The sequence below is a fragment of the Prionailurus viverrinus genome, chromosome D3, assembly GCF_022837055.1.
Source record: "Prionailurus viverrinus isolate Anna chromosome D3, UM_Priviv_1.0, whole genome shotgun sequence".
Lineage (NCBI taxonomy): Eukaryota > Metazoa > Chordata > Mammalia > Carnivora > Felidae > Prionailurus > Prionailurus viverrinus.
In genome coordinates, this window is record NC_062572.1 from 93150446 (window position 1) to 93723758 (window position 573313).

At 50.8% G+C, this 573313-nt stretch overlaps 3 protein-coding genes, 2 long non-coding RNA genes and 1 other non-coding gene across 21 annotated transcripts; 4 read left to right on the forward strand and 2 right to left on the reverse strand.

Annotated features, from left to right (window-relative positions):
- Positions 1-152669: 152669 nt before the first annotated feature.
- Positions 152670-171157, reverse strand: LOC125148616 (uncharacterized). Its single transcript, XR_007145664.1, has 3 exons — positions 171072-171157; positions 152832-152971; positions 152670-152720 (listed from the first exon to the last, which is right to left on the reverse strand). It is a non-coding gene; the product is annotated as an uncharacterized LOC125148616 (long non-coding RNA).
- Positions 164210-164312, forward strand: LOC125149714 (U6 spliceosomal RNA). The gene has a single exon (XR_007146022.1). It is a non-coding gene; the product is annotated as a U6 spliceosomal RNA (small nuclear RNA).
- On the forward strand, positions 169843-277571 carry ZNF236 (zinc finger protein 236). Of its 9 annotated transcripts, none has more exons than XM_047826609.1 (32): positions 170974-171200; positions 184938-185045; positions 185586-185728; positions 187420-187584; positions 196567-196745; positions 198759-198883; positions 199175-199347; positions 201418-201561; positions 204058-204261; positions 205228-205456; positions 218521-218793; positions 220054-220257; positions 231295-231436; positions 232351-232611; positions 235231-235490; positions 236637-236735; positions 237195-237346; positions 238815-238918; positions 241783-241934; positions 243446-243658; positions 245739-246021; positions 248207-248310; positions 250168-250533; positions 251304-251449; positions 251586-251823; positions 252230-252409; positions 260785-260972; positions 268573-268707; positions 271211-271408; positions 272218-272347; positions 274235-274411; positions 275049-277571. In XM_047826609.1, the coding sequence occupies exons 2-32, from the start codon at positions 184949-184951 to the stop codon at positions 275171-275173; spliced, it is 5589 nt and encodes a 1862-aa protein (XP_047682565.1). In that variant the 5' UTR covers positions 170974-171200; positions 184938-184948; the 3' UTR covers positions 275174-277571. The 9 variants fall into 9 exon arrangements, 8 of the variants coding, with proteins under 8 accessions (XP_047682568.1, XP_047682565.1, XP_047682569.1 ...); XM_047826610.1 differs by lacking the exon at positions 170974-171200 and adding an exon at positions 176672-179013; XM_047826612.1 differs by lacking the exons at positions 170974-171200; positions 184938-185045 and adding an exon at positions 169843-170168.
- A 5843-nt stretch (positions 277572-283414) lies between these two features.
- On the reverse strand, positions 283415-400836 carry MBP (myelin basic protein). 7 transcript variants are annotated; one of them, XM_047826619.1, is made up of 10 exons: positions 397781-397914; positions 375941-376016; positions 350083-350170; positions 316372-316808; positions 309844-309921; positions 295068-295175; positions 293932-293967; positions 293536-293568; positions 290328-290435; positions 283415-284905 (listed from the first exon to the last, which is right to left on the reverse strand). In XM_047826619.1, exons 2-10 carry the CDS (start codon positions 375989-375991, stop codon positions 284861-284863), a joined length of 984 nt encoding a protein of 327 aa, XP_047682575.1. In that variant the 5' UTR covers positions 375992-376016; positions 397781-397914; the 3' UTR covers positions 283415-284860. The 7 variants fall into 7 exon arrangements, 4 of the variants coding, with proteins under 4 accessions (XP_047682575.1, XP_047682577.1, XP_047682576.1 ...); XM_047826621.1 differs by lacking the exon at positions 309844-309921; XM_047826620.1 differs by lacking the exon at positions 293536-293568.
- LOC125148615 (uncharacterized) lies at positions 399703-406229 on the forward strand. Of its 2 annotated transcripts, none has more exons than XR_007145663.1 (3): positions 399703-400217; positions 401895-404698; positions 405372-406229. It is a non-coding gene; the product is annotated as an uncharacterized LOC125148615 (long non-coding RNA). The 2 variants fall into 2 exon arrangements; XR_007145662.1 differs by having other exon boundaries at positions 401895-403573; positions 404334-406229.
- An 82434-nt stretch (positions 406230-488663) lies between these two features.
- On the forward strand, positions 488664-503955 carry GALR1 (galanin receptor 1). The gene is made up of 3 exons (XM_047828180.1): positions 488664-489496; positions 494458-494523; positions 502176-503955. Exons 1-3 carry the CDS (start codon positions 488831-488833, stop codon positions 502491-502493), a joined length of 1050 nt encoding a protein of 349 aa, XP_047684136.1. The 5' UTR covers positions 488664-488830; the 3' UTR covers positions 502494-503955.
- The last annotated feature ends 69358 nt before the right edge of the window (positions 503956-573313 follow it).

Consider the following 573313-nt stretch of genomic DNA (forward strand, 5'->3'; position numbering starts at 1 on the left):
GTGCGCCTGCCTTTCTCGTGCAGTGAGTCAAGTGCTGTAGATGCCAGGGGCCCCAGCTTCCTCATGACAGTGGCCAGGCCGGTGGGGGAGCCCCTGGTGTCCCCTCCATTTTCTTAGTGACACAGTGGGCAAGACCTGTCCCTCTGCCGCTGCAGGGGCGCCTGTGTTTCTCAAGTGCACGGGGCTGAGTTCCAACTCACTGCCTCCCGGAGCCTCCAGGGTTCCAGACCCCCTTCCGGTCTTACGCACAGGTCGTCCCCGGTTGGCCCTCTGTCAGGACTGGGCGGGACAGTGCGGCGGGACACTTGGGACAAATAGTTAGCAGGCCGATCCTGGAGGGCCTGGCTCCTGCCCTCCTCAGTTACCTGCCTTGCCGTTGGCCCTCGTGGACCCTGAGCCAACCGGCCCCTTTCTGAAGCCCAAACCAGGTCCTGGGAGCCGTGGACAAGTCTGTCCCCTGGACAGACTGCAGGCCCAAGCGCCGCTTCTGGGCGGCCCCAAACGGCCGTGGTCATCCTTTGTTTCTGCTTCTTCGCCCACCTCGCTGAATCTCCGTCAGTCTCCAGAGAAGTCTCTGTGCCTTCCCCAGTTCCACCATCCTGCCCAATGACGCGTCTGCAGGTGACACGCTGGCACGTTGTTAACAGGAACAGAGTTGACACCAGCTTTTACTCTCCTCTCTCCTCCTCCGAATCACCTGCCTTTCTCTCCCGGCCTTGAGGGGCGGCGCACCTCTCTACTGCTGAGGTCAGTCTGTCCTGGGTCCTTTTCACCATCATCGTCATCTATGGTCAGGTCATTTCCCACCCACTCAGTTTTTATTCTTCTCTTGGCCGACACGCGTGCCCACATTCTTCCAGCTGGAAAACCGGCCACAAGGACCGGGGAGGGCGTCCCAAAGCCCCTGAGCGCCCGGCGCCTCCTTGCCCCGCGATCCGGCTGTGGAGACCGCACTACCGCGTGAACCGTGTGGTGGACGGACGGCAGGTGCTAAGGAGGAGGTTCACGCAGGAAGTGTGCGTGGGTGCACGGGACGCCCCTCAGAACACACGCGCGTGCACCCCGAAGATGACACCCAGGCCGCTGACCCAGGAGCAGCTTCTACTGCCTTCCTTGTGCCCTTGTCCGTTTCCCGTACTTTCCGCGAGCAACACATGAACACACGGCGACTTTTAGCGAGAGCGAGCACTGAGCTAAGAGCTGTAGTGCCCTGGCTCACTTAACTTTCCCAGCTGCTCTGAGGATTGTCCCCTTACGACCCCTGTCTTATAGACAAGGGAGCTGATGCTTTGAGCGCCCGAGAGGCCTCCGGAGCTGACCGGCCCCCCAGTGCTCTCACACCTGTGGCTGTGAAGCGGGAGCGGGTCCCCATGGCCAGGGCTGGCGGGACATACACCCGGAAGAATTGAAGGAGGCGGGATGGGCGGCAGCAGAAGGTGGGCTGAAGAGCCCTGAGCGGGGAGAGCCCTCACACGGACCGTCACTGGAAGTGGGCGGCGTCTAGGGGGCCTTCGTAAGCTTGCGGGACAGGTCTTTCCAGGCGAGGCGACTCTGGGAGGCGTCCTCAGCTGTAGGCTGTCACCACCCTGGAGGGGTGAGGGGTGAGGGGCTTCGGTTCCGAGGGGAATCTGGATAGCCCGCTGTGTGCCCACGACAAACACCCACGGACTCTCGAGGGCACATTCAAATCTCACTTCCCCCAGGGAGCGTTCCTCCATTACCCTGATCAGGAAGGGCCCTAACGACCCCACAAAAATACCTTGTGCCCGCTGTGTGATCACCTTCTCCCTTCCCCCCGTCGGGCCCCGGTGATCTCCAATCTGTCTTCTCTCCTGGACATCGCCTACAAGAAGAACCACGGTACGTGTCCTTCTGTGCCTGGCCTCTTTCACTGGGCAGAGTTTGTCAAGGTTTGTTAGCACTGCATTTTTGGGTCTCCCCCCAAATTTATGTGTTGAACCCTTAACCCCCGGTGTGATGGTATGAGGAGATGGGGCACTGGGAGGTGATTGGGTCGTGAGGGGGATCGGTGCCCTCATAAACCACGGGGAGCCATGGGATTTCCGTCCGCTTGGGGAGCACACCGCGAGGAGGCACCATCCACAGGCCAGGAAGATGGTCTTCACCAGATCCGGGCTCTGCCGGCACGTCCCTATCAGACTTCCAGCCCCCAGAACTGTGACAGATACGTGTCTGTTTGTTCAAGCTGCCGTGCCTGGGATACTGTGCTAGGGACGCCTGAGTAGATTGAGCAGGTGCATCCCGGGAAGCGGTTCGGGACCTGGGAGCAGCTACAGTTGCACAGCTACCTTCAGTAGCAAGAGTGATGGTTATTGTATAAAATTCATCATCCAGGAGCACCTGGGTGGCTCCCTCAGTCGAGCGTCCGACTCTTGTTTTTGGCTCAGGCTAGGATCTCCCGGTCTGTGGGTTCCAGCCCTGCATCGGGCTCTGTGCCGACAGCTCAGAGCCTGGAGCCTGCTTCGGATTCTGTGCCTCCCTCTCTCTCTGTCCCTCCCCCGCTCACTCTCTCTCTCTCTCTCTCTCTCTCAAAAATAAATAAACATTAAAAAAATAAAATAAAATTCTTAATCTGTACCTCGGCCATCAAAAGGACAAAGCCCAGATGATACGCTGCATAAAATAATCACCACCCTTGTTGCTGAAGAGAATTGTATGTTCACACCTGCTCCCTGGCCCCACACTGTGCCCTTGGCTGTCAGATCCTTGGCTCTTGGGATCTCTCACCTTGGCTCTTGAGATCATCTCTCCTTGGCTCTTGGGATCTCTCTTGGGATCCCAATATTTTAGGGAAAATATTGAAAAACAGGTAGCAGTAACCGTTTTCAATATTTTAGTGTACGTATTTCTTTTATTTCAATCGTTTGTTAAGTTTCAAGCATGCAATATAGTGGTTCCACAGTGTTTCTCAGTGCCGGTCACGATAGGGGTATGCTTAGTCCCCATCACCCATTTCACCCACCATATGTCTTATTTTTAAGGAAATATATACATCCACATGATTTGTCATAAAGTTCAGCTCCCACACATCCTGAGGAGTTTTATAGCATCCGAACTCTTTTCGATACTCATGGGATAAAGCCATCGTCAGCTCGGTCTTATTGTCAAATATCCTTTCTTTCTCTACTACAGGAAATGTGTTTCTTTACAAAAGGGTCAGTTGAGGAAAACTCTCACTTACTCTCGTCCTTCTGATGAAATTTTCCAGTTCAGAGTCCGCTGCACCCGCACCAGAATGCCGTATGCTTATTAGCGCGTCGAGTACCTTGAGGCTATGATTAGGCACCTGCACCCCGTTTCTTAAAACCTCTGCCTTCAAAAGTTATGGGCAGAAGACAGAGGACCTGCTTCTGTGGCTGAGCTACGTGACTCACTGTGACCCTGGGCCTTGAGAGAATCTGCACCCACGAATCGGGGATGCGGTTGGTGTTTCTAGAAGGTCACAGGACATGGTTGTTCTTCAAGATTTGGGAGGGGGGGCAGGAATCACTCTGAGTCTCGTGGGGGGTCCTGGCTCTTCTGACCACTTGTGCTGGGGGGTGCTGGCCCGTGGGGCAACTGGCTGAAACCACAGCAGCCTGGAGACCGAGGTCCAAGCAGGGGACAGCAGAGGCTGTCCGAGGAGGAAGGGCCTCTCGTGTGCTGCTAGACCTGGCTGTCGTGGGGCGAGGGCCACGACGTCAGGCCTGTAGCAGGCCAGCTGGCAGAGGTCCCCAGCTGCCGCCCAAGTCTTACCTCGTTCTGGTCTGGGGGACACTGCTTGTCGTGGCCTGACGTGTTTGGATCTGTCAAGAGGGAACCTTTTCTCTCACAAGACACAAGAACAAAGCGTGGGATTAGTTTTATGTGAACTTGGATGTTCCCATTTAGCTGATAGGAAACAGCATGGCGTAGCGGCTAGAAACAGTGCTGGCTCGCCCGCTCGGCACCTGTTAGTAGCCCTGATGGGCCTCAGTCTCTCCATCTGAACACAGGGACGACGAGGGTGCCGAGGCACCCAGGTCCACGAGCCTGGTGTGGGGCTTAAGCCAGATAATGTTTTTAGGGCACTCGGGACAATGCCCAGCCCAACGTAAGTGCTACAGACAAGTTCCGTGCAACAAGCCCGTTCAAAAATACACACCAAAGTGCGTTGACAGGTGTCAGGAAAGGGGGCAGCGACTTGACCTGCCGTGGGGAGAAGATCATCTCCTCCCGCGCCCTCAGCGTATTCCCTTGTAAACCGGCCGTGAAGCACGCGTGTGTGTTCGTGGGCGTCCCTCCAGGGGTTGTGGCACTCCGATCGTGGGCGCCCACCGGCCACTCGCCCTGGAAAAAGTCGGCCAAGGAGGTCAGCAGACTACGGGAAGGAGGACCTCAGGAAACAGTGTGTTTTCTGAGGCTCGTGGGTCAAACACAACTGGCCCTCGTTTGCTGGTTCCGTCAGCGACTGTCTTCGGCGGAGCCGACAGGCAACCTGACAGGTGCAAGAGGAGGTCTGTGTCCAGAACAAGACAACCTCAGGTCACTTCACGCCCCTCCTGGGAAGGCGTTCGCCCGCGCGTGGGGGCCCAGTGGTACCAGGATCGGCCCTTCCCGGGGGCACGGCCACCTCCTCTCAGCCACGGTGACCACATTGTAGAGAGAGCAGGGCACGCATGTATGACACTGGCCAACGCACGGATCCCAAGTGACTGTCCCAGAGGTGCCTCTGTTTACCGGTGAATCATCTCTGCTGAAGCCGCTGAGAATTCACGTCCGAGGGAAGAAAGCCGTTCGGTCCCAGCTAATTCGTGGAACGCTACTTGACGGAATTTGCTTATAATATTAACGATTCCTGGGGCGCCTGGGGGGCTCCATCAGTTAAGCGTCCGATTCTTGACCTCGGCTCAGGTCATGATCTCGAGGTTCATGAGATCGAGCCCCGTGTCGGGCTCTGTTCTAACAGCGTAGACCCTGCTTGGGATTCTCGTTCTCTCCCTCTCTGTCTGCCTCTCCCTCTCTCAGAATAAATAAAACACTAAAAAATAATTTCGAATCTCTCCCAGGAAAATACAGCATTTAGGAGCTTTGTAAGTCCGCACGAAGGCAACGTTAGAATTTCACACAGAGCACCCCAAAATGAGGTGCTGGGACAGGGAGCAAGACCAGTGTCATCGCATGGGCTGAGGCTATCGGTTTTGATTGCTGGTTCACCTTACTGAGGGTCCGGGCCGTGAGGCAGTCGGGGCAGCAGGTGTGATGGGCATTAGAGACGGGACAGTCTAGCACGGTTACTCTGTAATACTCAACAGAAACACCCATCGCCAGGACAAAGTCGACAACCAAGGCTCCCTCGGTTTCCAGCAAGCACTGCCAACACTCCGGGACCTGGGGTCAGTGACTGGGAATAGCGTCCCTCTGTCACAGAGCTGGCCACTCCGGAGGGCAGGCCGACATCTGGACGCACACTTTGGGTCACGGGCAATGTGGTAAGTGAGGACACGAAAGGGTCATGCTGTGTGGGAGAGCTGGGAAGGCTTCTCAGGAGGACGGCCATCGAGTGGACAGGCAGGTCCCAGCCTAGTGGCCACAGCATTGGTGCAGATGGGTACGTGTCCCGGTGGTGCTGTGGGGGAGGGGCAGAAGGGACTCGTCTCCCTGGCTGGGGAGGAGGAGGTGACGGGGTGTGGGTGGAGGGCAGAGACTGATGGAGGGCAGGGCTCTGTCTGGGACAGGGAGGGACGGCCCCCAATAGTTGGGTTTCCGTGTCCTTCTCCCTTGTTCTAGCCCAAGGCCATCCTCTGGCCAGCACACAGCCGGAGTTAATAGCCGGCTGTGCATAATCCACGCAACCTCAGCTGGGCTAGGGCTAGCTGGGGTTATTTCGGAATTTCAGCAAACTAGCCCCGAATCAAAATGGTACCTGTTTAGTCCACTTGCCCCTAAGGAGATACGATCACGTTCCCTCTGGTCCTGCTTCTGTGTGAAGGTCCCTGTGACTTCACAATCAGCCTTAATATGGGCAAAAATGGGGGCACCTGGGGGGCTCAGTCAGCTGAGCATCCGACTTCGGCTCAGGTCATGATCTCACAGTTCGTGGGTTCGAGCCCCGCGTCAGGCTCTGTGCTGACAGCTCGGAGCCCGGAGCCTGCTTCAGATGCTGTGTCTCCTTCTCTCTCTGACCCTCCCCCGCTCACGCTTTGTCTCACTCTGTTTCTCAAAAATAAATAAATGTAAAAAAAATTTTTTTTTAATATGGGCAAAAATGTTTGAAACGTCAAGATGGGTAGGACAGCGAGCAGTCTCATCTACAGGTATGACGCGTTTCCACGTCTGAGTGCAGATTTAGGGGACACTAATTAAATTGGCTAATTTTATGTGTGGAGCAAAATGCAGTCCCCACGTCCCCCCTTTTCATCTTACTCATTTCCTAGGAACTAGAAAATTACACAGCATTTAAGAGTCAAAAAAAAAAAAAATAATAGTGAGTGAGGAAAATAGGTCCAAAAATAGATCTGACATTTTCAGTGTATTTACAAGAATAGGCGGTTTGACTTTTTACCGTTTCGTTATCTTTGTGCTCCGAGCACTAGAAGAGCGGTCCGATTCTGCGCTGGAAGAGACAAGCGTTTTACTTGACGATCCTGTAGAAAGATGACGTCCTCCACTTCCGCAGACCTAGTGGTTTCTGCGAGACTCCCGGCCGGTGGGCGTTAGCGGGTCACATAATAAGTGCTAAGACGTGAGCAAGTGAAATGTCTCCCAGAACGTGGCGCCTAGCCCCTCTGTGGTTTGAATATCTCCACGTGCACAAGTATCTTTGTTTTCTCTGAGTTTGGAGCCAGTTTTAAACAGTCCGGAGAGAGCCAGACAGAAAGGAACACTTAGCAGCAAAGAACATAAGACGGAGCTCAGGTGCATCAGCAGTTAAGCTGCCGAGGTGCTATTTTTATTCGATTTGATAGAAAACCACCGAGTCAGAATCCCATCCGATGGGACGCCCTCAGACGCTGCCCGCACATCGCAGAGTCCTGCCTCAAGCCTGCTGGGCCCTCCTGCCCGAAGGAGTCTCTGTCCTGGACCGTCAGCCCCCACTCCGAGCAAGGAGGGAGCAAGCCTGCCTCCAGAGCCTGCAAAGGGCACTTCCTGTCCCTCTGTGTCATCCATCCGGAAGGGTCTCAGCGGATTATGTGGAAGGGGAGGGAAGGAAGCCTGGCTTCTCTCCTGAACCCCGGAGAGATCTCGCTTTATGAGCTGGGGAGTGAAGGGGCAGCTACAGACAGGGCAGAGGTGGCTGGACCCTAAGTTGGGGGACAGACGCAGAAGCCTTTTGAATTCTTCACATCCGTATACCTGTTGCACACACCTTCTCCTGCACGTGAGGAGCGGCCTAGGACCAGTGTGGAACGTAGAAGTTTCCCCCAATTCCCAGCTTCCTTTACTGTCCTGTTTGTCCTGCATCCTACAGAGTTCTTCACTGGACAGACCTGGACCATCTCTTTTCTTTGCAGCCAAGATAGAGTTAGGACAACAGGAGGCTGCAGGACGCTCGTCTGGGGACAGTGCCGTCATTTTTAAGCATGGATGTTTGTGGACATAACTCACCTAAAATCACAACAGAGCATATGAAAACATGGGTCACCAGGCCCACCCCCGAGGATATCTGATTCAGCAGATCTGGGGCTGCCGAAGATTCTGCTTTTCTAGCAAGTTCCCGGGCGAGGCCAGTGCCCCTGGTCTGCAGATCACATTTGGAGACTCGAGGGCCACGTGGGATGCGGTGAGTACCGGCTGCCTCTGGGCCGAGCGGTGGGCACTGTGGGGGCGGGAGGGGAGGCTCTAACTGTGCCTAATTCTTCTGCATCTGAAGGTGTTTACAAGACTTAACACACCTATGACTTACTAGCTGTCCTTTGTGTTTGAGTTTCTTTCAATGAGAACCTGTTGCTCAGCAAACGGTATTTTTACTCACAATTAAAAAAATAAACCCGAATGATATTCTTACCTTCCCGAAGACTAGCGATGCTATCTGGGCTCTGAGCCATGCAGCTTTCCGTTTTGTAGGTCCGACCAGAAGAGCTGGCTGCATATTTTAGAAATTATAAGTGATGATCACATGTGAACTTGGGGCTGGCCTTTGATAACCACATAAAAATTACAAAAAGAATTTAGAATTAAAAAAAAATAACAAGTCAATCTGGAACATTTTTTAAACGATACGCATAATTGTTACTGGTGTTCCTGATAACGAGGCGATAAGGATAAGCAAAGTAACTAATTAGGTGGGTTTTTTTTTTTCTTGTAACCCAAACGATTTATTTTTATGGTGTTACTTTCCCTCGGTTCGCCAGTGTTGATTGTAACCAGCTCTGTACCATCAGTGCAGAGCCCAACGTGGGGCTCAAACTCTGGAACCGCGAGATCATGACCTGAGTTGAGATCAAGAGTCGGACACTTAACCGACTGAGCCACCCGGGCACCCCTCCGTGAAAAATTTTTAACAACTTTTTACTTGAGCACAGTTGACCCACCATGTTACGTGAGTCTCCAGGGTACAACGTGGGGGTCCAGCTTCTCCGTGTGTTATCCGGGTCGCCGTGTTCCCAAGCATGGCCACCATCTGGCACCGTGCAAGGCTACTACGATACCGTCGAGCGTATTCCCGGTCTGTGCCTGTTGTTCCTGTGACTTACTCTTTCCATAACCGGAAGCCAGGACCTCCCCCTTCCCTTCCCCCACCCCGCCCATCCCCGCCACTTGGTCCCCTGTGGCAACCACCAGTTTGTTCTCCGTAGTCAAGAGTCTTTTGTGGGGCCCCTGGGTGGCTCAGTCGGTTGAGCGTCTGACTCTTGGTATCAGGGCAGGTCGTGATGATCTCGTGGGATCGAGGCCCACGTCAGGCTCTGTGCTGAGTGTGGAGCCTGCTTTGGATTCTCTCTCCCTCTCTCTGCCCCTCCCCTGCATGCTCCCCCCCCCCAAGTAAACAAATAAGCATTTTTTTAAAAAGTCTTTTTTTTCTTCGTTTGCTTGTTTTGTTCCTTAGATTCCACATATGAGTGAAAACCATATGGCATTTGTCGTTCTTAGGTTGGCTTATTTCATTTCGCATCACACCCTTTAGCTCCGTCCATGTTGTTGTCACATCTCGCCCTTTTTAATGGCTGAGTACTATTCCATTGTGTCACGTCTTCTTTATCCATTCATCTAGGGGTGGACACACGGGCTGCTTCTGTATCTTGGCTATTGTAAATAATGCTGCGATGAACATAGGGGTGAATATATCTTTCTGAATTAGTGCTTTTGTTTTCTTTGGGTACATAACCAGGAGTGGCATCCTTGGATCACATGATATTTCTATTTTTAACTTTTTGAGTTGTTTTTCTCAGAGACTGCACCGATTTTAATTCCCACCAACAGTGCACAGAGAGTTTCCTTTTCTCCGCATCCTCACCAAACCTTGTTACTCCTTGTCTTTTTAATATTAGTGTCTCTGACAGGTGGAAGGCGGTATCTCAAGGTGGTTTTGATTTGTATTTCCCTGGTGATGAGTGACGCGGAGCATCTTTTCATGGGTCGGTTGGCCATCTGGACATCTTCTTTGGAAAAGTGTCTATTCAGGTCCTCTGCTCATTTTTAAAAAAAAAAAATTTTTTTTCAACGTTTATTTATTTTTGGGACAGAGAGAGACAGAGCATGAACGGGGGAGGGGCAGAGAGAGAGGGAGACACAGAATCGGAAACAGGCTCCAGGCTCTGAGCCATCAGCCCAGAGCCTGACGCGGGGCTCGAACTCACGAACCGCGAGATCGTGACCTGGCTGAAGTCGGACGCTTAACCGACTGCGCCACCCAGGCGCCCCCCTCTGCTCATTTTTTTAATCGGATTGTTTGGATTTTTTGGTGTTGAGTTGTATCAGTTCTTTACATATTTAGGATACTAACCCTTTGTCAGATATGTCGTTTGCAAATATCTTCTCCCGTTCAGTAGGTTGTCTTTTAGTCTGCCCAGCTGCTTCCTTAGCCGTGCGGAAGCTTTTTATCTTGACGTAGTCCCGATAGTTTATTTTTGTTTCGGCTTCCCTTGTCTCGGGAGACCGATCCAGAAATGTGTTGCCACAGCCGACGTCAGAGATTTTGCTGCCTGTGCTCTCTTCTAGGATTTTTACGGGTCAGGTCTCACATTTAGATCTTTAACCCATTTTGCGTTTATTTAACCCATTTTGTGTTTATTTTCGCGTATGGTGTTAGAAAGTGGTCCAGTCCCATTATTTTGCGTGTCGCTGTCCAGTTTTCCCAACACCATTTGTTGGAGACACTGGCTTTTTGCCACTATATATTATGGCCTCCTTGGTCGTGGATTAATTGACCACGTAGCACGGGTTTGCTCCTGAGCTCTGTATTTTGTTCCATTGACCTACGTGTCTATTTTTGTGCCAGTACCATACTGCTTTGATAACTGTGGCTTTGTAGTGTATCTTGAAATCTGTAGTATATCTTGAAACCTTGTGTTACCTCCAGCTTTGTTCTTCTTTCTCAGGATGGCTTCAGCTATCTGAGGTCTTTTGCTGTTCCATAAAATTTTATTCTTATTTGTTCTGATTCTGTGGAAAAGGCTGTTGCCCCATGAAATTAAAATCAGTCACCTTATGTCTAGAAACCATGTCTTAAAGTAGATCCTTTTAAGAGAGAATATTAGCTGAACCACATGAATTGCTATTTGTGTGTGTCCAAAATGGTCAAATATCAGCGATTTCACGTGGTGCAGCTGAATATTTTTCCCCGATGAGCAATGTTTCTGTTGGAGGTTATATTCCTATTAAAAACATGAGGTCGAATAAATGATGTGTCCATGATTAATATAATGTCATAAATGCAAAGCTGCTATAATTATTGATTCCTACGCTAATTCTGAATAGTCAAATTATGCTCAATGTCATTGCATTTTAGAGTCGAAATGTACCTAAGAGATCATTAATCTAACATCATTTTTAAGATATGGAAATTGAGTCTCCAAGAGGTTAATCGCACACCCTGGACTGAACTCCTACCTCCTGATTTCCAATTCGGTACTTTGTCCCCGCCCACATGCCTCCCTCCCTCCCTCATACAACAGGCATATTGAGAGGCTCCAGAGAACAGGGGCCCAGTGTTCCGTCAGATTTGCATATAAAAAGATAAGGAACCACAGTTCTGCTGCAGCACGAATAAGACCTAAACTAAAATATTAGCTATTAAATTATTAAACATGCACTGGTATGTCGCCCCCCTTTTTAGACGTGAAGACATATCTATTTCACATGTGGTTTAGATGACTCTTGCCTGTCTGACCTCTAAGGGGTGGCTCCTGGCCCTTCCCCGGTCTGCCTCCCATGGCCCTGAAGCAACCTGGCCCCACCCACCCCCTCACCAAATAAATGGGGAGAAGACGGGTCAGGGCACTCTGTCCTCTGTTTCTAGAATGAGCATGCTGTCACGCGAATTGCAGGTGTCACAGGTGTAAGTGGGGCTGTGGGGGAGTGTGTGACACTTCCCATTCAGGAAATGTTACATTTGTCTAATGGGAATCCGGACATGACATCCCATTCTTGCATTTGTAGGGAGATACCCCATATTGTGAGCACCCCGCTCCCCAGGCAAGGACCAACTTGCTGGCTAGTCCCCTGGCTGTTGAGGGACGGACCTCTTTCCAGCGAGAGGCACACGGACGTCACTGGGCTCTCATTAAGCCGGGCTCCAGCGGAATTGTCTGGTTCTTTGTGCAGTGATGTGGCCTGTTGCCTTGGTGAACGCACTGAAACCCTGTGTTGGAGAAACCCTCCAAGGCAACTCAAAGGATGGGGCAATCGGTCCCAATCCCGAGGCTGAACTGGCAGAAGTGATGTCAATGTCAGGCTCAGGGGGCTTGGCTTCGTGTGCACAGGATTCCAGGGGAGGCAGGTCTGTGTCAGCGTCAGAGACACAGCAGGAAAGAAGCCTTAGTTCTGTGCTAGGTCCCAGAGGCATGCACCAGTCTGTGTCATCGTTCGGTAGGGCACCTGACATATTTTTATTGGTATACATCTCCCTGTCACCCTTGTGACTAGGAGCGACTTCCGGGCAGGTGAGATGCAGCTTTTATCTTTGCACCCCCTATAGCTGAATATTCATTCAGTGCTTGTTGAATGAACGAATGAATGAATGAATGAATGAATACGTGTGGGGGTTCTAAGCAGGACTACATTTTATGAACAGGCAGGGGACCCATGTATTATGGATGGAGTGGCATCACCTGCCACCGAGTTATAAAGTTACATTAGTAAACACTGAGTTAGTGGGTGAAAGGGTTATTCAACCCTGCCATGTGCCTTTGAGACTGGCACCCTGCAGGGTCGAGTGGGGCAAACTTCCAAAGTCATTACCACCCATTAGCAGCTGAGTGTGAACTGCTTTATCAGCTTAACCCCCTCTGTGATTCAGGCCCCTGGGCCTGAGGACAAGGAGGAGGAGGGGGAGGAGGAGGAGGGGGAGGGGGAGGAGGGGGAGGGGAGGTGAAGGAGGAGGAAGAGGGAGAGGAGGAGGAGGAGGAGGAGGAAGAAGGGGAGGGGGAGGGGGAGGCAGGGAGGATTTTGCGGCTGAAATAACTGAAGGAAAGGGCCCCAGAAAAAGAGGGCTGAGGAGCTTTCAGGGAGGGGCCTCCAAGAAACGTCTCCCGGCTTCCTCAGGAGGGTCTCCGAGGCCCACGGGCGACAGGGGTTCACCACCCCTTCTCCTCGAAGGAACCCCCGAAACCGCCTGGCAGCGCCTTGTGTCCCTTGTGCACGGAACGCGCAGTAAATGTTGAAAAGCAGCTCGATGTGACCAGCCCGGCCCGCTGGCTAGCCACTCGGGCCACCAGCGTCCTCTCCGGGTTTCCTCGCAGGTCAGGAGGCCGCAGTCACATCCACTCCGTAGGCCCTGCCTGCTCCCCAGAACAGTTCAAACAACCTTGGCCGCCTTCCAGCCCGAGCGGTGCAGGTGCGTCCGTGGGCCTGGACAGGCCGAGGCCATGCGGACCGGCTGTTTAAACGTTCGGGGAACCACCCGTGTCGGGCCGGCGTGTTTGAACACACGTGACTCAGGAAAACCATTTTAAGGACGGAGAACAGTGTTATGACAACCCCTGAGTCAAGGGGCGTCCTGCATCTGGGGACCAAGGGACCGTGTGCCCGGTTTTTTCTCCAGGGCAGGAGCAGAAGCATCAGACTCAGGGGGAGCCACCGTCACATGCTGGAGAGCCCGCCCCAGGGCAGGACCTGGCGCCTGTGTGCTCCCGCCCTGCGTGGACACCCGAGCCGCTGGAAACCCCACAGGGGACACTTCACTGTCTGATGTCTTGCCACGTGCCCCTCGAGCCCGACTGGACGACATCCGTGGAACATAGTGTGTCTTTCCCAGTCAGTTAGGACCCCGAGCCCCGGAAGAAAATGGGGTGTGCCCGTGGCAGGGATGCGCCACGCAGGCAGGACGCACGGGGCCATCGCCTGCAGAGCGGGGACAGGAGCCCCTCTGCTCACACAGTCCGTCTCCGCTCTGCAAGCTGGCGTCGGCTGGTTTCTCCAGCCTCGTGTGTCCCCCAAAGGGCCCCTGTGCAGCACATGACACAGAACTGGGACCACCTGGAACCAAACAGCGCTTCCCACAGCCTGGGGGTGGGGGCGATCCGAGCGTGCTTGGCTTTGGCCTCTGGTCCCGCCTCAGAGAAGGAAGTCCTCCCGCGGCCCCTCGCGTTTCGGTCTGCAGCTCGGGGACCCTCACGGGGGCCCCGGGCTCCGTCGTGAGGTCCCAACCACACCCGTCCACGTTCCCGGGGTCCCGGTGCCTCCCACCCGCCTGCTGCCCCGGTCACAGCATGCTGTCCCTTGGGAGTGGGGTCATACACCCCGAATGAGGCGGTGGGGGATCTCGCCCCGACCCCCGAACCGCTGCCGGGAGACCACAGTCCGCTGCACAGGGGACTCCCTCGGCTGGCTTGCTCTCACGCTGGCGTCAGACTCCCCCAAGAATGCATCCCACCCTCTCCCGCAGGAGTTCGCTCCCCTCCCCCCGTGCAGCTCCCTGGAAGTCTGGTCACCTGCTGTGTCCCTGTGCCCACCCCTCAGGGAGCAAGGGTCCCTGTCTGCCCGGGACTCCGCGGTGCGCGTGTAACCCACGGCATCCTCTGACAGATCCCCATAGAAATCCGTCTAAACCTTTGCGACCCTATGAATTGTACACTTGGGATTTCAAGAGCTGGTGAACAAAAATTTCACGAATACGCTGTGTGTGAGAGTCGTGTAAACTGTAAATGTGTACATTTATACATTGTAAAGCCGCATATGTGGGAGGAAGTGCCCAGCAGGTGTGAGCGAAGGGTAAAAACACGAGTTCGTGTCCGTGGGCACCAGCTGTGAAGGTCGGGGCTGCCGCCAGCTGCCGCAGAGCCTGGGGGGGGGGGGCGATGCGGGGACACGCGGAGGGGACCCCGGGCCTTCCCAGGGAGGCAGGAGCTTCTCAGACATCCCACAGCACCTTTTCTCAAACTCTCACGGACAATTAGTCCTTGCATTTGGGAGAAGAGCATGCGAGAGCCACACCCGTGCATAACGTGTTAAAGCTCCTCAGAAAGATGCCTCCACCCTGCTCGCAGGTCCCAGCTCGCCATTACAGGGAATGAGAGGGACGCGAGGGTTTATAGTATTTGTTCTATGACGTGTGTGTGTGTGTGTGTGTGTGTGTGGAGTATCTAACATCAGGTACAGAGGACTAACTTAGTTATATTTCCTCCTCCTTTGTGGCATGCCGTCACCAAGGGGCAGTGCAGGGGCTCCTCCTGGTTTATATCATTAATTAATGAATGTCCGCACTTGCTCATTCCTACTTATCTCGCCCCACAGTCGGCAACCGTGTTCACGTGTGTTCACGTGTTTTCACGTGTGCCTCTTTGTTCGTAAGTTTTCTTGAAAAGTGTATCATTTTGTGCTGGAGCGTTTTTAGTAGATGTAAGCGGAACCGTATTGCCCATTTTATTCTGTTTCTCGTTTTGTTACCTTTGGTGCTCACCCATTCTGATAATGTATACAAATCACCCGCAGCTTCTAGCTGTTGGCGATGAATCCCTTCCAGAATTATCCTCTTCCAGGCTGGACACCCAGATTGCTTCCAACCTCCTGCTACCACAAAATCATGCGGACCAACATCCTGGTGCACACCCTTGTGGATGGAGCCCTTGTGGAAACGTGAGAGCATTTTTTTGGAAGCGAATTTTGGGTCGGGGGTACTACGCACGTGCGCCTCATGGGCGGGCGGGGTGCCTCCGCAGGGCGGTTTCACCGTTCACACGGCCCAACACACCCAGGTTCGCACAGGTTCACTCAGTGAACATCGAAGGTGGCTTCACGGGTCAGCGGGTCAGACTGGCCTCAGTTGCGTTCCATTTGATGTGGTGTTTTTGCACCAATGACAGTAACAATCCAGGATGGACTTGGGATGTCGCTTGATGTCAGGCAGAGAAGATTTCCCTCTTCGATTTACTGTTTTGCGGAAATTTATTCTTTCATATAAAATCTTGAGCTCCTAAAGGGGCACCTGGGTGGCTCAGTGGGGTTAAGTGTCCGACTCATGGTTTCAGCTCAGGTCATGATCTCATGGTTTCGTGGGTTCGAGCCCACATCGGGGTCTGCGCTGCCTGTGTGGAGCCTGCTTGGGATCCTCTCTCTCTCTCTCTCTCTCTCTCTGCCCCTCCCCTGTGTACTCTCTCTCAAAGCAAAAAACAACAAACAAACAAACACTAAAAAAGAACAAAGGATTTGAATAGGCATTTCTGCAAAGAAGACATACAAATGACCAATAAGCACATGAAAAGAAGCCGAACATTATTAGTCACCGGAGAGATGAAAATAAAAACCATAGGGAAATAGCACGTGACAGCCACCAAAATGGCTATGATCAAAAAGATAGACGATGGCAGGTGTTGGCAAGGATGTGGAGAAACTGAAACACACACCCGTTGCTGGTGGGGAATATACAATGGTAGCCACTTTGAAAACCAGTTTGTTACTTTGTAATAACGTTAAATACAGGGTTATCATAGGGCCAAGCCATTGTACTCCTAGGTCTACATCCAAGAGAAATGAAACGTATGTCCACACAAAAATTTGTACACAAGTAGTCGTAACAGCATTACTCATAGTGGCCCCAAAGTGAAAACAACCCAGTTTCCGGCAACTAATAGAATGGATAAACAAAATGTGGCATATCTGTATGACAGAACATTATTTGACAGCAATAAGACAATGATTTGCTGATATGCGCTCCAACGTACACGTATCTTGAACACGTTACGCCAAGCTGGGGAAGCCAGTCGTCAAGGACTACGTATTGTGTAATACCACTTACGCGAAATGCCCAGAAGAGGCAAATCAAGACAGGCATAAAGTACATTATTGTTTGTGTAGGGCTGAGGACGGGGAAGTGAGGTTGGACAGGGAAATGAGAAGTGAAACTTCTAGAATTTGCCTTAACGTCCTAATGGTTTCTTCTGGGGTGCTAAGAATGTTCTACAATTAGATTACGGTGACTGTTGCGTAACTCTGTAAGTGAACGAAAGCAATTGAATGGTGCACTTTAAATGGGTGAGCTTTATGAGATGTAAATGATATAAAAGCTGCAGGAAAGGAAAACTTTATCAGCACTCCCTGTAAACCACCTGAGCCTGGGCTGTTTTGGAAGGGACATCGTTTCAATAATAATCTTGGTCTATTCATTTTCCACCTCTCTCTGTGAAATTTTGAAATTTGGCATTTTTCTTTACCACTCACCCACTTAAAAATTTTTTCCCGTTAAAAATTTTTTATACTTTCGTTGAGATATGATTGACGTGTAACATTTTATTAGTTCCAGGTCTCTAGTTAACATCCACCACCATACATAGCTGCGGATTTTTTCATCCATATAAATAGTCATCCATTTTGCATTATTTTTCTTTTTTTAAAAAAATTTTTTTAATGTTTATTTATTCTTTTTTTTTTAACGTTTTTTTTTTTTTTTTTTTTTTTTTTTTTTTTTTTTTTTTGGGACAGAGAGAGACAGAGCATGAACAGGGGAGGGGCAGAGAGAGAGGGAGACACAGAATCGGAAACAGGCTCCAGGCTCTGAGCCATCAGCCCAGAGCCCGACGCGGGGCTCGAACTCACGGACCGCGAGATCGTGACCTGGCTGAAGTCAGACGTTTAACCGACTGCGCCACCCAGGCGCCCCATGTTTATTTATTCTTGAGACAGAGACAGAGTGAGAGCAGGGGAGGGGCCGAGAGAGAGGGAGACCCAGAATCTGAAACAGGCTCCAGGCTCTGAGCTGTCAGCACAGAGCCTGACGCGGGGCTCGAACCCACGAACCGTGAGATCATGACCTGAGCCGAAGTCGGACGCTTAACCGACCGAGCCACCCAGGGGCCCCGCTAAGTACTGTTTTTATTACGTCCCACATTTTTTTGTTATGAAATGATCTTATTATCACACTGTTTTCAACATTACTTAATTTTCTTTTTAATTCAACGTTTATTTAGTAGTATGTTTTTTAGTTTCCAAACATACGGACTTTTAGAAAACCACCACTATGTTAAGTAACGTGTATTTTTTATCCCAGTGTTGTTGTGGAACATAATCTGAATGACACCCAGCCATTTGTGGCCCTAGTTTCCTAAACGTGCCCGTGTATACTGTGCCCCTCCTTTGGAATACTGTTCTTTTTTTTAATCTCATAGCTCAAGCCGATTAAGGACATTGTTGGGATCTTTGACAGCTAGGCTTAGATTTTATCTTTTTGCTCTGTCCATCTTTGAAAAAGAAATGCTAAAGTCTCACTGACGATTGTTGACTTAGCCACTGCCCCCTGAGGTCCTGTCCCTTGTGACTGTTTTTACATTTACTATGGATTTAGCTCCTGGTTCTCTCCGGTCTCCAACCAGCGTGTGATGGCACCCTTTGGCTCTTAGGGTATTCTGGCTTTCTATTCTATTTTGTCAGAAATTCAGATGACTACACAACTTTCTTTAGGTTCATATTTGCTTCGTGCATAAGATTCTAACCCTTCTGTTATCATTTCTTTGTCTTTCACGTTCTTGTTTTTAACCCCAGATCTGTCTTTCGGTTGGTAGATTTAACCTATTTGTGTTTATCATGAGATTACTTATAGAAAAAAAAAAACCTCACTTCTGGGGCACCTGGGTGGCTCAGTCAAGGTTAACCCTCCAACTCTTGATTTCAGCTCAGGTCATGATCTCGTGGCTCGTGGGTTCGAGCCCCGTGTTGGTAGCACGCACGGAGCCTGCTTGGGATTCTGTCTCCCTTTCTCTCTGCCCCTCCCCCTGCTTACTCACGTGCTCATGTGCGCTCTCTCTCCCTCAAAATAAGTAAATGGAAAAAGAAAAGACAAAACTCACTTCTGATATTGTATTTTTAATTTGCTGAACCTCTCATTTCCTCCTCTCAGTTTTGCTTCTGCTTTCTCTTGTACGGGCCCAGTTGTCTTCTGCTGGTTGACATGTGGGGCGTTTTTGCTTTTACAGCTGTCCTCGCCTTAAGACAAGTTCTCGTGTGCATCGATCCTTGCCAACGTGGTAACCTTATCCACATGTGTGCTTTTCTCCTGGTGAAGAAGGAAGTAACCACACTTCCATATCCCTTAGTGTCCCTCTCCCACCTTTGATGTCGATACTGCCCACAGGTTAGACTCTGGATTCTCTCAAAGAATAAATGTCACCAGGGATGCCTGGGTGGCTCAGTCAGTTAAGTGTCTGACTTTGGCTCAGGTCATGATCTTGTGGTTTGTGGGTTCGAGCCCCACGTCGGGCTCTGTGCTGACAGCTCGGAGCCCGGAGCCTGCTTGGGATTCTGTGTCTCCCTCTCTCTCTGCCCTTCCCCTGCTCACGCTCTGCCTCTCTCAAAAATAAAGGAACATTAAAAAAATTTAAAGGGGCGCCTGGGTGGCGCAGTCGGTTAAGCGTCCGGCTTCAGCCAGGTCACGATCTCGCGGTCCGGGAGTTCGAGCCCCGCGTCAGGCTCTGGGCTGACGGCTCAGAGCCTGGAGCCTGTTTCCGATTCTGTGTCTCCCTCTCTCTCTGCCCCTCCCCCGTTCATGCTCTGTCTCTCTCTGTCCCAAAAATAAATAAACATTGAAAAAAAAAATTTTTTTAAAAATTAAAAAAAAGAAGAAATGTCACCAAAATGTTTAGCTCCTTTGAATTTCTTGTCTTTTAGAGCCATCTCTTAGGGATTCAGTTCTCTTATTTTTAGCACTTTTCCCCGAGTGTTTTCTCACAAAAAGTGGGTCTTCGTGTAACAAACCACCTGAGCCCTATTTGGGGAATTTCTTCTATTATTCCTTCAGATTTGAATGGCAGCTTCTCTAGAAATAACATTCTAGGTTCAAATCTATTTTCCTTTAATTATTTAAAAATATTGCTCATTGTTCTCTCGCAGTGAGTGCTGCTGTTGAGAAGTCTAATGACAATCTGGGTCTTGTTCTTCGTACCTGAACTGCTTGTTGCTTATGGAAACTTCTAGAATATTCTCTTTGTATTCGGTGGTCTTAGATTTCACTACCATACGTCTTCATGGGGGGCTTTTCTTATCCTCCCCCACTTTTTAAAAAATTGTGTGAGTTTTTTCTTTCTTTCTGGGAACTATATCTGCATTATTTTTTCAAATATTTGCTCTGCTCTGGATTTATTGATCACGCCTCCTGGGATTCCTACTGCCCATATATCAGGTGTTGCTATTATCATTTCCCTAGGCTTCTCTTTGATACTTTCTGTCTCTCCATCCTCTCCTGTAGCCTTCTGGAAAAATGCCTCAATATTATAGTTTGACTCATTAATTCATTCTTCAGCTCTTTATACCTAGTTATTTATCATATTTATTACATCCTCATGCTTTTATTGTTTGTGGTTTTTGAATTCTTAACCACAGCTCTCAATTACAATATTATAAAAGGTAGAAAAATAAACTCTGAAGGTAGTTTCCCAGTTAAGTGAAAATTTGGTAATTTAAAAGTCTCCTGTGTGTGTCTGTGTCCCCTGTGTATTTTGTTTCCCGTGTGTGTGTGTGTGTGTCCTCTGTGTGTGTGTGTTTCCGGGTGTGTGTGTGTGTGTCCCCCGTCTGTGCGTTTTGTCTCCCGGGTGTGTGTGTGTGTGTGTGTCCCCCGTGCGTGTGTGTCCCCCAGCTGTCCCCACTGCTGTCCCAGCGGCCACAGCAGCCTCGGGGCAGGATGGAGGCAGGTGGTGCTGGCCTTGGGGTGCAGGCCGTGGGGTCCCGCGCTCAGAGCCGATGGCTGGGTTGGACGGAAAAGCTGAATCACACAGAGTCACATCGTGTGTGTGTCCAGCGGACGATGTCTTCGTGACTCTGCCCTGCCCTTCGACGTGTGTTACTGTCCTGCTGCTCCCCCTGGCCTGGCGGCAGCAAGCTGCAGCGGCATCACGGGGCCCTGGGACTGGGACTTAGAGAGAGGTTGGGGCGGCTGGCCGGGGGCGGGCTGGGTTCCGTTCTGACACTCCTGGAAATCCCTTCTAGATTCCGTAAGGCCAGCTCCCACCCACCTTCCCGGGCACCTTCTGGGAAGGACGTCCACGGCTGGCACGTGTGGGCGTCATGGAGAAGGGGCGTCCCTGGCACACCAGCACGGTCTCGTCGGGGACAGGATAGGCGACGGGGAGATTGTCAGTGCGGCTCACTTCCGTTTTCCAGGAGCGGTTCTGGGCCCACGGGGTCCGCTGGAAGTACGCGTTGAGCGTGGGCGGTCCTGGCTGCTTGCCGGGGAGCTCTCGGTCTGGCTGGTTTGGGTGGGCTTGCTGAATCCAAACACTGGGTTCTGGGAGAGGAAAGCCTGGAACGTGGCTCCCGCACCCATGGGGACAGCCTCTGCGTCGGCCCAACGTGGGGCCGTTTCCCCCCTGGGGTGGGTCTTTCTGGAATGGGCCTGGTCTTAGCGCCTGCCTCGCCCCTGCCAGTGCTCCTCCTGGGCGATTAAGACGATAATGAGGCCGTGGGGTCGGGCTGTGATCCAGCCAGGCTGATGTCCCTGTAAGAGGGGCAGACACTAGGGCAGGGTCTTTCCCTCCCTCCCTGCCTGCAGCAAAGACAGGCCACCCGAGGGCACGGCCAGATGAAGTTGTCTTTGAGTAGAGGGGAGACGCTTCACCAGAAACCAAATCTGCTGGCACCTTGATCTCGGACTTCCAGCCTCCAGAACCGTGAGAAGTAAGTGTCTGTTGTTCAAGGTCACCCCCTCGCACGGCGTTATCGCCGTCAGAGCAGACTGAGACATCATTCCCCTCACCCACGGCCCGCTCCATGTGGGGGCTGTTCTCCCATCGGACACCAGCTCCCACCTGCCAGCTGGAAAAGCTTCCTCCCGTCCCCTGAGCCAAGCTCTGTGAAGCATCTGGTTCAGATCCTGTCCCATGGGGAGGGGTGGGCAGTCCCCACCTGAAACAGGACAGGTGTGGTCCAGAGTCAGGAGGGCACCTGGACTTGGTGGGTGTAACCAGAAGCAATGATATCTTGCTTTGCACTTGTGCATGGGCGGACACACTTGTGCACGGACAGAGACGCTTGTGCATGGGCGGACACTCTTGTGCATGGGAGGACACACTTGTGCATGGGCAGAGACGCTTGTGCATGGGAGACACGCTTATGCATGGGCAGAGACACTCGTGCATAGGAAGACACGCTTGCGCACGGGCAGAGACGCTTGTGCACGGCAGACACTCTTGTGCATGGGCGGACATTCTTGTGCATGGGAGGACACGCTTGTGCATGGGCAGAGACGCTTGTGCATGGGAGACACGCTTGCGCACGGGCAGAGACGCTTGTGCATGGGCAGACACTCTTGTGCATGGGCGGACACTCTTGTGCATGGGCAGAGATGCTTGTGCATGGGAGACACGCTTGCGCTCGGGCAGAGATGCTTGTGCACGGGCGGACACTCTTGTGCATGGGCGGGCACACTTGTGCGCGGGCAGAGACGCTTGTGCATGGGAAGACACGCTTATACACGGGCAGAGACGCTCATGCATGGGAAGACATGCTTGCACATGGGCGGACACACTTCTTAAAGTGAATCAGCTGGTGTCAGTAATGCAGCTGAACCCCCTTTATTTTGCAGGAAAGGTTAGTATCCTTGTGTGTAGGTGAGAAGCCCGCTCAGGTGACAGAGTCCCCAGGCTGTACCACGTGCCCTAAGAAGCCTTCTTTCTGTTACCATGGCTTCACGGTCAGGTGTTCACGGCTAAGTCTATTGTCAAAATGAATGCTGCCCTTTTACATGATAAATAACTATGCAAAAATAATTATTTTGTGGGGCTAGAGTACCACCTGAATACCTTCCCCAGAATACTTTCCAAACATCTTTGGAAAATGGGAATTTATGAGAATGGACATAACTGAATAGATGCTTCCTGGAGGTTAATTTTCTTTCAAGACCGTGGAATTTCGAGTTTGGTGATCTAGGTTCAGATTCCTAATGCCTGATCTCAGGTGAGTCATTTAACTTGTCTGAACCTAGGTTTCTTCATTTGCAAAATGAAAAAAGGACTCCTACCTGCCATCTAAACCTTGAAAGGACTCTTATAACAACCATGAAATGTAAGGCATGACGCTCTGTGAAGCGCATGTGGGTAAACGCAGTAACGTGACGGTCGGGACCCGCCTGCGGGTGATTCCATCCGGCTCTCTGGCCATTCGGTATGGGGGAGGGTAAAATGTGCCTATTGTCCTTAATTCTCTCCTAAAGGTGGAAATGATCGTGGCGGTGTAGTCATTACTTAAAATTTTAGAGAAGACTGAGGCTAGAGACTTGGGTTAGAATGTTAGCTGTGCCTCTTACTTTCTCTGTTATTTTGGGGAAACGTCTTAGCTTCTCTAAGCCTCCATTTCTGCATCCATGAAATGGACACCAGCGTACCTATCTGGCAACGTTCCTGTGGAGAGTGGGTGAGACTCGTTACCAGCAACTTCCTAACAGGATCTGCAGGGTGACTGGTGCCCAGCCAGTCCTGGGCCTGGGATCTTGATATCTGCTGCTACTCAGAGCCACGTATTTGCATGGGCTCCTGGTCTTGCCCTTCTAGACGGTAGGTGCCAGGGAGGCGTGGCCTTCCCAGGGCTGGAACATCGCCTTCTAAACGTTCTAAACCTTTTGCAACATTAGGAAGCCAAAGATACCTTAGCTGGAATCGTGGGTCAATTTCACTAGCCCTGACGGCTAGAAAAAGAAAAACAATTCGCTGACTCAGTGTGTTTGCTGAACAGACAGACTCTCAGTGTTTTTGTGCCACAGATTTATTTAATCTCCTATCATTTAATTAAAGCATGTCTGTAGTCAACTTGTGTCTGTTCCAAGTCGTCCCTTTGTCTTCCCACACTTTCTAGGAGATTCCCTTTCTTGGGGTAAAATCGCGAGCAGGCAACATTGCTGAGATGCTTCCTACTTTGAGGTTGACTTGGGGATATTTATGGCTGGGACTCAGGTTTCAGCTGGTGGGAGGAGAGACGGGCGGCCAATCCCAAGGCGGATCTGCTCAGGTCATTTGCATCTCACCGCCCACTTTCCAGCGGTGCCACCGACGGTGATATACAACCTTTGGGGGATGTCACAGCTCTGGTTAAGATTTCCTTCTGCTCCTTGGCTGCTGGAGCGATTTTCCTTGCTAGCTACTTTGCATGTGCACGCTCACATGGGTTAGAGCTGTCAGAAGACTGTAAAACCGCGCCCACCGCCCACCGTACAATTGCACCCGAGGAGGACCCGGATGACAAAAAGCCCTCTCACCGTGGAGTCATTCCGCTCATTAATACATTGATTTATGGCTTGTTGTTTTTCTGCGGCTCAGTGTGACATTAGTACCTACAAAAAGGCAAATGCGTGAGAATGCTTTTAAAGCAAAATCCATTTTTGCAAAGGTAATGATGTTCTAAAATTGGAAAAAGTGCAACTCAAGCAAAAAGAAACGGAATAAGCCCGAAAATGACTGAATTCTTTTTCTTTCTAGCTTTTCTGAGTAGGAAGGTTTTTTCAGCGTGCTATCAGATTGCTTCCATTATTTAAAAATATTTTTAACACAGGAAAAAGCTAATAAGTTTCATGTTTTATATTTCGCAATGTTGTCCGACCATCTTCCGCTCTTCCAGATGTTGGCTCGCACTGTGCAACCGGCCTTAGGGTTTAAAATGGATCCTATATAAGGATTGATTCCAGAGCCCTGAAAAAATGCCCGGGCCCAGCAAGGGCCTTGTGTACCGCCACGGGAGCACTATGTAAACGTGCGCTCAGATTCGAGCACTGCAGAATTCACAGGAAATATTTCACAGATTCTGACTGGGAATAAGAGTGAGACATAAACTTTTCAAATGTCATGTTGATATTTGTATAAATGAAGCTTTCGGGGGTAAAAAAGAAAACACTCAAATATCCCACTCTGTGCCAGACCCGCGTAAGCGGGCAGGTGGAGGCCGCCCAGGAGGACTGGCTGGGCTCGTTGCTCTGTGTGCCTTGAAGAACGTACGTCTATGCGGAAATGCCAGGAAGGAGAATCTGTGGTTCCCCTCCAGGTGCACACAAGCACTTGTGATCTGTGAACAAGCACCACACCTGTGTGCCCTCACGTCCCTAGGCTCCCTGCCTCTTGGGGAGGGCGGGGAGGTATGTGACGTTGAGGGTTTCTAAATACCAGCAAAGAAGGCAGGAGAACGTTCTCCTTGGGGGAGTCAGGAGTAGCTGACACAGCCACTGGTCTGAGGACGTTCAAGTGTAGGCCCCCCTATAATTAGTCAGCTGGGTTCAAACTGGTGTGGCACGAAAGCCCGCCGCCCACTCTCTCTCGAGGGAGAACCTGAACCGAGGCAAATTCACAGCAGCCCAAAGTGGTGCCTATGGGCCAGCGCCCGTCTCTAACGAGATGTATCCCGGCTGACGGGAGCTTGTGTCCTCTTCCCTGTGTTCCTGGGGAGCCCCACTTAGGCGTCTTCTCTGCCTTCCTCTGGCTTTCCGGTTGGCCTTGGGTTCCAGAGGGACCCTCCTTGCCTTTGCAGTGTCTTCTGCGGCCCGTTGTTGAACGTGATCCCGGGGACCGCTGACCGGAGGGGGCAAGACAGCGTGCCCCCCACCGCAGAGGCCCAGCTACCCGCAGTGACTGGGAGGGCCCGGACGCTGGCCTCTTCTTCTGCAGGCGCTTCCTGGGGCGGCTGTGACCCAGCACCCAGAGCGCGCGGCTCGAGCCACAAGAGGGACTGTCGCACAGCTCCGGAGCTGGAGATCTGAGGTCAAGGTGTCTGCAGGATCGGCTCCTTCTGAGGCCGCTCTCCACCTTCGAGTGGTTTCCCGTCTGTGGTGCTCCTCGGCCTGGCACGCCGCTTGGGGCACACTGCTTGTTGTAAGGATGCAGTCTCACTGGGTGGGGTCCTCCCTGAAGACCTGACCCCAACTCGACCGTCTGCAGACACTGCATTTCTGGGTCCATGCACAGCTGCCGGGGCAGGGGCTTCTGCGGCTTCTGAGGGGACACAGTTCAATCGAGAACAACCGTCAGGGTCATTGCTCCGAGCCCAGCTCGCCTGCAACAGCTGTGGAAGGCGAGAGGCCCGGTCTGCACCCCACGCGCTCCGGGGGACACGAGGTGGCCTCATCTGCACGCGTGAGGCCGCAGGTCTGCGGAGCTCAGTGTCAGATAAGGCTGCGAACCTCTACCGACAGTTTGGGATCTCGATGTCAGAGAACCGTCCCAGACGCCCCCACGGCCACTGGCACCTCTCTTCCTGCAGCGAGCGATCCCAGAAACGTCCTTGCCGAGGGACAGGACATAGTAGCATGAGACACACGTTTGCACCCCCAGTGATTAAGGAGGCACGAGGCAGCCCTCCGCCAGTCTTGCAAAAATGACTTTTCGCAGGATAGCGTGCAAAGTGGAAAGATGCCTGAGCCTGATGTATCACACTGGGAAAATCGTGCCGGAAAACCAGGAGCACCGGAGGGAGGCATTTGTTGTGGAGTCTAGGGATTATTGCGTAATTGTGATTATAAATTATATTTTATGTGAAATAAATTGAAACAAATTTGGGGTGCCCGAGTGGCTCAGTCGGTTGAGCGTCCGACTTCGGCTCAGGTCATGATCTCACAGTTCATGAGTTCGAGCCCCACGTCAGGCTCTGTGCTGACAGCTCAGAGCCCGGAGCCTGCTTCCGATTCTGTGTCTCCCTCTCTCTCTGCCCCTCCCTTACTCACACTCTGTCTCTTTCTCTCTCTCAAAAATGAACAAACACTAAAAAAGTTTTTTTAATTAAAATAAATTTATTTATATAATTTGGTTGCATTTGTTTTCAAGATAAAACATCAGCAAAACTATATATATTTTTTTCACGATTTACCATGAAATTCTCATCCTCTTTTAAGGTAGGCTTTACCTGGGAACAAATGGCCTCACATGACATCGACGCTGTGTCTCCTGCCATCTCCTGGGTTAAACTCAGTCCCCTCCAAGAACAGCCAGTGATTCAGATAAGGACACACGACACACCACGGAAGTTTTAATTTTGCGATCCTGTCATAACAGCTGGTGTCTAAATCGGCCAACATTTCACAGCACCAAGGACGAGAAATTGGTAGATCCCTTCCGGTGAAGATCCCAGGTGGCTGCCTTCGAACCAGCTCTTTCTGGAAGGAAATCTAGGCACAGGAAGGTACAATGAACAGGGCATCTAAAGTTTTGGAGTTTTAATCCCAGTGTAGGTGTTGATACTTTCTCAGTTATTCCACTAAAGAAATGGGGTCAATCCCAGCATAAAACCATCTCTTGTTACGAGTAAATGCATACATTTAAACGAACTGCCAGCCGGTTTCTGAAGACGTGAAGATTCTACAATAAAAATGGGAGGCATTGAGATGGTCTGTGAGGGGCAGTGCCCCAAAGTGGAGGACACCAGAGGGACCAGACGGCGCTCGAGGGGTGGTTCACGTTTCGTACCCACGTTTCTCTGAATAACAGCTTGTACGTTTGTATGCAACGGGACAGAGTGGGAAGGAGGGTGTCAGGGGTTAAAGCAGCAGTAGGACGGCAGGCAGAAGCAGGGGTGCCAGCAGGGGCTGTAGGGGGGAGGCTCTGTAGTGTCAGCAGGCGATTCCCATGGGGCATAGGACTGGCTTGTTGGAATAATTCTGTGAGCTCTCAGGGAAGTGAGTCCCACTGCTGGGAGATGAACGGGCGCTGTGTTTGGTCCCCGTGATGAGGAGGGTGTTTTGGAAGGGAACCGCATCCCTGGGAGTGGGGTGGGAAGGGGAACGAACATGCAGTTAGGCCACTTGAGGCCCTCCCAGTTTTGCCAGATGCCCGGGCGCACAGACCTAATTGTAGGTCTTACGGCATGGGTGAGGGCAGGGGCTGTTGTCATCTCTGGTCACACAGAAGCCCGAGGCCACTGTGCTGGAATGAGATGGACAGAATGGGGGAGCAACGTGCATACCTAGTGGCCCTGGCCAGGCCCCCCCAGCTGGTGTCCGGGAATAATAGCTGTGCGACTAGAGGATTGGGGGTGGCTAGGCAGGTGGGAGGGAGGGATCAAAAGGAGGAGGTTAAAGCCACGCCTCTTGCTTCGTCGTCTGGATGAGGCCCGAGCTTCTAGTTGGAGGCCTGCAGCGAATACGTTGGGAAAACTAGGATTGAGGGAGGCAAGAAAAAGGACCACAGAGAAAAGTTTGTATTTCTGGTGGAAAGACGTGAATCAGGAGCTAGAACACTCAACTTCATTTCGCCACGAGCAAGGCATTCATCGCCGAGTCACTGTTTCCTGATCTGCAAGGGGATATCATAGTAATACCAGCCCACCTGTGAAAATAAAATGAGACGATAGACGTGCAAAACTATGAAATACTTTTCAGGTGGAAAACAATGTTGTCGATAGGCATTATCATTCACACTTGGCTTCAACTGATTTTACTCTGAAGGTGAATAAGTATTTAAAGTAACTCGTCCTGGGAGGTAAACTAGAAGGGATTTTTTTTTTTAAAGATTAAAAAATTTTTTAACGTTTATTTATTTTTGAGACAGAGAGAGACAGAGCATGAATGGGGGAGGGTCAGAGAGAGAGGGAGACACAGAATTGGAAGCAGGCTCCAGACTCTGAGCTGTCAGCACAGAGCCCAACGCGGGGCTCGAACTCACAAGCTGTGAGATCATGACTTGAGCCAAAACCGGACACTTAACTGACTAAGCCACACAAGTGCCCCTTTTTTAAAAAGATTTTTAATGTTTATTTATTTTTGAGAGACAGAGACGTGGCACGAATGGGGGAGGGGCAGAGAGAGAGGGAGACACAGAATCGGAAGCAGGCTCCAGACTCTGAGCTGTTGGAGCCCATGAACCGTGAGATCATGACCTGAGCCTAAGTCGGATGCTCAGCCGACTGAGCCACCCAGGCACCCCTATGAGGGATTTTTAAATGTTGTTTGTTGTTTAAAATAGCTTGCATATTTTGGGTGCTCTTTAAAAAAAAAAACAAAAAAAATAGAAATGATACACTTTTTAGTTGGACTGTGTTTTTGGGCAGCCACGTCATTTAAAAATGAAGAGATGAACATCAGAATCAGACAAGGACATTTCAAGAGAAACAAACATAAGCTTAGGTGCAAAAATCCTAAAAAGAATATTAGTAAATCAAATCCAACAATGCATACCATTATATACCACAACTGAGTGGGGTTCGTCCCAGGTATGTAGTGTCAACATTTGAAAATCAATTAATGCAGTCCACCACATCAGTGGGCTAAAGGAGAAAAATCACATGATCATATCAACAGATGCAGAGAAAGCATTTGACAGAATCTAAACCTTATTCATGATAAAAACTCTCAACAAACTCCTCAAATTGATCAGGGGAATCTACAAAAAACCTACAGCTAATATCACTTAATTGTGAGAAACTTACATCTTTCCTGCTAAACTCAAGGAAAAATTTGAAAACAAATGGAATTTGTAATTTAAAAATATTTCCATTCACATTAGCATCCCTCCAAAATGAGATACTTAGGTATAAATCTAACAAAATATGTACAAGGTCTACATGAAGAAAACTACAAAACATTGATGAACGATACCAAAGAACTAAATAAATGGAGAGATATCCCATGTTCATGGATAAGAAGGCTCAATATTGTCAATGTCATTTCTTCCAAGCTTGATCTATGGATTCAATACAACGCTAGTTAAAATCCAAATAGGTTATGTTGTGATTGTTGACAAACTGATTCTAAAGTTCATATGGAGAGGCAAAAGACCCCGAATTGCCAACACAGTGTTGAAAGAGAAGAACCAAATCAAAGAACTGGCACTACCCAATTTCAAGATTACTATAAGGCTACTGTAACCAAGACAGTGTGGTATCAGCAATAAAATAGACAAACAGATCAATGGAACAGAACAGAGAGTCCAGAAATAGATCCTCATAAACATAGTCATCTAATCTTTGAGAAAAAAGCAAAGGCAATACAATGTAACAAAGATAATCTTTTCAACAAATGAGGTTAGATATCCACATGCAAAAAAATTAATCTAGACACAGACCTTACACCCCTCACACACACACACACACACAAATAACTCAAATGGACTATACTCCTAACTGTAAAATGCATAAAACTCCTAGAAAATAAGACAATATCTGGATGACCTAGGGTTCAGAGATGCGGTTTTAGATTCAACATGAAAGATGCAATCCATAAAAATAGATTGATAAGCTGGACCTCATTAAAATTAAAAACTTCTGCTCTGTGAAAGGCAACGTCAAGAGAATTAGAAGGCAAGCCTGGGAGAAAATATTTTCAAAAGACACATCTGTTACAAGACTGTTATCCAAAAGTATACAGAACTTTAAAACTCACCAATAATAAAATGAACAGCCCAATTAGAATATGAGCAAAAGATCTGAACAGACATCTCACCAAGGAAGATATACAGATAACAAGTAAGCATATGAAAAGATGTTCAACATCACCTGTCATCAGGGAAATGCAAATTAAAGCCACAACGAGATATCACAGCACACTTATTAGAATGGCCAAAATCCAGAACACTGACAATGCTGGTGAGGGTGCAAAGCAACAGAAACTCTCATTCTTTGCTGGTGGGGATGCAAAATGGCGCAGCCATTCTGGAAGACAGTTGGTGGTTTCTTACAAAACTAAACGTACTCTTACCGTATAACCCAGCAATCGTGATCCTTGGTATTTATCCAAAGGAGCTGAAGACTTGTCTCCACACAGAAACCTGCACGAGGATGTTTACAGCAGGTTTGTCCTTAATGGCCCAGACTTAGAAGCAACCAAGATGTCCTTCAGTAGGTGATGGGTAAATACACTGTGGTCCTTCCAGGCAACAGATTGTTATCCAGCAGTAAAAAGAAATGAGCTATCAAGCCATGAAAAGACATGGAGAAACCTGAAATGCATGTTGCTCGGTAGAAGAAACCAATCTGAAAAGGTGCCATACTGTGTGATTCCAACTACGTGACATTCTTGGAAAGGCAAAACTGTGGAGATGATTAAAAGATCAGTTATTGCCAGGGATCGGGTTGTGGGGGGGAGATAAGTGGGGGGCGCATAGAGGATTTCTAGGGCAGTGAACCTACTCTGCGTGATGCCCTGATGGTGGACACATGACGTCGCACATTTGTCCAGACTCAGAGAACGGACGACAGCAAGAGTGACCCCCATGTGAACTGTGGACTCTGGGCGACTAGGACGTGTCAGCACGGGTTCACCTATTGTAACGAATGTGGTGCTCTCGGGGGGATGTTGATAATGAGCAGGTCACGCATGTGGGAGGGAGGCCATGCACGTGAGGGGGAGGGGGGCCCAATGGAAAATCTCTGCACCTTACATTCAATTTTGCTATGAACTTAAAGCTGCTCTAAAAATACAGCTCGTTAATTTAAAACAGTGGCCAAGTTAAAAAGAATCATGTGGCCAAATCACATTTATAGTGTGAGGGTGCACCATGTACACACACACACACACACGTACACAAAGCAACAGGACACATCAAAATGTATGTGGAAATATAAAAATACCTCAGGGTAGCTAGCTAGCGGGATGGATGCCTTTGCAGAGCAGGAGACAGGAGAGCGGCCAGAGGAACTTTGTCTGCAGTATTCTGGGGGTTTTTTTTGTTTGTTTTTTTTTAAGGAGATTGAATTTATAACTTCTGTAATTTACCAGTAATTAGGAATATATAAGATCGCTTGCAAACCCCCCCCCCCCCACCGAGAAACAAACAGCCCTGTAACTTAGAGCCACCTCTCGGTGTTTGGGGCTACAGCAAACACATCGCGTGTTTCTCCTAAGTAACCAGAAGCGGGAAAGGGGGTAAGGAGACGGAGGTGGCCTGTCTCCGCCCCTTGATAGCAGACAAGAGTTGGGTAGCAGAGGAGACTCCAGCACCAGGTGTGAGGACCCAGGAAATGTAACGGGTGCGGGTCTGTCATTATTAGACGACAGTTCACGGGGCGCCTGGGTGGCTCGGTCGGTTAAGCGTCCAGCTCTTAATTTCCGCTCAGGTCATGATCTCACGTTTTGTGAGTCTGAGCCCCGCATCCGGTTCGGCACCCAAGCTGGCTTGGGATTCTCTCTCTCTCCCTCTCTGCCCCTCCCCCACTTGCTCATGCACTCTCTCTCTAAATAAATAAATAAACTTAAAAAAAAAAACTAAAAGGGAATCCACGGGGAGCCATGGGTGAACGCCTTGGGCATCTGAACTGCTCAGAGCAGAGAAGTGCTTGTCCTCTGTTCCTGGGTGGAAACCAGGAATGCCGCATCATCTCCTTGTCCTAAAATCAGAAAGACGGTGTTCGAGAGAAGGACCTCAGAAATGTTGCCCTTTCTCTTTCTGGACCTTTGTTTTTACACTTGATCTTGGACCTTTATTTTTAACATAGAGCTTTCGTCGTTTGTGTGTGTGTGTGTGTGTGTGTGTGTGTGAGGTTGCACCAGAAGGGTTTTTTTTTTCTTTAATGCTTATTTTTGAAGGAGAGAGACAGAGTGTGAGTGGGGGAGGAGCAGAGAGAGGGAGACACAACATCTAAAGCAGTTTCCAGGCTCTGAGCTGTCAGCACAGAGCCCGGCGCGGGGGCTCGAACTCACGAACCGTGAGATCATGACCTGAGCCGAAGTCGGACGCTTAACCGACTGAGCCACCCAGGTGCCCCGAGAAGGGTTTTTTTAAAGAGGTGGGGCAGGACATCCAGCTTAAAGGCTGTCAGTTCAGATTGAGGGCCAAGATTTTCTCTCCAGAAGCTGCACACATGACTGAAATGGTTCAGGAGTCGAATTGTTAGTGTGTCCTCAGAGTTTCCCCTTTAAATGGCTTGTGTCTGGGGCGCCTGGGTGGCTCGGTCGGTTGAGCGTCCGGCTTCGGCTCAGGTCATGATCTCACGGTATGTGGGTTCGAGCCTCGCATCGGGCTCTGTGCTGACAGCTCAGAGCCTGGAGCCTGATTCGGGTTCTGTGTCTTCCTCTCTCTGCCCTCTCTCTGCTCTCTCTCTCTCTCTCTCGATAAATAAACAAACAAATAAATAATAAATAAGTAAATGGCTTGTGTCTGTACTCTTGACATGTATTTTTTCTGTGTGAATCCAAGGAGGCATCCTGGGCCTTGAGCTGAAAGCCAGCCACACAGACCCCCGTGGGGCCCATGCACCCCATCTGCGGTCCCGCCTGGCCAGTCTCTGACTTTCTTCTGGAGAGGGAGGGGTGCCTGGCCCACGTGACTCCTTCCAGCTCACAGAGGTCAATGGCGCTCGGGCCCCAGCGTCCGAGCTGAGCCCCTGCCCGGGGGGCTGCTGTCGATAGATCAGTGCTAAGTAGCCACCTGTTGATTCTCTTCCCAGGAGACTATCTGCCCAAGAAACGCTCTGGACGGTCCCGGGTGGTCCTGAAGGGTTCGTGCAAATGAGCGTTGGCTCCCTGGTGCCGTGCGGGTCAGAGCTGGGCCGCCTGGCCTTGAACGCCCGCCCAGCGCTCGTCAGCCCTCCGCCAGCACCCGCCGGTGAGAGGAACGGCAGACGCCCTGGAGATGTCTCGACCTGCTTCTCCACCCCAATGTCTCTCTTTTCTTGGCGCTCACACCTCATGCTTTCACTCCGAATATTTGTATTGCTTCTCCCATGCGCGAGCCTCCGCGTGCCAGGCAACGCGGGAAGGCAGCCCTGCAGCGGACCGTCTGTTTCAGAGTGTGCGGTCTGCTTGGAAGAGAGGACCTTCTAGCAAATACAAACACAAGCAAATCTAAATGCAAGACAGTAGGAGCAGCAGTAACGTAGACCAGTGGGTCCCACCCAGGGAGGGAAAGAGTGTGGCCGGCCGTGGGGCTCAGAGACGGATCACCTCCTGCCCCGCGGGGGGCGGAGATGCTGAGGAAGGGGAGAGCCTGTGGGCCGGCAGACACACAGGGACATCAGGACCGCAGGAAGTGCACATGGTCTCCAAACACCTTTCCCACCTGCTCAGCACCGAAGCGTTTCCGGCGTCAGAATTAAAAGGCTGAAACAGCTTAGTTCCTAGTTACTAGGAAAGGCAATTCTTGGACTTAATTTAACTAAGGTGTGAGTGACTACTATGGAGTCTTCAGTCATCTTCGTGGTGCAGGCTATATTACTTTTTCCCTGGATGTTGCTGAGGAATTTTCTTTCTTTTAAAAAAAATTTTTTAACGTTTATTTAGTTTTAAGAGAGAGAGAGAGGCAGAGTGCAAATGAGGGAGGGGCAGAGAGAGAGGGAGACAGAATCCGAAGCAGGCTCCCGGCTCTCAGCCCAGAGCCGGAAGCGGGGCTCGAACTCACGAACCACTGAGCCACCCAGGCGCCCCTGCTGAGCAATTTTCAAAGGGGACTGATTCCTAGAGATGGGTCTTCCTGGGGCGGGTAGGATGCTAGCCCACAGAGTATGTGCAAGTGAGCCTTTGATGCAGCCAGTGGGGGCTGGGGTGCTAACAGCCGACCTCCGACGGCAGGGACCCCCCTGGGACTGGCCCTGTGACCGCAGAAGTGTGGATGCCAGACGTACATCTGTCCTTCAGATGCAGGTCGGCCCCAGTGAAGGGACACGGGTCTCCTGCGGAGCCTTAGAGGTGTCAGGACGTCTTCAAAGGGACCTGGGACTCTTACAGAGCACACACGGCCGCTGGGACTCCGTGGGACTGGAGGGTGGGCTTTGGAATCAGGAGTCTGAGCTGCTGCACCTGTGGCTGGGCGTGGTGCTCGGAAGGGACAGGTAGCTTCCGTGCCACCAGCCCTGCGGGGGGCCCGGCCCGGAGCTGGCCCAGGTGTGGGTACTGACCGGCGTGCGGTGTGCACGCTCTCGTGAATCAGAAGGCTCCCACTGGCCTCTGGGTAGCAACCATGCGTGTGACGGGCAGCTGGGTGGCCTCACATGGGGCCGGACCCGGGAGGGGACGCAGCACAGCACTTGCAGCAGTGAGCGTCCTCCGCCGTCATCTGGAGTTTCAGGGCCTCGGGCTGTGGAGGCGGACCCCTGTGCACGCGAGCTCCGGGGGCTCAAGCTGCCTTCCCGGGGTCACGTCCAAGACCCCAGCAGCCGAATGAGGTGCCCCAACCTTAGCTCCAAAGTCTCCTGCTAAACTAGTCCCCAGGCCCTCTGTCTCGTTAGTGAGAAACGTGCTCCCGCACGCGGAGGGACGGGGGGATGCTTCAGTCTCAGGCCCTCCGGTGGCTCAGACCCCAGGTCAATGCCGAGTTTACTCCTTTTGGGTTTTCATCAGCATCGAGTGTCTCTTGCATAGACATGATGAAACATTATTACGGATGCTTCACTGCGTTTGCCAAACTCCCTGGGCATTTGTGTTTGTAACGAGCTGCGGAACGTGGGGATTTCCACTCCTGGAAAACCTAGGGTAATGGGAGATGGGGGTGCCCCGAGAAACGGGGGTGCGCATGGCTCAGCGAAACCCACAATTCCTCAGATGCCCATCATGTGCGAGGCGCCCTCCACGTTCCTCAGGAAACTAGTTCAGCCGCTGCCCGTTGGGTAACAATAGCCTGGAAGTCACCCTCGACCTCAGCAGGAGCTCAGGAGGTCAGAGCCCTCCCAGGCCACACCCGCCCCTCGGACCAGGTCTCTGGTCCTGCTCAGCCTTCCGCCTTCTTCCTCCTCAGTGGGATCCTTCCGGTGGTGGCTGTCGCCTCCTTGGAGTGCCCCCCTGTCTTAGTGCCCCTGCAAGACAGAATACAGCCAGCAGAACAGAGATGCATCGCCAGAGGCAGTGCCCCATGCTGCTGTGATCTCTTCTTGTTCCCTAAAAAGCACACGTGGCTGGTTCAGAGATGGCGTTGAAGGCGGAGCTTAAGCCCCCTCCTGCAAGGAGCCTTCTGAGATTAGTCGTGCCTCCCGATGGCCAGTGTTCAGTTATCTGTCTTCTTCCTTCTATGGGACTCCATTTCTGCATTTGGCACTTAGAAGGTTGTCAATGGAAACAGGAGTTCGTGAGATTTCACACACCTTTCTGGAATGTGGAATTCTCCATCTAAGGACCCGAGCGCTTGAACACTCAAGACCTTGCTTTTCATCCGAGGACCCCTTGAGAAATTACTGAGTCTACCTGAAAATCCGTTTTTTTTTTAAATTTTTTTTCAACATTTATTTATTTTGGGGACAGAGAGAGACAGAGCATGAACGGGGGAGGGGCAGAGAGAGAGGGAGACACAGACTCGGAAACAGCCTCCAGGCTCCGAGCCATCAGCCCAGAGCCCAACGCGGGGCTCGAACTCACGGACCGCGAGATCGTGACCTGGCTGAAGTCGGACGCTTAACCGACTGCGCCACCTAGGTGCCCCTGAAAATCTGTTTCGAGGCATTTCACGTGTGTCCGTTTTCATGTGGTATCATTCTTGCCAACTCAACCGAGCCCCCTGAGGGCAGAAATTATTCACGCAGTTATATGCTACCCCCCCATACTGCTGGTGTGATATATATTCCTATGAGCATAAATAAACTTTATTCAGACAGACTTAGGGAGGTGGCACAGTGTGCCTAGTGTTACTCTGATAACCGGAACGTTAATGTTAATATTCTGTGTGGGTGAACGTCTTTATTGGTTAATAGTATTTGGAGGGGTTCTTAGATTCTTTATTACGATAGAAGGAATTTGTTAACGGTGTCAAATCAAGGTTGAAAACAACTCATGAGACTCACATCTAATTTTTTCACTATATATTTGTATGTATATATATACACATATATGTACACACACATGCATACATATATGTATCCCATTACTTGTTCTGCTAGTAACAGGCTCAGTTGATCAGGAAAGTTGCTTCGTGGCCTTCAGTTTTCTCATCTTTCAAAGAAGAGAGTACAGGTAGGAATGTTTGGGGGGTAATGAAACAAACCTACATTCAAAATCATAGCAGGTCCTCAGTAACTACTTGAGGAACAGTGAATGCGTGTAGGTTTGAATCCCACCTCTCTGTGTCTCTTACTGGGAGTGAGAACTAATGACTTAAATTCCTCACGAATCTCAGCTTCTCCTCTACCTGACAGAAACAAGAACATCTGCTTGATGAGATGTCGGGGGACGCTATCAGGGATGGGAAATAAAACAGCAGAGGATAACCCTCGTATATAGTACATAGTGGGTATCTGATCAATGTCAAAGTTGGATTGATGTATCCATATCAAGACTCTAAGTGTCTATTGATGGATTACAGATTGCAGCTCTTGGTGGATTCTCATGGGATGGCTGTTGAGACCTGGGGATACTGGCAATGGTGAAGATCATCTCCAGGAAGCCAGTATGCTCATGGGGGGGCCCTGGCAGTTCTAGACTTTACCCAGTGGGCAATCGAGCCATTGTAGGACATCTGAAGTCTCACCGGTGGTCCTTGGATGCTTTCTGGCCATTGCGGGTGACGTCGAGTTATCCCCAGGGTGGAGGAGGCTGTCCAGAGCGTCTCTGATTTGCTGAGTTTCCAAAGTGGTGGCTCGGGTCCAACCCCCTGTGCCAAGATGTCTCCATGCCCCTGGAAGGTCCTCTGCCTGTGTCCCGCGAAGTGGCCTCAGGCTTACCTGTCTCGGCATTGATCTCCAGTCTGGCCCGACTATGACCGAGCAAAAGTGAAGATGGCAAAAAACGCACACGCTGGTTCTGAAGCCAATGGGAAAAATTCAGAGAGAGGACGGAGGTACCCTGTGACATCCAAACTGGAGAGTCTCCTTGCAGGGGCGCTTGACATGTAGCTTCGTATCTGTGCAGGTTGGACATGTGGGTCTCTGGAAAACGAGAAAGTGGAGCTCCCAGGGTAGAGGTGGGCTTGATTTCACAGGAAAAGACAAGCACAGTTTTGTGGAGAAGTGTGTTCCTTTGTGTCCCCTCCCTTCCTCCCTTCTCCCTCCTCCCTCCTCCCTCTCTCCCTCCCTCCTTCCTGTTCTGTTTGCCGGATGCTAGCCTCGGGATTTGCACGTCTGCATAGACTCTGCACCTTCTAAGTCTCTCAGATGTCTTCACAGAGTCTGTCTGCCTGCTAACGATGAGTCTGGCTTTTTAGGAAAGCAGACACAGGATCCAGATGGTCTTTGCTGAAGGTCCGAGGAGCTCCCCTGGGACGACTGGACGGCAAGCCCTCGCCTCGCCTTCCGGGGCTGCACCGTGCGTCCTTAGAAACTCTCGCCACTCCTCCTTTCTCTTCCATTCTTCGGGCCTATATTGTGCTTCTCCCATCTTATCTGTATTTGGGAGTTGAAGCAGGACCTTGTGTCACGGGTCTTACTGCTACCACATGCTGTTTCCTTGGTCACCTCCCCCCGGGGCCGCCTTCCTTCCATGAGGCTTCTCAGTGGCCTGGTGGAAGGCACCTGACCCGCTGCCCTGGCGGGGATGGGGAGCCGGCAGCCCGGTGCTCGGCCACCACTCAGGGCAGAGAGACACCTGCAGGGGAGGCGAAGGCGACGGGGCTGCAACCAGAGAGGTGGGGGCCTGCGTTTGGTGCCATCAGGGCTCCCCAGACACGACCTTTGTCGTTGCACAGAGATGTTTTACACTCTCGTTCAAAGTAGAAGAGTCTTGGAGCGCCTGGGTGGCGCAGTCGGTTAAGCGTCCGACTTCAGCCAGGTCACGATCTCGCGGTGCGTGAGTTCGAGCCCCTCGTCGGGCTCTGTGCTGACAGCTCAGAGCCTGGAGCCTGTTTCCGATTCTGTGTCTCCCTCTCTCTCTGCCCCTCCCCCGTTCATGCTCTGTCTCTCTGTCCCAAAAATAAATAAATGTTAAAAAAAAAATTAAAAAACAAAAAACAAAAAACAAAAACAAAGTAGAAGAGTCTTTTCGCCATGCGGTCGGTGCCCCTCCTCCTGCGAGAACGGGGTGAACATTCTCATGCCTCCTCGGGGGGGGGGGGGCAGCCTGACTTTGACCCGGGCGATGAAAGCTGTTGAGTCACCTCGTGGGGGATGTACCTTTGAATGCAGTGAGAAACGGCTTTGGGTTGGGGATCAGGAAACCCGGGCAGCCCCGTGGCTCCTCAAAGAAGGGCTGTCCCCTAGCCTGCGTCTGGTAAATTCTCTGAATCCGACCTTCCTGATTGTCAAAGGCGATAGAAACGCCTGCCTGATTTTCCAACCTCTGGAGGTTATTGTAAGGGTGAAAATCAAAGTTGGGAGTGGAGTAGGCTGGGTACTTTGTGAACTGTACAAATTGTATAAACTGTATGAATATAAAGTATCATCTCATTTCTTTTCATATCAGCATATATAGAAATTCCTACTGGGACGCTTGGGTGGCTCAGTTGGTTATTTGTCCGACTTCGGCTCAGGTCATGATCTCGCGGTTCATGGGTTCAAGCGCCATGTTGGGCTCTGTGCTGACAGCTCAGAGCCTGGAACCTCCTTCGGATTCTGTGCCTCCCTCTCTGCCCTTCCTCTGCTCATGGCTTGTGCTCTCTCTCTCTCTCTCTCTCTCAAAAATGAATAAACGTTGAAAAAAAAATTTTTTTTTTAAAAAAAAAATTTTTTTTTTCCAACGTTTATTTATTTTTGGGACAGAGAGAGACAGAGCATGAACGGGGGAGGGGCAGAGAGAGAGGGAGACACAGAATCGGCTCCAGGCTCTGAGCCATCAGCCCAGAGCCCGACACGGGGCTCGAACTCACAGACCGTGAGATCGTGACCTGGCTGAAGTCGGACGCTTAACCGACTGCGCCACCCAGGCGCCCCGAAAAAAAAATTTTTAAAGATATTTTATTCTAACTAAATTCAACTTTCTTGGGAAGGAGAAGGATTCCTTGCCTGTCTTAACCTCAGTGCCTTATTTAAGAGCCTATATGATATTTGTATTGCTCAGGGTTCTGCAGAGAAACAGAAGACAGAGAAACAAAGATTGAGGGATTTCAGAAATTGGCTCAGGACATGGTGGGGGCTGAACTTTCTAAAATCTGCAGGCTGACAGACAGGAGACCTGTGGATTCTGCTGGCCGGAGTCTGAATTCTACAGGGCGCCAGGCGGGAAACGCAGGCAGGGTTTCTGTGTTGCAGTCTTGAGAATTCCTTCTTTGGGAAACTGCTATTTTTGCCTTCAACCAATTAGATTAGGCCCACCCACACACCGTAGAGGGCGATCTTCTTGGCTCAAAGTCTACAGATTTAGATGTTAGTCACATCTTAAATAAACTTTTACAGTAACATCTAGACCGGTATTCGACCAAATAACTGGGCACCATAACCTAGCCAAGTCGACACATAAAATGAATCATCACAAATTCTAAAGCAGCTTTTTAAAAACCTGGTCACTGGGGCGCCTGGGTGGCTCAGTCGGTTGAGCGTCCGACTTCGGCTCAGGTCATGATCTCGCGGTCCGTGAGTTCGAGCCCCGCGTCGGGCTCTGTGCTGCCAGCTCAGAGCCTGGGGCCTGTTCGGCTTCTGTGTCCCCTTCTCTCTCTCTCTGTGCCTCCCCTGCTTAGCTCGGTCTCTCTCTCAAAACTAAATAAACATACAATACAATCCAATACAATACCTGGTCACAGAACTAAAATCTCAACAAGGAGAGGTGGACAGGGTGTCCTCATTACAAGGCAGCTACCTTGTTTGTTTCTCCCAAAAGAGAAAGAAAGAATCACAATGTGATTATACGTGCCAATAACAATTTAAGCGGGCTCGCTGTAATCTCATTTGGGGGGACACACTGAAGTCATACACTAGGTTCCATTTTTTGCTCTGAAATAAAAGCTTTTATTGTTTTCTTTTGTTTTGTTTTTCACTTTAATTACGTGCAGCGCAAGCGTCTTGTGCCCGTAGAAACTTAATGAATAATGGGTATTCCCGTCACTAATGCATTTTCCGGGCCAAGAACAGGCTCTCAAAAGAAACTAGAACTAGTTTGCTGTCCCCAGAAAGGTCAGGCTGCTTTTAGGGAATCATCAAAACAACAGAAAAACCAGGCTTCAAAATCCAAAGCCATAAAGCTTCCACATCTAACCAAAACGTTCTACCGATAAAATTGTGCCAACGTAGTAAACTAGCCGATTCTAAAAACCAGCTGAACTTTGACACCAGCTCTGGGAGACTCTGAAGTGTGGGGAGTGTATTCTGGTCTGGTGAGGGGCTGGACGCCTGGATGGTCTGCTGAGTACTGACGGACACGTGCCCATGAACCCCGCCCGGCAAGATAGGGTTACACAGATAAGCATCAGAATAGACCCTGAGCTGGGAACACTTTGGGTTTTCTCAAAGAGCCCCCACTTTTTCCTCAGATGCTTTTTCACACACAAATCTTTCCCCATCAAGATAAGGAGCTGCCCCGGGGGGTGGGGAGCGCCCCCATTAAGCGTCTGACTTCGGCTCAGGTCATGATCTCGCGGTCCGTGAGTTCAAGCCCCGCGTCGGGCTCTGCGCTGACGGCTCAGAGCCTGGAACCTGTTTCGGATTCTGGGTCTCCCTCTCTCTCTCTGCCCCTCCCCTGCTCACGCTCTGTCTCTCTCAAAAATAAACAAATACTAAAACGTGTTTGTTTTTTTTAAGATCAGGAGCTGCCCCTAGAAACTTGCTGGTGGAAACTTCACAGGAGCAGAGAGGGCTCAACTCCAAGAGGGGTTCTTGGGCTTGAAAGGGTCTGTATGGAAGCAGCAGAGGAAGGGTCTGTATGGAAGCGGGTTGGCCTGGGAGACAACATAGGACAACATGAATGCGGCACGTGGCTATCGGTGCAGCTTCCTGCCTGGATCCCAGCTCAGGGATGCCCGGAGACTCAGGGTCCCCACCGCCCTGCTCCTGAGCTGCCACTGACTCCTCCAGACTCGACGACGAATCACTGAGGGCAAGTGCACAGGGCCAGCGACAGAATTTGAAACGACGTCCCTATCCATCTTAAAAAATGGTCCTGTCTCCCGGTGTGCATGCAGTTAGATCCTTTCTTTCTTTAATCTTTTTAAATGTTTATTTATTTTGAGAGAGAGAGAGAGAGAGAGAGAGAGAGGCAGAGAGAGAGGGAGACACAGAATCTGAAGCAGGTCCAGGCTCCGAGCTGTCAGCACAGAGCCCGACGCGGGGCTAGAACCCACGAACCGTGAGATCATGACCTGAGCCAAAGTCGGATGCTCAACCGAATAAACCACCTAGGCACCCCATAGACCTTTCTTTAAATAATGGTTTTTATTTTTTTTAAAAGTTTATGTATTTATTTTGAGAGAGAGAGAATGAACACAGTGGGAGAGAGGCAGAGAGAGGGATTGAGAGAGAATCCCAAGCAGGCTACACACTGTCAGCACAGAGCCCGACACGGGGCTTGGAGTCATGAACCCAGAGATCACGACCTGAGCTGAAGCCGGTCGCTTAACCGACTGAGCCACCCTGGCGACCCTGCAGTTAGATCTTTTAAAATGACCCAAATGCGTGTGATAAATGGCCCGTATGAACTCTGAGAAAGTCATGACAACTCTCAAAACCATAGCTGGGAGGTGGGTGTCTTTCCAGAATTGCCGATTCCATCGAACTAAACTGATTTTTCTCTATTTTTGCATCTTTCCAGTCCCTCGCTGAACACAGGAAACAAAGAATCTTCCGTGGTTTGTCCCTGAATTCCATCACCCTTGTTTCCCCCCAAACCTTGAAGTTAAATTTGTTTCCCACTGCTTAATAATCAAAATTTATTTCTTCACCTATGGCCGGCACCGTGTTAGGGTGTTGTGTGTGGAGAACAGGACAGTGTGGGGAAATGAGAAACTACGATGCTAATGTCTCAAGGAGTGTATAATGTTATGGTTTAGGCTGGGGTGGGGAGGGAGACCACATGCACACACACATGCATGCACACACACACACATGCACACCCACATATGCACACACACGCACCCATGCACGCACACCCACGCAGGACATATGCACACACAGGCACATGCACACAGGCACACATCCGTGCATGCCTGTACACACATGCGTGTACATGCACGCACACACATGTACACATTCATGCACCCATGCGCGCGCACATGCACGCACATATGCACACATGCACGTGCACACATGCATGCACACACATGTACACAAGCACATATGCATGCAGGCACACACGTGCACATGCAGGCACCCATGCAGGCACACCCATGCAGGACGTGTGCACACACAGGCACACATCCGTACATGCGTGTACATGCCTGCACACACATAATGTACACATGCATGCAGATGCACATACACACACATGCAGGTAGGCACACACATACACATATGTGCACGCGCACACACCCACGCAGCACACACGTGCATGCACATATGCATGTGCACGCACATACACATATGCACATACATGTACATACACACATACACATGCAGGCACGCACATGCACACATATGCACGTGCACACACACCCATGCAGGACATATGCACACACATGCACACACACAGGCACACATCTGTGCATGCCTGTACACACGTGTGTGCAGGCATGCACACACGCATACATAATGTACACATGCATGCAGATGCACACACATACGCACACACATGCAAGCAGGCACACACACAGATATGTGCACACGCACCCATGCACGCACACACGTGCACGCACATATGCACAAACATGCATGTGTACACACACATACACACATGCGCGGACATGTACACACATATGCATGCAGGCGCACACACGTGCACACACACACGAAACGGCTGGGAACAAAGAGGGCACTAATGACCTACTAACGGTGGCACAGGGTATTGCTGCTTTAAGAAGTTCCGAGACAAAAAGAGCTCTGCGCGGCCTGAAGCCACGGAGGTGGTTTCGACTTGGCTTCACGGAGCCAGTTTTAAAAAGGCGGATAGTAAGTGAGCAAGAAATGTTCGTTCAAGGGGCCAGCCCGGGAAGGGGCTCAGAGAGGAAAAGAAAACACGCGGTCAGGTGGACAGTCCCTACTAAGTGGAGTCTGGCAGAGCCCACGTTCCGGTGAAACGAGAGACTTCCTTCGAGTGACTTGTACATGGGCGCGTGGCGGCCCGGACAGGTGGACGGATTCGCGCTTGCAGGATTCGTCCCGGGACGCGCTCCCCCTTCGGAATCTCTTTCCTTTGCTCCACGAGCATAATTCCTTTCTAGAGCTATGAAAAGAAATCGGTCGAGCTTCTTATGAAGACTCACAACAACCAGTCTTCAAAACAGCGGCACTCCCCTCAAGCTTCATTATACTCACGGCCACTGCTCGGAGAAGCCTGCATCCCGTAAGCAGGCCTTCCGGAACCTTTGCCGGCTGCCTGAAGAGTAACAATCCGGAATGTGCACCAGCGAGACGTGCTGCAGTCAGGAGCAGAGCGTGTCACACGAGCCCCGGTGGAGCCCTGCGGTCCCGGGTCTCGCTTCCCGGTCGGGGTCCCCGGTGGGCACCTGGGGGCGGCCTTCCAGAAGGGCCCCTTTCCTCCAGCAGTGCACGGTTATCTGGGCTGACCTCTGAACTCTCATTGTTGCAGGGGCACATCTTTGAGTTTTTCACCCTTGTTTTTTCAAAATTTGTCTTTAAATTTCGTTTCAAACAGGTGGCGGCCGTGGCCTCCTGGTCCAATTGGCAGGGACGCTCAGCCGTCTCCACTTGCCCCACAAGGTCCCTCACAAGGTCCAGTGGCTCGGTGACTGTTCTCTGGATGGCGGGGTCTCCTCCTAGGGTCGGGATATGAGGGGCTGGGGGCGTTAGCATTAGGGTGGCCAGAGTACAGACAAGGTCCCGGCCCCCAAAGAGCACCGCACATTAAAGCTCCTGCTTCCAGGGGCTTGGGGTGACTTCCCTATTTGGCAGCTGGTGGCTGGGACAAGTCCAGCAGATGGCTGGTGGCGGCTCAGGGCACGGGCTCCAGAGTCAGCTTCTCATTCCAGCGGCCCAGCCGTGTCCCCATGGGCAGTGCACCAGCCCTCCTCACCAGGGAGATGGGGCCGCCTGGAGAACAACTAAGGATGTGCGGGTCACAAATGCTCACAGGGCGCTAGTCACAGCAGCCAAATGTCCATCAACAGAGTGTGGATGAACAGAACGTGCCTGGGCCGCTCCACCCGCTATCACCCGGCCATAAAGAGCAGGGGATTCTGACCCAGGTTACAGCACGGACGGAGCTGGGAAACACTCCAGGTGAAGAGAAACTCTCACAAAAGACAGCAGACCGTCTGGTTCCCCTCTGGTGTCCAGAACCGACAAACCCACGGACACGGAGAGGAGATTCGGGGCCACCGGGACGTGGGGGTGACAGCAGAGTGACTGCTTCGTGGGTACAGGATGCTTCTAAAGGGGTGACGAAAGAGCTCTGGGAGTAGGTGGTAGTTGCTTGGAGTTATGAATGCACCAGACGTCACCAAACTGTGCACTTTAAAACGGCTAATTTTAGGCTGTGTGAATGTTAGCTCGGTTTAAAAAACACCGAGCACGCGGTCTGTTACCCGTTGAGCGCAGGAACCGTTAGCTCAGGGAAACCCCGGGCCTCCCACATCATCAGCAGCGCGACTTTTCCCCGCCTTCTCCCACAAGACATCAAGAGCAGAACCACGGGGGGAAACTCCTGGAATGCCTGTTTTTAAACCACTTCTCCACTAAATTCTCATTGTGGCCACCCTTGTGCCCTGCCTCTGACTGAGACCTGCAGGTGGCCGGATTCTTGCCTCCTTCCGAAGCACTTCCCATTTTTTGCATCGGCCCCAGGCCACCTTCCACCCGGGTCTTGGCTCTTTCCACTCAGCCCTACTGGCTTCCTGGGGGCGTGACCCCTGGCTGCCTGGGCTTCTCCCCAGGGACCCTGCACTGCCCTGGGGCTAGCTGAGCCTCGGGCTGTGTTTTTGTTGCCTTGCCAACCCCCTGTCCATGGATACCGGTCGCTGCCACGCCAGACCCACTCCCTGAGCCTGGCACCAGGGCGTTCTCAGGGTTTGCTTTTCACCAGTGACTCAGAATTCAGGACAGTGAGGACTTTGATAGACACACGGGCTCAGACTCCTCATTTCACGAAGGTGGAAATCGTGTCCCAGAGAAATTTTGGCAGGGCTCGGACCCAGTGCTGCTGCTGCCTTGGGGTGGGGGGAGCCCCGGGGGGGGGGGGCTGGGGACGCGCTCCCCCAGCCTCTGCAGTGGGCACATGTGGCCAAGCCTCTTCCCCTGCTGGGCCAGTTAGTTCCCTGAACTCCCTCACTCTGAGTGTGTTTCCATCGACTCGAGGACCCCGTCACGGGGACACTCTGGGGTTCAATCTGTAATCACCGCAGAGACACCCTCCCAACCGTGATGTGTCCTCTGTCAGCCCCGTCTCAGAAATAACCGTGAACCCGGTGCAGAGACGTGAGCCTCCGGAGCGTCTGCTCCCAGGCGCAGAAACCTGCCCCCGTTCTCTGCAAGCAAACAAACCTTCCTGTCACTTGCAGATCTCACCATCCTGAGGCTCCCGCGTCCCACCATGGTGGATCCTTGGTCACCCAAGTTCCGAGGGAGGTCTTGAATTTACTCCTAAGTGTACTTTGATTCACCCACTGTGTGCTGACAAGTGACTTAGATTGGAAGCTTGTAGATGTTAAAGATCCTGCTTTAAATCTTGCTACAGACGTCCCTTACAGGTGCTTCAATAAATGCATCTACTGATGATGGGGGGTTTCACTTAGTTCCCCTTTGTGTACTCATTTCTTTGTCTATGCAATAGAAATGGCCTGCTTGTTCCCCTAGGCATTTTGAGGATTAACTTCACGAAGGCTGCAAGGAGCTGGACAGGCACTCGGGAAGTCAGGTATGATTAGGATTTTCCCAGGGAGGTTTGCCTTTCCCTCCCCGCCCCCTGCAAAGCCCCTTAGGTAGACAGGAAATGCATTTCCAGACAGGGCAATCAGGAGCATCACAGAGGCAGCCCTGGGGGCTCAGAGGGCGGCTGTCTGGGCCCTGGCCGGTGTTAAATCCCAGCTGAGGATGAGAACAAACCACCACCATCACCAGGGGGCAGCTGGGATCTTCAGATTCCAGGGCAAGGACTTCACATCAAAGAGAGAGAGCTTTCTGCCTTGTGGAAGGAATAGAAGGCAATCCCAACAGAACGTCTCTTTGTTGATGCAAAGTCGTGGCAACCTGATTCGCACGGACCGGCAACACCGTGCTCGGGAATCAGGGTGTCCGAACAGAAATAACCAGCACGGGCGAGAGACTGTGCCTACCTTTCATCTGAGTTGGTAGCCTCCAGAACATTCCAGACAGTTGCCAAATTAAAATGCTTGGGAGCTCTGGTCTGATTTAATGGTCGACGATGCAATAAAACCGGTTGCACTCATTGTCAAAATATTTGCCCTCTGCTCCAGGAACGGAGTATTTTTTTCCCCAGCAAGACGGTGAAATCAACAAAAAGATGCAGCGTGTTTGGGAACAGAATGTAGGAACAGTACAGCGGCAGCTGGGGGCACTCAGGGGACTGACCCATCACAGGGCCCCACCCAGACATTTTTCCTTCGAGGTCGCCGTGCTTTTGCTTTGAAAGGAAATGGAGTCGATTCTCCCTGCACTCCCTCTCCGTCGCCAAAAATCACTTTCTCCCTTCCACACTCTTCAGGGGTCATCAATGCTGTGATGCAAGCATTTTCTAGCAAAGGTAATTTTCAAGCAAAGGTAATTTCTTTGAGGAGGACGTTGTCCTGCTTCTTAGATGAAATCTTGTTTGTTCCTATTTCCCGGCTCGATCTTATCCTGCAGAAATGTTCCTCTTCTGTTAGTCTGGAGACAGCAAGATACAGTTAATGGAGCAGGTGTCTTTATGGGAAATAACTGACGCTGTTTTGTCTTTTAATATTTTTAATAAAACTTGCAAATGCTTAACACAACGTTTGCTACGAGCCGGAAGCTTTTGCGTGTTTACGTAGGTGTAATAGGATGTTTGATCCTCACCGCTGATAACCAGAACACCGAGGCACGGAGAGGGTATGGGGTGTGCCCCTGGTCATAAAGCCTGTAGGCAGTGGAGTAGGAATAAGAAATAGGCAGAGAACTTTCAAGTCCCGGCAGCATGTTCTAGAAAGCCTGGTAGATAAGAAAACTGTCTGTAATCCCATAAGATCACCTCATAGAGATGTTTCTTGGTCCACATACACATTGTTGTACCAGATTAGAATGATAATCCATGTTAACTCTTACATCCTGAACTCTTGGCTTTGCCATCTAGCTTTCCTGCCTGTTAGCTTTCGTGGCTGCACGGTCACGGTCACGTGGCACATGGAAGGCCGCTCGCCCAGCCATTCCCCTATTGTTGGATACTGAGATTGCATCTGAGTTTTCACTGAGAGAAGTAATGCTTCAGTGAGTGTCTTTGCCTCGTGTCTCTTCCCATCATTTCTTTAGGGTAAGTAGAACAAACTACTGAGAGCAATATAGCGACATTTAAAAAGGTATCGAGATCTACCTACTCATTTATCTTTATTTGTTTATTAAAAGCTTTTGATGTTCATTTTTGAGAGAGAGCGCGAGCAGGGGAGGGGCAGAGAGAGCAGGAGACGTAGAATCCGAAGCAGGCTCCAGGCTCGACAGCTGACACGGGGCTCGAACTCACGGACCGTGAGATCATGACCTGAGCCAAAGCCAGATGCTTACCCCACTGAACCACCCTGGCATCCCAAGATTTAGCTACTAGTTTAAAGGAAAATCTTACAAACCCAAAGAACAGGTCATTTCTAGGTTATTTAAATAACCTCAGAGCATGACAACTCTTTTTACAAGCACATACTATAGAAAGATATTTCAAAAAAAGATTAAAATGAATAAGCAAAAAGAGAGAACATTTCAGGCCAATATCACTTATGATAATTCATGTAAAATGTTAAATTGAAAACATGAGGGGCGCCTGGGTGGCTCAGTCGGTTAAGTGGCTGACTTCGGCTCAGGTCATGATCTCATGGTCCGTGAGTTCAAGCCCCGTGTCGGGCTCTGTGCTGACAGCTCAGAGCCTGGAGCCTGCTTCAGATTCTGTGTCTTCCTCTCTCTCTGCCCCTCCCCTATTTGCGCTCTGTCTCTCTCTGTCTTTCAAAAATGAATAAATGTTAAAAAAAAATTAAAAAAAAATAAATTGAAAACATGAGCCAAATAAATCTGTGATACATTAAAAAAAAAAAAAAAAGACAATGTACCACAACCAAGTAGGTTTTATTCTCGGAAAGCAAGAGTAACTCACTACATAGATAAAGGGTATAAATGTTATGTTCTTTTAGATAGACATTGAAGTAACAATTTAAAATTCCTCCGTCATTCTTGATAAATATCTTTATGAATCCAGGTTACAAATAAATTTCTAGGAAATGATTGAAGACTCAAGAGAGAAACATTTCCTCCTGGGGCCTGGGTGGCTCAGTCAGTTGAGCATCCAACTTCGACTCGGGTTGTGATCTCGCGGTCCGTGAGTTCGAGCTCTGCGTCGGGCTCTGTGCTGACGGCTCGGAGCCCGGAGCCTGCTTCAGATTCTGGGTCTCCCTCTCTCTCTGCCCCTCCCCCACTTGCACTGTCTCTCTCTCTCTCTCTCAAAAATAAATAAACATTAAAAAAAATAAAAAAAGAGAGAAACAGACGACATGGCCTGGGAGTATGATCTTCAACTATTTTGGAGGTTCAGTTACTATAAGAAAAAAATGTGAAAATACTGAAATTAAAAGACAATATCACCTCTGTGAGTAGATTGCATGGTAGTTGACTTAGAAAAGGCCCAAACTTTCACCAAACTATAATATTAAGTGTGTAGAAAAGTGGCTACAGTATGTAACAAGCATCGTCTTTTTACGTGCATGTGGACACGTGACTGCATCGTGTTTTCTGTGTGTGATGAGGCGCAGCGGTGATAAGGACTGTATCGCACCCAACGTTTAATGTAATAAATGCATATGAGTTAAAGTAAATGGTTATATTGGAGAATGGAGCAGAGAGCCTGAGAAAAATGGAGATTATAGCGTGTGCTTACAGAGGAAATTCAATATTCTAGAGAAGTCCATTCTGCCCAAATTAACCTCTAAGTTAAATCCAAATCTCACTTTTGTATTGGAAAATACACCATTAATCCGGAAGTGAAGATGTCCTGGGGTGCAAAAGAAGAGTGAATACCTTGGATAGACCCGCTCCAGCTGGTCAGCTATCATATCATTTTTTTTTAATGTTTATTTAATTTTGAGAGACAGAACACAGAAGTGGGTCCACACCCATTTAGGGATCTTCTGCTGTGTGATAAAGATTACATCTGAAACCAAAGAATTATATAATACAAACTTGATTATACAGTAGATAGTAAGAGACACCAACTATCTTCAGGGGAAAGCCGGCTGCCTGCCTCACCCACTCATAACATGAGGTGTCGATAGATTAACATACATACACATATTAGAAAATAAAAATATAAACTAGGGGAGGATGTCTTATTTGGGGATGGAGAAGGTTTTCTTGTTGTTTTAGCATAAGACCAAGACCATAAAGGAAAAAATAATTGATGTTGCCAGAGAAGTCATACAAAACAAATGACAAATAGGAAAGATGCGTAATTATCCATAGATGAAATATTCATCTTTCTAATACATAAAGGTCGACAAGAAGGAAAAGGCAACTGAAGAGAGAAATTGGCAAAACATGCCAACAACTCGTCCTTAGAGACAGAAACACTCTGGGTGCATGAAAAGTGCTGAGGTTTAACCATCAAAGAAACCTAAATTAAGAGAGCTGATTATTAATTTTCACCTATCAGACTGGCAAAGACTAAAATATTAATACTACCTTTTTGATGAACCCGTGAATAATTGGCACATCCTGCGATGTGACATCGCGTTTCTGGGGGGGGGGGGAACTAGCAATATCTATCAAAATGTTAAAGAAACTCACCTTTTCACTGGGCGTTTCCACTTACGGGAATTCTTTGTTAAGAGTGCTTGGCATGTGCCCAGAGTCTGATTTTCATGACATGTGTGCCTAACAATATCTCTTGCAGAATTTTTTAGCATGAAAATTTTGAAATATGCAAGTATTCATCAGAAGGAGGGTAGGTAAATAAATTCTACAATTGGCTTACACTGGAATTTTATGCCACTGCTAATAAAAAATGAGGTGAATCCGTACTGCGCTGACATGTCCGTGCATAATTTTTTCTTTTTTTTTTTTTTCTTTTTAAAAAAAATTTTTTTTTCAACGTTTATTTATTTTTGGGACAGAAAGAGACAGAGCATGAACGGGGGAGGGGCAGAGAGAGAGGGAGACACAGAATCGGAAACAGGCTCCAGGCTCTGAGCCATCAGCCCAGAGCCTGATGCGGGGCTCGAACTCACAGACCGCGAGATCATGACCTGGCTGAAGTCGGACGCTTAACCGACTGCGCCACCCAGGCGCCCCCGTGCGTAATTTTTTCAAGTCACAGAACAGAGAGCACGTCTGGACCCTGCTTGGTTTAAATAAGATAGTGTAGGGGCGCCTGGGTGGCTCAGCCGGCTGAGCGTCCGACTCTTGGTTTCAGCCCAGGTCATGATCCCAGGATCGTGTGATGGAGCCCTGTGTTACGCTCTCTACTAAGCATGGAGCCTTCTAAAGATTCTCTCGCTCCCTCTCTGCGCCCCTCCCCCACTTACTCTCTCTCTCTTTCTCCCTCTAAACAATAAACAGAAATAAAGAAGATAGTGTATGTCAGAGTATCATACATACCTCCATACACAGCTGTGCACACTGTCTGCATTAGAAACACAAATATGTATACACATTAAACCCACATATCCACTTCCAAGTGGATGGTAAAAAGCCAGGGTTGGGGGGACATACAAAGAATTTGCAACTGCGAGTCTATGGGAATCTGGGAAGTTTTCACTTTCATTTCCTGCTCTTTTTACTTTGCACCGTTTGAATTATTTACAAGTAAATTTCCTCTTCCAATGTTATAAAAGCAGGGCAACTATCGAAAAGTCAAGATTAAAAGGCCAAAGGATCTGAGCCGTGTCTATGGAGCTGGATGCATAGTGCCAAATTGCTTCCAAACGTGTCGGGCCAGTTTGCTGAGCCAAAGTTCCACGCTGACCGTATGTGTTCATCCCCCGGTGAAGACTGATCTCCACGGCTGGACTTCTAGGGAAATCGTGGGGCAGCTCCTCGGTGGGCAGAGTGAGCCTCTCAGGCTGCGATTTGTCTCCAATTCTTTCTCCTTCGCCCACTGCCTACCGCAACTGTCTCCACATCTGGCCTAGAGCAAACGCAGGGGAGGAAAACCCAACAGCAACACGAGCGAAATCCCAGTCCGGCCGTTTTGTCCTCATCTGAGCCGCTCATCACAAGGTCAGTGTTGCTGCGTGTGGCCGGCATTCAGCGGGGGCTATGGGAGTAGAATGGGCTTCGGTTATCCATAGACTCCCCTGCCAGGAGACCCGCAGATTTCCCGCCCTCAGTGTGCCCACCGGCCTGCCACCCGTCACCCCCGGAGTGAGGGCGACTCTCCACTCTAACTCTTCTGACCAAATGACGCCCCAGCTCTACGTCTGTTGCTCGTTGGCTGTGTCCTCCTGTTAGCAGGCAAGCCACTCAGGAGCAGGGGCATTGGCGTGTTTTGTTCGCTGACAATCCAAGTGACCAGAGCAACGCACAGCGCATAGTAGGTGCTCAGAAGGGTGTCTTGGGTGAACAAGCAGCTACTTTGCTCCCAAGGAGAGATGCCCGGCCGTCTTTCCAAATGGCCGCCCTTGACTCAATGAACTAATGTAAAATTTTTAACGGATGGCAGGCCGAGCGTAAGATATCAGGGTTGAAAAGATTAGTATCTTTCTTGCTCACAGTTTAGACTCCTGGGATCTGAAGATAGGGAGTCTCTGTAACCCAAACACAGATCAAAGCCTCCACTGTGCTTTGCAACACCTGCTAAGTGCTTCCTTGGCCTGGACTTAATCAAGTCCAACGACAGCACTCTCCAGGCCACAAAATACAAGCTTCAACTTAAAAGTCTTTCTTTCTGGGGGCGCCTGGGTGGCTCAGGGGGTTAAGCATCCGACTTCAGCTCAGGTCATGATCTCACAGTTCGTGAGTTCAAGCCCCACATCGGGCTCTGTGCAGACAGCTCAGAGCCTGGAACTTGCTTCAGATTCTGTTTCCCCCTCTCTCTGCCCCTCCCCTGCTCACACACTCTCTCTCTCTCAAAAATAAAATTAAAAAAAACCCATAAATTAGAAGTCTTTCTTTTTTTTTAATTTGAACTTACACTGATGCAAAATGTCCCTCACTGCGGCTTCCATTTATATTCTAATCCTGCTTCTGCCGCCCTCCACCCCAGAGCCTGCAGAGCAAGTCAGGTTTGCTTCCTGTGTGGCGGGCTTGGACTGCCCGTGTGGTTCTCCTTGCACCTCTTCCTGTCCAGCCTGGTCATGTGCAGACTGCTCCACCCGGCAGTTCGCACACCGCGTGTCAGCGTTTCCAGATCTTCCTCCTTCCCCACGTCTCACTTTTGGACAGAGTCCGGCTTGCCCATGAGCATGCCCGACCCGGCGGTGAGAGCGCCAAGGCCGTCCATGAACGCTTCCGTGACCGTGGCCGCAGACCACACTCGCTTCTTGGAGATCGTCTGCGGCTTGCGTGCTCCTGACTTCATGATGCTCCGGTTATTTTAAATGTGAAGATAAATTTTTCACGATGGCAGGGACACGGGGCTGGCTTGTCGAGGCTTCTTGCTCCCACCCCCCAGTGTTGGGCAGAAGCTAGACGTGGAGAAGAGGAAAATTCAAAGAGGAAAATTACTTAGGGATGCTCCATGAAGTTGTTGAGACTCCAAAGCTGGGGACACCAGGACACAACAGTAAAGAGCATGATGACGGGTACCAGAAGCATCCACACCTCCCGGAGGTGAGGACACCTGGGTCCATGAGGGGTCATCTCTAAAGCTGAGGGAACTGGACGTGACTTTATCATTTAGGGACTTAGTTTACGAGCCCTCCAATGTATTCAACATGTTTCCTTCGGTAAATAGCGGTTATAACGGTTTCCTTAGGTTTGGGCGATTGTATGGAACAGGCACAGGTGATATTCCAGATATTTAACAGCCCGTACAGATCTCAACAAACCGGAATGGATGATGGATACGGACCAAGTGAACATTAATCAGTGTTTGGGAGCGATGGCATTTCTTCCACTGTTGGTGCGTTGGCGATCTGGGAGGGCATAGACCATTTCCTACTCCCAAAGCGCCTGTCTTTCAAGCTTTGGAAACCTCAGTGTGAATCTGTCTCCTAACAGGCTTTGAGAAGCAGTGTCCCATTTGCAAAATGTGTACGTGCCTTACGATCTGCAACGTTACATAAGGAAATAATATCTGTCCGTCCGTGTTGTCACCACTGACTGACGTGATGTGCCGGCAGGATGGGACCCGGCTGCCTGAGGTGGAGCCAGAGAGGAGATGTAGGCGGTGTGGACCGAGGGGGCTCACGAGTGCGTTCCTACACCACGCTTGTCTCAGGAAGCGTGACCCAGAGTAAATGCTGAAAATGTGTCGTGCGCCTATGAATGTTTTAAGGATAAATGTTTAAACCGCAGCTTGAATCATACACAATGGTGTTAAATTAAAGTCGTTAGCTTCGGGGAATCTGTTTCTGAAATGCACAGCATCCGGAAGCTACACTGTAATTCTAGTGACCCATATTGAACACACACCTATGTCTTTTTTTTTTTATTTAAATGTACAAAATGTGCTGAGCTCCTAGGCATTTGTGCCGAGATGCCCTTCCGATCTCACGACGTGAACACCCTGCTACGTAAGAATTAACTGCCCTCGATATGACTGGTGGGAAGAGGCTGTGATATTTCTGTGTAACTTCCATTCACCTTGCATTAAGATGTCCACGATGCATTTTCTGTCAAGGAAAATACCATTTTATAAAATTGTTCCTTATTACCCCATATGGTGATGTCAGACGTTGCTAATACAACCCTCAGATTATTGCAGAGAGTGTCTTTAGGCTGAGACACGTATTTCCCATGCTGTCGCACAAAGTGGCTTGTTCAGTCCCTTCTCGGGGAACCAGGGTGAGTTTTGTTTGCTCGTCCTTTATACTTCTGTGGTGTCATCCCTAGTGACAGATGTCTGTTTCCCTTTTTCTTCTTCTCTTGGTTATCCCATAAGCATAGAAGTTAAAAAACATACTAATTAAGAAAAAGAACGTGCCTTGTTTCCTTGCACATTCTGAAAGAGTGACTTTCAACTTTGCTCTGCATTGAAAACTTGCGAAAATGCATATTCCTGGATCCAGCCTTAATAACTCTAACTTCAAAGGTCTAAAGAGGAGCCCAGTAGTCTGTATTTTTGGCAAGAGTCTCAGGCTTTTTTTGATATACGTAGGGTGTAGGTCATGCTTTGAGAAATATTAAGTACATTGATGCTACAAACATGGATATATTCAATGTAAATTTCCTTTTGTTTTTAAGATGCCATTGAATCAGTCAGGCTCTATAGGTTTCACTCTTCTTTTACCTTCTATTCCATCCATCCATCCTACCTTCCTTTCCTATCCATAGATTCATCTGACCACCTATCTATCCTTCCTTCCTTCCATGCATCCATCCACCCACCCATCCATCCATCCACATTTAACCGTTTTGAAGGGTTATTGTGTGTCTGGGGATGTGGGAATAAAAGAAAGACACAATATTGTCTTGAAAGGGCTCAAAGACACAAGCAGAATCCTTTCTCCTTTTTGTCTGTTGCTGAAACTATAAACGATGCTCTGATTTAAACAAATAACAACAAAAAGAGTAAAACAAAGCTGTTTTCAGGTTTATTTGAATTATTTACTATTACCTCCACCCATGATGTTATTAATGATTAAAATTGAGGAATTACAGGGAACTGTAATGAATCTAAGATCTGTAGAAGTTGCCGGACGGTCCTCTCTCACACACAGTGGTATGGATATAGACACACTGAATCTGGTGAGAATCACCCACTCTCGGATTTCATCTATTTAGAACCAGCAGTTAGCATTTTGAGAGATCTTAAGGACCTGATCCTTCCTTTTACTGACTGGGAGGGTCATGTGTCTTGTGAATGCCTCCGGGCAGCCTGGTACTTAAAATATCGCTACATCTCATTCCCTATCACCTTCTTTATTTTATCATCTTGGGTGGGTAAGTTTAGTTTGGCCAAAAATTTGTGTGAGATGGATTATATAGAGTGCGAATTTTAATGTTAAAGTCAAACATATGCACTTTTTTTTCAAGTGGATAATACAAAAATGTACCTTTTAATTATGGAAGACACAGCTTAAAAAAGTATTCTTTTTACAAAAATAATAAGCCTGAATCTATTAATACTTTGAAAAAAAAATGGTACTGCCTGGGAATTCATTTGTGTCTAGTAGAATTTTACTTATGTCGTTTGCATAACTTCTTTTTTCTTCAAAGTAATTTTTTCATATATTAAATTGCCATAAGCACATCTGAAGAGTTAAGATACATTCAGTTGTATATGTAATTTCTAAGGAGGTCTAAAATCTATACTTTTTCCCCCTTAAATCAGGAATTTCAATGAGGTTGACAGCAAAAGTCGATTTTAGGGATGCCTCGGTGGGTCAGTCAGTTAAGCATCTGACTTTGGCTCAGGTCATGATCTCACCGTTCATGAACTCGAGCCCCACGTTGGGCTCTGTGCTGACAGCTCGGAGCCTGGATCCTGCTTCAGATTCTGTGTCTCCCTCTCTCTCTGCCCCTCCCCTGCTCACGTTCTGTCTCTCTTTCAAAAATAGAAAAAATAAACATTAAAAAATTGTTTTTAAGTAGATTTTAATTGTGATTTTGGGAAAGATTTCCACTTTCTTAAAACTTTGCTTTTAATAAGGTCTCCCAAGGCACAAATGCATCAGGGATGTACTTGGAATGACTCCCCAGTGGCTCTGCACTGGTATGTGCTTGGGTTCATGTTTTTTCCCATTGTTACCCAGCTATCTGGCACTGATTGAATTCTTGTCAATTTTTAAAACAATAAAAAGATGGAAAAGATGGCCTGTTTTGAAAATTACAAATGAAATTAATTACGTACCTTAAAAAGTTCAACATCCACCAAGCCGTCCTGTCTGTCCACCCATCCATCCATCCATCCATCCTTCCCTTTATCCATCTATCCTTCTATCCATCCATATTTTAACCACTTTTAATAATTCATAATACCAAGACGAATGGTTATTAACCATGAAACACCCTTTACTGATCCTGTTTAGTGTTGGTGTTGACCTGTCACTTGAAATCCAAAGGTTGATTTCTTTTGTACGCACCAGGGACGGCCAATGCACAAAGTGGGCGGTGAGACCACAGAGAGGCGTTACATGGGTGGTTTTGTTCTCCAAAAAATTTCTGAGGATTTTTAAATCCTCATGCATGCACTCAATGGAAAGAAGGATTGTCCCGTTTTGGTCTTTTCAGTACTATCCACATACCCAAATAGCAATCACATTCATAAGGGGCATCGCTAATATACACACATAGAAAGAGCCTCTGTAAACAACCCCAGGAGTGTGAACGGAAGTATTATATAGTCAGTACAATCTCTCCTCTATTCAGATGGTCATCTGCACTTTCCCCACCGGTCATGGAGACTTTGCCAGTATCTCTGTAGAATATTGTGATATCTAGTAGAATATTTAAATTGTGTAAGTTTAAACTTCTAACCACATTTAGCAACCTCCTTTTTTCTTTTTCTTTTGGAAGAGAGATGGTGGAAACAGTGAAAACAGATCTCTGATATTCCGCCCAGATCAGATGGACACAGGTCTAGGGTAAACAAGCATATATCAGATTTCCCTAGACCCTCCGTTGGTGTCAAAAGCTCCCCCACTGCCTGTCCCTGCCCCACCCCCCAACTGCTGCCCTTTTAGGATCCTTCTAAATCGTACTGACCAGGCTCACATAAAATTGGTCTTTACAAGGGCAACTGTGGGTAACGTGAATGCCATCCTTCAGAGAGAGCTTCGTTAGCTGCCCAGGTGACGGGGCAAATGGTGCCATCAGGTAAGGTCTAGGACCAAACACCTAAACCTTATGCATCACCACCCCAGGGACACTTGGTGACACAGCCTCACAGACCTTAAACCACAACAGAAAGGGAGGTGATGTTGCACCAGGCAAATAATGCCTTTAGTTGTTTGGTCCCAGCCACGACCTTCTACGGGCAACTTGGTGTTTTTGTTTTTTTTGTTTTGTTTTGTTTTGTTTTTTTTAGTAAAGCAATTCATTTTATTCTCGAATTGTTCTACACAAAAAAGTGACCTCTGCTATACGCATTTAACAAAAATACAAAACTCACAATAAAATTTTAGTTTGCTTTCTTGTTTCTATTTTTTAAATTTTTAAAAAAAAAAATTTTTTTTTCAACGTTTATTTATTTTTGGGACAGAGAGAGACTGAGCATGAACGGGGGAGGGGCAGAGAGAGAGGGAGACACAGAATCGGAAACAGGCTCCAGGCTCTGAGCCATCAGCCCAGAGCCTGACGCGGGGCTCGAACTCACGGACCGTGAGATCGTGACCTGGCTGAAGTCGGACGCTCAACCGACTGCACCACCCAGGCGCCCCTCTATTTTTAAAATTTTTTAATATTTATTTTTTTTGAGAGAGAGAGAGAAAGAGAGAGATAGAGTGTGAGTGGGGAAGGAAAGAGAGAGAGGGAGACACAGAATCTGAAGCAGGCTCCAGGTTCTGAGCTGTCAGCACAGAGCCCGATGCAGGGCTCAAACAAAGAATCGCGAGATCATGACCTGAGTCAAAGTTGGACGCTTAAATGACTGAGCCACCCAGGTGTCCCATTCTTGTTTCTACTTTTAATGAAACTAAAAAAAAAATATGTATTTTCTTAGATTTCTGACTGGTTACTTAAATCATTTTTTTCTATTGCAGTAAAACATACAAACAGAAAATGTGCGATCTGACCATTTTTACGTGTACAAGTTAGTGACATTAATGACATTCACAATGGTGTGCACCCATCACCACTTTCCATTTCCAAAACCTCTTCATCACTTCAAAGGGCAAATTTAAGCCCCATAAATATTCCTGGACTTAATGAAGCCGATAAAAGAAGAAGCAGTAAGCTGTAATAAGTGATCAAGGTGATACACTTATTCTGGACATGAAACTCTTAGGTTTTTGAACTAAACTCCAAGCAAAACCCAGAAGTAGAGCCCAAGGTCACATCTTTCACTTAGACCCACTGGCTCCCGAGTTTCCCCTTCTATTCTCAATGCTTTTCTCTTCATTTCGTCCTATCAGTTGGAGGTTTGCGTCATTCCCCTTGTATTTAAATCTAGCGGGTCTTACTGTGCCCAGTGTTTTTTGTCTGGCTTCGCTCTGAAATTACTTTTTCCCCAGAGAATACGCGACACCAGCCAGAGAACGAGATTCAACGTTACAGTCAAGGTGGTGCATTATTTCACGTCTTGAAAACCATAATCGCCTTTTCCTTTGGCCCCAGGAGCACCTTTTGCCGGGTGAGGAGGGACCATTCCTTGCCCCAGGACCAAGGTGGGGGCCCTGGCTCCCTCCGCAGGGGCAGGGGGCGAACGGGTCTGGGTTCCAAGTCTGAGCCAGCTCCTTGGAGGCTGAATCTCATTCGCCAACCTCGTTCCAGTCTCTACTTCAAGTCCTCTGGTGCCCCACTGTCACCCACTGCAGAGCCCGGAGGGATCGCTTGACTGTGGCTCCTGGATCCCCCTCCCCCAAGCCCTTCCATTACCAACAGAATCCAGGGCTGGCAGAGTGGATTGCTTCGAGAAGGGCTCTGCCGTTGTTGTTGTCGTCGGTGTTTCTGTATCTATGGCAACAGTAAGACGTTTTTTGTGAATAACTGGGGGAAAAAAAAGGTGTTCAAATCTCCCCTGGTAAACTGTCAGCGCGTAAGTTATTTCTGGCTTTAAACGTTATTTTTAATGAATACATATTTTTACGGGCAACCGTCTCTAGGAGTTATGTGCTCCGGGGTGCGTAATGGGGGGTGTTTGCTTTCAGTTACGTGCGAGGGGAAAATGCAGTGAGTCAGGAGAGGGAGTAAACACGCAAGAAAAGCGTTGTGTGCGCGAGCGTGTGGGGTTCTCCTGGACTTCCTATTACCGCACGAGGCCATGGCAGTGAATGCCAGCCGACGGGACCGGAAAGCCAGGAAGTAGAGCAGGGCGGGCTCTGGTGGGACCCTCCGAGGTGCTGGAAGGCGTCCCCAGGAATTCTTGCATCCCGGCCCGTCTCCACCCAGCCTGATCTTCATGGACAAGGGCAAGGATCTGAACGAGAATCTTTCCCTCGGTCTAGGAGGAGGCAGTTTTGACACTGGTCTATTGGGCCCAGAGTGGAAAACACAGGCACGGCGTGGGGGTGGTGAAGAAGGGAGAAGAGTGGGGAGGAGCAGGAAGACAACACGACCAGGTGGTGCCCCTCTGGCAATGCAGGTAAGGCCCCCCTCCGGGGTGTCCACACCCCACCCCAGCCTCCCTCCCTACCCTGCACTGCCCACACAAGCGCCTGAGCTAGGGACCAAGGGAGACCAAACCCTTTTGGGAATGAGGCAGGGTCCGGGCACACATTCTTTCCCACTTAAATCCATATCCAGGGGCGCCTGGGTGGCGCAGTCGGTTGAGCGTCCGACTTCAGCCAGGTCACGATCTCGCGGTCCGGGAGTTTGAGCCCCGCTTTCCGATTCTGTGTCTCCCTCTCTCTCTGCCCCTCGCCTGTTCATGCTCTGTCTCTCTCTGTCCCAAAAATAAATAAACGTTGAAAAAAAAAATTAAATCCATATCCAATAAAGAAACGGGGACCTGGGGGGCGCCTGGGTGTCTTAGTCAGTTAGGCATCCGACTCTTGATTTCGGCTCCGGTCGTGATCTCGTGGTTTGTGAGTTTGAGCCTCGTGTCCGGCTCTGCACTGACAGCATGGAGCCTGCTGGGGGCTCTCCCTCTCCCTCTGCCCCTCCCCCATGTGATCTCTGTCTGTCTGTCTCTCTCTCCCTCTGTCTCTGCCCCTCCCCTGCTCTTTCTCTCCGAGGAACATGATGGTGGCACGCAGCTGGCCAAGGCGCAGGGAGGGGTGTTCTCTTTCTGGACACAACCAGTGCTCTCCCTCAACCCACTCTTCCCACCCCCCCCCCACCCCACCCCCGCCCCGGCCCCAACCGGGAACTTGCAAAACATTTCAAGTCTTGCTGGGAGAGGAACATGGAGGTGAGCAGACAGGAAGAGGCTGGGTGTGAGAGTCAGACCAGAGTCGACGTCCATGCTGTGTCTTCTAAGCACAGAGAACCCTCATGCTGGTGCCGCCGTGCAGACACCCTGGGGGACTCAGTCGTCCTCTTCTGCTGCTGAGGAGACCAGTACCTAGGGAGGTCATTTTGTGACCGAGTCCAGGCCAAAACCTATCTCTTTCCACCATGGCCCAGCACCCAGTCCATCAAGTTGTGCAAGGAGAATTCACTCGAGGCAGAGAGGAGCGGAGCCCTGGGCTGCCCGGCACCAACCTGCCTCCTAGCCTCGCTGCGGGGTCGCCTGTGGTCACGGCACCCAAACTGCCTTCCTGCCCGTAAATGGACCTGATGCTGACAGTCCCCGCTGAAAAGTCACAAGGGCAGAGCCCGGTACGTAGTGATTGCTCATTAAATAGTAGCTGCTGTTATTATAGGAAACGCAGAGCCAAACAGAGGTGGCAGAGGGGAAAGTGTAGGGCACGAACCTGAAGGGAGCACTGGTTTTCGAGCCCCGGGGGGGCCCCAGGGGCCTCACCGAGACTCGGTTTCTGGTCTGTGAGGGGACGTCGTGGTAGGTGTTCAGCAGCCCGCTGCAGGAGGCCATCAGGAGCCCCTGCAGGCGCGGGCTGTGGATGGGGCTCGTGTTCAAGGACAAGGAAGCATGCAGAGGGTCCGGGACAGGCAAGGAGGGTGTAAAGATTCGGGAGGAGCCAGGGGAGCCGAACGAGACAGAGCAGGGAAGCAGCGGAGGGAGAAGCGTGAGAGACAGTCAGGAGTTTGTATCTGGATCGTGGTGCCGGACCACAACAGGGGGAATACTGAACTCGAGTTTCAGCCACCTTGAAGGTGGTTCAAGGCCACCACTCCCTTGTGAGGAAAGGGGAGGGGGGCCGAGAAGGGGAGGAGCAGAAAAGAGGGGTGGGCTTTGTGTGTGGCTTGGGAGAGCCCTCCTTGTAGTCACACGGGAGAGCCCCGTGCCGCCCCCACCCCCGCCCCGGGAGAAAAACCACAACTTGGAGGGCTTCTGTTCTTACACTTGTCCGGCGTCCTGTTTTCTCCAGTTGTTTCTTTAACTAGGAAAATATATTAAGTGATTTTGGAAGGTCGTTGTGGCTGAGCCAGGTCACATCCTGTACGTGCAGTCGCAGAGAGAGCCTGTACCCTCCTAGGTTAGAGAAGAGGTTCCTCTAAATTTGCAGTGACGGGCAGGAGGGATCTCCAAAAGGAGGGCCCGTAACCGCTCTGATTTGGCGCTGGGGACCCACATTTTCAGACTTCCCGCACGCGTGAAGATGAGGACGTAAACTGATCCAAACAACTCAAGATTAATTTGACATTATTCAAGCATCAGTTATATGTGCTGGTTTCTCTTCCGATCGCATTAAGACAAATGGGAGAATTCTCTGCCTCCCAGAAACGAATCTGTCCAGCGTGATCTCAACCCTTAAAGTTGAACAAACACTCTTCAAAACCATGAGGAGTCAGTTGGCCCAGTTGGGTCTTTCCGGTGGGAAGATGAATAAGCGAAGAGCCTCTGACATTTCGTTTCACTGACATTTTATTTTGTTCTAAGTCCTTTTTTTTCTGTTCCCTCAAGTACATTTTCTGCTAAGATTCTGCAAACAGACATCAGAATGAGTCAGAACCCACTTAAATGTATTGAGCCTCACAGGTTTGGCGATTTAATTACATGTTTGAGGGGGTTTATAAATAGCGTTCGATCTGCCTGTGCGTCAGATACCTACTAGGCAGTGGTCGCGGTGTCCCTGGGTCTGCGTCCTGAACGTCGGGCGGCCCTCGGGACGCCGCAGGATGAAGAGTCAAGGCACGTACACACTTGCTGTAGGAATGTGCAAAGATTGGGATTTGGTTACCCTCGGGGAAGGGCTTTATCTTCTAGAGAGTTCCCGGACGAGGGGCTCAGTGTATGGTGAGAAAGCACCTGGGGAGGAAACACCACCAGTCGCAGGTTGACACTGGGCCCGGCCCGCCTTGAAGCTGAGCCCAGCAAAGGGACCCAAGGTCGTCCAGGCCCCCGGGGAAAGCCAAGGTGTCGTCCGGAGGAAGGAACAGAGTAGCTGACGGCAGGAGGGTTTGCAGCTTGGCGTCGGGAGCCCCGTCACCCGGGAGACCCCAGACACCAGATGCAGACTGAGTCCTAACAGAAAAGGCCACTCGCACCACACAGGCAGAGAAGCGGCACAGTTGATGCCTGGTTCCGAGCAAGGAATGTGGGTGTCTGATCGTCCTCCGGCCCGAAGACAGGACTGCCGCTGGCGGTAGCAGGACTGAACTTGCAAAGGAAGGTTCTACAGACCTGGAGCTCAAAGGGCCATGAGGAGAGGAGCGAACGGACGGAAAGGGTTGTGTGCCTCTTCGTGCAGCCATAACGCGAAAGGGCAGGTGCCCAGCTCCGGTCTGGAAGTCCCTCCTCCTCCCTCTGGTTGTGGACGAGTAGAGCCTTCCCTGCTTCACAGCGCTCAGGGCTTAAAAGGCCACAGGGCCGTGCCTGGCGGGATCAGAAATATCCAGCAACACACGTCTGAGGATGGTCAGTGGTGGAGGTTGGTCAGAATCACTCAGTGTGGGGGCGCCTGGGGGCTCAGTCGGTTGGGCGTCTGACTTCGGCTGGGGTCAAGATCTCCCGGTCCGTCAGTTCGAGCCCCAGGTCGGGCTCTGTGCTGGCAGCTGGGAGCCTGGAGCCTGCTTCGGATTCTGTGTCTCCCTCTCTCTCTGCTCTTCCCCCGCTCACGTTCTGTCTTTCTCTCCTTCAAAAATAAATAAAATTAAAAAAGAAAATCACTGACTGTGACCATCAGGAATGGAGGAGGTGAAGGCAGGTGGAGAGAAATCCAGAATCAGCAAGGCGCCTGGCAAACGAAACCCACGATGTGAGCACTTCCAAAAGGAGGGGTCCAGTGGGGCATAGTCACAGAGGATCCAGAAGAAGTTTCAAAAGTCTAGGGTGTGGGAGGGGCTGGTCCTAGTAGGGCAATGACCACTGCCCTCCCGTGGGCAGTCCCTTTCAGTGACCTGTCCATCAAAGCAAGCTTGGACACCGAAAAATAGCACTCTAAGTCAGCTTTCCTATTTCACTTCTAAAGTATCCATTATCTGGGGTTCCTGGGTGCCTTAGCTGGTTGAGTGTCCAACTCTTTATTTTGTTTAATTTTTTTTAATCTTTATTTTTGAGAGAGAGAGAGACAGACAGAGACAGAGCTTCAGCAGGGAGGGGCAGAGAGAGATAGAGACACCGAATCTGAAGCAGGCTCCAGGCTCTGAGCTGTCAGCACAGAGCCTGACGCGGGGCTCAAACTCATGGACTGCAAGATCACGACCTGAGCCAAAGTCGGACGCTTAAACGACTGAGCCACCCAGGCGTGCATCCCAAGTGTCCAACTCTTGATTTTGGCTCAAGTTATGATATCATGGTTCATGGGATCAAGCCCCGAGTTGGGATCCATGCTGTTTGGATTCTCTCTCTCCCTCTTTCTGTCTCTCTCTCCGCCTCTCCCCTGCCCATGTTTTCTCTCTCCCTCAAAATAAATAAATAAACTTTAAAAATAAAATGAAATATCTGTTCTCAAAGCAATCTATCCTATTTTGGAATTAGATAGTGGTGATGGTTGCATAACGCTGTCACTACACTAAAACCTCTGAGTTGCACACTTCGAAGTGGTAACGGTTATGGTATATGAATTGTGTCTCAGTGAAAAAAATGATTCATAAATTGGTTGAAATCGCTTTTAAAAATATTAAATGGTGTGAAGTCAAAAATTGAAATCTCTTGATCCCTTCTCTGACCTACACATTCCTCATTCCCATAAGGAAGACCATATTAGCAACCTTCCAGAAATGATCCATGACTATAAAAGTATGTATGTGCATATTTTTTAATAAAAATAGAATCACACTGTAAGTAGTATTTTGCAGTTGGCTTTTTAAAAAATGTAACAGTGAACCTTTCCGTGTCGATACAAATAAATATACTCAATTTTCCAAGAGGTGCTAAGTGCATGGCATTCCGTCGTTGATATAAGCAGCCTTTCATCATTTGGGGGCATTTAAATGTTCCCCAAATTTTGCTGGGAGACCTGTTACTGAAAGTGTTAATGCCCACATCTCTGTGCACTTACATAAGCATCTCCATTTTTATTTGGACACGAAGTGTAATTTTAATAGAAGGGTTTTTGAGAAAACGGTTCTGGTTAAAAAAAAAAAAAGAAAAAGAAACCATGTGGAAGCCACTAATTAGGTAGTCATATAAGCCACGTTCCCCCCGGAGTCTCCGAAGGGCCCCCGAGCAACCTTGCCCCCAGGTGTCCATGCCTGTGTGGGGTCCCATCCCACACTAGGTAGAGCTGACCGCTGTGACCAAAGGGGTGACGCGGGGATGACATTGCCTGCTGTCCAAGCTGTGGTGTTTGAAGACATTGCACCCTTTCTGCCTTCTGATGGCTCATTCTGGAGGGAGACGGCCACCATGTCTTGGGGACAGACGAGCAGCCCTGTGGAGACCTCCGTGATGAAGAACCAGCTTGCCAGCCACGCGAGTCAACCGTCTTGGCCGTCGCCTTCAGGCGACTGCGGGCCTGACCCACGGTGACTGCGGGGTCACGAGAGACCCTGAGGCAAACCACCAGCTAAGCCACTCCTGAACTCCTGACCCACAGAAATCATGCAATAACGGCTCCTGTTGTTCGAAGCCTCTACGTTTGGGGACACTTTGTTACGCGGCAACGGATAACTAATAACACCTGGAAGTCTGTGGTTTGGTGTCCCGGAGTCTTAATTTCTGTTTAAACCCCACCTTTGATTCTGCCCCCACTGGAGGCCTGTGGTAGGTCTCACTAGCTTGAGACACTCAACCATTTCAAGGGTATGGCTGTACTGCGGCCCAGAGTCCTGGAAGGGGACAGGAGCCGTCAAGGAAGGACGCTGAACCCACGGTTAAAACTGAACATTGGTGGGGCGCCTGGGTGGTTCAGTCAGTTAAGCGTCTGACTCGTCATTTTGGCTCAGGTCATGATCCCAGGGTCATGGGATCAGCCCTGTGTCGGGTTCCCTGCTGAGCATTGAGCCCGCCTGAGATTCTCTCTTGGTCTCCCCCTCCCTCCAACTCTCGCTTTCTCTAAAATAAGTGAATAAACAAATAAAATTTGAAACTGGACATCGGTTAGTCCCTGCGGTCCTTGAGAAAGCAATTTCATACAACGAAAGAAGGATGTAGAGGCCAGATCTTACGAACCTGAGAGTAGACCCTCACCAGTAGAGGTGAAGAAGGATGGGAACTATTATTTCAAGTTGGTGGTGGTGAAGGGAAGGAAAGGGGTCCTTGGCTCTTCGTTGCACGCAGCAGTGAGTGTACTTTGCAGGAAGAGGAGGAGTGAGTGCTCGGGATGAAATTAAAAACGTGAGCTCTGGAGGGGAGCGGATGCAGAGAGGAGGTGTAAAAGAAGGCATTTCGAGCCGGACCCCAGTCATTTCCCTGCACATTTGCCCGGAGCTGGAGATCCCCGAAGCCTGGAGAGAACTGGGAAGGACGGGCGTCGGGCCGAGGAGCCCACAGGGGAGGGATGGGCTCTATCGGCCGCGGCGAGAGTCCACCCTGAGTTGGAGAGCATCCCCTGAGCGGGGCCCCGGTCCACGCGGCTTTGTGACTTGAGCTACAGGACAGACGTGGACACCCCAAGACAGGACAGGATCTCGGCGCTCAGGGCTGCATCCGGCACCCTGTGGGCGCTCGGTCACGATGCGTGCAGCGAACGGGAGGGTAGGTGAGGATAGAGGAGGGTCAGTGATGCAGCCTCACACTTTTCAGCGGCTGAAGGCGGGACTCCAGGAGGGAAACCGAGTCCCGCTGGGGACGATGGGATGGGGGAGGGGCGGGCTCGGGCGTGGGGCTGACTTAATGGGAGGAACAGGGTTGAGAGGGAAAGAGATTGTGCGGAAGGTGACAGCGAGCCCAAGCCTGGGTGCCGCAGGGGCGGAGCTGCTGGGGCCCCTGCGGACGCCTCTTCATCCAGAGCTAATGCCTTTTTGTTTCCCTCTCGAAGGTCCTTGAGTCCTGGCAAAGCCCTGGGTTGCTGGAGACAGTGGTGGCTTTGTGCTTCTCTCTGAAATAAAACTTTTATTCTAAAAAACCCAGAAAATGTATCCAATGCGTGTGTCATCCCCCCAGTGCTCCTACCTTCCCAACTCTGGGGGGGGGGGGCGGGGCGGGGGAGGCAGCCCCGGTTCACCAGGGCACTAGGCCTTGGCTCCTGTTTCCCCCTTCTGGATTTCTGCTGGAATGCATTGACGACGCACAGGAAATCTAATTCCAAACCCTGGCTTTTATTTCCCTTCTTCCGGCCTAACCCTTTCACCGCGAGGAGAGAGCTGGCCGCGTGGCCAGGCAGAGTCCTCGTTGGGTGGAGTTTCAAGGAGGCAGCAGGACGCAGGGCCGGGCGTCCGCTGCAGGCACAGGTGCCGCGGGCGGGAGAAGGGCTGCCGGCGCCTCGGGCCTACCGGGGACAAGCGGGCTTCCAGTGCGTGAACTCGGCGAGGACAGGGTGAATCACGGGCCCCCGGAGCCAGCTGCGGGCTGTGTGCCCATGAACCAGATTCTCCGCCCTCGCTCTGCAGGGCCATTCGCGTCCCGGTGACCGACTTGCGCTAACGTTTCTCAATGGCAGCCTTAGGACCCCCCCCCCCCCCCCCCGGGCGACAGGCTGCAGCTCTCCGGGCCACGGCAGGGAGGAGGGCCCTCGGCCACGGAAGAGGTGTGCTAACTGGGAAGAAGGCCGTGACGCTGGAGCGTCACGGGCACTGAAAAGTTTCTAGGACTCCGAGCTCGAGCGTCGCGGGGCGGCCCGCGCCGTGTCTTAAAACCCGACGGACGCCCCGCGCGTGGTGCGGGTGCCTGCGGACCCTGGGGAGCGGCGGGCAGCTCTGCCCTCTGCGGGCCTCCGGCTCCGGCTGCACCCGCCTCACCTCGGAGCGCCGGGAATGAGGTCACCGCGCGGGAGCCGCGGGGGCGGGAGTCGCCGGGGCGGGGGCGGGTGTCCTTCCCGGGACGCCGGGGTCGGGACTCCCTGGCTCGTCCTCCCCCGGAAGGCAGGCGCCGGGCGGGCTCGCCGAGCGGGGGGTCCGGGGGCCCGGGGAGCCACGAGGAAGGCGGCGGGCGGACGCGGGGACGCACTCCCGGGACAATGCAGAAAATGGGAGCCGCGCTCAGCTCCTCCTCCCCGGGCGAGGAGGCGGCGCCGGCGGCCGGGTCTCCACCCCCGGCTGCGCGGGGCCCGGGAGGCGACGGAGGGGGGCGGGGGGCAGGGCCTCGGTCCCCGCGCGCCGCCCCCGCCCGCTCCGCCGGCGCTCGGGGGACGGCCTCCACGCCCCGCCGCGCCGCGGGCCTTTGTCTCTGCGGGGGGCCGGGGCGCCCCCTGCCGGCGGGTGTGCGGCTGTGCTCTCGGGGTCGCCGCGGGCTGGGGTGGGGCGTCCGGCCGCGCTCGGGGGTCCCGCAGGGCGGGGGAGGGGAGTGGTCCGGCCTTGCTCTCCGGGTCCCGCGGTCGGGGAGCGGATGGATGCGGCCGTGCTCGGGGATCCCCCGGGCCGGGTCGGGGGGAGGCGGCCGTGCTCTCCGGGGACCAGTGTCGGGGAGCGCGGGATCCGGTCGTGCTCGGGGGTCCTGCGGGTCGGGGTGTGTGTTGGGGGGTGGGGTTCCGGCTTGCTCGGAGGTCCCCCGACTCGGAGGGTCTGGCCTTGCTTCGGGGTTCCGCGGGCCGGGCGACGTGGTTGGGGGGGGGGGGGTTCCGGCTTGCTCGGGGGTCCCCCGGCCGTCCGCTCGGAAGGGTCGCCCTGCGCGCTCGGGGACGGACTGGGAGAGGGCCTCCTCGCGCGACCCTCTCTCCCTGGCTTTTCCGGCAGGACCGACAATCTTGCGCTTGTGCCCACAAACGCTTTAGAAAATCGACTCTCTTAATCTTTCCAAAGATGTTACCCCAGCTGCAAAGTCGTGGCACTCTGAAAACCTTTTAAGTCAGTATACCAAAGGGCTTTAGTCGGGATTAAAAGCAAAATGCCAAAATTTGGCTTTTAAAACGCCACGTCTAAATGCAACCTAAGCACAATGGTAGATCGATGCAAAACGCCCTCGCGAGAGCCCCCCTCCCCTGCGCGCAGCGCTGTTTGCCCTGAGCCCCAGCACCCCCAAATCCTGGGAACTTCTTTTCTGGCGGGCGGCGGCGTGGAAGCTTGAGCTCACAGAAGGGATTTTCAGTCGGCCAAGGGTTTAAGTCAGTGCGTGTCCTGGAAAAACCGACTCACTCCCAGCTCGAGGTGGCCCGGAGAGGTGGGCCTGGGACTCACGACTCCTGGGCGCCCTGGCCTGCGACCCGTCCTCTCTCCACCGCCGGTTTGGAGGCCTCTGCCCCAGCCAGCGCCCAGCACAGCATAGGTGCTCAGGATCGACGCCGCAGAGAGCCGCTGCAGCGCACTTGGCTTTCTAGAAGCAATAAATGAAAGCCTCTATATTAAAAAAAAAAAAAAATTAATGAAGTCACGATGGAGAGGCAGAGAACACAGCAGAATCCACCGACTCACGACAACGTGTGCAGAAGCAATTTGCCCCCGAAACTCTAAACATGAAATGCTTTAGTACCTCCCTGCTGCCCTGCGGTAGCTAGCGAATAAATATTTCCACATGGAAGAAAATGGCCCTTTGAAATGTAGCCTGTTCTATTCAAGAGAGAAATACAGCAAGGTACCACCAGGCTTCAGTGGCAAGATGCATTATTATTTTTTCCCAGTTTGAAAATTGTGTGCCTTTCCATTAGGACTCCCAGATGGTAAACACGGATTCCCTCGTGAATTGAATCCGTGCAGCCACCCCCTTTGCTGGTTGGGGGAACAATAGACTAACCTCTGGCTGGCAAATTAGGCCTTCGTTGAATGCTTTGATTATCTGTTAAGTTAGAAACAATCCTATCAAAAGTCGGGACCCTGCCTCTTATTTAATCTGCGTGTGTAACTCTTCCTCTCCCATTTCTGAGTTTGTTCTCCAAAGATTAAATAAAAAGCAACCATTCTTGACCTGTGTCTCCTGTGCTCTGAATTTGAAACAAACCCATGATCGGGTCTAAAGTCAAATCAGTGCTGGGAGAATGTCTATCGCGTGGTATCACAGTTCTTTATTCATACAGACGGCTCAGCTCATTTTTTTAAAATAAAAATATTCTGACTAAGGCTAGGAACGTATGGCTGAATTCTGCCGCTTGCTCAGATTGGAGGGGTTTCCAGGGAGTTTTGAGGCACTGGAAACTTCTCTGCTCTAAGTTTTCCGAAGGACACTGTCAGCAAAATGTCAAATCACTGAAAGGAAAGCGAGTTATGCAGGTACAAACGAGTCGTGTTTAATTCAAGTGACATTCATTCACTCATTTGTTCTATAAATATTTATTGAAAGCCTATTTTGTGTAAGAGGCTGCCACCCCCCGAACGGTCAAGGCTGCTTGGGTGAATCAGTCCCGCATGGCTAACTTGCTCCTGGGCCCTATGTGTTCAGTGTGGATGCCTCCAGCTCATACAAGATGGTGGTGTTACTTGACATGCGAGGGCCCAGAGCTCTGGGGTGCTTTGTTGTTGTTTTTAAATCAGACTCTCAACTGCTTGTTTAATCGAAATTTTAACACTAACCTAGAGTGGTCTAAAATGTGTTCTCGGCATTTAACAGATGCGAAACAATAGTATCTTAGTTGCAGGGAAAGAATAAAAAATCTGGGTGTCCCCTTTCGATTCAGAACTTGTGGGTCTGCGGTAATCAACGTCCCTGGCTCATTAATGAAGAAGGTTCTCTCCCCTCCTCCCTCAGTGCCCTCATTCCTATAATGTAAACAGCTACTAAGAGCTAGTATTCCTCTTTGTTCAAACAGACAATGGCCTTTATAACTAAGAAGAAAATTAGTATCAGGTGAAAGCCTCATTTTAGGGTGCTTAAAGCTTTTTCTTTTTTCCAGAAGAACAAAGTACAACAGTAATCTCAAGAAGAATTCACAACGTTTCGAAAGCAACAGGACAAAGGTCTGTCCTTAATGATGCATAGACACACTTGTGATTGAATTTTAAATATTTTCCTTTTCTTCTCTTTAATTTCCTGAGTGAAAAGCTGAAGCCCAGGGGAACAAGGGTGGTCAAAGGTCTGGGGAGTCAGAAACCCCCCTGTTTTTGGTGGGACCTGCCTGCTTTGTTGCATTGAAGGCAGAGCCTTAGAACCAGAGGGCCGGGTTTCTTCACCAAATTAGGGGATTACGTTTATAAATGTCACGGTAGTGCTTGGGAATGAAAGATGAACGAACTACAAGATGCCTGGAATCCCTAGATTCCTTTCCAGTGGAAAAGGAATCTTTTCCTGCTTGCTCTCAAGTGCGTAAAGAATCAACAATATTCCACCTGATGTGAAAAGTAAATCCCTGTGAGATGCCGGAGACTACAAACACGTTACATTCTTCTATAAAGTGAATTCAAGAATACTCCACTGACGTGCATGTCCGTCGGTAAGTCTGAAAGACAGTATTGCTGCGCTTTATAGTTTTGTTCTTTGTGTTTTTAACAGTTACCGTCCTGAAAGTCATCCGAACAAGACAGACGAGCTGATCCTTCGCTGCCTGGCGTTGCCAGCATCCGAACAGGAACAGCGTTATCCTTAAGCACGTTACATTTCCTTCTGGCTTGTGGTAGGATTCGGTTTACTCATTTTGTATTCTAATATTACCAATCAAAAAAGAGAGACTAAGAAAGAATGGAGATTGGTTTTTTTTTCCTCGAAATAGCATTCAAGATTTGGAGTTAGTGAAATGAAGCAACTCAGAGAAGCAATTATCCTTCGTGTCTTTAAGGCACAGAGACTGACATGAGGTGAGAGCAATGGACTCTCTTACCTGTCCTGACTGTTAACACTGCAGGACGATCCTTCCACCAGAACCAAGGTGGTGTGATTGGCAGACGCTCGGGGCTGGCTTCACAGGCCGTTGTGGGCTGTTCGGGTCCCCTACCATGGTGGCCCGTCTCCTTGTAAGTCTAAATGTGTGAGCCTGAAATATTACTCATGGGGCTCTGGCTTCCTGAAATCGCAGGCTGCACAAAGCCTGGGGCATCATTTTTGCAGGTAGAACCCATTTTGACCTTTGATTTTGTTGGGGACCAGGAGGCAGACGGATCACACCAGATGGATGGCAGGACCTGGGGAATCTCACCGGGATTTCCCTGCCCGGCAGTGGCAGGAGCATTTGGAAGGGGCCCGTGGCTCGTTCCCATTCATCTTGGGGAGCCAAGCTGGGCGAGAGTGGCTGCCACAGCCAGCAGCCTCAGAGGCTTGGGAATGGGGATGAAAGAGAAAAAAAAAAAAAAAAAATGAGGGAAGTTAGTTGGGAGAAAAAGAGAAATTTCCTTTCAAGCTCAGTTTGGGTCTCTGTCTTGGATAGTTCTAATGCCTTCCAAAGCCTTTCTCCTAGTGGCCACAGCGCCTTGGTTCAGGAACAGGGCTCTGTCTCTTACTCGGCTGCCTAGGGTGAGTGGGGCCCTGCTGAGGGGACAGGGTGGTGCTCTCTGGGCAGGTAGGTGCTCTCGGGGTTACCTTTCTTCTGAGGCATGGATTGCCACGTGTGCTCCCTGGAAACTCGTTAGAAATGCAAATTCTCACTTACTGGACTGACTGAACTGGAGATTCTCCCCCAAGCAAGCTCTGCTTTCACAATCCCACCAGTGACCCTGGTGCAAGCTCCCTGTAGAAATGGCTGAGTCCCGTCCTTCGAGATGGTGATGAAATTGGCCTAGGTATAGCCTGGGCACTGGGGTTCGGAAGGCTCCCCAGGTGACTCTCCTGTGCAGCCCACGTGTACAAACACTCCTCCAGAGCCCTACTTTCTTCAGGGATGAAAGGCGACTCCATGCCCCCTCCCCACCGGGGATCCTGAGTGCTTGCAGTGTGGCCAGTGTGGCGAGTGCACTGAGGAGCAGAGTGTTACATTTAATTTCGATTCGTTTAAATCTAAATGGCTCATCTGGCCGGTGGCAACCGTATTAGATAGAAGTCCTAGACCTGCAGTGAAATGGCATACCTTCCCTGTAACGGATTCGAACATGCAAAGGCCTTACTAGGTTACATATTTAAGGAGATGGGAAAAAAGATTGTCAAGAGTCCTAGGATTATGTTTTTTAATCTAAATTTGGTGAGAAGTAGGTAAAAACTGTGTGGAGGGGCGCCTGGGTGGCTCAGTCGGTTAAGCATACGACTTCGGCTCAGGCCATGATCTCGCAGTTTGTGGGTTCAAGCCCTGCATCGGGCTCTGTGCTGACAGCTCGGAGCCTGGACCTGCCTCGGATTCTGTGTCTCCCCCTCTCTCCGCCCCTCCCCCACTCTCTCTCTCTCTCTCTCTCTCTCTCTCTCTCTCAAATATAATAAACATTTTTAAAAAAATGAAAAACTGTGTGGGGCCATAGACCTCCCTGCTGGCTCCTCCTGTCAGACCCCAATTCCTGGCAGCAGCTTCTATGGCTTCTGAGAACGCACAAGAATCCTAAGGGATGGTCTCTGAGAATCAGGTTCCCGGGTTCAACCCCAGAGGCTCATACCAGTGGAACTGGCTTGGGGCCCTGGAAACTGCATTTTTGGGAAACAAGACCGTTGGATCTGCTGCCAGATGTTTGGGGAACACTGAGAGCAGGTGGAGGGGTCCGACCGCGTCCTTTACAAAGAAATGGAAGTCGTTGAGAGTCCACCTGTCCGTCCCCCAGAGCTGGAATTACCACTCCTGAGCATGGTAAACCCTGACCTGGGAAATCTCGACGGCTCTTTCGTGAATCCCACAGACTTTGGAGGTCCAGTATTTGTCAGGTCGTGCTGGGGGCGGGGGCAGCGGGGGGAGAAGGTGACGAACGAGATTCAGCACCGTGTTGTAACCCCGGCTGTGCAGACACTTCCTGGTGCTGTGTGGTTAGCGTGGCTGTTGCTGGAGGTGTCCTAGTCGGGGGGACGGGGGTGGCCGCCCTAACCAGAGCCCCATTTACCCTCCTTCCCACCCCCCAACCCGGCACACGACGGGTCTGCGCTACTTAGCGGCCGCAGCTGTGGACTCTTTGTGGGCTCTGCTTTCGCTTCCCAGGTTGTAGAAAGCCTTTGCCCAACACGTGTGGCCCCACCACTGACTGCTGCTTCTCTTAACGGCAGAACTTGCCGTTTAGTGGGGGCTTCCTGTGTGTTGGGGAGCCCACAAGACGGCACAGTTTGTTGTCCGAGATTAAACGCTCTTGGGAGTACATGGGGACGATGTCGACATTCTGTCGGGGCGACAGGGACCGTGTGGGGCGCGCTGTCACACCGTGGCGGGGGCATGAGGACGGTGAGGTCACACAGCTGGTGAGGGGCCAAGGCCCCCGGTCAGGTCTGTGTGACTGTGTTCTGGTTGGAATAGCGCCCCCCCCAAATTCACGTTCACCCAGAACCTCAGAATGGGATCTTACTTGAATAGGGCTTTTGAGGATGTAATTAATCAAAATAAGGTCTTAATGGATTGGGGGAGGGGCCTACACCCAATGACCAGGGTTCTTACACGAAGAGAAGTCATCCAGAGACCCCGGGTGAGGGCAGGTGGCGGTGGGAGTGGAGGCGGAGATGCCTCCAGCTGCCAGGGAACAGCAGGGGCTGCCAGAGCCCCCAGAAGGCTGGACGGACGGAGAACAGACTCTTCTTCAGGGGCTCGGAAGAAATGAGTGCCGTCAACACCCTGCTTCCGGAGTTCTGGCCCCAGAGCCGCCAGAGAGTGAATCTCTGGTACTTTGTTTCAGCGGCCGCGGGAAACCCACGCAAACCCTAAGGGCCGATCTCCAGTCCTTAGTACTACCTAGTACAGTAGATGCACAGGAGGGTGGGTTGGGGGGGGGCGGTAACCCGAATTTAAGCTCCAACCTTGGCATTTACTCTTTGTGTGAGCGTTAGCAAATGATTCACTCTTGGAGACTCACTTTGCCCGTTTGAACCACGGGGGTGACGAAAATTTCACCTGCCTCATAGGCCGTTGGGTCTTTGCTTCAATACCATGTTTATTTTACGTGGGGCTTTTCCAGGTGCTGGGAATACCGAAGGAAGAGACGCAGTCCCTTCCCTTAAGGAAACTCAAGAAGTCAAACACGAGACTCCATCCGGCTCCTAGATAAATGCCTGAGGGAACTGAACGCACGTCCAGGCAAACGCTGGTGGCCTTCTTCACGGCAGCCCCAGTCGGAAGCGCCCAAATGTCCACCGCCTGTAGACTACATGACTAAAATGTGGTATATCCACACACTGGAATATTACCCGCCCATTGAAGGAATCAGGTACCCATCTGTCCCCAAAGAACAGTAAGTACAGCGTCTGTCAGCGAAGGACAAGGCTCCAAGGCCCGGGCAGAATTTCCTCTCTCCCCCGCCTTTCTCAGGCTCACCCGCGTCATTGAAGATAACTGTCCTCACCCCAGCCAGCAGGGGCTGCCCTCACCTCCTTGGGGTCTCTCCCCAGGAGCACCTGTCCGGGCTTGAGTAACTGGGGACTATAGCCTGGCCCGTGGTGCATCCGAAAGCCATCCAGAGCCCCTCGTGTTTTCTTCTTTTATTGTAGTTGTGCTTCCCACTCCTGAAACTCTGATGGATGCTCGCGGATGCTCCCGGTTGGGGGATTTAGTATGGAGCCAAGTCGGTGGTTCCTCTGATCTGGAGACAGAAGTTCCAGCTGGCTGCTTCCCATTTCTTGTGAGACTGAAACAAACAGGAGAATGAAAGAAATCGTTATTGGCACTTGACAAGAGACAGGAGGTCGTGAGGACAGAAGAGACGTGGAGGGGATCTAGGGGAGGCAGCCTGAGAGGCGTCCCATTACGCCAACCAGTCTGCGGGTAAAATTTGCTCACGGGCTAACATGCCCCTTGCGATGGTTAATTTTGCGTGTCAACTTGACTGGGCCATGGAGCCCAGACATGTGAGCAGCCATTATTCTGGATGTTTCCGAGAGGGTGTTTTGGGATGAGGTTAATCCTTAAATCCATGGGCTTTGAGATTACTTTCATAGTGTGGGTAGGTGGGCCTCATCCAATCAGTTGATGGACACCTGACTGCCTCCAAAGAAGGAATTTCGCAGCAGAACAGCTTTTGGACTTGAGCCAAAACATCAGCTGTCCCCTGGGACTCCACCCTGGTGGTCCACTCTAGATTGTGGACTTGCCAGCCTCCACAATTACGGGAGCCAATTCCTTAAAATAAATCTCTTTCTATATATACACACGTCTTATCAGGTCTGTTTCCGTGGAGGGTGCTGACTAATACAGTCCTCTACAGATCAGACCGACAGCCATCAGATCCCTCAAGAGCAAATATCTGGGAAGCCCTCATGTATGAGGACCTCACGCCATTTGAGACGCTGGCCGAAGGCCAAACGGGACGGTGGGAAGACGCGACGAGCATCTGCTCTGGCCTCGTGACAGCAGCAGAAGTTGCGAGCATCTCCTTCCTTGAAGTCATATGGATATTTGGGAGCTAATTCCCACTTTCATCCCGCTCTCCTCTCCGTCTGTCTGCTGTGCACTTTGCTAGGAGCTGCTCCTGGTGTGGTTCGCAGGCGTGGGCACAGTGGGGACGCACATGAGCGGAAGCTGAGTGTGGATGGAGCGGCACCCCGGTGCCCAGGCTTTGGGCTGCCACCTGTCGGGGAGGAGTGAGTTCACCGTTTGTTTGAAAGAAGGAGAGCGACACTGTGTTAGAGCTGTTGTTACTCTGGGAAGCGAGTGTCAGGGACAAAGAGAAAGAGAGAGATGGAGCGTGTGTGTGTGTGTGTGTGTGTGTGTGAGAATCTAGCAGTGCATTCAACAGGCATTTGTTGTTCCCTAGTGTCTTGGCAGAATCCCCGAGGTGGGCTGTGTGAGTGGGAGTCAGTGAAGTGCAGTGAGATGCAGTGACCCGCCCCCGCTCTGCCCCTTGTGGTCTGAACTTGGGCATCAGACCTGCGAGGCACCTACTGGAGGCTCCCCGCGGATCTGCCACTCACTGACAGGAAGTGACACCGTGAGTCTGCTCCGGTCACCGTATTGTTGTCCAGTGCTAGAATCTCGGCCAGACTCTGCAGGCAAAGAGACGGCCGTGCCGCTTCCCGCTCTTTGAACTTCCAGAATTCCGGAGCTCCTGGCAGCCTTCTGTGACCCTCCCCCCACTCAGAACCATGCCGGTGAATTTCTTGTGCCGAGGTCAGCCAGGGGTGGTGGCTCTGGTTGCAGCCAGAACACTGATGGGCACCGTGGCTTTGCTCTGACGGCTGTGGGCGTCCCAAGGCAGGAAGCCCTGATGCTCCAGAGCAAGGTGGTTTGACCATGAGAGAAGGCTGCCTGGAGGAGCTGTGCCTACTTCCTGGAAACCATCTGGCCATTCTGCTTCCTAAGACCGACCGAAAGCGGTGGCTCATTTTACTGGGAAGTCAAGAGGGCAGTTAAGATGTTTCCTGTTTCTGAAGATTTAAGGGCAATTTAGGGTTGCCCTTACCGCCTGCCATCTTGCTTTCGTCCTGTACAAAGAGCCCCTGCTACCTATTCCAAACCTTCTGTCCTGGACAGTCAAAGGCTAGAAGGTGTTAATAGGAGGATGCTCACGTGACAGACTGCCCTTCCCCCAACAATACTGGAAGAATTACGAGAGGGTGGTGGTAAACGGAGCGCCTTTGGAGGAAACACACAAACAAGCATCTGCCATCGCATATTGTGCTAGAATCAGGTCAGATCCTATTTTGCACACAAATCTATTTGTTACTGCATCTACTTAGGAATCCTACCTGCTCACCAGGGTATAACAACATACTGTCCCACAAACGGAGGTTGTGACGTATCAGGTGGCTTAGATTGTAGATTTTAGCTTTAGAACGAAAGCATCTCTTACCTCCCAAATCTGTGTTAGATCTCCAGACTCGAGCCTGTGTATCCTCTCGACAGGAGCCAGAACGCATCGGAGGGACCAGGAAGACGTGGGGAGGTGCGGGCTGGCACCTCTGGGAGTTGGGCTTAGGCGAGGCTCTAGGGCACTCTTTGTGACTTTAAATAGCTCTCTCTGCGAGTTGAAGAGGGCTGGGCGCGGTAGGCTAGTCTCCAATATGATCTTGTTGTGTTCCGGGAAAAGTATACAAAGGAGGAAAGTGGAAATAGACCATATACTTTATTTTGTATGGTTTGTGCCAACGCATTCTGTTGTGAATTTTAATTGTATTTTTATATCTTTAACATTTTTAAAATTTATTTTTGAGAGATAGAGTGAGAATGAGCACGAGTGGGGGAGGGGCAGAGAGAGAGGGAGACACAGAACCCGAAACAGGCTCCAGGCTCTAAGCGGTCAGCACAGAGCCCGACGCGGGGCTGGAACCCAGGAATGGTGAGATCATGACCTGAGCCGAAGTCGGATGCTCCACCGACTGAGCCACCCAGGTGCCCCTCTGCTGTGAATTTTAAAAAACTATTATCATCATCCTGGTTCACAGTTGCTTTATTTCGGATGAAAACTCACATATTTGATGATTCAGCCACTGGTCTTGCTTCTACTCATTGTTATTGATCCTAATCATTAGGGTTTGAAATAATTTATGATCCTATTATACAAAACAGTAGAGAGCATACCCTCTGACCACAGCAAGTTATTTTCTGTGAAGATGGAAGCTAACCCGCCTGTTTGGCAGGAGCAAGGCCTGGACCAGCCTTCCTGGATGATGGGAAAAACCAAGGATCTCGGGTAGACGGAAAAAACCAAGCTGATGGCCAAAATTATGGCTCATAAACACAAACGAAGAGATTTAAAAGAGCACATGAGATACAGGAATAATACTACAGATGCTCTCAGACCAGCTGCCCCCTGAAGCAGGAGAATTGGACCAGTACTGCTGAGGCCTTTATACGTTCTTCCCAGAGGTCACCCCTCCTCCTGGAGGTCACCGCAACCTAATTTTATGTTCATCATTCACTTGACGTCCTTTATAATTTTCCCACATAGCGGTGTATCCTTAAACCATATATTGCTTCCTCTTGCACACTTCTGAAGTCTCCATAAGTGGTACAGTGCTGTGGGCAACCTACTTTTAAGTTCAAGTTTGCTTGTGGTGTCCCCACGTGTGCTGGCATTTGTAGCTCTAAGTCCTTCATTTTCACTGCGATAGAGAATTCCGCTGCATGAAGACGCCGTGGTTTATTTCCCCCAGAGGAGGAGACCATTTTTCTCTTTTTAAGTTGCTCACGCTATCCCACTGTTTTAATGTTATTTATGAACGCACAGCGATGATTACGCATTGATTACACAGTGATGTAAGCCTGCTCTGAATATAGGCTCCAATACATAAAAGATTGGACTGTGACTTGGTTAGTTTCCTACACCGTTTCTTTGGGAACCAAAGAGTTGAGAAGCAGAACCGTTGCAGGCCTCCTCCTCCAGCCTCACCGCTTGTCCCTTTAAAAACAGTAACCTTGTTCTTCAAATATCATCTCCTCCCCGTGTGACGCCAACTAGGTGTCAAAGCCTCAGTGACACCAGATGACATCCTTTGACCTCAAAACATCAGTTGATGTCAAATGTAATGTAACCGAAAGCCGAGTTTCTTTATTCGAATGATAATGTCATTTATGGTGTCTTGTCTTTCACCTTCCCTGATTGTCGTTATTAAAAGCACACCGTGTTTCTCATGCTCGTTTGTGAAATGGCAGAGCCCTTACTAACGTGGGTCTGTTAGGAAGAGCCCACGAGGATGGTTTCAAAGCACTTTGTGATGAACAGTACGTTCTAGAAATGGGAATTGAAAATAATCAAGACATTCATGGATCCAAACAGGCCACAGAAACACCATAGCAACAAATGAACAATAATTGTGGCATTACGGGCTCTTTCCTCGGCCACATGCTCGTGCAATCAATGCTCACGCTGCAGGAGGAGCCCAGGTCAGATCTGGATGCCACCACCCGTGAGGATGCTGTGACGAGCCATGCGAGGTGGGTGATGGGCTGCTGGGTCCAGGAGGAAACATACGTGTGTGCTCCTCCTCCGGGCTTCCTGCCCGCTCATTCCTGGCCATCTCCCGGGCACAGAGATGTTGTACTTCTGGGCACCCCATGCCCTGAGCCGATTAATCAAGTCGCCCAAGAAGATGTTGCTCTGAAGAAACTACCTGTTGCCCCAAAGATCTCATCTGGATGGACATACAGCTAAAGCCAGGGCAACAGACAAGGCTGTGAGTATAGTAGTGATGCAGTCCATGTCTTTCCAAGGCCACTTGGCTCCCTTGGCCTGTAAAAGCTAGCAGAAGAAGTGACATTTCCCAAGTTATTTTTGGAAGTGGACACAAAGGTAGGTGTGGCCCCAGCCCTGTTTCCTTATGGCGCACGGGCTAGAAAGGATTCACAGGCTCTGTTGGATTTGACCATGATTGGAAACATAACCCTCAAGAGTCATCTCAGGAACACCAGGAAGACATCAGTGTAAGAAGGAAAGACTTCATTTTCTAGGGAAGTCCCTTGGCCTCACCCGTTTTGACGATGTGGCGGCTGGCTTGAGACGCCCAGGTTAGGGGACGTCTTCTCCAATGGTAGGGGGACTGCAAAGGGGCAGGTACTGAGGACAGCAGACTCTTTCCTAGGGACCCCAGTGGGGTGTCCTTCTGGAAAGAGAGACAGAGTGAATGCAAGAGCAATGGTGGGGGTTGGGGGAACTGGTGGCTCCAGTTCCCTGAGGAGCTGGTGGCTGACTTGGTGACATTTCTGTAGGTGAAACCTCTCCTGTCTCCTGAGTCAGCCAGAATACCTGGTTTCATCAAGGTCTAGATATTTTAGAAGTAATTCCTAGGCACTGAGTGATTTTAGAGCTTTTTTCCCTTTACCATCTTTGAAGGGTAAACTGGATACTCAGGCTTCTCAAACTCAGTTTGTTTCCATGGTTACAAAACACCGTGCTCTCGCTGACCCACAATGCATCGGGAGAGGCACGCTGGCTGCCTGGTAATGGCTATATCGTTTTCCAAATTTGCAGACCTCCTTCACACTATCCAAATATTAGTAAGGTGGGTGCCCTCCTTAAATCAAATTTGCAGGGAGCAAGGAAGAGGATATTTGTGCTATAAATTACAATCCAGAAGCATTATCCCCCAATAAATGGAAATATTGAGGGAAAAGGTTGGGCAGCAAGAGAGTGTCACCAATTGCCATGGTGCCCTGGGGGAATTTCCTCTTGCCCGGGCTAAGTCCATTAGCCCGACTCTGTACTCGAGACGGAAGCCTGTCGGGGAGGCCTGATGCTCCCAACGGCAAGGGCCAGGCACTGCGTCTGAAAGATGTGGACACAAATCTTTTCCTTGCGAGCCACGGATAATTTACTCTCTCCTAACTGCAGCTGTCTTATCTGTGAAAGAAGTAACTCTCACAGGTTTGCTGAGAGGATTAAATGGGATTAGGAGACGATTTAGTACAGTCCGTATTAGGCACTCAATAAATGGTAACTGCTATTCTCGGCGCTATTATTTGGAAAAGTCGTCATTTCTGTGATACAAATGGTGCAAAGCGTGTTGGTGTACAGGACGGGTTTGGTGGGGATTTAGAATTGATGCTGGTGGTGGTGATGATAAAATTAGTGAGGTGTTAAAAACAGAGGGCCTTTTTTGTGATTTTGTGATATTTGCTCCACTTGGTGAAGGAGGCAGCGTAGCCCAATGGTTACCAGGGGTGGTCCTGGAGCCAGAAATTTTGGGTTCAAATAGTCGCACTGCTTCATAATGGACGTGTGTTCTTGGGTGCCTTACTCAACCTTTCCCGGTCTGGATTTCCTTCTCGGTCAAATGGAGATAAGATATATACCTCAATGGGCTGTAAGAGCATTGGACGCACAAAGATTTGTCAGGGGCTTAGATGAGTGCCTGGTGGCAGGAGAACACAGAGCCGGGCACCGGAGAGCAGGGCACCCGGGACGCAGCAGGAGACCACCCTGTCCTCTGCACGCTGACATCCCTCTCTGTTCTGACATCCCTTTCCTGCCCTGTGGATGGATTCTCAGGCCGGTCCTTGTAAGTTTTCTGATCTCGTGAGTTTTCTGATCTCGCTTGAATTATACACGATCTTTTGGTAACTTCTCGAAGTAATAACAGCCTTATTTCAGAAACAAAAGTGCCCAGCCTCATACAGTAAAGTACCGAACTTCACTCAAAATTAAAGGGCCTTTTCCCCAGTTGACTCTGACTTGAGAGTGAATTTGTAGCTTTCGCTGAGGAGGTTGGTGGGGGCAAGCATCATGTAACTGACTTGTAGCCCCTCCTCTCGGCTCCCCCAGAACTTGCTCCCTGCGAGGAACTGGGGGTAGCTGACCCCCGTTATCTCGAGGTCTTGGCTGAAGCGGGGATAGGAAGAATTCCACCTTCAACGTTGTGATACATGCAGCAAGTATGAGGTCAGTGCTCTGAAAAGATATTTTTCTTAAACGGTAAATCCTGCCTGACTTTCACCTCCTTCATCAGGAGTTGAATCAAACGAGGCGTATACGAATTCTAATTTTCAGATACCGTATACATCCATTCCTGTTCCAATATAGGGGTACCAGCAAATAAAAATATTATTTTTATTTTGTTATTATTTATTTATATTATTATTTATTATATATAATATGTATTATTATTTTATTGGCAAATGAAAATACAGGACACCCAGTAAAATGTGAATTTCAAATAAACAGCAAATAATTTCTAGTATATTTCCCATGGAATCCTGGAGGCGTATTAATACTAAAGTATTATTCATTGTTTATCTGAAATGTAAATGTTAAGTGGATGACCCGTATGTTATCTGGCAAACCCGTTCCAATAATTCTTTTATCTGAGGCAGTTTGGATTTCCCGGACTGTATCACTTAGAGCATTTTAGTCGCAAATAACAGAATGCCCAGGTATAAGTGCCTCAAGCAGTGAGAAATCGTTATGGTCCCACAGAATAAGAAATCAAGAAGGAGACGCTTCACAGTTGGTTAGACAGGTAGCTCGGCGATGCCAGATTCTGGGTCACCCTTCCACATTTCTGTTGGTGCCCCTTCACCGGTCACGTCGGCTCCAAAATTACAGCCTCCCACACAACATCCCGGGACAAGGATGGATGTGACTCTACCCTGGGCAGCCCCTCTTCGAAACTTTTTGTGTTGAGATCATTGTACTTCCCATGAAGTTATGGGAAATAATACAGAAAGGGCCCAGGCACTTTTCAGTGAGTTTTCTCAAATGGTAACATCTTGCAAGATGATAGTACAATCTCACGGCTAGGATACTGACAGAATAGGATTCACCAATGTCCTGATTTGCCCAGTTTTGCCTGTTCTGACGCATCACAGAAACTTAACAAATCGTCGCTGAGGGAACAGATGAGTGACCAGCATTATCCACGGCACATCGTACGTGTCCGTCTTCCGTATGTACGACTCTGGGTTCCTTGAGGTGAATGTGGTGTCTCCGGGGTCTGGCTCGTAAAAAATATTCAAGACGTGCGTTTTTATGGGTGAATAAAGAAAGGGTGGGTGACCCCCACGTGTTCCAATGCTTTCATTTTGTAGATGAAAGAACTTGGGCCCCAGAGACAAGGAGTTCTTTAATTTGTGTTCTTATTGACGGGGCCCTCGCACATTCCGCTCATATCGTCGTCGTCGTCTGTCTGGGATTCGATTGTCCCAGAAGGCAGTGACCTTGTCTGTCAAGTTCAAGTTCACTTTTCGCAGACTTAGTAGTGGTGCCTGGGGACACTCAGGCTGCGTGAAGGAGCGCCGGGAGAACGGAAGGGCAGCCTCACCAGCGCCCCAGCCAAGAGGAGGGACTCTGGACTCACAGGGTGCACTTGCCCCGTGACAGCAGGCGAGCTGTTCACCTCTCGGCGCTTCGCGTTCCTCGCCTGTGAAACGGAGGGCAGTAACCGTGCAGGGCGAGAAGAAGGCGCGAGAGCCGGCTCTCGGTCAATGACCCCTGGGGCCGCCACGGGGCCTGCGGGTGCCGGCCGAGAAGGCTCAGCGCTTCTGCTCGCCCCACCAGAGCTCTGGGGAAGGGGCTTTGCAGCCTCACGGTTTGCCAGGAGGGCGTCAGCTACAGGCTGGGGGGAGGGGAGGAAGCCCGCGAAAGGGACGAGGGAGGTTTGGCGTCTGGCTGGACTCCCCTTCCGCGGGCTCTTCCCCGGGGAGGACTGTGTCCCTGGTCCCATTCCTTCCGGAACCCATTTTCTCCCTCCATCTTCTCTCAAGTCGTTGTCTGCGGGGAGATGTGGATCTCAGCTGTTTGAAGCTACCCAATTAATGGAGAATGTTGGAATCTACTCAACACTAAATCTACTTGACAGCTTTTGAGTGTCTTTCATCTGGAGTCCCAAACTTCTTTAAAAGGAAAAGAATTTCAGCTCTGACCGATGGCATCAGTAACTGTCAAGGACCTTCCTTGAGGAGACACAGTCACTTCCTATCCGTAAATTAGTGTTTTTAAGCCTCTTGCCCATAATACCTGAGTAAAATCACTTGGGGATAAATGCTATTGTTCACATCAGATGAGGAAGCCCGGATGCAGACACCATGTTCCAAATAATGGAATGAATATCTACTTTTTGAAGCAGAAGGGAGTTCAGCTCTTTGGTCACGTCCAGCGGGAAAGACCCAACCACCCGGGCCAGATCAGTATCTCCCCATAAGTAAGAATGACAACCAGTTAGCGTGCGGAGTGACTTTCCACGGAGTCACTCCGTCCGCACAACACCCCAACTGGGGAAGGGCCACGGCTATCCCTATCCCACATTAAACACCGGGATACAGAGCCTGTGCCACACGCGTCACATCACACAGCAGGGAGACGGGGCACCAGGGTCTGAATGTCCTGTTTTGCCGCAGTGTCTGCCCTGCGCTCCGTGGAAGCCCTGGTTCCGCCCGTGTCCCGTGTGGAAAGCCCCCAGAGAACAGTGACAGGGACCGTCACCAGTAAAACTGGGAATGAGTGTGAGAGTCAATATTCTCTCGCCAGCACGGCAGAAATACCTCTGTTTCAAAAAGCAAAAAGGTCTGGATATGGAAAAGGCATTGCTTTTATTTAATAAAAGCATCTGGACCCAGATGTTCCGATGTCCAGATTAGAACAGTGGTACCAATGGCTCCAGGGAAGGCAGTATACTATGTTTCTCCTAAGCACATTTGACTTTTTCCCAGTCCTTTGGGGAAAATAAACTTTGTGTCCCTCATCTGCTTACTTACAATATATTTTCGGAAGCAACTGATTATACGCTGGGCATAAAAGTGAACTGTTTACTAAAAACGTGCGTGCATGCTGCTACTGAAACCTTCATGCCAGGGAAATGTGTTGGTGATTGAATTATTTTTAGGATTGCAGTTTTGCAAGCACATCAGACTTTGGTGGTGTTTCTTGCAGTGTTGAGCGTGCAGGAAGCGGGGAGGGGCAGCAGGGCGCTGACCGTTCGGGTTGACTCCAGTTTTTCACGACCACGGGGAGAACAGAGACCGTCCAGAGAGTCCTGAGGTGGACCCTCCTCCTGTTGAGACATCTCCCTTGTCCCCTGCTTCTCTGAGCACTGCCCAGTTCTCCCTGCAGATTAAGCCAGTGATATTCTAACAATGTTATGACTGAATGGAACACAAAATAAGTGTCATAGGATAACACAGATCGACCCATTTGTATAAAAATATATGTCAACCGCTCTTTCGAATATGTTCTAAATTTAGGCAATGGAAGTCATGATTAGTTTTCGATTCCAAAAGGGTAGAAGTCTCACTCTCTCATACGGCCCCTTGCTTCCAACGTTTCTAGGATTTTTCTGTCTGAGCGGTGTTGCTATTTACTGTCCGCGGTGTCGGGCTGGGACGTTCTGGCCCGACCGTGCCGCGGCCTGGGTCCGATCGCCGGCCTCCCCGCGGCCTTTGTTGGCTCTCAAAGGGTGAGGCTGTGCCCTCCTGGCTCGGCAGAGACGCAGCCGGTGAATCACGGTCGCCGGAGAGTCTGAGGAGTGAGGCTAAAATGGGAAGTGATGGTAATCGCTGCTCATAGTACTTCGGGAACTCCGAATCACAGCACGCTGTACTCCTAAGTCCTGCAAGGACGGACATAGGATAGTCGCGACACAACGGGGCGCGTTGTCTACAAGGACATCAAGAGAGGACCGCGGGCAGACCGTTTGGGGGTTTAGCGGGGACCTCCTTGTTCCTTGGGAGAGAAAATAATGTTGGGGGACTTGCACAAAAATACTGTGTATTGCAGGGAAGCCATCATTGTTTTTTTTCCCCTCTTCCCCTCCCTGCAGTAGGTTTCTCCAAAGACCAGACCTGAACAATTTCAAGGTCACAAAAACTTCCTCGCGTGGATGAGGGGTTCCGTTCTCTCTCGGCCGGGGAGAAAATGCCGCACGTTGTCTCACGGCACGGTCCCGGCAGGAAGGGTCTGCCTCCGTGGGGATAAACGCCGAGCTCCACCGAGTTAAATCTCTCTGGAAGTCCGAAGCCGTTAACCAGACGTGCTAAGGCAAAAGAGATTAAGCCCCAGGGCTGTCTTGGTGGGGTCCATTTACAGGCGCCACATGAAGAAGAGGTGGCCTTTTGGGTCGAGTCGCCCAAGCTCCCAGTTCCATCCCGTGACGATGCGGCGTTTAACTCCGTTACGTTCTGGAAAAACAATTCAGCTGACCACAGACCACCAAATAGCCTTGTGGCCTACACTGGAGACGGGATTTCCTCTTCCAGAATGTTGGAGGAGTCAAATCAGACAGAGGCTGTAACTAATCTGATCCTCGGCAGGAAGGAACAGGGGGAGGTTTACAGATAAATCCCTCGTTGGTAGATGGCTTGGAGGAATCAGTCACAACACACCCAGAGGCAATATTTACAGGGGAGACAGACGAGGAAGGAAAAGCAAAGAAAAAGAACCTTAGAAAAGCAAGCATATGTTCCGTTTCACATGGTGGGCTGAGTGGATGCGTGTACCTTCCTTTTCCTGAAACCCCTGCAGAGGAATTCGAAGAGTTTTATTCACGGTCACAAAGATAAAGGGGGAGAAGACAGCAGCAGGTGAGGTATTTCGACAAGCGTGGGGAAGGCAGGAGCAGACGGAGCGGTGGCAGACGAGTCTCTGCGGATGAGGATTGACAGGGAGAGGCAGCCCAGCTGCAGGAACCCCCAGGAGGGGCCCCTCCGGCGCGCTGCCCAGCAGGCGAGGACCTAGGTCGTCCGGCCGGCCGGCAGAAGAGTGAAGGTTCAATGATCAGCGGTTTCTCTGAATGTGGTAAACAAAGGCTTGGCGTGGGGAGTGGGCTCCAGGCAGGAGATGCTAGAAAAAGCCCCTGACCGTGGGAACCCCTCCCTCACCTGCTCCCAGCTGGTCCAAATCTGGTGTGGGTGACCCTCCCCTCTGGCAGGGGGAGAGAACGAAGCTCACCAAGACAACAAAAAGAGAGAGGTGATGGACGAAGAGGACGCACGACTTTGCTGGAAAATGTGGACTCACTGCTCAACGACAAAGACACAGCCCAGAGTGGGGGGTTCCCGCTGGGGACCAGAACTTAGACGCCTGTATCCGTGGACCTGCTGTGTTCGCCAGAACAGCCACACCCAACCGAATGTTCAAATTTCTGCCGCAAACAGTCAGGATCCACCCAGATCGTCAAGACGGGTCTTCGTGAACAGAGTTACACAGCAACAAGCTTCGTGAGGGGCCACGGCACAGGAAAAATAAGAAATATTAACATTTTTCAATGACGTTAGGTGAAGGCAAAAATAAAAGAAAATGCCATTCCCTAAAGAGGAAAGCCAAAGAACAGAGTAATTGTTTTAATGTTTGAGCTTATTATTTTTGCTAAAGAAAACTTCTGTCAACACAACTGTGAGATGCCCAGGGGAAAGTGAATCATCAAGTGTCCCCTTGGAGAGGATGCTCTTCTTCGGGGAGCCTGGTGCTGTATACTCTGGGCCACTCCAGGCACTGGCGGGCGTCACTAGGGGACATGAGCCATCCCGTGGGAAGTCCCAGAGGACAGACAGGATCTCCTGAGGGTCGACAGAAGAGTCTGACCATCTTTTGAAAGGGATGACCTCACACCTAATTACAGACTGCTCATCTTGGAATCAATATCTGGGACGATGCTGGGACAAATCACTGGATGATCAATCGGCCATCAGCTCGGAGGGCAGAAGACACTAGGAAGGAGCCGACAGACGTTTCTGAGAGGGAAAGTCTATTTTTTTTTTCAAGGCCTCGCTCCAAGTCTCAAGGCTGCAAAGGGCTGGGGCCTGGGGGTCAAGCACTGTGGTTACCAGGGAATTAGCTAACAGAAAGAGAACCATTGCAGAGTACTAAAGAGTATCATCCCTTGGTTAGTATAAATAGCATATTTAGACACAATTCCCATTTAGGCAATCTTCCTAATGTGAACGACCAACGACACACATATATAAAAGGAGATGGAATTTAAAGAGCAAAACCCTAGTAAGACTCCCCCCGGACAGCAGGAGCAGTGAGGGTCCCAGGGCCCCACGAGGTCACCAGTTTCCATGAGGCTATTTGTTTTCTACCCGAGTCCAGAGGGGCCTCCATGTCCAGATGGAGCCACTGATCGATGTCACATGAGGAGGAAGCAAGGCAAGTAGCAGAGTGAGAGCTGGAGAGGAACTTCATCCCGGTGAAAGAATGGCTACCACTGACCGAACTTTCTACCCACCGCGCGATGTTCCAAGCACGGTAGTCCTGTAATTCACGTGACCCAGATGACGACCCTCTGACCCAGGGACTCTTATGCTCCCCATTTCACCAGTGGGGCCTCTGAGGCCCCCGAGAAACAAAGCAACTTGCCCAAGAGCACACAGCTGGTAAGAAGCCAAAAGGAACTCTGTTAGCTAAAAGTCAAGAACACAAGGGAAATGTTCGTTCTTTAACGTCTCTCAAACTTATTCACGCGAACGATTAACATGTCCAACAAAATATAATTACATATGGTATTCGGTGTAGATCGCATAGTACAGCTGCTTTTACTTCTAATAAAAAAAGGGCAACAGGTTTCAGAGAAAATTAAAAGGCATTTTTAGAGAAGACAGACATAAACATTAAGGACATTCAAACCCGTTACTTTTGGCTTTTATCCTGCACAGGAGAACGCCCAGCCAGGTCCAATTTCAGCAGCACAGATTGACTGCCTTTGAATGACTCTGAACCACTAAAGTGGTGCCTGAACACAAGGCGTTTAAGATCTGAACTTGGGGACAGAGGCTGACATGTGCCCATGGCTTATAATCTGGTGGTGATGGAATTACAGGCGTGGTGCAGGCTGCCGGCCGGGAGAAAGCACAGAGGAGGAGACGAGCACAGAAGCACCAGGAGAAGGCAGTTCAGCGCCAGCCTGGAGCCCCCTCCCCGTCTCCTCCAGTGCAGGGGCTCCCCGTGCGTCGTGTGGACCCACGGGCACGTATGTGCCCTCGGGATATGGAGCCAGCGGGGTAGGTAAGCCACCACCAGGGCTTGGAGCGCACACCAGGGTTTCCCGTGCTCTCTCAGGTAGAGCCCCTGTGGGCGTCCACCAGGCTGGGCAGGGGAGCGATGGATGGACACGACACCTGCGGGCGTATTCTGGGGACCCCGGCAGGAGACCACCCCTGGACAAGGTTTTGCTCCTTTGCGTGTGTTGCGTTTTACAAGAAACTTGATGTGACACGAAGACCACACTTCCCTTGGTCAATGCTGTGCCTCCACGAGGCTCCAGTCCCAAAGGGAAGCTTCTGGAATGTGCAGAGCAGCTAGAGCTAGAAGGAGACAGAGGGCTGCCACGGTCCACTGTTAAATCCCGCCACGCCCGTGCTGCCCAGGCTGGCCCGCTACGCCTAGGACAGTGGCACTGGCTGCATGTGTGTACTAGGGATGTTAAATCACAAGTGGCTGTCCTTTGAATATAACGTGTGTGCTTTTTTTTTTTTTTTTTTTTTTTTTTCAGACCTGCTATCAAACTGAAGTTTGGCAACAAAAGCAAAAGTGCCGACAATACTAGCCGCCAGGTCCTGGGCATCTCCAGTTCCAGGCACCACGCTTTGTCGCAAGGGCTCTAACCCTGCAGGACAAGGAGTGTTATGCTCGTCTTACAGAGGAGGCAGCTGGATATGGTCAGTCATTTGCCCAGATCACACAGCACCGAAGTCACAGGGCTGGAGTGAAATGTGAATGCCTCTAATTCCCAAAGCCAAGTTCATGCTGGTGCGCCGTGCCACAGAAGGCCTCCCAACAGGGTTTGCCACGCTCGGAAAAAATGGGACTACGGAGAAAGAACAACTTTTGACAAGGTCTGAGAAAATGATAGAAAACAGTCCAGAAAACATTTCCAATTTGGGGCTAGGGCAGAGTGGACACGCATCTCCCGATTAGTCCCAGTAAGTACAGCAAAATCTCTGGACCTTATATGTGAGACAAACACAGAACGACTCTGAAAGGCAGAGAGAAAAGGCAGACCAGCTAGATGTGGTGGTGAGTTCATACACCTTGAACCACATCCTGGAGAAGCCAGCCACCCAGGAATGCCAACGGGCACAGGTGCAAAAGTCCCAAGAAGAGCCTGCTCTCTCTGGCCACAGGGACCCCCTAGCAGGACAGAGTACTTTGACACAGTCACGGACCTATGCCGTCCAAACGCATGGAGAAATGCATGGCCTCACCCCCACCCCACCAGCAAGGCCAAGACCAGAATGTTCTCTGCCACCTAGTGGGAAGAAGGTGGTCAGGGGAGGCCCAGCAGAGCTGGTACCATCACGTGCACCTGGCAGTGACGAGAGCCTGGCTAACTCAGCTTGTCGAAACGGTAAAGGCAAACGGCCCGTGGGGAGACTACAAGTCAAAGACAGGCTGCTGATGCAGAAATTGCAAATGAGACCCAGAACCCCATAACAGAATAGTCAGAATAGCCAGGTTATCATTAAAAAAGTTACTCATCATACCAATAACCAGGAAAATCTCCGTTTGAATGAGAAAATACACCCAAGATGTATGATACCAAGATGACAGAGATGTTAGAATTATCTGGCAAGGATTTTTTAAGCAGCCATCAAAACAAAAACAAAAACAAACAACAACAACAACAACAAAACAAAAAACCACCCTGGATCAACGAACAATTACAAACACACTTGAGGCAAATGAGAAAAAAGAAACTCTAGGCAAAGAGAGAGAAGACACGACGAAGAGCCACGTCAGGATTTTGGAAATGAAAAATACGATCATCCAAATGAAAGACTCAGTGGGGCCTCGGCATCAGAATGGAGAGGACAGAGAAAGAACCAGTGTACTTGAAGGTGGGGTGACAGAAGTCACCCAGTCTGAGCAGCAGAGAGGAAGTAGACTGGAGTGAAAGAGCAGGCAGATCAGAACGTCAGGGACCTGAGGCCAGAACAAGACATCACGTTCCTGTCACGGCCCTGGGGTGGGGGTGGGGGCGGGGAGGTGGCGGGGAGAGGGGAGGCTGAAAAAGTGTCACACAAACAGGGATGAAAAGTTCCCAAATTTAGCAAAAGATGGAAATCTGTAGATTCAAGAAGCAGAGGAGACCCCAAACACTGCAGAATGAAAGACCTACAAGCCACGATGCATCACCATCATACGTCCCCGTAAGGGGGTTCATATCGCTAAGTGGTAATAGCATTTCATTTTTTCTATCAAAGAATGAAATAATGGCATAATTAGTTTCCATTTAAGAGAGAGTGATTTCCTACGACATCTCTGAAAGCACATTAACTAAATGTGACACTTAGTAACCATGTAAAAACATAAATATTATTAAAAAAAATCAGTTGGTTTTTAAAAGAACAATATGCAAGAATTCCAAATAGACCATAACTGTGCTTTTTGTCTGTTTTTGTTACTATAACACAAAGCTAATTGCCCATCTATATTTTAGTGCGTTTGATGAGCCAAAACCAAACAGGATATGGTATTTCATTTAAAAACGTGTTTGTCAACAAAACATGCTTTTATCAGATAATCATTTTGAAATGAATTAAATGGGGAACGTCACTTTCTCCATGGGGACAGCTGAAGTGTGTCTTCAGATGTTGTACGAACGATGATCATTTGTGTCAAAATGAATGTTCGAGTGCGATCGCTAATGACATACTGATCAAAAACCACTTTTTAAAGTTAAAATTGCTTCTTCATTATGCATCATACAACAGGGATGGTATGATTAAAAAGAAAAAAAAAAACCTCTCCCAGGATTGAGATTAGACATCACCGTGCAAGAGGTTTGCAAGGCCGACCAAGGTCGGGAAATTGCGCCCATCCCCTGACCACCTTCTTCCCTCTAGATGGTGGTGACCTTTCTGGTCTTGGCCTTCCTGGTGGGGTAGGGGTGAGGCCATGCATTTCTCCATGCGTTTGGACGGCACAGGTCCGTGACTGTGTCAAAGTACTTTGTCCTGCTAGGGGGTCCCTGTGGCCAGAGAGAGCAGGCTCTTCTTGGGACTTTTGCACCTGTGCCCGTTGGCATTCCTGGGTGGCTGGCTTCTCCAGGATGTGGTTCAAGGTGTATGAACTCACCACCACATCTGGCAGTAATAGGCTCCTTGGTTTGTCCCCAGCCTCAATGTGCCCTCCCTTCTCCATTTCCTTGCCGTGGGATGGGATATGGCTTGGCGAAGAGAGCTCTCCATTTAAACTGAGATGCTCTCTTTGGGTCCCAGGTCACTTCCTTTACAGCCTGGTATTCACACCAACCCGAGAAAACAGTGGTGACAACGAGCTACGGGACTGGGGAGGACAGCTGAGCACAGCGGCCGCCGTGTGGCACGTGGGAGGGCGATACCCCAGACACAGGTGCAGCCATCTCTTGACACATCAGGATCCAGGGGAATCTGACGTGGCCGAGAGTTCTCTGCAGGTTTAGTTGTTCCATTCACTTGAACCTTGGACGTCCTGCTCCCCTGACCGCCTTTCATTTTACTCTCCCACAAACTGAGCATCATGAGAAAAGCCCAGAAGACGCCTGGGGGAGAAGAAGCCCCCAAACCGGGGCTGTGGGAGGATAAAGCCGGCACTTGGCAAAGAGTGTGGGTCACAGGCTGCCGGGAGACACGCGTGTGGACGCTCGGCCCCAGTGTGAGCCCCCAGGAGCCCCCGGGGAGCAGAAGGTGCCCCTCGGAGCCCAGGGCTCCTGCCCTCACAGTGGGGCTCCCTGGGGATCCGCCAGCCCCTCCAGGTACCCACGACCAGGGAACCGCAGGCCCCGGGCCCTGGCCTCCCGGTGTCGTGGGGCGGAGGGCGGAAGGATAGACAGCTTCTGCCTTCGTCCACCTCTGCATGTTCTGGAAAGGGGCTGTCAGCTCCTCAGGCTCCTCTCCAGACAAAGCAACCCTCCCTGGATGTTTTCGAGCCGCCCTCCTCACTAAACCTCAGCGAAACAGGGAAATGATGAGCTGTTATTCTTTGTCAGCTTGAGGCTTTGTCCGGATTTTCAACTCCTCTAGCCTTTGAATGTCATTATAAATTTTGTTCACCATCAGGATTTCCAATTACGAAAAGGTTAATGCTAAAAGCAGGGTCGGGTGGGGACAGGGCGGGGACCACCCTCTGTAGAAATGCTGTGTGTTCAAAGGAACGTTTCCCACTAGTTTTGCCAAAATTCCCTCCGATGCCGTGGCCTCTCCTCATTACTTGGAATGGTTCTGGAAGCGGAATGGGGTTTCCACGGCTTTCTTCCCACCCCTGTCCCCTGGGGAAGGGGCGGGGACATCTCCTCAAGCTTCCAGTGAGCTTGGAACCGCGCGTTTGTATCACTAAGCTCTCAACTGAAATGTAAAATCTTTTTATTAGCTTTGAAAACATATGCTACTTACATTTTTGAAAAATATCCAAGTAATCCAAGGTGAAAGAAAAACCATCGTCCTGCCAAGGCCTAAATTAGAGTGTGTCTCCTACAGGCAGGACCATCCAGAAACGAGCCCCCCGCCCCCACCAGGGTCTCTGTGGCTATTTGCATGTGCAAGTTCACGGCCTCACAGAGCCATGTCTGGGGAGTCCGCAGGTTTGAAACAGCTGATCCTTGAGAGGCCGTTGAAAGGGTGAAAACGCATTTATTTGCTTGCTCAGGGGAAGTTAATTCTAAAGAGCACTTTTGCTTGTCTTTACGACTTGAAGGCGCGGAAGTCACGGGGGCTCCCCTCCGTGGAAACGCTGTGAGTGACTCATCATCTTTGGTTGTCTTCCCAGGCTACAGAGAACCACGGCGGCTGCGAGGAGTCACATGGAGAAGTCTTGCCCAAGGCCCCAGGTGTGAGAGCCCCGGCCCCCTGGGCTCCTGTGTGTATGTGCATGTGGGTGCCTGTGTGTGTGTGTGCATGTGTGTGCGTGTATGAATTTCTCTCTTCTTACAGGGATACTAGTCACTGGATCAGGGCCCGCCCCACTCCAGCACGACTTCCTCTTACCTTGATTACATCTGCAGGGACCCTATTTCCAAGTCATACACACAAGCACCGGGGTTAAGACATGAACACTGTTTGCTGGGGGCGTAATACGCCCCACAATACTGTCCCCTGAGCTCCTTATCTATAAAGATGGTGAGCTGGGCTTTTATAGCAGCCAATAGGACAGCTCCATAAGATCACCTGACCCTCCTAAAGCAAAGAGGAAATCCAAAGAAGGTCAGGACTGCCCACAGCCCTGTGCCCCTCTCTGAGCAGCAGGCCTCTCCGGGCCCCTGACACAAGTGCCCAGAGCCCTGTAAGTTATCACAACGTGCTCACGGCCACCACCCACACCACCAAAAGACAGGACAGGCCGTTGGTTACATAAACAAGACAGACAAGACTAAGCGAATTTGCCAAGGGTCCGAGGGCGTGGTGAGGGCCTAAGAACACCAGAGAAACAATTTAATATATGGAAATACGACTGGGTGTCTTCTGGGAAACACAGAGCCCTCTCTAAGCTCTCCCCTCCAAGACGAGCCTCGCCCTTCCGCACCTGGCAGGGCTCCCCAGCAGCCAGCCGGGGACTTGACCTGTAAGACCAGTGACCACTGGCAAGGCTGCAAACGTGGTCAGGAGGAAGCGCGTTTCTTCAGGAGGCCGAGAGAGGCCGGCGGGCACCCGAGAGAGAGCTCGGCAACTCACCCCCAGACCCAATCCCTGCTGCGGGCGCTGAGCTGGGGACGAGGCCAGGTCCTGGCCTGAAGACCCGCACCGGCCTCTCCAGTGCCTGGAACGGTGTCTGGATATGAAGGCGGGGCGCACAGACAGATGACCCGAGGGAGAGCTCGCGGTGGGGCTCATGCACATCAGCTCTTGGTAGTTTCGTTCTCGTAGTTCTCTCGTAAGATACAGCTGCCAGCACACGTGGCCTCGGGCCCGGTCTCCCAGGACAACAGGTGCCACAGCCCCACCGCCCCGCCCGGACCAGCCTCCCTGCCAGAGGCATGTCTTTGGATGGAATGTGCAGCGGACACGTGTTGACTGGGGCCACCCAACGTCACCTGCCTGCTGCCGACAACTGCCCCTGATGCCACGCGGGGAATTCATCCTCCCGGCCCTGTTCTGGTAGAACTGGGCCCCAGGCTCCGGCGCAGACCCGAGACCCAACCTGGGCATTTCATTCCCGACCAGGGACGGGTCCACCTGCGGGGCAGACGCAAAACTCGGACAAGCCAGGGATGGTCAGGAGACTCATTCTGATGAGTCATTACTACTGTAAGAGTTATTCGGTGAGCAGGTAAATAATAACAATGACAGTGATGGTGATAATGACAACAGCAGCTGAAGTACTGAGCGTTCCTGTATCCCAGACACTGTCCCAAGAAACTCATGTACCCTAGTTCATTTAGTTCTAAAGCCAGCCTCATGATGCAGGCCCACGTCCTTCCGGGTTCAGGGGTGGGGATGGTGACAGAGTGGACAGCGTTGCTCAGAAACAAGCATTCTATTCCCATGCCCTGGAGTTTTGTGGTTGGAACAGGGGATCCCACAGTTTGTCTTCTTGGGCAACTCATCTATGAGTTGTATGTGACCAAATGTTCTTTTCACCATAAATAGTTCAAAGAAGCAATTTGTGGGAATGTGACTCTTACATAATAGAGATATTTTCCTCTCTCAATTTTTACAATTAGTATCCAAATTACTAAAAGTTAAAGAAAATTTTGCGTTCATGAAATTTGAAAGCAAGGGATCTTTGCTACCTGATATCTAAAATATTCACAGTTACTATATCCACCTACCCATCAGTACCCATTTAACAATGTCAATATCATAGTCCCACAGTGCCCTAAATTTCCTAATTTAGGATAATTTAAAAAGGGCTGTCAGTATAGTAGCATACTTTTTATAACTGTGGGTGAGGATAAGAAGTCAGCAGGGGTGGAAGAAACAAAGGAATCTGTCATTTAAGGTTCATACCTCAGGAAGGCTGTTCACACCTCATGATAACTATTCACACCTCAGGATGACTGTTCATACATCAGGAAGACTATTCACACCTCAGGATGGCTGTTCACATCTCAGGAAGACTGTTTACACCTCAGGAGGGCTGTTCATACCTCAGGATGGCTATTCACATCTCAGGATGACTCTTCATACCTCAGGAAGACTGTTCATACCTCAAGATGGCTGTTCGTACCTCAGGATGGCTGTTCACATCTCAGGAAGACTGTTTATACCTCAGGAGGGCTGTTCATACCTCAGGAGGGAGGGCTGTTCACATCTCAGGATGGCTGTTAATACCTCAGGATGGCTGTTAACATCTCAAGATGACTGTTCATACCTCAGGGTGACTATTCATACCTCAGGAAGGCTGTTCACATCTCAGGATGGCTGTTCAGACCTCACGATGGCTGTTTATACCTCAGGATGACAATTCATGCCTCAGGAAGACTGTTCACAATTCAGGATGGCTGTTCATACCTCAGCATGACTATTCATGCCTCAGGAAGGCTGTTCATACCTCAGGATGACTTTGAGCAAGACTGTTTTGGAAACTAGAAATACTTTTCCATTCTAACAATAGCAGAAATTGCTGTCTGAACTTGTAAAAAAAAGGGGGAAAAAACCTAAATTGCCAGAGTCCCAGATCTAATTATTTTGATAATTATCAGAAAAATGACATGGAAATATCTTGAATGCAGTGATTCTGAGCTCTTTGTGGGTAAGAATTGTGTGTGTTTAACAGCTTCCTTGACTTATAATGCACATTCCATTGAATTCTCCCACTTAAAGTATACAATTCAGTGGTTTTTAATATATTCACAGGATTGTGCAAACATCCTCTGTATCTAATTTTAGGACATTTTTGTCCCTTCTAAAAGAAACCCTGTTCCTGTCTGCACCAGGCCCATTGCATCACCCCAACCCAACCCCCACTCACCCACTCTCTCTCTCTCTCTCTCTGGACTCACTTGTTCAGGACCTTTCATGTAAGTGTAATCCTCCAACATATGGTCACTCAGCGCAATGTTTTCGAGGTTCATCCACAGTGTTGCATGTGTCATACTTCAAGCCTTTGTATTGCCAAATAATAGCCCATTGTACAGATATAACACAGTTTGCTTATCCATTCATCCATTGACAGACATTTGGGTTGTTTCCACTTTTGGGCTATTATGACTAATGCTCCCGTGAACATTCGTGTACAAGTCCTTTTGGGACACACGTCTGTCTTCGTTTCCCTTGGATATATACCTAGGAGTAAAGAATCGTAATTAGTGAGGAAAACTTCATCTAGACAGTCATGCAAACTTGTATGTTAGCAATAAGCAGTCTTTGTTTCTTCAGACATTTCTTATTTCTTTATAGGAGAAATAGGAAAAATAAATAGGCATTTGGGCATTGAATAGAGATCTCAGAGAACATATGTTCTTTAGTTGAAACACCACAAATGGCTTCCTCTCCGCTCTCAAACAAATGCATATATTTACAGAGGTGCTATTAAGTAATTCTTAATTTATCTGACATTGTCAAGAAGCATTCTAAGAATACATTTTTCAGATAAACTGAAATATTCACCTTTTAAATTTTTTATGATTTTTTTCAAAAAATAATAGATGCTTATATTCTAGAGGCACATGGCCTCTAATGATTTTTAGTGATTTATGATTATGATCACCATAGCTGTTTATCATATTATATCCATACATTTATACCCCCAGAACTACTGTAGACTTGTTTTAGGATGTGCCCTGTTGAGGGATGTCTCCTCTCTCTACGTCAGACCATATTGGATTACTTTCATTTTGTTCACTTTTTCAAGACTTCCTGGGCCTGGGGCTTGTCAAGGGGTCTCACACATCTTGTATTCCCAGTAAAACTCCTTCATTACCGAAACTGTTACCAGCCTTCTGCACAGAGGTAGGAATCCTCCATTGTCCAAAAGGTCCGGGGCTCTGTAGTTCACCGGCCCAGCCCTCTTGGGTGATGAACAAATGCAGCTGGGTTGGCCATACAACCAAGTGCCTTTTTAACTTCTTCCCAAAGCAGAAAAGGTTTTTTGTTTCCTTTACTTATTTGCCTGATTTGGAAGAGAGATGGGTCAGCTGTCAACAGGCCTACGGAGGTGAGCCTTAAGACACTTTGGGTTGTAAAGGGGACCCAAACGGAGCCAGCCAAATGGGAAGGGGGCCGACCGCACCTCTGGTGCGGCTATGCTGGGCACTGGGCGCGTCGAAGACCACCCTCATGGGGTGTCTGGGAGTCGAGCGGCTGGCTCCAGCCCAACCAACAACTATCAGTTCCCAGGCTGACTTGCCCCCGGTGCTTCCTTGCCCTCCCCTGGGGATGACGGAGCTGTTTCCTCCCACGCTGGCTGTGCTCTGGCTGGCTGAACACACCTGAGAAGCAGGAAGTCAGTGGAACTGGATGGACCTCCAAAGTAAAGGCGGGGAGCAGGCGGGAAGGAGGGACAAAGGGGATGGGTAAAGGGTGGTTGTGCTGGATCACGTGGTATGCCCCAAATCCACTCCACCCAGAACCTCAGCGTGTGCAGATAGGATCTTTGCAGACGCGGTGGTTATGATGAAGTCACACTGGAGGACAGTGGGCCCTACTCCAGTGTCTAGTGTCCTTATGAGAAGGAGGACATCTGGACACAGAGGTGATGCCACGTGAAGAAGGAGGCAGGGACTGGAGTGACGCATGTGCAAGCCAAGGAAAGCCAAGGGACACCAGGAACCGCTGGAGGCCGTGGGCGGGGAAGGGTCCTCCCAGAGCCTTCAGAGGGAGGGAGGTCCAGCAGACACCTTGATTTTGGACTTGCAGCTCCAGACCAGGGGAGAGTAAATTCCCATTGCTTTCAGCCACCCAGTTGATCACACTTGTTACAGTGGCTTCTAGGAAACTCATACGATGGGGAAGCAGCAATTCCCAGCTCCTTACACGTGGGGCCCCAGAGTAGAACTGATCTCAGTGCTCATCTTTCCCCTCAGCCTGTCCTCCAGAGACAGGCACAGATAGGTAGGAATACCCTCCAGAGGAGCAAATGTCCTTAATCTCTGTCAGAGAAGGAAATTTCATTCCATTATGGGACCAAACATTTCGGGCACCATTTTGGATTTTCTCTTGGACCCCTCACACTAGGTACATGATATTATTTGCCCGTGGCCGGAAAGCTGTTTTATTATTTTATTCCCATGCAATGCCTCATGCCCCTCCTTTGCTGTCAGGGCCCCAGTGCTGGCTTCACCTGCCTCAGCCAGCCCCCTGTCCTCCTCCTCTGAGCTTTCTTCAATTTCTGATAGACCATGAGCTGAGGAATCACGTAGCCAGGCTTGCCTGAATTATCTGTATGAGTGAGTAGGTTGTAAGTGAGAGCCCAAGGGCTCTATTATCAGCAAAAAGCACAAGATTTAGTGCATTAACTTTGTAATATTTAATTCGACTGCCCAGAGACCTCTACAACATTGCTTCCTGATTCTGGATCCTGGCCCTGCTGAACACAGTTGCCCGGTGAGCTATCCCTGGTTATGAGAACCGTCCCCCTGCCTTGGGCTGTCACAGCGGACTCCAGCTTCCACTCCTGTGGGTCCACCGTGCTTGAAACCCCAGGAATTGCCTTCCTCGGGTTCCACCCGCCACCCACAACACCTGCCACCGTGCAGGTGTAGTCTGGGGTCTGGGGACCCCACCTCCAAATCTCTCACTGTTTGCCTGAAATTCTGTCTCTTCCTTTGAGTCAGTGGTTTCCAATGGTCACACATTTCTGGAACCGGTTCTGACGTGAACCCCGAGGGTGCTGCATAGCAGTGCCGAATAAGCAGGGACGTGAGTCCTGAGGGTCTAGTTCGGGACACGCCGATGCCACCCGAGAATGTCTCCAGCACACGTGAGGTTGGAAAGCCTCAGTTTTTCTGCCTGCCCCCCATGAGGTGGTTCGTGTCACTGTCCAGGCCAATTCTCTCTTTTTGACCCTGGGTCTCACCTTTCATCATTTCCTCCCTTGGAGCAGGTGGGAGTCCCACATGCCACCTGCTGTGGTAAATCAGCAAGGAGCCCACCCTTCCAGCCCCTATAGGGAGCACGCACAGCCCAGCGCAGCAGAGAATAACTCTGGCGCTTGCTTCCTTATCACGATAAAACTCGTACAACATAAAAGCCACCATTGAGCCATTTCTCAGGGTCCAGTTCAGGGATGGTAAACACATTCACAGCATTGCGCAGCCGTCCCCACCATCCGTCTCCAGAACCTTTTCACCTCGTAAAACTGAGACTCTGTCCCCACCGAACACTAGCTCTGTCCCCCTCCCAGCCCCGCGTTGTGTCTCTCTGAACCTGACGGCTCTGGGTACCTCCTGTCAGTGGAATCACACAAAATGTGCGCTCTTGTGTCTGGCTTATCTCACTGAGCATAATGTCCCCCAGGCCCGTCCATGCTGTAGCAGGTATGAAAACATCCCTCGTTTTGAAGGTTGAATAACAGTCCATTGTTCAGTTGATTCCTTTTTTAAAATCGTTTTTTAAGCTTATTTATTTATTTTGAGAGAGAGAGTGCACATGCAGGGGAGGGGCAGAGAAAGAAAGAGAATCCCAAGCAGGCTCTGCACTGTCGGCACAGAGTGTGATGCGGGGCTCGACCCGCCGTGAGATCATGACCTGAGCCAAAACCAGGAGTCGGATGCTCAACCGACTGAGCCCCCCCGGCGCCGCTCCGTTGTTCAGTTGGCTCTTACACTGGAAGGTCTGCAACCCTCTGGGCGCTACTGTGCCCGGTCCCCCCTCTGCTCCTCTCCACCGCCAAGGAGCTGCCAGGCCCCCCGCACAACATGAGGAGGACTCTCCCTGTTTTCACTTCTCACCGCTCTTCGCGACGGTCGTGACTGGTCCTAGTGTCTCCATTTGACAAAAGAGGAGACACAGTGGAAACGTCCAGTGACGTTTCCCAAATCGACCGGGTGCTCGGTGTGTTTCTGAGTGCCCTGCCAGACGGTGAGACGCTGTGAGCAGACCCAGCTCATCCCTTCCCCAGCTTTGCGCTCCTGGCACCTGCACAAAGCCCACCCCGGGGGAGGGGTTTGACACATGTGTGCGTGGGGCACGGGGGCCCCAGAAGAAGTCTGGATCCTGTTCAGCTGGGTCACCTGCCAGGGACCATTAGTCCCCACGGAGTCCTGGTTTCCTTACCTCTGATATTGGTAAAACGGTAGTATTTACTCCATAGGATTGATTTGACAATTAAAACCAGATAATCTATATATAGTGCTGAACACAGTGTTTAGGAATAGCAAGGGCTCCATGAGTAGGAGCCAATGTTAATATTATTAGAATTGTAATTTAAGAGAGGAAAATGTAAAATGTAGTTCATCCTTATATTTCAGTTTTATGCTGCCATTAAAAAATCGTGTTTACATTTTGTTTACAAAATTGTTTGATGCATGAGGAAATTGTTATGCTATGTTAAGCCTTCTTAAGTTTTCAAAACTGTATCTACTGTGTGATTTCACCTGTGCTTAAAAAACAGTAACAAAGACCCAGGAGGAAAGGACAAAACGTTAACAGGTGTATCTGGGTAATAAGACTGTAACTACTTTTCTGCTTGCTCATACTTCAGAATACTTCCCATTAAGCAGCTAACTTGCTCCATATTTATAGACACAAAGCAGCCAAAACGTAAGGAAATGCAAGCACGCACTAATCAAGCTTTAAGCTTTGTTTCCACCTGGTGGCTGGGCACCACCACCAGGGAAGGCCACTGGAGTCTTTGTGTCCAGCGTCCGGGCACAGCCAGCCGCGTCGCTAGCAGCAGCCAAGACGGGGGACCGTTACGTCACAGCCTTGGTTCTGGCGGTCCACAGGACGGGCCGTCTTGTACTGAATCCTGAAGGGGCTCACGAGCATCCTCTGTCGACAAACAGGGTCATTCTCACTTTCAGGTCCCAAGCAGAGATCAGGCCGGCTCTGGGATGGAGCCCTCATGGATGTGGATGATCAGGCCCCGGATAAGCAGAAGGCGTCTGAGCACTCCATCGCCTCTTCATCCCGGTCCTAGCCTGTTTCACGGACCCCTTCACTGCCATCCAGGCTCTCTCAGAGAAGCAGGAAGAGCGAGTGAGAGCCTGGAGGCTGGAAGACGCTGCCGGGAAGTTCTCGGCCAGCTGGCGTGATGGGCACTCGGAGGCCTGGGGCTCTCAGGAGGAGCAGGAGTCCGAGCCCGGGGTCTCCTGTGACCGGCCAGGGAGAGGAGGACGTTCTCGAAGACGTTCTTGCTCGGAGTCGGATCCCATAACGAGCCTTTGGGTGTACCCGCGACCACAGGCTGTCCCCGGAGAGGCCCTACGTGACCTCACGTGTCCACCTGTCCGGCACCACCGTGTTCTTCCGGCTGTGTGTCTGCGTGCTGTACCTGCCGCTGTTCATCGCCTCCCGTGTCTTTCCCATCTGTCACCTCCCATTTCCTTTCCCGTCCTTGACCCACAGTTACACTCCTGTCGTAGGCAATGTGATGTGGGCAAGTGTTGTATTTGGTGACTGCTACTCACAGGTCAGCTTTATGGCTTTCCTGAGAGGGTCCCCTGAGATGCATCGGGGACCCCTCGGTGCTCCCTGCTCAGGGCCTGTATGGATGCACCTCTCCCACCCACGCTCCAAGCCTCCTGGCTGCTCCCACGGGTCTGGTCATATCCCGATGGCGATGCGGCGTGGGTCTGCGGAGGCCTCCTTGTAGGGGGACCCAAGCAGCCTGCCGGGAAGGACAATGGACGAGACCATGGGGACCGAGCGCCATATTATCTAGTGAGCCCCCTGGCGTCTTTCCCCGTGTCCCTGTGCCCCATGACCCCATCGCCCTGTCTCCCCGTGTCTCACGCCCCCTCCCTCCCCGGGAGGCCTTAGGACAGGGCAGACTTACCTGGAAATCGTGTTTTCCTCTCTGTCCGACTGGTACCTACTAAACAGGGAGCGGTTGGCCGACTAAGCAGAGTGGTCCCCACTGCTCCTTTGGAGCTCTGTGTTGCCTCCGATCCGCCTGCCTCCTACGACACGGGAGCTCTCGGAGGGCTGACCTCCATCCTCCCAGAGCTCCGTGAGACGGGCAAGAAGCCGCTTCCTGAGAGTTCACACCCGCCGAGTGTGCCGTCCTGTGCCCTCCCCTCTGTGCCTGCCCTGCTGTCCCTCCAGGGACCGCGAGCACACGTCACAGAGGGCGAGGAGGAGGAGAACATGCATCCGCACGCCAACTGATAGCAGGCCACCCCGTATCAGTTCTCGACTCCGTAAGTGCCAAGCACCGCATTTGGCTGAATCACTCACATCCAGGGAGCGCATCAGCTCTGTGTCGACCAGACAGCGATTTACAGAGTCTGTCTCTCTCCTTCTGATGTTGTGCTTTTAAACATAATTTACACATGAGTGACGTGTGCTGAATTGGCAGGCCTTTCTTCTTCTGTCGAGCCGGTGGGGTTTTGCCAGGACTCTTCAGACATTCCGAGGAAGTGAGTACCGGCCTGGCTGCCCTGTACGTGCCCGTCTGGTCCCACAATTGCGGGCCATCCCAGCCCTCGACTCCCCGCGGCTCCTCTAGGCACGGCACCCACAAAACACCCACTGTGGTCACCGGACAAATGGCATGGCCGCCTTCACACTGCCGTGGGTCCCCCCATGTGGCCGCCTTCACACCGCCGTGGGTCCCCCCCCCCCCCGGAACTTACTGGCCTGATGCTCCCAGGACTGCCGTGACCACAGGCCTCTGGTAGGGGACAGAGACCCAGCTCTGGGTTTTCAGGGTTAGACCAGGCTGGGGTTCTAGAACACCACAACCAGCTGTAAATGTGGATGCTCAACATTGGACTGTCTTCTCTATTAAAAATAAAACTTGGAGACAGTAAGATTTCAACGCCCATGTGATTTCACTCATTTTCCAAGAGGTTTGTGTTGAGAGAGCAGAGAGGTGGAACGGAGAGCCCCGGCCCCCCCCCCCCCCCCCCCCCCCCCCCCCCCCCGGTGAGAGCGCCACGCTTGCTCCAAGGAGAGACGTGCAGCAGCCTCAGCTCTGCCACATCCCTGCAGGCGCCTTGCAGCTGGTGCCTCAGCTGCATGAACCCTTGCGCAAGCCGGGCTTCAGGCTGGTGCAGCCGCAGGACCAGCCGCGCGCCCCACGGTTCTGTGACTCTTGCTGGCAGATCGCCGTCTTGTGGTTTAGTCTTTGTACCTTTGCATGTGTGCCTTGCACACATGGTCCTTTCCCAACCACCATCTGACACACAGCTGGGACAGGGCAGAGTGTGCGTGCCCTTTGCGAGCCTGCAGGACACGTGAGCCTTGCCTTCCCCACAACTGTGCTGGCGGGTCAGGCGCAGTGGCTTCCCAAGCACGTCAGGTGTCCAAACACAGGGAGCCTTGCTTTTCTTTTTCTTTCTTCTTTTTCTTTCTTTCTTTCTCTTCCTTTCTTTCTCTCTCTCTCTAAGTTTATTTATTTTTGAGAAGGAGAGAACGAGTGGGAAGAGGCAGCGGGAGGTGGGGACAGAGGATCTGAAGCAGGCTCAAAGCCATCGGCACAGAGCCCGACTTGGGGCCTGAACCCACGAACCGTGAGATCATGACCTGAGCCAAAGTCGGACGCTTAACCGACTGAGCCACCCAGGTGCCTTTGCAGTTTTATTATTTTTTTTAATCTGGTCCTTTGGGTTATTGGTTTTGTTTGTTCTTATGGTGGCAAACAAGGCTCATATGATCCCCAATATGTTTCCAACCCTGAAAAGACTGTGCCGATCCCCACAGGTATGTGTCTTTAATCGCACGTTGCTTTCTGGCCACGCGGCGTGCTCCTGTTTCGAGCACTGTGCTCTGACACTTCAGGCCGACGACCGTCCTTGCTGCCCTCAGCCCCGGCATTGAACGACACACTATGTCAAGAAAAGACGTAGGTTAGCAAGCATGTTCTACTTCCGTGCTTTCCACAGCTGGCCTCACGGGGCAGGGGCTGCTCACGCCGTGTGCCTCGGGAACGGGAAACCGGTAGCTGCGAGATATTTTTCCAAAAAGTGGATGCCCTCTCCTGGGAGCCTGCGAAAGTGCACGATGCACGGCCAAGCCAAGCCTCCGGGGCCCCGAGTTCTGTTTCTTTTCTTCCCGGTGCGCGCAGGTAATCCCAGGGCCGCCTATCAGTTCGAAGGGCAGACTGACCCAGATCTTGCACCCACACACAATAACACACAGGCAGGCCCCTCCTTTGGGCAACAAATAAGCTATAAAAGGAACCAATGTCAATGGCTCTTTGCCATAAGTTATGGTTACAGGTATGCACATTTTACCGCCGAGGACTGGGTCAAAGTTGCCTATAAACCAAGTTCCTCGCAGCAGCGATCTCCTCGTCCTAAAGAAAAGTGGAAATACGGACAAGTCCAGGAAAAGATCGTTTTAAAAACTTGATTGAGGTCAAGGCCATTAAAACTTAGCTTTTTGTGGGGGCTTAGTGCACTTGGGGGCTCCTACCGCAGCAGACACTTGGTTCTCTTAACATCTGCTCACCTCTTCCCTCCCCCAGGTCCCAGCCAGGGAGGGACCATAAACAGGTAGGAATGATTCACTTCTCATTTGAATACACAGACCCTTTCCATGATCTGAGTCATTTTTCCGAGAATAAGCCCTTGAAATGAAATTGCATAATCCATTGTCTTTCTAAACACCTCTCCCTTAAAGGCGGTGGGATGACTTCAGTGGGAGGGTTTTTAGCAGGTGAGCAGGAAGGGCGAACAGCGGGAAGGGCCGGAGGTGTTCGTGTTTCCGGGCGTGCGGGGGTGGGGGTGGGGCGCAGGTAACCGATGACTCAGCAGAGAAGGGGCACTGGGATCATATCCCTGGGGAAGCAGACGTGAAACACCGGCACTCGCCAGCCGGCAGCACCGTGTTTAATACGTCATTTTTAATTAGCTTTCATCTAACCTGGTGCTCACCGGTTGCTATTTGTACAGCTCTCCAGGGCCTTCCAGAAGACGCCCTCTTTTGTCGGCCGCCGGCACCACGTCTGCTCAGAGATATCCTCGGAAAACACGAGGGGTGTCTCGCCCGCGCGGGTGTGTGCACACGGCCGGCAGCATCGGTGGCGTCACACTAGCAGCCCAGCAGGGGGACGAGGGGCGGCCGTGTCCGATCACAGCCCTTGTCATTTACCCCGAGCGGAAGCCTGTCCTTTCCTCGGGCACAGTGGACCCGCATCCGAGGGACTGAAGTCCGTGGACAGTCTAGTTCCTGAGTCTTTGACAGGAAGATACCAGAAGCAAACTGCCCAAGAAGGGTATTCGGGGAAACGTCCGGCCCCCAGGAAGAGAATTCCGAATGGCCACGTTGGCGGGTCCCGGACAAAGTAGGAAGGGCCTAGTGGAACCAGGACGGCTCCACCGCGCCCCGAGCGGTCGGTGTTGTTCTCCGATGAGAGCTGCCGGGTGCGGACAGAGCGCTGGCATCCTGGCATTTGAAGAGCGGGACTATTATGCGGCCCAGAAGGGCAGCCTAGCGCCGTCCTCGTTGCGTCGGCCCGTTTCACCTTCCTGAATTCCGAGCGGTCTGGTATTGACGCCGAAGGAAGCGTCTGCGGTCTTTCACGATGGGAAATGGAAAGCGCCCGTCCGCCGCGTTGCCTTCCCCGCACCCCGGAGCGGGACTGCAACCCTCTCAGCTCGGCCGCTGGCACCCACGGCGCGACCAGGCCGGTCCTCCGCAAGCCACGCGGCGCGGGCCCCTGCTCTGCTCTCCTGGGCGCCCCTCAACTAGGGGATGGCGGGGTGGGTGTGGAAGGAGAGTGGGGGCGGGCGGGGGGGGGGCGCCGAGCAGCAGGCCGGACGTCCGGGAGAACGGAAATCTCAGAGCCGGCCTTTTCTGCCGGCACCCACGGGAGGTCGCGTGCAGGGAGAGGCGGGTGGGACGGTGTCGGTCGCGGTCTGGAGGAGCCACGTGGGGGGGGGGGCTCGGACGGCAGCGGAGGAGGGAGGCGGCAGTCTGCGGAGAACAGGCGGGTGGGACGGTGTCGGTCGCGGTCTGGAGGAGCCGCGTGGGGGGGGGGCTCGGACCGCAGCGGAGGAGGGAGGCGGCAGTCTGCGGAGAACAGGCAGTGCCTCGGGAGCTTCTGTCTGGCCCTGGGGTCCCGTCTCTGCCCGCTTCCCTCCTCCCGCTCCAGCTCCGGGCGGCGTGAGCAGAGGCCGGTGAATCCTCCGTGGCGCCGACGCCCCCCCGGGACGGCACCTCGCTCTCCCTGCCCCGGGTGCGTGTGTCCGTCTGCACACGCACGCCTAACACTCGCCTCTCGGCTCCTCGGCCCCGGCCTCGCACCACGTGTCTCTCGTCTCTCCCGGTAGGAGACCAGTCACGCCACGGGACTGGGACTGGTGAGAAGAGGCCTACCCTCCCCCCGCCCCCCGCCCCCCCGCCGGAAGCCCCGCCCTCCTCAGGAAGCCCCGCCCTCCTCAGGAAGCCCGCCCTCCTCAGGAAGCCCCGCCCTCCTCAGGAAGCCCCGCCCTCCAGGCCCTCGCTGCAGAGGGGGTCCTCCCGCGCCCACTCGGGCGGCGCTGGTTCTTCTGGAAGCTGCTCAGCGGTACGTGACGCGCGTTTCCGCTCACACCTTTCACAAAGGCCTGGCGGAGGAAGCGAACGCTCTGTGTTTTCGACGAAAGAGATGAACTGAATTCCAAACACCTCTCACCAAGGACACCCCTCAGGAGAGCGAAGGCAAGAAAGAAACGCGGCGAATCTAGGGATTCCGTTGCCATTTCATTGGCGGTCGTCTTGTCGCCGGAGGGCTTCTGGCGAAGTACTGACGCCTACTTTAAAGAAATCCGGATTCAACACCAACGGAGAGGAGGCAGAAGACAGACGAGGCCACACGGGAGGCGGGGAGGACAGGTTTCGCTGTGAAAAGCCAAACTTCAGCGTCGCATGTTGTCTCTCTCGTATGGGTCCGGATTCGTCCCAGGATGATGCAACAGCGCGGACCCGTTTTCGGCGCAAAGAAACGTCCGCTTTCAACGTGCAGCCCTTGAGCGGGTGTGACGAGGCCGCCCAAATCTCTCACAGACACCGGCTGACGAACGGGGGTTCTCGCGGCAGAAGCTGGGGTGACCCACGCCCCACGCCGACGACGTGAGCTTTCGGAGTCCCAGCGCGGGACACAGACAGCGCAAGGTGCTCGCTCACCTCAAGCGGCACCCGCAGACGCTGCCTGGAATACACCTGTTCGTTGGCAGCTTGGTGGAAACGGGTTCGAGAAAGCAAAAAACAAATGGAGAGCGTGGAGACGGTGAGGCCCGAATCCCGTTTCCTCAGAACCCGGCACAAGCCCCGTGGGCGGTGCTGCCACCCCAGCCGGGCGGGCTCACGTGGACGTCGGGGGCCCGCGGGGTGTTTCCGTCGGCAAACGAATTCCCGCCGGGGAGCCAGAGGCAGCGTGGCCGCGCGTGGGGCGAAAGGCACACGGGCCGTCTTACCTCTCCCCTCCGACCCGACTCACGGGCTGCCACCCCGGGACCACACCCGGGTGAGCGCCCCGGCCCGCGCGTTTACTCCATGGGAGATTGTGCTTGGTGACAGCCGTCAACCGGGCCGGCGTGACCTCCGGCGGGAAAGGGCGGGCAGACGGAAAGCACAGGTGTGGCCAGAGGGGTTCCCGGCTCCCACGTCGGCTCTCGGCTGTCGTGTCGCTGACCCGGGCCCGCTAGGTCCGCTGCCCCGGGGGCGCTGAGGCCCACTTGTCATGCCGGCCCACGGCTTCCTGAACTTTCCTTCACAGCGCACCGCGCGCGCATCCCGGGCGGTGACCGTGTCGCCGTCCGCACTGGCACACGTCTTCCTCCTCCTCTGGTTGCCAACCTCCAGAGCTGGGGATTTCTCTGCTCTTTCTTCTCTCCCATCCACACCGCTCACAGGCACCCGGAGGTCCTCCAAAGAGGTTTCGTGAACAAAGGGCCAGGACACGCTGGACACTCCGCACGGTCAAGAAACACGGTGTCTTCCAGTCTGACCTATGAGGAGCTCTGAATGACGGGTTTCTGTTCTTCAAATTTAAATGCTGGTCAGCAAGTGCCTCCGAACAGACGTCGTGCTGTTCCTTTCTAAGCTGACCTCGGGCTTAGTGTATCTGACACGCAGGCGGGCCAAGTGCAACCCTACGGGCAGCTGCACCCAATCAGCTGTGAGGGCAGCAGGCACGGAGTTTTTAGTTAATGATGTTGACGATCATTTTCTCACTTGTGCTAAGAGTTTGACTTCCCTTTAAAAAAATTTTTTTAATGTTTATTTGTGAAGGAGAGAGGGACAGAGCACAAGTAGGGGAGGGACAGAGAGAGAGAGAGGCACAGAATCCGAAGCAGGCTCCAGGCTCCGAGCTGTCAGCCCAGAGCCCGACGTGGGGCTTGAACTCACGAGCTGCCAGATCATGACCTGAGCCGAAGTTGGACGCTCAACTGACTGAGCCACCCAGGTGCCCCTAAGAGTCTGGCTTCTTAGGAAGTGTACTTTTACTCACTCAGCTAATATCTAGATGTGATTCAGCACACAGCATATTTCATAAGGGTTATTTTTTCTAATTTGGTAACTGTTTTATACAGACTACAGCACGAGCAGTGTTGGGAACTGCCAGTTATGCAACCGGCCCACCGGCAGGAAAGATGCTGCTTCCAACAACAAACGTCCTGTCCCGACGCAGCCCAGGACTAACTTTTCCATGGACCCAGACATTTTACACCCAGAAAAAGGGAACATTCACAGTTGCAGAACTGTGAGTACTTGCAGTTAAATAAAGGTAACACTGCCCAACTCTGGGGTGGTTTTCATTGTTTCTGGAATGTCGTTTCTGGGGGAAATTTTTAAACTCCTGGCCACAAACCATCCCCCAAACAACAACTGCTTTTACAGAGTACACTTTTAAAGAGTGATGTTTGAGGCTTCACTCTCATGACAAGAATTCATTTCCTGTGGTGCAAAGAGTCACGGTGTCCCGCCGCTCACGCTGATAAAATGTGTGTTTAAAATATGAAAGCAGGAGAGCCAGGGCCAGTGACTGAGTGAGCAAGAGTGAGGGACTGAGAAGCAAGTTTTAGCAGGAGGGAAAAGGAAGCGACTCAAATGTCCACTTTTTCTTCCAAGGAATCACACACAGTGACTCCCGAGAAAGGAATGTGTGGGACTCAGGGGCCTGTGGAGAAACCTGCACAGCCTGTTACTATTCAGTCACCCAGGGTAGCAAGGATGGAAACAAGTTGCCAAACTTTGCACCCAGCGGCTTTCTGTCCTGAAGTGACATATCCTGCGGTCCGAATGCTTTTGGTCAGTGTGCTACGACTGCGACGGGACTGGGTGGAGGAAGTAATGGCGGCTGCTTCTCCCAGAGCAAAAGCCAAAGTGATGACAACGCCCTGAGTGGGACGGAGGGACCCGTATCACTCGCAAGCCCTTACAGAACCCGCCAAAGGCGAAGGAAGGGGCAAGACGGCTGCCCGCAGGGAAGGGCAAGTTCACCAGGGGCCAGGCACTCTCAGAATGCTCCGTTTCCTCATAAGTTGCCCCGCGATGGACTCAGGCGGAATGTCAGTGAGTTTCCCATCCAGAGACTAGTTGTCTGTGTGAATTCCAGGCTTGGGGTGAGAGTGGCTTGGTGGCCGGCGGTGGCCGTCGGGGAGAAGCCGCACCCCAGAAACGACCCGTCCCCTTCCAGTCTGCGTGGCGCACACCTAATCCAAGCTGCCTTCAGTCTAAATCTATGCGGAATCATCTGTCTTCATTAGAAGTTCCTGTCGTGTCCGGGGTCTTTTAAACTTGGCAGAGAAGGAGTTTGTTCAAGGCTAATACTTTGATGAACAGCATCTGCCCAAGTACAAACCTAGTCTCCAGAGGCAAAAGAGTTTCTGGTTTGGATGTATATAATTTACGGTGAAGAGGAGTGTAACCTCTTTCTCCAATCAGGTTTTCTTGTCCAAGAAAACCAAAAAGCATGCTGACTAGGAGATAAGCTGGTGATCTTTCAAGGGGGAATCAGAAGAGGTGGCCCTGGGCCCATTTGAAGAAAGACACAAGGACTGAGTTCAGGAAGACAGTATTATCTTACACAACAGCTTCTTCTGCAGGATATGAAAGTGCTTTATAAATATTAATTATCTCATCCACTCTAATCATATTGTGTGAGCCAAAAACATTGTAGACGGCCGGTTGCTCAGCCCACTGGGCTAAATATCTCAAGCTGTCTTTCACAGACTGTGATTTCCAACGCAAAGTATGCTCACCTCCTTGTTGTTTAGGGATGTGGTTGCGCTTATGAAGGATCCGGTCCCCTTTGGTTCTGCTTCTTTTCCTCAACACCTTTGAATCGCTCAACGTTTCTGCCTGTGCCCCATTCCTTCCCCTTTTATACATGTCATTTTAGCAAAATTAGAAAACACAGATCCATGGAAATAAGGGTAAGCCACTTATAAGCCCATGATCATTAAAAATTACCATGGATATTTGGTGTGTCTTTGTCCCGAAGATTTTCTAAATACGTGGGATCATGCATTTTTATTTCCTTTAATGTTGTTTCATATTCACTAATACCATTATTTTAGGTGTATGTAATTGTTTTCATGTAATACGTATCATCACTTTTAACAGCTGAGTATTATTTCACCATATGGAAGTGCCATCATTAAATTAATCCAACCCTTCCACCTAAAAACACAGAGGCTGTTTGCACATTTTTTGCTGTTAGAAATCTGTCTCCAGCCCAGGAAATCAGCATGTTCTGTGTCCTTCCGAACTTTCTTAGTGGCCAAATAAGCATGTGAAACTGCACACTCATATAAGTGTTTTGTTTTGCTTACAAAAATGGTACTGTACCCCGAACCTCACTTCTTTCGCTTAAAAAAAATTATCATGAAAGTTCTTCTGGAGAATTCTTTAAATAGCTGCATGATATTTTACAGTATGAATATAGCACTATTTGTTCATTTTCCTTGATAGCCATTCAGGCTATTTCTTGACGTCTGCCATACAAATAATCCTGCACTAGACATCCTTGAGCATAACTGCCAGTGTATTCGGTGTTTACTTCCATGGCAGAATGGCAAAGAAGTGGGACCACTGATCAAAAGACACATTTGTAATGAGATTTGTTATGCACACCTCTTAAAGACATTCACACCAGCGTGTGGAAAAGTCCAAGCTGCCTGGCAGTTTCCTTCGTACGGATGCTCCAGCCAGAAACATCTTGGATGTAAACATCCAGACAAGGAAACTGATGCTCAGAAAGGTACAGGACAAGTTCAGAGTCATACAGCTAAATTATTCTGAGTCAGGAGTAGCACCTACATCTTCCGATTCTCTGACAAGGGCTTTCTGCATAGCGATAAGCCTTTCTGGGGGGTATGGGGGTGTTGGTAAAGAGGAGAAAGAAAAGGTATATCAGCTAAGCTATTGCTGTGTAACAAACTCCTCCAAAACTTAGTAGTTTAAAATAGGAGCCACCTATTTAGTTGTGATTTTATGAGTCAGCAGTTTGGGCTGGGCTGGCGCCCTCACATCTACGCAGTCAGCTGTGAGTCAGCTGGGATGCCTCGGTTCTTCTGTGCTCCCTCATCCTGCAGGACACTTCCCAGGCTTGTTCTTGTGACGGTGGCCAAAAAAAGCACATTCTCACTTTGCCACATTCGATGGTTGGAGAGAGTCACGGGGCCAGCCCAGATTTGAAGAGTGATGAAACCGACTCTGCCTCTCAGTGGGAAGAGCTGCCAGGCCACACCGCAAAGGGCCTGCGCAAAGGAACATGTAGACGGTAGGAGCCACACTTGCAACAATCTGCCAGGTTCTCAGGCTGATTAAGTTTTTCCCGCTTTCCAAGCAATTACTTTGTTATCATCTTGACACGGCCATTTGGAAAATCACAGCTCTTTAAGGGCATAAAGGTAGTAACATTTGTAGTGAAATCGCAGAGAGTTCTCCCAAGATGCCTGTGGCACATTTCAGGCACTGACATCCTAGGTCTGACCTCTTTCCGTTTTTAAAAATAGGTTTGTCAGACAAAACAATTAAGCACTACGGCCGTTTTACTCTGTTTCTGTAATATGTTTGTTAATACAGAACACCGCTAAAGTATCTTCTCTTCCTCTGCTGGAGGGCACTGCCGCTGTATGGGGCTTTTGTCTTTTATGTCTTTTTTTGTGTGTATGCCTTTAAAAATATATATCTACATATATCTGTAATTTTCCATGTCACGCAGTAAACAAGTGAAGAGAAGGCCTTCACAGGTCATTAAAATAGCAAGCAATAAATAGAGTTACACACAGTGTGCTTCCTTTTGATATGCTAGCAGGAGTGTGTCCTTGGAGATGGGGGGTTGTGGACCAACGCCAAGGGGCCACACTTGCTGGGTTAATGGGGCCCCTGCGAACATGGCCTGTGGATTCACAGACAGCCCCGGAGAGAGACTGGGGAGTGCCGGGGAGGGCACACCCTCTATATTTAGAACTTCTGGCTTCAGCCAGATATAAAATGGATTTCGGATGTGGGTTGAGGACAGGAAGGGAGGACGCACATGCTAGTATTTCGCTTGTTCTTTCTCGAATCAGCAGCCTAGCATGGCAAGTGCTCCTGGGAGACATTCCCGTTGGTCTGTAATCGTGAACTGGTGTGGAACAAGGGGAAATGAAAGGGAAAGTCCATTGGCTGTTGGCGCCGGGCACTCTGTCACGTGTCTGAGCGTCCTCTGGCCCTCGGCTGCATCCGGCAGCAACTGGGTTCTCCAGCTCTGAGCAAAGGCGCGTGAGCCCGGTCTTCTGAAGGATGGCACTGGGCGCTTTGCGTCCCCACCTGTGGCTTTCACAGAATTCCACAGCGAGGCTGAGAGTGTTTAAAACAAATGAAATAATCATGCAGGGAAGAACCATAGATTTCAATAAGAAGTGCTTTGGAGACACTCTATACCAGAGATCCCTCTTCCAAAGGAAACAGGATACACGGAAAAGTGGAAGGAAACCTTATTGTTTACTTGGAGGTATGAAAAGAAATAGGCCAGTGATTCGTTTCCATAGTGACTGTTATTGAAATAAGACAAACGGGACACCAATACTGATTTATTCTCCTATTCAAGCTCTTTTAAAAGATCACTTTAATCTGCGCTGGTTCTTGAATATAAACAAGAGAACCAAGTTATCTTTCACAATAAGGATCTTTTGCTACTTGCAAACGAGACTTTAAGAAACTTAAAATAGTCCAAATTTGTGCCACAGCAGTTTGTGGCCGCAACGCGTTTTGGGTATACGAATTGTGTTCTGGGCATTCGCAACTTAGCCCCAGTTCTTGAAGCATCGTTTGTTCTTGCTTTCCCCCAGACTACAGGATATTGATTTGTTGTTGGGGACTCTGCAGACATATGACAAGAGTTGAGATTGTAAACATGGGCACGTAAGCCACACTCCCAGATGACCAGTTTTAATTGGACCTTTGAATCCAAGAGCCAGCTCAGGCACGGTGTGGAATGCATCTGTGTGCCGGGGAGCCCAATCATTCTGACCATCTTAACCGTCACGACGAATCGTTGCCTGCGGGTGTCTTCTGAAGCGATCAACACCAATTTTCAGGAGAGCTGAAATGTCCCAATCAGCCACATGGCGCCAGTTCGCTGGGCGTGTGTGGGTCCAGGTTCCTGGTTAAGGTGAGGTGAAGTAAACGAGGGCCGGGTCCATCCCGGCCACGGAGGCACGCCGTCCGGGAACCTGGGTCAGGAGGATCTTGTTCTGGTCACAGGTTTTCTGTCTGGACCACTTCCGCGGCTCATCTCCTCACCTCTGTCAACCTGGTGAAAGTGGGTCAGTTCTCAGCTGAGGGACGTGGTTGTAGAGCCATCTCGTGTGCTCCAGACTCCTGCGGCGGCATCGGTGGGAGGCTGTGCCGGGCAGGGGAGGGCCGTGTGTGCCGGGGTGAGAGTGTGCTTCTGTGTGTATGCCCGTGAGTGTACGCCTGAGTGTGCGCGAATGTGCGTGCGAATGAGTGTGAGTGCTGCACGTGTGTGTGCACGTGAGCGTGCCCGCGTGCTCTCCGTGGCCTGTGGCACCTCAGCTGCGGTTAACCCTTAGCTGTCAGGGTCTCGACCTCCTCAGTGAATGACCCAGGATCATTCTTCTTCTGCTCTGCCTTTCAGCAATTTTGCTTCTACTTGGTATCTTCACAGGTAGGTCAACAGGAGAAAAAGAAATGATAAAACAGGAGGGGGTGGAAGCTGAACCTTTGGGCTAAAATTAGGTGAGAAGATAATCAGCGGATCAGCAGACAAGCAAGGGGCTTAAGTGACCAGCTGCAGTTCCGCACTGGGTCAAGGAGCCCATCTTTCCTGTTTCTCTAGCATGAATGTTTGTCAAACGTATTTTTCCTATACTTAAGCAATTATTATATTCTCCTAGCATAACAAACACTAATCCCAGAGCTCGTGGGAGATGAGAAGGCTATAATGGAATCGCACTTTGCAAAATAAAAACTCTGACCTATTGCACTGCAAAGCTAATCCTCTATTTTCGAGAATGGACACCACTCCATCACCTGAAGAGTAGCTCTGCCTCCTCTCTCCTTCACATTATGGAACCAGAGGGAAGGCACTGCACTCTGTTCTCCTTGGAGCACTTCTAAACTGCACGGTCATGCTCCGAGGAGAGCCTCCTCCCCTTTCATACAATTAAGACTCTCGCAGACACAGTTCAAGTTATTAGAAATTTGTAAGCCAGGGCCGTCCAGCTCTTTCCTCGAATAGCTGATCCTGAAAAATGAGATCAATCATAATCCAACAGAGCGAGAGAAGCATATTTCTTTTTCTTGTTTGCTTTACTAGGAGTACATGCCAAGTTAGAAATCTACATAAATGAAATCTAAATTACTAGTAACTTAAAGCACTAGACAACTCCTAAAAGTTCTTATAATCAGACCAGGCAGATCTACAATACCAGTGACCAAATAATAGCTATCTGGTGGTTTTCATGGTATTTCTAACTTTCCTAGTAAAAACAGTGCTGTTAAAAAGAATACGCTACTTTAAAAGACAGCCAAGGGGCGCCTGGGTGGCTCAGTCGGTTAGGCGTCCGACTTCAGCTCAGGTCACGATCTCACGGTCCGTGGGTTCGAGCCCCGTGTCGGGCTCTGGGCTGACGGCTCAGAACCTGGAGCCTGCTTCTGATTCTGTGTCTCCCTCTCTCTCTGCCCCTCCCCCGTTCATGCTCTGTCTCTGTCTCAAAAATAAATAAAAAACGTTAAAAAAAATTAATAAAAATAAAAATAAAAGACAGCCAAAAAAAAAAAAAAAAAGAGAGAGAGAGCAAGAGAGAGAGACAGAGAGACAGAAAGAGAAAGAGAGAGACTGGGCAGGAAGGAAGGAGGGAGAGTGAAAGAGAATCTGAGTTTACAGACCACAGAAAGCATGCTGCCCCTATTCACAAAAGAATCTTTGTTTACGAAAGAGTTAGCGGCAGATTCCTTTCAGTTTTACTTTTATTTCAAAACATGTTATGAAATTTCAGGACACTATAAAATATTACAACGTACACAAAAGTACGATTTTGCAATAACACCCATATCCACCACTTGGTTAAAAAAATCAAACCCCCCCTTTCTCTCTCCTCAGCCACAAACCCCTCTCTCAACAAAGGAAACCATTCTTGTGAGTTTCGTATCACCACATGTCACACTATGTGTTTCTTCGTACCTTTACAATACATGTATGTATCCTAAACAATTAATCACATTTTTACATATCTTAAACATTTGTAGGATTGCTATTATACACTGATTTCATTTTATCAATAGCACTATATGTTTTCCCGCAGGCTTTATCTGTTGCAAATGTGTTGCTGCGCTTTATTCTGTTCTCTGTCAGATGGTGGTCCTTTGGGAAGGTACCGCTCCATCTAGCTACTATACATTTTCCTGATGAGGCTTCTCTTCAAATGGAGCATTTAAAATACTGTTTTATTGAAGGGCGCCGGGGTGGCTCAGTCAGTTAAGCATCTGACTCTTGATTTTGGCTCAGGTCACGATCCCAGGGTTGTGGGATCGAGCCCCATGTTGGGCTCTGAGATAGCAGAGCCTGCTTGAGATTCTCTCTCTCTCTCTCTCTCTCTCTCTCTCTCTCTGCCCCTCCCCCACTCATGCTTGCTCTTAGATGAGTGATCTGTCTCTCCCTCAAAAGAAATAAAACTTGAAAATATTTTACTGAAATCTCTGTTTTTAAACCCGGTTTTACTTGCAACTTCCCTATGCCTCAGAGGTACTTTTTCCATAACTTAGGCTTAAATCAATTTAAAAATGAGACAAAAACTACATTTTTCTGGCTATAAAACTAATACATGCCTATTTTAAAGTAAACATACAAGAACATAGTTCTCCACTTTAGCAATAACCACTGTGAACATTTTGGTGTATTTCTTTCCAGCAACTTTCATGTTTTGGTTTTGGTTTTCACAAAACTAATGCTATCAGAAGAGGCAATTTCCCTCGGCACTAAGAAACTATGAAAACAAAAATGTAAACGACAGGAAAGTATTCCTAACTGTACTGTAACGGTTGGGCATTTAGGTGATTCCAACATTTCACTTTCTTTTCATTTAACAAACGTTCAGTGAACATTTGCTCATGCTATTCGGGGCAGAAAGTGCAGCAGTAATCGAGACACGACTTCATTCTTTACAGAACGTTAAATAAGAAACACAACTACACGAACCATCCCACGATTGCCACTGTGACCTGCACGTAAAGAACAAGAAGACAGAATGCTAGGGCACATGGGAGGCAGAAACCAGTCACGCGGGGCGGGGAAGACTCCACCAGGAGGAGAGGTGTGCAGGCTCGATTCAAAGATAAAGGAAGGCGGCTGAGAGTAGCGAGTGTGTACCACCTGTGGGTGGGTGCGTCTGTGCACCGGTGTTGCAGGGAGAGCAAGACGGGAGGCCAGGAGCAACTATGGACTGTCATGCCCCCATGGGAGCCCATGTGCCCACACCTCTCCTACTTTTCTGGTTACGTCGTGAAGACAGCATCCCATTGTGAAATTACTGGACCACAATGATTTGAAGGAATCCTGTCGGTAGGATTCTGACACATTGGAAACAAAGTGTCGCTCAAGATTCTGCATTCTGGATGCCAACACCAAGGCGTTATCTCATTGCGACTGGCACCAAGGACGAGCGATGCCGCGGAAAAGGTGGTAGCCTGGAAACGGTGTCGGCCTCAGGGCTGTGCTATTATTATCCTTCACTCTGTATCAGCTAAAGTGAGTGACTGTGAGAGAAATGACTTGAAGAAACGCATTTGGTTACTTAAAACACACGGAAAAGAAACGTATTATTAAAACAGCAAAGCTCTGTGGGTAGGGGCGGATTTTTGCAATTTGAGTAACGCGTGCATGCGTGCACATACGCACACATACACGCACACACACACACCTCTCAGGGATACACTGAAGAATTATCAGGGGCACCTGGGTGGCTCGGTCCATTAAACACTGGACTCTTGATTTCGGCTCCGGTCATGATCTCACAGTCTGTGGGTTCAAGCCCCGTGCTGGGCTCTGTGTTGACGGTGTGGAGCCTGTTTTGGATTCTCTCTCTCCTTTCTCTGCCCCCACCTCATACTCTCTCTCTCTCAAAATAAATAAACTTAAAAAGAAAAAGAATTATTAACGAGGACCTTGATGGGGTCAGGGAACTCCAAAAATTCACTGAACAGGAAAAAATTTAATAAATGGGAAGACATTTCAGGAAAAGAAAAAGTATTACAAAGAAATTAATGATCTCAAAATTACTTTTTAAATTTAAAAAACTTCACTAATATTTTAAAGGGATTTTTTTGGTTAAAATAATTCTAAAGTTTTGAAGAAATAATGTTCAGTAACACCCAAGAAAATTGGCAGGAAAAGAAATCCACTAAAATAATTCAAAATATTGGGGTACCTGGGTGGCTCAGTCAGTTGAGTGCCCGACTCTTGATTTTGGCTCAGATCATGATCCCAGGGTCGTGGGATCGAGCCCCACATCCAGGTCCTAGCTGAGCACAGAGCCTGCTTGGGATTCTCTGTCTCTCTCTCCCTCTGCCCCCCTCCCCCTCAAAAACAAAGGAAAAGAAAAGCAATTCTGAAATACTTCTTCTGATGGGTAAGGATGGGGTTGGGAAAGGGAGAAACAGAAGCTACTGTTTCTCACAGAAGCCCCAAACCTTCAGTTAACCTATGTCTGCACTATTGTGATTAAAAATACAATAAGATACATCGGGCTCCTTGCTGACGGCTCGGCTCGGAGCCTGCAGCCTGCTTGGGATTCCGTGTCTCCCTCCCTCTCTGCCCCTCCCCCGCTTACACTCTGCCTCTGTCTCTCAAAAATAAACAAACCTTAAAACAAAAGAATAATCAGAAATAAACTGGGAAAGAAGCAATGAAAACTAAAGGACAGCGTATACAACAAGGAAACAAGTATTTAGATAAATATGCATCCGTGGTTGCTGTTAACGGTAAAAACGTATGGTAAAAGGTAAAGATATTTGACTCCCCAAAATTTTAAACTTCTATGTGCCAGAAAAACATGTAAGTAAAAGGTAAGAGTCAAACAGGATAACTACGTGCTAAAATGTCATCAATGTTAACGTTACATGTTAAGAATTCCTTACAAATCAAGAATGAGAAAAAACCCAATTAAAAAACACGCAAATAACATGACACATAGAGGAAGGAAAAACACAGTCAATAAACAGGTACGCACCTTTGGATTCTCCAATCAAGGAAATGCGTGGGGAGATAGTGACGAGGCTCTGGTGGCAGCGGAGTAACACGCCCAGCGCAGGCGTCCATTTCCAAGTCCAAGTCTTCTGTGAAATCACCGGGCACTCCTTCACGACATGACACCTTTCACCTTACTGAAAACAAAGCAAGCAAATCTTGGTGGTCTCAAATAAGAAGGGGGGAAAAAAAAGGTGCCCTATATTTAAAAATAACACCGAGCAGAACCCACAACCAAAGGTAACAGGGAACAGCTATCTGCACTGCTCAAGCCAGGTTAAAAGAAATCAGACCAAAATAAATACAACCCTGTCGTGACAACAGACTAAGTTGTGGGCCATGTTTTAAAGCGGTGGGCATCTGTTTCAGTAGGAGTTGATTCTGCTCTGGAGGGTGGACTCCAGCTGCCTCACCTGGGATGCAGGGGCCCCGTGAGACCCCACTGCAGGAAGGGCCCCTGGGTCCACCATATTCCTGGCGGGCTGACCTTTTCTACTCGCACAGTAAACAGCTCTGTCTCCTTGTGAACGCAGCCACTTATAAGGGAGCCCCAGCTGAAAGGACCAGCTTTGGACAAATTTGTCTCTTATTCCAAAGTCTTTAAATATCTGTAGCTTTAAAAGAGGGAAAACTAAAGACGATCCATTCCTGCTTCTAAGGAAAAGAACGGAGTCTGCTCTCATTACAGTGAGACTCTACAATCAACACACACAGGCCTGTACACCCTACGCCTCTTTTTTCAGGTCAGGACTATACCCAATTAGCTCGTGATCTGAGCCAAAGAGCAGCAGAGGAAGCACGTATTCAGGGCTAATAGGACGACGCGTGGCGCACGGGGGGCAAGTGTTTGCACGTGGGTTATCTCAAGTAACACATACAATCCCAGAACAGGATTCTGTGGGGACACAGGCTTGGGAAGCTCAGGCTCTCATGTGAGACTCTGGCTGAGAGGGAAGGATGACCTAGGAATCCCAGTTCCAGGGCCTCCCCAGGCCTGCTCCCTGCAGTCTTTCTGATCTGCTCTCCATGTCCGTGAACTGAAGTTTTACACATTCTCTAAGTGTCTTTTCGGCTCTAATATCCTGGAGCTGTCTGATTCAAGATGTGTACTCATCAGAAGCTCCAAAAAATCCCACGAGGGGGGCAGTCATATTTCCAAACTTAAGAGTCAGGATGTTCAGTCTGATATAGCACCTCTGTGCTACTTCCAGAATCATCTATCCATCTGGAAGGTGGAGGCCAAGTATTTCATTGTTTACGGAGATAACGGAAATAGAATATTTTAAGATGGGATGCCAGAGATGGTCTGGGGTACAGGGTGCAGGAGTGAGTACAGCGTGGACAGTAATGAAAGTTGAGAGGAGACTTGGTCTTTAGAGTTCTTGCTCCCATCTTTCCTCTTTCTTCAATTCTCTCATTTGGTGCCATGCACACCTTCTTGTAAGAGAGCTCTTTCAGGATGGTGTCCTATGAAACCTGTACTTTCAGATTAATTTCCCATCATCCAAACTCAGTAACTCGGATTCCTTTTCTTCCATTCCTCCTAACTCTCATTTTCAATGGTGTCTGACTGCTGATAGAGAAGAAGTGACTGGAATAATTCATGCTAAGGTGTGACTGGTCCATTGCTGACTCAGCTTGTGATCCCAGCTTTGCATTCTGAAGGAGTAGCTACTGAATCCAAATAGAATCTAATGGTCAGAGTTAAGGACTTATTATTCAGTCAAGTCTGAATAGTATACTATGTCCAAATAGTAAGCATATTTTTCTGCCCTGGCTCCCTTTCTACTGAATGGAGACGGTATTAACAGGATACTTTAAAGCTATGATTTCCAAACTTCTGATGGCGCATATCTATCAGATACAAGAAAATGAGCACCTACCCAAATCATTTATTGAATTCACATACATATGTACAATCACTGCGCCGATGTGCTGTTTACTGCAAACGTGTAACTTTAAAAGGGTGCGATAAAACTAAATAATACGTTTACACTATTTTATTTTGGCTGTAGAAAATGTATATTCTTTGGCTCTCATTCCAACTTGTGTTTGGAGTACAAGTAGTAAGGAGGAATATGCTTCACACACGTAAATTACACACGTAAATCACACACCAAATGCTGAAAGAAAACAGCCAGTGAGCACCTCCTCTCCGCATGCTTCACCGTGGGCACTCAGGTCACTTTTCATGGCTGTCTGTGCCTGTCAGACGGACACAGGAAAGGAGGGGCAGGAAGATGGGTGAGGGGATCCGTCTGTACAGTGTTAATAACGTCTGATTTTCTTCTTTGATCAAAAGAGATAAAAAAGTTGTAATGGTTTCTTTCTGTAACCCAGTTAATCATTATCGTGGGGGTGCAGTCACTGCTCCGGGTGCCTTCGTTAACACAAGAGCAGGCTCGGATCCAAGTTTTGTGGAACTTGGGACTGTTACAACTTCTGGGGAAAGGAAACTCTTTAAGAAAAAGAGCACACACACAAATCTTACTTTTGCAACTTCTTACAAACTCTGTGATCCTAGCAACACGGTCCTGGGTCCTCCCAGAGTGGCTCCCGGGGTGATGGGAGAGGATTCTGGGGGCGGGGGGCCCAGCACCCCCAGCAAGGAGGTAGGAAATGGGTCTTCAGCAGACTTGAGGAGTCCTCTCTTGCAAACGAGGAAGCTTGGGAAAGAGGGCTATTTTGCAAAAAGCTGCTTAGAGGACTGGAATTTAAATTTCTTTCCCTGCTTGGCTCCTCTTAATGGGCTTTCATTCTTAGCAAATCCTGCCTTCTGTGCTCAAATGTTCAGAGAGCAATCCCTGGAGCACAGGACACTCGGAGGTCTGGCGCTGATAAGGACCTGAGCTCAAATGTTTAGATAACGTCAGAGCCCTTCGCCCTGGCTGCCGTCATTCTGCTCCCTCCTAAAAATATGAGCTGTGGTCTCAAGATAGTGGTGCTCCTGGCTCGAAGAGGAGGAGGTACAGCTTTTTGGTAAAGAACATCCTGGACTTACTAAAATAAGTCACAGTGTCAGCTCCTGCCCATTAAGGGGGCCCACTTTCCCTGGTCTTTGTGGGTGAGAAATTTGAGATGAAACTGGTCTTGCAGAAATCTCAGCCTGTCTCCCTTTTAAGGCGTTGTTTTCAATGCAAGATGGCAAAGGAAAAATCCAAGAGAAGGCCGTGGCTAACAGGACATTTACGGCCCTGAGAACACTGAAATGCGGGGGGGGGGGGGGGGGGGGGGGGGGGGGGGCGGGGCTGTACTTGAAGCAAGGGTTGCGAAGGGTTAAAGTGTGCACTTGAATGCGGTGGACGGTAGGGATGCCCAAAAGCGATTTCACTGAAAAATAAAGCCACAAATCCGTTTCTCCCCTCTCTCCTTACCCGACGTGGGCATCTGGCAGGACGGCCTGCCAACAGATCGTTCTCTTCTTACGGGCCTGTCCTCGACGTCTCTCCCGTTTCTCTCTGCGGCTCTCACACGCCCCTCTGCTCGCCTGAACCCGTCCGCCCGGACGCCACGCGGGGCCGCCCAGGAGAAAGCAGCGGCAGAATTCTTCGAAACAAAGACGTGACCACGGCCCTGCGGCTCCCAAGGCGGGCGAGGTACACGCCACGTTTACCCAGCAGGCCTCGGGCAGCCCCAGGACTGGCTGGCTGCGGCCACGTGACTGGGCCGCTCGTGATCACGTCACGCGGCCGCGCACAAGCCCCGATCTGCGGCTGCGCGGGGAGGGGCCCCAGAGGCGGGAAGGCCCGGGGGCTGCGGGCCGGTTGCGGGCCGGGCTGGCCTGGTCGCGGGCAGAGCTTGCCGCCTGCGTGGTTCGGGGACCGATGCCCATCCGGCCCGCGCGGCCTCGTCGTGCAGCCCGGGCGGAGAAGGCCTGCGCCTGCCTGCCTTTCTTCCTGACAGGTAGGAGAGGATTTGGAGGCGCCAGGGAGCCAGGCGTGCTGGAAAGAACCTAGAAGAAACCGGAGGAACCTTCTAGAATGTGTGTCTGAATGAGCTCTGGGAACACTGACCATACGGTAAGAATTCATCCAGATAAATTTTACTGTTTTACTTTCAACCCTTAAAACCTAGCTCCGAGGAAGGAGGTAGGGCTTTTTTTACGGGGACGTCTGACGCACTCAGTGAAGGGTCACGCTGTGGGTCGTAGAGGGCGGGAGGGAAGATCCAGCCCCGTGCCTTTGCACCGGCAGCAGGCCAGCCCGCCCCCAGGAGGGGAAGGACGAAGTCAGCAACCTCGCACGTTGCCGGGAACATTTACCAAGAACTCACCTTAGGGGCAGGTGCCCTGCAGGAGGGGGCAGCCACCCTGCCACCCTGAGTCTCGCCTGAACCCCCCTACCCGGACTCTGTCTGCATCCTGAGCCACTGCTCGTGAGCCACCAGATGCTAAGTGGCTTACACTGCTGGAGTCTCAACTTGCTCATAGATTTGTGGGGAAGTCCATACCTACAGTGTAAACTCCTGGCCCCCGGGGCCCCTCTCATAGAAGCATTTCGCAAAGGGGCCTGGAGCCTGTGACTGAGACACCACTGCCACCTGGTGGCCGCACACCCAAATTACAACTCCAAGGTTTATAGTTTCGGTTCTATTGTTTTCAGCAGGACCTCCTGGAAAAGTTGAAGATGTGAGCCTTGGGTTATGAAGCATTAAAACACGGAGGTGACAGGGGAAAGGAAGTGTTGAGTGTCAGGCCAGGATGGGGAAGTTGGATCATTTCTAGGGCTTCCGGATTCTGGGCTTCACAGGCCTGCAGCCCCTTAAAATGTTTGAAGTTCCCGCAATATCAAATGCACCCAAAACGAAGGAACTGCAACGCCTTCCAAAGACGAGATATCAGTCCTGTGTCTTCTCTGTCGTTTGGGGTGGTCTGTTTTATTTACTCTTTCTCTCCATCCGCATGTCAAGTTGCCTCTTTTGTTTGTTTTTTAATGTTTAGATGTTTTTGAGAGAGAGACAGAGAGTGTGTGTGTGTGTGTGTGTGTGTGTGTGTGTGTGAGACACAGCAGGGGAGGGGCGGGGGCGGGGGGGGGGTACAGTCCCAAGCAGGCGCCACGTTGCCAGCTGTGGAGCCCAACATGGGGCTTGAACCCGTGCACTGTGAGCTCATGACCTGAGCCAAAAGCAAGAATCTGATGCTTAACCAGCTGGGCCACCCACGCACCCTGTCAGGTTGCTTCCTCTGAGAGGGTTTCTTCCGCCTAAACTGACACGTGGACGACACTGACCTGATTCCACACTTGCATCCTTGGAGGCACTCTGGCCTGTGCCCTGGACAGGTCTGGAGGGAGCCTGACTCGGAGCAGAAAGAACCCAGCAGAGAATAGAATACTTCCTCCCACCCCAGAAAGGAGCAGTTGTCCAAGCCGGTGTCTTCTGTGTTGCAGGAAATCAGGTTGGACGATGGTCAATGAAGCTGAATAGCCAATGATGTCCATAAATAAACAGAGCCTCACGCTCCCGCCATTTTATACTTCGTTACTTCAGATGTCCCAAGGCCTGCGGTCTTACCCTTGGCGAAGCCGGTTTAGAGGAAGAGAGAGCCAAAGGGAAAGAAAGGGAACCGTGTGGTAGGTTTGGCTCAGTGCTCTCTGTTTTACCAAATCCTTAAATGCTGTGGGCTGAAAAACCGAGACGGAGAGAATTTATACGTGACCTAAGTTAGAACATAAGTCAAGTCAGTATATATCAAGGACAGAACGTGGCCTCAGATCTCTCTGAACACAAAGAAGGCTTTTACCAAGAGTATCTTCAGCATGTTGAGACTGCGGGCTGCTGTTAGGATGCCCGACTTCTTTGCACCTCCGTCCCTTCTCAGATGTCCTTCTGGTGAGCTTCCCATGAAACTGGAATGTTCTACTTCATCTCAAGAACTAAGAGTGAGGAAGGTTCACAGACAAGATTGTGTTAAATTCTTCTTGTCCCTTTTTCCCAGTGTTACACGTGAACGGGTCCAGTGCGGAAGGAGGAAAGCCCAGCCAGGCCGCAGGATTTAAGGATTTTCAGCCTGTGGATTCAGGAAGTAGAAGTCTTAATTTTTAGAGCCGCTCTGTCAGGCACTTTACAGCTTCCTCTTCTAAGTGCTAAGTGCCATAAATCTCTGGACGGCCAGTCTCCAAACTCACATGTAAACGGTCCTGCACACGAGCAGCAATGGCTACCGACACAAGTGAGTGACCCATAAATAAGGCTCACGTGTGGTCCTCGGCTGTCCCAGTCCACTGTCCATCCACAGGCGCGGCCCTGGGCGTCTGGGGCAGATGGCCACACCTGCACACTTTCTGGGCACGGCGTCTGGCAGAAAGGGAGGCCCGATGCGACAGCACTGCTGCGGGCCTGCCTTCGTCCGGGTGCTTCTACGGTGCGGGCGGCCTTGACGATGGGTCATCCGAGAGTGGCCATCTGAGGCTGGGGTCCCTGGGCAGCAGCCTCGGGGGGAATTAAGCGTTGGCTCTGTGCGGGCCCTTGCCCACTGATGGTGATTTAACCACGTGAAGTGGCCCTCCCGAGGCTGTCTCTGTTGGCTCCGGGAGCGTGCGAGAGCCACTGTCTTAGGACCTGCTGCAGACTTGTCTAGGACTCCTGCATGAGGACAAGGTAAGCGGAGGAGGACCTCAAAAGAGAAGGTCGCATTGTAAGGGGCAGGGGCCTGCACGTTTTTTTCTGCAAAAGGCCGGATAGTAAATATCCAGTTTCAACTACTCAGCTCCTCCGCGGCACGGAAGCCGCCACACGCCGTGCCCGAGTGAGGGGGCCCAGCTGCAGTTTGGTAAAACTTCATTTACCAAAAGAGAGGGTAGGTGGGATTTGGCGCCCAGGCCTACTCTGCTGACCCCCAGGATAGGAGGAGGAGCAGAAAGGCAGCCCGTAAGATCCAGACCTAATCCCTGTTCTGCCGCGTGCCAGATCTGAGACCTTAGATGTTACTTTTCCCTGAGCCTGTTTCCTCATTAGTAAAAGGGAGTTCACAGTATCTGCCCGTTAGACTGCTGATGATGTACGCAGAGCTCCTAGCGTACTACCTGGCACAGAGTGGGCGGGCGGTAAATACAGGGCTTTCCATCCAAGTACCTGCAGTTCTGGGGGGAGTCCGGCTGTAGGTGCCTCAGTGCTCTGTTGCTTTCATAGTCTTTGATGGTCCTCTTTTGCCTCATTTGTTGGACCTGACTCAGAGCGAATGAAGTCTCTTTCACCCCATTTGTATTTTAAAAGTAGGTCTTTCCAAACTCACTGACATGTTATTTCAAACGGCCTGGCAGCATTCAGGGCTTTGTGGAGTCCCCTGGCAATTTGACTGCACCAGAACATTGCCTACCCTAAAATTTTTAAATTATGATGGAATGCAAAACAGATGTACCAGATCTAGGGAGGACTAGAGCAACATTAATTTGTTCCTTGGGAATGCCCTTCATAAGCACGTTTTGGGGCAGACATTTGTGATAAGAGCCAGGCAATAAAAGATCCCAGCGTGTTCTAAACACTGCAATTTTTGCAATTTGTGTCAAAGAAGATTTGGAAGGCACAGATAACTGAAACAGAGCTGACTAAATTTATGGCTCAACCTTTCACTGAAATATCTGTGTTTGGAAGATGTCACTGATCAGAGAAATGAGAATGTGGATGGAAAAAAATTAGTATTCAGACGGGTGGAGCTCTGAACTATGACACTGATCGATACTTGGTTATTTAGAATATGAACTGGGGCCAAGTTTCTGCTTGGGTCTCTTAGAGGTGGCTGGCTTCACGGTGCATTGCAAATACCAATGTGAAAATAGAGTACTAAACTTAAAGTAGTGTTTTCAGAAAAACTGTTGAAAAAAAATTTTTTTAAGTTTATTCTTAAATAGGGCTAGAGACAGAGCATGAGCAGGGGAAGGGGAGAGAGAGGAGGAGACACAGAATCCAAAGCAGGCCCCAGGCTCTGAGCTGTTAGCACAGAGCCCCACGCGGGGCTCGAACTCACAGACCACGAGATCATAACCTGAGCCAAAGTCGGACGCTTAACCCACTGAGCCACCCAGGCGCCCCCAGAAAAGCTGACTTTTATATACAAGGTTGTGATTTTAAGTACGCTGAGCTTCAAAGTAGGAAAAAAATATACGGATAGAGAAAAAGTGCAGTAGAGTAATAGTGTGAAGGCCACTAAGATATTGGCCTGGGGCGCCCGGGTGGCTCAGTTGGTTAAGCATCTGACTCTTGGTTTCAGCTCAGGTCATGATCTCATGGTTTGAGTTTGAGCCCGATGTGGGGCTCTGTGCTGACAGCAAGGGGCCTGCCTGGGATTCTCTCTCTCCCTCTGTCTCATCTGCCCCTCCCCTGTTCAAGGTCCCTCCCTCCCTTTCTCTGTCTCTCTCTCTCTGTCTCTCTCTCTCTCAAAATAAATGAATAAATTTAAAAAAATAAAAGATACTGGTCTGAGAACTAGGCTGAGGCCACATTGTCAGCTATAATACATTACATCCTTGTGGGTCATATGATCCAGAAAAGAACTATTTGTGGCACAAGGAGAAAATTACTTCTTTCGGCAGATCTGAAATTTCATATCCCCCAAGATGTACTTGTTATACTTTTCCTTGTAAGAAATGAATCAGATCGAAATCTCTCTTGACCCTATAGAGTTATAATCTTCTGGGTAAAACTGACCTACTTTTTATCTAATTCTATGCTACCACTTCTATAGAAAATGAACTGTGCCCGACAAGAAACGCGTTCTGTGTTAGTGCAGTTGTGCGTCAAGACGTGCTTTAAAATCAGGACAAATGTTTGGCTTATGAAAAAGAGGAATGGCTCGCCAAGCCAGAATGTAAACATTTCCCGTAGCTTTGTTACTGACTAATAACTTAACGTTTTCTTGCTAGGTTTTTATTTTATGAACCAGAGAAGGAAACAGATTCCAATGGTACTAGGTAACAATGCCGTGGAAGTTGTAATTCCATGATGTCGACGATGCACTGGAAGGTTGTGTCTAACTTTTTTGGGTAAAAAATAATAAAGAATGCATTCACTGTATTTTGTTTTGTCCAAATGCAGTTGTTTGTGTGGTTGAGCTCATGCCGTGTTGTAAGATTACGTAGTGTTTTCAAGATTTGTATTTTGAAATAATCTGCAATTAACAGCAAGTTTTAAAGATAGGGCAGAGAGGTCCTGTGTACCCGCACCCGGTTTCCCCCAACGGCTGTATCATATTTAACTATGGTACAATAGCAAAACCAGGAAACTGATGTTTGTAAGATGTGGGTGTGGGGATCTAGCCCATTTTATCCCATGTGTGTTTTCACGTAACTGCCGCTGCAATCCAGATACAGAACGGTTCCCTTACCCAGAGCACTCTGTCTTGCCGTTCCTTTAGTGCCGCACTTACGTCCCCACCCCCCACCACTCCTTATCTCTGGCAACCAGTAATTTGTTCCCTGTCTTGGTCCTTTCTTTGTTTCAAAGGTAAATGCAACCATATTTGTAAATGGAATCTCATGTCATGTAAATTTTTCATATCTTTTATAAATCAATATAATGTTCTTGCATATAGTTGGGCCTTGTTGTTTCTTTGGAAGTGCTAGGCCCATTGATCCAGCAGTTCTGAGAAGGAAAGCCTGAGGCACAGTACATTTCTAATGGGTCTTTTGTCTCAAAATCCTTGGACTGGGATGGGGGAGGCAGCATCTCTAAAACACAGTACAATATCGTGAGGTAGCCCACTCCCCCTTTTTGTTCAAATACAAAGGAAAGGTTACCAACCTGAAGTTACATAAGGGAAAAAATAGCCTCTGAAGATAGCAGTAAGAATCTGAGGGTAATGGCCCATTGTTTTCATAATTCTCTCAATTCTTGCAAAGAGGAAGGAACTCTTTCAATTATTAAGCTTCTTATTAAATTGAATGACCAGAAAACAAGTTAATGCTAATTGCGTCTTCTGGTTAGACCTGAAGTCTTGGCCATTGTTAACACCCCTCGATCATTCAGAATCCTATCCATATAAGCAAATTAATATAAATCCTATTCATGTCCATTTCCTCCCTCCATCTCTCTTTTCTTTCTCCCTTTCCCATCATCCATCTTCCTTAATTTTTCTCTCCCTTCCCTCCTTCTCTCCTTTCCTTCTTCCCTCTCTCCCTCCATCCTTCTTTCCTCCTCGTTTTCTCTCCATTGTATTTTTGTCCAATTTGCCTTTTTTCCCCCCAGAATTGCCCCTAGTTCCACAGTCACTAACATTTCTTAGTCCCAAGGGTAGGGAGAGTCACCTAGCCCAGTGCTTCTCAAACATCAGCGTGCCCACAAATGACCTGTGTGTCTTGTGGAAATGTGGATCTTATCTCAGGAACTCTGGGGCAAGCCTGGGAATCTGCATTCTTGACAGGCTCCTAGTGTGTGGACCACACAGAGAGCAAGGACTGATGATGAGACCCTCCCCCACGCCAGCACCCTTGTGATGTTCAAACACTATTCCTTTCCCTTCGGTGTGGAGAAGGCACCAAGGAGGTGGCTGGGCAAGGGTGGTGAGGTTTTGCGTTGTGGTGGGGTTTGGAGCTGACGGCCAAGAGAGAATTCTCGAAGACGTCTTTGGTGCAAGCGTATCGTATTAAAGCACGGGACGGGACCCGTGGGCAGAAAGCGTTGCACTGGGGTTGTGAGGAGTGACTGGTGATATAGTGTGGGGTTGGGGGAGGGAAAGGCACAAGGGAGGCCTCCAGAAGGACGTTCATGTGCTAACGAGGACTCCTGAGATACCTGAGGCCCAGGGATTGGCAAGCTGGGGTGGTTTTTCCCTCTCACAAACCATTGTCCTTAAGACAGTAGGGAGTTCCTGTAGATTAGGCTATTGATAAGATTATCCTTTTCTTATAATTTGTTAAGGTATTTGTAAACTGATGGAGAGTCTTATCAGTTTGACCATTTGTTTTCTGTCCTTCCCTTTGTCCTTGGACTGCCAGGAGCACCTGAGGACTATCACACTTGTCCCACCTGGGGGTGAGGGGCGTGCCAGCTTGTACTTTGCCCTCAGCCTGCCTTATGGTCCCTCATCAAGGTGCGGGGGGGGGGGGGGAGCTGCAGAATTGGGGGGATGTGAGGGCAGAGAAGAAGTAGCCTTTGGAGGGTGTGCCAGTGTGAAGCAGAGGAGGGAGCATCTGGCTGATTTGCTTCTCTCCGGGGTAGGAATCCAGCAGGCGACTGGCCGAGGGGATGAAATGAACAGCCAGGAGACGAGGCCTTCACGGAACTCTGGGTGGGGACCCCAGAGCGTTCTCTGGGCTCACACGCTGCCAGCAGGTTGGTGGTCTCCACGTGTGCACTTCCCATTGTTAACTCTTTTAACCATTCCCGGATCCCTCTGTGGGACCCGCAGATGTCCAGTCGAACCATCTTTGAGGGGTTAAAGAGACATCTTGTCCATTAGGATCAAGAGTTTCTCCATTTGAATGCAGACCACCCTCCATGATTCGTGCTGAGGTCACTTAGAGAAAAAGAAGAAAGACTGAAAAATCCAGCTGACTGTTGCCAAGGGAGGTATCAGTGAGCCACCCGGTGTGACCACCACAACTTCGGCATGAGTTTCTATTGACTCAGCACTTGGTTTTCTTCGTGCTGCTTGGATTATGCTGTCAAAGGCCAGCCCCCCTGTGGCACATCCAAACTGGTGGCAGCAGGCACAGCCTGTGACATTTCAAGTCCACGTGACAGAGCAATACTTAAACTCCGGAAATAGAAAGTCGTCTGGACGACACCCCTTTCCCGTCGATACAGTGATAGCGTCTTACGTTTCTTTACCGTAGGACTTCATATTCGCCTTTCTTCATATTAACAACACAACCGTGTTGTGGTTGATGCAGTTTGCAAATGATTATAAAATAAACGCATGCTAGAATGATTATTTTGCTCTTTTTATTATCCCGATAGTAAATCTGGGCCATTCTTGACTGGTGCAGTAGGAACCGGGCAAGATGAAGAAGAAGGCGCCAAGATTTGCTCCTTTTGGCTGCTCAGGATCGGTGCTCATGAGGCCAAGACCCCAGGCCGAAATTTGTTTCTTTTTTTTTTTTTTTAACTTTTTTAATGTTTATTTTTTTTTTGAAGGAGAGAGACACACAGAGCGTGAGCAGGGGAGGGGCAGAGAGAGAGGGAGACACAGAATCCAAAGCAGGCTCCAGGTTCTGAGCTGTCAGCACAGAGCCCGATGTGGGGCTTAAACTCACGAACTGCGAGATCATGACCTGAGCTGAAGTCGGACGCTCAATTGACTGAGCCACCCAGGCACCCCCCACCCGCCAGGCAGAAATTTCTTATGGGCGCTGTTCCCGTGTTTTCTGGGACAGTTAGAATTTCAGATACTCTGTTTTGTTATTTTCATCCATTCAAGTTTGTCAGGTGTGAGTGTCCGTTTGTTATAGGACGTCTTCTCCAAGGATGCGTGCCCCTGGCAGAGGGGCCCGTGGAGAGAGTGTAGACAGATCAAAGCAAGTCTGTCCTTAACAACTTCAGGGACATCCCAATGGTGTATCCATGGTGCCATCTTCTCATGTGAGAGAGAAGTTTGCAGGAACGTGTGGGTGAATGGGATATTTCAATAGTAAAAAGTGAAGTAAAAAAACACTTGGATTCTGGGTGCTGGGTTTTTTGGTGTTCCTTCCAATATTTTTGAACTTAATTCTGGGACACAGATTACTTGGAAACATTTGATCCTTTTGGGTCTTGCTTTGAAGCATCGTTAGGCTGAACGGAGAGTGACTGGTTCAGGGCTAAGGTGCCTCGCTTCCGGGATGGTAGCCCCAGAGTAGGCTCAGTGCCCCCTGCACTGTGGACATGAGCCAGTCCCCGCTGCGGGTGAGCTCCGGGAATCTTCCGTCCCATCCTTTCCAGTGGTTCTTTCTGGGCCTCACCTGCGTGTGCTCGTCGGTACCCCCGCTGAGACCGTGAGGTGGGGCCTCCACACCCGTGTGTGTGTCTGTCCTCTCTGCCACTCTGACCTGGGAATTCTGTGTCTCCGTCTCCCCGACTTGGCATCAGGAGGACCGCTGGGCGCTGCTTGGGCTCTCCCTCCTGGCACTGCGGCCACCCTGTCTCCTCAGGCAGTGAGCCGAGGGCAGTGGTGGGACCCACCTTCGCGCACAGATCTCTGGCCCGTGATGCTTATCGTCCAGGGTCCGAAAACCCTTGTTCTGTGTGTCTCGCCCAGGGTCAACGGGGAGGCTGTACCTGGGGCCCGGGGCTCTGTCCCAGAGAGACGCTGCCCTGCCGGTTCCACCCTTGACCTGCTCAGGACCATCCATGTCACATTCTTTCACTCTTCTCTTTTCACCTTGCTGTGGTTCCGCTCGATTCTGCAGTGTACCGCGTGCCACCGAGCCCCACGGTGAGGACACGAGTTAGCCAGGCGTGGAGCTCGTGTCCACAGGTACCAGGATGGGCACAGAATGGGCCCTGTCCTCCCGGGGCCCCGAGTCCAGCCTTGGGGGGTGAGTGGTGGGGGAGGGCCAAAGAGCAAAAGTAAGGACTCCAGGAGACACACAACCAAACGGTAATAGGGTCGTCTTACACAAGAGTCGTGTGCAAAGTGATAGAGCCTGCGAGGAAAGGAGTGAAAAGTTCCGGGAGGACAGGCACGCCAGGGCCCGTAGAGGGCCTGGGGGTTTAAGAGCAGCCCCGACAAAAGCCCGGGAGGGATCGAATCTGGCCGTCCCCGTCCCCCTGTGTCCCCTGGTCTGGCAGAGTTACAGAATGACCTGTGTCCTCAGCTGCACGTGGCAGCCCCGTGCGGCACTCCGATGAAGCCGAGGAGTCAACCTTCCCCAGGTCTGTATCCAAATCCTGACATCTTGCCGGGTCCCAGGTCGCCACGTGGCGCCACGGGCATTGGCCCGCAGCTCCAGGCGCACATGGAGAGGAGGCTGGCCGGGGGCTCCTGGCCGCTGACTCTCCCACTTGGGGGAGGGAGACGCGGCCGAGACTCTTTGCCCCCAAACCCGGCCTCGTGAATGCTCGGAGTTCGGGCCCACGTGATGAGCAGTCGTCCTTCTCCGTGGATTGGTGGGGGCTGGCTTGAACATGGGGGTGGGGAAGGAGCTCAGGCGGTCTCTCCTGCACGGGGCAGCAAGGGAAACTGAGGCCGAAGCATACAAGTTTGCTAGAGGTCCAGGGAGGAAGTGAACGAGCACCCACGTGGAGCCGTGACCTCATGAGAGAAATGAAAAGGTGGCCCAGAAGCAAGGGTTGTCTCAGTGCTGGGGCGGCTCACCGCCCCCACTCTGCACCGGGGCTGGAAGTCAGGGTCAGGGTGCCGGCAGGTTGGCTGTTTTCGGGACTTGTGAAAGGCCGTCTGCTTCGTGCCTGTGTCCCAGCTTCTGACCGTCTCCCATGACCCTGGGCTTAGACAGGCTCCCTGACCTCTGCCTTCTTCACGTCTGTGTCCACAGTTCCTCCTTTAGCAAAGGCACCGGTCATGTGGATTAGGGCCCACTCTAGTGATCCTATTGAGACCGGATCACCCCTGTAAAGACCCTGTGTCCAAATAAGGTCACATTCTGAGGTCCTGGGAGTTAGGCCTCCAACATATCTTTCCTGAGGGGCTCAGGAGACAAATTCAGCCCATAATGGAAATAGAAGAAAAGTGTGGGATCTACAAGAAAAGACTGGTGTTGTGGCTTCAGATTTGAGGCTGAGAGGTTTAGAGATTGCGGAGATGGCTCCAGGAATCACCAAAAGCCCTTAAGCAGAAGAATGGCAAGATTGCGTCTGTGTTTTAGAGAACAGCCCTGTCCTGAACAGGAGGCTGGAGCAGGGATGGCAGATGAGAGGCAATTTCACCGTGTAGACCCTGATCCGATGCCGAGGGCCCGGAGATGGGCAGTAGCAGTGGGAATAGAAAGCAGGGCGGCATGTATCTTGAGAGGGATTTTATTTGATTGTATTGTATTGTATTGTATTGTATTGTATTGTATTGTATTGTGTTTGATTTGATTTGATTTTTTTTTTTAACGTTTATTTTTGAGACAGAGAGAGACAGAGCATGAAGGGGGGGAGGGGAAGAGAGAGAGGGAGACACAGAATCGGAAGCAGGCTCCAGGCTCTGAGCCATCAGCCCAGAGCCCGATGCGGGGCTCGAACTCACGGACCGGGAGATCGTGACCTGGCTGAAGTCGGACGCTTAACCGACTGCGCCAGCCAGGCGCCCCTCTTATGCTTATTTTTGAAGGAGAGATAGAGCATGAGTGGGGAGGGGCAGAGAGAGAGGGACACAGAACCCGAAGCAGGCTCCGGGCTCTGAGCTGTCAGCACAGAGCCCGATGCAGGGCTCAAACCCATGGTCCGCAAGATCGTGACCAGAGCCGAATTCAGATGCTCAACCGACTGAGCCACCCAGGCACCCTGAGAGAGATTTTAAAAGCATGATAACTTTGTCTTCGCCAAAGATGGCAAGGGTGGGCTGTCCAGAGGTGAGGCTTTGGGGGTTCCAGGAGTGGGGGGGCTTGAAGTGCAATCGCAAAAACACGCCCCAAGGCTCGGGAGTGACAGGCAGAGAAGAGAGATGGGATGCATGGTGAGGGCAAGCAGAGCCCCTGGAAGGGCTGCAGGAGGTGAAATAGAGACCGTGCTCCCGGGTCCTGCTAGAGAAGGGGTGGTGTGAGGTGAGGACTTAGTTTAATGTCCCTGGAAGTGCTGTGTTTTGAGGACACTTTTTGGAAGTCACACAAGTTGTACCCCCAAAATAATCTGAAGCATATTGTGAGCGTTAATTTGATGTGGTAACCTGGTTGGGCTGTGGCCCAAATATCTGGTCAGATATTATTCTGAATGTTCTGTGATGGTGTTTCTCAGATAAGATTAACATTTAAGTCATTTAACATTTGATAGACTTTGAGTAAAGCAGATTTCCCTGCATTGTGTGGTGGGCCTTACCTAATCAGTTGAAGGCCTAAATGGGAAAAGACTGAGCCTCTGAAAAGAAATTCTGCCAGCAGTTGGACTCAGCCTGCAGCATCAACTCTTGCTGGGTCTCCAGCCTGCCGTCCTACCGCAGATTTTGTACTTCCCAAACCTCACAATCATGTGAGCTATTTCCTTAAAATCACTACCTGTATACATACGCTACCTGTTGGTTCTGTTCTTCTAGAGAACCCTAATACACACATCATCTCGGTTGCTTTTAAATGTAGTTCTGTTTCCTCAGCCCAAAATGCGAACATGGGTTAGAAGTTGTTGGGGCGCCTGGGTGGCACAGTCGGTTAAGCGTCCGACTTCAGCCAGGTCACGATCTCGCGGTCCGTGAGTTCGAGCCCCGCGTCAGGCTCTGGGCTGATGGCTCGGAGCCTGGAGCCTGTTTCCAATTCTGTGTCTCCCTCTCTCTCTGCCCCTCCCCCTGTTCATGCTCTGTCTCTCTCTGTCCCAAAAATAAACGTTGGAAAAAAAAAAAAAAAGAAGTTGTTAAAAAGCAACATTTAAAAAAAAAATACATTACAAGTACGTTTTGGGTCGTCACATCTTATTTGTCTTCCTGTAGTTCACAGATGCTCCCCCAGCGGAGGCCCAGGATCCCAGGGAGAGGGCGAGAGCCCCAAGCTGCTGAACAAATCCTCTGGTTGAGACGAAGGATCTGTTTTCCACGCACCCGACTTGCTCACTCACTGAGGGCAGAGTTGGCCGAGGGTCCGCACGTCCAGCTGCTGTCTTTGACCTCTGCCTGTCCCGGGAAGTAGGCAGAACGCAGCGAGTGGCCGTGGCGTTCAGCTCCTCTCGCTGAGTTTCTACGGAGAGGACCTCAGAATGAGGAGGAAAGGCAGGTACGTCATTTGAAGAAAGGACACGGTCACACCGGAGACGCAGTGAGCCTACCCAGTTAGACGGATAAGTGGGACAGCAGAGCGCATCCACAGCGAGTAAAAGTACCTCCCGGGCCTGGCCAGTTGGAAGGGCTGGACAAGGTGCTGGAGACAGAGCGGAAGTGGACCCCATCTTCTGAGGAACGTGTCCTCCCTCAAGCCGGGTGAGCCGTGTAGACCACATGTGACCGTCACGTGTGGACCAGACGTGACCGTCACCGGCTGACTCTCCCCTTCACGCTTGGATCTAGGATAGCTGGCACCCGCTTGAAAAGTACAAGGAAGCTGCTAGAAAGATCAGAAGTCTTCGCACTTCCATTTGGAACATTTTTCAGGTAGCTAAGGGTGGTGATGATTCGTTTATTTTGTCTTTAAATTCCTGGTAGTTTAGAAAAATTTGGGGAAACCTGGCAAACTAGTCACAATCAAGTAGCGGGTGGACAAGCACGTGGTGACAGTGCAGCCGTAAGACCTGAATTTTAAAAGTCGCCTCGTACTCAGCTGTGCGCACAGCCCCGTCCAGAGCCCTGGACATCCATTTATGAGCACGGAGGTGCCAGGGTTACTCGTTTCTTCCCTTCTGCTCACGTGACTTTTCTTCAGCGAAGTGTATGGAATTGTGTAGTAAGGAAACACTGAGTGGGTTACAGAAGCCGGAAGCAGTAGAAAGGAGCTCCCTACAATGGGCACCGTTCTGCATAAACACACACACGACCGCTTCTGCACCCCCGAAGGAGGCCCCTCGTGGCTGGCGTGCTCTGGAACCCTGCTTCTGGAAGTTTCCCCATCACGGATCTGTCCGCAGCAGCGTTTCTGTGCGCCCCCGGCGGGGCAGCCCAGCGTCGGGTCGGACCCGGACGTGTGGCGCAGACAGTGGTTACGGCTCGAGGCGAGGTCTCTGGTATGGCTGCGGCCACTTTGAGTCTGGGCCGTGACAGATCTGAGAGCAGAATTCAAATCGCGGATCCCCGGCCTGTCCGGAGGGCTGTCCTGGGCCTCCAGCCTGCCTGGGTGAGGGTGACGCCCTGGCCCACACAGTGGCCTCCGAGTCAAGAGGCGTGGCGGCCCCTTCGTGGTGGTTTCTGGCCCAGATTTTCACCCGAATTGAGCCAGTGCTCCTGTGTCTTCATGAAGTGCACCTGTCTGGGGGGTGTGGCTGGCAGGCTCTCCCAGGGTGTTGCTGTGGTTGGTAGTGAACATTCCTGGGGGCCTGTCCCGCGTCGGTCTGTGGGTTGCCTCGCCTGGCCTGGCAGAGGTGCGGGAGAGCCCCAGCAAAGCCAGGCCATCCGCGCAGTGCTCTCGGGATTTGTTGGACTCAGCCCGTCAGATCTGGACATTGACCGGGGGTTTTAACTCCTAAGAGGTAACAGACGGTCCCGAAAAGGGTCCTGTGAACAAGCCTTCTGTACTGAGGTCCTGGTGCCAGCGGAGGTGGAGGGGACCCGGTAGCGATGTGGGCTGAGGGTGTGATGGCTTGGGGGTGCCCTGCAGACAGAGTCCTCCATCGGGGGCACTTACGGACACAACTCTGCATCGGGGACACGTGAGGGCACATCTCTCCATCATGGGCACCTGTGGGCCCGTCTCTCAGTTGGGAGCTGTGACTGGGGGTTCAGACGTGGGGTGACATCTATGTCCCTCTCTCCCAGGACCACACGTGTGGGATCATGCTCTGTGGTAGGTTTACTCAAAATTTAGGGTTGCATAGATGGGATTTCTCCTCCATCTGAAAACACCACGGACAGCACGAACACTAGAAACCTTTGTTAACCTAGTTTACTCGGAGATACCATTTTGTTGTAAATGTTCCCAGTTTTAAACAGGCGGTCCTCTTCTGTATTTGGGAGAAGGTTTAAGTTCGTTTGCAAACTAACCCCTGAACAAGTGCACAGCCCTGCTTGCTAAAGCGTGCGGCCCACGTGGTCCCCCCCCTCCCCCCCCACACGCCGTGGAGACCTCCGCCAACAGGTAGTCTGTTCCCCGGGACACCAGCGGTCTGCCTTCTAGGGGGCGCCTCAGGGCAGGTGGTCCCTCTCGTCACCCGGCCGCCTGCCTGAAGGTCTTTTTGTGGTTGGGTAGCTGTTGCTCACACGGCAGCCCTCAGAAATCGGGTCCGCTTTCTTCCAGATGTTTCAGTGCAGCACAGCTCAGCAGCGGCCCGCCTGCGGCCCCTCCGAGGACATTCGGACTGATGCCGTCACTAATGTGGCTCTGATCTAGGGCTGGGCCAACTCAAAATAGCTTAACATATGGACGCCTCATGATGAGCCTGTGAGGTTAGGAGGTGGGAGGGTTGGGCACAAGTAGTCGCGAGGGGAGAAGGTTCCAAGAGAATCGTAAATGATTATAATCTTTTGAATAAGTGAGGTGTTGTTCTCTAGGTTGGTGTGAACATTAAGTGACAACCTCAGAAATAATAAAAGAATTTCATTTCCCTTTTCTTTTTTAAGTGCTTTTTTTTTAAATGTTTATTTATTTTTGAGACAGAGAGAGAGTATGAATGGGGGAGGAGCAGAGAGAGAGAGGGAGACACAGAATCCGAAACAGGCTCCAGGCTCTGAGCGGTCAGCACAGAGCCCGACGCGGGGCTCGAACTCACGGACCGTGAGATCACGACCTGAGCCGAAGTCGGGCGCTTAACCGCCTGAGCCACCCAGGCGCCCCCTTCATTTCCCTTTTCTAATTTGGAATTAGGATTGAAAACGTTTTTAAAGCATAAGACACGCTCAGCGAGAGGTCTGTACGCAGCTAGTCTACCTCGAGGGGCTCCTGCGTGGTGATGTTCGAGCTCAGAACAGCCGGTCCACGTGGTCAGGAAGCACCTCCCTCAGCGAGCACGCATCCTGCTAGAGGCCCTTCCTGTAGGGCATGTCCCGGACCTCCCTCTTAAAACGCGAGTGTCTCCTCGGGCAGGCTGTCATACTGTCATCAGCATCGTTGCCACCTCACCATGACTCGGCAGATGGCTTTTCAGTCTGTCGGTTCTCTGGGAACGGCGTGGGACGCAGACTTGCACGTTGTGTTGGGTGTGAAACACCGAGGAATCGTGGTCTTAAGAGAAGCGGAGGTGGAGCGGAGCCTTCCAGAAGCCAGAGGGAACTTTAGGACCTGGGTGAAATCGCCACCACTCTGTGCTACACAGGAAGGCTGTACCCGGAGCCACAGACGGTCGGGACGAAGGGACCAGCGATCTTCCCACCCTCCTGTCACGTTATAGGCAAGAAGAGGGGACACTTGAGAAAGGAGAGTGACAGCTCGTTGACCCCTGGCACGTCTCCTGTTTGCTTGCGTGTTTCGTTGATTTTTTTTTTTCTGATTAAAAATTAGACGTTTCTCATTACAGAACATTTGGAGAATACAGAGAAGCATCAAGAACAAAATCAACGCCACGCGAAAGGGGGTTACCCAACGGAGACCGCAGTGTGGAAGGGACCTTTCAGAGCAGCAGAACGGGCAGTGGGAGCGTCCAGCTGGCCCCTCTGTCCTCCAGGCCCCTCAGCGGACCTCGCTCTCTGACCTCCCTTCTACCCCATGGGGGTTGTTCTGCGGCATCACCTCTGTTGCTTCTCCACAGTCAAGGACGGAAGGAAAGTTCTGTCCTCTCTCGGTCCCGCGAGTGCTGCTTGCTCCCGTGCTCGGGCAGGTCCGTCCAGCCCACAGACTCGGGAATCTTTCTGGTGCACTACGGACCGTACCCGTTGTGATGGCCACTTAAAAACCCCCACAAAAGTGCCCTTAATTTCGGAAAACGTCCTGTAAGTTCTCAGTTCTAAGATAGTTTTGTAAGAGGAAGGCACAATGGAAACGATGGAAATGTTCCGATCCTACTTTTTATTTTTTATTTATTTATTTTTTTAATTTTTTTTTTCAACGTTTATTTATTTTTTTGGGACAGAGAGAGAGACAGAGCATGAACGGGGGAGGGGCAGAGAGAGAGGGAGACACAGAATCGGAAACAGGCTCCAGGCTCTGAGCCATCAGCCCAGAGCCCGGCGCGGGGCTCGAACTCACGGACCGCGAGATCGTGACCTGGCCGAAGTCGGACGCTTAACCGACTGCGCCACCCAGGCGCCCCTCGATCCTACTTTTTAAAGCTGTGGAATCAAAAGAATGTCTTCTGCGCAGCCCTTTAAATCCTCCAGAAGGCCCCATGCCAGGTTTTCCTGAGCGGCCCGTTTTAATCGTGGACCGATCGAGACTTTTAATGGGAGTTTATCTGGAAATTGCCGGGGCAGCTTCCATAGATTTCCCAGCAGCGCTCCTGCCAGAGGTGATGTTGTGGATTTACTGTAACTGTTGTGCTTCGTGGGATAAGGTGTTTCACGTGAAAGGAGGTGAATTAGAATCTCTTGCTTCGTGTCTGGCCTGGTTTCTTGCTTCGTATTCCTCAAAATGAAGCCGTCAGTCTCGATGGGATGCGGTTCTACCTCGACTCCAGAAAAGCTCTGCTCTAGGTACTTCTGAAGTTCTGGTATGATCTTCTCTTGTATTTCTTTCTTCTTGCCCTTGAGGTAGATTTTAGGCATTCCTATGAAAAGAAATGTTTTCCATCTCGAAGCATTGCATTTAGTGGTAATTGTCGAGTGTTACTCCAGAGAGCGCCTTGCTGTGAGAGAGAGCCACGCGGTGTGTGAAACACACCCCCAGGTCCCCTTGGGGCGTGCCTTGTGCTATGGTGGTGGAGGGGAGTGGAGGGGAGCGAGTATCTTTACTTCCGTGATCAAGGAAACGGAATCCTGTCTGTCTGTCAGAGGGGATTAGGGAATGATGGTCAAAGGTGTGGACCCGATGAGATTTTACTAGTGTCCCCAGCTATTTCTTTCTTGGCCCTTTGCCCTCTTTCGGGGTGGGGGTGGTGAGGGGCTGCTTCTCTACAGGGTCCCTCTTCTCCCTGCCGCTAGAAGTCTTCTGTGGAGCAGGGGACCGTGAGGTGCTGTCTGCACCCAGCAAGGGCTCTCCGCATAAGGGACCCAGAGTACTGGCCGGAAACCCTAGGCAGCCTCGGTGTCCAGGGTCTGGATGACCTAGCAGGGCTCTGGCGGCCTACAGCTGGTGCTGGCAGGGCCTGGGAGGAGCTGCAGGCTGGCCAGGGTCAGGCTGGCAGCAACAAGAGACCTTCTAGAAACCACTCGTGACAGGAAAGGCGCTCCAGGGCTCTGCCTTGGTCGGGGCCCCCTGATCGTGACCCAGCCTGGTGAGGTGAGTTGGGCTTGGCGTAGCAGGAGCTGAGCCAACTGCTGGTCCCTTGAAGGACCACATGGTGCTGACAGCTGCATTCAGTTTCTAGAAGCTTCACGGCATGAGCCACGGGTCTTCTGCTCCACGCGGTATCTTCACATGTTCTCTTTTCTGGACGTGACTCTCAGCGTCTCAGAAAACAGTCCAGGTGTTAATTCTCATACTGGCAATGGAGCAAGAGGCCGGCCCCGTCGAAACCCTGGCTGGTCACTTCGGCCTCGAATCGCCAGTAGCGCTTTTGGCTGCAGCACCCACTCCCGTTTTTGTAGCTGTGTTGTTGGTGACGATGACAGTGATGGTGAGATATACACAGAAGTTATGGCAACCGCTTTCAAGTGTATGGTTCGGGGCATCCCATTCACGTTAATGTGCAACCGTCCCCACCGCCCATCTCTAGGACTCTTGTGAACCCCAAACTGAAATTTTTGCTACCTTGTTTTTTGAATTTTTGAATTATCCTATTCTGTGTCTTGCCAAATAGACTGTCCGTCTCTTGAGGATAGAACAGAGCGTGCACAGGTCCCATCGTGTGTCTCACACGTAATCAGAGCTCCAGTACGTGTTCGGTGACGCCAGCGTGCAGCTTTATGGTAGAGTCTGCTTGTTTCTCAGCAACGTTTTTTTCTCAGCCTCCTCACTCACGGACCCCTGTTTATTAAAATTAACCACAGCTCTCAGATGGCAGGTGATTGGGTCAGGACTGGGCCCCTGGCCCAAGAAGGACCAATTATAGTCTTCACGGCCTGGATTTGGGACAGTCTCTTTTACTTGAGTGTGTGCCAGGAAATGTAACATGGAACTGAAGAGCTGTGGTATCCCTAAAATTGCAGATAGAGGAGAATCTGGGATAAGATGCAAGAGAAAGAATGTATGTGTGAGAGAGAGTTCGTGTGTGTGTGTGTGTGTGTGTGTGTGTGAGAGAGAGAGAGAGAGAGAGAGAGAATGTGAGAGTCTGTTAGAAAATGTGTGTGAAATTAAATGTGTGAGAGACTATAAAAGAGTATGTACACATGTAGGTATGTGAGAGGGTGTGAAAGTGTGTGGGAGCTGTGTAAAATGGAATTGTGAGTGTGGGAGAGAATGAAAGTTGTATAAGAGAACGTGTGTGTGCAATGGCATGTATCTGACAGGATGTGTAAGTGGAAATAGGTGAGAAAATGTGTGTATGAGAGACTGAGGGTGTGTGCGGGAGAGATCATGTGTATTGTGCGTGTGAGAGAGTGATCGTGAGAGTGCCTTCTCGTGGGAGAATGTGTGTGAGACTGAATTATGTGTTGAATGTGGGAGAGAGAGGATTATGTAAGAGTTTGTAAGAATGTGAAAAAATGTGAGATACTTTGTGTGCATGTGTGTGAGATAATGTGGACGTGAGAAAATGTGTGAGAGACTGTGTGTGGTAATGTATGTGAAAAGGTGAGTGTGAGGTGAGTGTGTGTGCAAGAATGGAAAAGAATGTGAGAATGTGTGTGCAAAAATGTGAGAGTTTGTTAGAAAACGTGTGTGAGATTAAATGTGAGAATGTGTGTAAAAGAGAATGCAAAAAATGTGAGAATGTGAGACAGAGAATGTGTGTGTGACTGAAAATGCATGTGGGAGCATCTGCATGAAAGGGAATTGTGAGACTGTGTGAGAGACTACGAGAGCAGTAGAAGAGAATATATATGTGCGATAGCATATACGTGAGGATGGGTGAAAATATTTGTGAGAAAGTGTGTATGAGAGACTGTGATGGTGTGTGTGTGACATGATGTGTATTGTGCATGTGAGAGGATATGCGTGAGACAATTGTGCGTTGAATGTGAGAGAATTGTGAGAATTATGTAAGAGTATGTATTCGAGAATATGAGAAAATGTGAGATACTGTGTGTTTGAGAGTGTGCGTGGTCATGTGTGTGAAATAGGCTGTGAGTGGGGTTGTGTGTGCAAAAGTGAATGAGAATGTAGGAGAGTTGTGAGAGAATATGTGTAAGAGGGTGTGTGTGAAGGAATTTGAGAGCGTGTACCAGAAGGTGTGTGGTTGCCTGTGTGAAAATGCTTGTAGGAGTTGTGAATGTGAGAATTAAGTGTAAGGATGTTGAAATACGTGAGAGAACGTGTGAAAGAGTATGTGAGTATAAGTGTGAGGATGTGAGAATATCGCGTGAGGGTGCGTGTGTGTGATTATAGAAGAGAATGTGAACATGTGAGAAAATATGTGTGAGAGTGTATTTGAAAGAAAGTTGTCAGAGTGCATGTGAAAGCACAAGAATGTGAGAGAGAGTATGTGTGGACAGGTGTGCATGCGAGAGAGTGGTCATAATTGTGCGTGAGAGCAAATGTGTGTGAGAGCGTGAAAATATGTGTGAGTCTGTAAGGAGATGTGCGTAAAAGGTGTGAGAGAACGTATGAGAGTGTATGTGAACAAATGTGTGAGAGAATCGTGTAAGGGATTGTGTGTGAGAGAATGAGTGTGAGAGTGTGTTAATGTGGGAGAGTGTGTGAGCCAGTGGTTGTGAGGTTGTGAGTGAGAGAGAACACGTGTGAGTGAATGTCAGAATGCATGTGTGAGAACGTGTGTATACGAGAGTGAGTTTGTGTGTGAGAAAAGTGTGTCAGTTAGCCTTTGCTTCTGATATTTATCCCACTATTTCTTAACACCGTCCCTTTTCGCAATTAGTTTTTCTTTCTTCTTCCCATAATTTTGACTGTTTGTTCTTCCATTTTGCCGGAGAAGATCTTTGGGAGACTTGAAGTCACCAGGAGCCCGGCGTGTTCAAATGTGTCTTTGTTGTGTCGTGCCTAACAGCAGTTCCCTCAGAGATCCAACACTAGATGTGAATGGTTTCTCTTCAGAATTTTGAGGACATCGGTCCATTTTTGTCTTGGGGAAATTCAACGCCATCTTGATTTCCAAACTTTTAAAAAGTGACTCGTGTTTTTTTCCTTTCTCTTTCCTCTCGGGAAATCCTGGATCCTGCCTTTATCACCACCGTTCTTAAATTGCATGGTGATGTCCTTGATGTAAGTCATTCGTTGGGTTCTTTCAATCTGGACCTCGTGGCCTTCAATTTGGGGGACTTTTCTGGTGTTATTTCTTTCATTATTTCCTCCTCCATTTTTTTGATTCTTAAAATGCTGCCCTTTAGGGAAAGAGAAAATAGTGGCGTTTCCCAAAAGCATCGCATCACACACCCCCACGTCCCGTCTTTCACCACCCCACGGGGGCACGCACACACGAGCACACGCATACATGTGCACACATACACGGGCATGTTTGCGTGCCTACCCCGTTGCTGTTTTTCCCTTGTACGGAGCTCCGTTACCTGACTCCTAGTTAAACTGACTTAAAATTGTACTGCATCTGGACACGGACTGTGGAGGAATGTCGCAGGCGGGCACCCGGGCCCTGATGCCCTTCACGGCGTGAGGTGCCCGAGCGAGAACGAGGAGAGCGGGGGAGGAGGGTCTGCCACCACTCCCACCGTTCCTCGGGTGTGAGCTGGGGAGTCCGGCTGGACCTGGGGGTTCGGGCTGTTGTGGGAAGGACAAGGGTTAAGGCCGGGACGAGCTCGTTTAATCCCCAGTCCAGACCCTCACCCCCTCCTGTCTGTTAGATGGGATCACGGAAAACACAACGTTAGCGGCTCGCTCAAGGTCACCCCGGGAAGTGATGGAGCCGGCGTCCGAGCCCAGGTGCGGTGGGCAGGGAGTCGGGTCACCGCTGATGGGGCTACAGGTGCAGGTGTCGCGGTCAGAGGCAGGGGACCAAGAAGCATCCGCTTCCCCCAGGGGTGAAGGTGAAGGAGGCAGAGCGAGGGCGGAATGGAGTGGTGCGGATTGACACCCCCTAGCACCCACTGGAGACCCAAGTGGAGGGGCGGGTCACGGCTCATCAGCCTGTCCCTTGAGCGGCCGCGTGTCCTGGGAAAGCCACCTGCCCTGGATCTGTTGCCTCATCTACAGCGGGAGGAGGGGGGGCCGGAACATCCCCACGGCTCTTGGCGACTCTGAAGTTCTGTAATTGGGGTGCTCGCTGTCTGCGGGACCTCGTTGTGACCTGTCCACTGAAGTTATTTTCTGTGAAAAAGAGCAGACTTTTGTAGGAGAGACAACACTGTCACGGGCCAAGCCGTGTGAGTTCCAGGGATGTTTCCACTTCGCTTTCACGGACACACCAGTGTGATGTCAGATTTCAACGTTCGTCACGCCGCCGGCCGCCCCCCCCCCCCCCCCCCCGCACTCAGTCCATCACCACGTCCTGTGAGCCCTACCGCCCTCCGCCCCAAATACCCGCAAAGTGCCTGTGTCTGCCTGCCCTGAGCCCAGCTCTTTGCGGGCCCCGCACCCCTAACTCCTCCAGGCCGCACAGGACCGGGCAGCCGCGGGGAGCGCCTCTGAGCAGGGTGGCTTCAGGAGGCTCCCCGCTCTCCTTGCTCCCTTGTCCCCGCTCAGTCTCTCTTCTGCTCGGTCTCCCCCCACAGAAGGAAAGCGGCTGGGTGGCAGGGTCCTGCCTGCTTGCTCGCTGATGCAGCCCAGCGTCTGGAGCCCTGCGGGCGCCAGGAGGCACTCGGTAAACGTGTGCAGGGGTGAATGAGCGAACAGACCACAGCTGGCCAGGGGAGGGCACAGGTTCCCAGGGAGAGCGGGAGCCGGGCTCTCTCCCGACCCCCGCCTCTCTGACGGCTCTGAGCTGAGTAAGTGTGGACCTGCCCTCAAGCCTTAGGTACCAGGAAGTAGGTGGAATTGATTTTCAGAGTTAAGAATTCGTGAAAGATACCTAATTGTTATTATGCTTACATTTCTTTCCAGTTGGTTCTAAATTGTGTATGATCCGCCCATCAGTCGATGCTGCTAACAGCCAAAGGAAGTGACAGGTGTATTTTCTCCTTCATCTCTGTCTAGAGTTCCTAGGGGCCGGTGAGCATCCCTGTAACGAAGGCCCCTCTGTCCTGTGTCCTGTGATGATGCAGCATCACCAGGGGCCACCCGTGCAGAGGTCCCCCCGTTGTCCTGGCGTCCGTGTATCAAACACACACGGGCCCACGGCCCTTCTGCCACTCACGGACCCCCCACCAGCACAGGGACAGGGTCCAGTGGGAGGCATATCATGTAGGGCGCAGGCAAAATAGAACAGGCCACCGCAGGGTCTGGTGACGGGCACTGGGTGCACACGGGGTGGCTGAGTCTGAGGTTTTGGGGGGCCGTGAGCCTCTACCTGAATCTGCGGACACGGGGCAGAGTATCCCCACGGCACACGTGTTAACAGCACTGCCACACGCCGGCAGACCCGGAAGCCAGAGGAGCAGGCGTTTACTCTGAGCCCCTGGATGGATGCTGCGCCCAGAACCCGGGGGTCTTACAAAAGAAGGAAGAAACAGGCAAGTGCCAGGACCCCGCTGGGGAAGATGCTGCAGGTCAGTGAAGTGATCGTGGCGCACTGCCAGTTTCTGGTCCTCTCTGCGCCTGCGTAACCTTGCTTAGAGGATAAGAGCAAATATACAGATGCATCTGGGACTGGGCAGGTGCCGAGGCGCGTGGGTGCCAGGACATGTGACCTTTGTAGCGGCAGCAGAGAGCCAGGCATTCCTCAGAAGTACATCTGGAAGGTCAGCGCGTCCTAGAAATTGGAGAGAGGCAAGTGGGTGAGGCTGGGGACCTTGGGTCACGGCCGGAGCCTAGTTCCTCCAGTGCGTTCCGGGCAGAGCAGATACGGCCAGGGAACCCTGGCTGGGCTGCTCTGCCCTTGGCTTGCCTTTGGGGGGTGGATTTGGAGAGTTCTGGAGAACTGCCCCTCGCTGTGTCCCCTGTGCCCCCCTGCCCTTGTCGGGGGATGCCCGGATGGAGCCCCTCCCACCACCCCCTGCCAGCACCTCGGTGTCTGCCCCGGAGAGCTCTGGACACTCAGGGCTGGGTTAGCGTCATGCAGACAACCCTTCTTTACTCTTGCCGCGTGAGTTGGTGGAAACAAGAAGGTGAGGTGAAGAGTGCATTTGGACACCAACAGGGTGGGAGGCACAACCGGCAGGCGGTCCCGTCCCGTGCGGCCTGCGCACAGGCTTCCTTGCAGGGCACGTCAGGGGCGAGGTCCCCACCTTCATCGCACCAATAGTTGGGAATCCCTCCCCCGGTTACAAACATACCTTGGTTTTACTTGAAAAATAACAAATGATTTCACCAAGTGTCTCTCGCATAGGATGTTATGAAGTGATTTGGGAAGAAATGAAAATATATGGCTGTCTCTTCTAAAAGGGTCACCTGCTGACCCACAGAGGGTGAGAGATTTTCACCTGTGCTTCTGAACTTTTCCTTTCTCTCCTGCTCTGTTTTGTGCTGCACGTGTCCACCCATTTCCTCTGCGGCACCGGGCCTCCCGCTGATTATTGACGGAGACTGCAGGGACACCGTTCGGGAAGGACACCTCTGAGGCATCGTTACATCTGCACAGAGTCTGACTTAGGGAGGGTGAGTGATTCATCCATGTGGGCACTGTGCACAAATAGGTTTTTTCTGGGTGTAACACTGGACCGTTGTCTTCAGACTCCACGAGGAAACTGCTTGTGATATGTAGACGAAAATGGAGAACAGGCTTCTAACCAGGACAGCCTGAGAGCTCGTGACGAATTTGACCCTGTGCACAATAGAGCTCATTCACACTTGAGGGCAACTGAAATGTCAAATAATTCTTAAAGCATAATGCGTGGCTTGTTGATCCCTGCAGAAGTCTTCATGCTCTTTGTACGGTGGAGAAGATGGGCGAGGAGCAGGGTGGAGCGAGAAGAGACACTTGTCCAGAGGCTCCTGTCCCCAACCCACCCCCCCGCCCCCCGTGTGTGCCCTGCTGCCCTGGGAGCATGCCGAAGACACACGAGTGTTTCTGGACCAGCAGTGAATAGAGGAAGCGGGGCCCAGCATCTTCGCGGGTTAGAGATGTTGTACCCAGTTTACCCGTGGGAGGCAATGAAGTTCGAATGAATTGCTAATTAGTATCTACAGCAGTGGTTTTGGTGATCAGTACATAAAATACTCTTCAGACCGCTAAGGAAAAAGGCAGCCCAATAACTCTGCTCCAAAAGAAAAGTAGATTAAGATCTGAACAAGTATTCGCAAAAGAAAGAGTTCAAAAGGCCGGTGAACGAATGGAAAATACCCTGATTCACGAACTGCTAAAGAAACGTGCAAAAACGGCGTTGTGTTCTGCACCTTGGCGGGCTCTACAGACAGCAGGCTTCCCCTACACCGTAACGCCCAGCTACCGAAGGTCTGGGAAGCGGCCCGCGTGTGCTCCTGGCAGGAACACGAGTGGGCGGCGCTGTTCAGACGGGCTTGGCTCCAGCCCCGTCACATCTGTGCATGTAGTTGACCCTGAGGGGGACGCGGGAGTGAGTACGCGGCGTCACCCCACCAGCATGCGCTCCACGAGATGAAGGCAGAAATAACCCAAGTATTGGGTGACAGGGGCACGGCAGAGACTGCTGGCTGTTCTGGCTCCCCCCTTCCTCCCACAGTGAGAGGACTTGGCCACGTTCATTTTTTCTTACTGGATCCGTGTGCACCAAGTTGAAATAATCAGTATCCTGGGTTCATGAAAAATCGCCACGGTTAGCCTGTAGGTGCGTGTTTTTTTTAAGTTTGCGTCTTCGTAGCAACGAGGTAAGCGCCCGTAAGCACCAGGCACAGCGCGAAGGCCAGATCCTCGCCAATAACTTTGTTAGCCCACGTGCCCGCTCGTCCTGGCTGAGGGGACCCTGGGCTCTTCTCTCCCTTGTGTGCATCATGTCATGTTACACGTGTGCATATATTCCAGAAGGTAGATTTCTAGTTGATTTTTAACTTTGCAAAATAGTGGCCTGTGGTATGTCGTCTTTGAAACTTACTTTACATGCTGTTGTATGTTCCTGTAATTTCTCCACTTTGACTGTTTGTGTTTTCTGCTCATATCATAATATACTAATCACGTTCCTCTCGATGGCTATGTGAAATGCCTCCTGGTTTTTTCTCCCAGGAGCCGAGCCACTGTTCAAGAATGAATACGACATTCCCATGTGCATCTGCGGGTGCGCGTTTGCAATTTCTCTCTGTTGTGTTTGTTCTCTGGGGCTGCCATACGGGGACCTGTTCCCTCAGTCTGGGGGCCAGGAGTCTGAAGTCAAGGCAGGACTGAGCTCTAGGGGAAGGATCCTTCCTTGTCTCCGTCAGCTTCTGGTGGTTCCTGGCGATCGATGATCCCATTTACATGACGTGTTTGAGATGACATTAAAAAAATTTTTTTTTAATGTCTATTTTTGAGAGACAGAGCACGCAAGCAGGGGAGGGGAGAGAAAGAGAGCGAGACACAGAATCTGAAGCAGGCCTCAAGCTCCGAGCTGTCAGCACAGAGCCCGAGACGACACGGGGCTCAAACCCACAAACCGTGAGATCGTGACCTGAGCCAAAGTCAGACGGACGCTTCTCTCCAGCGCAGCCGTGAACAGAAACACCACCTTATTCACACAGATCTTTATTTCTGATGTGCCTACGTGATCCTACTTGGTTCTTTCCTGTCTGTTCTCCACCGGACGCCAGCGTACTGCGAGGCTGGAGCGCGGGGTGGGAACACTGCCAAGGAGGAATCCCAGAGCAAGGTGTGCGTCATTCCCGTGGTTCAGACCCACACTCTCCTTGGCTGCCGCCCCCCCCCCCCCCCCGCACGCTCCCCGTGTCCGTGGAGCACAGTCGGGGAACCTGCAGCCCCTGTATGTGTCCGGGACTCCCCAGCCTGTCAGAGCCGAGAGGAGGCCCCTGTGGAGGGCGGGGCGGGGGGGGGGCGTGTCTCAGGCTTACCTGGTCCCAGCCCCGTGACTCAGGGACACGTGGGCTTCTAGGATGGTGTAGAACCAGGACATGCGCCTGCAGGCCACAGCTTGCTGAGATGGGTGGGAACACACGTATTGTCTGCTTTCTATGGTGCAGACCTTGTGAGCGTCTCCCACAGGTGATCGGTTAGTTACCCTGATTGCATGAATCCAGACACCCGCCCTCGATTTCCCACTGAACAAACAGGGTCTCAGCGTGGCCACGCAGGCTGCCCGCTAGCACACAGACCTAGGAAGTGGCCGAGCCCCTGGGCACATACGCAGTGCATCCTGAGCGCTGAGCCAGCGTTGGCCAGTCTCTTCCTGGCGCCGTTTCTGAAGCACAGAGCGGCCCCGGCGGCCCCTGAGTCATCACGCCCCTGCCGCCTTCTTCAGCTGCCTTGTCTGCTGTCTGCAGTCGGTGCCTGGGCCTGCCCGCCCTGCCCCCTCTCGTCTTCCATGTGATTGCCGGGGCAGGGAAATAATGCAGCTTTCCTAGCGTGAGAAACCCGAGCGTTAGGCCAGCGGCTGCTAGACGCTCGGGGCCCCCTTTTGTTGTCGTTGGGGGATTTTACTTCTATTTCTGGGCTCGAAGGCCCATGTCAGACGACCGTGCTCAGCAGAAGAACCGTGCTGTGTCTGTGTCAAGGCACAGTTTATGCCAAGCTCTACTTGGTCAAGAGCCACCCCGAAGTATAAGGGTGGCCACGGCCCCCTGACCTCTCTTTCCGTCAGCCGGGCAGGTGGGCCTGGGATACATCCCATAATGCTCCTCAGGAGGCCCCCAGAGGGTCCGTGGTGGCCGCAACTAGAGCATACGTTGCACTGGCCTTCCTTCCCTCGTTCTGTTCCCTGGAGTCCCTCCCAAATACAGCACCTGCACATAAGCCTTTGTCACAGCCCTGCTTTGGGTCGAAGCAGGTGAAGGCCCCTCTGCTGCCAGCATTCTCATCATATAGAAAGTGAGGGAGTGAGAAGGAGTTCCTTCGTGTTTCATGGATCGAGAGCAGTTCTGTCACTATCCGTTTCGGGTCCTAATTGAAATTTCAACCACTATGAAATACCCCGTGCCTCACCTAATTTTCTGACTTTCTCCTTTTGCTCCGGGGAAATCGTCAGTCACCGACTGGGTGCGGGCATCCGGAGAGCTGAGAGCACGCGCCTCTGGAGGAGGGGGGAAAGGCCCAGGAAGTCAGCGGCGCGGCCAGCGTGGTGCCACAGGGCCCGGTGCTAGAAAGCGGGCGTGGCTGCGCGGCAGAGGCTGGCCTCTACTGAAGGCCGCTGCGCTGCTGCAGGTACTCTGCACACGCCGTTTACAATTCGTGACGACCTCGGAGGGAGGCACGAACACCCGCCTTGTTCCACAGACAAGACACGAGGTCAGGGGGATTCTTCAGCCCATCGGCTCCCCCGGTGCCCAGGGCTGGTGGGTCCGGCTCCTGAGACCAGCCTTGGGCTGTCAGGTCAGGCTTGGGCCGTTGGTGTTCATCGTCCAGGAATGATGGCAGTCGTCTCATTTTAGACTGAAATTGTCTCTGGAGGTTTTATCTGTACTTCTGTTGCTACACGTGTGGCTCCACGCACGCGGTGTTCATCACGCACTCGCCGCGACGAGCTCAGATGGGCCTGGGATTTTCTGCTACAACTGTGCTGTTGGTTTCAGGTCTCAGCTGGGGTAAGATGCAAGCTGCGTTTCCTTCCTCTTGTGGCTAAATGTCACACAAGCCCTGCCGCTTCTGCAGTTTTTTATGTAGCAATTTCCTGTGTCTTAAAGGTGAGCTCCATGGGGCGCCTGGGCGGCGCAGTCGGTTGAGCGTCCGACTTCAGCCAGGTCACGATCTCGCGGTCCGGGAGTTCGAGCCCCGCGTCGGGCTCTGGGCTGATGGCTCGGAGCCTGGAGCCTGTTTCCGAGTCTGTGTCTCCCTCTCTCTCTGCCCCTCCCCCGTTCATGCTCTGTCTCTCTCTGTCCCAAAAATAAATAAAAGACGTTGAAAAAAAAAATTTAAAGGTGAGCTCCAAAAATCATTGAATCATAAAAGTGTCAGATTTAGAGAGAACATTAGCCATCGCTTACTTTAGGTTAAGAAACTGAGCCTCCGAGAAGTTAAGAGACCTAACACATCGTGCATGATGGTTCGCCGTCAGAACTTGCCTCCTGCTTTCTCTCCATTCTCTTTCTGTGGTGTCCTTTTTCAGAATATCTCTTGGAGAGATCTGGAATGCAACAGAAAGTTATATGGCGTTTGCTGTACATCATTTCAAGCTAAAACTCACCTTTCTTTGGTAGGGGCGCCTGGGTGGCTTGGTCGATTGATTGAGCGTCTGACTCTTGATTTCAGCTCAGGTCATGATCTCCAGGTTCGTGGGTTTGAGCCCCACATCGGGCACAGAGCCTGCTTGGGGTTCTGTCTCTCTGCCCTCCCCTGTTTGATCTCCCTCCCTCTTTCTCAAAATAAATAAACATTAAAACATTTTTTTTCCAAAAAGAAAAAAAAAAACCAACTCACCTTCGGTATAGGCATCATGTCTAAAACGATTCTACTACGAAGACCTACCTCTGTGAGAGCAGCTGTTGTGTGAAGGTATTGTCATGGAGTGAATGTTTGTGCCACCCCGCCCTCCCCAATTTATGTGTGGAAACCCAGCCCCCAGGGTGATGGTGTTAGGGGCTGGGGCCTTTGGGGGTGATTAGGTCATGAAGGTGGAACCCTCATGAATGGCATCGGTGCTTTAGAAAAGAGACCCCAGAGAGCTCCCTGGCCCCTTCCACCACGAGGGGACACAGCGAGAAGACCGCGTCTGCGCCTCAGAGGAGAGCTCTCATCAGAACCCGATCATGCCGGCTCCTTGATCTTGGACTTCCAGCCTCCAGAATGGTGAGCAATCAGTTTCTGTGGTGTATAAGCCACTCGGACTGTGCTACTTTATTATAGGAGTCTGAAGAGACTAAAACAGGTATCAAACATTGTGAAACAAATTTAAATCTGCATGTCGGTGCATCCCCAAGCCGCGTCGTATGGAACAGACGTTGTGTATGTTACGCCTCAGGCCCATGTGTCCTGACCATGGGTCAGAATAGCCCCCTGGTTTTGAAACAGATGTCTGATCAGGGCTGCAACCTGTGGGAAGTGAGCCTCCATGGACACTATTCTGGTTATTTTGCTTTAATTATAGGCACGCAGAAATGTATCTGTTATTGCCGTTTCCCCTTAATCGGAAGATTTAGGTAATACTTCCCCAAATGTTGTACATATACCACAGACGGCAGAGGAGATGATTTTAAGTGACAGCCCAACAAATATGTTTGAGTGAAGCATCTGTGCGTTTCTTTCATTTATATTAAAGTATATTGCAAAACGTATTTGATAAAGAACTGGTACCCAAAATAGACAAAGTTAAAATTCAACCACAGGCAAACAATCCAAATTAAAAACTGGGCAAAGACCTGAACAAATAGGTCATCAGAGAAGACGTACAGATGGGAAGTAAGCTCATGGAAAGCTGCCGTATGTCATGTGTCGTCAGGGAAATGCAAATTGAAAAGAGGGAGACACCACCACGCGCCCGGTAGAAAGGCCCGAGTCTGGAGCTCTCGAGACCCCACGTGCTGGCGGGTGCGGAGCCCAGGAGCGCGCGCTCAGCGCCCACTGCGGGCGGCCACTGCCCACGACGGTTTGGCGGAACACACCTCCCATACATACGACCCAGCAGTCGTGCTCTTTCGTGTTTACCCAAAGGTTTTGAAGATAATGTCCACGACAAATCCCACACTCAGGTGTTCAGAGCAGGTTTATTCATAACCGCCAAAACCTGTAAGTGATCAGTGTCCTTCGCAGGTGATGGATAAATAAACCGTGGGCCCTGCAGACAATGGGATGTCGTTCAGCACTAACAAGAAGTGAGCTCTCAAGCCACGGCAATCCATGGAGGAAGCTGAGATGCGTATCACTAAGTGAAAGAAGCCGGTCAGGAAAGGCCACGTGCTGTGACTCCTGGAAGAGGCAGAACTATGGAGACAGTAAATGACGATGTGTGGCCGCCAGGCGATCCAGGGTGGGGAAGGCGGAGCGGCGCATGGGTGAGGCACAGAGAAATTTGAGGGCGTTGACACCGTTCTCTACCCCGTAATGGTGGGTACATGACATGCGTTCGTCCAAACCCGCAGAATGAGTGTCCAAGACCAAGAGTGAGCCTTAATGTAAGGTGTGCAATGTATCGATATTGGTTCCTTCACTGTAACAGACGTACCAACTAATGCAAGATGCTGTTAGCAGGAGAGACCTGTGATGATGGGAGGGTGTACCTGAGCTCTGTACCAGCTGCTCAACTTTTCTGTAAATCTAAAGCTGTAGAAAGAATCTATTTATTAAAAACACCTTCCAAGTTGTTGGTACCTGTTGTTATTTTAAGCAGCCAGTATGTGCCAAACACGGTTCCAGCACTGGAGCTCAGGCCCCTGTAATAAATGGCTGCAGTCCTGAGAAAGTGACGGTGGCATGGCTGGCCACCAGGTGGCGCTCCCTCATCTCACCCTCCTCAGTCCCCCCCCTTCCCTTCCCCCTATCCTTCTCCTCACCCCCTCTCCCCTTCCTGCCTCCCCATCCCTCCACCCCCTCTCTCCTCCCTCCCTCTACCCAATTTCTAATTCATTTTCTCAATTCCGTTCCTGTCTTTCCCTTTTCCCCTTTCTGCGTGTAAACCATCATCCCTGGATCTTATGACGAGAAGGTGGGTGTGGGAGGACCCCAGCCCTGCTCTTCTGGATAAGCATTGCCCACCCGGGCCAGGGCATGCAGAAAAGGGCGCTGACCGGCATCAGCCATGGTGATTGCACAGTGTGCTGGGTGAAGGGGTGAGGCTGCTCTGGGGCGGATCCCCCTCCCCCCACCACATACACTTAAGGTGAAGGGAGTGCAGTCCCGCCTGTGAGCTCTTAACTGCACCTGGGCACCCCTTGTCCACTTGCCGCCCTGTGCCTCCCCCTCCCCTGCCCCCCCGCCCAGGTTTCTTTCCCTGTGGCTCCCTGAGATTCCCCTCGCGCTCCCTCCCGCACCCTGGCCCTGGAGGTGATGATGAACGGTCTGCAGTGTGCTTCTGGACTCTCCAGCACTCTCGCGAGACCTGGTTTTGCTCTTGGGTTTCCCGCCCTGATGGGGGTGCATCTGCACTCAGACCACCGCCCCCCACCCATGTTGATCCTGAGTCTGAACAGCCTTGCCACCTCCTACAAATCCCCCTACCTGAGCAAAGGGGTTAAAATCCCCAAATCTGGTAGGGAAAACAGACGCTCAGGTAACCAACACGAGCTATTACCAAAGGGATGGCCAGGATGCCCCATGGTGGGGGAAGGGGCAGGGAGAAAGCTGGATCTGATGGAAGGAAGCCTGGGAGGCCGTGAGCGTCACGAATGTGGGGGACATGGGTGGCGGGTGGACACATGGGCCTAGGAAGCCGGGCAGGGTTCTTGAGGTGAGTTAGAAAGGATCATGAATGTCCTGATGGAAAAACTTGAAATCTCCTTGGGATGAGAAAAAGGCTGATATGTGAAATTATGATCAAATTGAAACTTGATTTTCTTTGATAAGATAGTATCTATCTGATAAAATAGCCATATTTGTCATATAAACTATTAGTATTCAGAATATACAAAGAATTACAATAGATCAATGAAAATGCATACAACTGAATTTTTAAAATAGGCAAAAGCCAAACCAAAGCAACAAAACAAAACAAACAAACAAACAAAAAAAACCCAGGCAAATCACCAAAGAGAAAAACAAGTGAGAGGTTCGGCCTCACTAGAAATGAAGAAAACTCACAACCTCACTGGTCCGCAAAAGCTGAGAAGTCTGGTAAATACTAGATGGTGATGAGGACACAGCACACCAGACATTTTCGGACACTGCTGATAAGAATATAAATTCTTGTGATCACGTTGGAAAATCACGCTGAACCCCAGCAAGTCCATGCCTACGGCCCAGGGTATTTGTATCCATAGGGAGATGTGCTTTAACGATGTTTGGGGCAATATTATCTGTAGTAGCAAAGAAAAAACTAAAATTAGCCTAACTTTCATCGACAGAAGGGATAAGAAAATTGCGGTGTTGTCGTACAATGGAACTGTTTGCAGCAGGGAAAGTGAAGACAATACGTCTGCCATCACAACATGGAGAGAGGAAGCAGATGCCCAAGTATACGCGGCATGATGCCGCTTGCAAAGGGGAGGCAAAGCGATACTCCATGCAGCTCAGCAGTGCAGGCGGAGCGGCCCCATGGAGAGGAGCGTGCGGGCCGACACACGCCCCCCGGCTCCGTCTCTGGGGGTGACTTGGTGGAGGGGAGCCTGGGGGCAGGTAGTGGCACAGCCCCTGTGCGCGTGCCCTGGAGTTGTGCAACGTAGTAGCTGTGAGGACACGTCCACCTTTGATGTCGGGGCAAGTGGGGTGAGGAGTGGGCAGGTGTTAGTGTTTATACACCTCTGTGCAGTTCAGCATTACACAAGGTATTTGAAATATTTTTTTAAGTTATTTATTTAGAGAGAGAAAAATCAGGAGCAGGGCAGGGGCAGAGAGAGAAAGGGAGAGAGAGAATCCCAAGCAGACTTTGCACTGTCAGCCCAGAGCTCAGGTTCAATCCCATGAACTGTGAGATCACAACCTGAGCCGGAATCAAGACTCAGATGCTTAACTGGCTGAGCCACCCAGGAGCCCCCTATTTTATTTTAATGTATTTCAAAACAGAGTTTAAAACCCACACCGCGGGAATTGGCGGACCCTCCGAATATTTAGGTTTAGGAGTGGAAAGGTCAGGTTTACACTCTAGAAAGATAACCTTGCTGGCAGGACAGGATGACTCAGAGGTTAACCCCACGGGGACGATGCAGGGGCAGGAGCCACGGAGCCACGGTCAGCAGATTCTGGGGACTGGCTGCAAGGAAAGCCCGAGGCGCCCCCGTGGAGCAGGCGGGGAGCAGCGCGGGAAAGCCGGCAAACCGTGTCCTGGGAACCTAGATCCTCAACTCGGAGTCAAGCTCGGCGGGAGCAAGGCCGTCCCGGTTCGGCAGGATGGCTTCCAGGTGACGCTGGGCCGTGGGTGCAGGGAGACCTGGCAGGTGCTGGAGGGTCTCCACGGCGCACGGCCTGAGCGGCTTGAGAAGCCGAGAGTGTGTCGCAGGGGGTTGCTGGCTGAGACCACGGATGGACGGGTGGGGGGCAACCAAGGGCAGGCCACAGCATGGCGAAACGGGGCAAGAGATGAGCGAGGGTCCCACACGGGGACCAGGAGTCAGGGGAAGCATGGGCAGCGCATGAAGAGAGCAGGTGTGTGGGGGCCCGCCCTGGGGGTTCCCAGGACATCTGGAGGACGAGGGAGCTAAGAATGCGTTTAGACGGAAGAGCGCATGTGGTCTTGCAGTGGAGGCAAGGGGGAGGCAGGCTCCACAAGTGTGAGCAGTGGGTGAGCCCCGGGGTCCTCAAGGACACCGGGAGAGGGACAGGAAGGGGCCGTGGTGGTGGGGTGTCAGAGCACAGCCCCTGCCCTCTGTCTGTCCCCAGACTTGGCCCCAGGGAGACCTTCCTGGGCAGTGGGCCGGCTGTGTTTAGGTTTGAAGACGAATGGGCTAGGATGCTGTCCTCTCTTTCAACGTGGCTGCCCCTGTGCTCTTGACCTCCCCAGAGAGGGGCGCTGGCACCACAGAGCCACACAAATGAAGCTGGGGTCTGAGTTTGCCAGTGAACTGTTAGCACATTGGTGTTTTTGTTACAGGCAAGCGTGACTCTCACACCTGCGATCCGCAGGCAGGCAGGGAGCCCTGGAAATGTATGTGTTCAACAGACTCTTCCTAAAAAAATTGTGTTTGATGTTTTCTGGTTGAAGCGTACAGGGGTGATAGCATAGAGCGCACCAAACCTGCATGGGCACCTCAGAGAGCAACGAGCTCAGCTCTTAGTTCTAATTTTGCCATTTGAGACCGAGAAAGGGAAGGTGATTTTCCTCGGGTCGCACAGCCTGACATCTGGAATAAGAAGGTTACTGTCAGCAGCTGCGGGGAGGCCACGGTAGGAAATGTGCTGGAAGTCTGTAAGTTCCACCGAGTAACGGCCGCAAAACGTCGACCGTAGAACGTTCTTGTGAGCTGAGTGTGTAAAAAGATCTGGTTCATGGTGCATCTACGGCCTCCCACCTGGGCAGGTGAGGCTGGGGTTATCCGAGGTTAACTGGCTGGCAGAAAGGTCCTGTTTACATAAAACCTCTTATTTTTAGGGAGCAACTGAATGGATGAGGGTTTCCTGCCCCCAAACATGAGGCATAATTAAGAGCCCTTCCGTGTTTTATCTACTTGGGAGAAAAGTCGTCAGGCGCTTGCTCCAGCCCAGAACGCAGACAGCCTCGAATTTTCTGGAAGGATGAATCGAAGCTATCAGCCGAGGCCATAGGCTAGCGGGCCCGAACAGTTGTGGCATTCCTGTGGGGTTCCATGGGGCCGGTGCTGAGTCGTATAAATGGAAGCACTCACGCGGGTTCTACTTCGGGAACAATAGTCCATGTCACCTAAGTTCCTCGTGGACGCTGCTCTGGGACTTCTTCTGGAACGGAAATTTGAAAGATTCCTCAAGGGCCACCGAGCAACGTCAAAGGGCGCTGTGTTCCGCTCACCGGGAAGGGCGGCTGCGGACTGTGGACGGAGTCTGGGCAGCTGTGTCCGAGGGCTGGATGCGGTTGTCCTTCCGAGATGGGTTATCACGTTTCCCCAGGAAGCCTCTGTGGGAGAGTCTGCAGCCGCTGCAGCTGAGCTCCCTGCACCGCGAGGCACTAAGCAATGCCGTGAGAAAGAACATTCCTGAACTGCGGGGCCACAGTAACGTGCCCTGTGCGAGGAGTGAGCGTGGTGTGCACCTGCTGCCTTCTAGAAAGTGGGAGCCGCAGCCGAGATGGGGATTTCTGCCTCAGCCCCCGGTGCAGGTGCGTAAAGAGTAAAATACAGTCTAAGACACCAAGGGGCTGGAAGGTGCCGGTGTGGGGTGTGGGGCATAAACACGGACATCAGAGACAGAGCGGGTGTGGGTGCAGATGGGAAGGTGTCTGGAGAACAGCTCTGCTATTTCCTTCCGTGAACCTTGAGCAAGAGAGGTACTTCACCCCTTTGGGCCTCGGTGTCCTCATGACCCCTTGTCCATCTCACGTGGTGTCATAAGGGTCAGGTGACAGCACAGACACAGACAGCGTTTTGGAGAAAGGGGGTGAATAAGCATTAACTTGCAAAGACTGTGAAATTTCCGAACGCCCCCAAATTGAATTTAAGTGCGTCATTGTCCGTATTACCAGGACAATCTGGAAATTTTATTCAGAAGTTTGATGTTTTGCCTGTTCTTTCTTGGGCATTTCCATGACTGAATCCGTTAGTGTATACAGTTTAAGAGAGCGAACGCTGTTATCTCTGTGATGAGTAGTCTTTGGCATAAAGAACTTAAAATCTGCCTTCTCCTTCCAACACCACTTTAACTTTCTGGTAGATGAACCCCTCGTGTTCCCCATTTTCTTTACCCGTTACTTTGGTCGACACGGGTGTGGAGGAACTGTGTGGTGAAAGAGGGAGGTGTCGTGCCTGGTGCGTCGTGAGTGCCCAGTGGGCCCTATAGAAGGCAGAAGACGGGTAGGTAGGCGCTAGACAGAACAAAGCAATCGCTTACTCCCAGGAACCTGTGGTCACTCACAGTTGTTCTGCCCTCGGGCATCGTCCCCTCCCGGATAGCACTTGCCTTTCCCACCTCTGTACTCCCATCACCGCTGCGGACCCTGTTCTGCGTCCTCATAAAGCCTCATCTTTCCTTATCATTCCAGGCATTCACACATCACTTGCTTTCTTATTTGAATGTCTGAACATCATGCCTTATTTCCTATTGGCTGATGGTGCTTTTTGCAATCGTGCGGTTAGGCCTTAGGTTCCCCCCACCCCTCGCCCCCCATCAGTTCTTTGCTAGTCTTTACACCACCCCTCGCATGTGGACTGTGCCCATTCTCTTGGGCGACTGAGTGCTTCTGAGAGAGTCACAGGATGGGGCCGATTGGTATCACTAGGAGTTCTCCTTGGACTCAGCAATCATCTTATTCGTCTGCTCATTGTATATCATTATTGTTGTTGGTTCACTTATCATGTTATTTCCATTTTCTTACGTGTCACACTAAGTCAATTTATTCTTGAAACTACTCCAGGCAGCCGCAGCGTCAGGTGGATTTCAGAGTCTAGTTCAATGGGCAAGCTGTGAGTGTAAACAACTCTGGAGTGATGTTAAATTCACACTCCCAGATCTTAGTTTCTCAGACTCCTAGGTCTACACTTTAGTTTGCAGGTTCTGGAGACTTCGACACCTGCCTCCCCACCTGAATTCCTGTGCTGTGTTATCTTAGGCAACTTATTTGACATCTTTTGACAGACTTGTAACGTGGGAGTCATCGTGCACACTTCTACACCTAGGGCAACTAAAAGAGATTAAACATATAAACATGCCTGGCTGCAAATGATGGATGCCCAATGTTTTTGTTTTCTTCCTCATTAGCCTTAGCTTAGGATCCCGTCTGCTGGTACTTAATCCTTGGGAGCTAAGAAAAAGACAACAGCAGCAAAATTGAAAAGTCCAGACATTATAAGACTTGAAAAGTGTGCTCACGCTAACCTCTCCCATAAAATTCAAGAGAAAGGAATACTTCACAATTCCTGTTAGGAGACTAGTATTACCTTGTTGCAAAGACTAGAAAAACACATAATAGGAATAAAAACAAAACAAAAGAACTACAGACTGAGGATATCCCTCATGAACACAGACGCCAAAGTTCATAACAAAATGTTAGTGAATGCAACAACATTCATTCATGACGGAAGCTCTCGCCACCTAGGAAAAGAGGGGAATGTCCTTAATATGATAACAACTACAGAAAACCTCTAGCTAATATCCTAATTAGTAGTGACAGACCAAATCCTCTCCCCTCCCATATCAGGGAGGAAAAAGATAGTTGCTATTACGCCATCTACCCGTTAGTACTATAGCTATTATCAGAAGTTCTGGCCAGTGCTCAGGGCACCTGGGTGGTTCAGTCAGTTAAGCGTCTGACGTCAGCTCAGGTCATGATCTTGCAGTCTGTGAGTTCGAGCTCAGGTCACGATCTTGCTGTCTGTAAGTTTGAGCCCCGCATTAGGCTCTGTGCTGACAGCTTAAAGCCTGCTTTGGATTCTGTGTCTCTCTCTCTCTCTCTCTCTCTCTCTGCTCTCTCCTGCTCGTGCTGTGTGTGTCTCTCTCTCAGAAATAAACATTAAAAGGATTTTTAAAAAAACTTAAAAAAAGTTCTGGCCAGTGCAATAAAGCCAGAAAAAGGAAAAAAAAAGGTTCCATATTGGAAAAGAAGTAAAACAGTTTATTTTCAGAAATCATAATCACTTATTTAAAAAAAAATCTTTTGGAATCTATAGAAAAAGCTATTTTAAGTTTAACAAGGTTTCAGGATAAACAACCAATATCAAAAAATAAATTAAGCAATCAGTTTGAAACTACATAAACAATATGTTTAACATAACATCAAAGATGTGAAATACTGGGGCGCCTGGGGGGCTCAGCCGGTTAAGTGTCCAACTCTTGGCTCCAGCTCAGGTCATGGTCTACTGGTTTTGTGAGTTCAAGCCCCATGTTGGGCTCTGTGCTGGCAGCACGGAGACTGCTTGGGATTCTCTCTCTCTCTCTCTCTCTCTCTCTCTCTCTCTCTCTCTCTGCCCCCCCCCACTTGTGTTCTCTTTCTCAAATAAAGAAACTTAAATAAAAATATATGAAATAGGAAGGATATATTTGACAAAAGATGGACAAGAGCTGATCACCAAAAACTAGAAAACATAGCTGAGAGAAATTAGACACCTGAGTAAGTGGAAAGAGACATTGTGGTAACTCAATATTGTTAAGGTGTGAATTTCTCTCAAATCAATTTATGGATTCAAAGCAATATTTTAAGGTTTATTTATTTATTTTGAGAGAGAGAGAGAGAGAGAGAGAGAGAGAGAGAGAGAGAGCATGAGAAAGGGAGGGGCAGAGAGAGAGGGAGAGAGAGAATCTCAAGCAGGCTCCTTGCAGTCAGTACAGATCCCAATGTGGGGCTTGATCCCACAAACTGTGAGATCATGACCTGAGCTGAAATCAAGAGTTGGACACTTAACCCACTGAACCATCAAGGCGCCCCAGATTCAAAGCAATTCTACTCAAAATCTTAGTTGGCTTAAAAAAAAAAATTTTTTTTTTAAATTGACAAGCTGATTTTAAAATTCAGGAAATGTGTGTGGCATTGGAGATAAGCTAAACACAAAAAGTAATAAAACAGGGTCCACAAGAGACCCGTACGTATATGATTAATTAATTTTAAACAATGTTGACAAGGCATTTCAATGGAGGAATAATCATCTTTTAATCAAATAATGCTGGAACAAGAGGATCACTTGTTGAAAAACAATGAAACTGAACTCTTATCTCATACCACATATAGGCATCAACTCATAACGAAGAAAGACCTAAATATAAGAGCTAAAACTTCCGAAAGAAAACACAGAAAATCCTCGGGACTTAGGGTTTGGCAAAGTTTCCTTGAAACGACACGACAGGCATGGAACAATTGATAATGTGAACTTCAAGAAAAGCAAAAACTTATGCAATTCAAAAGACACTGTAACGGAAATGAAAAGGCAAGCCACGTGCTAGGAGAAAATACTACAAAACATATACCTGACAGAGAGATTGTATCCGGAATACGCAAATAACTCTTCATCTCAGTGGTGTGACAAACAACCCAATTAAAAATGGGCGAAAACTTGAACAGACACCACATCAAGGTCCATACATGGATAGCAAATGAGCAGATTGAAAAGAATACTCAGTACCATTAGTTATTAGAGAAAGGCAAACAAAAACCACAGTGAGATGCCACTGCACATCTACTAGAAAGACTGAAATCCAGAAGGCTGACCACACCAAGTGTTGGTGAGCGAGTGGGGCAACTGAAAAGTCGTGCGTCGCTGGTAGAGACGTCAGGTGATATAACTGCTTTGGGAAGCAGTTTAGAGGCTTGAAAAAAGTTGAAGAAACAGCTATCATATGACTCTGCCATCCTGCTCCTAGGTATTTACCCAAGAAAAATGAAAACATAGGCCTGTGGCCAGACTCAGTGCAAATGTTCACAACAGTTTTGTGTACAGTCAGGGCCTGTACCAGGTGAGGTGTGTGGAACATGTGCACAAATCTGAGAGGGAGCACCTCCTTGAGTGTCCCGCACAAGGTGCCCCGTTTTATCACCTCGTCTGGCTCCTGTTTATAATTGTCAAAACCTGAAAACAACCCAAGCGCCCATCAGTGGAAACTGGATTGAGAAACTGTGGTATATCCATAAAATGAGATACTATTCAGTGCCCTCTTTGGCAGCATGTATAGTAAAATTGGAATAAAAAAAAAATGGCATGATACAGAGAAAATCGGCATGGCCCCTGTGCAAGCAGGACACTCAAGTTTGTGCAGCATTCCATATTTTTATAAAATGAGTAAGAACGGAAAATACAATGTACAGCCTGGTGACTGTAGTTAATAGGTAACAATGTATATTTGAAATTTGCTAAGAGAGTAGATCTTAAAAGTTCTCACTACAAGGAAAAAACTTGTAACTCTGTGTGGTGATGGATGTTAACTAGACTTACCAGAATCATTTTGCAGTGTATACAATTACATATAATTACATTATACACCTGAAATGAATATGTTATATGCAAATTATATCAATAAAAAAAAGGAAATAAATACTACTTAGCAATAAAAAGGAATGAACTATTGATTCCTACAATACACGGGTAAACCTTAAAATAATTATTGTGAGTGAAAGAAGTTAGGCAAAAAGAATACATATCGTATGATTCCATTTATATAAAAGTATAGAAAATGTGATCCCAATACAGTGACAAAAAGAACGGTAGTTGCCTGGGAACTGGGGATCAGGGAGGGGATGAGCGCATGGGGAAACAAGGAAGTGTTGGGGTGGTAGGATATGTTCACATCTTGATTGTACTGATGACTTCACATTTGTATACATGTGTCAGGTTTTATCACACTTTACTCTTTAATATGTGCAGCTCATTGTATGTCAATTATATTTCAGTAAAGCTATTAAAAATAAAATGAGGCACAATAAGAATTTCAGACATGAGCCCTTTTTGGATCCTGACTGGGAAAATAAGAAACCTTAGAAATAATTAGGAGTCTTTGAATCTGGACTGGATAGTAAATATATTAGGAGAGTATTGGTACTTTTCCTACGTATAGTAATGATATTGTTGCTCTGTAAGGAAATGCATGAATTCTTTTTTTTTTAAATTTTTTTTTACATTTATTTATTTTTGATAGAGACAGAGCACAAGTGGGGGAGGGGCAGAGAGAGAAGGAGACACAGAGTCGGAAACAGGCTCCAGGCTCCGAGCTGTCAGCACAGAAACTGACACGGGGCTCGAACTCACAATCCGTGAGATCATGACCTGAGCCGAAGTCGGACACTTAACTGACTGAGCCACCCAGGCACCCCAGAAATGCATGAATTCTTAAGAGAGTCATGCTGGCACAGTTAGGGGTAAAGTGATCTGCAGGTTATTTCAAATAGCTTGGCAAAAACAAAATAACAGGAAACAAAAACCACACACCAGAAAAACGAAAGACAATAGAAAAATAAATAGATAAAGCAAGTTATGGCAAAAATATTAAGACTGTCGAATCTAAGTGTTCAGTATATGGGAGTTCATTATGCTATTTTCGAGCCGTTTTGCTTGTTTGATAATTTTGTCATTAAAAAGTTGGAAAAGCTTACCAAGTAGCTTAGAAAAATAACCAAATTAGAAAAGATAAAAGATAATTGAATTATCAAGCTCAATGGATAGGTTTAACTGACATAGCAGAAGATAAAATTGGTCAATTGCAAAGGAAATATTAAAAAATCATCCAAGGTGGAGGACAGAGAAAAAGAGAAAATACGAAGGGAAAGTTAAGAAAAATGGAGAATAAAATGAGAAGGCCTATCATAAGTCTGGCTGGAACTCCAAGAGAAAGAGAGAGAATGGAGCCAGGGCCATCTTTGTAGAAATAATCCCTGAGAATTCCCTGAATGTATAAATGAAAAGAATTCACACTTAGGCACACCTTAACGAACACGCAAGGCATCGATGGCTGAGAGAAGGTCATAAAAGTTTCCAGTGGTGGGGAGGGGGAGGGGAATGACGTGCAAAAGAAAGAAGACCGATAACTGACTCTCCATCAACTACAACCGAAGCTAAGCTAAAAGTGGAATATTTTCAGTGGATTGAAAGAATTGTTCAACCTAGAATTACTTAACCAGAAAGAGTATCTTCAAAGAATGAAGACAAAATAAAGACATTGTCAGGTAGACAAAAAATGTAAGAGTGCTTGTTGCTAGGCCGTGTTCACTAAGTGAAATTGTGCAGTGTGTCTATGATACCGACAGAGATAGGAGATGAAGTCTGGAGGTGTAAGGAGGAATGGAGAGGACAAAAAAGTTGGAATATATGTAAGTAATTTCCACAAATGAGACAAATAAAACAATAATATCTTCTGCATTTTAGAGTAGAATTGAAACACCAAAAGACAATAGTATATGAATTAGGTGTTGATTGACATTCTGCTTTCATAAGTATCATCTTGAAGTTTCTAAAGTTACCCTTAACAGAATAGAGAATATAATTTTCAAACTAGCAAAAGGGAAAAAGCAGAATGAGAAAAAAAAAAAATGTCAGTCCAGAAAAGGCAAGAGAGTAGAGGGAAGTAAACTTAGTTGACATGGAACAAATTGAAAGCAAAAAATAAATATTTTTCATCCGGTGTTAAAAAACAAAACAAAACAAAACACTCAACACCAGAAGGCAAGTGCAAAAATAGTCATAGCAGTGTGTTCACAAAACAACAGAAAAACAACTTGACATAACCCAAGAGTCTGTCAACAATGGATTGAATGAATAAACTGTGGCATAGTCTTACAATGAAATGCTGTCCATCAGTGAAAATAAATGAACTCCAGCTGTATGTATCAGCACTGATTAATCTCACAAACCCAATATGAACAAAGATACAAGCCACAGAAGAACTTGGAAAAACTTTGAAAGTTGAAAAGCTGGACCAACTGACCGATAGATTAATTTAAAGCCATCTAAAAAGACGGTACGATCATCAAGGCAAGGGGATGGTCATCAGTGTCAGGGGAGCAGATACCTGTAGGAAGAGGGCAGCCTCAGGGAGGAGCACCTAGGAGTCTTCCAGGCTGTTGGTCCTATTCTCCAGCTGTGCCTTGTGTGGTGGTTCTGGGGAGCATAGGTTTTATGTCCCCCCTTTTGTGTCTCTATAGGTATCAATTTAAAAAGGAGATGGAATAAAAGAGCAGCCTTCCATGGAACCCTCTGAGACATCTAGGAATGTGAGGCTAGGAAACTAACCTACATACAACCTACCCAGACTGACTCATGAAGAAATAGAAAATTTGAACAGACCAATGAGTAAGGAGATTAAATCTAAAAAAAAAAAAAGTCTCCCACCAGAGGTGGGGCGCCTGGGTGGCTCAGTCAGTTGAGTGTCTGACTCTTGATTTTGGCTCAGGTCATGATCTCATGGTTATGGGATTGAACCCTGCGTCTGGCTCCATGCTGGGTGTGGAATCTGCTTGGGATTCTCTCTCTCTCCCTCTGCCTCTCTCCTGCTTGCCCTCTCAAAAAATCTCCCACCAAAGAAAAGCCCAGTAACAGATGGTTTCACCAGTGAATTCTACCAAACATTAAAGAATAACACCAATCTTTCTCAACCTCTTCCAAAAAACCGGAGAGGGAATACTCTCAAACTTATTTTATGAGGCCAGGGTACCCTGATACCAAAGCCAGGTAAGGATACTACAGGAAAGCAAAACGAAACAAAACAAAACTATAGGCCAATATCCCTGATGAATATAAATGCAAAAATTTTCAATGAAATACTAGCAAACTTAATTCGGCACATTAAAAGAGTAATACACCATGATAAAATGTAATTTATCCTTGGAAAGCAATGCAAATTAATGTGATACATCACTTTAATAGGATAAAAGACTCATGTTCATGTCAATAGACACAGAAAAAGAACTTGCCAAAATTCAACATCCTTTCCTAATAAAAGCTCTCAACAAACTGGGTATGGAAAGAATGTACCTTAGCACAATAAAGGTCATATATGACAGACCCACAGCTACCCTCATACTCAAGGGTGAAATGTTCAAAGCTTTCCCTCTAAGATCAGGAATAGGACAAGGGTGTCCGCTCTCAGCAGTCGTACTCAACATTGTGCTGAAAGTCCTAGCCAGAGCGATTAGGCAAGAAAAAGAAATAAAAGACATCCAAATCACAAGAAGTCAAATCGCCTTGGTTTACAGATGTTGTGTATGCATACGGATGGTAAGGAAAGAAACAATCGTAGGAAACTACATAGGGATACGGTGATAGGGATACAGGTGTCTTTTTATGGGTAAGTAAGGATCTTGTAACTAATCATGCCTATTTCTTGGGCTAAGACACCTGGAGTGCAACTCCTAGTCTCCTTTTATAAGTACATTGGACTTTATTAGTTTAGGCACTTACTCCCTTTGGTTTCCTACTTTCTTCCTTCATCCCAATTTCCTCATTTGTATTTTCCTGTGCTTCACATCTTCTTTGGTACAAAATAGGTATACATTTATACACATCGTCATCATCCAAATTGACTCACAAATTCTTATGATCTGCTTCCAGTCTATCTTCCCAGCCTTGTACCTATGCTAGCCCTGATACACACGTTAATACTGTCCTATTTTGTCTAACCTTAGGTGTATTTCTGCTTTGATGCAACTGTGTACATGGGACGAGCCAGTGAGATTTGGTTTGCACCTTGGACTTGCTGACAGGCTAGGTTCTCTTGATCAAATTACTTAACCCTTCTGAACCTCAGTATCATCTGTAAAATGGTATTTGCAGGATTGTGAAAAACACTAAAACGTTAAAAACAGCGGATCAGACGTTATTCAGTACCATTTGCCACTCACTGGCTAGCTGACGTTGGTTAGATAACTTGTCTGAGCTTGTTTCTTTTCAAATAGGATCCTCTGCTTAGTTTTCTTTGGCTCCTTGTGCCATCATGTCACCTCACTCTTTGTTGTCCCCTTAGTGTCGGAATTCTGTGGAAGCTGGTATGAGCAACAACAGAAATAAAAGACCAGCACCTTTGAAAGTGTACATTTCAGTGCGTTACGCCCGACGACAGGAACATCAGTGACGTCTGGGGCGGTCTTCGCCGGTCCAGCCGCCTGGGTTCTAAGTTCGGCCGTGAAGCGCGTGCCGCGGGCGGGTGTCAGAGGCCTTCCCGCGAGACCCCGCAGGACGACGTGCCGGGTGTTCCCTGCCTTAAGTGACACACGTAAACGTACACGGACACGTCCGGGGCACCTGGCACGTCAAGGACCCTGGTCTTTTTCCTTCTTGTGTGTTGCTTCCACCGGGAAAGCGCTTTCTCAACACCTGTGCCAGTTCAAAGGCCACCTTTCCGATTTTCCCCATGGCTGTCCCAGCTGCGGGCTTCGTCCTGACACACTGCAATGCCCGCCCCCTCAGGCCAGACGTGGGGACGGCGGGTGACCGAGGGTGACCACAGCCCGCTCCCCTCAGACCAGGACCGAGGAGGACCACGGTCGCCCACACCCCCCCCCCCCCCCCCCCCCCAGGCCACTGGCACGGGGAGTGACCGCGGCCCTTCCGTTCCCCCCAGGCCGGCCATTGGGACCCAGGGTGACGGAGGACGTCCACACGCCGCTCCCCTCCGACCAGGGCCGAGGGTGACCGATGGCGACCGAGAGTGACCGCGGCCCTCCCGCTCCCCCCAGGCCGGCCGTCGGAGGCGGCGGCCGCCAGGCGACCACGGCCCCGCGGGCCGCCCGGCCGCGCCAGGCCCGAACGGCGGAACGCGCATGCGCACGGCGCCTCTCCCCGCCCCCACCGCGCACCCGCGCCCAACGCCCCTAACGCGGCCCGCCGGGCCATGGAACCCGCCGAAGTCGGCTCGGTGCTAGCTCTCCCGTTCGCTCCCTCGGGCGCCTTCCCCCCGTGAGGCCCGCGGGCGCCCAGACAGGGCTCGGCGGCCGCCCGCCCTCCCGGGCCGCTCCGCCCGCCTCCGTCGCTCGGCCGGGCGCGCGCCGCGTCCCCGCGGCCGGTCCCCGCGCGTGCGCGCTCCGCCGAGTGTATGTGTGTGAGTGTGTGTGCGGCCGAGGGGTGGTCCGCCGCCGCCGCCGCCGACGATGCCGCGGGGCCGCCCCCCGAAGCCCAAGGAGAGCAAGGCGCGCGGCGACACCGGTAAGCGGCCTCGTCCGGGCCGGCCGCGCTGTGCCGCTCCGCGCGAATATAGTCCCCGGATGCGGCGCGGAGGGCGCCGGGAGCGGCCCGGGCCGGGGGCGGCGGGGCCGGGGGCGGCGAGCGGGGCCGGGGCCCGCCGCCGCCGCCGCCGCCGCCGCGCCCGCCGCCGCCGCCGCCGCCCGAGTGCGGGCCGCAGGGCGCGGGCGGAATGATACCGGCGCGGCGCGGCGGGCCCCTCCGCCGGGCTGGGCCTACTTTCCTGGGCCGGGCGGGCGGCGGCGGCGGGGGCCGGGGGCGAGGTGCGCGCCGCCGCCGCCGCCGCCCTCCTCCCTCCCCCTCCTCCTTCTCCTCCCCCGGCCGCCCTCCTCCCCCGCCGTCCTCCGCCCGCGGGGATCCGGCCTCCCCGGCCCGCCCGCCGCCCAGGCCGGCCCGGCGTTCCGGGGCGGCGGGCGGCCTTCCTGAGGGAGGCGCCCTCCCCGGGCGGGTCGCGGGGACGCCGGGCCCCGCCGCCATCTCCGAGGCCGCGCGTAGCGTGGGCGGGCGGCAGGGCCCGCCCTACCCGCGGGCCTGAGGGAGCGGCGCCCCGGCCGGCCTGGCCGCCCCGGAGCGTCGAGTGCTCGCTCGCTGCGCGGCCCCGGCGGGGAGGCCCTGGGGAGGCCCTCGGGCGCGCGGCCCCGGGGGGGTGGGGTGGGGTGGGGGTGGGGAGGGTAGGACCTGGGGGACGGCCGGGTAGACCGGCCCCGGGGCCTGGAAGGCCGGGGGACCGGGAGGGCACCAGCGGGGCCCGGGGGACTGGGGGAGCCGGGGGTGGGGTGGGGACCAGAGCCGGGGCGGTCGTAGAGGGGGCTGCGTGGGCGCTGGATCCGGCCGTGCGGACTTGGAACGCGCTCCCGGGGCTCGTACCTGTCGCTGGCTGGTCCCCGAGCCCGGTGGCCCGGGCTTACCCTTCCCCGGAGGAGGAGTAAACTGGGACTCACTCAAGGGCTGGTGCCAGGCGGCGCGCACACGCACTGGTTTTCAGAACGGAGCAAGGTCAGTTCTGGAAAGTGCAGATCCATAGTGTTTAACTGAGCCCTTCATCGCATTTAGGGAGAGAGGTCGAGACCAGCCCGCGGTGTAAACTTACTGACGGGACGTACAGACCAGATGCTCTTAACTGGTCTCATAATCGATCAAGTTAACAGACGGGCAAATGAAGGAGACGTTGGGACAGGGGCGCGTATGAATTTGAGCACGAACCCGCACGCCTCGCGCAGCGCTTAGGGAGCTTAGTGGGACGCCGGCGGGGGAACCGTGCAGGTTTGCAGATTTGAAGTTGGGCAGTAACTGCTCAGAATCTTGATTAGTGGCTCTTGGCTTCTGGAAGGAGTTCGGAAAGACCTCACTGCCTTGGCTTTGGCCTCATTTCGTCCAGCGTTTGTACTTTTGTTAATGTGCCCTCTGCCAAAAATAACAGAAGGTGCAGTGCCTCTCAGGTGCTCTAACGAAGGCTTAGGATGGAGAATGTAAAATGTGCCTCGACGGAGGGCTGGGAACCTAATCCCCCCAATCTTCCCCATCTCCCTGAATGGCATCACCGTTCACTTGGCTTTTCAAGCCCCGAACTGAAGAGTAATACTCCTTCTCTTATTCCTGAAGACGGTTCATAATGAAGTCTTGTGGCTTCTTCCTCAAAAATGTGTTTGCAGTGAGCCCCACCTCTTCTATCGCCAGTGCCCTTGGCTCCTCAGCCCCCTTGTCTCCAGGTGGACTTGAGTCCCAGGTAGTCGGGCCCCAGCCTAGGTCCATCACCTGTCCGTGGAGGGGCTCTTTAAACGGACATCATAGGGCCACACCCCGATTAAAACTCCTCAAAGGATTTCTCTTAAAGTCAAATCTACATTCCTGCAGGATCCTAATTGATCTGGCCTTTGTCTAGGGCTCATTTCCCTCTTTCCTTGCGGTAGCGTTCAATTCTTCATGTTCCTCCCAGATATTCTGAGAATCCGCCTCCTCTGACTCCTCCCTTAGGTCTCGGGGCGTCAGCTTCCTAAAAAAGGCCTTCCTCAAACCTGCCTGCAAATAACTTCACTTTACACCAGTCTTTTTCTACCACGGTGGTTCTCAAAGTGTGGTTCGTGGACCCCTGGAGTTGCCGGAGGCGCTTTCAGGGGTCTGCAAGGTAAATGTTTTCATAGCGGCACTATTTGGTTTCTCCACTTGGTTAACATTTGCCCTAGTGGTACAAAAACGATTAGGAGTAAAATTGCTGACGCCTTTGCATGAATCAAGACTGGTGTATTTCACTCAAAACGGCAAACTCAACCTGTAAAATGATTTGCAGGAAAATGAAACGCAACATATTGATTGCAACAGAGAGAATGCGGAAGCAGATAGGAGGATCCGCTTGTTTTGTCAGACGTTAAAAAGATTTCTAAAAGTGAAAACTCTTCACTGTTTTTTTTTTTTGAGAATGTACTTTTCATAAAAATATGTATTTGCATTAACATACGCTAGATGTTTGCATTTGATTGAAGAGCTATTTTAAACAGTGCTCGGTTTGAGTAGGGCGAATAATGATGTAATCTATATAAACTTAAGGTCTTCGGAGTCCTCATTAATATTTAAGAACGTGAAAAGATCCCCAGATCGGAATGTTTGAGGACTGTTGCTCTGTCACTCTGTTAATGATACCTCTCATTGCCTGAACACCTTGTTTTCTGTGTTACCGTTAGGAATTTTATTCCTAAGAAAACGTGGAGGATCGGTGGGGATTTTTGCAGGCGGGGAAATGCAGCTCAGTGAGGTGAAGGGATTTGGAAGGTTTCCCCGCCTAGTCAGCACAGTTGAGATTTGAACCTACGTTTGACCAGACGGTGCGTTGTATTGTTCCACCTTGATAAATATAAAGCCCTACACATGGGTTAGTTTATTTAAAACATTTTATTTTTTTTTCAACGTTTATTTATTTTTGGGACAGAGAGAGACAGAGCATGAACGGGGCAGGGGCAGAGAGAGAGGGAGACACAGAATCGGAAACAGGCTCCAGGCTCTGAGCCATCAGCCCAGAGCCCGACGCGGGGCTCGAACTCACGGACCGCAAGATCGTGACCTGGCCGAAGTCGGACGCTTAACCGACTGCGCCACCCAGGCGCCCCTATTTAAAACGTTTTAAAGCACTGCCTGTCGCCTTGCTAGGGGCTGGGTTGCAAAGTTCAACAGCAGAGAGGTCATCTCTGCCTTGGCTCCTCAGGACCCTGTGTCCTGCGACGGTGGGGACTGTGCTTCGGGCGGCAGGTAACAGGCGCTGGAAGTGCGGGGTTCCCGGAGAGGATGCTGTCAGTATGGAAACCTCAAGAGGAGGTGGGGGTAGGCCCGCTGACAAACCTTTCTGGAAGTAATTGGCTCAGGACGAGTGCAGTGGTCCACCCTTCTCCGCACTTTCCATTTCCATCTGTTCGGGCCCGTGGGCCGAAGCACGTGATCCTCTTTGCGGCCTGTCCTCAGGAGGTCACGGTGGCCCCACGCCGTGTCCCAACGCCTCACAGGCCTAAGGTCACTCACCTCCCTTCATCTGGTCACGCGGGGACTGTATCATCTGTCGTCACCAGAAGGGCAGGTGCGGCACAGTGAGAGAGAGGGCGACCCCATGCACACGGCTTCTGTAGAATGTCGTCACGGGTGTCTACTCGGGTATTAGTTCTTGGTGATCTCGTACTGTGCGCAGCGTATGCTCAACTTTGTGGTAGGTGTGTAAGCTTAGGAAAAGACCCGATGCACAGGGTTCCACGCCCTCTGGTTTCTGGCATCCGCCGGGGATCTTGCAGGACACCAGCTGCCGGGGAGGGGGACCCCGTGGTGAGTAAGCCGGGCTCCCAGCTGAGGGGCGTGTTTGTGGAGCCCTTGCTTGGCGCCTGGCACTCTCCTGGGCGAGTAAAGCTGGGTGAGATAGGAGTGATTCCTCCTCACGCTTTAGTTTTGCTAAGCAGTAGTGACCTTGATGGAAGCCACATTTTGGGACCTTGTCTGGCCTCCGTTTGTTTTTTCCAGTGCGCGGGTACACGCTTTTTCTCCCGGGCTGTACCTGTGGTCGGCCTCCTGCTCACTTTCTGTTTTCTGTCGGAGGAGTATTTGTAACGCTTCGTTTCCAGAGCTGAGAGCTGAGAGCCGAGACGGAGCTTGAGCCAAATGGATCCACAAGTCCTCTGTTGCTCAGATGATCACTTCAGGCCACTTCAGATTTTATTGCGCGTGTTCAGGAAGCTGCTGTCCCCTCCAAGGGCACTGGGCTAGTGGGAAGGGCTCAGCAGTAGGATTTTGTGTGCGAGACGGCAGGAGGTCCCGTGCCCTCAGATTTAGAGGCGAATCCTCTGCTGCAGCGGGCAGAACTAGGTACTCCTGGCGGTAACAGTTAAGGGGAGACAGATTCTGCTTCGAATAAGAATTTTCTGACGATATCAGGTGTCCAAGGATGAAAATATATTTTTTTTTAATTTATTTTGAGACAGAGAGAGACAGAGCATGAGCAGGGGAGGGGCAGAGAGAGAGAGGAAGACACAGAATCCGAAGCAGGCTCCGGGCTGTGAGCTGTCAGCACAGAGCCCGACGTGGGGCTCGAACTCACGGACTGTGAGATCATGACCTGAGCTGAAGTCGGATGCCCAATCACCTGAGCCACCCAGGCGCCCCGAAAAGATTTTTTCATAAAGGAGTACCCTTCACTCTCTGTAGTTGAACTTTTTAGGTAGGCAGAAACTTGGACTTTTTAGTATTTTGAAGAAAGTGTATTAGGCAACACAAAATTTAAAGATTTTACTATCCTGGAAACAAGTAGTGAGTTAACATGAGTTCAAAATCTTGGTCTTTTCACAATAAAGGAAAAATATTTCATTATAAGGATGTATTTAAAAAAAAAAATCTTGGTCTGGGGCGCCTGGGTGGCTCAGTCGGTTGAGCGTCCGACTTCAGCTCAGGTCACGATCTCACGGTTCGTGAGTTCGAGCCCCGCATCAGGCTCTGGGCTGATGGCTCAGAGCCTGGAGCCTGCTTCCGATTCTGTGTCTCCCTCTCTCTCTGCCCCTCCCCCATTCATGCTCTGTCTCTGTCTCAAAAATAAATAAACGTTAAAAAAAAAAAAAGTTAAAAAAAAAAAAATCTTGGTCTCTGACACAAACACAGCCTGGGAAAACTGTACTACACCATAATTCTTCATTAGATAAAATCAATTCAGTGCTTTTTAAAATGATCGTTATCATATATCAGGGTCTTTATATTTTCTCTGTATACAAAGACTGTGTCTCTGTGCCCAACTGTTTTTCAAACTACTTTTAGTGTTAGAACTTTCTTACGTGAAATAATATACAGCAAGGTCTCGAGGGGTGTTTTTCACCCTTGGCAAAACGTTGATGAAATTACCTGAGGAGATTTAAAAAATCCCGATGACCGGGCCTTGAGTCCAGTTACTTCCAAACCGGTGAGTTGGAACCCGGGTGATTCTGCTGTGTGGTCAAGGCTGAAAACCATTGATCTGTGGCAGGGCTGTGCAGGTTGAAAGGCATGAGACTGAGGGTTTCCGAGATGGCCCTCTAGGGTGCCGTCCCCCCAAATTCCTCTCAGCAGAGCGGAAAACTGTTGCTTTAGTGGATTAGAATAATTTACTTAATAAGCAGCACCAACGGGGGTCAGAATTCTGAATACGGGAGTCAGCCACAGAGGCTAGCAGAGCAGGGGAAGGTAACAGGTGCCAGTGCTTCTGGGGGTTTCAGAGAAGTGTGGGGGTCCTGTTCTGTCCGCGGGGGCAGGCTCCTGCTCTGCTCCGTCCAGTTATCGCCGTGGCTTGTGATTTTTCAAGAGAAGCCAGACCTGTATGTTTTTGAAAGCCTTATCGTATTTTGGTAATGATGTTAATCAAACAGAACATCTATACAGGAAGTGTGTGGATTTTAAAGTGAAGAACTTCACGTATGCAGAACATTGGTGGTATCTTAAAAGTTCCTTTTGTTCCTCCCAGTTACTACCACCTCCCTCTCCGCCCCACTGTCCTCTTCTGATACCTCAGGTTAGTTCGACTTGCTTTCAAACTGAGTTGGATTCACAGTATGTACCCTTTTGTTTCTGGCTTCATTCATTCAGTGTTTGCTTTTATGAGATCATCCCTGTTCTCGTTTATGGGTTTTATTTATTTATTTTTTTCAATGTTTATTTATTTTTGGGACAGAGAGAGACAGAGCATGAACGGGGGAGGGGCAGAGAGAGAGGGAGACACAGAATCGGAAACAGGCTCAGAGAGGCTCCAGGCTCTGAGCCATCAGCCCAGAGCCCGACGCGGGGCTCGAACTCACGGACCGCGAGATCGTGACCTGGCTGAAGTCGGACGCTTAACCGACTGCGCCACCCAGGTGCCCCATGGGTTTTATTTTTTAATGCTTTTATGTATTTATTTTGAGAGAAAGAGCAAGTGGGGGAGGGGCAGAGAGGGAGAGAGAGAATCCCCAGCGGGCTCTGCGCTGTCAGCACAGAGCCCTGCTGGGGGCTGGAGCTCAGGAAACCTGAGATCGGGACCTGAGGCAAAATCAAGAGTCTTGATGTTCAACTCACTGAGCCACCCAGGCGCCCCTCCCTGCTATTGTTTGGCAGAGATAGGTTCATTCACATGGTTGTATATTATTCCATTGTGTAACACTGTCAGTTTGTCCTTTCTGCTCTGGGTGCTTGGATGGTTTCCACTTTGGGGCTATTACAGGTCAGCGCTGCTGTGAACTTGTATGCGCTTCTGGGTCCCAGCAGACACTGCCGAACAGTTGTCTAGTGACTGTGCTAGTTTAATCTCCTACCAGCAGTGTCCGAGAGTCCCGTCTGCGCTGTCCTTTTCATATCTTAGCTATTCCGGTCTGTGTAGTATTAATCTTGACTTGTAACCTGCGCTTCGGTGCTAATGAGGACTTTATGTTCATTAGCCGTTTGTTTTCTCTTGTGAGGCTCCTGTTTAAGTGTTTTCCCACTTTCCTGCTGGGTTGGATATCTTATTTATGTATTTTTAGTTAATAGACTTTGCTTTTTATAGCAGTTTCAGGCTTACGTTAAATTGAGCAGAGTACCTAGTTCCTTTATACTTCTTATCATCCCCCTCCCCAATCCTCCCCCCCCCCCCCAGGATTTCCCCTCTTATTCTCATCTTGTAATAGTGTTATATTTGTAACAATGGATCAGTTTTGTAGTAAAGTCCCTAGTTTACATTAGGGTTCACTGTCTCCATCGTTCTGCCTGCTCTCAAGTGGGAATCCTACCGTACAGAGCTTCGGACTGCCCTCTTTCACTAAGCGATATGCAATTAAGATTCCCTCACATCTCTTCATGGCTTGACAGCTCATTTCTTTTTATTGTTGAATAATATCCCATTGTCTGGATGTGCCACAGTCCGTTTATTTACATCTTGAAGGATATCTTGGTTGCTTCCGGTTTTGGGCAGTTGCGACTTGCTATAAACGTTTGTGCGCCGGGTTTTTTGTGCGGACATAAGTTTCCAGCTCGTGTGGGTAAACACTGTGCTGGATGGTGTGGGGAGACTGTGTTTCGCTCTGCAAGAGATCGCCGCCCTCTTCCAAAGTGGCTGTGCCATTGTGCATTCTCACCAGCAGAGAACGGGAGTTTCTGTTGCTTCACATCCTCGTTAGCATCTGGTATTGATTTGTTTAGACTTTAGCCCTTCTCCTGGGTGTACGGTGGTGTGTCATTGTTTGAATCCGCACTTCCCTTCTGAGATACAGTGTAAACCATCTTTTTGTATGCTTGCTTGACTTCTGTCTATTTTTGGTGAAGGGTTGTGTGTCTTTTCATTATTGGCTTATAGGAGTTCTTTGTATATACCGTGGAGGAGTTCTTTTACTTTGCCCTTCGCTCTTCTAAGGATATCTTTCCATGAAAGAAATTCCCAATCTTAATATTGTCTAACATCAGTTCTTTCACGTTTAGTACTTTTGGGACCTGTGTAGGGAATTTTTGACAGTCGTAAGATCATGGAGACCTTTCCTTAGGTGTTCCATCTAGATGCTTCATTGTTCTGCTTCTCACCTGTAGATTGACAATTCTTCGTCTACTATTTAAGGGCATTTGCATTGTTTTTAGCTGCCGGCTGTCATAGTAATGCTTCTGTAAGCATTTCTAAACACGTGGTTTGATTTTTTTAAGAGAGGGAGAGCACGTGTGGGAGAGGGGCAAAGGGAGAGAGAGAATTTTAAGCAGACTCCACACCCAGGGCAGAGCCCAGTGCGGGGCTCCATCTCAGGACCATGAGATCGTGACCTGAGCTGAAATCAGTTAGATGCTCAACCGACTGAGCCACCCACGTGCCCCTAAACATGTTTTTGGTCCACGTATGTGCAGGTTTCTGTGGGGCTATACCTGGGAGCTGAATTGCTGGGTTCAGGGTTTATGTGCGTTCAGCTTTGGTCAATGCTGCCAGATGGTTTTTGAGTGATTGTAGTGATTTTTAACTCTTTCTCATGGTACATGCGATTTCCAGTTGCTTCATATTTCATCAATCCTTGTTTTCGTCTGTCTTTTTAATTCTGGCCTTCCTAGTAGATGTGCATTTTGCTTTTCTGGAGAAGTATTTTTTGTTTCCTATTTATTATAACTTGGATTTCCACAACCACCCTGTAAATTCCCTGTAAGGAAACCAGCCTCATCTTTGGAGGAAGAATTGAGCCAAGCGACGGATTATCTGGTTTGCGGAGACCTTACTGACCACCTGGCAGGACGGACACTCAGAAGTCTCGTGACTGCTAGGCCTGTTTTCATCACCGTCTCTCTAATCTGTGACCAACGACCCAAACTTTAAGCTATAGATACCCGTTTTTAAAGATAGGTACGTTAAAAATAGCATGTCCTACACATACATACGTCATTGGAAATTGGGACAGGCTCTCGGACGGGGCCATGCACAGTTTTCTGTGGCAGTCTTCATTCAGCTCCACCTGATTGTTGTCGCAGTGCTGACATGAACCGTACGTTCGCAGAGATGAGAAACAGCGTTGGCAGCGAATACATCAATAAGAAGTGATTCTGTCACGTATGGAAAATTAGTTTTGTGCATCGTCTAAGGAGGTTATTCTCAGCAGTACACTCTCAGATCAGTCTTAAAAAGGCCCTGTTACTTTTAGACCTTGGGCCTAGATATGTTTTAGCTAGCTGGTGGGGCTTTAGATCCTGGAGGCTTTATTTTGTTGTAATTTTAACGCACTGTAGTTTTGTTAAATTTGGATAACGTGTGGTATCTAAATATACAGCCACCTGAGTTTAAAGTCTTTCTTTAGAAATCAAAATTTACAGGTAATAAAAGCAAATATTTGAAAGAGGACTTGATACTCCTTTTTAAAAGCAGAGAAAATGTAATCTGAGTCATGAAAGGGGACCTTCATACAGGTACCTACTGACGGGCATTGAAAGTGCTCCTGGGTAAAGGTGAACTTTACCGTGGGAATATGAGCGGCCTGACCCTGTTAGGGATCATGTAATGAGTTTCTGACCAAGTATTTATCTTTAACTCTGTGCCACAGATATGTTTCATATCATGTATCATGAAACCAGTGCCAGTGTCTCTGACTCTGATTCTCATTGAAACTCCTCATGGTTCTTTTTTTTTTTTTTTTTAATGTTTGTTTATTTTTGAAAGAGAGAGAGAGAGAGAGAGCATGAGTGGGGGAGGAGCAGAGAGAGAGGGAGACACAGAATCTGAAGCAGACTCCAGGCTCCAAGCTGTCAGCACATGGCCTGACATGGGGCTCGAACTCACCCGCCATGAGATCATGACCTAAGCTGAAGTCGGACACCCAACCGACTGAGCCACCCTGGCACCCCAAAACTCCTCATGGTTTTGACCAGTGCTTTGGCTTGACAGTCCGTTGAATCTGTTTTATACGGAAAGAACATAAGCAGTCTTGGGCTGATAACTGACAAAGTACTGTCGATAGAATCCCAGTTCATCTGCTGTTTTTACAGTAGGCATAATGTTGAAATTGGGGTCTTGTCTCAGAAATCAGGACCTTAAGAGGCAGGGAAGCCTGATTCTAGGACTTGAAAATCACTCCCCCTTCTGCCCTGGCTTATCGTGTGATTTTGACCAAGTAGCTAAATTTCTCTGGGGTCTTTGTTTCCTTAGTTATGCAGCAAAGGTATGGACTGTATAACTCACCTTTCCCCCAGAGTAAATTTTATCTCTTTTTAATTCTTTTTGAACAGGTAATACATTCTAATGGTTTGGAATTTTAAAAAATGGAAGTCCCTTTCTCAGCCCTCGTCCCACTCATGTAGTTGCCATTTTTACAGGTCACCAATGCTGTTATTTTTTTCTGTAGTTTCTCAAGGATATCGTGTGCACATACAAGCAAACGCATGGTAAATCTCTGCCCCATCGTCCCTTTATTAAAGCAGTAATAGCACCGCGAACATACTGCTTTTTTCATCGACTGCGTTTTGAGGATTACCTTCATTTCCAAATGAATATTTACTTAATAGTAGATACATTTGAATAGATGATAGAGGTCAGATTCAAACAGTGCCAGAATCTTCCCTGACAGTACTCGCCTCTCTCGGTGCGGGCACTCCTGAGTTGACAGATGCTTGTTCCTTCTGAGAGGAAAGCGGGTGCTTGTGGCTGGAGCTGTTGACCGGAGCACTGGGTTTTCTGAAAGATTCTAGGGAGAAGATAATGGCTCCTGGAACAACCACGTGGCTAGAGAACATGTGCGCAAAGTCAGAATGGTTGGTGGGTACGCAACAAGCTGGAGAAGTACTGAGTGTAACTTAGGTCATTTTGAGGCGTGAGTCAGGCTGAAAGTGGAAATTAGATATGTTGGTCTTGGGAGCTTCAGACAACTGGGGAGAGACCGAAAGAGTCATAACTTTCATCTTATCTCCGACTACTTAGCAAATACTCGCTGGGCGCTCAGGCTTTGAGCGAGGCTTCGGAGACACCGTGATGACCTAGAAAGGCTCACGGGCCCAGACCCCCCCCCGCCCCATGCTTGACCCTGAACCGCTCCTGCCCGAATGCTGGCCCGTGTGGGGGGAGCAGCAGGAATCCGAGAACAGGAGCAAGTAGGAAGCAGTAAGAGGAGAGAATGGTAGGGAAGTGGCCCCCGCATGAAGCAGGGTGGTGGCTGTCAGACTCCCCGGGGCCCTCAGGGCGGCCTCAGAAGGCAGCTGGGGTCAGGGGGCAGAGGTCACGTGGGTAGAGAGCTGGGTTCTTGGGGACAGGGCTGGGTGTTGGAAGACAGGCCTATCGCAGAAGATAGGTCAGTGGTATTTTGGAAGGTTTTTATTCAAAAACATGAAAAGAGATACAAAGTTTAGGGGTTAGCTCAGTCTAGAAACTGAAACTGGTGTATCTCATTTTAATATTGATTATATAATTATAATTATATAATTAGTATGCACACTATGTAATATATAATTATAATTGTATTGATTAATAATAATTATCGATACTGATCTCCGATAGTTAATACTGAGAATGCCTCAGCAGGATTTATGGATAGCCGAGGCCATCAATGCACAGTGCTTGAGAATTTCAGTCAGGAGATGCAGATTTGAGGTAGGTCAGTGGAATGCTATAAATGTAATAGATCTTGTGGAACTCTCATGTCACAGACAGGCATTTTGTAGAAGACATCAACTTAGAGGGGCACCGGACTGGCTCAGGCAGAGGAGCACAGAGCTCTTGATCTCTGGGTTGTGAGTTCGAGGCCCACATTGGGTGTAGGGATTACTTAAAAATAAGATCTTTGAAAAAAAAAAAAAGAGAGGGGGGGCCTGGGTGGCTGAGTCGGTTAAGCATCCGACTTCAGCTCGGGTCATGATCTTGTGGCTTGTGGGTTTGAGCCCCACGTCGGGCTCTGTGCTGACAGCTCACAGCCCGGAGCCTACTTTGGATTCTGTGTCTTCCTCTCTGCCCCTCCTCCCTTACCCTCTGTGTGTGTGTGTGTGTGTGTGTGTGTGTCTCAAAAATAAATAAACATTAAAACATGTTTAAAAAAAAGAGAGATCAATTTAGCTCTTTAGATTGGAGATAAGGAACAGACCTTTGCCATTAAGATTTAGCTGACTGGGCTGAGCTGCCATGCCCGGTCTGGGAAGAGGACCAATTCGTAAGAGAGCTCATCCCGTCCCAGGTCCTTACAGAGCAGGCCTGCAGAAAGCTGTGGAGCAGTGTGGTTGTGGAGGGCCGTGGAGGGCCGTGGAGGGCCGTGGAGCAGAAGGACAGCATTAGAGGTGGCTGTGCGCCTCAGTCATTGGCAGGCTTGTCCTCGTGGTGCCAGGAGGCGTTATCTGTCTCATTTCATCTGAGTCACTCTGAGGCTTTATTGTTTTGGGCCTGGTCAGTTATTATATACTCTTGAGAATCTCCGTGTGGAGTTAAATGATTCTGAAACTAGCGTTCACATTTTTTTCGAGGAAAACAAAGCTGCTCAAACAATTTTTGTTTAAGTTTATTTATTTTTTGGAGAGAGAGAGAGAGAGAGAGGGGGCGGTGGGGGGGGAGAGGATCCCAAGCAGGCTCCACCTCCGCGTAGAGCCCAACACAGGGCTCGATCTCACAGACCCTGAGATCTTGACCTGAGCTGAGTTCAAGAGTCTGACTCTTAACTGACTGAGCCACCCAGACGCCCCTGCTCAATTTCTGATCTTTGTACAGTCAGTGTTTGTTTAAATTTGGTGGTGAATTTGTGTCCTTGGAGTCAGGGAGGGCGGACAGTTGAAGAGAATGTGTTCGTGCTTGTGCGTGTTAGGTGACTGGGTAAACTGATCTCGGAGTGATCATCCCCTGCCTCTGGGGGCAGGGACGGGCAGAAAGGCGTTCTTGAAAAACCCTGGCCTGGGTGAACTCTTAGATTTGGGCCCTGCTGGATGTAGGTGGCTCTGTGCTTATTCTGCGTGTGTGGAGTCGGGTACAGAGGACACCGACCTGATTTGGACAGCATCAGGAACATGTGCTGCCCGAGTGTCACGTGACGTTCCTCGGGCCGCTTCTTAATGCAGCCGTCCCCAGGAGGGCGGACCGTTCGCGTGATCACACCTTACTTAGATCCGTGGCCCCTTAAACAATCTGGTGGCCTCTGTGGCTGCGGGCATGCTACCTCTCCCACAGCACAATGGGAAGTGTGTGGACGTGTGGGTTTCACAGGGTTTGTGGACCTCCTAAGCACGTCCTAAGGATACATTTGTTTCATAGGCTTCTTTCTGAACAACACGTACTCTGTGGACCGGAAATTGGACATTCGAATGAACTTGAAGAGGTGATAGGCGAAAGAGTTCTTTGTAAGGCCCGGGACGCTCTCCGGAAAGAACAGTGTGCATGATAGAGCCCACCTCGCCCTGGGAGGAAGGCTTCGTACTTTCTCAGTGCAGAGAAATGACGTGTGCAAAGCCTGTGTCCCCAAAGCAGAGCGAAAGTCGAGAGATGCTGTGGATTTTAAACTTATGCTCTCCGTGGAAACTAAGACATGTTTTTCCCTTGTAGTTATGCTTTGATTTGAATTATCATTTTAAGTTTGTGTTTGAACCAAATTAATAGTGTATTATCGCTGGTGGAAGGGACGTACTGAAAACATGATTTTAGTATGTTTTGAGCTTCGTTAAGGAGGGAGGTCTTGCTTCTTAAGATAAAAATCTTCCCTGGAAAAGTCTTAATTCATAAGCAAAACAATGTGATTTTCAGGTTTGAGTGTATAGTCTCCTATCTCTTGGGTTTTATCTGTCAGTTGCAGGTAATTACATAATTACATCCTTTCTCATTTTGGGCTGTCATTAAGCAGTTTCAGCACAGACACTATGAACATCGTTTCGTTCTACATCCTGAGGTAGCCTTTTAGTTTTGTGTTTATTGAGGAGCTCTGTCACCCCTGTATTCAGCCATTCGGTGGAAGCAGTTGCTACTGAGTTCTTAAAACACAATTTTCAGCAGATATTTTACTTGAACATTCTCAACCTCCCAAACTGTTTCTTTCCATAGTACAAACTTTTCCAAAGGGAATAATATATCAATTGATGTCCCAGCAACCATTTTGGGGGGGACCCGGGGAGTCCTAAAACATTTGTTACTAATTTACTGTAGAAATTTTGAATGCATGTCTGTGAACAGAATGTGGATATAGTTGAAGATAAATAGAATAAAAGCTATGTGCATCTTTTCTGTAGTAGACCCGTTTGTTTCTGGATGAAGTTGTGGTCTATCGAACCATGCCAGTGTTTCTAGAAACGAATCGGCTTTACCCGGGGTCCGCCGGAGGAATTCTTGAAGGTGTCACCCACTCTCTGTGCCCGGCCACCCCACCTCCTCCGTGGCCTGGCCTCTGCCCTGCCCCCCATCCGTGGCCACACCTCTCCTTCAGGGCACTTGCACCTTAGGAGAAGGACTTTTGGCCAAACTTGGAACTGTGGCTTCTTTTCTCAAGGGAGGCATTTAAAGGTCTTTTGAAAATGTGGAATGCCCATGTTTACCACGTGGAGTTTGAGAAATAGAACACTTTCTGGAGCTTACTTTAACTAGAGTCTTAAAATCAACCCTACGTTACTTCCAGATTTCTAAATTTTAATATTTTTGAGTCAGATTTGATACAAAGAGTCGTACGTGCTGTTATTTCTAGCTCTTGTATCATTAACATGTATTATGTATTTGTGTCTAAATTATAGTAAGACTTGGAGTTTATTTAAAGAGTTGTAGCAGTTTTGGACATCTTTATTTCCTGAAATTCTTGACGAATTTTTGTGATTATTGCATATTTTTATTAGAAAATACTCTCATGTTTGTAGCTGTTGACCTGAGTGGTGTCGAGAAGCGTATCGTGAGGCCCAGGGCTCATCCGGAGGGAGCACCGCCGGCCTCTGTCCGTCTGACCGGTAACCATCGGGGGGACGAGTTTTCTCCTCTTTGACTTATCTTGCTCTGCGGCAGTTTTCAGAGGTGGATTGAGTGCTCCAGTTAGCTTTTCTGTCTCCACCTGAGTTTTGTCTGCTGCGTGATGGAAGAGGAACAGTGGGGGTTATTGGTGAATCCTCAAAGTGGCTTAGAGGTGAAATGCCTCTGCGATTTCAGGTGACTTTGAAACCATGTTAAGCCCAAAGGCAAGGCTAAGAGACTTGGCTTTCGTGTGTCTTTGCGTGGATATCAAGCTCAGGAGTTTAGCTTCAGGTTTCTAAAAACCCTACCACGGGGACTTAGAATTCTTTCGTGCCGTGCCTCAGGCGTCCCAGCGTTTCTCATATCTAACTTAAGAACGTGTCCGCTTAAAACATTTAAGATACCATTAATTTCTTCTAAATTCTCTCATAAATCCCTGACGTCATTTGGTTTCTAAATAATAACCAAATAACTTAGTTTTATTTATGTGATGAGAATAACAACTGGTATTTATTGTCTATACTTATGCAATTTTATAGATGGAGTTTTAACATTGAATGCGGAGAACACTAATTATGCCTATCAAGTTCCAAACTTCCATAAGTGTGAAATCTGTCTGCTATCTTTTCCAAAAGAGTCCCAGTTTCAACGCCACATGAGGGATCACGAGCGAAATGACAAGGTATGTATTCTCAAGAGGGGTGTCAGAAATGTGAGCGTTGAAACTGGAGGTATTGTGAAAATCACCACGTCAAATAAAACTTTTCCTTGTAAGTTAGATTCCTCAGTCGTGGAGCGTTTTATCTTACGTCAATAAATCTTTGACGTTTTGTGTTAAGTTGTAGTCGTTTCCTAGCCATTATATGGGTTAATGAGACGAAGGGGGGGGGGGGTTCACCTAGGGAATCTAGGTGTTGAAGTTCTCTCTCAGCGGACAAAAGAAATAATCTCGAAACGGGACTTTCAGTAGTTCGGTTTCTGTATGCCTGAACACAACATTGGTGTATCTTGATGGGTTTTTCTCCAGCAGGGAGTGTTATCTTTAAGGTGTCTTGCATTTTATAAGAGATCCCAGATACTTTAGATCGAATTTCAGCAGGGACTAACACTATCTTAAATAGAGATTTGAATCCTTCTTTTCAGGGCCCCTTGTGGGCTAGGTTAAGAGTATTAGTGTCTTAATGGAATGATCTGCCCGATAGATAGGAAGTGGCAGTTAGGACCACCATTAAAAAGTGGTTGTTGACTTTCCTCTGGATGAGGAGAATGTAAGCCGGTGAGCCATTCGAGTTCAGATGACCAGGGAAGTCTCCTCTGGAGAACAAGAGGTGACTCACTCTGGCTTTGTCTGCAGTGCGAATATTAGAGATAACATATGACCGAATATAATAACGTTAGTGCTGGTACCGACTGGGACTACCGTCCCAAGCGGAAAATCTGCAAATACTGACTCTTCCGGGTCTTGATACTTCAGAAATGCCAGCGATTACTTTATCTTTCTACAAGTAAGTGGCAGAATACTTTTCATTTGGGGGAAATTTTAGACTGTGAGAAGCAACTCTCTGAAAACCTAAAAACGTTGATTACTTGTTTTACTTGAAGTGATACTGTTCAGAGCAGTAGAGTTGATCAGAAAAGGACGGAAAAATCCAACCCAGTGAGTTGAAATTTCTCCCCTTTCTTTTCTTTTCTTTTTAATGTTTGTTTATTTATTTATTTGAGAGAGAGAGAGAGAACACGAGAACGCCCAAGTGGGGGAGGGGCAGAGAGGGAGGGAGACACAGACTCCGAAGCGGGCTCCAGGCTCCGAGCTCGAACCCACACACTGTGAGATCATGACCTGAGCTGAAGTCAGACGCTTAACCAGCTGAGCCACCCAGGCGCCCATACATATATTTTTAAAAATGTTTATTTATTTATTTTTGACAGAGAGCAAGAGAGCATGAAGGAGCACAAGTGAGGGAGGGGCAGAGACAGAGAGACAGGACCTGAAACAGGCTCCGGGCTCTGAGCTGTCAGCACAGAGCCCAACGTGGGGCTTGAACCCACAAATTGCGCTAAGTCGGATGCTCGACCGACTGAGCCACCTAGGTGCCCGTTTATTTTCATAGAGACTATATCCTGTTGTATTTATATGCAGCATTTCTTATTCAAGATATTTTCTACATACACGTGTTGTCATCCTTATAATCTTCTGAGGAATTTTGCCAGGAGCTTTGCTGTGTCCATTTTGGATTTATTGACTTCAGGTCCAGAAGAGACTTCAGAAGTTCCTTAGAAAGGTTGTAGATCGTGGTACTTGTTGATATTTGAATGACATTTATTGTGGCAAGATTGTGTTTCAGTGGCTTCTTGACTTTTCTCTCCAAATAGCCACATCGATGTGACCAGTGCCCCCAAACATTTAATGTTGAATTCAACCTGACACTTCATAAATGCACCCACAATGGGGAAGACCCTACCTGTCCTGTGTGTAACAAGAAGTTCTCCAGAGTGGCTAGTCTCAAAGCGCATATTATGCTGCATGAAAAGGAAGAGGTAATTATTTTGGCCTATACTTTGTTCATGGATTTTTAAAATGCATCTAATCCTTAGGGGGATATTAGGTGGAAGCTAGTGTAAAAAAGCCTTGCGTATAGATTTCAAGGAGATAATTATCACTAAATGTGCCTTGGCTGAATCTCTAGTTGACTGACAAAACGTTTGCTTTTTCGGCTATGTCAGTACCTTAGGGCAGAGACCCTTCAATGTTTGGTGTATTTCCCCTACCCACCCCCCCCCCCTTTTAAAAAAATTTTTTTTTTTTATCAGAAATGAACTTTTGTAGGATTCTGCAGTGGCCAGAAGTAAATATTCTGTCTGTCAAGATGGTAGTGTCTCCTTGCTTGGCGTCTGAACCCCCTGAGGTGTGGGAATTTGGGGGACGAGAAGTTCATGATGACCCAAAGCAGGTTAAACACCACAGTCAGGGGCTCTGTGAGGACCACAGGTGTGGTATTGGGAGCATTTGAGGACCGACGGGGCTGCAGTGCTGATGAGGGAAACCCAGGCTCTCTGTCGCTGGTGAGGGGGGCGGGGGCGCTTGTGTCTGCAGTGTGTAAATGGCTGCTGCTTTGAAAATATTAACCCCCCCATATCTCTGTTTACTGTGTAAAATTAGGAACATGCAAAAAAGTAAAAAGGGGAAAATAAAAGTTTTAATTCTACTCTCCAGGGATGGTTACAGATAACTGTTTGGTATATTTTCCTCCTGAGACAGAAAAACAAATACATGATTGAAGTCGCATGCGGAAAATTTGCATCCTAAAAATTGAGTTCATACTTTCTACATAGGTTTGTCTCTTCTTTTTATATGTCTTTGCTTTTTAATACAAAATAATGTGTTTTTTATCTTTTTGAAACTTACTGTATAGGTAATGTGTATTTACTTTGGAAAAAAGCTGGAAACTAAAGATTAAGAAGAGTAACATTATTAAAAGAACCAATAATCACAACATTTAGAGAGAATGCGTGTATAATCTTTCAGACTTTTTTTTTTTGCTGTATGTGTTTTCCATAATAGTTTATATATATATAAGAATAGTTTAAAATTGTTTTTCAATGTTTATTCATTTTTTGAGAGACAGAGAGAGATAGATCATGAGCGGGGTAGGGCAGAGAGAGAGAGGGAGACACAGAATCCGAAGCAGGCTCCAGGCTCCGAGCTGTCAGCACAGAGCCCGACGTGGGCTCACAAACCATGAGATCATGACCTGAGCCGAAATCGGGTGCGTAACTGACTGAACCACCTGGATGCCCCTATACTTTTTTTTTTTTTTAATTTTTTTTTTTAACATTTATTTATTTTTGAGACAGAGACAGAGCATGAATGGGGGAGGGTCAGAGAGAGGGAGACACAGAATCTGAAACAGGCTCCAGGCTCTGAGCTGTCAGCACAGAGCCCGACGCGGGGCTCGAACTCACAGACCGCGAGATCATGACCTGAGCCGAAGTCGGCCGCCCAACCGACTGAGCCACCCAGGCACCCCTGTACTTTTTTAGTATTATAAATAATACATCTTTCTATGCATCTTTAATTATTTCATTAGGATAGATGCCTACAGTTGGATTTGCTGAATTGATTATACTTTTTCAGGTCTTTATAGAATGCCACGTTATGTTGTGGGAAGCCCGTGCTGCTTTATACGTTCTCCCGCACGGTGTGGGTGTGCCTTGTCTCGCTCGTTGTGTTTTGGTTTTGTTTTTGTGTTTTTTGAAAAGCAGAAAACGTGTGTGTTGAACGGTGTATTAAAATACTCTGGACTAATTTCGACACGCACGTGGTAAGAAATCCGAGTGGGGAGGGTGAGAGCAAGGTGTCGAGGCGTCCTGGAAGCGGTGCCTGTCCGCTTGCCTGGCATTCCGGGCGTGCGCAGGTCTCTGCAGCCCGGTCGGTGCGCGCCGTCCGTCCTGCTCCTGTTGTCTTCAGCTGTGCAGCCTCGGTGTCATTCCGCTTGTGTGCATCTGGGCCGTCTCGTTCTCTTCAGCAACCACACGGTGTCACCTGCAGACGCACGCGCGGAAGTCGGCAGGCCACCGTCCCTCTTCTAGGTGGCCTTCAGCTTTTCGTAGATACAAGGCTGCAGTGAGCAGCGCGTTCGGTTCCAGATCTGGTCCCTGGGACTTGCTCGGGACTCCTTCCCACATCCAAAATTACTTTGCGAGGCCCCGCCGCGTCTCGCAGTGCAGGTGCGCGTGCGGCGCGGCACCCGCACCCGTCGCACCTCGCGGGCGCTCACACCGGTCCCTCAGTTCCGGTCCTCCTGTGGGCCTCGCGCTGGCCCCCCGGCTCGGCCCGCGTGTCCGTCCTCTGCAGCCGGCACGCCCCTCCCCTCCCTCTGCCCTGCAGTTGTCCCTGGAATAGTTCCACAGCCACCTGCTGGGACCGCTGTCCGCGAGCCCAGGAAGCCTCGTCCGTCTGGGGAAGTCAGCGCCGGGCTCTGGCGTCCAGTCCGCTTCTGTTTCACGTCCGCCCCTTTCCATCTGATTAAGCACCCGCCCCGGCTTTGGGTTCAGTGAGTGTGACCACACAGCCCACAGCAGAGTAGGGATTGAGGGGCGAGGGGGCGTTCGGTTTCGAATATCTGCAAGGTAGCCTACTAGTAGAAGTCGAGATGACACAGCGAGTGGCATCAGGACTGCGTCTCCCTCTGCCCGGTCCTCTCGCGGCTTCGTGGGGGTCGCCACCTCCTCGTCCTCCACCGTTGTCTTTGCCGCGGTCCTCTGTGACCGTAAGCAAATTTCGTATATTTCCTGTTTTCCTTTTCTGGTTTGTTACTAATGTGAACTTTAGAATTTTGCCTAGTTAGAGATCGGTTGGTATTTTTATTTTGTTTGAATTACATTTTTAGATTGTTACGGCTGAAAATTGACTGTGTTTACAATATTGAATCTTTGTTGTCAAAACATCTCAGTAATGTTTTATTCAGTGTATTCTTTACACTCTTAAGTATTTTAGGATTTTTATTAGCATCGTTTCGGGTTTTTTTCTGTATGTGTTTGTCGTTCGTCTGTAGGAAAGCGATTTTGTATGTTAGCCTTTGTACCTTGCCATTCTGCCAGTGTCTCTGTAAGGTTTTAGCTACACAGCCTCGTCTAGAAATAGTAATCGGGTGATAAGACGTTTTGTTTTCACTAGCATATGGGGGGAGCGTCTCCGATAAAACCAGCTTCTGATCCTGTGTGTCGTCATGGTGTGTAGTCAGTGGTAGCGTATTCCCTGACTTTTTATTCTGAAAAAGTTCACACTGAGACGGGTCCAGTGAGCACCTGAGAACAGTGAGTCCTTTACCTGGATCGCCAGACACACCTCCGTCCCCCCGGCCCCACCGCATTGTCCCACTGCTGTTGCCCGTCTGAATACTTGAGTGTGGCATCTCCTGAAAGCAAAGACCATTTCCCTCGTCGTCACAGAACAGTGGCCACGCTCCAGAATTTAACACTGCTGTAGGGACTCATCCTCAGAGGCGGCACCTAGCAGAGCAAGGAATGAACCCCTGTGGGAGGGCTCCCGGGGAGGGAGGGCACGGGTTTGGGGTGGACACCCGGCGGCTTCTGCCGCACTGGGCAGACTTCCCAACGTGTCTCAGTAAGTTTTCTCGGAGGCCAAAACCTAAGAGTTCCTTCTTTCCCTCCCCTCCCCTCCCCCCCGTCTTTTTTCTTTTCTTTTCCCTTCCCTTCCCTTCCCTTCCCTTCCCTTCCCTTCCCTTCCCTTCCCTTCCCTTCCCTTCCCTTCCCTCTTCCCTCTTCCCTCTTCCCTCTTCCCTCTTCCCTCTTCCCTCTTCCCTCTTCCCTCTTCCCTCTTCTCAAGTACTTAGATCCAAACAGCACAGTGAGTATTGGTCTTACCGAGTTATGTGAACGACTTCCGTGCACGGATTAGGTGCTGCACAGCTTTTTGAACCCCGGGATTTCCCATTCCACATTGATCGTCACTCAGTCCCTGCGTCTAACCACAGCAGGTACCGAAAGCCAGCTTCGCAAAGGTCTGATGACAGTGGAGCTGAGCGTCTGGAGCCACTCGTGCATCCGGGACCGGACGGCAGTGAGCATCGCACAGCCCTTGACAATGCCCGCTGTCCCCGGCCCCGTCGTGACTTTGCCCTGGGGCACCCGGTGCCCCGTCCACAGCTTGGGCCTGTGGCCGGCTAGCCTCATTCTTCTCGGTGAGGTGGGAGCACTGCTCTGTCTTCGTGAGGCCAAGAGCCGAGGCAGTTGGACACAGAGCGGGCGATAAGAGCGGAGCCTGATCAGAGACGCGAGTGGGGCGGTGGTGCAGGTGACGCGTGGCTCGTTGCTGAGAACGGGCCAGTGTGTGTTGGGTGCGAGCGAATGGCTGTGTGCAGCCCGGTTAGCGCTTCTGGAGCCTGTGTTTTGTGGGCAGAAAGCATCTGGGCTGGGGTGTGTGTGGGTCCTCCTGCAGGATCACTCAGGCGGGGGCGAAGCGGGCCGGGGCGCCTTCCCCGGGCACCCGCTCTGGCCCCTCGCGGCCACCCGCGGCTCCCTGACGGCCACGCTCCCTGTGCTCCCCCGTAGCGCTTCTTCGGAGTGGCCTTTTGCAGTCGGCTTGGACCCTGACAGTTGCCTCTCGCTGGCAGGAGTTCTTAGTTCCTCGTATGTAACTTTCGGAGTCGTCCGCTGGTCGTATTTTCTCTTGCACACGCTTCGTCGGTATCCCTTCCCAGGTGGTTCCTCCCAGTGGAGCTCACCGTCCTTCCCTCTGATCACGGTCTAGGGTTTAACTTCCGTCGTGTCGGTTGTTGTTAGGCTGCAAGACGAGGCCCCGCCTGCAGGCAGCTGGTTCCACCTGACCCTCAGCGTCTTTGCCTTTTACTGTTACGGCTGTGACAATGTCAATGTTCCGTACTTTCCGACTCTGTTACAGTTTTTCTAGAAAGTCTTCTGAGAGACGTGTCTTCCTGAGACGAGGGGACTCCACGTTTCTCTTGCTGCTGTCCCTGCGATCTGGCTCCTGTCTTTGAGCATAGCAGCCGGTCTCGGATCGTGAAGGATGGCGGGAGGGGACAGGCGGGCACCATCGGGGAAGAGAGGTCTGCGGCACGCGCAGGGACGCGTGGGTGCCCTGTGTGTGCCAAGAAGGCTTCCGGAAGCTGGAGGCAGATACTCGGTGACCTGACTTAGTAACCCCACGCCGGGCAGGAATTTGTGTCTGGGGGGCTTTCCAGGGGCACAAGAAAAAGGGTTTGCTGTGCTTACTTCAGGTGTGAGAAACGTGTTGGCCTTACGTGAAAAGGAGGGAGCTCGTTCTTGTCTTAAATGCTTGTATCAGGCTCCATCCGGGTTCTGTTTCCATCGCTCACCTGTCTGGCCCCGTGCAGCTCAGAGCTGGCAGGGCCGCGCTGCCCCCTAGGCTGTCCAGAACCCGCTCTGCCCTCCTCTCTCTTTGAGGTAACCCTGTCGCGTGGTTCGATGAGGAGGACGAAGAGGGCTTCTCCCGAGAGGCACGGTCCTCACGCAGGCTGGTGGCGGGTGAGCAGGATTGGGAGGTGGAGTATTTGGTCGGGTAGGAAATCTGTTACTGTGTAAGGAAAGTCTAGGTATTGGACCGCAGTTCTCCGTCTTTCCCACATATGTGAAAGTAATACGGTTTTGGCTGCCTTTCTCTGTGCGGTATGTTTGTATTTCTGGGTGATTGTAGAAGAATATGGTGTATGAATGTGACTCTAGGCAGAAGTCCTGTAGTCAGTCACATGCAGAAATAGGCCGTAAGAATCCAGCTAACACGGAGAAGCCCTTTGTCCCAGGCCCCCTCACGGCTGAGATGCCTGGACAAGGGGGAACAGGCGGGTGGAGAGGGCTGGGGGAGGTGGGAGGAGGGCAGGCAGCTGGAGGGCGGGCCTCGGCTTCTTTCTTTCCTCCCCTCCCCCTGGGCGGGTTGCTGGAGGAGCCTGGTGCCCCTGCCAACACCGTAGATGAAAGCTCCTTCCCCGTAGCCAAAACCGGCAAAAGAGTGGCCACCGGGGGAAGTCTTTCTGACGATGCCCACCCTGCTCCGGCCACATACCAACTGAAAACCCGCTCGGCAAGGCTTCCAGTGATCTTTCACCACGCCCCGTCCCTGTTCTCAGGAACAGATGGCCCTCTGATCCCGTGACCGCCTGGGAATATGTAGGAGCTGATCCCGCAGCCCTCCCCTGGTAGGAGGCGGCACCCAGGTTCCCCCACCTGATGGTGCCCGTGGAGCCGGGCTGGGACCTGACCTCCCATACTCTGTCTGGCAGGTGCAGGCAGTGGTCCGATTCTCTGCCCAGATAGTGTCCTTTGAGCCTCACCGCACGTGGCCGCAGCGACATTGAACCAGTTGGCGCAGGAAGGACTAGTCTGCCCTGGGCTTTCCACCCGTGGGGTCAGCGGGGCCCTGCGAGGTGAGCCTCTACCCCTGACCTGGTCCTGTGCTGCATCTAAGCAGAGTGACTGCCTGCTGAAAGATAAGCGGAGATCTAGAGTCTACAGCATAATACCCAAAGTGTCCAGGATACAGTTGAAAGTCATCGAGCAGACCAAGAGCCTCGATAGTTCCAACTCTAACGAGGAAAGACAGCAAATACCAGCACTGAAATGACCTGGCTGTTGGAATTATTTGGAAGGAATTTTAAAGCAGCCATCCTAAAATTGCTTTACGAATGGTTTTGAAATAAATGAAAAAAATAGAAGAGCCAAAGGGAAATGATAGAGCGGAAAATGCAGTGATTGAAATAGAGAACGCAGTTGAAGGGCTCAGCCGTGGAATAGAAATCCCAGAGACACCTGAGAAGGCCAGGGGCAGAGAGCAGCCTTAGATGCTGGAGCCTGGAGGGTGTGAGCGCGTGACTGAGAGATGGGGCGGCAGGGAAAGATCATCCGGTGGCCCCAGGGCTGGGGAGACGGAAGGACAGGTGTTACAGGGGGAGTGGTCTCAAGGCCGTTAGTATTATCATATTTTATACCCTGACTTGTAAAAATTCTGTCTTCAGCAAGGTGGAGGCTGATTAGAATGCCATGCATTTCCCTTGACGATTTCTGCTTGCCACTTGTCAGTGAGGGAAACTACGCAGAAAGGTCTGTTCTAGGGGAGGAAGCAGTCGTCACTTCTAGCCTCAAATAGTGCCGTTAGCTCTGACTATGGAGAATGCGGCACGGTGAGAAGACCCTTAGCTGTCCTCCGTGGCTCGAGGACAGGCTCCTTGTCAGGCTTCTGCAAGTGTTGCCAGCTGGCGGGAGGGCGGAAGGCGTGTCCTGGCTCCTTGGGCTTTCCCGGCGTGAAGCAGAGACCATGATGACGCTCTCCATCACGTGGCCTCTTGCTTTGGCCCCGGGGGTGGTTCTTGCCCTTGCTTTTACCAAATGAGCAAACTGCATAACCAGAGTTTTCACTCAGAGAACTGACAAACGTAGAGCTCTCCTAAAATATACTACTCTGATCATTTGGTAAAAAGGTAAGTCAAAAGAGGATGGGTCTGAGCCAGAGCAATAAAAGAATAAGGTGAGGACGGGGCAGGGTGCTGGGGTCAAGTTTTATTTCACAGTGACAAGATGGGAGGCCCGGGGGAGTCCTTAGTGAACGTGAATATTTTGCCATACAAATTGAGCGTTTTCTAAGAGATGCAGCAAATGAGGTGTATTTTTTCTTTTTGACAGTTTCCGGGAGTTTTCTTATTATCGACAAGATGCTAACGATTCGGTAGTTCATCATTTCCTTAAATTATTATAAAAGAATACTAACTTAAAGTTCTTTGAGCTGAAATCATTATGGGGTTGCCCAATATATTCCATTCATCCCTGTCTTTTCCTGCTAAGGATGCTCTCAGTGTCAGTGAACCAGCTCATTTTAATAGGGTTTACGCACATCCACAGGGCCATTATGTATAGTAAATGGAAGAAAGTCTGTTGAAAGAAATGGTTATATGTTTTGTTATTTGGAGGCAATAGTTTATGCTCATTGACGGGTTACACTCACTTTTTCCCCCTTGCTGGGACAGTTTATTTTGCGGATCATTTAAAAAATTGTATTAGGAACTCTGAACGGGTAAGCTAATCAAACCTCGTGCTCAGTCAGTAGCCCCTACTGATAATGTGTCATGCTGAGTTCTTCCTCTGTGCCGCGCTCTATGCAGTGTCTTTAGAGTACCGGTGAGGGCGGGTGTTACTGACATCCGTGTTTCACACACACAGTGGTTAACACCCAAATGCACGTGGCTCGTAACTGGCAGGCTTCATGTGAACCAACCCAACTCCAGAACATCTGGACCAGTGTTACCTAATTGACATACAACTGATTTAAAATGTATAGTAAGTAGTCCTACTACAAAAGAAAAAAAAAAAAGAAATTTTATTTTGGTATGTTGTGTATTGAAAATATATCCAAAATATTATTCACATATTAAAAGTTACTGACCTGTCTTACGTTCTTTGCTTTTTGCAGTAAGTCTTTGAAATCCCGTGTGTATTTTATACGTCCTCACGGCACTGTTCAGACCACACCTGTTTCACGTACGGAGCAAGCCAGGTCTGGACAGAGTCCCAGACTTTTCTGTGATAGACTCCCTGTAAACAAATTGCAACAATGGGAAATGTTTCCATTTAAAAACTTGCCAGCTGTTTTGTTTTAAGGTAGTCTATTAAACTATAATCTTAAATTGTGTCCTGACCCTTCTGTGGAGGTGAAGTCGTTCTGTCTCTCTAATGTGTCCACAGCACAGAAGGACAAGATGCCAGTCACAACAGCCAATTGGAAGCCGTCCGCTTTGCCCAAAAATGGCAGTGTTCTCTCATCCCTTTCCCTGTGTTTCTATCTTTTACTTCCAATAAAGATTATTTTTATATACTCACATTTGGACATAATGATGTATTTTTTGAGGCCAAATCGTGCTTGTTCCAGAGGAAAGTGTAATCTGTGTATCGACTGTTCCCAACACCAGTTCTTGTAAGAAGTGATGGTTTTGAAACGCTTGCTCTGCTCACGAATGGTCTTCGCTGTTGCAGAACCTCATCTGCTCGGAGTGTGGGGATGAGTTCACCCTGCAGAGCCAGCTGGCCATCCACATGGAGGAGCACCGCCAGGAGCTGGCCGGGAGCCGCGTGCACACCTGTAAGGCCTGTAGGAAGGAGTTCGAGACGTCATCACAGCTGAAGGAGCACATGAAGACTCATTATAAAATTAGGTATGAGCCGGGGCGCCTGCGGGGGTCGGTCGGTTGAGCGTCTGACTTCGGCTGACATGATCTCACAGTTCGTGGGTTCGAGCCCCACGTCGGGCTGTGTGCTGACAGCTCGGGGCCTGGAGCCTGCTTCAGATTAGAGCAAAAATTTTAAATAGGCAGCAGGCTGTATGGGTAGAGATTTTTCGCTAGTATAGAGTATTAAAAGTTGTAGAACAAGATCCTGGCAATACGTTTTTACAGGTAAGTAACAGGGTTCAGATGAGCACCCTTTTTCAAGAATCGCTTTATTTATACCGTCTGTTTAGAACTTTTGTGTTCTGAACCCTGCGCTTAGCATGTGTATAAAAATACATAAATAAAACTTAGTTTAATCATTACGAGCACCCCTGTAAGACCGGGTTGCCTTGCGGATGAGAAACCCGAGACTCCAGAACCAGGTTACTTTCCCACGGTTGTACAGCGCCGAAGTTTCCAGTGTCAAGGAATCAAACCCTCATCGTCTGCTTTCAGAGCTCATAATGCTGGCAGCATGAGCGTGCTTAAATACCCGTGTGCATTTGCTTCCAGTAAAACGTAACACCTCTTTCAAAGTTTCCTGTTCGATTTATTCCTGATTGTGTATTCTTGTTGCAATTTCACTTTCTTGATGCAATGAAGACGGGCTCTTCCCGGCCTGTGCTCCCGGGGCCTGGTGTCGATGCTCACGTGTCACACTCGCGGAGCCGAGTCCTCTGCCAGACCCTGAGAACAAGCGTCCGTTTTCTTGTTCCCTACCATTGTCACTTTGGCTCGCCACCGTTCCAGCCCCAAAGCTTAGGGAATATGCAGACTCTTAAATAACAACTACAGCCACAACCAGAGTGTCCGCAGCGGTTAATAAAGTGTGTGCACCGCGGACTCGGCGGGGCTCGTGTATCCTCTCGGGCGCTGTGGTTTGGATGTGGGGCCTGCACCCCATGTAGGGTCAGAGCTCTCTTCCCCTTCCCGCTCCCTCCATCTTGCCTGTTGTTGATGATGCAGAGCCCAGCGAGGACGTCACCGTTTGAGCCGTGCTGCGTGTGCCCCGTCACACTAGATTTTTATTCTGATGAGGTTTTAGCGCAGGCGGTTTTGATGTGTCTGGGAGGGTTTTGGAGAGATGATTAAGGGTGACTGGGTGGTGGGCTTGCACTCGGCCACGCTGGCTTCTGAGTCTGCTGGGGCCGAGGGACACACCGGGCAGACAGACAGCCTCGTCCTCACACTCCGTGAGGACTGCTCATCTACTCCTTGGGAGGCAGGGAGGCAGGCAGTGAGCGAGTGAGCGGAGAAGGGCGGTGGGTTGGGAGCCGCTGTGAGGAGGGGTCCTTGCAATGAGGAGGGCCCTTTGGGTCCAGGCAGGGAACTGCAGCCAAGGGGAGAGCAGTTACCACAACTCAGCAGCGGTGAGTTTTCTGCGTTTGAGAGCAGAAGGGAGCCTGGCATCTGGGAGCCCACTGTGGAGGTGAGTTTGTGGCGCTGAGGCCATCCTGGGCTGAGGATTTTATCCCCAGGGTAGTGGGAGGCCCTTCCAGGTAGGCATGCCTGTCCCAGATCATGAGCGAACCACCCTGGCGCCCCGTCTCGATGGTACTGACAGCGGGAGACCGGAGGATGGAGGGACACTTGGCAGCGTAGAGCTGTTTACCTTTGACCGTCACGGTAAAGCTTTGTCCACAAGGGACGTTCTGACCTCCGCACCACCCGCCCCCAAGAAAATAAGACAAAAGGAAGTTTATCGTTTCATTATGTAGCAAAAAATGAATTTTATGGTAATGAACACACAAAACAACTGCATGTATGTGTGCATCTGTGTGTGTGTGTGTGTGTGTGTGTGTGTGTGTGCGCGCGCCTGCATACACACACTCCTCTGTGATTTCTCACTGCTGTGTGTTCTGACCACCAGTCAGCCACACTTTGCGGTAGCATTTGAATTTTGAAATTGTAACACAAAGGAGATGACTTCATGAGTGTTTCCCCCCTGTGTTACACTAGGGTGTCAAGTACAAGGTCTTACAATCGGAACATCGACAGGAGTGGATTCACGTACTCGTGCCCACACTGTGGAAAGACGTTTCAAAAGCCAAGTCAGTTAACTCGGCATATTAGGATACACACAGGTATGAAGAACTTCACGTTTGGGTGATTTATGAGGTGGTTTAGAGGAAAGAAAGAGTGATCTAGAGCTAGCTAGACCTGGAAGATAATCTCGGTTTTTCATCCTTTGTCGTGTGCCCGTGGTCTTCATGTTGACTAGGTCCTTAGGTATATGAGTCCACAGTTATGGGGCGGCGGTCTGTCTGGACAGACAGGCTTTGGGTCTTGAGTTTGGCGGAACGTATTTCTCTCTTAGCTCATCCGGGGCTCCCACACTATGGAATTTTATTTTGATCATTTTTCTCCCTCCCTAGGTGAAAGGCCGTTTAAATGCAGTGAATGCGGGAAGGCTTTCAACCAGAAGGGGGCGTTGCAGACGCACATGATCAAGCACACAGGTGAAAAACCCCACGCCTGTGCCTTCTGTCCTGCCGCCTTTTCTCAGAAAGGGAATCTGCAGTCACACGTGCAGAGAGTTCACTCGGAGGTAAACGTCGCACGTGGGTGGGTGTGGTTTTCACGGGGCTGCGCTGCGCGGCTCTTGAGCCAGTGGGTGAGCCTGAGACATTCTTTTCTAGATTTAAGGTTGGTGCAGAGCAGACTTTGTTTTAAACAAGAAACAGATACCTGTAGATGGAAACCTTTTAGGCCAATATGGCAGAAACATAAAATATTATCCCTTTGTGGCCTTGCACTGTCATAGCTCTGATGAATAAATGTTTGAATATCATCATGCCTTTGCTAGTTGTGATTGTTAACCTGTGTCATCCCTTTAGCAAACTTGAAACGTGGACACTCTGAAGTGTAAGAAATTGAAAGATAAGAAACAAATTGAGGAAAAGAGTATTTTTCCTATTATTATTATTATTGCTAAACTTACATGTGGCCTCATTCGCATTTTTTGTCAGACAGACCTCTGGTCTGTTTATTTCCCTCCGTGTTAACTCTTTCAGTGAAACTGATGTTCACAATTTTTTATTGTCTGTACATCTTACCAACTTGCAAAGGAAGTGTATCTCTTAAGCAGGTTAACATTTGTTCTTACTGACTATCATGATTTGGTGTTTTTATAGTCTAATTGTAGACTATAAATGAACGTTTAAGTGACACAAATACTTTTATCCAGGATCTGTTTATTTTGTGTAACTTTTGCAGAATTAAAACTCATGTATTTTTTTAATTTTTTGTTTTTTTTAAATGTTTATTTAGTTTTGAGAGAGACAGAGACAGAGCTTGAATGAGGGAGGGGCAGAGAGAGAAGGAGACACAGAATCTGAAGCAGGCTCCAGGCTCTGGGCTGTCAGCACAGAGCCCGATGTAGGGCTCGAACTCACGGACCGTGAGATCATGACCCCAGCCGAAGTTGGACACCCAACGGACTGAGCCACCCAGGCGCCCCAGAATGAAAACTCATATTAAAATCAAATGTGTCTCTTTTTATTTTCCTTGGAATGAAGTCTTAAGTATCACTAAAATAAAAAAACCCTACACCCTTCACGTAGTTTATAAACAGATTCAGACTTCCGTATGCAGTGAGTTACTTTTAAAAACCAAGGCTTATTATCTCAGACCCAGAAACATGAGGAAGAACACGTAAATACTAGTGAGGTGGTAACAACGTGAGGTGAGGCTTCCTGTAGATCGCAGAAGAATAAATGCGGCCTGCACGCGGCGTTCTCCCAGAGCCGCTTCTGCCCAGACGAGGTTTCGGGATGACCGTTCACTTGTGTAGTGCCCAGAGAGACCTCGCTGGGACCCCGAGCCGCCCTGTGAGGTGCTCACCAGAGCTCCTGAGTTTGGAAAAGCCCTCCACATCACTCCTTATCTCTGGTTCCCACTTCTGGCTACGTCACAGTGGTGGAAAGTAGTTGCTGATGTGGAATATTGGAATTGGTGATGAAAAATGTATACACTGGGTGACCATCTGTCCTCACGTGTGTGTATGAGCTCCCTAAAGGCTCAGTTAGGGTGATGTTTATATCTAACTGTGTAGCCTTTCTTTCTTTTTTTTTTTCTTAACGTTTATTTATTTTTGAGACAGAGACAGAGCATGAACTGGGGAGGGTCAGAGGGAGAGGGAGACACAGAATCTGAAACAGGCTCCAGGCTCTCAGCTGTCAGCACAGAGCCCGACGCGGGGCTCGACTCACGGACCGTGAGATCAGGACCTGAGCCTAAGCAGACGCTTAACTGACTGGGCCACCCAGGGGCCCCAACTGTGTAGCCTTTCTAATTGAACATTGTGCTTAGCCATTTAAGAACTGAGAGTGTAAGTCAGATATTTTTACCAAATTATAACAACTGAACACTTCTTACTTCCAAACGTGTCCTGATTTATAGAAAAGACTGAAATTTCAGTTAATCTCAGATTGGCATTATTGATTAAAGAATTGGGTCATTGATTTTAGAGCTGTCTAATTTGAATGAGGAGGTAATGTTAAATGGTTAGGCTGTTTCTGTCATTTTCAATAGAACGGTAAATTAGATTGGCTATAATTTAAACTTTTTTATCTAATTGTTAATTGTAAAAGCATTTTTTCCTTTTTTGTTCCTTAAGGTCAAGAATGGCCCTACCTATAATTGTACAGAATGTAGTTGTGTATTTAAAAGTTTGGGTAGCTTGAACACTCATATCAGCAAGATGCATATGGGCGGACCACAGAATCCAGCAAGTTCTGCAGAGACGGCGCATGTGTTAACGGTGAGTTTAGTAAGCTGGTTGATAAGAGGATAATCTCTTACCGAAATCTGTCATCCTAATTTTGACCTTTAAGATTGAATATTACTTAAGAGTATTATTTAGTGCCAGGGTACCTGGGGAGCTCAGTCGGTTGAGCATCTGACTTCGGCTCAGGTCCTGATTTCGTGGTTTGTGAGTTCGAGCCCTGCATTGGGCTCAGTGCTCACAGTTCAGAGCCCAGAGCCTGCTTCAGATTCTGTGTCTCCCTCTCTCTCTGCCCCTCCCCCACTTGTAAAAAACATAAAAAAAAATTATTTAATGCCATAAGGTGCTATGAAAGTTTCTAGCAGGTAAGGGCTACTTTCTTATTTTTTTAGTTAGTGAAAGAAAATCAATCTTTTTAGACTTCAGAATGATACCAGATGACCCTGACTTATGGACTGTCATTTGAACCAGTGAAAAAAGGACAAAATGTAATCATTAATTTCTGACTTTGTAATTCCTACAGTGCTACTGACAATCATTATTGAATGATCTCTATCCCTATGTTATTATAATTTAAGAATCAGTTATCCTTTCCAAATACGATTTCTCCATGTCTGACGTGACAGTGATAATTTTTTCCTGAGACTGTGGACTTTTGGGAAACTAAGTTGTATCTTCCAGTACATGTATTGAAAGTTGTCTGACACACAAACTTTTGGGAGGAATCTCCAGCTTGGCCTTGGTCTGTTGCCTCTATAATGGCAGGATCTAAGCGTAGGCTTGTTTCCACCGCCGCAGACCTGCTGCGTCCAGGAATCTTGGAAGCGTTAGTGTGTGTTCGTCAGCACCTGCCTCCTGCCAGTGTAGACACTAGGCAGTGGTTAGTTCCTGAACGTGAGGGCCTCGTGTGCGCTTTGTGTTTTCTTCTCTTTCCTGCAGTATCTGCGGCATGGGATGGTTCCTCACCTTACCCCTGATCAGGGGGATTGTTGTCCATAAGTTCTGAAACTGGAGAACAATTAGAGACTAACCATTAAGTCTTCAAATGTCTATTTTGGGCTGTTTTTTAAATTAAAAAAAAAAATTTTTTTTAAATGTCTATTCATTTTTGAGAGAGAGAGACAGAGAGCACGAGCAGGAGAGGGGCAGAGAGAGGGGGAGACACAGAGTCCGAAGCAGGCTTCAGGCTCTGAGCTGCCAGCACAGAGCCCGACGCGGGGCTCGAACTCACGGACCGAGAGATCACGACCTGAGCTGCAGTTCTATGCTTAACCGACTGAGCCACCCAGGCGCTCCAGCTGCTAAGATTTTTAAATTCTGAGACTGCTCCTTTGCCATCTGATTGCTTCTTTCTTTTCTGGTTTGGTGAGGTTTCCTGGGAAGCCTAGTTAGCATTTTCCTTTAAAAGTTCTCTTCTGCTCCTTGAGTGGTCTGCCCAGGGTCACTGCCCACCCTGCCCTCGTCGAGTTAGCCTGTGGCTCCCGGTGGCCGGTGGTGCTGTCGTCTTGAGCAGTGAGGCAGCAGTGAACCCGTGTGGGATGGAGCTGTGTGGCCTCCAGAGCCACTTTACATGCAGTTGACCGGGGAACCAGCTCTTAAACTTGGGGTCCCTGGGGCAGAACGGAGACTTTGTTTAGTTGGGGGACTAAGTGCCAAGGAGGTGCCCTGATCCTCCCAAGGTGCCCCCGTTGTTGCCTCTTCTAGAGACAATCCCCCATTTCTGTTGCCTCAGGGTAAGTGCCTGTCACTTGTTCTGTGGAGGAAGACAAGGGACTCACTGTCAGCCCTAAGTAGTTTTCCATCATCTTTTTTTTTGATTTCTTAGAGCAATTTTAGGTTTGCAGGAGAATTGAGCAGAAGGTGGAGAAGTCCCGTGTACCCCACCAGCCCCATGCGTAGCCGCCCCGTTGCTGCCCCCTTGCGTTTCCGTGCCGCGTCTGTCACAGCGGATGAGCGAGTGCTGCTGTGCTAGCAGTGACTCGGGTCCACGCTCTGTGTCGTGTGCCCTGTCGATTCTGACAGACGTGTGGCGTCCTCTGTCCACCTTGATGGCACCACACACACGAGTGTCTCTGACTTCCACCCTCTTCTTGGTGTGGCATTTCAGATTCCTGAGTTTCTGGGTGATCAGGTCGGTCCCTGCTTGGATATTCTTGTGTGTAGCTTCACTGCACATTTATTCCTCTAGCGCACGTGTTTTCCCGAAATGTCTTGAACTGTTTTGGCCACAGTGGTTTCTCTCTTATTTTACTTTGTAGCCCTGTGCTCAAACCCCCACCTTGAACTGATTGTCTCTCCTGCCACTTAGAAAAATTTAAAAAGTGAGGTGAACAATTCACCGAATACGTTCCTTTAACAGCCAGTATTGTGGCTCACGTAAAAATCAGTGAGACATTTTATGTAACATTTATCTTTGGGATATTGTTAGATTTTAATGGTCGTAAGGAAGAGGTGCTGTTCTTTTTTCTTGTAAATTGAAGTACAAGTTAATGTGCTTCTTGTATTTTCAACGACAATGCTGCTGCGTTTCAGGCCACACTGTTTCAGACGTTACCTCTCCAGCAGACGGAAGTCCACGTCACGTCCGCGTCGAGTCAGCAGAATTCCCAGGCGGTGACCGATGTCATCCAGCAGCTCCTGGAGCTGTCCGAGCCGGGGCCGGCTGAGTCCAACCAGCCCCCTCAGCCCAGCCAGCAGCTCAGCATCACAGTGGGCATCAACCAGGACATTTTACAGGTGAGACGCATCTGCCTGTTCCTGTCCGTGCTCGTCTGCGCCTGGGCTTCGTGACCAAAAAATAAATAGGCAGGGGCTTGTCAGAGGGAGGAATCATCAATAAAGATGCGTCCTAATCGAAAACATTCTGTTGCAACAAAATCTGCTTATTGAGTTGCTTATGGACAGTGCGGAATCCTAGATGGTTAATGCATAAATTTAGAAATAGTTTAAAACTTTAATTTTCTCCATGAGCGATTTACTTGAGATGAATAGGCTTTTCAGAACCTTCCTGTATTTATCCCCGTTGACGGAGGCCTAAGACATACTTCGTTCTTTGTTGAGGCTCTCGTGTTAACTGTTTCGAGAGAGTCAGTCCCGTGTCTCCTCGGCCGTGTGGATGGTCCACGCTCCGGTGGGAGAGCAGCAGAACGAATCGGGGCAAAGTGCTCTTTTCTGATTCTTTCACCCCAGGCCAGCTGTATCCTCAGATCCTTCCTTTGCCAACAGAGACAGCCTGCCTTCTCCACCCTATTTAGTTACTTGCTGTAACGACTAACCTGTCTCCTCTCTGTACATTTTGGGACGAGTTGGTATAAAGAATCTCAGGGTGCATGACAACCGACGTAAACTTTTGGGTAGACTCGCTACAACTGAAAACAGCGAGTCCCAGACCCGTTTGGAGATAACCAACGTGGTCTGAGGTAAAATTCCTAAAAGTCTAATAAGGAATTAACTGCAGTTCCTTTTAATTTTACCGTACCGTGTTCTGGGTGGAGGGGAGATGTCAGTTATCAGAACGGACATTTCAGCTTCCTAGAGTTGGGAGTCGAGCTTACAAGTGACGATCGGCGGCGTATGGAGTTTTATGTCTCGTGGGGCGGAATTAGAATTCTGTGGGCAAGCCTTACTGCATCTCTGTGATTGATTTTGGCAGGCGGGTTCGGGCCTCACCCCTCCTAACCTGTTAGTTCTGTTCTGTCTTAGCAAGCCTTAGAAAACAGTGGGCTGTCTTCAATTCCAGCTGCAGCGCACGCTCACGACCCCAGCCACGCCAGGACGCCCTCCTCGCAGGGGCCCACCGCGGACACGCCTCACGCCTCAAGTGAGCCGCCCCCCCCCGCCGATGCAGAGCCAGAAAAAGAACAAGAAAGCCCAGAGAAGTTGGATAAAAAAGAAAAAAAAATTCTAAAGAAGAAATCGCCATTTCTCCCTGGTAATTTTCATATGCGTTAAGGCCAAGACGTTTAGGCTGGCATAGTGCTTATCTTTTTAGAAACGTGCCTCCTTTTTTTTTTTTTTTTTTTTTTTTCCCTCGAAAAGGCGATAGGTCTGTTGAACGTTCTGGTAGTATCAGCCTGTTTGTTTGATATTTCAAAACCACGACAGTTGTAAAACTTAGGCTGCTTTGCTCCCTGTGATTGGTGTCTCCTCCCGACAGCCCCTAGGGCTTTACCCCGGCGGTCTCTGCCTGTCCTCGATGCAGCAGCCTCTCGGCCACCCCTGTCCTCCCTTCCACCACAGCACCGCCATCCCGCAGGCTGGACCCTTGCCGGTTCCGTCCGCGCTCACTCCTCGCCCTGTGGGTCCGTGAGCTCTCTGTGAGCTCTCTGTGAGCCGGCCCCCATGCCTCTGCGGCCTCCCTCCCTGGCCTTTGGGATGCTGGCTCCCCGGGCATTTGAAACAGTCACACTCTTTTTCAAGGGCCATCCTCTGCCACGGGCCTTTCTTCAGCAGGAGTGTCTTCTTTCTCCCCTTCTCCGCCGCGTCCCTGAGACCTCCGGCAGGCCTATGAGGCCATCCGAGGCTGGCACAAGCGCGGCCTCCTCGTGGAGGCTCGGAACCTGCCCTTCCTCTGCTCAGTGCCCGCAGCGCCGGCCCTTACAGCCCCTGCGCAGACTGTAGCGACATTCTGTTCGTTCCTGAGCACCCGCGGGGCTCAGCATGGCTTCATAGAGGGGCAGGCGTTCCTGCATCGTTCTTGAAGGAAATAGGTTTCTGTCTTTGGGGCAGGAGTGTTCCCACAGAAATGTTTTCTTGGGGACCGACTGTATGTCTCCCAGAGTCTGGGGAGCAGGTGCTCTCTGAGGGGCAAAGCGTCATCTGTTAACGCTGCCTCCTGACACGCGTTTTCTCAGTGTTGACATGTGGCCACAAAATCCTTGTTTCTCGGCCCACAGACCACGGTGGTTCTAGTCTCCTCTTCCTTGGGGCCCCTCGGCCCCAAGTGAAAAACCGGAGGTTGAAATCTAAGCGGTTTATCATCCGGGGATCCCCGCTGTCCAGACAGGAGGGAAGGAAAAAAAGCACATTTCCACATATTTTTATTCACTGTATGAAGCCTCTGGGTTAGAAGTTCCCCTTGCATTTCTGAGTATCTGCTTCATGTGCACCAATAAGCTGCTGGAAATCCACGGCCCGTGAAACCTCTCCTGCGAGAGAGCACCGGCCACTGTCCGGTTACTGTGCCAGAACCTTCCAAGGTGCTGTGATGTGGCCGCAGGCAGCACACGCTTCTCCAGACTCGCTTCCCCACAACACTGAGGCGCGCCGGCCCCCCAGATGGAGGGAGGCACTCGGCCCCGGGCCCGAGAGATCCTGCCCCGAGCGCTGGATGGGGCTCCAGGGGCCGTGAGGTCACATGCGGTGCTCCGCCTGGAGAGCTTGCATACAGTGTGTCCGTCTGTCGGGTTGTGGCCCGAGTAAGTCGCATACGAGTGTAGACCGCCGAGCAAGTTTATGCAGTTCTGCTGCGTTTTCGGTAAACTGATCCTCAGGACGAGCTGGAGCTGGCGCTTGTTTTCTTCGTGTGCTGAGAAAAGGTTGAGAGACGGGTTGACGTAAAAGCTCTTTCTTCTGACTGGCACTTTCCAGGGAGGAGCACACGTCCAGCACAGGGACTGTCTCTGCAAACACCTGTTTGAGGCAGGGGAGGGCTGTTGTCGTCCTGAGGAGACCTCACGGGTCAAGGTTTTGTTGCGAGCTCATAATTAACCATATGTCTCCAGATTGAACACGCTCCATCTCAAGCTGTCACTATTTGATTTATTTAGTTTCGTGAGAGAGAATGTTTTTAGTAGAATTTGGTTATTTTAAGAGGTATTTTGCATATTAATTTAAAATTTAATATGCTTTTTTGTATCTTTGTCGTAAAACTTGTGACATATAAATCATTATTAAAACTTCACAGAGTTTGAAATTTGTTATAAAATATTGGCTCTCTAGAAGTCACAGTGAAAGGTGTTTTGAAAAGCTGGCAGCTTATTCCTTTAGGTATGACAGTGGTTTAACTGCTCCGTGTGGACGTCTTTCCTAAGGCCAGAGAGATTTCACCCTCCTACACCAGAGCAAGGTCTTGAAATCTTAACCTCTTCTTGATGACTTAGGACCGTGAACTTGACCCCTGCTCTGTGCTGTGATAGGCCGGCATCTGCTTGACCCGTTGCAGGACCTGGGCCCCTGATGCTGTGGGCTTCAGTTCATCTGCCCTGGAAACTACATTTATTATGGCGTGCATATTGTTCTCAGCTCCCTGTAGCAGTCTTTGTCCCCCTCTCTTATTTTGCTGCTTGAGGTCTGCTAAGTGCTTGCAGCTCTGATACCTGAGGGCTTTTGTAGCTGCCTGAAAAGTAAGTATGAAATGGGGCACCTTGGCTCCGTCGGTTAAGCATCCTGGCTCTTGATTTGGGTTCGGGTCCTGGGATCGAGCAGTATGTTGGGCTCTGCACTGAGTGAGGAGCCTGCTTGGGATTCTCTCTCTTTCTGCCTTCTCTCCCCGGAATAAACAAACATTTAGAAAAAAGTAGAAATTTGTTCTTGGTAAGAACTTTTGCAACCATTATACTTTGTCTAAAAATAACACGCATGAGCTTATTTGGAGTTTTATGTCTACATTAAGTAATTCAAGAGAGTGGTATTTTCTTTTTATTCTTCCTTTTCTTTCTCTTTAGATGGTCTGTGTTGTGAATAAAGAAGATTTCTGTGTTCATCGTTCAGATACATTGCTTGTTATTTTGTATTGTTTTATGGTTTTCATAAAATACAGTATAGAAAAACTTTAAAAAGAAAAACTTATTCATTTGGATGTAGTTGAATTTAGTTTGAAAATTCCATGATTTATCTCATTTGTGTACAATTCTTTGATGGTAAGATTCAGAGTTTAGAGGATTTTCTTCAGGTTTTGTTTTGAATTATTTGTCATTTGTAATTAAATCTAAATATTATCTTAAATTTTTTTTTAATGTTTATTTATTTTTGAGATGGAGAGAGAGCATGAGCGGGGGAGGGGCAGAGAGAGGGGGAGACACAGAATCCAAAGCAGGCTCCAGGCTCCGAGCTGTCAGCACAGAGTCTGACGCGGGGCTCGAACTCACGGACCGCGAGATCATGACCCGAGCTGAAGTCGAACGCCTAACCGACTGAGCCGCCCAGGCACCCCAAATATGAATATTATCTTTACTTAAGACCTTTCTTGTTTTGAATGGTAGTCTGGTTTTGAGCTGAGTCCCCGTTAGGTACTAAATATAACACACCGTCAAGTATTAAAAAGGACACTGAGCTACCAGACGCTTATGGTGTAGCGGAGTCTGCGTGGACGGTGTGCGGCAGTGGAAAGCAGTGTCTCGGTCGCAGAGGCGTATTGTTACAGATGTGCTCCGGGTTTAGAGATAGGAGAGCTCAGCGGACCACAGCGAGAAGGTGAAAGCTTGTGTGAGTTAGAGGGATGAGAACTGAGTACTGACGGAAATAGAGTGAAGCGTCTGGAGGCCTCGGTGAGGGTCATCGTGACCAGTTCATCACACTTGTGTTTCTGTATCGAAAATTATTTTAAAAAAGTTCTAGCGTTAACTTCTGTTGACACATAGCTCACGTTGTATGCAGACTGAACATTTAATTTTTTTTTTCTTAACGTTTTTTTATTTTTGAGACAGACAGAGACAGAGCATGAACGGGGGAGGGTCAGAGAGAGGGAGATACAAAATGAGAAGCAGGCTCCAGGCTCTGAGCTGTCAGCAAGCTGGAACTCATGAACTGGGAGATCAGGACCTGAGTACCTGAGCCAAAGTCGGATGCTTAACCCGCTTAACTGGCTGAGCCACCCAGGTGCCCCTTCTTTGTTATTTATATGTGTTTTGAATACCGTATCCGACACTCCTTAAGGTGTCTTTTCTGCCACAGTGTTAAGTAGACAAAGTAGGGAGGGCGGTCCCTACATAATGCAGATGAGAACTGCCTCTTGCGTCCTGCCTTTTAAGGGGTTTGGTTTTAACGTTTCACAGTTGGATTTGGCTTTTTACTATAGGCTTTTCTTAGATCCTCTCAAATTTGGGAAGCTGCCTTCCATTGTTGGTTTAGTAAGAAGGCTTTTTATTTTCTTCTCTATGTTGAATATTATCAAATGCCTTTTTTCCCCTCTGTTGTTATGATCATGTGTTTTCCTACTTTAATCTGTGAGGTGGTAAATCACAGTAATTGATTAATGGGAAGCAAACCACGTCTTCTGTTTGGGCTTTGATGTGACTCTTTCCTTTCTCTTTCTCTCTCCCCCTTTCCTCCCTCTCTCATGTTTTCCCTCTATTGTGTTTTTTTATTACACATTTTTGAATTTGCTTGGCCAATATTCTTTTTCTCGATTTCACTTAAGAAAATATGCCTTTTTTTATTTTTTTAAAAAAAATTTTTTTTTCAATGTTTATTTATTTTGGGACAGAGAGAGACAGAGCATGAACGGGGGAGGGGCAGAGAGAGAGGGAGACACAGAATCGGAAACAGGCTCCAGGCTCTGAGCCATCAGCCCAGAGCCTGACGCGGGGCTCGAACTCACGGACCGCGAGATCGTGACCTGGCTGAAGTCGGACGCTTAACCGACTGCGCCACCCAGGCGCCCCTATATGCCTTTTTTTAAATAAAAAAAATGGATAACCGGTACTCACTTTTAAATCAGCGTATGAAACCGTTCCTTTTTATAGAATGTACATTGGTCTTAAAACAACTTGAAGAAATGTAATTGCTCTCTAGAAGAAACTAGTTTTGATCATTGTATTCTTCTCCTACTTTGTGTGCAGACACATACAGGACAATTTTTAAACATTTATATCCAGCAGTTTTTTTTTTTTTTTTAATTTTTTTTTCAACGTTTATTTATTTTTGGGACAGAGAGAGACAGAGCATGAACGGGGAAGGGGCAGAGAGAGAGGGAGACACAGAATCGGAAACAGGCTCCAGGCTCTGAGCTGTCAGCACAGAGCCCGACACGGGGCTCGAACTCACAGACCGCGAGATCGTGACCTGGCTGAAGTCGGACGTTTAACCGACTGCGCCACCCAGGCGCCCCATATCCAGCAGTTTTTAAACAGTACAGTTTTCAACAGTGGTGGTCTTTGTAAAGGCCTTAAGGAGTCAGACAAATGAAGTTTAAGGTTCTAGGCACTAGGATAGGTCTGTAACGTTTTAGCAGCATTTCTGTATGCAGTGATCTGAGTTGGCTTGTAAGCAAATTCTCTGGTTGTCTCTCACCTGCGTTACTTGGGGAAAACTACACCCATTTTACAGAAAGTTATAGTACGGACACTGCAGTAAGCTCAAAGCAGTGTTTAAGAGTTCAGTGTGACCAGCAAAGAAAATGCTTTCTTTATAAAATCCTTCCTGGGACGAAGCAGGAGGGAGACGGGCCGTAGGCTTTGCTTTCTGGGAGACACCTTTGGGTCACTTTGAAGGACTTCCGCATCAGGCTTCTGGAGCGCTTGCGAAAACTCGTGAATTATTTGCAGGGCTCCCCGAGAGGAGGGTGGGTGTTCTGGTGAACACCGCGCACTGTGGGCTCCCTTCCGGGTGGATTGTTTCTAGGGACGCCGCGCACACCCGTGGAGGCGGCTCCGAGGTTCCCGCTGCGGGTGCTGGGGAAACACGCAGAGAGACGCTGCCCTTGGGGTCAGAATCCGAGAGGCCGCTGGCCGGCTCCTCCACCCTCGACTCGGACCGGCCCTGAGCGGTCCGGGAGCACGTCCTCTGTGCACTTGGGTCTGGATATCGGATTGCTCCTCGGGGACGGTGTCCCCGCACCTTGCTTGCCCTGACCCAGCTCACCCAGTGACGGTTTGCGGGCGGCAACGTGAAGCAGCAGATTGGTGGTTTTCTCCTCAGAGCAGCACCTCCAGAATTGCATGAAGCAGAGGTGAGCAGAAGTAGCAAACACAAGGGTTCGTGCGGCATCACCGTGCCTGTAATCTGGTCGATAGAAGGCACCAACTCCTGGGGGGACCTGTGCCCCAGCTTCCGAGCAGGTGTTGGGAGGTGGATGGAATGGACGGCACCTCCTGTGGGCAGTGGGTCATGTGGGGACGGAAGCGGGGACTCCCCTGCTGAGCACACCCCTCTGCGAGGGGCAGGGGAGCGCCGGCAAGCCGTGCGGTCCACATCCGCTTCGGAACAGCCGCGTGTCCCGCGGTCTGTGGAGCAGAGAGCCTTGCCGGCCCCCCGGCACATCCACAGCTGGCTCAGTCCGCCGGGGAGGCCTGCCTTCCTTATCTGCGCCAGCGAAGGTTCTTCTGAGGGGACCTGGAGCCTCTCCAGGAGCGGAAGGGACAGATCCCTCCCCGAATGCTTGCCGCCTTTCCGCTGGGCTCCAGGTTCCGGCCGGCCCCGCAGCTGTCTCGTCGTGGGCACCTGCACAGGTGCTCACGGGGCGGGTCGCCCTCCTCCGCCGCCCTGCCATACCCGGGAGAGCTCTGGCGCATCTTGTCTCCTGTTCAGGGTGCCCTCCGTGAGAAAGAGGTCAGCGGTCCCACCGTTCCCCGTCCCTGGAGGGCCGCCGGCAGGGGAAGGATGCCGTGCTTTGGCGGTGAGAGCTGCTCCCTGGACAGTTGCAGCTTCAGAGACCTCGGGGATCTCCCGGGAGAGCGAACCCCCGGCGGTCCCTGCATCCCTCCCCGGTGGAGCACCCGCTCTGGGATGCCACGTGGGCAGGGAGCACCGTGAGACGGGGGGGGGCGGGGGACATCTGGTGGCAGGACAGCGCTCTTACTGCCCCTACCTCAGGGCAGCACGGGGTCGCCGGTTCAGCGGGACTGGGGGCCCGGCCCAGGGGACAGCCGCGGGGTCCGGGAGACTCGGTCGCACACAGCACTAGTGCCGGCCGTGTCCTCTTCCCTGCAGACCTGGCTTCCTCCTCCCCCCTCACTCCCAAACATACGTGCTTTATCCCAAGTCCAGTTGTCAGCCGGCCAGCACGGTGGCCTCTGCCCCAGAGCCACGTGGGCCGTTAGAGCAGGTGCCATCGTGCTCAGGGCCCATAGCTGCCACGGCGCCCGTTTTAGCGCCTGGGGTTGCGTCTGAGCATTCCTGCTGTCTCCCTGCCTCATTGATGTGGCCCAGCCAGCTGCCAGTGACCGTCCCCTCCATTTCCCGCTCTGGGAATCCGGCCAGGAAGTCCGAGGCGTCCTCCCGCCGATCGCTGAGAAACCCGGTAGACCGCGGGACTGGACACAGAAATTGTGCGCGGTCCACTTTACCAAGAGTCTGTCCCTTTGTGTACGACTCCAAATAAGCGGTCCCGTGGCGTATGGCCCAGCAGCCTATTTAACGGCCCCCCCACCTCAGGACGCTGGCCTGTCACTTCCGAGCGGGTGTCCCAACGTTGTGCAAGATTCGGTGTCCTGCCTCCGCCAGGTGCGGGCTGCACTCTTCCCACAGGGCGTCTTTTGTCAGAGGATCCTGCGCCTCTGGTTTCCACGTCACTCCACGACCCACTGGCTGAGTCGGAGGCCGCGAGGGTCCAGTGGTGCTAGCCTCTCTCGCAGTCCCGTCCGCCGCTGAGACGGCGTGAACGACAACGGCCGTTCAGGCTGGGGCCACGTAGGGGGACGCTGTGGAACAGAAAGTGAGGGCACGCTTGGGCGGCTTTGCTTCGTTTGAAGTCTTCTCTGTAGGTTCAGCATCTGAACTTGGATCCTGAGATACGAGCGTCTCCCCGCTCGTTGTTGAACAGTAGTTAAGTCTGAGTATTTGTATTCAGCTTCATGTTCCAGTAGAAACCAGAACGACTTTCTGTGACTGTCACTGTATGTCCTCCGGACTGCACCTTCCGTGTGCACCCGCGGCCTCTGGGCACACCTTCCGTTGCAAGAATACGCCAGGGCCTTCGTCCAGCGTCTGATGCGGCCCTTGGAGTGGGTCCTAGAGGAGCCTGTCTGTCTGTCTGTCCTGCTGGCCTGCAGTTCTCCGACAGCAGTGGCTGTGCGCTCTGGCCCCCGGACGAATACACAGGCGTCTTCCCGTCCCTCAGTTCTGCCTCCCCCCTGCGGCACCCAGGTCCTCATCACCTTGTCACCCTCGTCCTCCACCGTGGCCGAGGCCGATGCCGGGGACACGGCTGGCCGCGTCCCCAGTAATTCCTCCGGTGTGGAAACCGATTCAGGAGTGAGGAGGACACCTCTAGGGTACGGTTTTCTTCGTCCTGCCGAAAACCTCTCGTGGCATGTAGGCTTTCCATCACGTCCCCCTGTCTGCCTCAAGCTCTGCGTCTCGCGGACCTTGTGGCCGTTGTGAGCATTAAGTTTCCAGAACTTCATACCCGGCTTTTGCTTCTTCTTTGCCTGGTAAATGTACCTCCAAAAACTGCCTTTCGAATGCAGACTTTTTTATTTGAAGATTTCATTTTATGTTTTTTTTAAATAATCTCGACATGTTGGCCAACGTGGAGCTTGACGCATAATGCTGAGACCCAGAGTCGCGTGTTCCGCCGCCGAGCCGGCCAGGCCCCCCTCCCCTCGAATGCAGACTTTTCTGAGTGTCTTGTCATTCCCCCCCCCCTCCCCCCGGGGCGAGTCCACCCTGTGACGCAGGTCCCCGAGCTCTGCTGCACGTGCGTGCTCGAATCCCGCACCTGAGTCCCTCCACGGGCAGGGGTCTGCCTGCCGTGGTCGTTGGCATGTGGTGAGCACTCTCCTTGAAGTGGAGCTGGGAGGACAGAGTGCTCTGAGAGAATCGCTCTCAGATTCTAGAATTACACAGATGTCAACGTGTGCCTTGACTTTTCCACTTACTGGCACCTGACCTGGGGCAGGTTCGCTAACCTTCGTCTGTGCGATGGGGCGGTGGCAGAACGAAAGGGAGAGACCTGAGTGCGAGGAATAGCGCCTGACCCGGGATGACTGCTGCATGGAATGCACAAATTTAAAAATTATTTTTTAACTAGGTGAAACTTGCTCTTGCCATGTAATTCAAAAGATACAAAACGGTGTGCAGTGAGATGTCCCCTGTTCTTCCTCGGTCTCCACATAACCCCTCTCCAGGGCAGCTGCTGTCACTGGGGGTCTCTGTCTTCTAAAGAAGTACAGGCATGTTATTATATAGTATGTATCGTATTGTTTTTCAGTATGTTGGGGGGCATACTGGGTGTGTGTGTGTGTGTGTGTGTGTGTGTGTGTGTGTATAAAATCTATACATAATCTGTCTTGCAGTTTACTTTTTTCCACCTGATATTTTAGAAAATATCTAGAGATTGTTCCATTTTATGGATAAATAATTATGTAGGTTACTTGCAATCTTGCAAATACAGGTGATAATAAATACAAATTTATTTAATACCCCTTCAAATACTTTAGTGTGTGTGTCCTAAGGTCAAGGATGCTGTCTTCTAGAACCAGAGTGTAGACATCAACATCAGGGTAGTGAAATTGATCCAGTCCACAGATCTTGTTCACATTTCAGTATTTGTATCACTAATGTGCTTCATATCAAAAGAAAAAAACAATGGGGTAAATATTGCTGATTGTCCTTCCAGGGCTTTCTGACAGTTTATACCCCCATCCACAGTGCATTGGGGTATCTGTCCATTTCCTCACAGCCTTTTGAAGGGATTGTTATCAAAATTTGGGGACCATTTTTACTCATCTGATAGGTTAAAATGGTTTCTGATTGTAGCTTTAATTTCATTTCTCTAATAAGGAGTAAAAAGGTTGAGCAACTTTTCATGTTGAAGAGCCACCTACATTTTTTCATTAGCCTGACTTGATTTTTATTTGCCATGATACATTAAGGATGATAGTATTTTGAGAGCATATATTCTTTTCTAATTTGTCGTTTTGAATTAAAAGGGAGAAATATTTTCTATACCCAGATTGGTCAGTGTTTCACAGATTTTGGACTTCTGCAATACTTAGACTTCAACGTGGACATTATGGGAAGTAACCTCTTTTATCCAGCGCTTTCATACTTTCAATTTTTTTTAACGTTTATTTTTGAGAGAGAGAGAGAGAGAGAGAGAGAGAGCGCGAGAGAGAGCGAGAGCGAGCACGGGGGAGGGGCAGAGAGAGAGGGAGAGACACAGAATCCGAAGCGGGCTCCAGGCTCCGAGCTGTCAGCACAGAGCCCATTGCGGGGCTCGAACCCATGAACCGTGAGATCATGAGCTGAGCCGAAGTCGGACGCCCAACCGACTGAGCCACCCAGGTGCCCCTCAGACTTTCATATTTTAAGCTGAATCTCTGACTCAGTTTAATTTTTTGTTTTTAGATGGGCACCCCGCTGTCCAAACACCATTTATGGACTGAGTCCTGTTTTCTCCACTGAAACACTGTGATACCGTTCTGTTCGTTACCCTCCCAGACCTGTATGGGTCTGTTCTGGACTGTGTTCTGTGCACGACTCTGTCTTCTTGTTCGTGTCTACTACTGGTACGCTTTCTTGCCTATGGGCCTAGTCCTTTCCTGCTACGCTTGGCGGTGTGTTTTGAACGATTTTCCCATACTTATTTTTTCACGTGTACTTTAGACTTGTCTGCTAAAGCCCCAAAACTCTAGTTTTTCAAAAAGTCCTTTCGGTATTTATATGTAAGTGATTTAACCAGTGAGAATTGATGTCTTTATAACTTTTAGTCTTTGTACCAAAGAATAGGGTGTAGATTTCCACTTCTTCAGATCTTTCCTTTGTATTTTTTCATTTTTTAGTGGCATTTTAAATTTTTCTTCTGGATTTTGCTTGTAGATATGATGTTGATTTCCACGTATTAAAATGTGTGCCTCTTTCTGAGTTTTAGGTTTTTTAAGGCATTTAATCATATCATTTGTAAATCACGATTTTTACCTTTTCCTTTGTAGTTAGTTAATGCTGTATATTTCTGTATCTTACCTAATTGCACTGGCTTGTATCACTAGAACACAATAAATTCATGGCAGTGATAGCGGATTTTTTCTGGACTGTAATAGGATTGTTTTTAATATTTTCCTATTAAATGAAAGCATACTGAGATATGTTTGTTCAGCTCTTCCTGTTTTCAGACGATTTTTTAGAAATTAAGACTAGATATTAAATTGTAGTAATTGCCTTTTCATCTTGAAGACGGTTCTAATGTATGTTTTTTCTTCTTAAACTTATTAATGTGTTTGAAGAGAAAAGCAGTTGTCCAGCACCAGGGAAAGTTGCCGCGTGGGAATGCACATCTGGTTTTCCAGACCTTTCAGTCTGTCAGAGGGTCGAAAGTCTGGATTTAATATTTTAGTAGTAGCACGTGGGCCAAACAAAGCGCATGCAGGCCACGTGTGGAGACTGCTGCAAGGCCGCCAGTTTGTAATTTCTGTTCTAGTCCGTTCCTGGAAATAATTAGAACCTGGTGACAGTTGAATGTTCTGTCATCTTAGATAGTTAAAGGTACAGTTTTCATTCTTGCCTGGATGAAACCCTGATGGGGAGGGTTCCCAAATTTATTAGCTCATAGATACTCTAGTTCTGTCGCCTTTTTATACCTTGGCTTTTTTTTATTTATCATAAGATCTTTAGGTAATTACTGTACTTCTATGAATTAATTTTTACCTATTGGTTTTAAACAGGCTTAAGTTTCAGACTTCCTTAATGTAAACGGTATCACCATAAAATAAATGCTCTCTCCCATTTTTGAAGCCACTTCCCTTATTTTCTCTTCTTTTCCCTGTGGTTTGCGTGTGTTCCTGACTTGACCTAGTTTCTGTTGCGTCACTGTTTTTAGGAAGATGTAAGTTTTTTTCTTTTACCTTGCCTTATTTCCTACGTTAGTCTTGCAAAGAGCATCGTCTTCAGGAAAATGTGTTTTCGCTCCTTGTAGATTCACTTGTACGTAAGGAGAATTCCTTGCATTTACTAATAACAGAAGGAAACAAATTATTTTTTGTCTAATAAAGCTATGTCTGTAAAGACACAGTTAAATAAACAGTTAAAATTTCCTGATGAATTTTGTTAACCTGGCCAAAATCTTTCTAATTTTAAGTGGGTTCTTGACCTCACTGTAAATACCTATTTAATTTCAGATAAATAAAGCTAATCAAAATTATAAAAGATAAAAAGTGGTTCTGATGAATTTTGTTTTTAAAATTTTTATAATTTAGAAATAATTTTACTTATATTTCAGTAAACTCGTGATTTTTCTTTGGATGGGAATCGTTTTATTTATTTATTTATTTATTTATTTATTTATTTATTTAAATGTTTATTTATTTCTGAGACAGAGACAGAGCATGAGCCGGGGAGGGGCAGAGAGAGAGAGAGAGGGAGACACAGAATCCAAAGCAGGCTCTAGGCTCTGAGCTGTCCGCACAGAGCCTGACGCGGGGCTCGAACTCACAGGCCTTGAGATCATGACCTGAGCCGAAGTCAGACGCTCAACCGACTGAGCCACCCAGGCGCCCCTGATGGGAATAGTTTTAAACCTGATTGAAAGTTGAACAATAATATTTAAAGTTACAAAATAGTCTTTTATATTTGGTCGTGAGCTATTTCTTTGTCATAAGTATTTATGAATGCCTTTTCATAGGGCAAGAATTCATGGTCTCCCAATTACTTGTGTGGGGATTACTTGTTTGTTATTCATGGTATCAGAAGGGCTCAGACAGTGCTTTCTCCGCCTTCGTCTCCTCATATCCCGAGTTAACTTTGGAGTTGTTTGGTCACATGTGCTTTTATTCACATGTACAGTGGCCTGAGTTTGTACGCTTGCCTTTGGTGTATGTATCTTACCTGTCCAGTTAGCCCTCTTCCCTCCCTCGGCCATGATTTGTGTTCTCATGTGACTGTGAAGATTTTCTGCAGGATTCACTCATAGTCTTCCGTCATTTCAGTGATGATGGAAATTTCACCTTTTTCCCTAACTGATCGTATATCTTCTGCTGCGGCAAAAAAAGTAGATAGCTCTTCCATAGGTGCGCTGTTGTTTCGATCTAACCCCAGACGGTCAAGTGCCTTAGCAGTGGGTAGGATACACAAGGGCCAGACAAGCCGAGCCGGACTGGTTGTGTTTTCTTTCGGCCCCAGGTTCGATCCGCGAGGAGAACGGTGTCCGGTGGCACGTGTGTCCCTACTGCACCAAGGAGTTCCGGAAGCCGAGTGACCTGGTGCGCCACATCCGCATTCACACCCACGAGAAGCCCTTCAAGTGTCCGCAGTGTTTCCGGGCCTTTGCCGTAAAGAGCACCCTGACCGCGCACATCAAGACCCACACGGGCATCAAGGCGTTCAAGTGCCAGTACTGCATGAAGAGCTTCTCCACGTCGGGGAGCCTCAAAGTGCACATCCGCCTGCACACAGGTGCCCGGGGCTCGGGGCCTTCCCCTCCCGTCCCCTCCGATTCACGGGGCCTGCGGGCAGCAGCCGAACACCCTTCCCAAGTCTCTGTGATCAGCTTGGTAGGCTAGGCTGCAGGTATATGCTGGTCCACAGAGTGACGGGACTAGATGCCCACAGAGCCCGCGGCTGAATGAGGGAAGCACTAAGCACTAGCACTCGGAATGAACACAGGAGGCAAAGGGCCAAGAGAGGGGTGCTTGGGGGCCACCGCATGTAGAGGTGGAGGAGGTGGGCCTTTGTAAGGAGACACCTGGGTGGGGTGGGGGCGTTTGTGCTGAGGCCTGGGGCAGGGAGGCAAAGCTGATGCCTCTTCACCCTTTCAGGTGTTTTGTCGTCAGGATGAAGGCATGAAAACATTCATATTTAGGCTGTAATTTCGTTTAGGATCGTTTTGTTGTGATATATTCACAGATCATAAAATGGACCCTTATTTTACGGTGAACTCAGAATTCACTTTATTCAGAAATTGTGCAACCCACCCAATTATTTTCAACGTTTTTATCATCCCGGCCCCACCAAAGAAACCCCACATCCATTAGCAGGAACTTCTCCTGCCCACCTGGGGTTCCGGGGCTGAGCCGATCATGTGGCGGAGTGTTTAAAAAAGCTGACATTTGTTGCTTTTGTTATGTGCCCTTCTTTGGAACCTCCGTTCTCGTTTACCGATAAAATTGTAAATGAAGGAATTTCCTTCAGGAAAGGGAATTGGTAGTAGAGAATTGTGAAGAGGACATTATTACTGTCAGCAGCAGCAGCAGCAGCATTATTATTATTTACAATCACTGACAACTACCATTCACTGCTGTTTACTAAATGCTCGGAGCTGCTGAGTGCTAGTTAAACATGAGTGTCTACAATCCTGGCAGCCAGCCTGGAGGCAGACGTTGTTCCACGTTACAGATGATGATTTGAGAGAGAGCAGTCTTACTGCCCTGGAGTATTCCTAGAGACTGAATATTTGAGTATCTGAAGGTTTAAATATTTTACAATGCGAGGATAGCACATGTTTTTTACTTCCAATGATCTTAAGACATACCTTAACATTTATAGTATGCACTGTATGCCGACAGGGGAAAATAGCTGCATGACATCCATGAAATTGTACGCATGAAGCGAGAAACTCTTCAAGTCAATATTAAACTACTAGAATTTTATGTTGGCATTAATTGTTGAGATGTATGTTCTTGAAATAATTCTGCCGCGTACTTTTATTTTTATTAGGAGTCAGACCTTTTGCTTGTCCTCACTGTGACAAAAAGTTTCGGACCTCAGGCCACAGGAAGACTCACATTGCTTCTCACTTTAAACACACGGAGCTAAGGAAGATGAGGCACCAGCGTAAACCGGCGAAGGTTCGAGTCGGCAAGACGAACGTTCCGGTCCCTGACATTCCTTTGCAAGAGCCGATTCTCATAACTGACGTAGGTAAGATTCTCTTCCCTCTTGCACCTTGCAGAGAGTATATAAGTATTTTGTCTACACAGTGGTAGACCGGTGGTTACAGGGAGACAGTTTTAGCATGCTGTTCATGAAGTGTTTGCGTAGCACTTTTGCTTTACGGCCCGGTATGTTCCACAGTCAAACTGAAAATCCTAGCTCTGTCTCAGCTACTGCCCAAATTGTGTTCTTGGTTAAGAAAGAAAGGATGTGTCCAGCTGGAGATACTAGCACGTAAGTCCTCACTGAAGACGAATTTCTGTCTCAGGGGAACCGTCAACGTGGACGAGGGTTCTTCATGTGAGACGCGCAGTCCGCTTTGTTACTTTCATCTTAAAATCCCTACGTGACAGGTCGCAGGTTTTATATGGGCTGCTTTCATCTTTGGACTTAAAAAGGAAAACTGCTAGCGTTTAAGGCTTTTTTTTTCCAGGCTCAATGTTATTAAGGTTAAACTATGATTTTACTATCTAGAAACACTGCTTATGAGAAAGTGCTACACAAAATGAAAGAAACTGCATTAAATTCTGGGATAAAACTTATATTTTTATACAGTTTCTGTGTTTTATTAGGTCTTAAGCAAGATAATCCAGTCCATGAACAAAATTAATGTCAATGTATAGTTTAATATAAATAAAGGTCATATGGTATAAAGGGAGATATTTTAGATTAATATGAATTACAGTTTGCTAATAAGATGATCAGTAATCATGATTTTTTTTTAAAGTTTATTTTTTTGAGAGAGAGAGAGAGAGAGAGAGAGAGAGAGAACGAACATGAGCAGGGGAGGGGCAGAGAGAGAACCCCAAGCAGGCTCTGCACTGTTAGTGTGGAGCCTGATGCAGGGCTCGAACTCACGAACTGTGAGATCATGAACTGAGTGGAAACCAAGAGTCAGACACTTAACGAACTGAGCCATCCAGGCACTCTTCAACAATCATGAATCTAAAGAAAAAAAAAATCATGAATCTTTATTTAGGAGCATAACATCACATATATAAACCAAAAACAATTAGAAGAAAGGAGAAATATTCAAATTGTAAAGTATAGTGAAAATTCCTCAATTAGATCAATTTAAACGGTGAAACTGAAGCAGATTTGAAGAACACATATATATATATATAAAGGGTTATTTAATAGCTTCATAGAATCTTTTACTCTATAATACTCTTTGAAACATGCACGGAATTGAAGTTGGTCAAATCCTAGGATAAGGAAGAATTTCAAATTTTCAAAAGTAGATACTGTACAGGACACAATCTTTGTAACTCAATGAAAACAGAACAAAGCTAAATGTGTTAGCTGTAGTTCAGATAGCTAACACATTTGACAATTTAGATGAAATGGATCTTTTCTAGAATCATGTTCTTCTATCATGATTGACTCTAGAAGAAATGGAAAACCCCAAAACAGACAAAAGATTGAAGGTCGTCATCCTCCCCCGAGTATCATTCTCTGTTGATTTTACGTGTGCGTTGTACTGAGCTTCCTGGAAACTATAATTCTTAGGGTATTAATTGTTCAAACCCTAGAAACTGACAAAGCTCCCATGGAGGTTAGAATGCCTTGATGTTCTTGTCCACTTTTGGTAGCTCACAAAGTAAAACAACACGCTAATTTAATGTGTATCTGATCTTCACCATAATCTATAGGTTCTCAATGGTTTGTGTCATTCCTGAAATGAGGAAAGTCTCTGAAAGTCAGGACAGATTCAACATTTGTTTAGTGGCCCTAGAATTTTCCTTCATGCTTTCAAAGTTACCCTCAAATTACCAGTTTTTTTTTCAGGTTGCCATTAATAAAATTAAACATCTGTGGGTTTCTTGACTTTAACTTTCTAAACCCGTAGTTAAACTACAGTCCTGATACTCCAGACTTTTTCCCAAGTTAAAACGGGTACATTTTACTTGTCGGTTTCACAGATAGCTGGGAAACCAAACTTAGATCAAATTAGTGGAAGCAGAATTCTCCTTTGGTCCAGGCTGAGTGAGACACACGAGGGAAATGATTCATATAGAGAGGGCTTCACATTATAGAAGGTAAAATATTGTAAATAATGATTTACAATGCTTAACGTCATTGTCATTTATATTTGTGTCTGTCTCTTCTTTCAGACTCTGAGCTCCTCAGGGGCTCTGTAGAAAAGATGTGACTTTAATAACCTTCCGGGGACAGATTTTGATAAAAATGTGACAGAGAGGGTTTTAGCACAGATTAGTTACAGTTATTTGACTTCATTGAGAGACGAGCTGTTCTAGTTTAGCCAAGTTACTTAAAACACAGTATGTCACTTAGGCTAAGACTGTCACTTCAGAAAGTTAGAATGCATTAAAACTACCATAGCAAGTAATTTAGTCTGCATATTAAGGAAGCACAGTTGGTGGTATGGTATTATACGGTCAGAAAAACTTTGAGAGCTGTATAGGAACTTGAAAATAGTCATTCAGAACTTCTCTACATTCTTCATTTGTACAGATATAAAAACTAAGCCCTAGAAAGAGTTATGATGTTGCTTTTACATTATACAACTAGTTTGTACTCATGGTAGAACTAGAATTCTGGATCTTCTGGCTTGTAGACCAGGGTTGTGGTCAGTAAAGTTCCCTTCCTCTGCACATCCATTACCATTGCACTCCCAGGCACAAAAGTATGGGAGAGCACACCATGCTTTTCAAGGAGTCATTGTATCTTGGTATCAAGCACCAGTAATTTTTACTGAACTTGAATGTTGTGAACTTTATTTTGTGTCAGGGATTGTATTTCACTAGACATGCTCTCTTGTACTCTAAATGTTTTTTCTTCGAATTCAAAAACTAAATTTTAAATACAATAGTGTGTAGACTAAGGAGGTATTGGAGTCATAAGGCAAGCATGATATTCAGAGGGAGCTCATTATTACCATCATAAAAAGCTGAGAGAGATCATTGCCACCAGACCTTCTTATAAGAAACGCCGAAGGGATTTCTTTGAGTGGAGGCAAAAGAACAGTAATTAATATCATAAAAACATAAAAAGATAGCATGAGTCTCACTGGTAATGGTAAATATGTAGTCATAGTTAGATTCTGCATTACAACAATAGTGGTGCACACTTTACTTACGACTCTGGTTTAAAAGTTAAAAAAAAAGGTGGTAAAAATAACCATAACTATAGGCATTTGCAGTTACATAGTATAGAAAAAACATAAATTTTATCAGCAGTAACCTAAAATGTGAGGGGGAAGAGAAGTAAAAGTGTAAAATTTATGGATTCTATTGAAGTTATCCGTTTAAAACAGTATGTTATAAGTTTAAGATAGTCTGTGTAAGCCTCATAGTAACCACAAGGGAAAATCCTACAGTAATCCCACAAAAGAAGATGGTAAAGAAATTAAAACATACTGAGGTATCAAAACACAAAAAGCAGGATAAGAAAACAAGGAACATAGGATTCAGAAAACAATTAACCAAATGGCATTAGTAAGTCCTTACCTATCAATGATTACTTCAAATGTAAATGGATTAAATCCTCTAATCCAAGGACACAGAATGGCTAAAGGGATAACAAAACAAGATTCAGTGATATGCTGCCAAGGAAAAGCTCAGGTTAGCTGTGAAGATAACACATAGAGAGTGAAGGGGGTAGAAAAAGACATTTCAAAAATAGTAACCGAAAAAAGCAGGAGTAGCTCCACTTGTATCAGACAAAATGGACTTTAAGGTAGAAATGGTAAAGAAAAAAAAGACAAAGGAGGTCATTATATAATGATAAAGGGGTCGGTCAGTCCATCAAGAAGATATAACAGTTGTAAATATTTATATGCCCAACAGGGGAGCACCCAAGTATATAAAAGCAGAAACAGCTAATAGGAGAAATAAACAGTAATACAGTAATAGTTGAGGACTTCAGTACTCCACTCTCAACAATGAACAGATCATTCAGATGGAGAATTAATAAGGAAACAGCACATTTGAACAACACTACACACCAAATGGACCTAACAGGCAAATACAGAACATTCTAACCAACAACAGCAGAATACCCATTCTTCTCAAGCACACATCAGACATTTTCTAGGGTAGACCATACGTTAGGCCACAAAAAAAAGCCTTAGCAAATTCAAGAAGATTGAAATCATACCAGGTATCTTCTGTGATCACAGTGGTGTGAATCTAGAAATCAGTGAGGGAAACTGGAAAATTCACAGACACATGGAAATACTCTCCTGAACAACCAGTGGATCAAAGAGGAAACTAAGGAGGAAATAAAAAGAGTCTCTTAAGACAAGTGAATATGGAAACACAATGTACGAGAATTAATAGGATGCATCAAAAGCAGCTCTTAGAGGGAAATTCATAGCAGTAAACACCAAATTAAGAAGCAACAAAAATCCCCAATAAACAACACCTTAAGGATCCTACACCTTAAGGAACTAGAAAAAGAACAACAAACTGAGCCCAAAGTTAACAGAAGGGAAAGAGTAGTAAAGATTAGAGCAGAAGTAAATAGAGAGCATAAAACAATAGAACATATTAATGAAACTAAGAGTTGGTTCTTTGAAAAGGTAAACAAAATTGAGAAAACCTTTTCTAGATTAACAAAGGTAGAATGAGAGCATCCAAATCAACAAAATTATAAATGGAAAGGAAAACATTACAACTGATACCACAGAAATACAAAGGATCCGAAGAGGCTACCATGAACAATTAAATGCCAACCAGCTGGACAATCTAGAAGAAATAGAGTAATTCTTAGAAATCTACAACTTACCAAGACTGAATCAGGAAGAAATAGGAAGTCTGAATAGACCAATGACTAGTAAGGACGTTGAATTAATAATCAGAAGTCTCTCAATATAAAAAGCCCAGGACCAGATGGTTTCACTGGTGAGTTTTACCAAACATTTAAAGAACAATTAATACCAACCCTTCTCAAACTGTTCCAAAAAATCAAAGAGGAAGGACATTCCCCAAACTCATTTTACAAGGCCAACATTATCCTTACACCAAAAGCAGAAAAGGACACTACTAGAAAAGAAAACTACCCAATATCCCTAATTAATATAAATGTAAAAATTCTCAATACAATACTGCTAAACCAAATTCAGTGGCACATTAAAAGAATTATTTACCACGATTAAGTGCGATTTATCGCAGTGATGCAAGGATGGTTCAACATATGCAAATTAATCAGTGTGATATGTTACATTAATAGAATAAAAGAAAATAGTCATATGATTCCAGTAGACACACAAAAAGCATCTGAAAAAATTCAGCATCCATTCATGATAAAGAATTTTAACATAATAGGAGTAGAAGGAACATAACTCAATGTAATAAAGGCTACAAGACTACAGCTAACAATATACTAAATGGTAAAAGGTTGAAGTCTTTTTCTCTAAGATCAAAACAAGACAAGGGTGCCCATTCTCACTGCTCTTATTCAACAGAGTATTAGAAGTCCTAGTTAGATCCAATAGCATCAAAAACAGTAAAATACTTAGGAATAAATTTAACCAAGGAGGTAAAAGTTCTCTACTCTGAAAACTACAAGACACTGATGAAAGAAGTTGAAGAAGACACAAATAAATAGAAAAGTGTTCCATGGATTGGAAGAATTAATATTGTTAAAGTGCCAATACTACCAAAACCATCTATGGATTCAGTGCAATCCTGTCAAGATTCTAATGGTGTTTTTTTACGGAAGTAGAAGAATTGGTAAGGAACCACAAAGGACCTGATTAGCCATGGAAATCATGAGAAAGACGAACAAAGCAGAAGACATCACACTTCCTGATTTCAAGTTATACTGTAAAGCTGTAGTCATGGTTATAGTGTGGTACTGGCATAAAAACCAGTAGACCAATGGAATAAAATTGAGGGCCCAGACACAAATCCAAGTGTATGTGGTTAACTGATACTTGACAAGGGAGCCAAGAACGCTCAATGGAGAAAAGATGCTCTCTTCAATAAATGTGCTGGGATAACTGAATATTCACATGGAAAAGAATGAAACTAGACCTTTATCTTATATCACTTACAGAAATTAACTGAAAATGGGTTAAATACATAAATGTAATACTTGAAACCATAAAAGTTCTAGAATAAAACCTAGGAACGAAGCTCCTTGATGTGGGTCTTGGTGACGATGTTTTGGATATGATGCCTAAAGCACAAGCAGCAAAATAAAAAGTAAGTGGGACCACATCAAACTAAAAAGTTTCTGTACAGCAAAAGAAACCATCAGTAAAGTGAAAAGATAGCCTATGGAATGCAAAAAAAAAAAAGTTTGCAATCAGTGTATCTGATAAAATGTTAATATCCAAGATAAATAGAGAACTCCTAACTGAATGGCAAAATGATAAATAAATAAATAAATCTAAAAACAATTTTCGAAAGTGGGTAACGGATCTGAATAGACTTTTCTCCAAAGAAGATAGTCAGAAGGCTGACAGTTATGTGAAAAGATGCTCAACATCGCTAGTCATTAGGATATGCAAAGTAAAACCACAGCGAACTATGGCTGTGGGACAACAAATGCTGGTATGGGTGTGGAGAAAAGGCAGACTTTGTGCACTGTTGGTGGGACTGTTAATGGTACAACTGCTATGGAAAGCAGTAAGGAGGACCCTCAGAAAATGAAGAATAGCACCGCCACGTGATCCCGCAGTTCTGCTTCTGCGTCCATCTCCAAAGGAAATGAAAATACTAACTCAAAAAGATAGCCACACCCCCAGGTCCACAGCAGAAGTATCTTCAGTAGCCAAGAGATGAGAACAACCTAAGTGTCCATTGATGGACAGATGGGTAAAAACATTATGGAATATCACTCAGACATAAACGATGGGGAAATCCTACCATTTGTGGCAACGTGCACAGACCTTGAAGGCATTTTTTTGCTAAGTGAGGCAAGTCTGAGAAAGACAAATACCATATGATCTTACTTATGTGTGGAATCCCAAAGGAAGAAAAAACAAAAACGGATGCATAGAACAAGAGGTCAGACTAGTGTTTATCAGAAGAGGGGAGCGGGGGACAGGGAGCGTTGGGGGGAGGGGGTCAAAAGGCACACACTTCCAGCTGTGAGATAAATACACAACAGTGATGAGAAGGCCGCCGTGGTGACTACAGCTGGCGCTGCCGTGTGATGTGCAGGACGGTTGTGAAGAGTAGGTCCTGAGAGCTCTCATCACAGGTAGAACTGTTTTCTTTTTTCCTTTCTTTTCCTTTTGTTGTATCCTTATGAGAGGATGGGTGTTAGCCGAGCCCACCGCAGTGACCACGTCACAATACGTGTCAGACCATCCCGCCGTCTGCCTTCCTCTGTGGCGACGTGTGCCTTTTACTTCTCAGCTTCTCGATAAAGCTAGGGGGGCAGAAAAAAGGAAAAGCGATTCTGGTCTATAGTTGCTTCTCAGTTTTCAACTCAGAGATACGTCTATTTTTTTAGAAGTCGCTGTTTTTCCCCATACGTGATGACGTGTATGTGTGTGTATAAGTGTAATGTCCCCATTTTTTCATTTTGTGTAGCACAGATGTTTGAAATACCTTTTCTTTGAAAGGGAGCCGGGCTTTGGTTATCTTTTATTTAATTTATTTTTTTATTAAGTTTATTTTGAGAGAGCGAGCCCAAGTGGGGCAGGGCAAAGAGAGGGAGAGCGAGAATCCCAAGCAGACTCTGCACCGTCCGTGCAGTGTCCGATGCTGGGGCTCGATCCCGTGAATCGTGAGATCACGCCCTGAACCAAAATCACGACTCGGACGCTTAACCGACTGAGCCACCCAGGCACCCCATGGCTATCTTTTATTTTAAACCTCAGGGGTGTAATGATTGATCTTCCAAGTTTATCTTCATGTTTTAATTATATTGATATTAGAGCATTTATCTTGCTTTTTAAAACACATTCGTCTCACCTCAGATATCAAGTTCATTTTGTATGGTGTGCATTATCTATAATAATGTTATGTTTGTCATCATGTTGCAGTATTTGCATTCTCTTACTGTTTATAACGTGTGAAAGCTCTTCTAAGGCTTAAATGGATTTCCTGAAATACTGTAGCAAGATAAAACTTTTTCTCCTGTTACTACAGGAGGAATTTTAGGAAGTTTTAAGCACATGTCCAGTTTGTTTTTGAGACACGTTAATCAACTAGAATTTATTCGTGCCTTTCTTTGAGAAGAGTAGTTTACTTAATATATGTATATATGTATATATGTGTGTATATATAGGAAATTTATGTATGTTTAATTCTCCCTTAATTTTTTTTTCGAAGATTGAGACCTTATAATTAGTCTAACTTTGTAACAGGAGTCTATGTTTGTAAAATTATAGGTGAAAACGCATCTAAAAAATGAGGCCTATAATTTTACTGCCTTAATAGCTCACAGTAGGGAGCCCCCTCCCCCCACACACTTGCAAAGGACTCAGGATCATTTAGGGGTCTGTTTCTCAATACCTGTGCCTGGACACCACCCCAGAGGTTGTCATTCCGTGCGTGTTGGGGAAATGACTAAGGCAAAGAGTTGTATAGACTGGATTGTTCCTTGCAGCACTGTGACGGTATACAGTTAGGGCAATAGAGATACTCACCAGAAGTGTGTGATACGCACTGGACACATTGACCCAGCGGAGTTCCTTGCAGAGGATGATGAGGATGTCCTAGGTCCTGACCTGGAAAGGTGGCAAATAGGGAGTTGAAGTACAACCAGAACAGGGTGTATGGCCGATCCCACTTGCGTTTGCATATAACAGACCCTTTTGTTAGAACACACGCTGTTAATTATGATTATCTCTGAGAGCGGATTCTTTCACTTTTCTCTTAACGAGCTTCCTAATTACCGGAGAGGGGGCCAGAGGACTTGCAGAGTACACAGGAGCTCATCAGCGAGGGGTTGGATACAGGACTCTGCTCATGGAGTCGCAGGCAGGTCGGGAAGGAATGATGGCAGACCAGGAGGCGGCACGGGGCCAGGGCTCCGGGCGAGGGCTCCTCGTCAGAGAAGCAGCAGTCACTAGGAGTGAGGGTGCCAGCTTCAGGGGACTCACTCTTGACGGTAGGCTCATTGTCATGGAAAAGAAATGAGGCACTAAACATTGTGTGAAGGCGTTTACGGTGGAGGACATAGGTTCCAGAAGCCCCAGGAGAGGGTTGGGTGGGGAACCACGGGGGGCTGAGGGGTTCCCGCAGAGGTAGGTGGCTGGGGTGGGGCTTGTACGATCTTGGTTTGGATTTGTGTGTGTGCTTCTTTCCTTCAGTCCCTGGTTTTCTCGACACTGCGGGCGGAAGCATTAATTTCTTTGGTCACGATCCCTGTCCTCCTTGGCAGGTGACTGTCACGGGCTCGGGGCTATATCCGTGACCATGGCACAGGTCCTGGGCTTCCGCTGCAGCCAGTGGAGGGGGGGAAAGAGACCGGGAGAGTGAGCCAGAGGGACTGGAGGGAGGGTGGGCGGCCGGGTGGAGCTGCCAGAGCCAGCGGGCGGAAGGCACGCCGAGCGGTGCTGATCCAGAACTCGGTAGCAAGCCACGGAAGGCCTGTGAGCACGTCGTGTTCTTCAGTAACAGGGTCTTTCTGTTGGGGACCGGAGAAGGTTGAGCAGAACCGCGATTTGATGGAGGCGTCGTCGCGGCATATGTCTCCGTGGGATTCGGTTTGTGGGTCCTGGGGGAGGCGACTCCAGCTGTTTTGAGCGGGAGCCGAGTCCCCAGGACAAAGCCGGGGAGCGTGGAACAGCGTTGCAGCTTCCAGAGAGAGAGAGTGACTCTGAATGGCACTGATATGGCTCTGCTGGTCCCAAACACTCGTGAACTGGGACAAGTTTGGGCAGTTTTAGGTTTGTGCTGTGTCGATTAAACACAGGTCACAGGGAGGGTGCCGAGTTCTCTTTGAAAAACAGGCGGGCTTCTGGCGCAGGCATCAGGAGGTACAGGCCCCTTTCCTGAGTCTGATATGGGAGTGACGTGACGTGACTTGCTGAGCCTCTGAGTCCTCCCCAGCTTTGCTTTTTCCTCCACTGTCTGAGATTGGCGGCAGCGGGAATGAAGAAGGGGAAATGGGTCTCTGAGGCCGTGGGGACGTAGGGCCCCCAGGACGGCAAAGGACCGAACGAGACTGGGGAGGGAGTTCTCAAAAATTCTGAACTCCTGGCCCCATGTGACTGGGGGGATTGTCGTTCACGTGCAACAAGGAGAGTTGGGAGGGAGAAGTAGGTTTTAGGGCAGAGAACCGAGCTGTGGTCTGGAGTGTCCAGGAAAGCCACGGTGTCCTGAGAGATGCCTGCCAAGAATCCTCACATGGGAGTTAGTGGCCCAGGATCCTGACCGGCAGCCGTGTGGCCATGGGGCAGGAGGGGGCGCCTGGGCAGAGCGACGGTGAGGTCTCCCTCTTAACGTTCCAGGTGAATAGGAAGCGATCGAAAAGGCTCAAATGCGTGTTTGTCCTGAATTGCGTACTTAGCTCAATGGCTTGATCAAGACCTAAGTTTCACAGTCAACCTAAGGGGGTTCTTTATTTATTGAAAGTCGGTAAAACCTGGAATACTTCAGTTATCAGTTTTCCTATTCACAGATAACCCCTTAATAGCATTTCTATAAAAATAGACTTTTTTTTTAGAACAGAAGATCACGTTAGAGTCATTTGTGTTTTGAGTTTATTGTCGTCCTTGGGGTACAGTCTTTATACCGAACAAATAAGGGATTCAGAGTCCTGGTTAACCTACAGTTTGGATACGGTTATTTTGATTCCATGCCAGCAAACGTAGGAATGCATTAAAAATTGGCTCTAGAACCAGAGGAAGGAACTGCAATGTACGTATATCCCTTGTGTTAGAAAATACCTGTCTTACGTTAACTTTGTAAGTGTTTCCCAGTTTTTTAAAATAGCCAGTTTCTAACACAATTAAAATAGCATTTAGCTGCAACACTGGAAATCTAGATCTTAACTCCTCCAAATTTTCATCTTTTGGGGAAAACAGATGCCTTTTGACATTTAACTTTTTTAGTAGCATTAACAGTGAATTATTCCTGATTTTCTTTTGGTTTGTAGGTCTTATCCAGCCCATTCCAAGAAACCAGTTTTTTCAAAGTTATTTTAATAACAATTTTGTAAACGAAGCAGACAGACCGTACAAGTGTTTTTACTGTCATCGTGCATATAAAAAGTCTTGCCACCTTAAACAGCACATCAGGTAAGGTGATGTCCACCCAGAAATGGGAGATGTAGCTTAATTGCAGTGATTCGGTGAGCGGGTAGCTTGTAGAAATAGTAAGGACGGGTAGTGTTTGTTTTTGGGATTCGAAAATGTCACATTTGACCCCACAGTATTTATTGGTGACTGATATATATATATATATATATATATATATATATATATATATATATATTTTTATGTTTATTTATTTTTGAGAGAGAGTGTCAGCATGAGTGGGGGAGAGAGAGAGAGGGAGACACAAAATCCGAAGCAGGCTCCAGGCTCTGAGTTGTCAGTGCAGAGTCCGATGCGGGGCTCGAACTCACGAACCGTGAGATCATGACCTGAACTGAAGGCCGACCGATGCTTAACCAACTGAGCCACCCAGGCACCCCCGGTGACTGATATGTTCATTCATTAGTGTTTTGACTAGACTATTCTACCCAGAAATTGTCACCGCATTTTATTTGCACGATTATATGTCAGCATTTGCAATTTCTAGGACGTGTCAAACAAGTACTGGGTTTGTTGAGTTACAGTGAGGTACTGTAACGGTTTTCCAGATTCATTCATCAGAATTTAGATGAATGCTTGGTGCTAGCAACAGTGAAAAGAAAGCAGAGACTTGGTCGCGAGAGATGGTGAAATGTCATGAAAACGTTGAGAACTTCGAGGCGGACTTGCCATAGACCTTTGTCTCCGCCGTGCGCCGCTGTGTGGCTCAGGCAAGTCCCTCGAGCTCTGAATCTCCGGCGCTCTCGCTGGTAGAATGTCCAGAAGGGTGTCCCCACTGCCGAGCCTTCTGCTGCCGTGGTGCTCAGTGAAACGGTGGACACGTGTGCTCTAGTCTAACGTACGAAGCATCGTAACGTTGTAAGACGCTCATTTACTAACATTTTTATTCTTTTTAGATCACATACAGGTGAAAAGCCTTTTAAATGTTCTCAGTGTGGAAGAGGCTTTGTTTCTGCGGGAGTGCTCAAAGCACACGTCCGCACGCACACTGGAGTCAAGTCTTTCAAGTGTCTGATATGTAACGGGGCTTTCACTACTGGCGGTAGCCTACGGCGACACATGGGTATCCACAATGACCTTCGTCCCTATATGTGTCCCTATTGCCAGAAAACGTTTAAGACCTCGCTAAATTGCAAAAAGCACATGAAAACCCATAGGTAGGTGTAATTCTGATGGTCCTTTTTTAGTTATCTGTAATTCCCAGATGGGGGTGCAGAGTGGTTTTGAGAAATAATGGTCTTTGTTTCCTGTTTTATTGCTTCTAGCTGAGGTGTATGGACTAGATAAACTTTTATGTCATCGTCTAAGAGCCACACGCTCAAAACATTCACTCTTTTGTTTTTAATGTAATATCGAAGTGGTGTCTGTTGGGCTAAAGGCTTTGTAAATTCTCTCCAGTCAGCAGTCGCCCAAGTGCGGGGTAGACTGTGCCCGGTACAATCAGGTGGTGAAGAGGGCGAAAAAGACAGTGGTAGTCACGCGCCCTGTGATTTCCCGGCACATCGTTAGTGTCTCCGAACGCTCATCGCTCTGTGTTGTTGACTTGAAAAGAACGTGTGTTTTAGCGATCACACAAACCCGTCATTAAAGCTCGCTGACGTTTGTATCTGATTCGAGGACTCTGTCATCTCCAGATGGAGGTGACCCAAGGAGCCCTCGCACCGGTGCATTTCTGGCTGTGTCTGGAGCTCCTTCACTGGGATTTCTGTGAAGGCACAGTATTCTGTGTTGTACTGGGAAGGCTGCACAAGGTCACCACGTCTCGGGATACTGTGACAGGAAGAGTCGCTAGGTCTGCCGTAAGAGAACATGAAAGCTTCTGCTCCCGAGTATTTCCTCTTCAGGCAGTATTTTAACCCAGATATCTCTGCCTGATACTATCAACAAGGCCAAACCCCATGTGTTAGGATAAGCTACTTGGGAGAGGTAGTTGTTTGGTATTAGCCCTCTGGATGCCTCAGCACGTAGGACAAGGAAGAACGGTGTTTGATTTTGGCCCAGTTATCGCTTAGCTGCGAGGTTTCACTGCTTCTTGAGACCATCCTAGGGCACGTGATGGTGCTGGTGTCGACCAATCTTATGTCCGGTTTATATTTTCCTCCTTTTAGGGAGTAAATGATGTGCTCTGTGTGCGTTTGAACTGGGGGACTGGTGGCCACGGAGGTTCAGGGCTCTGTGCTCCCTGGCTGCTGTGCAGGCGTGCCTGGGAGCAGCGTGTGCTAACAGGGTAGAGCTTGGGTTCGACCTGGCCTGGGGGCAGGCGGATAATACTTTTTCTCCGTCAAGAACTCAGGCCTTTTCAAGTCTGTGCACTTGCCACAGTAGCGTGGGGGTCCACGTCCGAGGCCTTGTTTATGGACTCGACGGCCAGTAGTAGAATTTCTGGGAAGTAGGTCAGCTATTTTTAGCTGGGTCACCTCTCTTAGGTGGAGTGTCGTATCGGCCACTGCTTGTCACGGGTTATGCTGTGGGACACCTGCCACAGTTACTTGAGATGAATGTGTGACTTTGAGGTGACAGCCTGGAGACTGGTAGGTCTGTCGTGGGGCAGAGCTGGGTGTCGTCTTACAGATGGGATGTGTCTGAACCCACCTGCAGGCAGCCCGTAGCTCCGGTGTTTCATCCCTTTGTTTGAAGTGGTGGGAATTCCTAAAATGCCATACACAGTTATTTTAAAAGTAAGTGTAAAAGGCAAAAGTATAGAAAGTAGCAAAGGTGCAGAAGTTACATACAGGATGCACTTCCGTCCTCTGGGGAGTGACGGCAGAGCCATACGTGACTGTCACGGGCTCCCCACAGTCCCCGGTGTTGTAAAGCTGTGACCGTGCATATTTCATACTTGTCTGTCTTATTACATTTTGTTTCCCCTTCTCAGTGAAAGTAGTTTAGAAGTGACTGGTTTTGATATTAGAAAATGAAGCAGGTAGAGTTTGTTTGGAGCTAAGAATGGAATTCCCAGGAGGCGGATTCATGCGATTCTGGAACCAGGCAGATGGTGGAGTGTATGTGGGTGTGACCCTGGCGTCTTAGAGGGGAGCAGACTGTTCTTGTCCTAGATGTTGTCCACCTGTTAGCCAGGTAATCGTTTCAGCTGGGATTTTACGTTCTTTGGTCCACTCACTGAATGCCTTATTCATTTCTATCTTTGAAAGCAAATTGTTGACCTTGGTGGAAACGTACCGGGTACACTTACAGTACGTAAAAGCAGTACTAACGTGAATACGGGTTCTGCAGAAATACGGAGCAGCCACGTACATACCTCATAGTCCGTGCCGTGTCACGCATGGGTCCCTGGAAGATGTCTGTGTCCCCAGACTGTGGGGCCAGCATGCCATGGCACTCGGTCCCTCTTCTGTACCCCGCATTTGTTTATGATACTGAAATCTGTCCGTAAAGGTGCTATCTTGTTTCGTTCGGTTCTTTTTCTGAATACTTGAACTCCTTGCAGAGTCTGCACTAGGACAGTTTTACTGTGAAACGTGTGGTATCTCTTAAACTCTTTTTTAAGACGTTACCTATTCTGGTGCGTGTTCTGCTCTCTCCTCTTTGCTGCCTTCATATCCCTATAATCTGTGAAAGCACTTAGAGTCCGGGGAACGTGATTTTTTTTCTCCGAACTCTTACTAGTGTTTAATTTGAGCTGGATTGCCGCCATGGCTTCAAGATGAAGTCATTCTTTTAAATATTGTTAGTAAGTGACTGACCGCACAGCGGTCCTTCGGGCCAGCGGTTCTCGGCGGCCCCTGACCTCGCGGCCTCTCGTTGCTGTTCTGAAGGTACGAGCTCGCCCAGCAGCTCCAGCAGCACCAGCAGCATCAGCCGGCCGCCCCCCTGGACGACAGCACCGGGGACCAGCAGAGCGTGCACGCCCCGACGCACGTGCAGGTGGACATTGAGAGTGAGGAGCTGCGGCGGGCGGCCGCGGACACCGCCAACCCTGAGGCCATGCTAGACCTGGAGCCACAGCAGGTCGTGCGCACGGAGGATGCGGGGCTCGGCCAGCCGTTGACACACCAGCCTCTGGAAGCGGACGAAGGCAAATATTCCAGAAGTCCTAACGTTTACAGTCACCCGTACAGTTTTTGCAGCCGTTCACACTCCCTCCAGTCTGGGTTGGGGTCTCTGATCTCTGAGTTTTCGGATCCCAGTTTGTGCCATGTGCGAGCCTGAGAGGGTCTGCTGGGATCCCGAGTTCCAGAGATAGGACCCTTCACACACACTCCTCTTGTAGGCACTTTTAGCCCTTCGTGTGTCGAGAAGGGCCTGCGTGCTCAGGAAGTGTACATCTTTGCGACCTCTAGCATTGTGTAATGGCGCCCTGAGCATCTGACTCACGGAATGGTATGGCTCTGTGAATTGTCGCGCATCCGCAAGCGGGTAGGCCCCGGACCCAGCGGGTTGCTTTCTTCATCAGCAGGGTCTTGCTGCAAACAGATGTCAGCTTAGCTGTAGACAGTGAGCTCGGTGACGTGGTTGGTTCGTGTCTGGCACAGTTTCCTTGTCTTTCACGAGCCTAACAGACAGTTTGCTGGCCAGGTTACCGTTCCGTGTTACGGGGCTCCCAGACGTATTTTGTCTGTGAGCACGATTTTGTGCTTTTTATCCTCTGGGTTTCCTGGAACAATGCCCATCCAAAAAAATATATTTTTTTTAAATGTAATTTTTTTAAGTTTATTTATTTATTTTGAGAGAGACAGAGACAGCGCAAGTAGGGGAGGGGCAGAGAGAGAGGGAGAGAGAATCCCAAGCAGACTCTCTGCTGCTTCTGCAGAGCCCAGCATGGGGCTCGAACTCACGAACTGTGAGATCCTGACCTGAGCCGAAACGAAGAATCGGATGCTTAACCGACTGAGCCACCCAGGGCCCCTGAAAAGGTTTTAAATAGTCATTGAATGTAATTGCATTTAGGATATTTTCCCTGTAGAAGAATGCTTAAGTTTTAGGGTAAACTGTGAAGTGACATTCTGGAAGTACAAAGGTAATGCCTCAACTATAGTATCTATCTGTCGTGTATTTTGTGTTGTGTATATATTTATACAGGTATATGTACTTCCTACTGTCTTTCCAAAAGAAGGAGGCTCATTTTTGAGAACTCACTAAAGTATCATTTTGGACGGATTGGTAGATCTGAAATGACTTCGGAGTTTACAACTTGCCCCTTGTGTTTGCATGTCTACCTCAGATGGGTTCGTGGCCCCGCCGCCCGCCCTGCCAGGGCCCGTGGACCAGTTTGAGGAACGGGCTCCAGCACAGTCCTTCGAACCGGCTGGCTTGTCGCAGGGTCAGTGAGCTGCACCCGGGTTGGGTTGTCTTCATAGCGGCCTTCGGTGTTCGTTTTAAGGCCCTTCCGAAGTTTATGATTTCAAATCGATAACTTTCTGCATGGATCGTGTGTGTGTGTGTGTGTGTGTGTGTGTGTGTGTGTGTGCGCGTGCACTGCGTGTGGCCGCTCAGTCGTCTGGAAGGCGCCTTAGTGACCATTCTGCACGTGGTTTGTAGTCGAGCAGTGGTGACTGAGTAGAAGGGGACTCTGGGGTGGCTGCGTAGATGGCTCGTGTGCTGGACGCAGCACCTGTTCTCAGAGCCTGCCGATGTCGGCTAATCCTCATTCTAGTTCAGAAGGTAGAAATGTCCCTTTAAACATCTTTATTTGTAAAACCAACTTTTTTTTTTCTTTTTACCACCTTCATGTGTGACCGGAGCATCTTTTGTAGGACTCGTGTTTTCTGATTTGTTTCAGGCTTCCCCGTGACGGATCCGTACGGTCAGCAGACCGCGTTCGCGCCCGTCCAGCAGCTGCAGGACTCGAGCACGCTGGAGTCTCAGGCCCTGTCCGCCAGCTTCCACCAGCAGAGCCTGCTCCCCGTGCCCGGCTCTGACGCCATGAACGTGGTGAGTGTGCGTGGCGTGCCCGGCGCCGGCGCCTTCAGGCTTCCCTGTAACCTCGTAGACGTCGCTCACTTAGGAGGGCACGCTGACGTCTCATACCGACAGTGTCGCGTCGCCCGTGACGCTGAAACGTTCAGCATGAGCGTCTTCTCTTTGAAAACATTTAAACTTGGCTGAGAGATTTCAGTCCTGTGACGTGGGATTTTACAAAACTTCTTAGAACTCAGGGAAGTCCATAACGTGTAATAACGTGAAGGATGTCATGTTGCGTTAGTGACAAGCTATGTGTTTTTATTTGCGGAATCTTACATCTCAGAATGGAAATACAAGGGATGCTGATGTCCTAAAAATAAATATATGAATACATCATTTAAAAGTTTTACTCAGTCTGGGGCACCTGGGTGGCTCAGTCGGTTGAGCGTCCGGCCTCGGCTCAGGTCATGATCTCAGTTTGTGGGTTCGAGCCCTGCGTCGGGCTCTGTGCCGATAGCACGGAGCCTGGAGCTGCTTCGGATTCTGTGTCTCCCTCTCTCTCTGTCCCTCCCCCACTCACGCCCTGTCCCTCTCTCAAAAATAAATAAACATAAAAAAAGTTAAAAAGAAAAGTTTTACTCAGTCTCATTGGAGACATTTAAAGTTTTGTTTTGCTTTTGATTTTTTCCACGTTTGGAAATTTTTCAATAGTGAAGGAAATGACCGGCCAATGAATGGTTCGCTTTCTGTGAAAGCCGCTGTTGAAAACAGCCGGAGCCACCGTGGGTAGCTTCTCCAGCTACCTGGACCCTCCAGGCCTGGACCCTCCAGGGAAAATTCAGAGCACTTCTTCAAAGCTTAGGAGGCCTATGGTCCAAATGCTGCATCCGGGTAGGACCTGGGGAGTGGATGACATGCTGTCTCTCCCTGTAGTTCTGTGACAAGCGAGGCCGTGGGAGTTTATTCATTTTCAATAACACGAGAGCAGATGAGTAATCGCTCATTAAGAATTATAAAAAATATGGAAAGATCAACAATTTCATTCTTGGCTAGCCTTTGTATCAAAGCAAATTAATAGAAAATAAGTAAGTATTTACTAAAATTGATATGAATGATTATTTTGTTTTTTGAAAAACATTTTTTAATGTTTATTTATTTTTGAGAAACAGAGCATGAGCGAGGGAGGGGCAGAGAGAGAGGGAGACACAGGATCTGAAGCAGGCTCCTGGCTGTCGGCACAGAGCCCGATGCGGGGCTCGAACTCCTGAACCGTGCATGGGAGGTGTATGACCTGAGCCGAAGTCGAAGGCTTAATCGACTGAGCCACCCAGGCGCCCCTGAATGATTTTCATTATTAATCTAGTCAGATGATTATATGGAGCTACTTAGCGTTACTCCTTTGAATCTGCATTTATAAATCTTATCCTTAGTTGTCGGTTGTTTTGCATTTCTGTATGGATACTCAGGTAGTCTGCTTTATACTTGTGCTAAATTTTAGACAACTCGTTTGATCCAAGAGTCGTCCCAAGAAGAACTGGAACTGCAGACCCCACGCCCCGAATTCCTGGAGGCCGGGGAGGACCAGGGCCGGCGCTCCTACAGGTAGCTGTCTGCACGGGGGGCCGGCGGACACCAGTCCTGACCGCCGCTCGCCCAGCGCACGCGTCACCCTTCCCAGGGCCTTGTGATTTAACTCAACGACTCTGAACGGGCTCTGTTCTCACCCCATTTTATTGTAACTAAAGGATCGGAGACCAAAGAGATTAGCTTGCTAAGATTTCTACAGCTGGTTAGTGTTCGCCACCTGCCTGCGCGTTTCACCTGCCGTGCGGTGACTTCCTGTTACTACCGAGAGCCACTGTTACCACGTTTTCAGAAAAACTTCAATTTGTTGGGTGTCTTTTTGTTCAGGGTTCTGTGCGTGCCGTATATATAACAGCCAAGGAGCACCGTGACCGCGGAGACTGCGTTTACATTCGCCTGTTCCTCATGCTTCCGTTCCCTTAGCCGTGTGCTCCGAGTGCCTACGGTGGCCGTGTGCTGTTCGGGACGCGTGCGGTGCCCTGCAGAGCGGGCAGGCCACAGCCCAGCTTCCACGGGATGGGAACGTTCACAGGGAACAAGATAGACGGACTCGTATACAATTAAATAAGAGTGTTGTCTTTGTAGAGATAGTCTTGGCTTTATAATATTTTAGTAATTTTATTTGCTGAAAATACTTTTGAAAGTCTAAATTTAAATTTTTTCCGCAGCCATTTAGCAACAACAAAAAATACTTTATAGTTACTCTTAAAAAATGGTGAGCTATCTTATCTCAAGTCAGTGGTCTTAATTGAGGATTTTGAAAATGGCTAAGATTTGCCAATGTCATTAAGCTGTAATGTGTAATGTCACTCTCCCATTTCCATAGGTTTTGTTTTTCACACACAACCTCGAGTACCTTGAACTGGTGTTTTTATACAGGAGGTTTTTCACTTTTGGGAGCATATTATCCTGAGATCTTTACGAATTTGCAAATCCAACACGGTATTTGTGCAGTGGTTGCTGATTCGGGGATCTGAGATACACAGAGATGGGCCTCAGGACTTCTGAGACTCTCCTTCTGTTTTATTCATACTTTGATCTATTCAGTGGGTATTCACTTGCTCGTGTTTAAGTGGGATTTTGCGTTGGTATTTTTAAGTGAGATTAATCTGATTGATGTTTTCTCATGATTCCTTTGTGACATGTGCTTGGTTTTCCAGGACTTGTGGCCTTGCATCATTTGTGCATTTATTCAGTGTTTATTAAGAACCCGCAAGATTAGTGAGCAAGACAGAACAAAAGCTTCATTCCTCAGGAGTTGGCAATCTAGTGGGAAGAGATGATAGCAAGATGGATGGGTGAGGTGCACAGCAGATGGGGACAGAGACAGCAGGAAGGGGTGGTGGGTGCTGGGTGGCAGCCAGTGGGAGAGCAGGCGCTACTGTCCTGGGACTGGTTGTAGATGCCTTATCCATTCAGAAGGTGGGGTCTTCACGGGACCTCCAACAGGCAGAGGTGTGGGAGGAGGGGAGGGGCTGAGGACGGCCTCTGGGACTCTGACCTCAGAGCTGGGAGGGTGAAATCACTGCCCCTAGAAATGGGCCACCCCTGGGGGAGCAGGTATGGCACAAAGACCAGGACTTGGTTTCATGTCATCAGGGCTGGTGTTGGGGAACAGGGGTGGCGTCATCAGGGCTGGTTCTGGGGAACAGCGGACGGTGTGCCCTCAGTGTTGGCCTCTGTGACCCAGGCTGGCATTGGACACGTGAGGGGACAGCTGTGTGATTGCACAGCGGGCAGGGTAGTTTGTGAGGCGAGGGGAGGCAGAGAATGGTCCTGTCTCCGCGTGGACGGAGGCTGGTCCAGGGGCGGGAGCGTGACTGGGCGGGGTGACGTCCTGGCTTCAGACTGTTCTCTGAGGGCCGGTGTCTGTCCACACAACTGCCGATGTTGTTCCCGTGCTGGAAATTGGTCATAATCTGTAGGTGTGGGCGCCGGAGCCTTCCTCAGCAAACGTTGTGTGGTTTAGCGGTACTCAGTTCTGCAAATGGAGTATTTTCCTCGGCTGCCCTATATACAGAGCCAGTCCCGACTTCATTGGCGGAATTAGCTTTCTCACATCAGCTGGTGAATGCTGTTTGCTTGCTTCTCTGGTTTTTTCAAAAAGCAAGCTTGCGTCAGAACGAACTTTGGAAACGCATCTACATTTGCCAGTCTTTAGATCGGTGTGGACACTAGGGGGCAGTAACTGCATCTGCAGATGTCTGGTCCTAGGCAGCGTGGTTTGGAACGTGACTCATTTCCTACTGCAGGTAAAACTTGGAAAAGCTAGGGAAATATAATAGAAGAAGCTTTCTAAATCTTTTTTTTTTTTTTTTTTTAGTTTTTAATAATATGTGAATAAGAATTTAGAAGTTTATAATTATTTTATCCTTGAAGCAATTTTGGTATATTCTGTAACAACTTAGGGGAAAATAATACTGTACATTTACATAGTATTCAAAATAGATCTAGGAAAATGTGTTTTGTGAAGTATTTTATAAACCAAAAGAGTATATGAACTGGCATTTCCAAGTGTCTGGACTCAGGAATGATTCTGACCCTGAAGCAGTGGAAGGTTTCACAGTGTCTCCTATGACTTAGTAAAGAAAATAGTACGTGATAAATTATCTTCCTGTTCTGTATAAAGGAGGAGTTTCCGACCAATCAGATATTACGCCTGCTGGGGATTGGTATGGGATTTACCAACATTGAAATAATAAAGTATGTGTAAGACCACAGACCCTCTGAGCAGGATTTGATCTAATGTAATAATTTCTGTAATGGCGACGCCTGATTGTTTCCTGATCACTGGTGAAGATTGTTTCTCTTCCAGCCTCAGGTGTCAGATCTGAGTGAGCTCTGAATGAACGCGTTCTCTGCTTTTCACTCTGTGTTCGCAGGTGTGAGTACTGCAACAAAGGCTTTAAGAAGTCCAGCCACCTGAAGCAGCACGTGCGGTCGCACACTGGGGAGAAGCCCTACAAGTGCAAGCTCTGTGGCCGTGGCTTCGTGTCCTCGGGCGTTCTCAAGTCTCACGAGAAGACCCACACAGGTCGCTGTCTGCCTCGCACTGGGGTTTTGTGGTCTTCAGTGTGTTCGTGGAGGGGCGCAGCCATCGCCACCCCCTGATCCTAGAACATTGTCGTCATAGCCCAAAGAAGCTCTGTGCCTGTTGTGGCCCCTCCCTGTTTTCCCTCGGTGCCCTCCCCACCCCAGTGTCCCAGGCAACCACACATCTGCTTCCGTGCGTTGGCCCCTTCTGGACATTGCATGCAGGGGGAAACCTACAAGATAGCGCTCCTGGTACTGAGCTTGTGTGGGGACCGGTCCACATTGTAGCGGGTGTTAGCACTGCGTTCCCTTTTGTAGGGATAACCTTCCCCTGTGTGGGTGGACCCTCTCGTTATCACCAGTTGTTGGTCCTGTGAGTTGTCCTTAGGCTTCTAGGAATTAGCCTGCTGTGAACATGTGCATACTTTTTTGTGGACCTATGTTTCCATTTCTCTGTTTACTGGTGAAATTGCCCGGTCATATGGTAACTCCGTGTAACCCTTCGAGTTGATCAGCCTGCTTTCCAAAGTGGCTGCACTGTTTTACTTTCTACCAGCAATGGATGAAGGTTCTGGTTTCACTCTCTTGTCAACACCAGGCCTATCGTGTGTCCCTTCTGTTATGACTGTCCTTGGGAGTGTGTGGTGGTGTCTGATCGTGGCTTTGATTTGCGTTTCTCTAGTGGCTAATGGTGTGGAGCATCTTTTCATGTGCGTGTTGAGAAATGGCTATCCTAATCCTATGTCATTTTTAAATTAGATAATTTGCAAACATTATTGCATTGTTTAAAGAGTTTTCAAAATATCTTCTTTATCAGATGTATGATTTGCCGTTGAGTATATTTTAAATATACTTAATTTTGTATTTTTATTTTGTATATCATATCTGGTTTACGTCAGTATATTCTGTATAAGGCTTTATCTGAAAATAAAAACATACAGACGAAACAAGGGAGCGGTTTGGCGGGTGCTGGGAAGACAGGCCGAGGGCAGGGCCCGTGAGGGCAGGTCTGGGGTCCTGCTAAGGAGTCCGCTGTCCCCGCAGCAGAGAGCAGCCTGTACGACTCCTGCAAGGAGCAGTGGCCGATGGCCGCTGTGGTCAGTCAGGGGGGCCTCTGTGCCCTCAGTCCGGAGAAGAGGGTCCTCCCATCGGGCCCGACTGGAGACTGAAGCTGTACAGAGGGGGCTGTGGGCCGCTCCCCCATCATTTGCTGTGGGAACGAGGAAAAAAGATGGATTGGAGAAAACGTCTCAAGGGTACGGTCCACGGCATGTTGTCAGTTTCAGTGTAGCAGACGGAGGGGCGGAGAGGACTTGGCGTTGGTCTGGAGCGGCGCGCTCGGAGGCTGTGATCGCACGAGAGAATTAGTAGGAAGATGTGCTGTCGTGGCCGTGTCCTGGCACAAGACCAGGGCGAAGACGGTCTCGGGTTTTGTGGCTTGTTGAACGTATCTCTGTGTGCCCTCGAGTACTTAGGGCTGTAAGGTAACGAAATGCGGTTCCGTTGTCACAGGAGTGAAGGCGTTCAGCTGCAGTGTTTGCAACGCTTCGTTCACGACCAACGGCAGCCTCACCAGGCACATGGCCACGCACATGGGCATGAAGCCCTACAAGTGTCCGTTCTGCGAGCAGGGCTTCCGCACCACAGTCCACTGCAAGAAGCACATGAAGAGGCACCAGGCGGCCCCCTCTGCCGCACCAGCCCCGGGGGAGGCGGACGGAGGAGGTACTGCCCGTGTGGGTGGAGGTCCGGGGAGCGGGTGCTGACGTGCCCAAAGATCGTGTACGTGTCACCCCTTCCAGTGGTTTCTTTTCTGACGACCATGGCCTGAGTGCCCTGAAAACCAGGTTCGGAGAGGCGCAGAGAGGGAAACCCCCCGTCACCGGTCACCGCCCCCGGGGCGGCTGTGCACCTGGGTGGAGGTGCGGTTTCCCACCGGAGAGGGGTTCATGCTCCGCATCGTGGGCGTGTTTGGTACCCGGCACAGGTGCGCGTCAGGTCCGGGGACTGCACACACGTCCCTCGTTTTCTCTCACGCGCTCCCCACGGTGCACGCACCGCAGCGCCTCTGCCGATTCATGTGGCGCACCTCGCGGTTCCACGGGAGCAGGCTGACCCCCCCCCCCCCCCCCCCCCACCGAGTGGGCGCAGTAGCCGTAGGGCTGCCATTCCGCCCCGGCCAGACCGAGTCTTTGTAGCACATCCCATGGCGGCATGTCCACACCGCGCGGTCGGCGCTGCCTGTCGCCGGGTGGGCGTGACGGGGCGGGGGTGTGAGTCCCCGGGCTCCTCTCCCCGCCTGTGGCCCCCGTGTGCTCCGTGTTCAGCTGACCTCAAGGTCACGGTCGTCCCTGGTGGCTCTCCTGGGGAGCGAGTGCTGTAGCTCCGACCTCTGGTTTGGGGAAAACGTCTTTCAAACGTGCCTAACCCACCCGAGGCGATAAAAACCCCCAGCCTCCCCGCTCCAGGCCAGCTGCTCCGGCTTCTTCCGCAGGTAACTCAGAATGTTGGCCCCTCCTCCGTCACACAGCGCCAGCTTCCACCCTGCTCGCTCCTCGCAAGGCCTTTCTTTCCACTTCCGTCATGTAGGACCTCTCCCTGCGCTGACTTACAGAACGGGGGCATCCTCACAACAGGTTCTGGAACCCTGTAGGGGGAGGGCGCCACCTTGTCAGCTGATGCTGACCGCCTGGGGGCTCCCGTTGTGGCCTCGCCACCCCCCTGCGTACACAGCGTGCACCCGAGGGCCTGGTGTTCTCCTCGGTGGGGTCACTGAGAAACAGAGCTCCGAGGGAGCCTTCTTAGCCGCAGAAGAAAAGCCACTCGCGCTGGTTTCTTTTACCCAAACCTAGAACCGCTCGGTAGGGTTTAACCTGCTCTCGGTGTTGGGACAGTGAGTCTGTGTGGCAGACACCATCGGATCCTGTCTCTTCCGTGCGTGGCGCTCCGTTTCGCTCGCCTTTTCCTGCCAGTGGCTTTGCCCTATGGATGGGGTTCCTGGTACTTTAAGTGTTTGAATAGTTCTCTCCGCATTTCGTTACCTGTGCTGGTGGGGCCACCAGCTCTACCCCACTGCCCCCAAATCTTTCCAAACTTTACTCTCTCCTTCACGGCCGACCTTTCCTCACCCTCCCCTGGCCTCTCTCTTCCCTTCTCTCCTCCTTTCCCTCCCTCCCATCTTTGTCCCTTTATCCTGACGCGGCATCTAGTTAGTTTTTATCACTGATGTGGTGTTAGCCACTGTCCGTTTGGCTAGTCGATGTTTCTGTTGAGTCTTTATTCTTTTATTTTTTAGCTGTCTGTGCAGTTCTGACCTCCCTCCCAGCCAGCTCTTTTCCTTCTGTTGGGTTTTAATAGCACCTTCTTCCTGTTTACAATCCATGTAAATACATCCTTACGTCTCACTCAGAGAACGCTTATATGTATATGTTTGAATTTTTTTTTTAACTCTTTAATTAGGGCCTTTTTGCTAATTTATCTCTGGTCTTCTGTCTTGGGCTCTGCTGATTTCTTTATGCAACGATATTTCAGGTTTTGCCCGTGGTAGTGCGTGTCTGCTTAGGAATGCCGGTGGCCCGTGTGGACACCGTGGGTCGGAGCTGTCTGCCGGCTGGTCCTTGGGCACTGCTCCCACGCGGTGACTGCTGTGCCCCTTCCTCCCGGGGACCCCGCTAGGCCTGCCCCTGGACTAATTGAGCTTCACCGAGTGACCCACTCTAATCCTACATAGGCGTTTGGTTTTAATATATTTGTTGTGTTAAAACCTAAGTTTTTATGAGGATTTGGTCCTTCGTGTTTTGTGTAGATATGTGTGTGGAGGAAGAGGAGGAAAATCCCGAGAGAAACCCATCTCGAAAGGCTCGTCCCGAGGTCATCACCTTCACAGAGGAGGAGACGGCACAACTGGCCAAAATTCGGCCGCAGGAAAGCGCGACGGTGTCGGAGCAGGTCCTGGTGCAGTCGGCGGCCGAGAAGGACCGCGTCAGCGAGATGAAGGACAGACAGGCGGAGCTGGAGGCCGAGCCCAAGTTCGCCAACTGCTGCTCCTACTGCCCCAAGAGCTTCAAGAAGCCCAGTGACCTCGTGAGGTGAGGTCGCGGTGTTGCCCCGGGGGTTCGGGAGGGGCGTCCCGGGAGCCTTCGATGGTGCCGTCACGGGGGCCGTCGGAACCCGGTGCCTCGCGAGGGGCTGAGGAATCTCCTGAGTCACGGTTTGAAGCCCGCGTAAATTTTGAGGCTTCCCTTTGAGCTCATTCGGAAAGTTGGTGAGAAACGAGTTTGCTGCGTGGATTGTACTCCTTTCTGTAGAGCCGTGGGGTGCGGTGTCCCCCCTCATCTGCGGTTTCTGCTCATTACCTGAAGTCAACCGTGGCCCATAAGTGGGCGACCCTCCTCCTGAGCTGGGTCACGTGCCCATGTCTGTCACCTGCCGTCATCTCACGTGGACATGTCATCATTGCCCGTCATCACGGAAGGAGGGGGGGGCGGATGTGGCACAATCCGGTATTTTAACTTCTATCACAGTGTGTTGTTGTGAGTGTTCCCGTTCATCATCAGTTGTCATCAACCTCACCGGGCCTAATTTAGAAATCAGACCTCACGATAAGTATCAGGTATAGGAATGAACGGTGTAATACGGTTTGGTACACACACGGGGGGTCTTGGACCATACCTCCCGCAGAGGGGGGGTGCTGCTCTAGTTTAAAAAAGAAAAGAAAAGGAAATGAGTTATTTCTTGAAGACAACATGGTGCTGAGCTTTGTACATTTGCAAACAGCATCAGGGACCTCCTTATCCCCAGGGGTGCTGGTGTGCGTAGGGAGCGGGGGGCGCAGGCTCAGGCCGGGGCAGGAGCAGGGGTGCTGGTGTGCATAGGGAGCGGGGGGCGCAGGCTCGGGCCGGGGCGGGAGCGAGTGTGTCAGGAGGCAGCGTGCAGTTCACACCAGTCTGTCCAAGCAGTGACTGACGATGTGAGGTCAAGTCCAGCAGGATGATGCAGACTTGGAAACGGGACACTGAGGGCTGGGGGCAAGGTCAGCCTGCGGGAAAGACAGGGAGGTAGAATGTTCTCCTGCAGTCTCTGCAGGGTCGCTCTGGACGGCTCAGGATTAGGAGCAAGCTGGTAGGTTGGGGGATACCGGGCCCCCTGACACAGGGAGGAGCAGTTCGGAGTTGGAGGCGGGGGAAGGAGCAGGCTGCCCTCCAGCTCCTCCTGAGCCCTCAGCACCCTCCATGTGGGTGGGGCTGGTGGCAGAGTGGCCACTGGGTTGGAAGTGCTCATCAGTGAGCCTCGGTGACCGCTGGACTGCCCTGTTCTTCCCACTGCAGCGAGGGTGGCGGCGAGGGGGGGTGAGTGGGGCGACGGCGCGTGCTGAGGAGGTGGCGGTGGTGTCCCTTCTGGGCACCCGGAGGTCAGGTGCAATTAAGTGGGGAGTAAGACAGCAGAGCGTTCAGGGGGAGAGGACCAGGTCCTGTGATGAAGCCAAACAAAAGAAAAGCACAGCCCAGGACACCATCAAGTGAGAAAAAGTCCTTCCTGCTCCCCAGAGACAACCGCTGTCAACTGGTTCTTATGTGTTTTTCCCAGAAATGTCCACGTGTCACCATTAAGTTCTACAGTTTTATTTTTGGTGTAGTTTTTACATATTGAGTCGTAGACACCCTTCTTTGTACCTGCAAGCTTGTTACCTTCTTTCCAGTGGTGACGTGTTCTGTCGCGGGGGAATGCCAACTTTTATCTCATGGCACGCTTTCTGTCTCCGGTCGCTACAGGAGCCCTCGCGGGTGCACCTGCAGGGGGGTTGGGTCACTGCCGCCAGGTGGTGCCCAGACTGCCCCCCTGACTGAGGCCTCATCTGACTGACAGCAGAAATGCTAGCTTTGTGTTTTCATTTCCTCTTTTTCAATTCTGGGTATGGGTGAAACGCTTTCCCGTGGCTTTTGGCTGTATTTCTTCTCTGAGCTTCCTCTGCATTGTCTGTTCTTCTACTGTGGTGTTTCTGGTCTTATTGCTGATTTATAACAACTCTTCGGTTTAAGAAAAGTTAGCCCTGTGTTCGTCCATCTTGCAGATGTTTTTGTTTGCTTCTGAGTTTCTTTCTGCCGTTTTTGTGTAGATGGAGATCAAAGGTTTCATTTGGCCGAGTTTATTCAGCCCATACTAACACATATTTTTTACTTACAGGCATAGTTACGAATTTAAAATCATGAGATTGCTTGTAAATGTGTATAAAATTAAAAATAAAAACACTTACTGTAAATGCTTTCTGGTTAGGCACGTGCGAATCCACACTGGAGAAAAGCCATATAAATGTGATGAATGTGGGAAGAGCTTTACTGTTAAATCGACCCTAGACTGCCACGTGAAGACGCACACAGGTACGATTGGGCGCCTGTGCTCCACGTCGGTGCCTTATGATGGCGCTTTGTAGAGAATTTTAAATGTTCATTCATTTATTTTGAGAGAGACAGAGAGAATGAGCAGGGGAGGGACAGAGAGAGACGGAGACAGAGAATCCCAAGCAGGCTCGAACTAATGTCCTCTGAGATCACAACCTGAGCTGAATCCCGAGAGTTGGCTGCTAACTGACTGAGCCTCCTAGGCACCACGATGGCATTTTGTATTTGTCCTCGTCTACCTTTCAAGATCATAGGAAGCTTAGAAGTCAGGAACCATGAAGAAATGGGTATAAAAGGAGTTTTGATTTCTGACTTGGGAGAAATGATCCAGAAAACACGGAGGAAAAGGAGCCCGGTCTCCGATGCCGAGCTGCCTGCTGTCAGTGTTCTTACTGCGCCTTGAATACCTTTGTTAAAAAAATTCTTTCTTAGTCTCATTTAGGCCAGAGACCTTCGGTTTGTCGAGGTTTTACAAGAACTGGGGATTTAGCCAAGCTGATTATAGTTACCAGCTAATAATTCTTTTCAGGTGGGGGGAAATCTTATAAAGGAAAAACATTAATGTACGATTCCCAATGGCCATTTTTGTCTTCATCTCATTTGAGGAACTGAAGGTTAATGGTGCTCATTAAAATACAGCAGGGCTTTGCTGCTTGCCCTGCACAGGGTGCCCAGTGGTTAAGGGGCAGGCCCGCACACCCCACACAGATTTGACGTCTGTGCTCGCTTCCGGGCCATTTCTCGGAGCCTCTGGCTGTCGCGGGAACTGTGGTGAACTCTCAGTAAACGGGAGAGTTGTTCATGTGATTCATAGGATTATGATTGTGAAACTCATTTATATTCTTAATTTTTGGTTCCCGGCAGAATTGACCAAAAACGTACAAGGGAATTTCACATGTTTATGTAAAGTCCTATGATTCTTTTCTGATGGGTTAGTGTTTGGAATTTAATAGATAGATACAGGAACTTAGCGTGCGCCCCTGCTGTGGGCAGTGTTTCCGCTGGTTCATCGGGTGCTGTGTTTTTGTCCCTCTCGTGTGATGCTGTGAGCCGCCAGGACCAGAAGGGGCCTCTCACCTGGCCAGTGCCAGTGGTGTTCACGATGGCTTGCACGCCGGGATTCTTTCTGTGTTGGCCCCTGTGCCTGAGGCCCAGAAAGAAAAGTCTCTGTGAGAGATACCTTTCAGGCCTCGTCCTGCACTCCCGGCTCCCCGGGTGACCTCTGAGGGCCCCGAGCAGGGCTGGACAGCTGGCCTCCCTAGTCCCGGGGTGGGTCCCAGCGTGCCCGCCCGGTTAAATAGAAGTCAGTATTGTTTCTGGGAGAAATAGAGAGAAACAGAAAACCGGGACGCTTTTGTCCCCCCAGAGCCTCTCGGGGGCAGGGTAGGCGGGTGACCGGGCCCTCGGCCCCACCTCCCGGCCTCCGTCATGCCCTTGGCTCAGAGTCCCAGGAGCTGAGCACGTGATCTACACCTGTGGCCACTCCCCACCTGCGCAGGTGTCCCGGGCCCCCCCCTGCAGAAAGAAGATAGACGTGTGCTGACACGTACAGGTGCCCTTTGTAAACCGAGGGGCGAGTGACAGCGACACGGGGCTGAGCCGCTTAGTGCCCCCACCCCGGGTCCCGTCGAGGCTCGGTGAGAGGCGGTGCAGACGCCCAAGTGCTGTGGGGTCGTGGACGCAGGCCGTGGCGGTGCTCACCGCGAGGTCTCTGCGCCAGCACCCGCAGAACAGGGTCCTCCTTGACGTACCTGGCCCCGCCCCCCGCCCCGTGCCGGCCGCTTGCGCGTGGGTGTGGCGCGTCGTGGGCCCCGCTGACCCTTGACCTTTCCGCAGGTCAGAAGCTCTTCAGCTGTCACGTGTGCAGCAACGCCTTTTCCACAAAGGGGAGCCTGAAGGTGCACATGCGCTTGCACACGGGAGCGAAGCCCTTCAAGTGTCCGCACTGTGAGCTGCGCTTCCGCACGTCCGGGCGGAGGAAGACGCACATGCAGTTTCATTATAAACCCGACCCGAAGAAAGCCAGGAAGCCCGTGGCCCGAAGCCCGTCGGAGGCGCTGCAGCCCTTAAACCTGCTCAGCCCGTCATCCGCCGACCCCAGCGTGTTCGTCATGAACAACTCTGTCCTGACGGGGCAGTTCGAGCAGAACGTGCTTCCGCAGGGGCTGGTGGGCCAGGCCATCCTCCCTGCCTCCGTGTCGGGTGAGCGCCGCGCCTGGGCGGCACTGGTGTGCTGCGGGTGGGGTGGGGTGGGGGGGCCCTCCGTCCACGGCGTGCGCTTCTCTCCCTTGAGGTTTGCCCGTGTGAGGCAGGTGGGAAAACGTACATTTCACTCTTGAGGCGAGTCACCCTCCCGTCCCTGTTCCTCCCGCCGCAGCATCTGCTTTTGAACCCTTCACGGTGCTCTGAGCTGCTTTTCCTGGGTTTACCTGCGCCGCCTCTTGCTCTGCACCCCACAGACGTGACAGTGACACACGTGACCGGTGACTCCCCTCCGACATCGTGTGTGCTATCCTAGAGTTCTTTAAATAATCGCTCTCGGGTCACGTGGGTCACCCAGTGCTTGAAAAATAGGAACTTTCAGCCATTCGGGCTTGTCGTGCACTTACGAGTCACAGAGTGAGTGTCAGCAGCCTGTGGATGTGACCCGTGGGGCCATTAAAGATACAACACAGCCGTGAGTTGTTGTTTTAGACCTTGGGCCAGTCAGCGTAGTCTCTTTGGGCCTAGTTTGCTCGTGTGTTTAAAATGCGTAACATCACCTATTTCAGAGGATGCTTTGTGTTGGGTGAATTAGATCATGCGTGTGTCTGGTGGCAATATTAGTATGCCTTAACTACATACATCACGTTGATGTACGAATAAAACCGTGTACACAAAAATTCCCATATGGAAATGAGGGGTTTTTGTTCTGTTTTGCTTTCTAAGAAGCCTTTCGGATACGCAGTCATCCCGGTTCTCTTCCTCTGCAGCTGGTGGTGACTGGACAGTGTCTTTGACGGACGGGAGCTTGACCAGCCTGGAGGGCATACAGTTACAGCTGGCTGCTAACTTAGTCGGGCCAAACGTCCAGATCTCTGGAATCGATGCCTCCAGCATTAACAACATCACGTTACAGGTATGCCGCTTCTGAGGTTTTCCGGGCTTTAATTGGTCAAAGTCGCACGTGAGCGCGCTTCCCGTCACAGGTACCTTGTTACACGATCACACGTGAGCGTGCACTCCCCGTCACAGGTACCTGTTTTGCCTTTCAGATTGACCCAAGTATTTTGCAGCAGACGCTACAGCAGGGCAACTTGCTCAGTCAGCAGCTGCCGGGGGAGCCCGGCCTGGCCTCCCAAAACAGCACCTTGCAGACACAGGACAGCACGGTCCCAGCCAGTGTCGTCATCCAGCCCATCTCAGGCCTGTCCTTACAGCCCACGGTGACGTCTGCCAGTCTGACCATCGGCCCGCTGTCTGAGCAGGACCCCGTGATGACCACCAGCAGCGGTAAGTGGCAGCCGGGGGTCCAGCTCCTTGCTTGTGGTCACGCATTTGCATTTCGGGCTCCGTGGCTCCCCTTTCCTCTCCTTACCGAGCTCAGCAAACACGTGGAGTGTCCCCAGCACACGCGCACTTTTCCTCTGCTAAGTGATGTGCATTCAGTCTACGCACATCCCTTTCCGCCCCCACGTAATTCCCGCGGTCCTGTGGCCTTCCTGTTTCTAAGGCGTCTTGTCGTTCCGGATGAGGGAATTCTACACGTGGTTGATGTTTTCTTCTGAATCTTCTTTTGAAATAACAGTTTTATTAAAATATTCACATATACGATTAAACTAACATTAAAATAACACATATGAAAGAAAATTACTATTCTTTTAAGCCCAGCTTTGTTTTGTTTTGTCACGACGACCAGGGACTCAAGATCTCTCTCAGGTGGTGACGTCGCAAGGCCTGGTATCCACCTCCAGCGGCCCCCACGAGATCACCCTGACCATTAACAACTCGAGTCTGAGCCAGGTGTTGGCGCAGGCTGCCGGGCCCGCTGCCGCGTCGTCCTCCGGGTCCCCGCAGGAAATCACCCTGACCATCTCTGGTTAGTCACTTAACGTCTTAAACCTCCTCCCCCCACAGTTGAAGCGTGTCTTAGTCGTATGTACGTATGTTTTCGGCAACACCGAATTTTGCCCAAAGCCAGCGCTCCGGAAGTGTTGGTAACGCGTGCGGGAAATTCAGGCTTAGCGAAAGACCGTCACAGTTGAGATCTAACCAGAAGTTAAAAGTGAGAGTTCCTCACGTCCACTCTGAGACCACTGTTTGGCCACCTCGCTCTGGTTAGCAGACGGCAGGAAGCCGTGGCTTCATGTGCCGTTTTCCTTTCCTGCTATGTGAAACTAGAGGACTGTGGTCGGCACATCCTGAGCGTGAGGATGCTCTGGGCGCCTCCTGACCCCAGGACTCTGCACAGACCGTGTGGAACAGCGTTAAATGTGGGGTAGAGCACTGAAGAGTGGAGAAACGGGAAGATGATGGCCTTCGGCAGTGGAGGTCACTTGAAGTTGGCAAATTGATCCCGTGTGTCAGCCGAGAGCAGGTGTTCCGTGTCTCCGGGCTGTCACGTCCACGACCAGACTTCCCTCCGTCTGTGTCGTGTGTGACCTAGGTCAGCCTGGAACACGTTTTAGAGCGGTGCGCTGCCCACGTGACTCTTAGCCGTGAGCCCTTCATGGTCATTAAGAGTCATTTTCAAATTTAGCAGCCCTTTGTATGACCCTTACTATGTGCCAGGCGCTCTTCTAGTGAGTTTAACAAATATGAACTCATTTAATATTAATTCATTCAAGCCTCATAGCAACCTTATGAGGCTGTTGTTACAAATAAGAAAAGCATTTCGCTGGGAGGCGAACGCTGCCCCTGGAGAGAGGGTGTGATGGCGGAAGGGGAGCGTTTTCCCTTAAACACTGGGGAGGGCGGAGGGCGGACCGGGTAACGCACTTGCGCTTCAGGGAGATTCCTGCAGAGGTTACTATTGCAAAAGGAAGAAAATTTACTTAGAAAACTGAAGAAAGCTTGCTTTCTTAGGGAGCATCTTTTCCTTTTAACGCGGGTGAGAAACTTGAGCTATTCTTAGAGTTTTCATTTTGAGCGACGTGAGTGATTTTAGACGCTCTTAAGGCAGTGGAAATTAACTTTCAGTTTTATAGAATTCAGTAACCTTCCTACTTTTGTTATATGCATCTGCGTTTTAATGTTTTTTATGTTGAGAAACCTTTGTTGATCAAATTAACTTTTTGGTGTGCCCTCCGTGTATGAGGCATTGTGCGAATCCTGTACAAAAGACCCATAATCCAAGATTCTGGCTTATAGTTGAGAAAGTGTGTTATTTAGCTTATGGGTTGTGCTTCTGTTTCTCCTGTATTTTCCTATCATTGATCATGTGGATACTTTGCATATTGGCATATTCAGAATAAGGAAGTGAATTTAACTAATTGTTTAAAAGTTAGCTTAAAAGGTTTACCCTCGGAGAAATCTTTAAATCAGTTGATGACAGGAGGTTTGCCCAGACTTTGGGCCGGAGGCTTCTAATTCTCAATCCTCATTGTTACGCATCATGAGAATTGTCAAGTCACAAGTCAGCGTTTCCTTATCCCGTTCGGAAAAGGCTGTAGGAAAACAGCTTGCGGTCTCTGTAGAGATTTTCAGTTATTTTTTCCATTAATGTGTATAATTATAAATGCTTGTCGGTGCTAGAAAGCAAAACTTTGATTGAGCTTTGTAGACTCTTAGCAATTCAGAAGTCAGTTGAGAAAAAAATATGGGGTACAAGGCAAGGATAGCCCCCGGGCTCCCCAACTTGTCTCGTGCGTCTACAATAAGGTCCTCTTCTCTGATGGTTTGGTCCAGTTTTCAGTGAAAAGTTATGTCAGGCAGAGAATCAAGAAAGTGATAACCTTCATCCACAGATCCTTTGAAGACGGGTCTGCTCTGCTGATAGGAGTTTGCGTTTTTCCTTTTGCCCGTGCTCATGCCCACAGCACGCGGCTTCATTTCCTGCTCCTGTGTCTTTACCGAAGCGTGACGATGTCGATAATTACACGGCACGGTGGCAGTGCAGCATTCCTTTGTCTTTTGACGCTTTCCCCCTCCGGTTTAGTCTTGCGTTTGCCTAACTTGACAGCAGATGTTTTTAAAGTAACTCGTTCACGTCCAGTCTTTCCAAAGATTCCGCCCGCAGCCGTTCCCCTTCTCTGTTCGTCTGTTTTCCATGCAGTTTGCTTACGCTTATGTGACTCCTGTGGCTATCGAAGCTGGCATCCGCGGGCGGGTCTGGAGGCGAAGGCCAGCGCTTCCTGGAAGGCGAGTGGCACAGGTCCCCTCCCCTCGCCCGCCCTAGTGCCGAGTGTCCCCGCCGCGCAAGCCCGCTGGGTGGCGGCTGGGTTCGGGGGCTCTAGGGTCACCTGCTTTTACAAACATACCTAGCCACACCTGCCAGTCTACCACATTTGGAAGTATTTTCAAGTCAGTTTAAGTTTTAGTCAACAAAGTGTGTCATTTTAAGTGCCTAAATACGGAGTTAAAAAAGAACTCTTAGGAAGCACTTAAAAATACTCAACAGCTTAAAAAATGGGAACAAATACTGTCATTTAGGAAAAATGTATTGCTGGTCTTTTCAGTTTTTCTAGGAATATTATTAAAAGTGAAATAGCTTTAATTTTAATAAGATGTTATTATGTGCTTAGCACACGTGCCAGTATGTAAGTTAACATGTTATTTTCAGATATCACAGTATTAATTTCCATGTAGGTCGAGACCTCATTCAGCACAATTCTTACGGAAATAGTGACCTAAACGGAAGCATAAGATTGTCAGCACCTGCAGTCAATGATCAGTGTCCAGGTGCCACCCTAACCGGAGGCAGTGATCAGCTGCTCTCGTGGAGTGTACCACTGAGCTCTTCAGGTGTGCGCGCGGCTGCTGGCTGAGCCACGGACACACTGTGCCACGGCGTGGCCACAGGGCTGTGCCCCCGGTCGGCGGGGTCGGCGGGCGGGAGCAGGACCCCCGTGTCATCTGTGCTCTGTCACGTGTCACGTGATTCCATACTCCCTGGCCTTACCCGTGCGTGTGGGGTCAGCAGCCGAGCCGAAATTCTGCTTACCAGGGAGGGCAGGGGAACGGTCCTGTTCCGACGCACGAGGCGCGATGGAGTTGCGCGAGTTAGCACTTGGAGGGCTCGTCACAGAACCGTGCCCTGTTCCCCGTGCGGGAACCCAGCCCGTTCCTCCGCGCCCTGCAGCCTGAGTCTCCTGTCACCCACCGCCGTGAGGAGAACGCAGTTTTAAAATGGCCTCTTGCTAAGCTTTTCAAGTGTAGAGTTCTATAAAAACTTAAATGAGCTCCAGTAACATAAATGACAGCTTCGCAAGTAATGGTCAACGGTTTCCAATGACATGCCTGTCTGGTTTATCTCCTCTTGTAGAGATCTTAATTTCTTAGCCTTCTTATTTTCCAACTCTCTATATCATTTTTTGAGAGGAAAAATTTAATTTTTACATATATTTGGAGGCGCAGCTAGGCTTTTTTTCTTTTTCATGCTCATTTGAGATGCTTTCTTATCCGGTAATTCATTTCTTCACTAACAGACTGTATAATGTGTACTGTGTGATAAGAACTGTACTCAATCTGGGAATAGAATACTCAGCAAGGCAGACGTAGCGCCTTTGCACTTAGGATCCTAGGAACTAATGGGACACAGGCACTTACTGAGGAATCCGTAAATCATTGTAAACTTGTGGCGGTAACGATGTATAAAGGAAGATAGGTCATCGGTCCTGGGGGATTTGACCTGGTGGGGCCAGGGCTTCTGTGAGAGTGGGGCTGGGAGTGTGGGGGCATCTGTCCACCCCTGTCGTTTGCTGAAGCATGAAATGAGGCCTGAGTGGTTAAGAACTTTGTCTGAATCCCGTGTCGGCAGATCCAGAGTCTGGATTTCTGGCCCGTGATGTCCCCTCTGTATCTGATCCTTGTGTCTCGTGGGCCGGAGCGAGTGGCTGTCCGGCTCCGGTGCGGACTCTGTTCTGGAATGCTAGCCATGTGAGCTCTCTCAGCCCACTCCCCTGGGGCCGTGACATCTCGTGTCTCCCTGGAAGCTCTGCTTAACATCTTTTTGAATCCTGGGCAAATGGTTGGAAAGACCAGTGGTTTCAGGTGTTTGAATTTACATGGAGTGGTTTTCTTGTGCTGCTCTGGGGATCGTGGGTGTTTGCTGGTGCAGCAGATAATTGAAAATGGGAGATGTTCCGATCAGGATGGAGAAGCGGATGGCCTGAGGGCCCTGTTTTGGCCACCAGTATACTTCATTCCAACACTGTCGTCTGGTTAGACAGGAAGTGTTTTCCCTTGGGATCGCCCCCGCACAGAGCCGTAGAGCCTTGCGTGCAGGGGAGGGTCCCTCGTGTAGTAGAGCTGACCACAGCCAGTTGTGCCTAAGGGTCCTGGGTGTTATGCACTAGTGTTTCTTTGAAAACAACGAACGAGCCCTTTTCCATGATTTAATTATTTTTCCCTTTGGACTTACTGTTTTAGAGCCAGCTGAGAATACTTTCTTTTTTTTTTATTTTTTATTTTTTTTTTAACGTTTATTTATTTTTGAGACAGAGAGAGAGAGAGAGACAGAGCATGAATGGGGGAGGGGCAGAGAGAGAGGGAGACACAGAATCAGAAGCAGGCTCCAGGCTCTGAGCCATCAGCCCAGAGCCGGACGCGGGGCTCGAACTCACGGACCGCGAGATTGTGACCTGAGCTGAAGTTGGACGAGATTGTGACCTGAGCTGAAGTTGGACGCTTAACCGACTGAGCCACCCAGGCGCCCCGAGAATACTTTCTTTTTGATGTCACTTGAGCTTAATTTGGTGCCTTATTCAAATTTATTTTCCAAGCAATTTAGTGAAATAAAATAAAAGTTGAGCTCATAACGTGAACACGTTTGTTTAGTGATGTAATAGCAGGTGTCATAAACACAGGATCGAGTTTATACGACCAGGTCAGTTGTATTATGTTCTCGTGTACCTTTGCCATCTTTGAACGATTCCAGATACAGGAAGAAATTCTTCCACACGCTGAACTACTCAGGCCTTGATAGCTGGCAACTATTTTGAGAGGTTTGCGGATCCACTGATACCGGTGATAATGCGGGAGCTGACCCGTCAGTACAGTACAGGGCGGGACATTGCTTCTTGAAAGGGCGGCGTTTTCCTGAGCGTCAAAGTCACTCCCAGACCAAGCTTCAGGCCACACCGTGCGAGAGTTGAGACCAAAATGACTTTGACACATGACTTAGACATGCCTCTTCTAAAACCCTCAGTGATTTTACAAAACTTCTGTTGCCAGCCAGTCCGTTAGACCAGAGCAGGCTGGCATGCCCGTGACTGTTCTCACTTGTAGTTCTTTCCGTCTTGTTCACGAGATGGGCCGAGGCTCCCCAGCCCCCCGGGACGGCGTGCATCCTAACTGAAGCGTTGAAAAGAAGTGTGTTACGTTCCAGGGGGCTATACGTGAATCAAAGTACTGCAGTCAGCGTTTCACATGCGAGACAGAAACACGAGCTTGTGTTCGGGTGTCTGACACGGGGCCCAAGGCCATTTCACTGGCTCCAAGGGCGTCCGTGACAGCATCGGACACACGTGCTTGTATCAGAAAACGGTCAGATGTGACGCAAGTGCCCTTTCAGAGGCTTGAGATTTAGCACAACTTTTTAAGGAATTGATCTCAAACGGGAATCGTCTTTTTGTTCTTACCCTCGTCCACTGTTAAGATAATTTTGATGAATAAATTGGGTTATGCTTTCAGTGAAAAAAAGGAATTCTTTCCTTCCTTTGTAAGGTTATTTTAGCCTTGGTGTCTTCTAGATTTAAGTATAATCAATTGCTTATTTCCCATTCCCCATTTGTTGGGAACATTTTATAAGTAGGGAGGACATTCTCCCCACTTTCTCCTTGGAAACGAATGGCTGGACTGTGTGTTTCCCTGTTCCCGTGACCCCCCCCCCCCAACTTTTATTGCCACATCTTTGTTTATCTCAAGAAAAAACTGATCTCACATCCTTTAAACTACTTATGAAACCTTCCAAAATCGTAATTAAGTTTTCTTAGAAGCTATGAAACCTTATCCCAACAAAGATTGAATACAGTGTTGGGTTTGAGGACCGTAAGAGATTTGTTAATCCTTTAGACGTTCCTGTTTTTGGAGTTAGAATCATATGCCGAAGTAGGACCTAGCTCTCTGTGGTACAGCCTGAGCGTTTGTGCTTCAGAGCCGGTGAATGAAAACTGAAAGTAAGACTTCGCGGCCTTTGCTCCGGTATTCAGTCTCAGTTTCCATGTTGAGAGTATTTAATTTGAGTTAAAACTGTGGTTTCTGAGCTTTAAATAAATCTTCTTCTGTAATTTAGAACTATATATTGAACAAATGTGATTTAGTTACTTAATTTCATGCTGAAGAAAATTCCATTTTTTTCCTACTCACATCACCTGTTTTTGGACCATTTTGAGGATTGAAATTGTACTTGAGCTGATATCCTCTTTGTGGGAAATGTCTTGAACGAAGCACGCACGTGAAGTGCACCCCCACACTTGGAGAGAGACGTGAGCTCCAGGCGTTGTGTGAGGTTAGTGTCTCCACTGGCCCGTGTGTCAGGATTCGCTTCAGCGAAACGACACACAGGCTTCCGTTTTCTCGTTGCGTTTCTTGTGCTGCACAGCCCTGGACCCTCTCCCTACGTTAATAATCGTCAGAGAGAAAGATGCTACCGGTGGGAGGGAGAAGAGGTCTCGTTCCTTTATTTCAGGAATTCCTTTATCTCGGGTGAGGTTTGACCAAGTCTTGGCCATCCGAGGAGCAGCTCTTGGCTTTGCTTTTTGTAGATGTGATCCTGGCGAGCCTGGTGCCGGCACGCCTCTCTCCGCCCGGCGCTTTGACAGCCCAACCCCCGTCTTCTCCTTGGTGATTTTGACCGGACATCAGTTCACCCGTCTGGTCACTGCCACGTTTTACAGGATCCTTCTTTTTAATCTTTGCCCACTCCTGTTAAAATCATGCTGGTCTGCAAGAGTAAGGGTGCGTGGAGGTGAGGTTAGAACACGAGCTTGACCGTTGTGCTGGTAACTGGAGTGCTTAGAACATACACCCTCCACAAATCCACACTCCTCCGGTCCTAGCGTGTCTTAGCAGTCCGCTCTGCGCAGATGCCCGGCAAGGTGGGAGGGGTCCGGCGAGGTTGTCTTTGGAGCCCCGGTGGCTGTGCAGAGCAGAGACTCCTAGCCTCCTAATGGTTATACTGCTTTTGAAGGTTCCAGGTCTGTGCAGCACAGTGTGGGACTCCAAGAGTGTGGATCTATGGAGGCATTGTATTTGGAGGACTCCAGTTACAAGTAAGTAACCTAGCTTCCCTGTTGGCCCCTGATCAGAGCAGAGGCTCTGGACCGATGTGACCCAAGTCACTGCCAGGGATCCTCAGGAGTCTCTTTTTGTTTTGTTTTCACACCTAATGAGGACATAGTGCTTTCAACTCTGCTTCAGTGACCATCTTGGTGTATCTGTAGCACCGAGCCCAGCGGCTGACACCGTGGATGATAAGTCACGTTTGTTAGATGAATGGAAGCCTAGATCGTGAGATTTGTGCGTGCGTGCGTGTGTGTGTGTGTACACGCATGTGCATGTGTGCTATGCTTACCAGTAAAACCTCACAAGCGTGTTTTTGTCGGTGCGGACCGCAGGCCCTCGACACCCCGTGCTCAGCCCTCTCATTTGCCAGTCGGGTGCATGAGTTTCTGTTTCGTAGAAGAAAAGGCCCTCCTTTGCCTGATTCTGTCCCAGATACCTTCCTTTCTCTTCTCATTGGCTACAGGGGGAAAGTGTCAAAAAGTCTTGTTGTCTTTTCCAAAGAAGAGTAAGATATCACGAAGGATAAATTAACGTTTATAGGGCGCATGAGGTTCATTTCAGACGAAGCAGACCTAAAGGAAGTGGAGGGGAGGCCTCAGCAGAGATGGTCACGTGAGCTTTGGAGCCGATCGGTGCTCAGGGGGTCACATTCGGTGCCTTCGGGCTGCTCTCTGGTCCTCGACGGGGACGGTGTCCTGGAAATTCTTGCCAGTTTCCTTCTGCCTTAGTGGTAGTGACTAGGACTGTAGGGTCATATTTTTATTCTTCTCGTCCTGTTTTGTTTTTTCTCTACGTTATACTTAAGCAGAGTGTATTTACGTATATAAGGATATTTAGAAACTATAGAAGCCTTGCCATGAAATGGGAACAAAAGATTCTCTGATTATCTTGCTGCAATTTCAAAAGCGGGGGCGATGTAGACGCCGATGATGACAGACGCAGTTCCTCTATGAAAGCCGCTCTTCCTGTCCCAGCAGAACCGGGCTTATCTAGCTCTGCCACTGATGTGTTCATTCTTCTCTTTTGCAGAACTTAATGCTACAACTGGAAGCCTGCCTTCGACGACACCCATGTCTCCGTCGGCCATATCTACTCAGAACCTGGTCATGTCTTCATCAGGGGCGGGGGGAGATGCCAGCGTCACGCTGACTCTGGCCGATACTCAGGGCTTGCTCTCCGGAGGACTGGACACGGTCACACTCAACATTGCTTCTCAGGTAGAGCACGGCCTTTCCTTCATGGAGACTACCCTTTAGTTCATTCTTTCCTAAGTGTGTATTCTGATCGCCTGTTTCAAAATTGTTTTTTTTTTCCTGATGAAAATACAAGTAGTATGTTCAGTGCACAAAGGAGAGAACGAGAACATTCCGATAATACAGAAAACTGTTTTCAAACAATCCTCCTCCCCAGGGGCGCCTGGGAGGCTCAGTCAGATGGGCATCTGACTCTTGATTTCTGCTCGGGTCACGATCCCAGGGTCATAGAGTCAAGCCCCAAGTCGGGCTGTGTGTTGAGGGTGGAGCCCGCTTGCCGTTCTCTCCCTCTCCCTCTGCCCCTCTTCTGCTCGCAGGCGCTCACGCTGTCTCTCTCTGTGTCTCTCTCTTCCCCCGTCTCAAAAAAGAAAAAAAAAAATCCACTGCCCAAACGGAACTAGGATTGATGAGTTAGTCTATATATCCTTGTAAACCTTCACGCGTTAACGTTTCTACAGAAATGAGTTCGTGTGTACGTCGCGTGGTGGGAACCTCTCGCCGGCTACTGCTCGGTGAATATCTTCCCCATCAGTGATTTCAGGAATACGCAGTTTTCTTTTTTTTTTTTCTTTTTTTTTTTTTTTTTCAACGTTTATTTATTTTGGGGACAGAGACAGAGCATGAACGGGGGAGGGGCAGAGAGAGAGGGAGACACAGAATCGGAAACAGGCTCCAGGCTCCGAGCCATCAGCCCAGAGCCCGACGCGGGGCTCGAACTCACGGACCGCGAGATCGTGACCTGGCTGAAGTCGGACGCTTAACCGACTGCGCCACCCAGGCGCCCCTGGAATACGCAGTTTTCGAGTGGCTCCGCAGCATGTAGCTCTAGGAGTTTATTGAGGGGCGTCCTGTGGCCCTCAGGGGCCCCACAGGTGGTGGAGGGATCTCACGCTGTCAGTCACTGTGTCCTTCGATGAGTCAGCAGGTGGCGGTGCTGGATTGCAGGTGTGCGTTTTGAATAGTGCTTTGAGCTGGGACACCGCAGCGCGTCTCGGTTTAGTTGGAGGAAAAGCCACGATACGGCGAAGGTAATTAGGGAGAACCTAGTTTCCCTCTGACCCCCTGGCTCCGAACCCCCTAGGACGCAGAGCGCGTTCGGGCAGCACCATCGCTCCGCCCCCGGCCGCCCTGTGCGGAAGGGTACTGACCGGGCCTCCGGGACGACAGCGTCCCGGACCCCGTCATGCCAGGCGCACGCTGGCTGTTTTGACTCTGCAAACCGACTTCCCTCTTCTAGGTTCTAGTTGTTTCCATTTGTAAAAGAGGGACGTTTCCCGCCTCGCCCCCTGGCCAGTGCTGAGCCGGTTTCCGGCCGTACGAACACAGGCCGTCGCGCTTGCAAAGTGCTCGCGGGCTGCTGGCCAGTGGCCCTGTTGGGGCCCCCGGGGTGACACGCACGCGGTGCCGGCGCTGCCCGGGCGCCCACCTGGGAGGGCCATTTGGAAGCTAGCGTCCGTGAACCTCATCCTCACCGAGTGGCCTTCTGTGGAAAAGCGTGTGGTGGGCGCTGTGAGCGCGGGGGGAGGGGGGGCCGCTGTGCTGCGGCGGGGGTCGGGTGTGGGGGGCACCTGCTGAGTTCTGTGCTGCGAGTCCTTGCTCACATCGTGTGACAGTTATGTGTTCTCACGTGTTACTCAGCACCTGTTTGTCATGACACAGTCACCCTTCTGAATACCGAAAATTAGCATTGTGTTGGGGGGGGGGCGCCTGAAAATTAGCATTCTGGTGGGGGGGGCGCCTGAAAATAGCATTGTGTTGTGGGGGGGCGCACCTGAAAATTAGCATTGTGTTGTGGGGGGGGGGCGCCTGAAAATAGCATTGTGTTGTTGGGGGGGGCCTGAAAATTAGCATTCTGATGTGGGGGGGCGCCTGAAAATTAGCATTGTGTTGTGGGGGGGGGCTCAAAATTAGCATCCTGATGTGGGAGGGGGCGCCTGAAAATTAGCATTGTGTTGTGGGGGAGGCCTGAAAATTAGCATTCTGATGTGGGGGGGGGCGCCTGAAAATTAGCATCTGTTGTGGGGGGAGTGCCTGGGTGGCTCAGTCAGTAGAGCATCAGACTGGATCTTGGGGTTGTGAGGTCAAGCCCTCTGTTGGGCGTGGAACCTACATACATACATACATGGGGCGGGGGGGTAGCTGTCTTAAGAGGTCCATGTGCTGTGTTTTCTTTTTAGATGCAGGATGCAGGGAGCCTGATTGTTTTCTGGTGAATCGCTGAGTGTTGTTATTTCCTACCCTGATTCTAGCGCGTCTGTCACAGGGCTGGGTTCTGGTTATCCGTGATCTGGGGCGGGCGGGTAGGGAAGGAGGCTGCGCAGAAAGTACCTTTTACGCACACTCTGCGAAGAACAGCCTGCCGGTCCAGGTCCACGATGCCATAAAGGGCCTTAGTTTATTTGCTCCACCTTTGACTTGCTGCTAAGCTGCCGATTTTATATTCACACGGTGGTAGCTGTAAACAGGACCTTGTATCACGGTCGCCATTCAAAGCCTGACCTACGCGTGGTGCTGCCTTGCCCTGACCGGCTGTGGCCGGTGCTCGGCCTCGGCGACATGCCGTCCTGTTGCATTTCTCTCCAGCCCCCGGGCCGTGTCCCCGTGTGCACTTCTAGCCACGTAGTTCTGGAAGTAGCGTAAGGTAAAAACTATTCAAGGTACAGATTTTAATGGAATTCAGTGCCTTTGAATAAGTTTTGCGGGGTGGGGTCAGTTTTGATCAGAAAGAGCCAGGGAACCGTTTGTTCTTCTGATTATGGGTTTATTTTCTGTTTGTTAAATTAGATCGCTTTGTTTTTTTGCAACAGTAGTATTACTGATCTCCAAGAGAAATTCTGTAGTTTTAATTTGCATCTTTCCTGTCAGCTGCCAAACTTGGATTCACAATGATTTAAAACTGAAAATATGAAAAGAAAAACAGAACAAACCTGTCTTAGCTTTAGGAGTGTAATTTTTCTAAGTGTAATGAATTGTTGTACAAATGAAACCATCATTGTCAAGAGGTCAGTGAACATCTATGGAAGTGTCTATAAATATGTAAGTTATTAGGATTAATTGTGACTATAAAAATGTGACCTGGAAATCAAAGGTATTTGTGAGAAATTAATCGTTCTAGCAGTAAGTGTTGCATACAGGCGAGAGTCACTAAGACGCAAAAGCTGAATGGCTTAATATTAGTCCCTTAAGACTGTTCACAACATGTGCTGCTTGAATTCAGTGAGGAAATAAGTGAGAGCAGTGAGAAGGAGCTGCTGTCTGCAGGTAAAGTCACACAGCACGTGGAAGATCAGGGTCCCCCTAAAGGCACGGAAAGGACACGAGATTGTGAACACGTGAATTACAATTTAAAGAGGCAGTATATTTAAAAAATAATACACTTTTTTGAGTGTCATTTTTCTATTTTTCTGTGTCTGTTTATAAAGTCCACAAAAGAAAATGGTTCTCAAAGCAAAAAGAGGTGGTCTTAAGTAGTTTACTTACGTCGTATCGTTAAATAGTTTTTAGCCAAGGGTCGAAGTTGAGTCTGTCGTAGCAGAATGTTTGGAATGAACACATTTATGTAAGACCACGATTAATCGTAATTTAAAACATGCAACTAGCCCAACTAGAGAAAAATATTTTGTGGGGTAAATGATCATTCTGAGACCGAAAAGAATTAGTTTATTTAAAAATATAATGTGTTGAAGCCAAAGTTAGAATACAGTGATTGACACACACTTGGATTAAGAAGCGACTTTGTAGTTACTCCACTAGGAGAAGTATTAAAAGAAAAATTGGTGAGTTACGAAGATTCCTCTTTCAACTGCAAACCTGAAGTTAGGTTTTCTTTCCAAATGTTGGACTGTTGTTGGTGGGGGTGGGGATCAGGCTCAGGGTGTGTCACCGCTAGGTGGCTAAGTGTGACAGTTTTTTTTGTTTGTTTTTAAAAATTTTTTTTTCATGTTTATTTTTGAGAGAGAGAGAGAGAGAGCATGAACAGGGGAGGAGCAGAGAGAGAGGGAGACACAGAATCCAAAGCAGGCTCCAGGCTCTGAGCTGTCAGCACAGAGCCCGATGTGGGGTTGGAACCCATGAATTGCAAGATGATGACCTGAGCCGAAGTCGGACGCTTAACCGACTGAGCCACCCAGGCGCCCCTAAGTGTGACAGTTTTATAAGGAAATGCAAGCATACGTTTAAAGCTCTGTTCAAGAAAGCAGAGTGATTCTCCAGCATTTATTCTGAAAACCAAAAGAAGTAACTGATTCTTGATGGGAATTCTATTTTATATGAATTCTTGTGGGTTTTGGTTTCTTGTTTGTTCGTTTGGTTTTTATTAATTAACTCTGTTAGTACAGACAACTGGCCCGGTACAAAACCTAGGAAACTTAGTGGTTAGACATGTAAATGTGGTTTTCCGGGTCTTAATAAGAAGTCAGAATTTGACAGTGCGGTGAAGTGGACACTGACAAGTCTGATTGGAGACTCTCGATGTGAAAAGCAGCCGGTTCTGAAGTAACGGGATTTGTTTTAGCCCGGGCTGCTAATTCCAGCTCCTCCGCTTCCTTCCTGTACGTGTCTCGTCCTGGTCCTGGCTTGTTCTAACTCTCGCGGCATTTTCATTGAGGCGCAGCGTTTATTGTAGTTCATTAAGAGTTCTACAGGGAATTGAGGCCATGAGCTGCTACGAATATATTCCTGGTGAGATTAGCACATGGGAATATTAAATTAGGTTGACTTCGAGGGACCTGACACGGAGTCACATTTGCCATCATACCAAGTCTCACCCATCAGTGTGGCAACTCTTGGTAATTTTGCAGCAGTATTTCCCAGACTTGTTTGCATGTGACAATCCTTGGCTCTCGTCCTGCAGGGTTGATTCAGTAGTAGTGGGTGGGGCTGGAGTCTGGTAGTGGTCCCCTCCCTCCCCGTGACTCTTCTGCAGCCCTCGGCCCAGCAGCGTTCAGGTGCTTGCAAAACCCACGTGTGCTAGAGAGCGAGAATTCCTGTAACTTCTAACACAGTGCGAGCCAAATATAGCAAAGAAACACACTGTAAGTAATACTGCAAAGCGAAAATAAATGACTTTCAGATGGCGTCATTTTAGCAGATTCAGGTCACTGCATTCATGAGTGTGGCTGATGGTTGAGCATTTATTTTACTAGATGCTTGGTTTTTATATATTAAAAAAAATTTGAATATTCATTTATTTTTGAGAGCACACGAGAGAGAGCAGGAGCAGGGAAGGGGCAGAGAGAGAGACACACACCCACAGAATCCAAAGAGGCTCCAGGCTCCGAGCTGTTAGCACAGAGCCCGACATGGGGCTTGAACTCAGAAGCTGCGAAATTGTGACCCGAGCTGAAGTTGGACGCTTAATCGACTGAGCCACCCAGGTGCTCCTGAATGCTTGATTTTTAAATCAGGGTGTATACATTAAGAAGACTTAATATTAGCAATTGAACCACCAACAGTAAGCTATTAAGTTACGCTGTGTTTGGGGTTCTTTTCATTAAACTTTTTATTTTGAGATAATTATCGACTCGTCGTCAGTTTTAGGAAAGGATACGGGGGGAGCTGGTGCACCTGTGGTATCCCCAGTGGTAGTATCTTGTAAAGCTGCAGGGGTAGTATCACAGGACCTTCCAGCCCACAAGTTCCAGCCCACAAGGTCCCTCACGTTTGATTTCCTGCATCCCCTTCCCCTGATAATTGCTCATCTGTCCCCCGCTTCTGTGATTTTGTCCCTTCAGAACAAAAGGAGTTGCGATTTGTCCTTGAAAACCCTATAGAAGCTGAGTATCTCAGAGGCCTTAGCTTTCTTTGAGAGTATATGGATTTACTGAGCCAACGCTGGTTCTTAGGTGTATCAGAATTTCTGGCCAGCAGTTGCATTTGTCTTTGATGGGTAAAATTACGAAATGTGAATTTATTAATTTTGATCGATGCCATTCCCCCAAATCGGGTGGTTTGGCGAGAGGACAGGCAGAGCCGGTCGCAGACAAGGCACCACGGTGCAGGAGTCACCAGTACTTGAAGGGAGCCGTATCGAACCGTCTTCCCCACCGGAGGGGGATAGCGAGCGGGAATCTCTGTGGATGTAGATCAGAACTTTTCAAAATACGTCCGTGTAAAAAAATTTGATATATGGAGACACCTAAAATATCATTTTGTTTTTTTTTGTAAAGGTGCCTGCAGAAAGCATAGAATCCAAATCAATTTAAGACACTCCTTTTGTCTAGAATCTATGACGATGTCCTTGTAAATTTATGTTCTGCCCCATGTGTCCCTGTGTGCCTTGGGAAGTGTCTTTCCACAAGAAGTGGACCTAAAATTCCTTCACTGCCTTCTCAGTCCATTTTCCACCGCCCACCCCTGCTCAAGTCTCTGCCCCATTGGAGCACAGCTCGCGCAGTGTCCCAAAGACACAAGAACAGCCCTTGTCTTCAGCCGTGGGGGACCTGTGACACGGGCCACGTTCTTTACGACCCAAGTTCTCTTGGAGACTCCTGGCCCCTTCGTGCGTGGGTGTTGGCTCTTGAATCCTTGTGTTTCACGCACACGTTCTGATCGCGGGTCGGCCGTGTTGGAGTCTGTGCCGATTCGGCAGCCCGCGCTGTGTGTGTGCCACGTTTGCGTGGCTCCCGCGCTGGCATGTGCGGTCGGCCCGCCGGGCACAGTGGGAGGTGTGCTGGAGCAGGGGAAGGCTCAAAGTAGCTGGTGGCCACAGCAAAATGGAATGTGTGGTGTTCTGGGTTTTTTTTTAAAGTTGATTTTGAGAGAGAGAATGAGCAGGGGAGGAGCAGAGAGAGAGGGAGACACAGAATCCGAAGCAGGTTCCAGGCTCTGAGCTGTCAGCACAGAGCCCCATGTGGGGCTCGAACCCATGAACCACGAGATCATGACCTGAGCTGAAACCAAGAGTCAGATGCTTAACCAGCTGAGCCACCAGGCACCCCCGAAATGTGTGTTTTTAAGCACGAGTGCTTATGATATATATATATTTACAACTTTGTTGAGATATAACGTGTGTGCTGTAGCGTTCACTTGTTCAACTTAAAGTATACAACCTACCGGTCTTTAGTATGTTTATAGAGTTGCACACCCACGACCACATCTCGTTTGGGAACATATCATCACCTCAGAAATGTGGCACCGTGAGCAGCTCGCAGTCACCCCCGTGTCACCCCTGCCCACCTCTCGCTGTCTCCCCCGCCCCTGACAAGCACCAGGCGCTCTCCCCTTCTGTGGACACACCTGTTTGGGACGCGTCACATGAGTGGGTCTGCACCGGCCCCCCTCACTCAGCGTCTTCTGTTTCCACAGCTCACCCTTCTCGTGCTGAAAAAAGCGTAGATACACGTCGGTTTACAACCCCTTCTTGGTTGCCATGAACGTTCGTGCATAAGCGTTTTTGTTTCCCTGTGGCGGATACCTGGGACGGAGCTGCCCGGCCACCTGCTGATTCTGTGGTTGTTTCCGAGGGCCTGCCAGCTCATTTTCCACAGTAACGGCTCCCGAAGCGATCTTTTAAATTCTTCCTGGGTTTGATAACGGTACGGCCTCTAACACAGTCTGTCTTCAGCAGGGTCAGCAGTTCCCAGCCTTACTCACGGATCCCTCGCTCTCCGGCCAAGGGGGAGCGGGCTCCCCACAGGTCATCTTAGTGAGCCACACCCCCCAGCCCTCCTCCGCTGCTGGCGAAGACATCACCTACCAGGTACGTCGCTCGCACTCAGCCCCAGGTGCTGACACACATGGACCGAGAAGGGCTGGTCCCTCCGGGGGTGGGGGGGCGTCTGCACCCGCGCGGGGATGAGGAGTGGGTGCTGCGGGGCAGCCAGTGGTGAGCGGAGGACACTGGTCTCTTCCGGGCCGTGATATGTTGCTTATTGGGTGGGCTTTCCGTATTGCAGAGTCATGTAGAAACAACTCGTGAGTCTGGTTGTAAATTTATTCCTCTGGCCAACCGATCCGACTTCACTCGGCCATTTACCTGCATTTAGTTCTTTTCATAGGTTTTCTTGTCAAGCCTTTGCTGATTGTTTTAAGTCTGGTTATACTTTTTCATGCATCACACCTATATGTGTCTGCATGACCTATTTGTCATTTGACCAGTTTTGTACTTAAAATGCATGTTTTCAGCGTCTAAGATTTAGTGAATGATAGTTCTAAATATACAATTATCTAAAAACTCTTTCCTTAAAACTTTTCAAAGTTAAAGTACAGATAATAAATACTGACTGTAAGCAGCATTACATTTTATGCAATTTTAGCAAGTAAGTTTTCAAGAAAATTTCTCATTGGCCTTTCAATGGGATGAGGGCTCCTTTATTTTTTTTAATTTTGTTTTATTTTTAAAAGAGAGCACAAGTGGGGGAGGGGCAGATGGAGAGAGAGACACAGATTGTGCAGCAGGCTCCAGGTCTGAGCTGTCAGCACAGAGCCCCACGTGGGGCTTGAACTCGTAAAGCCAGGAGATCATGACCCGAGCCGAATCAGATGCTTAAGTGAGCCACTCAGGCGCCCCCCCCGAGGACTCCTTTGTGTTGAAGAATTGAGACTCGGTCAGCCTCATGCAGCTGCATGTCAGCGCGGGTCATGGTAGCCCACTTGTCTCTGGGGCTCTCGGGCTGTGCTGCCTGTGGAGGACGGCCTGGGGAGGCTCCCCATCTGATCTTTCACTTGTGGTCCCAGAGATAGGGCGCCGCCTTGAGTCTTCATGTCTTGTGATGGCATCCAGTTATCATAGCTACTGGGAAGGACCAGCGGAGGAATGGAGGCACGTCAGCGCCATTAGCTCCCAGGGTCTGTTTTAGGGGCTGCACTTTTTGCATCATGTGCTTTAATCGTGTGGTTTGTTTTTGTTTTGTTTTTGTTTTAATTTTTTTTAATGTTTATTTATTTTTGAGAGAGAGAGAGAGACAGAGCATGAGCAGGGGAGGGGCAGAGAGAGAGGGAGACACAGAATCTGAAGCAGGCTCCAGGCTCTGAGCTGTCAGCCCAGAGCCTGACGCGGGGCTCGAACTCACAAACCGCGAGATCATGACCTGAGCCGAAGTCGGACGCTCAACCGACTGAGCCACCCAGGCGCTTTGAGTCTGATTTATTCCAGGGGTTTTCAGACTTTTTTTGACTCACAACAAATATATTTTATGCGCTGATCTGAATACACAGTGTGTCCTTGTTTCTTTGCTTTGCACACACCGTCACACGTAGAAACGTGTATCCCTAACAGGCACCACAAAGTGACACCTATTTATGGCACGTGACGCAACTGCATCATCTTTGTCCCTCTCATGTTTTCTATTTTGTTTTTTCATTCCATTCTTTTTTTTTTTATTATTATTACGGCACAGATTAATAACATTAGAGCACCTTGTAGAAATCTTCTCTTGTTAGGTGTTTAAATTTTATCCACTTTTGTATATTACAGTATTATGAAAAAGTAGTTGATAAACTAGAACAAAAATGTTGAAAAATCCCGTCAATTATCTTTATAACTATTTCTGATTTTCTTCCACTAAATTGTCCTATATAAGTTTTCACCTGCAAAACCAAAGACTTTTTTTATAAAAGTGAGTAGTAAACTCCTCTGGCTTTATTTATTCTCCGGGTGTTAATGGCATCCCATTAAAATGATTTGAAAACCTAATTCGTTGTGGTTAAAGTTTGGAGAAAATGCTCTCATCCAATCAAAAGCTAAAAACATCTTCTACTAAGTAATTATTTATATTGCACTTTGCTGAGAAAGATCTTCAGCCAAGGCAGCAGCATTGTGGGGGCAGTGTCGTTTATACTTGTCTCTGCTAAAACTACTAGCACAAATAGCATTTCCTGAGTACGTGCTGTAAGCCAGGCATTACTCTCAGGACCTTTCATGGCTTACCTCATCAAACCGTCACCAGCCCTGATAGTTATGGTTGACCAGATGAGGAAGCCAGGGACAGGGTGGAGAAGCTCTCTCCAGAGCACCCGGGACGTCAGGTGGGAGCCGAATTTGCACCTGGGAGGTCACGTGTGCGGAACCCCGTTCCGTTCTCTAAACTCTGCCCCGAGTACGAGAGCGGGCCGGTCAGATAGGATGCCTGGGTCTCCGCCGCCCCCCCTAGGGTGACAGACGACACTCAGGGCTGGGTGTGCCTGTGTCGGAGGGTGCCTCTGTCGCTCTGCTGCAAGCCGCAGCCGTGGAGTAACGCCCGGGGTTTCCGGCCCCACCGCAGGTCACTGACGTCTCTGCCAGCCTGGCCCAGGGCGGGCCGCCCGAGAAGGAGGCCCGGCTGCACCAGTGCGTGGAGTGTGGCCGCGGCTTCGCGTCGGCCGCCATGCTGCTGCAGCACAGCAAGGAGGTGCACGGCCGGGAGCGCATCCACGTGTGTCCCGTGTGCAGGAAGGCCTTCAAGCGCGCCACTCACCTCAAGGTAGGCTCCCCCGCGGCCCGGCCACCGTACCCCAGCACCGCCACCCCCTCCGAGGGTGACCGACGCGATTCGGCGGAAGTCCTGAATCTCACCGGTGGAAAGTAAAGGGTAACAAATGTGTCGAAGGCACCCGGGAACCCTCTGGAAGAGCTCCCGGCTGCCAGAGCTGGAACAGTTGCAGCAAGAAAAGGTATAAGGTAGCGTTGGGTTATAACCCACGGCGCACGATAAATCCCTGCGAGTCCTCGCGGACGTAAATGTGCTTGGAGAAGTTAATGGCCAGGAAAGGAGACAAACCCAAGCAATTTGTGTGGACACCGCCCTCGTGGCGTCCCCTCCTCCTTCCTTCTTCCCCAGGGCGCAGGAGGATGCTCGAAAAGCAAAGTGTGCCTGGGAGGGGCTGACAGGTGAGACGTCAGCCACGTGGTGCAGCTTGTCCACGGTCACGGAGCAGGCTGTGCGCCCCTGATAGTCTGGGACCGGGACACCTCCTTACCCCCTAAGCCCAGAGCCACGGTCCCGTCACGGGAAACATTTCAGACGGTTCTCAGTTGACGAACATCCCTGCAGAATAGCTGAGCGGTGCTCCTAAAAACCATCACGGTCACGGGCAACGAGGGAGGGCAGAGGCCCTGGAGAGCCGCACAGCTGGTGCCCGAGGCCGGCGGGGTCGGCCTGCTGTGCCCGACCCGCGGGGCGGGGCCCCGGGTGGGCCGTGCCGCGGACGTGATCCCGTGGCCGTGTTGCCTTTCCTGTCACAGGTCTGTGGTCCCGGCGTGACCTCAGGTGTCTTGTGTGGTCGTTAACAGGAGCACATGCAGACGCACCAAGCCGGCCCTTCCCTCAGCTCCCAGAAGCCCAGAGTGTTCAAGTGTGACACCTGTGAGAAGGCGTTCGCCAAGCCCAGCCAGCTGGAGCGGCACAGCCGTATCCACACAGGTAACCGGGCCGCGCCGTCGGGCTGGGCGCCCGGGCGCCGGGGCGCCGCCGAGGAAAGGGGATCGCGGCACACGTGCCCTGTGGAGCTGGGGCTGCACGCTGCCGTCGGTCCCTTGGCCCGCTGGCTTCCGCAGGCCACAGAGTTTGTGGTCTCCAGGGCAACCGCAGAACTCAAGACGAATGAGGCGCCGTCTGCTGCGTCCTCCAGGGCTGGGCCCGCATTCGGGGGCCGTTCCTTCCCTTCCCCTACATCCTCAGGCTTCTCTGTGGACGTCCTGTCCCCACCTGAGCCTGCTCGGGTCTGTCCCTGCCTCTCCCGCCCCGTGACGCGCCACCCGCCCTGATCCGGCCCGGCGGCCTCCGCCTCAGCGCCTTCCCTGCTCCGCCGAGGCCTGGTCTGCCTCCGTGCCGGCCGGGTGGAGACCCTGGGGGACAGGCGGACGTGGCCGTCTCGTGCCCTCTGAGGACCTGCAGCTGCGCCTGCTGTCCCGTGACTGGCATTGCTGTGCGCGACCTGTGCTGGCCTCCAGGTCTCCCTCCGCCCGGCCTCCTCTGACTCCTCTTCAGGTGTCAGCCCGGACACCGCCCCCCCACGAGGCCTCTGCGCCCTCCGGTGCCCCTGGCCGGCCCCGTCCGCGCCCCTCCCGGCCCCGGGCTCTGGCGTCCTCGGGGACGTCCCCGGTGGCCCGCACAGGCCGGCACTCGGCAGCGTGGGAGTGAAAAACAGCGAGGCCGTACCTGCTCGTGTATTTACGCGCTAAGGGGCTTTCCCAACGAGCCGGGTGCGTACGGAGGCGTGGAGAGCCCGCTGCTGGCACGTCGCCCCGTGCGCTGCGTGCCGCTTTCCGGGACCGCCCCCTTCCCGCGGGCGCTCCGTCTGCAAACCAGCGGAGAGCCCCGTGCAGCCTCCGGTCCCTGCGGCGGCCGCCTCTGCTCTGGCAGGGTGTGTGTGGGCCCACAGGGACGATCTCCCTCTGGGTCCCCCGTCCACTCACCTGTGGCTGTAATGACGTCTGTGATACCGTTCCCTCTGTGTGAGGGAGCACCGTCACAGGTACGACGTCCTCGCATGCAGAGTCCCGGGGATTACGGCAGGACAGCGTCGGAGCCCTTTCACGGCTCTGCCTGGCACCGGTGAGCCGTGGTTGAGACCTCCTGTGTCTCGGCCACTGGGTAGCAGGGACAGACTTAGAGCGACACCCTGGGAGCAGAGCAGGTGATCTCTGAGCCACCACGCGGTGCTTCCTGCTGACACGTGGTCCAGGAAGGCCGCGCCGGGAGAGCGGACAGACCCCTGACCAGGAGGCAGCCGTGCAGAGTCCACGGGAAAGAACCTTGTAGGCCCAGAGGAAGGGGTCGTGCCCTGGGGGCTTGGCGGTGGCCCGGCATGTGGGGCAGAGGCAGGGACCGCGAGGGGCAGGGCTGCGGCCAGAGCGGGCACTGGAGACGAGCCCACTGCCAGACAGGCTTGCGGCAGGAGGCCAACATGGAAGCTTTGCCTTCAGTTTTCAGTTTCTACGTTAACTCAAGAGCAGCTAAAATGACATTTGAGAAAATACTAGATAAACTATCCTTTTAATTGAGTGGCTTTGATGTTCTCTGTACTTAATGTTTTCTTGCCTTACTGCCTAAGGTGTATTAGCAACATTTTGTGTAAGCCACGGGTGCTCTACTTTTATTTCCGGATGCTTCTAGGAGTTGCAGTAGCTTTTGATTCAGGTTTTAGTTTGGGTCTCGCTGTGGGGTATATTCGCACTAGCACTCTGTGTAGACTGCTCAGGACGCTTTCCCTTGTGTGCCCTCGGGCGCGGTGTCGCGGGGGGCGGAGGGGGGCGCCCACGTGTGCGCAGCGTCCAGGAGGGCGCTCACGTGTGTGCGTCCCCCCAGGGGAGCGGCCGTTCCACTGCACGCTCTGCGAGAAGGCCTTTAACCAGAAGAGCGCGCTGCAGGTGCACATGAAGAAGCACACGGGCGAGAGGCCCTACAAGTGTGACTACTGCGTCATGGGCTTCACCCAGAAGAGCAACATGAAGCTGCACATGAAGCGGGCGCACAGCTACACCGGTAAGGCCCGCCCCCGCCTGCTACGGCCCATCACCCCCCCCCTCCCCCCCCCGCCCGCCACGGCCCGTCTCCCTCCTGGTCCTTGGTGGCCCGCACAGCACCCGGCTTTGCCAGGGAGGCAAGGGGAGCACATGGCCTCGCCGCGGCCACCGTGGACACTGCTAGCTGGGCGGGAGGCCCGAGCTGGAAACGTGCAGGCAGCCCGTGCTTCTGTGTCTCGGGATCATGGTTGTTCAGGACAGCGGGGTCCGGGAGCCAGCGGGTCGGGCCTTCACCTGGGGCGGGGCATCCAGAGAGGGAGCCTTTGTTGTCACACAAACATTCTGTGCTCCTCCTCCTGTAAGGAGGCCATGCCCGCCGTATTGGTGGGATTCATGATTAATCGCTCACCATGGCCCGCGTTGACGTAATCGTCCGGCAGCGAGCGTGCACGGCAAGGGCCGTTCATTCACATTCCAAGAGTGGAAGTTGTCACCCCCATAATTATTTAAGCTGCAGCTCAAATGATTTTTCCAGTGGGACGGAAAGCAAACCAATTTAGAGATCTCTGGTCTCTGTTTAATCGTCTCTGTGTAAAGGTGAGTAGCCGTGTGCCGCTGGCCCAGCCCCCGCCTGCTCTTTCCCGTCTGTGCTGCAGGAAGCGTGCAGGAGCCCGTGGCCCCGCAGGAGCCCGGAGCGGAGGAGCTGAGCCGCACCCTCCAGCTGGAAGACGTGGTGCAGGAGGCCGCGAGCGAGTGGCAGGCCTTGGCCGGTGTGTTCTGACGCGCCCGACCCGCCTGGAGGGCCGTCCCTCGCGTCGCGTGTCGCGGAAGAACAGAGCGCTTGGAGTGTCCGTGTTGAAGCTCCAAGTGTCAAGGATGTCACCACCGCGGTGTTTCAGTTATAAAATTATCTAAGAATCATTGTCTTTCAGAGACTGAGAGGAAAAAACCGGGGACGGTGTGAACGCGGTGCCGTCATTTGTCTACGAATCATTGAGCTCAGGTACTACGATAGGTAGTTTCGCCCTCTACTCGGCGGCCAGTGCATCTAGTTAAACAGAACTTAACTGGATCTCACTGCGCCTCGTGGTGTGACGTCTTTGTATTGGCAAAGACGAAAGTTACCATGGAAAAAGTAAGATAGTTTCCTTCATGCTTTCTGTCGTAAGAAGCAGAGCTTATAAAACACACATAAAATAGGTGCATGGAGTTCGAAAAATGTCAGAACACACAGGGAAGTTTTTTCCATTTCTTTTCCTCTGTGCATTTCGAAGTTAGAAATGGACTGTTTTTGGTCTACCGTAAGTTAATCTAACTAGTTCCTTGAGAGCCGGCTGGACCAGTTCTCTCCGCATTACGTTTGTCTAATCATTAGCTACAGGAACACAGCATCGGGGCAGAAACCTGGGGGGCTGTAAACCCGACACCGAGAAGGATTAAACCGTCCTCACGGGAGGGGCCGCACTTGCTTCTTTAGTCGACATCCAGGTACGCGGGTTAGACGGTTGCAGAAAGCACAAGCCATACGTCACAAGCAGGGAAGGGCAGAGCTGGCTCCCGGGAGTGAGGGTGCCGTGGCCCTGCCCACCCCGACGCCTGAGAGGTGCGTTTGTAGATTAAAGGTAAGGACCGTACGAGCCCCGTGACTTTCTCTTCACGCATAAGCAGGTGTATTTTTTATTTCAGGGAATTCTTTACTATCATCAATGGTGCCACATTGAACACGTCCCAAACCAAATCCCACCCCGTGCGGGGGGCAGTGTGTGTTGCTCCTACAGCATTCCAAAGATGGAAAGTTCTTTACTTCATGTGAATCTCTCCTTCAAAGTTATTTATATGTTCTATATATAAATACATATGTACATACGCAGATATATGGGCCTCTGTGTGGCTGAACAGTATATTTTGTAAATAGAAGCTCTAGTCCCCAGATTCCAGAGAGAGCGTCAGAGTTTTTAGCTCCCTGCGAGCACTTCAGATCAGTATTGTATTCGTTATATTCACAAATGGGTATCTTTTCATTGTAACATAAAGGTGGGGTTGCTTTGCTTTTGGTTTTTTCTTCCTGAAAAATAATTGCTTTTATTTTCTCTCATTGCCTCCCTGGTTTCAGAAGAGAGAAGTTTTATTATAAATATTGTATGGACTTTGTATATTAAGAGACGGGCTCATTTCAGATTCCTGAAGAAAGAGACATTCTCACTGTTATTTTTTCAAAGGGCATCTTTTGATTTTTTTTTTTTTGTTGTTGTTCACTTTGGGCATATGTATATAAGTAATATTGATGGTGATATAAAAACTTTTGTTATGTGAAAATATTTAAGTCAGAAAACTGTTAAATAATATTACTTTTTTTTTCAAACTGCTTTGTGTATTGTATATTTTTTTAAGGAAAAAAAAAAAGCCTTATTTGACTTATTCTTGTGATACTGGACTTCTATATCCTGAGGTTCTCCTTGAATGTCATTGTGTACCGGCAGTAGTCCATATATTCAGAATAATTGTAATTGTGCCAGAGTTTTAAAGATTCTGCTTTTAATGCACTTTTCTTTTATAATTTTGTATTAAAATATTTTAGAAATGTTGATTAATTTTGGTGAACAGAGACCTCCAAAGTTGAAATTATTGCATTTGAAAAATTTTGTTCTCGCTAGGTTATTTATTTTGGTTGTAGCATTAAATGTCATCTCTCAGGACAGTGTCTAAAAGGGTTTGATTCCTACTTGTACAGAAAGCGTAGTTCAGTGAACTGTATCGGTGAATTGCCTGTTTACGTAAGGCCTTACCAGGTGAATCTAAAGCCTACTTTTATTTTCGTCAAAGAAAATGAGGAACAATCTATCAATAATTCATTTTGTGAGTTTTCTCGATTTATTAACTCCGCAGGCAAACACAAGACATTAATATATTATTTTTATTTACTTCCTAGTTATAAAAGCTGCTTCTTTGCAAAACATTCCTTGAAAATATAAGGTTTTGTAAAGACATAATTTCACTTGAACCTTTGGTGGAGTACAGGTTGATCTTTATATTTTACTGGTTAATAAATGTCTTCTGACAAGAGATTTCTAGCCTCCTGCATAACCAGGGTTTTGAGAACAGATAACTGTATTTTTAGAAATATCTCCTCATAGCGTACCTGCTTTGGAATAACAATAAATAAAAAATGAAGTTAGGAAGTGTGATTAATTTTTTTCTTTTAAAGTATTTAATACGTAATAGTTTGGCACATGAATTAATTTCAAGTTCAGATCATTTTTAACAGAGCAGAACTGTAGCGATCTTTCCCTTCCCCTCTGTGAAGGCCAGACGACGAGGACTTAACGCCCTGGAAGGTCCCTCTGAGGGGCTCCAGACCTCACAAATCAGGATGTGGGTCAATGACAGGCGCACCATCCATGTGAGCTATCCCTCTGGAAAGTGCGTGACTGTCCTGAACCCACTCTGGTGGTGAGGGGAGGGTCCGGGAGCACTCACGTGAGCCTAGAGGGTGACCTGCCTTTGCACAGACACTGAGAACCAGGGGATGCTTCCTGGGGCGGGCAGGCAGCCAGGGTGTGGCGGGCGTAGGGTCCCGTCCCCTGGAGGACACAAGGGTGGTCCTGTTTTCCCAGAACAATAGAGTAAAATAAAAACATCTCTTCAGAAATGTAAACCGAAGTGTCCCTACCCTGGGCCCTCCTCTGTGGGTCCCCCAGTGCTTGCACGGGTCGGGGGGCGGGGGGGCAGACCCCACAAGGGACTGGGGGAGACGTCTGCCTGGCTGTTTGGTGCAGACCCGACCCCCCACCGCCCAATGCGGATGGGGCGGGACCGTCTGTCCTAAGGAGGAATTCCCACTGACTGCCCCCTCGGGTTTCTGTTCCGAGCAAGTGCGACATTGAATGGGGCAGCGACTCTAGTTTGATATCCTGTGCTCCCTGCCCCATTGCCTGTAAGGGAATGTGAGCTTGGCCTCCACGATTATACCCAGTTCTCCCATCTCCTCTGAACCTCCCGTGGAGCATTTATGTGCCAGAAATGCTTGCACTGGTACAGGTACAAGGTGTTCTTAGAAGCGTGAGTAGGTTTCTGTTCTTCGCAGACAAATATCTGTAACTCGTGAAGGTGCACACTTTTGACATTAAATGATCACTCAGATTTCTGTAAGTAACACCTTTGAAAAAAGATACATACGTAAGATATGTAGGTCTGCTTTCTGGGTGTTCTTTTTAGAGACTTCTCATGCCTGCTTTTTTGTCTTTTTTTTTTCCCCCCAGAAGTTTATTTCAAAATCATTATTGTGTCCGCACCACCACGACCAAAAAAATAATAATCCAAGGGTTGGTCACTGCTAATCTATTCTTTTTCTCAAATCTATGTAAAGTGAGGCAGAGATGAAAGTATATAATTGGCACTTTGTAGTAATCTAGGTTTTTTTTTCTCTTTTTGCCACTGAATCCCTATTCATGCAACGTAGGGGTTTGGCTTTTTAGAACAGAATTTCAAAGGTGTTGACATCCGGGGCCTCTAGATCTTTGCCTTATCCTAATGAGAATCAGGTTTTTAAAACCTGCTTTCATTTTCACTGTTTAAACAGTGGAGCCACCCCGCCATGTCTGCGCATCTCTGGTAAAGACGTTTTCTTCGCCTTGGTAAGTTTTGTAAGTCAAGTTTCTCTTTGTCACTGTTGACCTCATCTGAATGGACTGCCCTTCCTGAGGCATGTGCGCGCGTGTTGCACACACACATACACACACACACACAGATGAGCTCACACTCCCTGTCATACCCCTGCCCTTCACACAGAGGCGCTATGGTAGGTTCTCATGGATGATGAATAAACTATTTGAAGCACTAAAAATAATAAAGATTACGTGGCAGGAGCAATAGGCAGTAACCTTAAGAAATTTTGCTATTTAATCTTTTTTACATGTAATGCTTTACAACATGAAGACTTTTGTATTAAATCAAGGTTTGTAATCTATTTGACAAATCCTACAATGACATTGTGATTCACTCTTGATTCACCAGTAAAGAAAAATAATTTTTTTTTTTTTTTATTTACAGAAGAATTTTTTTTCTACCCTTCAAAATTGTCCCATGGTCTATTTATACATTGGATAATATTTAACCCAATTTTGTATTAGAAATGGATAGTTCTGCCAAAAGCCACTGTGCTGGCTTTAAGAAGAATAAAAATAGTTCTGGTATTATTTTAAAGCTCCTGTATATTTACATTTTTTGGGTTCGGGGTGAGTTACGACTGTTTTAAAGATGGATGTTTTCTGCAGGTAGCGTTTTCAGCAAGGGTTAACCCAACACAGCGACGCTGGATTTGCAATGAATCGAGATCCATGGGGTTTGAAGAGTGTGAACGGGTCTTCTTTTCTGTCCTTGAGGGTAACTGTTCATTTTCTCTCTCTCACAAGGTATTTGGGAGTAACAACAAGGAAATGAAACGCCATCACGATATCACTATGTCTGTTCGTGAGCTGTGTGGGGTGTTAGACTTCCTCAGAAACACCAGTGGAGTTCGTTTATATTATAGCATCTAATCCTCTATTTAAAGATCTATTTCCAGGGGCGTCTGGCTGGCTCAGTCGGTTAATTGTCCTACTCTTGGTTTCGGCTCAGGTCGTGATCTCACGGCTTCGTGAGTTCGAGCCCCTGCTTGGGATTCTCTCTCTGTCTATCTCTCTCTCTGCTTCTCTCCTGCTCAGCGGTCTCTGTTTACCTTAAAATAAGTAAATAAACTTTAAATAAGTAAAGATATATTTGCAGACTTTTAGAAGTTGGAGGTTTATGAAGTCCTTGTCCTGTTGAGATGACAAACTGGGGACATCCCTGTGCACCTTGTTCCTACCACATACCAACATACCTTGTTGCACTGAACTACCTAAAATGATTTTGGGTTTTCTTTCCTGGACTTAGAGGGAATGGTGAGAAATTGACAATTCTTGTTTGTCAGAGGAATATTGCTCTAACAGGTTTTAAAATGTGATGGGTGGGGGGAAGGGACTTTTTAGAAAGAATTCCCAGATTCTGGAAGATCTGCTCTCTTCCAGAGAGACAACAGTGGTTGTCTCTGTTTAAAACGCTTCTCCAGATGCATTTTCCCGGGCCGCTTGGCTCTCTGATGATGTAAGAGTCTTTGTGTCCAAACACAAAGGCATGAGTTCACAAAGCTTCCTGTGCGTCAGCAAAGCTGAGGGGCAAGGTGACTTGGGACCTCGGGTCAGACCGGTCCTGGGGCTGATGGCTGACCGTGTCGTCAGGACACTCAGTTAACTTCTCAGGGCCTGTCCCCTCACCTATAAAGTTAGTTGTTCTCAGTTAATGAGCCGTCGCGGGTGGGAGGCCACGGTCCGCAGGTGCCTCGTTCCTGGGCGTCCTGGGACACAGTGCTCTCTGCCTTTGACCCAGGATCTTTCCGAGGCTGTTTGTGTAGGACGTGGACTCTGGAGCTGGGGAATCTTCAGAGCAGAGCCATGCTTGTTTCCTGACCGGTCTAATCAAGACGTGTCTTCCTCTGGGGCCAGGTCAGGCCAGCTGGCTGCCTTGTATAAAAGCCCCAGGTTCCCTAAGCCCGGGCTCCTCTCCTCCACCACAGTGCCCTGTGCATATGGGCATCACCTGGCCCACTTTGGGTCGCCCCGTGGGAGTCGGGCGTGGGGATATCCGCACAGAGGCTGATGCCCTGCTTCCCCCGGTGCTATGACCGATCACCCCCTTTCTCTCTGACCCAGGAGCCCTCTGCCAGCGCCCAGGAAACTGGCGTCTTGTGAGAAGTTCAGATGCATCGCGGCTGCCGGTGCTACGTCGTCCGATCACTCGGGAGGCCGTGAAATGTCCCTGGCTCGGCTTGCTCTCTGAATGGGAATTTTTATTACAAACGTCAGTGGCCAATTTACCCCACACCATCCATGAAGCCGTCCCCGTCACCGAGAAGCTGTTATTGCCACGTAGCACCTTTGAGGTATTGGCTCTTTTTAGTCCTTCAGGAAGAAGTGAAATGTGGAAACTGTCTACACCCACACACACTGCTTCACACTCTCTACCGACAAACACGTTTCCCTGATTCCATTATCCTGGATCAATCAAGAGACATGGTCCTATGCCGCCACTCTAGTATCAGAACCAAGTTACCCTGGTAACCACACTCCCTGGGAAGACGGTCCTGTGTCTCACGCAGAGCAGCTCATCTTGACGTGAGGTCCGCCAGTTTCTTGGTGGCTCTGTGCCAAGTGGGACAACAGCTGGCCACCTGCCCCGGGGCGCTCTTCACGGCGCCCTTTTCCTGCTTCCCTTGGGGTGATCTTTCTCAGGTTTAATGACCCACCATCTTTTTTTTTTTCTTTTTTTTTTTAATGTTTATTTCTGAGAGACCGAGCAAGGGTGGGGGAGGGGGAAAGAAAGGGAGACACAGAATCTGAAGCAGGGTCCAGGCTCTGAGCTGTTGGCCCAGAGCCCGACGCGGGGCTCAAACTCACGGACTGTGAGATCATGACCTGATCCGAAGTTGGACGCTCAACCGACTGAGCCACCCAGGTGCCCGTAAACACTTTCCTTTTTAAAGTTTTTTTTCTGAGAGAGAGCGTGAGCAGGCGAGGGGCAGAGAGGGAGAGAAGGACACAACCTGAAGCAGGCTGTAGGCTCTGAGCTGTCAGCACAGAGCCTGACGTGGGGCTCAAACTCACGAACCGTGAGATCATGACCTGAGCCGAAGTCGGACGCTCAACCGACTGAGCCACCCAGGCGCCCCATAATGACCGGCCGTCTTTATCCCTTCTGTGTAACCCTGCATTTCTGAAGCGGTTTCAAACTTCCATACGAGTTACAGGAAGGGCACGGACAGTACCGCCCTCACACCAACAGAGGGCTTCAGGCTCCCACCTACCCTGACCTTCGGGTCGGAACTGCGCCCCCTCTGGCCGTGGCTCCCATCACGGCGACATTTCTGAAAACCGGGCCTTCATGCAGGAGGCAGTCACCCACTTTCTCCCCCAGCGTTTCTTCGTGATGCACCTTTGGTCAAGACCTCACAGACGTGATGCTGTGTTCTCGTGTGGCTTTTTAAAACTTACTTATTTTGAGAGAGAACGGGAGCACGGGGCGGGCAGAGAGAGGGAGAGAGAATCCCAAGCAGGCTCAGTACTGTCAGCACCGAGTCTGACACGGGCTTGAACTCAGGAACCGTGAATCAAACACTTAACCAACGGAGCCACACAGGCGCCCCATTATATTTTTTTAGTTTCAAAAACCTGTACTACATGTCTGTTAAGATGCCCCTGAAAGAATACTATTTTCAAAACGTGTCTATCTGTGCATGAGTTTCACAATTCGTCAGTCTGAGGGTTGGGTCCAGAGGTGGAGAGGAGAGGGGTCGGTCCCGGCCGAGCAGGGCGGCTTCCCCGTTCGTTCTTGGGGGGATTCGCACGACACCGGGCCTGGGGCCCTTGGAGAAGGGCTCCCACAAGCATCCCAGAGTTGGGGGGCTTCTCTCGCTAACCCGCAGGCGTGCATGGTTTCTCATGGCTGAGGCACTAGGGAGTCCGGGATTTTAGTTAAAAGCAAAACAAAACCAAGTGAAAACTTTGGTTTATCTTTTGGAAACAGAACTTCTGTAACCCACAGCAGCTAACACACAAAATTTCCCAAACCCCTTATGGTTGTTGAGGTCTCTGTGTGGCAAGAAGTAATTTCTCAGAGTTTCTTCAGCTCACGTTAACAGGTGTTTACTCTGGTAAAACAACAAAGTGTAAATATACTTCAACAGGCTGTTCAGGGACAAATTGAAAATTCTTTGCCTTGTGAGTGAGCAAACCAGTGCCCTAACCATGACCTGTGTTCCACTTTCTCTTAACGGAAAGCCGTCCGGTGATAACGCACTGACCGGCGGCTCAGCCCCTGCTCAGGAAGCACTCTCACACGTCGCCTCCGAGACGCGACTTTTGCTCTGTTTGGCTCGCGGTCCACAGACCAGAATAAAGATAAAGTAAGACACCCGTACAAATATCATTAAAAGTTTATTATTTTATTTCAATATTCAAGAACAGTGTGTACTTTCCATGAGACCCCCCCCCCCATCACAGCGCACGCTGACGGGGTGCGTAGCCACGAAGAGAGATCACTCGGTCAGCAGTCGGCTCAAAGATGTCGAGTGTGTGTGTGTTGAGCAATTTGGAGGTTCTGTTTCTGGAATTTTGTACCTTTTTTCTACCCTCCCCCCCCCCCTCATCATTGAGGCTAGGTATTAATAGACACTACATTAAACCCACACCGAGCAGGAATTAGGACAGGATTACGCTCACTACTCCTCATCTGGGTTCTAAGGGGGCGGGGGTGCCGGTGTGGGGCTCTTTGGAAGGCCTGTGAGAGATACGCTAAAATCAAAAGGTGGGGTCAGTATGTTAGGAGGGGCGCACAGGAAAGGTCAGCTCGCGTTAGAAGAGACACAGCTCAGAGGAGTCCCCCTCTCTGCTCGCACGTCCAGGTCAGCGATTCGGGAAGAGAACCCTCCGAAGCCTACCGACTACGCACGTCTGTGTCTGGGATGCGGGTGGGCGGGACGCTACCCGTCCTCCCAGGGTTAGTGTCTGCTGTGTGCCGTGCCGTGGTAAGCATACCGCCGGTCACCTCCCGCAGTGACCAGGGTGACGCCGTGAGGCCACCCAGAAAACTCCTCCAGTCCCGCTCAGACCCTCCTGCTGGGCTCTGGGGGGAAACAGGCGGCTCGAGGGGGCCGCTCTGGCTCCCGCCGCGCCATCACCTAATGTCCAAGAAGACCCTGTTTCCTGTTGGGGCCGCAGCCCAGCCCAGGTTTGCCTCCCTGTTCCCCTCTCCGCCACGCCTGAATTCCGCCAGCCGGCCGTGGTGGGCAGCCGCCCCCGCAGGCGCCCCCTCTGCGCCCACCACATGGGACTCTCCACAGCTGCCCGCCCGCACTTCACATACCGAAGCCCCCTGTGCCGCTCCCGACTGCCTAACCCTGGAGGGAGAGTGAGTGTGTGTTAGGAGGTGAGCAAGGGCAGGGGAAGAAACCAAAGGAAGCTCGGATCAACAGTCCTCACCGCCCCGCACGTGTCTCTGTGTCCACAGCAGCGTCGCCATGGCAGTGCCCGGGAAGCCGAGGGATGCCGAGTCAGCAAAGCGAGTCCGAGGACGGAGGGTGAACTTGGAGGCGCACCGTGCACCTGCACCACAGTGCGGCGGGGCCGCGTCGCAGGGGGATGAGAGTCCCAGGGCGTTTATCTTCAAACTCAGAGTCGCCGTTTAATTTTCTGTCTGCGTTTTCTCCATTTAGCTGATGGCCAGAAATTGCCAGTAGGATGCGGCGTGCCTGCCCCTACTGCGTGCACAACTCAACGGGCATTAGGCAAGGGGGGTTTGCTACAAGTAGGTAATTTATGTGAACAGTATTAAAATCTTAAGGCAGTTATATTAAGAAGCTGAGGACGGGATTCTGTAACAACAACGAGGCAGGGCTTCAGCGTCTAGCCATGGGTGATCCGGAACGACTGTCTCTTCCTCCCTGAGAAAAGGAAACACGCAGTTAGGTGGCTCGTACGGGCAGCCTCGGGCACGCATCCCGCTTGGGTGGAAGCCGGGCCACAAACCAGCCGATGCGGGCGCTAATGCGATTCTCAAGCGGGTAAGATTCTCAAGTGCCAAGTGCGATTCTCTTACACGGGGTAAACTCACTTGACCTCCTGCCCAGGACACAGAGAGCCGGTGCCTCATGGAACGCTGCACTTCTGGGGGTGGAAAGCTCACCCACCCTGTTCCCGTGCACTGACTGAGCCCTATTTGTTCCAGCTGCACTGACTGAGCCCTGGTTGTCTCCAGCTAGAGATTCTGGGGTAATTGAGGCAGGTGTCTACAAACAATAGGGACAGCTTCATCTTGGAAGAGATTTCAGTCCCGTGATCACACCTGCCGCTGTGCCCACCAGGCAAGGGCCAGGCCTTGCAAAGTCATCCCCAGGAACAGTCCTGTTCGCGCTCTGCCCCGCCTCACCCATAAAACCAGCTGCCCAGAGGGGTCGTCCATAGACTCGGACATCAAGGTCTTAAAACCACGAACGGACGTATTTTCCGGACGAAAGAAAACCCGAATTGGCGATCGCCGAGGTGGCACACAGCTGTGCAGAGACCAGTGGCGGAGAGGGGGCTCGGTTGAAGCGTCAGCTCCCCAGGAGACGGGGCCATTTGTGGGTCCAGATGCCACTTAGACGGACCCGGGGGAAATGTACCTTTCTTTTGGCATTCACATTTTTATTCAAGGTTTAGGCTCTTTCTCCTTGGATTCCCCTTTTCTTCTTGGATTATGAACGAACAATTAAGTCACCTCTCAAAGATTTCCTTGAGACTGTGAGCCCCCAGAAAGCAAGATATACGTGAAACATGCTATTTGCCCAATGACATGTGCACTGAGCCCACCCTGACCTGTTCTAATCACACGTTTGCCACGTTGCCCGACAATGTCAATAATGGGAGCGCTAAAGCCAAAAACGCCTCATAAACAGCACAGTCAACAGAGTGAGGTGACGGTTCTGATTTGTCAGGGTTTTACGTTTCAACTCGTGGGATTTTATGTTCAGAAGTGAAAACGTTTATGGAATTCTAGCCTCTGAAGTATCTGAAGGAGTCACCGGAGGGGGCCTTTCTCCTACACCTGAGCCGGGTCCTAGGGGCCAGCCCCCCACCCGTGTGCCTGGCTCGCCTTTGACCACCGGCCCTCAGCGCTGCCCTCGGGAGGAGCCAGAACAAGTGCGCACTGGCTTCACCGTTCCCTAAATTCCCAAGAAACCCACCTGTGGGCGTCCCTGTACAGTGTGATTGATTCCCGAAAAGCAGCAGAACCACTGCTCTATAGAGCAAAGCCCGTCTGTGCTGAGATGGACCAAGTTCCCCACACCCCTCGCAAGACACCTGGCCCGAGGCCCCGTCTTCACTTCCCGATGGCTCCTTCTGAGATGGAGACAACGGTGGACATGTGGTTTTGTTTCCTATTGTACCGACAGCGTGCGGAGTGTCTCCCGTGAGCAAAATCCATTACATCTGTTTCCTCTGAGGAAAGAGAAAGCCGATCCCGGAGGCAGGGATTCTTAGCTTCCCCGTTTTACAGTCGGAGGAGCCAAGGCACAGAGACGTGGAGTTATTTCCCCAAAGTCAGTCAGCCAAAGGCGGGGTCAGGTTTACAGCCAGCACCCCTGCTGCGTGGCTCTCACGTTTTTCTTTCTGTCGGGTTCTTAGCACGTTTGAACCGACTGATGTCCAGCGCTTGGTCGGCCCTGGGCTCGGCCGAGTGGATGAGGCTGGCCTCACCAGGAGAAGGCCGGCCCGAAGCTGAGTCGTGGGCTGGGAAGGAATAGAACCTGCCGGAAGGTCCTGCGCCCTCTCCCCGCTTGTACCCCAGGGCAGGGAACTGTTTCAGCTGCGTATTTGGAAATAGCGAACTCCAATTACGTTTTGATTCCCTTCCCTGACGACTGGGAGAAATACAGCGCTCTCCACCCAGTGTCCAACCAACGAGGAAGGAAACAGCACCACCGTGACTACCGTGAGGTCTCCGCCATCCCCCCCTCCCCGCCTCCCCGAGCCCTTCTCACTTCTGGAGGGATCGTTTTTAATCTGTCGCCGCACTGCGGTGGCTCTTTCGGCAGCATGTGACTGTAGTCGGCCAGTTCGCGAACGTTTCATGTGGTAAAATCTGATCGAAGCCATATGAATTGAAATGGGAAGTTTCCCTGGGTCTGTGCAGGAGTTTTAAAATTTCTAAACCACTTTGTACAAAAAGAAATTCGTAGGAAAAGTGCTGAACCTACAAAACCCAAATGGGCCTTGTGTTAGTCGTGAACCGTGAACGTGCAGGATAGACACGGGGCTCTCTCGGTGGGGCTGGTGACCGGGCTGGTGACCAGGCTGGCACACAGGCACGTTCCTTAGACGGAGGTCCCCCTCGGCCTTCCCTGTCCCCCGGCCATTCCGTCCGCGGGATGAACAGTCACCACGCCGGGGAGCACAGGAACTGCTTACCCCGAGTGGGCACGTCTGCGTTTCTCCGGCGAGGGGGAGGCCTTCCAATTGCACACTTCTGGGCTCCGACCCGACCCGGGGCGCTCTGGGGCAGGAAGCCTTGGGGGCAGCCCAGGAGCGGCGTGGGCACCGTAGGCAATTCAGAGGCGGGCGAGGGCACACCTGGCCAGGCTCTGGGCACCTAGGAAGCGCTGCTCTCCCGGACGCGGCTCTGGGTTTGTACCCGGGGCCTCCACACGGTGCTTTTCCTCACCTTCTCGTCGCCACATCTCAGAACTGAGCAAAGGCATCGCGATGACCTCAGTTACTTGAATGTGCGGGGTAGGATTTGTCTTCTTACTCAGATTTGCTTTAGAATTGACCTTGGGGAGAAGATCCTGCCTGCACTTTACCTGACATAAGACGACTTAGCAAGCCAGTTGGTGACCACTCACTTCACAGATTTGAGCCTTTTCCCGGATATGGCTGACTTTCCTCAACCACAGTCCTGCCTCCCCTCACCTCTGTGTGGGCCCAGCATCCGCCGAATCTGGACTCGCCGTGGCGGGGGAGGGGGGGTTCCACACGCACGCGCTCACTGGGCCGTTCCCGCCGCGTGTCCCGGCCACCGGGCACACCACTCATGCGACCCCACGATGGCTATTTGGGCCACACGCCAAATTATCCCGGCACAAATCGTAAAACCTCGGAGTATTACGAAGCCATCAGCAAGCTCACACAGGTCGGAGGCCTCGTGTCAACGGCGAGTGGGTTGAGGAGCCTCGTGCTTGGCTGGCGGAGACGGAGCCCGAACCGGGCGTGACCTGGAGCTTGGGGGAAGCGTGGGTCCCGCCTTTCAGCCGCCCAATCTCTCAGGGCGACACCGCCGAGCCACGTACAGCAGGACCTTTTAATGTTAGATTAACTTGTTCCCTGGGACCCCCTCGGATGGTCTGAGGACAGGCGGAGAGAGGCCGACCCCCTGTTCTCATCCGCGACCAAGAACACCGACAACGTGCAGTTTCCGTGGAAACACACGCCTCCCCCAGAATGTGACCACTGGCCTGAAGCCACAAGGTGAGGAGGCCGTCATGTGGAATAAGAACCCGGGATGCTTTGTCTGCGATGGCTGGACGCCGCGGACGGGCGCGGACGGAGCAGGTGCGCCCGTGCTGGTGTCTGGGAACCAAGCCCAGACCATCCCCCCACCCTCCTTGGGGTGACCACGTCTTCCGTGTTCTACAGCAACGCTCGCTCACCTTTCTTTCACCCGAGAAAGATAAAAGTGAAATCTTTCACGATTTGTGGTTCTCTCGGCAGGGCGCTGCGGGCATCGTGGGGTTTTGCGCCTTTTCTGGTGCCTTTCCTGCCGTGACACAGGAACCCTGTCTTTTACGTGCGGGCATCACACTTGTTCAGGTCGGACAAAGGGCGGACTGGGCCGCCTCGCAAATACTCGCGGCTGGTTGTTCAGAGCCGGCTCTGGCGCCATCAAGCAAGGAAGGGGACGGCCTCGTCTGGATTCAGAGTGGAAACCGGCTCGTGGTGCTACTCTAACGACAGTGTGTGACCACACCGGGCAGCGAACGGTGCTCCCGGGGCCTTCAGTCAGCCTGGGACTGTCCCGCACCGCCCAGAGGGGCGACGCATCCCCACTGGGGCCGTCCCTCTCCTTGTCCAGCTGCGGGCCCTCGAGTGCTGGCTCAGCCACCAAGACCCCGCATGGGCGCCGCGGACACCCCAGCCCCATTTTTACAGGTCTCTGCCAGACCCGCACGGCTGGCCCCTCGACGCACACACGTAAGGTGTAGGTGTCATGGGACCCAGGTGGCAAAACCCTCAGGAAGTCAGAGGGCCCTCTGTGGGGGGAGCCCCGTGCCTCACCCGCGGTCGCCCCTCAGCTGGGAACCCCTGGGTGTGAGGCCAGCTCCGCAGCCTGGTGGGGCTCTCTCCCTGGAGCTGTGAGCAGCTCTCTGGGGCGCGGAGGCCCGTGCCCCCCGTGGGCCCTGCCCTGCCTCTAGCCTGTAGCACCCATCTTTCTCCGTCCCCACCACGAGGACCCGCTCCTCTGGGAGGAGCTGTGGATTCCTCTGTGCGGGGGGACAGTCCCGGACCCCCAACAGCACACGGCAATGCTCAACAAGTCCCCGAGCCCGACGAGAATTGTGTGATCGCAGGGATGGGACGCCTGGGCAGCCTCGGGCCCCTGACTGTGGGCTCACGGCCTGCCCGCACTAGGAGCAGCCCTGGGGGCGCAGACCCGTCACTCTGCCCACCCACGGGGACAGCAGCTGCCGTCAGGTGGGTCCTGTGGCCGAGGCCCTCGGACGTCCGGCTCCCAGGCAGTTACAGCCTGTTCACGGCAATGTTCTTCCTGCCCCCCGGGACCGATAGTGAACCCGGGACGTGACCGTGAGCCACGACAGGGGCCGGGAATGAACAGAGGCCAGACGGGGCCCTCCCACAACCCAGGGGCAGATGGAGGTCTGGATCCCAGCCCAGAGCAGGGGGCTGCGGGGCTCTCTGACCGCCTGCTGTCCTTACTCTGTCTCCTCAAGTCCCATCTGGTGTCTGGGCCTTGCTGAGCTCAGGCGCTAACAGATGGTGGCCCCTGTGACTCCAGCGTCCACATCAGCCAGTGCAGCTGACCCCCGTGTGGCCTCTGGGGGGCTCCGCCCGATGCAGTGACCTCCCCTCTGTTCACTCGGCTCCTACTCATTCCCTTGGGCACGTGGGACCCTCTGCGTGTCCTCAGGCCCCCGAGGGAGCCCGGCCCAGCCCAGGGCTTGCTCACATAAGCCTGGAGAAGGCCCGCTGAACCGGCCAGCCTGGCAAGCTAGCCCCATGGGAGAGGCGGTGTGGAAAGGCTGCAGGCCGCCCCAGGGCCCCCCACCCGCAACCCCGACGCACCCCTGACGTTAAGAGGGGCTACATTACCAGTTTGAAGATTTTGGAGAGCGTGCCCTGGGCGTCGGCCCCCTTGAATCCCTTGTGGGCTGCAGCTCGGCCACCGTAGCCGAATCCCGGCTTCTGCCCCTCGGCTCCCTGCAAGAGACCGGACGGCTCTCAGGGCGGCGCCTGCGGGGCCAGGCGGGGCGCGGGGAGACCCCAGCACGGAGCACCCCCCGCTCCTCGCTGCAGCGCTGGCCCCGCCCCGGCCCCCGCGTGAGGAACCGTGCACCCAAGTGCTGTCACTGAAAGACCAGATCCCTTCCTCACACCGTGTGGCTTTCAAGAGAAGTGCAGCGCGTCAAGCAAAAGCCTTCTCCCCCACGTCTGCGGAAGGGGGTGGCTCGTGTCCCTGGAAAGGAGGCTGCGGGAGGGCCGGCACCTGTCCTGGGTGTGGGGAGGGGGTGGGCGGGGTCCCCGCCTGCTTCTTCGTGCAGACCCCTCACCCCTGCCCCCTCCTGCTAGAGGCCCGGAGGGTGCAGAGCTCTGCACTTAGCACTCTGCAAAATTTTGAGGCTCAGACTTTTTCTAAAGCAGAAAGACAAGATCCACATTCTCTGGCCTCGAGGAGGCTCTCCCAGGAAGCAGCACCCCTGGCCATGGCTTGGGTCCCTGAGCGCCGATGTGTGGCACCAGGACCAGAGTCCTCCTGGCGGCCCTGGGATCTGGCCGGTCGTGAGGAAGGAAATGGGGCGGGGCCGGCCAGCAAGCCAGGCACCAGGGCGCAGCCTGGGCGGTCTCAGCTCTCCACTCCCTAGCTGTGTGACCTCGGGCAAGTGTCAAAACCTCTCCGAGCCTCAGTTTCCTCTTCTAAAAAATGGGGATAAACGGCCCCTCCTTATGGGGTGGTCAGGAGGCTCCGCTCCATGAACAGAGCCTGTGGGCTCACGGCGTGTGTGTCATGAAGGGAGAAGCCAGCCCCTGCCTCCAGCCGCCAGCGGCCCCCCTCACTCCTCACTTCCGAGGCTGTGGCACAGGGCAGTGGTCGCTGACAGCTGAAATGTAAGAATATCTGTGTCCCTACGACCACCTTGTTTTCCGACGTGCTTGACTTTCCTCTGCGATCACGGGGAGGGGCTGGGGCTCGGGGTGTGCAGACGCGGTGAGTGGGCCTTCACGGTACATGCTCCAGCCTCAGGTGCGACACGGGGGCCAAGCAAGCCGCTGGGTGTCGGCGGAAGGTCGCCGGCAGCCCCCCGGCTCTGTCCTCGGCGGACAGGCCCCGAGATTTCACCGTCGTGCCAACGGGACGTGGGAGACTCCGTGCCCCGCCCCCCAGGAATCGAGGCGACGGGACAAAACCGCCTTCTGATGGAGCCCCCGGGACCCTGTGCCTCGGCCTACAGCCCTTTCGACTTTCACAGACGCGTTAGGGCTGGAGGGGACGGGGGAGCCATGCAATCTGTGTCTTGCTTTCAAAGGTGCTGGAGACGGGGTCAGGCAGGGCTGTGGCGCCGCTGCCCCGGGGTCCAGACGTTTCCGCGGACATGCTCCCCGCACGGCCGCACACGGAGGGGCAGGCGGATGGCGAAAGCGTGCAGAGCCGAGCACAGACACGTGACGTGGCGGAAACCCGCACCCCACACGCCAGGGCTAAATCCTCCCGTCCCTGCGGCTTTTCCCGGAAAATGAAGGCTTGTGAGGACAAGACTCAAGCATAGGTTCTCAGATTAACAATCTGACTTTTCCTCCTTTCAAATTCTTGGTCACTTATGTCTTTGGGCAACCTAGAATTTACCGAGAAACACTCAGTGTAGTTTAGAAAGAGAACAGGGGACACTCAGAAACTCCAAGCGGGAAGACAGTCCTGTGGCTCGAGAAAACAGACAAGCAAAGGAAACACGTGGAAGCATCTTGCTTTGGAAAAAAGAGAAATTGAATACACGTTAGTAGGAGCCGGAAGGGAGATGTGGAGGGAAGGGAAGGTCCTTTCGGTCAGCTGTTGGGCCGAGTGTGCGGGGAACGCCCAGAGGGACAGAGGTCCTCTTGCCCCGGCCACTGGCTGCGACAGTGCCCGGGAGGCCACGCCTAGAAAGTCGGGGGGCAGACCAAGGAGTTATGGGAACAAGAGTTCGTCCTTCCATGTCGTCTGTCTCCTGCTGGCAGAGAAAGTCACACGTCAATCGGCTGCGGGGTCAGCCCATGTGACGGTCCTACACTGTGTCACCTTTTCGGCAAATTGATTAGCTTAGGAAGAGGCTCAACTATATTCCTGTAAAATGGTGCAGCAAATATCTGCGTGTAATTCAACGTAAGAATGCATCGGACCGAGGCAGCCGCTTCGTGGAACCCCCCTACCCCTGCGGGCCTCGCCCTCCCCCTCGCTCCCCTCCTCCTTACTGGTCTTTCCTCCCTCTTCCCTTTCTCTTTCTTTTAAAATTTATCCATTTGTTTATATGATGCTTCTTAATTATGCACCAAGTAGAGGCGGGCTCTGTGCTAGAGAATCAGGATGTGTTTCCAGGATGGACATGACTCCCGGCCTGTAGTTAGTGGCTTTTCTTCGATTTTATCCCAAAAATCACAACTTTTGTCAAGTAAGAACTCTACCCACCATGACTACTGAGTGGAGTCTGTGGGTTTGGTTAGACTCTACCAACAGCCATTCTAGGCTGGCACAGACACAAAGTTCACTGGTATCTGGAAGGTGGGCAAGCTGGCCGTTGGAAATCTTCACTGACACTTTGTTCTTAGTATTCAAAAGCCCAAAATTCCTCAAAAAGACTTTTCCTGGATGGCTTGATACCTACGCTGTGGCTGTTACCACACCATAGTCAAACCCCACATCTCGTGGCTCAGTTAGGCTGTTGTGAGTGTGTAACCGAAGGCAGCGTCGTGTTTCCTCAACAAGGCGTCAACCCCGGGGGGGCAGGGGTGGCCATGGAGAGTCCTCTGGCCGCGGGGCCTCCCTTGGCCAGCGCTGCACGGACTCGTCTCCCATCCCCTGCGCTCCCATCCCTCCAGCACGGAGCCGCACCCTCCCGGGGAGGGGCTCAGGTCCAGCGTGGCAAGGGGGCAGCGGCCCAGCGCTGGGTTCCCCTTGGGAGAAGCAGGTGGCCCCCCGATGGCCGGGCCAGCGGGCTTGAAGGGGAAGAAAGGGGACCGTCGGGCAAAGGAACGGAGCCCAGCGCAGGAGCTGGGTGGCTGTGAGAGCAGGAAGGAGAGGCAGCCGCGTGGACATGCGCGTGTCACCTACCCAGCTAAATCTGCTGAGGGACAGTCCTCGCCCCTGTATGACAAGAGAGAGAAACAGACACTGTGATCAAGGCAGGAAAAAGTAAAGTCTTTTGACAAACCAGAAACACCGATCGGGATCGTGCTGAGGGGGTGAATCAGTTTTAGGACACTTGCCGCTTCCCTGGGAGTGGGGGTGGGGTGCAGCTGGGGAGGGTCTGGGACCAGGTGGAGGGGGAGCGTGCTGGGGACCAGCAGCACCGAGTGACCAGCGGCCCCCGGGGCCTGTTCTGGCCGGGACCACATGGTGAACATTCCGGGGTGAAGCTGTGAGTCCGGCCCTCTTCTGGGTACGTTTAGGGATTCCGGGGAAGGCCTACGCACCGTGATAATTAACGACAACACGCGGAGGTCTTACCTTTCCTTGCGACGGAGGAGGTGTGCGCGGCGTCACCTACAAAGACAGGCAGACCGGTGAGCGGGCCGGGAGCCTCCCTCCCTCCCGTGTCCCCCCCTTCCTGCTCCCGTGGACCTCCTGTCTGCTGGGGGCCCCCGGGTCTAACAAGTCACCCGCTGGCTGCCTGCCCACCCCGCCCCCTTCCCGTCCTAGTTCAATGTCAGGGAACGGGAACGGGAGCGGCTTGGCAGGCAGGAACCAGCCCTCCCGGGGCACGCCTGCTGCACGCGGGTGGAGACGGTGAGCCTCCTTCCCCACGGTCCTTTCCCGGGTGGGAGGTGAAGCGTCCCCCACTCTTCAGGGCTTCAGACGGCGCGCTCTCACGTCTGCGGCTCCTAAAACTCGCTTGCAAAACACCGTCTTACAATGCCTGCTGCAGAAACGCTCAGGGTCAGAAGTGCGTGGTTTCGCTTCTGTTTTCAAACCTGAATTTGTCAGGGGCCCCTGGCCGGCTCAGTCGGCAGAACGTGCGACACGATCCCTGTGGGTTCGAGCCCCGCGTCGGGCTCTGCGGACGCACGTGTGATGTCGTGTTCCCCCCAAACCCTGACGGCCACTCATCTTTTTATCTCTTTGGTCTTGCTGTCCCGTGGTTTGGCAAAGCCTGTGTCTTTTTTTCAACGTTTATTTATTTTTGGGACAGAGAGAGACAGAGCATGAGCGGGGGAGGGGCAGAGAGAGAGGGAGACACAGAATCGGAAACAGGCTCCAGGCTCTGAGCCATCAGCCCAGAGCCCGACGCGGGGCTCGAACTCACGGGCCGCGAGATCGTGACCTGGCTGAAGTCGGACGCTTAACCGACTGCGCCACCCAGGCGCCCCAAAGCCTGTGTCTTTAAACTAAGCATCTCATAGCCCTGTAGTCTTAAAAGGAGTTCTGTGCTAGAACCCAAAATTCCAGTGAGTGGCAGAGACGGCCTGCCCCTCGTGATGAGGCCCAACTCTCACGGCCGGCCTCACCCCGAGGAGGAGGGAGGCATCGCTGGGGATGTAGTCACGCCCCTTGTGGATTAGAGCTCAGGGGCCTCTGGGGACATACTCAGAGCCCCTGGAGGGTGCGGTGGCCAGCCCTCCCTGCCCCCTGTGGCTGGCACTTACGATGTTCTTGAAGAAGTGCACTACGGGGTTCTCGTCTTGGGGCCGGCCGTGCTGAGACTTCTGGGGCAGGGAGCCATAGTGGGCAGTTCTCGCCGCGTGATGTCCATCCTGAAAGAGAGAGTATGGTGACCTCAGGCCGGGTTCCGCCTGTTTGGGCCTCCCTGGAAAGCTGCCTCTCTCCTCCTCTGGGCATCTAGATTCTGTTAAAAAAATTTTTTTAACTTTTTTTATTTTATGTTTTGAGAGAAAAAGAGACAGAGAGAGAGAGAGAGAGCAGGAGAGGGGCAGAGAGAGAGGGAGACGCAGAATCCGAAGCAGGCTCCAGGCTCCGAGCCGTCAGCACAGAGCCCGATGCGGGGCTCGAACCAACGAATGCGAGATCATGACCTGAGCCGAAGTCGGACGCTCAACCGACTGAGCCCCCCAGGCGCCCCTAGATTCTGTTTAGACCAGGACCTCACACTGGGAAGTGGCTGACCCGGCAGGGGACACTCCCGGGGCATCAGGGGACCAGGAGCATCCCGGGTGTCAGGCTGCAATGTTCTGGGCTGCGTCTCCATCACCGAGCCAGGCTCTGGCTCCCCAGAGGTCACATACACAGCGCACAGGGGGGCGGAGCCCACCCGCGACGGACACGGGGCAAGCCGGCATTCATTCCCCAAGCTGCTGGCGTGGGTAAAGGAAAATAGTCTGGAATTTTGGATCGGACCGCCACTAACAGCAGAAGACCAGCCTGTCTCGGCTTCGGGGTGGCTGCATCGCGTGAACTAGCGTCTGTTTCCCGTCAGCGTGTCAGGTCACAGGGTCCCTGGGCCTCCGCCCCGTTTGGGACGGTCACGTCCAGAGCAGAGGGAAGGGCCGTGGGGAGTGACGCCCAGGGCTTCCCCACTCGGTGAGTGCTGCAGGACGACACCGGACGGGGGCACCGACAGGGTAGGGGGAGGGGGGGGGTCCGCTGAGCAGCAGCTTCCAGTGACCCCACGGGCCGAGTATCGGCCGCCTGTGCCCACCAGCAGGAGACACAGGCTCACCCCAGCAGCGTCAGCAACCCGGGGCTTTCCTCCCGCTCGCCCAGGGACAGAACAGGGTGAAGAAGGTCCTAGGAGTCGGCGCCAGACTGGCCCTACACCCGCGACGGGGATTTCCTTTAAAGCAAGTCAGACAAATGCGCTGGCGTCACTGGGGGCGCTGCCCCCGTCCGCTCTGTGCCTGTTGCATGAGATGACGCTTTCTTAGGAGACACGTGTCACCAGGACGGCTGCAGCCGGCTTCTGCAGAATGCAATGCCTTTGAGGGGCCTCCTGTGAGCGGCGCCAGCTGCACCCCCGACCGGGGTGGCTGGAGTGACAGGTGCCCTGTCCCCGGCACCTCGTTGCCGGTGACGTCTGAGGCTGTCCCCAGACGCCCCCTTCCCTGCCTCAGAGCACCGGGCCCGAAACCCCGCGGTCGCCCTGGCCTCCGGGAACAAGTCCTGTACGTCTCCCTTTCACATCTCTTGAATCCCTTCCCCTCCCCCGCTACTGACATTAAAACAAGAGCCGTGGGGCGCCTGGGTGGCGCAGTCGGTTAAGCGTCCAACTTCAGCCAGGTCACCATCTCGCGGTTCGGGAGTTCGAGCCCCACATCAGGCTCTGTGCTGACAGCTCAGAGGCTGGAGCCTGCTTCGGATTCTGTGTCTCCCTCTCTCTCTGCCCCTCCCCCGTTCACGCTCTGTCTCTCTCTGTCCCAAAAATAAACAAACGTTGAAAAAAAAATTTAAAAAAACAAGAGCCGTGAGCTCCTCCTCTGATTCCTCCCTCGGCAGCCCAGACACGGCTGTGAACCCTTCCCTCCACTCCCACCCCCGCTCTGCCTCACCAAATACGGCGTCTTCTGTCTGGCTGGACATCTCGCTGTGCTGTGGACAAGGTGTCCTGTGCCCTGCCGGCCTGAGCAGACTGCTTAGGTCGCTTTCCATACAGAGCCTCACACAAAGAATTGATCTTAAGTCATAGAAGGATGGTCTGGGAATCACACGCTTCTTTTGTTACATGCCCAGTGAAGACTGACTTGACTTGGGCTCTGGGCTGTAAATTGTCAGCTGCACAAGTAATCTGAGGTAGTCACACAGTTACGACTACATTGATATATTTTTAGCGGCCTGGTTCTAAAATGACATTTAGCGAGTCATGTTTCTACATACTAAGCAAAGAACAGTTAAAGAGGAAAATTTGAAAACACTACCATGTGTAATAGCATCAAAGAAACAAAAAGTTATGTACGAATCTAGAAAAGCAAGGATAGGATCCCTCTGCTCAACACCAGGGAAGGCTGGAGGAAGAAAGCAAAGGAGGCTTGGGTGAGCAGAGAGATGTACCATATTCATGGATGGGAAGAGTCAACATGGTCAAGATGTCAATTCTCCCCAGGTTGCTCCACAGATTTAATGCACTTCCAAAGTCCCAGCGGGGTTTTCTTTAGATGTAGACAAACTGTTTCTATAACTACACAGAAATGCAAAGGAACCAAAAAAGCCAAAAAAATTGCGGAAGAGAAGAATAAAGTTCGAGGAGGCACATCACTTGATTTTAAGATTTCTACACAGTAATAGTAATCAAGGGAGCGTGGTGTTAGAGGAAAGAGAGACACATAGACCAGTGGAACACTACTGCATCCAGAAACAGCCCCCCCCCCCCGCCAAATATGATCAGTTGATTTTTGAGAAAGGTGCAAGACCGTTCAAGGGAGAAAAGACAGTCTTCTCAACAAAACGTTATTGGGGCAACAGCTTCTCCATACCCCCCAAATGAACCTCAATCCCAAGTCACACCTATAAAAAAGTTAACTCAAAATGGATTCTAGATCTTTATCTATAATATCAACCTATAAAATTTCAGAAGAAAACATAGTTCTTAGACCCAACACGCAAAGAACGGCCCATAAAAAACGCTGACAAACCGGACTTGATCAACATTTAGAACTGTTGTTTTGCAAAAGACACCATTAAGAGAATGAAAAGTCATGCTACAGGCTGGAGAAAACACTGGCAAACCGCACATCTGACGAAGGACTTGAAAGCAGAACATACCAGCGTATGTTAACTCAGTGATTAAAAAAAAATAACCCAGCTAAAAACAGTGGACAAAATATGGAATTAACACCGCAGGAACCAGGATGGGTGGGGGGTCGATAAGCATGTGAAAAGATCCCCAACATCATTAGCCATTAGGAAAATGCAAATCAAAGCCATGGGGCGATACAGCTACACACGTATTACAACGGGGAGAATTAAAAGTACTCACAACACTAAGTGTTGGCGGGGATACGGAACAACAAACGGTCTTGCATTGCTGGCAAGATTGCAAAAACGGTGCGGTCACTCCGTAAAACCATTTGGCAGTTTCTTATAAAGGTAACCATCTACTTCCCCTATGATCCTGCTTTGAGTGGTAGAAGGAAAAAAAAAAAAATTTTGGAAGTGATTTTTTTTCCTAGTATGGGTCACCATTTTTGAGGGGAAAAAGTAATTTAAGTCTTAACTGCAAACTTACGTTCATGAGAAAATGTGTCCACAAATGTTTCTTCGCAGCTCAATTCATAATCCCTAAATCTGCAAACAACCCAAATGCTCATCAGTGGGAGAAAGGACAAACAAAATGGCGCATCCATCCAGGGGAACACCACTCCCGCCATAAAAGAGAACAAACTTTGGATGCCTGCGACAGCTCAGAGGTACCGCCACGGCGCAGCGCTGAGCAAAAGACGTCGTTCTAGAAAAGATTTCCTTCCGTGCGATCTCATTTATGTGACATTCTTCTAACGATCAAACCGCAGCGAGGTGAGCAGGGCGGCACGTGGCAGGAGCCGGGATGGGGGAGGGGACGGGTGTGGCGTGGATACGACGTGGACGCAGTTGGGACTGTCCTGGGGTGCTGTGGCCTCACAGCAGCTACACAAAAGCCCACCTGGCTGAAAATTCGCAGAACTGGACGTGGCCAATGAGTGTCACTGTGGGTTAGTATCTAAACCAGAGGAGACCCGTCTAGCCGGGCCGTCACGACCAAGCCCGGCGTTGATGGCTACACGTTGCCCCTCCTTGCTGGGTGCCTGGTCCCAGCGTCTGGCCTTCCCTCCACATGCAGCATCTCATGTCCAGGCCCGAGCTCTTGCTCCCACGGCCGCCCTTGCCGCGAAAGCCTTCACCTTCCACATGTGTCTGTCCCACAACTCGGTCCCTTGAGGCTGCAAGACCTCGCGTGCCGTCGGACTGTTCTTTCTCCCTCGGCATCTTACCCCTTCAGCTAGATCTCGACTTTGCGGCCTCGGCAGGGAGCACGCCGCGGGGGGTCGGGGAGGCCCTGGCACCAAGGCCTGTGTGATTCGAGCAAGCCGCAGCGTGCCCTGGGGCTTTGATTTATTTGCTCGCATGAGAAGCCAGATGCACTGAGGGTCTTCCTCCTAGATTATTACCACCGGGCCCCTGAAGAGCAGCCACGGAAGGAAAATCATTCTCCAGGGAGGTTTATATCTCAGGGCGTTTCCTAAGACGCTAGACCTCGTGTTTTTGGCTCACTAACTAAAGAGCTTCTGCGGTGAGCACAGGAAGAAACAATGAGAAACACACCCTGGTTGGCATGGTGATGATGCCCTCGCTCAGCGGTGGGGTGGGGGTGCCAGCTGTATCTGAGCCACCCGTTACATATGTCTCTAGTTGTGGTCAAATGTACGTGAAATTTACCACCTTTGCCAGTTTTGAGGGCACAGTGCAGTGGCCCACCCACTGCTCACCACCACCTGCAGAAGCTTCTACTGCCCAAGCTGAGACCCAGTGCTCATTAGACACTAAGTCCCCTCCCCAGCCCCTGGCACTCGCCCTCTACTCTCTGTCACCACGAACATGACTGTTCTCGGTATCTCATCCGATTTGCCCTGCTACGTCTGGCTTCCTTCACTCAACATCGCGCCCTCAAGGCTCACCCACGTTGTCGCTAGGGTCAGGATTTCTTTCGGAAACTTTCAAGGGTAACGCTCTATCGCACGGACACGCCGCATTTAGTTTATCCGTTCACCCGTTGACCGGCACTTGGGTTGCTCCCACCTCTGGGCTGCTGGTCCGACCAGATCTGCCGAGGCTGATGTGGTCTGGCCACATTTCCGTGGCCTCCGACACCTGGCAGAAGGGACGCCCAGACCCAAACTCCCCCCACCTCCACAGCTCGAAGTGCAGCTGCCTGGCAGGGGGTCTGAGCTCGAGTAGGGCGCGTACCGTGACGAAGGCCTGGGGGCTCTGCTGGGACGAGGGGCCCACCCGTGGCTGGAGGGCTGTCTGGGCTGTGAGGCCGAGGCCCTCGAAGCCCTGCCCTGGCCCTGCTCAGGTCGTGGTCAGAGCACGGCACCTTTGTCCATAGAGCAGCGGGAGCCCCTGGGAGCCCTGCGGAGTCACTTGAAAGATAGCGGGGTTTGGTTATTCGTCATATTTTAGTCTGTGGGGAGCCTTAGCCCTCACCGTGAACAAGGGGACCTGTTTGCTGGGGCAGGACGGACGGGGAGGATGCTAGGTCTGCAGCAAAGAGGGGCAGCTCCCCGGGGCACGAGGGTGACCTGTTGGCCCCACGGTCCAGCTGGGGCCAGGCCGGGCAAAGGTGTGAAGGGCGGGGGCCAGGCGCGGCCACCCCGAGCGTCCCCTGTGGAAACCCTCCGAGTCTCGGGCCAGTGACTTGTCCCGGTTTCCTCCCTCAGTCCCACTGGCCCACTGGGCCGGGGCTCCCTAACAGGGGAGCGGTTTTTGTCATTTAGTTTTTAAGAGACACGGTAATTCTCTGATGAAGAACTTTTGTGTTCACTAAGGTTGAAAAGAAAAGGAGGCCAAACTGTTAACATTTTCCAGTTATTTCTCAAGGCTGCTGTGTCCTCGCCCGCGTCTACCCCGTCCCGGGAGCTCGTTTCCTCCGTAGGAGGTTAGCGGGCAAAGGAGGGCGTTCGAAGGTGGGCCACGGGCCGTGGGTGAGGGGCAGGGCAGCGGCTCCCCGTCGGCTGAGAGCCGAGATGCGGACACGGAGGCCGTGGGAGCCCCACCCCACGTCCACAGGTCTACACCCCAGGCTAGGCCATCTCAACACGGTGTCCCCGAAGCATGTGCCGCTGGACATTTTGGACAAGCGAAATTCGAAAAAAGAATCTACTGAAAGCATTTCGGCTAATGGGCAAAATAACGCACACTCACATAAAGAAGCCAAAATTTGAAAGGTTGCAGAAGAAATTCTACCACTTAAGGATGACCCTCATTTCTCAGTCTGGTGAAACTATGTTCAGACCTGGCTTAACGCGCCTAAACACAGCCACGTGTAGGTGCCCTGAAACGCGGTCTCAGAATGCACGGGTGCTGTGTTCCTTTTTTTTGGCATCATGACCAATAACACAGCAACTCCTTGATGGCAAATAACGTCATGCTGAGAAGTTTTAAACACCATGGGAGGGAAGCCAGGGGACAAAGAGCAACCATTTCATTAATTTTGGGGGTAAACTGGTTTTTCCATTAACCTCTGTCATCCTGTTGCTTTTGAAAAACAAACAGGATTTTCCCCCCACTTGGGATAATGTCCGTCACCAGCAGGGGGAGCTCATGTACTGGCTTCCAGGCCCCTTCCGCGTTCCGTCCAGACCTCGGGAAGGGATTTTAAACTGTTTTCCAATTAGCCAGGGAGCTGGGAGTTCTTAAACTGACAAGTAATAACAGGAGATTAGTTTCCACCTGACACATCTGAAGATCAATGCACATCAGGTGGGGTAAAGAGTCGTTCCTTTGAACACAGCGCCCGGCTCCCGAAAACACGGAGAAGACATTAGTCTACACCACGTTTGCATTTGGATTTGATTAGAGACAGACTGATGGGAGTCATTCCCTCTCAGAAGAAAATGGTGTATCTTGAAAAAAATTAATATCACCGTGCCTGGGGTTTTGTGGTTAGGGAAAAAAAGTTCTGGTTCTTTCTTTCTTTTCTGAGAGAGGAATTTAAAGTCGAGGGAGTCAGCCATCAGCATGTCAAGGAAGGGAATCATAGTGAATCCGTGTCTCCTGGCGGTCTGTGTGCTCGGCGCTCACGGGGCCTGGGCCCCGAGATGCACCTGTGTGTCCCCTGTTGCACCAGGCACAGCCCAGGGAGACTCGGGTCCCCCCCTCTCACGGGCCGGGCAGGGCCTCTCACGGCTGGCCTTTCTCTTCTGGACGGGGGGGTGTTGCATGGTGCAAAGGCGGAGCCGAGACAGTAGTGACAAATCGCTAGATGCACGCGCACACATGAAGACAGCTAGAAGATCACCCACGTGTAGACCAAGGGCTTTGATTAGCCACGTGGTCGATGAGGAGCCCGTGTGAGGATCTGATCTTGCCGGTGTTTTACAGCCCAAACTTCACAATCTGGTGCGTCCAGCCCCCTGTCCCTGACGGTCAGGAGTGTTCACAACCATGCGACGACTCGGGACATGTTACAATATTAGACCATCTTTCAAATACCATTAAGTGTGGCCCGGCTTCCTGCGGATCACACGCGTTGACTAACACTACATCCGGTCCCTCCGCCGTTTACTCTGTCGTGCGCTAGTTCGGGGGACGCTGGCCCTTGGAACCCAGTGCGGACCTGACAGTGCGTGTGGCTGGTATCAGCTCCGTCGTTCCTACATGACGGACGAGAAATGAGCTCGCTGCTCCTCACACCGGGCTCTCTCCCCTCAAGCCCCGGTTGGTGCCGAGACCTCCGACGTGCTCCCGGTCTGGCCCGTCAGCCGGCTCGCTGGTGTTCAGCAAACATCGGAGCCTGTGAAGAGAGGCCCGGAGCCGCCGGAGACCCCTTGCAGCGGCCTCACTCTGTGCTACGGCCCCTGACGTCCGGCGACGGTAACGGCAGGGACGCTTTCCTTGCTGGCACTTTCCCCATTACGTAAGTCACGCAAGTTCCAGGAGTTTCTCCGTGTGTCCCCCAAAGGATTCGATTTAAAAAGGGAATTAAGAGAGCGGTGTACTTGCTTTCAAATATGGGGCGTCTGATTCTTACGTCCACCCTCGTTGTTTCTGGACCAAAAATGTTGCACGGCACCCTCTGAACCAGCCACTCCATTTAACAGGTGTGACGACCGGTACCCGAGCGGAAAAGGCGCGTGCCGGCCCTTCTCCTGACTTGGGAGTCCGGGGCCCGTGCCTGTGGGGTCGACGTGGGACAGAGGCTGACGCTCCCGACCTAGCACTCCTCACGGGCTAGCCGGACGCCCCAAGGGAAAGGTAAGAAAGAAGAGTAAATCTTTAAAACCTGGAGGTTTATTTGGTTTATTTTTGTTTCAGTTAGGAGACTTACCTTACGTTAAGCTGTGGAGGTACGATGGGCTAGAAACAGAAATGTTCTCGTGTATAAGGAAAAATGAGTGCGTGTCGATGGAGACAGTTAGAGGTGTCAGCTAATGCCCGGAGCACTGGGGACCCGTGCCCTCCGCTCGTCCCGCCAAAATTGGTCCCTGCTTGTTTTGGCGACCGTGATGGCTGGGGGACAAGGAGAGCAAGTCTGGTTAATGAAGCGGGATGTCTCTGCTTCGTTGTTGGTGTAAAGGCTGCGGTTCTATGCACCGAAAGCTAGAAGCCAGTTCGCTCCCACTGTCCAGGGGAAGTTATGGCTCCACGTGAATGACGGTCTCATCCACATCATTCTGTTTTGTTCCCGTCACTGAAACCAGCCCACCAACCAGCCGTCCAACAGACAAACATATCTTGGATACTTACTCGTGTAGCGGACAGGGTCGACAACACGGAGCGCTGCCCATACCCACGGCGTGGCAGGGAGGACACTTACCGTTTAGGAGGTTTCCCCTCTTGAGAGGGTGGGAGTAAAGCAATGTGCCCTTTGTGCCCCCAGAGAAATCTTTGTTTCTGTGGCGGTCTCAGAAAACTCAGATCCGGGGAGCCGCGTGGTTAATCCCTTTCCCCTGTTTGGAGCCACGGACTGTAATGGTGTCATTATTGTTCTGAGTGGCCCACACCTGAGCAAGACTTGGAATCAACACAACGGTTTTCTCTTGTGAAAGTGGTCATGAGTCCTAATACGCTCTTGCCTACGACGTACTTTATACTTACGAACCGTGAACAGAATTTACTACGAAACCTGGATACTTTTCTGCCCCTTCTCTCGTACTTCACACTTCTTCCACGGCGTGTACAAACCCTTTACGTCCACAAACAATCTTGCTTAAATCGTTTATCCTCCCGGAGGACTTCCTGAAAGACTCCGTGCCTGAACAGCCTCCTCTTTCTATCCAAGACTCTTCTGTATACCTGCCCGGCCACACCTATTTCCTACCATAAAACTGGCCTGTCCCGCCCCCCCCCCCCCCCCCCCGCCCCGTCCTGTCGACCCCGGGGAGGTAAGGACCGTGGCATCTTCCTGTTCCCACCGTGGCCACTGGCCCAGGTGCCGACCCAGGTGCCACTGAGGTAAGTGTTATCGAATCCAGCATGTGCACCAAGGGGCACAAGTTTGGGGACAAAATGACAGGTCCAACCAAGAGGTATTCGAGGCGTCACCTTCGTCCCTTTCAGAGCGGGTCCCGGTGTGTGGGGCGGAATCCCCAGAGGCGTTGCTCTGATCCACACATCCCAGACTCCCACGGCCCCCGGCTGTTCCCAGAAACCACCGATGGACACGAGGTCCTCCTACAGCCCGTTGGGCCTCGCTCACTAGTTCTGTTCACGTACGTTTCCCAGAGGAAGCAATGATGCCATTTTGTCTAGACTTCTGCCGTGCCTCGGGAGACAGGGTTAGTTTTTGTTTCCGTTTCCGTTGTTGGCAAAGTCGAGGCATTTTAGATTCTGTAAACCGGAGAGTTCTTTTCCGTCCGGATGATATGTGCAAGGTGCCCTGTGCAAGTTTAAGAATATGTTTGCTCCTGGATTGCTGACTGGAGTGAGTTTAATTAAAGCTGCGGCTTCTTCCTTTGGCGAGAGAGAGAGCTGTGCAGTGGCAGCGGATGTCTCTTCTCTATTTCTGCAGGACTTTACAGGCAGACCTTTGATCCAGATGGAAATTCTAGGTTACCTGGCGGTTGTCCCGAAGCGGCCTTCTCCGCGGACACTGGGAAGTCAGAGCGCCGGCCGGTGCAGGCTGCTGGCAGGAGAGTGGTGCGGGGGTTTGTGCCGTTCCTGGCGTTCAGGAGGGACTGTCGCTTTGTCCCGTGATCGGAGGGACCAGCTCCAAGGTCGGCAGAGAATGAAGCTGTGGGAAACTACCCCCCGCCCGCCTCCTCTGCCGGGACGTCTCTCCCTCCCTTGGCCGGTGGTGTGGGGCCGAGGCCAGAACCAGGATCTCCGGGAAATGAACTGAAATGCGAGCCTGAGGCTGTCACCCTGGGCGCAGAGAGACGCGGCCAGCCTAGTGTCGCGGCCCGCGGTGCCTGGTGCTCAACCCCCTCATCCTGGGAAGTGGGTGCCATGGAGGGGAGGGCGACGGAGGTGGACCAGGGGTGCCCGTCGGGGCGGGAAGCGGTTCCCAAATTGGGGAGAAATGGTGGAGAGTTTGCCGCCCTCCTGGGCTCTGTCTCCCATCAGCGAGCTGGTGCACCCGGCGCCTCACGGGCGCTTTAGTGAGGAGTCCGCGTGGGAGCGCGTCTGTGAGGACCAGCGTGTCGTCTCCACCTTGTCACAGGCAGCCCCCCGCCCCCGCCTGCCCACTTGCTGCAGGAAACCGGGGACGGCTCGTAGAGGAAGGAACCGGTGGTCTTCCCCGCAGGAAAGCTCCGTGACGCACAGCTGGGGCAGCGGGCGCTGACCAGAGCCGGAGTCCGGCCCAGCTCCGGTCTCTGCCGCTTCCCTGCTGGCTCCTCCAAAGCGGTGGGAGGCAGGGTCGGAGGCCGGCCCGCACCGCTCTGACCTCCGCCCCTTGCAGACACACATGCTCAATGACCTCAGTGTGTCCAGCGTGCACGGTGGACTCTTCCTGGCAGGAGCATCAGGCTAGCTTCCCGGGGGACAGAAGCCAAAACAATTTCCCTGGACGTCTTTCCTGGGCTTGGAACCCAGTTGTCTTCGTGCGCAGGTTGTGCACAAGCATGTTCGGAGCTGCGGGGTCTGGACAGTCTTCTTCGGAAGGAAAAGGCAAGTTGCAAGACGCTTTCCGGCAAGTAAGGGCCGTGGGCCCCCAAGGCGGCTTCGGTGGGCAGAACGGACCGCCGGCCCCGCTCTGGGGCGAGGACATCCAGGTGGCCTGCGCGTCCCCCTGCCCCAGGGGCTTGGTGGGCTCCCGGTCTCCACGGCTAGACCTCCAGCGCCCGCCCAAGGTGCAGCCGTCGAAATCATTCGACTCTGTCCGAGCCGTCTGTCTGGCGACGATGAAGAAATCGAACTCAGGAAACGCCAAGGAGGAGCACGAGGGAATCTCTGGAGGCCTCCCCGTGTGCGTGACGAGGGTTCTGTTCCTAACCAGCCTAGCGCACAGGAAGTCATGCCCTGATGGCTGCTGCCTCAGCAAGACTGGAGTCACCACGTGCGGCTACAGGCGTCCCCGAACACCGCCACACCGTCGTCCTCAAAGGAACACGCGCGATCCGTCATCTGACACTCTTATTTTCTGGCTGAGAAACTGGGGTCTGAGGGCAGAAACCAGTGAGCCCGAGGCCAGAGCCGGTGAGCGGCAGAGGGGGGCCTGCGGCTGCCGGGGCCACCGCGTGTCCCTCCTGGGCAGCTCAGGCCTCGCGCGGCCGAGGGGCGGGGCTCCCGGGCTGGGGCAGCACGTTCGCCCCTGCTATTTCGCTCCATTAGCATGGGATCCGCACGGTGTGGGCAGCGCTCGTGGCTGCTTTCGCTGTTGTTGATGCTTTAAGGTGAGGACGGGAGCCCGGTGGTCAAATCAGAGCCACAGCCCGTGTGTCTGATTCGTGCTCGGCGCTTTTCCGCAGTGCGAAGTCTTTGGTCCCTTAAACCTGTTGCGCGTGGTGGCCACCCCTCACCCTCTCCGGCCCCAGCGAGGCCCGAGGGAACGGGAGCTGGAGAGCAAGCGAGAGTGTGTGCCGTCCCCTTGCCGCCCCTCACTCGTCCCCGGGGCCCACGTGGCGGCCACACGCGGGGCGCTGGCTGCGGGACCAGGTGTCCCGCGTAAGGCTCGGCACACGCACGGCACCCTCCGGCTCTGGGCGTATCCCGCCCCTCTTTCGTCCACAGGCCCTCGCTTCACGCAGTGATGCCAAGACGGGGACCCTGTGCAGGGCGAGGTGGCCGGCTGTGCAGAGCGGGACCCCCCAGGAGAGCAGGATTTGCTGTTCTCCCGGGGATGCCCCGCCACCGGTGTGCTCCCTGCTCCTCTCTTGGAATTCTTGCCTTTCCGACCTGCTTTTGGGTTCCCGAATACGATGCCCTCCTCGTCAGCTTGTAGCTCCCCCTCCTCGCCTGCCGTGGTCACGCTCCTCCCTGGAAAAGTGGAGCTCTGTATTCCTAGAACAGATGTCGAGTCTCCTGGAATCCAAGAACTTCTGGTGGGGAGTTGGCTCTCAAAGGCCGGGGGCAGCGCTGGGACCGATCTACCCTTGGATGGGTTACCTCTGATTTCATGGCGGTTTTCCTAGGCTTCCCTAGCTCTCTTGGTGTATTTGCAGAGAGGCAGAGAGATCGACCACGACAGAGAGAGAGAAGGAAGAGTATTCTGGAAGGTAGGAAGGCAGTGCTCATCGACCCCGTTGGAGTTCCCAAACCACAGGGGCGGGAAGGCACTCTTGGTCCTGAGAGCTGAGAGTCAGCTGTTCATGTTGTGGTTTCACCCAGCAGCCTTCCTTCCCTCCGCAAACCTGTTTCAAGTGCTCTTGGTCACAGATGCTCAGACAAGCGCATTCTGAAACCGTTTAGTGCCGCCCTTGCCATCCTTCCCCACGGCGGGTGCCGTCAGACCTCCAGTAAACACACCCACCTTCTTGAAAGAGTAAGGAATCCCAAGCTGCTGGGGGCGGACGTTCCAAGTAACGGGAAGTTCTTGCTCAGAGAGAAGAGCCCAGCTGGAGAAGAGCACGGCCCTGCCGCCTGCTGAGGCCCTCTCTGCGGAAAGGGGGTTCTGGGGGGCGGGTTCCGAGGTCCTCAGCCCAGGCCGCCCCACCTTCCGTGTGCACCTGAAGCACCTCCTGAAAAGCATTTCGCATCCTGGGCACCCACCGCGTGGATCACGGACGCAACGGCCCTCGGAACTCAGCCCGCGAGGGGCCTTCGGGGTCAGTGAGGACTTTGTCCAGCCCATGGGCTGGGTCTGTGCGGCGAATCTGCCCTTGGTTTCGGCTCAGGCTCTGTCTTGGAATTCCCGTCACTTAACAGGCATGTGAATACGTACACAGTCGGCCGGTACTTTCCGTGTTTTAACAGCGTTCTCGTGTACGTCCTCCAAAGCCAATCCCAATCCTACTTGGACCGGAACGGGGTCTCCGAGACCGAACAAAGGATAAAGGCAGAGGAGGACCCGTTTCCAGGAGCCTGCAGTGCGTCCTGTGTGCCTTACGACGTGTCCGCGTGGTCCCGCAAAGATGCTGTTGGGCAGAATGTTTATTTCTTTCAGGTCAGGTTTTTTTGACGGATGCACAAAAGTCAGTCTGGGGTGAGGACGCGGAGGAGAGGGGTGTTGTTTTTTCTCTGCCAAGCAGTTCTTTAAAAGAGGAAAATCAACATTCCGTTCAAAGTGTCTTGACATGACCTCAGGAGCACAGCCCTGTGTTCCTCGACTTTGCATCTGGGCGGTTCTGGTGAAGTCTCGGCCTCTCCGTGGATCCGTCCGCTTCCGATGGCAACTGTCTCCTCAGCGGAGGAGAGAACGAGGCAGGGAGGTGCCGGGTGGCGGCAGGGTGAAGGGAGCAAGCCAGCCCCGCCTGGGGCTTCTAACTCCGCTGTGGGGCTCACTGCTGTCCCGTCATACACGCTGCTGTGGCTTTGGCACTCTGGTGGCTTTGCCGGGTGTCTGGGACCACGCACCTCCCGGGTAGGGTGTTTGCTTTGACCGAGGAGCCTCTGAGAGAGGCCTTTCCAAAGCGAGCGGAGCAGGAGCTGAGATGCCGGCCACCGCGGGTGGCATCTCGCGGGTGGGGACTCTCCACACGCACGTGGGGACAGCGGGCTCACCGTCCTGTCCATCGTCTCCGGGCCTCGCTTCCCCACCTTCTGCATTCTCCCAAGGGAAAAACTCAGACATCCGGGTCCGGCGCCCGCTGAAGGCCTGTGGCCGCCAGCTTGTGTGTGGGCCACCCCCACGAGCAAGGAGCAGTGTCACTCCCGCCCGACGTGGGGCCTCCTCTTTCCCGTTGCCCCCCTGCCAGCCAGACACGCCTGGGGGCTCTAGGCGCTGCAAGCCCTAGAGGACAGGCGGTGGCTTGTCCTTCATCCCAGCGCAGGCTCAGACGAGCCCGGGCGGGGACAGCGACCCGCCACCCGACTTCCCAAGGGCACGCATCACACGACAACCCAACTAGCGAGGGCTCCACACGTGTTAGGCGCTAGTTTCCAAGGGCGGGTCGACCCTGGCGCGCCGAGGCCCCCGTGGCCTCGTGGGCTTGTCCGCTGCCCCGGCCCCGCGGCCGGCCCTGCCCCGGGCACCTGCGCGGGACCCCACTTGCGGATTCAAAGGCCCCTGGAAGGGTTTTCTGCCACCACGCCTTTCCTTTGCCTGCTTCCCCTCAGGGGCTGCCCCACTCACTTTGGCAAAAGTGACTTCCCCACGCATTCACGACCTGCTGTGGCCCGGACGTGGCCCGTGCTGACCGAGGACGGGGAGGGCCTGGCAGGGTCAGCGCGTCTTACCTGGTACATGTTGCACAGCCCGGGCTGGCTGCGGGCATGAGAGGGCACAGGGCTCCTTCTCTGCTTGAGCCAGGGCACCTGCCGGGGGACACAGAGTGGCCGTTGAGTCCACGAGGCACCAGCGGCGAAGCCCCCAAGTCCTCCACCAAACGTCCCCTCCTGACCGGGCTCGGCAAGCCCCCGCGCGGCGAGGAGGGTTAGTGGGGGATGGAGGTCAGAGGGAGACGGTGTGAGGATGATGGGTGCTGGCCGCCAAGGGCGCGGGGCGGGAGGAGACGGCGGGGAGAGAAAGGAGCGAGAGGAGAGATTCGGGGGCGAGGCTGGGGCTCCGGCCCAGTCACGTGAGCAAGGTTTCTTAGCGCTGGTCGTGGCGGGCCCAGCCCTGTAAGGTTTCGCACGGAGGCAGCGCGTTCCGGGCGGCGTGATGCGCTAACGGGCTTTCCCGGCCTGCGTGGGGCGGGTGCCCGTAGAGGCCTCTTCCCCGTAGAGCAGCTGTGGCCGCTTCCGTGCGGGACGTACAGTCGAGACCACACCCGCTCCGTGGGGGACACAGGGCGCCGGGAAGTAGTTCCGCGAGGAACGCGGTGGCCGAAGTCAGGCCAGGCGACGGCGCGGGGTCACGCTCTCTGACACGTCTGCTGCCGCCGAGACCGAGGAGCTTAATATTAACGTAACGTTCCTGGACGTGAGCTGCGCGTTAACCTGGACTCTGAGCGCGATCGCTGTAAATCTTCCTCAGTAGCGTTTGCCTCTAGTGTCGCGTTCTCCCCGCTCTGTTTGCTCCAGGGAAGTACCTGCGTGTCATGCGATTTTGAGTGGTGTGGTTGACAGTATTGCAGGACCAAGGTAAATGGCCTGCAGAGAGGTCCTCTTGTCTGCGCGTCGCAGAATGGTGTGTGCGTGGGTGAGAGACGGAGAGAGGGAGACACACAGAGAGAGGCTGGTAGAGAGACAGAGAGAGACAGAGACAGAGAGACAGAGAAGCTGGTAGAGACAGAGACAGAGAGAGGCTGATAGAGAGACAGAGACAGAGAGACTGACAGAGAGAGGCTTCAGAGAGAGGGAGAGAGAGGCAGGGAGGGAGGGAAGGAGCCTTCCAGTGGTCAAGAGACAAAATCAACATAATAGGTTTCAAGAGATGTCTCAGGTTGGCTACAGATTAAATGAATGTTTTAGAAACAGGTTACCAGCTGGTTATGTGTGGAAATGAACAGTGGGTATGATACACAAGAATGTTAGGACGCTCTAGAAGTATTATTGCAAAGTGAGCACACGGGGTTTCCAGAGGCAACTCTGGGGCGAGTCTGGGCTCAGCTCTACGTCCCACAACTGACCCTCCCCCGCGAGAGGGGATCTTTCTGTTCCGGCAAGAAGCCCTGGTGAGTTTAGTTCAGGGTCCTGAGCACTTAAGAGGAAGGCGACTGAGTATTTGGGTTCAAGTACGTCTGGGAGGGTACGCCTGGGGTGGCTTCTGCCTTGATGAGGCCGGGTTGTCCCCGCAGGGCGTGACGTGCCTCAGAGGGTGGCAGAAAGGCAAGTCTGCTACGCCCTTGGCCAAAAGGCAAAGAAGAATTCTCCAGTTTGGTTCCCCCGTTTAGGACAATGTCCCTTCTTAAGGACGGGGCTCAGCTCCTCGAGCCGTGTCAGGTGGCTGGGGGGGTCCGTGTCAGCTGCCTCCGTGGGCTGCTGGCCACACAGCTCGGGGCGGGGAGGCTGGGGGGCGGGACCTGCCCGGCTTGCAGGAGACATGCCCCCCCCACCCCACACCTGCAGGAGGGGAACGCGGCTTCCTCCCCCCTCTGCAGGCGGTGCTTGGCCTGCTTCTTCTGCACAGGTGTGGGCAGGGGTGCAGCCCACGGGCCTGCGGCGACGGCAAGAAGGGCCCCCGAGAGGAGCCCTCGTTCCTGTGACTCTCCCTGCCCATCAGACTTTCTTAGGAAGCAGAGGAAGGCTCCAGAGCACCTAAGGGTGTGGTGTAGACGTGTGGAGAAACGCTTACTATGTGAGCCAGAGTCTGACCAGAGATTCTCCGGTGGTTAAACGCCCTAGACGCTCCCGGGAGCTCCGGAGAGTGGGGTACGCTCCCTGAGATGTCAAGTCAAGATCTCCACCAGCCGGCCAGAAATTCCTGCCACCAAGTGGCTGATGTTTTACCAAAAGGAAAATCAACAGATGCCCTGTATGGAAATGAACGTCGAAGGAGGTGAGCATCTCCCGGCAGAGGTCGTTGGAGAGGTCAGTGCGTCCAAATTGATCGCATTCTTGCTCTTGTGCCTCGTTCATCCACGACCCAACCTTACGCATGACCTTCACACTCGCCGACGCCCCCCAACGCCAGACTGCCCGGGTTCCTGGGACCCCCTCGGACGTACCCTCAGCGGGGCACACAGTCGCTCAGGAAGTGCTGCCCTGGGGACTGTGTCCCCCACACACAAAGGGGACCGGAGTGTGCTCAGTGCCCACGTCTGCCCACCCGCGTGGGACGGCGCTCCCAGACACGTGCTGCACACGTCGAGCAGAATGAGAGCAGTCACGGCAGAAAGACTGGGACGCTTAGCTGTCTGTCCGTGGAGAGAAGAGAGTAAGCGAATGTCTGTGCAAAAGCACACGAGCGAGAAAGAGACCTGGGTGTGCACAGGTGGCAGGTGCTCACACACTCACCTGTTGGCTGTCCCATCAGGGGACCACAACCACACCAGTGATGCATGTAGTGAGGGAGGGAGGGAACCCGAAGGAGGCAGCTTAGGAAATTCACGAGCAATTAGTACACCACCGTTGGTCTGTCAAAATGTTTAATGGATGCATAAAAAGGAAGAAATGTCTCTAAAACAAAAGTTCATCGCAAAATCAAACGGGCATACAATCACCAGAAGGCAGTCAGCATCGAACCCATCAGCATGGCGTACAGACGTGTGGCTTGTACAGAGGACGCGGCAAGGCCGCCACCGTCCTAACTCAGGTCCCGCCCGCTGACACCAGTGGCCGTGGACTCGGGGGCAGGTGCCGCGCGGCCCGGAGGACCCAACACACATATCCTACCACGTCCCTCCCGCCACCTCTGAACGCCACACTCCCCACGAGAGTACAGAACGTATCTACACAAGGGGGATATTACGCGAACCTTGAGGAATTGAGCTACGGCAGAACTAAAATGTGTTAAATGAAATTAAAAGGCAGCAAACAGGACGCGGTGATTAATCTACCAGACCGATGACACGCCATAGCAGTAAATGACAAACGGTCTTCATCCTGTACGACCAAAGCTAGAGGCATACACATCAGCCTCAGTGCTGAACAACGGAGAGCAGGTTATAAACGGAGCCTTGACAGTGAGTGCAGAAAGGCAAGATCATCAGTGCAGGACCGACTTTCAGAAACTCTTAAAATACAGCGGTATGGAGAAATCCGCGATGGGCATGTTCTGGCTGCATTCTTACTTGGGAACTGTCCAGGTGTTACGTCACCGTGTCCAGCTTAGATTTCCATCAGACCTCACCTCTTCGAGATAAAAAGGAACAAGGACAGTTTCCAAAGCTAAAGGTCAGGGCCCGAGTGGCCGCAGCCCCCGTGTGGGCACGTGAGGTCTGACAGGGTGGGGACGGCAGCGGGTGGGGAGGGACAGCTCTGAGAGCCGCCCTTCTCACAAAGACCACATGCATCTTAAACTTTGTCCTAAACGCCTGTCCGTTCCTCCCGGGACCCCACGTCCCAGGGCGTTGGAAAACCTGTCCTTTAAAGGCAACAACACGGTCCTTCTTCCCTCCTGCAACAAAGGAACGTGTTCCCCATGAACACACTTTTCATTTGTGGCTCTCAAAAGAATATGCCTCCTCAAGGAATTTATAATGCACTTTCCCTGAATGTCAACACCCCGGCCATCCGGGGTGGGTGGGTGTTGTCGGTGCATTCCGAGGATTGGGGAGGTGGGGGCAGGAGTCCCACGTGGCCTCAGCAGGGGGAGGGGCACCGGAAGGGCCAGAGGCCAACAGCCTCCTTCCCAGGGGCCATGCATTCAGGCTTGCATGACTGTCCCATGAAAAACCTACTCCGGACAGAGTAACTGAGTAACTGCTTCCCCCCAAACCCACACGGTGGGGGCAGGCCGCCACTCAGGCCTGGGGGGCCCCTAGCACCCCCCCGTACCTTACCCAACGACCCCGGCAGCGACAGACGGTGGAAACCTGAAATGGGCTTTTATGGATGATAATTGGGCCTCTGGATTCTCTTCTTTTCTCAAGCTTCAACCCAAAGACCTCTCAATAAAATGAGGGCTCTCCTGATTTATACACAGAGCAAAGCAAGAATAAAAACAAAACCCAAAAAGAACCCCTCGGCAGCCCAGGCCAGTAAGGACCCCAGAATCCTAGGGCCATCGTGGGGGTGTGCCTGGGTGGAGAGTGTATTAAGCGCACATCTGCAGTGTTTAAAAGCAAACAGAGGCCGCCATAAAACAGGGGTGTTGAAAACACACTGCTTTCCGGCCGGTGTGCCTGGTAAGCACTCGTGTGAGTATACACACCCAAACTCCCAACTTTTTCTCCGGCATCAAAAGGCAAGGCTGTTCATTTTTAAACCTTCTTTATTCAACATTCAGCAGTGAACAGGGCTGACACTTCAGAAACTCTAACACAATTATTTAAACATTGTTTTTCGTTTTTAAAATCCTGTGGAAATATTGTCATTTCTCTGGGTCCTTGATAATCTAGCAACCCTATTTTGCAAAGCTGAGGCCTGCTTCTGAGCCGAATCTTTTCTTTGAAAGTATTAAAGAGGAGGAGAGCCTTAAAGCAATAAAGGTTGTGATCCTACATAAAGGAAGAAAAACGTGTATGCGTGCACACACACACACACACACACACACACCTATATACATCATTCGGAAATAGAGTCACAATAGTTGATATAAATGCATTGACAATTTTATTTTCATTGAAGCCACAAGCACTGAAATGAAGTTTGCTTTATAATATATGCTATATAGCCATTTAATCTTTTCTGCACACTCCAAATACATTTTTTCCTGTTCCTTGAGTTCAGCAGAGAAGCTTATGGTTCCAGAGTGGCTGCATGCATACGGGGTGCTTAGCATCACAGCAAGGCTTCATTGGGCAGCCAGAACCTGGCGTGATCAGACAGCTGTGCTCGGGAAAGCACCTCGGACTGAAACCAGCATTCGAAACAGATCAGAGGACCGACACTTTAGGGTGACGCGAGACTGCCCCAGAGTAAGAGCACACGTCTCCAAACACAGACACTCAAAGAACCAAGCAGAAGACGAACTCCGTCAGCACGTAGGATGTACCAAGTGTTAGTCCCAAGAAGGCATGACAAGAGCCACATGAGCGGCCTCGCCTCGGGGCAGGTACCAGAGACATTAGCAGCGCCCGGGGCCCCGCGTGTGCAGCGAAACTGACCGCGTGGTTCGCGCGCGACCGTTTCATGATCATCAGTCGTTTTGAGAATTGTAGTTCGAGATGAGAGCAACTTTTAGAAGCTCCTTTAGAAACCGCAGGTCGGGGTCCCTGCTCCACACTTTGCCCAAAAGCCTCCTGACGTTCCCAAGACCGAGTTCAGAATAAGAACAATACGCAGCCAGAGCAAGACCTACGGCGTGTGAGTCCTGTGCGCCCGGCCAGTAAACCCGGGCTTCTTTGAAAACACCCTCTCCTTCCGAAATGCTCAGCTATGCGCCACCCCAAAGAGGCAAGTGACGTGCTATGTGTCTGCCATGGGAAAGCCACTTGGGATGTGGCTCTTGGATGAAACATGAGCACGGATGACCCAGTGACAATCCAGTCCAGAAGCCACCGCTGGACACGGGAGTATAATGGGGGCCTTTTGTCTCGTGATACAATTCTCATCTACAGAACATTTAAATACTGAAACTTCACAGATTCTAGATTCAGGCTAGTGGAATAACAGACTAATACAGTTGTGATTCATAGGCACACTCAACCCTCCCACCCCCCCCCCCCCACCCCTTGCCCCCAAAATAACTCAGACAAAAGACAAAATCTGCTCAAGGCGAATTTAAATCTCGGCTTTGTGCGAAAGTCCTCGATCGCATTATTGTTGCAAGACAACGCGAAGCTAGCAGTGCGGACTCCAAGAAAAACAAGCACGACCCAATGTCGAACCTGAAAGCGGGGTGCAGGAGGCAAAGCAGCCACGAAGCCCCCAAGCATGAGCCACCAAAGAGCCGAGAACGCGGTGCCCTTCCTGCAGTGCCCACGCCAGGCCACCCTAGAGATGCCCGATTGGGAACGTTCTTGTAGCCCTGGGCCACATCCCGATGGCATCCCTTGGGAGGAGGGGAAAGAGGCTGAGCTGTGTGCCAGCACGGCAGGCGGCCCCCCGGGCCCCTCCCGCGGCCGGGGGGCACGTCCAGCAAGGACGGCAGGTGGAAAGCGGAGGGGCCGCACCAGCATCTCCCCTACGGCTTAGCTCACCTGCGCACTCTCCTTCCTTCTCCTTGTCAACTACAGCGGACACACGCTCTGTGCACCCCTGTCACTCCTCAGAGCTCACCTTGCCTGAGCCCCGCTTGGGCACACCCCTGTCACCGCCAAAGAAGCGCCCGAGGGAGTCAAGGATGCCCGTGTCTCTGTGCCTCGGGAGGAAGCCGTGCCTGGCGTGATCCATGGCACTGGCGGATGCCAGGTACTTGGAGCCGTGCCGCTGGGAGGGTCTTTTCTGTGACGCCATCACATCGAGGCCCTCGGGAGTGGCTGTGCTGTCCTCTTGGATGGTCTGGAGCTCGTCTGACTCCGAGGGCCGGTCTTTGAAGGTGTTGTCCTCCCTCCCGGGGGCATCTCGGGAAAAGAGGCGGATCAAGTGGGGGCGGCCCCCTGGGTCAGCTGGGTTGGCGTCCTGCCAGGCATTCTTTGGGTCCGCTGTGCGCTTGGAGTCTGTCACCGCCGTGTCCTGAGAGGGGGCCCCATTGTTCTGCTCCACATCTGCCTCCCCTGCAAACAACAGTGAGATATGAATACGGGCCGTGCAAAGCGGAGCGGGGGACAATGACGCTTTCTTCCAGGGCTAGCGTCCTACCGAATCCACAGGACGCGCGAGGGGCCATCGAGCTGCATGGCAACCCCACATCGCTCGGGCAGGACCCGACCTGGACCGAGCGAGCACCCTACCTGCCGCTCTCGGGCCCCGGGACTTGCCTCACTGGCTCAAGATTTGGCACCCCACATAGAGAGCACCCCCGCTTCCTGCCGACGTGGCCAATCCCCCTTGGGCGCCGCCTGGCCGCGTTCGGAGAGGCCAGCACCGCAGGCACCTTAGTGGGACGTTGAATCTCGAAAATTCCACTGGTGCATAAGCTAAGCGTGTCCGGGAGCATTTACTTGACCAAAGGTATTTTTAGCATTCTTGATAAACATGGAACTTCCCACATCTTTTTGCAATTCATGCCTTAAAGAAATGGGGCATTTAGAATTCTTCAGTTTGAGATTCCACAAGAGGCCTGTTGCACTAGAGAACCGCTTATTCAGGACATTTTCATTTGGCTTCTCTTCTGTAAGTGGCCACGACTGTAAAGTTCGAAGTGGGATCCCACCATCTCATAGCTTTGGGCGCACACACGAACGCAGCGTTTCCTCCCAGAATGGCAACGCATCCACTTCCCTCTCAAGTTGTAGGTTAGGTTTAAGTGCACGTCCACTCCAGCCCCCTCCACCTTTTGTTACTTATCTATAGAAAATGTGGGTTTCCTCACGCTTCCTTATAATACTCTCCATCTTTCAACCACCCACTAATCTGCTCACTGTCATTTACCCAACGGCAGCATCCATCGTCTGGCCACCTACCTCTCTATCCACCCGCCAATCCGCCCGCAGACCATCCACCCAGCTCCCCACCACCCATCCAGGCACTCACCCTCCCTCCCGCCCACCACCAGCTCCCCAGCCACCCGCCCAGCCACCCCGGCCATCTACCCACCCAGCCACCCAGCCACCCAGCCATTATTTGCTGAGGACCTAGTAAGTGGGGTGCACTGTGCTAGGCGCCTGGTTTGCAGTGATGAACATCTGGTCCTTGTCTCAGGAACACTGATGAGAATGAGTGTCATGAATTGAAGTGTCCCCCCAAAAGGGCGGGTCCCCACCCTAAACCCCAGTAGCTGTGAATGCGAGCTTTTTCAGAATAGGGTCGTTCGTAGACACCTACGTAAGATGAGGCCCTACTGGAGGAGGGTGGGCTTAACCAATAGCTGTTGTCCTTGCAGAAAGAGGGGGCTCTGGATCCAGACACTGCCACATCGGGAAGAAGAGGCCACGTGAAGATGGGGGCGGGGACCGGAGTGATGCGGGAGCCCCGGCCGGTCAGAGACCTGGCGCCCACCCTCCCCTAAGCCGGCAGCCACGGCACAGCCCCGCGGACACGCTGAGTTCGGATCTGCAGCCTCCAGAACGTGAGCATGGAAATTCCCGTTGTTTGAAACCACCCAGCGCGTGGCGGTTTGCCCTTCGGCCACAGGACACCAACATAACGTACAATTTCGTGTCAGCTGCTGATACGGAGACCACAGGGCAGGAGCAGGGGCTTCAGGGAGGCCCCTCGAGGGATGGGATGGGTGGGCCCGGGTGGGGGTGCCACGGCGGAGGGGAGGGCACCCAGTGCGCAGGCGGCAGGAAGAAGGGGCTGGGTCTGCAGGTGCACAGGTGGGGGGGGATCTACACGACACATACTTTCACGAACACATCAGAAACAGAAGGCGAAGGATTCCACTCTTTTTCAACAAAATCCCGGCCGTCAGGAGACGGTCCCGTGAATGACACTCATCGCACAGTTTCTTGACCTGTACTTCCAAAGTAGAGTACCTCACTCCCCACGTCCCTGCTCAGTGTTTGCCAGTGACAAAGTACAAGGCAGAGCCCGGAACCCGGGATCCCCGTGACCTTATCCAGGCTCTTACAAGACAGCACGCAGGGTCAGCTGTGCCCGATGCCTCAGAAATATGTCCCTTAGAGAAAGGCACGTCCTTCGGGACCCCTGATGAAATTCAGCTAGGTAGCAACGCAAGTATTTTTACAACGTACGTGCTAAATGTACTAAATGGCTCGCGGCACAGTAGCAACATGAAAAAGCAACGTACAGAATCCTAGGGCCGCACAAAGCTGTAGATTTTCACAGGGATGGGATGCTAATTTATAGGTTGCCACAGAAATAGAGTCCGATTTTCTAGCTGTGCCTTATATTCTGTGGTTAATATAAATTAATGCAAATGCGGGAGAGAAAACAAAAGCTATATTGTACATAATTAAACACATTAACAAAACACAAGCGCATCTGAATACTAATGTTTGTGTAACAGTTGGGCCTTGTGTCCCTGAATACGGCTGTTTGTGAGGGCACAGAGAAGGCGTTCCTGTCCTGAAAGTGGCTTCTCTGAGCACACAAGGGGCACGGGGACACTGAAATCTGTGATGTGCAGCATTTTGGGTAGGGACAGATGCAGTTTTAATTTGTCAATTAATATCAGCTTTCATCGAATTACAGCCTAATGTAGTCTTTTTATTGAGACTCGAAGCGTGGAGCGTAGCAATTTAGGGCACCAATTTGTGAGCCATGGACCTGATTCTACCAGAACATGCACTTACAATGCTCTATTGTTGTTCAAATTCTACATGGATTCGCAATACAACTTTTTTTTTTTTTAAAGCCCACCTCATCTAAATGCTAGGATGGCCCCCAGAAAGCTTCGGAGGGGAAACGTATTGGACTTTTGAAAGTAATGCTGTTAAAATCACAGAATGGCTTCCTGGAACATGGCTGAGAAACAGAGACGTCACTCACTCGAGAGTGGTTTCTGGAACAGAGACACCCACCGAACCGGAGGGTGATTTGGGGGGAGGCGGTGTGTATCGTTGGAAGAGACTCAGACGTCCTAACCACAGCAAGTCTCCAGCTGAAGGTCCCAGTGGTCCCGCCGATCCCTGTGTGTCTGGCTCCTTCCCAGGCGGGGTGTCCTCAATCCGGCCCCCCTGGGTGAGTTCTTGTTTGACTGACTGCAACCATCTTCTTCTTTTCTTTTTCTTCTTCCTCTCTTTTTTTTTCTGCCACTTCATGCTGGGGTTTTTGCTTCACCATCACCGCTGGTCCCAAGGCCGTGGGCTTCTCTGGTGGGATCCCACACTGTAGCCAGGGCCGCTGGAGGGACCGTACAAGGTTTCACGGTACATGACCTTACTCGCCCCCCGATGTCACGTGCACCAAGGACAGACTCGCCCGCCTGCTCTTCCGTTTGCCCTCCACCGTGTCCCACACGTGTGCCCCCCCCCCCGTGTTGTTTGATCTCTATGCATCCCATGCGGTGCGTGGCTGGCACTAGGTGCCCAGCAAGATCACAGCCATGCCGATGTGAGCTGGGCCGTTCCTCCCAGAGGAAAGAAGTCAAATCCCCGCCTCTCCTTTGCTAGAAGAACTTCGCCATTGGCATCGCTGCTGTTAAACTATTTTCTTGTATGCTTATTTTTAAGGGAAGATTTCCCTTCGGTCCTGAAAGGCCCTGCACCAGGGTCTAAGCTCTGGCTCGGAAACGAATTTCAGTTGTATCGTCTGACTCTTTCCGGCTACGCAAAGGGTTTGTAATAGTCTAAATGTAACCCGTCAGCGTGGCTCTGAGGTACCAGCATGAGGAATTCAGTCTCCCGGCTCTATTCTTTCATCATCAAGTCCAAATCCAAGTTTGTGCGTCAGGCCTGATTGCTCGTGATGTCCATGGTTCACTGAGTGGGATGCACCTGACGAGCTCTGGGACCGCCGGACCGCAGCTGAGCCCGTGGACAACAGAGAAACTGCCATCGCCGCATGCTGTGGACAGCAGTATCCGGAGTCAGGGCCAGCGAGGGCCCGAGGTCTGCAGGGCGCAGCGGAGAAGGACCCTGCAGAGCAGCCTCAACCTCTCCGACCGGACGATGGCTTCGGGCAGGTCGCTGAACTGGGCGTCTGTGGTGATGACGTGGGACGATATAGCTGCGTTCTTGCCTCAGATACCTTCAGGCCCCTTTCAGGAGCACGCGCTAGGGTTTGGCGAGCTGAGTTTTCACCCAGGGCGGCTGCTCCCATACATGCGGCTGTCCCCAGAGAGCCCGGGACGGGAGGCCTTGGCTGACCGAGCTGGGTGTCTTGTACACATTATCAACAACCCTAACAAGCAGGTAGTTCTAGGATCGCTTTTACTCACATGAGGAAACAGACATGTAGGGAAGCTAAGTAAGACTCACTGGAGGACGCAGTGTTAATTCCAGGTCTACGATCGGAACACCACGGCTCCGGGCCTCGCTCGGGGTCTCTTCCGGCCCCGACGCCCCGACGGGCCTTACCTGCAGCTGGGCTCTTGCCTCTATGGGGAGAATTTAACTGCACACACTTGACCGCTAAGCCACGTGTGGGTCACAGCTGCTGAATGGAGAGGGACAGGCGTAGGGGCGGCAGAGGGACCTCACAGAAAGCCGCCCGTCCCGAGCGAGCAGCTCAGCCAGCGCCCCCACCTGCAAACAGGAGACCCGTCGGAGGCACCCCGCGGGCTCAGCGCACCCTGGGCTCCGGGAGCTGTGCAAGGCATATGCCGAGGTGCCTCCCTGCACGTCCCCTGCTCCCCCCGAACCAGAGCCCGATATTCCTAGGATGGGCTCGGATGAAACTGAGGACAAAGTGCATATTGTCCTGTATTTAAGTATCACTGCATTTAACGTGGAACATACCTCGTCTGTTCTACTCCACCGCACCCGTGGGAATCACAGCTCATGAATAAGTTCCATCAGAACTGCCCGCGTGTGCACGCACATGGGAAAAAATACAGACGTCCAGGCACGCCCCAGACCCCATAAGTCGGGACGCACGGGATGGCACCCGATTCTGCTTTTTTAACAGATTGGGCGAAGTACCCAGTCGGTCATTCTGAGGACACCTTGGCTCACCGTGTGACGATGGCACATCCCCTCCCCCCCCCCCGCCCCTCCACCCCTGCTTCCACTCACAGACCACGGTCTCTGGGAGGAGAGCTTAGTCTTGGAGACGCTGAGCATCCTAGGCCCGCTGTGTGTCGGGCCCTTTCCCGCCGTCATTGGGCTGGGGCTCGGCGCTTTTCGCCCCTTTGGGTTGGCTTGAGAAGGTGCACCCCCCTGCGTGCGGAGGCTGTGGGGCTGAGGTGATGAGAGGTTTTGCCAACACTGAACTTAAAAACGTGCCCTATACGCTCATCCCACCCAAACCACCGCTGTTGACTTACTTTACATATGCACACTCCTATCTCCACCCCAGGCAGAGGAGGCCTTGAGCCCAGCCCCGGTGAGCGGCCTCCTGGAGAGGTCAAGGCTGGGAAAGCATTAGGAAGCCTGGGGTCTGCATCAGACCTGAAATTCAGATCCAACTCCCCATCCCCCACTCGCTGCAAACGTCCCAAACCCCACAAGTTGCACGGCCTCCACGTGGGGCAACCGCTACAATTTTCCCCACAGAGGGGCTTTTGTGAGCCACCCCTCCGTATTTTTTCTACACGACATCCATCAACGGTTTGGGCAGAAAATAAAATTTGTGCATTCATTTTGAGGGATCAGACTGAACTGATTTCATGCATCTTCTTACCTTGGTTTTAAAAGCACCTGTCCTAGGGCACCCAGGTGCCTCAGCTGGTTAAGTGACCAACTCTTGGTTTTGGCTCAGGTCATGATCTCAAAGTTTGTGAGTGCGAGCCCCACATCAGGCTCTGCACTGGCAGTGAGGAGCCTGCTTGGGACTCTCTCTCTCTCTCTCTCTCTCTCTCTCTCTGCCCCTCCCCTGCTCACACTGTCTCTGTCTCTCTCAAAATAAATAAACAAACTTAAAAAAAAGAAAAGCACCTGTCCTGGGGGGAGATCTGGCCAGGTCTATAGCACAGAGTACAGGTCAGGCTTGTTTGAGGTGTTTGAAGTTCCCATAAGTGAGCAAACAACCACAAAGCCACAGCTGAACTGATTTGATGAGTCTGTCCTCCATCACAGGGTTTTTTCACCCAAGGAACTAGGATTTTTCCTGGCTGAAAAACACAAGTTCCCAGCTTCCTATCCGCACCCCCTCCTTGTGGGGGCCCCAGACACAGACCGGACCCGGACGGGGTCTCGGAGACCCCACGGGAGGCCTCGCGGAATCTCTTCCTCCGCGGTTTCCGTGGGGCCTGCAGTACAGACAACTAATGAAATGGTGATATTCATAAAGAAAAGACAAGCAGCTAAAAACGCACGTTCCCAGATGCCCAGACAGCAGTTGGCATCACCCTGCTGTCCTGTCCTTTATTGTGCCCCACGGACAACCTTGCAGCACCTGTGACAAGGCAGGGACCCCGCACGGAGGAGGTTCTCAATGGGGCTCAGTCACCTTCCGGGGCCGGAGAGTGCATCCGCACAGCGATGGGGACACTTGGTGACTTTCATCTAAATACACAATGGCAGAATTCAGAGGCGCTGTATGCGCCCTTGTCCTGGTACACTGGACGGTTTTCTCCTAAGTGATTTGCAATCTGGTTTTCTAGCTCATGGTCCCTTTGGGAAGTATTATCCCCACATAGGTCCATATATCCAAATGCACCAATGTGTCCTGTTTCTGGTAATTGTCCAGGCTAGTCCTTCATTCCTAGCTCAAAGCAGCAGCATGACAGATTAACGCCCATCATTATGGAATCCACACAATGAAGGAAATCTTCAGTTACTGGGTCTTTGGTTTCTTGTTTTTAAACTCACGCTTTTTAAACTTGTACTTTCTTCCCCAGAGCTTCTCCTCATCGGGTACGTTAGAGATTCCTGAGACTATTAAGGCCACTGTGCAATCTAGAGAACCACAACCGACCTGATTTCGGGTCCTCTCTTCCTGGGACGAGTTGCCATAGGCAAGCAAGGGCATGCCCACCCAAATTCACACGCCAAGTTCAACGTCCTTCAGAGCGGGTGAGCTGAAGTCACACAAGGGACTTCTTAGGCTAAAAGGTCTTGAGATGCAGAGACGGCTGTAAGGGGCTCAGGAAAAGCTACCTAATACTTCGCGCCTTTGCAGAAGAGCCCCAACCAATAGAAGGTGGCCCTGCCTCATACGGCCTGGGGAAAACCGTCTGGAAACACAGGGCTTGAACTGAAGCGACACCATTAACTCTCCTCCACGGGTCTTGTTAAATTCTGATCCTCTATTCGCTTCTGTTGGGGGCAGGCGGTGTGGATCTCTCTGTTCGGGACTTTTAGGGAAGGCAGCTTTGCAGATGAGCCCACGGCCTCTGGGAGCACGCCTGTCCGCCCGCCGACTGAGCCCTGCCTGTCCGGCCCCTCAGGCCTCCCGCGCCCGTCCTCTCCCAGCCAGCCCATCGATAACCGCTCAGAATGCCAGCTCCTGGGGCTCCAATTCCCCCAAGCGCAGATTCCAGGAAAGAACCAGGAGGCAGACACCGTTCCCTTTGCTTAGACCCGAGGCTGGGCTACAGTCGCATTTTCACTCAAAGTATGAAATCAGTCATTACCGGAACAAAATCTCCAGGTTGCTTTTCTGTAAGGGTGGTGTTTTGGTTGTTGTTGCTTGTTTAAATTTTTTTTTTTCTTTGCCTCGCCACTCTGGGCCTGGAGGTGTGGGACCCCCTGCGGTGTCCCACCAGGAGACGGTCCCACGGCGAGAGTCCAGATGGCAGACTCTCCTTGGAGCCCTAACAAGGACCCATGAAGCTAAGAGCACTCTGACAGCCGAGAGGCGAACGTAGAGCTCCTCAGACCCTCTACAGCCAAGTGCAGAAATAAAACCCGCGTGTGTGTGAAGGGCACGCGATGTTTCATGGCGGGTGCTTGGAAGCAGATGCTGGGAATAACAGGTACAGGCCTGGCTGCCCCACCTCACCCCTACCCGCCTCCAAGCGGGGCCAGGCAGCCTTCCCGGGAACGGAGTCGCTGGGAACCCCGTGCTTCCTCGCCTAAGGCCTGAGAGGCTGAGATGGGGGGTGGGGCTCTGGAGGTAGGGGCAATGTGCCCTCCTCCATCTCCAGCCGGAAGTGCCCTCTTCCTAAGTGACGTTGACACGGGGCACGCAGGTGTGTCCCTGACGTGGGAGGCCCCAGGAGAAGCATCCTGCCCAGTCTGCGTGTGGACCAGCCCCCTCCCATCGCGGGGCGGGGGGGGGGGGCGGGCAGAGGACCGTACTGACCACCAAGCGTGTGGCTCCGCCGGGCTCTGGTTAAACTCAAACAGAGAGCCCCCACGAGAAGGCCAGGGACTGGTGGCAGACAGAGGCCCGCAGGTGCTGTGGTGCGGACTGCGACCTGGGAACCGGTGCTCGTGACCAAGCCCCCAACTCCCATCCCGGAGACGAAGGCAGGAGGGACCCCCTTCCTGCGAGGGGCGGCCTTCTGAGGCCACGCCACAGGCCCGGCATGGACAGGACCTCAAGCTGCCACAACGTGGCTGACCACCCGCTTTAAGGAACAGGGGCGCTGTGAGTGCCTGTGTGTCCCCGTCCCAGCGGACCAGCCCCTCTCCGCAGAGGAGCCCTCGGGGCCCTTGGGCGGGTGGGGCCGTGGAATGTGCCAGTGTAGGCCAGGGCTGAGAGGACCCTCCTTGTTTGTGGAATACTTCTGTCCTTGGCTCCCCGTGCTCGGGGTCACCAGGGAGGGCGATGGAAACAAAAAGGCCCATGGTTGTGGCCCGTGGATGTGCTGTGGCAGAAATTCTGCATCTATGAGAGGCATGCGGCCGCCCGCCAGGCTACTGGCAGAGACGTCTTTAAAACTTTTCCACAAACGAATCTTATCAACCCACCCATCGCGCACAAATGCCTCCTTTGTGCGCCCAGAACATATAGTTTTTATGTGCTCTAAATAGCTCACCCCTGGAGCCCTCCCACAGCAGGGACGGGGTCGCGGGAGAGGCAGCCCGAGTGCAGAGCAAACGGCCCGCGAGGGTCGGGCCGGGGCTCCACTGCGAGTCTGCACTTCGTGGGGCCCGAGTTTCCTCATCGTACAACGTGGTGCCGGCTTCCCCGGCACAGCTGGTGTAGAGATACGGGATTTTTTTTTTCAAAAGCCCGATGTCCACACGGGTTCTGTGCGCTGAGCAGCCTCTGTCGATTCTCAGTGAAACTGGGTACCAGCAATGAACAGGCCCGGAGAGGCGATGAGATCGCCCGCAAGCAGGTGGCATCCCGGGAACGCTACGGGCTGCTCTCCAGCGGGGGGTGAATAAGCTGAAAGAGGTGCTCCTGTCTCCACGTCTCGTACCCAGTGGGGCTCGGTAATCATGGCAGAGTTAAACTGACTTGGGACTGTGAGACCAAAGGTCGCTGAGGTCAAATCCAGTGGACTTTGGTTCTACCGCCGACTCTGCGGCCTTGAGCACGTGAGTCCATGTGTTCACGTCCTGGCGCCTCAGCTGCAGAATGGAGCGAATTACTGGGGTTCCTCACGGGACTGCTGGGACAAGTACGTGAGGGGCACGTAATAAAGTGGCTTAGCCCTGGTGCAGACGGAGTACCCATCAGTCAGGGCTTCTGTTACTGTGGCTGGTGTGATATTTGAAACACTAGTCTGGGGATACCTTGTATACAGCAGTAAGAGCCTACACGTTTTCCACATACCAACTATCCATCCATCCACCGTCCACCCACCACCCATCCGCCATCCACCTACCCACGTACCCATCCACCCACCCAGTCACTCACCCATCCACCCATCCATCTATCCATCCATCCACCCATCCATCCATCCATCCACCCATCCATCCATCCACCCACCCATCCATCCATCCATCCACCCATCCACCCATCCATCCACCCATCCATCCACGCATCCATCCACCACTCATCCACAATCCATCCACCCATCCACCCATCCATCCACCCATCCACCCACCCATCCACCCATCCACCCATCCATCCATCCACCCATCCACCCATCCACCCATCCATCCACCCATCCACCATCCACCCACCCATCCATCCATCCACCACTCATCCACAATCCATCCACCCATCCATCCATCCATCCATCCACCCATCCATCCATCCACCCATCCACCATCCATCCACCCATCCATCCATCCATCCATCCATCCATCTACCCATCCATCCATCCATCCATCCATCCATCCATCCACCCATCCACCCATCCATCCATCTACCCATCCATCCACCCATCCATCCATCCATCCATCCACCCACCCATCCATCCACCCACCCACCCATCCATTCATCTACCACCCATCCACCTACCCACGTACCCATCCACCCACCCAGTCACTCACCACTAGCCATCCATCCATCTACGCATCCAATTACCCACCCATCTGTCCAGCCATCCATGTATACATCCCCCCCAATACTCATTTCATTCCTATGTTTAGCAGAATTCGAACTGCCCCCAATAATTCTCACCCTTATATAATCCTAAAAAACTTATAAAAATGATGAGGCATCCCTTGTGATTATATTATGTCACATGGAAAAAGGGAGATTATCTGGGACTGTTTACTCCAACCACAGGAGCCTTTTGAAGGCAGAGTTTTCTTCAGCTGGCAGTGGAGGCAGAGGTTAGAGAGACTCTCAATCAAGCAACGAAAGGTGGAAAGCACCGTCTCTGGCTTTAGAGACAGAGGGTCCACGTGCAGGGTCCAGAGATTGGCCGCTAGGAGCTGAGGGCGACCCCAGAAGACAGCCAACAAAAAAATGGGGATCTCATCCCAACAACCACACAGAACTGGATTCTGCCAACAACCTGCTTGAGCCTGGAGCCGGATGTCCCCCCGGGCCTCCAGATAAGGGTCCGACCTGGTTGACCCCTTGACGTCACCCTGGGTGGTGCTGGGCAGAGAACCCAGCACGTCACGGACAAGTTGTGTTTTCAGCTGCTGAGAATGTGGTGACTGGTTATGCAGCAACAGAAAACGCATCCATGTCTGCTGTGTGCTGGGGGAGCAGACGGAGGTGAACGAAACTGGGCTCCTGTCCCCGTGCGCTCGCAGATTAGGAGACGAGAATTCATAGGACAACCTCACAGATAAATACACGGGCTTTACACGAAAGAAAGGATCTCGTCAGTGGGAGGGCCTGGGGGTCAGAGAAACTTAGCTTCCCTGTGGCCTGGGGTGAGAAAGGGTCAGCCACACAGCAGGGCTGGAGATGGAAAGGGGCCTGGACACGGAGGGGAACGTGGTCCCAGCAGGCCGAGTGTGGGCGCGCTGGGTGTTGAAGGTCACGTAATGTGCTTTGTTCTTTATTCTATGAGCATGAGATGCCAAAGAAAGGCCTTTTCAACTGGGACACAACATAACCAGATGTATGTTTTCAGAAAGCCCTCCTGGTTCCACTGAGGAAAAAAGCCAGAGCCAGGGAACAGCAGAGAGGTTGAAGGGTCAACCAGGCCAGGGATGATGGAGGCCTGGGCTGGGGTCAGCGTTTGGGGGCTGGAGCAAAGTGCAGATCCGGGAGTTTAGGGGATAAGAATCAGCACGGCTTATGGCAAAGCTCTGGGGGTGGGGAGGGGGGAGGGGGGGGACAGGACAGCTTCCAGGCAGCGTCGGCATCGCCTGGGAACTTGCCAGAAGTGCAGATTCTCTGGCTTGTGCCAGGCCTGCTGACCAGAAGCCGGGCGGGCCCCCGGTCTGCGTGTTGAGAAAGCTCCACAGGGATTCTGATCACGGGGCACCTGCAGAGCGGGAAGCCTCGGGCGGGCGGAGGGGTGGGCATCCACCGAATCAACACGACTGCCCAGAGGGGCTGTCACGTACACTCCCAATGTGGGCCGCACTCCCCTCCGTCCGAGCCTCTGGACGCCCCGCCCCCAGACCAAGTCAACAGAAAGCTCAGGGCGCGGTGAGGGCACCTTTAGAGGCATCCCCTGGGCTCCAGGGCCACTGAGGTGGCGGGTGTCGGTGCCACCTTCCCCACAGTCTCCCCCGAGTGGCCCAGGACCTGTGTCACCACTGATGAACCGCCTTTAGGGCAGGGTGGGTTTCACTCACGAACATGGGTGTTGTCCTCTCCCCCAGGGAACGTCGGGGAGCTTTCAACACCGACCTGTGCTGTGGTCCCAACGCCAGCCTGGCTGACGCAGATCTGCCCATTCTGGAAGCGGGCCCCACGCCTCGCGCTTAGATTCCTACAGCGATTTTAAAGTGCAAACACTTCAATACATGAACGGGAACCGCAGGAGGAAGTGCCGGGCCAATCCCTTCCAGCTTTCCGTACTTCTCCTTCTCTCCAAAATTTGGCCTCAGAAAACAAACAAGAAGGTAATAAGACTCCAGGCTTCGACGAGCTACAGTCAGTGCAGCAAACAGTAAAGAAAAGTGGAAACATCCTCAGAACACGAAAACAGCATCATGCACCTTAAACATCACCTTTAAACCGTCTTGGTTTACCGTTAGCCCAAACACAAGTTCAACAGCGGCTTTCCAGAGCTCAGCGGGCATCACGTTCCAGCTCTGTGCTGACGCCTTCAGCCAGGATAGTAACCTTTCCTCGGGAGAAGTCGTCTGGCCCTGGGTCACGACTGTCAACAGCCGCAAAGTAGCAGCCCGCGGTCCGAGCCCTTCCTGCTGGCCCCAACCTGTGCTCAGGTCACTTCCTTCACTTTGACCCCGTTCAGCCCTTGTCCCTGTTGCAATTCTGGGCAGGTCTGAGATCTCCCAGCCGGATCTGTGACCTCACGGCTGACTTGTGTGAAAATCACAATGTCATCTGATGTGCGTTATCACACCCTGAAACTCCGCACAGAGCAGCTGGGCTGGAAATGTCGTGGGCAGGCGCTCCACGCCCAGAGCTCAGGCTGCCACCTGCCCCACCAGCCACGGGGCCACCCCAGGCTGCCCAGCGCACCCTCAAGACGGCCAACTCGGCACAGGCTTGAGATGGAGATCCAGGGGCGACTCAGGGTCTCTCGGGGGCCGGGAGCCCCGTCCGGGGCACGTCACAAGTCGAGAAGCCCTCGTCCTGGCTCGGGGCAGTCAGGCCCCCCCCACCCCCCACTCCCAGTCCTCCCCGGGGGCCGGGAGATGTGAACAGGTGCTTGCTTCCTTTGTGGGGAGAAGTACCACAGAGGAAAGCTCAAACACGCGCCCCACACCTTGACCCCCCTGCGTGTATGCTCACGCATTTACAGCAAACGTGTGTGAGGGGCACCCATGGGGGCGGTGTTGGGAAAGCCAAGTGCATGGCCTTTGCTGGAGGTGGCCATCGTGCACCAGGAACGAGGCTGAGTCTGCACGCAGCCCCCGCCACAGTGACTATTGAGAAGGGAAGCAAATGCTGCAAAAGCAAAGGGGGGTCTCTTCTCAGAGGGCACGTGGCAGGACGACTGTAGGGGGGCAGGGGGGTCCCTTTGCTGTCAGAGTCTCCCAGTGCCGTGTGCAGCGGTCAAAGAAGGTCGGAGGGAAGGTGACTTCTTACTGTAAGGAGCCTTTGGAGCAGGTACCATCTGGGCGCTGCCTCAGACTTCCTCTCTGTAGGATTGTGGGAAAGACAGTCACCTGCTGGGAGAAGGTGGGGGGCAGGGAGGGACACGCAACACCTGTAACGGTGTGCGCATTGTGCGGAGCTTGGTGACAGTGCCTTTCTGCTGCACCTGATTCCTCTGCTCCTCTTGTGTGTGTGCATGCATGTGTGTGCATGCCTATGCATTTGTGCACACATGTGAGTGTGTGCATGTAAGTGCATGCACACATATGTGTACATGTAAGTGCATGTGTGCATGTAAGACTATGCATGTGTGCATGTGTGTGCATGCGCGTGCATGCATATATGTGCATACGTGCATTGTGTGCACATGTGGGTGTGTGTATGTGTACATGTGTGTATGTGTATATGTGCATGTAAGTGCACACACGCACGCACGTGCACACATACATGTACATACATGTAACCGTGTGAGTGTACATGTGTGCGTGCATGTGTGCATGCCCGTGCATTTGTGCGCACATGTAAGTGCATGCACACATGTGTACGTGTAAGCGTATGTATGTGCGCATGTAAGTGCATGTATGTGTGCATGTAACAGTATGCATGTGTGTATGTGTGCATGAATATACATGCATGTGTGCGTTATGGGCACGTGTAGGCATGTGCATGCGTATATGTGCTCGTGTGCCTGTAAATGCACACATGTGTGCACATGTGTACACGTGCATGTGCATGCATGTGAGCGTGTGTACGAGTGTACATGTGTGCGTGCGTGTGTGTGCATGGGCACACGTGTGCTGGGGAGATTGGGTGTGCCGGGTCACGTTGACGCCACCATGCCGCTAAAGGACTTTTGCTGGAAAGCCAATGCTGTGACTTGAACACAGGTCTGTTTCCCTTCCTAGTGTGGGGGTGCCTGGAGAACCGATCCTGGCCACACCGGCTCTACCGGCTCCTTCCGGTCTCCCACGCCCTCCCAGCGCCCACCCTCCGCTCAGGCCCCTGCGTATGTGCATTCTCGGGCACCCTCAGGAACCCACGGGGGCCCCTCTCCCGTCGGGGGACGCCACCTTCTCGGGCAGAAGCTGTCTGTCCTGCAGGCCTCGCTGACCTTGGGGCCTGTGCGACCATCTTCCTTCCAGCTTTCTTTCCCTACTTCTAAACGCTCTCCCTGGGTCCCAGGAGGAGGCTCAGGCCATCCGGCTCTGGCAGCCGACCCCTGCCCTCCGCCCGGCCTGCCCTCGGGTCCCGAGCAGCCCGCACCCTCCCGTCCATCCGACTGCCTGCTGATCCAGCGGGCAGAATAGGGACGTTATCTCTTGGGACAAACTGACAGACCAGGGAGGCTCGCTCCACATCAGGCCTCCTGTTTCTGAGCACTGGCTGACCAAGCCCTCGGATATCCTTCTCCAGTGATGCCCTGTTGTCAGGAGTGTGTCCAGCTTCCGGAGAGACTGGCCAGAGGCACAGAGAGACCGCTGGAGGGCTGCTCCCAACAGTGCCGGCTGAGGGTCAGTGAGCGGGATGGGGGAGCGGATGCCGGTGGGCTCTCCAGGAGGGATGCAGAAATTAGTAAAGAACAGACCCTCTGGGGGGAGGCTGCACAGACCGGCTCTGTGACTGTGGGGAGGTTCCTCACCTTCACTGGGGGACCGTCTGTTTCCTGAGGGGTGGATGGCCTTTCGGCGGTGGGGGGAGGCTGCTCCGTGCACACCAGGTTCCGGAGGGCACGCTGATGCTTGGTGAGGGCAGGCATGGAGCACGTGCTGGTGACAGAGGGGACGTGGCCCCAGGCGGGGTGCAGGGGGACGGGAGGGGTCCATCCAACTGACCCCCTGAGTCAGGGCATGGGAACCAATTACAGAAAGACACGATTCTGAAATAAAACACTGTTGCACTTGGAGGGTATTTCCACACAAACTCGAAGCCACAGCAGGGAGTAGTAAGGTGATCGATAATCCCCCTTGAAGACGGCGAGCAAATTAAATGTTTAAAAACCCTCCCCGCGCACGACGGCTTCGGTCCGTACCAGGGCCAATAATTTAGCCCAGTTACTACTGGCAGGAGGCCGTTCAGTGAATCACCCAATAGATCGATCCGCTGAAGGATTAATCGATCCGCATGGGAATTAAGAGCTGGTGTCAGAAATCTTAGATGAAAGGAAACGGGAACAGCAGTGGCTCAAAGGACAAGAGTGTGAGAACACGTCACAGCACGGAGGGCAGGTTCGGGACCAACAGCTCCGAAGCATGCAGCAGCCTCTCAGAGAACCGGCACAAGGGGACCTGGGGGTTACGGACGCTCGGACACATCTCCACAAAGAACGTACGTCACCGCCCCAATTTTACACGTGACGCAGTCATGCTTGGGCGGTCTTACCCAGCGAGGAGAAATGCCAACCCGGGTTTTCTGCTACCATATCGTGTGGTTTTTCACGCTGCTTCGTAACGAGTCCTGGGAATTAGACGGACGTACCGTCCCGGATGTGTGACGTCTCTGTTCAGTCTCCCTGTAGTCCCACCTCCACAGGGCCCGGAAAGGCCTGGAAGGGCCTGGAAGGGAGTGCTGCCATGCATGGGTGCATGCATCCACGCGGTCTCTGTGCGGCTGTGTGCACGGACACATGCACACCAGCACGTGTGCATACAGCACTTGCTTAATGAAGGAATCCTTCGTCAGTTACTTCGTGGACCGTTTTTCAAGCACAGGAAATGTTCTGACTGGCTATAGGCACAGTGCTTCATTCCTATTCTGAACTGAGCAGAAATCAACACGACTTTACTGGTTAGCGGGCCATTCGCATCATCGGTGATGCAAAAGTTGTCGGCAAACTACACCCACGGCCAAATCTGGCCCGTCTCCTGTTCTTGTACAGCTTACAAGCCGACAATTTTTTTCTTACTTTCTTAGTTTAAAAAGAAAAAAATAGTATTTCGTGACACATGGAAAGTATATAAAATTCAAATGTCGGTGTCCATAAATAAAGTTTTATTGGAACGCAGCCTTGCTCATTTACTGACAAAAGCATCTGTGTTCACTTCCATGCTCCAAAAACAGAGTTGAGTAAGCGCCAAAGGGACCATCTGGCCTAAAACATTTACTGCCTGCCCCTTTACAGAGAAAGCTTATTGACCCCTGTCATCTATAATCTAATTTTCAGCTCTAAGAACAGGACTAATTAGCCATGTGGCCTTCATAGGATACAAAACGGACAGTTACACATCACACAACTTCAGGAGAAGTCAGCAAACTGTGAGCCCCAGAGTCCAAGAATCTACGTAACTCTTTTTTTGCACTCAGTGTCAGAACGCATGGGAAGGTGTTCTTTGCGCTGTGGAAGTGTTGTGGCTTGACCCATAAGGCGGTGATAAAAATGCATTTGGTTTTAACGTAATGAGTAAAATTAATGATTATTTTATGATTCATTATCTTAAAAATTCTTTAGATTTTAATTTAGAGAGAAAGAGAGAGAGAGGGGGGAGAGAGAGAGAGGAGGGCAGAGAGAGAGGGAGACAGAGAATCTTAAATAGGCTCCTCGCTCAGCTTGGAACCCGACACAGGGCTCGATCCCGTGACCTGAGCTGAAATCCCATAATCCCATGGGATCCCATGATCACGACCTGAGCTGAAATGAAGAGTCAGACGCTCAACCGACTGAGCCCCCCAGGCACCCCTTCCTTCCTTTACAATCCTGAAGTTTGTTCGCTAACTCATCAGATGGCACACGACTGCTTATTTTGGAAAAATTACCGATAAAAGGCCTGTAGAAAACGCAAGTGAGGACTGCAGCGGAGTTTATCTATTGGAAACCAGGTCAGAGCTGCGCCATTACTATGAATCACAGCACAACAGAAGCCAAACTTGGAGCTCTCCGGTGTGGACGTGAAGAAGCACCATTCACGACGAAATGGAAGTTGCTGCCAGCGTCTACAGCCTCTAAGATCTTTTTGGAACTTTTGCTTGCTGACTGCATAGCTGTGGGTGTTCCGGATTGAAGGGAGCAGAGAGCAGGTGCATGGAAAGTGGCAAGCTTTCTCATGCTTTCAGCCAAAGACATAGGTTCCAGAAACTGTGTCCTTGGTCTTCCAAGAAGATCGGACGCTGGCACCAGACCGCCTTACGGGGGGCATGTGTTGTGACCGGTCGAAGAGGAAACAGGGGTCCGTGATTTACCTGTTTTGACCGGCCTCCCTTCTCTCAGCGGAAACAATTTCAAGCTTGACGTCGCACCTCGAAACATGAATGCTATTCAGAGAATACGTTGGTCACGCCTTACCCAGGACGGGTCAGAAACAAGACGGCATCACCCACGGCTCTCAGTGTCAACAAATAATCGATACATTTACATTTTAGTAAATGAGAGAGTTATTTTTAGGTCTCTTCTTGGGGACAGTTGCAGATCTGTTCAGCAGCACTTTCTGTCCCTGGGAGCCAAGGAACAATGCCGTCAAATGTCTGGCACCGCGGAGACGGGGGTTCTTCAACAATGTCTGCTTTTCACAAGCAGCGTCCAGCACTGAGAAAGTGCCGACACGGTGCCAGCCTGGTACCAGCCCGTGTTAGCTGCTGCTGGTGTTTAAGGATAAAAATAATTTGAAAACTCTTCAGGTTGAGAAACGTTCAGGGAAATGCTTTAAAAAACTCAGACATGGTTATTCAGATTAAGAAACAGCCATGTCCGGCCAGATACACGGGGAGAAAAAGACATTCCAAGATACCATTTACACAGAGGGCCTCAGGTGAGCCCTCTTCAGCTCACCTGCTGCTTTAACTCTTCTTAGATATACGTTGTTTCAGTAAAGGGCACACGAATACGCTTTTTTTTGGGTTTATTTTCTTTTTGGGGAACCATCTCAAGACCGTTTATCATGATCCTATCGTCAGATACCATCCGATGTCATAGGGTGTCCAACTGAAGAAACAGCAAAACTCCCCTAAGTACTTTTGAAGATTTATGTATGAAAATTCTAAATTAGCCACGGGGGTGCTTATGGTAATTTACTCTGATGTTTTGTTCCATGAACCTTGACCAGGTTGGTCATTCTGAAAGGAAATTATAAGCAGAAAGTCAGCGTTTCCACCGCATGGAAGTAAGCTCGTATCTATGCTCTAACGTGGGTGTGTGTTACAAAGGTCTCTACGGGGAATCAGTCCCCTTGAACCAAACAGTGACATTCAAACTTTTGATCACAGGGACAGTGTGCTCATTTCCACCAGTCTTGGGTGAATTCTGGGGTCCGGTTCCTGGTCCCTGAGTATCTGAGCCACAGCTGTGTGATGTAACCTGCCAGGTGGCTGTGCAGGCCCCCGGGCACTGAGCGGGTGTCACTGCTCGCTGTCATCACCCAAGGCCAGCGTCCCTCACAGCACAGCAGGGGTGGGTTGCAGAGTCACCTCGGCCTGTATGTCCACACGAGTTCAAATGCAGTGCATGAAAAGTCCTCACCAGAAAGTGGTTTACAGGATGCGAAGCTTTTGATCTCCATGAATATCGTGCGTCTTGTAACGGACTGAGCAATGGTCGCGCTGTCACGTGAGGGGGCTACGTTCTCCCTCTGCTTTCACGAGGTCCCAGAGTCGAGGGACAACAAAGGCAGAACACGTCAAAGCTGAGCCATCCACATCTGCCTAAAATACCGTTTTCACAGATGCCACTCACACCTGAACGGGCAGAGCCGGGATCTCACACCACCTCCCCCTTGCTCCCACTGCCTCCCCCTGCTCCCGCCGCCTCCCCCCCTGCTCACACCGCCTCCCCCTGCTCACACCGCCTCTCCCTGCTCACACCGCCTCCCCCTGCTCACGCCGCCTCCCCCTGCTCGCACCGCCTCCCCCTGATCCCAGTGCCTCTTCCTGCTCACACCTCCTCCCCCTGCTCACACTGCCTCCCCCTGATTCCACCACCTCCATCTGCTCACACCACCTCCCCCCTGCTCCCACCACCTCTCCCTGCTCCCACCTCCCCCCCGCTCCCGCCACCGCCCCCCACTCCCACCGCCTCACCCCCCCGCTCACACCGCCTCCCCCTGCTCACGCCGCCTCCCCCTGCTCACACCGCCTCCCCCTGCTCCCAGTGCCTCTTCCTGCTCACACCTCCTCCCCCTGCTCACACTGCCTCCCCCTGATTCCACCACCTCCATCTGCTCCCACCACCTCCCCCCTGCTCCCACCACCTCTCCCTGCTCCCACCTCCCCCCCGCTCCCGCCACCGCCCCCCACTCTCACCGCCTCACCCCCCCGCTCACACCGCCTCCCCCCTGCTCACACCGCCTCCCCCTGCTCACACCGCCTCCCCCTGCTCACACTGCCTCCCCCATCACCTCCCCCTGCTCCCACCGCCTCCCCCTGCTCGCACCGCTTCTCCCTGCTCACACCGCCTCCCCCCCTGCTCGCGCCGCCTCCCCCCACTCCCTCCACCTCCCCCTGCTCCCGCCGCCTCCCCCCCCTCACACCGCCTCCCCCCCTGCTCGCACCGCCTCCCCCTGCTCGCACCGCCTCCCCCTGCTCACACCGCCTCCCCCTGATCCCACCACCTCCATCTGCTCACACCACCTCCCCCTGCTCCCGCCGCCTCCCCCCCGCTCACACCGCCTCCCCCATCACCTCCCCCTGCTCGCACCACCTCCACCTGCTCACTCCACATCCTGTTCCTTGGGTGCGGGAAGAGGCACCCATCTTGGAAGATGTGAGCGGCGGGCTTTTAGTCCAGGGAAGTGTCGGCTTAGAGAAGTTACACTGGAAAGTGATCGCCCAGTGACCACAACAGTTCGCGGAGGCTGGAGAAGAAATATCTAGGGTCTCTCTATCCCTGCGCTGCCTGTGCACCGGACATCTTCATGGATTGAGCGAATCAGACACGAAAATGCACTTTTCCAGGGGGCGGTGGACGGTGTTCGACAAACACCCAAATGCAAATGGCAGACATCCACACGGAAGCAGAGGCAGACAGCCTGCCCTCTGGAGCTCGGCTTGCAAACAAAATAAAGCCACGGCGGGTAGGCGTCCGCCCGAGCCAGCAAACGCCTCTGACCACCGAGGCCGTAAACAGCAGCGGGGCTCATACTAGGCAGGATGAAGAGGCAGCCCACACACCCACCAGCCGGGAGGGACCGGCAGCACAGGGGCCGTCCCCAAGGAGCGAAGCCCGAGACACCCCGCCACGTGGACAGACCTGCAAAGCGCTGAGCGAAATGACAGAAGTGTGCAGATCCACAGACAGAATGTGGATTAGCGGTTCGGGGACTGGAGGTGGCAGAGGGGGCGGAGGACCGTCATCGGTGCGTGTGGTCTCTGGGACGAGAAGCTTCTGGATTCGGTGATGGTGAGGACTGCCCATCTCCGTGAACTTGATGGGCTAGAAATCGCATCTCAATAAAGCCGAGAACAATGAAAGCGATGACGGAGGTCACTTCGCTCGCGTTGCTTTACTACAACTTTTCAACAAAACAGAAGAGACACCAGAACAAAAAAGGGGATGCGTTCAGATTTTCCACGCAATTGAAAGAAGCCAAACCATGTTGAGTATTTAATTCCTAATGCCGGCGAGCGCACTGATGATGATGTATCTGTGCAATAAAATAATTAGATCTATTACTCGTCAGGAGCAGGTTCTGAGCAAAACTTACAATCACAGGATTACTGAAAACCATTGCAGAGATAGAAATGTAACGATCTTCTGTACTGTGGCCTCCGCACAGGACCGCCATGCCGGTAAGAAGGATGCTGTGGGCTGAGAATCAAAGATCTCAGTGTAACAGGTGTTTCTCTGGCTTTGTCTCCACTGGGAAGCACACTCCTGCTCAAATCCCCTCCCGGGGCTCACGCACTCAACAAGAAGCAGACGAGAAGTGGTCCCAATGGCTAGTACCCTTAGCGTTCAGGGGTGCTGTCCCCTGAGGATGACACAGGCAGGGACCGGACCCCCGGCTGAGAAGGTGGCTGTGGAACAAAGAGGCGCCAGGATGGCCCATATGGGGGGGGAAGGTAGGAAAAGTAAATGTCATCCTTACGAGGTTGACGTGTCAGGCCCGTTACTGACTTCACTCCCCCCAAATTGCCGCTATTATAGGCTCTGTTTTACCGATGTCAACAGCGAGGCCCAACGAGGTCAAAACAGAAAACACGCACTTATTAAGCAAGAGGCGGGATTTGAACCCCATTCAAAAGCAATCTCCAGGCGGGCAGGGTCCCGGCTGTTTTGTTCAGTGCTGTACCCCTGCACTCAGACGCGGCCTGGGGCGAAAGCGTTGCACGATAAAGATCGGTGGGACAGGTGATTCCTATTTCAAATAAGAAGACAACCTTTGCGGGATGCAGTAGGCGATATGGGCCGTGTGGTGAGAGCGTCGTAGCCCGGCCCCCGTTTAAATCTGAGCAAAGAAAACGTTGTTCTATTTTCTGTCTTTGAAGTTCCTGCAAGTGTAGGGTCCAAGCCACGTGGGGAGCTCCAGGGGGACCTGGACGTGATGCCCGGTGGTTTGAACATCCTCACTTTGGGAAGCCAGGCCTCAGGTGTGCAGGGAACGGGGAGCGCTGCTGTCCAGCCCCGCCCCGACCGACCACGGTCTCTGCTCACACGCAGGTGTGCTACGTGCTCACCACTGGGTGCCCCCTGATGACCCTCGACTCCCCGCGGGAAGCCCACCCCTGCAGCCACAGGCACAGGCACCGTTTCAGGTTTCTCGGAGTGCGGACGTTGTCACCGCCGAGGCCCTGAACCCGGTGACGGCAGCAATGACAGAAGCCACACGCTTTCTGCGAACAATTCCATTCCCGCATTCTTGTCCTCTCTTGACTCCGAGAAGCTGCCTGTCCCCGGAGCACCGCGGCTCCACGGAAGTGTCTGGAAACCTGGGAGCTGCTGACTCATCGGGACGATCTGGCAGTGAGCCCTCCCCTTCTGGCTCGTGGATCTGGCCGAGGACAGACGTGGTTGCAAAAGTAAGGACTTGAAGACTCACATAGTCTGTTACCGTTTTCGAAGATAAACTAGGGTTCTGAAATGCGAAGATGGAGTTCTATTTATACTTTAAATGTCAAGCTGTGTATTTCCCCCTTCGTGAGCTTTGTGGGAGCCGGCCGCCAGCTACCGAGTCACCGTGCGCTCGATGACGGGGCCCCAGCTCTACACACACCGCGTGGCCGCTGCCGAGCGCAAGTTCTGTGAATGGCTTAGAAACGACAGCCTTTGAAGGACTCATACCGGTTCGTACAGTACTTCCAAGGCACATCTCTGAGCGCACCAGCCCGCCTCCGATCGTCCCGGGCACGCAAACTTGGAAAGAACATTTCCTGGAATCCAAGGAGCGTGTGCAGAAGACACGACCGTGATCCTGACGTCTCCGCCCCTGGGGCTCCCGCCCTGCCCGAGGGCCAAGGTGTCCACACTTTCTCTTTGTCCTCCTGTGGCCCCCTCCCCCCCAGCTGGCTCCCCACCCCCCACAGGATCTCAGGCCTTTATTTCTCTAACTCAGTTGGAATGACAGTGAGAGCAAGAATGGCTCAGGGGACCAGACAGCATCCCCTGAAGGATGAGGCCGATTCCTACGTACTGGAAAAGCCGGAACCACAACCCGCTGCTCAGGAGGGAAATGCCCAAGGGACCCCCCAAGTCCTGCGGGATAAACATCCTGCCCCTCTGTTCCCAAGAAAAACAGCCCCGGCGACTACCGTGCTCCGCGAAGCAGCCCTGAGAGCACAGGCTTCCTGATCCTACCGAAGCCCTTTAGTCATCGGTCCAGGCAAGCCACCGCCTACAGGGAGGCCCCCAGGAAGCCCTCTGTCAGCACACTCCACCACACAGCTGGAGCGGCGCTCGCTCTTTGTGCGCGGAGCCTCGCGGTCCACACGGCTGCCCCCGTGCCTGCAGACAGGCGTACCTCCACCCTCGGGCCTCTGACCCAGCTTGGGGTCGCGGGAGACCCCCTTACCGTGCGTGTGAGGGTGAGCACGTGTGTCCATGCACGTGTGAGTGCGTGTCTGTGCACGTGTGCGAGGACGTGTAAGGGTGAGCGTGTCTCTGCACGCGTGGGCGAGTGTGAGCGTGTCAGCGCACGCGTGGGCGAGCGTGAGCACAGATTCCACTCCGCTGTGGCAGGTGCCACACAGGCCGGCAGAATGATGGACAAATCTTGTCCTGAGGCCCCGAGATGACCCGGAATCCGAGGACCGAGCGTTGTGAGGACCTTACAGAGTGTTGCCGTTTGGAGGCAAGTGCCCCATCCCCTCGTCCCTCCACGTGTGGCACGCCATAGTGACGAAGGGTCACATTCCGGTTACAGGACCACTGGTTACAACACGTGCTCATGGTGTCTTTGGTTCTTAAGAAAGACTCCGAGAAAAAGAAACTGAACAGTAAGACGTCATTTTTTGAAGTCACTGAAATACAAAAGTTTCAGCTAGAGGCAGAGGTAAGACCCACCCCCCCTGCCCCGGCGTTAGAGAGACAGGGAGGAAGGTAGCGGTCCCTTCCTGTACACATTTTATATAATCTGGAAAGTCCTGAAATAAAAACGGCCCGGATACACAAAGTCTACCTAATGAAACATTCCAGTTAGAATGTGCACGAACTGCATCCGTTTACCTGGATTTCACCTGCTGGCGACATGATGTGTCTCCAGCCGTCTCTGACCCCCCGAACACGGGCGTCTCCAGCTGCCTCTGACCCCCCGAACGAGAACATCAAATTTGCTGGCACCGTGCTGTGTTCATCGTCTAGATTAGAAGCCCGCCTGTCACCATCATCACAGCTGTCCCCTATCACACAGACGTGGGACTGTTTCTTTGGATCTGGAGCCTGGTGACATTCCACACAGCAGGAAGTCTGGGTGAAGCAAGGACCCGACTTTCACCCGTCAGTTGCTGTGAGCTAGGAGGCTGTGGCCACTGGGCCCGCGTGTGCGGGAGGGACAGGGAGGCATAAGGACCACGGACAGCTTCCTAGGAAGTGACACATCACAGCTCTGAGGGCAGAACCAGTCAGAATGCACCTGCAGAGCACGACTCAGTCGCCAGTGGTGTGGACAGGAGAGGGGTCAGTCCGTGTGCTGGGGAAGGACAGCTGTGAGGCCCCGTGTCTGGCCCGCAGTGCCGCTAAACTGGGGCGTAGCATGGTGTTTTGCTTTCCTTTTAAAGACTTCCTTCCTTCAGTTAAAAACCATCCAGGGTAACACTCTCGGCGGAAGTGAGGACGCGGGCAGGCTCCCCCCGGAGAGGATTCACTGTAGAAACACGCAGGTCCCTCCCACGGCGGGCAGAGGGGGCGTGAGCACTGCTCTGCCCGCGGGCTGGTCCCCGGGCCCCCTGGACGCGTTCCTGGCGGCCGAGGCGTCAGGAGAACACGGTCCACAGCCGCACGGCAGCTCCTCAGTTCACCCCGCGAGTGAGTCTGGGCTGGGTGTGCGGAGGAAGCGAGAAATGTAACTTTTACTGGGGGAGCCACCCGCAGGTGCTTTCAAACTGGGGGCCTGAGACCCACGAGCACAGCAGCGGGTCAGATGAAGGGATCCATAGACAGAGGCCCGGAGGATTCTGAGTCCCCGGGTCTCAGGCTGGGACACGGTGCTGTCCACTGGCCACAGCCCATCGCAGATGCTATTTGTGCCTTTGTAAGGTCTGTGTTCCCTCTTTGTTCTGGAAGTCTTTCAGTTGTCCTATTGTGGCTCTGATGGCCTCGAGTGACTCTTAGCCGCCCATTTTATGGCGAAGGCCACGACAGTGGGGGCAAGTGCACAGGGCAGCCACCATCAGGCCTCTGCGACTCCGGACACCCAGCAAGCTCGCGGTGCTCCCGAGAGTCGTTCCTTCTGCAGCGAGCCTCCACGGGTGCAGCGTGGCCTGGGCTTGGACCTTGCGACGCTCGCGGCCACCTCCCAGCCTCCTTCTGGACCCAGTACCCCCTCCTTCCTCACCTGACCTCACCAGCGGAGACGCTGGGGGAGGTGTTGGGAACGTGTGCTAGCCCGGGCCTGCTTTGGAGAACCCTCCCTCAGCTCTCTTTAGAAGGTGAAACACGGGTTCTGTCTCCCAACGTAGAAGGCCGTGAAGAAGCCGCCAACACTGGCCTCTGCTGGGGCAGGTCAGTGGCGAGGACAGCAGGGCCTGCCATGACCGCGAGGAGATGCCCCGCTCGGTGCCCCACACCCTTGTCTGCAGGGGCTCCTTGCTGTCACCGGGGGCATCCTCGGGGCGGCGTGCACCAGAAGGTGGGACCGAGCTGCTCAGCTGGGGGCAGCCGCTCCCCTCAGGGGCCGCGTGGCCAGGGTTTCACCATCATGCGGAATTTCTTCAGAACAGGTTGGGGCACCTGGGTGGCGCAGTCGGTTAAGCGTCCGACTTCAGCCAGGTCACGGTCTCGCGGTCCGTGAGTTCGAGCCCCGCGTCGGGCTCTGGGCTGATGGCTCAGAGCCTGGACCCTGTTTCCGATTCTGTGTCTCCCTCTCTCTCTGCCCCTCCCCTGTTCATGCTCTGTCTCTGTCTGTCCCAAAATAAATAAACGTTGGAAAAAAAAAAAAAAAAAAAAGAACAGGTTGACCAGCAAGCCCCAAAACTACAAACTGCGTCTGTGGACCCGTCCTCATGAAAACACTGGGATGAAGGCAGTCTTGGCATCTGCCAGTGTCAAAGGACCAAAGCCACTCCCCGAGTTTCACAGATAACTTTGTCAGTGAAGCACATGTGTGCACACGAGTGTGCATGCAAGTGGCCAACGCACATGCACGCGCACACGCGTGTTGACGTGTGGCGCTTATGCACACACACACGCACATGCATGTTCTGATGCATAACACACATGCACACATGCACACGCGTGTTCTGACGCCCGACGCTTATACACACGAGGCGAGCTTCTCGCGAGGGCAAAGCTCAGGTTGAGGACGTGCAGTCGGGTGGCCTGATCTTGGAACAGAGCAGTTTGCGGAAGAGGGGGCAGCGGGCTGGGGCAGTGTCCCTCGGATCACTGCGTTATCGCCAGGTGAGGACTCAGCCACACGGGGCTGGCCCTCCGCGAGGACACGGACACCCCTGCGTCCGCCACATGGACTCACCTTCCACAGGTGGCGGGGAGGCCGACAACACACGCGGGCGTGGTGAGCCCAACCCCAGACAGCAGGGGGCAGTGTCCCCCTGTCCCGGCCAGACGGGGCCACGACTGGCTTGTGTGCCGGGGCTGCGTGACTCCTTCTGGCCCGGGGAGTGTCGGCGGAAGGGATGAACCCTGTCTCCCTGACGATTAGCCACCCCCCGGGTCCCCAGGCCCCAGGGGAAGCAGCCAGGGCCTCTGAGTCGCTGTTGAGAGGACAGCTGCCTGACCTTGCCGGGCTGTGACATGGTAAAGCCGTGTCACGGAGCTCTGAGATTTTGGTGTCTGCAGGGTCCCAATGCAGCGGTCTTCTCAGTACGAGGGTCAGAGGAGTCCTTGCTCTGCAGGGGACGTGGGGGTGCAGACTGGAAGGTGGGAAGCTTGCCTCCAGATGTCTGGGGAAGGAGGACACAGAGGGAGGGCACAGCCTGTGCAAAGGCCCCACGCTCAGGAGCAGAGAGTGGATGGGTGAGGGAGGCAGGGCCGTGCAGGAGGTGCAGCCGGAGGCCCCCGGGCCCACTGGGAGCCACAGACTGTGAGGAGGGTGGCAGGCTCTGAACAGGGAGGGGCGTGAGGGCGGGGCCTGGCTGGAAGCAGGAGCCAGGTGGGGCTCCCAGAACCACCCGGGTGAGTGCCGACGGTGGCTTGGACCGCAGTGACAGACAGGCGGGAGCTAGACAAGCCTGTGAGGGTCCTGGGGGCGTTAGAGCCGGGCGCTGTCAGCAGAGGCGCACCGGCCACACTGCTGTCCGAGCGGCAGAGGACAGGGAGGCCCAGAGTCCGGCCAGAACTGGTGCGAGGTCACCAGGCACGGGCCTCCATTCCGTCCTGCTCGCCCACTACCTTCCTCAGGAGTCCCTGTCTCCGGGAAGACAGTGCACACACCTCCACCCACCTAAGTGTAAACACTGCCCACCCAAGGGTCACACGGCATACCGACTATCGAAGGCGTGATGCATTTCGTTAGGGAGGCCAGACACTCGGGGGCAGCTGCACCCTGGTGGAGACGCCGGGTGGCGGTCCTCCCTGGTGAGCTCCACCCAGCGTGGCTCCTCTTGGACGCCCTGGACTCGTCACGACAGCCCAGGGCTCGGCCGTTAGGGCGTCAGCAGGCGCCTGAGGCTGCGGGTCCTGCCCAGAGGTCTGCGGGCCAGAGTCCTAGATACGTGGCCAAGCCATGTGTCCAGCAGCTGGGGCTGGGGGCTGGCGAGTAGAAGCAGACGTCCCAGGGGGCCTGAGCGCCCACAGTCACTGCGGGTGCCTCTGCGCTCTGCCCCACTCCCCAGCGCCCGGGAGGGCATCATGGCTGGAAATAGGTAAGCTCGGGGAGCGGGGAATTGACTTTGCTGGGGAGGCGGGCAAGGGGCGGCCTGGGAGCTGCCAGGACGCAGCAAATCTTCACAGGTGTCCACGGGTCTAAGAGACACAAGTACCATCACGGTCACCGAAACGCACAGACTAATACGTATTACGTTGTCTCACTGTTTTTGACGTATCTGTCAAATAGAAACGGAAGTGGCCTCTGTTCTCCCTGGCCCCCCCGGGGCTAAGCCATTGTGCCCTCCGTGGGGCTCAGAGCAGGGCCAGGAGCCACTAACCTTTGTGGCCTTTGAGCCTCTAACCGTCCTGGCAGTCAGGCCCTCGTCTCTACAACGAGGGGTCAGACAAGGCGATTTCCAATGTTCCCTCAAGTTCTCGACACGTGGTTTTGACTCTACGGTTTATATCTGCCCCCAAAGACACACTCAGGACTGATTCTGTCCCTGGTGCACAAGAATAAGAGGGCTCAGGCAGCCACGGAGCCACAGGTAGCAACAAAAGCCAGCAGCCGGCGTTCCAAGAGTGGGTGGTGCAACAGCCGTTCTCGGAGGGCACCGAGGACCGCCCCAGACAGACAGTTAATGAGGGGTCCCCAGGAAGACACAGAGCTATTACTGAGCTGACCCAGAACCCTCTATCAGTAAGGACCACAACCTACTAGTTTTGTAGCTTAATCTACGAATCAGGATCGATTCAACGCAAAGATTCCTCGACAAAGCATCTCAAAAAGCTTTGCTCATGGAAAGGCCTTGGAAACCACAAAAAGCAACGATTGTTTTAACGCTACGTGAAAGCACTCAGGGAACGTATCTTTCTGTCTGCGGCACAGCGTTGCTCCTCCTGGTCCTGCTCTTATGGACACTTCCCACCAGGAGGGACACCCCCACCCCGCCCGGGTCCCTGGAGGCATGTGAGGGGGCCACGCGGGAGACCCACAAGGCAAGGTCACCAGGAGGACGCGTGCATCACGCCGAGCGCCCGGGCACGAGGAAGCTCGTTACCCAGTTTATTTCAATTTGCCTGCGCAACTAACCAGTGCATTCGCCGGACAAGAACCCCAGGGTTGTTGACGACCACAGGGTTATCTGAGACAACAACTTAAACAGGAGGGAAATTCTTACAGCTGGCTCAACAGAGCTGCGCATCCTTTGAGGAAGGCAAGGAGCCTTGGTTCTGCCGGTAGGGCTGACGGTCCCGGTGGCAGACGGGAGCGTCAGACACGTGCACGTTCCCCAGCTGGTTCCTAAGCTACGGGCACGTCTGCTGTCCCCCCTGCCTGCCTGGGGGGGAACCAAGACACAAGATGAGCACACGGGCAGAGATCGCACAGCTAACAGGTGGTGCGGCCGCATTTCCTCCCACGTTAACGGGAGAAATTAAAAAAAAACAAACGGACTGGGTCTCACTTTCCATTTGGGCATCTGGGAATCTCCGGGTTCAATGAGAAGTCCAGCTATGAGCAACTGCTGTAGGGCAGACCCATGGTCTTACTTTAGTCGACCTCCACTCTGCGCTTTTTATATTGTATTGTTGCCTGGTGCGTGAGCCAACTCAAGCTTTGTAGCATGAAGATACACATATACACACACACGTATCTATACTTCAGAAACGTGTATACACTTCAGTGTTTCTAGTAGGACTACTTTTTGGCTTCGCCCTAAACATGGCTCATTGTATCTCCATCATTTGAGCACCAAGGTGCTGGTGGGTCTGCACAGGGGTCCACACTCAGCCACGCGAGGGGTCCTGCAGGCGATGTTCTCGGGACCCCGACACGCTGCACAGGTGCGCCCGCATCTCCCTGACGTGCTGGGGCCGCATCGCTTCTGCTTGGACTTTTGAGATGCGGGTCGCGTCCGGAAGGAACCACGGTTGTCTGGGAAGAGCAGGGGTGCCCTCTTTTGGGGATTTTGCTCCTTTGTCACTATAACTGAGGGAGACCCAAGGCGTCTGCTCGTGGCAACTGCATTGTTCCAGCCCGTGTTTCAGTCCTGGGACTGGTGAACTCTGGAGGGAGGGGTGGAGGTACGTGTTCCTTGCTGACTGGGCTTCAGATGACAAGGACCACGTATGACACGTGTGGGTGTGTGGTTCAAAAAAAGCTCAAAAACAGGCCTACCACAAAACAACCTGGTTCCCCAAAGCTCAGACAACACAGGGTTCCCTAGGCTACCGTGTTTCCTTCCTCTTCGGGTAACTAGGCAAACAGTCCTGAAGTATAACCACACACTGTCATAAAAAAACACTACAGAAAGGGATTTATACGTGTGCTCTGATGAGTTATTTACTTAGGTCAACAGCAATCCTTCATTCGGATTTTCCCTTGAAATGGAAAAGTCAATACAAATCTTTGGTGCATCGCTGTGTAGATGACCAGCCGTGGCCTTCCCAGAGGTGGGGGCTAACTGTGCCCTTGGTGATTCTGAGTGTGTGGCGTGCAGGCCGGCAGCTTAGGGCACCTGCACCACGGTCAGCGTAAACCTCTCTCGGCCCCTCTAGTCCCGTCCTCCACGCGGGGCTCCTACCGGCCACGGCACGACAGTCTTTTGTCCTGACATTCACAGAGACCTTGAGTACATCCTGCAGGAGCGTGTCAGGTCAGGGATAAGGACCATTCTTCTGACACGCGGACAACACGATCATTAGGAGCCTGGAGATTACCGCTAAACGGATGCCGCTGACTCAGGGCTCACAGAGCATCGCTAAAGCATGGCTTTTTATCGTACTTGGGAAACTTCTGCACTATTTTATCGTACTTTCCAGCCAGGAAAAGTGGGAGACGGCTGCCGATTTCATTTGGAGTGACATTTGTACAACACTTTGTAATTCATTTAAAATTTTTTTTAATGCTTATTTATTTTTGAGACAGAGAGAGAGAGAGAGAGCACACGTGAGCAAGTGGGGGAGGGGCAGAGAGAGGGAGACACAGACTCTGAAGAGGCTCCAGGCTCTGAGCTGTCAGCACAGAGCCTGAGGTGGGGCTTGAACTCACAAACCGTGAGATCATGGCCTGAGCCGAAGTCGGACGCTTTCCGGGTGCCCTGAACACTTTGTAATTTAGAATGAGTTCTCATATGTATTTCCTGAGATTATACAGTCAAGACCGGGAGCCAAGATCACGTTTGCTTCTCTTTTCCCTGTCACTCTGCCCCTCCAGCCTGGGGTTCCTTTGCATTTCAGGAAAGCGCTAGGACGGGTTACGGGTGGGAGACTCTCGTAAGTCAAAAGCAGGGGCCCAGCCGCTCTGCGGGGCCGCCTTGTCTGCGTCTTCAGGCTTGCTGAGCACAGAACAGTGGGAGCCAGCAGGCCCCTGGGCCGTCCTTACTCAAGGTCAGAGGGCGGGCTCCCCGCGCTTCCCTCTGCGGTGACTCGGCCTGGGTCCGGTGTGAGCCGCACGTGCCGAGGTGATGATTCGGGAGCTGCTTCCTGACCACGTGAGGGTGGCTGTCGACCCCACATCCGTAAGCGTCTCCAGGGCTCTAGGCCCCAGAAGTCACGGTAAACACAAGAGGCGGAGGGGGCCTGTGTCATTATTCTTCCCACCGGGAGACAAATCTAAGTTTGTCACATGACTGAAACGGCAGCATCTCTGCTGGTTTTCACCGTCAACTGTAGGCAGCCATTGTCCAAGGTGTCCCTCTGGGACCACTGTCCAAACCCTCCCTCTGGGACCACTGTTCTGAAAACAACCAGGGGAACAATGAGGAAGGTGGTGGTTGCTTTAAAGATAAGTAAGCTTCGGGGCGCCTGGGTGGCTCACTTGGGGGTCCGACTCTTGGTGTTGGCTCAGGTGATGATCTCACAGTTCGTGGTTTCGAGCCCCATGTTGGGTTCTGTGCTGACAGCGTGGAGCCTGCTCGGAATTCTGTCTCTCCCTCCCTCTCTCTGCCCCTCCCCCCACCACTCTGTCTCTCTCAAAAATAAGTAAATAAGCTTTAAAAAATAAAAACAAGTAAGCTTAGCCAAATCATTCTAAAAGGTATTCTTATCATATAGAAAGCTTAAATTTGGACATTTTTACTCTGTCATTTTCTTTTACGTGTGTATATACATATGCAGTTGGAATACAGGAGGAGAGAGAGAGTCGAGAGAAACCTTTGTGTTAGAGGTTCAGAGACGGACTTATTCTCGAAATCGTCGACGCTCGGACATTCCCTTCAAATCTGCAGACTGCCTTCCCTCTGCATTCAGAACACCTGTGGGGGGCGCCTCGCTCGAGAGCGGCCTCTAAGGCCTGGAGACCCCACCTGGAAGGCAGCGGACTATGCCCCTCCGCCCAATTCCCGTGAAAATCGACGCGCAACACGTGCAACCAGGCGGGTATTGATTCCTGTGGCAGTATCTGACTGGTTTCCGTTAAACGAATCTTCCTGGTTTTCCGTCTCTGGGCCTCTGGGTTGTGCCGGTTTTCATTACAGTTTAAGACACCGAGCAAATGGGCCGTGGGACTTGTGTAATCATGAGCGCTTACTCAGGGCAGGATCACAGGAACAGAAGGGATTTTTGAAAAAGAACAAGCAAATCAGGAACAAAAAAATTGGGGTGGCTTTTCCTGCCCGAGAATCAAACGACAAAGAAGCCCTTTCCGTAAGTAAGCAGCGGCCAGGCCAGGGAACGTGGCGAGAGGCTGTCGGCCGGGAGCACCACGATGAGCAGGTGCAGGGGGCGCTTACTTCTGTAGCCAGAAAACCGCTCTCCTCCCCTCCCCTCTACCCTGCGCCCTCAGGGTCCTGGCCGGTCCCCTGCTGCCCCCTTGTCCCCACCTCTTTGGGAATTCTTGGAGAAGAGAACACAGTAAGGCCCCTGGGCAGATCTGCTTGGCCGTGTGATCTTGGGGGCATCACCGTGGTCACATGGGAAAGGGGAGTTTTTTCCATGTAAAATCAGATGAGAACTCGTTTATTCTCGGGGGGGGGGGGGTGGGCACAGCAATGGAAATGAACAATGTATATAACGGCGACGTGTGTCAGCTGGGCTCCACAAAATGTACACTTTTATAGAAAACGGTTATTTTCCAACGCCTCCTGAGTCATTCCTTGTGGTTGAACTATCTGGGCTTTGGGACCGTTTCACTTCCCTGCTAGATATTTTTCACCATTAGGTTTTCCACCCCCAATTGGTCCAACAGATGATGAGAGAAATATTGTATAGTGAGGATACACGTGGGACGTCTCTGGCCTCTGTGTACAGACAGGCACACAACACAAGAACCCGAAGGGGACGGGCCCCCAGGGCGGTCACGTTGTTGGGGAGAAGAGACAGCAGGTGGCTAATGAAGGGGACTTACCTCCACGTTTCTAGGGGTCTGCAGTTTTAATACTGAGAACAGAGCCATGGATTACTCATGTAACGATAAAATTAAAACCATCCCTCAATGAGTGCACGTGCACACAGATGTCACACGAAGCCACATCTACAAGTTCCGTGTCACCTACCGAACACGTCACTGTCTTCCGAGGCCTCCCGGGAAAGGTAGTGGGGGTTCCTCCTCTTGCTAGATTCTCCTGTGCTCGTGTCTGCATCCTGGGAACAAAACAAAACGGACAACACCCTTTCTTAAGATGCAGTGTTTCACCTGGGTGCCTGGGGGGCTCAGTGGGTTAAGCATCTGACTTCAGCTCAGGTCGTGATCTCATGGCTAGTGAGTTCGAGCCCCGCATCGGGCTGTGCTGACAGCTCAGGGCCCGGAGCCTGCTGCGGATTCCGTGTCCCCCTCTCTCTCTGCTCCTCCCCCGCTCGTGCTCTGTCTCTCTCAAAAATAAAAATAAATAAACATTAAAAAAAAAAAGATGCAGTGTTCTATCAACAAGCTAGTCGTAATACATTTTTCTTCTTGTAAACTTTGTGGCAAGATAATTAGCTCAGGGTGGGTTTTCTGCAAAGGATTCTGGATTCCGGCCTGTTTTCTCTGCCCGGGCTTGCAAGCATTCTCTTGTTCCAGGGGATAGATTTTCACACAAAGGAAATTGCATATCACCTCGGATAAAATAAATCAGCTACACATCACGGCCTGCGCTCCGGAAGCCGGCCCAGTGGCTGTCTGGGTTGCAGGAAAGGATGGATGCCAAACCTGACTTTCTTGAATTCCAACTCTGGCCTCCTGGAAGCCAGGCAGGGCAGCCTTGGTGGGAGGCCGGGCAGAGACCTCCCCTCTGCTCCTTCCTGGGGCCCTAACGGCAGCACCAGAGTGCACATTCTTTTTGACTTTAAGATTTTAAGGGCATAGAGTAGATATGGTTTAGCTTCTGTTCTTTGCAGTCAGTCGGGAAGGCTCGCATAGACGCCCCTGCAAAGGACCCTGACAAGCACAGCGGGAGGGCCTGCTCTCCCCTCCCCGCCACATCTCCCCCTGCCCCACCACCCCTGGCAGGGGCGGCCGGCCTTTCCTGTGCTCCTTTAGAAGAGCCTCTGCATGGTGCCCGGCGCGGCCTGACCTACCTCTGCGGCCAGAGCACGGCCCCGACCTGAGCCATTGCCACGAAGGCCACCATTGCCGGTGACCGTTCACCTGGTTTGCACTTTTCCCGGTTACGAGCAGCGCCCGTGAGCTGGGGTTGCTGACTCACGGGCCACAAGCCCAGGGTTCGTTCCCGGACTCTGCCCCCGCGGCTCGAGGCTCCCGCGGCCGCACTCCGGCCTCCACCCTTGCTCTGTATCACTTTGTCCCAGGCCGCTCTCATTTCCTGAGGTTCCAGCTAGGACTTTTTCCTATTTTACGTTCTTTTCCTCGTAAAGAGAGGAGAAACAGTGACCAGGGCAGCGGGCTCCAGAGCCACACTGCCTGGGTGTATACTCTGGCTTGGCTCTTATTTACTGGCTGTGTGACCTGGGACAAGTCACTTAACCTCTCTGGGCTTCAGTTTCCTTTTCTATAAAAGAGAGGAAATACTGATACTGCTTATCGTGCTGGTAATCGGGGTTAATAAAGTTAATATTTGTAAGTGCTTTCAACACACCTGGCACACAGAACCTGTAAAATGATGTTTGTTAAATAAAAGGGAAACTCTGAAAAAAAAAGTGAACACCCTCCCCTCTGTGTCAGCTCTGGCTCTTGGCTGCCCCTCCCCCAGCTCTGTTCCCAAGCTTTGTCTTACAGCCTGTGGGCCTCACCTGCCCGGCTTTCCCCCCTCCGCTTCTCCCATGCTCTGGCAGATCTCTGGGGGGCCTAGAGAGCGGGCACGTGGCCCCGAGGCTGGGCACCAGCCCTGCAGAAGCTTCTGGGGCCGGCTGGACCGGCGTCACCTCCGGGCACTGCCAGCAGTGTGCTCCCCTGGGCCAGGTGGGCAGGAGGCGGGGAGAGAGACGCCCTTTGGGACGCCAACGTGCCCAGCTAATCTGACCCAGGAAGTCCCGCCCCTCCGTCCCCCTCCTTCCCAGGTTCCGGGCTCTACTTGGGTCTGCATTGCAGCAAAACCCATCCTAATACGAGTCTTCTCGTGAGGAGGCCATAAGTGACTGTCCTGTCAAGTGATTCAGACCAGGACGGATTCACAGTCAGGGAGCCGCACAGGCAGGCAGCCAGCAGGTGGGAGAGGAGGTGAGGGCCCAGGCTGGAGGTGACCTCCGTGGCCTTGGGGAGGTGGAGGCCAGCCCTCTGGAGTTCACACCTGTGCTCCCCACCACTGCCCCAGGTCCCTCCGGAAGGCCCTAGCCCAAACAAGGGTAGGGTTCCCACTCCTACGTCAGCATGGGGTCTCCTCTCCCACACCGGCGTGGGGTCTCCACTCCCCATGGGGAAGACAGGGGCAGACGGATGGGTGAGATCCCACTGGCCAACATCTAGAACCCGGTTCCTACAATTAAATGATGTCCAATGTTATACATATAAAAAAGGCTTATTGTTAATTAACACCCAGAACACGGAGGAGGGAGAAGTTTGCTTTCATTTTCACAGTGAAGCTGATGTTACCAGCTGGGTTTTTTTAGTTTTTTTTTTTAACGTTTATTTTTGAGACAGAGAGAGACAGAGCATGAACGGGGGAGGGTCAGAGAGAGAGAGGGAGACACAGAATCCGAAACAGGCTCCAGGCTCTGAGCGGTCAGCACAGAGCCCGACGCGGGGCTGGAACTCACGGACCGCGAGATCATGACCTGAGCCGAAGTCGGCCGCTTAACCGACTGAGCCACCCAGGTGCCCCACCAGCTGGTTAATACGCTAAATTGGGGTTTCCCAGACTGAGATCTAACAGTCTCATAAAATCACTATTTAACAGCACACAGTCGTGGTCAAACTCACTGGTAATTGAAAAGATACAAAGCAAGACAAGAACGAGAGAGTGTTTTCTAACATCCTGACGTATTCTCGACTCGACAAAGTTGAGAAAAAAGTACTTTGCAGCCTTGTTGGGGATGCAGTGACACAGGAGCCCTCTGGGAGCTGGATAAACATTCACAGCAGGTTCTGTGACACCAACAATAACAAAACCAAGCTGTCCCTCCCCTGGATCAGGCTCTCGCCTCCTGCCCTCAGGGTCCAGGAGGGTCAGAGTGTCTGGGAGGGAGGACCTGACCGGGCTCAGCCCCACCCCTAGTGGCTTCCTCCTCCTGCCCTCAGCCTTCCTCCCCCTCCCCCCCCTCCCTCTCTTCCTGCCCTCCTCCCCACACCCTTCCCCTCCCACAAGGGCAGGTCTGAACTCCTCTCCCCGGTAGACTTGGCCACCGCTCCCCCCCACCCCACCCCCGCCCCTGTAGGCTCACTCCTCTCTCCCCCAACCAGGCTGTAAACTGTTGGACGAGAGGGACCTCGCCTTACAAACCCTTCTGTCCCCAGACCTCGCCAGCGTCTGGCACCCAGCAAGTGCCGGGGAGAAAACTATTTGGCTGTTATATTTACAAAGCTTTTGGCGGCAGAGGAAGCCCAAGGTGGCTCAATGGGCGTTTTCTCATATCTACCTATTTGCTCAGAGGAGAGTAAAACTTGGGTGGGCAAGCACTTCTCGATAGGTCCGTTCGCCAGCCGTGAATCCAGTCTCGTGTCTTTGTTTCACGTCGCGCTTTGAGGCTGACAGCAATGTCGTCTTCTTTGCCAAGCACGCGATACCCATCACTGGAGAAGTCATCGATCGAATACAATTTAGCTGCCGTGTTCCTTCATCGCGGGTGCATCTTCTCACGCTTTCACATTTAGATCAAGAAGCCCCATACGGCCAGCAGCGTCTTCGACTTAGAACCGAGGACTCCTTCCTTCTGGGAGGCTTGGAGTCTCAGGGATGAGGGCACTTCGGGGTCAGGGTCAAAGCTCGGTATCGAAAGCGAACCACTCTGCCCTCAGTGACTGCAGCTGGATGATAGGGTCACACAGCCTCCCTATCTCCGCTGCTGGGGTCGGCGCGGCCGGACGCGGTGGTGAAGAGATAGCTGGTGTCCTCAGCCCGTGCCCGGTGCAGGCCTCCCTGCTGCAGCATCAGAACGGGCACCGTCTGCTCCTTCAAGGGGCCACAGGGGGAGGCGGGGCAGAGTCCCGATGACAGACGGGACCCCGAACCTCACCCACCTCCTCCGGTCATAATGCGTCATAACTCCACGCGCTGTGCAGGACGCTGTGCGCAAAGTCCACGCGCACGGCCTGGGAAATCTACTCGCTGACTTCTGTCCCAACAAAGAGTTACTTTCTGAGACCTGATGCTGTTGCTTTACCGCGAACATAAAATATATCCTTACGAAGAACACACTTCCAACAAGCGAAACGTCCACCAGCAAAACACACACCATCAAGATGGTGTGGGTCAAACGTAAGGGAATCTTCACGATAAAGAAAGTAAGTAGCAGACATAAAACACTCAGATACACAAAGAGGGTCGGTGCCGACGAGACCCGCGACCCAGGGTGTCACTGTCCCAACGTGTCCTCATTCTCAAATCGTGTCTGTGACTGCACGTGTCTAAATGTGTTTCAAGCAGTCATGGTTCCTTGATACTATTTGTACCAATTTTCATTTCCATCAGCCTAAATATGAGAGAGGTGACCGATGTAAGAATTCACTTACTTTTCCATATTAATTTTAGGGGTAAACACAATAAGGCAAAAGTCTCATAATTACAAATGCTGATTTAACAATATTTTTACAATTTTTTAAACGTTTATTTATTATTGAGAGACAGAGCATGGACAGGGGAGGGGCAGAGAAAGAGGGAGACGCAGAATCCGAAGCAGGCTCCAGGCTCCGAGCTGTCACCACAGAGCCCGACGTGGGGCTGCAACTCACAAACCGTGAGATCATGACCTGAACCAAAGTCAGATCCTTAACCGACTGAGCCACCCAGGCGCCCCTAAAAATATTTTAAAATATTGAGGCACCTGGGGGGCTCAGTTGAGTGTCCGACTCTTGATTTCAGCTCAGGTCATGATCCTGGGGTCGTGGGATCAAGCCTTGCACTGGGCTCCCAGCTGAGCATGAAGCCTGCTCAAGATTCTCTCTCTCCTTCTCCCTCTGTCCCTCCCCCCCAACTCACGTGCTCTCTCCCAAATAAAAAAAACTAAAAATATTTCTAAATGCAGATGAGACTTATTTTTCAACACGGATACAACACTCGTGATAAATTAAGCAATTTACCGCATCCCTGGTCTGTATGTTTTCACTCAACAGTCTTCATCCAAGTGGGATTAAAACCCCCCTCTTAACCAACGGGTTCTCTGCGCACTGAACGACGCCCCTGAGGGACAGGTGCACTGAAGCCCTGCCCAGTGTCTGGCCCCCTCCCGTCCTTGTTCAGAAGAGAAGCGAGGCCCTGTCTGCTCCGGGCACTGTCATCCTAGGGGCCCCGGGTCCCTCGTCTGTGCTGTTGGACACAAGCTGAGCAGACAGCGTTTCTCGTCTTTTCTGGTTCTGGGCACCGTCCTGAATGGGAACCCCGGGACGGAATCTACTGTAGCATTAGAAGTGTCTCAAAGTTCGCTTTCAGTGTAAGTGTGGGTATTTGATGCATTTCCTAAAGAAACACTGACTTTCAAAGGAGACCTGTTGAGGGGACCAGGAGTCACGTACTCACCTACAGGGAAAGGTGCGGTGTGTGCATTCGGTGCTTGGGGGACATGCTGTGTGTGCGGTCGCCTGGGGGACGTGCTTTGTGTGGTCACCTGGGGGACGTGTGGTGTGTGCGGTCACTGCTTGGGGGACGCTCCACCAAAGCCAGGCGAAGCGTCCGTGCTCAGGGAAGAGCTGGTTCCTCCAGATTTGACAGAGATCTAATCAGGTCAAACCAAAGACCCGCATCTGGCCCTCAACCAGCCTCAGGGAGGGCGCCTCAGGGGTCCACATGCCTGTGTGCAGTCTGAGTCCATCCTTGGATGTTAAAAAAAAATATTCAAACAGGAATGAGGGCTCCTGCAGATCAGCTATGAAGAGGTCATACTGCCGTGAGTGGGTCCCTAAGCCACGATGGGTGTCTTCATAAGAGGCAATTCAGACACACAGACACAGACACACAGGGAGGGGGCCGTGAGCCAACAGGGGGATATGTCCCCAGCCAAGGACTGCTGGAAACCACCGGATTCTAGGACAGAGGCTGGAACGCAGCTGCCATGAGAACCTCCCGAAGAGCCATCCCTGCCGACTCCTGGGTTCTGGACTTCTGGTCTCCAACAGTGTGAGAGACGAAATTCCTGGTGTTTTTTAGCACCGGTTTGCAGACCTTTGTCGCAGAAGCATCAGGAAATGAACACAAGTCCCTCTATGTCCCTCTATATGTAGCACCAATAGCTCTGGATGTCAACATGAATAGTGAAACAGAGAAAGGCACTGTTTTTGGCACTAAGGAATTTCTAGTGCTTTTTTTGGCATTAAGGAATTTCTAGTCTCCTAACCTACTTACAAACCAGAGAACGTTCTCATTTTTGTTGTGTGAATAAAACATTAAAAAAACCAACAAAACACAAAAACCTCACCTGGCCTCGACTTCTAAACTTTAAGCATCAAAGTGTTCCTCGCGGGCCAGTGTGGGTCCTGCACTAGGGTCGGTGTGAGGAGAGAGGGACCTGGGAATTCATAGGGTTCGCCTTGGTACCCAGGAAGTACGATTCAGGGCCGCCTCCATGAGGACCAAGCGGAACAACAAAGGATAAAATTGAGTCAAACCTACCAAAGCTGCAAACAAACCAAAACACTGGTAAAAGGCATCCGGGGTTAATTATTTTAGGCCCTGGTCTGTTCAGCCACTTGTAACTTTGTACCCATCTTGTCCAGTCATTTCCCAGCGACCTAACCCACCGTCCAGGGACCCCAGCCATCCTAAGAGATTTTCTTAAAGTGTAGCTATTTACACATACACGGAATTGTAAGTATAAAATGCGTTTAATCAGCCTTGAGTTTTTGAAAGGCTGATGGTCTGGAAGCAACAATTTTAGGAGGAATGGCCCAGAAGATAAGTTTCTTTTATTTATTTATTTATTTATTTATTTATTTATTTATTTTTCAACGTTTATTTATTTTTGGGACAGAGAGAGACAGAGCATGAACGGGGGAGGGGCAGAGAGAGGGAGACACAGAATCGGAAACAGGTTCCAGGCTCTGAGCCATCAGCCCAGAGCCTGACGTGGGGCTCGAACTCACGGACCGCGAGATCGTGACCTGGCTGAAGTCGGACGCTTAACCGACTGCGCCACCCAGGCGCCCCCCAGAAGATAAGTTTCTAATCACCATAGCAACATCCGGAAAAAAAAAAATTAAAAAGTCTCTGAGAGAGGGCAACCCTGGAGTCACAGTTTTAAAAAAATTATACAATTTCCAAATTTCTGATTCAAACCAAAAAACAGGCATCAGGAGAGGAAAGATGTTGAAAGATATTAAAAGTGATATTTTAAACCACAAGACCATTTTAAACTGTTGGACTCGGAGGCGTGACCCACCACGGGCTGCTTTAAAAAAGAAAAAAAGAAGTGATTTTGACAAGTCTGCAATACCTTAGAAGAAGATGACATTTCATGTGATTTCATAAAACTCGAGTTGGGATTCACAGGCTTAGACGCAGGGAGTTGGGTCTGGTTTGAGTTCCCTGACTAGGTTCCCATTCAGTCACTCACTGACTGGTTCCCACCCAAACGTGCTGGGAGCTGGGGCTGGGACAAGACAAGAGGGCTTTCTGGAGGAGTTCAGAGTGCAGTAAACAAAGCGGACACGTCAGAAATGAAATCGGAAAACGAGCCAGCCAGCGTTCAGTCGAACCAAGCGCGGGGTATGCAAGCTTGACTCCACCCCCGGGTGTATTTGCTGTAGGAACCACACCACACCTACTTTTCTGAGACCCCCCAGAAGAAAAATGACACAGCGATTTGTTGTTTTTATAATGCAAACGATGTTCAGCACGACAAGTGTAGAAGATCGGTTCATAAGATAGAAATTTTTGCATTCTCTACTTTTCTGGAAAGAACTGACACCGGGTTAGTGTTGAAGGCTGTGAAAAACCTGAAATCTTACTTCTATGCAGGCTGCAGGCTGATGAGCTGGCCTGCCGGTGTCATGGGTGCTGACGAAAGACAGGAGACTCCTGGATCAGAGACCACAGATGGCTTATTACCCACAGCAGTCCTAGAACCTCATCATCTGGGCACTCGGTTCCTACAGGTTCCTACGGGCCCATGGGGACCAAGCCCCGGTTCTTACAGGTCAGTGGGCACGGACCCGATGTGCGGGGTTGTGCTGTTGGAAGAAGGATCTTGGCTTAGGGACCCCGAATCCTGTACAAGAGACAGTATGTTTGCCCCGCCCCCCCCCCCCCCCCCCCATCCTGAGGCTTTGCCTGCAGGATGTGTAGAATACAAGAGACGCTGGGGTGTCCTCCTAAGAGCTGGTTGCAGAACAGGCGGCCTCCCGAACGTCGGCCACGTGATGGCGCATTCTCTTGGCATTGACCGCTTCACGGTCACACCCAACCTGACATGTTTCCTTCTCCAGCTCAAAGTTCTCCAGGGCAGCTGTGCTCAGCCGAGTTCAGAGGAGACAGAGGGAGGCAAGACTTCTACAGTTGGGAGGAATCCAGAGGCCGCCCAACCGGCCCATTTTACTACTGAGGTCACTGAAGCCAAGAGAGGTTCCGATGATGTGTGCTCACACACCAGCCTCTCAGGTCAGAGCCCAGACGGAAACCTCGAGGCAGATGTGCAGAAAGGGCGTTTCTGGTCTGGACAGAGGCGTGGGGAAGGTGTCGGGGGGAGGCAGAGCATTCCTGATGGGGGGGGGGGTTACGGCTCATGTCAACAGCGTGCCTCATGTGGCCCAGACAGCCCCAGACAGCCTCACGCGGCCAGGGGCCGCACCTGGGGCTGGGATGGCTCCACCGCCCAGCCTGCCCAAATCTTGTGCACCCCGAGGCAGGGAAGGCTCCTGGCCCTGCCCGGGCTTCCTAGGACCTGCCCAGGACACGCCTGGTTCAGCAACCCCCCCATCCACCAAGCCCCCAGGAAGGCGGCTCGGTGAGCCAAGAGGAGTTGGCCCCACGGAGCGGGCCTGCCGGAGCCGGGGAGGCGATGAGGGGAGAGTCACAGAGCACCGGCCGTCATCTCCCCCGACGTGAGCCTCCGAAGGACCCTCATGCTTCCCAGCTCCAGGCTCCAGAGTCAGCGAAGAGACAGAACACGGTCCCCACGTGCTCAGAGCGGGGGATGAGGAGCTGTGGACGGAGGTCACAGGGCCAAGCACTCGTCAGGTGGGAAGAGCAGCCACCCCGACCCCACACCACCGGCAGGTGACGCGGGCTCCCAGGAGGGGAGGGCTGCTGGGGACCCGGCCCCGGAGGGCGCGGGGCAGGGTGACGATTCCCCGGCCGTGGCTTGGGCGGCACGGGCACCGGGGACGCGAAGGCCAGGCTGCCGGCACGTTTGTACGGAGAACTGTGGACGCTAAGGGAAACTCGCTCCCTTTTATTTTATTCAAGAGGCAAAACATTCTTTTATGCTCGGAATGAGTCCAGGCCCTATACGGGCTGGCTGTGTACACGCCGAAGGCCTACAGCTCCGTCCTTAGGTTGCATCCCAAAGATGCACGTGCCGCCGAAGCAGAGGAGAAGCCACGGCCAAGGTCTGTCTGGCCGACGCGGTCTGGGGCTGAGCTGCTCTTCATGGGCTAGGGCGGAGCGAGGGTCAAATCACCGCTATTTTATGTGCATGGAAACATCCTCCTGTATGTTCCTGTTATTTAAATGTGGTGATGAACCTTGTCTGAAACCCTGGAAGTAAAAATTCCTGAGTATGATTGTGTGTGTGTGTGTGTGTGTGTGTGTGTGTGCCTGTGTTGGGTGTATAATAGAAATAGTTCTTACAACTTTGCATTCATTACTCCGCAATTTTGGTTTGTTTCTTAAAAACGAAGGATCAGGGGCGCCTGGGTGGCTCAGTCGGTTAAGCGTCCGACTTCGGCTCAGGTCATGATCTCGCGGTCTGTGGGTTCGAGCCCCGCGTCGGGCTCTGTGCTGACCGCTCGGAGCCTGGAGCCCGTTTCAGATTCTGTGTCTCCCTCTTTCTCTGACCCTCCCCATTCATGCTCTCTCTCTCTCTGTCTCAAAAATAAATACATGTTAAAAAAAAAACCCAAAAAACGAAGGATCGTACTGACTCCTGCTCTAGGCTGGGTCTGGAGAAGCAGCAGAAGAAACTAGAAAAACATTGGAAGCTCTTAGGATCGAAGTAAAGAATTTGAAGCAAAGTGAAAGCCAGACTCATGGCTCATGTCTACGGCGTGTCTTCCTTATTGCAGACTCAGAATGCACGTATTAGTGCAAAAGGGCAGGCCTCCGACAGTCTAGACAACGGCTTCTCGGTGTGGTGTTACTGACACCGTGGGCTGGATGAGTGTTGGCTGTGCGGTGTAGGGTTTCTTGTCCACTGTGGGATGTTTCGCAGCGTCTCTGGCCTCTACCCACGCGATGCTCATGGTATCCTGCTGCTGTGACAACAAGAAATGTCTCCTGACGTTGACAAATGTCCCTGAGGATGGGAAGGGAGGGTCACTCTTAGCTGAGAGCCCCTGGTCTAGACCAAAAGAAGTATTTGAGAAGGAGAGAAAACTGTAAAGCCATTCACTAGTGTGCTAGCTGGTAACAAATTCAAATACTTTGTAAGTCATCAAAAACTCTTTTGAGTTTAATTTGAGAGAGGGGACAACATGACCGGATTAGAAACCGAAGGTGAGAACCAGATTTAATTTAGAACAAGGGGCCCGTTGGCAATGGTTCTTAGACGGGACGCCAGAACACAGCACAAAAGAAATAATGGATAAATCAGACCTCGTCGAAAGTTAAAACTGTGTGTTGCAATGGACGCCATCAAGAAAGGAAAACAACAACCTGGAGAAAGAGAGAAAATACTTTCAAGTCATCTATCTGATAAGATATTCGTGTCCAGAATATGTAAAGAGCTCCTACCACTCGACAATGAAAAGACGAAACGCCTAATTTTTTAAGAAAAGGGCCAAGAATCTGAATAGGCATTTCTCTGAAGAAGACAGACAGATGGCCAGTAAGTACAGGGAAAGATGCGCAACATTATCGTGCATGAAGGAAATACAATCAAAAGCACAACGTGAGGCACCACTTCGCATCCGCTAGGACGGACACCAGCAAGAAGACTGACAACAGTAACTTGGTCAGGACACGGAGAAGTCGGAAACCCTCAGACACTGCCTGTAAAACGGTGCAGCCACTGTGCAAAACAGCTTGATGGGTCCCCACACGGTTCATCACAGAGTTACCGTAGTAGGACTCCTCAGATCCACTCCTGGGTACACGCCCGAGAGAAATGAAAACGTACGTCCACACAAAAACCTGTGTAAGAGTGTTCATAGCAGCATATTCACAATACCAAACGACGGAAGCATCCCAAATGACCAGCAGCGAATGAATGGATAATTAAAATGCGGCATATTCCTACAAGGGCATATAATTCTTTAACAGCAAGGAACAAAGTGTTGCCACCTGCCACAGGCATGAGCTTGAAAACACTGTGCTATGCGGAAGGAGGCGGTCGCCAAACATCCATGCTGCGTCATCACCTATAAACGAAACGTCCAGAACAGTCAAATCCAGAGGGACTGGAAGTACGTTAGCAGTTGCCTGGGGTGGACGGGGTTAAGTGGCTTCTAGTGGCTGCGAGGTCTCCTTGAGAGGTGACAAATACGTTATAAAGTCAGACTGTGGTGATGGCTGCACAATCCTGGGAAGATACTAAAAAGGACTGAGCTGTACGTTTCAGATGGGTGAAGGTTAAGGGTATCTGAATTGATCTCAATAGAACTACTGGTTAGAAGAAAAAGAGCGGAATGCACCCCATAGCCAGGACCCGGTGAGCTTCTGGCTATGACGTTAAAGGTGAGGAATCATTCCTCACATAGCTGGCTCATCCGCTGTGGGGACCGCGTGGGATTCAGTGCTAGGATCCCAGACTGGTTTTTGCAATGTGGGGGATTAAAATTTTGGAAGACTTTATTCTACGTCTTAGGCTGGTTATTTCTACACCTGGCGACAGTGGTTACCTCCAATGCATTTATGAACAAAGGCACAGAAAACGTCTCCTGCTCAATATCGCAGACCTCAGAAGAAAGAAACAAACAAACAATGATGTTACAAGTCTCCATGGGGTGAGATTGCAAAGTCAGGGCTCCTTATCCAGACCTGTCTGTTTTAATGGCATCAAAGAAAACACAGCAAGCATTTCTGCTAACAGGAGTATATGAAAATCCAGGTTTTTTTTTTTAATTAAGAAATTATATAAGAGAAAAGAAAACACATATGCACACAAAAGCTCGTACACGAGCTTTTGCTGCTAGCCGTGGTATTTATAAGCCCCAAAAGGTGGAAAGAGCCCGATGCCCATCCGTGGGTGAACGGATACACCGAATGTGGTCCGTCCACACAACGCAACATTATTCAGCCGTAAAAAAGAATGGAGTGCTGGCCCGTGCTACGTGGACTCTGAAAACATTATGCTCCACGAAAGGAGCCCGACAGAAACGAGCACCTATCAGATGATTCCATTCGGGTGAAATGCCCAGAACAGGGAAACCTAGAGACAGAAAAGAGATGGTGGTTGCTGAGGGCCGGGGCACGGAGGCTGAGGGCTGGAGTGAATGACAGCTTCTCTCTGAGATGACGCCAATAGCTAAAATTGACCGTTGGTGGCTGTCCTGCATATCTGTGAATACACCAGAAACCCACCGAATTATACACTTCAAATGGGTGAATGGTACGGCATGTGAATTACATCTTCATAAAGGTGTTTTTAAAAAGTGTGGGAGCTGGGCCTGCAGGCAGTTAACAGCGAAAGGTCCCCGCATCACTGGAAGGGAGTCTGGAGCTCAGTAATCGAGGTGGTTTATGGAGCCGTTACCCTAGATTAGGAAGTGGCTCTTTTAACTACTTAAGTGTTAAAGCCACTGTCTCTGCCAAGATCATTTTGTAGTGTAATTAGGACTGCGGTGTTCCAATAATCAGGGCAAAGAAATGAGCCCAGGGTTTGATTTAAACAGTGACTTCCAGAAGTCACAGCAAAACAAGCACTGACCAGCGTCACAGCAAGACTGTTTATCGGGGCCCGTTGCGTAACCGGACACAGTAACTTCTATTTTCGGAACACAAATATCTTGCCATTTATTCCTGGAAGCTACTGCTGTATCAGCCGGTCACGTCTTAAATGAGAAGGATGGTCACATACGGAAGGGTGTGAGGGGGAGAGGGAGAGAGAGACTGTTGAGCGTAGCTCTTTCGCTTAGAGTTCTAGAGCAAATTGCAAGTTCGATGAAAACGCACTGAAAGGCGATTCACGTAAGGAAGTTCATTCGGTTCCAAAGGATGTTCCACATTACTGAAAACAGAACAAGGCGGTGGAAAACTCTGATCTTCTCAACTGGAAGCTGAATGCATTGCCTTCAGTTTCACGTGATAAAAACCTCGGGGTCCTACTTACGTTCCCCAAACATATGCCCCCATGCCCGCACATGCTTATCCACTTGCTTCCCCCAATGCGGACAGGGCAGAAGAACAATAAGGCCTAACACTTCTGTATTTCTGACCGGAGCCCTCAGCGATGCCAGCCTCCCGGCCTCCTTGCTGAAAGTGGCCAGGAGGCTCCCAACGGCCCCGTGTGGGAAGCCTGCCGGCTACCATTACTTATTTTGCAAACCTGCCTCTTCTATTTTCCGTACTTTAGAAGAGGTGAACGCAAAATCGCTTTTAAGTAACAGACAGGCTTTCGTGAGCCTGTTAATGCAGTAAGATTCAAACAGAAAGAGAAATTTCCCACAGAACTAGAATTGCACCTCTGGTGTCCTCGCTCTAAGCGAACACACTCGCGCTGCACGTGGAATTATCCCTGGTCCACGCACACGCTCGTCTTCCAAGCGGAACCCTGCTGTCCCTGTGATGGGGGCCGAGCCGTGAGAGCCGCAGACCTGGCCCCAGCGGGCTCTCGGCGCCGGAGAAACCAATCAGGCTACGTCTGTGGACTCCATTAGGAGACTGGGAATGTCTGGAGAACTTCAGGAGTACAGGTGGTGATAGGTCCGATCACCAGGGGTGATAAGATCGAGTCCTCCCTCCATCAAGGGTCTGAACGTGACGTTGGCTGCAAAGGCACATTCAGGAGAAATTTTCTTTTTCAGGCCACAGACCTCTCTTGTTTCGTAACTGACGATAAAACCAACGCAGCGTCTAGTTAGATGAAGATACAAATTATAAACATATTTTGAACCAAGTCTTTATGGACCCGACAGGTCACGTGGAGGCTGGGTCACCCAGGACAGATGCGCTCCGTTGGGTTTCTCCGTGTTGCTCGTGAAGCATCCTGGTGTTCTGAGCACTGTGGGAACTGTGACTTTAAAAAACCACACTCCGTCTCCTAGTAGAGTGCTATCACGTATGTTCACGAACAAAGACCAGAAAATCAAAGACTGATTTTCTTTTTAAAACACTGAAGAGCTGGCTAGAAAGGCATGAAATGCAATGTTCCTAAACCGAACAAAGTTCCTAAATACTTTGCATTCGAACCATCAAAGGAGAAGAGTCTGCGCATTAAACACGGCTCGTCAAAAGGAAGAATCATACACTCTTGGAATATTCTACAAATACCACATCACATTTCACCTTGAAATGCACTGCAATGAACCGTTTTTTAAAACACTGTAATTGTGACAAAGTAGAACAGAAGGACAAAAAAAGGATTTTGCCTTCAATTTATTTGGTGTGTGGGTGGCAGTCACAAGAGCCCTTTTATTAATTCAATAGAAAAAAAAAAATCTAAGACCCATGATTTTAGCGCCTCAGGAACAACGAGCCAGGACAGCCTAGACGATGAAGCGAACGTGGCCGTCAGCGTCACTGGGTGTCCCTTAGACACACGTGCTTTCACGGAGGCCTTACTTTCTAGAAAGACAAGGACATACATTCGATCAGGCCATTTCCTCTCATTGTTTCCTGCCCTGAGATGAGCCTGGGCTGGGGCCACTGCCCAGAAGGCCAAGAGCTCCCAGGAGCTGTGGTGTCTGAGGGCATCCCTGGTTGGGGGTTCCACCACTCCCCTTTGAGAAGGCCAGCCGCTGCGTCCCCTCCCCCACTGAATCTGGCTCAAGTCTGGCCTCTTTCTTTCTTCTTCTTTGTTTTTTTAAGTTTATTTATTTATTTTGAGAGAGACAGAGATAGCATGAGCAGGGGAGGGGCAGAGACAGGGAGAGACTGAGAATCCCACGCAGGCTCCGTGCTGCCAGCGCAGGGCCAGATGCAGGGCTCAAAGTCACAAACTAGGAGATCGTGACCTGGGCTGAAACCAAGAGTCGGACGCTTAACCGACTGAGCCACCCAGGCACCCCTAGTCTGGCCTCTTTCAACGCTCCTCAGGCACCAGGGGGAGGAGGTCTGGACAGTGAGGAGCCAGCTGGGGCCCCGGTCCCTCCTGGAGGCGGTGCTGGGATATCCAGAGCGGCTGCTGTTGCACAAGTCCTCGCAAAGCCACTCCCACACCCACAGGGGCTCTAAGCCTCCACCTGGGACCACATGCATGCAGAGTTCAGGGTTTCAGAAGCGGCTTCTGTAAATTCCACTCACTGAGTGCAAACTGGTGTCTCTAAATCGTAGCACAGAGCCTGGGGACAGCAGGGCCCCACAAGTGCGTGCAGAGCAGACAGGCGAGATGCCCAAATGCACACAATGGCTCAGTGCTCGGGGCCAGCGGGGTGCCCACGGCACCTTTCACGGGTGAGGAAACGGGCTGAGAGTGGGTGCTGGCATCCGGGGCAAAACCCCAGAGACACACACAAGGGACCTGGCATTGGGGGTGGGGTGCTGCGCGAGCACAGTGACACAGAGTAGCTGCAAGAGGGGGTCTGGGAGAAGCCAGAGACTAGACGGCAGGTGCGAGGCGGCCTGGCCGGGCCCCGGGGGCAGGAGAGGACGGCCTGGCTGGAGGGAGAGCTGAGCCGGCAAGGCCCTCCTCAAACACATCGGAAAGCAACACCGGAGCTAGCCTTTACTTTTAAATCTGAAGACGCTGGTGTTTTCTTACGTGTCTCAACGCAATTTCGAGGCAGGAGCACACGCCTCCCTGCCCTAATCCTACCACGCCGTGTGTAATTAATGTCATCACCCACCTGCCTTACTTGTTGACGTATGGCCCGTGTTTGGTTACACATGCCTCGTGCTCAAGTGTAATTTAGGGTGCATGAAATAACAGTCTGTTTTGCAAGGGCCAGTAGCCACAGAAACATGAAGAATGAACTTTATCTAGGTTTTTGCCTAACTATAGGACAATTAAAGTAATGCAGGTACCAGGTCACGGCTAGGAGACTAGGTTGGATGCATCTGACTGCGGAGCTGGGCTGAACAGGAGAAGGTGAGCTGGAGGCTGGTGATTAGTGTTCACGGCGTTTGCGGCTGGCGGGCTCGAAACACCCCCTCCACACACACACACACACACACACACACACACACACACATACACACACATACACGGAAGACAACTTTTCACAAGCGTATTCCAGCACATAAAATCTCCTGCTTCCAAATTTAAACGTTTAAAACCACACTGCCAAAGGAGTTAAGTGAGAAAAGATAGGAAATAACATTTTGACACCTGGATTTTTACATTTCGTTTCGTTAAAAGTACCATAAGAGGGTTTTACGAAGTATAAATGTTCTCTCTCTCTCTTTTTTTTTCTTTCTGAGTGAGGAAAACTTTTAGAGTTTTATTCAGTGAGAATTTTTGGTAAACTTTCAGTTTTCATTGAGATAGAAAAAACTCAAAATTTCATCATTAGACTTGAAAAATAGTTTTGCTGGTATAGAGTTCTAGGTTGACATTTATTTTCTTCTAGGTACATTAGAGAGTCTCCCACTGCTTCTGTCTTCCAGCTATCAGGTTAAAACCATCCCTTTTGCTCAGGCTTCTATAGATATCCCACTCCGTTTAGTGCTCCACAGTTTCATGTAAAGTGTTGGATGACTGTGGCGCTTGGGTGGCTCAGTTGGTCAAGCATCTGGCTTCGGGTCAGGTCATGATCTCACGGTTCATGAGTTCGAGTTCCTCTTCGGGTGAGGATGAGCCCTGCTTCCGGTGAGCTTCGCTTCTGTCTCTCCCACGAGGGATTCTCTCTCTCCCAATCTCTCTGCCCCTCACTCACTTGCGCCCTCTCTCTCTCTCGAAAAAAAAATGTCAGATGACTAACTATATAAATATAGTCATATATGTATTTGTTATTTAAGGCATCAGTGGGTTTTTGGAATCAGTGTTTTGTGTCTTTCCATAATTTAGGAACATATATTTTCCATATTTTTGTATCTTTGGACTACTTTCAAGTAACTTCTCCGTATCTAGCTTTTAATTCAATAATTTTTTCTTCAGCTGTATCTAACGTTTACTTCAACCTGTCAACTGAGTTTTACATTTTTCATTTAAAAAAATTGTATTTAACTTATTTCAAACCTTACTGTTTTTTATATTCTCTGTCCCTTGCTTATAATTTTTTTTTTATTTTAACTTGTTCTATTGTTTTATTTTTTTAAATTTACATCCAAATTAGTTAGCATAGGGTGCAACAGTGATTTCAGGAGTAGATTCCTTAGTGCCCCTTCCCTATTGAGCCCATCCCTCCTCTCACAACCCCTCCAGTAACCCTCAGTTTGTTCTCCATATTTATGAGTCTCTTCTGTTTTGTCCCCCCTCCCAGTTTTTATATTATTTTGGTTTCCCTTCCCTTATGTTCATCTGTTTTGTCTCTTGAAGTCCTCAAATGAGTGAAGTCATATGATTTTTGTCTTTCTCTAATTTCACTTAGCATAATACCCTCCAGTTCCATCCACGTAGTTGCAAATGGCAAGATTTCATTCTTTTTGATTGCCGAGTACTACTCCATTGTATATAAATACCACATCTTCTTTATCCATTCAGCCATCGATGGACATTTGGGCTCTTTCCATACTTTGGCTATTGTCGATAGTGCTGCTATAAACATTGGGGTGCACGTGTCCCTTCAAAACAGCACACCTGCATCCCGTGGATAAATGCCTAGTAGTGCGATTGCTGGGTCGTAGGGTAGTTCTAGTTTTATTTTTTTGAGGAACCTCCATCCTGTTTTCCAGAGGGGCTGCACCAGCCTGCATTCCCACTTTCTTTCTTAATAATAAAGCAGCACAGAGTTTTCATATGAAAGGACATGCTTTTCTTTGTCGGTATCAGAGACAAATCTGCCTTCGAAGATTAAGTTCCTCAGTGGCGTCCCTGAGCTCACCTGGCCTGGACTGTGACACGGGGTTCAGCCAGCCTTGTGTGAGCTGCCAGAACGGCAAGGGACTGAGTCACTGGGGGTGATGACAGCCACTCAGCACCCAAAGCGGCCTCAGCCCCAGCACGGCCGGCTCTGGGAAACGTGGCTTGTCACCTGTCCCAGAGCCCCCCCCCCCCCGCCCCCGCCATCTAACACCCTCCACGTCACTGATGATTCACGAACAAGTATGTGCTCGGCCCCACCCGAGACCATGTTTTCGGTCACAGGTAAACCCCAAAGAAAGCTTAAAAACCGCTTCACACAAAGCACACTCATCCCAAGCTCAAAAGCCTTCTCGATTGAAACACACACACACGGAATGAAAGGAGCTGTGCTTCTGTTTGCTCCGTGCTCCCTTTCACGCTAGGGCAAGATTTCGGACTCCCCTTCCTCCCCGTCTGCACACGCACAATAACAGAGCATCACAGACGCAGCGACAGAGCCATTAGGGAAGATCGGCCAGTGAAGTAAGAAAGCTCGGTGCGTCCAGCTGGAAACAAGACGGCAAACAGGCCCGTCTCACAGGAGCACCGGCCGCCTCGTCTCAGGCCACCAGCTGCTCGAGGGCCAAGGACATAAGTCCGGGACGGGAGACAGAAGACAGGTTTGCGGGCCGGGCGAACACGGAGGACATGTGACATCTGGTGCGTGTTCTGTCCCGTCCATAGTTTTACGCAAACAATTATTTTATTGGCGCCTGATTTCACTTTAATAACCAGTGTTAATATATCACTTACATCTAACAACCGCTCGGGTCTCAAGTTAGCAGCTTGCGAACTGGGTCACAGTTCTGATAAAAACCAGCTTTGCCCACGAACTTGCAGACCTCAGAAACCCTACGGTAGCACACAAGGACACGGAACATGAGCATCGCACGGGTGTCCCGGCCACGGGGTTTTCAAGCCCCAAACCAGACGCCGGAGCCCTCGGGGTCCTGAGCCCGGAGACTGTTGGGAGCCCTTCCCAACCGCAGGCCCAGGATCCTGAGGCCTTGGCTTCGAAGGAGGAGCGAGCATGGAAGGGGTCCCCCCAGGGTGGAGGGTGGCCGGCTCCAAGCCACGGGGGCGCCGGGCAGGGGGCAGGACGGGTCAGCCTGCGGGCTGACGGTCCACAGGCTGGCTGCTGATGGCTTGGCTCGTGGGTTTACATGGCCTGGGGCACCGCGTCACAATCAGCCCGGCGCTATTTTTACCAAGGGTTGTTGAGGGGTGGCTGTGTCACTAATTACACCTTCTGTCTTCGGTAATTACACGGGTGTTTGTCCACTCACTGCCGCCCAACCCGCAAAGGTGTGAGTGTTCTTGCTTCAGCTGACGAAACAAGTGCCTGCTTCTGACCCTTCGACGGCAGAGTCAACCTTAGGGTCGTGTTTCTACGCAAATCGGTGATAAGGGACTTTCTCTTTGAGTCCGTCCTACAGGCAGGAGCACTGCTGACTCAACACGTTCTAGAATCTGCCATAAACACTTAGTAAGACTATTCTGTAATGTTGGTAAAAAAACTCTGTATCTCGGACACAGCACCGACATGCCCACCAGTGGGCACTGCGGCCTTTCCCTGCGGGGCACAAACACTTGCCCGCTGGGTTGGGAGCCCCCCCTCCCCCCCCCCCGCCCCAGAGCTGGCTCTGGTCCCCAGCGTGAACGTGACTTTACAAAACCCAACGGCAGGAAGATGGTTCGCGTGACATTCTCTGGCTTGTGCTCAAGTCAGATGCAGACTCACCGTGAGTTTTCCAGAACTGTAATGAGAAGGTTATTGACTATTCACAGATTTTGGAAGGCTTCTTTCAAAGGGCATGTCTTTCACATTATTGTATTTCTCTCTTTTTTGGCGCTCACTGAAGTTCTCTGGAAGCAAGCAGGAGGGTAGACTCGAGTGTGCACTGAACCCCAAAACAGCCTGTGTCAACATACGCTGTTTGAACGCGCACGTGCCTGAATTCTGACCCGGGCAGCCTGCCTTGGAGCGAGACAGAGACAGAGCCACATGCTGTGGGCCTTCCGGACTGCAGGGGGCAAGAACACCTACTTTCTCTCTCTCTTTTTTTTATGTTTATTCATTTTTGAGAGAGAGTGAGAGCAGGGGGGTAGGGCAGAGACAGAGAGAATCCCAGGCAGGCTCCATGCCGTCAGGGTGAAGCCCAGCACGGGGCTCAAACTCACAAGCTGTGAGACCATGACCTGAGCTGAAGTCACATGCTCCACTGGCTGAGCCCCCCAGGTGCCCCGAGACCTCCTTCTCACTGTCGGAGGCTGTAGGGCACCAGCATCACCCTCGGCAGTTTCTGGTACTTCTAACTGTGTTTGTGTTGTTCACGGGATTTTGCCTTCTGCCTTCACCATTAACCTTTGCACGAAACTATATGACTTTGACAGAGACCAGAATTGTTTTCGCCGACAGAAAGGTGCTGACACTTATCTGACGGGGTTCCAGGTACCCTGAGGATTAGGGTGACGGGGACGGAACATCCAGCGGGGCCGTGCCACACCTCTAAACTTAGACCATTTAAGTCTAAGTGATTTAAAAATAAGTAACATTTCAAATGTGGCTCTTGGGTCACGCTAGCCGCACATCACGTGCTTCTGGGCCACATGCGTCTGAGAGACAGTTGAATGTTCCACCGTCGGGGTCGGGAGGAATCCTTTACAGGGGTGTGTGTGTGTGTGTGTGTGTGTGTGTCTGTGACAGAGATGCAGAGACAGAGACCAGGACTGACAGAGAACGAGCTCTGAGGTGCTGCTGAGGGTAAGGCACAGTGGAAGTCTCTACCTCGCCGCCTAAGAATTTACTAGATGTTGTCTAGATGTGTCCGTGTTTCAGACCATCAGACTGTTTGGTACGTGCCTGTAAGGAAACACCTTCTGCTTTTCAGTTCCCCAGGCTTTCATTTTTTTAAGTATTTTTTTAACGTTTATTCACTTTTTGAGAGGCAGAGAGAGTGTGTGGGCAAGGCAGGAGCAGAGAGAGAGGGAGACACAGAATCCGAAGCGGGCTCCAGGCTCCGAGCTGTCCGCACAGAGCCCGAGGCGGGGCTCGAACCCACGGACCTCGAGATCATGACCTGAGCCGAAGTCGGATGCCCAACCAACTGAGCCACCCAGGCACCCCTTCAGTTCCTGAAGCTTTTAAACGTATGATTAACACAAGAATTATCTGGGTTCTCAAAGTTTCCTTTAGGTGATGTGCCTCGAAACTAGACACTATGCATTTATGGCTCTAACAATTGCCAACGCACTGCAGTCAAATCAGGAAGGGAAGTATTTCTGGGTGAATTCCGCGCTCAGTCAGTCTCACGAGGCTGCTGGCTGGAGCCTGGGCGGCTGCAGGGAGTACAAGTGCCCAGCCCGGGGCTCGCAGGCTGGCGACCCCGGGGGAGCCCAGGCGATCTGGAGCTGGCGGTGGGAGGGGTGCACTGGCCACACTCACCCGCAGCGCCAGGGAGAGAGGGGGCCTGGGGACACATCCACGAGCAGAGCTGGCCCAGGTCAGGACCCTGTTGAACTTGACCTCCATGTGGGGAGGAGAGAGGATTAGCTCGAACCAATGATGGTTTCAAACAGAACTCCTTCTCACCCTTGAGGATGGTACAGCCAGAACGGAACGTTCCAAACAGGCGAGGCAACCTAACAGCATCCATGCCATACCTGGGATGAGAACTTGCTGGACCCAGGGCTCCATGGAGGCGTGGCCTTGAGGAACCAGCCAGCAGGCGGACAAGGTCTGCCCCTCGCACAGCGGGGATGTCGGTGGTTTCAAAGGAAACGTACTTTCCCGTCAGAGGGAAAGACGGTCCGCACGTTGCTGGGTATATTTGTACATCTGCAAACTGGTGCCTCTTTTCTCAGAGCATCCTTCGAATGTTCTCTGGAGAGTCTCATCAAGGAAGTGGGTTTTAATGATCATTAAATACGCGAATGAACTTTTCAGGGATGTGAACGCCCCCGGAGAGGCAATGTGCACGGGCTGGTGGTTCCTGCCTGGCATGCGCTCGGCTTTGAACAACAGCCCAGATAATCCGTTTAATTGGAAATACCAAACCACGAAGTTACTCCCCACTGTAAAACTTAGATGTGAATGTTTGCAAGCTCTCAGATTTTGTTTTTCAGTGTGGTCTATTTTTCCTTAGGCTGATTAAACAGAAACCTCCAGAAACATGGCCAGGCACCTGTGGAGAAAGTGTGTGAGGCCAGATACGACCACGAGGAGAAGTCCAGGCCACCCCCAGATGAAAGCAGGTTTTCAGGACTGTTGTGCTTGGCTAGGATTTCAACATTTTAACTCATCACTTGATTTCACTCATTTTGGAAAAAGGAGAAAATATGTCAACGCAGACTACTGGTTGTCTTTATTTTTCACATTTCCAGTAGGAATGATTCTAACGAGGGACACCCTCTACTTTCACGGGAGAAGAAAGAAATCAGGGAATTTTAAGGGCTCCTTTTTTTAAAGTTCATTCCCAAGGAAACTGATGTCAGTGTTCAAAAACAGAAACAGACAGACAAAACGGACAAAGCTGAGAATTCAGATGTTAAGAAATAGTTCAGGGGCACTGGAAATCCTAATTCCTTAAGGTAGGTAGGAAATTGGGAAACGGGGAAATGCAGGGTCCCACGCCGAGTGGGATACAAACCCAGGGCAGCCTAAGCAACATACGTGGTCTCTGGCTGGAGTGCCTGAGGTGTATGGACCCTAACCTCAGGGCCCGTCATCGGTGGACCCTCTGCTCAGGGCCCGTGGCATAAAGACCATGTCCCAAGTGCCCATCATGTGCGGACCCTCTGCTCAGGGCCTGTTGCATACGCAGTTCCTCCCAAGGAACAGTTGGTCTGACACCTATTCAAGCCGACGAAAGGTAAGGAATCCCTGTACTAGCCAGTGAGCCAAATGTCTCCTCTCCCTGTGCAGGTGTCCTGCCAGGTTCCCCAGGGCCATCAGCCAGGTGCAGCCTCCCCAAAGGCAGGGGAGTCTATTTTTAGCTTGTGGAACCAGTTTTCCAGGAGCCTCTGTGTGAGGGGGAGGGGCCTGCTGAGAACCCTGTGAGTCTGGCCTGGAGCCGGGAGTGTGTGTGGGGGGGGGGGGGGTTTCAGCAGCAAACGTGGGCGCCCTCTGGGTCATCCAGGGCGGCTGGGACATTTTGGTTCTACCAAGTCACCTTGCTAGACAGGGAGCGACTGATAAAGAGCTGATAAGTTAGTGAGCTGGCGCTATCTGGAAATCAAATTCTACCACGAGTCTTAAAAACACGGGGAATCAAAGGCAAAATAGGGGTTTCTTCATTTCTGGGAACGGGAAGGAATCACGGAAACGTTCTGTTCCCGTGGTTCCTCCCGGGGCTGGGGTCTTTGTCCCTCACACTCACCATGGGGTGTTCTGCTCTGTGCTGGGGCCACGGGCACAGGGCTGTCAGCCACCTTGCTACGCGGCCGTGCGTCCCGCCCCAGCGGTTACCAGCAATGCCAGGGTGGAAAGGGGGGGCTTTCCTTTCACCTTTGGAGAAACTCCAGAGTAATTCCTTCCGTACGCTCCTCCCTCCTGCATCCGACACATCCTCTTTAGGAGGAGAGAGAAGCCGGTAAGAAGGCACAAGGTGCTGAGTCACGGGCAGAAACCCAAGAGCTGGAGACTGGAAGGTCCCGGCAGGAAGCCACTACGTCTCCTTCCCCAGCGCTGGACAGAGGGCCTGGCCGGACCAGGAAGCTGTGCAAACAACCAATGCCAAAACCCTCGTGCACGGCACGATGCGGGAGGTGAGGGGTGGACAGGCCGGGGAGCAGCTCCCGCCAGAGGAGGAGGCCAGGGTTTGGGGGGGAAAGGAAGGGACTCTGCCTTGCAGCTGCCCCCCCACTAACAGGTCAGCCCAGCACCTTGCCACGACAGAAGCTTCCCTTCCACTCTCCCGCGAGTCAAAACACGCCTCACAGGATGACATGCAGAAACACACAGAATGGGCCACAGTATGGCAGGAGCTCGTGTACTTGTTTTCTGTCCTGGTACAAGTTTACGTGCCGTGTAACATCTCTGGCACTCGCTCTGAACGGTATCAAACATTTTCTATCCAGTTACAAAACAGTATTTTTACAAAGAGCTTTTACACCTAACAACCACCTGCAGGAACCAGGGTCCGTAAATTTCCAATGTTGCAAACCATCCAAACGTTACACATCAGATTCAGGAGACAAGAGCCTCAAGTATAGGCTTTACTGCTGCTCAACAACCTTTCTTAGGTAGAATTAACAAATTAAGACCATGTCTCTGGGTTTTATGAGGTCCAATGACAGGAAAGAAACTGAGAGCCACAGAGTGGCGTTTAGAACCGGAGTCGCAAATCTGTCCCTACAAGACTTGTGCTCCCGCGGCCCTGACAGGCCAGAGCTCCGCCTAGGGCCCTTCTCCACTTTCACCTTTGGGGGAGACTCTGCTCTGGATCAGAGGGCACCCCGGTCCCCGAATCTCCAGGCTCCACGGTAACCCGGCACAGAGCTCAACCCCTCTGCCCATTATGACAACGAGATTATCACTAGAATGGTTTGACCTTTAAAAATTAACAAGTCAGTCCCCGTTCAGTATTTACTGGAATCGTTGAAGTATTCATAAAATTTTCCCCTTTCGGCGGGAAAGGGAGGATTCCGAACCCACAGCAACGTCACAGGCACGTAACTCCCTTCCCGTTCACCTTGGGCCTGAAATCGTGAGTCAAGAAACTAGATGATGCTGTTTGCAACTTCAGTTGAGGTAAAACATGGCCAAGAACAGGGAGTTCTCACTCATTCCTATGCAGGGGAAGACCTGAAAGCAAATTCTGGAACATGTCGCAGCCGGCTGGTACAGAAATGGGGTCCAAGCACCGAGCAGGAAGGACCCAGTGCTGCTGGGTGGGTTGTTATCATATAAGGACTATGCTACGCAACACGACGAGGGGGTGGGCCTCCACTCAGTTCGGTCCCACGTGGCGCTGGGGGCGTCCCGGCCTCAGTGCCAGGACATTGTGAACTGCCATCTGTCTGGGGCTGTAACACGTGTCAGGTTCCGTGGAGTTAGGCACCAAGGACAAGGAGTGATTTCCCTTGCCTGCCCCCCCCCCCCGAGTCAGGGGAGATTCAGCACGTCTCACCCCATGTCAGCCCCCTTTCCTCATCTGAAATGACCCTTCGGTGGTGGAGAACAAGCCCCGGCCAGAGCGTGAGGCCACCAGGAGCCTGGTGGGTGGCAGACGTCGTGTGGGACATACAGAGGAGACTCCTTCGGACTCCCTGGAAGGAATCGGACCATTTTTATTGGCCCTTTCCCCTGTGGCGCGTCTGTACTTTCCAAGGGCAGTACGGCGATGGTGTGGGACGGGAGGGAGGGGGCTGTCACTGGCAAGGTCGTGGGCCTGGGGTCCCGGCGGAGGCGTGCGGGGTTCGGTCTGTCTGCCCTAGAGGTTTCTAAGATAGGGGGTAACAGTCCACCAGCTGTACCAGGAGCCCTGGCAGCCACCGTGTACATCGGGAGGGTCGTGTTTAAGGACAAAACCAAACGCTGTTGGAAGGATGCTCTGAGCCCGGCTCGCTTCTTACCTTGTGGCCCTTCTCGGCGTTTAACTCCCGCTTTCCCGCGTGGTTTCCCATCCTGAGCCGGTGCGCTGGTCAGAAGCTAGAAGGAAAACAGAAGGCGTTAGCCTTAAGGCTGGGACTCTCAAAGTTTCCAATCCGAGCAACAGTCCTGTGACACGTGCTCTGCTCTGCCCATTTCTGAGAGGAGAAAACGAAAACCCCCAGACTTGAGACACGGGAAGCCTGACCAACGGGTGCCTCTGTTGGCCCCCGATCCCAAGCCAAACACTGGGAAGTGGGGCCCCTGCCCGTACCCACACTCTGTTCAGTCTCCAAGACTCTCCAGTGTGTTCTCATCTGTAGACAAAGAACCCGGGTCGAGAACACTCGTGGATGGTGTCGACCCGGCGACCCACACACACTTGGGGGTCACGCCTCCCCCCACCCCAGGCGTGGTGAGACGCATTGACAGGCAGAACAGGGCAACCCTCCTGAAAATGAGAGGAGGTCCACTCGGGCTCACTGTTTGGGGAATCACGTGAGCACAGAAACTGCAAGATCAGACCAAGGACTGCTTATCAGACAAGTATCCCAAGAATTTGCAGCATTTGCAAGGAAGATAAAGTTGGATTAAAAAAAACAACTCTGTTCCTCATTTGTATTTTTAACATAAACTTCAGCAGCAAATTCATGATTTTCCCCCCCAAAAGGATCAACACTGCAGAATGTAGCCAAACCCACTCTACACCAATTGTGTTTCCACCTTCACCCTTGGACGTGCACCGACCACCAAGACCACTCACTCCGTCGCTGTGAACCATCAATGGGCCGCAGGTGCTGGTATTTAGGGGCAGTTCCGAAATGGAACTTTCCACGAGGAACCCTTTTTAACGACTATGAGAGAACCGACTCCCTGCTGAACGTGAAACAGCTTTCCTTGAAAGGTAACAAAACGAACTGTCTTCTGAAAACGGGAAGGATTTCTAAAACGTTACACATGCCTGGATGAAAGGCAAGAGTTGCCCCCCCAAAAGGTACTCCTCAGGAAAAAGGGGAATTAACTGCTTAAGATCTGAATTTTTCCAAAGCCTCCCATAGCTCTGGATGCCTCTCAGTGACCCTGAAGGATGCCCTTGCCTTTGTCCACAGGACCCCAACTGAGGGCAGGATGGGTGAGAAAGGGATTTTCAAGCGTCACCTCCCAGGGTGTGTGTGAGTACGTGAGCCGTTACACAGCAGAGACCGGAAACAGCCAACCACGTGTGGACAGAACACCCTTCCCACCTCACGCTTTGTAAATAGAAACTGGGGCGGGCGATCCCATTTCCAGTGACGGCCCCGGGAAGAGAAAGATTCGGTGACGTGGCAATAATGAGTTCTGGCAAATCACAGACACAGCTCTGGCAGTGAGAAAACACCATAAACTTAGAGGATTCAGGTGAATTCCTCATTTTTGATGCATGAGAGTGAAAGAAACCCCCAATATTTAAAAATACATGCTTTAAACAAGTTTTTTAATGTTTATTTAGTTTTGAGAGACAGAGAGAGACAGAGCATGAGTGGGGATGGGGCAGAGAGGGAGACACAGAATCTGAAGCAGGTTCCAGGCTCGGAGCTGTCAGCACAGAGCCCGACGTGGGGCTTGAACCCACGGACCGAAGCCAGAGTTGGACGTTCAACCGACTGAGCCACCCAGGTGCCCCTAAAAATGCATGCTTTTAAAGATGCAAGTTTACCTTTGCAGATAATTTCAGCCTCCGGTGTGATTCTGTCATCTCTGTACTCATTCATGTAAATTGGATCACCACAGAACCCTCACGGGGAAAATGGAGGTTTGGGCACACATAGTACTTTACTCAATAAGGGGAGAACTCGTTTTTGTCATCTGGGAGTCTGCTCAGTCGTCAGGGAACGTGAGTGGGTGTTCTCCCAGGAGACCTGGGTCTGAATGTGGATGTGAAGCAGCTGTTAATCTGAGGTTTGATTTCTCTTGGATTCCACGCAGGGTTTTAACTGAATACTGAGAACTTGCGACATGAAGAGAGGACACAGAATAACAACGCATTACACACTTGTGGATCTCCCACTGTGTTTTAGAAATAAGAATTGACTATTCAAAACTAAACGCAGGCAGTAACAAATATTGTTCAAAGTCCATGATACCCAAAGCAATCTACACATTGAATGTAATCCCTATCAAAACACCAAAGCATTTTTCACAGAACTAGAACAAACAATCAATCCTAAAATTTACATGGAACCACAAAAGACTCTGAAGAGCCAAAGCAATCTTGAAGAAGAAGAACAAAACTAAAGGTATCACAATCCCAGATTTCAAGATACGCCACAAAGCTGCAGTAATCTAAACAGTATGGTACTGGCACAAAAACAGACACATAGATCAATGGAACAGAATAGAGATCCCAGAAATAAAACCACGATGATATGATCAATTAATCGTAACAAAGGAAGCAAGAATATGTAATGGGAAAAAGACAGTCTCTTTAATAAATGGTGTTGAGAAAACTGGACAGCTAGATGCACAAGAATGAAACTGGACCACTTTCATACACCAACACAAACATAAACTCAAAATGAATTAAAGACCTAAATGCGAGACCTGAAACCACACACATCTTAGAAGAGAGCATAGGCAGTAATTTCTCTGACATCTGCCATAGCACCACATTTGTCTCCTATGGCAAGGAAAACAAAAGCAAAACTAAACTCTTGGAACTACATTAAAACAAAAAGCTTCTGAACATCAAAGGAAAGAATCAATAACACTAGAAGATGACCTATAGAATACATTTGCAAATGACATATCTGACAAAGGGTTAGTATCTAAAATATGTAAAGTACTGATACAACTCAACACCAAAAGAACAAATAATCCAGTGCAGAAATGGGCAGAGGACATGAATAGACACTTTTCCAAAGAAGACATCCAGATGGCTAACAGACCCATGAAAAGATGCTCAGTGTCACTCATCATCAGGGAAATACCAAACAAACCCACAATGAGATATCACCTCACACCTGTCAGAACGGCTAAAACAAACAAACAAAACAAGAAATAACAAGTGTTGGCAAGGATGCAGAGAAAGAGGATCTCTTTTGCACTGCTGGTGGGAATGCAAACTGGTGAAGCCACTTTGGAGAACAGTGTGGAGGTTCCTCAAAAAGTTAAAAATAGAACTACCCTATAATCCCGCAATCGTACTACTGGGTATTTACCCAAAGAATATGAAAATGCTATTTTGAAGGTATACAAGCCCCCATGTTTACTGCATTATTTACAATAGCCCACGTGTCCATTGATACATGAATGAATAAAGAAGATGTAGTGTGTGTGTGTGTGTGTGTGTGTGTGCGCACATACAGTGGAATATTAACCATAAAAAAGAATGAAATATTGCCCTTTGCAACCATGTGGATGGGACTGGAGAGTATTATGCTAAATGAAATAAGTCAGTCAGAGAAAGACAAATACCATATGATTTCACTCAGGTGTGGAATTCGAGAAACAAAACAAAGCAACAAAGGAAAAAAAAAAAAAAGAGAAACAGACCAAGAAACAGACTCTTTCTACAGAGAACACACTGATGGGCACCAGAGGGGAGGTGGGGGGTGGGTGGGTGAAACAGGTGAAGGGGAAAAAATGAAACACAGGCAAAAGGAGGAACTTGAAGTCAACAACTTGGACTTCCGGGGTCGTCTTCTGTCTGAACGTAACGAGCGATGTTCCGTGTTCTCACCTGGGCAGGTCTCCAACCCCGCGCCCTGCTCCCCAGCCCCTACCCCCTGGTGCCCACCGCCTCCCTCACCGTCGCCCTGGCTGGCATTTGGGCAACTCCGGAGAGATGTTCCGTCCTTCCAGAAGACAAAGCTCTAAGGATTTAACCTCGACACACACACCGCGGCTGAAACCCAGTGACCCATCTCTCCCCAGCTGCGAAAGTAATGCTTTTTCCAAGCTGGTCTGTCCTGGTCAAAACTTCATCACACTTCCAAGCAAAACTTCAGGCTGTACTTGGGAATCCCATTCCCGAAATATTTAATCAATATTCAGAAAGCTCAAGACCACCGGACCCGGGATAGACGGAAGTAACACAAGTCCGGGTGAGACTTTTGAAGGCGTACAAAGACCAGGCAGCTCTGACTGGCCTCTCGGATTCACCGAAGGAGAACTTACTTTATACGTATCATTTCGAGCGTGCAGATTCCAGCCCTAAATGCGCAACGTGCAAACTGGGCGGGGAGAGAAAGACCGGGGATGCGAGTGACAAGTAGCATCCGATCTTCGTCTCAGATTAGGGCCTCGTCGCGGGCCGACACCTTCCAAGGCACCTGTGGTGCTTGAGGGGCATCTCGTAGGACCGCGGGCAAACCACGGCGCGCCCACGAGTGACGGGCACCGGCTCCCTTCAGTTGAACTGTGCCGTTGAGAGCTGGGAGGGGGCGTCACAGAAGGATGGGGTGGCGGCCCGACCGCCACGGGGGCCTCCCGAACCCGCCGTGGACACAGGTGGGACACTGGCAGGGCGTCTTTGGGCCACGTCATTTTTGCCATTAAGTGACTCGAGACAGCAGGATTCTGGCGAACGTGTGGGGTGCTGCAAGGAAGCCCGCGGAGCGTGAGGCATCTTGGGTAATTCATCAAGCTTCTTGTACAACAGTGACAAGAGGGAGGTGGGGGAGGGGATGGCGAATGGCCTCTGGCTGTGGCCGGCTGCCACCCTCTCCTTAGAGGGAAGTCCAGGTCCAGAGGACACTCCTGGTCAGCACCGGGGGTTTCTGGAACCTTCCATAATGCCCGCACGGTTACCCACACTGGTGTGAGCTGGTGGGGGGGGGCAGGGGGAGCTAGAAGTGAGCATAAGCCTCACACGTGAGTGATCCAGTCTTACTGGAAAGCAACCCATCCGTTGGGCCTTCGTGGCTTATAGTTCGCCCCTGGTGCGGCCGGGACCCATGGCACCTCAGGGGGCACCCTGAAGGCACCCACAGGGACCGAATCTCCGGGGGGTGTCTGGGTGCACCTGCACAGGAGGCTGATGTACACAGGGATGCGGAGGTGGAGACACCACACTTCCAGCTGCTCTCACTCTGTGAAGGGCACACGCAGCAGGTCAGAGCCGGGCTCCAGGGCAGGCTGTGCTGGGCGACGTGGGGCAGCTGGCTCCACCTCTCTGGGCCTCAGCTTCCTTTCAAGTGGAGGGAAGAAAAGCCCTCTCACTGCCCAGTGGTGAGAACGAGGCACCCCGTGGGGGGCTCTAGGCACCCTGGCTTCCGTCCCTCCGTCCCTCCATCCTCCCAGCAGGTGCATGGGAGCACGTGCTGGGGGGTAAACAGCTGCAGCCACCATCGCTGACTGCGTGTGTACTGCAGAGACCTTTCCAGGGGCTCCCCCAGGCAGGGGCATCCCCTCAGGCTGACAAGGTCAAGGGAAGGGAAGGGGGCAGGGACAGCAGCGGCCCTTGAGAAGCCCGGAAGCGACACCAAACAAGGAGCCTGTAAGGAGAGCTCCCCGAACCACAGAGCAGCCCAGCACGGCAAGTTAACTGAGCCCTTCTGTTGGTTCGAGACTGTAGTCACCACGCAAGCGACAAAGGAGACCGCGAGCAGGGGACTCCAGAGACAGTGGTTCCCCTACGGAAGAGCCTTCAGAAACGGAAACGCTAACTGGCTGTGTCTGAGGCACCGCCACATGCGTTTTTACAGGCAATGGGCTAACGTTATTGTGACACAGAGAAGGTCTCGATACCGGTCTTCCCAGAAATCACCCAGACCCTCTTACGTGCGCCCAAACCTCCCAGAATGCAGGGACTGAGCTGAAGCTGCCCGCGAAGCTGGGAGCGGCGGTGCGGCGTCAGGGTGACGTGGGGAGCTGGTCTGCTACTGTCCCTCACGGTGCCTTTGGGCTCAAGGCATCCACCTTGTAGGTTACGCAATTACAGGAAGAGCCCTGTAAGCTTTGTTCCCATTTCACAGCTGAGAAAGTGAAGTTCAGAAGACTGAATCTAGATTTGAGGGTACCGTGCTTTTAGGAAAGTATTTTCAGTAAAACTAGGAATTGTTTTAACATATTATAAACATGTCTTATGTGGAATAAACCATTGCAGTAGGTCTAAGCATCGTACATGTCTAAATTATTAATTGGCACAACAAAAGTAAGACCTTACTCTAGCAAGTAGCCTTGAAAACAATACGAACTTGCAGGAACCCATTCCTTTAAACACCTGTATGGGGGGCAGGGTACACACGTTTAACAATGGGAAGGGCAGAGGCTTTCTTAAATCCCTACCGGGTATCTTACAAGAATAACTGGTGAGAAGTACACGTGAGAAACTATTTGGGTTTTAATTCCCTGCCTGCCAATAGTTGTTATCTGTAGAGCTTCCTTAGCAAGTTTGATCTCTCTCGGCTTCTGGTTTTCCCTTGGGATCGGACACCTGTAGCACCGTGCTGTGGAGGGTTCAGTAACGCGATGGACCGACCGACAGCCACGGCCCTGACCACACATCAGGAAAAGAACTGCCCTCTCCCCCTCTTACAGAATGGCTGGTATGTCACATAAGGTGCCGAATGCAGAGTGAGACAGACAGGGAGTTAATTAGGACCCCAAAGAGCCTATCTTCCACACATGTCTTAACTGGAAAAGTTCAACTTTCCTGTAATAACATTTTTTTTAAATAAATAATTGCTTTGTGATCAGTGTCAAGCCAGAAGGCGATGTGCCTTTGTCATCAGTCTCTGGTGCGACTGTTCACGTGTGCTGTTTCAGAGCAATGTTTTCCCCGTCCTGGGTGCATTTGCGGGAGTGTGGGCGGGACCAGTAAGAAGCGCAGTGGCAGGGCACTGGGGGGTGCCGGGAGGGACGGGCTGGGGTCTGCACTGACCACAGAGACGGGTCCAGGCGTAGAGCCCACAGTGAATTTGCTAAAATCTACCCCCTAGGAACCCTGAGAGTCATTGCCAGCCGAAAGGAGCATTAACATGTACTTAGAGCAGCAGGATGTAAAATCCCACTGGGCTGGGAACTTCTGTTTTCTTTCATTTTTTAAATCACGAAGGCAACGTTTTCACAAGTCCATGTACTTTGTCATTAACCATTGACGGGATTTTTGCTTTTTACTAGACTTTAAAAGGTCAACAGACTTCACTGTCACTACTACGGTTCCTACTTCATCTGGGCCCTGGGTCCGAACGGCCCCCGCACCTCGTTACTGGGGGCCAGTAGCCAGTACCCAGGAGATGCCCTGTGGACACCTGCCGTGGGGCGGGGATCTGGGTCCTCGGGACGCAGTGTGTCAATCGCGAGTATTGGAATCACCAGGTGCTCGTGAGTGTGCTGCTGGATTCTGGAGGTGGTCTGACTGTACATTCCAGAAGAATGCAAAGTAGGAGGAGGATTGTGGATTTGCACAGAAGTGGTCTATTTGACCTCTGAATCGCGGGTTGAACATGGAGAGGAAAACTGTAGAATTTAGACTGACAGGGTGCAGTCAGGGTAGCCCGGAAACGGGGTAACCTGAATAAAGGTAGTAAGACAGGAGGCTGTGAAACTGCCGAAGGGGCATCATCATTTCCTTTTTGGGATCGTGAACCACAGATAGAAGGACCCCCAGGAGAGCTGCAGGCTGACCCTCCCAAGGGAAGCACCCTCGCCGTATCTGCCCTGCGCGGGGAGACCGCTAACCTCAGAGATCCCAGCATTTCCCGACACCGTCCGCCCCAGTGGTGAGCGGGGCTCCAAATGCTTGTCAGTCACACGTGACGTGTCCGTCAATACGGTGAACTGAACACGAAGAGGGAGTCGCCAGCCATCCCGTCCACCCCAGGGAAGGCCACGCACCCTTGGTGAAATGCACCCAAAGCAAACAGGGTCTCGTTTGATATTTTTCAATTGAAAGGTCTAAAGGTTTCCTAGTCAGGAGGGGTAGCGTTTTAAGGATTTTGAGCCATCTCACAAAAGGAGACGTGGGAGGAAGGGAGGGTTTTTTTTTTTTTTAATGTTTATTTATTATTGAGAGACAGAGAGACACAGAGCATGAGCAGGGGAGGGGCAGAGACAGGGTGAGACACAGAATCTGAAACAGGCTCCAGGCTCTGAGCTGTCAGCACAGAGCCCGATGCGAGGCTCAAACCCACGAACCGTGAGATCATGACCTGAGCTGAAGTCGGTTGCCTAACCAACTGGGCCACCCAGGCGCCCCACGGGAGGGTTTTCTTAAGTTCAGAAGCTCGTTGTTCAGGATGAAAGCAGCGTTGAGGGATGACAGATTCGGAGTCTGGGCCCCTGGTTGGCTGCGACCTGGCCCCTCGGCCTTGCAACTCACCTAACCTCAGCCTCGGCCCCCACTTGTAAAGGGGGCGGTGACACCTGCCTGATCCACCTGAGCAGGCGTCTGTGAGGTTCGGGTAACACAGCCGCACCATGACACGTGCAGGAAGCGGGAACGCGGGACTGTCTCCGCGATAGACAGCGCTGGGCAAAGACGCTGAAAAGGATTTGCGAGCCATTGTCTCGGAAACCAAGCTGCGGTCCAAACCCTCGGATTCGACCCACGGGCACCGGTGAGCAGCCGCGACGCGGGCTCCGGGCTGGGCGTCCTCAAGCTCACGCCGGAGCGGCCGCGCTCTCTGTGGCGCGATTTTGAGCCTGGGGACAAAGGCGTGAGGCTGAGCCGGGCTGTTCCACACTCTGCACGTCCGCACCAGGCTCCGTCACGGCAAACGGGCGCGTGCAGATCTTCGGCGTGAGCAGCACGGGGAGGGGAACACAGGGGGCATCTGGAAGTTGGGGGTTCTTTCCAGCACGTTGGGAAACAAGGTAGGGAGGACGCCAAGAGCACTTCCGAAGGCCACTCGCGGGCTAGACCTCAACGGCGGGTGTGGGGGTCCGGCAGCGAACAGCAGGTGACATGCTCGTCAACCGAGGGAAAGCTTACGGGAGCCGAGGTGAGAACGGGGAGTCTGAAGCAATGTCCGGGGCAAGCACTTGAACGATTCGTACAGCAGGGATGAGAGCAGGCGTCTGGACGCTGGTGTGTGTGCGAGCACACAGCCCCCAGGAGAAAGGAGGCAGGGAGGCCGAGGGAGGCTGACCGGGCTCGGTCTGAGTTTCCGACTCAACGGCACGCGGGCCTCGGAATGGCCCGGTGACGCCCCCGTTTTCTCCCATTTCGTGTCACTGGAGGGAGAGTCCTCAGTGGTCCGGACCCCCTTCCCCCGCCCCTCCTGGCTGATGACTGGGTCTCGCCCCACGAGGCCCCTCCCCGGCCTGCTACTGCCCACAGAGAAAAAAGTCTCCGTGCACAAACAGGCGGTAGGAAGCTGGCCTTGCTCCATATCACAAGTCACGTTGAGACGGGCCTTGCCGACACGTGGGGAGAGGATCAGATCGGGGCACCCCCTTCCCCCCGGCAGGTGGGAAGTCTGGAGACCCCGCAGCACCGCTGGCCCGACTCCATCACCGTGAGCGAATGCTGGGCCCCGCTGCCCCTGTGAGGCTCCGTGTCAGGCAGGCAGCGCACAAGCTGTCCCAGCCAGGGGCCCAGCACCGGGACGAGGCAGGTGGGGGTTCAGAGCGGAGCGATCTAGAGCCTGAGTAACAGGGGTGGGCAGGGCATGCCCTTTCTTGCAGACGCTCCCTGCCTGGCGCTGAGGGTTCTGGCCCACGTGGCTCCAAACGCATAAACCTGGGACGGTGAATGTTACTTCCCGGAGGTGCTTGGAAACAACTGGTTAATATTTTACAGGCACCTGAAGATACAAACCCTGGGTCAGAGGATAATCAACCCCCGCAGGGGCCTTGCCTTCTGGGACCGGCCCACGGGCGTCCCCCTCCTCGGCCCCTGCGGGGAGTCACGCGTGCGACATCACAGGGGTGTCAGGCCACACGGCCCAGGGTGCCGGCCATCAGCCACACCTGCCCGGTCACCAGAGATCCGGGGGTGCCTCGTGACCCGGGGCACTGTCAGCGGCAACGAGAAGAAACTCAGACGCTCTGGGCATTGCTCAGAGACCGGGCCAGTGATCAAACGACAGAACGATGTGTGTTCGACTCAGTGCATCTCAACCCACCTCCACGACGACTCATGCATTCCTTGACATGAGGCATGATGGCTCATGATCATTAAGCACAGGGAGGAAATGCGCCTGCTCGGGCAGTAGGTTTCTGTGTGGCCTGGGGCCAAAAGAGCATAGTCTGAGTCTTAGCTAAGATAAAGCTGTGTTTCGGATCCTAGAACTGTTGATCTAAAACCTCCAGATCCAAATCACCAACCCCTAAGTGGTCCCACAGAGACAGCAGATCTCACTGGCACCTTATCTTCACACAGGCACGCAGCACAGTACTGAGTGACTTCTTTCCAGAACCTTCCAGATTGCGATCAGGGAAAAGAATGCTACGCCTGGTCACCAACCCACCATGGCCTGCAGGAGACCCGGCTCGGAGCCGTCTAGTGGGCCCGAGGCTCACCCGGGCGTGCCACAAGTTACTGGGTGAGTCTGCACTTCTCAAGACGCAATGGAGAGATCCAGGACGCTGCGGAGTGGTAATCGTATTTACAGAAACGGCGGGAAGACGCGTCGCGAGAGAGCAGGACGCAGCAACGGGGCTGTGGGTTTCGATCCAGGAGGCCGACAGCAGCCGTCATGACAGGGTGACGACGTGACAGGTGCTAGATGGACGCATCAACGGTGTGGCTTCTTTGTGCTCCCCCTGCGCTGAGGGGGGGCTCTAACTGAGCTCTCGGTTTACAGAGGATGAGCCTCTGACGGTCCCTGAGTTCCGGCTCAAGCTCGGCCTCGAATGGACCCGGGCACCTGGGCACGGCCCCCAATTTCCTCTGAGAAAGGATTTCTCCATGCATTGAGTCTTGGCTTCATTAAGGACCAAAGCTCCATCCAAAGGTCAGAGGGGGCCCCTCTTCCTCCATTTCAGGCCTTTTAACGTATGGTACAAAACACATTAGCGACAACTTCACAAAGCCTTCCTTCCTCACCTCCTTCTGCCTGAAAACCACCGCAAAGCAACGGTAAATAATGAAGCTTGACACGACCACATCATGCAATGAAGTCTCTTTTCAAGCTGTTCCTGAAAAACGGCACTTAAAGGAATAATTACAGGGGCGCCTGGGGGACTCAGTCAGTTGAGCCTCTGACTCTTGGTTTCAGCTCAGGTCACGATCTCCAGGTTCGTGGGTTTGAGTCCCGCCTTGGGCTCTGTGCCGACAGCCAGGAGGCTGCTTCAGATTCGTGTCTCCCTCTCCCTCTGCCCCTCACCCACTCATGCTGTCTCTCTCAAAAAGAAATAAACTTAAAAAAAAAATAAAGGAATAATTACATAACAGGCAATCAAGAGTGCAGGAAGCATATTGTGAACACAAGATTGCCGGAAGCTTGCATTTTGAACTTGAGCTTTTGAAGCAGTTTCTGCGCGGCATTTGGTTTCTAAGTGGTACCTTGAAGGCGGAGGAAGATCGATATCCTTTCAGAAGGCACTGATTTATTACTACCAGGTTGAGGCCTTATGATTTTCTTGTTCCATCAAAATCAAGATCGTCTGGGATGGCCTTTTGTAGGCTATAAAGTGCTTCCCTGGTGAACTGCTATAATACTATCATGAGGGGTCTTAACACTTCATACTCCATACAAACCGCAGCATTTCTTACTTGACCCGCATCCCAGATTCGGATGAAGGGCGGGGACATCCAAAGGCGGAGCGGAACCAGCTCACTTGAAAGGGCAAAGGAGCAGGACGTGTGGGAGAAAACAGGCTTGGGGCAGAAAACCCGGATTCTAATACCACCTGCCCGTGGGAGTGAGGCGGCCGTGGACGTGGCCCCCTGGCCTCTCTGGGCCCCGTTTGCTGTGTTTCTGGAGAAACAAGGGGCTGGACAAGGCTGGCTCCAGACTCGGCAGCCGCTCATGGCGTTCAGATTCCACCAGGCTGAGCACAGACTTCGCGCTCCCTGTGTCTTTACAACTGGAGCGTTTCCTGACAAGGTTTAGGCAAAGCCGCCCACGCTGTGTCCGACTGCTGACGACAGCTGGCTTCCTGAAGCCAGAGGCCAAGTCCAGGAGGAGACGCTATGGAAACTCACGACGCGAGCGTCTCCTTGGTGCTCGGTGCCAGAAGGAGCATCAGAGGAGCAGGGCGAAAAGAGCTGGCCTGCGTCACGTGCCCACACGAGCGTGGACTCGCCCCTGCACGCCCATGCACGTTGCGTCCGTGCTGTGTCTCTCCCTCTTCTGAGATCTGGGGCGGTAGGAGGACACAGACGTGTTGTCCCGCCGGTCACTTTGAAGGCGGATCCTCAGACCTCACCTAACCTACTTGTGCCTGAGACCTTCCTAGAGCGAGACAGGGTCCGCCTGGGAAAGAAAACCCCACAGGCTGTCGGAGGCCAGTTTCAGAGGCACACTGCTACCTTCCCAGCACCACAACGGTGACCAGGACGTCGTAGGCACTCGAAGCTGTCCCCTCTCTCAATCACATGTGCACGTGCCCATTTACACACGCACACACACACACATACGCGGCACACGTGTGTTTGGAGACCCGTCGTCGGTCTGTGGCATCCCACGGAACCGGAGCAACCTGTGAACCGTGGGGAGGCCCGGGGGGTAGGAGCGGCCGGGAGGTCCGTCCAGCCTGGTGCACCAGCAGGGGAGGAGTTTCGGATCCAGGGGCACTGAAGGGCCGTCTCGGGGCAGAGCCCTCTGAAAACAGAAGCCCTTGCTCAGAAGGAACCAGAAAGGAAGCGTGGGTCCACACGCTGGTTGGGGTGCCGAGCACACAGGGCGGTGGCCAGAGTCACAGGCCCCGCCCTCAGCTCCGCACGGAGCCCTCCGACGCTTGGTCGCATGGGGACCAGAGGAGCAGATGTGGTGGAGGGTGTGGAAGCCCCGGACCAGCAGCCTCCCCCACACGCTGTGTGCAGGTGCCCACGGTCAAGGGCAAACACAGGCTCCTATGGGTCCGGGAGGTGATCCAGCACAGACGTGGGACGCAGCCCTTCAGAAGACAAGGTGGCCCCGGGGTCACATAAAGCCGCACCTGTGCTCAGCTCACCAGTCACTGGTTACGACAGGCCTGGGTGACACCACGTGGAAACATACTACAGTGTGTAATAGATGTCGAGGGGCGAGCGTTCTTACGTGAGTTAATTACCCTTTCAGGGTGCTAAGGCAGACATTATATTCTAATAAAACTTCGCCCAAATGTCGTTAAATAGAAGCACCCGAAGCCAGGTGAATCCAAGCAGCATCCAGCACGGCGACTGGCCGCCAGGTGGAGGGCAGCCTGGTTATCTGGCCACCGGCCAGGTTGTAGGGGCAGAGGAGCCCAGCAGGGACCACTGGTGCGCAAGCCAGGCCCACGGCTGAGGCTGTCCCGAGACCTCACTGTAGGCACGGCGTGGGGCCTGGGCTTCCCTGTCCGCACGTTTTCACGTCTGCCCTCCCCTGGCCTCCACCAGACACCATCAGATGTCTGTGATCAGTCAGGGAGCCCAGAGCAACCACGCCCGGGACCCCACCCGATGACAGGTGTCACGGTCATTAAGTGTCACTCCACTGGAGGAGGTCAGGGACAAACCCTGGTTGAGCCCGGGGTGCCTTCCTCAAATTCCTCTTGGAGCCCACGTCACGAGAGCAAATGGAGTCACGTCGCGGAGACGCAAGGTCTGAGGTGACCGGATCACGGTGGCTCGTGCAAAGGCACCACCGGCGACCGTCTCTTTCTTCATGAGCAAATTCAGTTGTGGTTTTACTTTTGGAGGGGTTTGAAGTTTGTCCCGGTTCTAATGTGCTCTCCCATTAACATGTCCTTTTCCTACAGCACACTCACTTGGGTGTTGCTGCTAATCCCCTGTAAAGGCAGATCTACGGACCCGCGTTTATAGATGGTGTTAGGACGGTTCCCTAATGTGGTTTCGACCGTGGCCTTGCACTGCATTTTCAGTGCGTTTTCACACCCTGCTTCACAGAGCAAGTTCCCACCAGCAGCCTGAAATGAGTAAGGTCAGCTTCCGGCATCTGGTCTAAATCCCTTTCTCTTCCAAAGTGAGTCTGGACATACGCAAACGGCGAGAGACTAAAAGAGCCACCATCTCCCGTTTGGAGCCACACCGCCTTTCAGACAGCAACACACAGCGACGAGCGGAAGCTACGGATGCATTACGCCGTCTCTGAAGTGTCATCGATCGTCTTCATATTTCTAGGAAGGCCAGGGCAGCTGCTGCTGACACTCAGACACCCTCGGTCCCAGCTAGTCCAAGGTTATTACATTTTCAGACACCAAGGAACCAGAATGAAAACAACCACAGCACCCTCACGGCCACGCGTGCACATACGCACACACAAGCACACACACACCACTACTTCCTAATTCTATTAAACTCCTGCTTATATTTATCTGGTCTTTTAAGGCAGGACAGTAAGCTGAGTCAACCTTAGGACTGGGCGAACTCCTGCACAATCCGGACCCTGCTGTGTCAGCTGTTTGGTGATGATCAGAATCAGCAGAGCCCGTCCCTCCGTGGACGCGGCAAGCACGAGCCCCACACGCTGTGAAATGACACCCAGGCCAGTAGACGTACGTGGAGGTTTCCCAGAACGCACAGGCGGGAGCCAACACCCATCCCTCATCGGCAAAACGCTACCAAACCACGGACGAGAGCCACCGCTGCTAAAAGCCGAGTGGGGAAGGTGGACACCCTGGAAACACAGCGAGGGAAGGGCCCCGGGGATGAGAGGGCCTATGAGGAAGCAGGACTTCCAGGACGGCCAGACAGGCCACCCCAGGGAGCGGTGTGGGGCTGCTGGGGGAGCAGGAGGCCTGGGAGGGACCTGGGTGCAGGGCAGAGTCCCCCTCACTGCGCAGTGCTGTTGGGGAAGGCTGCCTTGTCTCCCTCCCTCTCCCCGGGGGTCCCGCTCACCAGCAGTCCCGAGGTGTGGCTGTCTGTGTGCAGCGCGGGGCCGTGGGCAGACGTTTTGCCCTGGGAAACCTGTCTGTGTGCATCTAACCCCCCAGTAATACGGAGAAGCCTCTCGGGCCAAGAACCACACCCGTCTTATCTTGGTGGACCTGGGAACGCAGTGCGGAGCATGGTCAACGGGTTTTAAAAGATTAATCATGCATTCGCTGCATTTGGGAAGCCTGCAACACAGCTCGTAGTGTTTGCTTTTAGAGGAAGTTTCGCAAAAATGTTAGGTAGGCTTCAGGTGTCCAGGCATCTGGATGAGAACAGGGGCACCAGTAAATACTCCTCTTCAGAGGTGCCAGGGCTCACTAGGCAGGAAATAAAAGCTATTCTCCGAATACGGAGAAAGTAACAAACAAGACACAGATAAAAACACGGAAGCATAGAATTTATTTCCCACAGGTCCCTCTTTCTGACGCAAGGTCACTCGACTAGTGAAACACACGGATTTCGGTGCCCTTATGAAAACGTGTGTGAGCACACGTGTGTACGCTCGGATAACCCCGTGTAGACTGGGCACGGCTCCTTCCTTCCCTTAGAGCAGGCTCCTCGGAGTCTCCTGGGGACCTTACGAGAACACACACTCCTGCGCCCGATCCCCAAGCTGTGGGTGGTGCGGCGGAAACGGGGGCCCGGGACTCTGCATTCAACAGGAATCTGGATGAAGTGTGAGCAGGTGGTTGGCCGACCCAACCCTGTCCCAGCAACCTCGTGAGAAGACACGGGGCCCGCGGGCTCCCCGCCAGCCGGTCGCCAAGCCGATTCTGTGCCCCCTGGCAATCTACACAGAGGCGGGGGGGGGGGGGGGGGTGGTGGGTTCGCTCTGTGCAAGCTTCGCCTCCAGGTTTCCACGGGACCCCGGATAAGGAAAAGCTGTGCCTGCGTGAGTCCTTCCTCTCTGTTTCGGCTGCTTGTTGGGGAGGCGGTGGCCTCGTGTGTTTTCGAGGTCTTTGCCGGAAGAGCATCCGCCCGGCTCTCGGCTCCCGCCGGCAGGGACCGACGTTGTCCCTGGAGGGGCGGGCAGGACGTGGCTGGGGTGGGGGAGATCCCACGGTGCCCGACCCCACAAGGCGGGGACGGCACTTGTGCAGGAAGGCCAGCGAGTGGCGACAAGGCCCTCGGGAGCCCCGCCTTTCCCACCCTTACTCAAAACACTGGGGCCGCGGGGGTGCCGGGGGGGTGGGGCGGGGGGCTCAGTCGGTTAAGGGTCCGACTCTTGATTTCGTCTCAGGCCACGATCTCACGGTTCGTGGGATCAAGCCCCACGTCAGGGTCTGTGCGGACAGCTGGGAGTCTGCTTGGGGCTCTGCCTCGCTCCCCTCTCTGCCCCGCCCCCGCTCGCTCACAGGCGATCACTCCTTCTCTCTCTCTCCCCCTCTAAATAAACTTTAAAACAAAACCACCGGCACGGCCACACTCGCCACCCTCTCCGACAAAAACAAACCGTCACCCGACTGCGCTGCAGCAAAGAGGAGTCATTCTCTGAGACACGAATCTCACGCAACGGGGTGCAGCGGAGCCGGGTCTCCCCAGGCCCCAGGCCGCTGGGTGGTGGAGACGCTGGGCCGGTCCCCGGGGGGGCAGCACTGGCAGTGGGCCCCACGCTGGGCGGGGGGGGGGGGGGACGTGGCACCGTGATGAGTGAGGGCCCAGCTGCCGAGTACTCAGAGCGCACGATCACCAGACGTCCAGGTGGTCAGCACCAGATGCTGGTGCTGGTGCATCTGGTGCTGACCACCGATCACAAGGAAACCCGCAAGCAAGTACAATCCCGTCACGTCTGTGTACAGGAGCATCAGCAGCCCTCGCGGTTGTCTGGGCGTGTTTTTTTTTTTAATTTTTTTTTTAATTTTAAAAATTTTAAAAATTAAAAAAAAAATTTTTTTAACGTTTGTTTATTTCTGAGAGAGAGAGAGAGAGAGAGAGAGAGAGAGAGAGAGTGTGGGGGAGTGGGGGAGGGGCAGGGAGAGAGGGAGGCGCAGAATTCGAAGCGGGCTTCAGGCTCCGAGCTGTCAGCACAGAGCCGACGCGGGGCTCGAACCCACGAGCCGCGAGATCATGACCTGAGCTGAAGTGGGACCCTTAACCCACTGAGCCACCCAGGCGCCCCTTTCTGGGCGGTTTTAAAACAGGGGAGATATATAAACCAACCCGAAGCCTTCGTTATGGCATAAATCACAATCCGCGTGCTGCTGAAAACCGCTGCACTTAATGAAATACTGAACGGCTCTTGCGACTATCGTTGTGTTTTAAACTGTACAAGGGGCACCTGGGTGGCTCACTCGGTTAAGTGTCCCACTTGGGCTCAGGTCATGATCTCACGGTCCGTGAGTTCGAGCCCCGCGTCGGGCTCTGTGCTGACAGCTCAGAGCCTGGAGCCTGTTTCAGATTCTGTGTCTCCCTCTCTCTCTGCTCCTCTTCTGCTAACGCTCTATCTCTCTCTGTCTCAAAAATAAATAAACGTTAAAAAAAATTAAAAAAATAAACTGTACAACACGTAGCAAAGAGAAGGCACTTCATCCTCAAGAAAAACAGCCAAGGGGCTCTGAGCAGAAGCTCATTTCCTGTAAGAAGGCTGCGGCCACGGGCCTCAGAGAAACCCCCTCACACTCTGAAAGGTGTCACCCGCTTGGTTATCATCTACGAGCCGCTGACCCCTTTTCAAAGTCGGGGTCAGTTTTGCTGTGCTGTGTCTTACCCCCATCAAGAGAGAGCTTCTCATGCTCCCGCACGTGAAAAAAGTGAGTGTTTTCCTATCTGCTTCTTTCCTCCCAAGAGGAGCTGTTCTGCAAAGGCCTCTGGTTTCTGAGCGGTCCCCAGGCGCTCGTGTGGCCGGCCTGGCACGGGGCGGGGTTGAGCCCTTGGGCCTGCTGGTGCCACTAGGGGGTGGCCGGGAGGGGGCCTGCTGGATTCGACGGCTGGCTGAGGGACTGAGGAGGAGCACTGTCAGGCTTCCCCATTGGGCGCCAGGGAGGGCCTGGACCCATGGACACACAGCCTTCCTGCAGAGTCCACCATTAGTCCGTCGGTGTCCTTCCAGAAAACACATCTGACTGGGGGAGGGGGGGGCTTAGTTAGGCCTTTGAATGGGTTTTAGGGATGTCCTGAAGATGCATGTCTATATCCAAGAACAGGTGTCACATAAACAGAAACTCCTGGGCCGAGAGGTTCAGAGGACTAACCCTTCTTTAAAATAACCTTTGGGGACAGAGTGGCAGCTCTTCTGTGCCCATGGGGGGGTGTCCCCAACATCGGCCAGCACACACGGAATCCAGGTGCAAGCAGGTGGGGGTGTGCGTGTCAGGTTGTGTGTGTGGAGAAGTGTGTGGGTGTCTGTGTCTCTGCGTGTGTGTGTGGGGGGGGGGGGGTGTGGCCAAGAACTAGGCCCTCAGGCACTGAGAAAGCCTCTCTCGGCCCCTGCCCTGCTCTCTGCCTCTCAGCCACGTCTCCCCATGCTCTTTACCCTTGGTTACTTGCCTTTTGGTATATTTTTTGCATTTATCTCTACCGTAACACTAAGCGTGCAACGTGGCTCATCGCTTATTACCAATAAAACCGCATTTCCCTTCTTTTGTTCTGGAAAATGTTAACCCCTTCACTCTCAAAGAAAGTGAATTAGCCACAAGGAAGTCAAAATCCCACGGAGAGTTTTCTGATGTAAGCAAGCCTGCTGCGACACTTGCGTGGGAAGGCACAGGGCCCTCAGGAACCACCGCGATTTCTATTTTTTAATTAAAAAAATTTTGATGCTTATTTATTTCTGACAGGGAGAGAAAGAGAGAGTTCACGTGCGAGTTGGGGAAGGGCAGAGAGAGAGGGGGACAGAGGCTCCACAGCTGGCTCCGGGCTGTCGGCACAGAGCCCGACATGGGACTCAAACCCACGAACCGCGAGATCATGACCTGAGTCGAAGTCAGACGCTTAAGTGACTGAGCCACCGTGGCGCCCCGACCACCATGCTTTTAATAAAGAAAAGCAGAGAGGACCCAGTCTGCCTGACGTTAAGGTTTACTCCCCCGGGACAGTAATCCAGACAGTGTAGCCCAGCCGGACGGAACAGACACCCATAACCCAGAAACAGACTCGCACAAATCTGACGAAGGAGGAAAGCACCTTGGGGGAGGGGTGACCCTGGGAATAACCAGACACTCAGGCCAGAACCAGCCGAACAAAACCAAAAGCCCTCAACCTGCACCCCACGCTTCAGGAGAAATTAAATCAGCCTTCAGCGGAACGTGCAAAACTGCAATACGTAGAAAAAACAACGGGAGAAAAGCCTCCAGGATGTCAGGCTCACAGAAAATTCTTACTTACCCACCCCCGCCATCACAACTCATAAAAGGAAATCACTGCAAACCACCGGGACCCGCGTCTAGAACACATTAAGGACGATCAAGGCCAAACAGCCAGTCAGACACGAGCAGGCTGTTCACCGACGGGATACGCAGATGGCCGTTACACTCATGAAAATCTTCAACATCGTTACCCGGGAGGGAAGTGCAAATTAAAATCAGGACGTCACGTTAGACACCTTAGCCGTTCTCACAGCTAAAATGAAAAGCAGCAAGGGCGCTGAATGCCCACAAGGTTGTGCGCATCCTGGGTCACTCCTCCCTTGCTGGTGGGACACAAATGGTACAGCTATTCCAGAAAAGAGTGTAGCTGTTTCTGTTTTTGTTTTTGTTTTCATAAAATGAAACATGCGCTTACCATATGACTTAGCAATTGACCTCTTAGGCGTGTATCCCAAAGACATGAGAACTATGTTCACAGGAAAACCTGTCCGTGGATGGCCACAGCGATTTTATTCTCAATAACCCCAAACTGGAAATGATCAGCGTGCCTTTCAAAGAGTGAATGGTTGAAAACCAAAGAATCCAGAGTGGTCCATCCGTACCATGAAATACTGCTCAGCAATAAAACAGAAAGACCGCCAGATATATAATCAACTTGGATCTGAAGAGAATTGCGCTTAGTGGAAAAAAAAAAGCCAGTCAAAAAGAAAGGCTGCATATTGTGAGACTCCATTTCTACAGCATTCTCGAAATGATGAAATTGTAGAAAATGGGGAACAGGACTTGTGGTGCCAAGGGCCCGGGGAGGGGGGAGGGGGGAGGGGGGAGGGTGCACGTTGGCGGTGGCTAGAAAGGACGGGCTGTGGAAACCTGGGGTGGCACCGTCTTACTTGACTGTCGGCGACCACACGATTCAACTGACATTTAAAAGTTCGGGTGGCAACAGAACATCCCAGGGAAGGCTGCGGTCTAGTTTTCAGCACAAAGTCACTGCCATCACCCACCAGGCAGCAAGAAAGACCCAGCGCTCAGAACCACCACGGAGGATTCAGAGGCAAATCACAGAGCAAGTGACTTTTCCCAAACTTTCTTATCTGGGGGCACAGTGTGATACTTTAGGTAAAGATTTTCACCGTGGATTTGAACCAAATACTTTTGGGTGACCCCAGGTTAATAAAAGTAGTCATTTCAGAACAGTTCCATCCCTGAGAGTTACTGTTAAGCGATGTTGTGCAGTAACTTTTAACCGGTTTCCTTCCCTTCAGGTTTTTGTTCATTCCATTAAAAGAAAAAACCCACCAAAAACTACTGATGGGCATTCTTCCTTGTCTGGGCTGCCCGCCTCGTGCGGGCCACCCGGCTTACCCTTCAAGAGCCTCTGTGTCCCAGGCTCCCCGGCTCTACACCAGGCAGTGATGTCTCTCAGGGTGGTCCCTGACTTGAAGGCCATGGTCTGTGAAATGTCTCCCTGACCTTGGCCAGTGAAAATCTCAAATAACCACGGGTGTCAGGTAGGATGCTCCCCAGCTCCACTTCCTCTGGAAACCTCCTTCTAGCAGCGTGGGTGTCCCTGGCCGGATGAGCCGGCCCCCCGGAACCACGCTGACACCCCTCAGCACACACCCCTGCTACCTCAAGCAGAGAGGGACGCAACACATGTTGCTGCCTCTCAGGTTGTCGCAACTGGAAAACAGAGAACAGGAACCAGAACGCGCCTATTTCCTGCCAGAGCCTTACTGAGATCCCCCCCCCCCCACAAAAAAACGTACACGTTTTGCAAACTCCACTTCGCCTTCCGATAAGAGGGGCGAAAGCAGATCCTAAAAGAAACCAGGCGCTGCCACCAGCATCCCACAAGACCCGGGCCACCTGGGCGCCACCGCCCTGAGAGCACAACACACACACCCTGGGGGTCACCGCCCCCCCCGCCCCCCGCGTCGGGCCCAGGAGGGGCGCGCGCGCCGCCGGCTCCCAGGCGCCAGGAGCGCAGGTGGGCGCAGGTGGACCCCGGTGGCCGCGGGCGGCGCGCGACGGAGCTGGGACAGGCCCCGAGAAAGCGGAAGCCAGGCGTCTCCGGTCCCCGCCCCCCGCGATCAAAGGGAAACTTGGTCCGTCTGGGGCGGGGTGGGGGCGTCCGCGGGGCTCCACGCGGGGAATCTGCAGGCACTTTAACCGGGTAGGGACCCCCCCCCCCCCCAGGCCTGCTCTTCAGCTCGCCGCCTCCGGCACCCGTCTCCACGCCGCCCAGAGCCGCCTCCTTTGACCTCAGTCACCTCCCACCCCCGAACCCCACCCCCACCGCCAACCCCAGGCCGCCCGCTCTTCCCGCGACGGGGCCGCCGGACCCCGCCAGAGACCATACCCGGCCACCCGTCGGGTTCCCGCGCCCGCCGCTGTAGACCGGCGTCCACACCCGCGCCCACCAGCTCGCAGGGAGACCTCGGGCGGCCTCCTGCGCGCCACCTGCGCCGCTGCCCCGGAGAGCCCCGCGCCCCGCGTCACCCCCCCCCCTCCCCAGGTCCCCGCGGTCCCCGCTCCGGGCCGCCCCGCCCGCCCCCGCCGCGATCACCCACCGCGCGCTCGCCGCTCCGAGGCCGAGGGGCGCCGCGGGCTCCCACGCCGTCTCTCCGCTGCCCGGGTCCCCCTCGGGGGCGGCCGGGTCCCGGAGCTGCCGGCGCCGCCTTCCGGGGAGGGAGACGCGGGCCGCCAGGGCCGCAGGCTCGTCCTCGCTGGCGCGCGGCGGTGACTGACGGCGGCTGCTCGCGGCCCGGAGCGCACCCCGCCCCCCGCCCCCGCCGCCCGGGCTTCCTGCGAGCCAGGTAAACACGGCCGCCCTTGGAGCCCGCCCACCTGCCGCCCCGCCCCCGCCCCGCCGCCCGGACCGCCTCGGGGACCGCTCGGGACCGCCTAGCCACGCGGAGGGCCGCGGACGCGCGGGGACCGGGGCGCAGAGTCGGTGCCGGAGGGGCGAGGCCGGCTTGGGCCGCCTCCGAACGGCTTCTCTGGGAACCTTTCCCCGGGGCCAATCCTCTGAACCCCAACCCCACCCCCTCCACCCCCAGGCCGCCAGGAGGGACCTGAGATAACGTCTCCAGGCCCCCGTTTCTCAGCCTGGCCACTTAGGTCCAAAGCGCAGCTGCCGGCCCGAATCCACCCACCGACTCCCCTTGAGTTCCCTGGGCTGGCCTTTGGGAGCCCCAGGTCATTAGCTTTGCGTGGATCCCGGCACCACAAACAGGGGCTCCGTGGGGGCTCCGCGTGTCCCCAGAGGAGGCAGGAGAGAACACACACAAAACAGACCAGAAAACGGCCACTGGAGGGGGGAAGAACCCTGGGTCACCCAAGCGGGGGGCCCCTGGTCAGTGTCACACTTTTGGTCCTGAAGGGAGCCTGCGGTTTGCACCTTAGTCACCTGGACACACAGACTTGATGGGCAGGTGGGCTCTCCCCAGCCCGTTCCCGGCCTCCTCCTGGCGGTGGGGAGGTCGGAGGTGGGAGGGAGAGCTGACACTTTGGTGTCCCTCCTGACTTGGACTCGGGGTCAGGGAATTGAATCTGTCACTGCCCTGGAGCCCACAGGGAGCGGCAGTATTTGTTAGGAGCAGGGGGAAGTATGTAGCGAGCCTGTGTCCCCTGGCCCAGCCGTGTGTGGGTTCACTGCTGTCTGCCCCAACCAGCCGCCCTCATGGACCCCAGGGGTCTGGCAACCAAGTTCAGGTGCTGGTGATTCTAGGAGAAATCTGTCTGCAGTAATATAAATGTTCAACCTGATCCTCTCTTTGGGAAAGACAGATTCCCGAGTGTGAGGTGCGGGGTCCGGAGGAAGAGTGGAAACCTCACGCCCCTGTGCCACACTTACAATTTTCCTGCCTCATGCCCTGGGGCTCCGGGTCAGAAACGGGGAAACAGGGCAAGAGTGAGGGAGCCCGGCTAATACTGAGGGCGCACAGGGCCCTGAGTCAGACCCATGCAGCTCCCAGGTCCCTGACTCACCCACTCCCAGCACCCCCCCCCCCACCCACCCCTACCCCAAGCTTCTTAAAGTTCAGACCAGAGGAGCCCAGAACCTGGCTTCCCTTTGGATGTCTGTTTCTGCATCACAAACAGCTCCTCCTCCCCCTCCTCCCTGGGGTCATACCCTGCAGACTTTCCTGAAAGCTGGGTGGTGGGGGGAGTCTCTTAGGCCACACTGAAACAGCATCCTTCTTCCATTTCCAGCTGCTTCTGCTGGTTTTCAGGGATTTATAGAAACTCTACAAACGCCAGCGGGGGTCTTTGCAAATTTCCGGCTTGGCGGTTAAAATGCTTTTCAAAGTATTTATAAAATTCCGCCGTGCGTATTTTTGGGAGATATAGTGCCCCCAAATTCATATCCATGGGTACTTGAAAGAAGATGTGTGTGAGGGAGTAACGAACCCTATTCGGTAAAGCGACAGGTGGCATTTGGAAGGTCCAGTCGTAGGGCTTTCCAGCGTCTGGAAAGTCGGGAGACTTTCGGGAGAGTCACGCTTTGTGTAAGGATGGCCACGCACCCTTAACCAAACACAGACATCCATTTTGCTGAATAAGACCGAAAGAGGTCTTTCGACAAGTGAGGGAAAGATGACCCAAGCCTCGCCCTCTCTTTGGTATTTCTGAGAAGATCCTGTTACAATTCCCGCCCACCCGCGTTCACATCAGGCAAGGAGGGCAGGGACCCCCAGGACTCCATCCTGCTGCAGACACACACTCCGTAATTTGCCTTGAGTGGAACTGAACTTCAGATGACCCCAGCCAGAGAAGTAAGCAAATGAACCTAAATAATTTCCAGTGGCCAAGACGGCATGCATTTTGAGTTTTCTTTCTCTTCCGCACCAGCAAACTGCACCTTGGTGATTGCATCTTTGCTCGGACGAGGACAGAACCCCACGCTCACCCCGGTTCGTCAGTAACAGTCTGCCGGTGACCTTCGCAAAGCAGAAAATGTACCTGCAAAGGCTGGAGGGGTGGACTGCTTCCTCACACGTCCCGGTGAGGAGGTGGGTGGATTCGGCTCGGGTCACAAACACCGGTGGACGAGGGGCGTGCGCTGCAGAAAGTGCGATTAAGCACAACGCGGCACAAGACGCGTGAACGAGGAAACACTTGAGGGTTCGAGACCGCGGCCACGACCCCCAACCCCCGCACGTCACCCCACACTCCTCTCCCGACTTGCAGATGTCCCCGTGGCCTCCACAGCGGCTCCAAGCACCTGTGTGCCCTGGGCCCCCGTGCCCATCCCCCCGCCCCCGGCTCGCCCAGCCCGTGTGCGGGTTCAGGGCCCCACTGCGGGGCCGCATGGTCGTGTTTGCACGGGCGCCGGGAAAACCCGGTGGCCGTTTCCCCTTCCGGGCCCACAGCCAGATGGGGAAGGAGGCAGGCGGGCACCTCCCCGCGAGCTGGGAGGGACCTAGGGTGTGCCGGTGCCAACCTTAGAAATGGTGCTCGGGCCTCTGCTGGTTCCAGCACGAAGGGCTTTCCAGGCTCCGCCCGGCGTCCTCCAGGCAGCTCTGGGACGGGACCTGCTTCCCCGCGTCCCAAAGGGCCCTGGGCTCCCGAGGGCGCAGCTGAAGCAGACACCCCCCCTGTCATCGCTGTTGCAGTTCAGGCCCGCGGGGCCCGCTGCTGAGGGCGACTGAAGACGGTGCCCACTCGGACAGGCAGGGTGGGGAGGGGCACTGAGGCCGAGGGAGGGAGGGGTCTCAGGACAGGCAGGCCTCTGCCGGACCGGACACCAGCCGAGGGGGAGAGGGAGAGATAAGGGCTCTGTAAGGGCCGGCTGGCTGTTCAGATAACACACCCCGTTAGGGGCCCTGCGCCCAGAGCGTGGCAGGATGGGCACTTACAAATAGCAGCGGGGGCGAAGTCTCCTTCTCACACGGCCCTGCCCCACGCGCCCAGCGCCAAGGACCTCCTCCGGAATGCAAGGGCCCCGGTGGCTGAGCAGCGTCTCCTTGGTGTCCTCGCTGTCCTTGCAGTTGTCCCAGGGGTTTGACCTAGCAGTGGGGGCTCACCAACAGGAAGATCACGGGTCGAATGAGGGCTTGATCCTTATAAAAAAGTGCCCAGGAGAAAAACAAGACAGGGAAGGGGGCTCGCAATGTGATGGGAGCAAGCTCTGGGGTTGTCTCGGGGGTGTGGGTGGAGGAGCACATTCCAGGAAATGCGGGTGGCGAGTGCAAAGGTCCTGGGGTGGGCATGTCTGCGTGTTCAAGGACTTGTAGGAGCCCACTGTGGCTGGAGGAGAGAGAAGAGGAGGGGGTGGTTAGGAACAGAGATGGGAGTTTGGGCCTGGGGCCACAGCACAGAGTCTGAGCGGCTGGAGGACTGAGCGACCAGGGAGAGGTCAGCCGCTCTCTTTCGGACACGCCTGTTCGGGTCTGAACGGAGGCTCACTGGGTGTGTTTAATGGAGCCTGCCACGACAGACGGGGCAGGTGGGGGGAGGAGCCAGCCAATGATCTCAGGAAGGTGGCCACGTGAGGCGGGGGCCCCCGGGTCCTAGCGGCATGGAGGTCTTGGGTCACCGTCGCCAGGACCGGAGTGACGATCTGAGTGTGGGGGGCAATCTGAGGCCGTGCCTGCACACCCTCCCTTCCAGGAGTTTGCTAAAGGGGTGAAGACACGGGTGCGAGGGGGATGGGGGAGTCAGGAGATGCTTGTTGTTTAGGATGTGAAAGAGCGCAGCCCATTTGCACGCTGATGGAACCTTCCAGAGAGCAGGGCCCCTGGCTGCCTACATTCCTGTCTGAAAGTGCACCTCAAGGACGGTAAAGGACCCTCCTCAACCCTCTTGTACACTCGTGGGGACAGGTGTCGCGGGGCCCAGAGCTCGTAACACTTGGGAGCCCTTCTTAACACACAGAACAGAGCGGTGATGCAGTGGGTCCGGGTCGGGGAGGGTCCTTCTGCCGGCTCCAGGGCCTTGGTAGGCGAGTGCCTGAGCCCGCCAGCCGGTCTCTCCTGAGCCCTTGGACCAAGCATTTAGCTCTTCTGGGACTTCATTTCTTCACAGTGCAAGTGAGGCGGGGCTCTGGGTCGTCTGACACTTTAACGAACCCCATTCGCCTTCGGGAAACGTTTCCGCTCGCACGTCGGTGTCATAACGGGCTCAGCACCACCCGTGACCAGCAGGTGGTTTTGTACTGGAAGCTTCTGGCTCAATAGTGCAAGATAAATGCAACCCCGGGGGTTTTTACTGAAACGGGTATACCTTGGGGCTCTTAATTATGTCCCATCTTAAAACGTCTGACCCTAATGGCTGATATGAAAGAAACCACGCGAGGGTTCAATTAACCTGCAAATCTGTATCCTGTCCCTGGGATCGAACATTTATACATAACTGTTCTTACGGCAACCAAAGGCAGCAATTCCAGAGGTTTCGCTTTGGTGAGGAAAATAGAATTAGCTTCTGTTTGGCAGAGGGCATGTTTCACAGGCTACTAAAAGAAATGCAAACAAGCCTGGATCATAGGGATCATCGGTGATTTTATCTCTACGGTAGCCGAAGATACGGCCGGGTTTGCACAAAGGAAAGCGGTCTATTCTGTGACAGATTTGAAGAAACGTTAAATGTCCCTAAGATCCTGTGTCCTCAGATGTGGCCTCACTAATTAGCCCCGGGAGCCAGCGGCGTGACAGAACCCCACGTGTCCTGCCACCCCCCCGCCCACGCCGGAGTCCTGTCCACCCCGGGAAGGACCTCACAGACCAGCCAGGGCCCAGGACACATCCCGATCCTGCGAGCTTGCCCACATCTCCGTGTACGTAACCTTCCCAGTGGCTTGGCCAGCACAGGACCAGGGCCCCGGGTGGGTTAGGAAAATCGTCCCGTGTGGGTGTGCGTGTGGGTGTCCCGGCCGATCCCAAGCCGTGATCAGAAGCTGGTTTCTCTCTTCTCAGCCCCTGACTCCCAGTTCCCTCCCTTCTAAGTGTCTCCCCCTCCGTCCCTCTCTCTCTCTGTCCCACGGGGCAGCCGAGGGCCCCCAGCTTCATGCTTTGCCCTGCCAGTCGAGGGCTGCGGTCGGTTGGGACACTTTAAGCCTTGGGACCACCCTTGGCCTGTGGGCCGCAGGTGGGATTTCGTGATTTGTCTGGACTTCAGCCCCAGAGCCGAGGCACGGGGCCAGCTGCCCCGAGTGCACGCGCTACCAGAGGCGGTATCTCAGACGGAGGGGACGTGGGACTCTGAGCGGTGGCGTCCTCAGCTAAGAGAGGGCAGGACGCCGCTTAGGGCTTCCGCACAGACATTCACTTTCCAGAATGGCAGGAGACACCTTCACCGAGCCCTGCATGAGAAGAAAGCAAACCTCACACAGACTCACGGCCGCCCTTGGCTCGGGCCTTCGGGTGAGGTGAAGCCCTCTCACCTCACCTGGGGGTAGCTCCTGAGGGTCTGGGGACCCGTGGCTGCCCCCCCCCCACCATGGTAGAGGGAAACAGGGGCTCGTTGTAAAAGAGGAGGGAGGAAACCCCACAGCCTGGCCCTTCGGGGTGGACAGAACAGCCCGGGCTCCTGGGAGAATATCCCGCAGGCCCGGGCCCACGGGGCCACCCCAGGGCCTGGCGCTGAGGTGCCTTCCAGCCAGCGCAGCGTGAGGCCACTCGCCGGCTGGAGGCATCTGAGGGCTGAGGAGACCTCACCGTCAGCATCAGTCTCCCTGGCAACACAGTGTTTTTGACAAGTCAGGCTTCTGTCCTATTAGTTTCCTGTCGGTTGCTTAGTAACCGCCCAGGGCTCGTTCTCAGTCACTGTGTGTGAGCCAGCATGCGGGGACTCGATCCTGGAACAGGGCGTCCCTCTGCTTCGCTCTGCACCGAAGTGCTTTGCCCTGCGCCGGTGGGAGGCGGTGGGAGGGGCACGTCCTGTCCACCCCGCGACGGCAGATGGCGGAGAGCCAGTAGCCTGGGGTCCGCTTGAAGGTCAGGCTCACCGTCTGTCCCCATCTTCCCTTTTTGCCAAGTCCCTGCTGTCCCTGGGCTCGGCCCTGTGGGGAGACACCCCTGCAAGGCTCCTGGTCCCCAGGCTGCCCCATAGACTGGATGGCATGCTAGAGGGAGACAGGTGTCCTGAACACCAAGCCAGCGTTTGGCTCCGCTCTGTCCACAGATGGTGGCCAGCTGCAGGGCAAGCTTATCTGCTTCCTGAGGTGCTCAGTGCTCCCCCCGCCCCAATGGGACTTGTCCTAACATCCTGCTGTCCTGCGGCCGCATGCCTCCAGGTGTCATTGGCCAGCCGACGTCGTGTAGCTGTGTGTTCACTCTCAAATGTCAAGGACGGCCAGTCACTGCCCGTCTCCAGTGCAGCCCGTTCTATATTCATTCCGTGTAAAGCTGCTGGTAACGACATCACACTCCGGGACCAAATTACGTATCGGGTGCAAGTGGAAGAGAGCCAACGTGACCATGGCTTGAGCAATAAAAGGGCTCCACTGCATGCTGCCACAGGAAGGTCACAAAGAATGCTGCCTTCAGGTGCGGCTTGACGCAGCAGCTCAGGTGCTCCCTGGGCTTTGCGGCTCTGCCTCCTGATTTAGGCTCAGTCTCCGAGTGAGAGCCCGGGGCTTCGTCGGTGGGGCCGGCTGAGTTTGCGTGGTCCCCGGTGGTCAGCAGGGAGGGCGTCACTCTGGAGGAAGTGTAGTGGCGGCTCACGCTCACATGTGACACGCACAGAACAATGACTTTTGTCACTGGGACCGCAGGGACACAGGAGGCGGAAGTCTGGCTCCAGCCTCTGCCCTGCAAGAGGCTGTGTGATCTCGGGCGAGCTGGTTGGCCCCTGCGCGACTCGGTTTCCCCACTTGTAAGTGGTGGCAGTGGTCCCGCCCTTATCCGTCCACTGTCCCACGGATCCCGTGAGGTGCTGGGCATAAGATGCTCGCCTGGGGCCGGGACCATACAGACTAAGGAAGCGTCTGCCCGCGTCCGTGCATTTCCCCCCTCCCCCCCCCCCCCCCCCCCAACGGAAAATAGAAACGGTTTGTCCAAAGCGCCTGGGGTAACCACAGCCAGGCCGACAGAGGAGACCCGAGTGGAGGCCGTGAGAGGACAGTTCTGACAGCATAAAACACGAGTCAGGAGAGACGCTTGCCGTAGCCGGGAGCGTGGGGCGCGGAGGGGTGTTTAAGACGCTTACGCCCTTAAGCAGGTCGAACGTGCTTCTCCGACCGACGCCTGCTGTCTGCCCGTCGATGCAGCGCTGATGACGTGACATCGCAGGGTGAAGCGAGAGAGCGGCATCCGCCGTCTTCGGGGCCTGGGCACCTGGTCCCCTTGCAGCCTCGCGCTGCGCGAACCCCTCCCTGAGCGAGCGTGCGGCCCCCGCGCACCTCGGGGCGTCAGGACTAGCCGCCCGCGGTGCCCGACGGAGACCCCGCGGCCCTTCTCCCGCGCCCACACACACCTGCCCCGAGGCCGAACGACGCCAAACCCCAATCGCACGAGGCCGCTCACCGGCGAAAAGGAACTCACATTTCTAACATTTCGTGGGGAATTTAGGGGGCTCGATCCTGCCTTTCCAAACATTTTCTGGTCCCGTTCTCTCTCTCCCCCATCCACTGCCCTTCTCTCCATATCTTTATATATACTTAGATGTGTGCAAATAACACCTTACAAGCGGTGGGGTGTGCCTTGGGATGGGAATCGGAGGCCGCACCCTGGGCGGTGGCAATGCCGCTGTGGGCCCCTCAGCGTCGGCGACAGGTGGTGTCTCAGCTGAGCGGAAAGTGCGCTCGAGGTCCTGAGGGGTTCGAAGATGCTTATCTTGCAGACCAGGAGAGGCGTTACAAGTGCTCACGCCTGTCAGTGCTTAGGTGTGGGGCCCAGTGCTGTCCCTGCCCTTCCCTGCCCTGACCCCGGGGGTCCAGTGTTGCCCCTGCCCGTCCCTGTCCTGACCCCTGGAGGCCCCTGGAGGGAGGGGGCCCTTGGTGCGACAGTGATGGCTGAGCCAGGAGCGACTGGTAACACAATTACTCAAGCACTCCCTGCTTGCAGTTGAAAGTTAGAAAATGCAGACACGCTTTGTTTTTAAAATAAAAAGCCTCAGATTACACTCCCGAGAAGTGATTACTTGGGCATGGCGTGCATTTTCACTTGCAGACATTTTCGTTCTCTCTGTTTATAAAACTGTAATCGTGCCGTTATTTTGTGCTATTTTGTGTTATTGTTTTGAAATCTTCTTTTCCTACTGAGCAGAATGTCATAAGCTAGTTTTTCTGCGTCAGTACGTAGATCCCGACCACCCCCCTCCTCACTGCTCACCGTGGGGTGTGGGGACTGGCTGGGGACTCAGTTCTTTGTGTGTGAGTCTGCCGCAAAGGCCCCCTGGCCTCTTACATCAACCCTCCTTTGTTCTGCGTGGCTGTGAAGGTATCACTGGAGCACAGCTGGTCACTAGAGTGACACCTTGAAGCCGAATGGAATAAAGACATCTATCTACGCGCAGACCGGTCCTCGGCCATCCGTGGGGAAGGAAGAGCTCTCGGAACGTGAGGCGTCCTTACGCGGGAGTCCTCAAGTGGGTTTGAAGCAGCTAAGTGTCCGGGGAGGAGCTGGGGAAGGCGTCGAGGCCAGAGAACACGGCAGGGTAGGACGCAGAGGGCACCGGCCCCGGGGGTCACGTCCCACTTTTGACTCCCCCGGGTTATCGTATCCTGCCGATGACTCACGTGTTTTCTTTAAGGCACAATTTGCTTATCTGAAAGGTAAAGCTATAGGAGGTTGTGAGTATTAAGTGAGAAAATGTGTATGCAAGCACCATGGAAAATTCCAAGAACCAGTGGAACCGTGGCATTCCTGTTACATAATAATAGAAAGTCTCCACTGGTCGAAGTACCTAATCCACTCAACATCCCGGACGAAACACACGCTACCACGGGTAAATGCACTCCTGACGCTTTGGGCCATCATTATGGGATGGCTATGGCTGGAACGATCAATTAATCCGAATTAGATACCGGTGACTTCACGGCACAGGCTTATGTTTATACTCTTAGTAAAACCTGACCCCTGCTTTGAGAAAAGCCACCCAAATTCCAGCGTTCCAGAGAACTTAAAAAACCCAGAAGATCCTTTTAAGTTTATTTATTTGAGAGAGAGAGAGTGCACACGTGAGCAGGGGAGGGGCAGAGAGGGAGGGAGAGAACCCCAAGCAGTCTCCACACCCAGTGCAGAGTCCGACGTGAGGCTCGAACTCACTAACCACAAGATCATGACCTGAGCCGAAATCAAGAGTTGGATGCTTAACCAACTGAGCCACCCAGGCGCTCCGAAAGCCCTAGGAATCTTTTGAAAGAAAGGTCCCCTCATTCATTTTCAGTGAATTACTTATAATTCCATGTATAATTCAAACTTGCCTTTTTAAAATCACGGATACCACGGACTGAGACCCAGGACTCACAGCATCTTGTAACATGTCACGTTGCCACACTGCACGACGTGGTGCAGGTGGGGAGGCGTGAGGAGATACTGCTGAGGAGAAGCCACGGGTCACAGGTGTCAGTTTATGTTAATGTGACAATCTCTTCCGGGACACCAGACTTGATCCCCTTGGAGATAGCCCGTGATTTCCACTTTTCATTTAGAGGGTTCCTAAATGAACCCTTACAGAGAAACAGGCAGGTCTCTTCCCAGGAGTTAATGAGGATCTTTCATGCACGCATGTGAATTTCACTGCAGTGAAATGAGACAAATATGTAATAATCAAGTTGGCAGAAAAGCACAGTTAAAGCTAAGTAGTAGGTGTGCGCTCTCGTTAGACCTCGGGAGCAGCAGGGAAGCATCTCAAGATTAGCCTGGTGTCGTGGTTCCGTGTGTGCACATGTAAGTTCCAGTTGCGTGGTTCTGACCGATCCAGTCACAGGGAATCAGATCTTAAAGTGAATCCTGGAAATGACAAAGCCCTTTGGAAGGTTTCCTGCCTCTTCTGGCCTCTTGAGTCACTCTGCCGATGTGTTCAGGGCACCAGGTATGGCTTGAAAAAACTGGTCTAATGCCATGAAGAATCTGTTCTTTAAGACAGTATATCTAAATGTATTCACAGGGCTTCTACGCTTGCAAAAACTATCGAATGTGGGTCATCAATGAATTACTATTCCGGTAGGGGAAGGTGGCTTCCCTCCGGGGCTCTCCAGAGAGACAGAACCAATATGGGCCGTGGATGTCTACGTATGGGTCGATCCAGCTGCCACCCACGACGAGGTTGGTGCCCGGGGAGTGGATCACAGACCCCGGAGACGGTGAGCTCGTCGTCTGCAGGCAGGCTGGGGACTCAGGCAGAAGCCGATACTGCAGTCTGGGGCAGAATTCCTTCTTCAATAAACCTCCGTGTTTGCTCCCGAGGCTTTTGACTGATTGGATGAGTCCCATCCATATTCTCAAGGGTCATCTTTTTACTGTCACCCTATTGAAGGTACTAATCATGTCTACGATATATCTGCATGGCAACATCTAGGTTAGTATGTGACCGGACAGCTGGGCACCACAGCCCAGGCAAGCGGACACAGCGAACGTGCCCATCACGGGGGCATTGGCGGTGTTTCTTGAGAGAACTCGCAAATTTGTACGGACTCTCTCGGCTAACGTGGATGTCCTAGTGTCAGTGGCTGAATTTATACCTGGGCCCCCTTTTCCTCACAACGTCTAGAGTCGTCGTGAATTTACTGTTTAACGTCTACGGCCGCGGGATAAACAGACAAATGTTAAGATGTATTTTCTGTTTGTCTCCAACTCCTCATGAACTTTAAGGAAATAATTGCCTTCGGGATAGACATCTGGATGCTTTGAAAAACTAGCATTTGGCGGAGCTGAAAGACAGAGTGCTTGAAGCGGCCTCGAAGCCGCGTGGGCCCAGCTCGCTGGAGCTCGATGTGTTTCTTGTGCTAATGTGCGCCTCTGAACTTCTTTAAGATGCCGAATTATTCTCTTCTTGGATGGGGGCAATCAGTTCTCTGCCGACTATCATGAAAAATGTAGATAAAAGCAAAATTTCAAATGCTGTTCTACAAAACTTATTTAATCATCTCTGGCTTATTGTGGAAATTTATGCGCGCTGTGTGTTGACGGATAGCTGCGCGGTCCTGTCTTGGCAGGTGCGATAATAGCCAGTTGAGTGAAAAACGCGGCTTACTCGTCTGTGCGGTAAATGCTTGCCCGGCGAGCAGAGTGCAGCCAAGGGCAGGCTTACGTGAGGGCAGGAGACAGTTGGAACTGCAGGCATTTGAAAGGTCGTCCCCTGCCTTCCCCCCAAACACAATTTTCTGCTGCTGCTGACGGCAAGTCTGGCATGATAACGTTATAACTTGATTTTAAGGCTTTGATTCATGATAGGATGCAAATGCTACCAGAGCGGCAAATGAAATGGAAGCTGTTAGCTACTTTCGTGTCGCAGGGACTGGTTTGGGGTCTTCCCTGATCTGGTTCCTGGAGCGGGGAGGAGAGAGCTCCGGGGGGCTGGGGGGCAGACCCTCGGTGGAGGCGGGCTGGCTGTGCGCGCTGGGGTGCCGCAAGCTCTCCCTCCTCCCGGTTTTACCCAGAACAGACCTGACTGCAAGTGCTCGTACAGACGTGAAAAACAAGGGTTAGTATTTCAGCACAACTTACACGACATTGAGTGCTAGTGACGGAAGGAGTAACTACAGGGTGTAGAAAGTTCTGGACTTGAGGGAGAGTGTGGAAGGGAGGAGGTGGTGTCATGAAATAAGGCTGGACGGGTAAGAGAGGGGAGGTCACTGACGTCAAGAGCTCTGAGATTTACACTGGGCATAACCGGGGGCCATTAAAAATTCATAAGCAGGGGGGTGCCTGGGTGGCGCAGTCGGTTAAGCGTCCGACTTCAGCCAGGTCACGATCTCGCGGTCCGGGAGTTCGAGCCCCGTGTCAGGCTCTGGGCTGATGGCTCAGAGCCTGGAGCCTGTTTCCGATTCTGTGTCTCCCTCTCTCTCTGCCCCTCCCCCGTTCAGGCTCAGTCTCTCTCTGTCCCAAAAATAAATGAACGTTGAAAAAAAATTTAAAAATTCATAAGCGGGACAATAGGAGACCATGTTGGCGGGGAAATGTGACACCTTCTACACATTTCCACAAACTCTTTAAAATTTTTTTTCAATGTTTAGTTATTTTTGAGAGGGAGAGAGAGAGAACCAGCAGGGGAGGAGCAGAGAGAGAGGGAGACACAGAATCCGAAGCAGGCTCCAGGCTCCGAGCTGTCAGCACAGAGCCTGACGTGGGGCTCGAACCCACGAACTGTGAGATCATGACCTGAGCCGAAGCTGGACACTCAACCGACTGAGCCACCCATGCGCCCCTAAAATTTTTTTTAATGTTTATTTATGTTTGACAGAGAGACAGAGCATGAGCAGGGGAGGGGCAGAGAGAGGGAGACACAGAATCCGAAGCAGGCTCCAGGCTCCGAGCTGTCAGCACAGAGCCTGACGCGGGGCTTAAACCCATGAACCCTGAGATCGTGACCTGAGCCGAACTCTGGTGCTTAACCGACTGAGCCACACAGGTGACCCAGTAATTTTCTATTTGGAAAACGGTTGGTAAGAATGTGTTGCCTAGCAGTATCGAATTTGGAATATACACACAAAATCACGAAAAGTCGGAATTGTACACACAAAAGTAGCACATCATAAAATATTCAGAATCTTCAGGTATAATTCAAAAAGCTTGAGGTCCTGTTTAATGGGTAATTTTTAAACTCTTTTTGGGTGTAATCCCATCATTGTGAGAAATCCACAAATATTGACCCAGCGGTTTACTTTGTTTTAATTATGAAGGATTTTTTTTATGATGTTTTATTTTGAGAGAGAGCATGGGTGGGGGAGGGTCAGAGAGAGGGAGAGAGAGAATCACGAGCAGGTTCCACACTGACAGCGGGGCTCGGACCCACAAACCGTGAGATCATGACCTGAGCTGAAATCAAGAGTCGCACGCTCCACCACCTGAGCCACCCAGGCACCCCTTGATTATGAAGGGTTTTGAACATACCGAAAAGGAGCAAGTACTATAGACCCACAGGCGCCCCATGAGGATGACAGACGTGAGCAGCATGCGGGATTTGCTTCAGGTGTCTCCGTTCTTGCTGGAACCTGTGACGACACAGGTGAAGCTGAAGCTCCTTCCTCTCTTTTCTATCCCTGCCTCTCTCAGGTTCATGGGCGTCATTCTCGTGCCCGCTTTGGTGCCTTCCTGACACGGGGAGGCAAAGCTCACATGATTTTCATTTCTCAGATATTTTGTGCGTTTAAAACACATAAGTGACTAAAGAAATTGTGGTTTATATACACAATGGAATCCTACGTGGCAATGAGAAAGAATGAAATCTGGCTTTTGTAGCAACACGGATGGAACTGGAGAGTGTTATGCTAAGTGAAATAAGTCAGTCAGAGAAAGACAGATACCATATGTTTTCACTCTTATGTGGATCCTGAGAAACTTAACAGAAGACCATGGGGGAGGGGAAGGGGAAAAAAAAAGTTAGGGAGGGAGCCAAACCATAAGAGACTCTTAAAAACTGAGAACAAACTGAGGGTTGATGGGGGTGGCAGGGAGGGGAAAGTGGGTGATGGGCACTGAGGAGGGCACCTGTTGGGATGAGCACTGGGTGTCGTATGGAAACCAATTTGACAATGAATTTCAAAAAATAAAAATTAAAATAAAAAATAAATTAAAAAAAATAAAACACATAAGTGGTATTCGACCACATGCATCCTTACACAGCTTGCTTTTTTGTTTCACATTTTGGTTTTCAGGTTTATCTGCAATGTACCTGTTGCTCTAGTTCACTCATTTCAACAGCCGCTGTCGATGCTCTTGTGTAAATGAATCCTAGGCTTTCGTCTCCCTTCTGAGGGCTGTTAGGTTGTGTCTACATTTTAATATTAAAGAGTTTCCTGCGGTAAACATTCTCATATATGTCTGTGCTCATTGGGTGTTTTTACACTTAATCAACCTTCTTTGTTTTTAATGTTTATTTATTTTTGAGAGAGAGAGTACAAGCAGGGGAGGGGCAGAGAGAGAGGACGACACAGAATCCGAAGCAGGTTCCAGGCTCTGAACCGTCAGCACAGAGCCTGATGCGGGGCTCGAACCCACAAACTGCAAGATCGTGACATGAGCCGGTCAGATACTTAACCTACTGAGCCACCCGTGGACCCCTACACTTAATCAACCTTCTTGATTGGACACTTAGCTTCTTCCTTTTTGGTTTTTTTTTTTTTTTTTTTTTTTTTTTTGGTAATATATGCAATGACGTCGATAGGTGTCTGTCCATCCTAGCCTTATAAAAGATTTCATGTTTGTTCATTTCAACTATTTAAAAATTCCCTTCGTAATTTGTTCTCTGACCCTTATTCGTGTGCGTGGGAAAATGCGTGCTTCAGTGCGTGATTCATTTCCAGATGGGTGTGGGGTGGGTCGTAGCCACCTTTTTGTTAGTCATTTGTAACGTGACTGCCTTGTGGACGTGCTTGCTTTGATTCCAGTTCTCGGGTCTCTGCTGAGAGTTGCTGTGTGATCCGGCACGTGGGTGATTTTCATAACCGTTTCCGGCCTGCACTGCCTGACCGTTGGAAGTGTGTGTCCATTGTGTTAAAGCTTCTCAGGCATGCAGTTTCAATCTCCCGCAGACATACTCATTTTTAAAACCTCTCACTGAAAATACGTTTGAGACCCACAGAATGTTGTGAACCTCTCTGTAGACAGTTCTCTCGTATATCTGTCACTCCGCTCCAGCTAATGTCAGCGACAGACGCGGCCAGACTACACTCATGGAAACTAACGCTGCTAAGTGCTCTATAGACCCGGTGTGCATTTCCCGCTTGTCCCTCTGACGTCCTATGTTCACACCAATCGCTGGCCCAGGATTCCGCGCTGAGTTAGCAGTCGTTCCCTCTGCCTGTCTAACCTAAGACAGGGTCAGCGTCCGTCTCTTCAGCCATGAGCTTGAGGCTTTTGATGGGACTGTCCAGTTATTTTGTGGGACGGCCCCGTACGGGGTGGAACAGTGTTCTCCAAAGATCCGTATTCACCTAGAATCTCTGAATGTCACCTTCTTTGGAAGTAGGGCTTTTGCAGATGTAATGAGTTGAGTTAGAATGAGGTCATGATGGATTGGGGGGGGGCCCTACCAGCAGTGACCGGTGTCCTTACGAGGAGGAGACTTTGGTCGCAGACACAGACGCCCAGAGAGCAGGAAACCACTTCTTTATCTCCGTTTGCTGATGAGCAAACCAAGGCACACAGAGCAAAGCAAAGCCTTGCACCCAAGGTCGCGCAGTGGGCCCTCGGCTTCAGAGCCTCTGCCTGCGCGCCCTGGGATATGCATTTAAAATACGTTTCATTTCGGATGGATAGTTAACCAGCCTTCTTCTGTTCAGCTTCTTCCTGGTGGATCTCTTTTGTTGGCTGCTACTTTTCTGCCATTATGTCTTAGTGTGTTTCCTCTGAGCACTTGTTACCAGGTTTCTTGGTTGTGGCTTCTTCTGCTCAAAGCCTGGAATTCATGAGGGCAACAAGAGACTGCAGGGAGCTCACCGCCATGCTGTCCACTGTCCGCGGCCAGTATGCCGCTTCTCCCCGTGGGTCAGAAGCTTTCTGGCTTTATTGAATGCGACTTCTGTCCGGGACTTATCGTTGTACTAGTCTGTGGGGGGAGGTAGAAGTCCTACTCCGTTTTCCTGGAAGAGGACGTAGACAGAATTGGCTTTTGAAATTCAAATACTCTTCAATCAAGACATATTTTAGGGGGCGCCTGAGTGGCTCAGTCAGTTAAGCGTCCCACTTTGGCTGAGGTCATGATCCCACAGTTTGTGGGTTCGAGCCCTGCATCGGGCTCTGTGCTGATGGCTTGGAGCCTGGAGCCTGTTTCCGATTCTGTGTCTCCCTCTCTCTCTGCCCCTCTCCTGCTCACACCGTCTCTCTGTCTCTCTCTCCCAAAAATGAATAAACATTAACAAAACTTTGAAAAAGACATATTTTAGGACTTTTGTCTGTTGTCCTAATTTCCCCATCTCCTTTCTAAATTTAGTAACACTTGAGGCTCAGCAAGACGCCTGGCACAGGAGAACCCAAGGCTCCGGAAGTTCCTTCTCTAAGTTTCTCTCCTGGAAGCTCACGCACATCCATAGCTTCACTCCTGTGGTAGGAGCTCTGTGCCAACCCTCTTTCTGATTTATGAAATCACTGAAGCTGTGATCCCCTGGGAAACCTGCCCCACATGGTATTATCTGCTCCCCGGGCTCTCGACGTGAGTCTGGAAATGAAGCTTGGAGTTTGGAAATGAAGACTGATACGTGGTGCTTCCGCGTATCTGTCCTGTGTTGGAGCGTTTGTTGGCATCTAGGCTCACGGAGGACGTCCAGGAGGATCTTGAATTTTTCGAGGAAGTGTTATTCGGACATCGAGATATCTGTCGATACTCTTTGATTCTGTATAAATGGTGATCAGTGAAGACGCACAGACTAGCTGTTCTCACGTTTTCACATCCCACAGTGACTACGAGAATGGCTTCGGGAAGAAAGGTCAATTCGCGGGACACTGAGTGCCAGCTCAGAGCCAGCCACAGCCCCGAGGAGAGAGGCCACGTGGGGCCATGCTGTCCACCTCTCCTGACTCCCTTCCCCATCACCCAGACTAGCTGGTGACATTCATGGCATAATTATACGCATCCCCGTGCAAAGACTTTCGAAAGTTCATCTACGTCAGACCCTCCCAGGATCACCCCGTGAAGTCCACCCTTACAAGTCACTTAATGTTTGTCTGGTCCTCGGTTCCCCACCGTACGTGATACCTTTGAACTTGATTTTCTCTCTGCAAGGTCATTTTCAGCTCCGAATTCCCATGACTTTTCAGTTCGGAGGAAGGCAGTGTCTAAATGCAAGGTTGTGATCACCACTTTCTTTTTTTGTTGTATAATTACGGTTATGCGAGAAAAATGCTTCCTCTCCTCAGGCAGGGCTTTTAAAAATGCAAATGTAAATGTTCCACGTTATTTTTCTTTAATGCTGTGACTCCTTATAAAGTAAAAAACTAGCAGGATTATGAATACGTGATGGGTTTTTGGATGCCTTTCCAGCATGTTCTTTACTGAGAAACAACAGACCGTAAGTCCCGTCCAAACACCACAGAAATTAATGCCTCGTGTGAATTGTTGACTGTCGCTTAGCATTTTGGCCAGAATCGGTGATTAAAAACTGAGGGGTATGAACAGAATGGACTTGAAAAATTGTGGAACTCATGACACTAAGTCCAATTTTTATTTACACGAGACTGGCCAAAACCTTGAAATTTACTTATAAATATTGGTTCCTGGTGAAAAACTTGTTAAATTCCTTTGCATCATAAATATTGGAAATATATAAGGACGGTGTAGCATCTCCGATTCCAGACTTTGAAAGGCTAGTGGAAAAGCTGAGTTACGCACGGTGATGACTGGGGAGCCCTCACCCTAGCTCTGCGTGAAGCTGGTTTTCCAGATAAAGCCTCCGCGATTCTGCCCAGTGTGAGTCAGGCCTCCCCTTGGCAGTGGACACGTCTGAGCGCTGTGTACCCCCTGAATTGTTTTCTTCCCTCCACCTCACCTGTCCTCGGGCCCTGCTCTCCTAGGTACCAGAGATGGGCACGAACCCCCCCAGCTCTGGCCTTCTGGGCGGTGACTGATGACGTATTCTGAGGTAAGACCCCCTCTGCCTTGCTCCCTGATTCTCTCATCTCCCAAAACTCCACGGTGTCTCCTTCTTGCTTGAAACCTCCCTCATTAATGCACAATCTCTATTAGCATTGCCGGAAGAAAGTCATCTCCTTAACTGTCTTGGGATTTCCATTGTCTCCACCCGGGAAAGGAGGCCCTCTGGCCCTCTGTGCTCTGTCCTTGAGCAGTGATGGGTTTTACTCCTTGGAATTTTCACCCCATTACAGATGCCGAATTCTTTTGGCTTCATGATCTGTCCATTTGGCGAGCTCTGTGAATGGATTAGTGGTTCATGGAGAGATTGTCTCTGTTATATGGAGCCAGAGAATCTGGTCTGTTGCTCTCTTGTCTTCGTTTTTGTTTTTGTTTTTCTGTTCAAATTAGTTAAGTGTCATCGTGCCCACTGGGAAGTGGCAAGTTGTGTTTCTGTGTTTATGCTTGATCCATGGTTGAAATTTTAGAATGAGAGCTGTCAGCTTTCCCTCTGTGTGTGTAGACCGCAGTCAGAAAGGCCTTTGTTTTGGGGAACGTGGGTGGCTCAGTCGGTTGAGCATCTGACTTCGGCTCAGGTCATGATCTCACAGCTCATGAGTTCAAGTCGCGCGTTGGGCTCTGTGCTGACAGCTCAGAGCCTGGAGCCTGCTTCGGATTCTGTGTCTTCCTCTCTCTCTGCTCCTTCCCTGCTCATGTTCTGTCTCTGTCTCTCAAAATTAAGTAAATGTTAAAAAAATTAAAAAAAAAAGAAAGGTCTTTGTTTCTCATTGTGTAAATGTTGGTGTTTTCCTACCTCCAGATGGTATTACCAAATTAGATTATAAAGTCTCTGCCTGAAGGCCTATTCTGATTGGTTCATAGATAAATAAGTGATTATATACATTCAATTCTTAGAAATTTAAGAAACTTAACCTGTAATTCTTTCAATGTGAAAAGTTGTTCTTAAAGAAATCAACTTGGAAATACTTCAAAAATTCTGGTTCACACAATTTTGACAAGTCTTTGGCAAACAAGACTAGTTTACTATTGTTTTAATAAAAACAAACCCTATTCTTTGAGCTGTCACAGTGAAGTATAAACCAAGGGTGCATTTTGTCTCTTCTTGGGTATATTCATCCTAACCCTACATGGGTGTACGGACTGAGCAGGCTCTAGGATCGCTTTTCCTGATGGCTAATGTGGTACAAAATGGAAAAGGGAAGTTAACTGATATTTAATCATTATTCTGACAAACTTGATTTCCAGAGTAATTATTCCAACTTGAAAGTAGTTTTCTAGACTTTTAGGTATTTTGAAAATCTTGGACTGATGCTAAATTCAGTTGATTGACGTCTTCTTTAGATACACGCATCGTTTGCAAGTCAGATAGAATACTGAAATGTTATTAACCGTGATTTACATTTCTATACTCTTATTTCTTATTTGCATTTGCTGCAGACAGATGCCAGCTCTCCTTAGGTTAAATTTGTGTGGGTAAATGTCCTGCTGCACAGGACGCACACAGATCCGTGAATGTCCTCACCATCTGTGATGTCTGTCTGTCTGAGTCCCCACCTGCTTTACCTGTAAGAACACAGTAATAACACGGTGTTATTGGTCATGGTTTCAATTATCTTTTAAAGGGTTAGTTTTGTCACATGTTGCTTCTTTAACTTGAATTTAGCATTTTCTAAGCCAATGGTTTTCCACTGGGGACTCATGTCATGAACCTATGTAGTGTTTTCAATATTCAGGGGTTTAGGACCTATTCCAGGATGGGAGAGTCTCTTTACCTGATATTCTTGATAAAGTCTTGGTGTGTTCATGATGCACTAAGTCAAGGATATTGTATGCTCTGTCTGAAGATACCTTTCTCTGTAAGAATCATGTTCATCCATTCTTACAAATTACAAACACTCCTTCTTTGAAAATAGCGTCAATGATTATGTTTATGGATCTTTTTTTGTCTAAAACCCACTTGGATTGACTTTTTTCTCTTGGGTTGAAAGCCACAAAACAACTAAAGCCCTCGTCAGTTGTATTATTCTTGTAGTGAGCTCATCAGATCGTTCACTTTGGAAAATTATTGGTAGTAAATGAACCATAGTTATTTTAAGTCTCTTGTCATCGAGAGCTGTTTGTTGATTTTACTCTGCTGCTTTCCGGAAATTGCTTGCAATGAGATTCTGGCAAGAGCACTTCACCTTCTACAGAGGAGGGCGTCCGCAGAGCCCGTGGACCAGCGTTAGGACAGGCATTCGCGGGCACAGGCTTCCAACGGCATCATTTAAACCATCGGAGCTCCACTGGTGGCTGAGTCAGCACTTTCAGATTCCAGCGAAGAACAGATGGGATCCCGAGACTCTTAACTCAGGATCAAGTAGGACGAGAATTAATTAATTACAATAGGACTGGCCAAGCTGATGAGGGATGACTGTGGGCTTTATTTGGAATATGCTTGATGCTTTCGTGGTCTGTTTTCTGAATGTGCAAGAAAGTTCTTTCTCCTTCCTCTAAGAGTTCTACAATTTATAACAATTTGGTAGACCTTGATTTGTAATCTGTGACAATCACTTAAATGACATCGTGCTCTCCCTGCTGGATGCATCTAGAATGCTGAAACTTTTATGGAGTCTTCTTAATTTCATGACAATATGGTTATCTTTACAGGTTCAGTAAGAGTCTGTCCTCATGAAAAGGGTGTGATTGGAAACACTGGTTATGCCACTGAGACTTTGACTGGAACGTCACATTTGGGAACCATGCTCACCGAATCACATGGGACCAGATGTTTCCAAGGAGCTAAGGTCCGCCTTATAGAGCTGATGCTTCAAAGTCCTCTTGGCAAAACTGGTCTGGTACTTTGCTCACCGGGCTCCAACCCTCACAAGTGAGTAAGGATGGTCACTTCCTGGAAGACTCAGGAAACTTGAGATAGTTTGGAGACCTCAAGAAGAGAGGAGTTCATCTAAATCTACATGTTTTGCAAGTGAAATCTGATGCAAGTTCTCAGCTTGGCTTCCTTGTGTCAACAGTGGTTTTTTTTTTAATGTTTATTTTTGACAGAGAGAGAGAGAGAGAGAGAGAGAGAGAACATGAATGGGGGAGGGGCAGAGAGAGGGAGACACAGAATCCGAACAGGCTCCAGGCTCCGAGCTGTCAGCACAGAGCCTGATGCAGGGCTCGAACTCATGGACTGAGAGATCATGACCTGAGCCAAAGTCAGACGCTCAACCGACTGAGCCACCCAGACGCCCCAGCGTCAAGAATGTTTTGTAATCCAGTCTGAGGGTCCTTAAGAAAACCTCTAACAAAGCATCTTAAGAAGGCCTATATGGAAAATTACCATTCTTATAGCACCTAGGTAAAAATAAATGAAGCCAAGTCTAGTGAGATCAGTTTTATTTTGTGAACAAGAATAATCTTTCTTTGAGATTACTTTTGATCAAAAGGCTGTAGAGAGACATTTTGTATTTCAGTGGAAAATTTGCACCTTCTGTAGCACCCATCCTTCTGAGTTATCAGATCCTTGTTCATTGTCTTTGAACGATGTTATATTTTGTGTAAATTGTGGTTAACTGATGGATATGCAAACTCTTGCGTGGTAGAGATTTAGTTGGCTTTTCTGCTTGTGGAAAAGACGGATTTAATGCCTGGCTGCATTTGGACTGGCTCCCGTGGCCCAAATTGCCAACTCTTGCCAAATTTGAAATGTCCCCAGGTTCTTTCCCATTTTTTCTCATTTTCCCCTGATTTGAAGTTACTGAGGACTAAAACCCAACTGCGACTCCCGCCTGGGTCTCCAGGGTGCCCCCAGATGGCCCATTTTCCCAGGATATGAAGGAGACCTGGTAGCTGAAGTCGATGACCCGTGTCAACCTGAAAATTGCCATTTTGATGAGTCCAGAGGTTTTGACCCAGTTCAAACAAAAGTGGGTAAGGTGGTTTCTCTCCAACAGCCACCCTGACTTCATTTTAAATGGCTCCAATCAGGGCGCCTGGGTGGCGCAGTCGGTTAAGCATCCGACTTCAGCCAGGTCACGATCTCGCGGTCCGTGAGTTCGAGCCCCGCGTCGGGCTCTGGGCTGATGGCTCAGAGCCTGGAGCCTGTTTCCGATTCTGTGTCTCCCTCTCTCTCTGCCCCTCCCCCGTTCATGCTATGTCTCTCTCTGTCCCAAAAATAAGAATAAACATTGAAAGAAAAAAAAAATTTTTAAATGGCTCCAATCATGTCGAATTTTTACACCTGATTATGCATCGTCACTGTTTTCGCTGACTGGAACTCTCTCTGAACAAGTCGCCATCTGGTTACTAAGGTGGTTTGGTGAGATGCCCTCATACAAGAAGTGACCAAGACCATGGACTATATGACCAAGAATATTGACAGTCTGCCATCAAGAAACTCAGTAAATGAATATTTTGTTTATCGTGAATAAATGGAGATTTTGCTTATTATGAGCTCAGTATCTGTGAATGAATGACAGAATGAGCAGTTTTCTGTGGGTGTGTGACACAAGCCAGTGGTGCCTTATATTCCATGGAACAATGGCTTCTTCTGGCTTGTTTTTGGATTATATACCTAGTACCTGGAACAGATCTGGCTCATAGTGGTTATTCAGTAAATCATGGTGGAATGAATTAATGTCAATACAACCAAAATAATCATTTTTGATAGTCTGTTTGCCAGGACTTTTATTTTTTATTTTTAAAAATTTTTTAGTGTTTATTTATTTTTGACAGAGAGAGAGAGAGAGAGAGAGAGAGAGAGAGAGAGCAGGGGAGGGACAGAGGCAGAGGGAGACACAGAATCCAAAGCAAGCTCCAGTCTCCGAGCTGTCCATACAGAGCCCGACGCGGGGCTCGAACTCATGAGCTGTGAGATCATGACTGAGCCAAAGTCGGACGCTCAACTGAGCCACCCAGGTGCCCCTGCCGGCACTTTTATTAGTCAGTGAAAGAAACCCAATTTGACCCAGGTAGATGAAAAGGAGATTTAATGAGATAATAAGATGTAATGAACCAACACAAGGGTCGATCTCGTCACAGAACCCAGAACAAGAAGGACAAGGATGCCAGGAATTGGAGAGCTATTGGAATCTCTCCCTCTTTTCCGCCATCTTCGTCTCCCTCTATGTCAGCCCCCTGCTATCTGCCCTGGCCTCTGAGCTCCCTTGAGTTTTATTACGGAGACACAGTCAATGGAGAGAGAGGCTCTTCCTACTTCACAGGGAGTGGAGTCCTCTTTTCCAGGCCAGGCTGAGCACACAATCACCTGGTCTTAAGCCAGCCCAACCCCCATCCCCTCAACCAATCCTGGGAGCAAGTTCAAGTAGCGGCTCCTGCAAGGGTCCTATGGATAGAATGTCACTGGATAGTTTCAGGAAATCGGGGAGCTGGTCCCAGACCTGGGGGCGCTGGGCAGATGAGACAATGCATGGGAACCACGCAGATCTTCTCAAAGTCCCTACTGGTGAACGGTAAGTAATTTCACAGGACAACTCACTTCTTTAGCTGTGGGGGGATTACTCTTCTTGGTGGGCACAAGGAGAAAATCACGTTGCTTAGAATACAGTGTTCCATGGGATCCACTGAGGCTTTCCTTCCGCTGGGTGAGACACAGGTAGCATTTGGTTTGAAAGTCTTTCCAGCTGAAAAGAATCCTGTCTTGTTCTATATGACTCAGCATATGGGGACTCAACAAGCATTTGCTCAAACACCGGGAAGGAAATCCTACCTGGGTTTGCAGATACCCCGGTGACCTACCTTTAGAGCTTATAACTATAGTAAAAAACAAACGAACAAACAAAAAAAAACTTTGCAGACATAGGATTTACTTGCAGTCAAATCTTGCTTTGAAGTGTTCGGGTCAATGATTTTTAGTATATTTACCATCACTGTGATCTAATTTTAGAACATTTTCATCACACCAGGAAATAAAAGCCTGCCCATGAGCAGACACTCCCTATGTGCCCTCCCCGCACCCTGCCCTGGGCAGCCATGGGTCCACTTTCTATCTTTGTGGACCTGCCTGTTGTGGCCACCTCCTATACGCGGAAGCATATCATCTGTGATCTTCTGTGGCTGCTTTCTTTCCTGCAGCCCAGTGCTTCTGATGTTCATTCATGCTGTGGCACGAATCGGGAGTTCATCCCTGTGCATTGGCCACATGGACTCTATTTTATGGAAGGACCACCTTCGTTTACATCCATTAATAGCCTCTGGGGAATTTAACTTAGGTGTAGATTTGAGTTAGCTACTTAATTTTATTTTTCCATAAAATGGCACCTACCTCAACATAAAGTCACCGCCTTCTCAGTGGAGAGACGTTTGACCTACTTTAGATTTACCTTAAAAATAATTATTTTACGTCTTTTTTTTTCCTTTAATGGTTCTCGCCTCTGAGTGCTAACAATAAATGCAGAGGGTAGAGGGAACACCTGATGGTTTTATTTGATCACTGTTCCCGTTTTTAAGTTTCGTTTTGCTACTTTATTATGTACTTGTTTTGTGGCGATTCACCTCAAAGTCCTTTTCTTGAAAGAGGAGATATGTAAATAAGTGAAGATAAAGCATTTAAAAAAATGAGGAGTCCCCTCTTCTGTGCTTTGCCCTGGTTTAGAGAATATGAGTTGATTAAAAAAAATTTTAATGTAGTTATAAGCTCTAAAGGTAGGTCACCGGGGTATCTGCAAACCCAGATAGGATTTCCATCCCAGGGTTTGAGCAAATGCTTGTTGAGTCCCCATATGCTGAGTCGTATAGAACAAGGTTGTTTGTGCCAATGTATGATGCTTCGTTATTTGTAAAAAAAACGTTGGCATTTCTAAAGCAAACTAACACAGTCCTGTACTTTTCTAAGAATGCCATTTTTCTGTGAGCTAATTGCTTGAGTTGTGTGATGATTTTTCCCAGAATGTAGATTCTCCCTGTAAACGTCAAGAAGAAATATTTTTAAAAAAAATACGCTGACTTACTTGTTCCCACAGAATTTCACACCGAGGTAGAGACGCAAAAGGGCATTTATGCATGAGCACTCCTCCAGTCTCTCATCCGTGTGTAACAACACAGGCTGTGATGTGTTTTCTTGGGCCGTTCGGGGACCTTCACAAGCAACATCTTTAGATAGAAGACTTCTCTCAAAGATATGTAGCTACGTTCAATATTTTTGCTTGTACAAGAAGCACAAGGTGTTTCTTGTTGTGTGCATGATGCTGTGATTGGAATTGGTAGTAACTGTGATATTTAAAATTTAGCTCCCTCCTTCCAAATGGTGAAGTCAGCTTTTATAGGGCTGTGAGCGTGAACACAAGTTTTAAATGCGAGAGTAATTTGGAGAAAACATACTAAAAGTGTCAACTTTTCGTATGGCTAAGGGAAGGATAATAGGAGGTTATAATTTTATTGATCGTGATTTCATAGTTCAAATTTTCATCTTCATGGGACATTATAATTCTTCATGCATTTACCACCTCACCGTGTGTATCCTAAGCTGTCATAACTTCCATGACCCTGCTTTGAAGATCCAGACTTGTCTTTCCCAATTCTACCCACTTACGGACGCACGTTAGCGATGCACAGGCTCGATTTGGACCCTACTCCCCACCTGAGTGTCTTATCTCTGAAAGGGGGTTGCCTTCTGGTAGATTACGAGATGTTATTAGAGGAACACAGGCGAGTCTGTTCCTGAGTTTCTGGAGCCTGGGCCCTTGGGGAGTGAGTCCCTGGAGCTGTGTTGTCACGCCAGCCATCACCACGGTGGTCACCAGGCATCTGTTCAGTAAGAGTCTTGGCGCCGTCCACTGGCAACAAGCGTGTGTCCTCGATTCGACTTTCACAACCAGTGTGCAACCTCTTCTGCTCTTTTACATCCATTTTCCTTATCCCTGGCTTGTTGTAAATCCCTAACTGGTTCTAAATCCCTGGCTGGTTCTAAATCCCCAGGTGGTTGGAAACGTCCTTCCCCTGGCTGGTTCCCACCGGGTGAGACCGTTCAGGCCACGGCCCACGGTGGGCGCGCTCCTGGAAACCGGGGTCACGGGTGATGGAATCAGGTGCCTGCCCAGTTTCTCGACCTTCTCAGAAATCACGCTGTGATCACCTTATCTCTGAATCTGCAGAGACTTGTCGGCGGTCTGCTCCTCCCTGGGCCCCGTCTTCTGTGCTGAGATGTTTGTTCTGTCTCCCCCGGAATCTGCCCGAAGCCGTCTCACATCTTCCTTCTCCATGGAGCCCGTGACGAGCTGGGGTAACCGGCCGTCCGTGTCCTCGGCATTTGTGATGGCAGTTTTCACCTTTTGGGTACTTCCTGTGGGTCGGCACTGGGCAATACCACATTTAATACTTAAAACGCCCTGTGAAGCAGATGTCATCATCCCCGCTTTGTAGAGGAAACACTGAGGGTCACGTGACTTTGCCCCCAACTCTTACGCAGACGTGCATTTCCCAAAAACCCTCAAAGCTTGAGCATGAGGGCCCCTCCATCTACGAACTCCTTTCTGGGCCCTGTACCTGAGTTGGTATTCGCAGTGTTGACTCTTTCTCAGAGACGCCCCACTGTTGTAGCTTCAGGCCCCAGCAGGTGGGTCTACCTCCACATGCGTACCAGGTCTACACTAGCGTGGGCTCGGGCAGCCTGGGGGTGGAGGCCAGCGCCCCTTCCCTCAGACCTGTGAGCTCAAGTTAGTGAGGACGATGGCCCAGATGCCGGTGACCACAGACTAGACACAGCTCTCTCCTGGGGCCTCGCCTCCCCCAGACGGAAGGGGAGAAAATGGGGAAACATTCTTGACTTGACCAAGTCCCCAAAAATTGTTCCCAGGAACAACACCCCTTTAACGCGCACAGTGAGCTTTGAGGCCTACCTTCAATTTCAGAGAAAAAAATGTCATTTTTGCAAAGCTAACTCTGTGGCTGTGACATCTGTCCTGGGTCCCTGGGCACATCGGGTCACTTGGTCCCTGACGACCTCTTTACAAGCAGGATATCGTCAGGAGCATTCTATAAACGAGAAGGTATAGGGGCTCTGGCTGCTTCAGGCCCGTGCGTGGTCGGACTCAGGTCTCGTGACCCCTCTTCTGCATTCAGTGAACCCGAACGTCTTGCCTTCCCCGTGGGCTGGACCTTAGGGCAGGTGGAGGATGTGGGGACACCACAACCCTTGTGCACTGACGATGTGAACGTCGACGTTGGGGCCTCTCTGGAAAACGGTGCGGAGGGTCCCCCACGCATTCAACACAGAACTACCATATGGTTCAGGGTATTTATCCGGAAGGACTGAAAACAGGATCTCAAAGAGATATCAGCACTCTGGTGTTCGCTGCAGCAACGTTCCCCACAGCTAAGATATGGGAACAACCTAACCATTCACCTACAGATGAACGAATAAATAAGACACGGCATATCCAAACAGTGGAATACTATGTAGCTTTAAAAAAGACGTAAATTCAGGGCACCTGGGCGGTGCAGCGGGCTGAGCGTCCAACTCTTGCCTTTGGCCCAAGTCATGATCTGACAGCTCGTGAGTTTGAGTCTCAAGTCAGCTCTGCGCCGAACGTGGAGCCTGTTTGGGTTTCTTTCTCCCTCTCTCTCTTCGCCTCTCCCCCACTCGTGCATGCTCTCTCTCTCTAAAATAAAAATAAAATACAATAAGTGTTTTAAAAAGAAGGAGACCCTGCAATATTCAAGAACAGGAACGAACCTTGGGGACATGATGCTAAGTGAAATGAGCCAGTGACAGAAAGACCAACGCTGCTTGATTCCGCCGAGAGGACTGATCGGAAGTGGTCACATTCCTAGAATCAAAGAGGGGAAGGGGGGCGGCCGGCGGCTGGTGAGGGAAAGGGGGAGATGACAGTCAAATGCATAAAGTCTTAAATAAGATGAGTGGGTCAGACATCCGTGGTCCAACTGTGGGAGGGGCTCCTAAAATTTGTTGTAAGGGTAGATCTCATGGTAAGTGTTCTTCGCGCAGGAAGGAGTGAGAACAGAACCCATGTCCAAGACCCTTAAACTCTGCAGTTTCCTCCTCTGGTCAAAGCTGCTCTGCAATTTTTTGAGGGCGGTGAAAGCAGGAAGGGATCGTAAGATGGGCCAGAGACGAAGCAGGGCTTTGAAAACTCAAATGCATCTTGAACATTCAAATTGGGGGTCCGGCGTGAGCTATCCAGGTGTGTTTGAGCTATCTGATGGTGGCGGGGGCTCGGCGGAGGGCTCCGGGATCAGGTGCCGATGTGGAGGCTGGCCGGGCCAGGCCACGGTCATTCTCTGCCCGGCGAAGCCTTGGGTGGTGACAGAACCAGGGAAGCAACCCAAGTGGATCTGGGTTTAAGAAAAGGGAACATGGTTAAGTGTGGATTGCAGGGGGATGTGGTACAAAAGCGAATCGGGGAACGATTACCGAATCCTGGACAGAAAATGAAGGTCAGTGGGTGAGTGACTGTGGAGACAGGGGTGAGCGTTGGGGTGAGTCCTATTTAGGGTGACTCCCGGCTCCCGGCCATGGGGACCAAAGCTCCGGCATGTGGGGCAGTCAAGGCACAAAGAAACTCGGTAATATGCCCCTGCAGATTTTAAGCCAGTGCCAGAAAATGAATGCCAAGAATCCCCAAATATGAAAGTCCCTTCAGAAGGACTTTCCTGCTCAGGGAGGGACCCCAGCCCTGACACCGGATGGGCTCATGAGCCCTTGCGGAAAAGCCTCTTTGTTCTGTCTGTGCCCCACGGGCCACTTGTGCCCAGAGAGCCCGGCGTCTCTGGTCAAACACGTGCACGGAGTTGGCTTTTATGCAAACAAACGTTCTCTGGGGGAGGGACACCGAGGGCCCTCACCCAGCCCATCAGATGACGCACTCTCCAGAGGCCCAGCTGGCCGGTGGGGTGCACGGGCCTCACAGACAGCCTTCGTTCAAATGCCACCACACGTGCAACAGGGCAGTTCCCGTGTCCTGGCTGACAGCGATAATCCACGTGGGGATCCAATGCCCTGTTTTGGAGGAAGGCTTGTGTGGCCCGTGGCTCACGGAGCACGTCTGTCCAGCAGTCGGTCTGTCAGGGGCACATGGAGTCTCGGTCCCAAGGCGCTCATGAAGGGCACCCGAGAGGACCAGAGAGAGGCAAGGGAAGCGGAGCAGCGGGACAGGTTCAAGGCCCCCAGAGGACAGGCTGTCGGCACTGCCCGACTTGTCAGTACTGTTTCAACAGTATGTTAGAGGACCGCAAGCCTAGCTTGTATCCAGAACCTAAGCAGGATGGGCGGACCCTGCCACCAGAAGGCACATGTCACGGTTCCCGAGAAGATGCCCAGCCCTCCTCCCCTGAGAAACATCTCGGGCGGGCCCCTCACCCGCAGCCCACCTTGTTTACGTGGCTGTGCACAGACAGGCCAGCGAGGATGCCGTGGGGAGCACCGAGATGAGGGCGTGCTTCTCGACCGCCCTGGTCCGTTGCGATAATGGGGAGCCCCAAGCTCGGGCAGGCCCGCCGGACGGTTCCAAGGTGTGCCGGGCGCCCCCGTGTCTGAAGGTCCCCAGGTGTCAAAGCAGCAATTGTACTGGACAGGGTGGAGCGGGCAAGGGAGATTTTATTCCAAGCCATTGCTACAGAGGAGGGAGGCAGACTGAGCTCCGTGCCACGAGACCACGGGTGGGAGGGACACGCATGCCACATAAGCCACCTGCATTCACCAGCTGGCCTCACCTTGTAAACCTCCTTGTTTGTTAGAGGATGCAGTTTTTCCAACTTGAAGCAAGGCGCCCATGGAATTTAGGGGCTCTGCAGAGGTGGGGGTGTGGTGGGCGGGCTACATTCCTTGAGGGTAACATTTCTTTTTTTTAAGTTTATTTCTTGAGAGAGACAGAGGAGACAGCAGGAGCTGGGGAGGGGCAGAGAGAGAGAAAGAGAGAGAACCTCAAGCAGGCTCCACGCCGTTAGCACAGACCCCAACGTGGGGCTTGAACTCACACACCGTGAGATCATGACATGAGACGAGACCAAGTCGGACACTTAACTGACCGAGCCACCCAGGTGCCCCCGGGGTGATGTTCCAAAGGGCTGGCCCTGAGTCCTCGAGAAAGACATTTCCTGGCTCGTACAACTGGCAGAGGCTTTCACAAAGATTTACACCTCAAAAGGGTAGAGAAAGAATGTGCAATGGCACATGTTCTGAAGTCAATGCTCTAAGCGAAGGGAGGTCGGGGCCCAGCCTCAGGACGAGCCTGTCTGAGGTTACGTCAATGGGAGGGGAACAACGCTAAGGCCCTCTTGCTCACGGGATTGAGACCCGGGAGACCAGACCCAAGAGTAGACATTAAATGCTGCCATCCAGGTGGAAAGCGCGAGGTTTCCAGATAAAAGGGTGGCGGGGTTGGGGGGTGGAGTTTACCACGGGCAGCCGGAGTGGGTGCTGGGCGTCCTTCGGCAGCTCGGGCCTGCCAGAGCTCCGCCTGGGGAGGCAGGGTGGTGGGGGTCTACCGCTCCCCCGGGGATGAGGAAGAAAGGCAGCCCCTCCCCTGTGCCCTTGAGCTGATGGGTGTTCAGACGCGCTGAGTTCGAGGCCCCCCCGGATCCAGGGATGGAGACAGCCCAGCACCGACGGGTCCTGGCAGCCGGAAACGGAGGGGACTTGGACCTTTGTCGCGAGACCTTTATCGTCAGAATGAGCCTCCACGTCCAGGATCCTGTTTAAGTGGAATTATTCTTAAAATAAGACCCTCTTCCACCCCAAAGTGTAAAATTCTCAACCGCTAGCATCACGCGCTAAGTAGGATGCGACATTTTATTGCAGTCAGTAAGCCTTTGCGGACTTCTGTGCTTTTGCAGAGAGTTGGCGTGATAAGTTGCATATTTATCCGCAAAGCCTTATCGTCTGTGCTGGGAAAAGGGGTTGGGAGACAGGGACTGTCTATTCCCTGCCTGTCTCACTGGCCCGGGGGTGATAAAAAAGTTAAAGTGTGGGATGTGTATTTTAATTGCAGAATCAGATCAACTTACCCAAGTGGGAGTACAGCCAATTCACAGACGCGCTTAGTATTTACTACAATACTTTCAAATGAAGAAATAGAAAACTACTTTAACTCGAATAGTAAGAGTTCGATGGACTTTATTTATAAAGTGTCTGCGGAGGATGGCTGTCCAGTGTTCGATTTTAGAGCTTTGTAATATCCTTGGGGATAAGATTGGCAGCGACCAGAACTCTGGTCACGCTCACGCTGAGCTGAATGTTGTGGGCACACGCCCTGGAGAGGGGTAAGTGGGTGGCTTTTCATCGTGTCTCCCAGGAGGCTCTCAGGGTCTCTGCTACTCGCTGCTTTGGGCCCTGGTTACCTCCCCACATAATGTCCCTTTTCTATGTTTATTTGTGTCCTTCGCTAACATGGGCTCCTTTTCCAACTGTTCCAATCCCTTGCCTCTGGGGAGCCATTGTCCCCCTTAGCCCAGTGACTCTCAAGGTGATGCCAATGGTGGTCTTCTGTCCCCGGGAGGCCCTGGGGCCAGTGACACAGACCTGCCCGATTGGATTATGCTTTCCCGGACCCCAGGGATTGCCCAGCCCAGGCCTGGAAGTGGCCCTTCCATGTGGGAGAAGGAGACGCCTTCCTAGAGTGTGTGTATGTGTGTGTGTGTGTGTGTGTGTGCGTGTGTGTGTGTGTGTGTGTGTATGTCATGGTAACTTGGAGGATAAAATTCTGAGTTTCCTAGATACCAGTTTCCTTTTAACATGAAGGATATCTTCCCATAAGAGAATTGTTTCAAGCAGAGACTAAGAGACACAGGCAATAAATAGAACGAGGGTGAGATCCCGGGAGATCGTTTTATTGCCGGGGTTCAGCTGTGCTGAGTCGACACTGCCACAGGCTTGCGGGTCGTGTGAAGCCAGAACTTTCCTCTGCGGCTGAATCCACTACGAAATCCATCTTCCTGGTTTACGTCTGCAAGGGTCTGAGCGAGTGCAGCAACTTACTTCCTCAATGATAACAATCATTGTAGTGATAGGAATACCCGTGGGAATGCCGTGGCGGCTATTTATAGGATGCTCACGGGGTACCGGGCAATGTGCCTGGTGATTTACAAGTGTGGTTTCATTTCATTTTCAAGAGGGGGCTTTCCAGATGAGAAAAACGAGGTCAGAGACTTTGCCAAGGCCGCAGTCCCAGTCAGCAGTGGTTCCAGAATCTGATATCCGCGTTCCAGGTTTTAAATGCCCGTCGACGTGTCCCCTTAAGGGTTGAGCCTGCTGCATTTATGTACTCTGTCTCTCCACGGTGTTCTCACTGCCTCGAGATGACGAGTGAGTGCTGATTGGATGCGTGCATTTGGACAACGTCAGTAGACCCGTCCTGTCCATAAGACACTAGAAACCCTCGTCCTCGAGTCCTTTATTACGCACCAGGCGCTGTGCACATGCCTCACATCATTCTGCTGATGGGAAGGCAGGATGGTTTGCGTCTGGGGACGGACAGGACGCCCGGGGCTTGGGGCCCGAGGTTACGTGGCCAGTAGGTGGCCGAGCTCTGGGCCTGCTCCTGCTGAAACTCTAGTTTTCTTGTCATGGGGACAGCCGCGGAGAGGAGAAACGGCCACCGTTTTTGAGCGCGCACCGCACATCTCACACCTGCCGTGTCACGTATTGTGGGAATGTCCTGCAGAGCATCTGATCCCCACCTTGCAGGAGGGGAAACTGAGGCTCCACAGGTTCAGCCTCTGGCCCACGTTCCCACGGCAAGTGACCGGGGCCCCGGGGCTGCATTGTTATCCCGCCCCAGAGCAGGTGGCAGGTGTACCGGCCCCAGCAGAGGCTGGTGACCGTCATGTTGGCTTCTCGTCCTTGGGAAGGTGAGCGGTGGGAAGTCAGGAGGCAGGAGGGGGGCGCTGGCCATCCCCGGGGATGCCCGAGCTGACGGTCATTGTTCTGGGCATTGACCTCACACTGCAAGGAGTCAGGGTCTCGCGGGGAGGGGTCCCCCTCTGTCAAGGGGCACCTCCTGCTTCTCTGTGCCTCTGCAGCCCTCACCTGCCTCACCGCGCACTCACATCACCCCTTGACTCGGGTATCGTGTCGTCGTCCTGTCCTCTGAAGTGTGCAGACCCTCAGTGTGGGTACCGCGTGGAGCCACAGCAGGACAGCCACCGCAGCCCCGCAGGACACGGGGAGGCAGGAGGGAAGGCCAGCGCCCTCACTCTCCACAGAAGCAATGCTGAGGGTCTCTTTGCACTTGGCTGGTGAAATTCTCGGCAAAGTTAACCGTCTCCCTTTCCTAAGATTCATTTTTGTCATTTTAATGGTAATCGTTTAGGTGATTTTCATATTAAAAAAAAAAGATGCCACGGGGCGCCTGGGGGGCTCGGTCACTTAAGCATCTGACTCTTGGTCTCGGCTCAGGTCATGATCTCACGGTTGGTGAGTTCGAGCCCCACATTGGGCTCTGTGCAGACAGCACGGAGCCTGTTTGGGATTCTCTCTCTCTGCTCTTCCCCTGCTTACGCTCATTTTCTCTCAAAGTAAATAAATAACAACAAAAAAAGATGCCTTACATAGAGGTTTGAAATCCTGTCTTTGGAATGGGAATACTGACATTTTTCTTCTCGTCCTACTCCTGAGTTAGCCCTGCAGCAGACATGTTAGCTTGTCACTGGATCAATGTCTTCATAACATCAATGGCATCAGAGGTCACGTAACGTAACAGTATTTATTCAAACACCTCATGTTTACCAACGCCTATTCTGGACGGGGCGATGCACCATATGCTGCGTAGTTGTGAGTTAGCAACTACGTAGGGTTCCAGAAAGGCAAAATGCATGCCCCAGAGACACCCGCTGGAACCCGGTGAATGGACACTTGTGGCGCCTGTCCCATTGCCGGGGGACGGCTGCAGGGTGGGCGCGTGCAGGGCGGTCCTGACACAGGGCATCTCACCCTGGGCTCTCGTCACATTCGGGACCCATTATTCTCTGTTGCAGGGCATCCTGGAGATCGCAGGATGTTTAGCAGTGCCCCTGGCCTCCACCCACGAGATGTCAGAACACACGCACAGTGGGGACAACCACAAACGTCTCCAGCTGTCGGGCAATGTCCCTTGGTGGTGAAGCTGCCCCCGGAGCCCTGCTCTGGGTCTGGTGGCTCTGCAAAAAGGGTTTTCTAGATCGACAACGAGGTGGCCTCGTCCTGGTGAGTGACTGGTGGCTGGTCTATAAATAAAACCGATTTGTTGCTTCGCCAAGCGCCAAGCTCGGAAGCCGCGGGGTTGAAGCTGCCGTCTGTGGAATTAAGGTCGGATGTCTCGCGTCAGGATCCCCCAAGCAGGGCGAGGTGTGGCTGCCATGGCGATTCGGCTCAGGGGTCCTTGGGATGGAAAAGGAGAGCCGTCGCTCCTGAGGCACCAGCATCTTCACACCAGGACTAGGTGTTGCTGGAGGGAGACTGGTTCTAAATTGAGGAGAGGGTCGTGTGTCGCACGTTCAACCAGCACAAGGCAGGCAGAGAGCTGGAGGGGAAGATCTTACCGAGTCAGGCCCGCCTTTACCGTTAAGAGTCAACACAGGCAGGTAGTGGAATTTCAACGTAATAGTCTCAAAACTGGGTCACTTACTCTCTTTCGACCCATAAGTTGGACATGCTCATATTTGGTTCATAGTGTTCCGGGGGGAACTTAATGAGCTAATGCACGTGGCAAGTTCTCAGTAAATATCACCTGTTAAATAAAGCTAATACCGATAATGGAAGTAAGTAGTGATTAATACTATATGGTCGCTGATAACAGTAAGGGCGTCCCCTGTAAATTAGACAGGTACATAAAGTGTGTTTATCTAAATGGAGAAACTGAGGCTCGAAGAGTGAAATATTTTGCTCAAGTTTACCTGAGTGGTCGCCGTCTGCACCCGAACCCACGTCCCCCGATTCGAGGCCCAAGGCTCCTTCTGCGACATCGCTCAGTCACAAAGGAATATGCACAAAACAAATCCAGACGGTGGCCACCTCCAGACCTGCGGAGCGGGAGCCCCCGAGGACGGGGCCTGGGTCTTCGGTCAGCGGTCAGCGCCCTGACCCGCTGCCACGGCTCTTGTCCAGCTGGCCTGGCATCTGCAGCTGGTGTTTGGAGGCGGGACCGGGCACGCCACACCATCGGCCGGGCGTGAACACCCACAGTCCTTGCTACCAGGCCTTCCTCCTCGCTTTCGAACTTTTGTATCTTCCCCTGGTTATATCTTCCCCTGGTTCTACCTTCCCCTGGTTATATCTTCCCCTGGTTATATCTTCCCCCGGCCTTTAAGGCCACTTACTCACATGCTGGGTTCTGCAGTGATGCTTGATGTGTTGGGGAACCCACAGGACTTGCTGACGGACGCAGGGGTGAGGGAAAGAGATATCGCATGTATTTCTGGACGTGTGTGTCGTCTAATTGAAATAGCACACTTCTGATTCTCTTCCCGGTTCGTATGTCTTCATAATCAGAATCCGGGGATGCGGGCTTTCGGGGCAGCGCTCCAGCTACGAAGTGTGAGGATGCCAGCCTCAAGCCCCCTTTGAAGAAGCCCTTGTGAGGATTTCAGATGTAATCATCTGATCATCTTCCATTTAAGCTGCCTTTCAATAGACCATTGTCTCCGGGCGGCCATGTGGGCTTCTCTCAATCATCTCTTCTTGTGATGGCTGATTTCTCTGCAGCCCTAACAACTGCTTGGGCCGTGGGCACTTCGCACAAGTTCCACAGCTAAGTGATCATGCTCCCAATTGCTAACATACTTTAGTCCGCTTAACGTCTCTGCTGGTTGCATTTCTAGTAGGGATCGGCAAGGGGAATTCATTATAGTAAACGTATGCAGCCTATCATGCATTAGTCTACTTATTTTAATGACAGTGTTCTTCGCGTGCGGTTAAAAAAAAAAAAATCTTTGTTTCAGCTTGAAAGCGAGGGCGCTGGAAAGAAACAAGCTTGAAGCCTCTGACCAGGCTCTCAGCTTCTCCTTCACTAGCAGACCTCAGCCGTGGTCATTACCAGTGTCTGCTCTCAGTTCCTGGATTGGCTAGACACCACAGAGGAGGGCTCTGATAAACGAAACTCAGAATTTATAAAACACTCCTGAGTCGTCTGCAGGGAGCTAAGGGTGGAAGCCGGTGGACCAGCTAGAACGTTATTACAATAAACGAGACCAGGGATGTTGGTGGCTTGGCCACGGTGAAATCCGGCTCATGAGGGTCCTAGAAATATTCGAATCATCCCAGCCTAAGATAATGAGACTGGAAGTCCAAACGAAACACTTAAAAGGGTCTAGTTATGAGTCTAGTGACTGCCCATTGTTAATCACTTTCACAAAAGGAAACAGTTGTCAAGGTACTTCATTGTCTATTTGGAGCTAAATGTACTAAGTGGGAGATGCTTCGCAGATGGCAATGTTGAGAAATTCCTGACTCTTCGCTCTGTTTAGAGATACTAGGATGGGACAGATACCAAACTAGGTCTGCACATCATAAAATGCCAGATGACACTCGGGCGTCAATTACAGGGACAATGTCATCTACAGAACAAGATGTGTACAAACAGCAATCTCTTCCCAGTTCCCAGGAATCTAGATATTCTTCGGCTACTCCCATGGTCGTAACTCGACGCCACGTAGACTCCTGTTAAAGTTTTTTGGGGAACGTTTTCCTATCAAAAATCTACTATACTTAGCGGTGATGTTGTGAGTACAGTTAGAATCTCTAGGACATTGTTCATGTCTGTTTGTCCACCAGCATGAAAACGAGAGTCCTAATGCTCTGAAATGTCTCTCGCTACAGATACCAAATTATGATGGAGTGCCGTGGCAGAATGTTGTGATCTCTTGACTTGTCCCATGAACTATACAGGCTTCTAGTTGACCTATCATAGTTAGCGTGGCTAAAGGCAGCCAGTAGACAAATGGGAGAGGAATTCAAGTCTTCATATGAGTTAGCCATCCAAAATTACACTTGTAACCAGTGAACAATAACCATGTGCATGCATAAAAAAGTCCATCATTTAGGGGCACCTGGGTGGCTCTCAGTCGGTTAAGCGTCCGACGTCGGCTCAGGTCATGATCTCACAGCTCGTGAGTTCGAGACCCGCGTGGGGCTCTGTCCTGACAGCTCGGAGCCTGAAGCTTGCTTCGGATTCTGTGTCTCCCTCTCTCTCTGCCCCGCCCCTACTCATGCTCTGTCTCTCTCTGTCATTCAAAAATAAATAAAAATTAAAAAAAAAAGTCCATCATTTATCCTGTGCAGGTGCAGAGGGCTCATCTGGGAATCATTACCTCGAAGGCATGGACTAGTCACCGATCATCTCTAGCAGCACGGAACCCACCACACTGTTAAAAAGACTACAAAAATGTCTTACATGCCAAGCTGCTTGGCATCATCCACCATGGCCTTCTTCTCATGGGGACGGACTTCAGACTCCTGGAGAATAGAGTATACACCAAGCTGGTTCTTCTTTCACCTCATTCCATCCCAAATTGGCCATTGCAGGTTTTTTTTCAGGTACCTGTAACACATAAATCTATACATCCTAATACACTGTGGTGTCTCACGTGGGGCTGAGTTATTCTCAGGTGAATTTGAGGAATCTATAAGAAAACCATTAGGCAGCCATGATCAAGCCTCATTAATCACAAAACAATCATCCGGCTAAATGAGAACTTGAAGACCATCAGGGTAACCCGAAACAGAAAGTTCCGGAAAATAATAATGATGGAAATAAAATAACAACGCTATGTATAATGAAGTAGCAGTGATAATTATTGTTATTCTAAAAAAGCCTCTAATAAGTTTCTCGTCTCTCATTGTGTCATTTCACGCTCAATATGAAAATCCAGTGCTCTGGGCCTTTTGATGAGAAAATGTTCCATTGTCTCGATCAAGACCACGTGAAAATTCATGAGGTCAACTGAAATGAATTTCAGACGTTCCTTCCCCTTTCTCCATCTTGTCTTGGCTCATTTCCATCGCAAACATGCGCGTTTGCCAAGAACCCCCATACCCTCAGCAGCTTTCTTCTGGGGTCAGTCCGCCTTTCCTGGATCCCTCGACCGTTCGTGTGATGCAGAACGGTCATCGTTCCTGCATCATCGTTCCTGGTCATCGTTGTGTTCTGGCCCAGGCGTCGGCTGCAGCGGGGTCACCTGGTGTCCTTATCACAGCACAGTGGAGGGCGTAGTCAGCCCCGAGAGGGCACAGAGGAGGCTGGCTGTTGTGTGAGCTGGAGGGTGGGGGAGATGGTTAGGCTTGGTGTTCACCTCCTTCCCGTTGTTTTTGAGTTTCTGCAGGTGCTCCCATACGTATCTTCAAAGTTGCTATATGTTATTTGACTTTTGACTCACGTATAAATCCTTTGAAGGGGAGCCCGGGTAAATACATACATATACATATATATGTATGTGTATATGTGTGTGTGTGTGTGTATACACAGGCGTGTATACAACCACACATATGTATTATATGCGTACGTGTGTATGGGCATACGTTATTCTATGCCTATGACGACTCCCGTTAAAGATATTTCTTACGGTAATCTATGGCATTAAACCCTTTTCTAAATGCATAGACTTTCGCAAGATAATCATGTTCAGTGAGCATTTGCTGTAACAAGTGTATCAACAGGCTGTTTGCAGGTAGTGACCTCTTTTCTCTACGCTTCAGCACCCGTCAGAATTTTCCTGATCGTGGGCAAATGAGAGGGCTTCTCCGGGACTCAGTTTCCTCATCTGAGAGAGGAGGACGTCCATCCGGGTGCTCAGTTAGATGCCCGCGGATCTAACACTGTGATTCTGCCACGTTCCGCGGTCCGTCCTGTGCAGCGGCCCCCGACACCTGGCATCCAGAACGCCTCACCCTCCTCAGGGGAAGCGTACACGGCCAGCGCTTCATCTCAGCTAAGTCTGGAAGGGAGGATTTCTCAGTGTTTGCCTCTTAATGTTACTAATTCTTGTAAATTTACTGCTTAGGGGACGTGAATTTGCAGCTGTCAGTGTCTTTCACTGACATCACTCGAAAGTCCTCATAATGATCGGCGGTTGGTCCGCAATTAAGTTTGAGGGGAAAAAAAAACCCTCTGGAAATAATCACTTTCTGCTGAATATTTGGGCTAATTTGGCCCGTCTTGTATCATTTTTTTCCTTCTAAATTAACTAAGAATAAGAAAAATACGCAATTTTATCTTTATCTATGTTTTCTCTGATGCTCTGCTTTTTTAAACATATTTTCTGACCTCTGTCATTTTCCCTCCGTGCAAAGAAGTTCTGCTGGAAATGAATTCCCTCGGTTCCTGTGTGTCTGAGAAAGCCTTTATTTCTCCTTCATCGTTGAAGGGTAACTTTTCTGGATGGAGAATTCCAGGTTAGTAGGTGTTTCCTTCCAACACTCTCGGTATTTCGCTCCGCTCTCCTCCGCCCGCATGGTTTCTGGCGGGAATCTGCCGAGATCGTCCCTGTCCGTCTACAGGCACAGCATTTTTTCCCTCTGGCATTTTTCAAGGTCTTCTCATTTGAATGTGGGGTTTTATTTTTCTGTTTTGGCGTTTGTCTTCCGGGGTATCTCTGTGCTTCTGGATCTGCAGTTTGGTGTCTGTCATTGACTTTGGAAAGCCTGTGAACATGGAGTCGGTAAACAGTTGGGACAACTGCAGCTCGTGGGCTGTACAAGCCATTCACAGCACCCCCGGACCCCTTCTAGAAATTAATATTAATAGAGCTTAAAATACGCCCTTCATCACACTCACAACGTCCCTACTGAGACAAGTCTATCTTAGGAAACTTCAAACATTTCTTCTGCGTGGTCCTTTCTTCCTTTCTGGTTTCTAATTACATGCACGCTACACCTTTTAAAATCATCCTCCAGTGCATGGCTGTTATGCTGTGTTAAAGAAAAAGTTCATTTTTACTCCTTTTTCCTCTTTGCCTTTCTATCGACCAATTCTGAAGCTCACTGCGTTTTTTCTTGGCTGTGTCTGGCCTACGGGTGAACCCGTGGAAGACGTTCATGACGTCCATTGCTCCGTCTTGATTCTTTCGTAGAATTTCGATTTCTCTGTTTACATAACCCACATGTTCTTGTTTGTTGCCTACTTTCTCCTTTAGAGCTCTTAACATAGTAATCATAGTGGGGCCCCCGGGTGGCCGAGTCGGTTAAGCCTCCGACTTCGGCTCTTGTGGTCTCTGAGTTCGAGCCCCATGTCGGGCCCTGGGCTGACAGCTCGGAGCCTGGAGCCTGCTTTGGATTCTGTGTCTCCCTCTCTCTCTGTCCCTCCCCCGCTCGCACTCTCTCTCTCTAAAAAATACACACACATTAGAAAGAATTAAAAACAAAAACCCAACATATTAATTGTAGATGTTTTACAGTTCCCGTCTGAAAATCCCCACGTCTCTGCTGGATTTGAGTCTGGCCCTGAGGATCGTCTCTTCAGATTATGCTCCTTCCTTTTAGTGCCTTGTAGTTTTTTTGTCCAGAGCTGGACATGATGTACTGGCCGTGGGGATGGAGGTAAATAGGCCTATGGGGCGAGGTCTTCGGCTCCTCTGCTCTCCCGTCTGCTGTGGCCGTCAGTGCAGAGCCGTCAGCCGCGTCGGACCCTGGTTTCCTCTGCTCTCTGACTCTCGGCCTCCCCAAGCCCTCCTCATGCAGGGAGCCCTCCAGGTGGCCCTGCAGCCAGAACTCACGGGTCCCACGTTGGGGCGTTGCTGCCGTGGAGGTAGGGAGGGCGGGGGTGGTCTGTGGTGTGTATTGGGCCTGTGTCCTGGGCTGTGACCGTCATCAGTGGTGCTCGGTGCCCCCCGCCCCTTTAGGAGGGGCTGGGGTGTCCTTCCCCTGGAGACAGGAGGCTCTGGTAAGGTCTCTCTGCCTGGAAAATGCACCTTTGTCAGGAGGATGCTCTGAGTCTATTTTAACAAACTTTTTTTTTTTTTAATTAAAACAACTTTTTAGAGCAGTTTTACGTTCACAACACAATTGAGGGGAAGGTGCAGAGGCTTTCCATTTACCCTCTGCCCCCCCAACATGCACAGCCTCCCCCGTAATCAGCACCCCCGGGGGCCCCCAAACCCCCCTTCCTCTATCACCATCACCCCGTGTCCACGGCTTACACGAGGGCCGCTCTGGGCGACCTGCGTTCCGTGGGTTTGGACGAATGTCTAACGAGGTGCATCCACGGTCACGGCATCGTGACAATCGCCCTGAATTCCTCTGTGCTCTGCCTAGTTACCCCTCCCCCTAACCCACCCCCTGACACCCACCGATCTTTCCATTGTCACCACGGTTCTCCCCAGATGTCATGTAGTCGGAACCCACGGCGCACGGCCTTTTGAGACCGGCCTCTTTCACTCAGTCACATGTGCTGAAGGTTCCTCGGTGTCTTTTTGGCTGCCTCCTGGTTTTGTCATCTGACCGCTGGTGGTTCTGGGAGCCCGGGACTCGAGAGCGCCTGCTGCTGCCCACGGACGAGGTGCAGGGCTGGTGTGACTGGGCTCCCGCGGGGGGTGGGACTGGTGATGGGGCGGCTGAGGCGGCCGAGGTTACGCACACATTTCAATAGCACAGCTTCGCCACCCCCTCTCTCTCTCTCTCTCTCTCTCTCTCTCTGCGTGTTCTACCAGATTGCATATTTTTAAGCTCTAAGTCTGTGCTGGTGCAGAAAGCCATGTGCTCAGCTTATTATGCTGTTTGGGGTTTGGATATTACTCATGCGTAAAAGCCAGGAGTTCACGGTGAATTAGTCATGCCGTTTTAGCCTTTGCCTTTACTATGACTCAGAAGCAGACAAAAATACGCAGTGTCCATGGGAACAGGGTAGCCCTGCTTCTTTCTCCCTTTTGCCCCTTTTCTATTTCTTGCTTTGTAGCCCGTGTCGCAAGGAATCAGCTAGAAAGTTTATGGGCGAAAAGCAGAGCGTCTCAACCACGGCATTTTGTTTTGGATGTTTGGGGCTGGAGAATTCTTGTTGGGCAGGGGGCTGTCTGTGCACTGAAGGGTGGTTACCCTCCTACCCCCCGCCCCCACCCCCGCCCGACAACAGCCGTCCTCTGGGAGGACAGACCCACCCCCCGGGAAAACCACCGGTCTAAGTGATCTTCCTGGCTGCCTGAAGAGAAAAACATACTCACCATCTCTGCCCAACTGGGTGTTTCCTAAGCCCCCCAAACAAGGTGCACAGAGGCCTGTAACGCACACCTACTGCATGTTACTCGGCAGCAGACTGCGTTTCTTCCCTGTTTGCCTCTCCTGGGACCTGTTTCCTGCCTCTGGGAAGCGAGAAGGGGAGGACCAGTGAGTGTCCTGGGAGTTGGGGGGACCAGTGTCCCACCAGGGACCAATCCCCCCGCAAACACCAGGCCTTTCTCGCTGCCTGCGGACTCTCTGACAGTCTGGCTGTGCCCGTGTCTTCTGGTTTGTCCCCCACCTTCCGTCTTCTTCACGTTGGGTGATTTGCAGGAACAGGTATCTCCAGTTTTGTTAAAGGTGCAGTTTGGGTTTATTTTCTCTCTCTCTCTCTTTTTTTTTTTTTTTTAACGTTTATTCATTTTTTGATAGAGAGACAGAGCATGAGCAGGGGAGGGGCAGAGAGAGAGAATGGGGGAGACAGAATCCGAAGCAGGCTCCAGACCCCGAACCGACAGCACAGAGCCCGACTCGGGGCTTGAACTCACAGATCATGAGATCATGACCTGAGCAGAAGTCAGACGCTCAACCGACTGAGCCACCCAGGTGCCCCTATTTTCTCGTTTTTATTACCTCGGGCACATTTCTGCCAAAGGAAGCCTGGAGGGGCCTGATGGGATCAGCGAGGAGCTCGAGTGGGGGCAGGGACAGCAGGGCGTGGGGCAAGACCGCCGCCCAGGGTGCCCGGCAGCCGGCTCGGCACCCACGTGGGCGCTTCCCAAGGAATTTCTTCTACTGCCGAAATGGAAATCTCTGTTTTTGAACTCATGAAACTTAATTTTTGCTTGCTTGTTCAAAAGGTGCCTTTCCCAAATGGAAATCATTTGTTGAAAGCCACACCTGTAAATACCGGTCCTGAATGGCATCTGTTCTGGGCACAGGATCACAAAGTCAGAGTTTCTTCTGTCTGGAAGGAGCGGTTCGGGGGTTGCCGACGTGTTTTCCGTGTGCGCCTGCAGGGCTGATGGGCTCCAGGCCCCGGTGGGGGCAGTGCGCCCGGCACCAGAGGGAGGACCTCAGCGTGGGTGGGAGCCGCGGCTCAAAGCTTTGCCGGGAGGTACGGGGCTCTGCTCTCCGGCTTCTTAAAAGCTGGTCCTGGAACTGCTTCGTTCCTCTTGTCCCCTCCTGATCGGGGGATGGCCTTTGTGAACATCCTGCCTCGGAGAGTGTGACACCCTTCTTTGCTCATCGGAGCAAAGGCAGACGTGGGGAGCAAGGCTGGCATTAAGCGGCTCTCGGTATGAAGCCGGGGCAGAAATCGGGGGCTCCACGGTCCCCCATCCCGAGTAAAAGTCAGAATTTTCTCAGCCTGTTGTCTGAGACCGGGGTCCTGCCTTGCTGGGCCTCCAGTGAGTCCGGACACACTTAACTGACCGTCGCCCCAGAAACGGGCGAGGGAGGGGGCGTCCCAGGTGGGGAGAGGCCTCAGGCAGGTGTGGCCGCAGAGCTGGTGCGAGCGAACCTTCCTCGCCAATGACGTGCTCCAGCTGGGGCTTCTCGGCAGAGGGGACACTGTGCCACAGAGCCTTTCCGTCTAGGAGCCGGGGACGCACCTGCTTTGGGAACGCACCTGGGCTGCAGACCGGCCGGCCCGCCCACTCCCTCTGCGGGCCGGCCAGCCTGGGTGACAGGGAGCTTCGAACACGGAAGCATGAGGCCACATCCTGACATTGGTGACGTCTCGGCTGCATTAACTGTGAGTGAATTTTAACCAGATTTTCCCACTGATGCTCGACCTGCCTCGTTTGGAAGGGGAGACAGACGGGTAAGCTCTCGCTGCGTCACGTGCTGGGGACGGCGGCAAGCTCCCCGGCCGCTCACGGCCGTGGTGCCACGCTGGGTGGTGTTTCTCACGCCCGAAGGGCCGGCCCCGACACGGTGTGAGAGCCTGTCCTCGCCGAGACCCACCACCACGCCTGCTGGAAACAAGCGGTCCGTGTCGAGTGCCTTTGGTAACAGGCAGACTTTTCCGGTCTAAGAACGACAGAAGCGCTTTGTGCGCTGGGACTGGGGTTACGCTGTGGAAGCCAGGAGAGCGCCTGTGACCCGTCTGAAGATCTCAAGAAATAGATTGATAGACAGGAAGACGCTGTCGGCATGAGAGCTGGTGATTTCACGATGATTTTCCGTCCCTCCTGGTTCAAAGAACTCAGGTGTGCTCACGCACAGCCCGGGGGGAGCCCTGTGTTGGCCTGCTCACGGCGGTCTCTGCTGCGGGAGGTCGTGCCTGGCATCTGGCAGCAGCGGTCGCACGGGTGACAGAAGGGACGTAACTTGCGTCTGCCGACCTGTGATGCGGGCACCGACTCTTCCCGCGGATACCTGGGCGGACCAGGGCGTTCCCAGCACAGTACTCCCTCGCCAGGCTTCGCAGAGGCTCCGGGGCGCAGCGCTCCGTCCCCTCTCGGCCAGTGCTGGCCCGGCCCCGCCCGCTCTTTTTCCACAGGACCGCTCTGTCTGGCGTTACCCTTCGGTGAGCCACTGTCATCTACAGCCTGGGGCGGGGGGTCCTGGGAGCCCGTGTCTACCTGTGTCCTCAAACCCGTGCTTTTCCCCTGCTAATTAACGTTCTACAACATAGACAGATGAGTCTTATAGGCCCCCCCGCCGTCCGAGCCCTCCAGCACGTTCCCGTCGGTGCTGGGGTGCGGAGCAACCCCCACAACACCCGCCACGCCTGCCTGGCCTGGCCACCCTCCTCCCACAGCCCTGCTCTGTCAGCCCCGCTCCCTCCTGCCCTGCGCTGCCCCTTCCTGCCTCCCCCCTCCCACCACTCTGCCCCCCTCCCTTCTCTCCGTGCCTCCGCTTGGCCCCTGCACTCTGATATTTGACCCAACATCACTCCTCAGAGACAGTGTCCCCGGGCCTCCAGGCCCTCGGTCACATTCCCTTACATCACCGTGCGCTTTTCAGAGGCCAGATCATAATTTGAAATTACAGATCGATTCTATCATCATTTGACGGAATCGCTCTCTCTCCCCCCCTCCCCCGCGTTCCACGGGCACGTCCATCAGGGCAGGGACCACCTCCTGTTCCCGCCACGACTACGGAGCTTCTGCCGTGGGTCAGCCACATCCACCTTGTCCAGTAGGGAAGCCGCCGGCCACAGCTGGTTTTGTAAATCCAACAAAAATAAAATGAAATGAACGACTCAGTTCGCAGTCGCCCTGGGCACATTTCAGGTGCCCACCACCCATCAGCCCATTGCCACAGTGTTGGGTCCGGCAGAATCACACGGTGCGGTGCCAGGTGGCGGCAGTCTGGACCCGACGAACGTCCGGTGAGCCGGAGAGTCCTGCCTCCGTGGCCTGGACTCTCTGACGGTCTCCTTGGTGGCAGGTCTGCTGGCCCTGCCCAGAGCTGGCGCTCACCAAGTATGCGGGGAAGGAATGAACTAAGAGACGATGTTCCTGCAAGGTCAGGGCTAGGACGTTACCCAGCACGAACATAAACAGGGAACTCATCCTAATACGTCATGTGCCTGCCAAGAACCTCATGAGCATTCAGCAAGCCTATCTCAGTAACGATTTGCTATAGGCTCTATTTTCCGAGCGCACTGGATAGAAAAATAAACAGCGAGGAACCGGAGACAGTTTGGCGGCCCCTCCAAGCTTCCTGATAGGCACAGAAGGTCTCTTGTGTCTTGTTTCTCTCTGAGTGAGGGTTCATCTTAAGCTTAAATAAATACTATCAAAACTTCTCTGAGGAAAGAGAAAGCTGAGAACGGAAAATGCGGGTAGAAAAAGTGAACGGTGGCCTTTGCTTGTGTGATGATGCTCTCTTTCTCCTTTTTTGTCTTTGCAAATCTATTGTGTCTTTCAGGAAAAACGAGGCTTGCGGTCACCGTCCACGTCCTCTGGTGTTTTCTTTGCTTCTCGGACTTGAAGGAGTAGATCTGGGAGGTGGTCGCCTCTGACTCACCTGTAACCGGAGGGCACGATGAGCCGGTCACGTGGGGGGCTCTGGGTGGACCAGCTGGCGACCTACATGCTCCTGGTAGCCAGCGGCGTGGGGGGAGGATTCAGCGCTACCAGCAGGAGGCGCTCCCGTTCAACCTGCACGCGGCGCTCAGGAGCCACCAGAGTCCCCACCCGGCTCACCTGGCCCAACCCAGGGCTCTCCTGCGAGAGCGGGGTCAGCGTGAACTCCTGGAGGGTGCCCTGGGCTCTGAGTAGAAACATGCCACCCTTGTGGAAACATACTTCCGACAGTTGCACGAAAGTAAAATCCTGGCCTTCGTATGACGAGTGATTCTGGGCTGAGGCCTGGAAATTTCGGGTGTTGCATTAAGGGGAGCCCTGGGCCGGCTGGCAGCAGAGGACGGGGAAGCAGGGCGCCCATCAGCCCCTCCTGCCACCACCTTCTCTGCCCCGTTGAAGGCCCGGGGGGCAGAGGGTCCCTGGGGAGTGACCTGTGGGCTAGCGGTGGGGTCTCCCTCCCAGATGGCGGGGGAGACGCGCTGCCTGGTCTGGGGGCTTAGCGCTCCTCCCTTCGCCACCCAACTGGAAGCGATGTGCTCTCTGTCTCACTGGGGACCCCCTCACTGGGTAGCAGCCCGTCTCCGCCCCACGCCTGTGTAACGCCGTCGCCCGTGGTGCTCTCTGTCCCGGCTGCATGACTCCTGACATCAGTGCAAACAGCCCTCAGCTTGCCCGCCAGCCTTGCCTGTGGCTGGGTCACTCGCCAGTCTCCGCCTGCGGCCGGTGGGACTTCGCGTGGGGCACCGTTGCCCCTCGCACGTCAACCCGCATCGATGTCCATCACAAATAACACGCGCAGGGGCTCGGGTGGGTAATCGTGAACAACACTGCACACTTTCCTGACTCTGTCACACGATCTAAGGAGTGGAAGGCGGTTTTTGGGCGTGATGAGGAAGTTTACACGTCAACTTGGCTGGCTGGGCCACAGGGGCCAGACGTCTGGTTTAACGTGATTTCTGGGTGCGTCTGTGGGGGTGTTTCTGGAAGGGATGGGCATGTGAGCGAGTTCAGGGGGTGAAGCAGACGGCCCTCCCCCCCATGTGGGCGGGAGGCGTCCAGTCTACCCAACCCCAAAGGACGGAAAAGCAGAGAAGGCGGAGCTAGCTAGAGGGGCTGTGGGTGTCCTGCCCTCCGTCTCCCACTGTCAGGACGCAAGCAACGGCTGGCCTTCGTGGGCGTCCAGCTTGCAGGCGGCTGATGGCCGATCTCAGCCTTGGGGATAGATAGTGCGGGCCATCCCTCACAATAAATGTCTCTATCAACACATACACACACACACACACACACACACACACACACACCTCTCTCGGTTGTTTCCCTGGGAACCCTAACACAATGGTTTAAGGAAAAAAAAAGGTTTCCCCCTGGAATCAAGGATCCTTCATGAAAGGTGGGTCATCCAGTCTGCAGGTTGAAGTCCGCGATGGCCACTTGCTTTGCCAGAGCTGTTCCTTTGTGTTCTTTGTTGAAGACTCCATATTAAAACTGTGGAGGAGAGATCAATGTCCTGCACAACATGCCCAGATACAGGCTCGAAGGGATGAAAGTTAGAAACTTCCAATGGAAAATTGCTTTGAAACATATCATAAAAATCTGCTTAACATTAGGCCAGGGGAATGTTGTGTATTACAAACTAATTTTGCAAATGACATTTCAAGGATATCATTTTAACCTAGTTTAAGTGCATTCCATTGTGATTCTCTACATACTGCTTGTGAATAAAAATCCAATTACCGTAGCTAGGCAAATTAAAATTTTTTCTGAATGCAGTAATCTTTTCTTCCTTCCTTCCTGAGCTTGCCAAAGAATATTGCTTGATCTTTTAGAAGGCAAAGGCCCATGTAGGCAATCATTTTGGAGGGTCTGAAATGACTTTCCTGTTCTTGTGAATTTCGCTGAACTGTGTCCTGATCGGTAAAGGCGCTCCCTCTTGTAACAGCTACAGATCGGAGTTGACGATGGAGAGGTCGGTGCTGCCCGGTCCATAACTGCTCCTTTGGATTAACTTTGTTGCCATCAAGTGGTGACAAAAAGTCACGCTTGATCAATCTGAACCATTTAGTTGAGCTGGACACCAGAAATTCGTTATACTCATTGTAAATTTCCAAGTCCTTCAATTATGTTTTTTTAAAGAAATTCATGTTGATTTCAAATTGAACTCTAACTGGGTATTATCTGTGTAGGAATCTACAAAGTTGCCTCTTCTTTCCACTGCATTTTATAGCTTATTGGCTTTGTCTGTTTTTTCCCTCAGGGACTATACTTTCCTCTGCTTCTGGCTGTTTGGTTCGACCCAGCTCATTAATCCCCTGGCTAAGTATTTTTCTGTACTTGGATGACATTTTCCCTGTTCTCCAGTGTTTGTTTTTATTCAAGTTCTTGGTACATTTTTCTGCGGGGAGAAGGGGGGGGGCTCTGAGAAAACTTGCCAAAATCTCAAGTAGAATTTAGGTCAAGGACAAAGGGTTGTTCCGTATTGTTCTGTCTTCAAAGAACAATGCTGCTGCCTGCCTTTCTCTCCTCATGTGTGACTTACCTTCCAAAGATTGAATTATCTGCCTTTAAATTATTTTCCGATTAATTGGAAGATAGGTATTATTAAGGCAATAGAAAATCAGATGAAATTTTAAAAGATTTAAAAAAGGAGTGATTTCCATTGCCTATCTGAATACTTAAAGTATCATGAAGGAAGCACAGTCCTGGTGGAGAAAAGTCTGGAAGGTGAAAGTAGCCAGATTCACTGTCCTGTGAGTGTCGTCCCAGCCATTCTGGGCACTTCTGGACACCTCCCACTCATACAGAAAGATACAATAATTTCTGCTGCTTCCTTAAGAAAAACAAAACAAGGGGCGCCTGGGTGGCGCAGTCAGTTAAGCGTCCGACTTCAGCCAGGTCACGATCTCGTGGTCCGTGAGTTCGAGCCCCGTGTCAGGCTCTGGGCTGATGGCTCAGAGCCTGGAGCCTGTTTCCGATTCTGTGTCTCCCTCTCTCTCTGCCCCTCCCCCGTTCATGCTCTGTCTCTCTCTGTCCCAAAAAAAATAAATAAATGTTAAAAAAAAAAAAAAGAAAAACAAAACAAAACAATGAAGGCATCGTATTATGTATTCTCTTCTGCAACTTGGTTTCTTCACAGATTTCTTGGAAAACTTTGCAAGCTGTTATTATAACTCTAGTCTGTTGTAGTTAAAAATATTTGGTTAAAATAAATATGTATTCACTCATTAACAAATGAAATAGTATAAAAGGGCTGAAGATAAGAACTCTCCTATTAACCTGCTGTTATCCAGAGACCATAGCTTAGAACTGGTTCTGTTTTCAGTTCTGTTGCAAGGTGCTCACCTAACTTGAGAGGACACATTTATACCTATTTTTTTATTTGCCACACCAGACAGTATCTATTAACTCCCTGATATGAAAGACACATATCTGGCCCACTTACAGTCTTTGTATCCCAGTATCTGATTATATGTCTTTGTTATTAAGATATTAACATACTTTAAAATATATTTAAAACATTTAAACACCAATATTTCCTATCGAACCATTGAAAAAGCAGCAATTCTGTGGAGGTATAACTGACATGCCTTGAAATATATCCATTTAAAGATTACAGTTCAGTAGTTTCTTGACAGGATTGTGCAACCATCCCTACTTTTCAGTTCGAGAACATTTTCATCCCCCAGGAGGAAACGCTGCCCCCCTCCCCTGACCCTGACAGCCATTAATCTGCTTTCTGTCTTGATGGATTCGCCTATTCGAAACACTTGGCATGAATGGGATCACACAGTACGTGGTCTTTTGTGATTGGTCTCTTTCACAGGATAATGTTTTCAATGTTCTTCCATATCATGTGATGAATCAGTACTTTGTTATTTTATGGCCGGGTAATATTCCATGTTGTTTATCCATTAATCAGTTGACACTTTTTTTTTCTATTGCAGGTGTTTTGAATAAGGCAGGCATGAATATCCATGCACAGGTGTATTTGTGGCCATGATTTTTCAGTTCTTTGGGTATCTACCTAGAAGCAGAATTGCTAGCTTATGTGAACACTCGCCATTTAGCTTTTTGAGCCAATTGGCTCTTTCTATATTTCCTTTGGGGAAGTATCTATTTAGACCCTTTGCCTACTTTTTAACTGAGCTGTCGTTTCACTGTTAAGCTGTAAGAGTTCTTCATACAACCTGGACGCTCGGCCTTGAGCAGATACACCATTTGCAAGCACTTTCCCCCACCTTGTCCTGGGAGGGCGGCTGTCTAACGGTCGTCTTTTAGCTTCCTTGGTGTTGTCTTTTAAAGCACCAAAGCGTTCCATTTTGAAGAAGTCTAATTTAGCCGTTTTCTCTTTGGTTGTTTGTGATTTTGGCATCATATCTAAGAAACTACTGACTAATACAAGGTGACAGGGATTTATGCCTGAGTTTTCTTCAGCGAAAACTCCTATTGTTAGGTCTTTGCTCCTCTTGGCGTTAATCTTTGGATATGGTGTGAGGTAAGGGTCCAGATTCAACCTTTTGTAGGCGTCACAGTGCTGTCTTGGCTCCATTATTGCAGTCAATGGACCATGCCTATGAGGGTTTATGTCTAAGCTCTCAATTCGATTCCATTGTTGTACGGGTCTATTCTGCCATTTTCACTTAGCAATATATATTGAAGATGTTAATATATCAGGACATAAAAAGCTTCTTCATTCTTTTCTGTTGCCGTGGGGCATGACTTATGACTTGAACTTTATTGAATATATGTGATTTTAACTTGACCCATTTCTCATCGATAATAAAGTGTTTACAGTCTTGTTGCTAGAATGATTATACGTACAGCTTTTTAACTGTGTATATGTGCCCACGTATCTGTAAGATAAAATTACCATAAGTAAAATTGCTTATCCAACTACGTTAACAAAATGGATTTTGTGGAGTTTTCTAGGGAGCTGGTGTGGACCCCTAGGCCATTATGTGAATTTGTCTCTAAACTAGCAGATGGATACTTTTTTCTTTACTCATCCTCAGACAAAGCGAGATCTTTTCAGAAAGGAAAAATGATTTTCTTCTGTCTTTGCTCACTTTTTGCAGCGGAGGCAGGCTGTGTGGATAGTGATCTGTCCAATTCCAAGTTCACATTTGATTTTTCACATCGGGCTTCTCTTATAGACTGAAATACGTTCTTTTCTAGTAACATAATTTGCTCCCATGGCCCATAAGTGAACGACTAGAGTGCCAGACAGATTAAAACTCCCAGATTCTCCTCTAGGGTTTGTCTGTTCACGGTGGGTCTCCACCTTTGCCCACGCCTCGCACTTGACCATTACTGTCACCATCTCCCCCACCTGGTTCCAAGGTGCTGAACATTTGACATATTTTCTTACTTATAACCATGTCCTCTGTACTATTCTCACCGCCAGATCACAGACGAGGAAACCAAAGGTCGGCGAGGCTCAATCTGTGTTGAAAACGTACGCAGGTAAAACGTCCGATTCCAGAACGCAGATATTTTACGGTGTTCTCTAACGCCAGGGTGCACGGCTGCCCCTCACTCTGCCTTCCTCCCTGCCTCGGGGTGACCCCTGCCCGGCTCCTCCAGTGTTCTGCCTCCTCTGTTTTTTTCCACAACCTTATGCACTTACCTTCCCTTTGCCCTTATTAAAGCACAAGGTATGACAGCTTTGCAAGTTGAATCAATTCCTCTTGAGAGAGATTAAACATTCAGAGCATCTCAAATGTATTTGCAGGAGCATCTCAGTAAGATTCCTAAGTTCGTTTAGATAAGTCAGCTCTTTATGCAGCTTATAAATTCACTATGCCCTTGGTGCTGTTTTTCTTCTTACTTATTATTTTCAGTTCACTGACTTTAAGCCCATGGTAGCAATTTGCTGTCAGAAAGCAAAAGAAGTAAATTCTAAAAATTTCAGGGTCGTCTTAACTCCTGGTCAAATGTTGTAATGTTTTAAAGGGGTTACAGAAAGCTAAAAAAAATTTTCTTCTTAGGGATACCAATTGTAGGAATTCTGCAGTGATGTTTTTAAAAAGAAATAAAGCTATCAAAAAGAACAATGTTGCCCAAGTCACGGCGCAGAACGGGACAATGGGCACATCCGTTAGAAGGACTTAAACGTTTAATAGACCTAAACCGGTAATTCTAAGTGCCAGCGAGGGTGTGGGGGAACTGGAACTTTCATCCATGGCTGGTGGGGAAGCAGAATGGTACAGCCACTGCGGAAGACAGGTTCATAGTTTCTTAAAAACACGCAATCACCACCCCACCTGCAATACAACTCCTTGGCAATGACACCAATGAAAGCATATGTTTGCACGAAGACTGGCTTATCGTGTCTACAGTAGCTTCGTTCACAATGGGCCCAAAGTGGATTATCCCCACTGTCCATCACCTGTGAGTAAAGAACCGTAGGTCATTTACTCAGCGGGCCATTGAGTAACTTCTAAAGGCGCACCAGCCGGAGGAATCTCGGAGCCCTGCTGCCTGGTGAAGGAAGCTGGACCCAGGGCTCCGAATCGTATGATCCCACCTACCTGACATTTCGGAAAGATAAGTGTCCACGCTCGGATTCAGATTGGTGCTTGCCAAGAGCTGCACGTGGTGGGAGCGATCGACCGTACCGGGTAGAAGGGAACGCTTTGGGGTGTCGGAAACAGGCCGCGTCTTAATTGTGGGGGTAGGTTCACAACTGCGTTTCTCTCTCAAAGCTCCCAGAACTGTACACATATCAAGGGTGGATTTTGCTCTATGTAATTATTCCCGACAAACGTGATGTTAAAAAAATTGGAACAACTATGGAAAAGGGGCAGGGATGTATTTCTTGACTTCTTCTCTTTTATATGAACTCAGCTATCTTTGCCTCAGCTCCTGGCCTTGCGTACTAAGTGATGGCGGGGGGGCCCCAGGACACCTGTTATTTTCTTTCCTCAAGCCAGTGGTTATTGACCTGACTCCATTTACATTTGTACAAGTCAGAGGAACCACTCACCGTGTTCCAGCCGCAGAGCCCACGCCGCAATAGCAATTTTAGCCAGTGGGCAACCTGGCACCTGGGGGACTGGTCTAGCGCCCAAGTCATGTTCCTCCAGGCAAGAGCAGTGCAGCCTTTCTTTCTGTGTGTCTTACAAAGGTGGTCCATTTTGTGTGAGCCAGGACGTGGGAGAGGTGGGAAGATTGCCCACAGAGCAGGGATGTTTCCAGGTGACCTGCCACAGCTCAGGAAGTGCTGGTAACTTCTCCGGGAAAAAGTGAGTAAGCACATAGACTCTGTTCCTTCTCGTCAGGGATCGCGCTACTTTAGAAGTTTCAGAAAAAGTGCAAAATTCAGTGTAGAGCATGAAAATGTTATCTCCCCCCTTCTCTGATTCTGAGGAGTTTACCCAAGAAAAGAAGGCCAGAAAGGGGGAAATCCAGGTTTTCCAAATAAGCAACCGGTTTTTCGGAAGTTATTCATTCGAATTCAATGTGGTGGTTCAAAGGTGGCCTTTCCATGGTCATTTATGGAAGGCTCAGTGGGGTCTCTGTGGGATATTGTTAGCATTTGGAGATCCTTCCTTCGCTTGAATTCCCTTCATTCATTCATTCATTCATTCATTCATTCACATATACTTGAAGAGCGTCATTTTGTTTGCCCCGGAAGTGCAGTGGGAAATAAGTTAGAAATGGTCCAATTTGTCAAAGATGGAACTATTTTCAGGCTATTTATTATATGCTCACCTCAGAAGAGACAAAGCTGAGAATTCCTGCTCAGGGTCAGTGTTTCTGGAAACGGCCATGTGTGTGGAAGTTCTAATTAGGGGGCTCGGCAGAGAGACGGTCATGCGGGTTCGGCTGAGAAAGTCTAACCTCGCCGGGCAAATGGTGCCTTCGTAGCAGAGGAACTCGTGTCGGGGTCGCGTTCGGGTCCCATGTGTTTGGTGCTAGAAATGCTCTGCGGAAGGTACTTACAACTCAACATTAATCACATCAGGCACTTTGACCTACCCCAGTGCAACAGTGGAAATTCTGTCTTAAAAACGTGACATTTGGCGAAGTCTTCGGTCCTGGAGTCACAATTAGTAGGTCAGTGCTCCTTCTCTAGAATCTTTTGCAGTGGTTGGATTTAACAAACCAGTCCGATTCTGGCAGCTGGGTCCAGGCAGAGTCAAGTAGAAAGAGGGGACAAGAGAGGCACGTCCTAGAAGAGAAAGGAGATTCATAGTCCATCGGGTCAGTGAGGACCCGGACAGTAGCACCAATGTGGCTGGCCCCACCGCCCCCCTGTTCAATCAAGACTCCGGGGGCACCCGGGACGGCCGGGGGTGTGTCTACTGACCCTCCAGCGGGGTCTTCTCAGGTTGGAGAAACTCTCTCTGTGTTTTGCAATTTCACCTTCTTTGGTAAAACATACCCTCCATCGGCCGACAATTATATTCTGAAGACTTTTCAACCAAACGTCTTTGATGGTTTAACAGAGGACCGCAAGCACTTGACACAAAGAGTCTGTGTTAATTAAATTTGAATGACACAGAGCAGGGCTGGAGGTTTTTAATAAGTAGAAGAATTGCAGAAAGGCCACTATTTATGAAAAATACATCCAAGACGACACTTGACCTTGTATTTGCCGGAGCTCGCTGCTTCAGCTTTATTTTGCTGGAGTCATTCCCTGAAGGGAAGTGGTGATGTGTTGCCTAAACCAATGCATCACTTGTAAGTTAGGCCGGAGGGGCTGGTGGAGGCTTAGTTAGATCAAGAAAAACATGACGCGGAGATATTTGGTGTGCTATATATACCTTACATTAGACGGTCTCTTAGATGATACTTGAAAACTTTATAAAGTAAATATTCTTTATAATTTTTTTAACATTTATTCATTATTGAGAGATATTTCACAAACCCCCGAATTTATTAGCGTAAAGTATAGAGTTTCAAACGTTTAGCACCTTCACAGAGTTGTGCAACCAACACCACCATCTACCTTGAGAATATTTTCATCCTTCTTGAAAGAACCCTTTGCTCGTTGACAGTCGCTCTTTGCTGCTCCCAAGCCCCAGGCAGCCACTAATCCGCCTTCTGTCTTTATGATTTTCACGTCCTGGACATTTCATCTGACGTGGGATCACACAGTATGTGGCTCCTTGTGTCTGGCTTCTTCCACTTGGCATAATGCCTGCGAGGATCATGGATTTCATAGACGTACGAGAACTTCATCGTTTTTATGGCCGGATCATAGTCCACGGTATGGACAGACCACATTTTGTTTTCCCTTCCTCTGTTGATGGGCACTGGGTCTTTCCGCTTTTTAGCTGTTATGAACTATACTACTATAAACATTTGTGTCCGGGTTGCGTGTGGATGTAGGTTTTCATCCCACAGATCCTTCACCCTGTTTCAATGAGGGTGCAGTGAGGAGTGGAATTCCTGGGTCATATGGAAACTCTTTGTTTGACCTTTTGGGGAACTGCTGGACTGTTGCCCAAAGCAGCCGCACCACCTTACGTTTCCACCAGCAACGCGTGAGGATTCAGATCCTTCTGCATCACTCTATGTCCTTTGGTTGCAGCCATCCTGGTGGGGGTGAGGTGGGGTCTCACTTGTGATCTACTCTCTCTGCTGGCAAATGATGTTGAGCCTCTACACGTGCTTATTGGTCATTTTCACGTCTTCTTTGCAGACGTGTCTATACAGATCCTTTTCAGTATGAAGGGTTTTCATTCTTTTTCTTGCCTAATCGCCCTGGCTGGGACCTCAAGCACAATGGTGACAAGGAGCAGCGACAGTAGGATTCCCTTGCTCCTGGTCTTAGGGGGGAAAGCTTTGAGTCTGTCAACATCGCCTACGACGTGAGCTGTGTCTTTATGAGGTTGAGGAGGTTCTCTTCCTTGTTCTTTGATTTTTTTTTTTTTCAATCGTGAAGGGAGGTTGAATTTTGTCAAATGCTTTTTCTGCACATTTTGCTGTCTGTGCACGAACTGAGAGCACACAGACGCACAGTGAAAGTTAGCAACAGGGTTTGAGAAAAGTGACGTGACTGGTCACCAAGCACCTGTGGTTTATGTCATGGTTTGTGGACTGAAGAACCAACAGCAGTGCCTGCACTTCAGCCAATCACTCATGGTTAATATTCTGCGGTCATGGAGAGTTGAACTGTGTTGTCAGGGTTGAGGAAAGCAGATTACTCTCCATGAGGTGGGTGGGCCGCATCCAATCAGTTGAAGGTCTTACAGGCAAAGACTGAGGTTTCCTGGAGAAGAAGGAATTCTGTCTCGAGGCTGTCTCTGGATTGGACCTACAGCAGCAGCTCTCCCCGGGTCCCCAGCCAGCTGGCCTCTCCTGAAGATTCGGGACTCGCCAGCCCCAGGAGCTCATGAGCCGATTCCTTAAAACCAAGCCCGCGTCTCTTTTCCACTCTCTTCCTCCACCTCCACCTCTGTGTCTTCCTTCTGTCTCTACATCTGTGCACAAACACACGCGTAGATACACATACACACACACGTATGTTTACATCCTGTGGTTCTGTTTCTCTGGAGAACCCCGATTCATACCCTGGGGGTTGGCGGGTAGAACTGAAAAGTGGTACCTGAAACGCGGGCACATCAAACCATGCAGAGCGAGGACCTCCGTATCGTCTTTGGTTTTCCGTGGTTTCCCACGTTGGGGAAGTGTTTCAGAGGCTTCCCCTTGACCTGCTCCCTAACAGCTCTGGCCCCACAGACGAAGGTGCTGGTGCAACCTTGTGCTTTCTGGGGGGGCCCAGAGGGCTGACAAGCGAAGTAAGGAATGAGACAGCACACGCATCACTGTGAAGTGCGCGGTGCTCCCCGTAGATGCTCAGGCGGGACGGGGTTCCCTGCTTGTACCGCTGAGCACAGGTATCCCAGTGAGGAGCACGGCTGGGGTGCAGCCCAGGGGCCTGACCACAGGGAGTTTTATGAGCCGCTTCGCTCCATGGGTTGCCGGGATAGCGACTTGTCACTTGCCATGTCCCCACACAATTGCTGGTGCAGAGCCACAGCGGGGTGGGGATCAGACGGCCCCACCCTCGGCTGCTATGACCACCGCAGTGACCTCCCGGACGGTGGGGGCGGCTGACCTTCCTGGCTGCCCAGGAGGGCATGGGCAGGGGAGACCCGAAGCCGGGCGTGTCCGGCTGAGAGTGGAGACCATGAGGAAGCCTGGCTGGGGACTCTGAGGCAGCCCCCCCCACCCCCACTCCCCATCCTGCGGTTGCAGACCGAGAGCTGAGGGTGAGCCCAGGCCCGGCTTGTAAACTGGGTTGTAATCTCTGCACAAATGCCCTACCTACAAATGCTCGTTTCTTGTGCTCAGGTAAGAACCGGAGTGGGGTGGGGGTTGCTGAGTCAGGAGGTGGAGACAAGGAGACAGCCGGTGACCCCGAGCTCTTGGAACCTCCCACTGCCCCCGGCCTCCTCCAGCGTTGGGAGGCAGCACCCCTCCCACCTGAAGTGGCCACCTCCCGAGCTTTCCAATGTCTGTCCCTGGGGTGGGCTCCCTGCCTGATCCTGATCCCCAGGACCCACCTCTCTGGTCCTTATTTCCTCTGGACGCACAAACACAAAGGCGATAGATAAGACTTGGCAAAGCGATGCCCCCGCCCCAGGGGACAGTGACTTTCCTGCCCGAGCGGGTCCTCGTCCGTCTTTGTCAACAGGAATCTGGGGCTGCAGAGAAGTGGCTTCCAGGGGGATCGGCCCCAAATGATAGAACGGGCTGAGCTCAGGCCTGATCACTGACCCGGGCCGTTCGTGGGCTTGGGGTTTACTTTGTTGGCTGGAGAGCTGGGCACGTGTGAACGACTGGCTTGGCTAGTGACCCCGCTGAGGCTCAGCGGGCCGGCCGGCCAGCACGGAAGTCCGGAGCTCCCGGGTTGCTGCCCGTCGTCGGCGGTTCCCTAGAATCACCTGAAGGCACCATGAAACCGCGTATTTCACCGGGGTTTCCGACCCGTTAGTGAGACGCGCGGCCTGAGAACCTGCATCTCTAACCAGTTCTGGGCGGGGCTGAGGCTGCAGGCCCGGGGGAACCACACGTTGAAAACCGCCGCTCAGAAGGCAGTGCGGGGGATCGGGGTGTGGGGGTGCCGCCTTGCGTCTCTCAGGTGCGGTCGGCTCCTAACCCCACTCCCGACGCGTGAGCAAGCGAACGGGCCCGGGCGACCTCCTGGAAGGGCCCCGCGTCCGCTGTCGTCGGCAGCCCACGGAAGACGCCGCCTGGGGTGCCCAGGCACGGGTGGGAGACATGGCATCTCAGGTGACAGACGCCGCAGCGTCCCCCACACCCAACGGTGGGATCCAGAGTGTTGCGACGTTCGAGCCTCAGGTGGTAAAGGCCAGTGATCACTGGAATCTCAGAAGACGAATGCACCGAAGTTTATCACGATGTCACCTGCCACGCACAGGTGACAACCTCCAAGGTCTCTGGGCCGAAAGGTGACTCCTGTCAACACAGCAGGACACTTCCGAGACCAAGCAAGCGTGAGGACGTCAGGCCACGGAGAGGGCGACTGGGAAGGGCCACTTCCGGGACCGCGTGGCATCCGTTTTAGCAGCGAGCGCACAGCTTCCGGTCCCTCCGGCGGCCGCGCAAACGGCTTGGGTGAGTTGACGGTATTGAACGTGAAACACGTCAGTCAAAGGATCAGTTACCGCTCAGTCTATATTTATTCCTTATTTTCCATCTTTCTTCAGTTTCCTAATCCTTTTCTTCAGTGCCCACGAGTAAAAAAAAGGCGTTTTTACAAGTTAAAAACCAAGGCTGACCCAGAAGAGACAGCAAAACCACTTTCGGGCGGTCACTCATGCGTGCGGTCGGAGGCACCGAAACGTCCCCGCGGTCAGGGGGACATAGCGGAACAGGAGGTCAGTAGGTGGCCCGTCCCTCGTGGTTTCATGTCTACCGCTGGCAGGTCAGTCAAAGAAGCCCAATTTCTCCCACGAAACAAACTCCTCACCTCGGTAGCCTTACTGCGATTTGAACAACCTTTCCTGATTATTTACGTAAATACTTTTGACAGATCAAGTTCTTTCTGTTCTGGGCAGTGCTGTTAACTTTTTCGGAGCGCCCTCGCCACCGGGGAGCCAGGGGTTTGCGTCTCCAGAGACTTCTTCGGAAAGAACTCAAGGGGGCGTTCGAGAACCACGCTCTGCAGCCAGCGGCCGGTCCTGTGGGCGTGTTTGCGTGTGCAACACAGGCCTCGGGGAAGATCCGTGTCCCCTCTGTTGGCTTTCCCGCAGCCGCTGCTGATGCAGGGTACCTGCGAGGTTCCAGACTGGTTTGTCAGACGAGACAAAAGTTCCCAAGTCACAAACGCTCCGGTAAAGAGCAAGGGTTTCTATTTGCGTCTAAAAACATTTTTTAAAATCCCTGAATAATTGCAAATTCCTTTTTTATCACTGACAAAACCTCCAACGCAGTCACTGAATTGACGAATCAAACAACGCCAAACGCATTGAACACAAAGCGGAAGATGTCTCTGACCTTTTATTTTTTTAATTAAAAAAATTTTTTTTAATGTTTATTCATTTTTGAAAGACAAGAGAGAGACAGAGCACAAGCAGGGGTGGGGCAGAGAGAGAGAGGGAGACACAGAATCCAAAGCAGGCTCCAGGCTCTGAACTGTCAACACAGAGCCCGACGCGGGGCTCGAACTCACCAACCGCGAGATGGTGAACTGAGCCGAAGTCGGCGCTCAACCGACCGAGCCCCCCAGGCGCCCCTGCCTCTGACCTTTTGATCCCTCCGGGGTCTGGTGGATTCTCCCGCATTTTGCTGTTGACACACAAACAGAACTATGCACATACAGAAACATTTTATGTTTTCAAAAAGTGCGATCAGGCTGTGCAGATCGTCTCGAAGCTTTTTTCACCACTAAGTGCCTCGTGTTGTTCTTCCCTGTTAGCACAGACTTGGTATTTCTCGAGATGCCCCGCAGACAGTACGTATTTCAGTGGTGCATGGAAGGCCCTAGAAACAGATGTATCAGACTGCATTTATCCAGCACAACGTACATAGGCAGTGAGGTCATCTCCAGCTTTCTTACTATTACCAAACACAGCAGGGTGCACCTTTCATGTGAGTCGCTGCCGGTGTTGATTTCTGTGGGAATCATTCCTGAAAGCGAGCAACCCACTTTCGATCTTTGCTGTCTCCAGGAGGACTCGTTTATTTCAGACGACGTTCTGGCCTTTTCAACGTTTATTTATTTTTGGGACAGAGAGAGACAGAGCATGAACGGGGGAGGGGCAGCGAGAGAGGGAGTCACAGAATCGGAAACAGGCTCCAGGCTCTGAGCCATCAGCCCAGAGCCCGACGCGGGGCTCGAACTCACGGACCGCGAGATCGTGACCTGGCTGAAGTCGGACGCTTAACCGACTGCGCCACCCAGGCGCCCCCGTTCTGGCCTTTTTACACTTTCCTCTTCCAGGTGAAGCTTAGAACCATTTTGTGAAGTTCTCCGTCACCCTCCTTCACCTGCAATGGAATTGTGATGGAAGGTGCATTGAATTATGGATTGATTCGAGGGGCATCACTGCAGAGTATTTAATTGTTTTTGATATGAAATTTAGTGTCAAACTGGTTTCCATACAACACCCAGTGCTCATCCCAACAGGTGTATTTAAAATCCCGGTTCTTCGTTGTTGTCTCTGGTCCGTTTGCACAGTGCGTCTGTACGATTTGCATATACAAAGCAATCTATCATATGCCTGGATTAATGCATAGGAAAATTACTGCTTTTCTGCGTTAATCTTATATTGACCTGCTTGATGGAACTCTGGGTTTAATAAACTGCTGTTTCCTCTAGATGTTTAGACAATCATCCCAGATGCAAAAAAAAAAAAAAAAAAAAAAAAAGTAACGGTTTTGTTGTCCTTTCCAGTATTTTTTAGCTATTTATTTATTTTCTTGCCATGTTTCATTAATGGCATGCCCCAGCAAGAGTATAAGGTTGTTTTAATTCCTTTTTTTTGTTCAGTACAAATATTTCCGAGAGTTTTGTTTTTCCCTTTATTCTGGAACAGTTCAGACAAAAGGGGAGTTCCTTGGCATTTGACAGACCCCATTTATGCCTTAGTGGTATACGGACTTAGATTGTTTCGTTTTCTCCCCAGTATTATGGGTCTGTGCCCATTTATCCAATCTACTAAATTAACATAGAATGGCATATGAAATTCTACTCAAAGTCGGTCAAATAGTGCAGTGCAGAACTGGGGCTTGGGTCTAAATGGCTGGATTCCAGATTCCACTTTTTTAGCTTCCGGGGTCTTGCGGCTGGCTGTGTGGTGCGGAGATGATGTGCAGGCTAAGGTTAGGGTAGCTGTGTTATTAAAAAAGACAATGTTGGAGTGTGAACATCACATGGATTCTTTCCAAGAACTTTTTTCCTTGGGGAGCCTGGGTGGTTCAGTTGGTTAAGCCTCCCACTTTAGCACGGCTCATGATCTCACAGTTCGTGGGTTCGAGCCCCGTGTCGGGCTCTGTGCTGACAGATCGGAGCCTGCAGCCTGCTTCGGATTCTGTGCCTCCCTCTCTCTCTGCCCCTCCCCTGCTCGTGCTCGGTCTCTCTCTGTCTCTCAAAAATCAATAAATGTTTTAAAAAGTTAAAAAAAAAAAGGAAACGGAAACGTTTCCATTATAAAAGAATTTTTATAAAAGAATTGCTTGAAATTATGCCAGCGTAGAATTTTAATTTTCTCCAGTGAAGTGCTGATTGCCTTTTTTCTTTCGCACTGACCAGAGAGACCTGTGCATCTAATGTCTATCCTCATATATCCTCAAATGCGTCCAGGATCTTATAGACACTGTGTGTTGCACTGTGTCTTTTATTCCTGAACAGCATCCTGTTAGAACATCTTCAAGTCGTTTTATAAAAAAGTCAAGTTTCTGGATTATTCCATAGTCGCAAGTGCCTGTATCTTAGCCTCGCCTGCCGTTGTGAATTCTGCCGGGTGTGGGGCCGTTCGAACCAAATCATGCAAACAGCGCCAGCTGCGGCCTTGTTCCTGCTCCTGGGCGGCCGATTTCTCTGCTCATCCTGAAATTCTCTGGGATGTCTCTGAAGACGAGTCTTTAAAAATCCATTTTATTGCCTCCGAGGGGACCCTGTCGACCTGAACAAGTGACGTCTTCTCCAGAGCCGCCGGACGAACCACTGCCACGATTTCTCAGCAGTCTCTTCACCTCTGTCGTTTCTTTCTGGGTCCGCGTTGGTCAGACACTGGGTGACAGATTCCGTCTTCGCTCACGTACTTTCCTTCTTAGTTTCCGTTCTTTGTTTCATTCTGGAATACCTCTCTATCCTGCTCTACTTTTAAAAAGTTATACCCTCTTGCGCTGTTGGTGGGAATGCAAACTGGTGCAGCCGCTCTGGAAAACAGTGCGGACGTTCCTGAAAAATTAAAAAAATAGACCTACCCTATGACCCAGCAACAGCACTGCCAGGAATCGACCCAACGGATACAGGAGTGCTGATGCATAGGGGCACTTGTACCCCAATGTTTATAGCAGCACTTTCGACAATAGCCAAATTATGGAAGGAGCCTAAATAGCCATCAACTGACGAATGGATAAAGAAATTGTGGTTTACATACACAATGGAGTACTACGTGGCAATAAGAAAGAATGAAATATGGCCCTTTGTAGCAACGTGGATGGAACTGGAAAGTGTGATGCTAAGGGAAATAAGCCATACAGGAGGGACAGATACCATATGTTTTCACTTGTATGTGGATCCTGAGAAACTTGGCAGAAATCCATGGGGGAGGGGAAGGAAAAAAAAGAAAGAGGTTAGAGTGGGAGAGAGCCAAAGCATAAAAGACTCTTGAAAACTGAGAACAAACTGAGGGTTGATGGGGGGTGGGAGGGAGGGGGCGGGTGGGTGATGGGCATCGAGGAGGGCACCTGTTGGGATGGGCACTGGGTGTTGTATGGAAACCAATTTGACAATAATTTCATATATTAAAAAAAAAGAAATCTCTTTCTTCTACCCAAAGTTAGTTAAAGGAAACTTACTATGTCTATAAAGTTAAAAAAGATGCTTCAATAATAATAAAAAAAGTTATAAAGCATAGCTTGATGTTGGAAAGCCTTTTTGTTCTCTGTTCCGGCTAACAGCGTACCCATTCATTTGTGAATCTCTCGGAATATGAATTAAAGTTCATTTTTTTCTACTTCTCGAGCTATCTCATAGTTTCCCGATGTCAGTGGTTATGAATCTTTCTCTTCCAAGATACATATCTCTTTTCTCCCGTGTCTCATGGTCTTTGATGGCCCGCTTGAACTGGAGTGATTCTTCCAGATTGTTTCACTCTGACATTGTCGAGGAGTGCCGACATCTCGGTCACGTTATACGTGTTTTCTTTTTACTCAGACTCCAGCAAGTCGAGGCGTGCTCGGCCCGCGGACGTGAACATGTTGGGCTCCTGTTCCCCGTCGCCGTGTGTGAGAACATCTCTTGGGTATGTCCCCCATAGCTGCCAGTCTGGTTCTGAACTTATCTGTGTTTTCCCCTCCGTGATTTATTGAGATGCACCTTTCTCAAACCCTAATTTCTGTGTCTCTCATACTCTGAGTACGTGAAGACTGAGATAATGACAAAGCCCAGGCTGCTGGTCGACGAACTCTTCCAGAGCCTGCTGCCCACCTGCTAGCCTCCCTCTGAGGGCTCCCGCTGTCTCCTGGTCCAAAGTCTGGGATCGTCTGTATCTGAAAATACAAAAAATGGAGTTTGATGGGTGGAGGCGATGGCCAGCGAGGGTCCTTGCGGTAAAGGATTGCGCCACACGTAAGGAGCCGGGAGAACCTGTCGGAATTTCTAGACTGTGCGGCCCCCCGCTTCTTTCTGTCAGGACTAGTGGGCTGGGATTCATAAAGCCTGCCCATGCCACTTAATCTTTCAGGGAGTTAAACATTTCTGAGGGCATTTCATGGAATATTTAGGTTTACCTTTGTTTCTTTTCATTTCTCTCAAGATTTTCATATTAATTTGATGGCCAGTCTTCATTTTTGGCGTGGTTCAAAGTTCCACGTTGTGTAACAATTTGTGAGAGACTTAATGAGAGCCTGAAAACGAGCCTCGTATTCCTTAATGCTTTAGAAAATATTAGCTCTGTGCTAAAAGCACGGAATCGTGAATGTCAAGATTCATCCTGTGATTTATCCATCTGAGTTGTAACACTGGAGCCTGTTCTGGAACGGGGACGCCTCTGTGGCTGCCACCAACCACTCCCTGTCAAAGTTCACGAAGGAGAAACAAAGGAGGCAGATTTAGGGGCAGATACGGGCACATGGAAGGGCGAGAAATTGAGACCACATGGAGTCATTATCTTCAGGACTCAAAATCCCTTGTAATTCCTGGGATTTGACTCTGAGGGCAGAGTTTAATTTCTGATTTCTTAATAAGCCACTTCTATTTAACTTGAGAGGGTTATCTCAAATCTCAATATAGTAGTCTCCACGTAGGAAAGATGACAGCAAACTTTGATTTAAAAATGTTTTATTTATTATTGAGAGACAGAGAGGCACAGAGCGTGAGCAGGGGAAGGGTAGAGAGATGGGGAGACACGGAATCCGAAGCAGGCTCCAGGCTCCCAGCTGTCAGCACAGAGCCCGACGCGGGGCTCGAACTCACCAACCGTGAGATCATGACCCCGGCCGAAGTTGGACACTTAACCGACTGAGCCACCCAGGCGCCCCGACAGTAAACTTTTTAACAGTGATGGATTCTAGGTGTAATTTATGTATTAAAATCTACTGAAAATTTGCCTTTTTTCTAGTGATGTATACTCACAGGAGTACACTCCCATCATGGGATGCGGTAACCAGACACTGAATAATCTGAACACCGTTGTAACACCTTCTCAATGAAGTATCTGGAAACTTAAGGTTCATTATAGGTGTGGCCAGTGAAGGTCACCGGAATGTATCGCCTTTGAAGAAGGTCATACCTCTTTTCCTTCGTGCTATTTCTTTGATCTGGCTCTAAGTATTTGGGGGGCAATTGATTGCTTCCTGTGACTTGACCACTTTATCAAGAGCACCCATATTTTAATTGGTCAAATTCAATGCTGGATTCATGTTAGATTAGTCACTATTATGTTGTAGTCATTTAAAACATTGCTTTGCTTGAGGTAGCTTATAAAAATATTAAGGTGGGGCACCTGGGTGGCTCAGTCCGTTGAGTGTCCAACTTTGGCTCAGGTCACGATCTCGAGGTTCGTGAGTTCAAGCCCCACGTCGGGCTCTGTGCTGACAGCTCAGAGCGTGGAGTCTGCTTCGGATTCTGTGTCTCCCTCTCTCTCTGCCCCTCCCCCTCTTGTGCTCTCTCTCTCTCTCTCTCTCTCTCAAAAATAAACATTAAAAAAAATTAAAAAAAAAATTAAGGCAACTCAGTGAAACTCCAGGCCATGTGTTCAGACTATGGATAGACTTAAATTTATGTATGGTGAAATGACCTCTACTTATTAGAAAATCTTAGAAGCATATCGTTCCTGACATCAAGCAGCAGCCTGACGGCCAGAACCATCGCACCTGCACCCTTGTAGACGTAAAAAGCTCAGAGCGTGCGGGTCCCAGGAAGAGTCCCTGGTCTGTGGCTCCAGCCTGCCCTTCCCCTGGGCTTGTCCGTTTCAGCAAATGGCACCTCGGTACTCTGTGTCTCCCACGCTCCACGTCCACCCCACGTCTCCTGACTCATCAGGAGGTCTGGTGGCGCTGACCGTGAAACCCCCAGACAGCGTCCCGGCACCAGCGTGAGAACCAGGGTCCTCCAGCCGGCCCTTCCGTTCCGAGCCCAGTGCCACCAATTTCTCCACCTCGCTCTGCACTGGTCATGACTCTCCTCCAGCCTGGGCCTCCTGGGCCTTTTCCTGCTTCTCTTCCTCCGCATCTTCTAACCATCAACCCTGCTGTGCACGTCCTTGGAGTGACGTCCTACGAGGTGCTCGTCTGTTACCTTCTGGATCGTTAGCACTCGCGATGCGCCCGCAGCGACATGAGCGCTGGAGGCACGCTCCAGGGATGTGCGGTCAGGAAACGCTCCATCTGGGGCTGCTTCCGTCTTGTGAATAAGGCTCCTGATCTCCTCTTGCGTCTGTGCTCGCTGAGGTCTCGCCGTGTCTCAGACGCTAAACCCACTGGGCACCTGCCGGTGAACAAGGTCTAGCAGAGAGATCCAGGGCAAGGGGGGGTGGGGCAGGGACCAAAGGCCGAGTGGTTGGCAGGGCCGGGCTTGTGGCTGGGGTCTGAGGACTGTGCAGGGAGGCATGGCCCTGTTCCCGGTGCGCCGGGAGCCCAGGGCAGCCTCTGGTTTACATCTGATAGTGGGCACTCTGGCTGCCAGAAGGAGAACGGCCTCCAGGAAAAAGCCTGGAGCAGGGAGGCCAGACTGGGGGCTGTCGGAGGGTCCGGGTGAGAGAGGACAGTGTCTTAGCTGGCGGGGCTGGGAACGAGGGCAGTCTGCAGCTTGGCATGTGTATGCAAGCGTGTGGGCACGGCTACGAATAATTACGAGTGCTGACCTAGTTCACACTGCAGACATTGCTGTATAGGATGCTCCCTTGTGGGTTTTTTCCCCCTACGTTATTGGCTGCAAATTAGAAATAGTGAGTCCTGTAATGTGGCCATTATTCCAGTTAAGTTTCTTTTCTGGTTTCCTGGGCGGAGCTGGGATCCAAGCCCAGTCCCTGTACGGCACCCCAGATCCACACCGTATCCACCAAATAGCGTCTCTCATCCATACGACAACTGAAGTACGTCACCCACTTTTTGGAGCCTAGCCGTTTATAAAATCATCGGCTCCGTGGCTTTACGGCAATGGCAGGCATGCTTATTCTGATCCTATAGGGTTTCTGAAAGTCCCAAACTTTGGTACCTCAAATTCAACGTCAAAACTTACCAAACGATCGTCGTTGAAAATATGTGCAATTATGTCGGCCAGGCCTTAGCAAAGCTGTTGAAATGTTTTGAGACCTAAACATTTCTGATACTTCATTCTTATTGAAACAAAATCTAGTTGAAAATCGCAAGGCTCTTGACACAGAAAGTCGGAGGGGTTTTAGAGGTGAGGACGTTTGGGAATTTGGACGGCTCGCCTAAGACCTGAGAACGCGCGGCATTCAGGGGCAGGATGGCAGGCCGGGCCCCCCCCCCCCGCCAGCCACCTGCCTGCACCTGCTGCCTGCTCCGCTCTGTGAACTGAAACCTGGGCGCACGGGGCAACAGAATTGTGCCGGCTTTGAGACTGGCTTTCGACCCACCTTGCAAATGCCTACCAGCGCCACATTCCCGCGGTGCCTTCAACATGGCACTTCTCCGTCAACACGAAATCCTGGGAAGGAGACCAGGATGCCACTGCCTGTGTCCCTTCCTTAGGAAATGCGATCGTGGCAAAACTGGACAACAGCAGTGTTTTCTTACATGAAACATGTTAAAATATTCAAGAAGGTTTTCGACAGCGATATATTCGCAACATGGTAATTGAAGTAAACTGACTTCTCATACACGTAAAAGCTGTTCTTTTTTTCAGATGCTGGAAATTTGGGGTATCATTTGGGAAAAGTGTTATTATTCTTGATCGATGTGCCAGACTCACAGCTCGTCTCTCTGAATGCCTGCGGCTGAATTTCAGGAGCCATTTGAGTAAATACTGGAAGTTTCTGCTGTTAAAGCCACATATACAGAATGGATTGAGTGTCGGAGGTCTTGATTATGAGGTTTTCATTCCTGTAGCACGTTTATACTTTCCACTATGGAATTAAAGACACTAACCGTAATGTTACATTAATTACTTTTAAAGATATCAATACGAAAGATATTAAAGAAAGAAACCGTGTTTTCAAAATTCTAAACGATTTTAAGTGATGCATTGTGAAACTTTAATAAAATCTATCCAGAAGATTTTTTCAAGTTTTTCTTATTTAGACTCTAAGGCAATATTTAAAGTTGAGAGCATGCATTCATTAATAAAATTAACAAGATTAAAAAACGCAGAGAATTGCATTTTTGAATGGTTCGAAGGAGAGGTCAGAATTGAGTAAGTTTCTGTCTTGATTCAGTCCTGATTATTTTTGCTCTTTTGCTCATGTACTACAGAGACAAGTCTGGGCACATCACTTCACTGAGATGATTGTACGTGACCAAATCAAAGTGAGAGGCACACAATGAAAACATTCCAGTTAAAATAGGTTACAAGAGAATACCATCTATCCGATTAAAAGCAAAGGTTTCTATGCCATTCATATATATTTATACTTCGTTCGTGGTTCTCTAGATACCTGATTGAAAATCTCCTTCCTCTTCATATGCACAAGAACCTACTAAGTTCTTCACATTTTTATTAAGCATTTTGGGTATTTCAGCAATACTAAAAAGTTTTCCTTAAGTTATTAAAAAAATGGGCAGGTGCACCAACTCGTTTTGACGTCTAACTTACTGAATATTTTCTAAGACATGAGGCAAATTTGGGTTTGGGTGTCTTTTTTTAAAAAAAAATTTTAACGTTTTATTTCTTGTTGAGAGTGTGTGAGCAGGGGCAAAGAGAGAGAGGGAGGGAGAATCCGAAACAGGCTCCAGGCTCCGAGCTGTCCGCCCAGAGCCCGACGCGGGGCTCGAACCCACGAACTGTGAGATCGTGACCTGAGCCAAAGTCTCGGACGCTTGACTGAGTGAGCCACCCAGGCGCCCCCGTCAGGCTGTGTTCTCAATGCTTTTGTGTTTTATTAGCTCACTCATTAGACGGGGCTGGTCTGACGTGAGCAGGAGAGACGGCCGTCATCATGGGAGCACAGAACAGAGTCGCAAGGGCCCTACCGAAGCGGAGCGGTGGCGGCCCCGCTGCCTGAACCACCTTCTTCCCTAGGATTCCGTGACACCCCGCCTGGTTCTCCGCCCTTCCCATAAGCCTCTGTCCTTCCTCCGCTGGCTCCTCCCGCCTCACGTCCTTCCACGCCTTCCCCGGGCCGTCGCCTGCCCCCGGGATGGCTCCTGGCACCATTTCCCTTCCCGTCTCGTGACTCACGGAACCGCCTGCCCCAAGTCACTGGTGGCCATAGCGCGCGACGCTGAACACGCCCGACGAGAACAGCTGATGGCGTCCCTTCGGGTGTCTCCCCCTCGGGAACTGATGCCAGCCTCCAAATTCTTTAGGCCAGAAAACTTGGAAGCGTCCGCCCCCCCAGCCGGACGGGCCCTCACCAACTTGATCGCTACAGTCTGATGCCAAGCCGCTGCGTGACTCACCGGGACGTGGGCACCTGCTCCCCACAGCCCATCGTCTGGGAATACTGGCCTATGCCATTAGAAGTGAGTCGGGTCCTATTACTCTGCTCCCGAGACATCGACCGAGGCTCCCAGAGTGGCGTCTGAGGCTCACCAGGGCCTCGGGGCCCCACGGGAGCCACCTGGAGCCCACCTCCTCCGCTTCGCCTCCCCTCACGTGCTCTCGCTTCGGTTCCCTTCCAGGACAGACGCTCCATCTGCCAGCCGCGGGCCAGGGTCACTCTTCCTGTCTTCCGCTTGACATGTTCTTTCCAGACCTTTGTATGGCTGCTGTTTTCTCCGTGTGCAGACTCAGCTTACCTGTCACCTCCACTGACAGGCTCTCCTGGTTTCCTACCTGAGACACGGTCCTCTCAACCCCCGCGGTGGCGTCCGCGATCTCCGTCTACATACTTGCCTGCCTTCCCTTCTTCGAGTATGAACCCCTTCTGGGCAGCGGCTGTATCACCTTGAACGCTGTTGTTCCAATAATTCGGACACAGGCAGATATACAGCAGGCGCCCAATAAGTATTTCTTGCTTTGTTGGCTGAGACCAAACCAGAGGGGGCCTCGAACGTGATCCAACTTCCTCTCAGTACACGGCTGTGAGAAACTAAACAGCCCCTTAGTGAGATAACATCCTCCCCGTCATAAACAGCAGCAAGAGAGTGTCAACACTGGGAAGATTGAAATGGCGCCTCTAGCCTGGCATCATTATTCCTTAAAAATTCTTTTTATTTTTTAATTCTATTTTTTACACTTATTTATTTTTGAGAAACAGAGTGAGACAAAGCGTGAGCAGGGGAGGGGCAGAGAGAGAGGGAGACACAGCATCCGAAGCAGGCTCCGGGCTCCGAGCTGTCGGCACAGAGCCCGATGCGGGACTGGAACCCACGAACGGTGAGATCGTGACCTGAGCCGAAGTCGGACGCTCAACCGACTGAGCCACCCAGGCGCCCCCCAAATTCTTGAAATACCTCTCATTTGTCCTGGATCCTGTGGATATATGGGCAAGAAACCCGTCTAAATATCACCAGCAGCAGACTAGAGTGGCCCAGTTAAATGAATTATGCTAAGTCATGTAATAAGTAACAGCACAGGCAAGAAAGAGGGAGGTAGGTCTCCATCTGTTGATGGAGAAAGATTTTCAAGGAACGTTCAGTGAAAGAGAAGCAAAATCCAGAGCCTTGTATGTGATGGCTTCCTTTACATGCAAAAAAAATATGTTTATACTATATATTTATATGTAAGGGACTATAGGCATATAATATTTTTCTCAGAGAATACTTGAGAACCCATTTCATTGATTGTTTCTGGGCATGGACTAAGGGGAAGGAGGCTTTTATACCCTTTTTTGGGTTCTTTTTATATGTTGCCAATATTTTTTTAAGTTTATTTATTTATTTTGAGAGAGGGGGGAAGAAAGGGAGAGAGTGAGAAGGGGGGGAGGTGCAGAGACAGAGGGAGAGAGAGAGAGAGAGAGAGAGAGAGAGAGAGAGAATCCCAAGCAGGCTCTGGGCTGTCAGCGTGGAGCCCCGTGCGGGGCTCAGATTCACGAACTGTCAGATCGTGACCCGAGCTGAAACCAAGAGTCTGACACTTCATGCACTGAGCCCCCAGGCGCCCTGTGTTGCCAGTATTTTGAGTGTATTTTATTTTGGTGGAGCGCACATCACATTTGCCCTTCCAACCGTCTCGAGCACACTGTTCCTGGCGCGCGGCATGCAGGCAGTGTACGTGGTCATCTCCACTTTCACTCCCAGAATAGCTTCAGTGCCCAGACTGAGCATCTGTCCCCCCAAACAATCCGCCTGTTTGTCGGGCGCTGGCTGAACGGTCTCTGATCTGCTTTCTGTCTCTAGGGATTCACCAGCTTAAGTACCTCCCACTGAAGGTCCTTCATCGGAATGTGGGCGTGTGTTACTTTCTTTTCCCACCAAGTGTCCCAGGGGCTGTCAGGGCAAAAGGAAAGGGGCCACGCTCATTTCCTACTAGTGCTTTCCTGTTTTTTTTTTTTTCTTTAGCGGTGTGGTTTTATAGGTTATAAATAATAGTTCGTTCCACTATTGAAAAAAATTAAGTGAAATATTAGAGTCACCTAGAAATCTAGAGTGAAACTCAGAATTGGAAGTAAAAACACACCATTTTATAAAACATCAAAACAAAGGCTCATCTAGTTTTCATTTTGCAGGAATCTGTATACTTTTCGGTTTCAAATCATCCCCACCAATGTTCTTTTACACGACCTCGTGCAGATCAAGGTAACGGAACATCCCCGGGTCAGAGAACGCATCCACGTACATTTCGTTCAAAGTACAGGAAGATGCTCATCTCTGAATAATTCCCAGTGATGGTGTTCCTCTATTAGCCAGTAGACTGGCCACATCGTGGAGAGGGTTTATTATTGCATTAATATGCGATAATTGATTCAGCTGAACTTCATTGCAACGAGCTGATTAGGATAGAAGGTCAGGAAATGTGAGATGCTTATTCACAGCTTGTGATGGAATTGGTAAACTACCTCAATAAATAAAAGGAGTAGAGATATTAAATTAGCAGAAAATAATAGAACTAGTTTAATTTTTGATGACATAATTGTCGCTGGCTCTAAGCACCATGTACAAAATTACCATACTTCTAAGTATCTGTCTAAATAAGTAAGCCATCGCAAGAAATGATTTCTAGTTTTCTTTTTTTTAAAGAAATCGTAAGCAAATATTCCGGTTTTTAAAAATGTTTATTTTTTGAGAGACAGCATGAGCAGGGTAGGAGCCGAGAGAGAGGGAGACACAGAATCCGAAGCGGGCTCCAGGCTCTGAGCTGTCGGCAAAGAGCCCGACGTGGGGCTCGAACTCGCAGACCGTGAGATCATGACCTGAGCCGAAGTCAGACGCTTGACCGACTGAGCCACCCAGGCGCCCCTCAATCCTCACTCTTCCTGGCCCATGGAAAATGGTCACAGATTGTCAGTTATCTGTGTGTCTATGTTCTCTCCTCTCTGTGACTGTGTCGCACCTCTCTCTCTCTTTCTCTTTCTCTCTCTCTGTGCCTCTGCCCCTTCTCCCTCTACACCTATGAATCAAGTCACTTTCTTGGTTTCTCATATTCTTCTCCCTTACATCTAAGTATTCCGCAAAGTTTTGTCATTAATCGTCATTTCTCGTCACCCTACACGCACAGCACGGTCTAACCTCTCCCAGAGGGTGTGAGGACTGATATTTCAATGGCACTATCAAATACAGATCTGTTTACTGCTCGGGCAACATTCGGAGTCTGTGCTCCTGGAGGTCATCGGGGATCCAGGCACCTATTTCCATGGAGAAACAGGGCACGGTTCTGATGGGTTGATGGCCGAAGGAAACAGGATGTGCAGCTCACATTAAAGTCTGAGAAGTCGCGCAGCGGGGAGGAGAAGTTGGATGGCATCTCGAAGGGAGGCAGGTTTAAGGTAGAGTTTCTTTTAGGGTGACTTGGTCTTAGCATATCTGGGGGCTCAGGAAACAGCCAAGTAGAGGTGGGAAGCTCTGAGACCACTTAGCACAACTGCGAGGTATCTGCTTCTAGAATGAAGGGTCTCCAGGATCCAAGGCACCAGGCTAGCTCTGGCGGGGGCCGGGGGGGAGGGGGTACATTCAATACCTCTTTCCCACAGAGGACACGAAATAAAAATTGGCTGGTGGAGTGTGGCACAGGAGCCATCTGCCCCAGCCGGTAGATTTGCTGTGGCACGTTTCCAGAAAGCTTGTTGTTAGGACCTGAACTTTGCCCGAGCGTTAAATCATTTTCTGTATCCATTTTGCCCACTCTGCTCTTTGTCCCAGGGACAGCTCTCTGTAAGCCCCGCTATTTGCAAACAGAGCCCAAGTCACAGAGCCCGACGCGGGGTTCGAACTCACAAGCCAAGAGATCATGACCTGAGCCGAAGTCCGACACTCAACCCTCGGAGCCACCCCGGTGCCCTGCATTCGTTAGTGTTCGAGTGCTGATGTAAACGGTATTTTCTTTTATTTTTTTTTAGTTTAAAGTCTTAATCGTTCCCTTCCGATATAAAGGACAAGGATGGATATTCGTACATTTGCCTTGCGTTCTATGATCTGGCCAAACGCTCACTATCTCTGGAGATTTTCTGTGAAATCCTTGGGTGCGTGTGGGTTTTCTATACAGACAATCATGTCATCTGTGAATAAAGGCAGCTTTATTTTTGCTTTTCAATCTTCATATCTTTGTACATCACTAGAGAATTTTTTATTCGAGTCGTGGCACTTTTCAGGTCCACCCTGTCTCCGTGGCTCATTTTTATGCCTTCCCTCGCGTTATCGATATCTCTACTTGGGGAGACCTTGGCTTCCTTGTTTCCTCTCAGTCTTGGGTATAATTAAGAAGCTGATGTGACGTCTTTTTCTAGTGAGTCCAATGTCTTGGCCGTCGAGGTTTCCATTCATTACTTTTTTCCTGCGAATAGACCATACTTTTTGTTTCTTTGCATGTCTTGTCATTATCTGCTGGAGACTGGACAGTTTGACTTCTGTAATGAGGCGACTGGGGAAATAAGATTCTCCCCTCTCCAGGATTTGTTGTCGCCGTTGGCTGTGCAACTTCTGACGTCGTTGGTTTGTCGAGTGGCTTCTGCAGCAGTTTGGTAAACCCCGTCTTCTCGGCTGCATCTGGCCACTGCCGTCTGTGCTTCGTTAACGGGCGGACAGCGGGTATTCGGACCGCGACTTCCGCAACCACACGGCTGTCCCAGTCCTCACAGATGGGGTCTGTGCTGGACGGCCCTCCCCCGAGCAGCCGGGCTGGCCACCGCTCCGTGTCAGCCGTGCTTCGCTGTGGCACAGCCGGGGGCTAGAGCTCAGGGTCCCCTCGTTCTTTTCCGAGCGCCACCCCCCCAGCCCCGGGCGTGCGTGTGCCCTGACATGCATGGACACCTTCAAAGTCCTCGCTCCTCCCGTGGATCTGTTTTCCAGCATCTTCCGTCTCAGGGCGTTCAGTGTGCCTCTTGCTTGCGTCCAGTGTTATCCTTCGCCCCACGTGGCAATGGCTAACACATTTGCCTTTCAGTGCTCTCCGTACACACTACCCTGGAACCCCCCTCTGCCGTGGGGACCGCCAAGGCAGGGGAGGCCACGACGGCCCTGGAGCTGATGCCGAGGGAGCCAGACACATCGCAAATGCAAAACCGCCGTCCTCCGGAGTAAGGCGTGGGCCGCTTCCTGTGGCACCGGCCACTTGCGGCGGCCACCGTGGTCCTCAGGGCCAGTCCCCCGCTGGCTCCCCAGCTGGCTTCCTGGCTGCCCGGTTGGCACCGGGGGCCGCAAAATACCACAGGGCTCTCTCGCCAAAACCCGGCGGCTTTCCATCTGGAGCCAACTCTGGTTGCTTTAGACCCTCGATTAGACTCCAGAGTTCCAAAAGAGTTGATTCTGACAGTTTTTTGTCAGCTTATTGGTTACTTTTGTGGGTGAACGTGGTGTGGAGTTCCTGGCTCTGTCATTTGCCCCGAAATCGCGCCCCGCCCCCCTCCCTTACGCTTCTCTCGGGTTTTTAATGATGTTTTTTCTCTACCTCCTCTTTCCTCCTTCCTCCTTTTTCTCATACGGCTGTTTTCTCATCCCTGTGTATTCTCAAGAAATTATGTCCCCCCTCCTCCCCCTCCCTCTCCTCCCTCTCCCTCCCTCCCTCCCTCCCTCTGTCCCAGAAAAGCTGCATTTTAACACCGATCAAGACCTCACACAAAAAGAATACAATTGCTGGGCGATACTGTACGGCACGCACGTTCTCAGAACCAGGAAACCTCTCTGGCTTGACAGGAAACTTGAGCCGTGGCAGCGGCTGTCCTTTCTCGTGCGTGGTGCAGGCCATGTTGGGCTGGGGTCTGGCTTTCCAGCCGCTGCTTCCCGCAAGTTTTAGCGATGGTGCAGACTCTTCCTGATTAATGCCAGAATTTATCTTGCGTGAGCAGCTGGGGCCGACAAACAGGAAATACCTGACGTGGTCGCGTTCGGCGATGACCTTGGCGAAAGTCTGATCTGAGGGTTACCTTGGTGAAGTTCAGTTTCTACCGACCCTGTACGCACAGTTCAAGGGCTTGCCGAGGACTCCACATACACTTGTTTTCCGGGTCATTGACGTCATCAGGTGGCATCTGGCCAGAATCTGTCTGACCTCAATTAGGGGTGTATGTCTGGCTGTACACAATCTTAGGTAAACTTACGACTTTTTACATGCATGCAAGTTCTGGTTTCAGTCCCTCTCTTTGGAAGCAAGGATCTTCTATTTCGGTCATGACGTTGAACTTGTTTGCAGGTGTGTGTCCTCCGTGGGGATACCCGTGCGTGGTGGTTCTGTGTTCCTCCGGCCCAGGCAGTGATCGCATAATGGTGCCCCCTCCCCCCCACCCTCCCCCCCACCCCCACCCCCACCCCCACCCTTACCCTCCGGCCCCGTGTGGCGCCCCCTTATGGCGCCAGCATCCACACACCTGACTGGCTGGCGAGCTCCGTCTGGGGGGCAGCTGCTTCCGGCCTGAGCTTCGCGGCACCTGCTCCTGAGAATCTTGCCTGCTGCTAACTTCTGAGTGTTACCGCGTGCTAGGCGCAAAGGGTTCTACACGCGTTGTCTCCTGTAATCGTGAAAAGAGACCTTTTTACAGGTTAACTAACCGAGGCCTAGAAAAACCCAGTCGGTTGCCCTGGGCCACACGGAAAGCAAGCCGGGATGCGTTCCAGTTCCGCTTAATGCAAAGTTCGTGCCCTTTCCTGCTGTGCTGCGCGCCGTCATCACGCTGACGTGTGGTGACGTTTCCCACCATCGCTCCTGGAGGCTCCTGCCGGGTGTGCACGCGATGGTAACGCTCACGGGTCCAAGCGCTCACGTGGCGGGGTGCGCGTGCGCGTTCAGGTTCCCTGGTGTTCCAAGAGGGTGGCACGCCCGTGGCTGTGATCTTTCTCTCCTGTCTCTCCCACCCTTAAACAGGGTGCGCACACCCCAAGAAAGAATGATAGCCCCACACCAGGGAAGGAACGCATCTGTGACAGATTAGAATCCTGTCTCGTGGGCGTCTCTCCGCGACAACGTCCCCGCGAGAACAGCGCCGGCCTTCCAGGTGCCTCTCTTCGGTCACTCACCCTTGCCCGTCTCCGTCTTTCACGAGCAGAGGGGCCGTGGTGCTGGCCACGTTGTATAGCAGGCGCTCTCCGCCGCCCGCCGTGGGGCGTCCTTCCACGTCCTTCCACATAGACCTCCCATCCCTGCCGTTCTTTCCATGTCCGCTCCGGTCGGAATGCCCAGATTGGATAGACGTCAGCTCTGCGCGACTTCACTGTGCAGTGAGGGACTGTCACCCCCGCAGTGAGGACAGTGGCCCTCAGTGCTCTCGCCCGGGTCTCGGACAGGGAACGTGGGCAGCCCGAGCCCCCAGAGCAAGCTGACTTTGGAGAGAGACGCACCTCTTGCAGAAAGCTGCGATGTTTTCGTGGTATCGTATGGTGGCAGCAGAAGCTGGCCGGGGACAAGGTCAGTGGGGCACACACAAAGGGACCAGGGTGCCTCGTGAGCAGGACTGGGGATCTGCCCACAGTATGGGAGACGCTGGGTGCCAGGCACTGGAAGGAAGCAGCCCCCTGGGGTAAAGAGGTGGGAGGGACACGCCCTCTGAGCCACTGGTGCCCTCTACCCGCCATCAGCCCGCCATCAGCATCTGGGAGGGGGGAGGACAGCTACTGGGAGCCGGCAGGAAGCCAGGGTGGCTTTCAATCGTAACCACACCGTGGGACAATCACAATTCTCGCAGGGCTTTGTAACCTTTGTCGGGGGCAGGGGAGGAGCTGCTTCTTAATTTACCGGAAGCCCTGACCGGACAGGCAGGCCCGAGTGGCGGAAGGTGCTGAGGATCGGAGTCTTGACTTTCCAACCGGAAAGGAGGGAGATGCCAACAGTTTCCGACACTAGGGGGCAGCTCGTGGGTCTTTCAAAGACAGATGGTTTTCAGAAGCCTCGGTTTGCTGACCCTTGTCCGTGGAGATGTCTAGAAGGTGGGTGGGTGGACGGTGACCGTACTTCCACAATTCGGGAGAAATTTTGTCACCATCGATCCCCAGCTGTCATCACCGGCTTGGATGTTTCTCCTTTGCTGGCTGTCGCCCCTACATCCTTCCAGTTGGAGAACATGCCGTGACCAGCACTTTCTCCAGATGAGCAAAGCCCATCTCGATAGGCGGACAGCGCCCGGAGAGCACCCTCCCTAGTGACATCATCCCAGAATTCGTGTCGACAGTTCTCGTCACAGGGTCATTAGCATCCACGTCCTCCTAAATAGGCTCTGGCCATTCAGATCTGCTTTATGCTGTCACCCTGTCCCCCTGTGAAATACTGGGCGGGGCTTAGGGAAGGACGGAGTTTTGGAAAGAGCATCAACGAACTTAAAGCTCGTAGGTCTGAAGCCGACATCCTTAATATGGGTCGATAATGAATCAGTCACTATGGCTGGGGTTTGCGTTCAAGTCTCCTACAGGTGTTCGTGCAAACAAGCGTATGGGCGTTGTGTTACACGCAGTGACTTTGTTCTTGCCGACCACATTCCCACATGGACATGCGATCTATCCACAATTATCAGAAAGATTGATCGCTAATTTTTATAGGCATTATTACACAGGCGTTCTGACCAGCTCTGGGGTAAGTCTCTTACGTACAGGCTGGTGGTTTCCGTTGTTACTAACGCCATTTTATAGACAGAGAAACAGGAGTTAGGAAGATTTTTTGCTACCTGAAGAGGAGAAGGCTTCATAAAACGGTTTTGAAGATTCATAGGATAATGCAGATAAGATATATAAAGGGTTAAAATGATCATTTATCGTGCCTATCATTTCATGTTTCTATGAATTGACTAGCTCAAAGTTATAGGGTCACAATGTGACCAAATGAAGCCTAACCTGGATTCTTCTGGTTCCATGATTCATAATCTTTTTTTTACTAAACTGCAGCGGTTTGTAAAATCTCCTAAGTATTTACTCGGAGATTTTTCGTACATTCTTAAGTGTGGTTTATTTAGATCCAAGAAAACATGTTTTCAGTGACATAAATATTCAGCGCTGTCATAGGCCCTTTGCCTGTGTTTCACTCCCCAGGATTTGCTATTCAACACATTTCACTCAAATCATAGCCTTGTTAAGATGTAAACGCTTCGGCCTAACTGCCTCTTGATTTTTTTTATTGAGTTTGGAACTTAAATAAACCACAAACGCAGAGGCAATACCAGCAGAATCAGGAAGGAAGATACAAACGTTGGTTGTAAAGAAGGAATGTCCACAATGTGTTCAAAGAGGTAACCGTGCGTGCTGACGATTCCGTGCACGGACGCTGGCGTGGGGAAGGTGGCCCTTCGTTTTCCTCATACTTAAAAGCGGCCTAGAGATGGGGGTCCCCGACAGGTGCGGTCCCTCTGGGTGCTGTGACCCGCCCCTCGGAGCCGCGAGCTGTTGCCAGGCACAGAGAGGGCAGTGACGGAGGGCCACTTCCCCAAGCAGGTGCCCGTCCTCAGAGGATGCCTTTGAAGTTGGAGAGGCACAAAAGGGCGTGAGCTGATAAACCGTGTCAGTAATGGAATTGGGCGGGTGGGATGAGACACGTTCGACGTGCCCTGAGTGACAGCTGGTGGTGGCACAGAAGGGGGAGGAGGCACCTGGGCTCCGAGGCGGCCTGGAGGGTCCGGGCAGCTCTTGTTCCCCCCTCCCCCCACAGCGTCCCCCCTTGGGGATCCTGCGGGTCAGTGGCGAAGGTGAAGTGTGGCCACAGACAGCCACTTGCTGCTGACGCACTGTTAAGTCTTTGCCACGAAACTACCCCTTTCCCAGTGAGAATGACAGATAAAACACATTCTGAAGACAGGGGGACATGAGAAGTCACATCCTCCCAGAGCGGACGACAGTCGGTGGGCACAGATCTGGGCCATATTCTGCAAGGTCAGGCCGCTTTCCTTTCTGCGACAGGAAACCGAGGCTCACCATCATAACCCGTAATAAAGACGGAGACCCGGGATCCTGCATTTGTTTATATACTTTTGGCGTGGGTACGTTGTATTTTTTCATGAACACATGTCACACACACACAAAGAACTCAAGTTTTATAAGGAAGAGTCAAATAATTTGCAACCGGCTCATAAGAGCAATGGGGGCACCTGAATTCTTGATGGAATAACTAAAAGAAAGATGTAAACCTCACACCACCTCTGGATCTCTTAGCCAGAGGAATAAAACTGGCAATTATTACAGAAAAAAAAAATTGGGCTGAGGGGTGCCTGGGTGGCTCAGTCAGTTAAAGGTCCAGCTCTTGGTTTTGGCTCGGGTCGTGATCTCACGGTTCCCGAGTTTGAGCCCCGCGTCAGGCTCTGCGCTGACGGCGCGGAGCCTGCTTGGGACTCTCTCTCTCTCACTCTCTCTCTCTGCCCCTTCTCCCTTGCTTGTGCTTTCTCTCCCCATATCTCTCAAACTAAGTAAATAAACATAGAAAAAGATAAAAAAAATTTTGAGCTGAAATTCACGTGAGACGACGTGAACCGTTTTGAAGCTCGGTGGCATCTGGTGCATTTGTGAATCTGCATAGCCAGTGCCCCGGGCTCGTTCCCAGGCCCCTGTCTGTCCCTCAGCTGCTTTTCCAGCTGTCCCCTTTGCTCCTAGAAAGACCCAGGGCTCCAGGCCGCAAAACTGAGAAGATGGGGGCACGGCCACTCCATCGCCGTCTTCGTCCAGGCCAGCCGGTCCCCGCCACTCCGGGTGCCTCTGAACACGGCTGGGCTCGCCCCACCTTCTCCTGGCGGCCGTGCGTGCTCCCAGGCTGTTCCTCCTGTTGAGGGGGTACCAGTCTAGGGGATGGGAATCCCTTTTAACATAAATCTAGGTGCATGAATTTGCAGCGATAGTAAAGCTTGGCGTGTTCTAGAGAAAGCCGTGTAAGAAATCTTTGAATCTTCTGTGATTTGGTGTCGTCGCTACTCTCGGCCGGTTACACCGAGAGCTGATTATGTCGGAAATAGGGTGAGAGGTGATAACTACTCTGATGATGGGTATCTCAAAATGCAACATTTAGAGCATGAACTGATAGGCAACCTGAGACCTGAGCATTCCTTCCGCACTTAGGATAAGCAAGCACTGTTCTTGGTCTACCTTGGACCCGCCTACGGTCCATTGGCTTTTCACAACAACACCACGTGTGACGGCTACTGTCACTTCTGTGACTGCTGTTCTACTGAGGAAGGAGGCAGCGAGTGGGGCCCCGGAGCAAGTGAGTCAGCTCATCTGGGGCTTAGATATGAGCCACGATGCAGGGATGTTCACCCATCACCCCTTCCCGCTGCCCAGGCCTGGGGCGAGGCAGCCGTGGACACGGGTGCTGTGGCCAGGGCAGGGCCAGGAACGCAGGAAGCGGAGGAGATCTCTGGTTCCGTGGGGCAAGATGGAAGAGGAGACCGCCGACCCTTCCTGGTTCCCCTTCCACCCCAGACCCCATTTCTCTGAAGCCCCCAGCCTTAACTCCTGAGAAGGGTCGCGGAGTCTCTCTGTGAGACCAGAGTTGGACTCATTCGCAACACTCAACTGTCCTAAGTAAACATTTATACAGAGGAACAACAGATGGGAACAAGTTTCCCTAACTAAACAGATGGCTGTCCATAAACTTCCCAACCCAAACTTCTTGCCAGAAAACCATTTCCTGGTAGCTTCTGTCCCCTATAATCCTTGACATCCACTCTGTCCTTTAAGAAAACAAGGTCAAGGCACATGAACCCAACTTGGGCTGTTTGAAAGCTTTTCTTCAGCCACCCAGCAAACGATCACGAGAGCACAGGGTCAGCAAGGCCCTGTGTGTGTGAGAGTGTCCGTGTACGTGATCAGAACATGCTAAGTCTTTGTGGACCCTCTGCGTCTCCACCGCGGGACTGTCCGTGTGACAACATGCTCTGTGCGTTTGGCCAAGTACTGACGCTTGGGTGTCTCCAGAAATCGTTACCCTGAACCATCCCACAGGACAGGGGGTCTGTCCCAACCAGGGTGTCGCCGCTGTTCTCCAGCACGGCCGTGTCCAGAGACGTGGATGGTCCCTGACCCCGGCCCCTTTCCGCTCAGAGCTGCCCTGTTGCCTCATTCGATTAGTCACCAAAGAGGGAAAAGCCCCAACGTCTACGACTTTACACTGAGGACAACTTAACCTTTATGTCATTACACACACTTCTCAGTGATTTTGCTGTTGTTACGGAGCTGGGCTGATTTTCTTTAGGGCTTAGACTTTCCTGAAAGGGTTTTTGAGAACTTCAGTCTGGAGGTGACTCCCCACGTGCTGACTGTGAGACAGAAAGGCGTCCTGGCTCTCTGCCATCGCTCAGAGCAAGCTCGATCACTTGGACAGTGGTTCTTTCGTCAAGTTGCAGATGAAAATAAGAGAATAGGGATACAAGAGAGTGTCTGTACTCTGAGGCTGATATTCTATGATAAGCTTGTATGCGTAGACACGTGGAGATCACACCTTTCTGGCTGGTCCCTCCCCTGCCCGTGAGTGTGCATGTGTGGATGCGCGTGTTAGAGAGACTAAAGCAGGACAGGGAGAACGGAAGGGGGAGCTTATTAAGTTTCCCCAGCTCTGTCATTCTGTAAGTTTCTAAAAATATAGAAAGAGTTTTGCTACTTATGTCATTGTGCTAAATCCTACATTGCACATCACTTTCCGTAAGTAGCATTTGTTCTCTCCTCACGGAAAACAAATGGGAAGATAGGGAACTCTGTATGTAGTTCGTACATTTCACTATTTACATAGTTTTATACACGCATTAAACATTCAGGTGGGCTGGGTGACATAGCGACAGACAGATGATTTCAAGGAAACTCAACCCTGAAGGGGTGGTTTCCTCCTTGGGTGAGGAGGTCAAGGCTCACGGCGACGTGATCTCTCCAGGCTTGTGCACCTGCTGGTGTGGGTGTGCCCGGGCCGGGTTCAGAGGTGTCCTCACGTCCTGCCCCGTCTACTCCCTGTCTCGGGTCTCCTCGGACACTGTGGCCGCACAGGACCCCCAATACGGGCCTCGGTGGGCCAGTCAGCAGTGGTGGGCAGACAGGAGCCACCCGCAGCCCGGACCCTGGAAGGGTTAGGAGTTCAGCTCTCCAGCTGAGAAATGTGGGGGAATCCAGGTGGGAGAGGGAGGCTTCTGCTCGTGCTTGACTGGCCTGCGTTTCCCGACGTGAAGGACGGCATTTCCTCAGTTGTTTTAATGCAAAGCTTAGGATGGAATTGAGGGAGTAAGGGAGGAAATTGTGAATGAAATCACACAGACGACATGACTGACACCCCTTAGGTGCCGGAACTCAGAGGAAAATAAAGAAGGCAAACGTGTTGTGCAGACAGAACACGGGCAAGTGTCACAAAGATACCTACAGAGTCACACAAGTAGGAAGACAGGCCATTCGCTCAGCGTGACTGGCCAGAGAACGGGCGTCATAGCGGGTGACCAGGGGTGTGGCCGCAGTGACCCGGATGCACTCGCAAGTTGGGAGCCGGCTGCGCACGTGCTCCCAGGGGGTCAATCATGGTGACGCCGTCTTGCTCGGTTTTGAGGGGGAGTCGGAGGATGTCCTGATTCCTGAGTGACGTATTCTCTGCGTCAGGGGACACACATGTGCAGCCGGCCCAGGGCCCAGGCCCCTCTCATCCGTGATGTCCATGCCGCGTCCAGCTCTCTGGCTCGCATTTCACGGGAGGCAGACAGGTGCAGCTTCTACTGAGCGCGAAGCAACCTTTGCAACTTCGTCAGCCTGTAAACGAATGACCGGCACAGGGTTTTGTATATTTATTCCAATTCAGCGAGGAATGTTTCTTTAGGAAAATACTGCACAGACAGAAATCCTGTGCAGGACTGTGATGGTCTACCTGATTTCCTGCAGCGAAGGAATGAATGGAGGGGACGAACAAGTGTATTACGGGCAGAAAAATTCTTTGCAAGTAGTTGATTTCTTAAACGAAACGTGATGTGGCCCTCACTAGTCTTTGAACCGTATTTTCTTAGAGATGTTGAGCGTAAATATAATGATTCCTTTAAAAGTGAGTAAAGAGAAATAAGGAGATAAAAAAGTTAAGTAATGGAAAACTTTAATCTGGAGAACAGACCAAAATAACTAGTTTCAAGTATCTATCCACTAAATTTACACCATCTTTCATATTTTCTTCACGTCTGTATATATCTCAGTTTTCAAATGGAGCCTAAATATCTAAACAGCTAAGGGGTATTATATACATCTTTCGAAGCAGCACTATATTCAGCCTTTTCCAGTTGCAGAAACTGAACTCATTTACTTTAAAAAAAGGAGTGTGTTATCTCATACGACTGATAAGTCTTCAGGCATGGCTGGATCCAGCAGCTGTAGAGATGTGGTCCGAGCTCCTCTCCATCCCTGGGCTTGGTGTTCCTCCACATTACCTGTGGTCTCGAGGGGTTCACTTCACATGGCAAGAAAGGCAGTTGTCACCTTATATAGGTCCATGGACAGATGCTCATTCTCGAGCAGGGTGAGGACATTGGGGGGTCAATGAAGATTACTGCAGAACGGTGAAGACAGTGTCTCCAGCAGGTGCCAGGGATGCTGGGCAGACAAACATGTACTCATGTCAGGAAGGCCCTACGTGATGGGGTCCCAGTATATTCACACTAGGGAATGTTACCCCCATACGCCCACACTGGCCCAGGCAGATCCCAAATATGGCCAGCAGTACAAAGATTAAGGAAACCACTGTGGGAACTGGTCCCGCTGAGAGCCCGCAAGGGGCTGGGCTGGGGCTCAGGAGCAGATAGGCCTGGGACCAGCCTCTGTTCTCTCAGAACCCCAGAGGAAAGTCTTTCTGGCTCTTGCAGGGGGAGATCAAGGAGAGCAAGGCACGCCCTCCTGGGTCTGGGGAGGGAGGACAGGGAAGGTTTCCCAGGGCGGCTCGCAGCCTCTGCACGGGGATGCTGACGTGAACAGACGGAAGCCATCCTGGGGAGGCCCACGGGGTGAGCAGAAACGGTGCCCAGGGCACAGGAGGGCAGTGACAGCCTTCCGCAGTGGCCAGAGGGGGACAGCAGCTGCCGCTCAGCATGCAGGGTGTGGAACCTTCCAGAAGCTGAGAGTAACGCCGGGAGGAGAGAGGGAATAGTCCGGAACTGACCTGAATATTTACCCAGAGGAGACTCGGGGGTTTTTAGCCCAGGAAATGCTTGCCTTCGACTCACAAAATTACCACGCATCGTGTTGAGTGACTGGAGAGAGCCACCAGGCAGGGTTTCTGTGATTCTGGCAGGAGGGGCGACCCGCCCGAACAGGGAAGGCCAACAAGGGCCCAGAGAGGAGGAGCGTGGTCCCCAGGGCGTGAACAACAAGCGAGAATTTCCCCAGTGTGACAGAAGGGGAACGATGTTCAGAGAGATGGACGAAGGCACACAGTGACGAAGAAACACCGTGTGTCGCGGGAAGGCCGGGATGCTGGGCGCACGGGCCGAGCGGTGGATTGACTGCCTGTGTGGGGCCGGGCGGCCGGCTGGTGGGAAACCAGCGGGAAACCAGCGGGGGTGCAGGACGGTGGTCCCACAGCCTCTGCAGAGCCGAGAGCCACCTTCACATACCTGCCCTCACGTCCTGCTTCACAGACCCTGGCGATAATTCTGTCTACTGCTCCTAAATCCAAACCCCATGTATTTTCAGATTGGCCTTCGATGACACAGGACAAAACAGTGAAAAACCTGTGAAAACGCATCTTTTGAAAAGATGTTTATTTATTTTGAGAGAGAGAAAGCACGAGCAGGGAGGGAGAGAGTGAGAGACAGAGAGAGAGAGAGAGAGAGAATCCCAAGCAGGCTCCGCACTGTCAGCACAGAGCCTGACTCAGGGCTTGAACTCATGAACCATGAGATCATGACCCGAGCCGAAATCAAGAGTCAGATGCTTAACCAACCGAGCCCCCTGGGTGCCCCTCACCTTGATTTCTAGACCTCACCGCCTGCCCCCAAATAGAGGAAGATATAAGAGTAGGTACCTGGATATGGGAACTTTGTTTCTTCGTGTTCCCATGGAACTTTTCACGTTCTTTCTTCAGGGACATTTTTATAATTTTCTCTCTGCCGATATATTTATTACACCTATGGCATTAAAGTCTGCTTTTTAAAATCTCATTTTGGAGATAATTTTCCATCGCTATTATGGACTCCATACTGAAAAGCCTTACCGGGTTTTGTTTTTTTTTTTTTTAAGCAACTTGAGCCCATAAAGAAGCTTTCAAGAAACAGGGAAATGCCTAGGGTCCAAAAATAAAGCAGGAGAATATCGCAGTGGTGGATGGACAGCCAGGAGGACGCGGCCCAATTCAGTAACCAGGATTTTGGGCAACCGCTAGGGACAGGCTGTGCTTTGCTGCGGCCGACAAGCGATCCCGTCACACGTGTCCAGTCGTCACGTTGTACACCTGCAACTAAGATCATGTCACATGTCAGTGGGATCCCAGTAATGAAAGAAACCGGTCCCTAACCCCACGGGGATTTGGCCCATGAAAGGGAGGTACCTCAGCTCTACGAACGGTGTTGCCGCACCCGGGGGCTGTCCCCATCTGTGACTCAGCATCTGGCCGGCTCCCGTCTGTGGCCGGCCCCGCAGCAGCTGCCCGCCACCGTCACCCCAGCGGGGGAGAGGACCCCCTCGCCACGTACAGGCGTCCCCCTGTGCGGCCCGGCAACTCAGACGTCTCCTCCTCTCATATGTAACTGGAATTAACACAGCATGTGGCTGTGCCCTGTGGGGCTGAGGAGTGCTGTCTTACGTGAGCCTGGACACGGGAGCTGAGCCTTTGCCGAAAACCTGCATGTGTGCGCGGTTAGCATTTAATTTCCATTAGGTTAGCCGGGGTCTCGGAGCCACACAAGACGAGGAACGGACACCGGAACCCTTGCAACACACCACCAGGAGCCCTGCAGCCAGAGAGGCAGCCGTCGAACCCTCCTGCCCAGGAGACAGCCTCAAGAAGGAGACCCTGTCCCCGGTGGGCCGCCTGTGCTAACGCCGTGCAACGCCACGGCGTCCCCGGGTGCACTCGTCTCGGCGGCGGGAGTGAGCACAGACGGCCACGTAGTCACGGCAGGGTAGGGTCATCGTCCAGCAGAGAGGGCAGCAGGGGGCTGGGGGTGAGCGTCTAGGAACCGCCGTGCCTGCTCCAGAACTGGGCGGAGAAAAAGGCCCCTCGGAGAATTTATGCCACCTCGCCTGCCTCAAATAAACTTTGCGGTCTGAATTCGCATTCGCGTGTCCTGAGATGCATCGAGCTGGGAAATTCACCTGAAGAGCTCTGAGCTGACGGAGCCACGGGGGCGAGTGGCAGAAGCAAAAGAAAATCCTTCGGTAAGAATGTACTCTTAACACAGGGGTCAGGAGATTCCCATAGGCATGTCCCGGCCGCATGGAAATCTAAAGGACAAGACCAGAGGACAGCAACCACCGCGGGCCACAAGCCACCAGAAAAGGGCTCCGTGAACATCGTGAACAGGAGCTCCGATGTTAGGATGTGCAGAAGATAACCTCAGCGGGCTTAGAATATTTGAACAGGGCGCCTGGGCGGCTCAGTCGGTTGAGCGTCCGACTTCGGCTCGGGTCACGATCTCGCGGTTCGCGGGTTCGAGCCCCGTGTCGGGCTCTGGGCTGACGGCTCGGAGCCTGGAGCCTGCTTCGGATTCTGTGTCTCCTTCTCTCTCTGCCCCTCCCCCGCTCACGCTTTGTCTCACTCTGTTTCTCAACAATAAAGAAATGTAAAAAAAAATTTTTTTTAAAACCTGGGGGCATCATCCTTCTCGGCCTCTCTCCTGTCCTCATGCCATCCCGGTATTCTCTGCTGTCTAGATCCCTGGAAGCCTTCTTCCTGGTCTTCCTTCTCCTTCCTTTATTGTTCTTACCGCCTGTTCCGGAGGGCATTGGAAGCCTTCTACAGGTTGACACGCCCCGGTGGTTTCCATCTGGCTCTGAATAAAACCAACCTTCTGTCCTCGCTCTCCCAGCACCAGGAGCACCAACCCCACTTGCCCCACCCAATCTCTTCTGACCTCACAGCCCACAAATCTCCCCAGAGAGCGACACCCTAGCAACGCAGGCCTCCTCGGTCCTCAAACAGGACGAGCGTCTTATTGCCCGAAGGCCGGTCTTTCTCGCTAGAATGTTCTATGCTTGGTATTCACAAGCTGCTGGTGTCCCCCCCAAAGTCCCATATTGAAAGCTAGCCCCAACGTCATGGCATTAGGAGGTGGGCCTTTGGGGGACGATCAGGTCACGAGGGGGAGCCCCACGGATGGGATCGGTGCCCTTGTAACTGATCCCATTCTGCCCCGAGGACACAGCGAGAAGGTCCTAGCTGTGAAACAAAACGCAGGCCCTCCAAGTCTGGCCTTGCTCATGGACCGCGGCCCTCACAGCTCGGAAATAAATGTCCGTTGTTTATGGGTTACCTGGTCTACAGCATTTCCTTACAGCATCCTGCGCTGGCTGAGACAAAGGCTTTCTGCTTCCCTGTCTCCTGGTTCCCGCTCACAAGTCAGCTTCTCCCAGACCTACCTCCTGATTACTCTCTATGACGCGACCCTCCAACCACTCTCTTTCCTTCATCCCGTTTTCTTCTCCTTCATAGTATTTACCATACGGCATATTATGGTTTTGTTTCTGTTTAAGTGTCTTGTCTCCAAAATAAGACACAAAATCCATGGAGGAAGGGGCTCAGCTTTGTTCACTGCTAGATCTCCAGGACCTAAAATAGTTCCTAGCATGTAGCAGGTACTCAAGGGTAACCAGTAAAAGAGTAAGAATGGATCATATTCCTTCCCTTTTCCCATTTTGAGGTGGGGAAAAACCGGGTGAAAATGCAAAATCCAAACAATGTCAAAACGAGGGAGAGTAGCAGCAGCATGGAAACAGAAAACAGAAGAAAGTATAAAATAAAATGTTAAAATAAGTCCACGTCCAGGCGCCCAGGCAGCTCAGTCGGTTAAGTGTCTGACTCTTGGTTTCGACTCAAGTCATGATCTCACAGTTTGTGAGTTCGAGCCCCGCATCGGGCTCTGAGCTGTCGGTGTAGAGCCTGCTTGGGATTCTCTGTCTCCCTCTCTCTCTCTGCCCCTACCCTGCTTGCTCTGTCTCTATCTCTGTCTTTCTCAAAATAAATAAATAAACATTAAAAAATAAAAATAAATAAAAGTAAGTTCACACAGATGAGTAATAACAATAAATGTAAACAGACTAAACTCACCAGTTAAAAAAATAGAGATTGTCAAATTGTATTTTAAAATAATCTAGTGATGTGCTCCTTCTAAGAGATACCCCCTAAATCACAGGACATAGGAAGATTGCAAAAAATACAGAAGACCAATAAATAGCAAAGCCTGTTGGTGTACCTACCACAATACAGGACAATTTACACTTTAAGGGACAAGTATTACCATACCGACCATATAACATTAAAATAAAGTAGAAACTCACAGCATATTATATAAGAACATATGCAGATGCCATAAATACGTCAGTAAATGATGAAAAGACAAGGCATTAGGTTACCTGGAGGTGGGAGGGCAGTGATGGAGGTTGTGATTTGCAAAGTACACAAAAGTGCCTCCAACTCTATTGATAATTTTTTTTTATTCTAAGCCGGATGATGGACACGCGGGTAGTTAACATAATTTCATCACATCTGTTCCATGTTGAAAATGGTTCACAATAATAATTAAAAACCCCTGTTTCCCATATCTGATGATAAATGACTTCCAGCACAAGATCCATGAACGTGGAGGTCAGAGAGCCCTTTGGGAAGAAAAGCAATACTGACCGACAAGGCTTGGAGGCACCTTCTAGGGAAGGTGAGGCCCTTCTTGATTTAGGAAGATACTCTGCGAAACAAGTTCCTTAAACTCAATTTCGGCCTCAGGGAGATGTGTGTGGACATTAAGAGAAATAGGTGAAGTACTCCGCACACGGTCAGTCAATGAACTGCATCAAAATCTTCCTGGAAATGAGGCAGAAGGGAACAGGGGAGGCAGAAAGGCAAATGCCATGGGGCGAGCCCCCAACCCCCTCCCCTGCCTCCCCCACCCGTGGGCCCTTGCCGGGGCCCCTGTGGATTCTTTGTCTCACATCCTCAGGATACGGTGCACCCCGCTCAGCTTTGTGTGACCTGGCTGCGTCTGGCACATAAGGGACACTCAGTCATTATTTGGGGAGCGCTGCAAACATGGGGTCATCTTGGAGGTGAATACAGACGCATCCTGTCAAGGCTGCAAACACATGGGTTCGGCTCAGCTCTCCAGTTGGGAACCCGCAAGATTACACACAAGGATAATGCTTACTCACCACTAGCTCGCTCAGCTTCTGGTGTAGCCACGGTTCACAAGAGGGATGCAACACCAGGCGCGCGCTTTCCACCTCCTAAACACGTCTCGTCGCTGCCTGTGTTTGTGCCACTCCCATGAGAAACGTAGGGCAAAACTGACCTAAAGGTGGATGGTGGGAACACGACACCGTGAATTCCGGGCACGTTTGTAAAGAAAACTCAGAGGCGTTTCCTTTTTCCCCTGCTTGTTTCCTCCCTAGCGGTGGGAAGGGTGGGGGCGGGAGTAGGGATGTGACAAAACTCGGGTTGCAGCGCCCATTCCCGGGGCGGGAGCGCTCCCGCTGACAGCCACCCCGGGAGGGGGAGAGAGGAGCGGGCTGCGCCCCGGCCGCCTCCCCGCCCCGCGGCAGCCCGCTCGGCTCCCCTGGGCCGCGGGGGTGCGGCTCCCCGCAGCTGCCGCCCTCCCGGGCCGCACGCAGGTCCGCACCTCGCACAGGCGAGCGCGCGCGCCCCAGTCCGGGCGACGAGGTGGGCGGCGACCCATCCGGTAGGACCCGTCCCGTCTCTGCGCGCGCTGTGACCTCCGGGGGGAGCGGAGAGGCCCCCAGGGGCGCGGTCTCAGGGCGCTGTGTTTCCTACGTCTCGGGTGCACAACGGAGGCCCCGGAGCACCCCCCGCCCCCCCGTCTTCCCCTGCGAACCCTCGGGAAAGCGCTCGCCCTGTCGATCGCCTGGAATCCCTGCAAAAGCTGGGAGGGGAGACGCGGCGCCGCCGGCGTGGGGGCGCGGGCAGCCGTCTCCACCGACAGCGCGGTGCGCCGGCCGTGCTCGGAGCGACGCGGGAAGGGAGCGGCTCGTAGCAACAGGTGCAGCCCGAAGCCGCTCCCGGAACGAGGCAGCCGGCCAGGAACCAGGACCCGGTAAGGCGCCGGAGGGGTCTCTCGGTGCGGCTGCCCTGGCGCGTCCCTCCTCCCCGGCTCGGGGCGGGGAGGGGGGGGGGGCGGGTGCCGCGTAGAGGGACCCCCGCCCGGGAGGGTCCAGAGCGGGGCTCCCGGCACAGAGACGGTCCCAGTAGGCGCAGCCGCCGGGGCCTCGGGCTCGGGAACCCGCGCGCCCTGCGTGCTCGGGGCCGGGACCCCCGGCCGTCCTCGGAGCCTTCTTCCCCAGCAGGCGCCGTCGCCAGCGCGCCCGGGCGCCCCGCGCGGGCCATGGAGCCGGCAGCCGGGAACCTCAGCGACGGGAACGCGAGCGGCCCCGAGCCCCCAGCCCCGGAGCCCAGGCCGCTCTTCGGCATCGGCGTCGAGAACGTCGTCACCCTGGTGCTGTTCGGCCTGATCTTCGCGCTCGGCGTGCTGGGCAACAGCCTGGTGATCACCGTGCTGGCGCGCAGCAAGCCTGGCCGGCCGCGCAGCACCACCAACCTGTTCATCCTCAACCTGAGCATCGCCGACCTAGCCTACCTGCTCTTCTGCGTCCCCTTCCAGGCCACGGTCTACGCGCTGCCCTCCTGGGTGCTGGGCGCCTTCGTCTGCAAGTTCATCCACTACTTCTTCACCGTCTCCATGCTAGTCAGCATCTTCACGCTGGCCGCGATGTCCGTGGACCGCTACGTGGCCATCGTGCACTCCCGGCGCTCCTCCTCCCTGCGGGTGTCCCGCAACGCGCTGCTGGGCGTGGGCTTCATCTGGGCGCTGTCCATCGCCATGGCCTCGCCCGTGGCCTACCACCAGCGCCTCTTCCACTGGGAAGTCAGCAACCAGACCTTCTGCTGGGAGCAGTGGCCCAACCAGCGCCACAAGAAGGCCTACGTGGTGTGCACCTTCGTCTTCGGCTACCTGCTGCCGCTTCTGCTCATTTGCTTCTGCTACGCCAAGGTGCGCGCGCGGGGCGCGGGGCGCGGGGCGCGGGGCGCGGGGCGCGGGGCGCGGGGCGCGGGCGGCCAGCTACCCTGGCCTGGGAGTAGCTTCTGGGTCCCCGTGCCCCTCTGGGAGCCCCTTGGACCTCGCTGTCTTGGGCGGTTCGGGTTGAGAACGGTCCCCAATGCACTTTGCCCTCGCCGGTCTGGTGGTGCGCGAGAAAGTTACTTGGAGTCCGGGAGACGCAGAACAAAGTGTGAGACTTCCAGAGGTCCCGCCTCCCCTCGGCCTGCTGCCACCGCAGCCCTTGACCCCGAATTTGTCTTTGCTGCAGCGGGCAGCCGAGCGGTCAACGCCCACCTCTCAGAAGAGGAATCGGGCTCAGTTTTAGGCACTCAGACCCAGTCTCCAGGATGAAATCTCCGCGGCCGGAGTGCGGATCGGTTCTGAGCGCCCCCGGCAGGAGCGCGGCCCCATGTTCCCTCCCCAGCGCTCTGCTGGGACGCCCTGCGTGGTGGCCCTGGTCCCCTTCCCACTCTGTGAAGCCTTGCTCCTGGAGACGGTGTTTCGGATTTTATTTTACCCCAAGTTTAAGCTTTATAAGCCAGGTGCTAAGAGAATATTTCTTCACAGAATCTTGACCCTAGTCAGGACTGGGTGGGTTTCCAATTAGAAGGGTTGTGTAGACAATATTAGGTGATTCAGGCCTGAATCCCTAACTGTCCTCAAGAGATGCATTACTACGCAGGTGGCCCAGCTCTTCCTCCCTCTGTGGCCCAGCTCCCCCCTCCCTCTGTGGCCCAGCGCCCCCCTCCCTCTGTGGCCCAGCTCCCCCCTCCCTCTGTGGCCCAGCTCCCCCCTCCCTCTGTGGCCCAGCTCCCCCCTCCCTCTGTGGCCCAGCGCCCCCCTCCCTCTGTGGCCCAGCGCCCCCCTCCCTCTGTGGCCCAGCGCCCCCCTCCCTCTGTGGCCCAGTTCCCCCCTCCCTCTGTCCTCTGCTCCTTGGAGCTCAGCAAACCCACACCGGGACTTGAAGAGGTCTTACCTACCAAAAGTCTTCAGCTTTTTTGATAAACTCGTTTGTGTTTGAGTAAGAGTATCTGCTTAATCACATGACAGTCATTCGTGGGGGTAAAATCCAGGTCTCTGATGTACTGTGGGAGTATTATTACCACTAGGAAAACAGCTTTGTAGCCAAAATTTGAAATTCCTACCATTTTATTTTCATCTTGTGTCTGATTTATTTCATCTTGTGTCTCTGATTCGGTTTCTGATAAGGCTGTGACTGTAGGGCCAGGAGTAACCAGATGACAGAGAGCAATAATTTCTTTTATTCCAGCAAAAATGTTTACTACAGCCCCCTGGTCTTTGTTTTCTCCTGTCCCATATTCTGTAGGTAGAGTCATGTCTACTTGAATGGTCATAGTCTGGGATATTGTCTGGAAGAATGGCCTGCCTCAAAGGGTTACATATAAAGATATACCGAAGAGATAGGACAGGATAGAACTTTTGGAAGCTAGCTGTAGCTTAGCTCTTTTGTAAATGCAAAAACAACAACAACCACAACAACAGACAAACAAAAAAACCTCATAAAAAATACACAAAAACCCCAAACCCAACAAACAACCAAAACAAAACAAAACAAAAACAAAACAAACAAAACAAAACCAAACAAAACCAAAACAAAACAAAAAAGCAGGTGGTTGTACCAGCACAGCGATCCACTGTGTGCACTGTCTCACTCAGTCTGCACAACCGTGGGGGTGGGAGCTATCTGAGAAAAGGGTTTTGGGGGAGGAAGGCAACTGACCCAGATTGTGAAGCCGGTGAACGGTTCAGGAAGGGTTTTAATGCAGAGCCACCGGTCCCTGAGGGAGGGCCTTGGCAGGAGGAAGCTCGGGGCTAGAAGTGTCCTTAGAATATTCAGTGATAGGCTCATAATCACCTAAAGTAGGCTGAAGCAGACTTTTCCTTCATTTCTCCAAAGTCCACAGGTCTTCTCGATGGAAATGACAAGGCAGATTTTTAGGAAAAATTAGGCTACATTTCGGTCGTTTGAGAGTTTATGAAAGCAAAGTTTATTTATTTATGAAAGTTTATTTATTTATGAAAGGAAAGTTTCAAGAAGAGCAAAGTTCAAGGGGCGCCTGGGTGGCGCAGTCGGTTAAGCGTCCGACTTCAGCCAGGTCACGATCTCGCGGCCCGTGAGTTCGAGCCCCGCGTCGGGCTCTGGGCTGATGGCTCAGAGCCTGGAGCCTGTTTCCGATTCTGTGTCTCCCTCTCTCTCTGCCCCTCCCCCATTCATGCTCTGTCTCTCTCTGTCCCAAAAATAAATAAACGTTGAAAAAAAAATTTAAAAAAAAAAAAAAAAAAAAAAGAAGAGCAAAGTTCAAAAAAGGGCAAAGTTTCAAAAGAGCTTTAAAACAATTCAACAAATATGTAATCACTGGGATACTTTTTTTTTTTTTTTATAGGGAAATCATTTGCTTTGAAGCGTAACTGGGAATTTCTCTCAAATTCAAGCTGATATTTGCAGATTCACTCCAGGGTTTAAACAAGACCTTGGTTGTTTCTTTCTAGCTGATTTTCTTTGGCCCCGTTGTTAGAGAACACTGTCCAGCTAATGGTTCTTCTTCTTGAATGTTAGGATCGGGACTGGCTGTTTCTCTAAGGCCCTGGACCAATGGCCACCATGAAAAATCACAAGTGGCCAAGAATGACATTTTTTTCCCTTCTTCTTCTTCTTCTTCTCCTTCTTCTTCTTCTTCTTCTTCTTCTTCTTCTTCTTCTTTCAACTCAACAAGGGAGTTGCATTCCAGTGTTGCCTTCTACTCCCCAAACCTTATGGCTTTGGTAGAACAGTTTGTGTCGGACAGTCCCCGAGAAACACATAGAAGGCCCGGGCTGGACTGTGCCTGCCGTCCTCCCTCTTGCACAGGGGTGGCCCTCCCCGTCTTGCCTTAGAGGGAGTTCTTGTCTGGGGCCCTCCACCATCTGACACGAGGGCAAACTCTTCACATGCCCACCTGCCGGGTTCTGCCACGTCCCCAGAGACATATGCCGCCCGGGATGACCTTGGCTCAGGTTTGAACGCGCGCCTTCCTACACACGCTCCTAAGCGTATAGAACAATGGAGTGATGCCACCATGCTGCCATCGTCTTTTAAAGAAATGCCATTATGACCCATCATGATACCTTTGATGACGACCTCATCAAATGTATGTCACTATATGCATTATAATAGACCAATATATGCTCATAGTGTGGGTCCATGGACGGAAATACAGCTACTGAAGAAAACTATACTTGAGTGTTTTCTCCATGACCACTCAACATCCCACGGGAGTCTTGAAGTCGCTGAGGTGTGATCCGACCGAGTTTACTGAAGGAGTCAGTAGACCCTTGGGCAGCATCAGGAAGCAGATAACCCTTGACTTTTCTGTTCGGCCTCCTCTCCAGGAGGATTTTGTTTTGCCACCTGTCCTCTGTTCGCTCTTCTTGTCCCTCGTCCTCCATGACCAGTGTCCTCCCGTGGTCTCTTGCTGGGAAGGCTGCCAGCAAGGAAACTCACTAGGCCCGTCCTTTCCAGGAAAGATCTCACAAAAGTTCTTCTTCTGTTTTTCTCTTACATTCCGTTTCTGGGACCCCAGGTTCTGTTGGCAGAACAGTTAACTCAGCCACTGTCAACATATCGGAAGCGATCCTGCATGTCACTGTAAGACTTGTCACGTTGGAGGTGATGACACCCCACTGTTGGAAGAGAAGTAGCTCAGTAGGGCTGCGAATTTGGAGTCAGAAGTTCAAACCCCAAAGATGTCTGCTTAACGTGCGTGGAGCCCACGGAGTTGGTAAAGAAATCCTGTAGTTTCTTAATTTAGGGTATAACTGATCATTCCAGAAGTGCCACATCCAGCTGAGTGCTGCAGGCTTGTGCAGTGTTCCAAATGGATTGCATTATTTCCAGGCCGAGGTGCCAGAGGGAAGCCAGAAAATGTCTGGAATGTGGTTTCTAGTTCTCTCAGAGACTCATCTGGGAAATGATGGAGAAGTCCAAGCCCTGAGTCATCCAGAGGCTAATTTTCCTTAGATGTCACTCAGATGGGATATAAAACTCAACTCAAGTATGAATCTGCAGGCTTGGCTCAGGTGTGTGAGAGCAAGCTTACACTGCAAATTCCTACACATAACCCAAACGTTTCGCGTCACTTCTCCCGACTATTACGTCGACACGAGGAGACAAAAATAGTTTCTCTAATGAACGAAGCCAGTGTCTGTCAGGAGATCCTCTGACAGGGATGTTAATTGTAAAACCTTGCTAAGTAGTCTATAAATCCCCCGAGAAGCTGAATTCCCCAAATGTGAGTTTTCTAAAAGCATGGCGAGGTGGGTAGAATTAGAATAAAGAACGTAAGGAGATTGGATGGGTGGTAATTTGCTTTAAGGAGCCCACAACAGGAAAACAGAAGGAATAAGTTGCGGCAAACATGGCCTGCACGGAAGAATTCTCTGCTGATATCATCGTGATTTGCTCACTTGCTGGCTTCCTGCATTGGACGGTTCACTGGAAGGAGACTTCTAGTGTTTCCACTTATCTAGGATTTAGCATTGCATCTGACATGTAATAGGGGCCTAGCGATTGTTACAACGTGGAAGCTCGGGGAAATCTGAGGTGAAAGGCAGACCAGTAAGGATGCATCCATGCATATCTGCGTTTTTCTGGACAAAACCCCAGAGCCACACAACGCAGGGCTCTCTGCAAACAGATGCTAGGAGCACAAACTTCCCCTGGATGCTCCTGAATGTTAGAGGAACAGACGTGTTTGGCGGTTCACGTTCGGTGAGACTTTGCCACCTTGAGGGAATTTCCCCGTGAATGACTTTGCAGTGTGATTCCCATGCCAGGAGGTCGAGAATTATCAGTGCCAATCAGACGGTGAATTGTGGGCAGGAGGCAATCGGTTTAATCAGTCTGTGTTTTCCAGGTCCTCAATCATTTGCATAAAAAGTTGAAGAACATGTCAAAGAAGTCAGAAGCATCGAAGAAAAAGGTAATATTCCCAAATACATATTGCATATGTTGCATGTTAGAGCCTAGTTCATTTTTATTCCTAATTACCCTAATATCCACCCATTGCCTACGAAATTTAGGATCCTTGGTGCAGACCTTGAAATGAACCTCTTACCATTAGGTGGGGATAGGAATGGGAAGTCAGCTCCCCCCCGCGTCACAGTGACCAGAGGCTGCATTAAAACTTAGACGGAGGTTTGGAGAGATGAGGAAACATATGTTTTTTGGATTCTGAGCCTCTTTAGGAGGCGTGTTCTAAGTTGATTAGGACAGAAGAAGGTAGAGTTGCTGACATCCTTCATTTACACAAAGCCATTTTATTGTGCATCTACCATAGCTGATGTGATATCAGAAGACTTTGGCTTAACTGTCTTTGCAGGGAACATTATTATTATTTAAGAAGTTTTAAAAATGTTTATTTTTGAGAGAGAGAGAGCCAGCACAAGCCGGGGAGGGGCAGAGAGAGAGAGGGAGACACAGAATCCAAAGCAGGCTCCAGGCTCCGAACTGTCAGCACAGAGCCCGATGCAGGGCTGGAACTCATGAACTGTGGGATCATGACCTGAACTGAAGTTGGACGCTTAACCGACTGAGCCCCCCCAGGCGCCCCACAGAGAGTATTGTTGTAATATGTCCCCTAAGCCCCAAGATCAGATGTATTGTCCTCTCTTCCTCCCTGGCTTGTCCTGACTGATGCTGGTTCCCCGGCAGGGGTGGGGGGAGAATTAAATATGAAAGGGTCCCCAAGGGGAATCTTTCCCACTTTTAATTGTCTTTCTCCTCCGGTGAATCCTGATTTAAATAAGCTTCTCCTGAGTAATATTAAAGCATTTAACATCCTGGTATTTGTTACAGTTCGCATTTTGAGAAAAAACTAAGTCACAAGTCAGGATTAATCTAACTCTTACACATCTTTGACTTTAGAAAGCAGTATAAGAGTATTGGACAAGATGTTAGGGGGGGGATTATAGCCAGGCATTTTTTTTACCTGCAAATATTAGTCATAACATCTGAAAGCACCTTGCTTGTCCTCACAACTACTTTTTTATGGCCAATAATACGGAACTCGCAGGATTTACAGTATAATTATATTTATTTTTAAAAATTCTACTTACATAAAGCACAGCTCTTCTTGACTTTCCTTGTTTATAATATGGCTCAAAACACATCTGCTCTCGGACTCGATGACGAGAAGGGGTAGGAGCTGCTTAGAAAGCATGAAGTTCGGCCTGGATTCCAAGTTGGATCGTGTGGCCTTCCGAATATCCCCCTAAGAGTAAACGATGGAGCATATGTAACGAGGCTGTCTTGCCTCTTCCGGCCACTGATGCGTCCGTAGGCTTTATTTTGCTCCTGGATCCCTTTAAACGGCCACCGCCGTTCAGTTGTGTGAATGGAGTGAACCCTAAAGCTGGTCTTTCCTTTCTCTGTTCTCCGTGATGTTGTGCTGGACTATTTCCATTTTTGGAGTCCGCCTCTCAGTCTGTCCTCTGAGCCACTCACCTCCAAGAAGATTATCGACTGCAAACAATTACGGACTGTAATTTCCTCTGGGAAAGTTCCTCATGGAGTCCTCGCCCTCCAGGGCCAGAGCCAGCCCCTGGGGCTGGAAGGGGTCCTGGTTGCCTGTGGTCACAACTCTGCAGGGGGACAGACATACTTTTAGCTGTGCGGAGTGAGGCCCGGTGGGGGGGGGGGGTCTTTGGGAGGAACTGGACTGGGGCACCTCCACAGAGGAGAAGCCCCTGGGCCGTGTGCACGCTCCTTACTGGGGTAAGAGGTTCACGCTTCGCAAAGGACGGAAGTCAAACGCTTCCTTAACATTGGCCGCACGTGTTTGCGGGCTTGGCTACTGTCCGTGTCTGTGTTTGCAAAGTGTTGCAGAGAAATCGCTGTGGTCTCACAGTGGAAAGAATGAAAATAGATCCTGTAAGAAGTCACTAGAAAACTTTCTGCTTTATAGCCAAGAATACTGATTAGCAATTAGTTTAAAAGTTGTGTTTAGTTTTATGTGTGTGTGTGTGTGTGTGTGCATGTATGTATACGTGTATAGGCACGCATATATGCATATACTGTGTTATAGATTACACATGTGCATGTGTATGTATGTGTGTATGTGTGTATTGTGTGTGCATAAAATATACGTGTTACATGCATTTATATATTACATGTGCACGCATATATTACATGTCTTATAGATTATGTATGTGAGTGTGTATGTGTGTGTGTGCATGTATGTGCATATATTATGTATGCATACATAACAGAAATGTGTACATATGTATGTGAGTGGGTACATATACACGTGTATATCTTGTATATGTGCACAGCATATAATATATCTGTGTATATATGCGCTGGGTACATATTTAAACGCGTGTCTATCACATATGCACGTGTAAATGTAATTCCTACCATAGGAGAAGGTGTAGCATTGAGAGGTGGGCAGATTTTCTCTTCCGTATTCAGAGCCTCTGACCCTCACAAGCCCTGAACAGATGTCAGTTCTCTTCTGATACATTTAATCGCCTCCTTGTTTGCATAGAACAAATAAGGTGCAGTGCTGGGAGTGGTGCGCACGCCTGCGTCTGAGCAAGAGGCGGGGTGGGGTTGGGGGCGGGGTGAGAAGAGGGCAAAGGGCGGAGAGGTGGAGGAGGACGAGGGGAGAGGGTTCTGGTAGAGAAGCCCGGTGGGGGGGGGGGGCGCTCCTTCCCGGAGGCAGAGACGGTCGACTCCTGGCGGACACTCCCTCCCGCAGGGCTCAGCACGGGGAGGCGCTGGGCAGGTGCACGCTCGTGGCTGGCGGACAGGGATCCGCTCGGTACTGGTTTTCGTAGTTCGCTCAGCTCAGCGTCCCTCGTGTCGCGGCCCCTCCCCCCATGGGTGGTAGGCTCCCTTCCTCCACGCCGTGTCCACCCACACAGGGGCTCCGCTTCAGGTGCATGAGGGGCGTGGGGCAGAGAGGCCTTCCATGAACATGCTCAACACTTACCCTTCACGTTTGGAGGAACATACATAGGGCGACATCTCCACCGCAGAAAATACTAGAAAGAATAGGAGAGCCCTGCGGTTGGTTCCACGCTCTGCCCGAGCCCCGCCACACGTGAAGACGGGTTTCCTGGTGCAAGGCTGATGGGATACTGAAACGAGGCTCCCAGATCATCTCAGGAAGACTTCAGAATGGGACAGACGTCGTAGTGGGGGTCCTTCGCAGGGGACACTGCACTAGAGGCTGCGCTGACACCACTGACAACCTGGGCTCCCTCGGCACCTGAAGTAACCCGGCAAGCTCTTTGGCTGCCATTGATACGATCTAGGGCAAGTTTTCATCATTTTCTTCTTTCGGTCACCTTTTTCTTCCCAGCCAAGCTCCATTAGACATGTTGCGAGTACGGTCCTTTGAAGAAAGAACAGATGCCTTAGAAGACGTTGCAAAAGAACATCTTACAGGAGGAAGAGAGATTCAGGTTTTTCAGATACTTTCAGTAGAAGGAGCAAAACACGCTAATCAAGGGCCCAGTCTCAAGGACAGTAAAGCATCTGGAGATTTTGTACATAACTCTAAAGGAGGACTTTTTCTGTGTCAGAAGATAGTGTCGGGAGTCTAGGCACGACACGGACAGATGAGGCAAGCCGTAGAGGCACGGGGTTCAACTCCATCTCGGACTAAGGCAAGCGGTGTCAGAAGAAACGCAAAAAAGTCACGTAAGAAACCAAGAACAATCAGCCTCATTCTCCACAGACGGGAACATTCTCATCGCATTCTGACGTCTCACCTAGGAGAGCAAGGAGCCTTTTCCAGGCTTCCTGGAGAAAAGTCATGGTTCAGCCTCGGCGGCTGTCAGTGTTGAGGAAGCGACTTTGCCTTTAATTGGAGACGGGGACGATAATTTGCTTTTGCTGTGGCTTTTCTGGAATTCACCGGGGGTTTTTCAAATGCCACTGAGCTTTTTAGAAAGAAAGGCAGATTCCTGGTAAGTCCCCAACAGCCCCCACCCCTGCACTGCGATGTGGGGCACGAGGCCTAGATGTTTGGATTTTTTTTTTTTTTTTTTAAATTTTTTTTTTTTTTTTTCAACGTTTATTTATTTTTGGGACAGAGAGAGACAGAGCATGAACGGGGGAGGGGCAGAGAGAGAGGGAGACACAGAATCGGAAACAGGCTCCAGGCTCCGAGCCATCAGCCCAGAGCCTGACGCGGGGCTCGAACTCACGGACCGCGAGATCGTGACCTGGCTGAAGTCGGACACTTAACCGACTGCGCCACCCAGGCGCCCCGATGTTTGGATTTTAACAAGCAGTGTCCTGGGGAGTGATCAGCACAGGGAGGCACTTCCGTCTCAGGTTTGGGACTTGTCCCATGTGCTACTCTGACCAGCTCTTTAGGTTGCAGTCGGTCGCTATTCTGCCCGCGTGGACTCCTGTCCTGTGGCCGCCGTCTCCTCGGCTCGGTCGGGACCCGCAGGGAGACAGAAGAAGACGGACGTTTCCTGTCCCCAGCTACACTAACCTGGACGCGTTCGCCCAAACGTCGCCGAGGCTGATTTGGAGTCAACCCGCGTGCAGGGCGCGGAGTCGCCATCAGCTAAGAGAACATCAGTCCGAGGGACTGAGATGCCTGATGAGGCTGCGAGAAAATAGCAAATGCCCGAGGATGTGCAGCTGGCCGCAGTCAGTGCCGACGGCCGTGCCATTTAGTTCTTTGGGAAGAGCCTTAGATGGATGATCGAGTTTATGTAAGTGCCCACTAAGTATTTTTCCCCCAAGAACTACTAAATTGCAGTCCCCTCGTATTCAAAGCTCCCAGAGAGCCTTGTCCGTGGTTCCGAGGAGGCCAGTGGAATCACTCAAAACAAAAAGGTACATTTTGAATGAACTGCAAACAGAAAATATACCATATTCGTATTGCCCTTGCCCTATGGACTTTGATACACTATGGATCCTATCAGTAAGCTGCTGCGGGTCGATTTCTGTCCTAAGGGTGGCACTTAGTAGAAACTTCCTGAAAGAGGCACCGAAAGGGGATATCCAGAGGGTATTTGTTTGGGGAAGCAGAGAGATGTTCTTATTGTCTTAGAAAGAAAAGACGATGTGTTCTGTTCTATTTGTAGGTATAATTACGCCTAGATTGTTTTTGATTAAATCATCTGGGGATGGAACCTCTCATGCGCTAATGGATAAGAGCATCGATGGCAGACAATCTGTTAATACATGTGGGCAAATCTCTTGTTTGCTCTGTGCGCCCTGCAGGAAGCAGCTTTAATATGTAATCCTGCCGCCCTATAAAAACCTGTTGTCAGGTTTTACCTGAGTTCTTTTAAGTGTCTCAATGGACCAGGTACAGTCAGAGCCACGTCACTGGGGCACGGAGTTGAGGCCCCGGGAGGCTACGTCAGTTTTCACGAGGCTGCACAGCCAGGTCGTGGCCACTGTCCGTCCCGGGCTTCTGTGTACAATCCACGGAGCCCCGTGATGGTGAGCTTAGCTGTCGTCTCCTGCCCCTCCTGACGCTGCGTTTGCCCTGGACTTGCCCTGCAATCCCACCCTCCTGCCGCATCCCTGCCTCCACCTGGTCGCAGAACGCCCGGCTTCTGACCCGTGTCTCTGACGCTCGTGTCTGCGTGTGCACTTGCTGCCCTCGGAGTGGGCGGCTCCCTGCTGCCGTCCTGGCTGGTCTGGCCGCTAATTCACGGCGTGGGTGGAGGGCACATCCTGGTGGGGACACAGCCCTCAGGGCAGTGCCGGCGGTGGGGGGGGGCACCGGGCGCGAGGCGGCAGGTTCAGTTGTGCTGTGACAGTGATGTCCTCGTCTCGGAACCACCTCCCCCGTGTCCAGCCCCCGTCCTGTGCGAGGACGTGCTAATGAGCGCCCCTGGGTCCTGTCACCTTCCTTCTGCCTCTGTCCTCCCAACCCTCCTTCCCCTTATCCGTCCGTTCGGTCGGGACTGGTTCTGTGCAGAAGGGAAGGCAGAGGGGCGCCGTCAGGGAATCTTGGGCTCCACCTCGGTGCCCCGGCAGGGAGGTGGGGGAAGGGGCATCATTGCCTTTTCCCGTCGGGGTGGGGTGGGGTGGGGTGGGGCGGCGGGTGCTGCAGACTTCCACGTGTCCACGTGTCCCCTCCACAAATTCAGGCGGCCCGGACTCACAGTCTGAGGAAGAAGATTCCTAATCCCCAGTCAAGGGGCTCCAAGTCCCTATCTCTCACATCCTCTGCGAGGGGTGGACCTACTGGTGAGGTGACCTAGCAGCTGGCAGTGCTGCATGTGGGGGCTGGGCACGTGTCCTCGCCTGGTTTGTCTGGAGGGCTGAGCGACCGTTGTCCTGTGGGTCCCTGATCGCCCGCCCAAGGGCTGCACAGGCAGCCCCCGGAGACGGGGCTGGTGGTGACCAGGCAGACTTCGTAAGCTTTTCTTTCCCCATGTCTGAGCGTTCGGAGCACGCGCTTGGGGTCACCTGACCCGGCTTCGGGCTCTGACTTGGCCTCCAGCTCTGGAACGCCAGGCACCTGTCTCGACCGTTCTGCACCTCAGCGTCCTCATCTAGGAGCCGTGATCCCGGCAGGCCCCGCTTTGTGCCCACCGCCGGCGGTCAGGCAGTGACAGTCAGCCACACTCCACTGCCCGGGGGCCGCTGTGCCCATCTGGCAGTCAGGCCCCTGCTCGGTTCCTGGGGGGGAAGAGGGGAGGTCTCCCAGGAGGGGAGACCTTTCAAGGAAGGAGCCAGCTGATTGCGTCAGGTTTTTGTTTCCAAAACGTTGAGACCAGCATCTTCTGTTTGGAGCTGTAGACATAGAGTTTCCAGCTAATCACAAGGTTAATTATCTAGTTGTTGCCTTTCCGACATGTACCAAACCAGCTGCCCTGAAATGCAGGAGAAGTGGTTCTCGGGCTCGACCCCAGCCCTTTAGGTGTGTGCCCACGGGGAAGGTGATGGGCTCCCACACGAAGCGGGGTGTGGACGGGAAGCAGGAGGGAGGGCTCCTCTTGTGCTGAGGTCTTCGATCAGGTGTGGCTTTCTTCCATCACTTGCTTGGCACAAATCTCCAAGGAAACACGTGGGTGTCCTGCCCCGGCCTCCAGGTGTTTTCAGATTTAGGGAGAGCAAGGGAAGGGTTACGGTAGGTGCAAGCTAAAAATGGGGCTCATCAGCCCACAGACAGAAACAGAGATGGCTTTCCGGAATGCATCAGTGCGTTGGGGTCTTTCACTGGCCAAAGGTGAACGAGGAGAAATAAAGAAATACACCGTCTGTTGAGGCAGCCGTTCAGAGAGGGTTCGAGCGCCCATCCGAGCTGCCCGCTGGTGAACCTGTCTCTGCGTGTGCTGCTGGCTTCAGAGCTCTGCAGGCTTTAAGGTGTCAGTGTTCAATCTCTGCACATTTATAGTTCCACGGTCCAAAGACACAGCCCGTAATCCACACGCATCTCACGTATGTGGTAAAGTTACCCCATGGCAGGTCCTGGACAAGTTTTGAACAGAACCGTTATATGAAGCGACAGTTCAGCAGAGTTAGCATCCGTTTGATTGCGTGGTGATACACATAACATTTTCTTAGAGCATGTTTTGAAACTCTGGAACATTCTTTGCCTGCTGTAATTGACGCACTTCCTGTATTTTCTTCTTCTTTCTCTAGACCGCGCAGACGGTTCTGGTGGTGGTTGTGGTTTTTGGGATCTCCTGGCTGCCACATCATGTCATCAATCTCTGGGCCGAGTTTGGGGTTTTCCCGCTGACCCCCGTCTCCTTCCTCTTCAGAATCGCCGCTCACTGCCTGGCCTACAGTAATTCCTCAGTGAATCCTATCATATACGCTTTTCTCTCGGAAAATTTTAGGAAGGCCTATAAGCAAGTGTTCAAGTGCCACATGCGCAATGAGTCACCTCTTAATGATACGAAAGAAAATAAAAGTCGAATAGATACCCCGCCGTCCACCAACTGCACTCACGTGTGAGAGCGTTAGAGCTCGTGTGGAGTCTCAGACAGAGCACGGTACGACGAGGAGTTAGCAAGCCTGCAACTTCTTGTGCTCATGACAAGTCGCATCATTTTAGTTCCACCTGTTTTTGAAAACAATACTTTGATCCATTTGGGAAATCTCGAGGGCTAGTAAAGATTGTTTCTAAATTTTATTTCAAAAACAAAAGGAAACGCTACATAGTATTTTATACCTTTACAGAAACGAAAGGTTAATAGAATTCCATCGACATGTTCAATTCTTCATAGGACAGCCTATAAAGATGGTCAGGAATACTGGCGATCTACATTTTGAAGCCAGTTTATTTAGGAAAAAACACATGTATGTGTTAATTCTTCAATTTTAAGAAACGAGGTAATATTGCGAGGTATGTGTTTCAAAATATGATCATGGATACACGATCAAAGTTTGACCCGGATTTCGTTTTTTTTGTGGCCATTTATATAGAGGCGCATCTGTTAAATGGCGGTGAGACTTTGCCAAGTCGATTTGCACCGGCCTCATTTGCCCCCAACTGTAAATAGTGAACACGGTTTCCGGAGATGAGCTTCACCTGTCTGTGGTCATGAGGGCCCATTAACTTCATCTCCGGAGACCAGCACAGCAGCACAGCGGTGACTCAGGGTGACGGACATTGGCCCGGCCACTTAAAACTATTCTGCGATGTAGGCTTTGCAGAGTTACCTAAAAAAAAAAATCAGGGAAAATGCCAAGGACAACTATTCTAATAGTGGAAGCTTCCAGTGAGATCCAAGAGGGAACGTGGTCATTAAAGTTTTACAAATATATCGCCCAGGGTATTTTGTGTGCCTTGGGTGGAACTGAGCCAAAAGGGAGTAAAAAAAAAATGCCAGTGAGGATGATATGTGGGTAATAGTTTCTATGGGGCTGGGAAGAAGTCAGAATCCAGTAAGACACATGTGGAAAGCATACGCAACACGTGATTCAGATAACATTAGAAGAAAAGGAATCTTCTGAGCAGGTATACCCAGGGATATATGTTGTACAAACACATGCTTTGTTTCATTAAATTCGTAGTAATGTTAAATGCACATTTACCCCCAATATTACTTCCTCGAAAATGATCATAGGCTGAATTTCAAATGTACTTTTCATGACAATTTCGTATTTATTCACGTGTGGAATGAAAAACACGGGATGAAGAGATTAAATTATTCTACCTTAGAACAGTAGTTTTCAGACTCCAGGACTTTGCTATATTTTGTGAGAATATAACATCAGGAAGACTTTTTGAAAAAGGATTTAGTGTAATGCACACCTGTGTCAAATCAGGATTCCATAGGAAATATCAAATTTTAGATGAAAAAACTCGATATAAGTCTTTGCATGTTAAATTTTCCAGCTGATGAATTCATTGTCACTAATCACACTCCTCCAGCAAATGGTATTTACATTTGCAATGCTTGAACTGATTCTCTAGCCAGAATAGGAGAAAATTCTTCGAAAGGATGGGAAATCATGAGCTCTCAAGTTTGGTGGCTAGGGAAAGAAGTTGCATGTATGTGTGATGCCAGTGTTTTAGAGGACAGCCTAAGTCCTTTGCATGGAAAATTCTTTGCACTTTATTCAAATACAGCCGCAGAAACATTGTACCCTGACAGTGATACCTCATGTGCTTCGTGGAACTTGAAGTCGCCATTGCAGACGCCAGAACAGGTCGTGTGTGTGTGTGTGTGTGAACCCCCACAGCTGTACAAAGAGGTGCCTCCTGGTTGCCTTTGGACTTGCATGGTCGACAAAGGCTTCCTGCACCCTGGCTGTTCCTTTGTTTTCCTCTTGTGATTCCTCCACACACGGAAGTATTAGAAGAAATGCGGGACCTAATGTTTCTGTTTTCTAAGAAGCACGTGGAAGATGTATTTACGTACCCACCCGTGTTCCCTTGGACCATCCCATTTGTGGCTGGCGTGACGGAAGCCAGAAGCATAGCGCCAGAGTCGTAGCCGGCACCTGCAAAACCTCCCATTTGCTGAGTGTACATGCGGACCCGTTAGATAGGGTATTTTTCCTGTCCATCGGCATTTAAGTCAATTCCTCTTATTCAGAGCCTAGGTGGTCCACTGGTATAAGAAACTTTGAGGCTGATGATGACTTGGGTCCTGCGAAGATCTGAACCTCTGTGAAGCTGTCTGCGTGAGGAGTTCCAGAAGGACTGGAACAGACTTCAGTTGCCCGGAGAGGCGTCGGAGTGTCTTGCATTGACCAAGCGCGTGCTTCCTAGGTGGCGGTTTTTCTAACATATAATTAATGCAACCAAGTCAGAAGCACCTTTGCTTCCTCCTTTAAATAAAGAAGGCCTCCCTAGGACACGCTTTTTCTTGCAGCAGCCAGACTAACGGACAAATGCTGCATTTGCCTTTGAAGTTGGGCGGCTTGCAAACCATGTTTTTCAGTGAACTTCAAAGAGAATTGATGTCGTCTCCTTAGATTTGGCTGCCTCGGTACCAGAAGGCGGTTGTGATTTTTTTCTGGGCTTTTAGTGTTTCACATTTGGACACTAGCTCTGGAATATTTAAATGGCCGAAATGCTGGCTGCTTCACACGGATGGGGAAGGGTTTCAGTCTCCTACTGATGAATATAGTGACGTGGTTGGAACGACTTTCTCACCCCGCGACCCCAGGAGATACCTTAAGTAGACGCTGTCTGCGTTCTGACCACGTGTGTCCTCAGCAATGTGGGGACAGGGGCCATTTTCTGAATATTTTAGGTAAATATTTTCGCCTTTAATGAAATCGTTCAATGCACACCTTAGGAGTAAAACAGTCACTTCTCTTCCTCCGCCCCCACCCTCTTGTGCTTTTCTCGAAATGTGCTTCTATCCCGAGTTTCTCACTCTCGTATCTACCCTGGTGAAATCCGGCCTTACACTCAGATGTGATGAGTTACAGTGAACAGAGAAGGCGCTTGCTGAACCGCGTGAGTCACTCGTGAGTCAACTTTAACTTGCGGCCTCGAGGATGATTGCATTTGCTCAGCGCCTCAGATGCGTGGAGACGGTGCAGTCGTAGTCCCCGAGTGTTAGCGGAAACCCGGGGCCAGGCTTCTTCTGAGCAGGAGAGAATAACTTAGCGAGACATTCATTTCCTCTCCACAGATGCTTGCGGGTCCCCAAACGCCTGCGTTGAAGCAGCATTGCGTTAAATAAAACCATGTACAGCTTCCCCCTCTTCTTTGCCTAAAAGGATATTTTAAATGCGTGTATGTAAACCACATAGTCCTGTAATTGGGGTAAATATATCAACGTGGCTGCTTCCACCTGACCCTTCTCTTCTGAAATTTGTAAATTGTGATCAACACTGACTGCAGGTATCTCCCACGTTTGAAATTTGTAACCGGCTTTCTTCCTAAGGCAATCCTGTTCTTGGCTGTTAGAAAGCGCTCCCTATTAGGCTGTCTGTCAAGTGGATGTCACTGACTTGTGTATTATAAAAAAGCCATCTATATGAAGAGTAGGTGGCCCCAAATGCTGATGGCCACCTATTGTCTTAGGAAGAAAAAAATGACAGGATGGCAGTTGTATTTCAATTTATAATGTACTTTGATTTTTCTCTTTTAGAAGAGGAAAAGTTGGGGCTGAGGAACAACTGAACGCACCGACCACGTCTTTGGTGTGGGCTGTGTCTGCAGAAGGCCAGCATGTCTGGGGAGGGTGTCGGATGTGTGTTTAGTGTCTCAGGCGTGGCAGATTCACTCACAGTCACCTTTGTCACTCTGGCTGCCCTGCTGGGCCTCTGGGACAGGCACGTCTGCTTGATTGGGCGTGATCTTTAGGAACATTAGCAGGCCGGTGCATTTGCACCTCTGCTGGGCTCAGCACCGCTCACCGCTGGCTCCCGAGGTCGCGCTCAGCACACCCCTCTGCCAGAACTTGTCTTGTGTCCTGCGCGCAGCTGCGGCGGGAGGGGCCTTTCTAGGGGGTGAGGAGGAAGGTCTTAGCTCTGAATACACCGTGGAGACGACCTCAGCTGGACTCGCTCTGACTGTTCTGACCTTGGCTGAGTTTTCTCTATTTAAACAACTGCATGGAGAACTGATTTCATAGAGAAGGGTTTTGATGTCACTTTGGGGGTGGAAAGCCTCATCCTTTCTGCTGGGGAACAGATCTCTGGATATCTCTAGGTACGTTGTGCCAGTCCAGATTTTCAGCATTAGGGAAGTCAAAACAAAGATCACCAGCTGCATCGACTGGAACCGGGATCCACCATTCAGAGTCTTTACTCTCAGGCAGTGATGATCATTAAGGTGACCTATAAACTGGGATGAGCCTTGTGGTCCACTCTGGGTTTTCTACGGGCCACCACGCACTATATATGGAGCCTTACTTCAAAAGATTGAATATTGACTGTTAAAACGGAACCTACTTTTGTGTGCTTGTTCTCAAGACCACTGTGGATCTGTTAAGCTCCTTTTTCTCCTGTGGTGGGCTTGTTCCGGGCAGTCAAGGTAACATGCCATCCAGTGGGTAAAACGGAGTGGTCCCGGGAGGGGACGGTGAAGAAAGGAAGTGGCTGGCAGCATTTTACGCTGTGGCGAGCATCAGTGCGAGTGTAAGCACACCTCCAGGCACCGGAAAGGCGGTGAGGCCACGCCTCCAGGCACCGGAAAGGCGGTGGAAGCCACGCCTCCAGGTACCGGAAAGGCGGTGGGGGCCAATCTTGTCCGGAGCGATTTGTGTGTGTGTGTGTGTGTGTGTGTGTGTGTGTGTGTGGCAAGGGGCCCATGTTGCCAGCATTGCTGATGTGGCAGATGAAGTAGGAAGTTTGGCTGTGATGGGACATGCCCACTTGTGGAGCGGGGTACCAGTGACGGAATGGGAGCCTTTGGGATGTAACGGCTGTGTCTTGAATGTTCACAACATGGCAGAGCATCACCTGGGTGTTGGTTGTAGACCCTGCTCCTTGGGGACTCCGGATGGTGTAGATCTTTGACCGTGCACGGAGGCAGGAGAGTGGGAACTCGGGGGACAGGCACCAGGTGCGTCCTCTGCTGTTCAGCCAGAGGGCATCTGCTTCCTCTGCCCTTGGATTTCCATGTCAGGTTTCGCTGAAAGTTAGAAACAATTAATCCAAGGCACACGTTACCCATTGTTTGTATTGGATTTTTCTGGTCACGCCTCCACTCACTGTTTGTATTACTTATGCAACTTGTGACCTTATCCGTTCTCCCCTGCTCCTTTCTTAAGGTCAATCGTATTTCTGTGCTTGAGATCCTCCAGATTTTGTCATCGTTGAGGGATCCCTGAATGACCCAAGTCCAACACTTTTCATATCTTCATTGTTCGGCCGGGCTCATGACATTTTCCTGGTTACCCTATCCATATCCCTCCCTTTAACTGTGAAGTGTCGAAAACACAAGCTTTAAGAGAAAAGTTCCTTTTGTAAGGATCACAGATGACCAGTTTCTTCAGAGAATCGAAAGGCAGTTGAGCAGGCCCATGGGCACGTCTGTCCTGAGGGCCCTCTTTGGGGTGCTGGCTCTGGTGATGTCACACCCACAAGAGCTCGTGTCCTGTGAGTGACTGTCACAGCAGATGGGAGTCAGGAGGTGGGCACCTGGCTGTGGCTGCAGCAGGTCTCCAGGCACGCTCCCTCTGCTTCTGCAGGATGAGTCGTCCCGACCTACCCTGCCCCTCCCTGCATCCACTTTGCCAAGAGATTGGACCAGGCAAATGGCCTATGATCCCTGGGCCAGAAAGAGCTCTTTCTGACGTGTCAGGAGTGAAGGCAAAATATAGGTGAGCCCCTTGGGGCCCAGAGCAGCCAAAATGAAAGGGTCAGAATGGGTGTCTTGCCATTTAACCTGCTATCATAGGTACCGCTAGTTAAACAGTCTCCATTTGAAAACCACAAAAGTCCAAGAAAGCAGAAGCACGTGGGGAGGTGGAAACCTTCCCATCTCCTTAGGAAGAAAAACTCAATGTAAACATGCAATTGTGGCACATTTCAGTCTAGCTCTCAGAGAAACTGTTGATAACAATAGAAACCATGTCAATTTCCCATTAAAGAGCCGGTTGCTGGGGTGTAGACATAGATAAGAAGTGTGTTGAAATAATGCAGCTCAGGATCAGGCAGCGCACAGGGAGGTGGGGAGCGTGGGCAGGCGCATGAGTCCTATTTATCCTCAGAGCCCTGAGGTCCCATGAGGAACTTTACATGGAATATACTTACTGAGTGAGTGAGCAGATGCCTAGTTTGTGATATTTTCAGCATAGGGCCAGCTAGCCTGGATAAAGAATTAAATTTAATAATCCTCTCGTTATTAAATCAGATTATACTTTGGGAATATTTACAAACCAGAAATGGATACATAAATATTATTTGCCACATATTGATTTTCTGAGAGCCATGCTTCATGGCCATATATTTCGTAAAGACTGAAGATGTGACACTGAGGGATAGAAATGCCAAGTGTTCTTGAACCTTGTTGGTGAATCTTGTAATTTCTCAAGTTATAGCTGCACAGGAGAGCTGTGCATTGCAGAAAAGGTAAGGGACATTGGGTTTGGTTTGATCCTGTGGCTAAGGTTGCTGATGGAAATGCTGTCTTTGGTATTCTCACGTATGAAAGAAAAGCTGAATGGGATGAACAAGTCTCTAAAGGGAAACACATTTGAATGAGCGGGGAATTCTGCAGAAGGTACGAATCACACTCTGGGCTCACCTTATGGCCGTGAGGCTCTGGGCTCACCTTAGGACCATGGTTCTCAGCCTTTACCAAGTATCTGAATTACCCGAAGAGTTTGTTAACACAGATTACCGGGCCTCACCTCCAGAATTTCCAATTCAGTACCTTTGGGGTAAAGCCCCAAGATTTGTATTTCTAACAGGCTCTTTGGTGATATTGATGCTGCGGGTCCAGGGACCCCATTTTCAGACCTCCTTCCCGATTTGATTGGGTTGGAGGTGGAGCCCAAGCATTTTTCAAGGTCTCAGGTACACCGCCAGAGTTAAGAACCATTCAAGCTGAGCGGATGGTCCTCTGTAAGCCAAAACTTGAGTGGTTCTATGAAAAAGTAATTCCTTCTGTGAGATCTAAGTCCATCAGATTTCATTGTTTACATTGATCTGATTCATAAAATATCTGTTCAACTATTATATTAGCCTATCTGCAGAAATTTACATATTTTCGAAGCGTGAGAGAGTTGGATAACTTACATGTAAGGATTTCAGAGATTATCATATTTTTCCCATCAAAAAAAATTGCTTGGTGGAAAAGAGCACTTGTACATTAATTTTGTTGTCTCCCCCAATATAGAGAAGTGAATACTGCATTCCAGTTGTTACGTGTGAATTTTTTAACTCAATGTTGAAATGAAATATATGCATGTCTTTCTGTGCAGCTGCTGATTTTTAACAGCATTATTATCTCTAAGAGATAAATGTAACTTCTCTGTGCAAGGTTTTCAATTAATTATCTGCCGATAACATAGTAGTATGTATAACGAAGAAAATATGTGAATATTGCTTTTTTTTTTATTTTACCAACGTGATTGCTTAAACACTGCTGTAGAAATAATAATGAACGTGGATCTTCCTACACCAGATGCTGTTACAACTACTCTCTGAAGTTTGTTTCTCTAAAATGTGTCTTATCATCTATAAATTTGGCATGAATACCGGTAAACTCACAAAGCTGAATGCCAAAAATTAAGAATTGTATTAATCGATGTATACCAAATGTAGACATCCTAAATCACTCTGTGTTCTGCATGAAGTCTGGTGGATGTATGGTTTGAACCAATTTCTTGAACTGAAAATAAAATTATGTTCCTTAAAGTATTCTTACTTATGAGTATGCTATTTTCACACAAAGTAATTGCACTGTTTTATAAGGCATTTCTATAAGTACAGGAACATAATACAACATTGTCGAATTATATTAGTTTCATTCTTATGGAGACCTGCTGTGGAGAATACAGGGGAATCACGTTGGAAAACTGACAAATATGTGGGTAAATGTTTTCTTCCCTCTTTCCCTCATCCTTTGGTCTTTCTTTCCTCTTCTTCTCTTTCCCTCTCTCTCTCTCTTTTTAAGTTTATTATTTTTTTTTCATTTGGAGGGGGGAGGGTCAGAGAGAAAGAGAGAGAGAGAGAGAGAGAGAGAGAGAGAAAGAGAGAGAGAGAGAATCCCAAGAAGGATCCATGCTGCCAGCATGGAGCCTGATGTGAGGCTTGAACTCATGTACTGTGAGATCATGACCTGAGCCGAAATCAAGAGTTGACTGAACCACCCAGGTGCCAACCCCCTTTCTCTGTTTTCAAAAAGAATACATGTCTCTTGTTTTTGTAGAAACGAGACAAGATTACTACAAGAAATTATAAAGACTAAAGAACCATCATTAACATCTTCTAAGTGTATACAATGAGTATACATAAGAACAAAGGATGAAAAGAAGGGGTGGAGGGAGGGAGAAGGAATCTCAGAAAAATTAGATCATAATATGCATACTGTTTATGAATACATTTATTGACTTTAACATTAATTTAATTGGCAACGTGTAAAATAAAGTGGAATAGGAAGAAATTTTGAACAGTTGATCGCCGTAAGTTAAAAACAAAGATTATGTCACGTTAACGGGAATTGGAGCTAACTTTATAAGTACCCTTGACTTTAGATAGTATCTGAGTTTCTTTCTCATAGAAAATGCTTTTTTAAAAATCTTAATTCTGTATTTCAGTTGATATATTGTTTATCAGTAGGGTTTTTGTAAGCTCTCTTATGAGCTCTTTATGCGATTCATCTTGTCAAGTAATAGTTTGTTCCTCAACAGATCTCAAAGGTGCTGTATTCCTGAGTTATTACATGTTGTAAAAGATTCATTTGTCGACTTTAATACCCAGGAAAAGAGTCAAATATGAAATTATTTCATTGGACTTAATTTTCATGTATATCTTCAGATGCAGCTCAGAATTTTGATCATACTGCGAACAAGTTGGAAAGTAAAGTGATTTTCCCCATTTTAGATAACTAGCTTTTTTTCCCCTTTGGATGCCCACTTGCTTTTAAAATTATTGATGCCTGGGGCGCCTGGGTGGCTCAGTCGGTTAAGCGTCTGCCTTCGGCTCAGGTCATGATCTCACAGTTCGTGAGTTCGAGCCCCGCGTCAGGCTCTGTGCTGACAGCTCAGAGCCTGGAGCCTGCTCCACATTCTGTGTCTCCCTCTCTCTCTCTGCCCCTTCCCTGCTCATGCTGTGTCTCTCTCTGTCTCAAAAATAAATAAACATTAAAAAATTTAAAAAAAATAAAAAAATAAAATTATTGATGCCTGGTATTTTCACATGGATGGGTGTTTTCATCACTCTCTGATGCCTGAGTATTCTTCACAAATTGAATTAAGATTCCACAGAACTGAGAAGGATATTCATACTTTCCTATCCAGTGACTTCCAACATTTTGGAGTGTAAGGATTTTTGAAACAAACAACTACCAGACTCAACTACTGTAAGGCCAATTGTACTTTTAATATATATTGATAGAGAAAAGGCAAAATGAAAAAAAAGGGAGAGAAAAAGCTACAGACTAATATCTCTCATGAACATAGACACACAATCCTCAACAAAATATAGGCAAATATCCAGCAATGTTTAAAAGGAATTAAACACCATGACCAAGTCAGGTTTATTCCAGAAATGCAAGGCTGGATCAGCACTCAAAAATCAGTCACCGTAATCTATCATATTAGCAGGCTAAGTAAAAAAAAAAATCATGGTATCATAACTGACATAGAAAAAGCATTTGACAAAATCTAACACCCATTTATAATTAAAAATTCTCAGCAAACTAAGAACAGAGGGTAACTTCCTCAACGTGGTAAATAATATTTACATTAAACCTTACAGCTTCCCTCATACTTAATAGTGAAAGACTGAATGCTTTCCCCATCAAATCAGGAGAAACACAAGGATCTCTGTTCTTATTCAACATAGCATAGCAATTCCAGCCACTGCAATAAAAGCAAAAAAAGGCATAACATCAGAAAGGATCAAACTGTATTTGCAGCTGATATGATTGTCTACCTAGAAAAATCCCAAAGAATCTACCAGAAACTATTTGAACTAATGAGTGATGTCAGCAAGGTCACAGGATACAAGATAAACACACAAAAGACAAAATGAAAAAATGCTACAGTGAATCAGTTGTACATTTCAATGGTTTATATTTTATTAATCCCAGTACAATTTACATGCATTTACATGCAATCCACAGAGTGAGATACAATTCTACTGACAAGGACCTTTGAGACTTAACTTGATCATTGGAGAAACTTCAGAGCTCCCTACATCAAATTATGGAACTTGTTTGTATCCCTAAAATGAGAGCCTTGGCCATGGTCAAGAGCTTTTAAATGTCCAAGCATGGTCCCCAGATTCATCCAGTTTAGTCTCCCCATTCCGTCATGTTTCCTTTGCACTGTCTTGTCATAAGTATAATTTTGTGGGACACTAAAGTGAAATCTATCCTGAGGCCAATAATGCTTTTCAATATCATTTTTTCTAATTTTTTTAAATGTTTATTTATTTTTGAGACAGAGAGAGACAGAGCACGAATGGGGGAGGGGCAGAGAGAGAGGGAGACACAGAATCGGAAGCAGGCTCCAGGCTCTGAGCCATCAGCCCAGAGCCCGACGCGGGGCTCGAACTCACAAACCGTGAGATCGTGACCTGAGCTGAAGTCGGACGCTCAACCGACTGAGCCACCCAGGCGCCCCGATATCATTTTTTCTGTAGTAAATCCTTACGGCCAAATCTGGGAGGGTTGCATAGAGCCTTCATTTTCCTTTCTCCTTAAGAAATGTTAATTATTTTATTTAGCAAGAAGACACTTCATATTTTCTTTTGGGTTACATACACAAATTTGATATGATTTTCCCTAAAATACGGGAGAAAGATCTTGGTTCCTAGGCACCGTTTCCATTGTCAAGACAATTTTTACAACAAACACAGAAAAATTACTGTCATTATATGTCGTATAAATAACATTAGTGGGTCATTTATGCTCCTTTAAGCAAAAAATATTATAAAAGTTAATAGTCTTGGTAGTTGAAAGAAAATTGTCCTCAGTAAAAACCATTTTAAAATGCATATTCCAATGAGCATTTTTCCTTAGGTATAGGTACTACTTTATGACATTGTAAAATTTCATTAAAAACTGGGAGAACTTCCAGTGCTAATGAGCTCCTGCAAATACTTAGGCGTGAGACACGGGAGGTGACATAGTGTATCTAGGCACATCCTTCCACGAGGCTGCCCTGCAGCAAGGGACCGCCTCTGTTCCATTTCTCTGACATCACAACATTTCACTCCTCTCGGCAATTATCATCGGGGTCTCCCAGGACTTTGAAGGTTATTTGGGTCAGTTATTCTCTTAGGTCATTCAGGTCACTGTAATAAAATACCACAGACTGGGTGGCTTCTACGCAACAGAAATTCATTTCGCATCGTTCCAAAGGATGGGAGTCCAAGATCGAGTCACTGGTAGATTTGGTGTCTGATGAGGACCCGCTTCCCGGCTCACGACTGCTGTCTTCTTGCCTTGTCCTCACACGGCAGAAGGGGCAAGGGAACTCCTTGGAGCCTCTTTCACAAGGATGCTAATCCCATATATAAGAGGTTCATTCTCATGACCTCGCCATCTCCCAAATGCCCCACCTCCTGACACCAGCACATTGGGGATTAGGGGTCAACAAATCAGTTTGCAGATGGGCGCACACATTCAGTCTATGACATCCTCCTCGATGACCAGGGCCTGACCTGCCATGGCTCTGCACTCCCCGCCCCCACCTTGCTGTTGTCCAGATGTAACTTGCCTGCTCTTCTGTCCTGCATCCCCAAGCTTGTGATCCAGCACAGCATCTGGGTGAACTCAGAACCATCCCTATGCTCATCCAAGACCCTCTCGGATGCAATGATAAGACAAGAGAGAAGGGAATCTCTGTCTATACCTCCCACCCTTGACACCTATGACCTCTTTTCTGCAATTGGTAGATTTTGGGTGGATGCCGGTGGCTAACACTCTTTTCTTCGCTCCTACCCCTTTGGTAACCATGACACCAGGCTTTCCCCGGGGCAGTGAAGGGGAGGTGAGTTCTCCAGTCCGGGACCCTGTGAGTCTAGGACATTGTTCCTTGCAGAGATGCTATAGCCCATGCGCGCTAAATTAACTTCCAGCTCTAAGATTATAATTCTGCTTTTCGAAGTCCAGGCCAGAGATATGTTCCCAGTTAATCTTTTGTAGGCGGTTTTCTACGGTTACATCTCTCCTGAGGAGCACATTACTGAGTTTTAAAGTTCTCATTATGCTTAGACTTCTCATTTTCTCTTACAGTGTTATGTAAATATGATTTGAGTATGTTTGAGAATTGTGAGAAGAGAAAATTCTTGTTGACGCTTGAAATAAAGTTGCTTTGACATGCACATGCCTCTCTCTGTCCTCTGCAGCCTAACTTAATTAGAGGGTGTGTATCACCATCTGTCATCCAGACATTATGTGTGACATCTCTGAAAATGGCAGAGTCGGGAACCCCCCAAATCCACGCCTCCTCAAAAGCAATGAAAAACCTGGCAAAAACAGTCAGAATCAAGTTTTTCAGAATCAAACTATTGAAAGTCAAAACAGAGATACTCTTTAAAGCAGCAAGACAGATGGAAGTGATCCTCAACATGGTTAGTAGCTGATTTCTGGGCAAAACCATCAAAGTCGGGAGGCAGTGGCATGCCCTGTTCAGAATGTGGACATTTAAGAAACCCTGTCAACCAAGAGTTCTATATCTGGCTAAGCTATACTTTAAAAATGAAGGCGAAATTAAGACATTCCCTGATAAACAAAAATTGAGATGGTTTGTTGTCAACTGTCCTACAAGAAATAGTAAAGGGAGTCCCTTGGGCTGAAGTGGGAGACACTAAACGGTGACTCAAAGCTGGTCACTACGCACAGTGGGTGTCCATTGTGGGTGAGCTCTGAGAGCCTGAGAAGTTTCAGGAGGGTTCAGGAAAGTTTTCAGGGAAAGACAGAGCGGTTCCAGGTGATAATGCTCTGTGGTCTGATTCGAACGTTTGCATTTTCAAGTTCCTTTACCCAAAGTATCTCCTCCCCTCTCCATAGGTCGTTCCTTTGTGGCCCAAGGAGTCAACATTTATTGAGTACCGTATTGCTCATAACACAGAATTGCCAGGGTTCCCATGAGAAACAGAACCGTTTGTGTGCACGAAGAGACTTATTATCAGGAGCTGGCTCGCATGGTCATGGAGGCTGACAAGTCCAGACTCAGAGAGCCAGTGATGGTTGTAGTCTGAGTCCAGAGGCCTGAGAGCCAGGAGAGACAATGGTGTGGGATCCAGGCTGGGACCTTTGTCCCAGCTCGAAGACAGGCAGGAAGAGAGAGCATTCTCTTACTTGTCCCTCTTGTTCCCTCCAGGCTCTCAGTGGATTGGATGAGGTGCAACCACACAGAAGAGCCATGTGCTTTACTCAGTCTACAAATTCCAGCCTTACTCTTATCCTGTCATGCCCGGGTCCTGTTTAACCAAACATCTGGGCATCCCAGGGGCCCTCAGGTCAATATGTAAAATTAACCGTCACAAACGCCCAAGATGAGTATTGTTCAAGATCCTTTGCATTGACGGTTTCACAGCATAATAAATCTATGAAATAAGTTCCATGCTCGCATGTTATAGCTAGGGAAAGGGATGTTCACAGAGATCAGGTGATGTGCTCATTCATAGAGCAGAAATGCGTAGCTGGATTGGGTCTGAATCTGTGTGAGGCCGTGATTTCCCAGGATGCCTGGGGTCAGTGGGTAGCTCCTCCTCACGGGTACTGACCCGTCATGGACCAGTCTGTGTTGCATCTCCGTGAATGGCAGTGCTTGGAGCAGGGTTGGGTGCCTGATGACGCAGTCAACGAAGCCATCAAGGGCCTTTGAACGCGGGAACGGGAGGCCAGACGCACCTCTTCAGGGGAGAAAAGGTGGTAGGGCTGCTGTGCCCGGAGAGTCGCAGGGACGTGAGGCTTGAGTCAGAAGGTTCGTCTGCGGAGACCGTGAGGTGGGAAGGCAGAGGAGAACAGGAGGCGACAGAGGGACAGACCGCGGGAGGAAAGGCAGGGCTCTCGCACGCCCTGCCCGGTTTATAAGGTCGCCGCCCACACTGCCCAGTGGGAATCCTTGTCCCCACCGCCCTCAACTTGGCACCAAGGTGCTGAGGGGGGCTTAGGAAGGGGGGCACTTTGCACGTGGTCAAGGCCTCCGCAGCGGATGTCCTCTGTTAGAGGGCAGGGAACCCCAGTACCAAAACCCCTGGGGCAGACCCTCGTCCTTAGATTAACCCTTGTTTCCCACCCAGAAAAAGCCCTGTTCCTTGCAGGGCTAAAACCCTAAAACCAGTTCCTTGTAGAAGACCTCTGCAAGGAAAGGCCTTAGAAATGTATGGAGTTTTTGATTTGTTTGTTTTATCAGATTTGATTTTTTATCAGATATTTTTAGTTGTTTTTGAAAACTATATATATATATATATATATATATATATATTTAAATTTATTTATTTTGAGAGAGAGCATGGGAGGGGAAGAGGGAGAGAGACAGAAGGAGACAGAGAGAGAGGGAGGGAGAGAGAATCTCAAGCAGGCTCCACGCTGTCAATGCAGAGCCTGATGAGGGGGTTTGCACCCACAAAGTTTGACATCATGACCTCAGCCGAAACCAAGAGTCCGAGGCTTAACCGACTGAGCGTCCCAGGTGCCCCTGCAGACAATATTTCAGAACAAGCCGGAAGCCTGGACATTCAGCTCATCACACGAGGTCCAGGGTCCAGCTCCGCTCTGACGCTAACACGAGTCTGACGCTAACACGATCTGACACTAACACGAGGTGCACCAAACCCACAGAGAGCAGGCGCCCAGCCAGGGGCTCCCTTCCCCCAGGTGGTTTAGACGCCCACCGTGTGCTCTGAGTGGGGACGCAGCCGGTTTCTGCTGTGTCACCCTCTGAGCGTCCAGACACCTGTCTCTGGGGGGCGCTGTGAGGACCACGGGAACCAAGGCGGGTTAGAGGCGCCCCCTGAGGGTCGGTTACTGCATCATGCGCCTGCGCCCTGTGCTAGACGCGACCCCCTTCTCCCGAAATCTGCCCTCTGAGGCCTCCAGGTAGGGCTTTGCCTTCCTTGTGCAGGCATCTGCCCTGCGCTGAGGAAGCCTGACTCCAGCCAGCTCAAGGCCGTGCCCTGCAGCCCTCACCCCGCACAGCACAGCCGGCTCGCTCCTTCCCAGGGCACGACCTTGCTGGCCGCCGCCCTCCTCCCGGCTGCGCTGGGCTGTGTCCCCGGTTCTGTAAGTCCTGCCAGCCACTCTGCACGACCCCCAAGACAGTATGGGGCCACCCCATAAACACCTGCTGCACATTTGCGGAACCTCGTTAAAACCCCCCTATAGGACTACATTCGAATGTTCAGGAAAGGCAGGTAGAGCAGTGCAGTGTTCCAGCAGCACGGGGCTTGATGCTGTGGGTCCTTAGATGACTTCCTTGCCTCTGCTTGGCTCAGTTTTCCCGTCTTTAAAGTGGGAGCAGTAACAGTGGCGGCAGGTAATCCTCCGCCTTTCAGCTCTGATGGCCGTTAGCAAAGCCTGCAGAACGCGGACTGATAGTGTGGCTGTGGTGGCGGTTGTGAGCTGCTTCTATCTTATGCACTTAGCTTGTATAGCATCTTTATTTTAATCATAGAGGCTGTAAGTACAGGTTATATGTACGTATACTGTATACGCTTGTTAATTCACTGGACTCATTTTTATTGGTTATCATAAATAGTTCTTCTATGACTTCTTCCAAAAAAACTCATTGATTTTTATTTTTTAATTTTTTTAATGTTTTTATTTATTTTTGAGAGAAACAGAGACAGAATGCGAGTGGGTTAGGGGCAGAGAGAGAGGGAGACACAGAATCCAAAGCAGGCTCCAGGCTCCGAGCTGTCAGCACAGAGCCTGATGCGGAGCTCGAACTCACAAGCTGTGAGATCATGACCTGAGCCTAAGTTGGACGTTCAACCGACTGAGCCACCCAGGCGCCCCAAAACTCATAGATTTTAAACTTAAAACAGTGAAGGACACAAGACAAATATTTATCTGGGAAGTCATCAGGCATACATTGTTTTTATCGAAGGCTGCCACGATTAATGTCCTATTATTTAGGGAACTGTAATTCTCTCATATGTTGTGTTGAGTCAGACTTTTGTTCCAAACCTGCAGTCAACTCACTGAGTTCTTCAAAGGTTTTGGGACTTTTATTTTGATGACATTTTCAATGCCACGTTTTTGTTATTTTTTAAATGGAAAAATCCATGCATTTTCATCAACTGACAGCGATTACAACTGAATGCTCCTCTAGGCTCCAGGAGCTTAAAAATCAATGGTTCTCTTACTAACTTGTGTTCCACACAGTTTGTTCTGGCCAAAGACTTGATTCACTTGTTGTGGGGTTTGAAGGACCATTGACCCTCGCCTTTCCAAAGCTTCTCTTCACAACCCTGGCAGACAGTTGCTGTGCGAAGTTAGGATACTCTTGTGGGTCGGGTCTGGAGGGTAGGACATTCTCTTGGGTTGTGCTTGGAGGTTAGGACACTCGCATGGGTCATGCTTCAAGGTTAGGACACTCTTGTGGGTTCTACTTGGAGGTTAGGACACTCATGGGTCATACTTGGAGGTTAGGACACTCTTGTGGGTTGTGTTTGGAGGTTAGGACACTTAGTGAGTCGTGCTTCAAGGTTAGGACACTTTGTGGGTCATGCTTGGATGTTAAGACACTTTTATGGGTCGTGCTTCAATGCTAGGACTCTTCGTGGGTCATGCTTGGAGGTTAGGACACTTCATGGGTCATGCTTGGAGATTAGGACACTCTCGTGGGTCATGCTTCAAGATTAGGACACTCGTGGGTCATACTTGGGGGTTAGAACACTCTTGTGGGTTGTGCTTTGAGGTTAGGACACTTTGTGGGTTGTGCTTCAAGGTTTGGACACTTTGTGGGCCGTACTTGGAGGTTAGGGTACTTCGTGGGTTGTACTTGGAGATTAAGACACTCTTGTGGGTCATGTTTCAAGGCTAGGACTTCGTGGGTCGAGCTTGGAGGTCAGGACAATTCGTGGGTTGTACTTGGAGTTTAAGACGCTCTCAAGGGTCATTCTTCAAGGTTAGGACACTCTCGTGGGTCGTGCCCTGAGACTGGCATACAGCTCACTTCATCAGAGCTGTGTATTATTTGGCATGGCAGGTGTGTGACTCATCCATGGAGTTTGCAGTTTTCCAAATGATATCCCACTCACAAGCGCTCTGAGGAGTTGGTGTGTGGTTGGTCCACAAGTGAGAACCACGGCTCTGGTGTGCCACGGAGAGGACACGCACTGTAGACTCGGACCCTTGGCTTTTCATCCAGTCCCTGGCGACCTGTGTGCGCTTAGCTTTCCTTGTGTGTGACGTGGGGATATGGGTAGCTACATTCCATGGCTTTTGTAGGGAGTGCAGGGCAAACGCATGAGGCCCAAGCAAAGCTATTCAGTCAACGTCAGGCTTGAGCGAGTCTGTCTGAGATCACATGCAGTGTCCTATGTCTGGGCCGCACGGTCTCGCCTCCCTTATTTCAGAGAACGATGTAAATGATTCCGTCAAGGACACATGAAGACAGCGGCAGGCCCAGAGCTGTGTTCCAGGTCTCCTGGCTATTGCGCTAGAACAGTTGTTGATATGCGGTCCTGAAGTCTATGCACGCGTCGGCACAGGGAAGCAGACACACGGCTGGAGGAACTGGAAGCAAATGGTAGAAATCAAACAGGAAATTGCGTGCAGCCAAACCCCCATTATTTAGAGGATTCTTTTAGTTTCAAGAGATAGAAACCGGCTCAGATTCTTTAAGCGGAGGGTGGTGATGATGACGATAGTAAAATAAGATACTGAAATATAGGCATTTTGCCACCAGGTTATCAAGGCAGCTCCAGGCAAGAAGATGCTGCATGCAGAGGGTTATGGGTGATGTTCCTTGGTCTGTCCTCCCTCTTTTCTTCTTCCCTTCCCTTCCCTTCCCTTCCCTTCCCTTCCCTTCCTTTTCCTTCCCATTCCTTTTTCTTTTTCTTTTTTTTTAGAGAGAGAGAGAGTGCACACCCCCAAGCAGGGGAGGGGCAGAGGGAGAGAGAGAATCCCAAGCAGGCTCCACACTCAGTGAGGAGCCCAACTCCGGACTCGATCCCATGAACCGTGTGATCGCAACCTGAGCTGAAATCAAGGGTCGGAAGCTCAACCAACTAGACCACCCAGGCGCCCCAGTTTTCTCTTTATGCTGCTTCTCTGCTTTGCTTCCTCCTTGAGGGCTCCTGTCTCTGTGACAAGCGTGACGGTTGCCTTGATCATAGATGTCTACTTCGCACATTTGACCAGTAGCCGGGCAGATACATCAGGAGAGGACAGACACTGAGCCACTGGTGGCTCAGTTTGGGGCACGTGTTCGGGCCCCCCTTGGTCCCTGCAGCCCAGGGACACCGCAATGGGTCTTCCCGTTGGAAACTGCATGTGGGGAGGGGCACCAGCCGTGGAGCACTGCACATGACTGACAGAAGGGAACTGGGGACACTATGACTTCCGGCTGTGGGGTTTTTCTCTTCCTACTGAATAAATGGGCTTAAAAGCAGTAATAGCACATCGTTTTCAACACCCCACTAAGGTGTGTTCTTACAGTCAATAAAGTAGATTTGGAACCTGAATCTGGTGGGTCATTAGCAGACATCCTGCCGCTTTGTGAAACCAAAGAAAGGGGCTAAAAATCATCCTTGAAAACTAGTTTATGCGGGTACCCACTTCACAAGTAGACCACGTAAGGCAGATGAGATTTCGTCTCAGTGTTCACTCCACCTGAAGAAAGCTAATAACCAACCATAAAATCTTAGGGCTGGACATCAGCATTGTCTGGTCACGTTCCTTCATATCTTGGAATTTGAATATTGAAACACAGAGGGTCAAAATCTTTTCCAAAGCTGTCAGCTAATTTGTTTTCAGCTGTTTGGGAAGTTGTCACCCAAATGCTGGTTGCTGCAGGGAAATCCACCCTACAGGTTAGAGCCCAGCAGGCAGGGAGGCCATCTGGGGCGCCGGAAGGACAGGGGTGTCCCAGGACCCAAAGCACCGGTGACCTGAGGCCTGGGACAGCTTGGAGACAGCGTGGGCCGTGGAGGACACTGACCCGGTCCTGGGACACCGACCCGTTTGTGCTGGGCTGGTGTGACCACGTCGCACGAGTCGGAGTGCATTGTCAGTCGCAAGCAGACTGCCGTGATACTAGGCCTTTAATGTCCGGAAGAAGCAATGGCTTCTGGTTCCCAAACATTACAGATCTGCCAGGATATATTTGGAGGGACGGCTGCCCAACAAAATGTTCCACCTTGTTAAATTATCTCAGGGCAAAGATGAGACACAGGAGACACAGGATGCCATACACAGAAAACCCTGTCAATCACATGGAATTGGCTCAGGGCACAGGGTGGGAGCAGGGAGGTCAGGTGAAGCCTCCTATAGGAGCTGGGCAGCCCCGGCTGTGTGCGTCCCGCCTGCCAAGGGACGGCTCTGAGGCCAGAGCCATCAAGTCTGTTCCGTCCGCAGCCCCGAGGACGGTGGGTAGGGTATCCCGGCACATAGAACCGACTGAACAAAATGAGTAAGAAGCCTACAGAGGTTTAAGATTGCCACCCTGCCTGAAGGCAGGAGCCAGGACTGGAAATATGGTGAGTGTTTGGAATCTACAATGACACTGGAGCTCAGATGTCTGAAGCCGGGATGGACCGAGGACGCCCTGCATCCTGGAGGAGGGTCGTGGAACAGAATGAGGTTGTGCTCTGAGTCGCCATGATGCTGGCTTCTGCGCTGCTCTGTCACCAGCACGCCTCCCCATGCTGGGACTCGAACTCATGACTCTGGGATCAAGAGTCACGTGCTCTACCGACTGAGCCAGCCAGGCACCCCTGGAATTTATTTTAATAATGAGATGTAGTCATGTAACTTAGTAGTTTTTAAAGTTATTGTCCTAACGTTATTTACTGAACAATCTACCACCAGCGATTTGTAATGAAGCGTTCATTTCCGAAACATTTCTTGGTTCTCTGCAATTGAAGGTGCTCACGCAGATGGCCACCATCGGCCACAGGTAATCAGATCAAACTATTTGGAGAATGGAAGTTTGGATGAGAGCTTTAATTTTTTTCATGTTTATTTATTTTTGAAAGAGAGACAGAGGGGCGCCTGGGTGGCTCAGTCGGTTGAGCATCCGACTTCGGCTCAGGTCATGATCTCGTGGCTCGTGAGTCTGAGCCCTGCGTCAGGATCTGTGCTGACAGCTCAGAGCCTGGAGCCTGCTTCGGATTCTGTGTCTCCCTCTCTCTCTGCCCCTCCCCTGCTCATGCTCTGTCTGTCTCTCAGTCAAAACTAAATAAAACATAAAAAAAAAAAAAATTTAAAAAAAAAAGAAAGAGAGACAGAGAGATAGAGAGAGAATCCCAAGCAGGTTCCAGGCTCCGAGCTGCCAGCACAGAAACCAACACGGGGCTCAAACTCATGAACTGCGAGACCATGACCTGAGCTGAAGTCAGAGGCTTAACCGACTGAGCCACCAGGTGCCCCTGGATGAGAGCTTTAAGCCAAGAGGAGAGTGTCACATGCAGTCACTCCATCCCCCTCCTCTACACCAGTTCCTACAGTTCCCAGCGCCCCTCCCCCAGCTCCTTTGTTGGAACCTCATCCAACATCCGGGTCCCACATTGGCACTGATAGATCAGTTTGAATTTCCAGCCAACTTTCCACGTGCCCTTGTCTTACTTCGCCATATTCTCCAAGCAATGTCACCATTCGAATCCCTTCCTCTGGGTGACCTCCCAGTAGTTATGGAGTTTTAGAGAAGGAAAAATCAAGAACACACAGGATGGAGTAGGAACACGACTGTGATCGCCTGAACTTCGTCAACATGCTGTAACTTGGACATAATTGGAATACTCCGGCCTGGTGCGTGCCTCTTAAATTGGCTAATGACTCTGGCTATTGTGTACTCAAGATCCCTGTTGTTTTGTGAACACGAAAAATAGTCTTGGTGCAAGCTCCACGGTGTTCCCTAGGTAGACTTTTCCCTACTTTGCATTCCTCTATCTATGCAACAATGTGCGGGAAGGCTTTGTACCTGTGGAAGCCGCGATGTTCGCGGAAGACACGAGGATGTATAGGACCCCAGGGTTTGTGCCTGCACGTTGGAGACGGACATGTAAACAAGCACACACACAGCACCATCTGAGAAACAGATAATTGGAGCTCCAGGACCTGAGGCATTAGTACAGTCTTACAATGTTCCCTGTACATTATTAAGAATTGATTGAAATGAGGTCATTTGCTTCTTGTATAATCCACTTTGGTTCTCAGGGCCGGTTTTTCATGAGGTCTGAATTAAATTTTATAATTCCAAGTGGAGTATTTGAAAAGATTTTTTATTATTACATTGGCAAGTTTTCGCTGTTTCTCCTGTGGATTTCACTCTCTTAGAGCTCCCTGGGAAAACATAGTTTTTGAGAACTGTGAAGTGTCATAGCACTCAATGCCACCACGTGCTACTAATATAACTAATTATGCTAATGTAATTATGCCATGTGGGGAAGGTTGAGTATTACATTTATTTCCAAAAAAATAAGGGAAAAATTGCTACCACTCTACCTTAGCCATCTGTCTTGTGTGGTCAGCATCCCCGGTCCAGGCTCTGTGGTGTGGCAAACTGGAGCCCCAACACCTCCCGGGACCCTGAGGAGGAGCTCTTTGGGTCACTGGCCGGGAGAAGAAGGAGCGTGGAGGGACAGCTGTTACCGAACAGGTGGCCTTCGAAACTGCCCCAGCCACATTCCAACGGCACTGCTTCTGAGTACCTACAAGCTACCATCACAAGGCTGCAATCCAGGGCTGTTTGCCTGAAAAAGAGAAATATTCTCTTGTGTGGCTTTGAATGAAAACAGAATAGAAATGAGACTCTCTATTTTGACAGCAGATGTTTATCATTACAGATACTTGACTTGTTCGCAGAAATAAAATGGGACAAACGTGGGGAAGAATCAGGGGAGGTTAGCCAAGTAAGACTTTGGAGATCCTACAGTTAAAGGTTTGTGTGCGTTAAGATGATGAAAACGGGGCTCGCAAGTCGGGAAATTTGCCTAGGACCATCCAGGCCCGCAGCTCGTGGGCAGGGCTGGGCTCGACCACTTTCTGTCCCATGCTGGTCCTCCATAGGATTTTTTGGGGGGGAAATCGACTTACCAAAGTCTACTAATGGAAGGAAAAATGACTTTACTCATGGATAGCGTATTCACCCTCTATGAATGTAACCCAAAGCATTGATAAAATTAGAGTGTCAGTAAATCCTTCTTCGACAGAGTATTCTTAATTTTTAGATGAATTATTTAAATATTTTAAATTGTCTGCAGTATAATATGTTGCACCAACTCAGGAAAATTGGACAATTTAGAAAGTAGGATTACTGGTTTGAGAGTCAATTCTGATTGTGATATCTTTCATTTTCTCTGTGAAATTACTATTGCTTCACAGAAAAAGCTGGAAATTTGAAATGCTGCTGAGAACAATAGACATCCTAGTGTTGAGGCTGGGGAGGAAATTTACTATCTAAAAACAGCTAGGTTGGTAAGAAATGCACATGGGCTTTGTCCTCTGCCATGGTCTCTGTGGAGACCCAGGGCTCATCAACTGGGGTGAAGTCCTTCTTTCCCCAGCCTAAATTATGCAGCCATTTTTACCCTTTCAGAGATGGTAAATCCAGTAAAACAATCAGACAGGACAAAGGAAGAAACCTCAAGTCCTTGTCTTGAATATTTTGGAAGACTGGAATCTCTAATACAATGGTAGGAGACTTCATCAAAGTAGAAAAACATTAGAAGTGGTGACAGAGTTAAAAAGACCCTACTACATGTTACAGAGGAACGTGAATGTGGCAAAGACTGGAAGAAAATTAAAATATTGTTGTAAGAATTAAAACATTATTGGGTGCATGTAATGTGCTGAAAATTGGATGCGGGAAAGAAGTTTGAGAAACTCTCATGAAACAATAGAGAAAAACCATGAGACCAAGCTGACAGAAGTGGAGATCAGAGCGTCGAAATCTCCGGCTCCCCCAGCAGGAGCCGGAAGACATGGAACAGAGACAGTTATCAGAGAAATGACAGAAGAAAAATTTTCGGATCCGAAGGAAACCTGAGAACGGAATGGGTTTTGCACACTCTAGGAAATATTGGTAAAAAAGAAACTGACATCTAGACAAACTCTGCAAATGTTTTGAATTAGAAAATAAAGAAGGACATTTTGTATAAACCTCCAGGCTGGAAGGCAGGTTACTCACTGAGGAACACAGATCATCCGGCCTCAGCCCATTCCTCCTACGGCACGGATGTGGCCCGGACCAGAGCCGTCCACCCCGACCGCTCTCAAGTAGGAAAGGCTAGCGGCTACTGCAAGGGTGTCTTCCCACGTTGTGTTTGTGGGTGCGTGGAGCCTCCAGAAAGGCATTTTTGAAATGTGTGTGAGCCAGCAAACCCCGCACACGTGCACTCTTCCTCAAGAGCGCTGCTGGGCATTTGCTCCAGCCGAACACGAAGAGATGAAAGTCAAGAGTGATGAAGTTGTGACGGAAATAGACTGGTAGTGAGCCTCTGCCTTGGCAAGTAAGTAATTGCCGTGAGGAGCACAGATGGGAGATTATTATATTCTGAGTGCAGTAAAATTCACCTGACATAAAAGGAACCACTTATCATTCAGAAATGGACAATTAAGTGGCATTTAGTAAGTGACAGCTGTGCCCTCTACCCGGTTCCAAGTTATTCTCACCTCTTGGAAAGCAAACCTTATACCCATTAACCTGTTACACAGCCACTCCTATTCCTCCCTCCCCCCACACCCCACCGTCTGCTTTCTGTCGCCATACATTGACCTTTTCTGATATTTCATAGAGGTGGGCTCATAATACATGACACTTGTGACCAGCTTCTTTCATCTAGCGTATATTTTTAAAGTTCAGCTATGTGATTCCAGGGACCAGCACTCCATTCCTTTTGATGCCTGAATAGTATTCCATTGCATGTGTATCCATTCATCAGCTGGTGGGCATTGGGGTTGTTTCCACCTCTTGGCTGCTATCAATATACCTCAATGAATATCTGTGTATAAATACCTGTTTCAGTCCTTTTGGGCATATACTTAGGAATCACTGGGTCATATGATAATTCTACTCTTAACTTTGTGAGGAAACACCAAACTGTTGTTCATAGCAGCTGAACTGTTTTATATTCCCACCCACAATGCATGAAGGTTCTCCACATCCTCACTAACACTTGAGGTTTTCTATCTATCTATCTATCTATCTATCTATCTATATCTATCATCTATCAGTCATCATCTATCTATCTATCTATCTATCTATCATCTATCAGTCATCTATCTATCTATCTATCTATCTATCAGTCATCTATCTATCTATCTATCTATCATCTATCAGCCATCATCTATCTATCTATCTATCTATCTATCTATCTATCTATCTATCCTTACCTATATTCATTTTAGCCACCTGTTGGATGTGAAGGGGTGTCTCACTGTGGTTGTGATTTGCGTTTCACAAATGACTAATGAAGTTCAGCCTCTTTTCATGTGCTTACTAACCACTTGTGTATCTTCTTTGGAGAAAGACCGATTTAAGTCCTTTGCTTATTTTAAAATTGTTTTTGTTTTAAATCAAAGATATGTAATTTTCAAAAATTTATAAAAAAATATATCTATATCTTGGTTATAAATAAACTGCGTGCTCCATGAGGAACAGCCAATTAAGAAAATGGTAAAATGAGAATACTACAAAAAAACGATGTGATTTTGCTAATAATTTAGTGTTAGCTGCAGGAGAATGTCAAATTAGTTAGAAAAATGATCAATTTCTCAATGATTGTTACTGATAAAACTGGCCTGACAGCTGAGACATCAGAAAAAGGTAGATCTCTAGTTCACATCATAAAATGAAATTTGTTTTGGGTGGATGAGTTTAAAATAAGTCTATGAGCACATAGACAAGATTTGATCTTAAGGAATCGGAAGAAGAATCATGGATTTGATCACAGGAAAAGTTGAAAGTTAAAGACATCCAGCCCCATCAAGCCATGCATAAAAAGTCAGGTGGTGACCTTGAAAAATTAGCTGCACCACATTTGACAATGTTTCCAAGTCCTTACGTGTGGTTCACTCGTGTCAGTCAACAGGAGAAAAGACACAGATTTTGGAGCAAGGTGAGTACACAAAAGAGGGGATGAAAGTGATCAATAAAAATAGAAAAATGTTTAATCTCAGAATGGCAGAATTTCCAATAGAATCAACGTAAGACTTTTCATCTATCACATTTAAAATGCTACCTATGGGGTTGTTTAATTGGTTGAGTGAAATGTATGTTACCTCAGAGAGAGCTGTGTTATGGGAAGTAACCTTTCTAGAAAGCAATATATTGTATGTATCAGAAGTCTCCTTTTTTGGCTCCCTGTTGACTCACCCATTATTCTAAAGATATAATTGCAGATATGGACAAACATTCCTGCTGTTGTACATCTATGCACAGCAAAACTGAGAATCTACCTAAATGTTGACCATCATAGAATAGGAACACTAGTTATGAGACCATATAAAATGAGATGCTTCTCAAGTATGCAGTCGCAAAAGAATGTGTAATAACAGCAGATTGCCAGCAACGACAATACTTTGTGTGGTCTGTAGGTGCTGTGGACAGGCCTATGAAGGAAGCTGACAGGGCACACAGCTTTCATGAACCCCACCTTGCAGTGGCTGCACAGACAATAACAGCTATTTGCACAAAATAGAAAGTTACAAAAGTACATGTCTTCTGTGTGTGCACATGCTATAAACACCTTTATTGTGCACACGTTCTATACACACATCTTTAACAGACCAGCTGGTGGAGGATTATGGATCGTTTTTGTGTGTTTCTTTGTGCTTTAATATACTTTCCAAATTAGTTAAGTTTAATAATATTTTCTAAGAGAAAAGAATCATATTTGCTCCTCTTTAAAACCAGGAAGTGGGGGCACCTGGGTGACTCAGTCGGCTAAGCATCTGACTCTTAATTTCGACTCCGGTCATGATCTCACAGTTGTGAGATTGAGATCAAACTCTGCATCGGGTTCTGCACTGAGTGTGGAGCCTGCTTAAGACTCTCTCTCTCTCTCTCTCTCTCTCTCTCTCTCTCTCTCTCCCTCTGCCCCTTTCCCTTGCATACATGCTCTTTCTCTCCCTAAAGATAGATAGATAGATAGATAGATAGATAGATAGATGGTAGATAGATAAAAACAGCTAATTTGGAAGAATTTCATGTTGTTGCATAATGTTAGTTCACAATTTTTATTTATTTGTCAGCAAATACTTTGCCTACATCTTAAATTTAAGAAATAGAAAAGGAATACATACTGATGTATATTGATATGTAACCCAGATGCTCCAAGCTTCTTCAGCATGAAGATACCATATGTTCATTTAATAAGCAAATAATAATCCATCGAACCCTATCCTGCTGGATCCTAGGATGCCCAGATCCCTCCCTCCCTCCCTCCCTCCCCCCCTCCCTTCTTCTCTCTTTCTCTCTTTTTTTTGTCATTCTAACCAGATTTCTTTCACCAAGTAATTCTGGGAATTTTCTCAAGAGAGTCTTAAGTGCCCCACAAATCTGCTTTTGTTATAGTGTGTCAGGCAGATGATATGGGATGACTTCTGTCTTCAACCAGACCGTGCCAACCCAAACAATTCCCTCTCTCCTGCCCTTCGGCCCAGGATCTCACCCAGAGAATGTGCACAGAGACTCCTGTGCTCATAATGTCGGAGCACAGCACTCCCAGCCTGTACCGCCTAGTGGGCCTTGACTGAAGACCAGGGATACGGTAAGAGTGCTGAGCAGAACATAAGAGCATAATCTAGCGAATATGTAGATCTGGGAACCGTGGGATCCCTTTCCTTCACCTGAGGCTCCAGCCCCGCTGAGAAATTGGCTCACAGCCCCCAGTATTCGGAGTTGAGGCACACTAACAGGAAACCAAGTAAAACCTCTGAAGTGGAAGGTAATCCATAGTGATACAACGTCCCCTACAGTGAAGATGGCCATCTATTGAATTGTCTACACAGTTTAGTGCCTCATATCTTTTTAAAAATCAACTTCATTTTTTAGAGTGGTTTTAGGTTCACATCAAAATCAAATGGAAGATACATAGATTTCCAACATGTCCCCTGAACCCACATGTGCACATCCCCCCCCCCCCATCATCAATATCCCCACCAGGGTTGTGCACCTGTTACTATGCTGGGCCTCCATTGACACATCATTATTACCCACAGTCCATACTTGACATGAAGGATCACCCTTGGGTTTGCACAAATGTATAGTCATGTATCCACCATTATAGCATCATAGTTTCCCTGCCCTAAAAATTCTCTGTGCTCCCCGGTTCATCCCTCCCTCTCCCTAAACCCTGACAACCATTGATCCTTTTATTGTCTCTGTTTTTGCTTTTTCCAGACTGTCATATAGTTGGAATCGTAATATGTAGTCTTTCCAGAATTGCTTCTTTCACTTCGTAATATTCAATTAAAATTCTTCTGCATCTTTCCATGGCTTAATAGTTCACTTCCTCTTAGTGTTGAATCATATTGTGTTTTCTGAATGGACCACAGTTTACTATCCATCACCTACTGAGGGAAGTCTCTCTTGCCTCCAAGTTGGGCCATTATGAATAAAGCTGCTATAAACATTTGTGTGCGGGTTTTTATGTGGACATAAGTTTTCAGTTCATTTGGGTAAACACCAAGAAAGCGGGATTGCTGGATCGTACAGGAAGAGCCTGTTTAATTTTGTGAGAAGCCACCCAACTGTCCTCCTCAACGCCTGCACCACTGTGCGTGTCCACTGGCTGTGAGTTCCTCCCACACCCTCCCCCGTCCCCGCCCCCCCCTCCGGGTGCTGTCCAAGGTGCTGATTTGGGCTGTTCTCTTAGGTGTCTGGGGGCATCTTGCTGTTGTTGTCCCTCATGACTGTAGCCCTCTTTATTTCAAAATACGCTCTTTGTTTATCCTATATTGCCAAAGGAGCCATTGAAATATTCCACCCTAAATAAAGGCGTTGTCAGCAAGGGGCCATGCGGAGCCTCCACAACAAGAAAAACGGAAACATTGGTTGGAGGGATAAATCGCTCTCCTCCAACTTTAGCCATCAGGGCTTTCGAACCAATATTGGGGTTTGGTCTCTGACAGAGCACTGTGTTCTTGGGCAGTAACACGATTTAAGCCAGCAGTCCATCTTTCTGAGGCTGTTAGTCTGGCTGCGGACAGGAGGGAGGAGGAGGCGTTCGACCCTCTTCTCTCTGTGCCTTGTCCCTCACGTGTGTGTCTCAGCAACCAGTCACTTGTTTTGTCCAATTTTTCTGGGGTAGTATGGCTCCTGGCGATGGCGCTGGGACTATGCAGATGGGTTTATTTATTTATTTATTTATTTTTAACATTTAATTTATTATTGAGAGACAGAGACAGAGCATGAGCGTGGGAAGGGCAGAGAGAGAGGCAGACACCGAATCGGAAGCAGGCTCCAGGCTCCAAGCCGTCAGCACAGAGCCCGATGCAGGGCTCGAACTCACGAACCACGAGATCATGACCTGAGCCAAAGTCGGACGCTCAACCGCCTGAGCCACCAGGCGCCCCGAGACTTTTCTGAGTTTGAATCGAATTCTTGGAATGATCAGAGGTAGAATGCACGGTGTGGTGGGACTCGGGCTTCCTACTTCTCAGTCCCCTGGCTCACTTCAGGCAGCCGGGGTGTGTGTCACGTGGATTCCACAGTTAGCCTGCCTGGTGGACAGTGGGGTCGTGGAGTGTGACAAGCCTAGAATTACTGTAGGGCCATCCTTTAAAATCTAATTTTAACCCCACTACTTTCACAGAACAGCTTGTGCTGGCAGCTCCTTTTCTAAGTTGCATTGCACGGGGTCCTATCCGTTCATCAAAGCGTCCTGCTCCAACGTGGATGGACAGACGGCTCCGTGAGAACTTGTCGAGTTTGCAGCCTTAGCAGGAGCAATAGCGAAACTACCACGTGATGGAGTTCTGGGGGGGCAAGTGACCAAGCTGAATCCAGAGATCCCGCTCTGGTCGGGAGGATCTCAGGAAGTCACCCTTCCTCAGGGGACTCTTCCCCGGGAGCTAGAGGAAAAGGCAGGCCTGTCTGTCCCCGCAGCCAGCTCCTTGTGTGACACGGGCCCACGGCATCTCTCAGGCTTTGATTCACTCGAACAACCAGGAGGCTGTTCCCTAAGTTCTCTCCAGCTTACTATTGGAAGGCTCTATGGCTTCTCTTTTACTGGAATAAAACTAAAATTCCCAGAAGAAAAGTTCCCTAAAGCCTGCTTTATTATGTCATTCGTTTTCTGACATTGCATTTTAACCTAGGAAGTTTCTCTGTTAACATGTAATCATTACCTGAAGGACCTGGTTTCTACCAAGAGAACAAACCATGACTGGGCTTCTAAATTGCCTCCCCACAGCACTCAGCACTATTAGATGTTTAAAAGTTTGATAGCAGCCCCTGTTGAGTGTCTGTATTTTTTTTATTATACCCTTATTCATTTAAGAACTTTGTCCTTGAACCCATAGGCATATACCTACCTGATTGCTTTATGAATAAAAACAAAATTAAAATGCAAATAAACCCCAGCCAGATCCCCTTGGATATATTAGTTTGCATAATTGTGAAATTCTAATATATTTTGCCACTTTTTTTTTACATATTAAGTTTTCGTTGTTGCTTTGGGTAGGCATTACTTTTCTGTGTCTACTATTTCTCAGAATTTTGCACATTGTAACATATTAGCTTTATTTTGTGGACAAAAATGCAATAACCCAGGTGATACAAATACAAAGGTATTTGTGAGTAAAGTATCAGTTTGTCTCCAGTTGCTTTTTAGAGCGTTTTAATTTTCCCTGGGTGTTTTTAGCTGCGTGTGTCACGACTGACAATCCCCTCCCCCATGCAGTCACTGTCTGCGGGACATGCTTAGACCCGCTCAGCTTGCGGCTTTCCCAGCAGAAGCAGGACCAGCGTGCAAATCTGTGGTCCTCTAAACGGGAAGAAGCTCAACAAAGAATTAGGATTTGTATTTATTACCTCCCTGCTTTCGCTTTCTCCCACAAGGACCTCAAGCCTGGGACTGCCCTGACCCCTGTCCCCCGTGCACTGCACAGATTCTTATCAGTATGGGATGAGTGTGCGCACCAGCCTGACTCGATGGAATTCAGCCCTTAGCAAGGAAACCGAGCACTGGAGACCCTGTGCAGGCTGCACTGACCCCACAGGATTCTTAGCGGACCAAAGCAGCTGGTGGCACCTGTTCCCCGGGGACTCCGGGTTGGGAGCTCCGGGTGTGGATCCCTACTCCACTTTGGCTGTCTCCCTGAGACACACACATTTATGTTTCCACTGCCGTGAAATCTGCTCTAGAAAGTCCTTGAAGGAGCTATAATCTGTGACCCAGATGCTGCCGAGGGAAACATTAAAGGCCAGAACAGAGTGACATAATGTCAGCAGAAAGATTGTGAACTTCTAAAGAATATTACTAGGAGTAATCTCAAGGAGAACCTTATGAAAATGTAATTGTCCAATCTCGTGGACAGCTTAGAAAACAATGTTTATGTTTAATATATATTTAAGTATATATTTAATATAGTAAGTATGCATTGCATATCAAATATACATTATTATAATACATATATTTAATATTTTAAACACAAACACAATTAGCACATCAATTTATTACATATAATTATATTAAATACATTTAGTGTATGAATTGTTCAATATATTAAATATTGGTTATTGATATATAATTATTAATATTTAATAATACACATACTGAATGTATTTTAAAGTGTATATACTTATGTATTTCTATGCACACATAGAACATATGGATGATAGATGTGTGGTGTGTATATGTGTGTATATATGTGTGTGTGTATATATATATGTGTGTGTATATATGTATGTGTTGTGTATATTTGTGTATGTATATATGTGTATAGGTATGTATGTATGTGTGTATATGTGTGTTTGTGTGTATATATGTGTGCATGTATATGTGTGCATGTATATGTGTGTGTATATGTGTGTGTTGTGTATATTTGTCTATGTATGTATGTATATATGTGTATATATATGTATGCATGTATATGTGTGTATATATGTGTGTGTGTATGTGTGAATGTATATATTTATGTATATGTGTATATATGTGTATATGCATGTATGTATATATGTGTATGTGTGTGTATATGTTTGTACATGCATGTATGTATATATGTGTATATGTGTGTAATGTATATTTGTCTATGTATGTGTGTGTATATATGTGTGTATATATATGTATGCATGTATATGTGTGTATATATATGTGTGTGTATGTGTGAATGTATATATGTATGTATATGTGTATATATGTGTATATGCATGCATGTATATATGTGTATATGTGTGTGTACATGCATGTATATATATGTATATGTGTGTATATATGTATATGTGCGTATATACATGTGTGTATATATGTGCGCGTTTTGTTGCTCCTCCTGCATGCCGGGACTTCCCTGTTTCTGAGCTATCCCCCCACCTTCTAGCAGCCCTGACTGCCCCAAGTCTCTGACCCCCAGCTGCACTCTGCCCTCGTCTCGGCTGACTTGCACACCTGCTCGGAGGTGCACCTGCAGAGAGCGACACACAGGTAAACCTCTGAACTCCTTTCTTCAGGGGCAGCTCCCTCCCGTTTCCACCTGCCTTCGTCGCCCCAGCGCCGCGGAAGGCAGCCCCGCATTGCACCCTGAGTCCACAAGTGGGCGGTGCAGGAGGGCCGCTGGGTGCACGCAGCACAGCCGCGACTGCTGTGGGTGAGGGAGAGCTGACGCAGGCATCTAGTGGAGTCCAGGAAAGGGCCGGTGGAGGGGACGGGGGCTCTTTAGGGAGCAAGGCTGCAGGGTTTCCCCCCGATGATGGGCAGGGGACGACCAAGAGCAAAGCCTGCCTTCGGGAATGGTGGAGCAGCAGCCCGCACGCGGCAGGCAGGCTGAGCGGGACGAGGCCCATCTCAGGGCACGCGGGCCGCCCAGGGAACCTGGCTGCTCCCCCCGGGGTGAGCTCCGAGGGTCAAGGCAGCAAGGTCCCCGGCACCCCGGGCAGGTGGGGGTGGGGCGAGGAATAGGGAATTTAGGTGGAAATTCCAAGACTGGAATTGAGCTTCTGTCTGGCCCCAGGATGGCACGTGTCGGTTCCAAAACCCCGGGGGCCCTGGAAGTGACATTTTCCCCACAAAGTCTCTCCCCGAGGTGTTCGCGTGTATTTTCCGCGGTGCCGTCAATGGCTGGGGGAGGTCGGTAAGATCAGAGGTGATTTCAGTAAATAAACAGTCAATGCCCGGAAAGCAGTGCTAAGTTAGAAGACGCGAGTAAGAATGTGCCGATGTCCACGCGTTCACGCGGCAAGAGCAGGTGGCAAGGAGAAAACCAGGGTTGTTGAGACTGTCGCGCAGAGCTGAGCCGCCTGTGAACTGTCGACTTCGACCATGCGGCCGTCCATAAGAGGGAACACCACTGGCTCCTTTTCATTTGAAGTTCAAGTTCAGGTGATAAATCTCAGGGGAATAGCGCCTTAGCAGGAGGACCAAGCGTATTCGCGGTGGAAGCCTCTCCCCAAAGACCCAGCAAAGGGCACGTGGCAGCGAGCTGTGTCCTGAGGACACGTGCACCCCCCGGCGTCAGACAGGCAGTTACCTGAGCGTGAAGTCAGGGAGACACAAAACAGCACAAAAGCGCACGTCTGTCCCGAATGATGCTCAGAACATCTTCCGTACAGAGGAAGGGGGAGGCTTGTTCTGAAAACCGCCTGTTCTAATAAGCAAGTGTTACTTTGAGAAGGCTCAGGTAGTCGGGGACCGTTGTGTTTGTTTGGAGTGCCCCGAACCGCTCACGGCAGGCGATGGTCTCAGGTCCCGCGCGCACGTGAGGTCAGCGGGTGGGAATCTCGCGATCTCAGAGGGAACCTGGCTGGGACCCCAGCACCTGGGGGAACACTATCTCTCTTCCGATCTCCTGCCGAAAACACTTAGCCGGTAAAGCTGGCAATATAGCACGAAGCAGCACCACTGCCAGAAAAGACTGCATTTTTGTTTTCTTATTTTGTGTTTCTGTCCCTTGTAACTTTCCTGTCACTTTACATACGGATGTCCCGCCAGAGTTGCCACGATGCGGCTTGCAGAGCGCCACGAGATTGAGGAAAATGACCCCTTTCCTTCATGGACACTGAGCTCGAGAGAGGCGGGGGATGTGACGTGGAACGATTTTCACGAAAACAGTTCTTTGCGGTCCAGAATGAGCCGTTAAAGACACAAGGAAGGTGCCACGAAGAATATCTCAGAAGTGACGAGTAGAGCTCCAGGTTGGATTCTTAACAACACACAGTTAATAGCAGGACAGTTATCATCAGAGACCAGATGACGCCTCCAAGCAGCGTCAGAAGCACACAGCAGAGGTTGGCAGACCCCAGCCCGTGGCCCAAGAGCCCTCTGCCTGGCCTGTATAACCCACGGGCTGGGGACGATTTTTGCATTTTCAAACGGTTGAGAAAAGTCAGAAGAAGGGTGTTTTGTGATGCGAGAAACTCACGTGAAACTCAAGTCTCAGGGCCACGAGGTGTTCGTGGAGCACGGCCACGCGCATTGTCTGTCGGTGCCTGGGTGCCACAAGGCAGAGCTGAGTTGCGTGACGGAGCCCAAAGAGCCGCAAAACCTAAACTGTGTACTCTTTGGCTCTTTACAGAAAAAGTTTGCTGACTCTGGCATCCACTGTTCTCCGTAAAAAGTCGAAGTGCCAGGTCATCGCTGAGGAACGTCTCGGTGCAGATGTGAGGGAGCAGTCCGTGCCCCGGCCTCGGCCAGTAGGGCAGCAACCGGGGGACCACTGGGTTTGTCTGAGTCAGCGTGACGTCTCCGGGGCAAGTGGAGGGGACGGCCTGGCTTCCTCACGAAGCTCCATGGGGTCTGGGCCACGGGACGGAGGCTTCCATGGCTCTGTTTGCCGGTCGTGCTTTTCTGTCTTTCCTGTCGGGCCCATCCGCGGAACTATCAGAGGCTGGGGCCTCCGGGCCCATCCCACCCAGAAAGGCACTTATTGGTGTCGAGCTGCCAGAAATCCTTTTGCGCTTCTAGAAGACTAAATTGTTTGTTTCGGGCTGAGTTTGATGAAGCACGTCTGCCAGGGCACCAATGGTGAGAGTTACGTCGTAAAAACCACTCAAGTTTAGAAGCAAAAGCAGAACTGAAAATCGAGCAAAGCCTGAAGACTTTCCATGCACCTGAAGTGTACGGCCTCCCCTGGAGGCCACCGTGTGTGTTCTCGGTCTGTTGAGACTCAGAGACACTGTGACACTCAGCCTCTCCCGGCAACGTGACCAAAGAACCCCCTCCCGCCCCCACACAAACTCATCCTGCCATTTTGGGAAGTGGGTCCCAGCAAGGCCACTGGCGTCTGAAGCTTGGCACTGAGCTCCGTTTATTCCTCTGGAGAGACAAGGTCTAAAGAAAATCGTCACGTTCATATCAGATGCCACATTGCTTTCTTTGTTGCCGGGAATATTTTTAGCACTGAGACTATATTTGGAAATGTATGTCGTCTTACATCAAAACAGCCTTCAGTGTCAATGAGTCACTTTCAAAGATTTCGGCTGTTGAAAATATGCTATTCAAATGGAGTTCGTTCTATTTTGTGTGCTGAGGAGTAAATCATACTACTGTCTCCTGTGATTATTTCTGCTGACTTAATAACATGTATGGATGGATTTCACGTAATCATGGAAGTGAGACAAGTATAGGTAGCAACATTTACATGGGAAAATTAAAAACTATCCCTAATTACATTATCATTGTTTTACTGTCTGCTGTTCCAGTTAATAGTAACACTCGATCATATTTCTGTGTCATTAATGGATGTATGCTGCAGTGATCCTTTATGCTGATTCACCATAATTAATGCAGTCCGTTGTCTCCTATCTAGATTTCTTTCCTTTTGTAAGCAAACTACAGAGGAGTGCACAAAAATTCTTTGTTTGGGGCTGGGTCAGAAGTGGGGCTGCTCATGGCTCACAGCTGAGGAACTGTGTCCCACCCACGATTACACCTCTTTGGACTCACGGGGCTCTGCCACGGGATCCACCGAGCCCCTGTCTGTGACCGCCCAGTCCTGCCCTGCCCATCCTTTCCAGGTGTGTTCCCAGGACAGCCCAGCAGAGCACATACAAGCACATTCCTACCTCAGACGCCCACAAAACAAACAGTCCGCATTGTGATTTAGAGCTTAGACTTTGCCCTGGAAATTCTGCTCCGGTCTACAGGAAGGATCCTTCCATCTGGGCCCCTCCTTGTCCCCGGGACATCAATGTCATCCATCATCTGGATGCTTGCTCCTCAGGTGTGTTCCGTGGGCCCTAAACCCTAGCACGTGTCACCAGGAAGTGTTCTGTGTTCAACACATTTTGAAAAGAGTGCTGGTTATATTTCCTACTTAACAAATCAGAATATCCATAACCCTGAACCATCTTGTCATTAAGAACCTCATTGCAAGTCGAGTAACTCGGCATTTTTCAACCATATTTGCAGGAACTTCTTTTCTTATGTAACTTTCTCTCTCTCTCTTTCTTTCTTTCTTTCTTTCTCTCTTTTGGAGAATTATGTCTTCGGGAAATTTTCTTGTGAAATGTGGCGTTAGAGTGCTGACCTTCAGAAAGTAGGCTTTCAGCTGACCATTGCAAGCTCTGAGAAATTCTAGGGAAACATTAGTTTGAGGATATCACGCATTTCTAAACGCGGACGTTGTAACAATTACTAAATCATGGCACTCCTGGGTTCTAAACAGTGATTATTCTGTGTCTAAGCTCACATTTACCAATGATTCATATTTTGCCTGGGTCATTTCCATAGGCCGGTAGCAATTCAGTTTGCTTAAATTGTATTACACACTCGCATGCCAGCTTCTCAATGAGGTAACAGTGGAAGGAATTTTGAATTTGGAGTCAGATGTGGGTTATTATTTGGCTCTGACCCTGGGACCGCTAACCCTTCAGAGGCTCCATTTCTCATTCCTTTGTGAGGAAGTGAACAAGGTGAACCTCATCCTTATAGGTGGTTGTGACTCTCAGCGGAACCTGGATGCGAACGGACTTTAAAATTCACAGCTGTTGGTAACTCCAGGTTTTTGAAGGCAAGCGGTGTGTCGGCTGACATAGCTCACAGAATTATCGATGAAGCACAGCAGTGGAAAGTCTGCGTGGCACCTGCCATCGAATACTGGGACTCTCGGTGCGGAGAAGACAGCACTCTGGTCCGTACAGGATCTCAAGCAGACCCTCGTAGGATGCTTCCCATGAAGTTCAAGTGGCAGAAAGAGGCGAGGGGTGGATATCTTGTGCTCCAACTACAGCTGCTGTTTTACATAAATGCCTCAGGGAATATTGCAGATGTGTTCTTTCCATGTGACTCCTCATGTCAGGTTTCTGGAGATTAAAGCTTGGTGAAGAGACTGGGATCACTTTACTAAAGCAGGTTCAACTTTGTTACCGATTGTCTGATGAGTCAGAGATTTTGAGGCCATGAGATGTGAAAATTAGCGCGTCGATTCATCAAATGCTTGCGGAAAGTCTCATTTCAAGCTACATTACCTCTTATTTCCTCTTCGAGGAAGAATAAAGTAATTCAAGTGAATCCATTCAACCTGGGACAATGGACGGTGGGGTATTCAACCTCACGGTGGACATACCGGCCCCCAGATGGAATAGAGTCAGCCATCCTGCACAGGTGATTGACAGTGACATCCAGTGAGGCAGGCTGGGTACACGCACCTGCGACACAGCACTCCGTGTAGACACAGTAGGCCCACAGCATCCCCCACATGCAGCAAACCCCGCATCTCTTCTGCAGTCACTGTCTCCAGAAAATAATTATCATGATGTGAAAACCTTAAAACTGTTGCTTCTACAAAAGAAATAAGCTTTGGCATTTTATCTGACAGACTTACATTACTGTTGAAAGCAAAACAAAATTGGTGCCTTTTCATACTTTTAATGAAAGCTGACAGCCAGAAAGTAAATATTTCAGAATCTCATGTTCAGATTCGCACTTAGAAATCTCAAGGAAACAGCAGAATCTGATTCCCTCCAGGTGGGATTTTAAATTCCTGATGAAACAGAAAGAATGTCTCCTTCTGTGATTAGGGATCAAAAAGTTCTACAGAATCAACTCACGGAATCGGGTAATTTTGTTTTATGATGGCAAACATCTGTGCCTTTAATGCTCAAGACTGAATCCAAAATAAAAAGGCTGGAGGCAAAAGTCTTCTCTGAGATATGGTTTTCATTCATTCCTTGTTTAAAACTTCAGTCTTCAATAGACAGGCGAGCGATATGTTGGATGTCAAATAGGTGAAAATCAAAATTCACGAAAAAGCGTGCTATCCAGACTGTATTTGCGAAAGGACACTTACCTGGTTGTCAGTGTCGAATCGCCATTTGCTTTTGTTGCCAGGAAATGGGAGAACAATCTGGTCACCGAAAGTTGTGTTCCTCTTTGACTCCATCCATCTGTCCTAAATATTTTAGTGCTTATGTGTTTTCATGTCTCTTCAAAGCACTAAGTCTACTGTTCATTCTGCAATAAAATCTTAGTAGATGTTGGTTATCCATTGGTAGAAACAAAACAAAAAACTCCAGTTTTGTAGACCATACCATTTGGGGGGAAAATGCCTCCTTCACAATATTTAGGTCATCATGTGTTACATTTTCAGTGAAGGATTTTATTATTAAGACTTCGTGTATTTTAATGAGAATCTGAAAATCATTCACATGATTTTTTAAAAGCAGAAATGAATTTTTCAAAACCTATTGAATAGGTTTTCCAACAACGTGCTATATATGTTTTTGTGGGAAACACACACACACACACACACACACACACACACACAATAGAGAAGCAAAAGACGATCACCAAATCCTTTGTTGCTTGAGGACAGCGAAGGAGAAAACTCTCAGGTGAATGTATCGTGCACCTATAAGTCATCTGGATAAAAAAAGCAAGCACAACTTCTCCCCAGAGGATCTGGAAAGATTGACTAGCATCTTGGATCTGACTTTATGTCGCTTTTCTTCCCATGATTTATACGTAAATGAAAAGGATTTTTGTCCTTACCTGCACAGTTTTTCGTGTGTGCGGACAATGGCCCAAGTATATGAACACGAAGTGAGCCTCCTGCCTCACTGTGCACACCGCAGACTCTTACCCTCCAAATGGGATTTCCTTTGGGTTTAACTGCCCTTTGGGTTCTGCCAGAGAAGCCAGCTATCACCTGGTCTGCTCAGGGCTGCTCCCCCCGCCCGCACTATCTAGAGACTCCCAACGCTCACATTAACACCGTCCAGTGCCTTTCAGCCTTTTCGGGTTCTGGAGGCAACCTACTCTTCATTTGAAATGTTAAACAACCCTGTTTGGCCGTTGCTGGCAAGCTGGGTGTGACCGTGCACTACAACGGACTTGAGTCTGTCCAGAGCACAGCATGGCAGGGGCCCCCTCAGGCCTGTGGCTGCATCCAGCCACCGCGCGGCCACGGGGCACAGCGTCAGCACCCAGAGGCTCAGCCTGGACATGGACCATGGCTCGTCGACTGTCTATATGGTGCCCATGGGAGTGATGTTCCCGGTTCCCAGGCTGCACACACGTCCTTGTTTGTCCTTTTGGGTCTTCAGGGGCTGGTTGGGTCCACCTGGGGGAACAGTCTGGGCCTGCGTCTGCAAGGCAGATCCCCCCCTCTCAGTGCCGCACATGTTGGGCTCTCTGTTTGCCTGTGGTGTCACTCACTTTTGCGTGGGCTCTTCAACAATTTGGCCGTCACCATCTTGGCATCTCGGGAGCATCAGGCCACCGCTGTCCCTGGTGGCAAAATTCCCTCAGTGCTCGGAGCAGCCCTTGCTGGCGATTCAATTCACGGGGAGCCCCCAGCCCAGGAGGCGGCCCACATGCTAAGGGAATGTCCCTCAAGCTGTTCCCCTCTGCTCAGGTCTGGCCACCCAAAATCATTGCCAACGTATTTCCAGGACGTTGTGAAAGACCTCATGGGGGGCTGGGTGCAGGGAGCTCCCTGGGGGGGGTGGGGTGGGTTCAGCCCTGTCTGATGCTGAGACACTATCTGCCCTGCTTGTCCTTTGTGCCCCTATCGTCCACAATGCCTTCGGTCCCTGGGACTCCCTGACGAGTAAGACTCCAGGCCCCCAATTCCAACACTTGGATCCAAACCTTAACAAGCCCAGGTCAACGACATCACACCTATTCCTAACGCCCATCACTGTACCACGTGTCACCCCTCCCGGACCCCCATTCCTGTCTCTCCCCACTGGCCGCTTCCTCCTTCTTATGTCTACTCTGGGTCCGAGATTTTTCGGGGCACCCTCTCCCTGAACCCGTCTTGGCCTCTTGTAACACAAACTGCCATTTTCTACCTATTGTACTCATTTGACCCGCTGCCTCAAGCGGTCTGGGATGGACAGGATAATATCCCTCAAATCCAACCGTGTCCTAATCTCTGGAGCCTGTGAATACGATTCCTCATCTGGGAGAAGTTTCTTTGTGTTTGTGATTCTGTTAAATATCTGAAAATGGGAGGATTACCCTGGATAACTGTCGGGGACCCACCTCAAGGGGGGCAACCAGAGGGCAGTCAGAAAAGGCGGTGTGGTGATGGGGAGAGTGGGAGAGCCTTGCAGAAGCCACGCGGGCTGTAGAAGCCACGGGCCTTGGGTGCCTGCAGCCCTCGACTGGTGGGAAGGGCGAGGAAACAGTGCAGGCCGGAGCCCCCAGCAGGGACGGCCGTGTCCACACCATGGCATCGGCTCAAGGGGACTGGGGTCAGACTTCAGTACTTTACCATCCTCAGGGGCAACGTTCATGGTGTCTTAGCTGTCTCGTTTCGGGTGATTTGTTACCTTGACCACAGAGGGCGTGCCCACAGTCCTTTGGTTCTCTGGATTCACGTAAGCTTGGGGGTGGCCTGTCCCCAGGCTCCAAGCCACCGACATCTCTAAGGAAACCCCATAGTGAAGCATTTCTTTGTGCCGTGTAAATGCATCCAGGGCACGGCGTCCCCGCGGCCACGGGACCCTGAGCGTCACCATCCGGACACATCTGGAGCGCCTGTGTGTGCCGGTTAAACCGCAGCAGCTTTCTTCTGAAGATTGTTGGAGGCCGGGGATATAAAACGTGGGGGAGGTACCCTTGAGCCCGCGATCACGGCACTCCTGTGTCGTGGGGGCAACTGTCCACAGAGTCGCGGGGAGGAGGCGCATGGTTTTCTGCAAGAGCGGCCAGAGAACATCTGCGGGGCACAGAAGCCTCGATCCCCGAGCCGGCGAGAGGTGACCTTCGTGACAAGACACTGGGGGGACCGTCCTCGGTGGGGAGCAGGGCCCCTGCCCAGCGCCAGGCCCCGGGCCTCTGCAGTCCACAGCACAGACAGACCGGCAGCTGCCCCTCGGCCTGTGCTCTCGTCTGCTGAGCGCTTTTTCCTTCCGCTCGACTGTGATCGCTCATCTCAGGACACAGCGACCCCGTCAGGGGCTTTCAGACGCACTGAACGTTCAGCTGAACGGAACACTGGGCTCGGCCTTACGCTGCAATAGCGGAGACGCAGAGGCCTCCGAGTTTCAAAGGCGGGCGCAGCACAGCGCCTCCGAGGGGCGCCGAGGCGGCCCTGGGAGGCGACACCACGACTTCTATGCACGACGGACGCGCTCCAGGGCCAGGGGGGCAGGGCTGCTGGGCGCTGTCGGTGCCTCCGGAAATCCTGTGTCCCCTGCAGCCCCGTGCGGGGCGCCACCTGTGCTCTGTAGTCTAAGGTCCAAGGAGGAGACACAGAGCCATTTCAGCAAGGTGCAGCCCACGGCTCGGTGCGGGCACAGGGCGTCGCTTTACGCTGCCCCGACGTCAGACTCCAGAGCGCCGTGTCCTTAAGTGAAGGTCTAAGTGTCTGATCGGGCGTGATTGAAACCGTTTCACCTGCCCAGTGGGAGTGGCCACCTTTGTGGACAAACATGATCCAGTGGACTCAGTGTCAAGGCCGTGGCCAACCGCGGACATGCACTGGGAAACTGGAACTGTCTCCAAATGCACAGAAAAAAGTCCCCGTGGGAGGCTGGGACAGGAATTTTATTTGTATGAAATCTAATTTTTGGAATTTGACTTAATTTAATTGATTTTTAATCTTTATAAAAGAGGCAGGGGTAGAACAAGAGGAAATAATAAGAAACAAATTGGAAAGTATGGAAAAAGCTCAGAAAAGTAAAAACAAGGTATTGTATGGTTTTTTAAATTTTTTTAACGTTTATTTTTGATAAATAAATCAAAGAGAGAGACAGAGCACAAGCAGGGGAGGGGCAGAGAGAGAAGGAGACACAGAATCCGAAGCAGCTCCAGGCTCTGAGCTGTCAACACAGAGCCTGACACAGGGCTCAAACTCACGAGCCATGAGATCATGACCTGAGCCAAAGTCAGACAGTTAACTGACTGAACCGCCCAGGCGCCCCAACTGTTTAGTTTTTAAATAATGCTGAGGACATAACAAAATAGCACTTTATATAACATTATTCTGCACTTTCAGTTTCCGTTCTTGAAGAAAGTAAGAGATTGGCATTCTACTTGCACAGTGCACTACATGAACACACTTTGGGCTTTTGCACAGTGCACTACATGAACACACTTCGGGCTTTTGCATTCTGATTTGTTCAGAAACAGAACTGCCTGGCCGAGTGAACTGTTAATGAGACATGATTCGTGGCTGCATTCACACGGGGAGGAGAGTGGGAGGGCAGCGGGTTTTCCGGTGGGGCTGTGGCTCCCACAGAGATGGGCGGCCCTCCAGAGGGAAGGACAGGATGGCCGGGAGGACCTTGCATCCTGGGCTGGGGTCAGAGCAGGGAATCCCCAGGCCTAGCTGGAGAGAGGCGGGCGGAGGGAGGCTTCTCAGCCTGGCCCAGGCTCCCCATGCCAGTGCCTCCCAGGTCTTCACCCAAGCCTCCCCCGCTCCCCCGGCACCAGGTACAGGTGAAAGCTCACTTCGGGATTTGACATACAGTCACCCTTGCCTGGCTGGAGAGCTTGAACTTGCAGGTTGCAGACTGTCCGTGACAGAATGCTCCCATTCCTAAACATGCCCCTGCACCCTGCTCTGGGTTAGTGCTCAGCTTTCTGCCCAGGGTTGCCCCTGCTCCAGACCCCAGGGAACAGGGGTGCACAGGAAGCAAGCAGGGCCCACGGGCCAGGCCCCTGCTGGAGGAGAGCCTGGGGTTGGAGGAATGTGTGTGGGACCAGAAGGGCTCAGAGTGGTGTCAGGGGCCAAGGGAGGTGGCCTGTGGGTGATGGGGGATCCCCGAGTCTCCAGCAAGGAAATGAGGCCACGTCCAGGGCAGAGGGTTCAAGCTGCTTCCCCAGGGGAGCTGGGAGACCCCAGCCTGGCCCGCCGTGAACTTCCCAGCGCAGCACGGCTGGGAGACAGGCCTGGTGGTCTGCTCGGCCGTGAAATCCCGGAGCCCCTTCTCCAAACAGCTTTCCGCCTGCTCTAGAAATACCATGGAGGCCCCCTCCTTAGAGTTCCATGTCTGGATTTCTCAAGCCCCGTATAAACGTGCTAACAGTGCTCAGATGCCCAGCCCTTCTGGGAACACCACCGGGGGGGGGGGGTGGTGGTGGGGAGCTGGGTTACCTTACACCTGCAGGAGGTAGATTCCCAGCTAACTCGGCTCCCTCCCTGGCCAGGACAACAAAGATAGCAATTTACGTCATTTATGGCCTCTCAGATCCTTCATCTCGGTGGGACAGAATTAACTGACCTCTAGAGCTGGGGACGACCCATTCCCGAAGGTCAGGACAGCAGGGGTCTGGGGACAGGGGGGCACCGGGGGGCAGGGGTCTGGGGACAGGGGGGCAGTGCGGTGAGGGCCAGACTACATGGGGAGGGTGCCGGAGACAGGCCACGGGGCCTTCCCCCTGCCCTTTAGGGTTTCCTGAGTCCTGTGGTCCCAACTGTATGAGCCATTTTGCAGGGCTTTGAGTTTCCCAGTAGGCGTCGGTGGAAGAAGACGGGACGTTATATTCGCCTTTTAGACTAGGAGGCTGAGCTTCAGAGACCCCGCGTGACTCAACCTTGGAAACATAACCAAGCGAAAAAGGCGGAAAAAAGGACGGAGACCACGTCTTCCAGCTGTTGGGCCAATGCTCCTTGTTCTCTGAAGGACTCCAAGTACCGGGACAGAGGTGGTCTTAGCCTCGCCCTTAACCACCGGGCTTCCTTTCTCTGGTGCCTCCGGAACCACGAGCAAATGCGTGTGTCCCCCATCAACATAGTCAGGGCCCCGGGGAGGGGAGCGTTCAGGGTGGGGAGAGGGCTTCCGAGGGTTAACCAGAGGGGACTCACGGTGGCGCCTCTTTCCCCACCTCTCCACCAGGCTCTGTGCCCAGCAGGATGCTGCTCCTGTCCGGGGGTGGTCCCCACATGCCCTGCGTCCACGGGGCGTCTGGCACAGGGTCCGTGTCTCTTCGGTCCCATAGCGGTTGTTCCAGGCGAGCCCCTCATGGCTGACACTCCCCGGCTAGTGTGGGCCACGGGATGAGTCCCCGACCCGCTCAGCCTGCGGGGGGAGGGCTTGAATCACACGGTGAGGACCCAGGCGTCGGTCTTCTGGGGGCAACTTAATTAGGCCGAGAGCCATCCAGAGACGTGCCCGTTCTCCCCCGTTGTCCTTCAGGGAGGCTTGCTGGCTGGACCAGCGGGCAATCAGGAAGGTCTGGTTCCAGGGGACGGACGGCCTTGTTGGGTGGGGAACCAGGGGCCGCCCGTGGCCAGGCTGTCTGGATGTGGGGTGCTGGCTGCTGGCAGATGTCTGGAAGCTCAGCCCTCGCAGATCTTGGGTTCTGTGGTTTTGACAGCTTGTAGACAGAAGGGAGTCGTGGCAGTGGGAAGCGAAGTGTGGTGCACCTGCTCCTGTTAGGGGAGGGGGCCTGTGTGCCAGCCGGGGGTGCGGAGTGCTTCCAGAAGTCCTTCCCAGGGCACTGAAGTGATTTTGTTTTCAGTAGATACATTCTGGACACAGAGCAGACCTAGTATCACAGGGATGTGCCGAAAAGCCTGACGTGACGGGGAACATCTCACGCGTTGGGTTCGATGTGGACTCTTGGTGTCAGGAAAGGAGCAAAGCCCCCCAAAAGGCACGTCTCGGGACACCCGTCTCTGCTGCTTTGTTAATAAGGCTGTGATGTGCGTGGCTCTGCCGATGGCAGTCGGGAGAATTGGCACGGACTCCCGATCTCGTTGGAGACGGAGGCTTCCTACCGTGGTGGTCTTATGTGGTGAAGGTCAACAGCTTTCTTCAGGTCCCGCTTCCCAGAAAGGGCTGTGCTCTGCTCCACTGCAAAGCCCTAACAAGCTGTGACTGGGGGGACCCTGGCGCAGGGGCCGCGGCATCTTCCGAAGGCCGTGCTGTGGACAGTGAGTGAGGTGAGGCCTCCTTAGAGGCCGTGGCATGGGGGACGCACCAAAGACGCTCATTGATGAGGGGCCTGCTGAGGGCAGGACTAGAGCTGGCGACCTTACGTCACCTTACAGCAGTTCTATGAGGTCGGCACTTTGATCCCTTTATGCAAGAATTCACCCCAAGTCTCCTTGCTGGTGACCGCGGAGTTGGGGTTTAGAGACAGGTCCGCCTTCTTCAGCCCTTGAGATTTGGACTCTACGCCTGCAGGGACAAGTGGCCAGCTGAAAACGTTTCCTTTGTCTATGATGACTTTACAGGAAAATAAGATCAGACAAAACTCATTTAAAATTGTAAATACGGGGCGCGTGGGTGGCTCAGTCAGTCGAGCGTCCGACTTCGGCTCAGGTCGTGATCTCACGGTTTGTGAGTTCGGGCCCCGCGTTGGGCTCTTTGCTGACGGCTCAGAGCCCGCCTCAGAGCCTCGGTACCCCGTCCTCTATACCCCTCCCCCGCTCCTCACTCTCAAAAATAAATAAAAATGTTTAAAAATTAAAAAAAAACTGTAAACACATATTGGTCTGGGAAATCATGTCATAAAACATAGCTGGGATAGGGAAAGGAACCCATTTTGATAAAATATAAGCTTAAAGGTCAGACACTACGAGACAGCAGTTTGTCCAGGAGCAATGATCTCCGTGTGGCGGACCTGTTGGCGAGATGACAGAAGCCAATGTGCAGCACCAGGAAGAAAGAAGACGCATCTGACTTGAGACAGTCTTTCTGTTGAACTCCAACTACTCGCCGGGCCCTCAGGTAAAGCACGTAATGAGAACCAAAGTTTTGGAAATACGTTTTCTTAGATGTAGCCGAGCGGTCCGTAAGCAGAAATAAAGAGCCAAGAAAGCTTTTCTGGTTGAAATGTGCCGGAAGGTTTGGAAGGTTGTGAGAGGCTGTGTTCTATTAGTTGAGAGAAGGAAAGCAGGTTGAACAGGATTTGCTCTGTGGGTTTGGGGGCTCAGTTATTTGCAGTAATGTTTCCTTTATCTAGAAATAGTCTCATGTTGACTTTGCAGGACTTCACGATTGGTATAACAGAACCGAAAGGTCTGTTTGGCAATCGTCCTAAAATTGTGCGCATCGTACCCACAGAGGACCCGTGTGACGGGCAGGAGGCTGCTTTGGGGAACATGGGGACCCTGGTGAGGACTGGGCAGTTCCTGGCAGATCCCAATAAAACTATTTCAGGAAAGAAAATGATTCTAATGGGTTTTCTTTCATATGACTTTTTTTTTCAATACCTGAATTCCTATATTACGTTTAAAAATACGTGTGGTGATGGAATTTAGTTTGTGGTGAGAGATTATATCCTGGTGCTCATGAGTCCAAGCTTTGGGTCAGCTGTCATCGTGTTCGCTCTTTTGTGACATGTTCGCCCAGGACAGGAGGCCAAAGGGCAGAATGGCGAACCAGGCCCCGAGTTGCCGGGCCAGAGACTAGCTTGTCCACAGGGACGTGGGGCATCCCCAGCCGCGGGGACTACGTTGATGTCCAGCCGGCTCCAGTCAAGCCTCCATCGTAGACAGCGGTGTTGGAGGGAACAGGCACCAAAGCCAGGCCCACCCCGGCAGGGACCGGCAGCCTCAGGAAAGCTGTAGGGGGTGTGGGCACCCCCGGGAGCTTGTGTGTTCCCGCAGACCTACACACAGAGCCAGGGCCAGCCCGCAGGGCTGTGGGTGCTGAGGCCAGAAGATGCAATGGCTCTCCTCCACTGCCCTCTGCCTGGGCGGGTGGCCGAGGTCAGGAGGACATCTGTGCGGCCCCGCGATGAGGCGTGGCTCCCGTCGGGTGCGAACGTGGCCGGAGCGGTGCAGGGAGACCGAGGCAGGAGAAGTTCTAGTTGTTGGCTGAGCCCCTCTCTATAGGCTCGAGGGCCGGTGCTGGTGTCGGCCAGGGGATTCAGGGGCAGCTGGTTCTCGTTCTTGGTTTATAGAGGGCAAGACCCCCTCCGCCAAAGGAAACCCCTTCCCAAAACCACCTTCTCCCCATCACGTGAGAGAACAGGGCAACCCGGCCTCCACGCGGCCAGCCCGGGCCCTGTTAACGTGCAGATCTGAGCGGCCCGAGAGCGGGCGTCCATCTGGAGCTCCCGGCGACACCGAGTCTGCGGTGACAAGGGGCCAGAAAGCCCTGCCTTCGTGGCTGGGTGTTCAGCTTGCCCCTCACAGGATGTTCTTGTCCACCGAGGAGCTCAGGCTCCTGGCCCAGCGGTTCTCAAAGTGGCGTCCCTGAGCCAGCAGGATCAGCCTCACGAGGGAACGTGTCAGGAATGCACATTCTTGGGCCTCACCACAGATAAACGAGGAACTTGGGGGGAGGGCCGAGAGACACGTTTCACAAGCCCCGCAGGTGGGTCTGATCATGGTCACATTTCAGAACGTTGATCGGACAGCCAAGCGGGGCACCGTTCAGCTGTGAACACCTGCTTTTGGCCGTCGGGACCGTCTCCCTCGGGGCCAACGGGTGTTCTGATGGTGGGGCCCCAGGAGAACTTTGAGCATCATGGCCAGCTGCTGGTGACGGGCACTCACCTGGCCGGGTTCCAGAGGAACACCTGCACGTGGCCACACTGCATGTCTCACGTTGGAGCACACGGCCCCCCTCCCCCCCACCCCGCCGCGGCAGAAGGAATGCACCCTGAGTTCTTTTTTTCTTTTAATTTTTTTTAGCTTATTTATTTTTGAGAGAGACAGGGACAGCGCAATTGGGGGAGAGGCAGAGAGAGTAGGAGAATCCCAAGCGGGCTCCGTGCTGCCAAGAAAGAGCCTGACGCGGGACTTGAACCCATGGAACTGCGAGATCGTGGCCTGAGCCGATGCCAAGAGTTGGGCGTTGAACCGACTGAGCCACCCAGGCGCCCCCGACACCCTGAGTTCTTTGAGGTGGCTTGCTCCTTTCCTCTTCTCCTGGTGTGCCCCATCATTCTTTCTACCCCGAGCCCGTTTCTCGCTGCTTGTCGTCGGTTTCCCTCCGCTCCGTGAGGCAGCTCCCGCATTCAGAGTAAGAAAAAACAGCGCTGGAGGGGCGAGACTCCTGCTGCGCCACGACCTTCACAGAGGTCAAAGCTCTGAGCAATCCTGGAGGCCTGCCTTCCACACTGTCACACGATTCGGCGAGGAGGCCGGAAACTCACCACCTCCGCCTGTGCTGAAGACGAGCTTGGTGAGGGCGTGGCATGCCGTCGACACCTGCCTCGCTCAGGTGCGCGTGCAGCACAGGTGTGCAAACAGACCCGCTTCTGCGTCCGCTTCTCTTTCAGACAGGATCCAGGCTCTGCGTCCTCCTCCAGCTCACGTCCTCTCCTTCTGCTCGGGAACATCCGGTGTGCTGGCCTGCACTGGAAGCTGGTTCCGAATTGATCGCTCGGCACACGACCCATGGACATCGTCAGTCTTTCCCCCGGGACTTTGCCTCTCCCGTGATTTTGATGCAGACCCTGAGAGCCAGCCTCTCTCCCCTCTCACTGCCTGCCCCACTTTGTGGTTCCAAGAGACTAGCACTGGTTGACTGTCCAGGACTCCAACAAAGTCCTGATTCCTTAATCTGGTCTTCTGAGGTTTCTCTGTGGTCTGGCTGCAAGAGTGATAAACTCTGGTCTAGAAAGTTAGGTGCCCAAGACACGTAAGACCTATTTGTGATACCAGCACTGACTCCCTACCCAGCCCCCACCTTGTCCCATCCGACCCTCTAAGCTCGTTCTCAGGGCTGCAGAGGTCTCCCCGGGAGGCCTGAGATGCTAGCTGTCAGGGAGCCGTGGGTCATCTGGTCACACAGATGCCCACAGAGGAGTGCCCGTGTCCCCAGCCCACAGGACCCCCTCATGTGATATGTGAGCTGGCTAACTCGTGACACTGAGCCTAGAACCCGGATGCAGCTTTCCTGAGATGCTGTGCTGCTGTCCCCTCAAAGATCGACGGTCTGCATGGGACCTTCTACGAGGTAGGACTCAGGTCCCGGTGGACCATGCTCTACACTCCATACAGGATGGCTCCTTGCTAGTTTCTGTGTTGTTGTTGTTGTTTTTTGTTTTTTTTGTTTTGTTTTTGTTTTTGGTTTTTTTTTGCAGGTGTAATTCCTTCTTCCTGAATGTTGTGAAGTCTTAGAAAATAACTCCCTCAAGCACAAGGGAGCACAGGATCTACGGAGTATTTGGGTGGGGAAAGGGGAAAAATGAGAGCAATGAGATAAATTAGTATTCCAAGAAGCTATCTTCTTGCTTGGCCTGTGCTGGCCTCTCTGGCCTCTCTGGAGACCACTTTCCTCCCCCACCCCCCATTACGACAGACGCCCCCCTCCGTGGACTATGGGCAAACCTGGGCTCATGCCCAACAAGCATATTGGTTGTGATTTTTCTATTGCTTCCTTTGTTTATTTGTGGACATAAAAAGGTTTTAAAAACAAAACAAAAAGCCAAGCCAGCTAGAGAAAACGGCCAGAAAGCTATGACCCTGGGCTCATACTCTTAAACGACGAGAGTTTGTAAAACCTGGCAGGAGAGGGTCTGCTTCAGAGACTCCGAGGAAACAGAGATGTGTCATGAATGAACAGCAAGACTGTCTTTCCATAGTAGCAGCAGAAACATCGGTCAGTTGTAAACTGACAGAGCCTGCTGACGCTCGGTGCTAAGCCGGGTACAAAGGCACCCTACTCTCGGTGTCCCTGGTGGAGGTCTACGTTGGCACAAGCGTTTAGGGAAAGCTCTTTCACAATACTGCCGAGATGCAGGGAGGTTCTCGCATCCTTTGCATTAATAATTACACTTCTAAAAACATAAGGAAATGATTCAAGATGCAGACAATAACTTATGCATGAGCAATTTTATCCCGGTGATCTTAATTATGTCAAAAAAGTGTAAAAAAATATATTGTTCATATAACTAATTAGGGATTGGTTAAATACATTTCGGGAAATCTTTACATGCAAGGAAATACTTATGACTGGTGAAAGAAGTTAAAAAAATGCTTGTGAAAATAACAAGTTTAAAAATAAGTTGCATACGGTATGATTCAACTATACGTAAGCACCAAATGTACATTTTCAAAAGGCTGGAATTAAACACGTAGAAAGGTTAGCAACAGTTACTGCTAGACTGGGGTATCCTGGATGGCTTTAACCTCTCGCTTACGCTTATTTATACATTTTCTTCAGTGAGTATACACAAGGTTGATTTTTTTCCCAACGTTTATTTATTTTTGAGACAGAGAGCGACAGAGCATGAACGGGGGAGGGGGAGAGAGAGAGGGAGACACAGAATCGGAAACAGGCTCCAGGCTCTGAGCCATCAGCCCAGAGCCCGACGCGGGGCTTGAACTCACGGACCGCGAGATCGTGACCTGGCTGAAGTCGGACGCTTAACCGACTGCGCCACCCAGGCGCCCCCACAAGGTTGATTTTTAAAAATTACACACGTTCTGGGGCCTCGTGGTGGAGGGGAGGCTGTGTCGTGTGCACCGGTGTGGCCCGTGGGGCCTGTCTGTGCAGTGCCTGTTTCCGCGGAGGGAGACTGGCGGAGAAAGGGGCAGCCACAGCCCTCACCGCCCGCTACCTGAGTGACCCTTCTATTTCTGACTGCCATTTTGGTGCCCTAGGCATTTCTCCCTGCCGGTTTTCCAAAAATGAGGAGATGCCTGAGTGAGATCTACTCTTGATGCATTAAAGGCAAAGGGATTTCAATTTATACCGTGTTTGTGCCAGATAAGCTCATCAATGAACCCAGATTTATTAATCGTTTCTCTAGGGTAATTATCCAAGTGGGAGAAAGAGCCTAGAAAAGAAATTAGACGAGACATTTTCTGTCCTGTCTGTGAACTACCTCCATGAATGTTTCTATTATATTTAGAATGTGAGAATAAATGTAACTTGAATCTAAAAGACTTGAAATAAGTGCTGAGGGTTTTGTTATTATGATTATTATTATTATACAAGAAACGTCAGGATGGAAAATAAGAAATTGAGTCTCAGGCCTTAGGTTCTTGTCCAAATTCAGTTTTTTAACTTACTGGATGCATTTGACAAGCCACTTCTCGCTCTAGAATTCAGTAGCTTCTTTGGAAAAATTAGGCAGTTGGTGTGTAGATCACTAATTTTTTAAAGATCTAACATTCTATGGTTTTATGGCTTTTACACCTTTTCCATGAGTGAAAATGAGGGAATTTCATGGTTCTATGAATCTGCTGTGTTGACTCATGGGCGCCAGTTGGGGAAGGTGCTAGTCAATTTTGTGTGATGTTGGTGTCAGTAAATCCCTCAAATCTATGGAAGCCATCCCCATTGGTTATGAGGTCTAGTGAGTTGTGTTCACTGGATGAGTAGGAGCGGGGAGGGGAGTAGAGAAGGGGAAGCAAAGGAAGATGTTCAGCCCAAAGACGGACCTTCTCTGAGTTGCTTCTGTCCTTTCGTTGCCGTCTATGATGGTGAGAACGTAGAAGACACGTCCTGCCTCTCTGTCTGTTACCTGCATCCCCCTACCATGCAGCTCTAGTTATGGGACAGGTGTCTGGAGGTCACTGTCTGGAGGCGGGACGGAGCCTTACGACCCACCTTTGCTCATACGAACCAGCTGAGCTGTTCATTTTGTGAATTGCCTCTGACCTTCCCTGCCTTTTTTTCACGTGGTCAACAGATCTAACTTGTTACAAATCCTACCTGTTTTAGTTCCGTTGCGGGTGTCCCTTGTTTTCTTTTGAGGATTCCAAAATCGGTCTGGCAAATCCAGACGGCTGGGTAATTTTTAGTTTTTATTTATTTTTTTTTTGTGAAACAAAACAAAAATATCTATTTTGTTCCTGCATGTTGTTCAGATGGAAGTGTTTGCAGATCAAATTTAGAGAAATCCCAGAACATGTGACTTTACTGTGAATATATGTAACTTCAGCGATAAGTGTTGGGTGTGCGATATACATTATGTCAGAATATATGCTTAGGGACAGTTTTATAGTGGACCAACTCGGTCTCTGTCTAATCAAGGACAGACAATTGTTTAAGGAATAACGCACCAGATGCTTACAGATTTTGAGTCCCGTAGTCAACTCTTACTGCTTCAATCGTTACACTGAGTCAGATTTTTATAATGAGATACACTATAAAGCGAGCTTTTCTCCAAATATGACTACTTTGAATATTGAATGTGGAGAGCTTGAATTTCTTCTCTTGTTTTCTTTTTGCATAAAAACGTGTCAACCTCGAATCCTTGCAACGTTTGGGTTTTCCTTGATGTTCGCCAACATTCCAATTTCCCTTGGTAGAAAGTTTCCGTTACCTGCACAGCATATGGCGGAGATATCTAACATAAGACGAGGCAAAATAGTGATGTTTGCAGACCCAAGGAGAAAGGATTTCAGAGCCAGAAGACGTCTCCTTTGATTATCTCTTAGCCACCTTCAGAGACCGGCTTGTTTTATGGTCTGTGGCTTCTCATTATTTCTTGACTCTAAGTGGCTGCCGGAGCCTCCTTTTCTCTTCCCTGACGGTCCCCTTGACGGCTCTCCATCTCCTTTCTCTGGTCCTTAGTTAGCCCAATTCTGCGGCACTAAAGCTTCTCCCCACTTCATTCAAAACTAGACAAAACCCCCAACACTGTGGAATTGGAACGCCTCTATGTCTTTTCAGTCTTACCTCCCCGTGTTTGTGGCTCATGGTGATGACATACGGGCAATGGTTTATTTTTATAATGACAATATTTTAAGGGTGCACGTGGGATTTTCACGCGCTGCAGGTTACATACCTTTTGCTATTTTCGATGTTACACGGTTTACATACGTCAGATCTCTGTTTTGTTTACGTGTCTGCTGGTCATAGACGCTCATTTTTATTATTCGGGCTTGTGTGTATTATTAAGAATTTCATTTCCTGGGGAGCTGCACAAGAGCTCTTTCAAAATCTAGAAGCATATCATTTCTGTGATTTTTAAGTAAAGCTGATGGTGAGAAAAATTGTTTCCAGGCTGCTCTTTGGGGTAGGGGGTAGGGGTGGGTTGGGAAGGTTTTGTGTCAGGGGATTTTTAAAACTATGTTGTGGGGGAGAAACCATGTTTGAAAAACGCACAGATCTCTCCCACATGAGGCACAATCTAGCTCCCTCTTTGTTGCTGTCCGTGAAGGTGTCACTTAGCGTCTACATTTTTATTGTGCATTTTGTTTGTTTGTTGTTTCAAAATGAGGTAGGAAAGAAAATAGTTAAGAAATAGGTTTCAGAGGTTTTAAAACCAGCCAGGGAGTCCTGGTTTCACATCTCAACTCCATTTACTCACAGAGCTTAACTTAAATACATCCTAGCTTTGTTGTGTGAATTATATTTTATTTTATTTGTGTGTGTGTGTGTGTGTGTGAGAGAGAGAGAGAGAGAGAGAATTATCTTTTAAAAAGACAAAGAGGGATTTTTTTTTCTTAAGGACTTTCCTAAGGAAAAGTGCTGGTAAGATATTCTCTTTGGTGGGGATCACCAATTGCTGAGCAGAAGTTACTGGAACCACCACCCTGGGTGAGAAATTCCATTGTTGGACAAGAACAGTTGTTAAGGATGTTGCCACAGATGCTTTGTTTGTGGAAGATGGGGCTGACGTGACTTGAGAAGACCCATCTGAATATTATTATTTTATAACCGAACACCAGCTAGTTTCTACAAGTTGTGGCTTCCCCGGCTTTCCTTTAGCTCAGGAAAGAATCTCAACTGTGCTGTCCACAGTGTCTGAAAACACCATACACTCCATCACTGGCCGGAAATGGCCGCCCCACCCTTCCTCCTTCTAACCGCTAGTGCTTCCATTCTCCTGCCCTCGGCTGAGAATCCTGCTTCACGCTGCAGTGAGAAACTGGTGAGAAGTCACTGGAAGGAAACTCTCTTGCTGTGTCACCTGTGGACCTACCCATCTCTTCCTTCATTCCTACCCACCGTCGGCTCGCCAGCCTCCTCTTGCACGAGGTCGATGTCTTGTATTATAAATTCCATTTCCCGCCTCTTTCAAGGGCGTCAGTTTTATGACGACACCCTCTGCCCCTTGGGTGCTCACAATGTCCCTTTAGCGTCCTTTTTGTCAACACATGATGCAGGGTTTCCTGTCCCCCGGCGTGTCCACAACACCTCGAGTCACTCGCCCCCCTCACCGGGATGGCTCTGCCTTCTGTGCCCCTCAGCAAACCATCTCAAGTCACCGACAGCTGGGCTTTCACCCTCTTTGCTCCTGGACCCAGTGCACCTGTGCGTCTGGCCACACTGCTTGCTCTTAGCAAGGTCACTGACGACTGGCTTGTTGGAGCCGACACCTTCCTACGTCTGCACCTGCGTGAACCTAAACGTGGTGATCAGTCCGCAAACTCCTCTCGTCTCCATGACCCATCCCAGGTTGGCCTTCTTCCGCGACTGCTGACTGCTCTTGACCCTCACGCTGTCTTTATGATTGTACTAGTGTGTGTCCTCTGACAGCTGTGAAATGTGCAGCTCCTTGGGGCCCCGCTTTCTTTCTCTACACTCCCTACTTAGTTGCATACCATCTATCGAGTGACTTGTCCCATTTTTACATCTGCTGCTTGAGCTTCTGTCGCTGAGCTCTGACCTCAGGGCACAACGTCCACATCAACGCTGCTATCTCGGTACGTAATGTTCACAGCAAAACCGACACGATCAAAACAGAACTCTTCCTTTCTCCAAATCTTGACCCTAAACGTCTGTCTCTTTTCGCCACCCCTAGCTGACTCCCACTTATTCTGTTTGATGGTGTGAGTTGTAGTCATTAAAATAAAAATTTAAGGGGCTCCTGGGTGGCGCAGTCGGTTAAGCGTCCGACTTCAGCCAGGTCACGATCTCGCGGTCCAGGAGTTCGAGCCCCGCGTCAGGCTCTGGGCTGATGGCTCAGAGCCTGGAGCCTGTTTCCGATTCTGTGTCTCCCTCTCTCTCTGCCCCTTCCCTGTTCATGCTCTGTCTCTCTCTGTCCCAAAAATAAATAAACGTTGAAAAAAAAATGAAAAAAAAAAAATAAAAATTTAAAACACTATGTACTCAATACGGAAACTATAAATAAGAAAGAACTATCCCCCTCCCACCCACCCCTGTCCACAAACAGCCACTACCAACACTTTGATACAGGTCCTTTCAGGAGCCTTCCTATGCACTTTTACACAAACAAGATCTCATTAGCTATGATTCTTTCAGTTTCGAGAGACAGCGAATCAATTCGTACTATTCTAAGAAAACACTGAATTGCCCAGATCATACGACTGAGAAGCTGGTGGGTTATGCTGAAGAACTGGGGGCTCAAATCAGGAAGTCATCCTGACAAAGAGGGCTGCCTGGCTGGGTGAGGCTCCCCCAACACCAAGGGACCACTGCCTTTCTGTGCTCTCTGGAGAGAGCCCGTGGGATCACAACCCACCCCCGGGATCATAAACCCGCTCATCACAATTGCTACGGCCGAGCAGCACCCTATCTGGTCAGGCGCCTTCCCCAAACCCAACGAACCCACATGAACCAAGAAAAGAGGGACAGGGATCCCCCCCAAAAAGTTGGGTGTACCAAAAAGGTGTCCATCTCAGCATGGTAATCATGGTACCATCATACCATGGTAATTCTTTACATGGTTTCTTCCAGTAATATCACACACATTTTCCCATGTCAATAAAACGTACACATTTTGCAAAGCCAGCCTTAATGATGGAACTACAGTCAGATGTGTGGATGTTTGATAATTTAACTATTCCTTATTCATGGGGATTTAGCACATTTCCAGTTTTCTTTAAGACAATCATTATTACACCAATGTCCTGTTAATTTTTAAAAATTTTTTAATGTTTATCTTTTTTTGAGAGACAGAGAGAGACAGAGGATGGGCAGGGAAGGGGCAGAGAGAGGGAGACACAGAATCTGAAGCAGGCTCCAGGCTCTGAGCTGTCAGCACAGAGCCCGACGCGGGGCTCGAACTCACGAACCGCGAGATCATGACCTGAGCCGAAGTTGGACGCTCAACCTACTGAGCCACCTGGGAGCCCCAAATGTCCCGTTAATGGAATACTTGCACACACCCTGAATTCACTCTTATGCTTAAATATTTTCAAGAAATGCAATTTCTGAGTCAAAAGGCATGCTCACGTGTAATGGTTTTGGGTAGATTTTTATCAACTTGCCTTCCACAAAACTGTGCAAATGTAGCAATCCCACCAGCAGAATAAGACATGACTGAGTTTTTTCACTCTATAAGAAGTTTTCCCCCATCTTTGTCCAATCCTATAAATAATTGGAATTGTTTTCACTTTGCGTTTACCTGATGATCGTTGAGGCTTCGCTAAGCTTCTGTTCTTCTGGTGCCTGCAGTGTGTCGAATAGGCTGTGAGTTGGTTGAGGGCCCACAATTCCACACAGCCTTCCCCGAGAAGCCAAGGGTGACAGTAACAACAATGGGATGAGTGGGGACAGTTGCTATTTATGGAGTATTACAAGAGGCCAAGTGTGGTGTCAAATCGCCCACACCATCATCTCATCCCCAAGTGCCTTCCTGCCTGCCGCCCTCCCCGACCTCACCCTGCACAACCTCATGCAGTGGCCCCAGTCCCTCAGACCCTTCCCCCACTGTACCTAATTTGTCCTTAACGCTGTGGTCTCTTTTGGGTCTTTCTCCTGGAATCGTCTGCTATCAGCATCTACACAGCCACCTCCTTCATATTATCTGGCTTTTGGTTTCATTATCCACGACACCTAACTTCATTGCCTAATCCACAGCGGTACCGCCTCCCCTGCCCCAGCCACGGTCCCTCACCCTGTTATGTAGTCCTCATAGAACTTTCTGTCCACATGTTGCCCGGTTATTTGTGCTCTGATTGTGGGTTTCTCCCATCAGAAGGTAAGTGGGGGCCTGTATCCTGCCTGTCCTCTGGCACCGGGAGCCACGCCTCACCCTTGTCAAGCACCAAGTGTCTGTCATATGAATGAGCACTCCTGGCTACCCAGGGGGAAAACCAGAGTGAACCTTGACTCATGTTTGCTTTTCCTTATGGTTTATTTATTTGATTGTCCTTTGCTAAATTCTCTTGAATCGTTCACATCTTCTATTAAAGTATTGGCCCTAGTGTAATCCTATGTCACTTACATCTGGGCTATTTTAGTACCTTCTGAAGTTCACTGACGTTTTTTGGTTTCTCTTCCTACTAATTCTTCTTACAAAACACTATGGAATTAGTGTTTCTGTAAAACAGAGAAAAATGTCATGTGTTAATCACAGCTGGTTATAGCTACTTCTTTCCAAGGGGAAGAAATCCTATCAGTAGGGAAGTGAGTTGTTAATACTGTTCTCTCCCATGGCAGCTAACTGGGGACATGAGGAAAATAAGGACAGCTTTGGTCCTGGGACAGGGCATGGTCTGGAGCATAAGCCATTCCGTGTGGCCGGCACCCTGATTACAAGTTGAATACGCAGAGGAAAGTCCAGAGCTCTATACGTGGGGGGAGCCTGAAATGCTTTGGAATAAATTGAGGGAGGTTAGTTTAGTGAGAAAGTCAAAGAGGAGGGAGCTGGTGTGCAAACAGGGTCTGGGGAGAAGCCGAGTGCAATGTGGTCGTGGAAGAAACCCTGGTGGCCACAAGCATCCAGTGGAGTCGCTTGTACCCACAAGTGCCTCGCACGACAGGCGTTTCGTGGGAAAGGCATGGGCGAGGATCCTTACGTTGCAGTTGAAGGAGTGCAGGAGAGAATATGTTAAATGACGGCAGGCATGTTTCAGTTAGCTCAGCTCCGTGATGAGGAGGAAACATACCAGCCAAACCCTGATTCTTCTGAATAACGGGACATTCGTCTTCCTATGATTAGCACGGAGGCTAATCTGGCTTGGAACTCAGAAAGTCAGATCTCTAGGTTGACCCCTAAGATACATTTTGGGGTCACTTTTTACCTGTACATCCTCTCTGGAGTAGGATTTAGTGCCTTCCTCCGCTTACGGATGAAGTACAGACTGCTTAGGCAACATTCAAGTCTCCACGCTCTGGCTTTTGCGAACCTTTGTAGATGTTCTCCAAACCCTGCCCTGTGAGTTGTATTCCCTGAACAGAAAAGACCAGATCGCACATTTTTTTGGTACCAATTTTTGGATCAGCATTGGGATGATGATAAGTCTCAGGATCATCTCAAGGAAAAAATGGTGGAAGACGTTCAGTGCGTTTGGCCTCGAAAGGCAAGATTCCGAAGGACATTGAGTGTTTCTGCAACCGTTTGAAAGGTGTCCAGTGGGAGCGAGGTGGTCAACATATTTGTAGTTCCCAAGGGTAACTGAGATCTTTGGGGAGAAATATAAAAGGGGGCAAATTTTGAATCAATGTAGGAAGACCTTCCAAGCGACAGAGTTGGGATAAACTGACTGGAGACGTTCAAACACAGGCAACCCCTGTGGGTCGGTCTTTGAGGGATAGTGCCTTTGAGTGCAGGCAGTTGTCATAAGTCTCCCTGAGACCCTTTCAAACCCTCAGGGTCTGTGATTGCAGAATGATCCTGCCGTGCCTCGGAGAGTCGGAATGCTTCCCATTGAGCTCTTAGCCACCCACCCCTGCAGATTTTCTTGGCCTCATTTTATTTTCCCCTTCTCTGTGGAGTGTCCTGTCTGTGCCAATCATAGGCACAGAATATGGTAGTTTTTGGTTTTGGTTATCTTTGACGTGCGTGTCTGCTCTTCTCAATTGGACCGTGACCCCTCTGATGACAAGGACCACGTATTATTCTTTGTACCGTGAGAGCCTCGTGATGCCCCACTCCTATGCACCTACCGCCTACATATTTTAGCCTGGCCTCCAGTTTCCTCCAAGAAATATCTTAGACAGGCTCCTTTCATTCATGGAAGAAAGTGGTCAAATCAAATAATTCACCCGATGGATTCATGTCAGAATATTTAGTGAGTCTTTCATTTTAAATAACACTCCAGGAGAAAGTAAGGCTTTAATTAGGAAGAAAATTACTAGCTGGGGGTGCACTTTCAGACTCGAGGGCTGGAGAGAGGGCTGCGGGCACATCCCAGAATCTGAGGCTGTTCCCATCCGTGATGACTATCTCATGACACACCCCAATTTGTACAATTCTCTCTTCCACGCCATGGTTGGACACTGTTGCTTTATATCACGGACTGGTTCTATGTTTCTTATGGTTCATAATCGTTGTGATTGAATTAAGGAAGGATCTCATTTTCTAAAGAAATGGGACATTCATTTCTTGGAGCCGTGTCTCCCAGGAGACATTCAGATGGGGTGGATTGGAGTTCTGTCAACTTCTCTGATTTCATTATATTTAGAAATCCTATAATAGTGGACCTCAGAGTCCATCTAAACTATAAGTAAGGAATACTAGGTTCCTAAGACATCTGTGTAGCTGTAAATAAATCAATATATTTATATATTTCATAAAGAACAATAAAAGAACAGCAAAAAATCCTTTGCTAAATTCTCGGTAAAACTTTTCTCTTAAAAACTTGTATTTCATTCTAATTAATGCATTTAAGCATGATTTATACTGAATTGAATTAAACTGTAGCGAAGTTATTGAAATTGAATTGGCGACAGCATTTATAGATGATAATGGAATCAGGAATGGAGGGCAGGATCAAACTATTACCCATTTATTTCAGTTTTCATCTACAGAACATACTGGTTCGAACCTGCGTTATGTTTACATGTATTCCAGAAAACATTTATTTAGTATTTTGAGGGCAGAGTATACCTAGGTGAAAGATTCCACCCCTTATAAAATTTTTTTTAATGTTTATTTATTTTTGAGAGAGAGAGGAAGAGCCAGAGAGCAAGCAGGGAAGGGGCAGAAAGAGAGGGAGACACAGAATCCGACGCAGGCTCCAGGCTCTGAGCTGTCAGCACAGAGCTCTATGCGGGGCTCGATCCCATGAACACGAGGTCATGGCCTGAGCTGAAGTCTGACGCTCCACCGACTGAGCCACTCGGGCGCCCCTGCCCCCTTAGGAAAGAATGTTTTAAATAGCTCGATTTGCACGGTTGCACCTCCCAACTGCTTACTGGTTGGATTTCAGAGACTGATTGTCCAATGAGAACTGTATCAATGGGACGGTTAAGGTGTTGTCCTGTCAACTCAGAAAGTACCAAGGATCCCGCTGGGGATGTTGGATCATTTGTAGTATCCCGCTGGCTTTGAATTTCTTCTTTTTCCCCTCTTTTCTCTCTCTTGTTTCTCCTTGCAGTTCAGCTCCTAAACCTGCTCTTGGCCTCGCTTCGGGCTCACCGACTCTCTCCTCAGATGTCTCCAGGTGCGTGGGGAGCAGGAGAACCTTTCCTTCCCCCACTCCCCACAAATAGAAGGCACTTCGTCTGCCTTGGGGAGGAGCCCGGCCGGCGGCTCAGGTGCACAGGCCCGCCTGTGACTGGGGCCCAGAGGAACAGGGGACGCACCCCTGCCCCTTTTGCTGCCATCTTATCAGTGGGTGGTACGTTCCCCAGCCACCACCCAGGGGGCCAAGAGCCTGCGTGAAGGACCTGCCTGTGCTGTGGGCACAGGAGGAACTCTGGAAGTCTCCCTGGGATTCTAGCCTCTCTAGGCACAGGTACCACGAGCCCACTGGTTGCCTCATCCTACACAGGAGCAAAACTCCTGGGGCGTCTCATTTCTCTGGAATGAATCGTTAGCCCCAGTATCAGACGCTCAGACCACAGCATTTCAGGATTTTGAAGTCAGCGCAGGCCTGCAGGTATTTCAAAGCACTCCCACATGCCGCACCCTGGAGTTTCACCCCTCCAACTTCTCCCTAAGTACTTTTAATTTTGGGGCTCAAACCCCTCTTTTCACGAGCTTTCCTCTTCTGAGATTCCCAAAGGAACAAAAATTTAAAAAACACACAATGTCACGGACTTTCACATAGGAAAGGTCAGGAAAATGTATTTATTAGATGAATGTCACAGGCGTGATGATCTACCCTTGTTCCTTTATGATCTGCCCTTGTTCCTTTAATGAAAATGTCAACTCGCTCCGTGGTTTTTCAGCGACTAAATGATGGAGGAATTCTTAATAACAGTGTGGCGGAATAGTAAAGGGAAAACAGCCACATAGGTCCAATAAATTTGGCGCTGATGAATAAAGTGACTTATTATTATCTCAAGTTTCCTTTCCAGAAGGAAGATTTCAACTTAACACAATAGATATGCATATATATATATATATATATATAGTCTGACTATCAGAGTCAAGCAGACGGTCTACTGATGCTGCCCCTTTTCCGAGGGCTTTTCAAGCTAGAATTATATTTGAACTGTGTCTCCGCCTTGTCACTCGACACTAAAATTATTTTATTGCATTTCTCCCTGGAGGTTTTCTCAGCCGTATTATCTTTCTAATTACATCGATTATCTGCGCATAATTTGGGTCGAATTTGAAGTACTTTGTAACTTACAATTTCCAGAGAATTACCGCCAGCTCACAGTCTGCCCGTGAGTTGGGCCCTTAAAGTCCAGGAGTGGGTGAAGTGCAGGATCGATTCCGGCCGTTTTCTCCTGTAGAAACAAGGTCACAGGATGGTGAATCCCCAGGCCTGCCTGCAACACTTTTTTTCACCCGCCTTGTACCCGCGGAACAGCACGACCATGAAATTAGATCCAGAATATCGTCATTTGTACACTATGATGTTAACGTTCAGAGTGTCTTCGGGTGTTTGTGGAGCGTTTCTGGAATAGAGCTTCTTGGCGAGACGGCTGTGCCACAAAGCCCCTAATTTTCCGTGACTTGCTTCTCGTCCTTACCACTGCCACCACCGTCCATCCCTGGCCGGATCCGCGCAACGAAGATGAGACGTGCTGAAAAGTGCTCTATTTTTCTCCACTGGTTGGCCCCTGTCACCCATTCTTAGCAGTGGGGAGCTGGTTGCGTTAGGGTGATGTTAAATGTTCTTTCAGCGCCCGGAGGTGCTACGTGTGGTGACTGGGCCCCTTCCCGAGAAGACGATCGCTTGTTGAATGCTGGAGCGGGTTCTCCTGGCCGGGTGTGGGTGTGGAAGGTTCCCAGCATGCACCAGGACAAAGATGGCACATGTGAGAAGACATTTGTTTTATTTAACAGAAGGCGGTTCTAATTCTTCTTATGTTAAAACACCCTGGACTGATGGAAGGGTTGTCCTGGGAAAGATCGACTCTCTGTCCCAAGGACACAAAGTAGTGCCCCTAAGGCTGCGTCCAGGGCAGCCCCCGCCCCCTCGATGCCCGCACAGCATTGCTGCACTTCCGGAAGAGGTGCCAGCCCTTCCGGCTGAGCCAGAGGAGGCCCTCGAGTGGCTAACTTGTCACGCCAGCTACTTGTGCTCAGGATGCCCTAGGAAAGACTCTGTGGGAAAAGGGACACTCAAGAAACAGGGTGTGACCCCGGGTCAGCGTCGGTCGGGTTCTTCTCTGGCGTCAGGTCAGCTGTCCAGGGCCAGTGGTCCTGACGCCCACGGTGCAGGCCCCCTCTGGGGAGGGCGTCAGCGGAGGACAAGAGGGGGAGGGCTGTCTTTGTGAGGTCATTGATGCAATGTCTGTGTCATATCTGCGGGGCTTCTGACGCTTGCTTTCTCTCTCCGGGCCCTGCTTCTCTTGTTTTCGGGGTGTTCTTTGGTTTTTGTTGGAACTGGATGTGTGTCACATGCCAGAAAGGAGCCTCTGAGGACCTGGACGTGCGGACCCGTGTTTGTGGTGTGCAGCTGGGGGCCAGGTGTCCGTGCGCTGGTTCCCGTCCCCGTGCTGGGACCTCTCTGTGCCAGGAGGGGCCCGTGGCCAGCACACCTGCCAGCTGTCCCCACGACAGCTGCGGCTCGACAGGAGGAGCACCTGTAACCTCGTCGCCCAGCTCTCTGTGCCCCCGGGCCTGTGTTGCCCAGGCTGCTTGCTGGCCCGTCCCTGCTGACGCGTCCCCGTGTGTCCCCAGACACCCGGCCGCTGTGGCTTCACCTGTTTGCTTTCCTCCCCGAGGTGAGACAGCAGCGCCTGGGAAGAGGTCTCTTCCTTCTGTCAGGACGAGGCCCTAGCACAGCCTCCACTCCAGACACGTTGGAGGACTGATGGGTGGTGGCCTCCTCCCTGAGGACACAGGGTCGGGGGCACTGCTGGCCCCTGGGGGGGGCTTGGGGCCACTCTCTCCGGCCCCTCTGTAGGGGAAGCCCACGCAGGAGGGGTTCAGGTCGGTGTCCCTGCGTGGTGGTGGGCAGGGCGGGGACGTTGTCGGGATGTGCTTTCTCTGCGTCCTCTCCTGTGTTGACCTGACGGCCGGGCAGTGTTTCTCCCACTTGACTTGAGGCTCCTTACTGTCATCCCCGGAAAGCAGGTTGTGTGCTACCGACAGAGCACAAGTTCTGGGCAAAGGTCAGGACACTGCCCGGGGCTGAGGGATTCACTTCACAAAGCGCGTCTTCCTGGCAGCGGGGGGCTGGCAGGGGCAGGACCAGAAGGGGGACTGCTAGGGCTGCCTGGGGTTTGAGTCCTGCCGTCACCATTCACCAGCGATGTGACCTCGGTAAGACACCTGACTCTCTGTGCCTTCATTCCAGTCGTCAGTAGAATTGAGACACGGGCAGATGCTTTCCAGGGAACTCACATATGACACGCAGGGCTCAGCACCGAGCTTGGCTCGGTGATCCCCGGTCCCCTGTGCACCTGCTCTTCTCAGGAGAAGCCGTGTCTGTCTCTGGTGACTCACTAAAGGTCTGGGAGCGGACTAGGAGAGTCTCCTCGGTCTCTTGTGGTCAGCGATCACCCGCCCCCCGCCCCCTTCCTTCCCCCCAACCTCCGTCCCCCTGGACCCTGTGCTGTCACCAGCATCCTTCCCCATCAGTGGGAATGCTGCCTTTCTCTGGAGTCCCCATCCTCGCCAAGCTGTAAGACCTGAGTCTGGAACGAGCTGAGGGAGGAGGGCATCTGGGGTTGGTGCTAGGGGCTAATCCAAACCCAGGAAAACCTGGCTGTCAAAGGTCAGGGTGAGTAAAATGATTACAGAGTCACTGTTTGGGGATCGATTTCTTTCTTTCTGTTTTTTAAATTCTTTTTTCATGTTTATTTATTTTGGGGATCGATTTCTTTCTTTCTGTTTTTTAAATTCTTTTTTCATGTTTATTTATTTATTTTGCAAGTGGGGGAGGGCGGAGAGAGAGGGAGAGAGAGAATCCCAAGCAGGCTCCATACTGCCAGTGTAGAGCCCGATGTGGGACTCAAACTCACGAACGGTGACATCACGACCTGAGCTGAGATCAAGAGTCGGTTGCTCAACCGACTGAGCCCCCCAGGTGCCCCAGGCATTCATAGGTTTTTCTGCTGTGGTCTGGGGCGTGTTTCCATGTGTCTTGTTACCCCCGACAGCTGCGAATGCCACCAAGACACGATTAGCGCTGCGGAGGAACCCTAATGACCGCACCCTGCTTGTGCGGGAGATGCTTTGGGGACGGCAGAAGCCCACAGCTGCTGACTGGAGCAGGTGCACAGGGGGCCCTCGAGGTCTCAGGGAGGAGCCCGAGCACCGGCGGCCCCAGACCCACGACGTTCTCACGACGGGGAGGCTAGGGCATGAAAGAGTCTTTGAGGGTTACAGTGAAACGCGTACATATGGGTATGTGAGGGTGAATTTGTCAAGTGTGGTTTGGGTAGAAAGGGATAATTTTATAGTTGTATGACATTCACCACGTGTGACCTGGCATATCCATTCACATGCGGATCGACCTCTGGCAGGTACAGTGAAATTCCCAGAGAAGAACTGTCTCTTATGGCTTATTTGCTACTATCTCTGTCTCCGTTTGGTGGCAAATCTTGTTGAAAGGGTCAGCTTTGTTATTCCTCTTTGCCGTTTTCCCATAGCACCTATTATGTGATCGATATCGAATCAATATCGATTGACTACATAGATAAGTAACTGAATGAGTTTTCTACGTAAAGAAAACTTTACTCTGGGATAATTTAAGAAAAAAAAATCTATGTGGAGTTAAATTTCTTCCCTTAACATTGTGAGTAGTAAGACGTATTTTCAGGGGCACCTGGGTGGCTCAGTCATAAGCGTCCGTCTCTTGATTTCAGCTCAGGTCGTGATCTCATGGTCGTGGGATCGAGCCTTGCATTGGGCTCTGAACTGACAGCACAGAGCCAACTTGGGATTCTCTCTCTCTTTCTCTCTGCCTCTCTCTCTGCCTCTCTCTCTCTCTCTCTCTCTCTCTCTCTCAAAATAAATAATAAACTTAAAAAAAAAAAGGATGTGTTTTCAGCATCATGCATGCGACGGTACGTTGAAGAGTCCAATGTAAACAAGGGCTGGCTTATCATTTCTCCAGAATTACCAGCCTTAGAATTTTGTAATTTCAACATGTGGATTCTATACTTGTTTTGTGAAGTGTTTACCAAAGGATTTCATTTTCTTTGGCGCGGATATACGTGACATTGTGCTTTTAATGTCACTTCCTACATGTTCATTTTGAGTGATGGAAGTGTAGTAATTTTTGTATGTTATCTTGTATCCTGAACTTGATGTTGCTGAACCCATTTTATTAGTTATGTTTTTCTTTGTAGATTCCTCGGGGCTGTTACAATCATGTCCATGTGATCTACAAATGATCACAGTTTTAAGTTCTTCCTTTCCTATTTGCGTGTCTTTTATTTCTTCTTGCTTTTTGCACTGGTTAGAACTCCCAGTGCCATTTTGAATAAGAGAGCAGACATCTTCATTTTTTCTTAACATTGAGAGAAAAGGTTCGTAGCTGAGTATGTTGTTAGCTACAGGTGTAGTTTAGATAATGTTTTCAACTTATTGTAATTCCTCTACGTTCTTAGTTTTTGGAGAGCTTTCATCATGAATGGATGTTAGATTTGTCAAGTACTTTTTGTACATCAGTTCTTATGATCATATGACTTTTTTTTCCCAGCTTGCTCATGTGGTGGAGTTTTTAAGTGTTAAACTAGCATTGCACTTAGTCATGTTGTAAATTTTTTTTTCATTATTTGATTCAATGTGCTAATTATTTAAGGAGAACTGTGTCTAAGTTCATGAGAAATATTTGTTTGTAGTTGTCTTCATTTTGTGCTGTGTTTGTCTGGTTTTGATATCGGGATGATACTGGCCTCGTAACATTTGAAAATGTTCTCTCCTGCCCCGTTTTCCGGAGTAGATCGTGCAAATTTGTATTAACTCTTCTTTAAAGATTTGGTCAGATCCTCCAGAGAAACCATCAGAGTCTGAAGATTTTCTTTGGAGAGCTCAATAATTACAAATGCAGTTTCTTTAATGGTTATGGGCCCATTCAGATGATCTATTTAATCTTGGTTGATTTGTGGTAATTTGTGGGTATAGTACACAGGATTAGTTTCACTAAGATATCTGTTGGTTACATGGCAAAGGGGAATTAAGGTGACAGGTGGAAATCAGATGCTAATAGACCTTAAAAGAGGGAGCTTATCCTGGAGTACTCAGGTGGCCCCCTTGTAAACAAAAAGTTCTCAAAAAAGAGAAGAGGGTGACTGAAGAGAACCAAGGTCGGCTTTGTGGATGGAGCCAGGAGCCAAGGAGTGTGACGCCTCTAGCGGAAGGGAAAGGTAAGGCAGTGTGTTCTCCTCCAGGGCCCCCAGAAGGAACGCAGCCTGCGGACCCTTGATTCTAGCCCGAGGTCGTGAGGACAGCTTCACGCTTGTCACCCCGAGAGCTGTAGATAATAAACTCAAGTTGTGTTATGCCTCTGGTCTGTGGTTTGTCACGGCAGCCCTAGCAAACGAAGACAGTTTTGAGAAATTGGTTCGTTTCTTCTAAACTTGAATTTCTTAGCATAGAGTTGATCCTAGTATCTCCTTATAATGCTTTTAATCACTACGGGATCTGGAACAATAGCTACTTCCTTCCTGGTGCAGGTAATTTGTTTCTTCTTTTTATTTCTGGCATTCTTGCTAGAGGTTTGCCAAGGAAGGAGAACCTGGAGTCATTGGCTTTCTCCAGTGTTTTCTTTTTCCAGATTCATGGATTTCTACTCCGTGGTATTTGTTTGATGTCATTTGTTATGTTTACTTATTGTTTCCTTCATTATTCTCACATTTGTATTATTTCACTCATTTTCCCCCCAATTTCTCGACCTAGGAACTGTGTTAATTTGAAACCTTTCTCTTTCCGAATGTAACCATATAGGCTTGTGAATACGCCCTCCTCCGCGTTGACTTAGCTGCATTCCACAGATTCCATTATGCTGTATTTTCATCTTCTTCCAGTTGCCTTTGTTATTCCCTTAGAGACTTCCTCTTGGACTCGTGGCTTATTTAGAAGTGCTGCGTTTAATTTCAAAGTGCTTGGAGAATTTCTTGTTGTTCTTTTATTATTGATTTCAAGTTTCATTCCATTATGGTTAAAACGCCTTCTCTGCAGGGTTTAAATTCTTTTAATCTTGTTTGGGTTTGTTTTATATCCCAGGATATGGGCCATCATGTGGGTCCCAAATAAAGCTCCTGTCCTTGTCTCTCTGGGTCTGTTGTAGCCACAGGCTTGCATGGGGTACTTGCCCTAAGTCTTGGCATTTAGGAAATCAAGGACTGAATTTTGTTTAGCAGGAAGTTAAAAATCAATTTTCTTCTCCTAGAAAAACAGGCTTGTCTGTTTTGGAGGCCATTCCTTTCTTGCCAAGTCCAAATATTGTATTTTCTTTCTCTGCAGTCCCCGTGTCCTTTGAGCTTAAAAATAAGGGTTAGGTAAAGCTTTAAAAGTATCATTCGCATCTATAATTTTACTCAATACCAATAACAGCCCATTTGAACAGATTTTGCTCCAGCAAGAGTAACTAAGACGTGCTCTTTAGAGATCATAATTAGTGTAGATTTCTCCATCCAAACACTACAATATGTTTGGTGAGGCCTGAGATTTTTAGTTGATTTTCCAAAAGGGACGATTAGTTTTGATCCACTGAAATTCTTCTCCCATTCTCTGTAGCCGACATCATCCATTTTAAAGATGGTCTATGATTAGGGATTTCCTAGGTGTTTACTGGCAAAGCTGGTCGGTCTCCTGACTCAGTTGGATGTGCTAGGTGATGTAACATTCCATATTGACACTGAAAATTCTATGAGATACCTTGCAGTTTGGTACTGTTGAAACACTTCCTGTTCTCTCGCCTAAGTGCTTATATTATGAATTTATGAAGTATCAAAACTTCTATCTTTAGAATTGCATTTGAAATGCTTTTTACTTTATTACTGTTTTTTATGAAATTTCTATGATTGCTCCAAATTTCATTCTTAAATAAGCATGCCAATGATTATATAAGCAAAAAATCCCTGGCCGGGTTAATGTCTGCCCAACCACCTTCTGTGTTATCAATGCTCCCCCTCGAGCCTTACTGCTCAGACAGTGAATGCATTGTTTTCTTATTTAGCGAAGGCAAAAAGTCAATGCTGCTAAACATTTTGAGTTACGATCTATCTTACAAAGTTTTCTAAATCTCACAGTCCTGTAGGCACAGGCATACTCTGAAAAGTGCACGGTTTGCCGTTACCTGAGAGACCGACGCAGGGCATTTAAGTAATGGGCGTGATGTAACATTGCCAATGGCTCTCCCTGCCTTCATTCGCAAAGCTTCCAGTCTATTCTTGGCCATGTTGGCAGGGGGAGCTTTCGGGGGCCACAGCCTGCCCTTTCTTCACCCCTTAAAAGGGTTTCAATGACAAAACTTCCCACTCACGGCATCCAAAGTCCCACCCGCCTCACGAGATTCACCTCCTGGCTCCTGTCTGGGGCACCTGCTCTCTGTGTGGCTTCGGGGCTGGCGATAGCTGACGGTGTCCGGGGCAATTGGTTTTGTTTATCCGTGAATTACACAGACACTGAGAACTGTAAGGGGTAAATCTGTGAACCAGTTGGAGTAAGTGTGTAGGATTTCCTGTCACAAGAACTGGTGGCATCTGTGGGACAAATACTTACACTTGTGCTTGAAACACCAAAATTTAAAGCAGAGTTTAGGAATTAGTGTAGACAAATTTTGTGCTTCTAATCTTTTGCTCTTTTTACTGTGCCACTCTTTCTAGCAGAATTTTGGTTATTTTTCACAATTTGGTCCAAGATGATGTCGCCTTGAGAGCCTTAGTTACACGGGCAAAGACACTTTCCCCCAGAAAGTCACGTTCACGGGTTTTGGGAGTCAGGACACGCGCCTATCTCTTTAAGTCGCTACCTACCCATTGCTCAGCTCACTGCATGCATGGATCAATCCCTTGGATGACAGATAAAGGCAGAAAACACATACCCGCCAGCATCCTATGTGACCTCAACGTCCAAAGCCAGGGTCCTGGGACAACAGCGCCCCCAGGATAGCAACGTGCTCACTGTTTCCATAACTGGCCCCTCAAACCATCCCTGTCTTTGACAACACCAAGTCCGGGCCACTATGAACCGGCAAAAAAGAAACAGGACAAGAAAAGTTACAAGTCATAGCTTTTCAGGTTTTAATTGCTCCTCTCCAAGCAGAGCCTTATTTTGTAAGACGTTTCCGTTGATTAGATTTAGTTCTTGACTGAAAAAATAATTAATCTGAGAAGTACTGGCCTTTACAGGCCGATTGACTCACGATGTCTCCAACAAGAATTAATCGAAATGAGCAGTGAGCTGAGCGGTGGCCAGGCACCCAGCCTTTGTGGAGCCCGACGATAGCCAGCAACGTTCCTGACCCCCCAAACAATATTTGCGACCAGAAAAGTCCCTGACGCTCTCCATTCGTACCTGCACCAAGTACGCAGTACGCCTGTAGGACGGAGGCGAGCGCATAATGCTTTTCATCCGCGCCGTCTCTGCAGGACAGCATATCTCTTAAAATAAGACGAAACAAAAGAGCTGCTTTGCCCCTCGTACAGACATGGCGTGTTTAAAAGTTTCCTTAAATATTGCTGATTCAATTTTGGCATTGGTTCAGCTTCGTGCAATTATTCAGTGAAAATTCAAAACTCTGCAAGGATTGATCCATAAATCTGGGTCTCCACATTGCAAGGGAAAGACGGTGTTTGCATAATAATTCATTGACTGTAGGGCAATTTTAAACGCCCGGCCAGTAGATCTTATTTTAAACGTATCTAGGGGCTTTGGGGAGTTATCTAGCTTAGTTATAAAGGATGCCATAAAATTTGGTTCATATATAATTTATAACTGATGTGATAAATGGATTAACTCTGCTTAGCGTTTATTGCCTCTTTCCATATAATGAAATAGTGTGGTTCTATTACAATATATCATTTTGCCGAGTCACATTGATGCCTCGATCAGAGAAAATTGCTGCAAGACTGAGAAGATAATTAAACCATCGTTGTAGCTGGCTTTTGCAGGGTCTGATACAAACTACACTTACTCGGCCCCAAACACAACCAAAAATGCATTTTTCTTTATTCTCACATCACAACCTGTTTTCTCCACTGTGTCCTGATTCAGGCAGAGGGTGTCAAAATGCATCCCAATTCCCAGGTCAAAACCTAAAATGCGCTCTCAAAAATGTTGGCTTTCTTCTCTTAGTTTTAACCGTACATTTTCGAATTTAAGAAAAAATGTGAATAGCCTTTGTTTTTTAGAGCAGTTTCAGGTCTACAGGAAGACCGGACAGAAAGTACAGGGAGTTTTGATACTCTCCCTCATCTCCTCCCCAGTTTTCCTGTGGTAGCACCTTGCGCAAGTGTGGGGCATCTGTTACAGTATGTGCTTGTTGTCTACAGTCCGCAGTGCGTCTTAGTTTTTACCCACGGTGTCCTGCAAGTCTGTGGGTTTCTACGACTATGTCACAGCATGCGTCCACCATTACAGTGTCATACAGAGTAGCTTTGCGGCCCTAAAACTCCCCTGGGTCCACCCGTTCATCCCTCCCCCAACCCCTGGCAACCGGTGATCTTGTTACTGTCTCTACAGTTTTGCCTTTTCGCGAACGTTCACGTAGTTGGAACCGCACGGTACGCAGCCTTCTCAGGCTGGCTTCTTCCTCGTGATGGTATCCGCGCATTCAGGTTGCTCCGTGTGACTTCTTGCGGTCTGATAGCTCTTTTGCTTTTAGCACTGAATGAAATTCCATTGTCTGGGTTTACCAGTTGTTTATCCATTCACGAGCTAAAGGG

Bases quoted from the DNA above. Each gene is read 5' to 3' on its own strand.
- ZNF236 (XM_047826609.1), top strand. From the start codon at position 184,949: ATGTTTGTAGCTGTTGACCTGAGTGGTGTCGAGAAGCGTATCGTGAGG. The intron at 204,262-205,227 runs GTGAGACGCATC...GTTCTGTCTTAG, and splicing joins TCAACCAGGACATTTTACAG to CAAGCCTTAGAAAACAGTGG. The intron at 241,935-243,445 runs GTCGCTGTCTGC...CCGTTGTCACAG, and splicing joins TCACGAGAAGACCCACACAG to GAGTGAAGGCGTTCAGCTGC.
- MBP (XM_047826619.1), bottom strand. From the start codon at position 375,991: ATGGGAAACCACGCGGGAAAGCGGGAGTTAAACGCCGAGAAGGGCCAC. The intron at 293,968-295,067 runs GTAAGTGCCAGC...CTGTCTTTGTAG, and splicing joins TGCACTTCTTCAAGAACATC to GTGACGCCGCGCACACCTCC. The intron at 284,906-290,327 runs GTAATGTAGCCC...TCCTTTTCTCAG, and splicing joins TCTCCAAAATCTTCAAACTG to GGAGGAAGAGACAGTCGTTC.
- GALR1 (XM_047828180.1), top strand. From the start codon at position 488,831: ATGGAGCCGGCAGCCGGGAACCTCAGCGACGGGAACGCGAGCGGCCCC. The intron at 489,497-494,457 runs GTGCGCGCGCGG...TGTGTTTTCCAG, and splicing joins TTTGCTTCTGCTACGCCAAG to GTCCTCAATCATTTGCATAA. The intron at 494,524-502,175 runs GTAATATTCCCA...TTCTTTCTCTAG, and splicing joins CAGAAGCATCGAAGAAAAAG to ACCGCGCAGACGGTTCTGGT.